At 49.2% G+C, this 553,414-nt stretch overlaps 26 protein-coding genes, 4 long non-coding RNA genes and 1 pseudogene across 75 annotated transcripts; 16 read left to right on the forward strand and 15 right to left on the reverse strand.

Moving 5' to 3' along the window:
* The first annotated feature begins 11,036 nt into the window (after positions 1-11,036).
* LKAAEAR1 (LKAAEAR motif containing 1) lies at positions 11,037-12,763 on the forward strand. Its single transcript, XM_084776511.1, has 4 exons — positions 11,037-11,250; positions 11,890-12,275; positions 12,410-12,532; positions 12,608-12,763. Exons 2-4 carry the CDS (start codon positions 11,898-11,900, stop codon positions 12,665-12,667), a joined length of 561 nt encoding a protein of 186 aa, XP_084632637.1. The 5' UTR covers positions 11,037-11,250; positions 11,890-11,897; the 3' UTR covers positions 12,668-12,763.
* A 2,588-nt stretch (positions 12,764-15,351) lies between these two features.
* On the forward strand, positions 15,352-20,667 carry RGS19 (regulator of G protein signaling 19). Of its 8 annotated transcripts, none has more exons than XM_084775962.1 (6): positions 15,352-15,482; positions 17,909-18,014; positions 18,157-18,281; positions 19,604-19,678; positions 19,799-20,033; positions 20,113-20,667. In XM_084775962.1, the coding sequence occupies exons 2-6, from the start codon at positions 17,985-17,987 to the stop codon at positions 20,299-20,301; spliced, it is 654 nt and encodes a 217-aa protein (XP_084632088.1). In that variant the 5' UTR covers positions 15,352-15,482; positions 17,909-17,984; the 3' UTR covers positions 20,302-20,667. The 8 variants fall into 8 exon arrangements, with proteins under 8 accessions (XP_084632088.1, XP_084632091.1, XP_084632094.1 ...); XM_084775968.1 differs by lacking the exon at positions 15,352-15,482 and adding an exon at positions 15,493-15,633; XM_084775963.1 differs by lacking the exon at positions 15,352-15,482 and adding an exon at positions 15,640-15,971.
* Positions 20,668-21,460: 793 nt separating this feature from the next.
* TCEA2 (transcription elongation factor A2) lies at positions 21,461-29,568 on the reverse strand. Of its 3 annotated transcripts, none has more exons than XM_084775960.1 (10): positions 29,305-29,568; positions 26,204-26,266; positions 25,824-25,929; positions 24,978-25,068; positions 23,630-23,760; positions 23,293-23,349; positions 22,785-22,939; positions 22,561-22,707; positions 21,831-21,902; positions 21,461-21,684 (listed from the first exon to the last, which is right to left on the reverse strand). In XM_084775960.1, exons 2-10 carry the CDS (start codon positions 26,255-26,257, stop codon positions 21,640-21,642), a joined length of 858 nt encoding a protein of 285 aa, XP_084632086.1. In that variant the 5' UTR covers positions 26,258-26,266; positions 29,305-29,568; the 3' UTR covers positions 21,461-21,639. The 3 variants fall into 3 exon arrangements, with proteins under 3 accessions (XP_084632086.1, XP_084632084.1, XP_084632085.1); XM_084775958.1 differs by lacking the exon at positions 29,305-29,568 and adding an exon at positions 28,922-29,278; XM_084775959.1 differs by lacking the exon at positions 29,305-29,568 and adding an exon at positions 28,922-29,276 and having other exon boundaries at positions 21,461-21,639.
* Positions 29,569-38,155: 8,587 nt separating this feature from the next.
* SOX18 (SRY-box transcription factor 18) lies at positions 38,156-40,093 on the forward strand. The gene is made up of 2 exons (XM_084777913.1): positions 38,156-38,736; positions 38,940-40,093. Exons 1-2 carry the CDS (start codon positions 38,397-38,399, stop codon positions 39,731-39,733), a joined length of 1,134 nt encoding a protein of 377 aa, XP_084634039.1. The 5' UTR covers positions 38,156-38,396; the 3' UTR covers positions 39,734-40,093.
* Positions 40,094-52,786: 12,693 nt separating this feature from the next.
* Positions 52,787-56,696, reverse strand: LOC311593503 (uncharacterized protein C20orf204 homolog). Its single transcript, XM_084774859.1, has 5 exons — positions 55,077-56,696; positions 54,788-54,977; positions 53,542-53,814; positions 53,297-53,449; positions 52,787-53,116 (listed from the first exon to the last, which is right to left on the reverse strand). The coding sequence occupies exons 1-5, from the start codon at positions 55,136-55,138 to the stop codon at positions 52,976-52,978; spliced, it is 819 nt and encodes a 272-aa protein (XP_084630985.1). The 5' UTR covers positions 55,139-56,696; the 3' UTR covers positions 52,787-52,975.
* Positions 56,697-56,835: 139 nt separating this feature from the next.
* PRPF6 (pre-mRNA processing factor 6) lies at positions 56,836-115,509 on the reverse strand. Its single transcript, XM_084774833.1, has 21 exons — positions 115,309-115,509; positions 113,031-113,199; positions 109,641-109,759; positions 105,303-105,381; positions 104,457-104,633; positions 104,101-104,256; positions 98,969-99,063; positions 98,086-98,242; positions 97,236-97,398; positions 88,899-89,017; positions 87,760-87,978; positions 74,759-74,881; positions 66,753-66,874; positions 65,037-65,175; positions 63,474-63,593; positions 63,007-63,183; positions 62,397-62,530; positions 61,504-61,595; positions 59,778-59,892; positions 57,684-57,810; positions 56,836-57,046 (listed from the first exon to the last, which is right to left on the reverse strand). The coding sequence occupies exons 1-21, from the start codon at positions 115,377-115,379 to the stop codon at positions 56,894-56,896; spliced, it is 2,826 nt and encodes a 941-aa protein (XP_084630959.1). The 5' UTR covers positions 115,380-115,509; the 3' UTR covers positions 56,836-56,893.
* On the reverse strand, positions 111,146-111,620 carry LOC311593512 (large ribosomal subunit protein eL30-like). Its single transcript, XM_084774876.1, has one exon. The coding sequence runs from the start codon at positions 111,529-111,531 to the stop codon at positions 111,187-111,189; it is 345 nt and encodes a 114-aa protein (XP_084631002.1). The 5' UTR covers positions 111,532-111,620; the 3' UTR covers positions 111,146-111,186.
* A 138-nt stretch (positions 115,510-115,647) lies between the features above and the next one.
* Positions 115,648-121,383, forward strand: SAMD10 (sterile alpha motif domain containing 10). 4 transcript variants are annotated; one of them, XM_084774862.1, is made up of 6 exons: positions 115,648-116,963; positions 117,184-117,613; positions 118,970-119,151; positions 119,242-119,413; positions 119,783-119,923; positions 120,070-121,383. In XM_084774862.1, the coding sequence occupies exons 2-6, from the start codon at positions 117,490-117,492 to the stop codon at positions 120,090-120,092; spliced, it is 642 nt and encodes a 213-aa protein (XP_084630988.1). In that variant the 5' UTR covers positions 115,648-116,963; positions 117,184-117,489; the 3' UTR covers positions 120,093-121,383. The 4 variants fall into 4 exon arrangements, with proteins under 4 accessions (XP_084630988.1, XP_084630989.1, XP_084630990.1 ...); XM_084774863.1 differs by having other exon boundaries at positions 117,187-117,613; XM_084774864.1 differs by lacking the exon at positions 115,648-116,963 and having other exon boundaries at positions 116,981-117,580.
* A 2,084-nt stretch (positions 121,384-123,467) lies between these two features.
* On the reverse strand, positions 123,468-125,810 carry LOC311593515. The gene is made up of 2 exons (XR_014777733.1): positions 124,893-125,810; positions 123,468-123,800 (listed from the first exon to the last, which is right to left on the reverse strand). It is a non-coding gene; the product is annotated as an uncharacterized lncRNA (long non-coding RNA).
* Positions 124,047-134,441, forward strand: ZNF512B (zinc finger protein 512B). 8 transcript variants are annotated; one of them, XM_084774838.1, is made up of 17 exons: positions 124,265-124,442; positions 125,832-125,957; positions 126,113-126,255; positions 126,550-126,678; positions 126,772-127,358; positions 127,457-127,683; positions 127,786-127,857; positions 127,936-128,082; positions 128,223-128,347; positions 128,444-128,536; positions 128,676-128,774; positions 128,855-129,025; positions 129,328-129,522; positions 129,795-129,896; positions 130,246-130,308; positions 130,861-130,959; positions 131,579-134,441. In XM_084774838.1, the coding sequence occupies exons 2-17, from the start codon at positions 125,834-125,836 to the stop codon at positions 131,828-131,830; spliced, it is 2,628 nt and encodes an 875-aa protein (XP_084630964.1). In that variant the 5' UTR covers positions 124,265-124,442; positions 125,832-125,833; the 3' UTR covers positions 131,831-134,441. The 8 variants fall into 8 exon arrangements, with proteins under 8 accessions (XP_084630961.1, XP_084630960.1, XP_084630963.1 ...); XM_084774839.1 differs by having other exon boundaries at positions 126,835-127,358; XM_084774834.1 differs by adding an exon at positions 124,054-124,200 and having other exon boundaries at positions 124,352-124,442; positions 126,550-127,358; positions 127,786-128,082.
* A 3-nt stretch (positions 134,442-134,444) lies between these two features.
* On the forward strand, positions 134,445-159,376 carry UCKL1 (uridine-cytidine kinase 1 like 1). Its single transcript, XM_084774847.1, has 17 exons — positions 134,445-134,690; positions 146,870-147,057; positions 147,152-147,258; positions 147,390-147,560; positions 147,641-147,712; positions 148,486-148,675; positions 148,766-148,827; positions 149,444-149,460; positions 151,356-151,454; positions 151,552-151,645; positions 151,762-151,824; positions 151,926-152,048; positions 152,153-152,260; positions 152,341-152,497; positions 152,575-152,652; positions 152,927-154,022; positions 159,253-159,376. Exons 1-16 carry the CDS (start codon positions 134,578-134,580, stop codon positions 152,977-152,979), a joined length of 1,695 nt encoding a protein of 564 aa, XP_084630973.1. The 5' UTR covers positions 134,445-134,577; the 3' UTR covers positions 152,980-154,022; positions 159,253-159,376.
* Positions 159,377-162,418: 3,042 nt separating this feature from the next.
* DNAJC5 (DnaJ heat shock protein family (Hsp40) member C5) lies at positions 162,419-198,236 on the reverse strand. 3 transcript variants are annotated; one of them, XR_014777730.1, is made up of 6 exons: positions 198,075-198,236; positions 165,297-165,414; positions 164,260-164,473; positions 163,167-163,338; positions 163,009-163,083; positions 162,419-162,736 (listed from the first exon to the last, which is right to left on the reverse strand). XR_014777730.1 is itself a non-coding variant. In XM_084774870.1 (5 exons), the coding sequence occupies exons 2-5, from the start codon at positions 165,401-165,403 to the stop codon at positions 162,633-162,635; spliced, it is 597 nt and encodes a 198-aa protein (XP_084630996.1). In that variant the 5' UTR covers positions 165,404-165,414; positions 198,075-198,234; the 3' UTR covers positions 162,419-162,632. The 3 variants fall into 3 exon arrangements, 2 of the variants coding, with proteins under 2 accessions (XP_084630996.1, XP_084630997.1); XM_084774870.1 differs by lacking the exon at positions 163,009-163,083 and having other exon boundaries at positions 198,075-198,234; XM_084774871.1 differs by lacking the exons at positions 163,009-163,083; positions 198,075-198,236 and adding an exon at positions 186,502-186,520.
* A 128-nt stretch (positions 198,237-198,364) lies between these two features.
* On the forward strand, positions 198,365-203,618 carry LOC311593513. Its single transcript, XR_014777731.1, has 2 exons — positions 198,365-198,576; positions 201,835-203,618. It is a non-coding gene; the product is annotated as an uncharacterized lncRNA (long non-coding RNA).
* Positions 203,619-204,214: 596 nt separating this feature from the next.
* On the reverse strand, positions 204,215-222,143 carry TPD52L2 (TPD52 like 2). 7 transcript variants are annotated; one of them, XM_084774856.1, is made up of 9 exons: positions 221,984-222,141; positions 217,191-217,267; positions 215,777-215,925; positions 214,702-214,761; positions 211,134-211,235; positions 208,639-208,665; positions 207,546-207,587; positions 205,966-206,014; positions 204,215-204,506 (listed from the first exon to the last, which is right to left on the reverse strand). In XM_084774856.1, the coding sequence occupies exons 1-9, from the start codon at positions 222,000-222,002 to the stop codon at positions 204,411-204,413; spliced, it is 621 nt and encodes a 206-aa protein (XP_084630982.1). In that variant the 5' UTR covers positions 222,003-222,141; the 3' UTR covers positions 204,215-204,410. The 7 variants fall into 7 exon arrangements, with proteins under 7 accessions (XP_084630982.1, XP_084630978.1, XP_084630980.1 ...); XM_084774852.1 differs by having other exon boundaries at positions 217,191-217,336; XM_084774854.1 differs by lacking the exon at positions 214,702-214,761 and having other exon boundaries at positions 217,191-217,336; positions 221,984-222,143.
* On the forward strand, positions 217,347-218,113 carry LOC311593516. Its single transcript, XR_014777734.1, has 2 exons — positions 217,347-217,459; positions 217,574-218,113. It is a non-coding gene; the product is annotated as an uncharacterized lncRNA (long non-coding RNA).
* Positions 222,144-223,667: 1,524 nt separating the features above from the next.
* On the reverse strand, positions 223,668-228,016 carry ABHD16B (abhydrolase domain containing 16B). The gene is made up of 2 exons (XM_084774850.1): positions 227,481-228,016; positions 223,668-226,802 (listed from the first exon to the last, which is right to left on the reverse strand). The coding sequence occupies exon 2, from the start codon at positions 225,642-225,644 to the stop codon at positions 224,220-224,222; it is 1,425 nt and encodes a 474-aa protein (XP_084630976.1). The 5' UTR covers positions 225,645-226,802; positions 227,481-228,016; the 3' UTR covers positions 223,668-224,219.
* Positions 224,742-321,681, forward strand: ZBTB46 (zinc finger and BTB domain containing 46). 5 transcript variants are annotated; one of them, XM_084774843.1, is made up of 5 exons: positions 224,742-224,861; positions 278,261-279,230; positions 294,849-295,133; positions 313,928-314,103; positions 318,047-321,681. In XM_084774843.1, the coding sequence occupies exons 2-5, from the start codon at positions 278,294-278,296 to the stop codon at positions 318,449-318,451; spliced, it is 1,803 nt and encodes a 600-aa protein (XP_084630969.1). In that variant the 5' UTR covers positions 224,742-224,861; positions 278,261-278,293; the 3' UTR covers positions 318,452-321,681. The 5 variants fall into 5 exon arrangements, with proteins under 5 accessions (XP_084630969.1, XP_084630970.1, XP_084630972.1 ...); XM_084774844.1 differs by lacking the exon at positions 224,742-224,861 and adding an exon at positions 241,554-241,627; XM_084774846.1 differs by lacking the exon at positions 224,742-224,861 and adding an exon at positions 246,935-251,522.
* LOC311593514 lies at positions 320,838-322,726 on the reverse strand. Its single transcript, XR_014777732.1, has 2 exons — positions 322,433-322,726; positions 320,838-322,367 (listed from the first exon to the last, which is right to left on the reverse strand). It is a non-coding gene; the product is annotated as an uncharacterized lncRNA (long non-coding RNA).
* Positions 322,727-322,737: 11 nt separating this feature from the next.
* SLC2A4RG (SLC2A4 regulator) lies at positions 322,738-323,669 on the reverse strand (the record flags this gene model as incomplete). The annotated part of the gene is given in 5 exon segments (XM_084775206.1): positions 322,738-322,952; positions 322,954-323,122; positions 323,124-323,191; positions 323,195-323,214; positions 323,606-323,669. Coding segments are annotated over 5 exon segments (450 nt in total). The 3' UTR covers positions 322,738-322,823.
* Positions 323,670-325,588: 1,919 nt separating this feature from the next.
* LIME1 (Lck interacting transmembrane adaptor 1) lies at positions 325,589-328,234 on the reverse strand. The gene is made up of 6 exons (XM_084774860.1): positions 327,794-328,234; positions 326,892-327,011; positions 326,666-326,723; positions 326,508-326,595; positions 326,058-326,398; positions 325,589-325,963 (listed from the first exon to the last, which is right to left on the reverse strand). The coding sequence occupies exons 2-6, from the start codon at positions 326,987-326,989 to the stop codon at positions 325,760-325,762; spliced, it is 789 nt and encodes a 262-aa protein (XP_084630986.1). The 5' UTR covers positions 326,990-327,011; positions 327,794-328,234; the 3' UTR covers positions 325,589-325,759.
* A 134-nt stretch (positions 328,235-328,368) lies between these two features.
* On the reverse strand, positions 328,369-351,591 carry ZGPAT (zinc finger CCCH-type and G-patch domain containing). Its single transcript, XM_084774849.1, has 6 exons — positions 350,782-351,591; positions 330,824-330,957; positions 330,437-330,592; positions 329,424-329,543; positions 328,927-329,335; positions 328,369-328,731 (listed from the first exon to the last, which is right to left on the reverse strand). The coding sequence occupies exons 1-6, from the start codon at positions 351,360-351,362 to the stop codon at positions 328,593-328,595; spliced, it is 1,539 nt and encodes a 512-aa protein (XP_084630975.1). The 5' UTR covers positions 351,363-351,591; the 3' UTR covers positions 328,369-328,592.
* A 59-nt stretch (positions 351,592-351,650) lies between these two features.
* ARFRP1 (ARF related protein 1) lies at positions 351,651-359,685 on the forward strand. Of its 5 annotated transcripts, none has more exons than XM_084774866.1 (8): positions 351,653-351,795; positions 352,075-352,355; positions 352,582-352,669; positions 352,899-352,981; positions 356,381-356,462; positions 356,741-356,811; positions 357,956-358,056; positions 358,130-359,685. In XM_084774866.1, exons 2-8 carry the CDS (start codon positions 352,263-352,265, stop codon positions 358,215-358,217), a joined length of 606 nt encoding a protein of 201 aa, XP_084630992.1. In that variant the 5' UTR covers positions 351,653-351,795; positions 352,075-352,262; the 3' UTR covers positions 358,218-359,685. The 5 variants fall into 5 exon arrangements, 4 of the variants coding, with proteins under 4 accessions (XP_084630992.1, XP_084630995.1, XP_084630993.1 ...); XM_084774869.1 differs by having other exon boundaries at positions 351,658-351,795; positions 352,249-352,355; XM_084774867.1 differs by having other exon boundaries at positions 351,660-351,801.
* Positions 359,686-360,813: 1,128 nt separating this feature from the next.
* On the reverse strand, positions 360,814-433,447 carry RTEL1 (regulator of telomere elongation helicase 1). Of its 6 annotated transcripts, none has more exons than XM_084774829.1 (36): positions 433,313-433,447; positions 396,044-396,272; positions 394,582-394,780; positions 394,139-394,232; positions 393,564-393,645; positions 393,307-393,367; positions 388,930-389,005; positions 386,032-386,116; positions 381,714-381,779; positions 380,459-380,612; positions 379,077-379,115; positions 378,931-379,009; positions 377,613-377,710; positions 376,642-376,697; positions 372,255-372,329; positions 372,068-372,149; positions 369,581-369,713; positions 369,349-369,462; positions 369,218-369,258; positions 368,944-369,029; positions 368,722-368,799; positions 368,176-368,253; positions 367,719-367,865; positions 367,525-367,640; positions 367,191-367,314; positions 366,879-367,029; positions 366,653-366,795; positions 366,012-366,107; positions 364,489-364,687; positions 362,796-362,936; positions 362,269-362,385; positions 361,861-362,085; positions 361,605-361,766; positions 361,361-361,513; positions 361,182-361,285; positions 360,814-361,072 (listed from the first exon to the last, which is right to left on the reverse strand). In XM_084774829.1, exons 2-36 carry the CDS (start codon positions 396,143-396,145, stop codon positions 360,992-360,994), a joined length of 3,837 nt encoding a protein of 1,278 aa, XP_084630955.1. In that variant the 5' UTR covers positions 396,146-396,272; positions 433,313-433,447; the 3' UTR covers positions 360,814-360,991. The 6 variants fall into 6 exon arrangements, with proteins under 6 accessions (XP_084630955.1, XP_084630957.1, XP_084630956.1 ...); XM_084774831.1 differs by lacking the exon at positions 433,313-433,447 and adding an exon at positions 397,156-397,505 and having other exon boundaries at positions 362,269-362,346; XM_084774830.1 differs by lacking the exon at positions 433,313-433,447 and adding an exon at positions 397,156-397,505 and having other exon boundaries at positions 361,182-361,282.
* STMN3 (stathmin 3) lies at positions 404,285-412,693 on the forward strand. Its single transcript, XM_084774872.1, has 5 exons — positions 404,285-404,443; positions 409,669-409,764; positions 410,058-410,233; positions 411,448-411,639; positions 412,330-412,693. The coding sequence occupies exons 1-5, from the start codon at positions 404,425-404,427 to the stop codon at positions 412,387-412,389; spliced, it is 543 nt and encodes a 180-aa protein (XP_084630998.1). The 5' UTR covers positions 404,285-404,424; the 3' UTR covers positions 412,390-412,693.
* GMEB2 (glucocorticoid modulatory element binding protein 2) lies at positions 433,413-475,193 on the forward strand. Its single transcript, XM_084774848.1, has 10 exons — positions 433,413-433,541; positions 448,283-448,468; positions 458,409-458,506; positions 459,166-459,293; positions 466,183-466,286; positions 467,631-467,788; positions 470,616-470,687; positions 470,917-471,054; positions 471,306-471,428; positions 472,155-475,193. The coding sequence occupies exons 2-10, from the start codon at positions 448,338-448,340 to the stop codon at positions 472,793-472,795; spliced, it is 1,593 nt and encodes a 530-aa protein (XP_084630974.1). The 5' UTR covers positions 433,413-433,541; positions 448,283-448,337; the 3' UTR covers positions 472,796-475,193.
* A 5,713-nt stretch (positions 475,194-480,906) lies between these two features.
* Positions 480,907-481,787, forward strand: LOC311594060 (A-kinase-interacting protein 1-like; annotated as a pseudogene). The gene has a single exon. The product of its transcript is annotated as an A-kinase-interacting protein 1-like (transcript).
* A 2,668-nt stretch (positions 481,788-484,455) lies between these two features.
* On the forward strand, positions 484,456-499,354 carry HELZ2 (helicase with zinc finger 2). Its single transcript, XM_084774640.1, has 19 exons — positions 484,456-484,531; positions 485,490-486,581; positions 486,912-487,095; positions 487,172-487,279; positions 487,976-488,487; positions 488,587-489,228; positions 490,277-491,060; positions 491,236-491,311; positions 491,446-495,136; positions 495,258-495,379; positions 495,477-495,608; positions 495,690-495,851; positions 495,933-496,080; positions 496,161-496,277; positions 496,349-496,541; positions 496,930-497,283; positions 497,454-497,610; positions 497,714-497,881; positions 497,973-499,354. The coding sequence occupies exons 2-19, from the start codon at positions 485,575-485,577 to the stop codon at positions 498,095-498,097; spliced, it is 8,682 nt and encodes a 2,893-aa protein (XP_084630766.1). The 5' UTR covers positions 484,456-484,531; positions 485,490-485,574; the 3' UTR covers positions 498,098-499,354.
* A 2,438-nt stretch (positions 499,355-501,792) lies between these two features.
* Positions 501,793-504,291, reverse strand: FNDC11 (fibronectin type III domain containing 11). Its single transcript, XM_084777161.1, is given in 3 exon segments — positions 501,793-501,908; positions 501,911-502,863; positions 504,132-504,291. Coding segments are annotated over 2 exon segments (993 nt in total). The 5' UTR covers positions 502,854-502,863; positions 504,132-504,291; the 3' UTR covers positions 501,793-501,858.
* Positions 504,292-508,364: 4,073 nt separating this feature from the next.
* Positions 508,365-518,452, forward strand: SRMS (src-related kinase lacking C-terminal regulatory tyrosine and N-terminal myristylation sites). 3 transcript variants are annotated; one of them, XM_084777158.1, is made up of 8 exons: positions 508,365-509,118; positions 511,849-511,970; positions 512,451-512,617; positions 513,283-513,424; positions 513,526-513,684; positions 514,279-514,460; positions 514,540-514,696; positions 514,932-518,452. In XM_084777158.1, the coding sequence occupies exons 1-8, from the start codon at positions 508,751-508,753 to the stop codon at positions 515,123-515,125; spliced, it is 1,491 nt and encodes a 496-aa protein (XP_084633284.1). In that variant the 5' UTR covers positions 508,365-508,750; the 3' UTR covers positions 515,126-518,452. The 3 variants fall into 3 exon arrangements, with proteins under 3 accessions (XP_084633284.1, XP_084633285.1, XP_084633286.1); XM_084777159.1 differs by having other exon boundaries at positions 514,279-514,427; XM_084777160.1 differs by having other exon boundaries at positions 514,279-514,403.
* Positions 518,453-518,906: 454 nt separating this feature from the next.
* On the forward strand, positions 518,907-527,019 carry PTK6 (protein tyrosine kinase 6). Its single transcript, XM_084774851.1, has 8 exons — positions 518,907-519,193; positions 521,295-521,416; positions 521,873-522,036; positions 522,392-522,545; positions 523,007-523,168; positions 525,432-525,613; positions 526,092-526,245; positions 526,597-527,019. Exons 1-8 carry the CDS (start codon positions 518,964-518,966, stop codon positions 526,782-526,784), a joined length of 1,356 nt encoding a protein of 451 aa, XP_084630977.1. The 5' UTR covers positions 518,907-518,963; the 3' UTR covers positions 526,785-527,019.
* A 4,900-nt stretch (positions 527,020-531,919) lies between these two features.
* On the reverse strand, positions 531,920-533,711 carry PPDPF (pancreatic progenitor cell differentiation and proliferation factor). 3 transcript variants are annotated; one of them, XM_084774873.1, is made up of 5 exons: positions 533,446-533,709; positions 532,915-533,175; positions 532,603-532,684; positions 532,452-532,529; positions 531,920-532,336 (listed from the first exon to the last, which is right to left on the reverse strand). In XM_084774873.1, the coding sequence occupies exons 3-5, from the start codon at positions 532,655-532,657 to the stop codon at positions 532,125-532,127; spliced, it is 345 nt and encodes a 114-aa protein (XP_084630999.1). In that variant the 5' UTR covers positions 532,658-532,684; positions 532,915-533,175; positions 533,446-533,709; the 3' UTR covers positions 531,920-532,124. The 3 variants fall into 3 exon arrangements, with proteins under 3 accessions (XP_084630999.1, XP_084631000.1, XP_084631001.1); XM_084774874.1 differs by lacking the exon at positions 532,915-533,175 and having other exon boundaries at positions 533,446-533,711; XM_084774875.1 differs by lacking the exons at positions 532,915-533,175; positions 533,446-533,709 and adding an exon at positions 533,245-533,363.
* Positions 533,712-553,414: the final 19,703 nt, after the last annotated feature.

The raw sequence follows: 553,414 nt of genomic DNA on the forward strand, positions 1-553,414 counted from the left end.
AAGGACTTGTCTCTGAAGCTGATTCTGGAGACACATGGACACTCAAGGTGACACACGAGACACATTCCTGCAAATAAGAAGACACAGAGAGAAACCCAGACAGGCACAGTACAGACTCAGAGACACAGGTGATGTGTGCTCAGAGACACACACAAGGATCACATATACAAACCCACAAAGTGTGGGCAGCCACAAGGAGAAAGATGCAAAGAGAATGTGAGCTAATGTGGGAACACAAAGACACAGATCAAGGTCCCTAGACATACAGCACAGAGCTACGCACTCTCTGTCTCTCTCTCTCTCTCTCTCTTCTTTCCTTCCTTCGTCCTTCCCTCTTCCCTCCCTCCCACCCCAGACCAAAGCTGGCCCCTGATCTCAAAAGTCTGAGCAGGTAGGAACTCAGACGGGCTCAGATTCCTAAAACGTGTTTTCCAAATGACCCCGGAGTTCTCAGGTAAGCTGTCTCTGTACCTCTACAGCCTCCTGCTCTAATAGTCTTCACCTGCCTTGCATTCCAGGCTCCAGATCTGGAAGGAAGATGCTGTAAGCACTGTTTAGGTGTAGGCAGAACAGAACCACAGAGACCGCACAGAGACAGAGGAACCACAGGGTCCTCTCGTGACCTTGGCTTGGCTCCTGTGTGCCTCGCCTTGCCCCGCTGCATGGATTCCACACCCACACTAGCCACACTCCTCTCTACTCTTAAGAAGTCTTTCCTGCCACTTCCCTCAGTCCCAGGAGTCCATGGCTCGGTTTCATGGCCTCAACTATGACTCAAGTACATTGCTGCCAGGTAAGACTGAGCCCTGTTCTCAACATGTATCTGTTTAGTGTACACCACCACAATGTAGCCCAGAGTCCACATACTCACACGCTGTCTCAGGAGGAAGAATAACTTGGTCACCTGACAGGTGAGGTAGCCCAAACGGGCACCCGCGGTACAGAGGAGATAGCTCAACTGTCTTGGTCCCAACAGGGAACTTACAAAGAACAAGTGGACTTTCCCGAGGGGAAGAAACGGGCCGATACAGAACTTAAGAGAGACAAAAGGGTCAGCGAGGGACATGATGCACTGAAGACTCAGCCAACACAAACAGCATGACTCATGTACAGCGCTCGCTGCTGAAGCCACCAAGGGCTGCACGTGGTTCAGAAGCACCCAGGCAAAGTACAGAGCAAGACTGTGGCAGTTGGGGTGGGGGGGCTACAGGCAGGGTAACGATCTACAAAAACTTGGGTTAGCTCATATATTTAAATTTCTAGTTTCCAGTTAATGGATGGTTTAGGATTAGAAAGTGTAGCCTAGTTGGAGAAGTGTCACTGGGGGGTGGAAGTTTCAAAAGTCTATGCCAGACCCAGTCTTGCTCTCCCTGCCTGCAACTTGCAGATTGGATGAATGCTGTCAATACCCGTTCCAGTGCCATTTTTGCCTTCCACCATGTTCTTTGCCATGGTGACCATGACCTAATCCTCTGAAATTATTTTTTTTAAAAAGCTCCCAATTAAATGCTTTCTTTCATGAGCTGCCTTGGTCATGGTGTCTCTTCACAGTAATAAGAGCCTTAAGTAAGACAATAAATCACTAAAATCAAAGTATTCATCCATATCTTTTCAGGCTGAAAGAAAGTATAGAGGCAGCCATTGTAATGTGTTCTGGGCTATAATGTGCCCCCCTGTGTCCCAGGCTGCTCTCTTTTAGGCTACTGATTGCCTTAGGGCACCTACAGGATTAACCCTTATGACAATGTCCTCTGGAAAAGCCATGTACTGTTCCACCTGAACAAAAACTGAGCTACAGACGAGACTAGGAAAATTTTATCAGTGACACTTATCAAATATTAACTGTGTCTCTAGCCAGAAAAACAGAAACTAAGAAGCCCAAAGAAGGGCTGGAGAAATGGCTCAGCGGTTAAGAACACCATCTGCTTTTCCAGAGGACCCGGGTTCAATCCCCAGTACCCACATGGCAGCTTCCAGCTGTTTGTTAACTCCAAGATCTGACACCCTCACACAGACATGCTTTCTGGCAAAACACCAATGCATGTAAAAATAAAAATTAATTAATTAGAAGAAGAAGAAGAAGAAGAAGAAGAAGAAGAAGAAGAAGAAGAAGAAGAAGAAGAAGAAGAAGAAGCCGCCACTGCCCAAAGCAGCATGCAAACCAAAACCATGCAGGACATATTGGTCGCTGAAAATCTACCACACTCACCAACTCATCATACTTTAAGATGAATTTAAGCATGAGCTCCCAAATGATAGTCATGAGGAAGCGGAGACGTCGCTCCATATTTTCAGCTTTAGCAGCCTGAGGAATTCCCCTAGACTTTTAGGGATCTCCACCAAGACCAAACCAGCAGCATTGGCTTTGACACTGAAAAAATTAATTTTGGGACTACCCAGTATACCCAGTATAATAAAGATACTTTAATGTTAGTATAAATAGGAGAGTTAAGATTGAGGGGGGGGGAAAGAGCTGCCTAGAGAGAAAATAAAGGGGTTGAGGAGATAGCTCAGGGCTTAAGAGCATTTACTGCCGGCCGGGCATGGTGGCATATGCCTTTAATCTCAGCACTTGGGAGACAGAGACAGGCAGATCACTGTGAGTTCGAGGCCAGCCTGGTCTACAAAGTGAGTCTAGGACAGCCAAGGCTACACAGAGAAACCCTGTCTTGGGGGGCGGGGAGAACATTTACTGCTTTTACAGGACCTGAGTTCAGTTTATATCTGATGGTACCTCCAGCCTCAGGGTTCCAACGCCCTCTTCTGGCCTCCAGGAGCACCCAATACATGTGGAAAACACACGTGCGCATGCGTGTGTGTGTGTGTGTGTGTGTGTGTGTGTGTCCGTGTCCATGAGAGCACGCACACACAGAGAGACAGAGACAGACAGGGGGGAGAGAAAGTAAAGCATAATTTTAAAAAACTAAATAAAATATACTTCAAAATTCAAGAATAGGAGCAAAGAAAGAAACTATTCCTAAGTGTGGATATAGGCTTCCAAAGGGAAAGTAGAGTTTACAAATGTGACTTTTTTTCTGTTTGGGTATTTGTCTGTGTACCCTGTGTGCCTGGTACCCACAGAGATCAGAAGAGGGCATCAGATTCACCGGAACTGGGGTTATAGACACATGGGAGCTACCATGGAGATGCTGGGAACCACACCTAAGTCTTCTCTCCAATCCCACAAACAGGATATTTTTTAAGGTTTAATTTTAGTTGTGGGTATGTTTGTGCCTGCGTATAGGTGAGCACATGTGAGTGCAGGTGGTCTCAAAGCCAGAGGCACCAGGCTCTCTAGAGCTGGAGTTACAGATGGCTGTAAACCACTCAGCCTGGGTTCCGGGAACCAAACTCAGTTCCCCACAAGAGAAATTTATGTTCTTAAACTCTCAGCCATCTCTCCGGTCCCCAGATTTTTTTTTTTTTTTTAAAAAGAGAGGATCTTACAGGGCGGAAGAGATGGCTCAGAGGTTAAGAGCACTGGCTGCTCTTCCAGAGGTCCTGAGTTCAATTCCCAGCAACCACATGGTGGCTCACAACCATCTATAATGGGATTTGATGCCCTTTTTTGTCATACATGCAAATAGAACACTCATATAAATAAATAAATATTTTTTTTAAAAGCCAGGACCTTACTATGTGGCTAGCCGTGAACTCTATAGATTCACCTCTCCTTCCTAAATTCTGAAGTTAAAGATATGCGCCACCACACCTAGCACAAATAGGAATTTTTAATAAAACAGGGAACTCTTTTCTCTCTGCCCATAAGAATATTTTCTTTAAGAAGCAAGGTCAAAGAAAGGTAGATGAGAGAAGGGAGTTGTTCTTGGAACTTATCTTTAGTTTTGACAGAGTGAAATTATTTTAAAATTAATTCCTATTTTGGGTTTTGGCTTTTGTTTTTGTTTGTTGCTGTTGTTTGAGTTTTTTGAGACAAGGTTTCATTATTGTAGCCTTGTCTGCCCTAGAACTACATAGACCAGGCAGGCCTCAGACTCAGAGATCTGTAGGCTCAATTTTCTTAACCAATATATTTCATTAACAACTTAGTGAACGAGCATACGTCACTTATAACCCAACTAACCAAAACAATAGGAAATGAGGATTAATGGACACAATAACAAAACCGTAAGGATATCAGTTCCGAGGAACGATTCTCCTGGCACAATCAGCAGGATTTCTTCTGCTGGAACCTAGAGTAACCAGAACCCAGAACCTCAGCAGGAGCCGGAGCCCCGAAGCCTTCCCTCAAGCGGTTCTCTCTAGGAGCGTCTTGAAGTGCAGCGCTGAACAGCCAAAACTATCACAAGTCTCCAAAAAGCCCCGCCTCCAGTTCTGGGCTCATTTATATATCTCCTCCCAGAGTCTGTTCACATGATCTTTCAGCTGTCAACAATCAAGCTCCCACACGAGGTGGTCGGTCTTCTAGTGTTCTCTCACAAGACTGTCCCCATCCAGCACTTGGGATCCTAAAAAACAGGTTTATCTCTCCTTCAGAGATCAGCCTGCCTCTGCCTCCCCAGTGCTGGGATTAAAGACATGCCCTGGTAATTCCTACTTACTTTTAACATTTCCTTTTAACTTATAGTTTTTAGAGCTCCTAGTAACTTTTGTATATTGCCAATTTTGTCATTTCTTTTTAATGATTTTAAATTCCAGTTAAGGACGCTGCCCATTTATGTTTTGTTTTATTGCCTAGGACTTCCAGTTAAGTACACACACACACACACACACACACACACAAGTACACAAAATAAATTAATTTAGAGATAGTAAAGTCAGGTTGCTTTTTCCATTGTTGTTATTGAGACAGGGTTCATGATGTAGGCTTGTCTGGGCTGAGACTCGCTATATAGACTAGACTGGTCTCAAGCTCCTCCCACTTCATCTCCAGTGCTGGGATTAAAGGCATGCGCCACCACACCCAGACCACCCATATTTTTAAAAAATATATTTTATTAATTTATTCATATTACATCTCAATTGTTATCCCATCCCTTGTATCTTCCCTTTCCTCCCTCCCTCCCATTTTCCCCTTACTCCCCTCCCCTATGACTGTGACTGAGGGGGACCTCCTCCCCCTGTAAATGCTCATAGGGTATCAAGTCTCTTCTTGGTAACCTGTTATCCTTCCTCTGAGTGCCACCAGGCCTATCAAGGGGACATGGTCAAATATGGGGCACTAGAGTTCGTGTGAAAGACAGACCCCACTCTCCACTCAACTGTGGAGAATGTCCTGTCCATTGGTTAGTTCTGGGTAGGGGTTCGAAGTTTACTGTACGTGTTGTCCTTGGCTGGTGCCATAATTTGAGCAGGACCCCTGGGCCCAGATCTGCCCATCATGTTCTTCTTGTAGGTTTTTAGGACCCTACTATTTCCCCATTCTCCCATGCTTCTCTCACCTAGAGTCCCAATAGGATGTCCTCCCCTTTATCCCACTTTCCTGATAAATTAAGATTTTCATGGGACATGGCCCTTGGGCTAGTGTCCAGATATAGGTGAGTATATACCATTTGACTCTTTCTGCTTCTGGGTTAACTCACTCATTATGATCATTTCTAGTTCAATCCATTTGTCCACAAATTTTGGGAATTCCTTGTTTTTAATAACTGAGTAGTATTCCACAGTGTAAATGTGCCACAGTTTCTTTATCCATTCTTCTACTGAGAGACACTTAGGCTGTTTCCATGTTCTGGCTATTATGAATAAGGCCGCTATGAACATGGTTGAAATGTTCTTGTTGTGTGCTGGAACATCTTCTGGGTATATTCAGTTTTTTTACTTTATTTTTTTTCATTTATTTATTATGTATACAATGTTCTGCCTGTGTGTGTGCCTGCCTGCCAGAAGAGAGCACCAGATGGTTGTGAGCCACCATGTGGTTGCTGGGACTTGAACTCAGGACCTTTGGAAGAGTTGCCACGGCTCTTAACCTCTGAATCCTCTCTCCAGCCCTTTTGGGGGCAGGGAGTCAAGACAGTTTCTTTGTGTAGCCTTGGGTGTCCTGGACTCGCTTTGTAGACCAGGCTGGCCTCGAACTCACAGCGATCCGCCTGCCTCTGCCTCCCAAGTGCTGGGATTAAAGGCGTGCGCCACCACGCCCGGCTCAAATATGAAAATCTTAAACCAAATGCTTTGAAAAAAAAAAAATCCAGCAAATAGGATCCTAAACAACCAGTTCAGAATAAACAACAAATGAACCTTTGAAACCAAGTTAGCTTTGAGCCTCAGAAAGAATTCACCAAAACCTACCTGAAAAAAATAATGCCAGTGGTTTGGACACAAAGGCCTCCGTGTTAGGGAGGGAGGGAACTTGCCAAGTGATTCACTCTTGGGATCCCACATTTGGGCATGCTACCTGTCCGTGCAAAAACCCAGCTCTCACCTCAAGAGGGATAAGATATAGTTTATTCTGGAGCCAAATATGAGTGACCATGGCTCAGGAATACAGATTTGGGTTATTCAAAATTCCACGTTTCAATCAATAACAGTTTTATGAAACTTTTATAGTAACAGAACCAAAAAGAGTCATACATCAGGGGGCTTTTTGTACGCATCAGTAGAAACATCAAGCAGGCAGTTACAGCAGATGAGAGACACCACAGGCTACAGACCTCAGACATTGTCCGGATGGTTAGTCCTGGCCACCTGTTAGTCACAAAGATACTAGGCCGTATACAGAGGTGACAAACAATGACTATTAAGAGGGCTAAAGACAGCTAAGATAAATTGAAATTATGCTCTGTACCTACAACACTCCGACCTCCCCAAAATCGCTGAGGTTCCCAATTATCAGCCCAGCAGAAGGCTCCCTGGAAGGCACTGTTCTTTTCAAGAACTTTGCTTCACAGGGTTTTCTAAGCCCACGAATGTAGGCTCAATTTTCTTATCAATTATATTTTATTAAGAACTTATTAAACGAGCCTACCTAACAATCTGACTAACCCAAACTATCGGAAAAGTGTACTAAAGAACTCTACAATGAAACCTTAAGGATATCAGTCCCTGGCGTAGTCAGCAGAATTTCAGCAGACACGCAATTCCACCGAAGCTGCTGCTGGAACCAGGAGCAGCAGCTGGAACCTCAAGCCTCAGCTGGAGTCCAAAGCCTTGAAGCTTTCCCTGGAGCAGTTCTCTTCAGGAGCCTCTTGAAGTGCAGGATGAACAGCCAAACACCAAGTCCCAATCCCAAAGCCTCCTCTCTGTTCAAGGGTGTTTTTCACCAGGCTCCTCCACGAAGTAGTTCGACTTCTATGTGGAAAAACATCCCGCTCTCTCACATCTAAGTGGTAAACATCCTGCCCTCTTCTCTGTCCCACATTTGGGATCAAAACAGAAACAGGTTTGTCTCCCCTTCACTCGAAGGCAGAGGAAAAGCTATAGTCCCTTCTTAGACAACAGAATTTTCTCTTGCTCCCTGTGCGAACCCATCCCACCCCACCCCTCCATGGAAACTGGAAACCTCTTCTCCCATGTGTCTACCTAGCATAGGCCCTGGGAGGCTGAGACAAAGGTCCAGGACTCTGTCTTCAGGGTGGACCCACAGGAGCAGTGGTATCCCCTGATTGAGTGTTATGTATCCAGGAAGTCTGCTTGGAGGAGGTGGTCTGCTGGTGAGCCTCCCCGATTCTGTTTTTTTTCCTGAGACCAGGATATTCCTCTTCAACAGCCCCGGGTTGGTGCCAGAGTCCAGCCCTCACCCCCAAAGACCTCTGCAGGAAAGAAAGGACCAGGACACGCTTCCTAGGGGCATTGGGATGGAAAGGCTTGGGGGCTGGAAAGGGGAGCGTCACCATTCCACTCAGCTGTGGGGATAAGGAGGCAAACTGGGGACTCGGTGTTCCAGAGTCCTAAGTGAACCTTCAACCACGAAACCAGTGCAAGCCTCTGTGGTGTGAACTGTTAACAGCTCCCTGAAGAAAGACTAGAAATTTACCTGAGGCCCAAATTTCAGCCACAATAGAAAGATGCTGCACCTGCAGGTGGTCAGGCTCCACACTCCCGGCAGCCACCGCCCATCCATGTGGGAATGAAGGGGGCGGGGCGGCTTAAACACAGGCACTGGAAATATCACACTCATTAACAGATTCTACACTTACTACATTAACCTTATTTAGCCTAATTTATGTGAGCCGATCATATGAACAAAGTGATCAATATGAGTAAATTATAGAATTAAGAATCGAATTACATGAGGCTTTTTCTTTCTGAGGTTGGGTGACCTCAACTTAATCATACATTCAAGTCCATCGATTTCCTCCACAGATTCTGTGGGAATATTTTGTGTATGGGTGTTTTGTCTGTCTGCATATGTGGGAATTATATTTATTTAGGGTGGAAGAGTGTTTCATTTTATAAATTTACACCAATAGTTTATTATCCGCTCATTTGTTGACGGACAACTAGTTTGATTCCATTTCTTTAATAAAGTGAATGAAGCAACAATAAACATGGACATGCAAATATCTCTGTGGTCAGGGTATGGAGTTCTCTGCCCACTGGTGAAATAGCTAAGTCATACGGTAGCTCTAATTTTAATTTTTTGAGACATCTCCAAACTGATTCCCACAATGGCTGTATTAATCTGCCCATCCCCAACAGTGAATAAGGGTTCCTTTCTCTCGACGTCCACTCCAACGTCTGTTGTCAGACATGTTGATGGTAGCAATCCTGACCAGAGTCAAGTGGTACCTCAAAGCAGCTTTAATTTGCATTTCAGTGACGACTAATAATTTTAAATACTTTCTAAAATAGTTATTAAACATTTGTGTTTCTTTTTAAAATGTCTATTCAGAAAATTTGCCAATTGGTTGGTGGATGGTTTTGTTTCTTTAATGTTTAATTTCTGCCTGGGTTTTGGTTGGTTGGTTGGTTGGTTGGTTGGTTTGGTTTGGTTTTGGTTCTTGGCTTTTGGTTTTCAAGACAAGGTTTCTCTGTGTAGACCTGGCTGTCCTGGACTCAATCTGTAAACTAGACTGGCCTTGGAGTCAGAGGTCTGCCTGCCTCTGCTGGGATTACAGGTGTAGGCCACCACTGCCTAGCTATGATTCTTTACAAACTCTGGACATCAGCCACGTGATCTTCTTCCCTTCTGCAGGCTGTTGGCTCTGCTGACTCTTTCCCCCTTTTTTCTGTACAGAAACTTTTTACTTACATGCTGGCACTTCATGTGAGCTCTCATGCTGTTGGCATTCTATCTAAAAGGTTCTTGCCTAGGGGCTGGAGAGGTGGCTCAGAGGTTAAGAGCACTGACTGCTCTTCCAGAGGTCCTGAGTTCAAATCCCAGCAACCATATGGAGACTCACAACCCTCTATAATGAGATCTGATGCCCTCTTCTGGCCTGCAGGTATACATGCAGACAGAACACTGTATACATAATAAATAAATAAATCTTAAAAAAAAAAATAAAAGTTCTTGCCTACTCCAATATCTTGAGGGGTATCCCCTATATTTTCTATAAAAGTTTCAAGTTTTAGATAAAGGTTTTTGACCCATTTTGAATTGCCTTTTTGTTCAAGGTGAATAATTTTTTTTATTCTTCTAAAGGTAGAAATCCAGTTTTTGCAGCATCAATATGGAACAGTCTATTTTCTCCCCAATGTATGTTTTCCCCCCTTGGTCAAAAATTAAGCGGACACATTTTTCTCATTTTATTTAAGGTCCTCTGTTCTAGTCTATTGATCTGCCTGTCTAGTGCAGAACACCCATGTACATTAAAAAAATGATTAAAAACAAAACATAGTGCATCAAAACAAAGCTTTTGTTTTTGTTTCAAATGTTAAATATGGTTCGTTTACAACTATTAAATATGGCTATAGTAGGCTAAGTAAGCACTAGAGAGGCAGAGGCAAGAGATCTCTGTGAGTTCGAGGCCAGCCTGGTCTACAAAGTTCAGGACAGCCAAGGCTACACAGAGAAACCCTGTCTTGAAAAACCAAAAAAATAAAAATAAAAAATAAAAAAGCCTGGTGTGGCACATGCCTTTAATCCCAATACGGCAGATGGCTATGAGTTCAAGGCCAGCCTGGTCTACAAAGTGAGTTTAGGACAACCAAGGCTATTCAGAGAAACCCTGTCTCGAGCCAAAAAAAAAAAAAAAGAGCTAAATATTAGAGGACAAAGTGCAGGTAAGGATACTAGTTACAAAAAAGGATATAAAAGCTAATTGTTTTTCTAGTTCTAACTCTGTCATAGTTTGGTTTTTTTTTAAGATTTCATGGTGGATAAACGCATAAAAACATATATAAAGCCGGGCATGGTGGCACATGCCTTTAATCCGAGCACTCACTGCCAGAGGCAGAGGCAGTCGGGTCTCCATGAATTCAAGACCAGCCTGGTCTACAAAGCCAGTCCAAGACAAATCAAGGCTATAAGCCTGTCTCAAAGAGTAAAATCCAATGTGATGGTACAGTCTCTGTTCCAAACAGCTGTTCGAACTGTATATATATACAAGTGTGAGGTCTCGTTAAGTTCGGTGTGTATTTTTTTGTTTGTTTGTTTGTTTTTGGAGACAGGGTCTCTCTGTGTTAGCCTTCACTGTCCTGGACTTGCTTTGTAGACCAGGCTGGCCTCGAACTCACAGCCATCTGCCTGCCTCTGTCTCTGCCTCCCAAGTGCTGGGATTAAAGGTGTGTGCCACCACACCCGGCTCATGTAATTTTTTGCAAGGCTTTTTTATAATGAAAGTTTATTTAAAAATTAAACTAGTGGGGTGGTGGTGGCTAATCCCAGCACAGAGGTAGGTGGATCACTAAATTCAAGGTCAGCCTATTCTACAGAGAGAGTTCCAGGACAGCCAAAGGCTACACGAAGAAACCCTGTATCGAAAACCAAAAACAAACAAACAAACAAACAAACAAACTAGTGTTGAGCCGGGTGTGGTGGCGCAAGCCTTTAATCCCAGCACTCGGGAGGCAGAGGTAGGCGGATCGCTCTGAGTTCGAGGCCAGCCTGGTTCTACAAAGTGAGTCCAGGACGGCCAAGGCTACACAGAGAGACCCTGTCTCGAAAAACCACGAGAGAGGGTCACGAGAGAGGGCCTGGGGGTTGTGACCCTAATCCCTGCACCCTAGAGCTTTCTTAGCGGTGCATCTCACTGCCGGGTTGGGGAGAGGGCGGTGCTCCAGGTTGCTAGGCAACATAGTCAACAAACCCAGAAATTGAAAAACTGAGGCGTGCTTTCCCCACGGAAAAGGCAGAGCGTGTGAGGGTATGAGGACCTGGGGTGGGGAGGCTTGGCTGCTGAGCTGGTAGGTGGGCAAGGGGTTAGACAGATTTGGGGGGAGCACTCAAGTGTCTCTACTTACTCAGGAGCTGCGGCGAGGTTGGGGATGGTTGCTGGGGCCAGTTCCCTTTCCCACTGCGAGTCATTCCTCCTTTGTTCCCTCTTCCTTGGGTTCCGGCCCCCACATCTCTCTGGCCATGAGGGGACAGGCCAGGAGGACAGAGGCTGAGCTTCCCTGTGCACATATGTACACATAGATCCAAACACACATATACGTGAAACACTGCACACTCACGTACACACTCAAGCAGATAGATATGTGTAAACACAAATACAGACAGGGTAGAGTCCTCTGCCTAAGATAACCCTACCCCAACCTAAGACGGGGATCGGGGAACAGGACCAGACTACACTCTGGTGCTCCAGAGTTAGAGAACCATCCTGATGTGGGCTGTGCAGCGCCAGTGGCATGTAGGGCTCTTATGACCCTAAATTGGGTATATTCCGAAAGCTGGCGAGGAGCAGGAAGTCATAGCCTACTGCCAACATGCACCGAGTCAGCTACCAGTTAGGGGTGTGAGTTAGGTGCTACAGGATGTTCCAGGCACTGAGCTGGGGCTGTAGTGTCCCCACTAAGTGGCAAGATGTCCCCTTTCTTCCACAGACCGAAACATGCCACCCCCGGGAGGGAAGGGTGTACCGGAGAAGGCCAAAAAGACTGTCACAGGAGCTGGGGCTGGTGAGCGCAAGAAGGCTACCGAGCCTCCGAAGCCAGGGTGGGCCTTGACTCCGGAGAGGCTGGCGGCCATGACCCCCACTCAACGCCAACACCTCCTGCTCTTTGGCGACCTGCTCGACGACTCAGGCAAGGCCGCCTCCATGTTCCCGCGCGGCTCGGTGGAGATATCCTACTGCATGCCCGACCTACGCGCCTGGACGCAGGCGTTCGAGGTACCAGAAGAGCGTCAGAAACGGCTTCTGGGCGTCCTCAAGGCGGCGGAGGCCCGCGGCCGAGTCCGCGCTCTGCGATTGCGCTACACCCGAATGCGGGTAGGTGGAGTGCAGAGGACCGGGGGTACGTGGGGGGCGTCCTCCAAAGAGAGTCCACCCTGCGGGCGGGAGGAGGCAGGTGGCTGGTCGCCTTTGGCGCGCTCACAGGGTTGCTCAGTAAACTCGATTCCTAGGCAGAGGAAATCGCTCTCCTGATCCAGAGGCAGGGCTCTGCGCGCGCCGCCATCCGGCTGGAACTGTTCCTGCCACCGAAACTGAAGCCCACTAAGATCCCCGATCCTCTGGGCCGACAGGAGGTGCCGGCAAGCCCAGAGACAGGTGGAAGGGTCCCATGCCTCGCTGTACACTGACCCCAGCCCCTCTCTCCGCAGAGGAGACGTGTTGAGACAATCCTGGAAGAGGCGGTAGATGGAAGCATCTTCCCGCGTTGACCGCGCGACCTTGGCCTACTAGGACCCGGGTTACAGCGGTTCCCCAGCCACTCACATAAAGTTCTCTTCAGAGGGTTCTCGGGTTTTTTGTGTTTGTTTGTTTGTTTGTTTGTTTGTTTGTTTGTTTTAACTCACCGCGATCCGCCTGCCTCTGCCTCCTTGAGTGCTGGGGTTACAAGCGTGCGTCACACCCGGCTGAGTTCTCCGGTCCTGCCCGTCTTTTCACCCCTGGGCTCTCACCGGGAAAGGGCAAAGATGGATGCTACCTCTCCCACAACCACAGTCATAGACTTCTGGGCTCTCCAAAGTAAAGAGATGTAGGTGGGTGGACACTCCTATCTAACAACTGCCTGCCCCCGCCCCCCCCTCCCCCGCCTCAGGGCCATAGAGAAGAGAGGTTACTAGTGTAGAAAGGGGTAGGGATGAGCCTCCAGAAATCAGGGCTCTCTCCAAAGTTGGGGCGGCACTCTAGGAAGGGGGATGACTGCCAAGCCAAAGCTGGCCTCTGGAGAATCCGGGCACTCCTCCTCAAGATTCCTGGATGGTGGGACAGAAAACTTACCCACAGCCTAGCTCTCATCAGAAACAGCCTCTTGTGCCCACTCGTCCACCAAACGCCAACCCAGGAAGGGAAACAGCCATCTTTTTTTTTTTCCTGACCACTGGACTCGGAAAAGCCCCTGATTTCCGGGCAGTTCTTCTTCTTCTCCCCAACACTGGCTCTTTGCAGAGCCTGTGGTCTCTTGGCCCCTTGGCCCCCGTCCTTGTCCACCTTCCCAGCCCCTACCCAGCAGGCTTTGCAGAGGTGGAAGCTGCAGGGAGGAGGTAGACAGCCTCCTGCCCCTGCATGGGGGCTCCCACTGGCTCTGCATGATACAGAGAACAGAAAAGAAGAAGGGAACACAGCTGTGGTGTGGACGGACCTTACTCACCGACGGCCAGTCCCCAGGTCTCTGTTTCCTCGGCTGCTCTTTCCCCCCAGCACATGACCCTCTTCAGGCTCTGGCCTGTGGCTACCCTGGGCCTCGACCCAAGGACTGCAGCACTTAAAACTCAGCAGCAGCAGCAGCTCCCAGGAGGAGGGAAGGGGCTTCCGCCAGTGGGAAAGATGGCAGAGGGAAGGCATGGGTAAGGAAAAGGAGACAGTCTCTTCCTCCAGGAGTCAGGGTCTCTCACACAGAGATGCAAACCGCCAATAACAGTTACACCAGAGCACGCTCCTTGCAGTCTAAACCCCAGACTTTTGTCTCTTAGACACTAGAAACACTTCATCTATTTAGTAAAGTCATACCATTGTCCTATCTTTCTGATCCTGCATCTCTCCATGGGGACTCCAGGGGTGCCTAAGGTCACTGCAGTGTCCCACACAGTGAGCAATCCATCCAAGTGCTCTTAGAGCAGAGGGCTGAGGACAGAGACCAGCGTCCTGAGAAGTCCAGCACGAGAGCTCTACACCGAAAGTCAGACCAGCCTAAGAGTGACACTTGATCCGAAGAAAATCCTACCGGGATACAAAACCTGTGACACACGCACAATCATGTGGGTCCCGATTGGAGCTAGGGGGGTTCCTGCTCGGGAGCAGAGTTCCACACCTCGGGCATCACTTGCTCGGCGCTCCTGGTCTCCTTGCTGGGTTTAGAGGCATTTTCTGTGCTTAGGGAAAAGGTGCCGACTGAGAAGAGAGCAGATTGAATAGGCAAACAGGGCATCCCCACAGACATGCCCACACCAAACACTGCAGATTCGGCTTTGTTCCATAGCCTGTGTCTACCTATCAGGAGTATTAAACTAAAGCAACTAACCCCTGTTCAGATGGGCTTCTTAGCCTCTACATTGCTTTGGAAGCCATCGGATTGGCAGCCAAAAGGGTCTGCGGTCAACTCAAAAAGCCCCGCACAGGACCCCTGGGCGTCTATGGCAGCACCTTGCCATCTGCCTCTGCCCCAGTGCCTGACGAGCTCATGTGCAGCATCTGCTTTGCACCTCTGACTTGTGTGTAGTATGTGAGCATATAAAACCTGTGCAAGACCCCAACACCTGAGCTAGTCAGGCTGTGTTCCAGTGCTAAGGACAGCAGGAACCATATGACCCAATGGACCACACTCTACAGACCAAGTCTAAAGCAGGGTCAGGGCCTCGGGACACTGGCTCAGAGCATGCTGGGATAATGAGCTAATTCAAATTTGCACCCAATCACAAAGGATCTGAAGAGTTAACCAAAAAGCAAGGCCATTTGTGGTAAAGGCTATCTTGGAGCAGTTTAAGAGGTCATCAGGGACTCAACCAGGCCCCAGAGGTGACTTGGTGTAAGAACCTGCCTTCACAGTGCCTACCACACTGCAGTTCCTGGACCTCCCTTTCTCTGGGAAAGTTCAACCACAGGGCGACAGACTCTTAACCCCACGTTACAGACCGGACTCAGAACCGGGGCTGTACCACAGGCCGGTCCTTCCAAAGGCTTCTTCTTACCCAGGCGAGCCAAGTAGCACACAGGGCTCAGCTCCCGTGCGGGACACCGCACTATCAAGTAAAGGCTGGGGAAACCCAGCTAACCAGAATGGAGCGCCGGCTCAGCCCACTGTCTCGGGGTCACCGAGCCACGTTAGCTGCCCCGGGACCGCACGCCAGCCGCGGGTGGGGCACTGGGGCGGGGGCGGGGCGCTGCGGGCGAGCAGGCGCTGGGGCCCGAGGAAGTCCCGGCCCCTCTCTTTGGGGAAGTACCGCGGAGGCGCCTGCGCACTGCGCCTGCGCCCCCTCCCAGGCGGCCAGCGGGACATCGGAGCGCGCGCGGGCGGCGTGACTCGGAGACGCGGCGGTGAGTGCGGCGCCGGACCGCGGACGGGTCCCGGCGATGCAGATGCCCGCCGGCTCTGTTCCCGGACGTCAGCGGCCGGTCCACGTGGACCTGGGTCGCTGTGGGACCGGAACCCACCCCCTGCGCGTGGGGGAGGGCGAGCCGCTACAAGGTTCCCCTTTTTCTTCAGCTCAGAGCTTTGAGAAGTGATTGCTCAAAGGAGGGGGCCGGAAGAACCCAGGTTTCCGTGTCCCCTGCCCGCTAGGCTGGTGGGGAGGGGCCAGACCAGACGCCCTGTCCGCCACCTTACCCACCCTGCCAGTTGGGTCCGCTAGCCACTCGGCCCCATCCCAGCGGGACTCCGCGAGCCCTCCGACCCTGCGAATGCCCAGGAGTACACCTTGCTGTCTGACTTAAATCCTTGCTGCTTTAGAGCACGCCCCTTCGGCAGCCAGGGTGGGGCCCAGGCCGAACCTGGCCCTCCCGCCCCCATCCGCCTTTAGGTCGCTGGTGAGTGGGGCGCCATGGCGAATTCCTAAAGAAAGGGGTGGGGGCGTCAGAGCCGGCGAGAGGGACCGCGAAGAAGATAACAGCCCTCCAGGAACTGGGTGGGGGCCTACCCTCCCACAGGTGGGCTTGGGCAACAGGGTTCGCCATGGTGAGAGAGGCCTGACCTGCCATTGAGGTACTGATAGGACAGTGACAGTGTTGAATGGCAGTGGGAAGGGGGAGGGCGGGGCGGGGGGCCCATCGGCCTCCTTTCCAAAGTTTGACTTTTTTTCTTTCTGGAATTGTCCGATTTTCTTTTCCTTTTTTCTTTTTTTTTTGGGGGGGGGACGGTTCTGGGTGGCCTGGGCGTTCTTTTTTCTTCTGTGGAGCAACACAGGATTTGGCAACCATTCCCTAGGGAGCGTGGGTCCCCAAAGACCAGATTTGCTGCATCTGGCCTCTAAGCGTAGACCTGGGAGGTCAATGTCTGGGAGGCTTGGGGAGGGAAGGACAACCCTAATTCACACCCTGGGCTCCCCTTCCACAGAAAGGGAGGCAGCAGTCAAGAGCGCCCTGAGCTACATGGGTGGTTCCAGCTGACCTTTGATTGGTGCTAGGAGCTAGGACCAGAGCCTGCAGCTGGGGCCTCTGCACCCACTGGACCCCAGCATCCAGGGCCCATACCCCCAGGCTGTTCCCTGTCTGGTCAGCTGATTGAAGATGGAGCCTCTGAGGGATGGTCTGCAGGATGAGGGAGAGCATGTAGATAGACCTCAGGCTACCACACCCCTTCCTTTCTCTAGAAGCTCCACCCCCCAGGGAAGTACAGCCCAAGCTACCTCTGTGTCCAGGTCTGCTTGCTGGGAGACTTGGGATACCACCGCCTCAGAACACCTCAGGTGGTGAGGCTGCTCCGCATGCGGGGTTCAGACAGAAAGGGGGTTAAAAGGCCTCTGCTACCCCAGACTGATAAGAGGAAGGTGGATAGGGCAGAGGGCTTAAAGCCTGGATGCCCTCCACCTGGACTGAAGTGGGCACAGGCTGTGGAGAGCGGAGGCCTTCAAAACTGCCACCAAGGTGCTGGTTGGATGGATGCTTTGCTTGTTTGTCCCGGGGACGCTGGAATTTGAAGTCGGCATTCAGTGGCCTGAGAGGTTCCCAGGACCCCCCCCCCCCCCACTGGAGGTATAGTCCAAACCCCAAGGATGATAAACACCAGGCTCAGTGGCGCATGTTTGTAATCCCAACCCTCGGGGAGGCAGAAGCAGGCAGATCTCTGTGAGTTCAAGGCCAGCCTGGTCTACAGAGTGAGTCGAGGACAGCCAAGGCTACGCAGAGAAAACTCGTCTCAGAAAAACCGATATGTATATATCATATAAAAACCCACTGAAGAGCCCAAGGTAGCTTGTTCTCCCGCATTGCCACACCAGCGTCCATAGCTAGCGCTCCCCGGTTTCTGCATCCTAGAGAGATGCCAGGGTGGAAGTGGGAGTGTCTGAGGCAGCTGAGGACCCAAATCAGCGCGCATCTCATTCCTCACACATCAAGTCTTATTCCGAGTCCCGCTCAGGTATTAAATGCTTCAGCCCTAGCACCCTGCAGCATCTCTCTCCGCCTCCCCGGAGGGAGGGAGAAGTCAGAATAGCTGACACCCTCCATACCAGCTTGTAGCTCCAGTCCCCTTGGGAGGGGCCAGGAGCCGGAAGTCGAGAAAAGAGGAACCCAGGTTTCCGGCTTCTTGGGGGACCGAACAGATAGGGGTGTCTTTAGAACCCTTTGTGGGAGGCCCAGCTGCAGTAGCCCTGTCGTTGACTCAGGAACCTCCACATGGTCTAGGCACTCAGCCTTGGGTTAGGAGGCCGAGGCAGAGCTCTCATCAAGCCTCTGAGGTGGGTGCAGAGCTTACGAGGTGGGCCAGTGTCACAGGCCCTCAGTCAGAACTCCAACCCTCTTCTCAGATCCTCCAGGCTCCTAGGCTGCAGTGAGGGTCCAGAGCTGGCACCACAGAACCTGGGCAACCCCCTCCACCCACCCATGCCCACCCCACATGAGGCTGAGAAACAGGTAGGCGCTCCCCACCTCTAAAACTGGGTTCCTGGACACCTGAGCACCAAGATATAACCTTGGGGACATGGGCAGGTGGGCAGAGACAGAGGGTCCGATGAATTCTGGAGTGGAGGTTGAGGCAGCCCCCCTCTTCCTTCAGCACACAGAGCCAGAGGAGGCGGACAGGCCCCCTTCGATGTCCAGCCATGATGCCGCGGCCCCCTCAGGACCCCCCAGTCGCAACCCCTGCTGCTTATGCTGGTGCTGCTGCTGCAGCTGCTCCTGGTATGTGGACCTTGGGGTACAGCTCGTACTGGGAAGACCCCAGGGTATTTGGGCAGGGGTACACAGAAGCATGAGGGGCCAGGGTGGGGTGGCATTTGGGGCCCAGACCCGGTCTTGTTCCTTAGACCCTCCAGAAGCTTCCCAGAAGCTGCACGTAGGCAGGTGCCCTTTGCACAGCATCGCCCTATTGAGAGATTGCCGGGCCTTGTTGGCTGGTGGTAGTACCCAGAGCCTCTAGGGAGCTTTGTATGGCTCTTAAATTTTATGTGTATGCGAGTTTACCTGAGTATGTCCATGTACCACGAATACACCTAGTACCTGAAGAGGCTGAAGAAGGTATTGGAGTGGAAATTACAAATAGTTGAGATTCATTATGTAGGTCCTGTGAATCAAATCAAGGTCTTACGGAAGATCAGCAAGTGCGCGTAAACACTGAGCGATTTCTCCAGCCTTGTTGTGCGCCTCTTATACCTAATGTGCTAGGGGTATATTACGCTGCAAAAGCAAGCAGGCGGCATGCATCTAGTGTCGTGCACTCACCATCCACCTGTTTATACCAGACCCCACACTGTGTGCAGTAGGGGACATATTTGAGAGGAGACTTAGATAAGGGAACAGCTGGCCCTAGGCGGAAAGGTGTTTGGGGTCTGGGGGTGTCTGATGGCAGGAGTCGGGGAGATAGTAGGAGTTTTCTACAACGATTGCAGCATCCCGGCCCTCCGCAGACTTGAGAGACCCAAAGCGGGATCTGTTGAACAGCGAGCCACCCAGGCCTGTGTAGTGTGAATAGGTAGGCCCAGTGGGAACTGAATTCTCTCCACAGCTGTGGGAATGAGATATACATCGTGCCAGCTAGGCACAGACTTATAGGGCGAGGCTTCCCTGGAGGCGAGGAGTCAGGATCCAGGACCAGATACACACACTTTGGAGAGGCTCTCACCCTCCATCGGCCAGTGATTCGGATTGCTGATATTGGGCCTGCAGGGTAGATTTCTCAGTGGCCTCAGGAAATAGCTGGAACTAGGCTAAGGAGTATGGTTCCACCCAGCAGTGCAAAGAGAGGGATGGGTACCAGGAACCTGAGGAGTCCAGCTGCCGACCAGGAAAAGAGGTAACAATAGCAACCTGCACAAGCCAGTTCGGGAGCCAGGGAGAGGGGGGGGACACCCGACAAGAGGGTGTGAGGAAGGCTCACTCTAGGAGTTTCTTCCTCACGACAGATTTACTGGTACTAGGCAGCCACACGCCAAAGCATACATGCAGCCACAGGGGTGGGTGGAGAGCCAGCTGTGTAAGGTAGTGCCACTTTCCTTTGCCGCTAGGAACCAGGAACGGCGGCGAGCTTGGCAGATTTCTCGAGACAGCAAGTTGCAGCCCCTCCCCAGCTGTGAAGTCTGGTGAGTACAGCCACCACCGTGGAGGCATGTGTGTGTGTGTGTGTGTGTGTGTGTGTGTGTGTGTGTGTGTGCGCTTGTGTGCACGCCTCGGGTCTTAACGTGGTCCGTCCCTGCCTGCAGCACTCCGCCAAGCCCCGAGGAAGTACAGAGCTGGGCACAGTCCTTTGACAAGTTGATGCACAGCCCCGCGGGCCGCAGTGTGTTCCGGGCATTCCTGCGCACGGAATACAGTGAGGAAAACATGCTCTTCTGGCTGGCTTGTGAGGAGCTGAAAGCGGAGGCCAACCAGCACGTGGTGGATGAAAAGGCGCGACTCATCTACGAGGACTACGTGTCCATCCTGTCCCCCAAGGAGGTGGGCCAGACCCGGAGATGAGTGGGGGTGGCCTGGGAAGGGCACCGCCCCAACCCTGACCTTGGTGCCTGCCACACAGGTGAGCCTGGACTCCCGTGTGCGGGAAGGCATCAATAGGAAGATGCAGGAGCCGTCGCCGCACACATTTGACGACGCGCAGCTGCAGATCTACACGCTCATGCACCGGGACTCCTACCCTCGGTTCCTCACCTCCCCCACCTATCGCTCTCTGCTACTCCGGGGGGCCCCACAGTCATCTGAGGCCTAGGTCACTTGCAGATGAGGGGCTCACCCTGCCCCCACTTGGCTGGAAGTCGACGGTCCCAGTGGCAACTGCAATGCTCGGCTCTACCCTAGCCTGCTCCTACCGGGGGGGCTCTCCTGGACGTGGGCCTCAGGCCTCCTCAGTCACGTGCCTGGGAGATAACTCTCATGGAGAAAAGCGTCTATAAAAACAGGTTTGTAGCAGGAGAACTGTTGATTCCTCAGAACCAGATGTAGGGACCTCAGAGTCAAACTCAAATGAAAAGCCCATTTATATTTTATATATTAGTGAACTTTTAAAATTGGAAATATGTCCTTATTGTATGATTTATCAAAAGGAAAAAAAAAAAAGCTTTCACATTCGTCTGTATTCTTCCACGTGCCAAAAACGTGATATAGTGGTCTGTATTTTTTTTAAGAACAGAAGCTTCTGTTTATCCCACAACTGGGGTTAAAGAGGTTAGAGAACCAGTCATCCACCCAGACTCCACCCTGTGCCCTGTCCCATAGCAGTGGCCTTAGCAGGTGACTATTCCGGGCCCTGCCCAAGGTATGTCTCTAGGAACTGGCCTCAACTCTCAAGTGGGTCAGCACCCCACAAAAGCTTGAGATGCAGCTGAAGATTATCTCAAACCCTTGTGTACTTGGGGAAACGTCTTTCCGGAGGCTGGTGGGGGCAGAGCCGATGGTATGGCCTTTCCAAAGAAGCTGGGCGTAATGGCATCTTTATCATACGGGTCAAATAAAACGAAGCACCCGGGACTTTGTTCCTCCAAGTTGCTGAGAGCTTCAGTAATTTGAAGCAAGAATTGACCTCAGCCCAGGAAAGTCCATCCTCCTGTGGTTGACCAGGATGGAATGACACACCCTGAAAGTGTACCAGGTCCTTAGGCTGCCGTGCCTGGTCAGGATGGGTGAACACTGGGCAAGGCCATGTTCTAACAACCTCCGTATGCCACCAGCCCACACAGCCAGCACGGTGGGACACACACAAACAGTGCCAACTAGGATCTCATGTGTAAGTAATCTCTCCAAAGACTGGACAAGCCCTTGTCTATAATCTTGCCCCACCACAACTTAGCTCAAGTGTTGGCTGAGCCCAGGGAGGAGACGTGTCTGTAGCATGGAAGGACAGGACTCAGCAGAAGCCGGTGTACAGCCCATTAGGAGCAAAGCCAGACGAAGGCAAAATAAAAACATTTAATAGTGAGGAACAGAGGTGCGTGGCAGGCTGGGCCAGGGCATGCCACCTTCTGGGGGATCTCCAGAGAAGCTGTATCCACCAAGGACATTGCAGGAGGGACAGTGTTAGCCAGGGCCAGGACTGCAGGGCTCAGCAGAACTACAGGAAGGCAGGGAAATGTCTGGCTAAGGCCCCACGTGACCCCTGAGGGCAGAAATAGGATAGGCTTGGGGCTCCATCCCAGAGATGCCCATGAGGCTAGCTGGGCACAGTAGGCCCAGCTTCCAGCTCCAGGCCCGACGTACACTCAGACAGGACTGGAGGCAAGCAGTCCCGGCCCCCCTACCTACCTTCCATCGATTCCCACACTCGTTGCAGACAACATAGGTGGTCATGGGCTCATCAGAGCTGCGGGTCTGCACCTGTAGGATAGATGGCTGAGTCTCTCTGGTTTTGCTGCCCCCATTTGGGCCTGACTGGTCTCACACCTCCCTGATCTCTTACTGGTGACGTCATTTGAAACTACCCAGTGACCTACCTCAGCCTAGAACTAGGCCTATGGAGGAGGGGCGTCACCAGAACAGAGGCCTTTGTAGGCCTAAACAACTGTGCTCAGTAGAGTCTAGACTAAGCGCAGGATTCCCAACAGGAGGGTCGCTATAGTGAAGCAATCAGCAGAGACGCCAGTGCCCCTTGTCATCTGGGGAACCCAAGAGCAAACCTTACCCCACAGGGCCAGTCCATGCAGGTCGTGGGGTCTGAGGTGCCCTGCCTCCCCCCCCCCCCAGGCCCAGGCAGTTTCCACAAGTCCTGGAGCTGTGTACTAGAGAGACCATCTTAATCCATGCTCTTCAGGCCACATAGTTTCTCCCTGAGGACCTCGGCTTCCACCTTCATAGCATGGTCTGAACATCCCGAAGCCACAGCCATAGCATATTACACTCCTGTCCCTCCATGCTGGGCGGGGCTAAGCCACCTAGCCTTTAGCACAGAGGCCCAGACCAAAAAGTAGGGGACACAGGTGGTGTCTAGGAAGAGCATGCCTGTGCCCTAGGCAAGGAAGATGGAGTGGACCCCAACCTGCGTGTAGGTGCAGTTGTTATTCTTGCACTTGCTGCAGGTGAACAGGTCGGTCTGGGTGCCACCCGTACGGGCCATCTGGTGCTCACGGATGGCCTCCTTAGTCATGGCCTTGCGGATCTCCTTCAGCTCATCGCTGGCCATTTCCTGACAAAGGGGTCAAGGGTTTAGCCTGCAGCGCCGTGGAAACAGCCTGCCCCAGCCCTCCCGACGACGGGGCTCACCTCTGACGTCATCACGGCTATCTGCTGGGGTGTGATGGCCCCGCACAGCACATTCCGCCGGAGGCTAGGGTTCTTGGCGTCTTTCAGGTTGGAGATTCGGCTCCGTATGCGGTTCTTGTACTTCATGTCTGTGTTCCCCACATCCAGGAAGATGCGTGCGGGTATTTTAAGGACCCATCTGGGGTTTCTTAGCTCCACCCCCTTCGGGGAGTCATATGGGGGGGGGTGGTAGTGTTCATCCCAGGCACATGGAGATGAGTCTACCCACTCAAGACCGTGGGGGAGCTGAGAGGCTATAGCGTTGTGCCTTCTCTGCGTCCATTTCCTGTTTTAAGACCCAGATTTGTCTAGTAGGTAGTCATAGCCCCTTACCCATCTATGGCCCAGAAAAGGTCAGGGGACCACCCAGAAAAAACACTGGGTAGCCTACCAGTGGAGAAGCACACCTCCGTGGACTACAGACTCCCACCGGAAGCCCTTAACCCTGTATGCCCTGTGGAAAGGATATACTCCTCAATCTGGGCCGACAGATGCTCACAGTCCACACCGTCAGCCACGTCGCCGTCTGTAAGAGGGAGCCCTCACTAGTTTCCCTGCCGGCCTTTTCCACCTGCCACCCATCTGCTTCTATAGAAGAACCCTAGAAGCTAAACACGACACTTGCATTCCTGGGAGACAGTCCCCCACGATACAGGTGTTGTGGTGTCCCCCAAAGACCCTAGCCTCCTCGATAGGTCACAGTGGGCTAAAGAGAAGAGCTGTCTGTCTGCCCGCAACATCTGAAGCAGGCAGAGGCCCTGGCCACCCTGGGAATCTAGACAAAGTCCAGAGCTTGTAACACTCACCCTCCGTTTGCAGGGCCAAAGTCAGCATCTCACGGCATTTGTTGCGTACAGCATCACAGGTGATGGGCACTGGTGGAAAGGTGGTGATCCTCGGAGTGGATGAGGTCCCAGGTGGGTTTGGCCTCTTGCAGCTAGAGAGACAACGCCTGCTGGGCTCAGACTGAACCTGCTGAGCTCAGCTGTGCTTCACCTGTGGCCGACGGACGCCACTGTTGGCTGCCTAGTGTCCTCTCCTGGTAGTCCCCTGACCCTTCCTGGGCCACAAGTGATCCCCAGGAAAGCCAATATGGACACCATGCTGACCTCGGAGTCCATTGGCTTTATCCTAACAGACCCCCAGCTAGACCCAATGACGTCATCTCTCCTTAGTTCAGCCCAGAATGCCTTACGTGTTCTGCCCTCCTAGTCAGCAGAATACTGACTAGAGGGTCCACAGTGGGTCACAGATCACCCCCCCCCCCAGGTACATGCCAGATCCTGACAATTAGTGTCTGAGCAACGCCCCATGGTCAAGGTGGGCTAAGACAGTCTTGCTACTTGCAGAATGCTTCCCAAGATGCCTACAGTGTGGGCTGGGCCGTGACCACCTCTCTACCGATGGCACATTCTAGTTGCCTGGAGTAAAGATGTCGCAGGAGGTCACCCAAAGTCCAGTCTTAAAGTCACAGGTAGCCCCACTCAACACAAATTAATTTGGGCAAGGGTCTCCTCAGACCTGGGACCCCAAATCATGCCGGGCCCTGGAGACCCTTTGCTCACACCACCTCTGGAAGTCGGCAGCATCAGGTGGCTTTCTGGAGCAAAACCAACTGTACAGATGTGCTAATGAGCTCCGGGTATAGCATCGTATCAGCGCTGCCACACTGGAGTCCAGAGCTTAGCCTCTCGTCCATAGTCTGTCGCCAGCAGTGTTCTAGTCTCCATGGTAACAGGGCTGCTCTGACCACCTTTAAGGCAGTGGTGAATATGGAGAGATGAGATGAGCCCACCTCTAGCTGTGGATAGCGTTTACATGAGAGGACCCATTCACCAATCCTGCTGAGAGGCAAAAAGTCAGAGTCTGAGGAAGTGGGCCTGGGGGCCCAGGGCCGGGCCAGCTCTGTTGGGTGTTAGCTGCTTAATGAAGGCCTCGATGATGCCACTGACAGCCAGACATCTCAGGTGGGCACGAGGGAACTGAGCAGTGGGGCAGGATCCAGGGCGAGGCTGACTAACCTTGTAAAAGGCACCCTGGCAAGGGCCCGTCCCTCAGTGCAGTAGCCAGGCAAACGGACACCAGCCTCCTTTTCCCATGGGTGAAACTGAGGCAAGAGGCAGAAATGCATGCACCTGCCCTCAGGTACGCTACCTGAAATCCGTAGTCCCTGAGGCATCCTTTGAGGACGATGTGGGCAAAGGTGTGCCCCTCCTTTGATCCCTGGGTTTGCCATCAGAAACATCTGCCATTGTCAGAAAACCAATGCTATAGACTGGTCAGAAGCAGGAAGCCAGGGGCTGACCCAGCCTCAGCCTGGCCATTAATTATCCCTACTGCTTAAAGCCATTAGATGGGCAAGGTTCCAGGAGGACACTAGAGCTCCCTACCCCCAGCAAGCCCGCCCTCTTCAAGGGAGCTGTGGTGGGGCTCTTCAGGGCCCAACCTGGCCGGGAAACAAGCATATGCCTCACACAAGGCTCCTGAAAACATGGGCAGGGTCTTGCTCAAAGCCTAAACTAGGGACTAGGACATGTGACTGTAAAGAGGGACAAGTCCTGGGTCGCCTCACAGAGGTACACACAGAGGCCAGGAATGGCTGCCCTCTTAATTGATAGGAGTCTCTCTGCAAGCCTAGTTGTCCACTGTGCCCAGAAACAGCCACAGTCTGCCTCTCCCGCCTCTCGCACAGGCAGTAGCCCTACCTCTACCTCCTCCTTCTCCTCTTCCTCCTCCTCCTCTTCCTCCTCTTCCTCCTCCTCAGCTGGAGGACCCTGACCTGGACCTCCTCCCCAACATACACCCTTGTCTCAACATTCATGCCCCCAGGCCATGCTCTCACCACCCCAACAGATGGCATCCACCTCCAGCCCAGGGATGGGTACTTTCTGATCTATGTGTCCTGTGTCCCACTGCCGGACAGCCTGAACCAGGATGGCAGAGCCAGCACTCTATGCTGCGCTGACCAGCAAGAGCAACCCTTTACGTTCTGACCCGCACCCAAGAGCTTCTTCCAGGACTTGATGAGGGACTTGGCCAGTGCAATGAGCTCCTCGTTCGAACTCTGCTTCCGCAGGGCGTTGACCGACATCCCAACACGGGTGGACTGCAAGGCAAATGGCCTGAGTCAGAGGTGGCAGGTCCTCACCAAGGACTCTCGGCTCCCACGGGGAAACAGCTGGGGGATGAGCGGGGACAGAAAACAGCCCCCGCCCCCCACGGCTGCGATCTCCCACCTCACTCATCACCAGAGGAAACCCTCTTCTTAGAACAGCTGTTTATGCCAGCTAAGCCATGTGGGTGTTAAGATAGGGAGCCCTGCTAGATCCTCTCTGAATTGCTCTCTGGAACTGTCCTAGACCAGGACAGGAAGAGCTCACCTGGAGCAAGTGCAGTGTCACAGGCATGGTCTTTAGCTCCCGCAGCAAGTCCATGGCTCCCTCCTGGAAGGAAAAAAAGGACTTTCATAAAGGATTTTAAACCTTAGTGGATGTAGGGTGGTGGTGGTGGCGGCGGCAGCAGCATCGCATGCCTTTAATCTCAGCCCTCAGGAAGCAGCTAAATTCCTGAGCTCAAGGCTGGCATGGTCTGCAGAGTTTCAGGACAGCCAGGACTTCACAGAGAAGCCCTGTGGAGGTAGGGGAACCTTAGTGGACAATCCCGCCTCTTCCTGATGACATAAAGAAGTATTTACATGTCAGAAAGACGCTGCTCCTCTATCTTGAGATGCCCAGAGACCTGCGTACATGTTACTGCTCTTGCCACGGGACAGGAGGGAGTAAAGGCAGCAACAGCTCAACAGCGCTGTCCTCCAAAGACCAGGTGGTTTCTCACCCCGCGTCTGCGGTGACCTCCAGACCTCATGGGAACCACACCAGACACTGAACAAACGACTAGAGGAAAAGTGCCCCAGTCCCTGCTCAACACGGAAGGGCACTCAGAAGTATCTCAGGCTCCTTGGCCTTGGCCCATCTATCCCTGGTGGTAGGGCAGCCTCTCCTCAGAGGCGCCCACACTCAGGTGTTGCACTCGTCAGGCGGCCCTGGTTTCCTTTCTCTGCCCAAGCTCTCTGTTCTTCAGTCAGTAATCTTTACTCCAGCCACAGACTTGCAAAGTGACAGCACATAGCCAGCAAGGTTTATCAGAGGCACAATTATTGCTCATTGAAAGCTGCCCAAGCTGCCGAATAAGACACAGGTCTCATCATCTCAGATAGATGGATACTCAGGAGGCTCGAGCAGGAGGATTAAAAATCCAAAGTTGAGGCCAGCCTGGTCTACAAAGCAAGTCCAGGACAGCCAAGGCTAACACAGAGAGACTCTGTCTGGAGAAAAAAAAAAATCCAAAGTTTGCCTGAGCTACAGAATGAATTCAAGATTAGCACAGGCATCCTAGCCAGACCTCGTCTTAAAACAAAGAGAGGGCTGCGTAGATACAGCTGTGGTAGAGCACTTGGCCTGCCATGGTAAGGCCCTGGGTCCAATACCCTGTATTAAAAGGGGAGGGCAGGTGAGATGACTCAGCAGGTAAAGGCGCTTGCAAACCAGCTGAACAACCCATACGGTGGAAGGAGATAACCAGTTTCCAGAAGTTGTCCTCAGACTTGAGACACACACACACACACACACACACACACACACACACACACACACACAAACGGCTGCATGTGTACACGCTAGTGATAACAAATTTAATACATATTAATATACGAAAGGAAGGATGCTAAATTTTCTTAAAGCCAGCACCTACAAGTCGCGTAGTCCCATCTCTTTTCCAGACTGGCCACCACCCTTCTCCTATCTAGGTATTGTGACAGAGGACCCTGATTTTCTTCCTCTGCCCAAGCTCTGTTCTTCACGCCTCCAGGGCAAGCGGGCTCCTCCTGCTCCTGCCTTAAACCCCTCACTCCGCTTAAGGCTGCTCTTCTCTCAGGCTCCTCAAAGTTTTAGTCAAACACCTTTTTCCTACAAACTGAGACAGACTCTTCCAATACCCAACACTGTTGTGCCTGCTGCCCTTCAGGTTGTCACTGCCCTTCAAACCTTCCTCACTGGGAGTGAGGGGCTGAGGCTGCCGCTCCGATCCCCTATCCCCTATCCGAGTTAGGTGCTTAGGCTACAGCCTTGTCTTGTGGCCCTAAGGCAGGTGCCGCTAGGTGAGACTGTACACCAATCAGCCCTGAGGTGACTGACTTCCTGAGAAGATCTGATCCTTAGGGGCGAGGAGGGGGCGGGGACGGGGGCGGGCGGGGGGGGGGCGGGACGAGGGACGGAGGGCGAGCGGGGGGGGGGGGAGAGGGGCGGAGAGCGGGCGGGGAAGGGGGGGACGAAGACTCATCTATCTGCCACAGAGCTGCACTCTCAGACCTCTGCAGCCCAGGGGATTGCAAAGTGGGTTCTGTTTCCAGGGCAAAAGACTACATGGAAACTTAACTCCGTTTCTGATTTAGACCCCAGTCCTGCAACCCTGACCAGCAGGAGCCCAGGGCAATCCTGGCCATCTCCAAAAACTGTCCTGCAGCCCTTCAAGCACAGCCCTGGAGAGGCTGCACACACTCATGACTCAGCCACCATCAGGACTGCCTTGGGAGTGATGCTGTGGATGGGCGGGTTATACTTAGTCCTGGGGCCACCTCCTAGTCCCTTCCACCCACAGGCCGCAAGATGCAGGTGCCACCATTCCCTAAGGATGCTCCCGAAAGGCCATGGTCCGCAGGCAGGCTGGACTGCCAGGCTCGGGGCCAGGCCAGGGGCAGAGTCGGGTCTCCTCAGGTCTCAAGACCACAAGCTCATCTCTGAATCTCGACTGTTTGCCCATACCGACTTGTTGCTGCTTGACGTCTGACTAAGCAGGGGACATTTTTTTTTTTTTTAGAGGAAACCTGTTTCTGGAGGATGGGGCAGACAGGAGCGATAACGGCTGGACCAAGGATGCCCGAGGCTACCGATGGGTGATGGAAGAGAGGGCACAGTACGAAGCGGCAGTCCCAGGACAGCCCCAGGCCTGGGGAAGGGGGGTCTGGACTGGGCTAGGTGTCATCTGCCCGAGGGGAGGTTCAGGAGGTCTCCGCGGAGCGGGAGACAGCCCGCGCCCCTCACCGCGCTCTTCCTGGTCACCATTTTGTCCAGCCTCCGGGCGATCCGCGCAATCTCCTCCTCCTCCTTGCCCATCACCACCTCGGTGGCGCCCCGTTGCGCCGGTTGCGCCGCCCGGCCCGACCTCGGCCACCGCCGCCTAGATCCGCGGTCCAAACCTCCGCCTGGCGGCCGCGTGTCTCCGCCCCCGGGACCACAACTCCCAGAGGACTGCGCGACGTGGGGCGCGCGGACCGCCACGAGACCACCGCCCTACACGCCCTCCAAATGCCAGGTCTTCCGAGCCGCTTGCCTCCACTGATCCACTCCAGCCGTCAACACTTTCTAGAAGTGCGCGCGGTCGGGACCCCTCAGCTCAGCCCTAGGCCACCCGGGACTTCACACACCTCCCTTGCTTCCAAGCCGAGATTGGGTCGTTCTTGCCTCTGCGCAGATGCGGCGAGCCCTGGGAGGTATAGTCCCCGGACTCTGAAAAGGCTTTAGCCAGGCCGTGATGGTGCACGCCTTTAAAGCCCAGCACTTGGAGGCAGAGACAGGCAGATCTCTGAGCTCCACGCCAGCCTGCACTACAGAGCTAGTTCCAGGAGAGCCAGGGCTACAACCGAGAAACCCTGTGTATGTCGGTGGGGATAGTATTCGCGCTCTGAAGTCAGTCTAACAGGGTGTAAATCCCAGATTCTGCACGTTGCCCTACGCCTCGGTGTCCCAACCTGTGACGTGAGGATGACAGAGGTTCCTCCGATTCACATTAGACACTGAGAACAGAGCTGGGTACTGAGTCGGCGCCTCAGGAAGGCCATAACCATGCCCAGGCAAGAGGGGGAGGTACTGTGTCTCTCTTCTGCCCTACAGATGGCGTGCTGGTGTCAAAAGACAGTTGTCTGGGTTGCTGTACCTACAGTAACAAAGAGGCCAGGGTGCAAATGGAATATACGAATGGCCTGGGCTGGCCATTTAATCACTAATGACACCTTTACCATAAGGAAAAATCATGGGATTTTTTGTAGGTAGCAAAGCTTTTCCGGAGGTGTAGTGACAAACACAGTTCTCCAGCTGCCATACTAACTCTGAGTCTGCCCTTTCCTGGCAGCTAGGCCCTTGCTCTCAGCTAAACCCAACCAAGCAAATTCTAGGGGAGGGAACGCTGTGTTTGATCACTGAGTTAGTGCTTGCAGGACCCTGCCACAGCGCTGCCATAAGGAAGCCACGCAGACCCTCGCCAAGGCGTCCCCACTAGTCCCAGTGATGAGCAACAGCAGCCTGTAGGTGGCAGCAGCAGCCCACAGGCCCGCTCAAGCACCAGATCCTTCCAGAGGGAAGTCCAGTGTATCACCAGCAGGGGAGCTACGACCACAAAGAAGCCAGGTCAAAGTTGTGCTCAGTCAGTCCCCAGGGCTGTGTGCTTGGGGAGCTGGTACTGACCAGCCTGAGAAAACTGTGTTTCCTGAGCCACTCAGTCGGTAGAGTTTGCTTAGCCTGTAGGGAGCCCTGGGCTCCATCCTCAGCACTGCATACAAAACAGGTATCACAGGTACCTCTGTACTCCCAGCACTTGGAAGGTAGAGGTAGGAAGATCAGAAGTTCAAAGCCATCCTCTGATACATATATGAGAGACCTTGTCTAAGAAACAAACAAAAGAGCTGGGCGTGGTGGCACATGCCTTTAATCCCAGCACTGGGGAAGCAGAAGCAGGCAGATCGCAGATCGCTTTGAGTTCGAGGCCAGCCTGGTCCCCAAAGTGAGTCCAGAACAGCCAAGGCTACACAGAAAAACCCTGTCTCAAAAAACCAAAAACAAAAACAAAAAAACAAAAAACAAACAAAAAAATCCCTGATCCCAGGCTGGAGAGATGGCTCAGAGTTTAAGAGCACTCACTGCTCTTCCAGTGGTCCTGAGTTCAATTCCCAGCAACCACACAGTGGCTCACAACCATCTGCAATGTGATCTGATGCTCTCTTCTGGCTTGCAGTCACACATACAGACAGAATGCTGTATAAATAAGAAATAAATCTTAAAAAAAAAAACAGGCATGGTGGCACATACCGTTAATCCCAGCACCCAGGAGGCAGAGGCAGGCAGATTGATATGAATTAGAGGATAGCCTGGTCTACAAAGCAAGTCCAGGACAGCCAAGGCTACACAGAGGAATCCCGTCTTGGAAAAAAAAAACAAATAAATAAACAAAATAAAACATAAAAAAGAAAAGCACAAAAGAAAAAAATCCCTAGCTAGGCATGATGGTGCGTGCCTTTAATCCCAGCACTAGGGAGGCAGAGGCAGGCGGATCAGTGTGAGTTTGAGGCCGGCCTGGTCTACAAAATGAGTCCAAGACAGCCAAGGCTACACAGAGAAACCCTGTCTCGTAAAACCAAAAAGAAAAAAAAGAAAAGAAAAAGAAAAAAATCCCTGATCCCAGACCCTCCAGGAGCTCCAAATCCAACCTTGTGACCCTTGCTCAGAGAAGTCACTTCCTACTTCAGGCACAACACACACACACACATACACAGAGCGGCAAACCACATACCACACACACACAACACATACAAACACACCACAAACCACACACACACACACACCATATACCACACCATACACACACACACACACACACACACACACACACACACAGGCACACACTGCTGACTTTGGGAGCTTTATCTTCAGTGGATTCTCCCCACCAAATATCTAGACCACAGATTCACCCACGTGTTCACTCCAGTGTGGCATTATCCTCTACCCTAGCCCTCTGAAGGTGGCAGAGGGGGACACACCTGCCAGCTTTGGAGATGGGAAGTTCCATGTGGCATCAGTAGAGAAAGAGGGTTTCTGGGAGATGGCCTCGCTTACTTTCCTGTCCTATCTACCACTGGGGGCTTTTCCCAGGTTCCCTAGAGGAGGCGTCTTTACAGCTCAACACTTGGTTGGCTTTTGCACCCGACCTTCCTGGGGCACATATACACATTTCCTTAAAAGTCTGCCCCTGCAACGGGTCTCCAGCTTCAGGTGCCCTCAGTGAGCAACATAGCCCTATCCTCGGGACCTGGGGTGGACATATCCCAGCTGGAAGGGGGTGGGATCATGGGACATCCCCAAGGCTGGCCCCACCAGGCCAACTGCACCTTTGACCCAAAGCCTGCCCTTCCCCCTTCCTCAGTTCAGGAAATAGCGGAAGCTCGAGCCATTTATTTTTCTATTTGTGATCCCTACCCCCCGTCCCCCGTCTGCCCAGAGCTGGCCCTGACCCCAGTGGTGGCCTGAATGCTTCCCCTCTGGCCAAGGCAGGGCGCTCGTGGGTGGGAAGACTCACACTGCCAAGCTCACACAGAGCCCCTTGTTTCCGTCATCACAGACTAGGAGGCATCCTAAGCCCCAGGAGGTCCTGCTTCTACCACCATATGGCAGCCCCTCCCTGCATGCAGTTCTCAGGTCCTCTAGCCCATTTGGAGGGGGGCTGCCTGTCCCCAGAGTAGGGCTCTGTGAATCTACAACTACAGCCAGCCCCACCTTAGGTCCTCCTTGGACACTGGCTTCTGTGGGCAGACAGGGCAGTGACCAGTGACAGATGAAAGAGTCTCTGGTCATATGAGGGGAGGAGGTGGAGGCTGGGCACATGGATGCTGGCTTTGTCTGTGTCGCTGGCAGCTCTCTGAGCCTCAGTCTCCTAGTCTACAGAATGGGGAGAGCCATGGGCTTATGGAAATGTGTTTGGAAAGTCCCCCACCAGCCCACAGCCTGGCCTGGACCCAGCTTCCTCCCCCAGAGGCAATGCTAGGGAGGCAGGAGGCATCCCCCAGAGGCAGCGAGGCCCTAGCTGCAGGCTTGCTCTAACAATGTGCTTCCCCCACACAATTCCCAGAAATGCTGCCCCCCTGCCCTGCCAGCCCGCCAGCCTGGCGGCCACTCCACCCTCCTACCCTAAGGAGCCCCAGGCAGCCACGGGGTCAGAGGCAATGGATGAAGCGTGGCGGTCTGACTCAGAGGCAGCAAACCTGTGGAATTCTGTCTGAGATGGCCTGCCCTGTCTGCCCTGCCATCCTGTAGAGACCAGCCATAGTACAGGCGCTGCAGGAGCAAAGCTGTGTTGAGCCTATGGGATGCTAAGTCGCTGAAAAGTTGTCCCAGCTCTCATCCAGAGGAAAAATCTCCACTGGGCCTCTTGACCCGCACGCTTCACCCCTGCTGGTCCATACACCTGCTCCTTTGTTTCTCCAGTGATTTTCAACAACTCCCCACCTGTGTAGCATGCTTCTTGCGTGGTTTCTTCACATGTTTCTTTCAGGTGTGGGCTCAAAAACTACTCATGAAAAAACAGGGTATAGACACAGACAGAGCGCCTTCTCATACCTAGTATTCCTGATGCTGTCAACCATGCCTGGTACTGGTTTTTTGTTCTGTTTTGTCTTTAAGATTTATTTATTATGTATACAGTATTCTGCCTGCAAGCCAGAAGAAGGCACCAGATTTCATTATAGATGCTGTGAGCAACCATGTAGTTGCTGGGAATTGAACTTGACTTTTTGGAAGAGCAGTCAGTGCTCTTAACCTCTGAGCCATCTCTCCAGCACAGCAACATTTTTTTTTTTTTTAAAGAAGGAAAACATAGCCAGGTGGTGGTGGCACACGCCTTTAATTCCAGCACTGGAGAGACAGAGACAGGCAGAGCTCTATGAGTTCGAGGCCAGTCTGACCTTCAGAGTGAATTTCAGGACAGCAAGGGTTATACAGAGAAACTTTGTATTGAAAAACCGAGGAGGAGGAGGAGGAAGAGGAGGAGGAGGAAGAGGAGGAGGAGGAAGAGAGGGAGAAAAGTGAGAAAGAGACAGATGTGTTCTTCCTCTGCCCTGGTCTCCCTTTATCTCCATGAGCTGGGCAAGGTGGCACATGTCTTTAATCTCAGTACTCGAAGGCAGAGGCAGAAGGACTGCTTTGAGATCGAGGCTAGCCTGGTCTACAAAGTGAGTCCAGGACAGCCAAGGCTACACAGAGAGACCCTGTCTCGAAGAAAAAAAAGAAAAGAAAGAAAGAAAAAGCCGGGCATAGTGGCGCACACCTTTAATCACTTGGGAGGCAGAGGCAGGTGGATCACTGTGAGTTCGAGGCCAGCCTAGTCTACAAAGTGAGTCCAGGACAGCTAAGGCTACATAGAGAAACCCTGTCTCAAAAAACCAAAAAAAAAAAAAAAAAAAAAAAAACAGAGAAGGGCCAACCCAACATGGCCGGGCATTTAGGATAAGTACTGCTCTCCAGAAGCCTAAGAGACCTTGTAAGCCTGCAGTCAGCCCACTCGTGAGCAGAGACAACAACGTCCACAGACCCGAGCTGAGAATAAAAGTAACTATTTATGTAAAGATCGGCAGTCCTGAGGTGTGGGGGTGGGGCCGAGGGTGAGGCCAACGGAATGGGCGCGAGTACCGGCCAGCAGGGGTTGGGGAAACTGGACAGAATGTCTGGCGCCTCCTCAGCCCAGTGGGTTCTCTCTGGCCTGAAGGCCAGCCTTCCTTCCTGAGCGGCTGTTTCCTGGCTCCGCCCTGTTGTCGCCACGGAAACCCATGAGTAGCCCAGCTTCCCCGCCAGGTTCCCATGGAGCTCCTGCAGAGCAGGAGCCCTGTGTCTCTGCAGAGCCCCGAACACAGTAGGTGACGACTTTGAAGGACACAAGTCGGCCGTGCAGCCATTCTGGGCCCACCTGATAGCCCACCCAGCTCTCATCCAGTGACCCTAAAATTGGACAGTGCCCGGGATAACACCCTGAGAACCCATATGCCCGCCACAGTATAGCTCTGAAAATCAGGAACATCTACCGAAACATGTCTGACCCCTGACCCACCCACAGAAGCCACTCCATTGCACTCTGTGGCCACAGCACTCTGCCTGCCAGTATCCATGGTGACCCTGAAGTAGCAGGCTGCACAGAACAGCAGCTCGAGCATCGTTGTGTAGCCTACAACACATATACGCCATCCCTGCACCAGCCCAACACCCCCACCCCCTCCATGATCTGAGTGGGTGGGAACTGGACCTGTGAACTTTACCAGAGCCATTTGAAGCTACAATTACCCACCTATTAACATCACCTGCTGTATGTACCTATCAAACCAGGGCAGCCCCTGTCTCCTAAATATGCCCTTTCCCAGAAGAAAGGTGTCAGAAACCTAGTACAGTGCATCCCAGGACTGCGAACAAAGAGATGAAAGATCATCTAAACCAGACCCGTTCACGCCTGACAGCCACATATGCCTGACATTCTAAGCCATCAGACTCTGTCAAAGGCGCTGACCCCAGGAAAGAAGTAAAGTTTGACCCTAGCTTCATAGTCCCCCAAATCTAGCTACCAGAGACTGGGAGGCCAGCAACGTTTGGAGCCCAGAGCGGTGTGTCGAAAGGAGCGTCTGAGCTTGCAGTCCGTCCACCTGGAGCTCCATTGCCCTGAGACAGGGACCCCACCCCACCCTTTGGGAGTGGGAGGGTCCAAGCCCTGCAGGACTATGTAATTGGTCCCAGCCTCGCTGTTGTACAGCAGCCAGAGCTGTCTGGTGGGGAGCCTGGGAGGTCTGTGCCCAGGCAGTGCTTGGGAGGTCTCGCCACCCCCAGGCGGAGCAGAGCCAAGCCAATCCCCCACCATAGCCACCAAGGCGAACTACCCAGCATTCTTTGCAGGTCTCTCAGAGGCCTGGGTCCAGGAAGGCTGAGGAAGGGGTACAGTCAGGGAAGACAGGAGCATAGGGTCTACTTGACACCTAAGCCAGCCCCATACTGGCTGAAAAGGTTTACCCGGCGATTCCTACTTTCTAGGGGCTGGGGCTATAGACAAGCTCCTGTCATGGGTAGGTGTCCATCTGAGCCAAGCTAGGCTGAAGCGGGGTTCCACATTAGAATGCCCCTCCAGAGCTACAGCTGTTCCTCTAAAGCCTTAGGGGTCCCTTCCTTGGGTACTGAGGACTTTTTTTTTTTTCTTGAGTAGAACTTTCAGTCCTCAACCCCTGAGGACTATACCCTTATAGGAGAGTCCATCATGTTTGACTCACAAGGACTTGGGCAGTCTCTGGCACTAGGGCCCACCTCACCCCACACCCTGGGAACCTGACAGACACAGACACACACACACACACACACACACACACACACAACACACACAGACCACACACAGACACAGACATTCACAAGGAATGTCCCTCTCCTAGCATAGCTGGCCACACCCACAGCAGCCCTGTACAGCCTTGGGGAGTCTCTCCAGCCCTGGGGCTCCAAGGTCAGGGCCACCCTGCTGGCAGACTGAAGCCACCTCCCCCATTGTTGCCCCATCTGGAAGGAGGGTGGGAGTCGCCAGCATCACTGCTGCCAAGCAGTGGGCAGTGAGGGTAGCCTGACCCTAGAGAGAAAAAGGAGCACCCAGCAGGCTCCTGCCCAGCTCACAGGATATGACAGCCTGACATCTGAGTAAGAGGAGGGTCATTGGCCGGTGCCAGGAGAGATGACTGCTAGAGGGCCATGGAGGGGGACAGTGAGGTAATGCCGGATATTCCGTCCAGAGCATGAGGCTGATTCTGAGCTGTCCCAGAATTCTGAGCCCACCGCAACATGTGAGGCTGCAGCTGAAGACTGAAGAGCCTTTCCTAGAACTCCAGCGAACATCATCTCAAAATAGCTACTGCCCTGGCCAAGTCAGGCTCTGGGGAGCCCAGCCTGTACCCACAGCTATGGAGTAAAGGTAACTTCTGACAAAAGCTGATGGAAGAGGCCGCCGTGTCGGGGTAGCTCTGGTCCTTTGTTTCTTTGTGGCACTGAAGACAGAACCTAGGACCTACTGTGTGCCAGACAAGCACCCAACCACTAATCACTCCACCTCTCCCGTCTCCACCTCCAGTCCTTTGTGCCCAGTCTCCTGTTTTGTTTTGTTGTTTTGTTTTGCTTTTCGAGACAGGGTTTCTCTGTGTAGCCTTGGCTGACTTAGACTCACTTTGTAGACCAGGCTGGCCTCGAACTCACAACGATCCACCTGCCTCTGCCTCCCGAGTGCTGGGATTAAAGGCGTGCGCCACCACGCCCGCTTTGTGCCCATTCTCAAAATGAAAATCTTCACATGGCTCGTGCCCTCCTCACTCACCATCATCCTCCTGCACCCACTGTTCAGTCCACGCATCCACCTAGGCCTGGCTAACGGGAGCTGACCGCTGGCAAGGTCCTGTAAGCATTCTCACCGTGGTGTCCACACACACCACCTCCCTTCTGAGGAAGTGTTGAGTCGCTTCAGTACCTCCACCCTACTCAGAATTTGTGCCCCTGCAGCAGGTGCACGGCCTCTAATGGGCCCTTTATTGCCATACTTACGGGACAAAATATCACCGTCCTTTAAGTCTGAGGGCATCTCTCCATGGTAAGAGTACTCAGAAAGAAAGGGAGTACTCAGCAACAGCACAGGGTGCTGTGGGACTCATGGGCAGCCCCAGAAGCCACCGGGGCTCTCTCAGTGCTCCGGGTCGGGTATCTTGACCTGACAGGGAAGGCTGCAGAGTGTCCAGGGTACGTGTGGATGGAGTTCCCGGCCTGTCACAGACAGCTGCCAAGGACACTGGATTTTGCCCTACAGTTACACTTGGCGGTGGAGGAGGGCAGCTCTCAGGAGAAAGCCATCAGTTTCTCGGGCCCCAGATCCTTCCTTTCCTGGCGGAGAGGTTGGAGAGATAGAAAAAAGAAAACGAATGATAGCTTCTTTGGAGAACTCCCAGTTTTCCTCTGCCTCACCTGCCCAGGTGCCTTCGTCTTTTCTTGGGACAACTGTCTGGCCTGGGCAGGGAAACCAGCTACAGCAGCCCTGAGAAGCATCTGTGTCCTCCACTCTACGTTTCCCTTGTGGACAAGGTCCGGGTGAGGAAAAAAAGGTCCACTGGGGAGAGGCACTGGAACTGCTAGGAGGGTCAACGGACAGCAAGAGGAAAGAACATCTCTAAAATCCCATCCCTTTTCCCGGGGTGCACGATTAAAGTGACCCCCACCCCCCAACCCTATAACTTGGTGCTAAAATAAATCTCCCTTCATCCAGTCTAACGCCTCTGTCCCCTCCCCTCATTCCTGCCCAGGGGCCTGTCTCCGTGGGTGGGGTGGCAGCTCTCTCTGAAACCTGACAACCCTAGGGGACCCCTCCTTCTGAGCTCCAGCCCACACCAGCAGCCCTCTCCCACTCTGGGGTCTCTTCTTTAGAGCGGGGGTGGGGTGGGCTCCGCTCTGGGGAGGCCTCAGAGGGATCCTGCTGGGAAGAAGAAAGGGAGCCACCGCGGAGGGGGGCAGCCCCGCCCCGGCCCGCCCGCTCTGCTGTGGATTGGCCCGGTGTCTCTATATCTGCGATGCCTTCCTGGCACGAAGCTACCAAGTCCCCACTATCCACCCGACGTCCTCCAGCCCTCCGTACTCGGCTTCGCAGTGCCTGCCACTGTCTTCTGCGCTCCCGCGCCGCGTTCCGCCCAGGCCTTGCCCAGCTGGAATGCAGAGATCGCCGCCCGGCTACGGCGCACAGGACGACCCGCCCTCCCGCCGCGACTGTGCATGGGCCCCCGGACTCGGAGCCGCTGCTGAGCCGCGCGGCCTTCCTGTCACCAACGTCTCGCCACCCTCGCCTGCCTCGCCGTCCAGCCTTCAGCGGAGCCCACCGCGCAGCCCCGAGTCTGGGCGCTATGGCTTTGGCCGCGGGGAGCGCCAGACGGCTGACGAGTTGCGCATCCGGCGGCCCATGAACGCTTTCATGGTGTGGGCGAAGGACGAGCGCAAGCGACTGGCGCAGCAAAACCCGGATCTGCACAACGCAGTGCTGAGCAAGATGCTGGGTGAGAGCCGAAAGCACCGAGTGGGCCGGCGGGGGGTGGGGGTGGGGGTGGGGAGGGGCGATTTGGGAGGGGGTCGAGATCCCAGGCTCCAGGGCCGGTCGCTAGGGTCTAAGCCACATTCGTGCTGCGCGCCCAGGGCGCACGCAGAGTTGGTTGGTCGTGCGCCCTACCACGGTCCACTAACAGGCTCCCTTTGCTCACAGGCAAAGCGTGGAAGGAGCTGAACACGGCAGAGAAGCGACCCTTCGTGGAAGAGGCCGAACGGCTGCGTGTGCAGCATTTGCGCGACCATCCCAACTACAAGTACCGGCCTCGCCGCAAAAAACAGGCGCGCAAGGCCCGGAGGCTGGAGCCTGGCCTCTTGCTCCCGGGCCTCGTGCAGCCATCTGCGCCGCCCGAACCCTTCGCTGCAGCACCAGGCTCGGTCCGCCCCTTCCGCGAGCTACCCACGCTGGGTGCGGAGTTCGATGGTTTGGGGCTACCCACTCCCGAGCGCTCGCCTCTGGACGGCCTGGAGCCTGGCGAGGCCTCCTTCTTCCCACCGCCTTTGGCGCCCGAGGACTGCGCACTGCGGGCGTTCCGGGCACCCTATGCCCCCGAGCTGGCACGGGACCCGAGCTTCTGCTACGGGGCGCCCCTGGCTGAGGCGCTCAGGACAGCGCCGCCTGCCGCGCCGCTCGCGGGCCTCTACTATGGCACCCTGGGCACTCCGGGCCCATACCCCAACCCTCTTTCACCACCACCTGAGGCCCCACCTCTTGAGGGCACAGAGCAACTGGAGCCTACCGCTGACCTTTGGGCTGATGTAGACCTCACCGAATTCGACCAGTATCTCAACTGCAGCCGGACTCGACCGGATGCCACTACACTCCCTTACCACGTGGCACTGGCCAAACTGGGTCCTCGCGCCATGTCCTGCCCGGAGGAGAGCAGCCTCATTTCTGCGCTGTCTGACGCCAGCAGCGCCGTCTACTACAGCGCCTGCATCTCAGGCTAGTCGCTGTCCTTGCCTTTCAGCGCTTCCGCATGTGGCCAAGCGGCAGGGCCCTGCCTGCTTCCTTTCGCATATGTATGTTAGGCTATGCAGCAGCCTTTAGAGCTCATGGCCTAAAGGTACCACTTCTGTCACCACCTCTGTTGTCCCCTCATTCACACACCTCCCTTGTGGGGGTTCCTATGTGTTGGGCCTTCCCTAGGAACCTCTGCCAGGGTTACGTTTTTGAACCATCTAATTCATTTCTTCTGCTATGTATTTCCTAGAAGGAGACTGTATTTTTTACTTTGCCTTTATATATTATATATACATATATAATACAATATATTTAATTTTTAATTAAACAGTTTTCTTTAAAAAGGGTTTCAGTGAGCACTAGCATCCGTGCGTAAGGAACAACGATGTTTCCTATAGACACTGGCCACAGAGATTACTTTGCTTTTTCCTTAGCCACACAGCTGCCCTCCGTCCTTCCAGCTTGGCTCACAGATGCCATCAGCCATCAGCCTGCATTTTCCCTTCTGCAAACCTAGGCGTTGCCCGGGACAGCATTCTTCACTTAGGCAGAACTGCAGGGCTGACACCAGTGCAGACACATTACCAGATCCCAGCAGGTATTCCCCAAAAGAGGTGGCACCATGGCACCCCTACTCCCCCAGGGGACCTGGCTTAGTCCTAGTGGCCCAGGCAGTGCTCAAACTTCGTCACATATCCCAAATAATGGTGTGAGGGGAGCTGCACGTGGGACCCTGGCCTCTGTAAGCAGCACTGGATGACAGAGGACAGCGATGTGTAGAAGCCCCTAGCTTGAGCTTCACCACATTAGCTATGCTTGGGCTCCTTCCAGGAGGAGGGGGGTGGGGGATGGGGGGGCTCTCTCCAGACCATCTCCTTTTCAAAGTCTCTTACTGGACAAGCATAAGCATCTAGAGAAGGAACACACACACACACACACACACACACACACGCACGCACTCATATACACACATATATACACACACGCGCACACACACACACACACACACACACACACACTGTATCTAGCAAACCTCCTTAACCAGAAGCTCTCAGTCCTGGAGCAGAAGCCTGTCCTACCCCCATATGCCCAGCGATGTTGGCTGATTGATCCACGTGGGAGAGTAAAACACCTAGCAGGACTATGTAAACATACGGCTTTCCACAAAGGGTGGCTACGTGTGACTCACCTGCAACAAACCTGGGGCTAGATGATCACGTGGGTCTATGCACCCCCCAGCATATTTAGGGAGGGGTACACAAGAAGTGGGGAATCTCTTAGGAGTGTTCGGCCTCTAAAGCAAGGTGATATCATCTCTACATTGGCCAATATGAATTACATACCTCAAATAACGGTGTGAGGGGAGCTGCGCGTGGGGCCCTGTCCTCTGTGAGCAGCACTCGATGGCAGAGGACAGGGATGCGTGGAAAGAACAAAACCAGACAAGCTCCAAGCAAAGGGAGAAGACGGGCCTGACCAGTCCTGCTGCCTGAATTCATGGGAGCAGTCCCCAAGTGTGTATCTCCTCAGACTGGGGCATTTTCCCATCAACCTATGGACACACCAAGAAAATAGGACAGACAGCCCAGAGCAGACCCAAGGAACATTCCCAGGTCCAGGGCACTTCCTCAGTTCTAGGTTCTATACTGTTCTATACTTTTATTTCCACAGAGGGTCCTGTCCCTTTAATTAGTAAGGTGGAAGCCCCAAGGGTACTGATGGGGTCCCACTGTCTCTGTGGAGAGAAGACGGGGAGGACAGTGTGCTCCCCAGAAGACCTTTTCCCAATTGTCAGGGAAGGAGGCTAGTAAGGGTCCAGTTAGGGGTAAGCTCAAATGTACAAGTTCCAAAGGGCAGCGAGTCCCCCAGAGCAGGCTCAGAAAGGGACAGAAGTAGGATCACGTCACCAACGGCAGCGTGGGTCAATGACAGGCTGGGCGGGGTGGGCGGGGTGGGCGTGGGCGTGGGCTTGGGCGACTCCTATCATCCTGCCCGAGAAGACCTTCCTCACCCCTCTCCCAAGACTGAACCGCCGCCCTTCCAGGTAGACTCATAGACTAGGACCCCCTTGCCCAAAAGATCTGCGCTTCCGTTCCCACCCCTTCTCAGCCGTTGAACAGTCTGTCTGTCCCTGGAGCAGCCTGGGTGGCATGCCAAGAAATCCCCAGGCAGAGATACGGCTGAAAACAGGTGAGGGTCTCCCCAGCAGTCACATGCCACCCAAAGACTCCTGCCCCAACAAGGTCAAGACGGGGCAGACAGAGGGTTGGGGGGGGGCGGGAGGGGTAGGGGTAAGGTGGGGGTGGAGGGGGGTGGGTGGGAGGGGGCGGGGGGGCGATGTCTGCTTGAGATCTAAGCTTCCCAGCTCCAACCTCCGCTGCACTCCAGAAACACCCACTGGCTTCCGCTCCACCCAGGACTTGCTCCAACTTGAACTTGTTCCAAACTAGGCCCCACTTGCCTTCTGCTGTCCCGCTTGGAGGAAGGGCACCTAGGAAGCACTCTGCTCTCCTACACAAAACCTTCAGTGCAAAGTTACATGATCTGAGAAAGTCCAGACTTGGGAACCGTTACTACTACGAGATTTCAGAGGCTTCTTACCGTCTTAGAAACCCATTACTTCCCTGCCTCTCAAAACAACAAACAGCTTTCTACCTTACGAGTTTATCTATTTTTTAAAAGATGTATTTATTTATTATTATGTATACTGTGCTCTGTCTGCATACACACCTGCAGGCCAAAAGGGGGCACCAGATCACAGTATACATGGTTGTGAGCCACCATGTGGTTGCTGGGAACTGAACTCAGGACCTCTGGAAGAGCAATCACTGCTCTTAACCTCTGAGCCATCTCTCCATCCCGAGTTTATCAATTTAAAATTTTTTTTAAAGTTCTTGTAAAGAGTTGTTTAATTTAGCTGGGCTTGGTGGCGCATGCCTTAAATCCAGCACTCAGGAGGAAGAGGCAGGCTGATCACTGTAAGTTCGAGACCAGCCTGGTCTACAAAGCAAGTCCAGGACAGCCAAGGCTAACACAGAGAAACCCTGTCTCGAAAAAATTTTTTCTTTACTTTTATTTTACATGTATGAGTGTTTTACCTAAATGTGTGCATGTGTACCATATGCATACAGTGTCTGTGGAGACCAGAAGAGGGCATCAGATCCCATGAAACTGGAATGACAGTGTCATCATGTGGTCACTGAGAACTGAACCTGAGTCCTCTGCAAGAATTAGTGCTCTGAACCACTGAACCGTCTCTCCAGCTCCCATTCTTTTCCAAGATTGCATTTGAAAAAATTTTTAGCTGGGCATGGTGGCGCACGCCTGTAATCCCAGAACTTGGGAGTCAGAGGCAGGCGATCGCCGTGAGTTCGAGGCCAGCCTGGTCTACAAAGTGAGTCCAGGATAGCCAAGGCTACACAGAGAGACCTTGTCTGGAAAAACCGGAAAAAAAATTTTTTTATGTGCACGTATGTAAGTGCACAGTCATGCATGACGCCGGCATATGGGTCCCGGGGCTCAACCTCAAGGCTGTCAGACATGTCGTACACACTGGACCCCTGATCTAAGGATTTACTCTTTAAAATTCTTTATTTTTATGTGTATGGGTGTTTTGCTTACATGTACGCCTGTGTGCCATAGACATACTTGGTACCCTTGGAGGCCAAAAGAGGGTGTTAGATCCCGTGGGACTGCAGTTACAAATGGTTGTAAGATGGTGTGTAGGTGCTTCCTTTAAAGATTTCCTTGTGTATGGTGTGGTGTCTGTGTGCGCACATGTATGTGTGGGCAGGCATCCACGGAAGCTGGAAGCCTCAGATCCCCTTGGAGCTAGAGTTACAGGCATGCAACATGGTGGTGCTGGGAGCTGAACCCAGGTCAGCTGCAAAGGTAACAGGCTTTCTTAATCACCAAGCCATTTCTTCAGCAAGAAATAATTATTTTAAACAGAATTTTCCCTACTGTTAATGCAATGGACATCCAGCAAGTGAGGGTCAGGACCAATGAGAAAATGCATAAAGCATATAAAAATAAAATCTAACCATAGGTTTTTAAATGTCTCATTCATAAAGTAATAAAAAAAATCTGCTTTTAAAAGCCAGTTATTTTTATTTTAAAATTTGTGCAATGTGAGTGGGGGTGTGCACAGGAGTGCAGGTACCCACAGAGGCCAGAGGGATCAGAGGCCCCTGGAGCTGGACTTACAGGCAGCTGTCAGCCACACAGTGTGGGTTCTGGGAAATGAACTCTGATCTTCTACACTTAACCATCTCTCTAGCCTCCAGGCCAGTTTTTGTTGTTGCTGTCTGGGTAACATTTATTAAGAATATATTAATAGTTAGGAAAACTCTTACTGTTATAAAGGAGAATCCAGCATTAATTTTATCTTAGGATATTGAATTCCTACCTTGAAAAATTTTAAGGCCTTTATCTTATAATCAACTTAGTTGTGGCTATGTCCGCATTCTTTAAATTTAATCCTCACAGTCCTTCTACAGTACACATCTTCTGACTTTGCTCTTGTCTATTTGTATTTTGGAACAATCTTTATTTTATTATACAAACTCCTTTCATAGCCAGAATCAGTTCTTTTCTTTAGTCTTCTTTTACCAAAATATATCTTTTTCTTCACTTGATGGTTTTTGTTTGTTTATTTGTTTTTTGTTTTGTTTTGTTTGTTTTTTCTGATTTTTCGAGACACGATCTGTGTTAGCCTTGGCTGTCCTGGACTTGCTTTTTTTTTTTTTTATTAATTCTTGTTACATCTCAATGGTTATCCCACCCCTTGTATCCTCCCATTCTTCCCTCCCTTCCATTTTCCCCTTATTACCCTCCCCTATGACTGTTCCTGAGGGGGATTACCTCCCCCTGTATATGCTCATAGGGTATCAAGTCTCTTCTTGGTAACCTGCTGTCCTTCCTCTGAGTGCCACCAGGTCTCCCCCTCCAGGGGACATGGTCAAAGGTGAGGCACCAGAGTACGTGAAAAAGTCATATCCCACTCTCCACTCTACTGTGGAGAATATTCTGACCATTGGCTAGATCTGGGTAGGGGTGGACTTGCTTTTTAGACCAGGCTAGCCTTGAACTCACAGCAATCCTCCTGCCTCTGCCTCCCACTTGATTTCTTTTTTAAATTTTTATTTTATTTTTGGTTTTTCAAGACAAAGTTTCTCTATGCAGCTTTGGCTGTTCTGGACTTGCTCTACAGATTAACTCGAGCTCTACAGATTAACTCGAACTCATAGAGATCAGTCAGCCTCTGGATCTGCTGAGTGCTGGCATTAAAGGTGTGTACCACCAAGCCTGGTCACTTGATCTTTCTGTTGTTGTTGTTGTTGTTCGAGACAGGGTTTCCCTGTGTAGGCTTGGCTGTCCTGGACTCACTTTTGAGACCAGGCTGGCCTCGAACTCACAGTGATCCACCTGCCTCTGCTTTCTGAGTGCTTGGATTAAAGGTATGCACCACCAAGCCCAGTCACTTGATCTTTCTTTAATGTCTTATTATAACTATTGTTATAACTACAGATTTAGAAAACACTTTCTTTTGAATAAGATAATTATATTTCAAATTAAAACTAGAAGCTTTATCTAAAGTACATCTTAACTATCTAACAGTTATAGATATAGATACAGACAGGTAAAACATATTAACAGCCATATAATATATATATATATGTGTGTGTGTGTATATATATATATATACATAATGCTTGCTTGCTTGGAGACAAGATCTTACTATGTACCTCCAGGCTGGCTTGGTCTGGCTATACAGACCAGGTGGTCTCTGTTTGAAGATGGTTTTGTGTATTCAAATGTTAATTCTTTCTTCTTCTTCTTCTTCTTCTTCTTCTTCTTCTTCTTCTTCTTCTTCTTCTTCTTCTTCTTCTTCTTCTTCTTCTTCTTCTTCTTCTTTTTCTTCTTCTTCTTCTTCTTCTTCTTCTTCTTCTTCTTCTTCTTCTTCTTTTTTGTTTTTTGTTTTTGTTTTTTGAGACAAAGTTTATGCCCTTTGTAAACCAGGCTGGCTTTGAACTCACAGAGATCCTCTGCCTCCCGAGTGCTTGGATTAAAGGTGTGCACCACCACACCCGGCCCCTTCACAGTATCTTTATGGCTCTTGAACTCGGCGATCTGCGTTGATGCTTGTTTTTAAACTCTATTTTATTTGGGGTATTGAAGCCTCTACCTCCCTTCCACCAACCTCTTAACCCTGGGTATAAGAAAGTGGGGAGGGGGCACAGACCCCTTTACTTCTCTCGGCTCTTTAGGGTCAATGGGTTCTTTTGGGGCAACACCAATCTCCTTCAGCAGCAGATGCAGCAAGCAGTCTCCTCTGAGTCGCTGCTTTGAAACGTTTCTCTCCGTCCACCACACCGGTCTCTGGTCTCTGCAACCGGCTACAGGCCTCAGGCCATCACCACAAGCCACGCTTTCTCTCTCTCCATGCTCTCCTGTTCATCTTCCTCAGAGTCCTAGACCACACCCACCCCCCTCAGTGACACACCAGGCCGGCCATTACCAGCTGGCAAAGACCATGCCTTGAAGACGACACATATCAGCTGTGGACCAACTAAAGCCCAAACTAAACTCTCACACTTGGGATTAAAACAAGACATATTTATATAACTGAGTTTACAAAGAACCAAAACTTCTGTTACAGATCTGTCTCTGCTTCCTGAATGTGTGTGTGTGTGTGTGTGTGTGTGTGTGTGTGTGTGTGTGTGTATCACAGACAGTCATGAGCCACCTGAAATGAGTACTAGAAGTCAAACTTGAGCAGTTAGTGCTCTTAATTGCTGAGCTATCTCTCCAGCCCAGGATTTACTTTTTAAAAATATTTTATTTATGTATTCATGTTTATGTGCATGTGTGTGTGCCTGCATGAGTTTATGTACACCATGTCTTGCTGGGGGATCGTCTGATGTATTTTGATGTTAATTACTGTTTGTCTGTGTGACCCACTTTTTGTTTAATAAAAAGTCATCTCACCTGGGCAGGGGAAAGGAGATAGGTGGGGCTTAGAGAGAGAGAAATCCTGGGGGGGGGGGGGGACTGTGGGGGTGAGGGGTGGGGGGAGAAGACCACCAGGAGTAGAAAGAGAGAGACCTAAAGTGAAGAGAGAAAAGCCACATGGGTTAGCTGGAGGAGAAGCACATGACTGGTGGCATGTATGAAAAATCTAGCCCAGATAAAAAACATAAACAAGGATTTGGGATTATAGATGAGAGGTAGCTTGACAGTGGTTATTAAGAACAGATGGCATGGGACTGAGGCAGGGATCCCATGCCTGCCCCACTCTGGGAGGTAGTTTAGAGGATTGATATCTGCCCTGCCCCAGGTTAACTAAGGCTGGTTTAAAATATAACAAGTGTCTGTGTCTTGATTGATCACTAGCTGGGCCTACCAATAATATAAATAATACATATAAATTAAAACATAATAATGTCTGCACGCATGTGCCCTTGGAGACCAGAGGGTGTCAAACCCCCTTGAGCTAGAGTTATAAGTAACTGTGAGATGCCCGATGTGGGTGACTGGGAACTGAACCTGGGTCCTCTGAAAAGCAGTAAAATATTTTGAGCAGCAAAGACATCTCTTGAGTCTCCAGGATTCATTTAACAATTGTTTTTTTTTGTTGTTGTTGTTGTTTTGTTTTTGCTTGCTTGTTTTTCTAAGACGGGGTTTCTCTATGTAGCCTTGGCTGTCCTGGACTCACTCTGTTGACCAGGCTGGCCTTGAACACAAAGATCAGCCTCCCTCTGCCTCCTGAGTGCTGGGATTAAAGGCTCGCGCAAAGGCATGAGCCTGCCCAGCTAAAAGTATAAATTTAAGACATTTTAATGAGAGTGCTCTAACTGAATCTGTAATACAGTCTTTCTTAACACATTGAGTTCCAGAACAGCCAGGGCTACACAGAGAAATTCTGTCTCGAAAAACAAAAAAACAAAATTGTAGAGCTGGGCGTGGTGGCGCACACCTTTAATCCCAGCACTCGGGAGGCAGAGGCAGGTGGATCGCTGTGAGTTCGAGGCCAGCCTGGTCTACAAAGCGAGTCTAGGACAGCCAAGGCTACACAGAGAGACCCTGTCTCAAAAAACCAAAAAAAAAAAAAAATTATATATCTGAGCAATAGGTAAGAACCACACACCCATGTGCTACAGAAGCTGCTCCTAACTGATCTTTTTCTGTTTGTTTTCTTTTTTATATTCATTCATTCCTTCATTCATTGAGACAGGGTCTCTCTACCACTCGGCTGTTTTGGAACTTCTATGGAGATCAAGCTGGCCTCGCATTTACAGAGCTCAGCCTGCTTTTGCCTCCCAAGCGCTGGGATTCAAAGCGTGCACCACCTTGCCTGGCTCCGAACTAAGATCCCCTGGGGTCTATTCAGCCACTATCCAGTCTACAAAACTTCTGCTCCCGATAGGAAAGGAACTCACCAGGGAGGGGACAGCGTGCCTAGATGTAGTTGTTTCTGAGGGCCTGGAAAAGGCAGGGCCTAAGCACACCCCAGGTCCACAGCGCCCTTCAGGCTCCTGGGCTTCTGTTCCCAGGACCTCACAGTGTTTCCTCCAACCCCCAACTCACGACTTCATTCCTTCTCTTGGGTTTGGCTCCTCACAACTCTACTTTGTGTCCCACAACCCAGGCTCCCACTGCTGACTCTGGGGACACGTCACCCATAACCCTGGCCCCTACAACTCTACCCAGTTCCCAGCAATCTGCCCTCACTCCTCTGCCTCACCCTGTATCCTTGCCCGGCCCCTCCATGACTTCATCCCATCTCCTGTAACCCCCCCCCTCCCCTGTAGCCCCACCTTCTGTCCCGTGACCCCAGCCCCCACCACCTTGTCCAGTCTCCCACACCCCTGTCTGCCCTCCAGAAAACAGGAAGCGTTGGGAGCCGCAGCTCTGGGAGTAAGAGCAGGAAGCCGGGCTTATCTTGCCCTGCAGCCCTGACCCCTGGCCTTGTGCCGGGTAGGGGGCGCCAGGGGCAGTCCAAGGACTGAGCCTACTCACCTGGGGAGCACCCGCCTGTCCCTCTCTTGGACCACAAGCTGTCACAGCTGGATAGGTATCCAGCTGGGCCTAGCCAGGGCACCATTAAAGTCCCCAGGGTTCGTCAGACTGATGTCGCCTCCACAGACAGCAGCAGAGATCCAATCTGCACAGCAAGGAGGTGACCCAGGAGCTGGAAGCCCAGGATGTCCACTTCCCCCACAACAGGCACGGCACCACCACACAGCTGCCAAAGGCCTGACCTTCCCACTTCCATCCAAACAAGAACTCACTTCCATAGCAGGTGTGACCTCTTTGCTGGTTATTCCAGAGTCAAGCGGGGTGTGGGGTGTGTGTGTGTGTGTGTGTGTGTGTGTGTGTGTGTGTGTGTGTGTATGTGAGTGTGTCTGTGTGGGGAGGTGTGTGTGTGGAGTGTGTGTGTGGGGTGCGTGGGGGTGCGTGGGGTGTGTGTGGCATGTGTGGGTGTTTCTGAGTTTACAAAGCTAAGCCTTCCTGAGAAGGGGGCAGGGTAGGGACTGTCCCTTGCACACTGCCCCCAGGTCCTGAAGGGTCACTGGCAGGGACAATGGGCCTCAACACCTGCTTCACTCTTCCCCCCCCCCCCCATCCCCAGCCTAGTATTATGTGTTTCCGGAGTGGAGGTCCTTGTTTATTCCCAGTTAGCTGTAGCTGAAGCAGGCCGCCTTCTTCAACACCTGCAGGTCTTGGGATCCAACACTAGGCCTGATGCCCAGAGGCCCACAAGGCCAGCACTCTCCAGGTCTGGGGCAGATGTTTCCTCCTCCAAGGCCCTGTCCACAGTGCTGTCCTTCTAGGAGCCCAGAGTTTTTTCTTTTCTTTTTGTTCCAATAACCCCCTCACATAGAAAGGGCAGTCATTTAATTCTGAGCAGTTGGTAAAGCTGAATCTCCCTTTACATTTACCTCAGGATTTAACAGTGTTGGTGTGGTATCCACCATGGAATGGCCTAAGGACCATGAACATGAACCAGGCCTGGGCCTTACACATTCTCTCATCCAAGAATTATGTGTGAAACAGCTCTGTTAACTAGGAAAGATACGGAATGCCTCACAAATTTGTGTGTCTTACTTGCACAGTGGCCATGCTAATCTCCTCTGTATCGTCCCAGTTTGAGTGCATGAACAGCTGAAGTGAGCCCAGCTTTAGAACCCTAGCCAAGTTTAGAGTGCTACCTGCGGGCCAGACAGTGGTGGCGCACGCACACCTTTAACCCCAGCACTTGGGAGGCAGAGGCAGGCGTATCGCTGTGAGTTCAGGGCCAGCCTGGTCTACAGAGTGGGCTCCAGGACAGCCAGGGCTACACAGAGGAACCCTGTCTTGAAAATGTAAAAACCTAAATAAATAAAGCGAGCTCTACCTACACGTCTACACACAGAAGACACATCTATGCTATGGCTTCCTTCACTCAGCTCTGCCACACTCGTGGGCTCTTGTGAGTGGCAGGATGGGCGAGTGCTGTCCTAACATAGAAGAAGCTACAGCCCACTCCCTGCTGCATCATGGGGGTGGGGGTGGGGCAGGGTTGCTAACATACAAGTTGAAAAGTCAAGATTAACTTTGGGATTTGCAAGCCCAAGAACTAGCTTGTCAGCTGTAGCTGTTGCCCAAGTTCCAGATGTTCTTTTCAAAGGCTCCTAGTCGTGGGAGGCCATGGTACCCAGTCTCCCTTCAAAGCCTGCCAGGCCCCTTCTTCCAGGATTACATATGGAGGCCTGGCTCCTGGGTTGCAGGAAATTGCACAGGCCTGGCCAGTGCCTTGGGGGTCCCATCTGTAATCCTCACACAGCCCTTTCTTCTGGGCCATCGCCCCACCCCCCTTCAAAGTCAAGCATTGAAAAGGCTTGTGTGGATACAGGATAATAGCAGCAGTCTCCAGCCCTGTGTCTGAGCCTCAGCATCTCCAAGATCTGTTCTGGGTGATAGCAGCCAGCAAACGACTGTAGTACAGCTTCTGTGCTGGGCTAAGCTAAGTGTGTCCTCAGCTACAAAGAAGCCCAGGGCCTCACTTAGGTCCCTGAGCTGAGCTTAAAGGAGCCGGGGTCTAGGGTCTCAGTAGCATCCAACTTACTTTTCAGCTCCAAGCTTCTCTGAGGACTATGTGCCTGTCCTTATCCTATGAGAGGAATCATTCTAGCTGGTCGGTGACCACAGGCTGATGTTTTCAGGGCTCCTGCAGGGAAAGCCTGACCCTGACGCACAGGTGCAGGGTTCAGGCGGCCTCTCAGTGTGCAATCTGGTACAGGACTGGGACATCAGCATTTACTCCCTGAAACTCTTGAGGCATCTGCTTCACGGCCAGTCCCAGGAGGCCGTGTCCTCAGCTGAGGAGGAGACAGTGGGAACCAGGACACTCTGTAGCCTACCTCCCCAGCTTGGTTGCTCTAAACAGTAGGACAGGACAGCAAAATGGGCAGTAGCTGTGGGATGTTCACTAGAACTGGAGCAATTTCCCAGTGGGATTTAAAGTTGGAGCAAGGAGAAGTACAGATTGCCTTGCAAAATAGGTCCCTGGGGATTTCCATGGAGGGCTGTTCACACTGCCCCCTGCAGCTCAGCACCCAGACTGTTACTCACCTTCTCCAGATCCCACTTGGCCACTCTTTAGCTATTCTGCTGCCCTATGGCTTTTATTTCAACAAAATCAGACCTTTTTCTCCACACTGGGTCATTGGCTATGCCCCAGCATGCCCAGTAGAGCCTATCAACATAAGTCATCAGTCCAAGGCCGTCATCCACCTCTCCTCCACTGGTATTTTCCAGCACAAGATGACCACCCACCCACCCCCTAGGGCCAGGATCCTGCAATGACCAGCCTTCCCTTCATTTCCTCACATCAGAGTGAGCGCGCGCTCTCTCTCTCTCCCTCTCTCCCCCACTGTCTGTCTGTCACTGTCTCTGTCTCTTGTCTCTGTCTCTCTCTCTCTCTCACACACACACACACACTCACTATGCACACACAGGGAAGAATCATTTAGACTTGGCTTTGCTGAAGGCCTGTGTACTCAGGCCCTCTCTGGCACATTCCACCTTGTCCTTGTCTACCCTACCTCTTACCCCATAAAGCAGAACCAAAACGTCCTGTATTCGTGCTCCAAGGTGGCTTGTGAGGCCATGAGAAATCCGAACCATAGATTACCAGAGTGCACACTGATGTGCACAGAGCTCCCCTGGGCCAACCCTGACCCCAGCTCTGACAGTGCATGACTGTGGAGTCAGGGAAGGTCCTGTGGTCTCTCCACCTCTCAGCGTTCCCATCGGGCAGGCCACACACACACGCACCAAGGCGCTAAGGAATAAAGGCATGGAGAATTTCAGGGCTGTTTCTTGCTCTTGCAGGTTGCCGGGTTTTGTCCCTTGTTTACCTGTCTGACAGGCACAGGGCAAGCTATTCTTTGAATTCTTCGGGTTTCACATCCTATTATGAGGCAGGGAGCCAGGGGGACATTACCTCTCTCTGCTTAGGGAGAGCATGGAAGACTCAACACCCAGGCTTATGTGGGTGCTGCAGTCAGCCTGGTTAAATCAAAGGACAAGTCTGGGGCAGTCAGCGGAGTCGTCCCACCCCCACCCCCACCCCGGCCCGCCCATCCCCCAGGGGCAGCAGGAAACGGCTTGGTCTAGTTTGTGGCCAGGGCAGCAAAGCTGGCTTCCTCTAAGTCCCGTTTCCTTTATCCGGTTGTTTTGCTCTGAATCCACTGAACTCAGCCTTCCCTCCTCTCCATTTCCACCCTCTCCTCCGGTCCCGAGTTGGGCAGGACGGATGCATGACGTTTACAAACCCCTAACCAGGCTGCAGGGTCGGGGGGAGGGGGCTTCCCTGCCGTGGACACTTGACAACAGGTCCGACGGTCCGCTCACGCCCCCTGCTGTATGAGGGCGAACTGCTGCCGCTGCTGAGGTGTGATCTACAGGGCCCGAGCCCTGCCGCGCTGACGAGCCCATCCCTGGGCAGTCCAGGGTCCACAACCAGCTAGGCAAAGATTAGAAGAGCCAGGTCACATCAGTAGCTCTATTTATTGGGGCCTCAGTGGGTGTGCAGAGGGACGGCCATAGAGGAGGGTCTCCTTTTCTACACATCCTGGAACTTTTGAGGGCAGGCAGTTTGAGAGGAGAGCGAGGGCACTATCAAAACACGTTTCAGTTTGCTTCCGGTCTTCTGTGAGAGGTGGGAGAGACCAGGGATGGTGCTAGAATTCTCCAGTGGCCAGGGCACTTAGCGCAAAGAGCTTTTCCCAGCAGGAGGCGACGGCGTACAGGGCCCGGAGCAGGAGCCGCCTCCTGCTGCCGCGTAGTGGCTGTACTGGATGCTTCTTGGGCTGCAGGATCTGCTAGTGGGGACCAGCTCTGAGTCAGTGTGTACAGACCCTGTGCCCTCGCCCTTATCTCACAGCTCAGGGTTAGCGAAGAGGGAAGCGGGTGGCTGCCAGATCAGTTGGCCCTAAAGGAGTCCAAAGCCTGGGGCCATTGGTGCCACAGCCCTTAGGGGAGGGGAGACTGAGGATGCATACCCTGTAGGGTGTTCGGCAGTGTCTGCGCATCACTGCCTCCGTGCGCACTGCCGCTGTCCATGCTGCTTTCTCTAGTGCATTGTGGGGAACTCCAGACACACTCTCAAGAAGGGTCTGACCCAAGGACTCAATAGACCGTAAGATGCTGTGCTCCTGAGTTGGAAAGGGAGGAAAGCCAGAGCAGGGGAGTGGGGTTTGGGCATAAGGAGGGAACAAACAGGTGTAGGGGAGCACCTCCCCCATACCTTCTGGGCATCACAGGAGGTTCTTGTCTGTCTCCGGCCTCCACCAGCTCCAGGCAGGTTTTTCTGGATGAAGTGGTGGTGACGGGACGCAGGCTCTGTACGCTGAGCTCCCAGCCCAGCCCACTGCATGGCAGCCTGCAAGTCCTGGAAGATGACAGCTTGGTAGTGGCGCAGTACCTCTTGGACGCTACAGGACTGGGACCCAGGCCAGCCCAGGGCAGACCCAAGAAATGCCAGCAGCAGTAGTGTGTAGAAAGAGGGCTTTGGGGTCACCTGGAGAAGACACCAGGTTGGGGTTGAGAGCCTAGGCCTCCCAACACAAGGAGTGGCCCCACAGGCACTTGAAGGAGATAGAAAATCTCATCAGAGACGCTGGCCATGGATTGTGATAAACCTGGGCTGTCCTAGGGAAGGGAAGACTTACAAACCACCAAACGACGCCATGTTCTGTGAGCATTTGTGGGGTGTGTAGTGGGGCATGGGGCGGCCCCCCCCCCAGTACAGTCTCACCCTGACCATGCTCAGACCATACCTACTAGTCATAGCGCACTCCCATCCAACTGTTGTGCTCTTGGGTGAACATGACAGGATACGGGGAAGACCCACTTTGCTTGTGCAGTGTAGGACCAGTCTCCCTCAGCAGTCACAGAAAACCCCAAACTAGGGCAGACATACTCCCAGTGGAAGGAGAAGGCTGGGGGCAAGGCTCACAGACAGTAGGAGAAGCAAAGTCTGCCAACAAATTTCCTCCCATCCAGAATGGAACGGACTGGTGCTGGGGAAAGGTCACACATGAGGAAGACAGCTGAAGGTCCCTAGGACCCAAAAGGACCAGTTTCCAAACCTGCCCCTAGGCTCCCAGCTGGAGTCAGGCAGCCCACTTGGGCTGGAAAATTAATCTTGTGAACCCAGCGAAACACAGGACTCAGCTTCCTAGCCCTGGCAGGATTGCTGAACCCAACACACCGCAAACTCCCACACAGAGATGGGGGGTGGGGGCTTCTGCCTGGGGTACCAGCATCAACAACTGAAGAACAAATATAGTAGCACCTTCTTGAAAGTCACAGGGTACCATGACCAATGGAGGGGTGTTGATTTTATTTGGCACCACCATAAACATCTGGGGGTTTCCATGAGGCACAGGGAAACAGCCTCCCCCAGGTTATGCCCACACCCAGCCCCTTGGCCCAGGTCAGCCCCCTCCCCCAAGGCCCCCCCCTGCCCCCCCCCCCCCCCGTGTGCTCACCATAGGCCTCTCAGGGTCTGGCCCTCCCTTACTCTCTCTAGCAGGCCACACACATGATCCAGGGTCCTCTGGGTCTTTAGGTGGCCAATGACACAGGCAACTGGCAGTCACACCAGGTCCTCTACTGGCTGATGGGGCCTCCTTGGACAGAGCTGAGAGGCAGGTGGAGAGGCTTTTGAAGTTGGTTCCTCTAGCAAAGGGAGGGAGCAACAAGAGAGGGAAGGCAAATCCAGTAAGCCAGCCCTGCCCCTAGCCCCTCCCACCCCTCTCCCCAGCCACTTCAATTCACCTGACCCTGGAGCACAGCAGCTGCCTGTTGCAGCAGATCTTGCATTGAGTCTCCAGCCCCATGGACACCCCTGCTCTGTCTCCACGGGCCGAGAGCAATAGTCTCTTCTGATAGGCAGGGCAGCCACCAGTCCCCAGTGCATATCCGGACAGACTTGTCCCAGCAGGTCTGGAACTTGGGACTTCCCTGGCCCCACTTCATCCCTCCAAGCCTTGGGGTCACTCAGGAGCAGGAGCCCCAGTCCCAGGGTTGCTTTTTGCTCTACTACAGCAGCAGCCTCTGGAACACAGCTCATCTCTTGCTGAACAAAGCTCAGCTTGCAGCTGAAGAAAAGCAACATGGTCTGAGGAGACAGCCCAGCAGGTTAAGGCGCTTGCTGCCAAGCTTTGTCAACCTGAGTTTGATCCTAGGAGCCAACATAGAGAGTATCCTCTGACCTCCACAAGCATGCTGTGGCATACCTACACCCCAGTAAATGTGATACACAAGGAGTTGCTGACCACTTCAGCAACAAAAAGATCCTCCATTCCCACAGACAGGAAGATAACCTGGACACTACATGCTATCCACTTGCCCGCAGCCCCACAGCACCGTTACCCACTACCCTCTTATGTAACTGCTCCACTGCACTCAGTTCGAGAGTCAAAAACAGTCAAAAGTAGAAACCACCAACAGCTGATGTCGTAGTCCAGTTCTTTCCCTTCCATCTGTGAAGGAGCTGCTGTGTGTGGCCCCTCATCATAGGGAACCCCAAGCATTTCCCCATGGAAATACCCAAGCAGCTCCCCTAGAAATCCTCAGAAGTAGGAGGTCCATCCCCAAGCCAGCACCCCAGTGACCTGTCATTGTGCGCCTGTTCTCTAGACTGCCAAGGATCCTAGAGCCGCAGAGAGTGAGCTCACCCTAAGTTCAGCAATGATGCCTGCTGAGCTGCATTTTACCTCGGGTGCCAAGAGAACGATGGGGCTTCTACAAGCCTGTCAGTCTTTTACAGCTCGGGCCCTGTGGCCTTCAGCCTCTTGTGTGGCACATCTGTAGCATGTGGCCTGTACTCCCAACACTTTATCCTTAGACTCTTGGCCCTCAGTGCCCACACTGTGCTTCTTCTGGGACATCCAAGTACCTGCAGGAGGTACATGACCACCTGTTGTGACACTTGCTTTTTAAACTATTTTATTTTATTTTAAACTCTACTCCCCCGCTTCCAACCTCTTAACCCTGGGTATAAGAAAGTGGGGAGAGGCGGCACAGACTCCTTTACTTCTCTCGGCTCTTTAGGGTCAATGGGTTCTTTTGGGGCAACACCAATGTCCTTCAGCAGCAGATGCAGCAAGCAGTCTCCTCTGAGTTGCTGCTTTGAAACGTTTCTCTCCGTCCACCACACCGGTCTCTGGTATCTGCAAACTGCTACAGGCCTCAGGCCATCACCACAAGCCACGCTTTCTCTCTCTCCATGCTCTCCTGTTCATCTTCCTCAGAGTCCTAGACCACACCCACCCCCCTCAGTGACACACCAGGCCAGCCATTACCAGCTGGCAAAGACCATGCCTTGAAGACGACACATATCAGCTGTGGACCAACTAAAGCCCAAACTAAACTCTCACACTTGGGATTAAAACAAAACATATTTATATAACTGAGTTTACAAAGAACCAAAACTTGCATTAGAATCACAACTCATGGGGAATAGAAACCAAGGACAAAAACAGGAAGGAAAAAACGAAAAGAAAAGAAAAAGAGGCCCTCGCGCTAACACAGCTCTGTAGAAATCTTTAATGAAGGAGGACAGTGCAGGTATGTGCTCGCAGCTCCTGCTTTCAGAAGGTGTTTTTGATGCGGGCAGCCACCAGCACTAGGATTTCCCCAATCTTCCTCTGCCAGTTGGTAATGTCCTTGGAGACAGCACACCACAGCTCTCCATGCCGGGGCTCTGCATTTTCACAGCGTTTCCTCACTTCCTCCTGCTGCTCCTGGGGAGAACAAAGGGTACTTCAGGTGGGGTTCCTTGTGAGGAATACAGCTTGTGAGGCCTTGTCTGTCTGTGCCCCAGCAGATTTCAAGCCATCTCCTCTGCTTGGAGAACATGTCCCACAAGTCAGTGCTTCTCTGTGTGGAACTGTGCTGGATCCCACATGTTGCCAGGTGCTCCCTTTCTGTACTAGGCACTTCCTGGATTCAACATGGGCTGGTTACTACTCGCAGTGAGGACCCCAGGACACTGTGGCCACCCCTGCCTTAATGAGCATGGTTCCAACAAAGCTCAACTGGGGAGAGGGTTGTTGGTCTTGGCCACTTCCTGTCCCTCTTCCCCAGGGTGTGGATGGAGCCTTCCATTGTCTCCAAAGTGACTAGGGAACAGGCGGGATGTCACTGTACACTGGTGGACTAGCGGAGCCTCACCTCAGTGCCATGCGGGATGTCACTGCACACTGGTGCACTAGCGGAGCCTCACCTCAGTGCCATGCGGGACGTCACTGCACACTGGTGCACTAGCGGAGCCTCACTTCAGTGCCATGAGGGACGTCACTGTACACTGGTGCACTAGCGGAGCCTCACCTCAGTGCCATGCAGGATGTCACTGTACATTTTGCACTAGCGGAGCCTCACCTCAGTGCCATGCTGCAGTTCAAATTTGTAGAAGAAGGCCCAGGCATCCCCCAGATCTGAGTCAATCTTCACAGTGCGATGGAACCACTCCCGGGCTTTGGTGATCTTTCGTTCACTCCAGAACAGCCTGTTATGGAAGAGGTACTTAGAGAAAGAGGCGCAGAATAGTGTCTGCGGGTTCTGGAGTGACTCTTGAGCTGTAAGACCAGCAAGCGTAGGCATGTGCTAGAGAAGGTCTGAGTCAGGGGTAAGGGCTACAAGGAGCTCACTCCGGATCCATCACTGATTCACACTGCTTTCTGGAACATTTACACACAGTAAGATTTTTTTTTTTTTTTTTTTGAGATAGGGTTTCTCTGTGTAGCCTTGGCTGTCCTGGACTCACCTCAAACTCACAGCAATCCAATTGGCCTCTGCCTCCTGAGTGCTGGGATTAAAGGCATGCACCACCACGCCTAGCACACAGCAAATCTTAACAATTTCTTCAACTTCTCTTTCTTCTTCTTCTTCTCCTTCTTCTTCCTCCTCCTCCCCTTCCTCCACCTCACCCTCCTCTTTGCTTTTTGAGATAGAGTTTCTCTGTATAACAGTCCTGTCTGTCCTGGGACTCGATCTGTAGACCAGGCTGGCCTCAAAGTCACAGATCTGCCTGTCTCCTGAGTGTGGGGGTTAAAGGCGCCACTACCGCCCAGCTAGATCTTAACTTCTTACAACTATCTGGGTCCAATATGATATGAAACTAACCTTGGCAAACATTAATTAAGGCTAATTTTAAAAAAATAACAAAAACTCCTGAAATCTCAGACTGCTCCTTAATAAGATACCAGCCCTAGTCTTGAATAGCCAAGGCTATACAGAGAAAACTTGTCTTGAAAAACCAAAAACCAACCAGCCAAACAAAAACAACCCTGGACTGTTATTCCACCGTGTCTACCCCTTGCAGCCACACAAGCAAATACAAAGGCCAGCTTCCAAAGATCAGCTCTGGGGACCTGGACCACCTGCAGCATCATGGCTCTCAGACCACAGCACACATGATTGCTGTACTTGACACACTGGACACTTAAAAGCCGGCTGAAGAGGGGTCTTACAGGAACAAGACAGTTAGAAACTAACTTAGGGCTGGAGAGATGGCTCAGGGATTTAAGAGCACTGGCTGCTCTTCCAAAGGTCCTGAGTTCAATTCCCAGCAACCACATAGAGGCTCATAACCATCTATGATGAGATCTGGTGCCCTCCTCTGCTGTGCAGGTGTACATGCAGGCAGAACATTGTATACATAATAAATAAATAAATCTAAAAGAAAAAAAGAAAGAAACAAACAAACCAACAAATTTAGAGGTGGGCGTGGTGGTGCATGACTTTAATCCCAGCACCTGGAAGACAGAGGTGGGTGGATCTTGAGTTCAAGGCCAGCCTGGTCTATAAGTGAGTCCAGGACAGCCAAGGCTACACAGAGAAACCCTGTCTCAAAAAACAAAACTAACAAAACCTGAGGCTCTCCATGGGCACTCTCCTCCCCACCTGGTAGTCAGTACAGCAGGGTGAACACGGAAATGATGACATGGCGTGCTGTGGTGAGCTCTGGCAGGCCAGGACTGGGCTCCAGTCACTCTTTCCTAGTGAGGCAGCTGGTGCGCAGCTAACCTTGCCACTGCAAGCAGCTGTTAGGTCTGCTCTCAAGTACCAAATGAAGTAATTCCATGCTGATAACTGATTGCTTTTTAAGCCATATAGTGCTCTTAATGGCTCAGTGTTAGATAAACTGTGATTTAAAGAACATAAACTCAAGATAGTAGGCACATGGAAGATTGGCTTGGGAACAGCAAGGAGTGACTTATTCACTTTAACAAAGCCTTTTGTAAGGTTTATGGCTTCTCTGTCTGAGGCACACAGAAGCTTTTCTGGGAAAAGGAAACCCAGGACAGCAAGGCTGGACCCTAAAACCTACCTCATCTGCTAGGGCCATTGGAAGCCTGGGACTGAGGAAGAGCCAAAAGCCCAGGAGGCCTGAGGAAAGGGAGCGACTAGACATGTCTAGACGGCCCTACCCAGGGCCCATGGAGGAGCGACCCTCAGGGAGCTACTACTTACTTAGCCACGGCTAAAAGCACATGCGGGTCATGTTCACACTTCTTCAGGGCATCCACACTCTTGGTCTTCCTCTGGGGCCTTGCCTCAAGGAAGACAGCTTCAGACCACAGGATACCTGAAATTCACAAGCAAAAACCTGCCCCTCAGCCTCACTTCTGGCTTCAGAAATGTACCCTTAGGCTCCCCCCAAAAGAATGTACTGAGGACAACCACAAGGGACTCAAATATTCACCTACCCAGTAACCTCCTGAATTATAGCAGCCTTGCCAGAACAGACTGGACAGCATTCTGTATAACAGCTGCAAGCTTTTACTCTTATTGAGTCAGCAAATAGGCAATGGGCAATGATAATCTGAAAGCACTATCATATACTGCTTTTAAAAATAAAAAACAAAACCAGGCGTAGTGGTGCATCCCTTTAATCCCAGCACTCAGGAGGCAGAAGCAGGTAGCTCAGTGTGAGTTTGAGGCCAGCCTGGTCCACAAAGCTAGTCCAGGACAGCCAAGGCTACACAGAGAAGCCCTGTCTCAAAAGACCAAAAAATAAAATAAAATATAAATAAATAAATAAAAGACAGTGGGCTGGAGAGATGGCTCAGTGATTAACAGCACTAACTGCTCTTCCAGAGGTCCCGAGTTCAATTCCCAACAACCACATGGTGGCTCACAACCATCTCTACTGGTATCTGATGCCCTCTACTGGCGTGCAAGTCTACATGCAGGCTGAGCACTGTATATATAACCAATAAATAAATCTTTAAAAAAAAAAGTGTGTGTGTGTGTGTGTGTGTGTGTGTGTGTGTGTGTGTGTGTGTGTGTAATAAATAAAAAAGCACTGGCTGCTCTTCCAAAGGACCTGGGTCTAATTCCCAGCACCCACACAGCAGCTCACAGCTGTCTGCAACTCTAGTTCCAGGGGATCTGACCCCCTCACACACATACAAAGGCAGAACACCAATGTACGTAAAATAAGAAAAATATCAAACTAACAAAACAAACCTCAGCCAGGGATGGTGGTGTAAGCTTGTTAATTTTAGCACTTGGGGTAAGGAATTCAAGGCCAGCCTTTACTACATAGTCAGTCTGAGGCCACTACACCATTATAAACAAAACTATGTCTCTTTAAAAAAAGAAAAAAGTAAGCTAGGTATGGTGGTGTACACCTGCAATCCTGGCACACGATTGTAATCCTAGCACTTGGGGAGGCAAAGGCAGGCAGATCTCTCTGAGAGTTCTTCAAGGCCAGCCTGGTCTACACTGCAAGTCCAGGACCTCCAAGACTACATAGAGAGTGCTGGGATTAAAGGTGTGTGACACCACCCCCAACTATATTTCTTCTTTTCAGGATTTTCAAGACAGGGTTTCTCTGTGTAACCATCCTGGCTGTCCTGAACTCACTTTTGTAGACCAGGCTGGCCTTGAACTCACAGAGATCCGCCTGCCTTGGCCTCTGAGTACTGGGATTAAAGGTGTGCGCCACTACACCTAGCCCCACAACTACATTTCTTATATGCCACATGTAAGCAAAATAACAAAAGTTAAAACCTGTCTTTAAAAAAAAAAAAGAAAAAGAAAAAAGACCGTGCTTCAGGACATGAACCCAAACTCTTTCACCCTGAGACTGAGGGCTTAGTCTGAGTCAGCGAAGCCAAATTACAATGGGACACACAGGTTGTGGTCGCTGGAAGTCAGTCCATCATCCCACGGACCAGCCAGAAGCTCTTACCAGAATTGGGGCACTCCTGCAGAGCCTTGGCCATGAGCGTGTTGGCAATGTTCTTCAGCCCTGCCCGGTACTCCAGCCGCACAGATTCCAACCTAGGAAGACAGGCCCAGCTTGTCCCAGCTCCATCTATCACAGCACAACCAACTAACGACTCCAGCGGGCCTTCTGCTTTTTAAAAAGGCTTTAGCATTTTTGCTTTATATTACCGTCAGGCATGCATACATGTGCCATCACAGACAAATGTAGTCAGAGGAACACTTCTGGAAACTGCTCCTAACAAGGGGTTTTCTATGGACCAACCTCAGACGGTCAGGTTTGCTCAGCAAGTACTCTGTCCTCACTGGGCCATCTTGGCAGCAAAGGAAAGCTCTTGTCTCCTAGGAAGGGGCCAGATGCCATTCTCTACAGGCACGGCAGCGCTGGTGTCCACAGCCTGGCCCCAAGGCAGCAGCCCCGGCTGAGATCCCAGATCCCACAGGGCACAGACCATACTTGACCACTCATTACGTGACAGGCACCTAAGAACTACCCCGCCTCCGCAGTGTCCTCTCTCACCCCAGCAGCCTAAGCCCTAGCTGGACTCCGCACCCACTCCCTGTAACCCCCGATGTGGCCCAAGCTGGCATCACTCACCATCCTCCTGCTTCACCCCCCCAGGTACACAGCCGCACACGCAGCAAGGTCTTGCCTACGTCATGGCTTGTATAGTCCACTTGCTCAGTTTCAGTCTCTGCTAACGTAGAGCCCTTCACCAGAAGCCCACGTACCATGTAGGTCCAGCTCCTTAGGGCAGGACTGGGGCTCCTCACAGGAGCTGTCACCTATTACTATGGCCACAGGATCCTCAGCTAAAATGAGGGAGCTGAGTGAGGAGCTAATTACCAAGGACTCACCACAGCCCAGGGTTCTTTGGGTTTTTTAGACGAGACTTCTCTAAAATGGCCCGAGCACGAGTCAGCTGCCCAATCTTTTCCTCTAGCCGGGAGAGCAGGAGCCACAGTGGTGTGGAGTGAGGGCATTTCTTCAGCTGTGACCAAGACAGAGAGCAAGAGCTCAGAGAACATCCACAAAAGACTGAGAATTGTGCTCAGCTTTTACGAGCATGTCAGGGCTGTTAGACACCTTCTTCACAATCTCTGTGTAGGTTTACAGACACGGCTCTGTACACATGCAACCAGGTGTGCATCGGTTCACTGTATTGTGTTCTATACATATACACAAAGGATGTCTGCAGGACTTTGTATATGTATCGTGCCCATGTGTGTGCAAGGTGTGCACTTCATACAGCAAGTACACACCATGCTACTTTTGATGTAGCAAACCCCATACATCCCAAACTGAGGGTGTACAGAGTTGTAGCAAACGACAAACAAGAACATACTGTCCACAGTGAAAAAGGAGAAAGGCCTAGTCCCAAGCACCAAGTTCCATCTCTGACACTGGCCCTCCACTTCCTTCAGAGGTGTGGGGAAATGGCAACCGCCGTGCTGCTGACAGGCTTACCCCCTGGTTATAGGCCTCCCGGGCTCTCTCCATCAGTTCACCCTGCTCCTCAATCTGCCCCTTCATCATCCACAGCTTGGGGAAGTCTTCGTAGTGCCTCAGCGCTTCCTCACACAGCTCCTGGGCGGCGGTGATGCTCCCCAACACCCACTCCAGTTTCACAGACTTCATGAACACCTGCAGAGCAAACCCTGTCACATGACGGAGCACTTCCTCCATTTATCTGGACGCTCCCTCCCTCCTCCCTCCCCACCACATGTTGGAAGTCAGTCACAGACACCTCCCACACATCTATTCTGTGCCTCACATGTGGCTCCTATGTGAATACAAAAGGTATAGATAATAAAGGAATAATACCAAGATGGGCTGTGGCATGGGCTGTGCTACTCATCTCACTCCTCCCAAATGCTGTGTCTGAGCCAAGAAGCACCCGCCAGTCCTCCCCGCACCCGCCCGTGGCCACTCACTCGGGCAGTGGGTGCGCTGCTCCGTGCCTTGGCCAGCAGCCTCCGGGCTCGCTCATACTCATTGTTCTCTGACTCCAGCTTCACAGCCGCCAGCCAGATCTCTTCGCTGTTGGGGTTGGCCTGGAGAACAAGCACAGCTGCATCAAAAAGCTCGGCACAAAATGACCAGGGCTAGAGCACACTTAATCAAAAACAGGCCGTCTGGAAACTGAGCTGGGCCTCGCCCTGACGCAGGGCTAGTATCCGCACACTCCTGCAAAGCACAAGCTAGGGGATGACAGGGTAGACCCCAGCCAGGACCCAAGCTTACCTGAAGGGGGAAAAAAAGACATATCTGTTTTCAGTCTTATAGAGATGAAGCCTCATGGCACTGCTGCAGCAATGCTAGTGTTGTAGAGCGCCCTAAATTCTGCAGAGCCTCTCAAGCATGTCTCTGTGTCAGGAGCTGCTATATCTAACCTCAGCCCTTCTCCACCGCTAGCCACAGCAGCCTGCCCATGTGGTCAGATAGAAAGATGGTCAAGATGTAGATAAAGTGCAAAGGGCTCTCAAAGGCATGGGCCAAGCTACACAGACACAGAGTCCAAGAAACACAAAAGGGGTGCACTCAGAACTTGGCCACCCTCCTTAGGGACTTCTGCAACACGGCCACAGTGCCTACAGTTCCGGGAAAGGAAAAACCATCTCAGAACCGTGACATCTAACTGGAGGAGAAAACTGTACGGAAAGGACGCCAGTTCCTCTGCAGAGCACATCACCTACTCCTGTGGCCTCTATAGGTGACAGCGAGAGCAAAAGACTGACCCGAGTTAGCTCTTTTTCTGGTGTTTACTCATAAGAGACAAACTTTACTGTTACCCTGGGATATGGTATCAGATTGATACTTATATAGCATTCTATATATATTTTAAATGTTACATGTGAGCCAGGGAGATGGCTCAGTGGGTAAAGTGCCTGCTGGGCAACTGCATAAAAGCCAGGCATGGCCATGTATGTCTGTAAACCCAGTACTGGAGGGCGGAGACAGATGGATTCTAAAGATTAACTGGTATCCAAATGAATCAAAATGGCAAGCTCTAAGCTCCAGGCTCAGTGAAAGATCCTGTCCTTAAAAAAAATAAGGAGGAAAGGAATAGAGGAAGACAGTCTAGGTTGACCTCTAGTTCACAGACACACACACTCACTCACTCACCATCCCTGCCACACACACACTATACATGTTGTAACAGTCGGTCCTAGACAGGTAGGTTAGTGTGGCTGCTGTCATGGGCTCCACTCTCACAGAGGCACTGAAGCACCCAGGCAGCTGACATTTGGTCTTGTACTTTCCAACACCTGGCCTATCGTCACACTAGTTAGAAGGGGATAAAGGGCCAGTGTTCCTGGTTGGGGTGTTCTTTGTGCTTTGGCCCCATAGACCAGGCCATGCACGTCATCCCGTGCCTCTAGACAACGACATATCCCAAGGAATATGCACAGGGTAAGTTCTGAGGCCAGGCCACCGCAGCACCACAGCTGAGTTTGTATTCATGGCCCCTCCCAGCATAGGTATCCTTCACCTACCTGAAAGGCCAGGGCCAGGATGCTCCTTGCTGCAGGCACATCCCCTGCCAGCCACTTTGACTTGGCACCCATGAGCCATAACACCTCTGCCTTGGGGCAGTGGGCCACAGCCCTCTGCAGGAGCGCTTCCAGAGACTCCCTGGAAGACAGAGGTCATGGTCACCAGGAGCTGGGCCATAAAACAGAGCCACAGCCACAAGACGCTGAAAAGACAGTTTCTACTTCAAAGTTCGGTACTGCTAATGATTTACAAGATTTTATGATGGGGAGAGTGTGGGGAAATCTGTCCTTCCATAAAGAATCTACAATCAACTACTGAAGAGGGCTCTATAAAGCAAAGCGCTGTTTAAACAGCAGAGCCTTTTATAGCATGTATCTTGGGGACAGTGATAACACGGCAGTCTGGTGACAGTGAAGGGCTTTTTATCTCCACACAGAGGACACCCTGGATTCACGGATAAAGATTAAGGTCCCTGGCACCCCCATGCCCCCAAAAAAGGTCTCATTGAGAGTGATCTTTGGACACTACTGAGCAGTAGTACTCAGTACTTCTCAGCTTTGGGTACTGCGTGTGAGATCTCTGGTCATCTACGGTCCTCCAACACCTCTTGGTCACAACCCCTATTGTGACCTATTCATTGAAGACCCCTATGGGGCCTTGTGTTCAGCAGCAGCCAAAAAGAAGATGCAAAAGCACAACACACAGAAAGCAACCACGGAAGCAGCACCATGTTCCCCAGAGCCCTGGGCCCAAGTATTCATGACTTTCCTCATCAGTCTGTGAGCCAGCAGCAAAGAAAAAACAGGTTAGTAGAAGGAACTAACCCTGAAACACTTGAGTAGACAGCAGTGTACCTTTAAGCCATGAGTCATGAGGCCTCAGCCCACATCTGACACGACAAGATCCTATGCAACTTGGCACTTAGGACTGTACCAAGTGACGTTCTACACAGTAAAGTGTTCAGAATCACTTAGGAAGTCCTTAAGCTCCCTAAGGAGTTAAACTCTGACACACCTAGCCAGCTGGCAGGGTAAGAAGAGGCCCTATAGAAACTAACATTAAGTAACATCAAAAAAGAAACAAGGGCTCAGAGTCACAGCTGCAACCTTGGTGAAACCAGCAAGGTCTGTGCCCACCCAACACAGGGAAAAGCTGAAGACCCCAAAGAGGCTGACATAGGGTGCTCAGGGACATGAGCCCAGTACCCCAGAGAGCTACACATTTAAAACAAGAAACTACAATGCCTAATTTAATCAGCAGTTACAGCCAATAAGGCAGACCCAAAGGTTTTTCCAATTAAAGAGTACAATTAGAGGAAATTGTCAAGGACCTCCTTCTGTGTACAAAAACCAGCCAAACCCCAGAAAGCTAGTGCAGCTTAAATGAGAAACAGACTGCATGGGCCCTTACACTGTACCGCCCACTGCTAAAGGCAGTGCCTAAGCACAAACAGCCTGCATTGGACACTCTTAGACCCATGGGGCACTAGTAAAGAACAAGCTTCTTTGACGCCTTGGTTTCTCAACTATAAAATAACGACAATCTAATTATTGAAGGGCTATAAAGAATGAGGCAGTTTCAAAGTCCCACAAAAATGTCTCCTCTCACTGTAACCTGCTCACAATCACAGAGAGACAGACCCAAAATGGTGTCACATGCAGATCTTCAGGAAAGTGAGGTTTGAACCCAGCTCCAGACAGGAGCTGACTACGCACCTGGTCCCGTGGTTCTTCTCGAAGTACGCAGCTCGCAACCACACACTCTTCTTGCTAGGGAAGACTTGCAGGGCGTAGGCGTAGATGGCGCGCGCACACTCCAGGGCGTTGTGGGCCACACACTAGAGCAGAGCAATACTATGAGGAAGGTAACTCAGGACTGCCATGGGGCACACAATACTTTTCAAGCCTCTTGCAATTCCCAGTAATGACATCTAGTAGCAAATGTGCTGTGGTGCTGATCTACTTCAACTACAACCTAAGACAAGGACACCAGAGGATGGGGACACCAACGCTGGAAAAGTCCAGAAGGTAGTCTCCTGGACCCCTGGATTACAAGAAGTGCTGGTAAGAGGGGTAGCAGTTTTTTCCTGTAGGATAACAAATGCACACACATACACTAAGCTTATACACACACACATATGTGTGTGTGTGTGTGTGTGTGTGTGTGTGTGTATCACGTGCTGGTTTTTAACTAGGAGTACTATGTATTTTCCATCAAAAAGGTTAAGCTATTCAAAACCTGTTCAAGATAAATCAACACAAAGAAGATGAGAAGCCCCCAGTCTAGCAGACCACAGCAGATACTGTGGGGCTCTGCTTCCTTAGTCTCCTGACTCCCAGCCTATGCTTCAGCACAAGGGGTTGAACCCAATGCCAGGGCCTTATAATGACAAATAAGCACTTCACCATTGGGCTACCTTCTTCACTCTCTTCTGTTTGTTATTTTACAACAGTTTCGCTCAGTTCCTAGGCTGGCCTTGAATCTGCAATCTTATCTTTCTGAATAGTGTGGTCACAGGCCTGCACTATCAGGCCTTGATCTTCTAGATTTTTTTTAAAAAGATTTATTTATTTATTATGTATGCATATTCTGTCTGCAGGTCAGAAGCGAGCACGAGATCTCATTATAGGTGGATGTGAGGCACCATGTGGTTGCTAGGAATTGAACTCAGGACCTTTGAAAGAGTAGCCAGTGCTCTTACTCTCTGAGCCATCTCTCCAGCCCCCCCCACCCCCAATGTTTAAGTGATTTCAGAGGCTAGAGAGATGACTCAGTGGTTAAGAGCACTTGCTGTTCTTACGGAGGATCCAAGCTTGGTTCCCTACGCTCACACCAGGCAGGTCACCGGTAACTCTAGCTCCTGGGACTGTAACTCTGTCTTCTAGCCTCTGCAGGTATCTGCAGACATGGAGCTCATGTGCACAACCCATAACTGTGGTGGCTTACATAAAAATGGTGCCCACAGGGAGTGGCACTATTAGGATCTGTGGCCTTATTGGAGAAGGTGTATCACTGGCCTGCAGATCCAGATGCAGCTCCTCCTGTCTGGAGGCACACCACCGTGCTTCTCACCATGATGATGCGGGACCTCTGAAACTATAAGCCAGGACCAATTAAATGTTTTCCTTTATAAGAGTTACCATGGTCGGGCTGGAGCAATGGCTCAGAGGTTAAGAGCATTGGCTGCTCTTCCAATGGCCCTAAGTTCAATTCCCAGCACTCACATAGCAGCTCACAACCATCTACAACTGCAGCTCCAGGGAATCGGATGCCCTCTGGCTTTCAAGGGTACCTGCACACATGTGGAACACATAAACTCACACAAACACACATAATCACCTATAAATATAAATAAAAATAAAAAAAAATCTTAAAAAAAAAAGAGTTGTCATGGTCATGGTGTCTCTTCACAGCAATATAAATGCTAAATAAGACATATATACACAAACACATTCACATACACACACAAAAATAAAAGTAAGTCTCTAAAAATCAACCAAACAAACAAAATTTAATCTCAGCAAAATTTAATCTCTGTATAATCTCTGTTATACTGAGAAATCCTGTCTCAAAAAAACTAAAAAACCAGCTAGGCATGGCGGCGCACACCTTTAATCCCAGCACTTGGGAGGCAGAGGCCAGCCTGGTCTACAAAGGGAGTCCAAGACAGCCAAGGCTACACAGAGAAACCTGTCTCGGGGAAAAACAAATAAACAAACAAGCTAAAAAACCAACCAAAGAAACCAGAACACACCCAATAGTCATATACATAAAGTGATAGGTAGAGGCTGGAGAGATGGTTCAGCAGTTAAAAGCACTGGTTGCTCTTCCAGAAGTCCCAAGAGTCAGATTCCCAGCACCCACAACAAGTGTCTGTAATTCATCTTAGGGATCCAACACTCACTTCTCGCCTCTCTGAGCACTGAACACATGTGGTGCAGATACATGTAGGCAAAACACCCACACACATAAAACAAAACAAAACAAGAAAGAAAAAGTGATAGGTGGGCTGGAGAGATGGCTCAGACATTGGGAGTACTGTCTGCTCTTCAAAGGTCCTGAGTTCAATTCCTAGTAACTACATGGTGGCTCACAACCATCTATAATGAGATCTATTGCCCTCTTCTGGCAGGCAGGTCTACACGCAGACACAACACTGTATACATAATAAATAAATAAATATTAAAGAAAGAAAAAAGAAAAAGTGATAGGTAATCGACCAGCAAGGTGGCTCAGGAGGTTAAGGCACTTACCATCAACCCCACAAGTTACGTTCAATCTTCAGGACCCGCACAGTAGAAAAAAATAAATCAAGTCCTATTCAAGTTGTCTTCTGACTTTCAAATACATGCTGGAGCATGTACACACACACACACACACACACACACACACACACACACACCACTTTTTTTAGTGGTGAGTAATATCAAATGATAAAGCCATCACAAAATGCTATGACAACATCGATGAGAGCTAGTTTAACTGATCTTCATGGCGGCCATGAGACCCAACAACAAACTGAACAAGCTCAGACTCTTAGTCTCAAAGAAGACTAAGGGCTCCCTCCCTGGGGGAAAATCACTGCCTTCTCTGTTCTGCAGACAGCACTCAGGAGGCAGAGGCAGGCGGGTCTCTGAGTCTGAGGCAGCCTTATCTACAGAGTTTTAAGTTTACAGGCCCCACAGAGAAACCCTGTCTCAAAAACAAAAACAAACAAGAAGGGGTATGAATCTGGGGGTAAATTAATGGCCACCAGGGAGAAACAGGGCAAACTATTAAATCTGTAAATGGAGCATGTACAAGAATTTTAATTCAGAAGAACATGGCTGGTCTGGCAAGAGATCACATCTATAAAACCTTCTAGGTCTGTGTGACCTGGCTGGAACACAGACGTGCCCTTAGTATGCGCGGCAATCCCAAACTATGAAGGTAAAGTTAGTTGGAAGAAGGAAGCTCCCATGTTTGAGTGATGTTTAATTGAAAGGCAGACAAAGTGATGAATCAGAGAAAGATATGACAACACAGGATATGCTCAACTCTCAGGAGAACAGAGGAAGGAGAGGAGATTTAAGGGGAGCAGCGCAAGAGGTGGAAGGCAGTTTTTCCAGGATAGTTTTACAGAGACAGGTTGTAGAAGGAACAAGCTAGACACAGGTGAAGATGGAACGAGCCAGAGAATGAGAAGGAACCAGAAGATTAGAGCAGATTGCTGCAGTTAGTTTGAGGCCAAGCAGAGCAATTCAGTCAGAGGTCGAGAAAGATTTGAGCCAGAACAGCTAAGCTGACCCAGCCAGAGCTCAGAACAAGAAAGGGCGAGCTTCTTCAGCAGTAAGTCTCAGAGGCTGAAAACACTCTAGGCCTAGATTAGACTGAATGAAGGCTAGAAGCTTCCAGCACTAGGCCTTGGTTAATGGACTGAGGCAGTAGCCTCCAAGATGACAAATACCTCAGGCAAATAAAAGTTACTTTAACAGGAGCTGGGTGTGGTGGTACACACCTTTAATCTCAGAATTTAGGAGGCAGAGGCAGGAGGATCTCTGTGAGTTTGAGGCCAGCCTGGTCTACACAGTAAATTCCAGGCCAGACAGAGCTACATAGTAAAATTGTCTCTTAAAGAAAAAGAAAAAGAAAAGAAAAAAAAAAAAAAAGCAAGCCAGGCAACCCTAAATCCCAGTACTCCAGAGGCAGAGGCAGGTGGATCTCTATGACTTCAAGGCCAGTCTGTTCTATAAAGCGAGTTCCAGGACAGCGAAGCTTACACAGAGAAACCTTGTCTCGAAAACAAAAACAAAAACAAAAACAAAAGGTCAGGTGTAGCTGTGACTACACACCACAGGGAAGTCATCTGGTCATCCAAAACACACAGTCAGATCTCTTCATAGAGAAGAGATGCCAATAAACCTGTGAGTATCAGTATCCAAGGTCCACAGTATGTGCTGACACAGGTGTGGAACAGAGAGGCATGCCAAGATTTTCATCAGACACAGTCCTTTCCTAGATCACATGGCCTGATGCTGATTCAACCACTAGAGAAGTCAAGAGGGTCTTCTCTCAGGTGCTGTACCCTGACCAAGAGTACCTAGGGGATTAGTGCTCTATCCAGAGCAAGCCTAGTCTACACTCTTCTGTGTGGCTGCTGACCAAAGCAATGAGCTAAGCTGAAAAAGAGTTAGGACCTCCATTGCCTAACCTGCCCACAGCATCAAGCAGCAGTGTCCATGCAAAGCCCCCATATTTCTGAAAACACTAGAAACATTACTTCTCATTCCTGCGTGAAAAAGAAAAACAGCTATGGTTAATGAGTAAATGTAGTTACGTAACAATAAAAAATAGGAAAAGCTGGGCATGACAGTACATGCCTGAAATCCTAGCACTCCAGAGGAAGAGAGAGAGGTAAGGATTCTGAGTTCACGCCAACCTAGGCGACATCAAGAAAGTAAACAAAGAAGCTCGGCGTGGTGGTGCACACCTTTAATCCCAGCACTCAGGAGGCAGAGGCAGGTGGATCGCTGTGAGTTTGAGGCTAGCCTGGTCTATAGAACAAGTCCAGGACAGCAAAGACTATACAGAGAAACCTGTCTGAAAAAACAAAAACAAGAAAGTAAACAAAGAAAAGGAAGGAAGAATAAACTAGAATCACTCTTGGATGTCTCACACTTCTGTTATCTTCAGAGTGGCATCTAATAAAGACTCCAAATTTATTAACAAGAAAGAGATGCAAAGCATGTAATTCTGTGTTCAGAATAAAGAAGTTGTCACACCAAGTGCTAGGGTCTTTAAATATAAAGGCTTTTTCACTAAACAGAGAGAGCATGTGTTTACTGGCTCTCTATATGAAGATTTTCACACATAGTTCAGTACTGGGAATTGAGCCCAAGACTTTGTGCACGCTGTGCGTATGCTCTGCCAACTAAGCAATACTTTCAGCTCAATATGATGAACCTCTTTGATATATGAATAAGCCTTGCAATAGCATATATGAGGCCGTCCACAGGGCTGCAAAGCCAGGTCCTGAGTTCTATATCACAGTGCAGACACTGGTGTCAAGAGAGCCATTGAGGCCAGGTGATGGTATGTAAACCTTTAATACCAGGACTTGGGAGGCAGAGCCAGGCAGATCTCTTTGTTTGAGGCCAGCTTTGTCTACAAAATGAGTTCTAGGACAGCCAGGACTACAGAGAAACCCTTTCTCAAAAGAGAGAGAAAGAGAGAGAGAGAGAGAGACAGAGAGAGAGACAGAGAGAGAGACAGACAGACAGAGAGGCATTGATACAGAGATACCACTAAAAAGTGAATCACTGGTCTACCTAGATGAATATTTTTTATTACTATGCAGTTTCAACACACAAAATGTTTTTAAAGGGCTGGAGATATAGGTCAGTGGTGCAGTCCCTACCTAACATTCACTAAGGCTCTGGGTCTAATCCTCAGTACCAAAGACTAATTAATTAATTAAAAAACTTGAACTCAACAGAAGGCTGAGGCAAGAAGATCCCAAGTTTGAGATCAGCCTAGGCTACACGGCAAGATCTTTCCTCAAAAACCTAAAAGACAAGACTGAGAATGTCAATCCATTGGTAGAATGCTTCCCTGCCTGACACTGGTAGCTCTTGGATTCAATCTCTAGTACCACATAAACCAAACACCCCGCTTCACACCTACAACCCTAGTACTTGGGAGGTGCCAGGTGAGGATCAGAAGCCCGAGGGTATCTCCGAGAAGGACAAGGAGAGGCTTGTCCGGGGCCAGGGGCGCAACGGATGACACGCCTGCCTACGGGTCAGAAGGAGAGACTCATCCGCCTGAGATGTTATCTCAAAAAAACAAAAGTAGGAACTAAAGAAATGGCTCAGCAGCTAAAAGCACTGGCTGCATACATTCTGTAACTCAAGCACCAGGGGATTTGATGCCCTCTTTTTGACCTCTGTGAGCACTAGACACACATGTGGTGCACATGAAGCCAAACCAGTCATATACATAAAATTAACAACAACAACAAAAATGTTTTACAAAGCCAAAAACTAGGAGGCTGGAGAGATGGCTCAGTAGTTAAGAGCACTGTCTGTTCTTCCAGAGGTCCTGAGTTCAATTCCTAGCAACCACATGGTGGCTCACAACCATATATAATGAAACCTGGTGCCCTCTTCTGGCAAGCAGGTGTACATGCAGATAGAGCACTCATAAACATAAATAAATAAAATATTTTTTTAAAAAATCACCACTAGCATATACCACAGAAACAATTTTAGTGAAAAAACACTGTTCATTACTTGGGCTTGGAGGCTCTTACCTATAAACTTTGCACTTAGGAGACTAAGGAAGGATTGCTGGGTGTGGTAATGTCTACCTTTATGAAAGCCTAGTAACCTGGGTTTAATCCCTAGGAGGAGAGATTCCACTCCAATAAGCTATCTTCTGATTTCTACACTTAAACTGCAGCAGGGCCTAAGAGGCACATGCCTTTAATAGCTTTGTCAATATGGAGAGTTCCAGGCCAGCCAGAGCTATACTGTAAAACTTTGTTTCAAAAACAATAAATAAATAAATAATAATAAAAAGGTGCAAAGTACTCTAGCTACTGCATAGCCTGCTGCCTTTTGTAATATATTTAATAAATCTGTGTTGGGTTTTTAAAAAGATTTTATTTATTTATTTTATGTGAGTGCTCTATCTGCATGTACAACTGCAGGCCAGAAGAGGGCACCAGATCCCATTTTAGATGGCTGTGAGCCACCGTGTGGTTGCCAGGAATTGAACTCAGGACTTCTGGAAGAACAGTGTTTTTAACCACTGAACCATCTCTCCGGACCCAATATGTCTGTTTTCTTCCAAAATTAATACAAAGAATAAAAAATGATGAGAAGGCATTATCTGTATTTAGTATCTTTCTACTTGTTTGATTTGTTTTGAGATAGAGTCTCTATGTAGGCAGGCTGGCCTCAAACTCACAGGGATGTGCCTTCTCTGCCTCCTATGTCCTGGGATTCAAGATGTGCACAACCACTGCTCACCCCTATTTTAGAATCCAAACACGTTTACCAATCTAGCCCCATGGTTTTTCCCTCTAGAAAACTATTCTGAAGAAATAATCTCCAAAAGGTTTCCTGAAATGAAATCTGGAGTGAGAGTCAGCAAGTGGGAGAAACGTGATGCATAACGACTCTCTGCCACCTAGCTACGAGAGCCATAGCCCAGCCACCAGCACACCGCTGAGAGAGCTGCCTTCTCCACTTAGTAAGCACTCAAAAGCCTGAACTCGGGTTTACAGACGTCCGCTGCCCTTAGGACTGCAACTCCATGTAAAATAAGTGTATCGGGCCCCTGCAACCCCAGCATGAGGAGGCCAAAGCAGGAACTGCTCAGTCCAGGTCCCCCTGAGCCACACAGTGAGGCCGTCTCAGACACAGACAAAAAAATGAAAATAAAATCAAGCACATCAGAAAGATTTTTTGTTTGTTTTTCGAGACAGGGTTTCTCTGTGTAGCCTTTGACTGTCCTGGACTCACTTTGTAGACCAGGCTGGCCTTGAACTCACAGATCCACCTGCCTCTGCCTCCCAAGTGCTGGGATTAAAGGTGTGCGCCACCACTGCCCAGCTCAGAAATATTTTTAAGGAGACAGAAGAGAAGGAGGGTGCAAAGATATGGAAAGCAACCTACTCAGTTAAGGGGCCACCATTCCTGGCAAGGCTACCAGCTGGGAAACAAGCAAGCAAGCTTACACTGTCAGCATCTTCCATCCAGGTATGTTTGCGGTCTTCCTCCTCAATCCCAATACCGATTACAGCACGCATGACTGCCTGGCACGTGGCCACGCTCCCTGCCCTGTCGCACTCCTCAGCATCCTGAAAGAGAAGCACAGAGGGTTTGAATGTTTCAGTCAGAGCCACAGAGGGAGTGCTATTCCTGAACGGTGATTAATAACACGCTAGCGTCTTGAGCAGCGTATCTGCAGCTGTCTATTCACGGATGCTCCTGTTCCCCCTGCATTTAAGTGCTCAATAAACACTGCACGACTGAAGGAGCCCACACTTACTCAGAAAGTACATTTTGGTTTTCGAGACAGGGTTTCTCTTGTCGTCCTGGCTGTCCTGGATTCTCTGTAGACCAGGCTGGCCTTGAACTCACAAGAGATTTGCCTGCCTCTGCCTCCCGAGTGCTGGGATTAAACGCGTGCACCACCACCGCCTGGCTCATACAGTAGATTTTAAGCAAGATCCTGCTGCACACAGGTTATTACACTAAAGAGTTTCTAAAGACTCTAGTTTTTAGATTCCTGGGTACCTGAAATTATTTTTACTTCAAAGTAAAAAGCCAGGTGTGGCACACACTTGTGGTCCTAGCTGGTTGTCAGACAGAAGCCTAATGAGCACAGTTCAAAGCTAGCCTGCAACACTAAGTCAGACCTGGTCTCAAAATTAATGACAAAAGGGCTGGAGGTTAAATAATGCTCCATCGAGCACCACTTACTTCCCTGAGTATTTGGGGCTCTGAGTTCAATTTCTAAATCTGTGGGAAATTCATTTGAAGGCACTTGTGGGAAGGTAAAGGCCCGTGTTATGAAAGCCTGGGAACTTGAATCCAATCCCTAAGAGGAGAGACTCAACACCAATGACTGTCTTCTGATTTCTACACTTATTAGCATGTGCATATTAAAATAAGGCTATGTCAGGAAGTAGTAGCACATGCCTGTAATCCCAGCACTCGAGGATGCAGAGGCAGGCAGCTCTCTGTGAGTTCGAGGCCAGCCTGGTCTACAAAGTGAGTCCAGGACAGCTAAGGCTACAGAGAGAAACCCTGTCTCGAAAAACCGAAACAACAACAACAACAAACAAAAAACAAAAACACTGATCAAAAAGACAAATGTTGTAAAGGATGAAGACATATAGTTTACAAGAAAACAAAATAAAATTTAAATATTTGAAAGGAAAACTCTAAGCTATTCTTGTCTATAAGATGCTAAACTGTTTTCAGTGCCATTTTAAGATCATCAGCAACAGGTGTGCTGATTCACTTGCTAAGTAAAGGAGGGCTCGGGTTTTACAAAGCTGAGGATGGCCAGCAATGATGGTGCACGCCTGTAATACCAGCACTTGGGAGGCAGAGGTAGGAGTTCAAGGCCAGCCTGGTCTACAAAGCAAGTTCCAGTTCCAGGACAGCTATAGGTATTTAAAAAAAAAAAACAACCCTGTTTTGAAAAACAAAAAACAAAACACCAAAGCTGAGGATGATAAACTGACCTCTACAGAAGAAGTCAAGTCAGCTACTTCCTCCATCAAAACAGTGTGTGTACCAGCAACACCAACTCAGGGAGCTCGTTTTACTATTATATTTCCATGTATGCAAAACTATTTATGTACCAGGATACTTTTGTAGCAAACGGAAAAGCTACTGTCCCGCCATCCACAGTGACATGTGCAGGGGCACACATACCAGTGGGACGGCCAGGGCACACTGCAGGCTCTGACCTAGGGACCGAGATAAGAGATGAGCAAGGAAGGACAGGAGCCTCTCCCCTCCTCCTCTCTGCCAGCTGCCGAGGTTCTAAGTGAAGACACCTGACGTGCTTGTTAGAAAGGGCAGCAGTGAGCAACATATCAATGGGGTGACCACCCCAAACTCAGACCCATAGGGCCTGTAATCCACAGTGAGGGCACAGGTATCTATTCTACAAGCAAGGAGATCCTGGGGACTCTAAGTGGGCATACTGAGACAAAGGAAAACTTAGAAGGTGCCTGGGGAAGGACAGGCAGCTTACTTAGAGGGGACCTGGACTGTGTGTGAAGGCAAACCCAACCTCTTGGTGCATGGGGCATAAAAGGAGTCAGCAATGACTCCTGAGGAATGAACTGGGTGCTGCCCGGAAGTTGGACTGAGGGACATGTCAGGTCTGCGGTTGTTCTGCAGTCACCAGGGAGTAGTGCCCTCACTGGCTGCAGGTATGCCCTCAGGGCTGTTAGAAGAGCCCATGGTTCCTGGCACCCAGTAACATTCCAATCGATGGGTATCCAAGAAGAGTCTAGGAAAATGACTAAGGACAAAATTGCCAGCATTTATTTAGAAAAGAAACCCAGGGGCTAAAGGGATGGTTAGTGGTAAAGAGCACTGGCTGCTCTTTCAGAGGACCCAGGTTCAATTCCCAGCATCATATAGTGGCTTTTGTGTGTGTGTGTGTGTATGCGTGTGTGTTTTCATGTTTTGTTTTTGAGATAAGATTTCTTTGTGTAGCCGTGGCTGTCCTGGAACTAGCTCCAGACTAGGCTGGCCTTGAACTCAGATATGCCTGCCTCTGCTGGATTAAAGGCATACACCACCACTGCCCGGCCACGTGATGGCTCTTAACTGTGGAATGCCAGTCCCAGGGGATCCAATGCCCATGTTAAACCAGGTGTGGTGGCGCACGCCTTTAATCCCAGCACTTGGGAGGCAGAGGCAGGTGTGGATCTCTGTGAGTTCGAGGCCAGCCTGGTCTACAAAGCGAGTCCAGGACAGCCAAGGCTACACAGAGAAACACACACACACACACACACACACACACACACACACACACACACACACACACAAAAGAGGCACATGTTACACATACATAGGTCATACATTCATATGCATAAATAATATAGTAAGAAAAAAAGAAAATCAGCAAAGTGGGTAGAAAAGAGCAGGAAAAAAAAAATCAAAGAGTGCTTGGGCGTTTAGGGAAGTGAGACCCCTGGCTTGAAGAGGCAGAGGTCCTGAGTGACATATCCAAGGGTTTGATAGTGGGATCTAACTCACCGGAGCTGGTTCTAAACAGTACAGTGAGAAAACGGAAGATAAGGGTTGAATGCCGTAACATACACAACTACTTAGAGATGGTCTGGCACATAGTAGGATCTCAAGGACAGTGACTACTACTCAAGATTCAGCATACCTGAATATCAAAATAACATAAAAATGACTCAATACAAAACTGATGTATGTTAGTCCCTTTATTACATTTTAGTATAAGGAAGTAGAAGACAGGCTGAAGAAAGCATAAAACAACACAATGTGAGCTCCTGCCAAATTTTTCTACATATTAGCAACAACCTCAATCTGCCTTTGTGACGGTGTCTTTAAGAAGGTAGACTAAGCCAAGGATGGGGGCGCACACTTTTAATTCCAGTACTCAAAAGCAGACAATAGGATTTCTGAGTTTGAAGCCAGCCCAGTCCACACAGCAGACAGGGGCACTGTAGATACACATCTCTCTGCTGGCTCTGACATCAGGACTTTCTGTGAGGCACTCAGAGTCTTAGAAGCTAGGAAACACTGGTACTGCTAGCCAGACCTTTTCTGCAAACATCCAAGTACCTGTTACACAACATAAGTATAAAAACTTGGCACTGTAGCAACATGAAGCAAAGACTACACAGGAAAATCAAGTACGTGGCATTCTAGAGCACTGTGGGAGGCAAGAGGCCCACGGGCATCGAGGCAGCAGATACCAAGAAGACACTCAACGGACAAGGAGACTAGGTTGGCAGCAGAGAGCTGCCTAGATACACACGGGACTAAGTATAAGGCGCACACCTTTAAACCCAGCATTCGGGAGGCAGGAGGATCTCTGTGAGTTCGAGGCCAGCCTGGTCTACAAAGTTAGTCCAGGACAGTGAAGGCTACACAGAGAAACCCTGTCTCAAAAAACCAAAACCAAAACAACAACATGCAGAAGAATGTATCACAGAAACAAGAGTCCCAGAAGAAGCCAATGAAAAGGAACAGCTAGAGTAAGCCTGTAAGCAACCAGCTAAGTCACACACCAGCCAGCCCAGAAACCCCCAGCTGTTACGAGCACCAGGTAAAACGCACAGAGGGATGTCACCCAGTGGGACCATCAGCAGAACACTAGTTGGGGCCCGAGGACTTGGCGGACTTGGCACCTTTAGGAAGGCAGAGGCCCATGACTCTCTGTGAATTTGAGGTCAGCTTGGTCTACATAGCAAGTTCCAGGACAGCCAGAGCTACACAGCAGAGAGACTCGGTTTCAAAACAAAACCAAAGAATATTGCTCAAGCCTTGCCTTTTCATGCAGAAAAGCAAAACCCAAAGGATCAAAGTGTATCCAGATGATTTGGCTGCATTCCAACAGTTAATGATAGCACCCAAAAAGGTAAAACTCACAGTGTAAGGCAATAACCAGGCATGCAAAGAAACGGGGAAAAAATCTATAAAAATTGACAAAGATGAGAAAACCAGCAGACAAAGCCATAAAGACTGGGAAGCAGGTCAGTAGCAGAGAGTTGCCCAGCACTGAATAAATGAATGAACAAATAAATAAATAATATGCCATATATTTAAATAAATAATAATATTTCATATGTTTATAAGTTGGAGACGGGGTTGGAGGGATGGCTAGAGGTTAAAAGGACCAGAGTCCAGGTCCTAGAACGTCCTGTAACTCCAAATCCAGGAGTTCTGATGCCCTCTTCTGAAAGCATTTATACATTTGTAAGCAGACACACACACACACACACACATAAATGAAAACAAAATTAAAATAAATTAATTTAGAGACATTAGGGAAAAAGACCAAAATTAAATTTTGAAAAATGAATACTAAGAAATCTGAGCTGAAAAATGTACTAGGTGAAATATATGGTCAGTTAGCTCAAAGTGAGGCTGAAGACAAAGCAATAGAAATTATCCAAAATGAAACATGGAAAAAACAAAACATGCAAAGTGTAGGGATGGAGAGATGGCTCAGTGGTTAAGAGCACACTGTCTGCTCTTCCAGAGGTCCTGAGTTCAATTCAATATAGATGGCTCACAACCATCTATAATGAGATCTGGTGCCCTCTTCTGGTGTGCAGGTTACATGTAGGCAGAATACTGTATATGTAATAAATAAATAAATCTTTTTTAAAAAACGCAAAGTGTAAGTGGGCTGGCTATCAGGGTTAAAGATGAGATCAGGAACCAAGAAAAGAAGTTTGCTAGCATACTGCTACCACTCAACATTCTGCTGGAGTTTCTACTCAGGCAATTAAACAAGAAATAATCAACAGGGCTGGAGAGATGGCTCAGAGGTTAAGAGCACTCACTGCCTGCTCTTCCAGAGGACCTGAGTTCAATTCCCAGCAACCACATGGTGGCTCACAGTCATCTACAATGTGATCTGGTATCTTCTGGCTTGTAGGCACATGTGAAGGCATAATACTGTATAAGTAATATATAAATAAATCTTAGAAAAAAAAACAAGTAATAAACAACTTGGAAGAAAGACAAAGCTATATTTGCAAATAACATGATTTTGTATGGAGAAAATTCTAAAAAATCAACTAAAATCTATTAGAATTAGTATAAGGTTAGCAAAAACACAACATTAAAAATACTCAACAATGTCAAAATAACAAAATTAATTCCACCTATAACCGCATAAAAATGGTAATAAAATAAGCTAAATTCTATGATACAGGTTTATACTTCTATTTCCTTGGGAAACTAAGGCAGGAGGATTGCCAACTTGAGGCACTTAGTAAGACTCTATCTCAAAATCAAAAATACAAAAAACAAAAACACCAAAACAAAACAAAACAAAATAAAAAAAATCAGCCCTAGTGCAATGGGGAACAACCGGGGGAAAAAAGAGTTGGGTGTGATGGCACAGGCCTTTAATTCTATCCAGCATGTGGGAGGCAGAGGCAGGTGCAATATAGTAAATTCCAGGCCATCTAGGGCAACATACAGTGAAGACAAGATGCTGTCTCTAAAAAAGAAAAAAAGAGAAGGAAAGGAAAGGAAGGGGGAGGGAGGGAAAATAAAGGACAAAGTGTGCGGTGGTGTGTACCTGTAAGTCCTACCAGTAGGCAGACAGACGCGGGCTGGGAGGGAATCAAGAGCTCAAGGTCAGACAGGATCCATTACAAGGTCTTTAAAATACAAAAGAGGGGGTAAGGGGAAATGGCTTAGCAAGTACAATGCTTGCTGAGCACGGAGAGCCTGAGTGTGGCCCCCAGCACCCACAGGAAAGGTGGGCACACAGCAAGCACTTGTAACGCAGGGGCTCCCGGCCAGCCGCTCTAGCTCAAGAGCAGCAGTGTGCTGATTTGAATGAGGAGGCCCCAAAGGCTCATAAGCAAATGCTTGGCCCCCAGTCAGCGGAACTGTTTGGGAAGGATTCAGAGGTGTGGCCTTGTTGGAGGAGGTGTGTCACTGGGGCAGCCTATGTCGTTCCCAGCTAGCCTGCTCTCTGCCTCAAGCTTGTGGGTCAGATGTAAGCTCTTAGCTCCACGGCGGCCTGCCTACGTGCTGCCATGCTCCCACCATGATGGTTATGGACGTATCCTCTGAAGCTAAGCCTCCACTAAAAGCTTTCTTCTGTAAGTTGCCTTGGTCATGGTACTTTGTCACAGCAGAAAAAAAGGAACTAAGACAAGAGAGCCTGAAAAAAAAATTCAATGTGGAGAGCAATAGAGGAAAATATTCTGTTATTCTCCACATGTGCCCACAAGGTGTGTGTATCCACACACATGCACATACCACATATTATAGTACTTGAAAAAGAAAAAGAATTAAAGTAAAGGATAGAGTTGTAGCTCAACGGCAGAATGTTTGAATAGTATACACAGGAACCTGGCTTGTCCCCAAACATAGAAAATAATGAATGAATACAGGCCTCACATTCCTAAAGAACCACAGAGGCCAATGGAACAGAACGGAGCGTTCACAAACACATCTTCAACATTCATCATCCACTGAGTCTCGGTAAGCATGCCAAGACCACTCAGTGGGGCAAGAACTAAAATCAGTGGTTAAGAGCATGTACTGCTTTCCAGAGGACCCAAGTGCAATTCCCAGGAACAGCATCAGGCCGCTTGACAGTGACCTACAACTGCAGGTTCAGGGGGCCCAATGTTTGGCTTCTGCGGGAGCCCGCAGTCACGTGCACATACCCACTGTAGTGGTTAAATGAGAACAGCCCCTGCGGGCTCATATATCTGACTACCTGGTCCCCAGCTGATGGCTGATTGGGAAGCACCAGGAGGCACGGTCTTCTGGAAAAGGTGTGTCACTAGAGGCAAGCCTGAGGTTTCAAAAGCCTCCTGTCCAATGTGCTCTCACTGTTTCCAGTTTGTAGAGCGGGATGTGAGCTCTCGCCCCCTTCTGTGTTGTGCCTACTTGCCTGCTACCACACTCTCACTGTGATGGACATGGGCTCCTATTCCCCCAGAACTGTAAGCGCCAATTAAACACTTCCTTCTCTAAGTTGTCTTGGTCATGGAATTAGCAATAAAAAAGAAACTAAAATACCCACACATACATACATGATAAAAATGCGAGTCAGGACAGCCAAGGATACATAGAGAAACCCTGCCTTGAAAAATGAACAAAGGTGGTGGTGGCCCACGCCTTTAATCCCAGCACTCGGGAGGCAGAGGATCACTATGAGCTTGAGGCCAGCCTGGTCTACAAAGTGAGTCTAGGACAGCCAAGGCTACACAGAGAAGCCCTGTCTTGGGAAACACACACACACACACACACACACACACACACACACACACACACACACAAACAAAACACCAAATACATTCAGAATTATAGATGCACCAAGATAGGAAAGATGTTTTCAAGGCTGCCAAATACAAATAGCCAAAACACTAAGAATGTAATATTTATATATATATAAATTTTTATATATGGATCTTCTTGCTATATATAGTTTATTGTATATATGTGTAATAATATAAATGTATATATAAAAAACTAAAAATGTTTAAAAAAACAGAAAAAGAAAACTGTTAGCAATGCCCTATATTATACTGTCATACCAAATATTATAAAAATATTAATGTAAAATAAATAATCACATATTTCACGAGGGAAAAAAATGATGAATTTCTATAGGTCAGGGAATGGAATACCAAGGTCATATGGTAGTTCTAACTTTTAAGTTTTAGAGAAATTTTGAAACAATTTTTAGGGTTTATTCATGTTTTATTTTTATTTTTTGTTTTGTTTTCTGAGGCAGGGTTTCTGTATTGCCCTTGCTGTCCTAGAACTCACTCTGTAGACCAGACTGACCTCGAACTCAGAGATCCACCTGCCTCTGCCTCCCGTGTGCTGGGATTAAAGGTGTGCGCCACCACTTGGGCTAGTTCTAAGACACTGGTGATCTACTTAAAGAGTTCATACCCACCCCACCCCTAAATGTATACATATTGAAGGATGAATATGCAACTTTATGAATGTTTTGAAAAATATTTGTCTATTTTGAACAAGTTTAACTATGTTTTATGCATAGGATAATATACTATATAAATTTTCTAAATTAATAAAGCATTTTTAGAGTTTTAATTAAAAAATTAACTTTATAGAATTTCCTATGCAGTGTAATACTGAAGATCCAACTCAGGGCCCTTACACATGACAGATAAACAATGTAAAATGAGCTATATAATAATATGTAAGTATAATATTAAGTATAATTTAATAAACTGTCAAAATAAAAACTGGTGCCATGGCTCAGTGGGTAAAGACGCATGCCACAAGCTGAGACATGAGCTCAGTCCTCAGGCCTCACATGGTGGAAGCAGAGGCCCAACTCCCGCAAGCCGTCCCCTGACTTTCACATGTGCACTGAGGGCACACGTTTCATTACAAGCCGTCCCCTGACTTTCACATGTGCACTGAGGGCACGCATTTCATTACAAGCCGTCCTCTGACTTTCACATGTGCACTGAGGGCACGCATTTCATTACAAGCCGTCCTCTGACTTTCACAGGTGCACTGAGGGCACGCATTTCATTACAAGCCGTCCTCTGACTTTCACAGGTGCACTGAGGCCACACATTTCATTACAAATAGATGTAATTTACAAAGAAACACTAATTTTAAAAGAATAGTAAAATACCTGTCTTTAACAGGAGAGGTGGTACCTGAACATACAGTAGATGAAAAATTTCCAGAGAAATCTAATGAAGGTCTAGGGAGACGGCACAGAAGGTCAGTGTGCTCACTGCACAAGAGTGAGGACCTGAGTTCAAATTCTCTTCAAGCAACCACATAAAACACTGAGCACGGCCAGGCATGACAGCTCACACCTTTAATCTCAGCACTCCAGAGGCAGAGGCAGGCAGATCTCTGACATACACACACACAGACACTGACACACACACACAGACACACACACAAATTCCAAGCTGAGGACTGGAGAGATGGCTCAACACTAAGCGCACTGGATGTTCCGGCAGAGGACCCAGGTTCAATTCCCAGCCCCCACATTGTCTGTGACTCTAGTTCCCAGGCATCTTACACCTTCACACAGATACATATATATATACAGGCAAAACACCAATGCACATGAAATGAAAATAAACTATTAAAAATAAAGCTGAACTGTAAAATTAAAAAAAATAAAAAAAGAATATACCACTGGGCACAGTGATGATGCACACCTTTAATCCCAGAATCAGTAGGCAGAAGCAGGCAGGAGGATCTCTGGGAGTTTAAGGCCAGCCTGGTCTACAGTGTAAGTTCCAGGACAGCCAGGGCTACAGAGGGCTACAAACTCTATGTTGAAAAAACAAACAAACAAACAAACAAACAAATAAGCAAATAAAAAAGAAACAATGTATCAAGGCATATCACTAAAATAAATGATGATGCTGGGCACATCTCTTTAATTCCAGCACTTGAGAGCAGAGGCAGGTAGAGCTATGAGTTTGAGTCTACACAGTGAGTTTCAGGCCAGCCAGGGCTGCATGAGACCGTGTCTCAACACACACAAGGCAAAGAAATAAACCTAACACTGATAATGATGAAGGGGGCTAGAAAGATGGCCCAGTGGTTAAGCACTGGCTGTTCTTGCAGAGTACCCAGGTTCAATTTCCAGCACCCACTTAGAAGCCCATAACCGGACATTAGGCATATATATGATGCACAGACAGTTAAGACAGATAAAATAAAAAAAATTAAAATAAAAAACAAAGCAAAATAAACAAACAACCCCAAACGAAAAACCAATTATGAAAAACAAAACAACTGCCAGAGGTTCAGTGGCACGTAGCTGCAGTCCCAGCACTTAGGAGGCTGAGGCAGTGAGACTGGGTGCTGTTCGAGGCCAGCCAGGGCTATACAGTAACACCCTTGCCAGATTTTTGTTTCTGTTTTCTGAGACAAGTTCTCACTATATAGCCCTGGCTGTCCTGGAACTTGCTTTGTAGAGATCCACCTGCCTCTGACTGCCAAGTGCCGGGATTAAAGTTGTACACCACCACTGCCCAGCCTGCCAGATAGATATGTAAGTCTGCATTAAAGATAACAGCATGCACAGAACAGTACAGATGTGAGAAGGCAGTGGTTCGAGCATACTTGAAGTGATAGAAGAAAAAAGCATCACCCTAGGATTTTGTTTATTTATTTTTAAAGAGTCATTCATATCTTTATTATATATATAGTGTTTCGCCTGCAGGCCAGAAGAGGGCACCACATCTCATGGTAGATGGCTGTGAGCCACCATGTGGTTGCTGGGAACTGAACTCAGGACCTTTAGAAGAGCAGCCAGTGCTCTTAACCTCTGAGCCATCTCTCCAGCCCCCCACCCTAGGATTTTATATCTAGCAAATATATCTGTAATCTTAATAGTACTACACCCAGAGAGGAGGCAAAGAGTGGAGACTCTTTAAGAAGTTCACAGGCAGGGGTTGAAGAGATGGCTCAGTGGTTAAGAGCACTGTCTACTCTTCCAAAGGACCTGGGTTCAATTCCCAGCACCCACACAGCAGCTCACAACTGCCTCTAACTCCAGTTCTAATGGATCTGACACCCTCACACCAATGCACACAAATTAAAATTAAATTATAAATAATAATAATAATAATAATAATAAAATTAAATTATATATATAAAACAAAGTTCATAGGTCAGCTGTCCTAATGTACACAGTGTAGAGGCAAACAATAAGACCTTACCAAGGTGAAAGGTAAAAGCTGACAACCACACACTGTTCTCTCTCTGTTCTGTCTCTCTGTCTCTCTGTCTCTCTGTCTCTCTGTCTCTCTCTCTCTCTCTCACACACACACACAGCCACACACACACACAGACACACACACACACACACTTCTTTTGTTGAAAGAAGGAAGGAAGGGGGAAGGCAGGCAAATGTAAAAAAAAATTTTTTTTTAAAGAAAGGTCTTAGTAGATAGCCCTGGCTACCCTGGAACTCACTGTGTAGAGTAAAATGGCCTAAACCACCATGCCTGGTGAAAAAACTTTTCTTGGTCTCCAAAGGTGTGTGTGTATATATGTACACACACACACACACACACACACACACACACATATACACCTTAAAACCTTTAATGCCAACACTAGAGGTGGAGGCATGCAGATCTCTGTGAGTTTGAGGCCAGCCTGGGATACAGAGTGAGTTCCGAGACAGATGGAGCTATACAGATAAACCCTGTCTGGAAAAAACATTTTTTTTTTCTAGACACACACACACAAAAAGCTTAAAAAGGCAGCAGATCTACACTTACAAAGTTATAGAAAATCTTCAAGGTAGAAGAGAAAACACAGCTATTAGAAACACTGCCTTGAATGGTGGCGCACACCTGTAATCCCAGCACTCAGGGAGGCAGAGGCAGGTGGATCTTTGTGAGTTTGAGGCCAGCCTGGTCAACAAAACAGGTCTAGGATAGCCAAGGCTACACAGAGAGACCCTGTCTGGGAGGGTGGGAGACAGGGGGAAGCTGATGGCCCATTAGCTGAAGCAGGAAACAGGAGGTGGGAGTTCCAGGAGAAACAGATGAACTCTGGGATAGAGCCAAAGGCGGGAGATTTGGCCCCAGACTCTAAGGACACACGAAACTGAGGAGAGGTCACCAGCCACGTGGCACTCATAGAATACAATAAATGGGTAAATTAAGTTATGAGCTGGTTTGGGAACAAGCTAAAGCTTATGGCCTAGGCATTTACTCATAGATAATAAAGTCTCAGAGCCATTATTCTGGGAACTGGGCACAGGTGGAGAACCCACAGTTCAAGGTCACGGTGTCTCATCACGGCAACGGTAACTCTAAGACAACTAGCACAAGCACGCCAGCCAGCCGCGGCTGCACTCACCCGAGGCATCGCAAAGTACTGGGTCTGTCAAAAGTGACAGCACATGAAGCCAGGCGCAACGGCATACGCCTGTAGTCACAGCACTTGGGGAGGTGGAGGCAGGTGGATGTCTGTGAGTTCAAGGCAGGCCTGGTCTACCAAGTGAGTCCAAGACAGCCAAGGCAACACAGAGAAACCTTGTCTCAAAAACAAACAAACAAAAACACGACAGCGTATGGAACAAAGTCACAATGAGCCTGTTTCCTCTAGCAGTGTGGGAACTCTCCAGTACTGCTGTGTGTCTTATGTGAGACCTCAACACCCAAAAGGCATCTGTAGAGCAGGGAGAGATGACACAGTGGTTAAGAGCATTGGCGGCTCTTGTAGAGGATGTGGGTTCAATTCCAAGCACCCACATGGCAGCTCACAACTATCTTAACTCTAGTGCCTCTTCTGAGCACAGATATATATGCAGTCAAACACCCATATACAAAAAATAAAATTGAAAGAAAAAATGTATTTACCTACTCAAAACATAATCCTGCTATGTAGCCTTAAACTTGCAAGCCCCTTGCTTTAGCTTCCTGAGCACTGTTGCGCGTCTGCAATACCCCGCCTAACTAAGTCTGCATTCAGAACAGAGCCCTGAGCTACGGCTCACCTGGATCCACTGCTCCCGATTGATCTCCACACCGTTAGCCCGCAGGGAGGTGATGGCTCGGTCAATGATCTTCTCCACCATCTGAGTGTTCCCATTGGCCTCCTCAAGCTTGGCAGCTGTGATCCAGATGTGCCGGTCTGTAGGAATGTTCTCACGTGCTTTATTTAAGACCTTGCGAGCATTTTCATAAGTTTCCAGCCTTGCCAAAGCAAGCCAGAGCTACACAAAAAAGAGAGAAAAAAAGGGGGGGATGGGGAGAAGTATGCTGAATGCTGGTGGCACCAAGTGGTATCTTCTAGCTGGATGACAAGCCAGTCTCAGTGACCCACAGCACTTCAACAAAGTGCTTTCTGAAAGCTCTCAAGCATAAACAGAACCTTAATGAGTCGTAGGAGAGCTTTCACTACATCAGCTATGCAGTTATGCTTCTGACACTGGTTAGCACAAAAGGTTGATAGGACTCTTGATCAGAAGTTATAAGCACTATAGCCAGGTGCAGTGGTGCACGCCTATAATCCCAGCCCTTGGGAGGCAGAGGCAGGCAGATCTCTGGGAGTTCAAGGCCAGCCTGGTCTACAAAGCGAGTCCAGGACAGCCAAGGCTATACCTGTCTTTTAAAAAGGTAAAAAAGAAAAAAAAAAGTTCTAGTACTGGTTAAATGTGCAAGTGCCAGACTTGACAGCAGGCGCTAGGGCAGAAAGTGAGGAGGGCGGGTTCACAGAGAGTTGTACAGTGACGTTTAGGCCTCTGGGACGCCCATGCCTCAATGTTACTGACTGCAACATTCCATCACTAAAGTGTGCAGAGGGGGGGGGGGGGCGAGGGAGAGAGAGAGAGAGAGAGAGAGAGAGAGAGAGAGAGTGTGTGTGTGTGCGCGTGTGCACACGCACTAGAGTACAGTTCCCAAGAGTTTTCTACAGGTATCAGGGATGAGCACAATGGAGTCGGTTTTGCTCGGCTACCACATGCACTGTGCGCCCATCACTTGTACTTCACACCCACCACGTGCACTGCACTTTTACCTGTACCACGATAACTGACACCTTCTGTTCCCTCACATGGTATTGTGGAATGCCATTCTCTGGCCTTCGTACCTAAGTAAGCAGCACACACACCGCAACCCCAGGCACTGGACTCACCTCTACACTGGTGGGACAGCATTCCACCGCTCGGCTCAGCATGATTCTAGCATCTTCAGGCTCTTCGAGCTCAACAGCTGCTTTCCACAATCGAACAGAGTTTGGAACATGCTCAAGGGCTGGGAAAGGCCAAATGACAAGTGTTAGGAGGACACTGCCAGGTGGGTAAGACGCTCACCCTCCCGCAATGGTGATGAACAAGAGTTACAAACATGCCCATTTTGTGGGTCCTTTGATGTAGGGCAGACATAAAGCCAGACAGGAAGCATTTTGGTGTACCAGAAAGAAAGGAACAGTCATATAAATACAGCCAAAGCTACACAGAGAAACCCTGTCTGGAAAGATAAAAAACCCTCAACAAAAAACAAAAACCAGGCTCAGTAGCGCACACCTTCCCAGAACTTGGGAGGCAAAGGCAGGTGGATGTCTATGAGTTTCAGGCCACACCGATCTATAAAGTAAGTCCAGGATAGCCAGGGATACACAGATAAACCCTGTCTCAAAAAACAAAAAAACCAAAAGCAAAAAAAAAAGAAAGAAAAAAGACATCAAACCTAAAACCCACATATGGTTTACTAAAAATACATTTTAAATGATCACTGTCAAAAAATAAGAAAAACAAGAAACAAAACCCTCCAGATTATGTTTTTCCTGAAGAATATGTAAGACTTTATGTCAGGCAGTGATGGCGCACATCTTTAATCTCAGCATTCTGTAGGCAGAGGCAGGTACATGCCTGCACTTTAGAGGCCAGCCTGGTCTACAAAGCAAGTTCCAGAACAGCCAAGGCCACACAGAAAAAAATGTGTCTTAAAAAAAAAAAAAAAAGGGGGGGGGGTGCTGGAGAGATGGGTCAGAAGTTAAGAGCCCTGGCTGTTCTTCCAAAGGTCCTGAGTTCAATTCCCAGCAACCACATGGTGGTTCACAACCATCTATAATGAGATCTGGTGCCCTCTTCTGGCCTCTAGGTGTTACGTGCTGGCAGAATACTGTATGCATAATAAATAAATAAATTCTTTTTTTTAAAAAAACCTAAAATTTTAAAGAAGAAGAAAAAGTCATAAGCAAACTCTAGAAGCGACCCCTACAGAGCAGTGATGGCATTCTCTGTAGCATGTCAGAACCTGTGTGTGGGAGCATCTGTGCTGTCATTAGATAACTAGGACAGTGACACGTGGTTGGCCGCCAGCGTGACAGGTAGCCTGGACGCTCCAGAGGCAGCCCAGTTCTTGTCAGGAGGGCAGAGTTTCACCATAATTCCCAGAATATCGTGTGACTTGTGAATGACCTACTTCTGCGGCCTGCAGATTTCCGGATGTGTGAGCTCACTGCCCCCTTAAACACACACAGGCCCTCGAGTCCCTTCAGATTGCTATATACTCAAGGATGTCTCTAGCGAATCCCTTCAGACTGCTACATACTCAGGGATGTCTCTAGCGAGTCCCTTCAGATTGCTACATACTCAGGGATGTCTCTAGCGAGTCCCTTCAGATTGCTACATACTCAGGGATGTCTCTAGCGAGTCCCTTCAGATTGCTACATACTCAGGGATGTCTCTAGCGAGTCCCTTCAGACTGCTATATACTCAGGGATGTCTCTAGCGAGTCCCTTCAGACTGCTATATACTCAGGGATGTCTCTAGCGAGTCCCTTCAGACTGCTATATACTCAGGGATGTCTCTAGCGAGTCCCTTCAGACTGCTATATACTCAGGGATGTCTCTAGCGAGTCCCTTCAGACTGCTATATACTCAGGGATGTCTCTAGCGAGTCCCTTCAGACTGCTATATACTCAGGGATGTCTCTAGCGAGTCCCTTCAGATTGCTACATACTCAGGGATGTCTCTAGCGAATCCCTTCAGACTGCTACATACTCAGGGATGTCTCTAGCGAATCCCTTCAGATTGCTACATACTCAAGGATGTCTCTAGCGAACTCCTGATCCTCCTGCCTCTACCTTTCACAGGCTGGGATGTGTCCCCATATCCCGATTACTTCTACAACTCTGTGTTAGTTTTCATGTTGTGGCTGAATGTAGGTAACTTAAACTCAAGTTAAACTGTGGATGAAAGAGACCACTATTTAAAAACTGCAATGTAGATCATGGATAAAGAATCTGCTTGGCATGTATGATGCCTTGGATTCAACACCGCTCCCACCTACCCATTCACTGCAATATGCTCAGAATGTGAAATACATTAGAACCCAGGAGTTCATGACCAGTGCTCAAGAAAGAACAAGAGCCAGTACAGTGATGAACACCCATAGACCTAGCTACTTGGAATGCTGAGACAGGAAGATTTCTAGATTAAACTGAGCAAGAGGATTGGTGTTATAACCTGCCAAATCGAGACACTGCCTCTTTAAAAAAAAAAATGATTTAAAATGTTAAAAGTTGAGTAGCAAAGTGCTTGACTAGTACACATGAGATCCTGGATTCAATACCTAGCATTGAGCAAAAGTAAATCTTAAATTTTTTGTTGTTGTTGTTTGTTTGTTTGTGAGACTGGGTTTCTCTGTGTAGTCCTAGCTGTCCTGGAACTGACCTTGTAGACCAGGCTGGCCTTGAACTCAGAGCTCTGCCTGCCTCTGCCTCCCAAGTGCCAGGATTAAAGGTATGCGCCACCACGCCCAGCTATCCAGCCAATCTTAAATCTTAAGTAAATAAATCTCATTAGTTGCCATTAAGGAATGCTGGAGAGAAGCTTGTGATTCTAGAAACAATAAATAAACCTAATGAATCAAGCATTTACTGAAAAATAGAGTAGCTAGATTTTGATATAAGAACATTCTCCTTAGAATAATTCTGGTAAGAAGAGCAGAAAGAGGAATGGAATTGCAATGCCACCTGTTGCAGGGCATTTGATCACACTGTGAACCCAGAGATTGTGTTGTTTATGGGAAAACCTGTTTCTAGTTGTGGTGTGGCTCAGCATTAGCACCCACCTTTACTCCAAAGCAGGATTAAACAAAGTCAACCACAGGTCAAGAGGCAGAGCAAGCAATCAGCTGACAAGAAGTGGACATAGGGAAAAAGCCAGAGAGTAAGAGGAAGTCAGGAGGACAGAGAGACACAGAAAACAGAAGGGAAGAACATTCAGGTTGAGAGTTTTTGAGACAGTGTAGAGAAGGAGACTCCGTTTTCCTTCTGGGACTTTGGCTGAGGAACAAGGCCAGCTGGGTGCTTTCTTGCCAGCATCTGACTCCTGAGTCTTTATCAGTAAAATTGAACATTTGAGATTTTGTTAAAAACAACAGCCACCAACATCACTCCCAATGACAGAAAAATAAAATAAAATTAAATTAAACCACCTCTCTGCTCCAGATAGCAACTGAAATCTATAAAGAATTCCACACAGGTCCCTCAGCCACTGCTTAATCTCACCTCACAATGGAGAGCAGAGAGAGCTGGTTCCTGACACTCACTTTCTGACACATGCACAAAAACAAAAACAAAACAACTGTGTAATTCAAACCTGATTGCTGTATCCCTTATATATGGTTGCAATCCTTGTTCTGAGAATCTCCTGTCTCAATGTTGTGTAAACACTGCTCCCCAATTGTCCCCTGCTATGTCAATAAAGCAGCTTACAGCCACTTGCTAGCAGGGGAGAGAATAGGGCTGGACTTCCTGCCAGGCAGGGGAGGAGGAAAAGTAGGGGATGTAGCCATGGAGAAGTCCAGGAGACATCAGGAGGGAGAGGTTGAACAGCGAAGGCTGCAAGATGTAAGCTGCGAGTAAGCCAGATAAGCTTAGAAGGTTAAGAATGCAGTGGTAACTGCTCAGTTATTTGGCTGTGAAGCTTGTTTAAATAGAACAGAGTCTCAATCATTGGTGTGATAGCCAGGTTATGGGGAGAAACAAATAGGTTGTTTGTTTGTTTTTAAGATTTAATAAATATACAGTGTTTTGCCTGTAGTACGCCTGCAGGCCAGAAGAGGGCACCAGATCTCATTATAGATGGTTGTGAGCCGTCATGTGGTTGCTGGGAACTGAACTCAGGACCTTTGGGAGAATGGTGCTCTTAACCTCTGAGGCACTCGGCAGCCACAAACACAGTTTTAAAAAAATAACAAATCCCTGTCTTGAAATGCCAAAAAATAAAATAAAAAATAAGAATTCAAGCTGCTTATAAGAGGTGACTGACTACTCTAAGGAAGGGCCTACTGAGCAGGCTGAGACGAGTAAGAAGAAATCATGGAAAAGAATAGCAGTGGCCCAGGAGGCTGCTGCAGTTGGCAGGCCCTGCCACACTTTGGCTCATCACCAAAAGTAGCTGGAATGATGTCAGAGAAGGGAGACCACTCAGGAGAGTGCTAACACGGCATAGCCCAGGTTCTTCCAAAGCTTTTTTTTTTTTTTAAAGCATCAGGATCCCCTTTTCAGACCCCATTCACCGAAAAGCTAAAAGTAGGGCAGATGACCCCGAGCGCTGTAGTGTGAGGGTAGAGGGCAGCCTCGGCACTGGCGTGCAGGACAGAGCAAGCCTCTGCCCAGCTTCCTAGAGCGAATGATGCCTGCTGGAAGGGACAAAGTGTAGCTTTAGTCTGGAGATACCATAGCCACTCCCAAACAGCCCCCGAAGACCTGGTCTCCCATAAGCACACAGGCCAATCTTGCTGAAAATAGACCCAGGGAAGCCGGGAGTGGTGGCGCACGCCTTTACTCCCAGGAGGCAGAGGCAGGCGGATCCCTGTGAGGTCTAGGCTAGCCTGGTCTAGGACAGCCAAGGCTACACAGAGAAACCCTGTCTCAGCCTACTCAACAGTGGAAGAACTGACCTGCTATATGTGAGGGCTTGTGCCACCTAGGCGAGCAAGCAGCCTCACAGCCAAGCCAGACCAGATGCTCCACTGCATACAGACCAAGCCTGAGGTGGACACCACTATGCTGACTAAAGCTGGCAAGGCAGAAAAAGGGAGACACTCTGCACAAACACAAAGGGCCCACGCTTTGGTGGGATTCTGCAGGAGCCATGGTCTGGGGCACGCTGGGCCTTCCCTTCCGTGATGAGACCCAGATGCTCTTGCAGCGCCTCCTGGAGGCTCACGCCTGATCTCAGGGCCTGAACTCTACAGGGGCACCGTCCTGCCTGTCTGCTAAGTACTCTAGGTTTGGCTACGTGGTGCGACCTAAAGGAACAGACAACTCCACAGCAGTCTAGGTTCTTCTAACGCACAGGTCCAACACCACAGGTCCACACTGTCTAGCTAGGTCTTAGGAAAGCTTGCACAGTGTATTAGCAAAGCCTCACAAAAGAAAGCTCCTGCCGGATCTGCTCACCTACTGAGGAAGATGATACCAGCAGGGAGATAGTCCTGGCTAAGAGTCAAACAGCCTGTGTCTCCATGAACTGAGCATTACCTAGCCATGCCTCAAGAAGGTGGCAAATGCAGCAGCTTCATTAGTTTGGAAATAGCACAGAAAAGATAGAGTGGAGAAAGGCAGCTGTACAGGCAGACACTTCCCATAACTAGAAGCTAAGGACTTACCCACTATCCTAGCAGCACACTCACGGCTATAGGAAAGGCTTAGGACCACAGGACTGAGAAGGAAAAAGCCTTTGCCTAGGATTAGATTCACTGAATCAACTGAAATATGGTCAGAAAAGATCCTCAGTGGGGAGGTCTGAATACTGGGTGTGGCCTTGCTGGAGTTAGTGCTTCGCTGGCAGGTAGGCTTTGAGGTTTCAGAAGCACAAGTCAAACCTCCTCCCACTGCCTGCAGAGCCAGATGTGGACCTCTCAGCTCCCTCTCTGCACCATGTCTGCCCGCTTGTCACCAGCCTTCCCTTGATAACAACAATGGACTAAACCTCTAAACTATAAGCCAGCCCCAATCGAATGTTTCCTTTGTAAGAGTCTATGTGCTCAGGCTGGGCATGGTGGTACATGCCTTCAATCCCAGGGAGGGCAGAGGCAGGTGCCTGGTCTACAGAGTGAGTCCAGGACAGCCAGGGCTCTGTTATACAGAGAAACGCTGTTTTGTTTTGTTTGGGGGATGGGTGGTTACAGCGCTCACGGTGTCTCTTCACAGCACTAGAACCATAAGACACACAGATCCATGCAGGACGGGCCTTCCATATATTCCTCATTTTAGCCAGCACAGTGGCCTGGCAGAATAGCTGGATATTTTCGAAGCCTTAAGAGCACCAGAGAAGGAGCTGGAGTGATGGCTCAGCAGCTAAGGATACTCACTGACTGCTCTTCCAGAGGACCCAGGTTCAAATCCCAGCATCCACATGGCAGCTCACAACTGTAAGCTGTAAGTCCAAGATCTGATGGTCTCAAATAGACATACATGCAGCCAAAACACCAATGCACATAAAATAAAGGTAATTTTTTTAAAAAAATTAAAAAGAAAAAAAGAGTGCCCGAAGACAAAAAGGCCTTCTAAGCCAAGGCCTCACCTTACATGAAGTACCACGGCGTGCATACATCAATCTATACATCAGAATACATAGGTTCCTGAATGTACAGTGCTGTCTGTGCAGCTCCCACAGGTTTCAGGTACTACTTTGACTTATCCAACCTCAACAGGAAGAGGTCTAACCCAAAGGCAGAACAATTCAAGCAAGTCTTAAGACCAACCATGACTCCCAGGGGACAGTCAAGTTGCCACTCTACTCCGAGGAGACCGTTTTACAGGTCAGAGGGTCTTGAGTCTTAATTCAGTGCTTCTATTTGCAAGTAAAAAGTTAAGAGGAAAGGGAGGCATGATACGAAATACCTGTATGCAAGACTCACCAGGGAACGAACAAAAGATCGTGCATTTGAGACCAGTTTGGGCTATACATAAGAATGTAGCAGAATTTTAAATCAGAACATGGCTGTTCTGGCAAGAGATCACATCCAAAGACCTAGGTCTGTGTGATCTGGCTGGAATACAAACACACTTTTAATCCAGGGGACAGAGGCAAGTAGAGTTCAAGGCCAGCTGGTATAGAGCAAGTTTCAAGTAAAGAAAAGCTTAGGTTCAGGTGTGATGGTACATGCCTTTAATCCCAAATGAAGGTCAAGTTAGTTTGTAGAAGAACCCATGTTTGAAAGTGATGTTTAATTGAGTGGCAGAAAAAGAAAGTGACAAATCAGAGAATCTTGACAGAATAGGATTCACCCAACTCTCAGGGGAAAAGAGAGGAAAGGGAAGCTACTTAAGAGAGCAACACAGAGAATGAGAGAAGAGACAGTTTTACTGGGACAGTAACAGGGAGACAGGGTGCAGAGAGAGAGCTTGGGTAAAGACCGAACAAGCCAGAGAATTAGAAGGAGCCAGGAGATTAGAACAGATTGCTGGAGTTAGTGGTGGCTCACGCCTGTAATCCCAGCACTTGGGAGGAAGAGGCAGGTGATCTCTGTGACTTTGAGGCCAGCCTGGTCTACAAAGAGAGCTCCATAGCCAGGCGGTAGTGGCACCCGCCTTTAATCCCAGCACTCGGGAGGCAGAGGCAGGTGGGTTGCTGTTGAGTTCGAGGCCAGTCTGGTCTACAAAGTCCTGGACAGTCAAGGCTACACAGAGAAACTCTGTCCCGAAAAAAGAAAAAGCAAAAAAATAAAGAGGAAAAAAAAAAAAAGAGGAGAGAGAGAGAGTATGTGTGTGTGTCTGTGATTGAGTGTTCCAGGATAGCCAAGGCTACACAGAGAAACCCTGTCTCAAAAACAAAAACACAAAAAACAAAAAGACCTTACCCCGGTTTCCTGAAAAGTTGGAAAAGAAATCTATTTTGTTTGGTTTTGTTTTTGTTTTTTGAGATAGGGTCTCTCTGTGTTAGCCTTGGCTGTCCTGGACTCACTCTGTAGACCAGGCTGGCTTCAAACTCACAGCGATCTGCCTGTCTCTGCTTCTGCCTCCCGAGTGCTGGGATTAAAGCGTGCACCACCATGCCTGGCTCAAGGAAAAGAAAACCCTATCTCCTGGTTAGCATCTGTTCTGTGTGTACGTGGTAACATGTATTAGTGGTGCTTCTGGACTACTTCTTCCTGTACCTTTGAGCACTTCGACACTCCATTTCCGGAGCACAGGCTGTCCTGGCGGAACTATACTTTCAGAGTCACCAATGTGTCCCTGTATATGAATAAGGAAAACTAGGATGCTAGTGCCTGGTCAGGTCACACACTACAGAAAGGTAAGAATGTGGTTTCCAATCTACTAGAGTCCTTCAAGGGCAGAGGCAACCACCCCAGGAAAAGGCCTAAGCAACATTACCAGCTTATTAACTACTCTCAGAAAAAGTCTGAGGAAAAGAAAAGTGAAACTGTTCTCCACGGGAACAAAGCATCAGAAAGCAAGAAAACCGCCTTCAAGGACGGTCTGAGAAGCTCCTCCCAAGGCAGCTTACCTTTCCGGAGAACACGCTTCTTTGCTCGAATGTCTGTTTCCAGCTCTGCTGCTCTAATGTAAATCCTAACAGACTGTGGGAGATGGCGGACAGCTTGTGCCACCACAGCCTTGGCTGTGTCCCCAGGCTGTAACCTGGCTGCTTCTAGCCAGACATCTTCACTCTGGGAGAAAAAAAGAGAGCAGTAAGAACATGAGCAGGGTGTCTGCTTGGGAGGTTCTGCTCTGTGCCTCAAGTTCAGAGAATTCCACAGAGGGCTTCTTTCACTATCAGGACTATCTGGTCCACACAGGAAAACACATGACATTCAGTTAGTTTTATAGCACTTTTAAGTCTTGCTCAATCATCTCACCTCCCAAAACCAAAGTGCTGGAATATACTATGAGCTAGCACTAACCTGTAAGGTTTCCCCAATTTACCTATTCTTGTATGATGTATAGGGGTGTTCTGCCTGGATGCACATCCATAAGTGGGCATCAGATCCCCTGGAAATGGAATTACAGACAGCTGTGCGCTGCTCCTTGGGCTCTGGAATCACGCCCAGGTCCTCTAGAAGAGCACCAGAGCTCTCAGCTGCAGAGCCACCTCTCCTGCTTCAACCTCTAGGTTTCCATATTATGGGGCCTGACAAGCTGCGCAGTTTATCACTTTCAGTGATACTTAGCTTACTCTGCCATTATACTGGTGGGTCAGTCTCTACTCCAAAAAAGCCAGCGAGCAAGCCACTCCTTTCCAGCTATTTATAACCTTGCTCTGGCTCTATTTTTCCAGGATAGGAACCATGCCTGGCAGAACACAGGAATTCCCGGAGCCAGAAATCATGTCAAGAGAACTGTGCTACAGGCTTCACCTTGGGGCACATCTCTGTCCCTTTCATAATAAGGTTCCGAGCCACTTGTAGCTTTCCAGTGACTTCTTCCAGGCGAGCTGACGCAATCCAAGCTGGGGGGTGATGAGGGTTTGTTTCTCGAACAGATTTGAGAAGTAGTCGCGCCTTCTTGATATCACTGTAAGAATGAGAAGACACAAAACATCAGCCCACACTATGAGGGCACGGCAGGAGCCAGGGAGAAGACACCCCTTCAGACACAAGGCTTTAACTGCTAAGGAAGATGTGCTGAGGGTGCAAAGGCCAAAGGAGTTCTATGTGGGCACTGAACAGACTGAGGCCTGAGTGTCCAGACAGGCAACGCGACACAGTTAACAAGCTGCTCTCTAGCCCAGCACAAGCACTGCCTTATTATTATCAGCTACACACAAATACAAATACATGTCTACGCTTCTCAGAACACCCATGTCATATCTTTTTGTTTATGGCTTTTTTTTGTTTGTTTGTTTGGTTGGTTGGTTTTTGGTTTTTTTAAAGACAGGGTTTCTCTGTGTAACAACCCTGGCTCTCTTTGGAGACTGGACTTGAACTCAAGAGATCTGCTTGCCTCTGCCTCCAGAGTGCTGGGATAAAGGCGTGTGCCACAACACCTGGCATCCATATTCTATTTGCACTGTACATTTTTTGTTTTTCGAGACAGGGTCCCTCTGTGTAGCCTTGACTGTCCTGGACTCGTTTGTAGACCAGGCTGGCCTCAAACTCACCGCCTGCCTCTGCCTCCCAAGTTCTGGGATTAAGGAGTGTACCACCAGCGCCCGGCCGTACATTCTTTTTTTAAAAAACTCTACAACATACTAGGCAATTAGAGTTCCCGTTTTAACTCACAGCTCTGTAACATACTCACTTTATGTCCCCTCCATGGGTTGGGATCATAGAATTTAGATCTGTCAGATATCCTTTGGGGTCCACAACGGTCTGCCCACTCACTGAGTCAGATACCTGTGAGGTAGGTAACAATGAGAGTCAGCTAGACATGACCAGCCAAGTAAAACAATGAACTACCCAAGACTCTACAGGCCTCCCAGCAGACCTCACCAAGGGCAAGTAGTCAGGAGGGAAGCAGCCTTGTTGTAACTCAAACAACAGTTAGTGATTGGAAAAATATCTTCTACTTCACTGTAGAAAGTGGAAAATTCAGGTTGGAGAGATGGCTCAGCAGTTAAGAACACTGACTGCTCTTCTAGAGGACCCAAGTTCAATTCCCAGCACGCACATGGCTTTCACAACCATCTGTAACTCTAGGATCCAACACCCTCACATAGAGATACAGACAAAACATCAAGAAAAAGGAAGTGGAGAAATCTACGAGGATTAATACTGGGGGGATAGGGTTGAACAAGAATAGTTCCCATAGGTTATGTGTGAACACTTGGTCCCCAGATGGTGAAAAGGATTAGAGGGTGTGGCCTTGTCAGAGATGGTTTGTCACTGGAGATGGGCTTTGAAGTTTCAAAAGGCTTGGCCACTCCCAGTGTCTCCTTTTCTCTCCAACATGATTGTGAATCAAGATAGGAGTTCTCCGTTCTTCACTCCACCATCATGGATTCTAACACTTGAAACCACAAATCAGCCAAGTAGTGAGACCCTGACTCAATAATATTTTTTTAGAGGCCTGGGGACTAGAGATGCGGCTCATGGCAAGCATAAAAACCCCAATTAAAATCCCCAGCACTAATGTGAACAAACTATCATGTGCACTGTAACCTCAGCTCTGGGCGCTCACTGGCTAGCCAGCCTCAAGTAAGAGACCTCTCAGGTGTTAGGTGGCAGAGCGGAGCACCTCACAGCCTGCTCTGGTCATGTTTCCCATTCCAGCTCCACAGCTGTGGGGCTCATGCAGCCTCCTCCCCCACCCCCCACTTTCTTAGTTAGGGTTTTATTGCTGTGAAGAGACACCAAGACCATGGAACTCTTTTTTTTGTTCTGTTTTGAGTGTTTGTTTGTTTGCTTGTTTGAGACAGAGTTTCTCTGTATAGCCTTGGCTGTCCTAGACTCCCTTTGTAGGCCAGGCTGGCCTCAAACTCACAGCAATCTGCCTGCCTCTGCCTCCCGAGTGCAGGAATTAAAGGCGTGCGCCACCACGTCTGGCCTCTCTCTCTCTTTTTTTAAGATTTATTTATTTATTATGTATACAGTGTTTTGCCTGCATACCAGAAGAGGGCAACAGATCTCATTATAGACGGTTATGAGGCACCACATGGTTGCTGGGAAGAAGAGCTAGTGCTTTTAACCTCTGAGCAATCTCTCCAGCCCTGACCATGGAACTCCTATAAAGGAAAACATGTCATTGGGGCTGGCTTACAGCTTCAGAGGTTTAGTCCATTATCATCACGGCGGGAAGCACGACACCATGCAAGCAGACACGGTGCTGGAAAAGCTTAGAGTTTTCTATCTTTTTTTTTCTTCAAGATTTATTTATTATGTATACAGTGCTCTGTCTGCATGTATACCTGCAGGCCAGAAGAGAGCATCAGATCACATTATAGATGGTTATGTGGTTACTGGGAATTGAACTCAGGACCTCTGGAAGAACAGTCAGTGCTCTTAACCTCTAAGCCATCTCTCTAGCCCCGAGTTTTAAATCTTGATCTGAAGGCAGCAGGATACTGCGTCACACTGGCCCAGCCTTGAGCTCCTTAGACCTCAAAGCCTGCCCCCACAGTGACCCACTTTCTCCAGTAAGGCCACACCCACTCCAACAAGGCCCCAGCTCCTAATAGTGCCATTCCCTATGGCCCAAGACATCAAACACAGGAGGCTGGGGCTATTCCTAGTCAGACCACCACACACAGCCAACAATAAAAATATAAATAAGTATAATTTGATTTTTAAAATGTACAGGGTGAGGAACAGGAAAATGTTAGCCCGGCATGTATCCTTATACATGGGTTTAACGCCAGGAAAAAAGTTCAAGCAGGACAGGCTCATGCCTATAATGTATCAGCACTTACAAGGCTGAGGCAAAGGTGACTGAAAGTTCAAGACCACCTACACTTCACAGAAAGCCCAAAGCCAGTCTGGGCTACTGTGAGACCTATCTCAAACAATAACAAACAAAAAACAAAACAAAGGGGTGCAGGGGCAGACACAAATGAGGCTCAAACAGTGGAGTGCTTGCTGTCACAAACACTCCTGCATCAGAGCCTTGACTGTCCTGGACTCACTTTGTAGACCAGGCTGGCCTCAAACTCAAAGCGATCTGCCTACCTCTGCCTCCCAAGTGCTGGGATTACAGGCGTGCACTACCATGCCTGGCTAAGAATGACTATTTTCAAAGGAAAAGCATATAAATGTTGAACCTAAGAAAAGGCTCAGCAGTTAAAAATGCTTTCTGCTCTTTCAGAGGGCCTGCGCTCAGTCCCCAGAACCCATGCTGGGAGACTCTTAATTCCGGGTCTAGGAAGACAAAAGAGCCAAAAGCAAAGCAAATGAAAATATACGAGGGCTGGAGAGATGGTTCAGTGGTTATGACTGCTCTTGCAGAGGACCCAGGTTCAATTCTCAATACCCACATGGCAGCTCACAATGTCTGTAACTCTGGCTCTAGGTGGCCCAAAGCCCTCACACAGACACACACGCAAAAACCCACCAACTCACGTAAAATAAAAATAAGAAAATAAAACAGTTTTTAAAAGTTATTCGGTTAAAAAAAAGAGGAAGAAATCTAGCCAGTGGTGGCACGTGGCTTTAATCCTAGCACTCAGGAGGCAGAGGCAGGTGGATCTCTGTGAGTTCCAGGACAGCCACAGCTACAAGAGAAATCCTGTCTTGAAAAACCAAAAAAGGCCAGTGAGGGAGTGGAGGACTAGTGGCGCACTCCTGTAATCCCAACACTCAGGAGGCTGAGGCAGGCTTATCTCTGTGAGTTCGAGGCCAGCCTATACTACAACGTGAATCCAGGACAGCCAGGAATACAAGAGAAAAAAGAAAAACTAAAAAGATAAATCCGGCCAAGCATAGAGACACACACCTTTAATCCCAACACTCTCCAGGCAGAGGCAGTGACTCTGGGAACTGGAGCCCAACTTAGTCAACACAGTGAGATCCTGTCACAGAAAAAAAATTTCCTTTTTTTTTTTTTAAATTTTTAAAAAGATTTATTTATTTATTATTATGTATATGGGGCACTGCCTGCCACAGAAAATAAATTTTCAAAAAATTTAAAAAAGGAAGATGTAAAGATTAACACACACACACACACACTTTAACTTGAAAAATTACCATGGTATAGTGTTTTGGGTTTTTTGTTTTATTTTGATTTTTGGTGAGCTGGATGGTGGTGGCCCCCTTTATTTCATGTAAAACGGGGACTTATAGGGGCTGGAGAGATGGCTCAGTGGTTAAGAGCACTGACTGCTCTTCCAGAGGTCCTGAGTTCAATTCCCAGCAACTACATGGTGGCTCATAACCATCTATAATGTGATCTGATGCCCTCTTCTGGTGTGCATGAAGACAGTGTACTCATATACATAAAACAAAATAAACAAACAAACAACAGGGACTTATAGACCTTGGGCAGTGGGAGGGCTTCAGGGGTGAATGCGTTTGATTCACGGGGGCAGGGGGTGCCAGGGCTACTTCATTTACATGCAGCAGCACAGTCCTATCATAAGAGGGAGAACGCAGTCCTTAACTCTCCTATGGGCAGCGGGGGTTGGGAGATGAGCACAGAACTCCAGGTATGAATAGAGGTAAGGAAAAAAGTCATTGGTTAAAAGTTAAGGTCCCGAAAAATCTCATTAGCGTGGAGGGTATTTCCAGCAATCTCCAGGTGCACACTGAAAGGGTTTCTTATTGGCAAAGGCTTGGTTTGGGCCTGTAATCTCCCTGAGGGCTACGTGACACCCCTTAGAGGATCTGGGGTTTCCTCAGATCAGGTGGAAAAGGGGGAACCCAGCTGTTTTGGGTTTTGTTTGTTTGTTTGTTTTTGTTTTCTTTTTCTTTTTATGGAGATTTTGTTTTTGTTTTTATTTTCCAGACAGGGTCGGTGTCTCTGTGTAGCGCTGGCTATCCTGGAACTCACTCTGTAGATTAGGCTGACCGTGAACAGAGATCTGCCTCCCTGAGTACTGGGACTAAAGGTGTATGCCACCATGGCCAGCTGCTTCTCAATGTTTTTACAAAAAAAAAATATTAATTCTACAACAGCTGAGAGAGAAAAATAGCAAACCAAGGGCAACAAAATAACACTGATGTTAAATAAAAAACTAACAGGGAGATGAGCTGCTACAGTAAAGCTGCTTCTCAGACCCCGAGAGGCTAGTGGATATGTAAGTGCACTACAACAAAATCATTAACTGGGGCTGGAGGGTTAGAAGCAGTGGCTGCTTGCTCTTCCAGAGGACCCAGATTTTTGATTCACAAGAGGGCTCATCTCTAACTCTGGCTCCAGGGAATCCAATGCCCTCTTCTGGCCTCTGTAGACAATGCACACACACATGTATACAAGACATATAATGCAGGTAAAACATCCGTACACATAAATCAAAAATAAACAAATCTTTAGAAAAAACTGACCACTGGAAGCCCACTGCGTCCAGAGATGGACAGTGCTTTAGATAGGCAGAGGACAAAGAGGACCCAGCGAGATCAGCTACTGAGACAACTCAGCTGGGCACCCACCACACAAGAGGCGGGAACAAAGGGGCTGCTGCTGCTGCTGCTGCTGCTGCTACTGTTTTTCTCAGACAGGGATTCTCTGTACTCGTGGCTATCCTGGACTCACTTTGTTGACCAGGCTGGCCTCTGAGTCCAGGACAGCCAGGGCCACACAGAAAAACCCTGTCTTAAAAAACCAAAGGGAAAAAAATTTATTAAGTATTTTTGTTTTGTTTGTGCTGGGGTGGAGGGGGGCCAAACCAAGGGCCTTGCATTTGCTAGGCAAGTGCTCTACCAACTGAGCTACGTGCCCCAAGTTTGTTGCTTTCTCCCCCTTTTAGTACCATCCACGGAAAAAGGTGCATGAGGAGTCCTCACCTGGCTAAGCCTCATGTCCATCAGGGTATTCCGTGCTTGGCCAATCTTCCTCATGTCCAGCTCCCCCGTCCCAGGTGTCATCAATCCTGGGGTCATTCCACCTGGGTACGGAGTGTTCAGGCCACCTGGGTAGGGTGTGTTCAGACCTCCAAATTGCTAGAAGGAGGATAAACACTGGCTTGAACTGTCATGCTGAAGAGCCCCACCCCCTCTGAACACTGCCCACCTAGTCCCCATGTCCTAACAGGCATGGCGATGCAGACTCCGGCCACAGAAAAGCTACAGAAGCAACCAACATCCACCCTCTCACCACTTCCAGACTAAAGAAGCCCCATTTGCCTCTTTCACATGCTCACAGTTTGTCGGGGATCCACAGAAGTGTGGTTCTCTCCAGTCTGTAAATGCTTAGCAAAGAAACTATCAGGAACAGGGGTCAGTTTCTCATAGCGCGGATTCCGCTGACGTTTGTTTCTGGCATCGCCAACCTCTGGAATGCTCAGCCATTCTTCTTCTGTGACCTCTGCCAACTTCCTCTGGAAATATGTAGATCCCAAGTGTTAATCATCTTTAGACTCCACATTTGCCCTCCCTAGCCTCTAGCCAACTGTGCCTTAGAAAGGACTGATGCACAAATGGTTTTCCATGTAAAAAAAGAATTATTATACATTTCTTTATTATGTATTGTATGTACATACATGCATGTGTGCATACACACATACAAGAACAAATGCCAAGAACCTTTACCTGCCGAGCTTCCTGACAGGCGTGGTTTTCTACTTTATTTAGAAGAATCAATTTATTGGGTTGGCACTATTTTACTAAAAGGCAAATTACCAGGTCAAGTCTAAGAGGCAAGCAGTTTAAAAGCATATGCCTAGCCAGGCTGTGGTGGTGCACGCCTTTTATCCCAGCACTTGGGAGGCAGAGGCAGGTGGATCGCTGTGAGGTCAAGGCCAGTCTGGACTACAAAGGGAGTCCAGGACAGCCAAGGCTACACAGAGAAACCCTTGACTCAAAAATCAAAAAGCAAACAAACAAACAACAAAAACAAATATACTGAACAATTAATTCTAAACAATGAATTCTCTGAACGGAGTAAAGAGCAGCATTAGTGAAGGCTCAACAGTGTCGCACCAGAGCAGCCAGGCCTTCTGCTGCTTGGGTGCAGGCCTGGGACCCAGGATGTTAGCCCATCTGCTCACCTTGAGATCTGAAAACTGTTGCTGGATTTTGGGACGTTCCATTCGGTATTTCTCAATCTCTTCTTTTTCTCTTTGTTCTCTAGAAAATAAAATATGTGCTTGCATTAGAAATATTAGATGTAGGGTCGGGAGAAACACTACATGTAGGCTTAGAGCACGTGTTCTTATAGAGAACCTGGGGTTACTTCTCCCAGAACCCACATGGTGGCTCAAGGCTATCCACAGCTCCAGTTCTAAGGACTCCAATGAATGCCCCCTTTTCTTACATCTATGGACATTAGGTGTGCACTTAGTACACATACATACATGCAGGCAAAAAAGTCATATAGATATGATATTATATAAATCTTTATTTTAAAGATGTATTTATTATGTATACAGTACACTGCCTGCATGTACACCTGCACACCAGAAGAGGGCACCAGATCTCATCATAGATCGTTATGAGCCACCATGTGGTTGCTGGGACTTGAACTCAGAAAGAGCAGTCAGTGCTCTTAACCTCTGAGCCATCTCTCCAGCCCCCAATAAATAAATCTTAAAAAATAAAACCCATGCCTTTAATCCCAGCACTCGAGAGGCAGAGGCAGGAGGATCACTGTGAGTTCGAGGCCAGCCTGGTCTACAAAGTGAGTCTAGAATAGCTAAGGCTACACAGAGCAACCCTGTCTTGAAAAACCAAAAATAAAATAAAAATTAAAAATTCATTACAAAAAACCCCCCCAAAATCAGAATTTTTTTGTATATCTTAATTAAATAACCAAAAACAATTAGACACATATAACAGTGAACAGAATATAATTTAGAGCCGGGTATGTGGCATGTGCCTTTAATCCCAGCACTTGGAAGGCAGAGGCAGGCAGATCTCTGTGAGTTCGAGGCCAGCCTGGTTTACAAAAAATGCAGGGCAGCCAGGGTCTGTTACAGAGAAACCCTGTCTTGTAAAACAAAGAAACAAAAATAATATATTTTAGACAACTGAATACGATCACAAATCTAATCATTCAATTATTTACCAAATTAAAACAGAAACTAAAGAAACCAGATATCTTACTTTCACAGCTATTCAAGTAATAATATGCTTACATCAAAATAAATCCTTTATAACCAGGCATGTTGGCACACACTTGTAATCTGAATCCTGAGAGACAGAGGTAAGCATATCTCTGTGAGTTCAAGGACAGACTGGCTATGTATCTGTACAGTGTGTTTTACTCCTCTAAACTGCGTACCTGATCAACACTTCAACACTGTACTCTGTAGTGCAGTTGTGATGGACCAGCCTGATTCCATCTTTAGGACAGAGCCATTTTCTTATAAGGTCACAGCGAGCTCATTTCCATTTGCTGCAGCAGTCAAGGGCTGTGCTTTACCCTGTGTGTGGAATTTGACAACCTCCTCACCCTACGGAGTTTGACTCACACCTTGAATATATCCTGATAAGATGTTTTGCCAAATAATTTCAAAATGTTCAGCCAACCCCCTACATAACCAAAATTCCTATGGAAGCTCCCCAACCCTTGAAACCCCCTAGTCTTACAGATTTTATGGACTATATAAACCCTACCCTTTCCTGGGTTCAATGCTATATTTCCAAACCACACTTTAGGAAGACAGCCGTGTCTGACAGAAAATAAAGCTTGCTTTAATTTGACCAAAGAAGTTAGGCTTAACAGTTTTTTCCTCTTGTTGACTGCATGTATGTGTGTGTACTAAGGGACACACACATGGTGCATACATATCCATGTAGGTGAAACATTCATATAAGTAAAAATAAACAAATAAATATTCAGGATAGCAACCCTAAGGTGAGCGTGAAAGCGCCGGCCTGCAAACATGGGCATGCAGAAGGCTGAGGCAAGAGGATCTCCATGAATTCAAGGCCACCTGGGCTACATAGTGAAACACTACCTCAAAAAACAAGAAGAAAAGAAAAGAGCATGAGGAGATCTCCCAGTGGCTGAGAGCTTGTACTGCTCTGAAGAGGACCTAGTTCAGTTCCCCCACACTGAGCAGCTCATAACTTCCTGTGCCTCCTGTCTCAGCCTCCAAGGGTACATAGATATGTAAACAGACAGACATGATTTAAAGCCATTAATCCTAGACTCAGAAGAGGTAGGCAGACAGCTATGAGTTTGAAGCCAGCTTGGTCTATATAGAGTCCAAGACAGTCAGGGTTACTAGAGAGACTCTATCTCAAAAACAAAACCAAATAAAATGGGGCTGGAGAAATGGCTCCACGTTTAGGCGCTGCTCTTCAAAGGATGTGGAGTCCATTCTCAGCAACCACATGGCAACTCACAACCATCTGTAACCACAGTCGCAGGGGATCCAATGCCGCCTTTTGGCCTTCAAAGGCACCAAGTACACAAATATACGTTCCGTCAAAACAGTAATATACATAAAAATAATGTAAGTTTTAGAAAGATTTTTAAAAGTTTAAAATAATCATAAAACAAAAACAAAAACAAAAAAAACCCATAGCCAGGCGTGGTGGCACACACCTGTAACCCCAACACTTGAGGCAGAGGCTGGCGGATCTCTGCGTTCAAAGCCAACCTGGTCTACAAAGCAAGTCTAGGATAGCCAAGGCTACATAGAGAAACCCTGTCTGGAAAAACCAGAAAAAGAAATAAGGGGAGAAAAGGCTGAGGATAATAGCTCAGGTGTAAAGAAGTAGACTACCATGCATGAGGTCTTATGTTCAATTCCCTAGTACTACAAAATAAAACAAACAAATAAATAAGTAGCCAACTGGGCTGGAGAGATGGCTCAGTGGTTAAGAGCACTGTCTGCTCTTCCAGAGGTCCTGAGTTCAATTCCCAGCAACCACATGGTGACTCACAACCATCTATAATGAGATCTGATGCCCTCTTCTATTGGGCAGGCACATGTGCAGACAGAACAGTGTATACATAATAAATAAATAAATAACCAAAAAAGTATGGGGATACAGTTAGTTCAGTGGTAAAATATCTGCACTGCACACACAAGGCAAGATCCCAGACTTCTGAAAAAGCAACAAAAACAAAAAGGGGTACATCCCTTCAGTACCAGCGCTTAGAGACAGAGGCAGTGGATGCTCTGTGAGTTCGAAATCAGAAAGGTGTATGTATTAAGTGCCAGGGCAGCTAGAGCTGTACAGTGAGACCCTGTCTGGGGGTCAGGGTACAGCTAGAGCTGCACAGTGAGACCCTGTCTGGGGGTCAGGGTACAGCTAGAGCTACACAGTGAGACCCTGTCTGGGGGTCAGGGTACAGCTAGAGCTACACAGTGAGACCCTGTCTGGGGTCAGGGTACAGCTAGAGCTACACAGTGAGACCCTGTCTGGGGTCAGGGTACAGCTAGAGCCACACAGTGAGACCCTGTCTGGGGGTCAGGGTACAGCTAGAGCTACACAGTGAGACCCTGTCTGGGGTCAGGGTACAGCTAGAGCTACACAGTGAGACCCTGTCTGGGGTCAGGGTACAGCTAGAGCCGCACAGTGAGACCCTGTCTGGGGGTCAGGGTACAGCTAGAGCTACACAGTGAGACCCTGTCTGGGGTCAGGGTACAGCCAGAGCTGCACAGTGAGACCCTGTCTGGGGGTCAGGGTACAGCTAGAGCTGCACAGTGAGACCCTGTCTGGGGGTCAGGGTACAGCTCTCAGGCTTCATCCTCTCCATCCTCCCACAGAAAAGGTAACACTGAGGCTAGGCACGGTGGGCACTGAGGCTAGGCACGGTGGGCACTGAGGCTAGGCACGGTGGGCACTGAGGCTAGGCACGGTGGGCACTGAGGCTAGGCACGGTGGGCACTGAGGCTAGGCACGGTGGGCACTGAGGCTAGGCACGGTGGGCACTGAGGCTAGGCACGGTGGGCACTGAGGCTAGGCACGGTGGGCACTGAGGCTAGGCACGGTGGGCACTGAGGCTAGGCACGGTGGGCACTGAGGCTAGGCACGGTGGGCACTGAGGCTAGGCACGGCGGGCACTGAGGCTAGGCATCGTGGGTACACACAAGGAGGCAGAGCTGACAGAGCTCTGTCAATTCCAGACCAGCCAAGCTACACAGTGAGATTCTGTCTCAACAAATAAAAGAAAAAAGAAAAAGGTAATCCTAATCATAATCAAAGTGATAACCCAAACGCTGCTGCTGTTGTGGCAGTGTCTTAGCCTTCAGGCTATTCTATAAATACCAAATTATGCAGGTACAGCAGTTACATACCAAGGTCCAAGCAGCCTCCAAAGTCAGCATACACACTATCACTGCTACCTTCCTACCAGCCCAAAATAAAGCAGAACAAGAAGAGATGCATTTTGTTTGCACGTTGAATAAGCACAATGTGAAGCACCTTACCTTCTTTCTTTTCTTCTTTCATCCATCCTTTTATCCAGGGCAGCATAAATAGCATCTGCTTCCTCGTCATCCTTCTCATAAGGCCCGCTCGAGAAGAGGCTCCCAGCATAGCCATTAAACTAAGAACCAAACAGCACACTTAGGGGTGAGCTTTCGCACTAGCACAGAGAGCGCACAGAACACATATATACATTAAAAAAGAAAAAGCTGGGGGCTGGAGAGATGGCTCAGAGGTTAAGAGCACTGACTGCTCTTCCAGAGGTCCTGAGCTCAATTCCCAGCAACCACATGGTGGCTCACAACTATCTACAATGAGATCTGGTGCCCTCTTCTGGCATGTAGGCACACACGGAGGCAGAACACCGTATACATAATAAATCTTTAAAAAAAAGAAAAAAGAAAAAGAAAAAGCTCTTCCAGTTGGAAGAAACTACACATACTAGTTCATATATGTTACTGTGATAAAATTTCCTGACTAAAAAACAACTTAGAGGAGACAGGGTTTGACTTGGAATCTCAGGGAATCTTGAGGGAGCTGATCACAGCACATCCATAGCGAAGGGCAAAAAATAAATGCGACCTTGCTTGCTTCTGCTCAGCTCCCTTTTTTGGCCCATGAAATGGCACTACCTATATTCAGGGTGGGCTTTCCACCTCAATCAATAATCAAGACACATCTACAGGCCAGCCTGGTCCTGACAAGGCCTTTATTGAGCCCCTCTTCCCAGATGATTCTACATTACGTCAAACTGGCTACAACTAACCAGCACACTAAGAAGATAAAATACAATGGGAAATCCTGGACCAGGTTCTATGCCAGAAGACATTTATAGAAATATTGTAAAATTCAAACAAAATTTGTAGCTTAGTTAATATTATAGTATCAATATAAATTTCTAGGTTTCCGTAATTTACTAAAATTGTCAAAGATAAGACAAAGCTTGAAAGAACTTTTAAAAACTTTATTTTTCAACCAGGCATGGTGGCGCATGCCTTTAATTCTGGCATTCAGGAGGCAGAGGCAAGTGGATCTCTGAGTTGGAGGCCAGCCTGGACTACAGAGCGAGTTCCAGGACAGCCAGGGCTGTTACACAGAGAAATCCTGTCTCAGGGGAGAAAAAAAAACTTTCTTTTTCAAGCTGTGCACAATGGTACATACCTGTAATCCTAGCACTCAGGGTTAGGGAGTAGAGGCAGAGGGAGGCAGATCTCTGTGAATTCAAGGACAGCCTGGTCTACAAATCAAGTCTAGGACAACCAGGCTACACAGAGAAATCCTGTTTGGAAAGAGAGCGAGAGAGAGACAGACAGACAGACACAAGAAACATTCAGAAAGCTTTTTTTTGAGAGGCGGAGGCAAGTGGATCTCTCTGAGTTTGAGGCCAGCCACCAGTGTACCACTACAAAGTGTATCCAGGACAGCCAAGGCTACAAAGGAAAACCTTGTGTCAAAAAATACAAAAACAAAACCTTTCTTTTTCTTTTCTTTTTTTTTTTCTTCAAAAGGAGCTCTGGCAAAGTTTTATTAAAGGAAAACTTTCCCGGTTTACTTTTCACCAGTCTGTTCTGGCATGCTTCTAATATCAGAATCACCTGGGTCAATGATAGCCAGTGTGCATACTCTGTAGTATTTTCCACACGCTGTGCCCAATTCAATATTATTGCCACTGTAGTGATGGACACCAGTTTTAGCCAACATGGCGTAGTATTCTATTTCAGATTTCCTCAAAGCTGGGCAGTTGTTGGCGAGGATAACCAACTTCGCTTTGCCTTGTCTGATCATCTTCAGAGTCTGTTTGTACCCCAGGACGTACTTCCCACTTTTCATCACAAGCTGGAGCCTAGAGTTGATCAACTCCAGAGACTTTTTCGTCTTCTTTGCGGCCACCATCTTTCTGCCTTAGGTGCGGGACAATCCCCAACCAAGATCAGCCGCCAAGATGGCCGGGGAGCGAGAAAAGAAAACCTTTCTTTTTCAAGAAAGAGTCTCACTGTTGCTCTGGCTGGCCTTGAACTTGCTGTGTTGAACATGCTGGCCTTGAACTCACATAGGTCCATCTGCTTCTGCTGGCCCCCCCCCGCCCCGCCCCCCCCTTCCCCCCCCCCCCCCGTCTCTGCCCCCCACAAGTGCTGGGTTTAAAGGCACAGGCCACTATGCCCAGTCATTTATTTACTTTTGATGGTTTATTTATTTTGAGACAGGGTCTCACTATACATCCTTGACTTGCATGGAACATTCTATGTAAGCCAGGCTGGCCTCCAACTGAGTACTGGGATTATAGTACAACTGCCTCATTTTTATATAGGTGGGGGGGAGGGTTGGTGGGAAGAGGAATTTCTAGGTATACATGTACAGATGACCAGAAGCCAGAAGACATTGGCTCTCCTGGAAATGGAGTTAGCAGTAGTGTGAGGAGGTTGATGTTGGTGCTGGGAACTGAACTACAGTCCTGGAAGAATAACAAGTGCTCTTAACCACTGAACCATCTCTCCAGGCCCTTTCCTAATGTTTTAGGATACTACATTTAAAATTATTTTAAAATTAACATTGTACACATCATTTTTTCTCAAAGGACAGGTGTTTATTAGACACTCAGAGTCTCTTGAAAGATGCCATTTGAGGGCTGAAGAGATGGCGCAGCAGTTAAGAGCACTGTTTACTCTTCTAGAGGTCCTGAGTTCAATTCCCAGCAACCACATGGTGGCTCATAGGATTTGATGCCCTCTTCTGTCATACATGCAAATAGAACACTCATATAAATAAATAAATATTTTAAAAAGATGTCAGTTGCCTGTACCAAGCAATAAAGCTAAAGCGGCACCAGCAGCATCACTGAAGGACATCTAGGAAAAACATCACCATGTGGTGCTGTGAGCCTACAAGTCCGTCTCCTTAGAAAAGAGACAACAGGGCACGGCTTGAGCTTTTACTGCTCTGCCTCACACACTGGTAAACATGGAAAATGAATCCGAGCCCCCTCCTCGTGGGAGTTGGTGAGTTCAGCCACAGAAGCCACAAAAGTCACTTCATCAAGAACTTTATCTTTCAGCTGGGTGGTAGTGGTGGTGCACTCCTTTAATCCCACTCAGGAGGCAGAGGCAGGCAGATCTCTGTGAGTTCAAGGCCAGCCTAATCTACAGAGAGAGTTACAGACAGCCAGGGCTATGCAGAGAAACTCTGTGTCGAAAAAAAACAAAAGAAAAAAAAGAAACAAAGAAAATTCCAATCAAGCTAGAATTGACCTGGACCGTCCTCCCTGCCTCCTGTTAATCCTGAGTGCTACAATACAGACCCCAAGCCTGGTCTACAGAGCGAGAGAAACCCTGTCTCAAAAAATAATTAATTAATTAATTAATTAAAAACCCAGAAAAAATAACAACAAAAATCACCTCATCATAGTTGGTATCGTTCAGATCCTCATCGTCGTCATCGGCCGCCTGGTTCTTCTTCATCTGGTCCCCCACCGTTCTCTTGCCTGGTGGGGCATGGCGGTCATCCACGGGGTCATTTGCATCCCGGGCAGGCCCAATGTCTGACCGGGTGGTGAAGCCAGTGGCACTGAAGGAAGCCCGGAGACATCATTAGTTAAGTGACCCTGACCCTGTGCTCTCCTCTGGTCATTTGGTGACATCGCTTCTCATCCTTCCGGAACCCTCCAGAGACTCTAGTACCAAGGAACTGCATGCTTATACGTTACTGCTCTTCTTTGTCTGCTCAACCTCTAACCTACAAAGGTCAAAGGCAGTTTCTCCTCATGCCAAGGCGTCTCCATACCTCCTCCACATCACCATCCAGGCCTTTAGAAGTCAGCCCTCTTGAATTCTGGCCTCACGTTTCCAACTGTGTTGAACATTAGCTCTCCACTCTCACCCCGGCTGAGCTTCCTCCTTTATGCGCTCAGCTCAGCAGCTGTTGCAGGGCGAGGAGCTGAGGAGCCCTAAGCAGGCACTCCATCAGCAGCAGGGTGCCATCGTCTCTGGCCCCCAGCCTGCCTGTCCTGGGTCACTCCTCCAAGACTACAGCGCCTAGCCTAGCGTGGCTGGAATCCCTTACCACCCCTGCCTCCAGCGTTCTCCTACTTCAGCCCTCAACCTGTCAGGTGATTCTTCTCAAAATGTACCTCAGCGAACTACGGGAGCGCTAGCCTAACGGTGAGGCCCGTGACCTTCTGCAGCTCATGCCGCTATTCTGGACTCCTTCCTTTTCTAGCCTTGCCAGGCCTTATCTTGTTCTTCTGCATTTATTTTTCTTTAAGTGTATGTGTGTGACGCTGTGCACATATAAACACCACATGCATGAAGGCTCCTGTGGAGGTCGGAAGAGGAGGCCAGATGCCCTGGAACTGGAGTTACAAGCCAGGCTGTGAGTCACCTGATGTGAGTGCTAGAAATCACACTCAAGTCCTCCGCAGAAGCAGTAAGTGCTCTTAACTTAAGCCATCTCTCTACTCCCTTTGTATTTTTTAAAAAATATATTTATTTATTTATTATGTATACAGTGTTCTGCCTGCATGTTCGCCTACGGGCCAGAAGAGAGCACCAGATCTCATTACAGATGGTTGAGAGCCATCATGTGGTTGCTGGGAATCGAACTCAGGGCCTTTGGAAGGGCAGCCAGTGTTCTTAACCTCTGAGCCGTCTCTCTAGCCCTCCCTCTATTTTTTTTTAAAGCGGTTGGACAAGATGCTGAATTCAAACCCAGGGCTTTGTGGCATGGTAGCACCCAGCTACCCTTCCAGCTACCCTTCTAAGCTGTTTGTTTGTTTGTTGTGTGTGTGTGTGTGTGTGTGTGTGTGTGTGTGTGTGTGTGTGGCCTGACACAAGTGCAGGTCAGAAGACAACAGAGAATCCGTTTTCTCCTACCATGTGAATTCTGGGGCTCAAACTCAGGCTTGACAGAGCCCTTACCCTCTCTGAACCACCTCGCCAGCCTCTTATGTGCCTTTTTATGTGTCTATACCAAATTCCGCTTTTTTCCTTTACTTCTCCCAAATCTGACACTTCAAAGCCCTCACTATAAACCTGGCTAAAATGCTACACCGCTTACATCTCTTGACTTCTGCTGTTCTCTTTTGTGTGCTTATTTATACAATCTCCGAACCTCTTCTGGTGAAGCGCTGGTCTTCTGAAGGAGTGTGAATGCCCCTTCTAATCCCGTTACCAAGGGGGACCCAGATTTCCCTAATCAACGCATAAAGCAGCAGGACGGATGCTACTCATTCACTCAACGCCTTGCGGTCAGCAGGCATAGCCATCTCCACGCAGAGGGCTGAGAGAGTGAACCGGCGACCTATGGCCATACATCTTAGGGGGACAGGATGCTCCTACTGTGTATATCAGAGCCTCGGCTGCTCCTTGCAAGCAGTTTACGGATATTACTTTCTTGCAGACACCAGAACACTGAGGCTCAGACTTCTGCGTGGTTAACCTCCCCCGGCCCCGCCAAGTTACATCTCACGATAGCAGGCAGGCCTTGTGAACCCGCTTATCCTGACCAACAATATGTAGCCCCCCTGGCTATCCTGGAATTCGCCGTGTAGACCAACTCGGATACGAAAGCCTCTCTCTCCGTCGCCGCCTCCCCCTCCCCGCCCCCCTCCTCAGTGCTGGAACTGGGCCCGGCGCTTGTAGCCTTGCGTCCCGGGACAAGCTCCGCCCAAGGCCTTACCCTCGGCCGAGCCCGGGCACGTAGCCCAGCGGCGCAGGCATGCCCAGGAACGGCTTCTTCTTCTTGTTCATGGCGGTGCTGTTGGCCGACACTGGGGAAAGCAGAGGAGAAAGTACGCGGCAGAAGCCTCCAGGTCTTCCCGGAGTCGCAGCTGGAAGAGATGCGACCGCTACGTCACCCGCGCCCCGGAAGTAGACAGCGAGGCCGCGAAAAGCTCCGCCCACTCAGGTCCTTGGGCGGAAGTCAAAGATGTTGGGTTTGCAAAGCGTTTCCGTTCAAGGCTTCGGGGGCAGGTCTGCAGTGGGAATACACGCGTGTGCGCTAGCTGCCAACCATGTCACAGCAGCGTCACGGGTTCGATCGCCATGCCAGCCGCAACGCTCAGCCGGAGTAGGCATGGCCGCGAACCCGCTTCCGACTGGCCAGGCTGCGTGCACTCTCGGCGTTCGGATCCGGGACCACTCCACCCCAGCCCCGGCGCGGGCGCCTTCGGAGAATAGTGTGTGGGCCAGTGTCACAAGCTTAGGAGTGGTTGTGTGCCCGGTGGCTGGGGTGAACGCACACCACTGTACTTTGCGCAGAGACTTTCTCCCTGTGCGCAGCTCTTCCTGCAAGGCCATGCCAATCCCACCTCTTGGGTAATAATAGCCTCGGGTCATGAGTTAGGCTGTATTGGGCAATAACCCCAAGCTATGAAGAATTGCTTAGCCCCAGAAATGGTCTGCTCTACCCGCAAAGACAATATGCCAGGGGAATGGAAAACAACTCTGCTCCCAGTTAATTAACACACAAAAAAAATCTGTAACTTCTGGTAGTGTGTGTGTGTGTGTGTGTGTGTGTGTGTGTATCACAGCCCCTTTAGGGTGGGACCCCTACTATGCCTCTCAGCCTCACACCCACTAAATCTGGGGAGAGCTCCAGGGCAGGTGGAAAAGCTGCGAGTTGCTGCGGCCTGGACTCTACACTGGGCCGGGCAACCAGACTTCTGTATGCAATGCCTTTCAGTGGGGTACCGAAGCAACCCACAGACAATTTTTAGGGAGGAACAGTATTGAGTCTGTGAACACTGAACCCTTGGGAACTGAACATGCTCGGGGCCCCACAGAGGCGGAGCTCAAAGCAAAGTGGCCCCAAGCGAGGGTCAGCTGGTGTCTCTGGAAAGTGGGTCTGAAATAAAGAGAATGCTCCCGTAAATAATCAGCTAGTGTAGCAGGGTACGGTTGTGCAAGCCTTTAATCCCACCACTTGGGAGCCAGAAGCAGGTGGATCACTGTGAGTTCAAGGCCAGCCTGGTCTACAAAGCAAGTCCAGAACAGCCAGGGCTACCAAGAGAAAAACTTGTCTCAAAAAAACAGGAGGAGGAGGAGAAGAAGCAAGAAGAGGAGGAGGAGGAGGAAGAGGAGGAGGAGGAGGAGGAGGAGGAGGAGGAGGAAGAAGAAGAAGAAGAAGAAGAAGAAGAAGAAGAAGAAGAAGAAGAAGAAGAAGAAGAAGAAGAAGAAGAAATTAAAAAGAATGAGCTATTGAGGCTGGAGAAATAGCTTGGTGGTTGAGAGCACTTCTCAATCTGGCCGAGGACACGGGTTCACCCACATGGCAGCTCACAACTGTCCATAACCCCAGTGCCAGGAGATCCAATGTCCCTTTCTGGGCACCAGGTATGTAGTAGTGTACAGATATACATTCCGGCAAAACGTTCGTAAAATTTAAAAAAGGAATGAGGAAATTAGGACACAAGTATTTGAGAGAGATTGATCCTGTCCTTGGCCGGACGACCTGGTGGGTAAAAGCCCGCAGGTGTGATTAGGGCCCCCACCAGTACCAGACCTAGGGGAGCGACAGTTCCTTGCTTGCCAACTGCAGAGATCATCCATCCAGCAGGTTGCAGGAGAGGCTGGTCCACGGAGTCGTAGCCAGGTGCGCAAGGACGCCTTTTGCCCTGGCGGACACCCTCAGCCTACGCAGCTCCGCGCGCCGCCGATACACCTCGGAGCTCCCGGAGCGCGCCTTGCGCCCAGGGCTGGGCGGCAGGTGCTTTGCCGCGCAGACTCCCCGGCCGCCGGGACCGGCTTGGGCTCGGCCGGCTCCCGAGGGTGAGGACGCGGTGCGCGGTGTTCACCGGCCACACTGGCCGCCTGGTGCTCCGCGAGGGGCGTGTGCCCGAGCCGCGCACCCGCGGGCTCCATGTTCACCGAGCTGAGGTCAAAGCTGAGCCCCCCGCGAGCTCGCGCCGGGGCTGTGCGTACAGGCTTCGGGGAGCGCCCGGATGTGGACGGTGAGCTGGGATGGACCCAGGCACAGGAATACCGTGAGCGGCGGGGTGTGAGCGGGAGGGGTACCAGGGCCCAAGAAGAGCCCCGGGACTGGGCTCAGAGGGTTTCCGGGGGCGGCCACAGCGGGAGGGAGGGGACTGGGGTGGGGTGGGGGGAGCCTTAACTAGAGTCCAAGGGCCTTTGTCCAGCATTATGGGGCGGGAGGGCGGCAGTCAGTCTCAGGCCTTGGCTTGGAGTGGGGATGACTGGCAGGAGCTTCTTCACCAAGCTGACGCTACCCTCTAGTCACCCTTTACTTCACCCAGAGAAACCCCTCCCCAAGCCCTAATGTTGGGGTCGAGGTGGGCGGAGGCAGATAATTCTGAGGTTGAGCTTGGGGACAACAGACTCTGGCCCAGTGCAGGGAGGAAATGGGCGGGGCCTGATTAGCCCTAGCAGGTGCGGTTATAGCTGAGACGTTGGACTGGTTTCTCTTTTGAGGAGCGGTCTAGCGCTAGTCCCGGGAAGGCCCAGCCTGCCAAGCCCTCAGACTACAGTGCCTAACCCTGCCCGCTTAGAATAAGTCTTATGGCTACCTCAGACTAATGGCCACACACTTACTCCTTAAGCCCGCCTTCTTCCTTCTGCTGATTTGCAGGCACCACATAGAGTCATTTGTTCATATATGGTGCATATGGATGCTTTCTATGCACCGAGACCCCGGGCAAGCCTTAGGGACCCAGACACTGGTCATCCCCAGACTCGTGTCAGCAGCGGTTCCCATAAATGATCCTAAAACTAACTTAGCAAATGCAATGAATGAGAGGGACAGGAAGGTCCCAGCACATCCGTGCAGCCCAGTCCGTACCTTGCTGGCCCCCCTAGTCACACTAGTTGTCCAGGGGTAGGCTCCGCAGAAGCCACACAGAAGGGAAATCCAGCGTGTGTCTGGCAAGTTCTTGTTGTCAGCTTTCCCAGAGTTCAAACTTTTTGTCAGTGAGTCATCGTGAGAGACTGTTAAAGACATAGATGTGTGCACAGCCTGGCCCTGACTGGCACGGAGGAGGCTTGTGTGCCAGCCCAAGGCAAGGGCAGAGCAAGCCAGGGCAGCCCTGGAGATAGCTCCTGGGCCTGGCATTGGGGAGGCCCATCCTCCAATCTCAGCCCACTTGAGAGCAGAGTGCTGATAAAGGGAAAGGCATGTCCTGTTTATTTCCTGAAAGAAGTCCTCAAGAATTGCATTTTTTTTTTAATTATTGTTTTTTGGGTTGTTTGTTTGTTTTGTTTTTGTCTCGCGGGGTGGGGGGTCGGGTTTAAGATTTCCCCCTAGAGGAGAAATTACTTGTCAGGGAGCTGAGTCACAGGGGAGGAGCCTGCTCCTGACCACTCTGTATGCACACCCCTGCATACAGCCTCTGCCCATTTCAGCTTCTGCCAGACCCTCCTAGAGCACACAGTATCAGCTGAGAACATACCCTGCCACCTGCCTCGGACACCAGGCACCAGCCTCACATGGCACGACTCCCGCAGCCAGAGGGCATCCGGCAGCAGGCCAATCAAGCTCCTTCAACAGCCAGGCTCGGAGACCCCCCAGGTACCTACCTACCCCACCTACCCCACTTAGCGCTTGCCCTCAGTTACTTCCACTCTCTTCACTCTATGGGCCTTCCCTCCCCACCTGCAGGCCCGGCTGTACTCTGATCACTATGGCTTGTACCATACAAGCCCTTCTCTGGGTGGCCTGACAAGGCCAGTGGTCTTGTGGAGCCAGCAGGATGTTTGCAAGTGGCTTAAGAAGCATTGTCCTCACAACTACCTCGTCTATGTCGAGGCCTTCTCCCAGCACGCCATCACTGGTACGGGCGGGTTCCGTGGGTTAGGGAGGGGCAGGATGCTCAACGCTTAACCTTGTCTTCCCCCTGTATCCTCCCGAGTCAGCCTCCTTTCTGTGCCTCTGCTGTGTGTCTGGTTCTCTCTGCCTCTCCCAGTCTCTCTGCTCTCTTTTGAGAGATTGGCCTGTCTGTTTTAATCAGTCTTGTCTTCCTCTTCACCTTCCTTCCAGAAGCACTGACTCTCTGCCCCCCCCCTTGATCTTTGACTCTCTGCGCCCCTTTCTTGACCTTTGGTGGGCTTGGTTTTGGTGTCTGTTTACCCTGAGGAGAGAGGCTTCACTATGCTTTGCTCTGCTTGCCTCGCTGCCTTCTTCCTTCTTTCTCTCTCCTTAGGCAGAGCTCTGCTTAGACTGAATGCAGATAAGCTGCAGAGAATGGGGTTGACCCAAGAGGCTCAGAGGCAGGAGGTGCTGCAGCAGGTGCTCCACCTGCAGGTTCGTGAGGAGGGGCGGAGCCTGCAGCTGCTCAGCCAAGGTGAGTATGGGGGGGAGGGGGGGGAGGGACTAGGCTGAGGGAGGAGGGCGGCTATTCTGACCACCAAAGGGTGGCTGGGGGCAGCTGGGAAGGACCATCCTTGGATGTGCCAAAAAACCCAACCCTCCCTCCTGCCCATCCTACAGCTTCCTTCGGAAACATGTCCTAGCTGCTGCCTATACTTGGACCCCAGACCCCAACACTGTGACCAGAGCCCACAGCCAAGGATGAGGCAGAGCTGGCCCTACAGCCCCTTTGGATCCTGCAGGATACCCTAGTGGCTAAACCTAGCCCAGTGAACAGTGAGGGACAGTACTGCCACCTCCGGGTGCCTCTGGAGAGGCACTACAGGTTCTGCCCTGTGGCTGGGTGGGTAGTGGCTGCCTGCTTATAAACCTTTCTTCTGGGATCCACGCCCAGGCCCATCCCCTGGTGCTGCTGGCAGCAAACAGGGCAGTTGCCTGGAGCTAGAGTGGGGTTTGAATGTCCCCAGACTCCCAGGGAGTCTGTTTATTTATGCTCCCTCCAATGTGTGACCGTTCCCCATCTGAGTCATGAATCCTCCTCCTAAGTCTTTTAGCTCTGTGTCTTCCCTAGGCACGGCCAGGTCAGCCACACAGTGGGACAAGCTGTCTTGGCTCTCTTTCAGCTGTCTCCGTCATCCTCTGGCTCTCCCAGGGTACAGCCGGCCTGACCTGCTGTCCACAGTGATGGCCATCAGTTCAGCTAGGCATCGTGCCATGTGCTTCACCTAGTCGTTATGAAACTCAGCATACCCTGTCCACTTGTGAGAAGTGAAGTTGAGAGGGGCCCAAGATGTTCACGCTGCGATGCCAGTATATGGCACACAGATCCCAGTGCTGCCCGCCCATGTGATGCCATGCACAGCCCACCAGTTCTGCAGTGTTCTCAGTCTTAGAGGCCATCTTGAAGGTGTGTGTGCGTGTGTATGTATGTGTGGGTGTGGGTGTGTGTGCACGCACAAGAACGTTACGTAGGGTTGTTTCTATCATACGTCAGCTGGCTGGCGCTGCCAGGCAGGACAGAGGGATGACCCTGGCAGCTCACTTTCACTCTGCCCTCTACTATCTTTCACAGGGGCTCAAAAATCTCAGGGGCAGTTGAGGCTTGGCCTCCAGTTCCCTTTGTGTGGCAGGAGCTGGCCTCTATTCAAGGCTGCTCATTACAGTTCATTTGGGCCACTGGCCTGGCATCTCCCATCCTGTATGCCATCCATCCATGGCCGGGAGGGGGTCACTATTGTGTTTGCCTGCCTCTAGAATCCCCCAGTCCTTGTGCCTGCAGCCAGAGGGCCCTCTCTGCCCCCGTTCTCTCTCCTCTTGTCTTTTCTGCCCTATGATCCTGTCCTGTCTTCCTTGGTTTTAGGTCACTTTTTTATACTCTGACAAAAAGAAAAAAACAAAAAACAAATCAGAAATAAATCTGGTTCTCAAATGCCATCAGTGTTGGATCTTTGAGGAGCAAAAAGAACAGGGCGTGGTGGCGCACGCCTTTAATCCCAGCACTCGGGAGGCAGAGGCAGGCGATCCCTGTGAGTTCAAGGCCAGGCTGGTCTACATATCGAGTCCAGGACAGCCAAGGCTAACACTGAGAGACTGTCTCAGAAATAAAAAAACAAACAAAAAAGAGCAAAAAGGTGTCTAGGACAGTGCCTGGAGATAGACCCACTAGAGGGCAGTGGTGTTGCATCCTGCAGAGGCTACCTCAGGTAGAGGTCCTGTGGATGTCACCTCAGTTTGGACACATGGAATGAGGCTGACAGTGGGTTTCTGCTGGTTCGTGGTCTGGGAGTGTAGCTCAGTGGTGTTGTACATAGTTTGTGGCCCAGGCCCAGGTTTGATCCCCAGCACAGAAACAGAAACAACCTTATGTTTGCAACTCGCTAGTGGCCGTCTGGTATACCTGGGCTCCAGGCCGGTCGCTCATCTATTTATGTGATCATTCTCTTCTGGATCTCGGGTATCTTCTTTAAATTTAGGATTCATCTGGAATATCCAGATCTCAGTTACATCTTCAGTGACATTTGCAAAGACCCTTTTTTCAAATAAACTATCAATACAGGTTTAGGGATTTAACATGGTCATCTTTTGGGGCTCACTCTTCAGTCATGCCCTGACATACACAGGACATGAAGTGCACACCCTGACTACAGCAACAAGACACACGAATAGGAACACAGAGGCATGAGCCACAGACACAGTGACACAACACCCAGACATGCCTGAATACATGCCAACACACTTGTATAGGTGGCCAGGCACAATCATACATAAAGATATATAACAACATTCTCACATACACGTATAATTACCCAATCACACAAACATTAATACAGAATCGCCCACCAGCACAAGGACATAAGATACAGCATAGCCACTCGGGAGGCAGAGACAGGAGGATCACTGTGAGTTCAAGGCCAGCCTGGCCTACAAAGAGTCCGGGACAGCTAGAAAGCTGCACAGAGAAACCCTGTTTCAGGAAAAAAAACAAAAAAAACAAAAAAAAAACCAAAAGCCAGCATAGCACATGGTGCACACAAGTGCGCTACATTGTAAACTATCTTGACCCTAGATATGCAGAAATCAGTTACAGGAGGGTATGGGGCTGAGCGCTTCCTTCTCTTGCAGACTTCAGTTCCCAGCACCCACTTCAGGCAGCTCACAACTGCTTCAGGGGGTCTGATACCCTCTTTTACCATACACACGCATACTTGCGCGTGCACACACACACATACACACACGTTTAGATGTTTAACCCTTCAAATCCTGACACATTGTTACCCATAGATAATGTGCATAACCTAGGTATATTATACAGACCCCACATACCCTAACATCTAGTCACCCTAATACTAGCACACAGGCAAGCATCAATCTTACCTGCAACGGGACATGGAGATGCCCACACATGATTACCACCTAACAAGACACGACTGCTTAGCTGGCCTGGTCTACAAAGTGAGTCCCAGGCTGACCAAGAGCTACACAGTGAGACGCTTATTCAAAAAACAGTAGTGCAGGTGGCAGCGTAACAGCATTATGCCACCAAATGAAAGCTGACTTCTCTTCCCTATTGAATGCTTAGTTCTTCCCGGAGGAGGATCATGCTGGGAACGAGCTTGGGTTTTTCTTTCTTTCTTTCTTTTTCTTTTTTTTTTTTTTCCTTGGTTTTTCAAGACAGGGTGTCAATGTGTAGCCTTGGCATTCCTGGACTCTTTATAGACCAGGCTGGCCTCGAACTCACAGAGATCCGCCTGCCTCTGCCTCCCAAGTGCTGGGATTAAAGGCGTAGGCCACCATGCCCGATGAGCTTGGGTTTTTCAATACAGGGTTTCTCTGTGTAGCACTGTTTGCCCTGGAACAGGTGCTGAAATGAAAGGCATTCGCCACCCCCTCCTGGCACCCTAGGAAAGCTTATCTCATACTAGAGTATTCCTGGGCCTCCTGTGGACCCCCAAGCTTTGCACTCTGCTTCCTTACCAGCCAGCTTGCCTACCTGCCCCCCAGAAGTCTGCAAAAGGGGAGTTTATTGCTCTGCTTTATTTATGCCCAATTCCCGTGGGTTGGGGCGTCATCACCCCCAGATCTGACACCAGCAGGCCAGGCTAGTGTGGAAAAGCTTGGTACTGGCCGTTGGCCTAAGACCACTGTTCACAAAAATGGGAGAAGTTGATTCAATAGCCAGCAATCCCACTAAAGCCTATAGGTCTTAACAGTGCCTGGATTGACAAGGTGGCCACGGGGACAGTGAGGGAGAGGCCGGGGCACGCCCTGACGGTCTGTGGATGTCCTGTATCTGCGGCGATCTTCCTCCATAGGATCCACCTCAACTAGCGCAACCACACAGGTTTCTTAATCTGTAAGACAGGATTGCGGGCAGTGTCCCAGAGTCCCCGACACGCCTCAGTTTACTGGACTGTCCACAACGCGAATCCAGCCCAATGCACGTGACAGGCCTCCGGAGGCCAGTACCACCGAGGCTAGGATCCCCGAGGCTCCAGCAGCAGCAGCCCGGCCCCACCGGCCCCTTCCCCGCAGAGGCGGCTGCGTGAATACCGCGAGAGTTCGCCCCCACCACCAACCCCCCCCCCCGCCCGCAATAAAACTGTCAAAGGTAGGAGGGGCGGGAGCGCGCATGTGCGCAGCGCGGCGCGCAGTGTGCGCCGCCCGGACCCCGCGCCCCGCGCCCCGAGCCCCGCGCCCCGGCTCCGGCTCCGGCTCCGGCCTGGCCCCGGCCGCACCCGCTGGGCGCCGCAGGTAAGCGCCGGTGCCGTCCTCTCCGCCGCGGCCCCGGCTCCGCCCGCGCCCCGCACCGGCCCCGTGCCCAGCCGCCGCCCCGCCGCTCCCGGACCCGCGCCGCGCCCCGCTCCCCGCGCCGGCGCCGTCCTCCCGCCTCCTCCTTCTCCAGAAAAAGTCGCCATTTTGGTTCACTGCCTTCGCCCCCCCACGGTCGGCGCTTCCGGGCCAGGCTGCAGCCCGCGTCCGGCCTCAGGTGACAGGTGGGTGGCCACGGGCCTCCAGGTGCACGTCTTGGCGGCGCTCGCCCGGCCAGCCGGTCGGCGGCCCCTCCCTCTTCTCTGCTGGCTCCGAGGGAGATCCCGGGGACCCCGGGTGGAGGAGGGGTTTTCCTCCTGCTCCGGCGGTCGGGCCTCTTGCCCCTAACTCTGATCTCTGTCCAAGCTCTGAAAAACTAGAAGGGTGCTGCAGGCCCTAGACCCCGGGCCTCAAATGTAATCAGGGTTCTGGGTAACTAAATAAGCGAAGACGTCCAGAGAACTTTGGTTGATTTAAGACCCTCCTTCCCTCCCCTAGACACAGGATGGGGTATTGCCCTTGGCAATGGATAGTGACTGTCCTGACCTCTGACCTTAGCACTCCTGCATATAGCTATACCCCCTACATAGGCCCTCTGATTTGAGTTGACCAAAAACTGTTAGGAGAGGGCTCACCTGCTCGAACCTTGCTCTTTGGTACCGCCCCCTTCTGTGGCTTTGGGTGCCTCCAGGAGGCCTCAACATGGCTCTGCTCAGAGCCACCACCCCCCTCCTCCCTCCCCGCCCAGTTTTCAGGATATGTGATGCCCCGGGCCTCTGCCTGGCAGGCCCTGGAGCTTGGGCTTCTGCTTGCTGGGATTGGCTATAACTTGTTTAGCTGAAGTGCATTCCTAGGCAAGGAACCTAGAAGCAAAAAATGGTGGTCCAGGGTGAACCAGTGCCGCCGTCTGTGTGGGGAGCACTGGCTGCACAGAGGCTGAGGAGACAGGCAGGTGGGGTGGCTCAGCAAGCGTGGGGCTCAAAGGTGGATCTTCACTTTTGCTCACCGTAGAGGTGGGTGCCTGTGGCGGGGAAGCGGGCCTTCAGCACCACCGTTGGCGTCTGTCCCTCCCTTTAGAGAGGCCTTCAAGGGTGCCCATCTGGATAGGTGAGGACCACGTATCTGGGTGGGCAGAGACCAGGACCCTGAGGAGATGGGTGTCTCTTCTGAGGTGCCGTGGTGTGGCTGCCTGTTAAGCCGGTGGCCATTACTGGTGTTAACTGTCCCCCTGGAGGAATATTATCATTCACTGTCCTTCAGCTGCTTAGGCCCCTTCTGAACACAGGGCCCTCCTGATCTCAGCGCACTGGCTAGGTGAGAGTCCAGGTGGGTGTGTCAGATGTAATGAGAGTCTTAGCTCTTTCTACACTGCTCATGCCTGGTGGGTTTTTTTAGAGAGAGCTTGACCGTGTACACCCCATTCTCTGAGGCAGAAGCCCCCGTTACTTGCTTTTTGATATGATTAGGTGTAGGAGATCAGGGCTAGAGAGGCCCTATTGGGGGCCTCTGTGATAGCTCAGTGAAAGACCTGGCTTGGGACCACTCACCTTATAGGTCTGTGCACTTCTCTGCAGAGATGACTGAATCCTTCTGTGTTGGAGGGGGCCGCCGGCTTCAAGGATCCAGCAGAAGTGGACCTGGCAAGGGTGGCAGCCGGAAGGACGTCCCGCTTCCCACGGTGCAGGACCCACCGAAACTGGGTGAGGAGCCAGGCCGAGAGGATGCAAACAGCTGGGCCCCCTCGCTGGGCACCCGGAGCACCTTTGTGGGGTAGAGGCTGTTAGATAGCCTGAGGTCTGGGCTCCTGTCCTGGGCTCACTCTAGCCCCTGGGCCTTGCTATCTCCTGTGCTGCAGGGCTGCCAGTGGTCCACAGTGGACATATAGTGCCTGGCCAGGCCCCACTCTGCTTTGACCCTGGAAACCCAGCCAGTGACAGGACAGAAGGGAAGAAAAAAGGGAGGCCGAAAGCCGAGAACCAAGCTCTCCGAGATATTCCTGTGAGCTCCCTGAGGGTTAGGGTGGGGCTCGTGCTGTTCAGCCTGTGAAGGCCACTACTCTGCCCTCACCAGCCTGCCATACAGCCTGTGCCAGCTTGGTTGAGCATGTAGCCTAGGGCCCTTGCATCTGACTGTTGTAAGGCCTCAGTGGGCTATGTTAGCAGTCCCCAGCATAGGCCTGCAAGCATGGCTTGATTCTTGGTCTGCTCTTGAGTTTGAAGGGCTTGTTTGGCTTGGGGGAGCTTTGAGTCTGGGTAGCTGCAGACCAGCAGCTTGGCCTTTTCCTCTGCCCAGCTCTCTCTGATGAACCAGTGGAAAGATGAATTCAAGGCACACTCAAGGGTGAAGTGTCCAAACTCAGGGTGCTGGCTAGAGTTCCCCAGCATCTATGGGCTCAAGTACCACTATCAGCGGTGCCAAGGGGTAAGGGTCTGTGGGTCAGGGAAGAGGAGGCCTGGGGGTGCGTCTGGGCAGAGGCCCCCGGGGCCCCATCCCACACCTGCCCTCCCTGCCCAGGGCGCTCTCTCAGATAGGCTGGCCTTCCCTTGCCCCTTCTGTGAGGCCGCATTCACCTCCAAGACCCAGCTGGAGAAGCACCGGATATGGAATCACATGGACCATCCCCTGCCTGCCCCTAAGCCTGGCCCAGTCAGCCGGCCAGTCACCATCAACCGGCCTGTTGGGGTCAGCAAGCCCATCGGAGTGAGCAAACCTGTTACAGTTGGCAAGCCAGTGGGAGTCAGCAAGCCCATTGGCATCAGTAAGCCAGTCACTGTCAGCAGGCCTATTTCAGTCACCAAGCCTGTCACAGTCAGTAGGCCCATGCCAGTCTCTAGGCCTGTGCCAGTCACCAAGCCCATCCCAATTACCAAACCTGTGCCACTCACCAAACACATGCCGGTCACCAAACTTGTGACAGTTACAAAGCCTGTGCCACTCACCAAGCCAGTACCAGTCAGCAGGCCCATTGTGGTCAGCAAGCCAGTGCCGGTCAGCAGGCCCATTGCCATCAGCAGACATACACCACCCTGCAAAATGGTGCTGCTGACCAAATCTGAGAACAAAACACCTCGTGCTACGGGCAAGAGCAGCAGTAAGAAAAGGTACAGGAAGTCATTTGGAGTGGTGAGTTGTCAGCTGTGTCTGGGCGGGCAGAGGGCTGCTGGGCTTGTCCGGACCTCACCTTGCCTGCCCCCTGCAGGGCTGCAGACAGTCTGGACACCTGCCCCATCCTACCGAAGCAGGCAAGGACAGAGAATGGAGAGTACGGCCCGTCCACCATGGGCCAGAGTATGACCTTCCAGCTGAGTACAGAGCCCAGCAACGGCTCCCTGCTGCCAGGTAGCAGGCCCTTGACAGGCAAAGAGGCACTGCGGCCTGTAGGCTCAGTGTCCCAGCCTGAGGAGGATCCTGAGCGCACAAGACACAGTAAGACAAGAGCCCTGGGAGGCCAGCCGTGGCGGTGGGCTCTGGCCTAGTAACGGTTATGTGACTAGGGTCTTGGCGTTCATTTTCTCTCACCTGAGTCAGGAAGGAAACAGAAAACACCGAAGAAATTCACAGGGGAGCAGCCGTCTATCTCAGGGACCTTTGGGCTCAAAGGTAAGTCCCCAGTCAGTTGGCCACCTCTGGGACCGAATATGTTAGTGTTTGGCCCATATCCACACTGTGTGCACACAGGCCTGGCCAAAGCTGAAGATAAGGCCCGAATTCATCGCACCAAGAAGCAAGAGGGATCAGGCTCCGAGGAAGTGCGGAAGAAGGTGCTGGCCACCCCTGTCACTGTCAACAAGGAGGCACCAACTTCTGTGGCCCACCCAGCCTCAGGTGGGGGCTGCCTGGCAGGACCCAGGACAGGTCTCCGTGGTGGGCTGGATCCTGAGGCTGAGGCACAGGGGATACCCCTGGAGTCTAGGGCATTCGGGAGCCCCACATGCCTGAGGCCCAGCCCTTCCTCTGCCTCACAGGTGGCCCTGAGGAGCAGTGGCAGCGAGCCATCCATGAACGGGGGGAGGCTGTGTGCCCCACCTGCAATGTGGTTACCCGGAAGACCCTCGTGGGGCTCAAAAAGCACATGGAAGTGTGTCACAAGGTAAGCCTCCCTTCCCCCCTGCCCACTAAGGCACGGCGGGGGATGGGGCGGCTCTCTGGCATAGATGGGTTTCTCATAGTTAGGCCATGTCTACAGTTGCAGGAAGCACTTAAATGCCAGCACTGCCGAAAACAGTTCAAGTCCAAGGCTGGCCTCAACTACCACACCATGGCTGAACACAGTGCCAAGGTACGCCGCTGACCCCTCAGCTCCCTGTCCAGCCGTGACTGCTGACCTCTTACCCTACTGCTGCTCCTCTGTGCCTGATTTTGGATCTATGGCCCTAACTCCTGGCTGGCACCAGGTCTGAGGCTTGCTCTGTCTCCAGCCCACTGATGCTGAGGCCTCTGAAGGAGGCGAGCAGGAGGAGCGGGAGAGGCTTCGAAAGGTGCTGAAGCAGATGGGCCGGCTGCGCTGCCCCCAGGAGGTCAGTGTTGGCCGCGGAGGGGTGGTCAGGGCTTGGGAACCTGGGTGATTGCTTACCTGGTTTCTGGCCTGGATCCCCAGGGCTGTGGGGCTGCCTTCTCCAGCCTCATGGGTTATCAATACCACCAGCGGCGCTGTGGGAAGCCACCCTGTGAGGTAGACAGTCCCTCCTTCCCCTGTACCCACTGTGGCAAGACTTACCGATCCAAGGCTGGCCATGACTATCATGTGCGTTCAGAGCACACAGCCCCGGTGAGTGGCCTGTAACCTACCTTGTCCTTGCTCTGATGGGCTCTGCTGTGTCATGCATGTGTTCCTAAGTCTTACGTGTCCTAGGAGGAAGGATGGGAGCCTGGTGCCCGGTGTCTTGGTTTTGTTTTTGTTTTTTTTGTATGTGTGTATGTGTGTGTGTGTGTTGTCTACATCTGCATTGTGAGTCCCCAAAGCTGCAGAGACCACACAAGCCTACAACTCATGCCAACTCTAACTCCTGGTCTCGGGACGACTCCCTTCTCTATGGCTTATACTGCCTTCTGTGTATCCTTGCTATCTAGCCCCCTGAGGACCCTACAGACACGATCCCCGAGGCTGAAGACCTGCTTGGGGTAGAACGGACCCCAAGTGGTCGCATCCGCCGCACCTCGGCCCAGGTTGCCGTGTTCCACCTACAGGAGATTGCAGAGGATGAGCTGGCCCGTGACTGGACCAAACGGCGCATGAAGGACGACCTGGTGCCTGAGACTGCACGGGTGAGCGGCCAACTAAGGGACGGGCGGCCTACCTAAGGGATGGGCAGGATTGTGGCCCTTGTTCGTTTCTTAATTGCTCCCCCGACCTCTTGGTCTCTGACCAGGACAGGCCTCATTTGATCCCCTTGTGGCAGCCATATTCTTGTGACCTTGGCCATCTACTAACCCCAGCTTTGAAGGGGCAATGAGCCTGCCGCAGAAGCACATGCATTGTGTCAGGCCAGTATGTGCCTCGGCCTGAAGCTCACCTGCTGCTGTGCCTGGCTTTGCAGCTCAACTATACTCGGCCAGGCCTCCCCACACTTCACCCCCAGCTGCTGGAGACATGGAAGAACGAAGTCAAGGAGAAGGGCCATGTCAACTGTCCCAATGATGTAAGCTGGGACCCGCAGGGAGTGGGAGAGGCACAGGGGGGCTCCAGGACAAAGGGCTTAGGTTTGGCCTCAGGCAACAGCAGAGGTGAAGACAGTGAGTGTCCTGTTGAGGAGTTACCATCTTCATATGACCAGCCTGTCTGTGACCTGGGACTCTGTAGGGTCTTCACATAGATGTCACATTAACAAAGGGACTTGAATCTGGGGACCCATATACCCACCCTGCCCAAAACCCAGGGCTCCAGGGACCTGCCCTCAGAGAGGCCCCAGAGTGCTCTGGGGTTGAAGTGGGATACCCCTTGTGTGGAGTTGTGGGAGGGCTTCCTCCACAGCTGTCTCCTGCCTGCAGTGCTGTGAAGCCATCTACTCCAGTGTGTCCGGCCTCAAGGCCCATCTTGCCAGCTGCAGCAAGGTCAGTTCTGGAATTACTACATGGCTTGTGCGGGGGTGGGGGGGGTGGGGCTGGGGGCAGTGGGCACTCATGGCTTTCTCTTGCCAAGGGTTTACCTGCATCACTGTAAGACCTTACCTTGTCACAACATAGGGTCCCAGAGACTAGTAGATGGCCCAGAATCCCTCTCTGTTCCCTACACTAGTCACTTAGTTCCAAGTGCTGCCCTGCAGTCTCCTGCCGTATCTGGTGTGACTGTTCATCCTCACCTGAGCAGAGGGCACATGGCTTGGGATGAGGACATTCACAAAGGAGTGTGAGCTACCCCTACAGCACTTGCCTCATCCCACCTCTTACTGCTGCCCCTGTATCAGGGGTGCTTTAATAATCCTATTTCAGGGTTAGGTTCAGTCCCTAATCCCACCATTGACACACATCCTGGAAGGCAGTGTAGCCATCTTCTCTCTGGCTCACCCTGGTCCTAACCTTTTAGCAGCAGAATAAGGGCTTGGACCAGATGTGGGTGCTTTGACTCTTCTGACAGTGAGGGTACTAGACCACTGTGTATTGCAGGGGGACCACCTTGTGGGGAAGTACCGCTGCCTCCTATGTCCCAAAGAGTTCAGCTCTGAGAGCGGCGTCAAGTACCACATCCTTAAGACCCACGCAGAGGTATGAGAGTTATCTTCATCTTTTGGGTCTACAACCTGGAGGCTGGCCTTAGGGAAGGGTAGTAGAGAACAGGTGGTTCACATGGTGTGCACTGAGAAATGTGGTGTTTTCTTCTCAAAATGGGGTCCACTTCCCCTGAAGTGTCCAGAGCATGGAGTCATAACTCTTGAAGAAAAAAAGAGCTGGTCGTGGTGGCACACGCCTTTAATCCCAGCACTCAGGAGGCAGAGACAGGCAGATTGATGTTAGTTCGAGGCCAGCCTGGTCTACACAGTGTGTTCCAGGACAGCCAGGGCTACACAAAGAAATCCTGTCTCGGAAAAACCAAAAAGAAAAAAGAATAGTCTGGGGTGCCCCAGTTTGGTGCCCAGCCACTGAGCGGAGCCTACCTCAGCAGGAGCCTGCCTCAGCAGCCCACCCTGTCTTCAGCCACATCCCTAGCAGTTGCATGGAAAACGGGTCAGAGTCTGTTTCTCAGCACTGGTGTCAGCAGGCTCCTTGGCCATCACGGGCACCTGCACTTACATGCACATGCCCACAAGCAGACACAAACACCAAGAGTAGGTTTGTAGCTTTGTATCAAGGTTTCCAGTCTTTACTGCAAGTTTTCTCTCTCTAGAATTGGTTCCGGACCTCAGCTGACCCACCTCCCAAACACAAGAGCCAGACTTCGTTGATGCCTAGGAAAGAGAAGAAGAAAAGTCTGTCAGGAGGAAAGAAGCGAGGCCGCAAGCCCAAGGAACGGTCCTCCGAGGAGCCAGCATCTAAGCTGCCCCCTAGCAGGGATGACTGGCCCCCAGGAGGCAGAGACAAGGGGGTCCGGGCCTCCACTGGGAGGAAGGCTGGAGCTGGGAAGGCACCTGAAAAGTGAGCCTAGTGGGCAGGGCTTACCCATCATGCCCTGCGTTGTCCAGATTAGGGGAGCCAGTTCCAAACCTGTCCTCCACCTCTACACCCCTATCTGTCCAGAGGGTTGGCAAAACACTCTGCTCTCCCTGAAGCCGGTCCTTCCCCTGTTGAGGCTGCCTCATGTGGCTGGGTGGTGCTCCCCAGGAGTGCCAGGGGCAGCAGCAAAAGTGCAATAGACTTGGGGGGGGAAGGGGCAGCCATTCCTACAAGGACATTCATGGACCTAGCAGGATCTAGAGCCTTGGCATTATGGGGCGTGAAGTATGCTTGAGCAGTGAAATGGCCCCATTTCCACCTCCCTCTGGCCCAGTTGGGTCCCCACTCTACTCCCTCAAGGCTCAGTCATTCCTGGTGATCCATAGTTGTGGGCTGATGGGGCACCCAAGCAGTCTGGCTGCCATCGCTTGGGCCTCGCCTCCACCCAACACTGGAACTCCAGTACTCCCAGCTACCTCCCAGGACAGACCCTGTTTAGCTACTGCCATGCTGCCCTGACAGCCACCTACCCATCTGTCCTCTTGCATCCACCTCTGACCCCTTGCTTCTGTTTTCTACCTCTCTGGGCCTGCTTCCCTCCTCCATCCCTGCTTCCCTCCTCCGTCATCCCTGCTGTGCTTCAGGCCTCGCCGCACTTGACTGCTGTGGCCGTGGTGGAGTATGTAGCCTTCCAGGCAAGGAGAGAAGTGTGTGCTGTACCTTTAGGGAGGCCCAGACCCATCGCTACCGACCTGAGAGCAAAGGACTGGGATGCTTGTCCCACCTCCACCTGTCAGTCTCTGATCTTGTGCTTGGCACCCTGAGAGGTGTCTCCCTGGAGCCAGTGCCATGTGAAGCAGAGGCTGGCAGAGCCTAGCTCAGGAGCAGCACCTGTGAGAGACTGCATGTGTCTGCCATGCTAGGTGGAGCCATAAGCGAAGTTCTGCCGAAGCCCACTTTCCCTCAGTATCTGGTGGCAGCCAATCATTGATACGGAAACCGAAGGATAGTGAAAGATGGGGGGGTCTCAGCCCGTGTCGCTCCTCGAGGCTGGGCCTCACCCCTTTCTTTAGGGGCCCTGCGGTAACAGGGTCTGCAGGTTGGGTAGAGCCAGGAAGAGAAATTTGGCCTCCTTCCTGGTTCTACCTTCTAACTACCCACTCCCCCTGGGAGCCACGGCAGGAGGAGAAGGCTGGAGGGGACTTTTCTAGTGTGGGCAGGGATAGGCTGAGGCCTCGGCTTCTGATCCTGGATGATGTGAATTTTGATATTTGCCTCTGTGTGTCTCCTGGATGTTGTTGATGCCAGTCTTGTTGCTGTGACAAGTAGCAACCTTTTTAAAAATTCTGTTTTTTTATACAAAACTCAACAATCTTACGTTTTGGTGCTAAGGGTTTCCTGGTGCCAAAGGTAGATCTGGGCTGTGGTACTGACTGGCACCTGCCCCCTAACCTCAGCAGGGAGGGGTTCCAAGGAGGCCAGCTCCAGGGAGGTTTAGGATAAAGTCCTTCTATACTCCTATCTAGGAAGACTCTGACTCTGGGCAATGGACTCTCCAATTCCTACACACTTTGACTTATTAGAGGTGGGTGTGATTTAGTGTCAGAGTAGGCAGGGGCTTTTGGGTGGTGGTGTGCAGCTGTGGAGGGAGGGGGACCCAGGTGCACTTTGACAACACCTCTGTGGGGTATCACCACCATCCACCCAGCCTCTCAGGACATGTGGGACCTGGGTTTGCTAGGGTTGAGTCTCCAGGATGTATCATAAAGCCCACATGGAGGCTTTCCGTGGTATGGGACCTGGGGCTCTGGTAAGTTGATATTTAGCACTTTAACTCAGTCTTTGAGGTGGGTAAGGGGGCAGTTGGCTAGCTGCCAGCCAGTGTGGCTGGTAAGTAGTGGCTGATTAGTCTGCAAAGCTCTTCCAAGGCGGCCAGGCTGCTCCTCCTCTGGCCCAAAGGTGACCACCAGCCTAAACAAACCCTCAGTAGGAGGGGCCATCATGGCAGAGCTCCAGGAGGTGGTAGGCATGGACTTAGAGGCCCAAACAAACCCTGGGTCCTTGGCAAAATGCAAAAGTCAGGGTCTCTACAGATCTACCTCTGGCTCAGCGCTTGCCCTGCCCTAAAAATCAGAAGTGCCAAGGGCAGATACTTCATGCAGAACCAGGGTGCACTTTATGTTCCTGCACAGGCAGATAATGGTGCCTCCTGGGGGCTTTGGGTCCTTTGTGTCCCTGTGGTGGTTCTAAAGGGAGAGCTGTCCCTGTGTTCCTGTTGTGTGAAACCCAGGCCACCCCTCATAACCTGACTGCAGCACCTCCTAAACTTTGGGTTTCTTAGTTTGGTTTTAATGCAGTTCTCATTACACAAGTGCATTTCTGGCTATCACTTGTAACCATAGATATACATGCATATATATTCTATCTACAAAGTGTTTTATTTGCAAGATGTTTTGAGGTGAGCTTGGGCCCTGCCCACCTTGTGGTCATCTGTCCCCATCCTCATCCTCTGGCCCGGAGTGGTGCGGTGGTGGGCCGTTAACTGTATGTATTAAAATCACTGTATCAAATAAATGTTTATTGAATGTTTTTTTCCAGGGCTTTTGTGCGGCTGAGTTTGTGCTGAGGCTCGGGCCCTTCCCGGGGCTTGCCGCACGGCCTTCTGGGGCTCGTAGTCCGCAGCGTGCATGACTCCCGGCGCGCCTCCCCGGCCTCCGCCAGGTTAGGAACGCCATGGCTGCGCCGCCGGCCTCCGTGGGCGCTGTCCCTTTGCCCCTACAACCCTCTGTGGCTCCAGACGTGCCTGGCCGTCCGGCCGAGCAGAATGAGACTGCATGCGAGGACCGGTAGGCGCGGGCCTGAATAAGGCAGGGGCCGCGCTCGTCTCGGGAGGGGTCTGAGCATGGCTTGCATCCCCTTGTACAGCCCGGGCGGCTCAGCGGCACCTCATCAGATGGGCAGTTTGGTCTCCACGGCCGCGTGGATCCTCTCCGGCGCCTTGGGGCCTCCTGAGCAAACCCCTGCCGGGGAGCTGGGAGAGGGAGGTGACAGCCACCTGGAGGGCCCCAGCGGGCGGAAGGCGGAACTGGCCAAAGCCCTAGGATTTGGAGGCGCGGAGAGTGGAAACCTGTTTGACCTGCGTGGCCTGGGTTTCTGTCCCTAGTGGGTGCACACTTGGCTCTGGGCTCTCAGCTGGGCGGTAGGCATGCTCGACTTTCTGAGTTATTCGAATTTGAGCTCAAAAGTCCCACCTGGCGGCTAGTGGTACTTGTGAATGTAGGATGAGATGGTGATCACCTGTCCTAGAGTTTGGGGGCCCTTGAGACTTTCCTGGTTCTCAGGTAAATGGAGAGGGGGTTGTGGGAGATGAAGGGTCCTTGTCTTCGCTCGGCTTTATGATCACTAGTAGCAACTCCAGGCCATGGCGCCAGGGGGCGGTAACAACGCTTGGAACTGCATGTGGCACCTTTTCCGGTCTGATTGCACCAGTTGAAGGCCGAATGTCTTCCGGCTCTGCAGGCCAGAGTGCACCGGCCAGGAAACGCTGAGCCCGCATGCCTTTGGGAAGGCAGGTGCTAGCAGTGTCTCTGCTGGTCCACACGCTCCAGGCCTTGTCTGGGAGCCTGAAAGGCTTGGTTGGGTTTAACAAGCCTGAGTTTGATGCTTTCTAGTTCAGAAGGTCTCTCAGTTCAACCAGAAGCGTCTAAGAGGCCATGGCCACATAACCTCCAAGGGTTCCTGAGGAGACACCCTGAGAAGATGCCAACTGCCCTGGTGCCTCAGGCACTGACAGCAGTAGGGGAGCGAGTCGCTGGTAGACTTGAAGTCTAGCGGTTCTTTCTACTGCTTTCCCCAGCACCTGTCCGCACATCAGCCCTCCCACGAGACCTCAGCTGGCACAGGCAGCGGCTTTTGTATCGATAAGCAGAATGGAAATTGGGCTGAGACTGTAGAGAGTGAAGAAAAGCTAGGTGGTGCCCACCCACAGCCTTGGTATGGGGGGCAGGTGGCCCCGGAAGCCTTGATGCCTCTCTGAACCACCTCCAGCGTCTTGTAGGTCTTCCGTAGAAGCATAGAGATGCGGCTTGACTAGATCTAACCACAGCAGAGAGGCCTTGAGCCCTTTGGTGGTCCGAGGGATGCGCCTCCCCCTCTTCAGTCCCTGCTGTAGACATCTGATTCTGGTTTCCTTGAGCAGAGCAGCTTTAGCATTCATAAAGTTATCATATGTAGGTTCCTTATCAGTGAGGCGCCTGCTTAGGTCCTCCGTAACCTCTACTTCTCTGATAGGGATTTAGGCCCGTGGCAGCTCCCTGGCTAGTGACTGCTGCATTTGAGCGACAGTTGACAGATCTGTCACCTAGTGGGTAGCCAGTGGGAAATGAAGACCGACGACCAAGCAGTAGCTTCCAGCACCACGTACTTCAAAGGGAGAAACTTCAGGGATGGAAGGCAGGAAGTCTGGTGGCCTACATAAAGATGAAGTTCAAGATCAGGGTCTGATGTTTTGGGGCCACATCTAATGAATCAATGAGTGGGCCAGGTCTATTCTTTCAGCATTAACAAAGTTAGAATTAAGCCTTCCTTTTCTGAGACCAGCACAGTGTCAGCTTCCCACAGACCTATGGCCTGTTTTCTACCCACTGACCCTGATTTGCTGGGGCACTCAAGGGACATGTCAGGGTCCCCTTTATGTTCAGCCAGCCAAGCTAGTGAACAGATTCCCCAGTACCCCTTGACTCTGCACCCCTGCCCAGAGCAAGATTAGCCTCCCAGAGCAATCCTAGGGCATATCCAGCCAACCACCTGAGCGTGGAGTCAGAGGGACAGACTCTACAAACACATGCACATGCAAATACAGATGGCTCTTCCTGGTGGGGGTGTAGACACGCCCTTGAGTTACCCAGGTAGTGAGAGGAGCTGCCTGCAGAGTGGCTCCCTCTCAGGTGTGTGACGTCCACTTGGGCATGTCCTTCCCTGAGCCCTGCCAGGCTGTCATAGTCCTGGAGGCTGGCCAGGTAGGATGAGGGTGCAATCTGCCCACCCCACCCCCGGGGAAGAACCCACGGCCAGCAAAGCCCTTCCAATTAGATGTTGTCAGTAAAGGGATTTCAGCTGAGGCTGGGGCCAAATCCTCCCTTTCTCCCCATGCTGTGGGTAGGGAGGGGGCTGTGTCCTCTGCTGGCTGATGAGGCTGGAGCCTCTGAGGTGGGGGTGGGGCAGTTATTCTTGGATGTGCTAGGGTAGGGTTTCAGATTTGTTTATCCTTGTGGGAGGCACCTTGGGGCCCAGGGAGGGGGCACCCAGCTCAGCATGGACATTCAGATCACCTGGCCTGGAGGGGCCCTTAGATTTCATTGTCTTGCTGTGTATGCATTGGGAGGCACAAATGTGTTTCTTCCAGGAAATTTTGGGGAAAGGTACCAGTGGTCCTCAGCAAGCCCAGGCCAGTGCACATACCAGTTCATACTGAAGTACCCTTCACACCAACTGGCCAGCGGATTGTGCAGGCCAGTTCAGTACTATTAATATCTAGTGCATGAGCGCTGACTGGGTGATCCTCTTATGCATGTGGCCTGAGCCTCTGAGACTAGTGTTGAGTGTGTTTCCTTAGTGCAGTAAGGCTCCTGGGGCCTCCTCGCTGCTGTGCCCCACCCCTGTATATAGCAAGCTACTTGGGCCAGCTAGGGGTCCAACCCCACCTAGCTCTTCTGCTGTGCTGCCCATAGGAGTGACTCCATCCATGGAGGGCCAGTTCAGGTCGTTGGGGACAACTGTAGCTCTGAGAGGTAGTGACACCCTAACTGCTAGAACCTATACTACACACGCCTGAGACATCCCACTCTGAGCCCTCTGTGCCTACCTACGTCCTTGGCCATGAGCAGCCCCCCAGCTTACCCTGGCATCAGGATCTCAGGGTGCTGGGCTCTTGGAGCAGAAAGCAGGTGAGTTGATGCAGAGTCCTCGCTGATGAGAACCCCACTTCCCGACGACAGTGACCACTTCTGGCTTATGTGTGATACGTGTCCATGGATATCTGAAAACAAACAAGCTGGCAGCGGGTGCTCCTGGGAGCTGAACGGTGCTTGGGGCTGCAGATGTGGCTAGCTTGGGGCTGTGGGTTATGGTAGCATCTTGCATTCGCTACGGCTATGAATTCTGTTTGTACAGGTGAACTTCTGTCATTGTGGCCAGAAGCCCCTTTGTCTGTCTGTGGATGAAGGATGAAGTATGTTGTGTAACTTTCCCATCAAGGGGCACCTTTTGTGAGAAATGGGGTGATGCCTTATCTCTGGCTCTAGGAGACAGCTGTTAACTTTAGGGAGGGCAAGGGGGCTGGGCTTGGCGCAGACACGGCCTAATATTCCAGTCAGTGTGAGGCAGGTTTCTGGCAGAGTCGTCCTCCCTGACCTGCTTGCAACTGGGCACTCCCCTCACCAGCAGCACAAGCCTTGGAAGGATCTTCATCGAGGTGGCCAAGACCACTGATGGGGAACTGAAATCCCCCCCCAGGGAAGCTGATACTGTGAGAAATGAGGGGGACCAGGAAAATAGCCGCAGCCTATTGCGGCCTTCGTCCAGTTTCTGTCTGAGTGTGTCTTGGCTTTGTGTATACACTTGTGTTTACCACTGGTGGCCAGGGCACAGCTACAGGCAGTGCTGGAAGTGCTATCAAGTTGTACTGCCCTTTTGCAAGTCAGATGTTTTGCACTGGGGTAGTTACCTCCCAGAAGCCTAGCGCACTTCCTTGGGGAAGGTAGCGGAGGCCCAGTGGGGAGGTGACCTGAATTTGTTTTGTTTGTTTGTTTGTTTACTGCAGCCCCCTAGAGCTACCCTGTATATTGTGGTCAGGTTGTCTCTAGGGATCAGTGCAAAACCCAGTCTGGATCCCTAGAGAGTCTCTGCTTCTCCCACTGTCTGGGGGCCCTGAGCTCTTGCCTGCTGGGAAGGGCAGCCCAGTGGATAGGCTTGCTTCACAGATCCATTTGTTTACTGCAGATGGATTAGTATGCTCAGGCGAACAAACACCTTCCCTCTGTCCAGAGACCTGGGGGACCTCGTTGTTTGTATTTACAGACAACTGAGCCGTTAAGGCAGGCTTGAGTTGGGATGCCTGCGATATCCTTGCAGGCAGCCTATCATTCCTTGTCCTGTGTCCCTCACATGCCGTCTGTCCCTAAGGCCCCTGACTGGCAGACTCGGGTCTCAGTACTCACTCAGCCTGTTTATGCCTGGCTCCGTGCTCTCAGCTCTTGCACTGGTCTCCAGAGCAGCGATGGTGAGGCTGCACTTAACAGACTGGTTAACTGCTCCCTAAGCTCGTCCTCTGAGCTCTCCAAGGATGGGTGGGTGTCATGGAAACAAGCAGGCTCACTCCCTGTCTTTGTCCCTACGGATGAACTCAGCGTGTTTTCTTGATTGGACACTGATGGCTTCTTTTCATGTTACTCCCTTGTGTCTATCTATGCTGTCCCGCACCCTTCAGAGCCACCAGTGTGACCAGTTACGTGTACCATGTTAGGCATCCTTCCCACTACCTGCCCCCCACTCATGTGCACAGCCACAGTCTTTCTGGTTCTAGGAAGGATTATCATTGTTCCCAAACTGGGCCATCTTAGAGGGAGAAAGTTTGCCTTCAGTCACATCCTGGTACATCAGCCCTGGAAACTACCATACTGAGAGCTATGACACAGCAGCAACAACAGCAGCCAGACCCAGCTTCCATTGGGATAAGAGAGCTCATACTTGTAAAACATGCAAATGTGACAGAAGTGGTCTTCAGGGAAATCCTGATTATTATACCAGCATATTTGTTTTCAGATTTTCTGAATACATACCTTTCTCACAGACAATGACATGAATGTGCATTTGGGTGAACATCTTTTGGGGGGTATAGTGGAGATCAGGCCCTTGTGTTAAATAGGCACCACACAACACACATCGTATAAGATTTACTGTAGAAGCATAGGGAGGGAATCACAGGGTGGGGTGGAGGGCGCCGCAGGGAGACAGAGTAAGAGACAGAGCAGAGCGAAGGATGCCAGGCTTTGTCCTTTTTATCCCGGGCCCCTGGTAGCGGTGTCAGGTGATGATGTCAGAGGTTGCTAAGCAACCTGGAGAAAATTACATTTTGGTGTGCATTTGAAACTCTTGGGAGAGCAAGCAGAGACAGAAGTTTTGGAGCAAAGAAAAGTTTTAACACGGAGAACTTCCATTTTCCCAATTGTGGCAATAAAGAAAAAGTTCTGTTTTTGGAGCTGGGCGTGGTGGCCCGCACCTTTAATCCCAGCACTCAGAAGGTAGAGGCAGGTGGATCTCTGTGAGTTTGAGGCCAGCCTGGTCTACAAAGAGTCAAGGACAGCCAAGGCTACACAGAGAAACTCTGCCTCGCATCCCCCCCCCCCCCGCCACCTCCCCCACCCAAAGTTCTGTTTTGGATCTTTGGATCTGTCATTTAAGGGAAATGAAGGCCAAGTTTGCTTGCAGAGGCATGTAGGCTTAGCAGCCCTAAATGCAGGTGTAGGGACTTGAACTTCTCCAGAAGGCATCCCAGAGGGGAGCCTGGAGGGTCGGTGAATAGACTATTCCCATGGAGAGAGTAGGAGTCAGTGAGCTGTTGGGGTGTCCCCCGGAGCAAGGTTTGACTGGACGAGACTGGCGCAGTCTGTTCCAGCAGCTCCTCAGTGCTGGTCAGAGACCAAGGGCGTGGCCGGAGAGCGGACACGGTTACCTAGCGCTAGGGTTTCAAACATGAACGAGGGGGAGGGAGATGGAACTGTGCTGGCAGAGGGAGATCTCACCCAAGGGAGAAGGTTCTAGATGAAGGGTTTGGATGTAGCTCGGCAAGAACGGCAGGAAGCATTTACATCAATCAGAAGGGAAGACTCAGCAATCAGCCGGTGTTGGGTGCAAGAGTGTAGCAGTAGGGTATTTAGGGGAGTCCCAAAACCAGGGAAAGGGGTGGAATCCCACCCTCAGAGATAGACGATAGATGGGAAACTTAGGCTGTTGATTGGCAGTCCTTATCTGGATTCCATTTGACCAGAGAGGTGGATTTCCTGTAGCTTATAAGAATCATTTTAGGAGCTGGGCCTGGTAGTGGATCGCTGTGAGTTCGTGGCCAGCCTGGTCTACAAATTGAGTCTAGGACAGCCAAGGCTACACAGAGAAACCCTGTCTTGAAAAAAAAAAAAAAGATCTTTTTAGGTTTAAAAAAGGACATAAATTTTAGACATGTTAGCATCACTATTGTTTGTAATTTGCAGTGAAACACACATTGTAGAAAAAGGCAGTAGACATAGACCTTTGTGTTACAGAATAGCAGAGGGTAGAAAAGTTTTGAGCTAAAAGCATTAATAATCTTTGAGGTAAACTTAGGAAAGGCGGAAGCCTATGGACCTGTCACCTGTGAAATGGTAGCATGGGGGGGGGGACAGGGGGGGACAGGGGGGACAGGGCCCTCCTGTAGAGCAGAAGGGCAACAGCTCACTTGAACTTGATGTTCAGCATCAGTGCACATCATGGAAGAGGGATTTCTTCCCTCCGTCCAGAAGACTGGGTGTATGTGTGTCAAGCACAAGGAGAAACATTTAAAAGACGGAGCAAGGAAATTCAAAATCTTGAGCTTGGAACTGTGAGAGACCTTCATAACTTACCTTTATCAACCTTAAAACACCTTCTTTGGCCCTCAAGTACTTTTTTAGATGCTTCCCCCCCCCCTTTTTTTGTTTTGTTTTTTGTTTTTTGAGACAGGGTTTCTCTGTGTAGCCGTGGCTGTCCTGGACTCACTTTGTAGACCAGGCTGGCCTTAAACTCACAGCGATCCACCTGCCTTTGCCTCCCGAGTAGAAGCTTTCCCTTTTAACTTAACCATCTGTATCCTTATCTATTTACCACGAGACACAGGTAAAATTGTTGTGAGCAGTCACTGTCCTTTAGCTAAAAGAATGGTAAAGGGCTGTATCCGAGACCTGCCTTTTAAGTCTGGTGACAAGGCAGACTGTATCTAGAGCTGACAGTGGCAGCTCCAGCAGTGAAGCTGAAGGCCTGGTCCCCTGCGTGTGGAGAGGCCTGAGAAAACACCTGAAGCCTGTTTATCTTTAACATGAGGTCTGTGAGTAAGGCAAATTTTTTGGGTTTTTTTGAGACAGGGTTTCTCTGTGTAGCCTTGGCTGTCCTAGACTATCTTTGTAGACCAGGATGGCCTTGAACTCACAGCCATCTGCCTGCCTCTGCCTCCTGAGTGCTGTGATTATAGGCATGCACCACCACGCCCAGCTCCTGTTTGCCTTTTTAAAAAAATGTTTTATTACTTTATTCATATTACGTCTCAATTGTTATCCCATCCCTTGTATCCTCCCATTCCTCCCTCCCATTTTCCCCTTATTCCCCTCCCCTATGACTGTGACTGAGGGGACCTCCTCCCCCTGTATATGCTCATAGGGTATCAAGTCTCTTCTTGGTAGCCTGCTATCCTTCCTCTGAGTGCCATCAGGCATCCCATCCAGGGGACGTGGTCAAATATGGGGCACTAGAGTTCGTGTGAAAGTCAGTCCCCACTCTCCACTCAACTGTGGAGAATGTCCTGTCCATTGGCTAGATCTGGGTAGGGGTTGGAAGTTTACTGCATGTATTGTCCTTGGCTGGTGCCATAGTTTGAGCACCCCTGGGCCCAGATCCACCTGTCATAATGTTCTTGTAGGTTTCTAGGACCCTCTGGATCCTTCTATTTCCCCATTCTCCCATGCTTCTCTCACCTAAAGTCCCAATAGGATGTCCTCCACTCTGTTCCACTCCACAGGTAAGTGAAGACCTGTTTGCCTTTTAAATAAGAAAGCTAGTATCTAGTAGTTTTAACTGGCTAATGAATTGACCAATGAACTAACCATGGCTGATTACTTTAGGTTAAGGAGCTAATTGCCTGTTCTCTGGCTATTAAGCTACCATTAGTTTAGGAGTCAATGTAATCAGAGACCTGAGAGGGATAAATTGTAACCTAAATGAATCTATGTGTCAATCAGAATGACAGAGATGACTTGTCAGTCCATAGTCCACTACCTACATAAACAGTTGTCCCAGGCTACTGTGGCACCATGGCACCATGGGCAGAGGCAGTCTGATCATCGGGCACAGAAGATCTGTGGTGCTTTTGTGTGTGTGTGTGTGTGTGTGTGTGTGTGTGTGTGTGTGTGTGTGTGTGTGTAAGAAAACCACGAATAGTATGACCTCACCTCGCTTTCAGCAACATGAGATAGTGACGCTCCAGTGTCCGGTTTGTCCAGAGTTCAGGCTGGGCCCTAGCAGAGGGTGAGATGCCACAATCCAGAGTTGAAGTCATTTGTCACTGTGCCCAAATATTCTTGGAGACCTTGAAAATCTCTGATTTTTATAATAAATTTACACATGCTAATTGCCATATTCATCGGATCTCTGACAAGTTTGAGGGTTAGTGTATATTTGAGGTAAGCAGCCATGTCTTTAGTTATCTGCTCTAAATTACACCTTACAAATATAAAGCAGAATGTTACCATCTTATTCTATGTTTGACCTTGAAAATATGCACTGGGATGAAAGGTGTGCACTACCACATCTGGCTTACCTTCCAACTTTTTTTTTTTTTTTGAGACAGGGTTTCTATGTGTAGACCAGGCTGGCCTCGAACTCACAGCAATCCTTCTGCCTCGGCCTCCCAAGTGCTGGGATTAAAGGCTTGCCACCACACCCAGCTGAGCGTGAGCCCAGATTTTTGTAACAGGCAAGAGAGGCATCTGGCTCCTCTGACCCCAGGATTTGGTGAGCACTGTAGCAGTCGGGTCCCAGCCCACCTGGAGGCAGTTGTGGGCCACAGCCACCCTGCTGCAGGGCTGCTGGCCTATCACTGGTGGAGGACGCTGACCACAGGCCTGGGCACCCCAGCCGGCCCTCGGGCTCCTGTCCAGCTAGTGCCCACTGCCAGAGTGGCAGGAGGCAGGGAGAGAGTGGGCCTGCGCTTGGGTTTGTTTGAGAGACTCCTGCAGACCCACTGTGGGAGGGGAGGGGCAAGCGAGGGAGAAAGCCAGAACCACGCAAGTGAATTTTTAAGTATAACTTAAAATTTACCGCAGCAGTGGCGAAAATTGCGGTCTGACATCAGGGATCGTGCTCTGTTGCCCCCAGAGCTGACGCTCAAGGCAAATGTGTTCCAAAGCAGCCATCGCTGCCATGAGCTTGGCAGGACAGTGGTGGCAACTGCAGCTTAAAGCCAGGTTTTGGGGTAAGAGGCATAGCAAAGTAAAGCTTTTTATGTTCCCCGAGTCATTTCAGCAGTATGATGAGACCGTTTGGGAACTATCTGTCTCCAAAAAGCTTGGAGGTCTGACTTGCACGGGTGAAGAGAGAAATGCATCCCAGAGGGCTCCGGGGACTAGAAACCAGCCGGCACAAGCTGGTCAGATCTGTCATCACACGCGCTTGCCAGCATCCAGGGCAGAGGCCCTAGAGGCACGATTTCACCGGGTCCCAGGTTTCTGGCGTGCCCTTAGGAGAAGAAAGTTTCACCCAGGCATGGTGTCTGCATTAAAGTCAGTGAAAATGGCTAGAAAGAAAAGAGACCTACCAATCCGTCGGGTTGCTGTTGGGTAGAGCAGCGGTCTGTGATCGATCCGTGTGAAACAGAAGGCGAGTTTGTTGTTGCAGGCAGTGTGCGGGGTAGGATTTCCACGTGCCTAGGTGGTACTGGAAGAGCACTTGTCATATGAGCCACCGATGCTGCATACACATCACACAACATACATGGTATTAAGATTTATTGTAGAAGCCTGGCAGGGGGCATCCCAGGGGGACAGGGAGAGCAAGAGAGCCATGGACGGCAGCTTTGTCCTTTTTATCCTGGGCCCCTGGTGGCAGAAGCAGGTGATGACGTCAGAGCCTGCCAAGCAACCTGGAGGCAGGCTTGTGAAGCTGCTTATATGCTAAAACCTAGACTTGATTACTAAGCTGTGTTCTCAGCCGCTAAGTGAGCATCCTTCAGGTGGCTTTTATGTAAGTGAAACATAGTCCATTATAATGTACTTTTCTCACCCAAGCGTGTTCCTGTCTGGGCCTGCCAGTCTACGACATTCACCTCAGGCTTACCTGGTACCCCATGCAGTGCTCTAGACTACACCCTCCACTGTAGGAGGAGGCATCCCACACGGAGCTAGCCTGGCATATCATTTCTTTTTTTCTTTCTTTCTTTTTTGTTTTTCCTGTCCTTTTTTTTTTTTAAAAGATTTATTTATTACATATACAGTGCTCTGCCTGCATGTATACTTGCACACCAGAAGAGGGCACCAGATCTCACAATAGATGGTTATGAGCCACCATGTGGGTGCTGGGAATTGAACTCAGGACCTCTGGAAGAGCAGATGGTGCTCTTAACCGCGGAGCCATCTCTCCAGCCCTTTTGTTTGTTTGTTTGTTTTTCGAAACAGGGTTTCTCTATGTAACCTTGACTGTCATGGACTCACTTTGTAAACCAGGCTGGCCTCGAACTCACAGTGATCCGCCTGCTTCTGCCTCCCCAGTGCTGGGATTAAAGGCTTGTACCACCACTGCCCGGCTTTCCACCTGCCATTTCTATAGGCAGCCCTCCTACCCACCAGACACTCTGACCTGAGAGCTTTTTGAGTAGCTTGAAAGCTGAGACTGGGATCATGTGACCTATCCAAGCTTCCTTTAGTCAGTGCCCAGAAAGTGCGGCTCATTCCCTTAGCTCGTTTGCATCAGGCTGTACCTCAGACAAAGGGCAGGTAATAGAAAGGCTGTCAGCACGCTGAACCTCTGTAGAAGGTTCTCAGCTGTGAAGGCCATGGCCAGAAATGGCTCCCTTTTAGGTAGGGGTGTAGCCCAACTGCAACACTGGAGGCTTCTGAGTGCCAGCCTAGCAGAAGTGATAGGCTACAGGTGTGCACAGGTACAGACTGATCTGGGTTAAGTTTCCCTCTTGCAGCCTTTGTTAGTCCTGGGTCATGATCTCAAACCACCGTCACATGCACACATCAGCCAAGACAGGTGGCATTTATAGTCTGCTGAAGGTGTCTGTCATGGAAACACAGGAGTCACATTGGGAAGTGCTTCATAGGCCTTCTAGCCTTCTTTCTTTCTTTCTTTCTTTCTTTCTTTCTTTTTTTTTTTTTTTTTTGGTTTTTCGAGACAGGGTTTCTCTGTGTAGCCTTGGCTGTCCTGGACTCACTTTGTAGACCAGGCTGGCCTCGAACTCACAGAGATCCGCCTGCCTCTGTCTCCCGAGTCTAGCCTTCTTTCTTTCTTTCTTTTTTGTGGGTTTTTGAGACAGGGTTTCTCTGTGTAGCCTTGGCTGTCCTGCACTCACTTTGTAGACCAGGCTGGCCTTGAACTCACCTGCCTCTGCCTCCCAAGTGCTGGGATTAAAGGCCTGTACCACCACGCCCGGCCTGTTTGTTTTTTCAAGACAGAGTTTCTCTCTGTAGTCCTGGCTATCCTTGACTCACTTTATAGACCAGGCTGGCCTTGAACTCACATTGATCTGCCTGCCTCTGCCTCCCTGAGTGCTCGGATTAAAGGCATGCGCCATGCACCACCACAACCAGCCCTTCAGGAGTCCCCCCAGAACATATGTATCTTGTGATTGGCACTTTCACCTCCTGGGGTAACCACCCTGCAGGGGACCGCTAAAGAGTGTGCTATGTTGGCAAGAGGGGCACAGTCCTAAGTGGGATCTTCTTTATCCTTAAGTATTCATCCCTGGGAATGAGTTCCTGTCCACCACAGTCCACACAGGGGAGGGTTGTGGCTCTGAATATGTGCATATCCTCCTATGTCCCCTTGCCACTAATTGCTGTCCCCTGTCCTTGCTGTGTGAACAGTCTGAGCTCTTATGCCCCGATTAACCCCATGGAGCAGCTAGAGGCAGGTTTCTGGGGCACACCCTCCCCAGTGGAGCCCACATTGTGCCTGTCCCACGCTGGCGTGACCAGGGAAGTTGACAGCTGTTGACTGAGGCTGAGCACATTCCTCTTTGCGGCAGCAACACAGGGTCCTTGGACAGACTTCTCCCACCAGTGGCTACTGGGCGGTCACCCCGGAAGCGCACCACCAGCCAGTGCAAATCAGAGCCCCCCCTGCTCCGCACAAGCAAGCGTACCATCTACACAGCCGGGCGGCCACCGTGGTACAATGAACACGGCACCCAGTCCAAGGAGGCCTTTGCCATTGGTGAGAGCAGCGTGGGAGGGAAGGCACCTTGGGGGGTTGGTCTGCATAGCCAGCCCGGCTTAACTAACTGCAAGATGCCCCTACCACTCCACAGGCTTGGGAGGCGGCAGTGCATCCGGGAAGACCACTGTGGCCAGGATGATCATCGAGGCACTCGATGTGCCCTGGGTGGTCCTTCTGTCCATGGACTCCTTCTATAAAGTAAGGCTCTGCCCGTCGATCCCAGAGCACCTCCTCCCTGTGACCCCTTAGCCCCCTACAAATATGGGCCTGTGGTTACTGGGCTTCATCATGCACCTCCTCCCCCTCCCCCCACCCCACCCCCGTCCCAGGTTCTGACACAGCAGCAGCAGGAACAGGCTGCCTGCAACAATTTCAACTTTGACCACCCTGACGCCTTCGACTTTGATCTCATCATTTCTACCCTCAAGAAACTAAAGCAGGGCAGGAGCGTACAAGTACCCATCTACGATTTCACCACTCACAGCCGGAAAAAGGACTGGGTAGGCCCATGGTGTTGGGGCTATGGAAGAGGCTGGAGGGGCCCGAGCTGGACATTAAACCCCTCTGGGTTCCTTTGCAGAAAACACTATATGGTGCCAATGTCATCATCTTTGAGGGTATCATGGCCTTTGCTGACAAGACACTGCTGGAGGTGAGAGCTTGCTGGGAGCGCCCACTAGGCCCGCATCCCTGCCCCACCCCCACAGCCTCCATGCTTTGTGCTGCCAGGGCAGACGGCTTCCTATCAAGTGCGTATCCTAGACATTGACAGGCGTGGATGTGGCTAAGTGACTACTGCAGTGGGGTGTGGCTTCTGGGCACAGTGGCACCCTCTCTTACCTGCTGGCAGCTGTGCTTCTATCTCCTCTGCCCTTGACATCCTCCCTTGCTAAGGAGCAAACAAAGACAGGAAGCTAGTGAGCTTGAGGGATTTTACTGCAAGGTCTCTAGGATATACTGATTGTGACCTCTGGCCCAGCCAAGAGGGCTCTTCCCATCCCCACATGGCACCTCCAACCCCCAGGTGGCCCCTTTGGGGACCATCTATGGTATGCTGACTGGAGGAGGCCATGCTCAGAGCTCACAAAGCCCTACCCCCTCACAGTGTTCCCGGGAGGTATAATGTCATATGTACATCACTTGCCTAGTACCATTCCTGCCCCATTTGTCAGGTGTCTCCATCTGTGCCTCTGACAAGTAGTACCCCACACCCACACACGCATCCCAGTGCACACTTCCTATGAATGCACTCTACATGCACTAGTGGTCAGGCCAATGGGCGACCTGTGGGGAGCTGGCCACAATGACCATAGGCCCTGAGCTGATTGTGTTGCCACCCTGGCCATATGGGTCCTGGCTTCTCTCTGATGGTGCCATTGGCACCTCCCTCAGCACTGTGCATCAGCTTCTTGTCCCCATATCCAGCTCCTGGACATGAAGATCTTCGTAGACACAGACTCTGATATCCGACTGGTCCGACGGTTACGCAGGGACATCAGTGAGCGAGGCCGGGACATCGAAGGCGTCATTAAGCAGTACAACAAGTTCGTCAAGCCTGCTTTTGATCAGTACATCCAGCCTACGATGCGCCTGGCAGATATCGTGGTGCCCAGAGGTGAGCCGCCGGGCTTTGTCTTCCTGCCAGCGGGGCAGAAGGGACACTGGGCTTCTTCTGAGTTCTCATCCTCTCTTTCTCCTGCTCCAGGGAGTGGGAACACAGTAGCCATTGATCTGATTGTGCAGCATGTTCACAGCCAGTTGGAAGAGGTTAGTCAGCCAGATAGCACCCAAAGTCCCTGCCTGTTGGTCCCCCACAGAAGCCTGCTTACCCCACTCCTGTACGCTCTGTCCCCTGTAGGTACTGGCTCTCAAGTGTCCTGAGCCTCCTCCCTAAGCATATTAATCTGGTCTAGCCCTCTGTGATAGGCAAGGGCATTTGACCATGCATGGAAGGGTACACTCCTGTCCCCACCACCACCACCCCCGCCAACCCTGTAGGAGTAACAGGGGTGATCCACTATCCACTGGCCCAGGATTGTGGGTTTCAGCACTGAGTCCCAGGTCTTCTCTTTATGAGTGGGTCAGTCTACAAGTGAATGCTCTCACACTGTAACCCTCGCATTAGGTGGTTTATGGCTGGGCCGTGGGGTCTGACTGCTGTCCTGCCTAGGCACTACAACCCAGAGCCACAGGTCCCAGGCCAGCTGGTCCCCATGTTAGAGGCCCTTAGAAGCTCACCTCCTCTTTCAGTTTGCAGTCCCTGAGCCATTTCCACATGGGGCTGTGGAGTGTCCATCACTGGGGGTTGGGGGTAGCCTGGCTGCTTGCCCTGGTCACTGATGCATCACCCATTCCCTTGTGTCTCCCCGTGTTGCTGCCGCAGCGTGAACTCAGCGTCAGGTAAGACTCCACAATGGTCTGCACAGATGGAGGCATTTCCAACATCTACATAGAGCTCCGGGTCAGCTGTCACCTAGCCAAGCAGGCAGGCAGTCCCTACCTACACAGGGGGGAGAGTGGCACAGCCTTGCTGCTGCCCACCCCCCTTTGCTGGCAGATAAGAACACTAAGGTACAGAGAAAATAAAGAATTTCCCCAGGGTTATGTATTACCTGTTCTGGCAGGTTGGTTGTAGAGGCTCCTAACCTGTACAGCCTATCTTGGGCTCCAGCCACAGGGAGCACAGCTGTCCCCCTGGGCCAACACGGCCATGCATGACCCAAGACAGGGACCATATTGGCATTTTCCTGCGCTAATAAGGCATGGGTCTTCCTCTAGGCTGCTTGATAGTGGCTCTCTTGTAAGGTGAGCCATTCCATGACTCTTCCTGAAGGGTAGGGAATGAGGGCTTGGCTCTGTCTTCTCCACCTTCCCTGGCCCTGCCCTGTGCTGGCTTAATCTTCAAGCTGCAGCGCTGCTTAGGCGGAAGTGATGCTGGCATTGCAGCAGGAGTCTGGGATAGGACTGGGCTGCATCAGCATCACTCTGCTGATCAAAGCCCAGGCAGGGGACTTAGGCAGCACCGGGGGCCTACCCTTCTCCCAGGGTTTCCTTAGAAGACCCAGTCAAGCAGCTGTGGGAGCCCCTATGATCCCACTGGTACCCCAGGAATTCTGAGCCAGTGTTGAAAATGCCTCCAGGGCCATCTTCACCATCCTGCTTCCTGTCCTTGCATGAATCTGTACTTGGCCTCTCCAAGACCAGGGTGCCACAGGGTTTCTCTGTGTAACAGCCCTGGCTGTCCTGGAGCTCTCTTTGTGGACCAGGCTGGCCTCGATTCTGAGACAAGTTTCCAGACACAGCCAGCCCCACTTTCATTTTTCTGGTCAGCCAAGGAAGTGGTGACTAGTGGCCCTCTTGGTCTCTTTCAACTCTAGGAAGTTAACTGGTGAGGAGGAAGGAGAAATGTCTGGGTGTGGGTGGTGCTCCGCCCGCAGGCACCAAGGCTGTTAGCGCCAAGACTGCTGCTAGCCTCCTGCCTCAAGTCTGTAGCCAGCTGGTAGCCACAGAGTCCCTTCCGTGGGGACTTGGCTGCTCTCCCCACTAAGTGTTGTTCTCTCTGTTCTTTTCCACTTTGTAAACCTGTTTCCTGCCTTGTTCCCTCCCTGAACACGCTCTTCACCTGGCGAGCAGAGGAAGCTGCGTTGGGATATGTGAGCAGAGCAAGCTCTGGTTGTGCTGCACTGTGTGCTGCCCCGCACCCTGCACTGCTCCTGCGCCCTGTGCTTCCCTGGCCCCGCCCTTCCGCCATCACTGTTCCTCCCTTGACCCCCTCCTTCTGCCTCTCACAAGCCCTTGCCCCTTCCCTCTCCTGGCTTCCGTCTTTGGTGGGGGCAGCCTTCCTTCGGCACTGAGCCCTCCCTGCGTTGCCCTCCCTCCTGAGAGGGAGTGCACACTCTCCGGGGGTTGGCCTGATGGAGCTTGACCCTACTGTTGCTCCCAGGAGAAGTTAGGGACAAGCTGTCCGTTTGCAGGCTGAGACATGTTACCACAGGAAGCTCCCTTCCTCCCCAAGTCTGGTCTCTCCACTTTATCTGAGCCTAGGAGGGGACACCTCATGCCTCAGCTTCCCAGCAATGTCCTCCTCACGGAGGCTGGGTTCAGTGTTCAGAACTGAGCACTCTCGTTTTTCAGGGATACTTCAGGTGATAAGGCATCATCTTTTATGGGTTAGCCATAGTCAGCAGACAGCTCCCACCCTGCATATGCCTCTGCCCCCACAGTGATGCTCAGATGTCCTCTGGGACAGAGAGAGACTTTTGGATAAGATAATGTCAATCAATTTGTATCCCTAGGGCCGCGTTGGCCTCTGCTCATCAGTGCCATCCCCTTCCTCAGACACTGAGTGTCCTCAAGAGTACACCCCAGGTACGAGGCATGCACACCATCATCAGGTAAGGGCCCGCCTATGGATTGCTAGCCCCAACCCTGCTACACTCCATCCCCATGCTCTGGCCTCTCCTTTTCTAAGCTTGCTTGTCCCTCCGTCAGGGACAAGGAGACTAGCCGGGATGAATTCATTTTCTACTCCAAAAGATTGATGCGGCTGCTTATTGAACACGCACTGTCCTTCCTACCCTTCCAGGTGTGAGGTTGTGGGGGAAGGAGGTGGGGGGGGTGTGGCCCACCCTTGCATGTGTGGGCTCATGACGGGGGAGGCTAGGCTGTGGTTGTTCACAGATGCCCCCACTCACTCTGCAGGACTGCACTGTCCAGACCCCGCAGGGGCAGGACTACTTGGGCAAGTGCTACGCTGGAAAGCAGGTGGGCCCGGCTGGGAGTGAAGAGGCAGTCCCTGCTGGGGGACGAGGCTATGGGTTGGAGGCATCCAGCTTGCGGCTTACCCAGCCCCCCTTCCCTGCTAGATCACCGGAGTGTCCATTCTACGTGCAGGAGAAACCATGGAGCCTGCGCTGCGTGCCGTGTGCAAGGATGTGCGCATAGGCACTATCCTCATCCAGACCAACCAGCTCACAGGGGAGCCTGAGGTGTCCAGCCAGGGAGGGCTCGGGGGTTCACAATAGTGACCAACCCAGGGGAAGGGTGGGGAGGGCAGAACCAGAGCCTTACTCTGACCTACTATCAACTATAGCTCCATTACCTGAGACTTCCCAAGGATATTAGTGATGACCACGTGATCCTGATGGACTGCACAGTATCTACAGGTGCTGCAGCCATGATGGCTGTACGTGTCCTCTTGGTAAGTAGACCTGGGCAGGGGGAGGTGCTGCAGGCAGATTCCCTTGGTGTTGGGACTGATCCTGCCCCCATGTTGCACAGGACCATGATGTGCCTGAGGACAAGATCTTCTTGCTGTCCTTGCTTATGGCAGAGATGGGTGTGCACTCTGTGGCTTACGCATTCCCGCGTGTGAGAATCATCACCACAGCTGTGGACAAGCGTGTCAATGACCTTTTCCGTATTATTCCAGGCATTGGTGAGGCTGTTGTGGCCCAGGGGGCATGGTTGATTACCCAGGGGGACCCAGTCACACAAGGCCTTTTCTTTTCCTAGGGAATTTTGGTGATCGATACTTTGGGACAGATGCAGTCCCTGATGGCAGCGATGAGGAGGAGGCAGCCGCCTCTATGGGTTAGTTCCCTGTCTGAGCTATTCTTACTTCTACTCAACCCCCAGTCTCCTGGTCTGGAATTGCAGAGACAACAACACATTAACTTATTGGAACTTAAAAACGTTACCAATAATATTGTTTACACATTTTATAAAATAAATAAAGCTTTAGAAAATATTCTAGATGAGCTCAGCTGAGGCAATGCCCCAAGGTATATGAGAATGAGGTAAAAGATCTGTCTCTCTCCAGCAGGACAAAGCAGTCTCAGCCCTGCATTCTCTATTTTCCTTACAGTTGAAGCTTCGTCATTGCCTGATGGCGATAAGGGAAGAAGTAGGACCCACTGATGAACCACACAGCTCAGCGCTCAGCTGACCTGGATCAAGAGACAGATACCCAGGGTTCTGAGTGTTATGGGAGGCAGCCTCTGTGACCACTTCTTTCAGACACATTTGCACTACCAAGGGACCCATCAGAAGTTGGTGTGTGGCAGCTGTGGCGAGGACTGAGCAGCTCCAAGATGGCCACAGCCTGAGGTTCTCAGAACCAAAGTCTCATTCGTGTCCAGCTACGCCTGCTGCTAGTGGACTCTAGAAGTTAAGCCAGGCTTCTCTGGCAACTGCCAGGCACCTGCCTTCTGCCATGTTGATTCTGTCCCAATGAGGTGACCAACATATGGACAGCTACTGGATATGAGCTGTGGGTCTCAGAGCCTTTTCAAGCCTGGTGTGGGCCTTTTTCCTGCTGGTCATGAGACCTAGAAAGGAAGCTGTTGGGTGGAAGGCAGCCCACAACAGTGGGGAGATGAGTGGTTTGTTGCTGTTAATTTTAAAGGTAGGGTCTAATAAATGTTTAGACCCTGTAATTGTTATTATGGCCTGTAATTGTTATTATGGCAGTACTTTCTAACCTGCTAGCAATCAATGAAAACAGAGACACCTGTTAACATTTAAGCCTAAGCCTTTACCTGGGGTAGGGCAGACATTACCTCCTAAAGCTATCCTCCAATAACTCCTTCTCTCTATCCCATTCCATCTGCTTCTAATAATTTCTATTTGGGCCACCTCCCATCCATAATCCCCAAATACTTGCTAATGTTCTACCTCTCTTTCCATGTGGAACTCGGAGTCTCTTCTCTGGGCCACGTGGCTCTATTCCTACTCCATGGTGATTCTTCTTCCTCTCTCTCAGTCTGTCCTGGAATTCACTCTATACGCCAGGCTGCCCTCAAGCTCAGAGAGATCCACTGGCCTCTGCCTCCCGAGTGCTGGGATAAAGATGTGTGCGACCACAGACCAGACTGTTTTGATACAAGGTCTCACTGCATAGACCAGCCTGGCTCAAACTCAGAGACCTGAGTGTCTCCACTTCCTAACTGCTAGAATTAAAGGTATGCACAAACAGACCTGTCTTAAGGGCCACCTGTTATTAAATCATATCATGTTTCATGGCAGAAAATGAAATTAATGAATCTGGGCAGAATTGCAAACTGTCGAAAGCTGAATGGAAGTTAGACTGCAGGTGATTTAGTACAGCATAGTACTATCTATGAAAACACTTGTAATCCGATGATACACTGCACATATGGAGCCAACACTAGCGAACATCAAAGGGAACAAGTGACTAGATACACTAGGGCTACCTTAGGGAGAGACTAGGCTGGGAAAAATACAAACCGGTCTTCAACATGCCATTTTCTTCCTTTATGGGAATCTGAACCAAATTGCGTAGTCTTAGGTCTGAGGGGAAGTTCTAAGGTGTTTGCTATTCTTAGTACTTTTAGGCTGCTTTCTACCCCCAAATATTTATTTTTATTTATTTATTTTTTTTGGTTTTTCGAGACAGGGTCTCTCTGTGGAGCCTTGGCCATCCTGGACTCACTTTGTAGACCAGGCTGGCCTCGAACTCACAGTGATCCGCCTGCCTCTGCCTCCCGAGTGCTGGGATTAAAGGCGTGCGCCACCACCGCCCGGCTCAAATATGTTTTTTCAAATCCTCGAATCTTATTTTCATTGTTTTAAAATCATGTGTATATGTTATCTACATGCAGGTGTCTGCAGAGGCCAGAGGTGTTGGATCCCCAGGAGCTGGAATTACAGTTGTGAGCTGCCTGATATGGGTGCTGCAAACAGAAATCAATCCAGTCTTCTGGAAGAGCACCAAGTGCCCCTAACCACTGAGCTATCTCTCTGGGGTGCATGTGTGCCTGCACATGGTATACACATATATGCAAGCAGAACAGTCGTTACAATGCTGGAAAGATGGCTCAGCGGTTAAGAGCACCGTCTGCTCTTTCAGAGGTTCTGAGTTTAATTCCCAGCACCTACATGGCGTTTCACAGCTATCTATATAATGGGATCTGATGCCCTCTTCTGGCATGCAGACATACATGTAGATAGAGCACTCATATACATTAAATAAATACATCTTTGGGGGGGAACCCATATATAACACATACAAATAAAAAGACAAGTCAGGCAGTGGTGGTGTACACCTTTAATCCCAGTGCAGAGGCGGGCAGGTTTCTAAGTTTGAGGCCAGCAAACAGTCAGGGCTATGCAGAGAAACCCTGTCTCGAACCAACAACCAAACCAGGGTGATCAGTATTCAGGAGGAAGAGGCAAGCATAGTGAGTTCCAGGACTACAGAATGAGGCAGGTTCTTAAGAAAAAGGAAGGAAGGAAGGAAGGAAGGAAGGAAGGAAGGAAGGAGGAAGGAAGGAAGGAAGGAAGGAAGGAAAAGAAAAAGATTGACCAAGGGCACAAAAGATCCCGCCTATCAGTGCAGATCAGACAGAAGGGACTTCATGGTCAAGGTGCCTTCTTTCATTCTAATAGAACCATTTGGGGGCTGGAGAGGTGGCTCAGTGGTTAAGACCACTGACTGCTCTTCCAAAGGTCCCGAGTTCAATTTCCAGCAACCACATGGTGGCTCACAACTATCTATAATGAGATGCCCTCTTCTGGTGTACGTGCAGACAGAATGGTGGTGGGGTGCTGCTGCTGCTGGTGGTGGTGGTGGTGGTGGTGGTTGGGGTGGTGGGGTGGTGCTGGTGGTAGTGTTTGGGCCTCAGCCTCAGGCTGGTGCTGCTGTAACAAGGCACCCCATTCCAGCCCTAAGGTCTCCAAAAATGGCACCCCAGGAACACGTGGATTTTGCAGTAGCCCAGCCATCAAACAAAAGGACATGAGAATTTGAACTGTACCCCAGGCCACACCTGCTCACTCTGCCATCAAGTGTGCATGCATGAGTGTATACAGAGCAACTCACAAATATCCCAGGGACCATGACATCTGGAGGGCCAGATGGTTGAAACACAGCAGGATGGATTCTTTAAAACAAACAAACAAAAAGGCTGGAGCACAGGTAACTGGGTCAGTGCCAGCTAGGGGGCTAGTCTGACACCAGCCATTACACATCTAGGAATATCACACAGAGAAAGCAGAGATGGAGCTACCCGGTTGGGACCAGAGGGTCTAGGCCTGCATAAAAGTTGAGATATTTAGATGCTCTCCTCACTCCTTGTTCCTCTTAAGATGCTAATTCAGGAAGGGACCTGGTGTGAGGCCAAGGTCTCACTCTCACATATGCCACAATCAGTTCATGTAGCCAACATCTGCTGCCTCAGATCTTATTTGTACTGGAAATAGGGCCTGCCGCGTTACTCATTACACAGGTGTGAGCAAGAATGTATGGAGAGCAGCGGGGAAGCTCCTAGAAGCTACAAGTAGGAGCCAGTGATGTATCAAGCCAGGTAGACGAAGGAGCAACAGAACTAACAGTCACAGTCCACTGGTCTGGTCTGGCCTCTGAGGCTAGAGAGCACGGGTATAGACAGTATTAACTGCTCTGTAAGAAGCAAAGGCTGATCAACTAACAATTATTAACTTGTATTACTAACTTCAACAGCCTGAAATAACACTTTCAAAGTATTGGAAGTAAACCTGTGTACAATACCTCATATTAGAGTAGAAAATATATGTGTGAAGAATAACCTTAAATTTGAATTCTATACCAATATATCAAGATGAAACTTAATTTGCATCAATATACAAAATTCTATACCAAAGAGTTAAAAATAACCTTATTTTTGAGTAACAATTAAGACCTTAAGTTGAGTAGATTCAATAATCTACTTTTTGTCCTATTATCCTTGTATATTTCTACATTCCCCCTTCTTTTCGACGCCTATCTCCATACCTATGAAAGAAAAAGAGATATCCCTGAGTCCTACCTCATTTTTTTTTCTCTGAGTAAAACCGATAATAGTCGGGCGTGGTGGCGCATGCCTTTAATTCCCAGCACTCGGGAGGCAGAGGCAGGTGGATCACTGTGAGTTCGAGGCCAGCCTGGTTTACAATGCGAGTCCAGGATACAGAGAGACCCTGTCTCGAAAAACAAAACAAACAAAGACCAATAATAATTTATAACCAACTCCCAATGAAAATAAACATCTAAGCCAGGCACGGTGGTGCACACCTTTAATCCCAGCACTCGGGAGGCAGAGGCAGGCGGATTGCTCTGAGTTCGAGGCCAGTCTGGTCTACAAAGTGAGTCCAGGACAGCCAAGGCTACACAGAGAAACCCCATCTCAACAAAACAAAATCTATAGCCCAGGAGAACCAAAAACCTACCCAACACACCTGCCCCCCTTAGGGGAAATAGGGCGTCATTCTCTAAATCATCGTCATGTCAATTACTAGTCTACTTCTATCTGTGATATATATCTATATCTGTATCAATCTATCTATAGATATAAAGAATATACATCCTAGGTTTAAAAGATACGATTCTATAGATAGGTTAAGGTAAAATAGTTAGATAAGGTCTTCAAAAACCTCAGAGACCAACAGACTATGGCATTTAAAGATGTTTTTATTATTTTAAAAATTCTTTGAGAAGGAGACAGGTTAAGTCCTGGCAACACCCAGCCTATCTCAAGGACGATGAGCATCAATGACCCTACTTATGGAGATGGCTTCAAATGTGGCAAACCAGCCACTGGGCAAAATGTTTTGGCCACAGAATTCTGCCTAAAAGTAGGCAAGCATGGATGCAGGCAGTCGACGGCTGAACTCTGCCAAGACAGGGTAAGCAAGTCCTCAGTAGTTCCTGCCTCATAAATATATCTGTCATATACACTGGGCCAGAAGGCTGAAGATGCTCCAACATTATAGTTTTGGGTGACTGTTCAGGCAGCAAAATGTCTTTTTTTTTTTTTTTTTTCATTTTGGAAGCTGCTAACCTACACTTCCTTTTTACTCAGGTAATTAACTTTATTCCTTCTCAAGTCTTTGATGGAGTTGAAGAGAGTTTAGTTTACAGTTAAGCTTAGTTGTTTAGGGTTAAGATGTTTTTAGGTCTAGATAGATGTTTTAAGTTGATAGAGATAAGATATGGTAGATACTGATTTACATTGAGAATTTTAAATTCACCAAGATAGGAAAGATGTATTCTTCAAGGTTGCCAAATACAAATAGCCAAAACACTATGGATGTAACATTTATATAATTCCTGATTGTTTTGTGGTTCTTCTTGCTTACTGTATATATGTGTAATAATATAAAGGTATATGTAAAAAAAAAAAAAAGAAAGAAAGAAAAAATAGTATTAAAAAAAAAGTCGAGGGCTGTGAGGCAAGAACTCAACCACCAGGGGGCCAGACACACTGTGAGGATTCCAGGAACAGTACCCTGCCTACTCTTAGCTTTACAGACTTTTTAACAGGTCTGCCAGTGGTGCCCCTCCCCCAGGGTCTATGTAGCCTTGGCTGTTGGGAACTGCTTTGTAGACCAGGCTGGCCTAGATCTCACAGAAATCCACCTGTCTTAACAGGGATTAAAGGTACAAGGTACTGATGGGTTCTTTTCACCATTCTAGTCATGCCATTTAGAAATGAGGTACCAGAACCGAGTGGAGGGATGCTCACAACTGGACCAGGAAGGAGGAAATAAGGCTCAGCCCAAAGGCGGCCCCAGTAGGAGCCAACATCAGGTGCCATTTCAGAGCCAAATTCACAAACAGAATTTGGCAGGAAGTCACTAGTGAGACAGATAGCTATCTGGTATGCAGTGAAAACATTTATTTTACAACAACTATCTTTGTTTAGGTCAACATTTAGACAGATCACCATGCAGAACCACCACAGCTTTCAGCTTGGTCCTTGGAGGCACAGCAAAGTTAGTTAGGCTGGGCTGATAGCAGCGTTTACCCTGCTGTACAGATTTCAGCAGTGGGTCAAACTAGCACATGCACTTGTATTTGGCTCTTAAAAACTGTCTTTAAGTGAAAACTTCTTTCCCCAACTTAGCATGTGAGACGCTTTCCTAGAAACCATATCCGCTAGTAGCACAGCACAGGGCACTTGGCCAGCCCTTCCCCCTATGTGCACCTAGGTTACTGACTTTATCTGGTGCTCACTAAAAAGAGGATAGTTTCCAGCTGTGTCCTAGACCTCATTTACCTGAGGGTCGGTGAGCCTAGTGTGATCCTCAGAGATCTACTGGGTATGGTCACCCTTGTGTCCACATACACAGCTGAAGCCAAACTGTTGGCCAGGGCCTATGCAGTGCATTCAGGTCCACGTTCCTGTGTACATGGGTTTCCTTTTGTTTTGCCAGGAGACCCGACGCCTGCCCGACACGCCAAGAAACCACAGGCTGTTTTGGACTTGACTTTTATTGTACTTGTTGCTTTGCCACCGAACAGCAGCATGACAGGCCTGCTGTGTGATATATACATATACACATATGTACACACACCAACACACACCACAGCCCACACTCACAGTATGTGACAACACACACCGTGCTTGTGACGACAGTAAAGATGTAGCTTTTGCCATTTCCATAGAAGGCTAACTCAACCAAAATAAAAGTAACAGGCCAGTGCTGGGACACACGGGTTCACAGCTCACAACACTGGAGAAAGAATGACATCAGTCATGTTTTTACACGGTTCACAGCAGTCCCTCAATGATGGTGCACTGAGAGGCAGAGGAGGCTGGTCATGGCCCACCAGTTCTCTGTACCACAGCAGCTGCACCCTCCAGGGACAGCTTGAGTGATTATGTCCCCATCCCCGGAGACCACCAGTGGCAGCACTGGCAGCTCCTCTGCACAAGGTTTGCCTGGAATAGAAGCCCTGGGTCAGCAGGACATTGGGCATCTGAACATTTGAGAAGAAACTGGCTTTATGATTCAGCAACAAATCCAGCAACCAACCTGGGAAAGCTTCCGCCTAACCACAGTAAACACTGCTTTCTTTCTTTTTGGTTTTTCGAGGCAGGGTTTCTCTGTGTGTAACCCTGGCTGTCTTGGAACTAGTTCTGTAGAACCAGGCTCACAGAGATCTGCCTGCCTCTGCTTCCCAAGTGCTGGGATTAGAGGCCTTTGCCACTACCGCCCAGCCTGGTTTCCTTTTCTAACAAGTCCCCATTGGGTGCTGGCTGTGTTAACTGAACATCAGAAGACTAGGAAGGGTCATAAACATTGCACAGAATTATCTAAAGTAACTTTAAATTACAGTCAAAAGGAAGACAAGGAAAGACCACGTCATTGGGCACAATCAGAAATCTATACTCCAGCAGCCTTGGTGAGATGGGTCCCCAGGGTCTCTCTCAAGTACTTTGTGTAGGTCAGAAGTGGTCAGTTTCTGGTCCAGAGGGGTATCCACTGCACCGAATGAACTTCCATGCACAGATTCCAGCAACCCCTTGGCAACACAGCACAACCAGTGTAGGAGTTAGGGGAGAGTGTGTGTCACTATTTAATAGTACTTGGACAGGAATAGTCAGGCTGATCCTGGGACCCACCAGTTCTTAGCTTAGGGCAAATGAAATCAAGGAGACCTTGCATCAACACAGTAAAACCCTGCAGGTCAGGGAGCTTACTGGCCTTGACAATCACTATTATCCCCTTGAAACTACTCTACATATTGAGGGTTTCAAGTTCAACATGATTTGTTTAGCTTGACAAATTCCCAAAGACACTAGGCCCACCTCACACACATAGCGTGAGTCCCAGGTCAGGACCTGGCTTGCGAGGATGTGAGGAAAAGGGCCACAGAGCTGCATGCAGGAGGGATGTGCTATCAGATGGAAACGTTCTGCTCACCATCCACAGCTCTGAACCTGGCTCCTGGTCACTGTGGGAGAAGGGCACCAAGACCAGCACCCCAGACAGCCCAGTGACCTCTCTTCTTCCTTTGTTCCAAATATGGGCCAAGCAATGCATTTCTCATTGTTTTGTCTTCTCTGAGACAGGGTCTGTGTTAAGCCTGACGGGCCTACAACTCAAGGTCTTCCTACCTCAGCCTCCCTCGTACAGGGGTTATAGGCATGTCCCACTACATCTAGCCACAGCTATGATGTTTACAAATTAATTTTAACTGAGTACATTAGTGAATATCCCTAAAATCTTTTAAAGAACAAAACTAACAAGTCCATGGAAGGACCTTGAAGCCAGGTCAGCTGGGAACTCTGGCATCCATGTCTCCCAAGACCTGGATGAGTGAGTACCCTCAATCACTGCCAGGTTTGCCCTCACAATGGTCCCTGAAGGCCCTGGTGAGCTGGCCAGGAGGTGGATGGGGTGGTTAGTCTGCGCCCCTGAGCCACCTCATGAGCCTTCTCCTCCTTCATTTGTACTGGAGATGCAGATGGTCATAGCAGCCAACAGGAAGGTTCTGAGGGAACCTGGCTTACTGAAGTCTGTTGCAGCTAACCCAGCTACCTGTGGAGGGTAGGGTGGCTCCAAATCTCTGGGAACCACATTTTACAATTCTACCTACCATTGTACCACCCTATGACCAAGACTGGAATACTGACTGGAGAGAGGGTCACAAAGGAAATCTGTGGCCTGGAGCTGGCCTCCCAGGTTGAGTGACTGTCACCATAGCTTGCCTAGAAGCCAACCCTTCTGAGCCAGGGGCACCAGGTTTCAGCCACCTGCTCTAGGAACCCAACACTCCAGCTCTGCAGAGGCATTGATGACGACAGGTAGAAGCGAAGGAGAGCGGGGTGGGTGGAGCTGTGGCAAGTCAGGGAGGAGGCTCTGGGTCCTGGGCACTCACTCTTTATAAGCAGCCTCATGCCACCCACAACTGGACTCAAAGACTTTTTGACAGTGACTAAGTGTCAGGTAAGATTACAAAGGCTGGCTGGAAGGAATGTGGAGGATGACCCAGGAATGAGGGGAGGAGGCTGTGGCCCCGTCAATGCAGCTTTGACCTGGAAAGGTGCAGAACAGAGACAAGTGATTTCCCACGCACCAGCAAGAGACATGCCTCCAATGACAGGATCTCAGTCCACAGGCCAGGAGACCAAGATAGAGACACTTCAGAGTGCAACTCTGAAGGGCATACCTGCACTCTCCATAGCAGATCTAACAGGAAAGCTGTCACGAGGCCGAGTGAGATGCTGTAGAGACCCCATGGCAGCCTCCTAACATGAACACCGTGCAAACGACTGATGCTGGTGGTGCCTGGAAGATGGGGCCCAGCTCCCTCCTCTGCAGGTGGAAACAGAGCCCTTCTGTAGCCTTGAGGATGAGATCAGAGCCATGGACTAGACCATGTCACAGGACACAGAGGCCAACATGGAGATGTAGCTCCAGGTGCCTAGCTGACTCCTATAAGCACAAGGAGGCAGCTGAACCTTCGCTGGACCCACTCGGCTGAAAACCCAAGAAAGCACTGCCCTCCAGTTAACTCAGCCCAGCTAGCACGTCCACAACACAGACACTGAACATAACCCATACATGCTATTAAAAGGATAGAACAAAAGAAGACCGTAGCTACACTGCTTTAAATACTGCATGCTACGCACTTCGTGTATCAAGGATTGACAGATGGGTGGGCTTAGAGGAGGTGGGAGGGGCCCTGACCAGCCGCAGCAGGTCAGGCTGACAGCTGCCTCCCCAGCTCAGTGACTACAGTTCATGATTCTAAGGTTGCAGTGGCCAGGTGCTGATTCATCCTCTAATCACAGCCTCTCCTGAATTTAGTTGAACCCGTCGGTGTGGTAGCTGGGGTGAGAGTCAGCCGTCAGCTGGGTGGTCTCTGTGGCGGATGCTGGCTGTATGACGATCGGTGTGTCTGTAGCCTCTGAAAAGCAAGCAGGCAGCCTCATCGCACGAGGGCAGCAGCTGTGTCGTGTGCCCATCGACATGGTCCTTGCATCACATCACTCGGTCACCTGGACAGACACTCAGGGAAGAGGCTACTTGCTGATCTCCACCCAACACACTTTCCTCAGTGGTCTCAGGTCACACCAGCCCCCGGCCCTCCCCACTTGCCTGCCTCCCTCCCAACCTTTGGTCCCTCAGATCTACGGCTACCAGTTTACGGGCAGGAACAGCTTCCTGCACCTGCTTTACCTCAAGTGTCCACGTTCACACCTCAACAGTCCCAGATGCCACCACAAACACTCTCGGCACAGTGTCAGTGCCCTCCTGTTTGACAAGACAGTTGACACCGTTCAGGGCCAGTGCTGGCTCCACCCCACACACTCACAAGGTTTGGGGTGGGCACTCACCCCTTTCATCAGACTGCAGCTGTGCCTCCAAGTCTTCAGGGGATACGTAGAATTCTGTCTCCTCACCCTCAGGTGCCTTGGGCTTGCATTTCCCACAGCAGCAGTTAAAACAACAGCACAAACAGCAGCAGCAGTAGCAGCAGGTGAGGAGGCCACAGACGACGAACAGAGCCTGAGAGAGAGAATACTGGCACTGTGTGGCCTCAAGGGCCCACAGGCCATAACACAAGAACCTCCCTGGAGAAGGCAGGACAAGAGCTGCAGTGTAAACGGCTAAGGCTAAGGGTGTCTTTCAGAAGAAGGCTGTAGACAAAGAGAACTTGCGGGGTGAAAACAGAAGAAATAGCAGTATTAAGTAATTTGTAAAGAAGAGATTGAACACAAGCCAAGAGGTTCTATTGGGTTTGACTGCTTTTCTGAACTCAGGAAAATATAACTTTCCCTCTTTCTTTTCTTGTCTTTCTTTTTATCCAGCTGTTGGGCAGAGTCTAAGTATGCTTTCTCTGATGCTGTGGGCTTCCTGACTCTTTCTCTGAAGCCTCACTCCCAACTTTCTGCAATGCAGCCGACACCCACACCTAACTCAAACGGTACAGCTCTCTCCTCAAGTCCCCACCTTTAAATCTATAATAGACTTCTCTCCACAACTATAAAGACCGAGGACTACACAGTAAAAGAAAAGCCAGGCTTTCTAGAGCTAAAGGCTACAGGGTAGTTCACATTGACTTTGTATATGGCTGACAGATGAGGGAAGCAAAACAGGCTACTAAATAGAGCAAATGATGCTAAGTCAAGGGGTTCTAAGTGAGATTCCAAGTCTCCCATGCTAACAGCTGCCTACACCGCAGTCAGACAATGGCTTCCTAGTCCATCTTTTAGTAACTTAGCGACATGAACCAGAGAAATAATGCATGCTTTTACATCATGCATGTGATGATGCAAATGGTTCATGTGCCTGGCGCTGCCATCAACAGGCCAGCGTGCCAGTCACAGAGCATGCAGAGGCCAGCCCCATCCATGTCTGTCGTCCTACGGAGTACAGAATTTTCCACGCCCTCAGTGGGGCAGCTCACACCGCCTGCCCCGTCCTCACCTTGGCCCACCAGCTGGAGAGTACGAAGTAGGTGTTGACGTTTTCCTCCCCAAACTGCTCGGCCACATAGAGCCCCAGCGAGCCGTACTTGTCATAAATGTTTCTTTTCGTGGCATCTGTCAGGATGGCGTGGGCGTTGTTAATCTCCTTAAACTTGTCTGCAGCCTCTGGGTTATCAGGGTTCTTGTCAGGGTGATATTTCAGGGCCAGCTTCCTGTAACCAAAACCATGTCCTGGCTCTACCTTGGTCTTGCATTTCACACTCAGCCATCATGTCCAGGGGAAGACATACTTACCCAGGAGCACTTCACTTTTCAACTTCCCAAGATCTGCTCATCAGAGTCAATAGAAGTCTCTGTAATTGCTTTAAGGTAATCCTCCCTACTAGGATACAGGGAGAGTCCTGAGGTACTGAGGGGAGGGCACAGCTTCTAACACCCACTCCTGCCAACCCCTAGTGTCCTGGCCAGCTAATTGCACATCTGAAAAGTAAGTTGACGGCAAAGAAATGTATAACATTGACATTTTAGTACAACACAAGTAAAGGACCACAGAAGTGTCTTAAGTAAAGACGCTCCCACCCTGTTTCTGGGTTACCATGTGATTTTACACCTATGAGAGACATTCTTCAAGTCTAGCCAAACAGCCATGACAAGATTAAAAAAAAAAAAAAAGGACCCCTTCACTGTGTTAAAGTACAGTATTTAGCACTAAAAGTTCCTCTGTCTGTGCCCAGGGTTCAGACCCTGACCCTATGGTCTGGGAAAAGTTGGCAGTATCTTCCAAGTGTGCTTATTTTTTGCACTACAGAACATTAGTGTATAGCAGTTTTTGTTGTTGTTTGCTTGTTTGAGAAAGGGTCTCTCTACATAGTCCTGACTGTTCTGGAATTCACTATGGAGACGAGGCTAGCCTCAAACTCAGTAGATACTCTCAGCATTCACAACTATGCGCGGCAGTACATCAGTGTTAAGTCTGAAGATGCCTACATGAGGAGCCGTGAGGCCTTGTCTTCTTTCAGGGACACTGCTGCTTACCGATAGGACTTTTTAATGTCATCCGACGTTGCGTTCTTGTCCAGGCCAAGAACGTGGTACAGTGATTCCCCGGAAGTAGAGAGTGAGCGCTGCCTCTGGTCAGCCATGTTAGGTTACTCTACAAAGGAAAGGAGAACATGGAGAAAATGTCAAAACCCGGCCAGCACGACATTTGCTAAGGACACCGCTGTCGTGTCTGACAAGTTTAACCTGATTCCTAAAACTCACGTTAGAAGAAATAACTCCTAAAAGTTACCCTCTGGCCTCCGTAAGTGCGCTGTAGGATGTGCCCCTTCCCACCCACAGATAAATATGTGGGGGCTAGTTTCTGTACTACATATCCAGTGTTGCAACTAGAGAGATCGGAAAACTGGAGATATGTTAAAGTTTAAAGAAAAAAGAAAAAACCATGCTGGATAAGGTGGCATACGCTTGTGATCCCAGCTATTTGGGTGGCTGAGGCAAACGATTTCAAACTGGAGACCAATCCTGTACTCATGTCTTAAAAACCAAAAACCAAAACCAAAACAAAACCAGAAGAATCAACCCTGATGCAAACATTCATGAGCTTCTTTGAGGTCCTTCAGGAAGAACTTCAGCATCTGCCAAGGAAACCCTGAAACCCAGGCCTCTGTGACGGGTGAGGAAACTGGGCCCTGAAACTTACAATACACATTTACAAGTTACTGGGACATTTTTATTTTCACTTCTTTAGCTCCTTTGGCCACATGCCCCCTGTATCTGTTCATTTCAGAAGTGTCTCCAAAAAATGTTTCTGCCATGCAATAACCCTGTTTACCCAGGAGCACTCCCCACCACACTCACGACACTGAGAGCCTCCTGAACCACCGCTCTTGAGGTTCCACATAAAGTCCTTTACTCTTGCAGCATGTGGGTTTAAAGTGACTGACAAAGCAGAAAGCAGTAAAATGAAAACAGAAAAATTACAAAAGCCAAGAGTTGATGCCTTAAAAAACCAAAACACAACCAAAACAAATAAACAAAAACCATAGCACATTTGTGTGTGTTTGTCTATGCACATGCAGTAATACACGGGAGAAGGTCTGAGAGCAACCTGCGCAAGCCCACTCTCCCCTCCCGCCCAGGTCAGCAGGCTGGGCCTCAAAGGCATTTCTTACCAACCAGGGTGTTTTTTCTGGTCAAAGAGTTGACTGAAAACAAAAATAAAAATTGAGGACAGGATCCCTGGTTCCTGAAGCCAGCCTGGACAGGCAATAGACAAACTTGTGATTTACTAGCAGAAGCAGGCAGATGTCTGTGAGTTTGGGGCCAGCCTGGTCTACAAACAGGAAAGGCTATGCAGAGCCTCTTGGGAGGGCAGGGGGAAGGGGACTGGCCCAAAGGGCTTGGAGACTAGACTCTGCCAGAATGAAGATGGAAAAAAAAATACTCAAGGGATAGACACAAGTGTCTGTGCTAGGCTGGAACCCATCAGAACCTTGCCCTGTGTGTGCACTGAAACACTTTTGTCTAATAATGTACATGTGCATTTATGTATTGTAAAGTGCACGGAGGACAGGTGCCTGCAGAGACTAGAGGCCCTGGATCCCTGAAGCTGGAGTTACAGATGGTGGTTAGCTACCTACCATGGGTGCTGGGCACTCAACTGGGTCCTTTACAAGAGCAGTACAAACAATACTGAGCCTTTCTTCCAGGCCCAACCTATCCTTCTTTTAATCCAACCTCTTATTTGTAACTTTCAGACTGAAACTACCTGTAATCCCTGAAACCAAGCTAACAGCTATAGCATACATGTCGAGGACCCATGCAGGCCTTGCACTAGCTATTTCAGTCATTGAGCCCATGTGAATGAACGCTGCTTAGCTGACTCAGTCTGCCGTGTTTTCTTGGTGTCCTCCAAGCCCTCTGACTCCTAAAGTTTTTCCTCCTTCTCTTCCTTGGGGTTGGCCCATCTTGGAGGGAAAAGACCCAATGAAGACCTCAAATATAGACTCTCTCTCTACATAAAATGGGTCTCTGCATCCGCTTCCATTTGCTACAGGAGGAAGGTGCTCTGATGACAGGACAAGGCACCAATCTATGAGTATAACAGACTATCCTTAGGAATTACCTACCTACCTACCTACCTACCTACCTCTCTCTCTCTTTTATCAAGTCATGTTTGGTTCTACCCTAGGTCTCTGGCTACTGGCTGGTTAAAAAACCTCCAGAAATTCTTTTATTCTTCAGGGCTATTTTAGCTATTCTTGGGTTTTGTTTTTCCATATGAAATTAAGAATTGTCCATAAAAGATCTGTACAAAAAAAATGTTGGGATTTTGATGGGAGTTGCGTTGAACCTGTAGATTTCCTTTGGTAGGATGGTCACTTTGATTGCCAACCCTATCTGTCTATGTGTATACTAGCCTATCACCTGCAAATAGAGATATTTTGGCTTGTTCCTTTTCAGTTTGTATCCCACTGATGTCCTTTACTTGCCTTGTTGCTCTAGCCAGAGTGTCAAGCACTATACGAAGTAGAAATGAAGACAGTGGGCAGCCTTGTCTTGTTCCTAATTTTAGTACAACTGCTTTGAGTTTCTCTCCATTTAATTTGATGCTGGCTATAGGCTTGTAAATTGCCTTTACTATGTTTGGTTATGTCCCTTTGTACTGCTGATCGAAGACTTTTATCATGAAGGGGTGTTAGGCTATTGTCAAAGAAATTTTCAGCTTCTAATAAGATGACCATGTAAATTTATTTTTTCTTTCAGTTTGTTTATATGATGGATTGACAGATTTTCATATGTTGGATCACCCCTGCATCTCAGAGATGAAGACTACTTGGTCATGGTGGATGTTTTTTATTTGTTCTTGGATTCAGTTTCCATGTGTTTTATTGAGGATTTTTCATCTATGTTCACAAGGGAAATTGGTTTGTAACTCTCCTTGTTGAATCTTTATTTTGTGGAATAATTTGAGGAGTCTGGTAGAATTTTGTTTTAAAACTGGCTCTGGGCTTTTTTGGGGGGGAGGTGTTGAGAGACTTTTAACGACTGCTTATATTTCACTCGGGGTTATAGGTATATTGAAATTGTTTCATCTGATCTTGAATTAATTTTGGTAAGTGGTATATGCCTTTAATCAGAGGCAGGTAGATTGCTGTGAGTTCGAGGCCAGTCTGGTCTATAAAGTGAGTCCAGGACAGCAAAGGCTACACAGAGAAACCCTGTCTCGAAAAACCAAAACAGTATCCACTTCTTCTAGGTCTTTCAGTTTGTAAAGTATGAGTAGAAAAATTTAAAGCATGTCCTTATGACCCTGAACTTCTTCAGCGTCTGTTATGCCTCCCTTTCATCCCTGAATTTATTAATTTGGATATTCTCTCTCCATCTTTTAATTAGTTTGGGTAAGGTTTCGTCTATCTTGTTCATTTTCTCAAAGAACCAATTCTTTGTTTGATTCTTTACAGTGTTTCTCTTTTACTGATTTTAGCCCTCAACTTGGTAATTTTTTATCATCTATTCTTCTTAGTGTGCTTACTTCTTTTTCTTCTAGAGCTTTTGGTTGTGCTGTAAAATTGCTAGTATAAGAGCTCACTTTTTCTTAAATGTACTCGGTGCTATGAACTTCCCTCTTAGCACTGCTTTCACTGTATTCTATAAGTTTGGGTATACTGTGTATTCACTTTTCCTTGAACTCTAAAAAGTCTTTAATTTCTTTACTTGTCTTGGCCAATTTTTCATTCAATAGAGTTGTTTAGTTCCCATGCATTTATAAGTGGATAGCCAGCTCTAACTCATGGTCTGACAGGATGCAAGGGGTTATTTCCACTTTCTTGTATCTATTTGAAACTTGTTTTGTGTCTAAGTAGGTGGTCAGTTCTGGAGACAGTTCCATGAGGTGGAATGGAGAAAGTGGGTGGGATGCTCTGTAAATATGTCAGGTTCACTTGGTTTATGCATCAGTTAGCTCCGGCAATGCTTGGATGACCTGTCCATTGGTCAGAGTGGGGTACTGAAGTCTTTCATCATGTGTGTGAGGGTCAATGTATAATTTAAGGTGTATTTGCTATTTCTTTTACAAACTAGGATGCCTTTGTTTTTGGAGCATAAACATTAACCTTTGATGAATATGTAGTGTTCCTCTTGGTTTCTTTTCATTAATTTTGCTTTGATATCTATTTTGTTAGATATTAAAATAGCTACACTAGCTTGCTTCATACATCTATTTTCTTGGAGTATCTTTTCCCAACCCTTTACCCTGAGGTAATATCTAGGTGTGTTTCTTGTCTACAGCATAAGGATGGGTCATGTTTTCTTTTTTTTCTGGGGGGCGGTGTCATGTTTTCATATCCATCCTTAATCTGTCTTTTTGTTAGGAAATTGAGGCCACCGACACTCAGATATATCAATGAACAATGATTGTTAATTCCTGTTATTTTATTGTTGTTGGTGGTATGTGCACCTCCCTTCTTTTGATTTTGCTGGTGTGACGTATTTCCTGTTTCCACATATGTAGTTAAAGTCCATGGTTTGGATTTTTCCTTCTAGAACTTTCAGTAGGGCAAGATTTGTACATAGATATTGTTTAAATTTGACTTTGTCATGGAATATCTTACTTTCTCTGTTTATGGTGATTGAAAGTTTGCAGGGTATAGTAATCTAGGTTGGCACCTGTGGTCTCTTAGTGTCTGCACACATCTATCCAAATCTTTCTGGCTTTTAGTCTCCATTGAGAAGTCAGGTGTAATTCTAATAGGTCTGCTTTACATGTTAGTTGGTCTTTTTGCTTTGAAGCTTTGTATGTCTTTTCTTTGTCTTGTGTGTCATGTGCTTTGGTTACTGTGTGGTGAGGGACCTTCTGTTCCGGGCTACTCTGTTCTCTATGCTTCTTTTGCCTTTACAGGCGTCTCATTTAGGTCATGAGAATTTTCTTCTATGATTTTGTTGAAAATATTTTCTGGACCTTTGAGCCTTTGGTGTTCTTCTCCTCTATTCCTATTATTTGCAGGTTTGGTCTTTTTCCGTGCCCCAGATTTCTCGGATGTTTGTGTCATAACCTTTCCTTTTACTGATGCATCCATTTCTTCTACTGTATCGTCAATGCCCAAGCGTCTCCCTTCCATCTCTTGTATTCTTGGTGAGGCTTGCCTCTGTAGTTCTTGTTTGCATTTCTAAAATTTTCATTTCCAGGATTCCCTCAGTTTGTGTTTTCTTTAAAAACACAAGGAGTCAGGTGTGGTGGCGCATGTCACATCTTTAATCCCAACACTCAGGGGCAGAGACAGGCGGATCTCTGTGAGCCTGGTCTACCAAGGGAGTCCAGGACAGCCAGGGCTGTTACACAGAGAAACCATGTCTTGAAAAACAAAAACAACAAAACAAAAGAGAGAGAAAAAAAAAAAAGAAAGAAAGAAAGGTTACAGGGATGTTTTTGTTTTGATCCCAGGTGTGGGATACGGGGCTGCTTCACACTGTCCACAGCAGCTGACGATGGTTTGCCTTGTGCTCTGGCAGGGGTGTGACTTTGCAGCTGAGAAGAGTTTATGTTTGGGACTCTGGGGACTCTTCAGAGGGTAGATACATGCCAGAGCCCAGAGGCACAGAGGCTGCTGCTCCTCCTGCTGGCTGGAGACATCTGACTACAAAGACTAAACTCACCCCAAGGAACCTGGCATCCCTAATCTGCAAGAAATAGTCTAATGATTGACACTTCCTTCTTTCCTACCTAGTGTTGGGGTTGGAAGGGATGGGGATGGAGGGAGGTAAAGAAAAGAACACAATAGAGTAGCTAGCCGAAAGTCTAGCTATAGTTTCTATTTTTATAATAGGGTACTGCAGTCTTGTTTCCCTCAACTATTTACTTTTCTTTTTTCCTGGGTTCCTTTAAGGGATTGATTAATTTCCGTCAATTGTTTGTTTGTTTTTATTTATTTAGCCCCCCCCCCACAGCGTTTTCCTCCAATCCTTTTCCTGGACTTCTTTAAGTAATGTATTTATTTATTCATTTCTTTTTAATGTCCACTATCATCTTCATATAGTTGTGTCTTAAGGTCTTCTTGTAATTCAGCATTGTTGGAATATTCAGGATGCTGTGGAAGGTTAGCTGGGCTCTGGTGGAGACACATTTCCCTGGCTGTTACTGGGTTCTTAAACTGGCACACAGCCATCTATGTTTGGAGTGATTACAGGTCTGGGTGCTGATTTCTGGGTTTGTCTTGGTTGGGTGGGAATTTTATTTCTTGGTTTCGTTTCCCCTCTGGATTTTCAGAGTGTGTTGGCTAAGTGTTGCCTGTTTTACTTATCTGTACTGCTGGTGTGTTCACAGGGAATGCTGGCTGGTGTGTTCAAGGGGGATGCTGGCTGATGTTGGAGGCTGTGGTTGACCAGGAGGTGTCCACTAGGGTTGGAGGCTAGGTCACAGTGATAAGTCAGGAAGGGCAGGTGTAGGTGTGGTGGTGGGTTGGAATGGTCTATGGGATCCACTGTAGTGTGGACGGGGTGGGGTGGGGTGGGGGGTGGGGAACGCGGCAACTGATGTTCTGCTGTAGCACTGGAGGCAACCCTGAGAACTGGGTCTAGGGTAAGCAAGAGTGAGGAAGATACACAGTCTACCTGAGACACTGTTTCTGAGACAGGTTTTTGTTCTTACTACCAGTAAGAAAAGTAACTAATATAGCATTATTATGGGAATACTGATTTAGAACTAGTTGATCAAAAGCAAAGAAAACACATAGCTTGAGAGTGTCAGTGCTGGGAAATGAGTCCTTCAACTATGAGACCAAAACTACATTCCATGCAGACATAGAATGAGGTTCCAGGGCACCTAGCTGGGGTCTCCTTCCCCCCCCTCAAGCCCGCCCCGCTGCTCTTCTCTCTCTCTCTCTCTGGTTTTTCGACAGGGTTTCTCTGTGTAGCCCTGCCTCTTGCCTCCACTTCTGCCTCCCAAATGCTGGGATTAAGGGAATGTGCCATCACACCCGGCTAGCTGGGGTCTCTATAAGCACTAACTTGGTGTGTGTCCAACACGTTTGGTTACAGGAGTCGTTGTTACTTGTTTAGTACAGGAGAAACTGGAGCATTTTCTTTTTCATCATTGTTTTCTGTTTTGTTTTGATGACAGGGTCTGACTATGTAATCCTGGCTGTCCTAGAACTCGACATATGGACCAGACAAACCTCACACTCACAGAGATCAGTCTACTTTTAATCTCAAGAATTAAAGATGTATGCCAGCATGCCCAGTTTCTAAGTGTTTGGGTCCCCCCTCCCCCATCCTCAGAAAGAATGATCAAGAACAAAGGAGAAGACAAAGCAAGACCAAAGAAGAGCTCATCCCAGGGGGTGGTAAGACGCCACTGAGCAACTTCCTGCCACGAGATCAAAAGGGCCAATAAATGGATATCACACTGAAAAATAGAATTGACTGAAATTGACAAAGGCTGAGATTTTTGAAAATCTAAATAAAGCTAGGCAGGTGTTGGTACACACCTTTAATCTCACCACCTAAAAGGCAGAGGCAGGCTGATCTCTCAGTTTGAGGCTAGCCTGGTCTACAGAGTGAGTTCCAGGACAACCAAGACTACCCAGAGAAGCCCTGTCTCAAGAAACCAAAAAGGAAAAAAAAAATCACTTTATGTACAAATAAAATTGAATTTGTAATGAACATTTTCAAAGAATAAGATTATAGTTTAAATATTTTAACTGGCTTTATTTTCAATTCTAGAATTCAGTAACACTTAATTCTATAAAATGGAAGAAAAGTTCCAGAGTGTAGCCCAGGCTAGTCTTTTGCTTGGAATCATCCTGCTTTAACCTCTAGAGTACTGGGATTACACACGTAATGCCACCATTGCTGCAGGACAACAGTTTTAAAACAAGAACTCAAAAGAAGCAGAGACAAAGAGAAAGCTGGTTATTTCAAAGTTTCTTTTAAAGGGGACAGAAGCTCAGGATGTAGTTATTAGTGGACAGTATGTTTTGTTATTTTACTCCCCTCACCCCCCATCTATTTGTTTAACCACTTCACAGCCTGCCCCCAGCCCACTGCCTCCACTCACCTCTCCTCCTTCTGAGAGGAGAGGCTCCCAAAGAGGTGCCAACCCATTCTAGAACCTCTACTTGCAGCAGGACCAAGCTCTTCCCCTCCCACCGAGACCAGACAAGGCAGCCCAGCTAGAGAAAAGGGATCCCAAGGTCAGAGTCAGAGACAGCCCCTGCTCCCACTGTCAGGGGCCCCACATGATGACTAAGCTGCACATCTGCTACATATGTGTAGGGGATCGAGATCCAGCCCACGCATGCTCTTTGGTGGTTCAGTCTCTGTGAGGCCCCATGAGCCCAGGATAGTTGACTCTGTAGATCTTCTTGTCGTGTCCTTGGCCCCTCCAGCTCCCTTCATCCTTCCTCCTCTTTCTCAAAACTCCCCTAGCTCAGCCTATTGCTTGGCTGTGGGTCTCTGCATCTATTTCCATCGGCAGCTAAATTAAGCCGCTCATAAGATAGTTATGCTAGGCTCCTGTCTGCAAGTATAGCAGAATATCTTCCCTCCTTCCATCTACTTTAGATGTCTATTTTATTCCCTTTCTAAGTGAGAGTCAAGCATCCTCCCTTGGGCCCTCCTTGGCTTCTTGCACCGTGCACACCTAACACCATTCACTTTTATTTCAGACAGAAGAAAACACATGCTTGGAGAAATAAAGGGTAAGCCCCAGGCCACCCAGGAAGTGGTCGATTCAACCCAGGACTAACGCTATACTGCACGCGTGGGCACTCTCCCCCTCTCCTCATTACTCCCTTTGACAACCCACTGAGGCCAGGGACTTGGCTGTCCTGGACTTGCTTTGTAGACCAGGCTGGCCTCCAACTCACAGTGATCTGCCTGCCTCTGCCTCCCCAGCGCTGGGATTACACGTGTGCGCCACCACGCCAGGCTTGTTGTATTATATTCCTTTCTCCCTTCCACTGTCACCCACTCCTTTCTTCCTTCTTGTGCTGGGATTGAATTCCTGAACCAAGGTTGCTTAGTATATACAAAATTCATTGGTTTACTAATAAACCAAGCCAAGGAAGCCAGACTTAGTGAGCATAATTCAAAATAAAACCAGGACAGATAGTACTACTACACACCCACTAAAAAGGCATAGCCAGTTACTCATTGTGAAATAACTGGGCTGGTTTAGAGAAACGTGCCAGTTAGCGCCATGAGAACGTCACAGATGCATCAAAGCCAGATCTCCAGACCTGTTCCATATATCTATCTCACCTCCTGCTAAGACATCTTGCTGGCCCTAAATTTGTTTTATATGTAAGTAGGAAGAGACTGTAAGACAACAATAAAAAGTATGGCATAAAATATGCATGAGCCACTAACAACCAATTATTGCTATTATTATTAACTATTGTGTACCATACAGAATTGTGTGTGTTCCATGCTCTTGTGAAGGAAGTGCACTAAGTTTATTTATACTAGCATTACCACAAATTCAAGGAATGTGTTGCACTGTGATACTTGAATGGACACAGATTCCAAGTCACTTTTTTCAGGACCACTACCACACAGGTGGGACTTTTTTCAGGACCACTACCACGCAGGTGGGACTTTGGAAGGGTTGATGCTTTTTAAAAAATGGGCTATATTTGCTGGTAAAAATGCAAACAGCATGAATTTTTATGGATGTTGTTGGAAATGTAAAATGTACAGATGCTTTAAAATAGTTTGGCAGTACCTTAAAATGTAAAGTATGGCTGGGCGTGGTAGCACATGCCTTTAATCCCAGAACTCAGGAGGCAGAGGCAGGCGGATTACTGTGAGTTCGAGGCCAGCCTGGTATATAAAGTAAGTTTAGAACAGCCAAGGCTACACAGAGAAATCCTGTCTTGAAAAACAAAAACAAAAACAAAACAAAAGAAAAAAGTAAACTATGTACTTATCATATGACCAATCAATTCTACTGCTAGGTATAGTAAGTAATACAAACATGGAAGCACTGGTAATATTGGAAATATATCAATAGTCAAGCAGACAGACAAAATTGGGTTATACCCAGACAATGAACCATGGATACGAATATGGTAAATTTTAAACTATTATGACAGAAGACAACTCTGCTTCCTTGAGACTGGGAAGTAGAAAGAGGGATAAATGCAAAGCAAAGTGGGAAACAGAATGCCTGCATACCACCATAGAAGCTGGCAGTTCTGTGGTACGGTATTTATCTAGACAATAGTTCTACATAAAATCCTATATACAATGCTCACAAGATTACTTTCAACAACTGGAATCAGTACATTTGTAGGGAGGCTGAAGGCAGGAAGACCAAAAGTTTGAGACCAACGGTGGGGATGCCACAAGAACCTGTTTCAAAATAAAAGTTAAGTTGGGCATGGTGGTGCCCGGCGCTCAGGAGGTAGAAGCAGGTAGATCTCTGTGAGTTTGAGGCCAGTCAGGGCTAGAGAAACTTTGCTCCCTCCACCCCTCAAAAAAGACATGCAAGCAAAAACTAAACATTATTCACATTAATTCATTCATTCATTTACTCACCCACTCCTTTTGGTTTTTGGGACAGGATTTCTCTGTGCAGCTCTAGCAGTCCTGCGATTCCTCTGTTGACCAGGTTGGCCTCAAACTCACAGAGATACATCTGCCTGCCTTTATCTCCTAAATATTGGGATTAAAGACACGTGCTACCAGCCCGGCATGGTGGTGCTCGCCTTTAATCCCAGCACTTGGGAGGCAGAGGCAGGTGGAATACTGTGAGTTCGAGGCCAGCCTGGTTTACAAAATGAGTCCAGGACAGCCAAGGCTACACAGAAAATCCCTGTCTCAAAGAGAAAAAAAGAAAAACAACAACAAACAACAAAACCCAAAAAAGACACATGTTACCATTACCTAGCTTAAATAAATGGCTCAGTGGTTAAAGAATGGTTACTACTCTTCCAGAGGACCCAAGTGCAGCTCCCACCATCCATGCTGGGTGGCTCACACCTGCCTAACTCTAGCTGGCCTCTCAGGACATCTGCACACATAGCATATACTTACACAGAGCTATGTACAAAAATAATCATTTAAAGAGCTGTGGCTTAGGCTTAATGGTAAACTATAGCCTAGGATTTGTTCAATCTCCAGTACTCTGCAAAAACAACCAACCAGCTAAAACAAACATCCACCACATGTGGTCCACTCTTACTCAACATTGCCAGCCAGAGCAACTAGACAAGTGAAAGAAAGAGGATTAAATACAAGAGAAGGAATTACCCTGTGTGCAGACATGATTTAAGAACAAAACAATTTAATTTGAGAATATGTTTAGGTCAGAGGACAGCTTTCAAGAACTGGTCCTCTCCTCTTTCCATGTGGATCCTGGGAAGCAAACTCAAGATTGTCAGCAGGCTTGGTGGCAAGTCTCTTTAATTACTCTCTGAGCCACTGAGCTGGCCTCAACATATTTATTATTGTTGTTGCTGTTGTTACTTATTAGGTTTTTCGAGACAAGGTTTCTCTGTGTAGCCCTGGCTGTCCTGGAACTCTCTCTGTAGATGAAGCCGGCCTTGAACTCATAGAGATCTGCCTGCCTCTGCCTCCTGAGTACTAGGATCAAAGACCTGAGCCACCACCTCCCAGCTCATAATTTTATATATAGGAAAATAAAAATTACACTAATAAACTGTCAGGAATGATAAATGACATCAGTAAACTTTCAGACACAAAATCTACATTAATGAAAAAAATCAGTAGCAGTTTTATAGGTTAGTAACAAACTTGGTAACTTAATTAAAAAATGAAATACAAAGCCTTGGGATCAATCCCCAGCACCAGGAAAATATAAACAAACAAACAAAAACCCAGGAATGAATTGAACGAAGAATATAAATGATTCTAAAATGAAAAAGATAAGACAGATAAAAGAAACTAAAGAGGACATATACACAAACATGGACAAACATCTTCAGTTAACTGATCAAAAAAGTTAATGCTTATAAGTCTGTGTTAACCAACACCAGGCGTGGTGGTGCTCGCCTTTAATCCCAGCACTCTGGAGGCAGAGGCAGGTGGATCGTTGTGAGTTTGAGGCCAGCCTGGTCTACAAAGGGAGTCTAGGACAGCCAAGGCTACACAGGGAAACTCTGTCTTAAAAAAACAAAAAAGTCTGTACTAATCAAAGTGATCTACAGAATCAATGCAATCCCAAAGGCAGTCATCATAGGAGGAAAAAAAGGCAATTCTAAACTCACACAGATCACAGCAGACCCTGAATAGTCAAAGCAATCCTGAACAGAAAGAACAAATCTTCAGGTATCACATTTTCTAACCACAAAACAAACTTTAATCCCACCATTTAGGAGGTAGAGGCAGGAGGATCCATCAGTTCAAGGTCAGCCTGGTCTACAAAAACAAACCTTGTCTCAACAAAACAAATCAAAAACCTAAAAAGGAAACTGAAACAAAACAAAACAAAACCCCACAAAACTAGAGTAACCAAAACAGCAACATACTGGTATATATAAAAAATCAACAGAGAACCATGAAACAAATAGAGAGTACAGCAATAAATCTACACATCACACTGATTTTGGCAAGAGAAGTCTATTCTGGCTCAGCGTCAGGAAGGTGTGACAGAGGCATCCAGTGGCCAGGCACGCTGCAGTTATGATGCAGAAGGATGCATGCTGATACCCAGCCTTCCCCTTCATGCAGTCTGAGATCTAGCCTATAGGATGGCACTGTCTACATTTAGGGATACTTTCCTTCTCTAAATTAAACCCTTCTGCAAACACCCTCAAAATGAGTCCAGAAGTGTGGTTCCACAGTGACTGACTCTACATACAGAAAGCTTTAAGTGAAGATTAACCAGCGAAGTTGTCACAAACATACCAGACAAATGGTAACCTTCAAAAAACAAAGTGCTAGGAAAACTGGGTATCCACATATAGAAGAACCCCCAAATCCATATTCTCTCACCACTTACAAAAATCAACTCAAAACAGATCAGACCTAAATATAAGGCCTATAATTAAGAAGCTACTAGAAGGTCTGGGGAGACGGCTCAAGGAGTAAAGTATTTACTGTGCAAACATGAAGACCTGTGTTGAAATCTTCAGCAACTGTATAAAAATTAAGAGTGTGTGTGTGTGTGTGTGTGTGTGTGTGTGTGTGTGTGTGTGTACAGAGATGGACCCTAGTGCCTCACCCAGCAACCCGTCTAGCCAAACAGCAACTCCAATGAGAAACTCATTCTCAAGAGTGTGTGCATATACAACTACTATAAGAAAACATATGGGGGGGGGTTGGAGAGATGGCTCAGTGGTTAAAAGCACTGTCTGTTCTTCTGTTCTTTCAGATATGCAGAATTTAATTCCAAGCAACCGCCGGGCGTGGTGGCGCACGCCTTTAATCCCAGCACTCGGGAGGCAGAGGCGGGCGGATCGCTGTGAGTTCGAGGCCAGCCTGGTCTACAAAGTGAGTCCAGGACAGCCAAGGCTACAGAGAGACCCTGTCTCGAAAAACCAAAAACAAAAAAAAAACACAAAAAAACAAAAACAATTCCAAGCAACCACCTTGTGGCTCATAACTATCTAAAATGAGATCTGGTGCCCTCTTCTGGCATGTATATTATAATAATAATAATAATAACAATAACAACAACAACAACAACAAGAAAACATGCCGGGCAGTGATGTGCATACCTTTAATCCATCACTGGAGAGGCAGAGGCACGCAGATCTCTGAATTTGAGGTCAGCCTGGTCCAGAACAGCCAGAGCTACAGAGAAACTCTGTCTTAGAAAAGAAAAGAAAAAAGAAAGCATATGAAGATACCCTTTTAGGCAACAATAAACTGTATAGACAGTTTTTTGTTTTGTTTTTGATCAAACACCAAAAGTAAAAGCAAAAATAATGGCCACCTGTGTGGGGGCGCGCAGGCAGAATCAATGAGACAGACAGTGGGTTCCTGGCCAGCCAGGGCTACACAGTGAAATCCTACCTCAAAAACAAACAAACAAAACTCAAACAGATTTTTAGCAAACTAAGCTGTTTGTGCGCAGCAAAGGAAACAATCAACTTAATGAAGAGAATATATACAGAATATAGAAAATATCTGCAAATTATTTAAACAAAGAATACAGGCGGTATGACAAGTGCCTTTAATTCTAGCACCTGAAAGGCAGAGGCCAAGCAAGCAGACCTTTCTGAGTTCCAGGCGTTGTCTGTTCTATGCTGTGAGTCCCAGGACAGCCAGAGCTATGTTGAGACAATGTCTCAAAACACTAGCCTCCCACCCAGAGAAAAAAAGGATACCCAGAATAAAAGTCGCCTCTAATCCCAGCACTCAGGAGGCAAAGACAGGTGGATTGCTGTGAGTTCCACTACAAAGTGAGTCCAGGACAGCCAAGGCCACACAGAGAAACCCTGTCTGGAAAAACCAAAAAAAGAGGAACTCAAGTAACTAAACAGCAAAACTTAAAATTTAAATTGGGCAAATGATCTGAAAAGATTTTTTACTTACATATTTTGAAACAGGGTCTCACTACACAGTCCTGGGTGGCTTCAAATTTGCTGTGTAGGCCCACCTTCTCCTGTTCCCCAAGTACTGGATTAAGGGTACTCCCCACTATATCTAGTTGAATAATACAGAACCTTGAATTTTAAGTGTGCATGTGTGAACGCTTCTGAGTTCATGAATAGTAATTTATAAACATTTATCAACTTACTTTTAAGTAGAAGCCTATAACAATATGTAGATTGTTAGATTGGACAAAGCCTGTAACAATACACAGATTGTTAGTGTAAAGTAATTTTATTCTCCTGGCTCAGTTGTTATCTGGGAGGCTTACTGCCTCTGTCTGCTAGCCTAGGCCTAGTCCTGGAAGCTTCTAGCCTCTGTATAATCTAGCCTAGGCCTGGAATGTTTTCAGCCTCTGAGACTTACTGCTGAATAAGCTGATCCTTACTTGTTCTTTCTGAGCTCTGGGCTGGCTGGTTCAACTCAGCTGTTCTGGCTCAAACTCTTCTCCCAGCTGACTCACTTAATCTGGCTTCTCTCTTGACCCAGAATTGCTCTGCTTGGCCACAAACTAACTCAGCAATTTGCTCTAATCTTCTGGTTCCTTCTCATTTTCTGGTTCATTTGGTCTTCACCCGAGTGCTCTCTCTGCAACCCATCTCTCTATTGCTGTCCTGGCAAAACTGCCTGCTCTCTGTAAAACTGCCTCTTGAGTAGCTTCCCTTTCCTTTTATCTTCTCATGAGAGCTGGTGTATCCTATTCTGTCTCTGATTCATCACCTTCTTTGCCACTCAATCACTTGCAAGCATGGGTGCTTCCTTCTACAAACTAACCTTACCTTTGGGATTAAAAGTGTGTACCACCACGCCTGGACTTACACTTTTATTTACTGGATACTTGCTCTATAGGAGGCTGCCCTTGAACTCAGATCTGTTTGTCTGTCTTCTGGATTAAAGTCGTGTCTGTAGTCCAGCCGGATCACACAGACCTAGAAGATCTTTGAATGTGATCTCTTGCTAGAACAGCCATGTTCTGAATTAACATTCCTCTACACGTTAGATTGAACTTGAGCTTGTATAACTGTGCATCCCCTCATCTAGAGATGATGGAGCTCCAGTTATTAGCAGCTCTGGCTCATCACTGTTCTCTATGTAGGTCCTAAATTCGGAGGAAAAAGTTTGAACCTAGAATTCTATTACTAACCAAGTGTGAAACAAAGCCAAGAGTTGGAGAAAAGCATTGCCTTTGTCCCATATGTGCACACCCGTAATCCCAGCACTCAGGAGGCAGAGGCAGGAGGATCGCTGTGAGTTTGAGGCCAGCCTGGTCTATACAGTGAGTCCATGACAGCCAAGCTACACAGAGAAACTCTGTCTCAGGAAAAAAAGGAAAACTAAACAACAACAACAACAAACCATCGTTTGAGGAAGTGCTTCAAGACAACGAGGAAGGAAATCAAGACTAAAAGGCATGACTAAGAGCAGCAAACAGGAGGGTGACAAGAACCATGCCCACTCGCCTGTGGCAGCGTGGAACCACATGTCACAGGATTAAATCTTTAGCACCATACACAATGATTACAAATATGAGGATGATATAAAGGATACTGAACTCACAATTCTCAACAACAAAAACTGCAATGTAAAAAAAAAGAACTACATGGAAATGCTACAAATATGTTTGTCACATGAAATAAAACTCATCAAACATTCGTCACAGTAAGATGCGGGCCACAGAACAAACAAATAAATGCCCCACCCAGACCCTGAAGATATTATCCAGTGTGACAGAGAGGGAGGGGAAAAGGTTTTTTAAAACTGAAGCTTGAAGCCCGGAGTGGTGGCACACGCCTTTAATCCCAGCACTTGGGAGGAAGAGGCAGAGGCAGGCGGATCACTGTGAGTTCGAGGCCAGCCTGGTCTACAAAAGAGAGTCCAGGACACCTAGGACTGTTACACAGAGAAACCCTGTCTTGAAAAACCTAACCCCCCCCAAAAAAACCAAACAAATAAAAAGCTCGAAGCTTGGCATAGTAGTGCCTGCCTGTGAAACTGGCACTGGAAACCAATGCAAAAGGAAGAATATCAGCCTGGGCAGGCCATAGAGACATTGTCTCCACAAAAAACAAAACATCAGTGAGTAAAATAAATGAGAAACAAAGCCTTGTGCTCGGTGAAACAACCAGAAAATCCAACATTTACATGATTGGAGTCCAACTGAAAATAACGACAAAATAATGAGCCACTATGGAAGCAGGCAGGTATGTGGATCTCTGTGAATTCAAAGGCAGCCTGGTCTACATAGCCCAGGCCAACCAGGGCTACGCAGAGGAGAAAGTGCTTGTTTGTTTATTTTTAACTACCTTTAAAAAAAAAAGATTTATTTATTGTATATGAGTGCTTTATCTGCAGAAGACGGCATCAGATCTCATTAAAGATGGCTGTGAGCCACCATGTGGTTGCTGGGAATTGAACTCAGGACCTCCGGAAGAGCAGGCAGTGCAGTGCCCTTAACCACTTAAACCATTTCACTAGCCTTTGTTTGTTTATTTTTAAGGATGAAGGAAAGGGCTTATTTGGGCTTGGTCCATTTCAGCCAAGTCACAGCAGCAGAAGCTTGAGGCAGTTCCTCACATTACAAGTGCAGACAGGAAGCAGAGAGCTGTGCGCGCTGGTGCTCAGCTCACCTCCCCTTTCATAAAGCACAGGGAACAGCACCTCCTACTTTAGAATTTGCCCTGTCCCCCCCAGTTAACTGAGTATGATCTCCTAAGCATATCTAGAAGCTACGTAACCTCTCACAGGTGTTCCTGGAGGCTAGTCCTTAATGTAAATTCCAGACACGCAGCAGCAAACCCACCATCTTATCATTTCGGTGATGCGGTGCAGCTGTGCTAACCAAAGATACACCGATATGCAACACCAACTCCAGTTATTTTCTGGGCACAGTGTTCCAAACCTTTGTAATCCCAGTATGGGGAGGCATAGGCAGACATATTTGCATGCACTCTAGGCTAGCCAGGGATACAGTGATGCCCTGCTGGAGTGGGACGGAGGGAGGGAGCACAGCACAACCTCAACAGCAGCAACAAAACCAAAGAACTTTTAAATCTTTTTGAAAGGATCAATGATGTGCCAACCCCATCCACCCACCACCCCAGCCCTTCCCCCGCTCCCAGTTTTTGTTCAAGAAATCCTCTTAGAACAGCAGTTCTTAATCTATGGATCTCAACTTTTTTTTTAGGAGGGGGGAAGGGTCACATGACTTTTCGACTGGAGTTGCCTAAGACTATCAGAAAACACACATAACTTAGATTTGATTCATAACTGTAGTAAACTGTTATGTTAAAAATAACAAAGCAAGGATAACCTTTCAAGAATACTTGGGGCTACTTAGTTATGTGACTTTTGATCATTCTACTTACAGTAAATATTGTCTTTAAAAAGGAAAGAAATGAGCCTGGCAGTGGTGGAGCACGCCTTTAATCCCAGCACTCAGGAGGCAGAGGCAGGTGGAGCCCTGTTGAGTTCGCGGCCAGCCTGGTCTGCAATGCGAGTCCAGGACAGCCAAGGCTACACAGAGAAACCATCTCGAAAAACAAAACAAAACAAAGCAAACAACAAAACAAAACAAAAAAGGAAAGAAATCAGCTGGGCGGGGGTGCATTCTTTTAATCCCAGCACTTGGGAGGCAGAGGCCAGTCAGGCCAGACTGTCTACAAAATGAGTCTAATACAGCCAAGGCTATACAAGCGACATCCTGTCTCAAAAAAACAAAAACAGGGCTGGAGAGATGGCTCAGCAGTTAAGAGCACTGACTGCTCTTCCAAAGGACACGGGTTCAATTTCCAGCACCCACATGGCAGCTCACAACTGTCTGTAACTTCAAGATCTGACACCCTCATACATACATGCAGGCAAAACACCAATGAGCATAAAATAAAAACTTTTTAAAAAGTAAAACAAAACAAAAAATAAACAAATCATTCTAGAGCCTAGGGTCAAAACTATTGCGTCCCATGGCAGGAGACACAGGCCAACCCTATTCTGAGCAATAATCCCAAGACCTGGAAGTACACACAGATGATCCATCTTTCCCTAAAACCTTAAGGTACCTCTCTGCCTTCCCAGAATTTTCCAAGTGAGGTTTTTTTTGAATGAGAGACTCTCTTTTTTCTTCATCCTTTACTCAAAATACTCTGAAATTATGAGGCTATCTCCAAACACTTGTAACAAAACTCACAAATTCCTTTATATTTTTATATACATCATTAAACCAATCTATCTATATCTATATAAATAATTTGAGTATACACATCTGAAGGTCAGAGGACAACTTGTGAAAGTTAGTTCTCATTTTCCAACAGGTGGGTCTTGGTGACCAAACTCAGGTCATCAGACTCGGTGGCATGTGCCTTTGCCTGCTGATGCAAATTACTGGCTCCTGAACAATTATGTTTTTTGTTTTTTCAAGACAAGTGTTTCTCTGTATAGCCCTAGCTGCTTTGGAACTCAATCTGTAGACTGGGCCTCTGCCTCCAAGGGCTAGGATTAAAGGTGTGACATCATAGCCCAGCAATCACGTTTTAAAATAATTGTTTTACGCATACAAAGAGGGGTGCAAAACAACTCTGAGGCAAACCCTATGAGTCATGGCCCAGAGTCTCAGGTTACCAAACTTTTAAGTACTGACATCTACAGAGCAATAATCAACAGGGAATCGGGCTGGAGAGATGGCTCAGAGGTTAGGAGCTCTGACTGCTCTTCCAAAGGTCATGAGTTCAAATCCCAGCAACCACATGTTGGTTCACAACCATCTATAATGAGATCTGTATACATAAAAAATAAATCTTAAAAAAAAAATCAACAGGGAATCTTGGGCAAGTGTGGAGGGGCCTGTAAGCGCTGTGAGATTTCAACACAGGCTTGGAGGTGTGGACCTGAAATCCCAATACTGAGAGCTGGAGGGCAGCTTGGGCTACACGTAAGATCCTGTATCAAAAGAACACAAAACAAACAAAACCCCCAATTCTCACAGCTTCCCTAATGTACTTCTAGCTTCCCCTTGCTTACTTCAAGCTATTCTGTGATCACGGCTGGACAAGTGTAGCCCTGAAAGCCACTGCCCAAGCAAGGTTTAAAAGGATAAAATATGCCCAGAAGAAAGTTACAGATCACAAACTGAACACATCCTGCTCTGGACAATTTGAAGACACGGAAGTCCAGAATCCCCGGCTTCAAAGGGTTCTCGTGTCCACATGGGTGAGCAGGCAAAGGCGCTTGCAACTTGAAAAGACGCTAGCTGAGCTTAGCTTAGAGAGACGGCTCAGCAGCTAAGAGCACATACCAGGTTCAGCTCCTTGCTACAGACCTGCCAATGACCTAGGGAGGGAGGCTTACCAAGAAAAGACAGAGAACAGAGCCAAGGACAGACATGTTACTTTTCTGTTATTGTGACAAAAATGCCTAAGAAAAGCAAGTTATGGAAGGAAATTTATTTGATTCACAGTTTAAGAATACGGTCCATCTTTTTTTTTTTTAAATCGTGGTAGTAGGAGCAAGAAGCTGCTAGTCACTTTGCATTCATAGTCAGAAAGCAGAGGACAAAAAAGGTTGATGCTTGGTGCTCAGCTTCTTTCTATTCAGTCTGGGGCCCTAGCCCATTGAATGGCGCTGGCTCACTCTTAGATTCTCTCTAGTTGATAATCAGTATTAACTATCACAGAGAGGAAGAGGGCACTAAGTGTTGATGGAACGTGACAAGGTAATTTCACATAAAGATGCAAAGGAAACAAGCAAGTATCAAACACAGGAAGTGATGGCCATATAGGCACAGAGAGGACCAGCTGTGAACATGTTTGGTAAGAGTGTAACAGTGAGGGGAGAGGCAAATTCTAATGCTCTGCCTTATGCACATTAGGCCCACATTGTAGAAGAAAAGATTTGCTAAAATTGAAATCACTAAAACGGAAATAAATGACGTTATACCTATTTTTCTGGGGACTCTTTAAAGTCTATGCTGTAATATTTGAAAATTAGCTGCCAATTAGTGTCAGGGAGCCAATAACTTAGGCAATAACAGCACCTTTCAAGTAACAGTAACAGCGACAGTAACAGTGACGGAGACAGTAACAAGTGGCAGTAACAACAGTGACAGTGACAGTAACAGGGACAGTAACAGTAAGCCTTTCTGCCTGGTCACAAAATAACTAAGACCCTACTTGACACACTGAGACAAGGATCATTCCCTAAGGGAATGGGATCTGGGCTATACAAGAAAACCTGGCAGCATTCATTAATTAACTCATGGCTCTCTACTGATTGTGCACATAAAGTGACTAGCTGCTTCAAGTTCCTGCCACCATGATTTCTGAAAGATGAACTATAACTTCAAATTGTGAGTAAATAAACCCCTCGCCCTTTAAATTGTTTTTACGTGGATATTTTATCACAGCAACAGGAAACAAAACTAAGATAATCAACATTCAAATCGTTAACTATAAATAACATATACATATAAAATACTTATGGAGGTTAGTGTGGTGGTATGTACTGTAATCTCAGCACCTGAAAGGATGCTAAGGCCATAGAATCCCAAGTTCAAGGCTAACCTAGGCTACTTAGCAAAACAAACAAAACAAGAAAATCTAACGAACCAAAAATTCTATTAGAACAGTATAGACCACTACATCTATTTAAACATTCTTGGACATGTTCAGAGCAGTGCAAATGCTATCTTTACCTTATTCATTTTGGGATGTTGTCAAATGAATGATCCATTCACCCCGAAAATGGTCTAGTTCCCACTACGTAATGGACTTAATGTACCAAAACAGAGCAGATCTCAAAACATTCTGAAGCTTAAGACTCATAATGCCAACCTCAGAATCACACAATACTATAGACGACACTCGGAGTGTTTTAATGGAATACATTCTGAGATGTAACGGATAGAAGTGGCATCAGTTCTGCCCTTACATCCTAGCGTGAGGGCGCTCCGCGGCTGGCCAGCATATTCCACCTGAGGACTATCTTCAAAGAAGCAAATAGGCATGCAGAGTGACTCCCTGCAAGTGACCAAACCCAGCATAGAACCCAGAATAGGAGTGACTACAAACTGAAAAGGCCACGCCCAATGTAAAAGGGTTAAGTATTACAACACACCACACTCCAAAGAGACTCGCTGAAATTGAGATGTGCAGTTTAGGGTCAGGAGTGGGGTCTCAAGATGTCCCAAGTGGACATTCCTCAAACGCCTAGCCCCAGAGCACTGACTAGCCAAGGGAAAGAGCTCACCAAAAACACTATCTAGTAAGTGGGGTCATGAGTGAGTTCCCTCTCTAATGGAACAACACAAGTTTGTGTTTTGAGCTCAACAGGTTTGTTTAAGTGATTGTTTACTGAACTCCATCCAAGATTAGATAGTACGAAGCTAGAGGCCTCAAGTATATGCCTTTTCAGAAGGGATTTCTGCATTGTTGAGCTTGGGGACCCATATGTATAATCCTAATGTGTGGGAGGCTGAGGCAGGATGATTGGGAGCTACAGACCAACCTTGGGCTCACAGTCAGATCCTGTCTAACCTTCCCGTTCCAATACATAGACTGCGTCTCTAGGTCTCCAGGATGGAGATGGAGATGTGAAGTTGAGGCTGAGGGAAACCTGCACAAACACAAGTTCTCAGGCACAGCTAAACAAACTAGAAAGATATGTATTTGCTTCTGCTTTAAAAACATATTTATTTATTATGTATACAATGTTGTATCTGCATGTACAACTGCACACCAGAAGAGGGCACCAGATCTCATTATAGATGGTTGTGAGCCACCATGTGGTTGCTGGAAACTGAACTTGAAGAGCAGCCAGTGCTCTTAATCACTGAGCCATCTTTCCAGTTCTGCTTTTTTTTTTTTTTAAACTATACAGTCTAGCAAATATGTTCTGTCCACACTGAAAAACTGTACTATAGGAAAACACCTGCTTCCAGGAGTGGGGATGCCTAGATTTGCCAAACTACTGACTGCTGATGTCACCAGTTATAATGGCTGCCTTTTCGTATTCACTGGAAACTGAGTTCCTTAAAGGGTAAAAGGGTAAGATCTCTAATAGATCCAACAGTAATCAGAGAAATGATGAGGGAAACTCAAATATAAAAAGATTAAGACATACTTTTAGAAGCTGGGCACGGTGGCGCACACCTTTGAATCCAGCACTTGGGAGGCTGAGGCAGGCGGATCTCTACGAGTTCAAGGTCAGACTGGTCTACAGAGTCCGGGATAGCCAAGATAACACAAAGAATCCTGTCTTGAAAAACAAACAAACAAAAAAAAGGGACACACTTTTGGTAATGAGAAGAGAGTACAAGAATATATTGTTTAAAGAAGAAGTAATTTTGGGGCTAGAGAGATGATGGCTCAACAGATAAGAACTCTTGTTCTTCCAGAAGACCCGAGTTCAATCAGTTCCTAGCACCCACAAGGCAGATCCCAAGTGCCAATAGCTATAGCTCTACGTGACCTGATGCCCTCTTCTGGCCTCTGAAGGCACCAAGCACACTACAGTACAGGTAAAACACACATACACATGAAATAAAATTTATCTAAAGAAAAGTAGTTTTGTCCCAAAATACAATGACAGTTTTAAACTGAAAAGGGAAAACAAATATAAAACCAAACAACAAGCTGGGCACAGTGGCACACGCTGGTAAGCCCAGCACTCAGGAAGGCAGAGGTAGGCAGATCACACCGTGGTCTACAAAATGAGTTCAGAACAGCCAGGACTACACAGAGAAACCCTGTCTTGGTTGTGGTGGGGATTAGAAAATAATTGTTTATGAGTTTCCCACAAAATTCAGTGAGCTCCGAGGTTAGGAGCAGGTACTGCTCTTGCAGAGAACCATGACTCGGTTTCTAGCACCCATACGGCAGCCACACCCATCAGTAACTCCAGTTCAGGGTGATCCAACCCCTGACACACAGAGCGCACACACATGCAGACGGGCAAAACATCCAAACACATGAAATTGAATCTAAATTAATTTTACAATTAGGCAATTTTAAAAATTTACTTCCAGGGTCTATAACGATCCCAATCACTGGCTGTTAAGTGAAAATGACTATTGTTCAGTGACTAGTGGTGTGCTTTATATGGCTTCAATTCTTGTTATTTTTTGATGAATTTCCCAAAATGTGTCTCTATCTAAGTCTTGTTATATAGTCCAAGCTGGTCTCAAACACTCGTATCTTCCACCTCAGCCTCCTGTATGGTGGGGCTGTGGGCATGCGCCACATATCCAGCCGCAAAATCACATTTAGATTAAGTCTTTTTATTGCTCTCCAACTAACTTTTGAATTTCCCAGGTGGATCCAAAGAACATTTCAAAGATACTTATTAAAAAAAAAAAAACAAAAACAAAAACAAAAAAACAAACAAACTATAGGACATGGTGGTACACACTCTGTGGTGGTCTGAATAGGTACTGTCCCCCCCACTCATGTTTGGATGCTTGACCATTGGGAGTGGCACTTTTAGGAGGTGTGGCCTTATTGGAGTAGGCATGGCTCTGTTGGAGGAAGTGTGTCACTGTGGAGCAGGGCTTTGAGGTCTTAGATGCTAAAGCTACGTCCGCTGTGTACTTCTGCTTGATGCCTGCAGATCAAGATATAGAACTCTGAGCCCTGTTCCCAGCACCGTATCGGCCTGTATGCTGCCAGCACTAGGGCAGAGGGGGATTGTTCTCTGAGTTCTAAACCTTCCTGGTCTACGTAATTCTACATAGAGAAACTGTCTCAAAACAAAATGAACGAACAAACAAACAAACAAACAAAAAACCAACAAATCAGTAAGAAAAAAAATACTAACTTGAGTGATTATTTGTATTACTGTTATTAGTGTGCTTCTGATACATAGAATTAACAAAAATATAGTAATGCTGGTATAGTATTATCATTTCATAATTCCAGCTATCTGAAAATGTTATATAATATAGAAATAACATTTTTTTGTCCACTATATCAGATATTTAACTGTGCCATTTTAATTAAACCTTGACATCTACTGACGGTTGCTTACCATAGTACTTTTTTAAACTATAAAAGGTAAAAACTCCATGTTTTTTATTTTGAAAATGTACCAGTGGAGGGCTGGAGAGATGGCTCAGAGGTTAAGCGCACTGACTGCTCTTCCTGAGGTCTTGAGTTCAATTCCCAACAACCACATGGTGGCCCATGACCATCTATAATGTGATCTGATGCCCTCTTCTGGCCTGCAGGTGTACATGAAAACAGCACTGTATACATAATAATAAATAAATAAATCTTAAAAAAAAAAAGAAAAAGAAAAAGAAAAGAAAATGTACCAGTGGAGAGCTGATTGCAAGTCACGCAGGGAGCTCATGGATGCTGCTTTCCTGAGTTGTTACTCAGGGTAGGATAGGCTTCCCAGTGACGTACCTGCCTTTGAGTTACCAATGATTCTCGTGTTCTTTGAGGAAGGAGGAGGATCAGCTTGGAGTGTCTGAGAGAAAGTGGCCTTTTCACCTCAGAGGCTGCTTTGTCATGATAGGAGGCTGAAAACTTGACTAACACCTTGCTACTGGTTAGCAAGCAATGCCAACACATCAAGCAAGAATCAAGAGAAGAGACAGACTTCATAAAGCACATTTGGAGGCAGCTTCACATGTGCACTCGTAATTTACATAATAAATGCCCTCCAGCAGAGGCAGGAGGAGGATTTCAAGTAATTTATAATGTTTTCTTCAGTCAGGTTCACAATCCAGCCCAGGCTGGCTTTGAACTCATAACCCTTGTGCTTCAGCCTCCCAAATCTATACAGGAGTGTTGCTGCCTAGGCTGGCTATATAACCTAGTGATCTAATTTAGATTTAGAGGAAGGAGAAAAGGAATGTCTTATTTGCAGACAAAAACACCAAACCAAACGAACAAAAAAACCTCATTCAGGATGATGTGATTTAAAAACAGAAACAAAAATATACCAATGGACAGGACAAGACTTTCCATGACTTAGCCAGGCATGCCTACTGGAAGTGGAGGCAGGAGGATGATTTCACAGTCTTCCTCAGGCTACATAGCAAGTTTAAAAGCAGCTAATGCCTGTCTCAAAAAGTATAAAGAAAAAATACAAAAAAGGAAGAAAACTTTTTGGTGAGTAACTGCTTGAAAATTGCTATGAAGGAAAAAAAAATGCTAAAAAGAGCCTGGAAAGATGGCTTAGCAGTCAAGAGCACTGGCTGCTCTTCTAAAGGACAGTGATTTGATTTCCAATAGCCACACGGTGGCTCACAGCTGTGTGTAACTCCAGCTCCAGTCAACCCAGCACCTCTTTGCGGTCCTCCACTGACACCAGGCACACAAAGCAGTGCTCAGATATACAAACAAAACACCCCAAACCATAACATAATAAATTAAAATTACCAAAATGGTCATAATACAATAAACCACAAGTGATGGGCTGGAGAGATGGTTCAGAGGTTAAGCACACTGACTGCTCTTCCAGAGGTCCTGACTTCAATTCCTAGATGGTGGCTCACAACCATCTATGATCTGATGCCCTCTTTTGGCCTGAAGGTGCACATGCAGACAGAATGTTGTATACAAAATAAATAAATTAATTAATTTTTAAAAACCACAAGTGGGCTGGCGAGATGGCTCAGAGGTTAAAAGCACTGTCTGTTCTTCCAGAGGTTCTGAGTTCAATTCCCGGCAACGAGATGGTGGCTTGCAAACATCTATAATGTAATCTGATGCCCTCTTCTGGTCTGCAGGTGTACATGCAAGCAGAGCACTGTATACATAATAATAAATCTTAAAAAAAAAAAAAAAACCACAAGTGATACATTTCTGACACTTGCTAGATAGTTTAAACACTAACAGAGATTTCTCCCAATGCCACCTACAGCACATGCCTTCTGGTTCTACAGAGACTTTCTCTTGCAGAGAGGACAAAGCTGTACAATTCTCTAAAAGGTTGTAAGAAAACATGTTTCCCATATGCGGTATACTTGAACAAACCTCAGGGTACTTGTTAGGTTGGACAAAAGACAAAAGAGTTATTTTGTTAGGCATTGCAAACACAGTAGCAACATTGGGCGAAACTAAGGGGAAAAGACACATGTATCAGTAGGGAATAAAAGTTGGTGATGTATGTAAAAAAATAACATTTACAGTCTAACAGAATTTGTCAAAGAAAAATTACAATAAAATGGACTCCTAGTAATAAGAGAGAATATGGGCAGGCCAACAGCACCTCCTCCTGTCCGCACCCTCCACCTCGCCTTCACTTACAAGTGTCCACTGAGGAGCCTGCAGTCTTAGACCTCTAGGCTTGTGACTTAGAACCTGTCCCTTAAGGCTGACTCAGATAAACAACAGCACGAGGCATCTGAATTCCAACCTATTTAATGAAAAAGAGCAGCTATCTAAAGGTAGATTTCTCTAAGAAAATGGCCACACTTCTTTCCCAAGACAGCCTGAATGGGACACAGCTGATACTGTCACCCAGCAAACCCTCATCCCAATCCTCTGACTCACCAGGACTGTAACCTTATAGCTAATAGGCAAGCATTCCTCAGAACACATAAAAAGACTCTGCATATTTCATCTTGTAAAACACCATGGGGGTATGTGTGTAATTAATGTTTAGCAATTAAACTGACAATAAAATTACAACTCATGATAGTGGGTTAGGTTCACGTACACAGACTCAAGGGCTATTGACTGAGAATTCATAGTATCTCACAAAATCTCAAAATATTAGTTGGGTTTAAAATATTTAGAAATAAATGATAAAAGTTCTCTGCCACAAACTAATTGTTACTTGTGAAAAAAAACATTTTTGGAATGAAATAAGTCGGTGCATAAAGTCAGTGGAGTGGAAAGTTCATGGAAGAACTTCCAGTGATTTCCCCCAAATCTGGTGTCTTTCTTTTGTTGTTTTTGTTTGTTTGTTTTGAGACACGGTTTCTTTGTCCAACAGCTGTATAGCTCTGGCTGTCCTAGAACCTGCTTTGTAGACCAGACTGGCCTCAAACTCAAAAAGATCCAAGTGCCTCTGCTGGGACTAAAGGCACTTTATCACACCCACTGTATTTTTTTCTTTAAAAAATGAGATCTTTTGTTTCTGTAATTTTGATAGAAAATATCAATGTTTGTGAAACTCAAAATTTGAAGCGATTCTTATTTGTAAAAACCAATCCAAAGGCTAGAATGACTCAATGGGTAAAAGCATTTGCTCTGTAAGCATCAAGTCATATTTGACTCCCCAGGGTCCACTTAAAGAGTCTGGCATGGTTTTGTGTACCTATAGCCCTAGCATTGAGAAAATGTCAAGCGGGTCCTATACACTTACCAGCCAGACAGCTTGAGGGAAGTTCTAGGTCACTGAGAGGCCCTGACTCAAGGTGGTAAGATCCACAGAGGAAGATACCTAATATTCTGTTCTTTTAAAAAATTTTTTAAAGATTTATTTATGTGTTTTATGTACATGAGTGCTCTGTCTTCAAGAATACCAGAAGAGGGCATCAGATCCCATTTCAGATGGTCATGAGCCACCATATGGTTGCTGGGAACTGAACTCAGGATCTCTGCAAGAGCAGCTACTGCCCTTTGGGGCGGGGGGCATTCACAGGGTCTCTGTGTAGCCTTGGTTGCCCTGGACTTGCTTTGTAGACCAGGCTGGCCTCGAACTCACAGCAATCTGCCTATCTCTGCCTCCCAACAGATATTGCTCCTTCTGTTCTCGTCTCTGTATACGCACAGCAGAGTACATATACTCACACACACAAGTGCATGCACCACACCCACACACCTACACTGCACAGCACAAATTAAAAACAAACCAAACCAAAAACAAATCCCAAACCATATCTGTCATGGTGGTTTGAATAGGTATGGCCCCCACAGACTCATGTATTTGAATGCTTTGGGGGTGGCACTATTATTAGGATGTGTGGCCTTGTTGGACAAAGTGTCACTGTGGGGGCAAGCTTTGAGGTCTCTTATGCTCAACCTATGACCAGTGTGACACAGCCTCTCCTTGGTGCCTGCTGATCAAGATGTAGAACTCCAAAGCTCTGTTCCCAGCACCAAGTCACCATATTGGCCTGCATGCTGCTATGTTTCATGCCTAGACTAGACTAGACTAAACCTCTGAAACTGTAAGCCAGTCCCTATTTAATGTTTTCCTTTATAAAAGTTGTGTGGTCAGCTGGGCGGTGGTGACGCACACCTTTACTCCCAGAGGCAGAGGCAGGCAGACTGCTGTGAGTTCGAGGGCAGCTTGGTCTACAAAGTGAGTCCAGGACAGTCAAAGCTACACAGAGAAACCCGTCTTGAAAAAACCAAAAAGAGTTGTGTGGTCATGGTGTCTCCTCAACAAAACCATAACTAGCACACCTGTTAAATATCATGTACTGAGGGGCTGGAGAGGTGGCTCAATGGTTAAGAGCACTGTCTGCTCTTCCAGAGGTCCTGAGTTCAATTCCCAGTAATCACATGGTGGCTCACAACCATCTGTAATAAAATCTGGTGCCCTCTTCTGGCCCACATGGTATACATACTAAGTAAATCTTTTTTTTTTTTCTTTTTTAAAGATTTGTTTATTCATTATTATGTGTACAGTGTTGTGCTTACATGTACACCTGCAGGCCAGAAGAGGGCATCAGATCATATTGTAGATGGTTGTGAGCCACCATATGGTTGCTGGGAATTGAACTCTGGACCTCTGTAAGAGCAGCCAGTGCTCTTAACCTCTGAGCCATCTCTCCAGTCCCCAATAAATCTTTTTTTTAAAAAAGAATTCATTTAAAATCTGTCATGTATTGAGAATGAAGAACACAAACTTTCATTAATAAATGTGCTTAAGTTAATGCAAAATGTCAGGAGGAGCAAAATCCACACTAAAGGTTGTTGGGTAATCCAATCCTTAAATCTTCCTGTTTAGTTGCCAGTTAAAAGATTAGCTGCTAATCCATCATCAGAGGCAGGCCTGGCGCAGCAGCCCAGGCTCCAAGATTAAGGATGTTACAGGAGTTGGTTTTTCACAAAATAAGGCTATAACCATGTTTAGCATCTTTGTCACTCCTATTTAGGAACTATCAGTAAAAGACCCTGGTTCTGTGACAGACAGGTAAAATGGGGACAACTGGTGTAAGCTTTAGCCTTGCCCTCTTTCAGGAAGGAGAGTCCAGCAGCTTCTGCTGATGCGCAGAAGAGGGCAGGACAACCAAACAACGCAGATTCTATAGTACAGAAATGCAAGCCTCACTTTAGGAGTGCAACTCTTACTTCTCTGAGGTGTAGAGCTTAAATCCATGGCTTGGCACATATGCTAAACAACCACTCTCCTCCGATCTTCACCTTCAGCCCCAAGCACGACATTTTTATTTATTCATTTACTTATTTACTTTTTATTTGTTGGGAGAGGGTTTGGGATAGGGTTTCTCTGTGTAGCCTTGGCTGTCCCTGGACTCGCCTGCCTCTGCCTCCCAGAGTGCTGGGATCACAGGTGTACACCACCATGCCTAGCTCAAGCACAACACTTTAAAATCCTTAGTATACTGTACCTGGAAACCTCCAGCAGCAACCACAGCACACTAGAGGTCCTCATATGCAGGCTGATGCGCGGGCTGCATCTGCATGCCAACAGCTGCTAACCAGGAGTTTATTCCACACTAGGGAATAGCCGCTTTCACTTGCGGTTACAGTCTGTTCACAGCTTTACACACTTTAAACCCCACACTTCATGCTTGCTTCACTCTCTGATTCAGAAGCAAACTTCCAAGATAAAACCCCACTTTATCTCACTGCATTTTAATTATTTATTCAACAAAAACCTGTGAGCAGCATGCACCTGGGCCCTAAAGACACAACTCTGGCAGATTATGGGATACTGCAAGCTATAGGTGGTCAACAAATGGAAGAAATCAGGCTTGGAAGCCTTGTGCTCAATTGACAGTCTACAACAGGCTGTCAGGGGAGAGCTACAACTGTACCCAGCAGCATTACTCTTTCCAAAATGCGCTTATGCAAAAGCGTGTAGAACTGTGCAGCACGCACCCAACACGGAATCACACACTAACAGAATTGTTCCCAAGAATACAGAGAAATTAAGCTGGTGAGAAGTTTCAGCTGTTCAGAACACTGGCTGCTCTTCCACAGGTCCTGAGTTCAAGTCCCAGCAACCACACTGTGGCTCACAACAATTTATAAAGGGACTAGATGCCCTCTTCCAGGATGTAGTATACATGAAGACAAAGCATCCCTACATTTAAAAAGAAAATTAAAAAAGAAAGAACACAGAGAAATCTAGATAGTCTTCCGAGCTTAGATGGGCAGGAGGCAAAGGCCTTAGAAAGAACTTTAGAGTCCTTCAGTCAGTCACAAAGAAGTCTCTACTGGGTTGTCATAGCGCACACAGTGAAAGTGAGCTTCCTTCCAGCAAAGGGCATCAGGAACTGCGTGCTATTATGCAAGGTGTGGTGTGGTAAAGCCTGTGGTTCCAGCCCTTAACCAGGCTGAAGCAGGAGGATCACAAGGCTCGGGTTAGCCTGAGCTACACAGCAATATCCTGTTCACAATAACTGAAGCTCAGATGACTTCATGTCTCTGTCACCTCTAGTCCTAACACGTAGCCAAAAGCAAAATTTCTAAGATGCTTTTTTTTTTTTTTTTGGAACTAGAGGCCTATCTGGTGGTATATTTTCAAGACAGAGAAACCCTATCTTGAAACAAAACAAAAGTTGCAAAGAGATTTACAGGGAAGTCCTAAGCCCCTTTCTAATACCCTCTTAACTGGCTGCTCTTTTTTCAGAATGGGCAGGGGGAAGGCAAGGGCCCTGTCCTGGAGGATACAAGGTTTCCTGTACACCTACCTCCCAGGAACCAGGAAGGGCTCACTACTCACTGACTTCCTGGTGAGAAGGCAATAGCCCAGCTGCTACAAGCTCATTTCCATCCAGTGAATAAATATTACTATGTGACTTCTAAAAAAAAAAAAAAAGAAAGAAAAAAACCAAACCCATGACTAGAAAACTGTTAAGTCCGTTAATATATGAAGTAAGAGTCAACGGCTTGCTGTGTGAGGCAAGGAGGGGTTAGCGAAACGGGAAGTTCAGAGCTGAACAGTAGGAAAGCAAGTAGATACAGTAGACAGAGTAATGGAATAGTAGAAACCAACACTATCTCTCAGAACAGGAATGGGCCGGTTTGTTCAGGAAAGAATCAAGGATCAAGCACTTAAATTTGTTAAGAGACTAGCAAGGAGGCTTCTGGGGCAAGGAGAGTGTGAAGCAGGAAGCTAAACTCTCCGAGGACAGGCCACCCCTTTCCAGAATGCTCTGCGTTCACAGCCCACACTGGCTTGGGGTCCACACAGAACAGGGCCAGCCTAGGTGTGAAAACACTGATAAAGGTAACAGAATCATAACAAATTAGGAAACAAACTGTCCAGAAACGTTGTAAGTCTTGGCTTTTAATGTCACCCAATAGATTACTCTTTCCTTAAGGGAAGCAAATAAATGAACAAAATTATCCTACCATTAGAGTTCTGCCGTGACAGTAGATAGGTCAATATAATTCTTTTTTATACTAAGTAGTGTTTTGTTTTCTTAAACAGACAAATCACCAGCAATTCAGACACACTGCCTATAAGGAATGAATGACCAGCTGCGTGTCCAACAAACAGCGACCCACTTTACCTAAAGTCCAACCTGAAAACAAAAATAAAGCTTTTTTTTTTTCAGAAGACGCACTTAATGCATTCGGAGAAATCATCTCCTAGACACAAGGAAAACCAAGTTTTTAATCCAGGCACAAAACACAAGTTGGAGCCTGAACGGATGAGTCCCTAATATGCTCCCTAAACAACCCGACACAAAAGCGCCTCTTAAAACGTCGTTGTGGGCCATATAAAATAGGTTTTTTTATACGTCAAATGCCTTCGGAATTTTCAACTGTAAGACAATTTTCAGCGCCCAGCCTCGGAGCCTTCCCTGGCCTCTACCTACACCAGAGTTCCTGCGTCCCGGGAGCCGCGGAGGCGGCCGCTCGTGCGGACCCGGCTTGGCCCGGAAAGCCTCGTCCCCGCGCCGCCCCGCCGTGCGCAAGGTCGAGCAGGGCCTAGCGGCGCCCGGCCCGGCCCGGCTCGCCGCCCCGCGGAGGGTCGCCGCCATTTCTGGCTGCGGGCAGCGCTCCCGTCGTTCTGCGGCGCCCTCGCTCCGCTCCCCTCCCCTTCGCCGGCTCTCGCGGCCCGAACCCCGCGGCCCCACCTAGTTCGAGGGCCGCCCGAGAGCGAGCTCACCTGTCGGCACGCCCGCCCGCCCGTCCACCGGTTGGTTCCGCAGCTCCGCTTCCCGTACCGCGGCGCTGCAGGGCAGCGGGCCGTCCTACCGCTCGGCCTGAGGACCCCGGGCGGCGACAGCGGCGGCAGCGGAGGCAGAGGACGGCGGAAGCAATCCCGGCGGCGGCCAGAACGCGCACGCTCGCGCACGGGCACGCGCGCCCCCGGAAGGACGTGTGCTCCGGCGGGTCAGGGCGGCTGCGCAGGCGCCCGGGGCGCCGCACGAAGCCCCGCCCCCAGCAACACGAGTCTCCGCCCCCCCAGGTGCCCTGCAACGCGGAGGCGCGGGGCTTCGGTGGGGCTCGGTCCACGCAGGGCGGTGCCGCAGCGTGTGAACCCGGGAAGGGTTACTACCTGGGGCGGAGCCTGCAGATCTAAGGCGGCAGCCACAACCGCCCAGCGATCGGCATAAGGCGCGGGCGTGAGGGTCCCGTCGTCGCCTCCGGGCCGGGGAAGCAGGCAAGTAGCACTCCACTGAGTAAATGAGCTTTTGTCTTGCAGTCGGGTCTGTTCAGTGCTTCACGTGAGCCCCACAAACGTATTACTCCTTACCAAAAAACTAGAGAGACCGCGCGGAGAGGGAGATCTTCATCTTCGTCTCAAGCCACTGTTATGGGACTGACATTTTCGTTCATCTCAGAGACCACCCAGAAAGGACTTCTTTCCTGGCTGCCGCCCCAGTCAAGGAAAAAAACCAGCCGCCGTTATTTAGCGACCCTCTAGGAATCGCCTGCAGTGCTGTGCTGGTACGGCTGTCTCATTTAATCCTAGTTCATTCTGTTCATTACTAAGGAGAAACCTTGTCGCCCTTTCTTATTACCCACTGAAACAATCCTGCCATTTCAAGTGCTACTGTGTTTCTAAGCTGACCCCCGATTCCAGGGCTACCAAAGCAGTCTTGGCGGCCAGTGCCCCACAGCTTCGCTTTCATTCTTGCCTGCGACCATTCTTTGTTTTATCATAATGATTATCATTACATAATTTCCCCCTTGCTCCCTCCAACCCTTTCATGTTCTCACACACACACACACAAATGCACGCGCACACGCACTTTCAAATTCATGGCCTTTTTCATTGTTGTTACATATATAATCCCTGAGGATATAAATACAACCTACTCGGTCTGTATGTTACTTGTATGCATATGGTTTTTGTTTTATTTTGTTTTTTGGTTTTTTCGACACAGGGTTTCTCTGTGTAGCCTGGCTGTCACTTTGTAGACCAGGCTGGTCTTGAACTGGCAACGATCCACCTGCCTCGGCCTCCCAAGTGCTGGGATTATAGGCTCACGCCACCACATCTGTCTTATGTGTACGTTTTAAAGGCTGACCATTTGGTATGGGATAACCAATTGCTATGTTCTTCCCTAGGGAAGATTATCTTTCCAACTCTCAAAATTCCTTAGTTACCTGTATTTCTTCGTCTATGATTGAGGCCTTGTGGGCTTTGTCCCTTACACATTAGCATGTCTGCTGATATGTTCTTTTTCAGGTCATAGTTAGGCAGCCATGTTGGTTAGACTTTATGGATGTAGCTTCTCTGACGTTTCTAGGTGACACAATCTTAGAGCAAATGTCCTGGTCCTCTGGTTCTTACACTGTTTCCTTCCCCTCTTCCACAATGGTCCTTGGGCCTTAGCGGCAGGAGTACCCGTGAGGACTGGGCTCCACAACTCTGCCTTCTGATCTGTTTCAGGTTTCTGTAATGTCCATCTATAGGTATAAGTATTCAGGACGTGATTAATAAAGTGATCCATGACCTCACTAGCCCCCGCAGGTGCCTAGGTTTCCAGCATCGGGTATGAGCCCCTCTTACTGAGCAGGGCCTTCAGTCCAGTTAGAGACCTGTTGGTTACCAACAAGGTGTGTGTACCACTACTGCCAACCATTGTCAAGTGAGCTTTCACAAACAGCGGTAACACTTACAGCCTCCCATGATGCACTCAGAAAGTAACAGTCCTTTTCGACAGCATCTAGTCACCCCACCCGACTGGGTGTCCTCTCACTTCATCTCACCCCTCTCTGCACTCTGGCTGAGTCTGAGTTGACACGTGTTCTAGGCCCAGACTGTCAGCAGTAGATAGCTCAAGAAACTTAGGGTTAGGTTGTATAACATCAAGCAAGTAGGAAAAAAAATGGGAGGGGGGGGCTTATGAAAATCAGTAAGCAGAAAGCCCAGGTTATGGTGGCGGAAGCCTTTAATCCCAGCACTCCAGAGGCAGAGGCAGGTGGATCGCTGTGAGTTTGAGGCCAGCCTGGTCTACAAAGTGAGTACAGGACAGACAGAGCTAAACAGGGAAGCCCTGTTTCGAAAAACAAAATAAAAAAATCCAAAAAGTCCAGGTTATCTGTTGACTCAAGAGAAGGAAAGCCAGGTGTAGTGACACATGCCTGTTATCCTAGCAAAAACAGAACCTGAGTTAAGAGCTGTGTGACAACATCCTTAAAAGGGGGACCATGAGCCAAGATCCCACAGCCGGTGGGACCAGGCCTTAAGTGACTCCTTCCAGATCTAGGGTTTTCTCCTAATGTCTCCAAATACAGATGTTTATAGTACTGTGATTTATAGTAATGAAAATGGCCAAGGGGTGGGGGCACACACCTTTAGTCCTAGTACTTGGAAGGCAGAGGCAGGTGGATTTCTGTGACTTAGAGGCCAGCCTGGTCTACAGAGTGAGTTCGGGACAGCTAAGGATACAGAGAAACCCTGCCTTGAAAGAGAGAGAGAGAATGAGAATGTGTATGTTTGTGTGTGTGAAAATGGGACTGGAGAGAAACCCTGTCTCGGGAAAAAAAAAAAAACAGAAAAAAAATAGGACAGGAGAGCTGGCTCAGCCTTTAAAGGCTCAGCTCACAACCAAAAATATAACAGTGAAAATGGGAAACTGCTCAACTACACAAATAAGCACATTCAAATCAAATATAGCCATGAACGTATATACAAAATAACTATGGGGGGAAATGGCTACAAAATACACAATGCTTGTGGCACCTCTTAAAAAAAAACTCACAGTAAACTCTGCATAAAACATAATGCTTTTTAAAAAGTACATTACAGCCAGGCATGGTGGCTCACGCCTTTAATCCTAGCATTCAGAGGCAGAGGCAGGTGGATCTCTGTAAGTTCGAGGCCAGCCTGGTCTACAAAGCAAGACCAGGACAGCCAAGGCTGCACAGAAAAACCCTGTCTCAAAAGAATAAATTAATTAAAAAATATATATATATATATTCACAAATAAGTACACCAGTATTTATATATATTTATTTGTTTATTTTCTTAAGACAGTTTCTCTGTGTAACCATGGCCATCTTGGAACTCTCTCCATAAACCAGGCTGGCCTCAAGCTCACAGATTTCTACCTGCCTCTGCCTCCTAAATGCTGGGATTGAAGATATACATCATTATGCCAAGCTAGTAAACCAACTTTTTTTTTTTAAGATTTATTTATTATGTATACAATGTTTGCCTGAATGTACACCGGCAAGCCAGAAGAGGGCACCAGATTTTATTATAGATGGTTGTGAGCCACCATGTGGCTGCTAGGAATTGAACTCAGGACTTTTAGAAGAGCAGGCATCTGAGCCATCTCTCCAGCCCCGTAAGCTAACTTTTAAGGGACTACATAACAGAAATTATGGTAGTAGTTAAGAATTTGAGGAGGTTTTTCTGTCTATCTTTGATGCTAAGTGGTTTATCTTATCCCTTTATTTAAATCAGGCAGATTCCACCATCTTCAATCTACGTCTTTAGATATGGCCGCTCTTCCCGAGTACAAGCCCCTGACAAGTGCCCTGGCTCCACCTACTCAGCTCCCTGCAGTCCGCAATACTCAGAGACCTCCATCTACCTCATTAGACTAGAGCCAGAGCTGCTGAGGAGTACAGCTCCCGAGGCCTGGGTCCGTAAGGCCAACTGCACCCACAGACCTCTTACCACAGGGCACTTATGGTATCTGCTTAATGACTGGGGGCACTGGACTGTCTTCCAAAATAACTTAGGCTAAATACTGATTTTCTAGCTGGGTGGTGGCGGCACACGCCTTTAATCCCAGCACTCAGGACATAGAGGCAGGTGGATCTCTGTGAGTTCGAGGCCAGTCTGGTCTACAAAGTGAGTTTAGGACAGAGAAACCCTGTCTCGAAAAACCAAAACAAGGGTCTTTAATTACTCATGATTTCACATGGCTCCTCCTCTGCAGAGTAAAATCATACCTCCTAAGGGTTGTTGGACTATGGAGTGACAGTCTTCTTTCAGTGGGACTTAAAGTGGTGGTTCTCCCAATGCCCACTTCTGCCAGGTGAGCTGCTGGCACAGCCTCACAGCAAAAGCCAACAAAGCTAGATGTTTACAAGGACAGAGAGGCCGCTTCCGTGGAACCAATGTTGATAATGGGCTGCAAATCCCCTAACTGCATGCCTGGCATTCGTCTTTGGTCTTACCCACAGATACAGCGTCTACACAACTCCCCCTTTATATGCACACCACAGCCCTGTGATCTGTATGATTGTGCCTGCCTTCACTCGCAGCAAGGAATCATGTGTCCCCACTCCTTGTCATTGTTCTAAAAGACACCATAGACAAACAGATGTGGATTTTCCTCCAAAGGAATGCTTTATTGACAAGTTGCCTGTTGTTCTTTGTAGGAAGATACATCAGTGACCTGCACTCCTGTGACTGCTTCCTCATACAGCGCTTGTTTTTAACCCTGGAAAAGAAGACTCCAAGGAGTGCTCTTCTCAGCTCCCCAGTTCCTTGCTGTTCCTGGCTTTGTATGGTACAGCATTCTAAGAGTGTCCAAAGAAATCGGGGGTATTGGATAATCAGAAGATGTCACACTGTATCAAACCAGACACTAAAGTGGACAGACCCTACCTCACCCAAGGAGTGCAGAGACATGCACACAACAGATAAAGTCTTTGCCCTGCTAAGAGCCATTAAGGCACAGTGCTGCCCCTCCCTCCAGACCATGCCTCCCAACATGCAGGTTCTGGCGTTGAGAGGCTGCGGAATGTGGCAATTGGAGGCAGGAGGAGGGATCTTAGAAAGAATCTTTGTAGCTCCTGAGAAGAGATGACAACAGAGTTCTGGCGGAACCAAAACCATATCCCTACCTGACCTGCAGGGTTGGTTCTGCTTTTCCTTCACTCTTCCTGTAATGAGCAGACAGGCAGAAACTAAGGATCAGAGCCCTGCCCAGGGTCAGTAGAGCAACAGGGTGCAGGGCACATCCCATCAGATGCTAAAGATGGAGGCTTGTTTTCTTCTGTCCGCCCTCTGGACCAGAGTGCAAAGCTACTGGGCAATGCCACTCTTTAAGAGAACCAAGTTTTGCACACCGGGAGAACGTGTGAGAGAAATAAAATAGTACTGGCAGAGTATGAGATGGGCCAGAGATAAAGCTCCACACAGTGCGCATAACCCATCAAAGAACCCTCATTTAGATACCATGTATATATACAAAAAAAGACTATAAACAAATAAAGCATAAGGCAATGTAAGGCTTGATTTTCAGCTTGAATTTAAAAAAAATTTTTTTGTTGTTGTTGTTTTGTTTTTCGAGTCAGGGTTTCTCTGTGTAGCCTTGGCTGTCCAGGACTCACTTTGTAGACTAGGCTGGCCTCTCAAAGAGACCTCTGCTTCCCAAGTGCTGGGATTAAAGGTGTTCACCACTACATCTTGCCCAGAAATAATATTCTTCAACAATGAGGCTACAGCTGTTTGGCCTAACTTTTTTTCTATTTAATTTTTGAAAAGTTTAGCATATTTAAAAAATAGTGAATCTGCTTCTGCGAAAGCTAGAGTGTTAGTACAAGAATGAAGCAGTTGCTTATGGTTCCTTTCTAGGGTCTCAGAAAATAAAGAACTCTCTCATTCCTCAAATCCGTATGACAACTGACCATGCAATATGACTAGATGAGTGCATTCCTTCTGAGCTAAGGGAGGAGGGCAGGCAGGGAAATACTGTTCACTCAATATCCGACACTCCTTCCCACAGCATCCTGGTGAGACCTTCCCAGGGAGCACGGGCTCCTGTTCGGTGCTCCTCAGGCCCCTCCACCCTGTCCACTTCCTGTGGCCCTGGAAAGGATGGCACAGTGATCTGCTTCATCTATGAACTTTAGTGTAAAACATATGTACAAGATTATTCTCTAACTCATGCCAAGGCAGCAGCCACATCTGCACGTAGATGGGTGTGACTGTCTTCACTGGCCTCGGCTGGCGGTTCTGTCATGCAGAGGTGCAGCTGTGACGATGAGGGTGTGCTTCTGTATCTGTGGCTTGTAGGCCACGACAGGCTTAGAATGGGGCAGGATCCGGCAGGGGCTGGTCACCACCTCCAGGTGAAGATGGGAGGTTCTCGTTGCCGTTCTCTCTGCCACCCACAACCTTAGACTATAGAAAAAACAGAGAAGATAAACCTAAGACATCACAGAAACAGAAGGTCCAGGATCATGCCCAGCTCTCTACACAGGTTTATACAACATGAACACTATCCAGCAATGAAATTAAATGAGTCAGTGACACACAACAGTCTGAATAGGTTCTCTAAGAATTACACATTTTGGTATTTAGAAAAGCACTCATCCTGTGGTTCTACTGTGGTGATTATATTTTGTGTATTAAAAAACATGTTTCTGAGGGAGAGGGCTGGAAAGATGGCTTATTGATCAAAAGCGCTTGTTGCTCTGGGAAAGGATCCACGTTTGGTTCCCATTACCCACACAGTGGCTCGCAACTATTCCTAACTCCAGTCCCAGGGGATCCCAGTGCCTTTCTCTGACCTCCAGAGGACTAGGCACACATAGTGCACACACACACTTGCAAGCATAAAGTTAAAAAAAAAAATTGGGGACAGTATAATATATATCCCTGCCTGTCCTAAAGCTCTTTATGTAGACCAGACTTGCCTAGAATTCACAGACATCTACCTGTCTCTGCCTCCCAACTGCTGAAATTCAACATTCTGCTTGTGTATGTATGGTATGTATGAATGTATGTAAAGGCAAGAGGTTGACAGTACACGTGTTTCTTAATCATTCTTCACATTATTTACTACACCAGGTTACCTCAGCAAAACTGGAGCTGGGTTACTTGGCTAGTCTAGCTGGCAGCACACCCTGCAGAGACCCTGCCTTCACTCCAGGACACTGAGATTACCGGCGGCTGGGGTTTTCATGCTAGGGATCTAGATTCCAGTCCTTGGGCCATCAAGCATGCCACGCAGGTAAAGGTCTTTGCCACCAAACCTGACCACCTGAATTCGATCCCTATGACCAACATGGTAGTAGGAGACACAAGTTTTCTTCTGACTTCCACATGTGTGCCATGGCATGTACATACACCTTCCCCCAAATAAATTTTAAGAGCGAGAGAACTGAACTGGAGTTCTCACTGTCATGCTGTAAGTGTTTTTATCTGCTGAACCATCTTCCTGAAAGGATAGAATTCTAGCGATGAAGTACGGGTTCGGGGTTGCCAGGGCAAAGAAGGGAAGGTGAGCATGCCTGCAGAGCACGCACTGTAACCTAGCACCCAGGGCCAGAGGCAAGTGAATTGAGTCAACAGTGAGCCTGGTCTGCACAGTGAGTCCCAGCTAGCCAGGGCTGTTGCACAATGAGACCCTATCTCAAAAACAGAAAATTAAAGACAAAGCAAAAACCCCATGCTATTATTTTGTGTCCAGAGACTTTACCCAAGTTCTGTTAGACGTCATTATTACAGGAACAACAGGAGAGGCACAAAGACCTCTACCTGAGTTCCTGCGGTGAGCGAGTACTCAACATTAAAGAGGTTATAAAGTAGATCACATGCATACTTCTAGAGAACATACAGTTTAGGGATAGTTAGGTACCTTTATGGTCCCCACTCGGTCTTCAAATGACTTGAAGGTTGCAGAGTTCCTTTAAAGAGAGAAGGGAGATGTTGGTATGAAAGACTGTTTTGTCACTTTTCTCAAGTTGAAAAACCTAGGACTAGGAGTATGTCCAGCTCCTAAGCCCTCATTATAAAAATGTGACATAGGGGTTGGGGATTAGCTCAGTGGTAGAGCGCTTGCCTAGCAAACGAAAGGCCCTGGGTTCAAGGAGTATAATAGCCCTGCAGACTATACAGTCTCATTTCAGGGTGCTTTCCAGGTTAGGTCCAGATGTCATTGAAGAGTACCACAAACCCCTGACTAGAGTGTGCATGATCTTTGCAGTGACAGTCTAAGGAGACAGCCCTGATGAAGCTCAGATGCGGCCTGATGGGGTCATCAACACTGAAAAAATAAAAGACACCCGTGGTTGTCCTCCTTCTAGAGTAAGAATGCAGCCCCCCATTATCACAATCATGTAGTCTTAAGCTCCCACATCACTAACTTCTTGATTATATATTATCTCCTCTGTTTGGTGTGTGTGTGTGTGTGTGTGTGTGTGTGTGTGTGTGTGTGTGTGTGTGTGTGTGTGTGTGTGTAGATTGTAGGAAGTCCTGAAGCCCTATCTTCCGACAAACCTATATTATCTCCTCTGTTTGGAGTGTGTGTGCGTGCGCGCGCGCGCGCGCGTGTGTGTGTGTGTGTGTGTGTAGATTGTAGGAAGTCCTGAAGTCCTATCTTCAGACAAACCACATAAAAGGGAAATCACAGGATAGGTGGTGGTGGTGCACACCTTTAATCTCAGCACTCGGGAGGCAGAGGCAGAGGCAGAGGCAGAGGCAGGTAGATTTCTGAGTTTGAGGCCAGCCTGGTCTACAGAGTAAGTCTCAGGACAGCCAGGACTACACAGAGAAAGCCTGTCTTGAAAAAGGAAAAGGAAGTCACAGACAGTTTCGGAATAGTAGAGGGTAGGAAGACAGAGGAGAAAGAAGATCTTCCCTCTCTAAGATTCCCCAACAGTCTTCCTAACAAGGATGCACTTTGCTGAGGCACTATGCCTGGCCAAACAGGTAAGAAACAACAGACCACACTAGAGATGTTCCTGTTGGGCTGTGAGGATGAAGTCTCTAGAGATCCATCTGTGGAGTGACCAGGTGCATATGTCACCCTCTCTACCCCACCCTGCTGAAACCACAGGCATCCAGAGCCAGAGCTTGCAAAGCTAATCATGCATTGTAAGTTCACAGAATGGTTCCCTCTGAAGGTCTCAAAAGAAGTTTTTGCCAGGCGTGGTGGCACACCTTTAATCCCAGCACTTGGGAGGCAGAGGCAGGCAGATCACTGTGAGTTCGAGGCCAGCCTGGTCTTCAAGCCTAGAACTGCCAAGATAACAGAAAAACCCTGTCTAAAAAAAAAAAAGTTTCCTTCTCATGAGCTCTTCCTTGCCAGCCTATGGACAGTTGCTAGCTAAGAGGAAGCTGCCAGGAAAACGGAGGCACATGGCCTGGGGGATGTACTGGTGTTGCTGCCCACCCCACACAGGCATTTCTGGAGCAATGGGAACAAGCATACATTACCTCATGACCGGCATACTTATCGAGTGGCGGATGGAGGAGCTGCTGCTTGGAAGCATGGTGAAGCAGAGAAGGAAGCAAGAATTAGCCTGTGGCGCCAGGGCAGCCCACGCTTGCCAGCTTAGCTCATATATACACCAGCTGCTCCGTGAGGAGAGGCAGGGCTCTTCCCAGCACCATGAGAGCGAGCTACCAACCCTTTCTCCTAGCCCCATGGCTTTCCAGTGCTGCCGTTGCTGAGCAGCGTGGCACTGCCAAGAAGAGCACTGGGGACCTGATGCTTGTGGTGCACATCTTTTGCACTACCCCTAGGGGAGGCACAGGCAGCTGTCTGGGTTTGAGTCCAGCCTGGTCTACAAGACAAGTTCCAGGCCAATCAGGAATACACAGTGAGACTATCTCAAAACAAAAAACAAACAATGAAACAGGAAACTGTTTGGAGACCTAGGCCTGGGGTTTTTGGAAATATTTGGTCTACAGTCTTCAGGTGCCCACAGAAAGTTGAATGATGGTTTGGCAAAAGTGTAACACTCAGGGTAAATTAAATAAAAGCATTTAAAGTTACAAACTGCTCTGATCTGCCTCAGACTTCCCAGTGTCTCCTAGTAGGATATGGCAATACTGCAGGTGTCTGCATGCAGACTCCTAGTGACGAGTATCTAAGGGCTCTCAAATAATAAATTAAACACAGCTCAGTCTGGGCCATAGGGCTGCTTCTCAAAAGCAAGAAAACAGAGTCTACTCATGATAGGACTGAGAGCACAAGGGACAGGGTTGGCATTTCCTCCTGTGTGAAAGTGTTTATCCTCTGACATAAACTTACATACGGACATCTGCCATATAAGGATAGGTCAGTTACTTGTCACCCCAGGAACATTCAATCCAACTAGGCCCAGATGAGACACTCAAAGCGGACAGTCATACAAACCATGCCTTGTGAGCAAGCAGCTGCCTACTGGGTGCTTCTCCTGAGGGAAAGGGGACTTACACGGCACTGGCTCACCTACTTCCACCCAGCAAGCCTCTCACAGACCTACCAGAGTCCGCCCTGCCCTAATACACAGGTGTTCATAGGTCAGGTTCAAGGTTACCTTACCTAAAGGAGTGTGAGAACGGATGAGCCCTGAAAGATAGCAGCAGAGGAAAGAAGAAAGACAGCATTATTGAGCAACGGAGGCCAATGCCACACAAGACCCCCAACAGTAGCCCTAGGTCCCTCTGCTCAAATTCCGAAAGGTTAAACACTTGGTGGGTAAAAGACACTCTGTGAATGCTTCTTTATTGCGCCAGCTGATAGGAACAGCAGAATACATAGCCCCATCCTGACTCCACAAAAGGCTAAAAAGAAAGTATAACTGGCAACCACGTGGCTCAGGCACTGAATTTCTGACATAAAGAGAACATACTAGTCCAGGTTAAAGGAGAAAGAGCAAAAGAGGTCCAAAGAAAATACCTGAGACGTAAGTAGCCCAGAGCGCAGAGATGCAACACATGAGCCAGGCTTCATGTCCATGAAGCACCGTGCATTCTTTCAAGTTAAACAAGCACCACAAGAACCTAGAACATACTCTGGGCTACGCACTAAGGCTCTAGGCCATATTACACAGACACCAACCTAGAACACGCACGTCCAAGGGCAGCTGCCAGCAACTCCTCTGAGTTGCAGGAGCCTGCGTGGCCTTGAACAGAGGGACACTCTCCACTCTGTAGGTGTAAGTAGGGTCAGCAGGCCTACTTCCCTCTCCCCTCTCCCCATCTCAAGTCCAGGGCATTTCAGAGGCTCCGAGAGCTCCAGGGCTCCAGGACTGGTCCAGCATGGACAGAATCATCACCTACCCCTAAGCTCATGCTATTAGCTTCCTGAGCCTAATAGATATTCTCAAGAAGCCATGAGCATGATGGACCTGGGCCTCGGAACCACTGTGCCTATCTGTGAGAAGATAGGGCTCTTCAGTGGACCAGAGATCAGAGTTCAACCACTAATGCAAACACCAGCAGCTATGCCCTCTTTCCTAGAGGACGACACACACACAGTGGACAGGAAGCCCTCTGGGCACTGTGAACACAATCGGCACAGCCACCCAACTACAGAGAACCAGACCCTCTGACCTTGTTCTGGATGATCACTGTGGCTGGCCCACGAATGCCCGAGCAGTAGACCAGGTACTCAGACAGTGCTATAGGAGCAGCACGGCCACAGGGCGCTGCTAACTGCCTGCCACAATCCAAGACTATACATCATGGGGGTCAATGGCAAATCCCAGTTCTCTGAGGAGAAAATAGAAACTTTATCTCTTCTCCAACAGGGATCATGTCTTATACTTCCAAAGAAAGACACACACACACATACACACACACACACACACACACACACACACACACACACACACACACAACCAGATTTAAAAAAATAGCTCAATTACGATGACTAAACAGGCCAGGCATGTAGTCTGTGCCTTCAATCCCAATATTCAGGAGGTAGAGGCAGGTGGATCTCAGTGGGTTTGGAACCAGCCTGATCCTCACAGTGAGTTAAGTATACATAATGAGATGGCTCAGAGTCATTCCCATCAACACCAAGGGTTGCCCACCCTATCAGATTTCTACCCAGAATGCTCTGAACAAACTGTACCTCATGCTTATCATCCCAGCATTGGAAAGCTGATGATTACCATGAGTTCAAGACTGGCTTGGACTGCAGAGTAAGGCACTATCTTGAAAAGACTACAAAAAAAGAGCCGAGTGGTGGTGGCGCACGCCTTTAATTCCAGTACTTGGGAGGCAGACAAGTGGAGCTCTGTGAGTTTGAGGCCAGCCTGGTCCACAGAGCAAGTTCCAGAACAGCCAAGGATATACAGAGAAACCCTGTCTCAAAAAACCAAAACAACAACAGAAAACCACAGAAACAAAAACGCAAAAACGAAACCAACACACACACACACACACACACACACACACACACACACACACACACACACACACGGAGTGAGAACACCATGAGGAAATGAGCAAGTGGCTCATTTTTCAGGAAGAACAGAACGGTAGTTCTTGGTAGCTAGCCAGGAAACTGGTGGTGTAACCAGCAACTATCCACCAACAGACGTATCACCTTATAATCTAAGAAGCCCCATACTGAGACTGGAGAGATGGCACAGCTGTTAAGATACTGACTGCTCTTCCAGAGGACCCAGGTTCAAATCCCAGCAACCACATGGCAACTCACAACTGTAACTCTAAGATCTGACACCCTCACACAGACATACATACAGGCAAAACAACAATGCACATAAAAACTTTTTTTAAAAAGGAAGCCCGTGACGACTCTGGAGACATGTGGCCTGCGCTATGTATCCCTGTCTCATCACGACTTCAGTTCTTAGGCCACAATTCCTAGGCTTTGTAAAAGGGCTGCAGGGAAAAGAGCCTAGTGACCATTCTTTCCCCGAAGTACATAAACGGCTAAAGGCCGACAACAAGGGTCAAAGAAAGTCTCGCAAACGAAGATCTACAAGTAGACTGGTCCAGGTAGTCCCAGGTGTCCCTATGCTGTGGGTCTGAATCCCTGACTTAGGCAGGTTTCCAGCTGCTTACCTCATATCTCCGAGCTTCCTGCTGATGGCAGAGCCCATGGTGGACAGGGCAGCAGATGTTTTCTGTCCTGCCTGTGAAAGTGTTTCTTGAGTCTTCTTGTAGCTGGGGAAAAGACACACTATTTAGACTAAAAAGCAAGGGCAGCAACAGTCCATCACCAAAAAAACAAAGTGTGTAGAGAGCAACCAAAGGAAAAGCAGGAAGGCGAGCGGCAGATGGTAAACACGGGCTAGTGGGGGCACGCTCCCTGGGCCTCTACACTGCTGACCTACTTCAGTCCTCAACTTCCAGTTCATCTAAGCCTGACCTGAGATTTACCACTCTCCTGTTTTCTTATGATACTTCCGACTACTCAGGAAGCCAAAACCTGCCAACTACAGAGCAAACAGACCACAGCCATGCTGGGTCTGGCAGCACACCTTGGCAGGCAATATTGGAGCAGCAAAGACCAAGAAAGTTCTCGGCTCCCAATCAGGCCAATTTAAGCTCAAAGCTACCTGTTCCTCTTCCCATTAGGGAAGTCTTCTGAGGCAAGAAAGCCCAAGCACACCCATGGAGACTCCCCCAGTGTGGACGAGCACCTGTGCCGAGCCTTTACGCTACAGAGCCCTCCGACTTCCAGCACTACCTATACGATGTCCTTCCAGAGCATGAAGGTCCCTTTCTCCTCCTCCTTCCACAGTGCATGGGCAGCCATGGCCTACAGCAAAGACCACCAGCCCCACTCACAATTGCTGACAGACACACTGCCTAAGCCAGTGGTTCTCAACCTTCCTATTGCTGTGACCCTTTAACACAGTTCCTCATGTTGTGGTTGGTGACTCCCGACCACCGTAAGATTATTTTTGTTGCTACTTCATAACTGTAACTTTGCTACTGCTATGAATCATAATGTAAATATCTGATAGGCGACCCCAGTGAAAGGGTCGTTCAACCCACAAAGGGAGGGGGTCATGGTCCACAGGCTGAGAACCGCTGTTCTAAGAGGTCTAGTTCTTAGAGAGGAGCTGTCTAGGGCAGCACAGCTATCCCCATGGGAGCTTAGCTGCTCCGTTCACATATACACACATCTACAACCTTAATACCAGCATGATGATGTAGTGATGGGCAGGGACACTACAGAGGCCATCCTAAGCCTCTGGCTTCCCTGCTGGTTCTGCTATCATAGAAAAAAGACACAGCAGTCTCAAAGTGGCAAGGACCATAACCAAATAACCAAATCCCTCATTTAACCCTTTAGGTCACAGCACCTGACTGAATGGAGTGGGAGAACTTGGAGCTGAGTCAAGAGTAGAGAGATCCTCATGAGGCTGCTTATCATTACCATAGTAACCTGAGGAACTTCTCTCCAACATACCTGGCAGAATTTGACGTGAACAGTTCCTGGCTTTCTAAGCCCTTCCTGGCTCTACCTCCCACAGGAGGTCTAGTAAGAGCATCCGATTGTCCACAGGTTAAAGGCAGATGGAGTGACCCACAAAGGGCCTGCCAAGCCCAAACCACATGCTACTTTCCTACCAAAGCCAGAGAAGCAAGATTCCTATAAGAAGTAAATTTCAGCCAGGCGTGGTGCGGTGGCGTACACCTTTAATCCCAGGACTTGGGAGGCAGAGGCAGGCAGATCGAGGCCAGCCTGGTCTACAAAGTTAGTCCAGGACAGCCAAGGCTACACAAAGAAACCCTGTCTCAAAAAAACAAAAAACAAAAGAACAAACAAACAAACAAAAACCCAAAAGAAGTAAACTTCACTGAAAACAAGGTGTTTCTTTAAAATACCAAGTTCAAGGTAACTAAGGACCCGCAGCATTTAGTTGCAAATATATAAATTCAGGATAACAAGTACCTATAAAAGGGAAGGAGGGGGAGGGGGAAGTGGAGGGGGGAGGGAGAGGATGAGGGCGAGAGAGAAGGAGAGGGAGAGGAAAGGGGAGGGGGAGGGGGAGGGGGAGGAGGAGAGGGACAGAGAGAGAACATGGGGGGAGAGGGTCGAAGGGGAGGGAGAGGGGAAGGGAGAGGGAACAGGAGAGAGAGAAGGTGAGGGACACAAAAACATATTCCAATCAGTCAGTAAGTCAGTCCTAGTAGCAGATTCCTATAATCCCAGCACTTGGGAGGCTAAAGTAGGAGGATGAAAAGTCTAAAGCCAAACTAAACTGCACAGAAAGAGCTTATTCCAAAAAAGGAGGAGAAGCGGGGGGGGGGGGGGGGGGGGGAGGGAAGGAGGTAGGCAGGCCGCCTTTAGTCCTATCCCCATTCCCCTGGGCTCTCAGTGCAGAAATGCCTCCAGATTAGCAATCACTACTGACAGCTCTTCCCCCAAAAGTTGGGACAAAACCCTGGAAGAAGGCCTCTGCCAGAGGATGTGATTGGAATGGGGTATCCCATAAGCTACATTTCCACACAAAGCCATGAATTTTCTGGGAGAAGTCAGAATTCCATGTATTTCACATGAGCTCTCTGAGAAACTATTCAAGATGGCACCCCAGACAGCTCTATGCCCGGTGAATTGTCAAACACAGCCAGCTGACTCCTCAAGGCCACCTTCACACTGAATCTGTACTCTGAGCCTGTCTAGGAGTCTAGCAGCGCAGGCAGCAGTCCCCCGCCTCGGGAAGATATGCTTCCAGCTAACTCACTGTTGAATGCAGTCCTGAGGACAACTGTCAGTGCTCACAGGGGAGCTAAGGTAACAACTGGGTGCTGAGCCAAAGCAAGCTGCGGCTTTCTATACCTGTTTGCTGTACATGACCCCAGACCACAGGGAAACCGATGGTCCCCAGGCCCTTACGAGATAAGCTCTGCAGAATTTCCTTCTCCCCTAAGCTTTATAATAACCACGTCAGCATTTCCTTCTCACAGAAGACTATTCTCTGGCAGTCAAATCCTGCCAGAAACCAGCTCCTGAGTCGGATTACGTTATGTATTGACCTGGTAGATGACAAAAATATTATAATCTGACTAGTACACAGGTAAATGACAGGCCATTAACTAGACTAGGGAACCCAAACAACAGAAGTCACTAAACCGTAGCTTTGATGGACATCAGGACTGTCCACAGGAAATCATGCTCTACTGTTATTTTATGTGGCTGACAGTGTAGCACCCCAGACCACACACCTTCATGAACCCACCATGTGCCACCACTACATCCACCCCACCCAAGAACCTCTCATATCCCAACAACTAGAGCTCAGTCTAAGGATAGAGGGCAGGAAGACAAGCACAGTAACTCATCACTACCGACAGGTCAGACGGCAGTACCCACCATGTCACTGACAAAAGTCAGGCACACAAGACACTGAGCACTGAGCACTGAGCTCAGGGACCTCGTATTTAAAGCACACTTTCACTTATACTTGGGAAGAAAATGATTGTAGCCAGCAAGTACTGAAAGGCAGTGTGTGCCAGCAATGCAGTCCCCTGCCCCAGGGAGACAGCAAGAAGAGTGAGGAAGGACACTGTAGCCAGCAAGTACTGAGAGGCGGTGTGTGCCAGGGACGCACAGTGCCCCTGCCCCAGGGAGACAGCGAGAAGAGTGAGGAAGGACACTGACAGCATGGGCACTCACAGGTCAGACTGCGTCACTTTCTCATTCCACTCTCCAAGTTTCTCAGACGTTTTCACATAGCTAAAAACAGAAAGTCTGTGGTGAATATTTGCAATTGTTTCAGCCCAGGCTTCAGGATGCAGGTGAGTCTCCGGAGAAGACAGAAACACCGTCTGGCAAGACTACTGCTCTGCAGCCCACCCAAACAGTCCAGAGGCACTTCTACACCCATGTAGGCCAGGGCTAGCTAGGACTCTACGGGACAGAGGTGGCCACGGCTTCTCCCAACACAACACAAGAGCACTTGCTTTTTGAATAATAGGAGGCTCCTGAAAACAGCACAGACGTGGTCCCTGCATGCTCTGCAGTCACCAAGAACCTGGACTCAAAGTCCCAAACATCCTAGCAAGTTGGGCGTAGTGGCACACACCTTTAATCCCAGCACTCGGGAGGCAGAGGCAGGCGGATCGCCGTGAGTTCGAGGCCAGCCTGCTCTACAAAGCAAGTCCAGGACAGCCAAGGCTACACAGAGCGACCCTGTCTTGAAAAAACAAAAACAAAAATAAAACAAAAAACAAAACAAACAAACATCCTATCGTAGAAACATGGGGTTTCTACAGGTGAAAATTTAATATGTGATTAGACTTTTGCTTCTTTGGTAAAAAGCTTCTGGAGACATCCTCCAAAGGAATGCTATCTCGGAGGAGAAATACGGATACAAACATGGCAAACTCCAACCAAATTCTGACAACTCAGTCACATGTGAGCCTGGTACTCATTTCTACAGACAGAAAAGCCACTCCAGCACTTCACTGGTGCTCTGACCAATTTGGACCCAGGGGAAACACTTCCTTCTTGTCAATTTCTACTTGACACCTAGCTAAGTCCATCCACCTTTTAAACGCAGGCAGATTCTCTCCATGAGTAAACACAGGCACAGTCCATAAGAGTTCAAGTCTTCCAGTCACCTAGTCCCAGCAGGATCACTCAAGACTGGTTCTGCAGCCCTCAGACACCCCACCCACAAGAAAGAGGCGCACGCCTAGTGACCACTTCCTAAGCCAAAGGAGCATCCCACCATGGGACTGGTACCTACGCAGTGGAGACCTGCACATCATGCCAGCTCCTTGAGAGGTTCTGCTTCAGCTCCCCTAACGTGGAGAGGCCCAGCCTCCTCTTCAGCTCTCCACAGTGCCTCTCTTTGGCTGCCAGGACCTGGCGCAGAGTGATAATTTCTTCTTCCACCTGTAAAAGAAGCAAGCCTGGGGATGTAGCTCGGCTGGTAGACTGCTTGCCTTGCATGTACGAGGCCCTGAGTCAGACCTCCAGCACCACAAAAAAGGGAGGAGCTCTGTGAGTTCGAGGCCAGCCTGGTCTACAGAGCTAGTTCCAGGACAGCCAGGACTACACAAAGAAACCTTGTCTCAGAAAACAAAACAAAACAAAACAGTTTGTCTTAAAAATGGCGTCAACAAGCCAGGCCATGTGGCACACACCCGTAATCCCAGCACTCAGGAGGCAGAGGCAGGTGGATCTCTGTGAGTTCGAGGCCATCCTGGTCTACAAAGCAAGTCTAGGACAGCCAGGGATACAGAGAAATCCTGTCTCAAAAAAACAAAGCAAAGCAAAGCAAAACAAAACAAAACAAAACAACAAAAAGACCTGAACTTTTCAAAGAAAACTGACTTCTGAAAAGAACAATTTTGAAGCTTTCTCACTATTGAATGTATTCTCAATATTTTTAGTCCTAGTAAAAATAGCTACACTGGGAAAAAACAAAAAACAAAAAACCTTTTTCAGTCAGGCATGGTGGTCCTATAGTCCCAACTATTTGAGAAAATTGCTTGACCCCACATGAGGGTGACACCCTTATCAAAAAGATAATAAAGCCAGGGGGTAGTGGGGCTCGCCTTTAATCCCAGTGCTAGGGAGGCAGAGGCAGGTGGATCCCTGTGAGTTCAAGGCCAGCCTGGCCAGTCTACAACGAGAGTCCAGGACAGCCAAGACTACACAGATAAACCCTGTCTCCAAAAACAAACAAACAAACAAACTAACTAACTAACTAACTAACTAACTAACCATGGTGGCCCTTGCCTGTGACCCCAGCACTTATAAGACAGAGAGAGGCTAGGGGATTATGAGTTAGAGGCCAACCTAAAACAAATAAAACTAAAAGCATCCCCAGTGGACACAGACTGATGAGGTATTAAAAATGACTTTCAAGTATTAATACCAGCAGACAGTACACCTGGAGACATCATTGTGTAGACATCCTTTTTGTGAAGGACCCAGTGTTTACAGAGGTGGTGAGATCAGATCAGGCCCCAGCTCCTCTAACAGGTGACTCAAGTCTGCTCTTTAAAACTAGACACATACAAAGAGATGGCCCAGCAGATGCAGAAAACCAGGAACACCCAACAGCAGCTTTGCGGCAGAGAAGCAGTTTTCTACTCTCTGTATAATCCAAAGGAGTCATAACCGTCTCAGGATGGACAATAAAGCCAAGGCACCTTAGCAAGCTCAGCCCGCAGCTCCTCTTCTTCCACCTCTGTCAGGCCCTCTACAGCGGGAGTCCGGGGGGCCACACCTGGGTCAACAGGGACATCAGTCATGAAATCAGACAGCACACCTTTGTTAGGAGAATTCAGGTTGATATCTGCCAGAGACAAAAATGAAGTCAAAAAGTGTCAAGTAAGTTGTTACTCTACTAGGAAAGAAGCAAGAATGGAAGGAGCGAGGTGGCCAAAGGAGGACAGGGGAATGTGGGAACCAGAAGCACGTCAGAGCCTCCGCTGGCGGTCTGGGCATTGGATGGAGGACAGCTATTTCGCTGGCGGTCTGGGCATTGGATGGAGGACAGCTATTCCGCTGGCGGTCTGGGCACTGGATGGAGGACAGCTATTCCGCTGGCGGTCTGGGCATTGGATGGAGGACAGCTATTTCTTGGGCACCTGAGATGTAAACCCAATATCACCTGTGCTGCTGGAGTACAAGAAACACTAGCTAGCTGGGCTGGTGGCGCACACCTGTTATCTTAGCACTTGGGAGGCAGAGGCAGGTGGATGGATCCCTATGAGTTCGAGGCTAGCCTAGTCCACAAAGCAAGTTCAGGACAGGCAGGATAATACAGAGAAACCTGTCTCAAAAAACCAAAAATAAGCCAAACAAACAAACAAACACTAGCTAAGGCAGCCAAAGCCTAGGTTCTGGTTTCTTTTGTGAAAATACTATCTTCTCAGCAGAAAACCCTGCTTTAAAGAAAGCAGTCTAGCCAACTGTGATAGTGCATGCCTTTAATGCCAGCACTTAGGAGGCGGAGGCAGGTAGATCCCTGTAAGTTCAAGGCCAGCCTAGTCTACAAAGTGACCCTACACAGAGAAACCCTGTCTCAAAAAACCGAAAAAAAAAAAAAAAAAGAAAGAAAGAAAGAAAAGAGAAAGAAAGCAACAGTCTAGGGCTGGAGAGATGGCTTAGCCATTAAAGGCTAGGCTCACAATCAAAAATATAAGAAGTCTAATCTAATAAATCTCCCACTTTTGGGGTCTAAGGAACTAAGTACAGCAAGCATTACTTTATGCTAAAGATTCCATACATGGAATGCAGGCTAGTCATCCCTCCTAACCTCACCTCAGACAGGAGACTGCCACGTGTGCAGAGACAGGGAGGACACATTCTCCCACACACCCGGCATACTAGATGCACTTCAAATTCCTGCAGTCATGAGGTTTGGTTTCTCCCCTCCCCCCTTAGGCACATTTTCCTATCTGCACAATTATCTCAGACAATAGCACAAAAAGAAAGCCCTTTTTTCCAGGCATCTTTAATCCAAGTACTGAGGCAGCAGCAGAGGCGGGGAAGATCTCTGTGAGTTCAAGGCCAGCCTAGTCTAAATAGTGAGACCCTGTCCCAAAAAAAAAAGTTAAGTAAATAAAGTTAAACAAAAAGCACAGACTAGAAAGGAAAACATCCAGGGGCCGGAGAGCAGCTCAGCATTTAAAAGCACTTGCTGCTCTTCCAGAACAACTGAGCTCAGTCCTCAGCACCTATATCAGTAGCTCACAGCTGTCTGACTCCACCTCCAGGGGATCAGATGCCTCTACAGGCACCTGCACTGACAAATGATAACCAACTTACAGACATATTTTTAAAGTAAATGACTTTGATTTTGTTTCATGTAATGTCTTTTTAAACTTCATTTATGTATGGGACAGGAAAGATGGCTCAGTGGCTAATAGCACTGGCTGCTCTTCCAGAGGACCTGAGTTCAGTTCCCAGCACCCACATGGTGCTTCGCAACCATCTGTCACTTCAGTTCAGGGGTCCAATGCCCTCCTCTGTCACCAGGCACAGGAGGTACACAGACATACATACAAAAACAAAACAAAGCAACGCTTACAAACATAAAACAAAAATAAGCAAGTCTAATATAAAGGTTTACTTATTTATTTGTGGGCTTGGGTCAGAGAACAAGTTGGGGAAATCAGTTCTTTCCTTCTACCATGTGGCCTGGGTGTCAAGCCCAGGCTGCCTGGCTTGTCAGCAGGTGCCTTCATCTTGCCAGTTCATGACTTGAATTTTTCCTTTTCTTTCTTTCTTTTTTTTTTTTTTGTGTGTGTGTTTTTTTTGTCTTTTTGTTTTTTGGTTTTTTGAGAATGGGTTCTCGGTGTAGCTTGGCTGTCCTGGACTCCCTTTTGTAGACCAGGCTGGCCTGGAACTCACAGAGACTGCCTGCCTCTAGGTGTGCCCCATCAAGCCCCACACCACCTAGCACCATGACTTGAATTTTTAACTGAGATCAACCTACGGATTTTTTTTTTCATCATCTGTATTCACTGTGCTGAATCTACTCAAATTCAGTTAAGTATCTCAAAAGTGTATACAATTACAGGGCTGAAGTGTTCTCTGTTCCAGGGTGTCATTTAGGGTTCCTGTGGGTGTGATAAAACATCATGACCAAAAACACCTTTGGAAGGAAAGGGATGATTTCACTTACTCTTCTACATCACAGTGCATTATCAAAAGAAGTCAGGGCAGGAACCTGGAGGCAGGCGCTGAGGCAGAGGCCGTGGAGGGCGCTGCTTTGACCGGCTTGCCCTGCCCGCTTTCTGATAGCATCAGAACCACCTGCATAGGAGCGGCAGTTAGCTGCCACATCAACACCAATCACAAAAAGTGGCGGCACCCTCCTGTGATGCCAGCACCGGGAGACAGAGGCAGGCGGACAGCCAGGCTACACAGAGACGCCCTGTCTTGAAAAACCAAAGTCCTATCAGACTTCCCTGCAGGCCAAGCCTATGGAGGTATTTTCTCCTCTCGATTAAGGGTCCTTCTTCCTGCGGGGCAGTGATGGCGCATGCCTTTACTCCAGCTCTTGGGAAGCAGAGGCAAAGGGATCTCTGTAAGTTTGAGACCAGCCTGGTCTACAGAGCTAGTTCTAGGATAACCAAGGACACACAAAGAAACTTTCTCTTGGGGGTAGAGGGTGGAAGATTCTTCCCACATGACTCTCACTTGTGTCAAATCAACATAAAAACTCACCAGCACACAGAGGAACCCAGTTTTATGTGAACCTAGCTGGAAAATGGCCTGTGTTTAATATTTGATGATGCCGCCAGTGGCTTCATGTTCATCGCCCCCCCCCCCTTCCTCTTTATTGTGATCCCAGGCTGGAACCACAGCCTCACACTACTGGGGAAAGGCCTTGACCAATGTTGTGTAATAGTTTCCTGAGATTGAAACATTCCATCCTGCAGGGAAAACTCCTTAAGCAGAAAGGTAAATAACTCAAACCAGCTTCAGGAAATCCCTAAAACTAACTAGATTCAGTAAGCCCCTCCAAGCCAGAGGCAACAATAAAAGCTGAGAGTCCTCTACAAAATGAAACTGAACTGCAAGGAAGACTCTCAGAAGAGAAGGGGGTGGGGGGAGCCTTTTGAGACCAGAACAGCAGCCGGGCGTGGTGGCGCACGCTTTTAATCCCAGCACTCATAGGCAGAGGCACGCGGATCGCTGTGAGTTCGAGGCCAGCCTGGTCTACAAAGCGAGTCCAGGACAGCCAAGGACCCTGTCTAAAAAAAAAAAAGAGAGAGAGAGAGACCAGAACAGCTGCCAGGAAGAAGCAGACACAGGCTAGGTGCCTGGAAGAGGTTTCGACCACCTGAGGCTCCTGGAAAGAACACTCTTCAACCTGTTGATCTGCTGCGGTTTGTTCAAGGTTCTCAGCTTTGTGAACTATCAGCCATGTTGGGATGAGCTTTGCTGATGCAGCTGGGTTTTTTGTTTTGTTTTGAGTAATTTCTGCTCCTGTAAATAACCCCTCACTATTCCCAGAAGTAACCCCAATAAAACTCATTGGTTTCCCAAAGTGGACTGTGGTGGAGTCTGTACCTTTGGTCTGTCCTGAGCTCCCTATCAGAGGTGAATAGACTTGTATGTTGCATCACACAACAGTCACTGAGCCACATCCTTAGCAGTGTCATTCCAGGGACCAGAATCTACTGCTTAGAGAGGAAAATAAAACAATAGATAGCCCTCCGAGTTTGTAAATTCCCTTCAAAATAGAAAAAAATAAATCCAGAATGGATAAGAACCCAGATATTCTAATGTTTATGGGTAATGTGTTCGTGCAGGCCAAACAGTAAAGCTTTTTGAGCTCAGCCACTGTAGTTTAAGCAAGCATCCCCTTTTGTACCCACTTCTCAATCTTCTAATCTCCTGAGCCCGAGCCACACTTCTCCGTGGCAACCTCACACTGGTCTCAGGTGTCTGTTCTGGCAACAGATCTGGTGTTCTGGGCGTGCCCCTGACTCACTCTACCCTTCTCCCGTGAGGCAACCTCTGAGTAGGCTACACAGGCGTTACCACCCAAGGGGAGCTACTCTGAACACAAAGATGGATGCACCGCCCCTTCCCTATAGAGAGCCGCCCACAAGGCGTCGCCGGGAGTCCAGCGCCAGACGGGGCATTCCCAAGGGCCCAGCAAAAAGATAGACAGACGGCTGCAGACCCGGGAAGAAGCTGACAAAGAGTGAACCGCCTAAAGAGAAACGTCTGGAGTTATGAAACTATAGGAACTGAGTGGCAGCCGAGGAACAGCGCTTCAGCGTTCCTCAAGGAGGCCGAGGTGCCACGGCAAGGCAAAAAGCACACACACCCCAAGACCATCAGGAGCTTGAGGTCAAGGGCCTGTCCGCCAAAAACAGACCGTGGATGGGACCAGCAGAGGCTGCGGGGACCGAGGGACAGAGAGTCGCGACTCCCGAAGGACAAGAATGAGGCGCAGCCCCTGCCCATCTGCGGGTACCTTGGCTGGCGGAGTCCATGTTCAGGCGGCAGCTGGACAGTAGCTGGTGTCCGTGCAGGGATCGCAGGAACTGCAGGAGCCAAACCCCGAGTGCCGCGAGCTGGCAGCCGCGTACACACAAGCCAATGGAACTGTCCGGCCGCGGTAGTACGTCATCAGCGCCGCGCCGCCTTACTTCCGCTTGGGTGCACGCTCTGTCAGCTTCCCGCCCTCTGGCCCCACCTAAGTCTAATCGTTCCGTTTGATAGGCCCAGGCTACAACGAAGCAGGAAGCAGTGCTTCCAGGCTGGTTCCGCTGATTAGATTCTGGGGTAGAAAGGCCAGAGCAGCCGAAGCTCGAGGGAGATTCGGATTGTGCCACAGGTTGCTGACTCCTCAGCCTTATCTTCCACTGGCAACAGATACCGGACCACGCACCTTGGAAGGGCGCGCCCCAGCCCCGGAATCAACCTCTCCCCGCAACCCCGTAAATTCTGGTGGGTTTTGAGACATTTTGCTGGTAGCCAAGGATGACCTTGAATTTACTAGGGTCCTCCTACCGCCTCCACCTACCTAGTGAGTGAGTCATCACAGCTGATTTATACCGTGTTGGGGAATCAAGATTTCAGGATTTGATGCAGGCTAGGCAAGCACTGTGCCAATTAAGTTGCATCTGCAGCCTCTTTATAGAGACTTAAAAAAAAAAAAAAGTCTGGGGATTGCACTATAGCTAGAGAGAGCGCGATTCACCCTCTTGCCCTGCAGGTGCCGCTCTCTCCACCTGGAGTCCTACACTCCTAGCCCGGTGGGTTTGGAGCTCCGAGAAGCCTCGTGTTCTGACACTGGGCAGTGTTCGGAGCCCAGACCACAGCAGGCGCCTGTCGGATCCTCCCAGTAACTGAAGCCCATCCTGGTGCGTGCACCGCAGTGTTTTCTCACTTTCTTTTTCGCTGCAGCTGCTGAGCCACCACGGGCACCCCCTTCCCAGTTTACAGATGAGCAAACTGAGGCTACAGTAATTTTCCGAAGATCACTCCAGAGCGTCGAGGTTCTTGTGATGTTAGTGTGTCAACGCTAACAGGAGAACAAGAGTGCCCCTGACTTCAAATGAGGACTTGTGACCTTGGGCAACTAAGAACAAGCCTCATAATTTCTTCTGCCCCTCCCCGTTTTTTTTTTTCTGAAAGAAAAATATCCTTAAATGTTATCCCCCCCTTTATTTTTTTCAGAATTGCCACACCTATAAGGTTGCATTTCCCCTTCCAGCTAGGCCCCAGTGAGTACGAGGTCCTGGAACCTTCCCACTCCTCTAAAGGTGTCTTCTTGCACGGAACTAGGTGCTTGGTTGACTGTGGCAGTTCCCTGTACAAGGCTGCCCACTAAGGCATCTTCTCCATTTACCATCTTGCTTAACTCAACCTGGTCAGCCCCTGTTCACGGGGCTGGAGGTGACAAGAACAACAGTAGTCTCTGCCTCGTGTAGTGACGACAGTACAGATGTCTCTGCCTCGTGTAGTGACTACAGTACAGATGGTGGTGAGCAAAAGACTTGTCATTCTGTTTTGTTCTGTTCTTGGTTTTTTTGGGTTTCTTCTTCTTCTTCTTCTTTTCTTCTCCTCCTCCTCTTCTTCTTTTTCTTCTTCTTCAAAATAAGGTGTCTCTGTAGCCTTGGCTCTCCTAGACTTACCCTTTAAGCCAGGTGATGGTTCAGGATCTCTAGAACCCAAGCCACACTGTGCCCTATTACTCCGCGTCTACAGTTCCTCTCTCTGTTGACTGTGGAAATGCGCAGTGGGTAGTGCACAGCAGCCACTGCTGAGACCAGCTAGCCAGGAGGCCCTACGGTGCCGGTACTCTCCTTTCACTAGGAACTACTTGAATCATTGCTTGGTGTCCTCCGGGAGCTACCCCGTAGCCCAACCGTGTGAAAAATGGGTTTCCCTGTGGCCCCAAAGCCTCTCCTAGTCTCCCATGATCAGACCCCACACATTACCATAAATTGGATCAGGGTCGTCTTTACATTCCTTTCGAGAATTAGGCACAGGCCTGTAGATGTGTTCGAGGAAGAGAAAAGACAGAAGCAGGAAAGAACAGCGAAAAAGGTGAAGGCAAATACACGCCAAGATATATTGCCCACTCTCCCAGACACCACGATCCCGGCAAAGCCAGCTTTTCTGTAGAGATGTGAGGAGAGGACCAGTTGCAGGGAGGTGGAAGGTATACAAGTGCGCAAGTGCAGGAGTCACATAAACACTGGCTACAGTGTCCAGGGCAACTGGAAGTCCTCAGGCTCCAGCGGGCTGCAGTGTGTAGCCTCCAGGTTCTTGAGGTGCCTGCGTGCCAGGAACAGTGCCAGCTGCCGGCGCCGCCGGGGGCTCAGGCCTTTGCCCACAAACCAGGGGAAGGTAGGTCCGTGTGGTCCCCAGGTCTCCGCATCAGCCAACTCCTTCCGGCGGCGCTCACGATAAGAACGCAGCGTTGCCAAGCACCACTCATCATCGACGCGGTAGCGCGCATAGAACGTAGCTTCTTGAGCCAAGCTGCTGGCACGCAGCCACCGGGTTACCACCTTGCGGCCCTCGCGGGCCATCACAGATGGGTATCTGTGCTGCAGAAGGCGCAACAGCAGCTCATTGCCACGGTTACCCTCCACATCGCCCTCCGCTTGGCAGGATGTTAGCGTGGGTATATGGTTCGAGGTGCTGACAACATCATCTTGTGTGCGTCTGAGCAAGAGCACTGGGCCTGGGTAGCAGCACAGCTGCTCAGCAACATTGAGGTTAAAGTGCTCCCGTACCGTGCGTACTACTAGCCCCTTCCAACTCTGGGGCATGACCTTCAGCGCTAGTGGCACAAGATCATCAAAGGTGGCATCCAGCACCAGCGCCCCCAATTCTGGGTAAGTCATGGTGGCCCAAGTGGCTGTGAAGCCTCCTATAGACCATCCGTAAACCACCACGTGTGCTGGCGGGAAGTGCAGGCGGTGCAGTGCGTACTTGACCACCACATCCATTGCGTTTGCGTCGTGTTGAGGGAAAGGTGCACCTGTGCTGCCCCCGAAGCCAGGGTGGTTCCATCCTAGCACTGAATATCCAGCCTCCAGAGGTGCGGACAGGCAGCCCATCTCATAGAAGCCAGCATTGCCCTCGCAGCATATGACCAGGCGCAGGCCACGCCCATGGCTGCCGGGATGCCGGCGGCGATCCATGAACATTGTGTCAATTTCATTGCCATCGCAGGCCACCAGCTTGGCCCGCCGCCCACGGTAGCGCTCCACTAGTCGCTCTTGGCCCTGCTGTAGTAGAGGCAGTAGCGCGCGCGTCATCAAGAACATAGAGCCAGGGTATACAAGCCAGCGGCCCAGGGAGTGGGCCAGTGCGTAGCTGGCAAGCTGCGTGGGAAGCTCACGTATCTGCTGGAGGAGGCAGTGCGTTTGGCTCCGAGCTCCACGTGGAGACCTCGTGAGTGTGTCCTCACCCAGCGCGGCATCATGCAGCAGCCACACACCCGCTGCAGCCGCAGCGCATGTCAACGCCCGGTGACTGCTACTGCCGGTGCCTGTGGCATGCACGTCATCCCAGCGGAAGTCCACCGGCCAGCTGCGGAAGTTGTAAGTGTAGTTTGCTGTCAAGTAGATCTTGAAAACGTGCACTAGTGCCTTCACAAAGCAGATGACACACATGGGCACTGAAGCCCTGCACTGTTCCCTGCTAGCCCCAAGGCCTAAAGGCCCAGTCCTGGTTGCGGACTGGCAGCAAGAGACGCAGGCCCGGCCCAGCGGGCGGCTGCAGAGGCAGGGGCCGCTCGCAGCGCTCTGATGGCATGCCTCCTCTTGGTAGGCCCCGCTGGCCTTTGTGACCTGTGCCTTCCAGGGCCGAGGGAAAGCTGTACCGCTCAGTTTTGTGAGTCATTGTTGCTGGGAGAAGTGACGCTAGGGTAACAGGCTCACAAAGGGTTCTAAGGCCTGGTATATCTCAAGTTCTGTCCCACTTCCTCGGGACAGCACCTTAGGACCGCACAGCTGCTTACTACCATCTTTCTAGCACCTTGAGCAGCTCCTACGTGAAGACAGGCAACCAACGAGGCCAGAAATAATCAGCCTTGACTTTTTCATTATTGGGGGAAGAGAATTAAGGAAAAGGAATTTCCCACACCTGGGCCAAATTTGTGTGAGAACACACCCTTAGCCCCTCCCTGGATCTTGGGGGGTTCTTTGGTTTATATTCCTAGCAAAAATTCTAGGTTAGAACAGAGCTGCTGCTAGGTGTGGTGGCGCACACCTTTAATCCCAGCACTTGGGAGGCAGAAGCAGGTGGATCTCTGTGAGTTCGAGGCCAGCCTGGTCTACAGAGCAATTTCCAGGACAGCCAGGACTACACAGGGAAACTCCATCTTGGGGGGAAAAAAAAAAAGGAACAGAGCTGCTGTTGGGGTTAGGAGTGTGTTTGCCTGTAGCCTGATTCCTGCATCTCCACATTTACCACCCCCATAAAGAAGATGAGGGTTGCCTAGCAACATCTTCACACACACACACACACACACACACACTTTTTCTGAATCCTCTTTTCACTAGGCCAACAGCATCAATGACCTCCAGGTGGTCTTGCCCAGCTGTGGTTCCTCTTTTTAGCCCCTGGTTGAGTATCTCTCTCTCTCTCTCCCACTTAAACCAACCCGCAAACTGTATCTTCCTCTTTTCTAGAGGGTTCTAGTGGGTAGGTTCCTCTTTTTCTCCTGCACTAAAGATGGCAGGCTTACCTGAGGGTCAGGCAGAGCTGGAGAGCAGCATGCTGCAGTGCCCAGGGACTCATTTGGCAGAGATCCAGGTCTGAAATAAATTCTAAAAGCAAGGAAATCCAGCGAGAGCCCCTGAGTTCACGGGCCAGGCCTACTTGAGAAAGCCCAGGCTTCCAGGGAAGGTGGTTTCAGGCTCTCCCTCTCCTCTTCCCATTAAGGCACTGACTGTCCCAAGCAGCTCCAGAGCTTTGACCCCAGCTGAGGAATGCTGCTGTCGATAGAGGTGGCAGAGGAGTTGGGACTGCTGTGGGGGGTCTGAACAGGAATGGCCCCACGGGCTCCTGTGTTGGAATGCTTGGCCTATAGGGAGCTGCACTGTTAGGAGCCGTGGCCCTGTCAAAGGAAGTGTGTCACTGTGGGAGAGGGCTTTGAGGTCTCTTAAGTTCGAGCTACATCCAGTGTGGCACACAGTCTCCTGCTGCCCTTCAGATTGAGACGTAGAACTCTCAGCTACCTCACGGGCACAGTGTCTGCCTGCGTGCCACCGTGCTCTCTCTGCCACGGTGACAATGAACTAAACCTCTGAACAGTATGCCAGCCCCAGTTAAATTAAATGTTTTCTCAGAGCTGCTGTGGTCATGATGTCTCTTCACAGCAGTAAAAACTCCAAGACAGCCAGCATCAGAATTCATATTTGGAGAAGCTATTTCCCACCCCTATCCCAAGCACAAATAAAATGCCTAATATCCACCTAAAGTCAGACTTCAGATAGACAACAAACCTGTGTCTCTGTGGGTGTGGGTGGGTGTGTCTGTGTGTACTGAGACAGGGTCTCACGGTGTGGTTCTCACGGGCTTCAAGCTCAAGTCTTCCTGTCTTAGGTATGATTGTTGGGGTTCTAGTGTGGTCCCCCATGACTTCACAGAGGTACAGAAGCATAGCTTTTACTTTCAGTACAGTATTGGCTAAAATACATGAACTGGTTAACACTTTCTTGTAAAAATAGGCCTTCTGTTCAATGGCTTTGCCCAGCTATTGGCTCATATAAGTGCTCTGAGTGTATATAAAATAGGTCGGGCCAAGCTTTGGTGCTCAGTATATTAGATGTGTCAAACATGTCTTTGTTAAATGTATTTATTGTGTGTGTATGTGTGGGGGCATGCACATGCTACTCCATATATGTGGAGGTTGAACTAATAGAAGTCGGTGCCCTCCTTCTACCATACAGGTGCCAGGGATTGAAACTCAGATGGCCAAGCTTGGCAGCAAGCACCTGTAACTTGTAAGCCTTCTTACCAGCCCTTAAATACATATTTTTTTAATAAAAATTATGTTTTATAAGCAAGACATGATGGTGGCTCATGCCTTTAATCCTAGAACTTGGGAGACAGAGTCAGATGGATCTGTGGGTTAGAGGCCACCCGGGTCTACAGAGTGAATTCCAGAACAACCAGGGCTACACAGAGAAATCTGATCTCGAAAAAAAAAAGTAGTTTTATTTATTTTATATGAATGTTTTGCCTGTATGTATGCATGTATATATGTATGTATGTATGTATGTATGTATGTATGTATGTACGTACGTACGTATGTATGTATTGCACCATGTGTATGCCTGATACCCACAGAGGTCAGAAGAGGGCACTGAGTCCCTTGGGACTGGAGTTACAGACTGGTTGTTAGCCACCATGTGGGTGCTGGGAGCCAAATCTGAATCCTCTGCTGCTGAGCCATCCCTCTTGCATCCCTCTAGCTGCTGTTAATCTTTTTTTTTTTTTCCCCAGACGGTCTCACTACATAGTCTTTGGCAGTCTCAGACCTGGGTGGCCTCAGGACACACAGTGGTGCTCATCTGTATTCCAGGACTTAGGAGACTGAGACAGGAGGATTGCTGAACGCCAGCCTGGACTATCTGGGGAGTTCCATACCAGCCTGGAACATGCAGGCAGACCATGACCACCTCTCCTCTCAACAAAACAAAGAGTCAAGCCAGTGGCGCACGCCTGTAATCCCAGAACTCAGGGAGGCAGAGGCAGGTGGGTCTCTATGAGTTTGAGACCAGCCTGGTCTACAAAGTGAGTCTAGGACAGCCAAGTCTACAGAGAGAAACCTTGCCCTGAAAAAAGCCAAAACCTCCCGGCACTCGAGAGACAAAGGCAGGTAGATCCCTGTGAGTTCGAGGGCAGCCTGGTCAACAAAATGAGTCCAGAACACAAGGGATACACAGAGAAATCCTGTCTAAAAAAAAGAAAAAGAAAAAAAGAAAGAAAAAACAAATAAACAAAGAAAAAGAAAAAAGAAAAAAGAATGAAAAACAAAGCAAAAGACAAAAAAAAAGAATACAATTTATGTGTATCTAAGAGTATGTAACACCATCATAAGTCAAAGGATATCTTTTTTAAAGATTTATTTACTTATTAAATATACAGTGTTCTGCCTGCATGTACACCTGCACACCAGAAGAGGGCATCAAATCTCATTATAGATGGTTGTGAGCCATCATGTGGTTGCTGGGAATTGAACTCAGGACCTTTGGAAGAGCAGCCAGTGTTCTTAACCTCTGGGCCATCTCTCCAGTCCTAGATATCTGTTTTAAAATTTGTTTATCTGAAGTGTTTGGGTTTTTTTCTTTTTGTTTTGTTTTTGAGACAGGGTTTCTTTGTGTAGCCTTGGCTGTCCTAGAATTCACTCTGTAGACCAGGCTGGCCTCAAACTCAGAGATCAGCCTGCCTCTGCTTGCTTGGACCAAAGGTGAGCATCACCACGCCCAGCAGGTTTTTCTAATCTGGCAATTCCACCCCAGATGCTATACATCCACCCAGCTCTGAACCCCAGATTCTTCTGACTGTCCAGGGTTTATTTTTTTTGTGTGTGTGCCAGTTGGGCCTTTCTACTCACTGGTCAGGTCTGAGGACTAGGATATGTCTTAGGGTTTTTCTGCCTCCATTTCTTAGATCCTGGGTTACAACAGTCTTGGAAAGAGCCCACTGGGCACCTCAGCTTTAGGCAAGGGATTGACAGTGTCCTAGATATTGGTGGTCCTTACTCTTCTGAAATGGCCATCCCTTGCCCGGTAGGGAAAGAAAGCAGTTTAGGGAGGAGATGGAACTTTAGGGAGGTTGGGACATTCACTCACTAGAATCATCTCATAAAGTGATGATGGCGGCCTTGCTGCTCAAGGTGCCAGGGCTACTTGGTGTGAGACTTGGGGATGACTTCCGTAGCAGAAGAGAGAATGAAATGTCCCTGCCTCTTCAGCCCAGGCCCAAGCAGCTGGTGAGAAAGATTCTTTGAGGATTTGGAAGCTGCAGACCCTGCAGATAAATTAGTCTCAGTGGCAGTGGCACTGTCCTGAAAGGCTGTCTGCAGACACTGCCTTTTGTTTATTACTGAAGGCAAATCTCCCAGCTTCATCTGCTCTGAGACTTTTAGAAACAGAGAATATTATACTCTTCAGTCAAACCCACCTGCCCTTAGCTCGCCCCTGTGAAGAGAAGGAAACCATTGGGAGAGCCAGAGACCAGATTTTGGGAGGCAGAGGTCAGTGAACTGGAGTCACCAGTCCCCAGGGGCTCCAGGCCTTAGTGTGTGTCTGGCCTGGGTCTTGACCCCACCAATCCTCAGGATCCCAAGTGCCCCAGAACCACCAGCTCTGTTCAGAGAGGAAAGCATGTGGCAGGGAGGGAGCTGTCCTGTACTACCAGCAGCAGCAGCAGCAGCGGCAGGGTCCTTTTGCCTTCAGCCCCCCTCTGTTTATAGCAGTGTAACAGTGTGGGGGAGGGGAATGGGACTCTGAGTTTCTGCTTATCAGCTTATGGAAGAATCCTTGCCACCCACCCCTTCCAAGGAGACATCCGAGTATGCACCATACCCCCACACTCCACCCCCACTGGGGCCTGCTGGTCCAGGACCTCCCCCCTTCCCCCGCTGAAGCAGTGCATCCTCTCTGGCCAGTTCTGTTCACCTCCCTAGAGGCTCTTGATTTATGCTGTTGAGTCTGAAAAGCTAACCTTGGAGAAGGAAAGGAAAGAGAGAAAACCAGTCCCAGAGGCCAGAGGGGCTGGAGCCAGGATCAGAGTCCCTTGGAAGAGGACCTTTAGCTCAGCACTGGCTGGCCGCGGCAGCACCCTGGCTTGGGGGGGCGGAAAACTGAAGCCGCCTTCAGGAAAAAGAAGCTGAGCTTGCACAAATGCCTCTGCTCAGGAAATGGGGTGCAGGGAAGGTGGGGGTGGTTTGGAGCCCAAGGACAGGAGGAGACTCTTCCTGGCGGATACGGGGTCAAGAGAAGGGGCGGAAATGGCCAAGACAGCTGCTGAACATCTGGAGTCCCAGAGAATTAATTATCAAGGGCCCTCAAGGACAGTGGGGTGGGTGGGGAGCCCTCTCCTTCCTGGCTCCTTCAAGAGCTGCCCCAGGATGAAGGACCTGGTGGTCTGGCCCTGAGCGCCAACACCCATCCCATCTCGATAAAGGCACAAACGCCTTCAGTCTGGGAAAGCCCGGAACCACATAGGACACACCCTTTGGGTGACATATCTTGAACACAAAAAGGACCTAAACCCCACCAGAGCCTGAAGGGGAGACAATCTAATCCTTGCCTGGTACTGCTGCCTATACCTCGACCTGAGGGAGTGATCCAGTGGAAACAGGACCAGTGTCAGGGCCTTGACAGTAGTGAGGAGAACGGCCATGCTGCTTCCCGTAGATCTCTGAGTGGGATCAGATGTCCTCAGGGTTCCTTGGGCTCACCACCTTGTTCCTGAGCAGGCACCCTCGCCCTTTCATCCTCACCCTTTCCACGGTGAGAGGGAACAGTCTCTCCACAGGGTTCAGGCCAAAGCAATGATCTTGAGTTGGTCTCTGGGTTCCCTGACAGACTTTGTAGGGTCATTGTATGGTCAGGGGACAGTCTCATGTCTGGCTTGAGAGTCTCAAAGCAAGAGGCCTTAGCTATTCAGCTGTGGAAATATCCAGGTTTTGAAATAAAGTGATTGCTAATTATTGTTAACCAGAATTTAACATTCTAATTCAGCCAGTGAGACAGGGATGCTCTTTCTACTCATCTCTTTGAAATCCTGAATTAGGAGCCATGCGTGGTGGTGGACAACTTTAGACCTAGCACTCAGGAGGCAGAGGCAGGGGGATCTTTGTGAGTTTGAGGCCAGCCTGGTCTACAAATCGAGTTCAGAACAGCCAGGGCTAAACAGAGAAACCTTGCCTTGAACCACCCCTCCCCCCAAAAAGAAATCCCAAGTATGCCCTTTCATCCGTTTTTCTATTTGCCTATAAATATGTATGCATAACAACCCTTCCCCAACCCCTTTGCTCTTTTGACAAGATCTCATGGATCTGAAATTGGTCCAGATCTTGCTATGTAGCTGAAGGTAACCTTGAACTTTTAATAGCCCAAGTGCTGGGATTATAGACGACAGATGTGTACCACCATACTAGCTTATGCATTGAGGAGCAAACTCAGGGTATGCCACACAATAAACAAGCATCCCGCGCTGGCTGAGCCACATCTGCAGCCTCCGTGCGCTGTAGCTTGCTTTTCTTGACAATGTATTACGAAAGGGTGTTTGTTTATCAAAGGGTGTGTTCTTTTGCCATGTGATTTGTTCAAAAGGTTTTGCAGAAGTCCTTTTCAACCGGTAAGCCTTTCCCACCCTGGAAGAGAACTTGTTTCTGAAAGTTCTACACCACCTCGGGTAACTCCAGGCATTTATTGTGTGTCTATCCTGCGTGTAGAGATCTCAGGACTGCTAACTAGAACAACAGCAGAAGCCATTTTCCTCTATCAGCCAGAAGCCCATCGGGAATCCTTCCCCTGTAAAGGATCTGTGGTACCCTCCCGGGGATCAGAGGGAAACTGTGGTCTGGACTTCAGGCCATTGTAGAGGAATGTTAATTCAGAACATGGCTGTTCTGGCGGGAGATCACATCCAAAGATCTCCTTGTCCATGTGATCCTGCTGGAATACAAACACACCTTAATCCAGGAGACAGAGGCAAACAGATCTGAGTTCAAGGCCAGCCTGGTATAAAACAAGTATCAGGTAAAGAAACGCTTAGGTCCAGGCATCGTGGTACATGACTTTAATCCCAAACAAAGGTAAAGTTAGTCTGTAGAAAGTGATGTCTAATTGAGTGGCAGAAAAGGTGACAAATCAGAGAGGATTTGACAGAATAGGATACCCTCAACTCTCACTGGAGAGGAAAAAGAAGCTACTTAAGAGGCCAAGGCTACACAGAGAAACCCTGTCTCGAAAAAAAAAATCAGAATTAGGGCTAGAAACCCTGTCTCCAAAAACAACAACAACAACAAATTACTTATATGGGCCATGAGCCCTGTGTCTTGGAAAAGAGAGGTGATAAAACTGGGCTGAGGAAAGCAGGGCATGGTGGCACACGCCTTTAATCCCAGCACTTGGGAGGCAGAGGCAGGTGGATTGATGTGAGTTTGAGGCCAGCCTGGTCTACAAAGCAAGTCCAGGATAGCCAAGGCTACACAAAGAAATCCTGTCTCGAAAAACCAACCAAACAAACAAACAAAAAACACCCTCTGGGCTGTTGATGGTAGATGAAGACATGGGTCACTGCCTTTTTTTATTTTTTACTTTTGGTACTTTTTGTTTGTTTTAATTTTAATTACTTTATTACTTAATTATTTATTTTGGTTGAGATTGACCTCAAACTTACAATGATCTGCCTGCCTCTGCCTCCCAAATGCTAGGCTTAAAGGTGTACGCCACCATACCTGGCTTAATAATATTAAAAAAAATTTTTTTTTTTTGCTTTTTCAAGACAGAGTTTCTCTGTGTAGCCTTGGCAGTCTCCTGAACTTGATTTTGTAGACCAGGCTGGCCTCAAACTCACAGCGATCCATCTGCCTCTGCCTCCCAAGTGCTGGGATTAAAGGCATGCACCACCATGCCTGGCTTTAATTTATTTTTTATTGATTGTGTGCATACGTGTGTGTGTGTGTGTGTGTGTGTGTGTGTGTGTGTGTGTAAAAGACAATCTGTAGGACTCAGTTCTTTCTTCTACCTCCTGGGTGCCAGGAATTAATCTCAGGTCATTAAGCTTATTAGCAAGCACAAGCACCTTTACCTGCTGAGCCATGCCACCAGCTTGGGTCACTGACTCTTAGCTATTTGGCCACAGTGGGACTGACAACCAATAACAGAGGCTGGAAATGAATCCAGCCCCCCAAAAAAAAAAGGTTCCCGAAAAGAGTCTTGCAAGGGGACTTAACTCTGTGAGGGAGTACCAAGATCCCCACAGGGCGAAGGTTATCCACATTTTTCCTGTATGGAACTATAAGGATGGTGAGGCTCTCCGTGTTCCTACAGAAGTGGCAGTCCATGCCAAGGCCACGGAGAGCTGAGGCGTGGCCTGTGGACCCTGCTCAGCACCCTGTCACCTTCCTCTCACTACGCCTGTCACGGCCAGAGGGCTCCAATGACAGGAAATGGGGACTGGGGCTTGTCAGGGAGCTTAAAGTCAGCCAGCCTTGGAAACTCACTGAGAAGAATAAAATCTGTGCTTCTTTGGAGTGACTTCTAAGAATGAAGTCTGGTCTGGAGCTGAACCCACTCTCTACCCACACAGTCTTGGCAGAGGCAAAGCGCTCCCCAGCTAAGCAGCCTGCTGTGTGCCTTCCTCCCTCTGGACTTGCAACTTGAACCTCACTGGAAGTTAGACTGAAAGCTGGCTTCTGCTGATACCTATGTGTCTAGGACTGTGAGCCCAAGGGTGACCCCAGTCTGGGGGAGTATATGGCCTCATAGCCGTTCGAGTCCCAGGGGGAAGAGAGAGCCAACCCAGGGGCAAGTGTCTCTTGAAATGTAGACAGGCCTTGGTTAGGCAGAGCCACCACAAACCCCCATCTGTGCCCTACATGACAGAGAGAAGCCTGTGACCAGAGTCTCTCCTGCCCCTCTGGCACATGGTTGGGGGGAGGGGGCCTCACCTACCCAGCTTGCTCTGAGCTGATCTAGGTTATGGCCCTCGCGGCTCCTTCTAAGTCACTTGCACAAATTAAAAATGGCAACTGTCCCAGAGCTGATCCCAGGGGACTCTGAAACCTGTCCCATCCCCCAGGCACTCTCTGTTCTCAGAGTTGGCCCCAGTCTAGGACAGCTGCTGCAGGGATACAGTTCCCCCCTACCTCAGCCACCCAATCGTCTCCTGGAACTGTAGTGGGGTCAAGCCCACCACAGCCTGGAGGGTAGGGGCCAGGATCCCAGGGCAAACCCAGCCGAACAGGCCTTCTTTCTAGTCCTCTCTTTTCCTCCCTATGGGACCTACTCACTGCAGGTGGTGGGACAGAGAAGGAACAGAACAGAACAGAAAGGACAAAGGAGAATAAGGAGGTTTGGCCTGGCGGGTACCCCACATAAGGTTCCTGTGGCTTCTGTATCTGGGACGTCAGGGTTGGGCCACTCACATCTACACACATCGCATGCCCCAGGAGGCGCCTGTTCTAAGACAGGATCCGTGGGCCAAGGAAGTGTCTGGGCCTTTGCTCTGAACCCACCCTGATCAGGGAAGGCAGTGAGGCAAAAGATGTTGAAGGACACAGGAGAAGCTCTGATGGTCACCACTCCAGCTCTGGGGCGTAGGCACAAACCACAAGGTTGGGTACCCTCACCACTTTGAAACTGGTCTGAGCTGGGTCAAAATGGAGGGTGCAGGTGCCTGTCCAGATCGTCAAGCTAGTCAGGGCCCCCTAGTGACCACAGGACCTTAAGAACTCTTTGAAGTGTTAGAGTGAGGCTGGTGCCGGAAGTGGGTGGTGTCCCACCTAGGCCCTGGATCCACCCTTCCCAAGGCAAGTAACCTCGCCCATGGGCTCAGGGTCTGAAGCCACCCTCTGTGCCAGGCCCCTTGCACTTCCCAGGTGTAGCTGGCTGTGAGGACTCGCCTGCCATTCCTGGCCCACTCCTACCTCCAATTTATCTTCTCAGATTCCTGTAGGGGGCAGCAGTGGGTCAAAATATTAGTCCCTCTCTCTGAACTGAAAATAGCAGGCCTTGGCCTTAGGAAACCCCCCAGAGTGGGAGGTAGAAAGGAAGAAGAGCAAAGGAAGGGAGGCTTCTCAGGAAATGCCTGGGTGCACTGACTGGCCTAGCAGAGGCGCCTGGTCATCGGCTCGGCCCTTGGAAAGTCCCAGGCAGGGCTTGTGGGCCTTGGTGGGGAGAGTGCCAGCAGGAGGCCTTTTATTTTTTTTAATTTTTTTCCTCTTTTCTTTCTTTTTTTTTGGTTTGTTTTTGTTTTGATTTTTCGAGACAGGGTTTCTCTGTGTAGCCTTGCCTGTCCTGGGCTCGATTTGTAGACCAGGCTGGCCTCGAACTCGCAGCGATACACCTGCCTCTGCCTCCAGAGTGCGGGGATTAAAGACGTGCGCCACCACAAGCAGAAGTTCTTTACACAGACGTGCCCGGCTGGGTTTCTGCCATGGACATGCTCAGGAGACATGAAGGCAGCTCTTCATTGTGGTCATTTACTCTAGGCCTCTTCACTTCCAGCGTCACCATCCTTAGAACCTCGTGTTCAGCTGACGTTTTCGTTGTTGAGACAGGTCTCATGTAGCCCAGGTTACCTCAAACTTGATATGTAGCCAAGGATGAACTTGAACTAACTACTAATCTTTCTGCTCTACTTCCCCAATAAGATCACAGGCATGTGCCACTGCACCTGGACACCAGCAGATGTTTACAAATAAAGGCCCAAGTGAGGGGTTGGCCCAGAAACACAGGACAGAGAACAGGAACTGAAACAGCAGGAATTAATCTTCAGGGAAGGAATCTGGAGAGCCCCAGGGTGGAGGGAAGCTGGTTCGTTCATTTGTGTTTTGAGATGTGTGAACAAGGCCAGTGGGTTGTAGAGACCTGGGGTTGGGATGGGAGACTTGCAGACCAGGGCACCGAGCCTAAAAGGAAGCTGCCGGTAAGGGTACCAGACTTCGTTACATTTCAAAAAGGTAATTGACTTCCTCTTCTGTATGTGCAGACTGGTCTATACTGTATGTGCAGACAAGGTTTCTCTGTGTAGCCTTGGCTGTCCTGGACTCACTTTGTAGACCAGGCTGACCTCGAACTCACAGAGATCTGCCTGACTCTGCCTCCTGAGTGCTAGAATTAAAGGTGTGTGCCACCATGCTCAGCCCAGGGAGTAACTCTTAGCAATGGACCACAAAATTTAAGCTGGCTGAGAAAGCAGCTAAAAAGTACAGGACAGCTGTAGAAAACTGGGTACTGCACACCGGGCCTGTTCTGTCTTCACCTGAGTTCTCTCTCTCTGCAACCCATCTCTTTATTACTGTTCTGGTGAAACTGACCCCTCTCTCTGTAAAACTGCCTCTTCAGTAGCTTCCCTGTCCTCTCTCTTCTCTGAAGAGCTGGGTGTATCCTATTCTGTCAAATCTTCTGTCACCTTTTCTGCCACTCAATTAGACATCACTTTCAAAGATAGGTTGCTTCCTTTGACAAACTAACTTTAACTTTGTTTGGGATTAAAGGCATGTACCACCACGCCTGGATCTAATCTTTTCTTTAGACTAGACTGTCCTGGACTCACTTTGTAGACCAGGCTGGCGTCGAAATCACAGTGGTCCACCTGCCTTGGCCTCCCCAGTGCTGGGATTAAAGGCATGCATCACCACACTGGGCTCAATTTTTTTTTTAATTTTTAATTTTTTAAATGTTTTTTTCTCAGTCTCAAATTTTATTTTTGAAGGGTTTCTCTGTGTAGCCTTGGCTGTCCTGGATTCACTTTGTAGACCAGGCTGGCCTTGAAATCACAGCAATCTGCCTGCCTCTGCCACCGGAGTGCTGGGATTAAAGGCATGCGCCACCACACCAGGCCCCAGTCTCAAATTTTTTAAAAGATGTTTTTTAAAATGCAAGTGGAATGAAAAGAAAAGGAAGAAAAACATACAGTCCTACCCCATCCCACCAAAGGGCGTTTTTTCCCCCTGCCTATGTTTTCCTTCCTATATGTAGAGCATGTATCATCCCTCTTAGTAAGGGAACAGACAAATCCAGACTTGAGTTCTATGTCAAAGTGTTCACAGGCACCATTTCCTACTCAGAGTTAGTTAGTTCAGGCACATGGAGGTGCTCACAGATAGCAAGTGGGTGCTATGCCAGGTGTGAAGCCAGGTGCTATGCTAGGGTCGAGTAGTGTGATGGAGACTCTCACAGATCCTGCTAGGGATAGGGCTTTCATGAGTGCTAATAGAGGACTTGGTTCTCTCAGGCCCTTGTAGGGAAATGGCAGCCTCACAGGTCGTGGTAGGTAGGCCCAGCAAAGTGAAACAAGTTTCCTTATGGTGTCCTCGGCCTCCTCCAAGGACCTAACCCTAAGGTTAACCTTAACCTAAGGTTAAGGTTCAAACTACAGTAGCCAGTCTTGGCCCCTAGGGTAAGTGTGGGAGAAAGGTCCCCATGGCTTTCAACCCCCAAGTACAACAGGATTGTACTTGGCTGGCCTCTTCCGTGGCCTCTTTGGAGGACAGTGGGCTTGCCTGGAGTAGAAAGAGATAGACGCAAATCCACTTAAATAGACATGGCCATCTGGACCCTGGTTTCTCCCACCATTTGTGATGCCACTCTCGGGGGGTAGGCTCCTACGTATGTCGGTAATTCTATTTTTCCTGGTTATGTGGGCAGCTCCACAACTTAACTGGCTTGAGTCCAAACGCAGCTCAGTAACTGGGGTAACCCTTTGCCACTCCCCGCTTCCTCACTCTCAGTGTCTGATCTGGCCATTGAGGCACAACTAGTTAGCCCTAGGCCCCAGTGACCTTTTCCCCTATGGCCTTGACAGGGTCTGAGAACCTCCGGTCTGGCGTCCTGTGTCCTGCCAAGAGGATGTCCTGTCCACCCCCATCTCCGCACCCTTCTTATTCCTCCCAGGAGCTGCCCAGGGTGGGGATGGGGTGAGAGGGGGGAGGGGAATTGGACTCATGCATCCTGAGCACCACCACCCCCCATTTCTTCTGCTGCCTCTTCCCTCTGGATCTGATGAAGAGGATGATGCCCCCAGCCCAGCCCTTGGGCATGGAGTTCAGACTCCTAGCTCTCTCCTAGGTCATGGACATATGGTCTGTGAAGTCAAGGCTGGGGGAGGGGGCCAGGGCGGCCAGGACAGGTGGCACTAGAACATGGAGAAGGGCCGGGGGGGGGGACCCTTACTCTTCCATCCAGTCATGAGTTGCCTGTCCTTTCTGTGAGGACTGAGCATGAGGATTCTGGAGGATGCCTTTGAGCTCAGCTCAGTACAGCTCAGATTCCTGGGAAGCATGTTTTGTTTTGTTTTGTTTTGTGTGGGAAGAGTGAATCAGAAGATGGTCCCAGGGTGGGGAGAGTGCTCGAATCCTGGAGTATCCCTACTGGCCTGGTACTTGTGGAGAAGGACAAATTGGGCCCAGCAGTGCCCTTCTTTACTTCAAGCTGGTCGGTTGTGGGCATCTGTGCTTGTGCCTCTGTCTTCCCATGCTTTACTTGTGTGTGAATAGATGATATATAAAATGCACACATGCTGAGGCCAGCCTGGTCTACAAAGCGAGTCCAGGACATCCAAGGCTACACAGAGAAACCCTGTCTCGAAAAAACCAAAAAAAAAAAAAATGCACACATGCGCGTGTGCATGCACACGCGCGCGCGCAGACACACACACACAAACACAAACACACATGAGAGAGAGAGAAAGAGAGAGAGAGAGAGAGAGAGAGAGAGAGAGAGAGAGAGAGAGAGAATAAGAATCTGGGCACTGTAAATATGTGCATTTGATGTGTGTCACAAGTGTTTTCTTGAGCCTCAGATCTGTGTGGCCTCCCAGACCTGTGGTTGTGAGTAGAATGCTATTCCTTCTGGAAGGTCAGGAATGACCAGTGACCCTAGGATGCCTGGAAGGTGGGGGCTGGACAGCAACTGCTAGGCCCTTTCTCCCTGGCCCTACCCCCCCCCCCAGCCTTGGTCCACCTTCTGCTCTGGCAGCTCAGCCAAGTTAAAAATAGCCCCTGGGCCTCTGCAAGCGGAAGGGGTAGAGGCTGCGAGATCAGACCAGGAGGGAGGAGGGAGGAGGGAGGAGGGAGGAGGGAGGAGGCAACCTCTAGCGGGTGAGGTGAGGCAGTTTCCTCGTCTCAGGCCAGTGCTCCCTAGCTAGCTGCTCACATTCGTGAGCTTCACGTCAGCTGGCCCCATCCATACAGCTAAGCTCCTTCACGACCTAGGTGGGGGCAGGGTGCAGGGGAGGCTGCTCATGAGCCTTGCCCAGCAAGGCAGGAGGCATCCTTGGTGGTCAGCCTAGCCAGCTAGGCCGTGCTCCAAGCCACAACTCCTCCCCACACCCTTTTGCTCCCTGGGTTTGCTCGCTCTTGCTCTCTGAGGGACCTGTGACTTTCCTGAAGGGAGAAAGGTAGCCTCAAGGGCTGGCCCAGTCAGGACGCAGGGCAAACAGTCCTCAGGGAACATTCCTCCTCCTGGATCTGTGGAGAGCTTTTATGACCATTCTTCCCCACTCCCCTCCATCATGAGTAGCTTACATATCATATGTTTACAGGCAAGTGCACATATTCCAAGGATATGGCTTGGTAAATGTTCATAAGTTGAAGGCATCTTCACCACCAATAGTAGGAGTGATCTCCTCACCCTCCCTTTCCACCCTCACACAAAGCCTCAACCAAGGCTCTAGATCCTTCTAGCCCCCATTGTTTGGGTTTCCTAGAACATGAGCCCATAATTGGAGGGTGCTGTTCTCTGGCGTTTTTGTTTGTGTCACATATACGGCTTGATGAACCTAAGCAGTTAGGACTGTGAGGCACATCGTTTCAACTGGACAGGTCACAAGTCCCTCTGGGCATCGGACGGGGCTGCTGTGATCTGTCCCCTGATGATGCTGGCATTGGCAGAGATTTCGGGAATGTGTGCCCCTCCCCCAAGGCTTCTGACCTCCAGCGTGTGGACTGGGTTGTCTTTGTGGTCTAGAGTCTCCCAAGGAGAAGCTGTCTGCCCTCCAAGAGGAATGGCAGAGTGTACGTCCCTCTTTAATGGGCTAGGCACACCCAAAGAGACGCCTGCTCTAGATACACACCCAGCCTTCCTTCCTCAGGAAAACCTGTGGTCTGATAAGGCCTCCAGCCTCCTCCACCCCGGCACCAGGACCCCCAGGAGAGGAGGAAACGGAGCCTGCCTCTTGGGGCTGGGGTCAGGGAGCCTGGGCCTTGGTGTTCCACCCGAGTGGAAGGACACAGTACTCTGCCTGGCTCCAGGAAAGGGTAACTCTGACCACCTTCACCATGTGGGTTTGGGGCTGTGAAGCAGAGGGAGACCAAACAAGGGAGAGTGGCTGCCTGCTTGTGCGACTTCATTAATCAAGGGCAGGGCCTCCCCTCCCCCATAAGGCCTCCCCCAAGGCTCCAGCTCCTTCTAGCTGGACATGAGCCCATCCTGGGTTGGACTTGAGGATGGCAAAAGGCCCAGGGGAGAAACTCCTCCGATACTGCGTTCTGCCCTTAGATCATGCAGCTCTCAGGACCAGGCAAGTCTGGGTCTACAGTACAGCCTCTACCAAAGGTCCCTCAGTGACTGGGCCTCCCAGGAGTAATCAGGATGATTCTGAGCTCCAATCTTCACAGGAAGGAAATGTCTATCAGCTATCTAAGACTGAAAAGAGCCTCCAGAATCTCAGCCCATCCTCAGCGGCTCTTCCCCAGGCTTCCTAGCCCTCAGCCACTTGCACTGGATGGTTGTCAACTTCCCTATGACAAGGATGCTAAAAGATGAGGATGATTTGCAGATAGTCCCTCAGGTAGAGACCATGACTGCCTAGCACCACGTGGAGTGAGTCCAGCTTTGGCCAGGTCTGGCTGCAGAGCGTCAGGACTCAGGGAGCATGGCATCCATGAAAGGGAGAGAGCAAGGTACCAAGGGAAAGTGGGCAAGACTACGTCTTGGTGGCTAGGAACCAGATTTAGGGTATTTGCTGGGACAACTGAGAGTCACCATGTGACAGGAGCAAGGAAAGCCTTTGGGGTTGAGGGATAGTAGAGGCAGAGATGCCAGCTGTGTATGGGTTGGGCTTGTGGCTGGCAGGTAGGGTGACTGGTAACGCATCCGGCTGATCTGGTAAGCAGAGGGTGAGCTGGAAACCTTTATGTGCGCAGTCAGGTGCCCAGCTGGGATTCATGTCCCTGGCAGTGCAGAAGGCTGGGAGGAGGATGGGATGAGCCCACCTGCGCAGGCCTGGGGAACACTGAAGGAAAAAATGGCCTTTCCCCTTCACTTCAGAGGGTTTCTGCTTCCTTCAGATTATCCTGACCTAGACAGATCCTAGATTCGGAGCTGTGGGACCTCCTGAAAGGTGTGACACCCAGGGGTTCTGAAGCGTCAGTCTAGAACTATATGTAGCAGAGGGAATGAGACAGGAGTGGCTTAGTCCCACGTGGCCACAGCTGGAGGGATGAGACAGGAGTGGCTTAGTCCCACGTGGCCACAGCTGGAGGTCATCTTACTAGGGCTTTGTTATAAGTTTTTTTTTGTTTTGTTTTTTGTCTTTCAAGACAGGGTTTCTCTGTGTAGCCTTGGCTGTCTTGGACTCACCTCTTAGGCCAGGCTGGCCTTGAACTCACAGGATCCATCTGCCTCTGCCTCCCAAGTGCTGGGATTAAAGGCATGAGCCACCACACCCGGCAAGTTTGTTATTTATATGTGTATGTGTGTATATATGTGTGTCTGCTACCCCGTGTTCAGGTATTCAAGGAGGCCAGAAGACGGTGTGGAATCTCCTAGAGCTGGAGCTACAGGCAGGTGTGAGCCATCTGATACGGGTGCTGGGAACTCAACGCTGACCCTCTGGAAAAGCAGGATGAAAAATAATTTTTTTTTTTTTAAAGACAGGGTTTCTCTGTGTGGCCTTGGCTGTCCTGGACTCACTTTGCAGACCAGGCTGTCCATGAACTCACAGCGATCCACCTGCCTCTGCCTCCCAAGTGCTGGGATTAAAGGTGTGTGCCACCACTGTCCAGCTCGAAAAATCATTTTTCTAAACAGGACCTCATTCTCTAGCTCTGCTTGGTCTGGAACTTTCTATGTGGGGCCGGTCTGGCTTGGCTGGACTCACAGAGATCCTCCTTTCTCCACCTCTGCCTCTTGAATGTCTGTAATGGGATTAAAGACATGTCCCAGCATGCCCAGGCATTTTGATAGGGACACCGAAGGGCGTTACCTGCTGTGGGACAATGCTAAAAGTCATGCTGCAGTCTACACCAGGGCCCTTACCAGATGTGGAAACTCAACAGGGACCAAAATTAGTGCTCTAATGTATCCCCTGAATAACCACAGCCAAAGCCACCAGTTGGAAAGAGGGAGGAGCCACAGGTTACCTGTCATGTGGCTTCCTCTGCCCCGTGTCCCCATCCCAGGGAATTCAGAGATCGGTGTCACTGCTGTTCCTGTTGTTCCCTCCTAACCTTGTTCCTGCTGACCTTGCAGCCCTGTTTTTTCTCCTTTAAGCCTGGGTTGCAGCACCTGGTGTGGATCCACCTTGGCTTCTAGTTCAAGGTACAGTCAGCTGTCACTCAGTGCCATGTGGAAAGCAAGAGCTTCCTCTGGCTTCCCCTTTATCTCTTCCCTCTGCGCAGTTCGAGGCCACATCAGCCCCAGTCCCTGAAAGTTCCTCTGACTAGTCATGATTAGATCATGGCTATCTCTTGTTGAAAAATCTCAGTGGTAAACCGGAAGTGGTGGTATAGACCTTTAATCCCAGGACTCACGCTGTAGACCAGGCTGGCCTCGGACTCACAGAGATCTGCCTGCCTCTACCTCCCAAGTGCTGGGACTACAGGCTTCTGCCACCACGCCTGGCTTTTTCTTTGTTTTTTTTTTTTTTTCTTAAAAATTAACCAAGTGATTCTATGATTAGCTGAGGAGTGCAGCTTGGTATGCATGTCCAATGCACAGGGCATTAGTTTGTCCCTCAGTGCCTATGCATGTAGACACATATTTGTAAAGGAGTTAAATTTTTAAATTTACATCCCTTTAATTTTATTTACATTATATTTATCTCATAGGGTACAAACCACAGACTCAGGGATGCTGGACTTGTATTTCTGAGTGCTGCTGTGTGGTGAGCTCTGGGCTCTCGGGCTACAACACACAAGACTTACTTGAACACTATTGAGAGAGCCTGCCACCTTCCACCCTGGCCTTGTCTACATGGGCACAGCCTTGATGGGGCAAGTGCTTGCCATGCTAGCACAGACACCAGAGTTCAGTCCTCAGCACCCATAGAAAGAGCCAAGGTGCAGTGATGCCTGTGTGTATCCCCAGTGCTGGAGAGGTAAAGACAAATAGGCTCCTGAAGCCAGTGGGCTAGTGCGTCCAGCCTACTTGACCTACTCAGAAGCCCAGGTCCCAATAAGATGCTGAAAATAAAAGGATGGACAGCTCCTAAGGAACACTTGGGCTCCTAGTGGTTTGCTTTCTCGTGGTTCACAACTGGTTTTATGTTGTTATCAGGTGACAATAAATGCTATGAGATTGTTTTTTTTTTAAAAAACCCAACCAACCAAACAAAACAACAACAACAACAACAACAACAACAACAACAACAACAAAAACAACAACCCAAAAACCTCAGGGGCTGGAGAAATGGCTCAGCAGTTAAGAGCACTGACTGCTCTTCCAAAGGACCCTGGTTCAAATCCTAGCACCCACATGGCAGCTCACAACTGTAATTTCAGTTTCAGGGGATCTGATAACTTCACACAGATAGGCAAGGAGACAGACCAACTGAACTATCTCCCCAGCCCCAAATGGGAGCGCCTTCAAGGCTGTGCCCATGTAGACAGAAGCCAGGGTGGAAGGTGGCAGGCTCTCTCAATAGTGTTCAGGTAGGGCTGGAGAGATGGCTCAGTGGTTAAATGGTTAAAAGCACTGTCTGCTCTTCCAGAGGTCATGAGTTCAATTCCCAGCAACAATAGGGTGGTTCACAACCATCTATAATGGGATCTGATGCCCTCTTCTGTCATGTAGGCACACATACAAAGAGAGTACTCATATGCATAAATAAAAATTTAAAAAGTGTTCAGGTAAGTCTTGTGTGTAGCTCGAGAGCCCAGAGCTCACCACACAGCAGCACTCAGAGGTACAAGTCCAGCATCCCTGAGTCTGTGGTTTGTACCCCATGAGAGTGTTTTTGGGATGGATCGAGTAGTAAACATTCTGAAGTGCTAATTTTTTTTTTAAAAAAAGATTCATATACTAAGTATACAGTGTTTTGCCCACATGTATGCCTGTGTACCAGAAGAGGGCACCAGATCTCATTGTAGATGGTTGTGAGCCACCATGTGGTTGCTGGGATTTGAACTCAGGACCTAGGAAGAGTAGCCAGTGCTCTTAACCTCGGAGCCATCTCTCCAGCACCCTGAAGTGCCAGTTCTTAAGACTGGGAATGAATATCTGGCTGAGATAAACTGTGAGTGACTACTCAGAGCTCAACACTAGAGCTCATGGGAGTTTTTTTTGGGGGGGGGGGAAGTTTTTTGTTATTGCTTGGTTTTGCTTCTCTTCCCCCTTGAAAAATGAAGTTTTTATTTTGTAATAACTTTAGATTTCAGAAAAGCTGCATGTTGTGTACCACAGAGCATTCCTTGTGTGACCTTTCAAGGCTCCAAGTCTCTCTAAGGTTATCTGGCCTTGCCATGTGCATTTGGGAGTACCAGGAAGCCATGGCTGACACCTCTCTCCGCACAAGTGAAGACTTTCTTTGGATCATACCACCTAGTCCTCAGAGTCCCCTGGTGTAGTCACCGCCATGGCGTCCTCATCCTTAGAGGAGTCACGCCTTCCACTTTGGAAGGCTGGGGCAATTTCTCCAGCTTGTTTCTCATGAGCTTCAGTTTTAAGGTGCACTGGCCAGGTGTTGAGTAGATGGTACCGCAAGAGGGATCTATGGGGTGCGCTTTCCCATCACCAAGGTAACGAGTTTTAGGGAAGAATCTCAAAGACACAAGATGCTGTCTCGTCGCATCACCTTGGAGGTATCTGACATCCACAGGATTACCTTCTAGCACTGGGTGGTACCTATCAAGAATCCCATAAAATTCATGTCTTTCCCTTTTTTGGTCCTTTTTTTTTTTTAAGGTTTTATTTCAAAATTACGTGTGTCTATGTTTGAGTTTGTACATATGAGTACAGGTACTGGCAGGGGCGAGAAGTGGTGCTGGGCTCCCTGTGGCTTGAGTTATAGACAGTCGTGAGCTACCCATCCTAGGTGCCTGAGTTATACACAGTTGTGAGCTACCCATCTTAGGTGCCTGGGTTATAGACAGTTGTGAGCTACCCATCCTAGGTGCTGGGAGCCAAACCTGGGTCTCTGCAGGAGCAGCACAAGCATTTAACGGCTGAGCCATCTTCCCAGGCTCCTTCTGGTTCTTCTGGGGAGCCCCAGAAGGTCTTTCCTGGTAGGAGGGAGGGGCTACATCTCAAAAGGCAGTGCAGGGCCCCACTCCACAGGTCTCCATGGGCCACAGTTACTCTGTTCACTTTCTGTCCTCGGCCCTAGCTGAGGCGGAAGGGCCATATGAGTCTAGGAGATGCTAGACTCAAAGTAGGAGCTCAGAGAATACGCTGTTTTCTCCTTCTGTCTAGGAGCAGTTGGACACACCAGTTTTTCTTCCCCCAGCATGTTTCAGGCAGGTAGGCGTGGGAACTCCCTAATGAGATACAAGGAGAGCCAGGTGTGGTGTCCCTTTTCATCTCAGGTGCTATCAGCTCCTGTGCAATGTGAGCCCTGAAGGCTGCAGCCTCTGGGGAGCAGTGGCTTTAAAGCTGGGACTGCAGCCCAGCCCCTATTGCCTGTACTGGGCTACTGAGCTGGAATTACAGCCCAGATGCACAGGGGAGGGCAACAATGTCCCCCTCCAAAGCCTAGTGAAGACCCTAGGGCAACATTGTCCCCCTCCAAAGCCTAGTGAAGACCCTAGGTACCTCTGTGTGCCCTGGGGTAGCCAGGGCTGCAACCTGTCAAGTTGGTTTAGGGAAAGACTGACTACCAGGGCTTCTGAGTGTGGTTGGGTAGGGCACAGATCCCTTTATAGAAGTGACATGTCCTAGGGACTCCAGGATAAAGATGGAGAAGGGGCTTTGGGGGGAAAGAAGACCATGGCTGGGACCTGGAGAAATGGCTAGGTGTGTGGAAAATCTACCGTAAGAAGGCCAGCTCTACCCAACAGCCTAGTGAAGTCTGCCTACACCCAAATACTTTCTTGGTTCTGACTGGGCACTGTGGGTGCTTCTTGCCCTGGTGCTAGGTCTGGCTAACCTCTCTGGTTCTGTTCTTTCCCTCTCTCTTCTCCTTGGTCTGCTGAGGTCTGGCTCCAACTTATTTACTCTCGTGGTCTTGAATCTCAGTGCCTCTCCTTCCTCCAGCCCACCCTTAGGCAGGCACACAGCAGGTGTGGCGTTGCTCCTTCTAGTAAGGTTAGAGATGCAAGAAACTCCAGAATGCTAAGCCCCAGCCCTGTAGCTGGTAGGTGGGAGGCAAGGCTTAGAGAGCGAGGGGCCGCCAGTTGGCTATGGCATTTTGGAAAAATGGTTGGGGGTGAGGGAGCACTTGGAATGGAGAAGGGGCGACAGTTGGCAATAGCAGCTGGAGTGGCAGTTGGGGCTTGGCAGGGGCACAAGCCTGGAGGACAGTTGGGGTGGGGCAGCCAGGATTGGCGTAGATCCTGGCCCTGGAGCAGCTCTGGAGGGCAGTCTTGCAGAGGCCTGGACAGGAGGGCAGGTCCAGATGGCTTTAGACCTGGCCAAGCTATGTCCAGGAAGGCCACACTACAGCACCCTGGGTGAGAAGCCCCTCCCGTGGCCATGGACTGGTCTTTGCTGCAGACTAAGGCGGGCCTCAGCTCCACTATGAAATCAGGATGCGTTGTGGGCAGTTCCCTGGGCAGCCCCGGTATCCTCAGCCCAAGGCAGCAGCCTTTCTCCCTTCTCTCCTGGATTCTCTAGATAGGGACTTCCAGCAGAGTCCTGGAGAGTGCAGGCACAGGTTCAGGGCCATTCCTGGGAGAGGGCAGGACTCCCAGGGCTGTTGCCATGGGGACAACTGAGCAATACCACTGCCTAGAGGATAAACAGGCAGTCTCTGACCAGTGACTGAGACAAAGACAGCCGCAAAAAAACCCAACTGGGGGTGGATGAGGAAATGCTGCCTTGGGGGAAATGCCTAGAATGATAGGGTAGATGGGGTGCCCCCCTACTAGACACGTAGGGACATCTGCTGTTCTTCTGGAATATTCTTTTCCAAAGCTCCTCTCAAGCTACTACTTATAATGAAAGACCCCGAGGCTAAATGCAAGTAAGTCCCTGATTTCTCTATTGTTTCACAGCAGTGAGCCTGAGGTTCGACCCCTTCCTGCTCCTCTGCCCCTTGAGAGCCACTGTTGGTGGAAGGGCAGGCTGTCAGCAAAGCAAGTGGTGTGGGGCTCCCTAAGGTTTACAGAGGATTGCATGCATAGCCAGCCACATGCCATTCTTAGTGGCTGTCATGTATTCCAGGTAGGGTAGAAGGGGGAACATTCTGAAGGGCCTTCCATCAGAAAGCACATCCGTGGCCTGGTCAGCTTCTGCAGCCTTCCCTGGCCCCCCGGAATGTCTGGCTTGTTGCTGCTAAGGCCCTTCAGGGTCTCCTGACATGCTCATAAGGTAGCTGGGGAGACTTTTTGTCCTTATTGGGTTTTTTGTTGTTGTTGTTGTTTGGGTTTATTTTTGTTCTTTTTTGTTTTTGTTTTTGTTTTGTTTTTGGTTTTTCGAGACAGGGTTTCTCTGTGTAGCCTTGACTGTCCTGGACTCACTTTGTAGACCAGGCTGGCCTTGAACTCACAGCAATTTGCCAGCCTCTGCCTCCTGAGTGCTGGGATTAAAGGCTTGTGCCACCACGCCCACCTTGTTTTTGTTTTTTGAGACAGGGTTTTTCTCTTAACAGCTCTGGCTGTCCTGGAACTTGCTCTGTAGACCAGGCTGGCCTCTAACTCACAGCGATCTGCCTGCCTCTGCCTCCCAAGTGCTGGGATTACAGGCGTGCGCCACCACGCCCGGCTGTCTTTATTGTTTTAAGATAGAGTTTTATAGGTGGGTGGTGGTGACGAACTCCTTTAATCCTAGCACTTGGGAAGCAGCGGCAGGTGATATCTGAATTCGAGGCTAGCCTGGTCTACAGAGTGAGTTCCAGGACAGCCAAGGCTACACAGAGAAACCCTGTCTCAGAGAGAGAGAGAGAGAGAGAGAGAGAGAGAGAGACAGACAGACAGACAGACAGACAGACAGACAGACAGACAGACAGACAGACCCTGGTTGGCCTGGCTGCCCTTAAACTTGGCTCTACCTGCTTCTGCTCCCTAAATACTAGGATTAAAGATATACCACCACACCTGGGTTGACTTTCTTCCTTCCTTCCTTCCTTCCTTCCTTCCTTCCTTCCTTTCTTTTTTTAGAACAACTCTCTCTCTCTCTCTCTCCCTCTCTCTCTCTCTCTCTCTCTCTCTGTGTGTGTGTGTGTGTGTGTGTGTGTGTGTGTGTGTGTGTGTACAGCTGGCTGCCCACTGAGGCTAGAAGAGGGTGTCAGATCCCCTGGAGCTGGAGTTAGAGAAAGCTGTGAGCCACCCAATGTGGATGCTGAGTGAGAGCCAATCTTGGGTCCTCTGCAAGACCAGCAAGTGAACACTTGCTGTTTTTAAGACAGGGGTTCTTTGCGTAGCCTTGGCTGTCCTGGAACTAGCTCTGGTGACTATGGCATGAGCCACGTCCCTGCAGGGCCCTGCCCTCTGTCTACTACTCACTGCTAGTAGCAAAGGCCATGAACATCTTCATGGCAACCTGACAGAGCCCGCAATGGATGCTGAACGCCAGGTTGGCAACTGAGGCCAACCTGTCTGTCTATCCTTGAGAGCCATCTCTAAGGCAGGACACCTGGCAGGAGCAACTCTGAAACCCTGAGTCATTCTGGCAGGATAACCAAGCAAAGCGAACACATCCAGGTGCCTGGGCCTTGAACTCCCACACCCTCAGGGCTGCCCAGAGGTTGCAGCTACTGCTGTTTTGGGTTTTTAAACAGTTATGGGGCTTATTAGCTTGAAGAGCAGTGATAGTGTGGAGATAAGGTGGCTCTGCTTCATCGCCAGGGAACTGTTATTGACTAGGCTGTGTCAGCTTTTGGTCCCGTCCCTGGCAGAGCTGCTGGGGTGGAGAGGCAAGTGTATGCTTGAGTGTTGGAGAAAGGGGGCATCAGTCTGCCCTGGCTCATTTCTGGACTCAGATGAGTAGCCCTTACGGCCAAATGGAGTGGGCCTGTTAGTGTTAGACACAGGCTTGGTTCTTACGGGCTTTCTCAGCAACGACTGAGCTCCATCGTGTTGTGGTCCAGGCTCTTCTGCTGCTCCCAAGTTCTGCATGGAAAGCAGACAACAGCCTATCAGCAGCAACACCATCCTCCTTGAGGATGCTTGGGTGCCCAGCTACTTTGGGAGCTCCTGGGGCTCTCTCTGAGGGACAGCGATCTTAGAGGTCTCCCCACGCTTCACTTCCCTCATGGGCTCTACCAAACTGAGGGAGGGAATGGTGGGAAGGGCTGTCTACAGACAGTGCCCTTTGTCCAGTCAGAGGAAGGTGTACCTAGCTGGACCCTCCTGGAGGTCAGGAGCAGTATGTCAGCACAACTGCGCCAGCCATTCTTCTCCAAGGATAGAACACGGATAGGGCGGCAGTGGGGGCGTGGGTGGCTTGCTTCAGACCAGATGTGCCAAAAGGGTCCTCCAGCTGAAGGTCTGAGGCTAGGGGCACCTGGGCCACTTAGTGCCAGCCTAGATGCTTGGTGGGGATGGGCAGCGCTTGTGCATAGCCATCTCCTTTAGCCGGTGAATAGTGAGCGAGTATCCCAGGCTTTCATCTCTGGCTGCCAGACCTCCGCTCGCCCTTGCTCACTCAAGGAGAATCCCCTCCGGCCCAGCCCTCCCACTGCCTCCCGTGAATGCCTCCTCACACAACTAGAGAAATCCTCCATCAGGGCGGGCGCCTCCCACCTCCCGAGGAATTCCGCTGCGCTGGCCCCTCTGGGAGGCAGGGCGCGGACAGCCTAAGGCGTCCAGCGATTGGTTGGCCCAGCTCAGCCAGGGCTCAACTCCTCTACGCCCCTGGCCAGCTACAGGCTCACCTCCCTTCTAGCTGCTGCGCCTGGGACGTAGCGTGGTGGCTTTTAACCCTTACGGAGACCAGCCTGGACTGCACGCTCCCTGTTCCAGCTCCCTAAAGGCTCGAGGACGCTGGGGGCAAGGAACGCGCGGGTCCCATCGCACCACTGGGGGCAGGGTGAAGAGACCTATCCCTTGGTTATACCGAAATCGAGATGCCATCAGTGGCTGGGTGCCACGGGCCAAGACAGTTGTTCGCCACTTGTCTGAGCCCTATGCTCTCACCGGCAGTTGGATGACAAGACCGACGTGCGGCAGCCAAGGCTCCTAGTTGGTCAAATATGAGTCGGGTTTGCAGACACCGCCACGTGGCCTCCTTCCCAACGAGCTCCTCTCTGCGAGAGCGCCCAGGTCCCCGGATGGCGGGGGTGAAGAGTGACCAGCCCCTTCTGGGCACCGCGCCCCTAGAGCGCGTTTTTCTCCTCTCAGCATGAGGCCCGTCGAGCTGCCAACGGCGCTCCTGGAAGTCGTTAAGTTTGGGAGACGCGCTTACCGCGACGGCTCCGCGGGGCTCGGGGACAGCCGTGACCCAGTCGTACGTCCCCAGGGACAGGTGCTCAGACAACGCAGGGTGCGCCAACCCGACCCTGCTGTGGTGTCCATGCCTAGCCCACCTCTCCGGCTGGTCTCCGGCTGTGCGACTCTCGCTGGGCGCGAGCGCTCGACCCACGGACCCCATTCCTTGCCACTCGCAAGCCCATGGGAGGGGGCTTCCCACAATGCCCAGCGAGCTCCAGCCCGCACTTCCGCTGTCCAGCCCCGCGGGGGAGGGACTGGGGGGGCGATGGGCCGCCGGAGTACCGGCGGCCACTCGGCCCCGGCCAGCCCGCTGCGCCCAGCCGCCGGAGCGGGGGGCGGGGCCGGCAGGCGGGGGCGGGGGCGGGGCCGGGGCGGTGGCCGAGGCCAGGGCGCTGTGCGGGCCAATCAGCGGCGTCCGGGCGCGCGCCGGGGGCGGGGTCAGGGTCCGCGGGCGGGGCGCGCGGGGGCCGCGGGGCTGGAGCAGCGCGGGGGCGCGCGCCGGCCTGACGGACGGACGAACGGACCGGCGGGTGGACCGAGCCGCCTGAGCGAGCGCGCAGCTCCGACCCTCCCGGACGCAGCGCTCGCCGGTGGCCGCGCGATCACCGGTCCGCGGCCACGGCGACCGCCCGCGCCCGCGCCCCATGGGGTCACAGGTAAGCTGCGCCGGCTCATTGTCCGCGCGGCCGGGCTGGCGCACCATGCCGGGGCCGGGGCTGAAGCCCTGGCGGGAGACGGAGCACGATCCGGGGCGGGGGCCGGGCAGTTGTAGCCCTGGCCGCTGTGCCCAGGGCGCGCCCCCGCCCTGCCACTAACCCCCCCCCCCCGCGTCCGGCCTCGCGGGGGCGCCCTCCTGGGGGCGATGGCGTCCGGTGACTACGCGGCCGGAGACCCAGGCCCGCGGGGCTACGGCCCTAGTGGCGTGGGCGGGGCGGCGCGGCAGGTCCCCGCGGGGCTGAGCGCAGAGGCGGCGGCAGCGCGGCGCTTTCCGGAGCCTTAGACCCCTGGCACCTTCGGCAGCCACTGCGGCCGCCGGGGTCCCTCTTCGTCACGGACGAAAGGGGAATTTTCCAGCTAGTAATTTCTGCTGCGTCAACGCCTGGCCCCGGGAGGCAGCCCGGGGGCGTCCCTGCGCCCCCCGCCCGCGCCGCCCTGTGCGTCCCCCGCCCGCTCAGCGGAGCCGCACCCGGACCCGCCCGCGCCGAGTTTGCCAAGAGTCAGAACTGCGGGAGGTGGGCCCTACGGGGCCTTGGGGGTCATTGTCTTCCCTGAAGCTGGACGACGGTCGTTTTAGATTTCCTTTTTATAATGGGCCGAACTGGGGTGCAGGGCCCTCCCGGTGCGGTGGGGTCGGGAAGCGCAGATAAGACGCGGCGCTAGGAGCGCACCGGGCGCGCAACGGAACCGGGTCCGCTACGAGTCGCGTCTTTGTTTCCCAGTAAATAGACCTGTCAGTTTCACAGGTTAGCGAAAGTCAGTGTCTGACAACTCAATTTTGAGGGTAAAACGGGAATTTTCTGCACCACGGAGAGGGTTCTGGCTAGTTGGGGGATTCCCTGGTGTGGCTAGCGATTTCACTATTAGTAGGCGGAACCAGCCATACACAATAGGACTAGATCCGAGAGCCCGGGAACAAGCTAAATGAGGCGGAAAAACAAATAATTTCTAACCCAAAGAAATATAAACAGAAGAAAGTTTGACTGAAATCCTTGGTGAATCTCCTCCGTCTCTCGTTGCTACAATCTCTGCGTGCATTTAGCGAAGGTTACAGTGGCAAGACTGTAATGGGCACGTAAAGAAATGCTAATTGGAAAATGTGTTTAGTGAACCGCCTCGCCTAGGCACTGACACCTGTGCACGGAGCTCTTCCGGGCGTGCATTGTCTCCCTTGTACGCTGCAGGATGGGTTCGTCCTGTAGGCTAACTTCCCATTTGGGTGCAGATTCGCGGATTCCGCTCTCGCTGGTCTTCCTCGTGCCTGTGTAAGGCAGTGTTTCCACTCAGCAAGAGAATAGTTTGTTCACCAGAAGGAATGTATAGGTTTTCCACGTGAGTAACGAAGCAAAGTTTACTGTAGTAGGGTTCCTCCACTTTGGTATGTTTGTGATATTAGGTACTTTGCGCAGGAAAGATTAAGCATAAATAGAAGCACAGCACTGCCTTTGGAAACCTTGTACTCCTCCTTTCCCCGCCCAAGGGAAACCATGTTGGGGGTCATTGCCAGTTTTCTCTTTGGAATAGTAGAAACAACTCACTTTGAGTGTCTAGAAATCCAAAATCCAGTCTTGCCTCAACCCAAGGATGACATTTAATTGTCTCAGGGTATTACCTTGAATTTAAGAATTTTGCTTTGCTTAGATAATTTCTATTCATGAGCTGGATGTTGGTGGTACCTAGGCCTTTAGTTCCAGCACTCTGGAGGCAGAGACAGCAGGAATCTCTGAGTTCAAGGCCAGGTTGGCCTACAGGGCGAATTCCAGGACAGCCAGAGCTACACAAGGAAACTGTGTCTTGGAAAAAAAGATAATTTCCATCCATTGCTTTATGTAAATGAAAAGTTGTTGTGTGCCCAGACCCCCTCTTGTCTCTTTCTGACTGGTCACCTGTCGCTAGGGCTTCTGGTGACAGACACACCAAGGTCAGGTCAGCCTACCCTGTGACTTCTGGTGTTCCTTGGTCACATAGAAAAACCAGGACATAAATGTCAGGAGATGGAGAAAAGGCTTCAAAGAGTCACAGACAATGCCTGAAAGCATAGGTGGTCTGCCACTGCTGGAGATGTCTATTTACAAACACTGCTAAATTTAATTATATATATTTTAACAGTGAACTTCCCAACTTTCTCCTTGTGTGGAGGTTTTCAAATTAGAGAAAATTGGGCCACTCTGTCCCTGTGGTCTGGTTTCTGGGGCACTGCTCAGACTCCATGAGGTCTTAGACCAGCCTCTGAGAACTGAAGCGGCCCATTTAGTTAGTGTACAGGGCAGAGAAACACTTGAGCTAATTTCTTACAGTGTAGTAGTCACTTTCTGTGCTCAGGCACTCTCTTAGCTGCTAGTAAGAAGAAAGTTCTAGAAACAATTGTCTCCCCTTTAATCCGCACAGCAGAGTCCTAACACCTGCCTTAGGCAGCCTGTTTCAGGGGCGGCATGTTCTTTTGTTTTCTCGTTTTGAAACAATAGTAGGCTTTTATTCTGCTCTGAAAACATTCTAACTTAGATTCTCTGTGGTGATGATTGGGTCCTTAAGAATTTCCCTTTGAAGCTGGGTGGTGGAGGTGGCACCGCCTTTAATCTCAGCCCTTGGGAGGTAGAGACAAGCAGATATGTGAGTTCAAGACCAGCCTGGTCTACAGTGTGAGTTCCCTGACAGCCAAGGCTACACAGAGAAACCTTGTCTTAGCACACACCCCCCAACCCCCACCTCCTGCAAAGTAATTTCTCTTAGATTTTTGTTGATGTTGTTGGTTTTCAAGACACGGTTTTGCCTGATGAAACTTTTGATCCCAGAGTTTGCTGAATGGCCTAACCCCTAAAAATAAACAGATAAGGGAAATGGTCTATCAAGACCAAAAGACAAGTCTTTGAAGCACTGCCGGCTTGTTCCAGTCTTGGTTTTTTGTCTTTTGTTGCTGCTTTAGCTTTGGCTTAGTCGGTTCTGGTCTTGAAACTTGCCCTGAGGGCTGGGCTTGGAGAACATGGAGTTGCTAGAGGCTGAGCTCTTTTCTTCCCTTCTTCTCTTCCCTTTTGAGGTAGGATCTTACTCGTTAGCCCAGGCTGGCTTCAAACTTTGTATGTAGCTTAGGTTGGCCTCAAATTTAAGGCAATATTGTCTCAGTTTTGTTTGTTTGGTTTTGGTTTTAGTTTTTCGAGACAGGTTTTCTCTCGTAATCCTGGCTGTCCTGGACTTGATTTGTAGACCAGGCTGGCCTCGACCTCACAAAGATCCTCCTGCCTCTGCCTCCTAACCGTGGGTGCTGGGATTGAAGGCATGTGCTCCCACACTTAGTCTTCTCTTTGTTTTGTTTTTAAACAGGGTTATATACACCCCAGGCTGGTCTCCCACTGACTGTGTAGCTCAGGCTGCACACACCCCAGGCTGGCCTCACACCGACTGTGTAGCTCAGGCTGCTCACACCTCAGGCTGGTCTCACACCGACTGTGAAGCTCAGGCTGCTCACACCCCAGGCTGGTCTCACACTGACTGTGTAGCTTAGGCTGCTCACACCCCAGGCTGGCCTCACACCGACTGTGTAGCTCAGGCTGCTCACACCCCAGGCTGGTCTCACACCGACTGTGTAGCTCAGGCTCCACACACCCCAGGCTGGTCTCACACCGACTGTGAAGCTCAGGCTGCTCACACCCCAGGCTGGTCTCACACCGACTGTGTAGCTCAGGCTGCTCACACCCCAGGCTGGCCTCACACCGACTGTGTAGCTCAGGCTGCACACACCCCAGGCTGGTCTCCCACTGACTGTGTAGCTCAGGCTGCACACACCCCAGGCTGGTCTCACACCGACTGTGTAGCTCAGGCTGCTCACACCCCAGGCTGGCCTCACACCGACTGTGTAGCTCAGGCTGCACACACCCCAGGCTGGTTTCCCACTGACTGTGTAGCTCAGGCTGCACACACCCCAGGCTGGCCTCACACCGACTGTGTAGCTCAGGCTGCTCACACCCCAGGTTGGTCTCAGAGTGACTGTGAAGCTCAGGCTGCTCACACCCCAGGCTGGTCTCACACCGACTGTGTAGCTCAGGCTGCTCACACCCCAGGCTGGCCTCACACCGACTGTGTAGCTCAGGCTGCTCACACCTTAGGCTGGTCTCACACCGACTGTTTAGCTCAGGCTGCTCACACCCCAGGCTGGCCTCACACCGACTGTGTAGCTCAGGCTGCTCTTAAACTCCTGGTTCTTTTTGCCTCCTACTTAATGTACATCCTAGCTCACAGGACACACCATGAAGCTTGGCTTTTCTGCTATAATTGCTTAACCACAATTTTATTTCCCTCAGGTTCGTGCTCTGGTTTACTAGTGGAGTATTCCTGATGGTATTGCTTGTAGGTAGAAAAGAGAAAGAGCACTTTCTGACAGGTTATTCTGTGAAAGACTGAAAAGAAGGCAAAAAGAAGTCAAGTTTGACTTAGTATGAATTATATAAGATCTTATGTAGACTAATTGAATTTCATAGTTTCATCAACGGCATTTAGTTTACACACACACACACACACACACACACACACTCGAGACAGGGTTTCTCTGTGTAGCCCTGGCTGTCCTAGACTCACTCTGTAGACCAGGCTGGCCTCGAACTCACAGTGATCTGCCTGCCTCTGCCTCCCAAGTACTGGGATTAAAGGCGTGCACCACCATGCCCAGCCAGAGATTTTTTTTTTTTGAGCCACAGTTTCTTTGTGTAGCCCTGTTGCCCTCAAACTCAGTGATCCTCCTGCCTCTGCCTCCCGAGTGCTGGGATTAAAGGTGTGCGCCACTATACCTGATTCAATGTATATTTTTTAATTAAGTATTTTATTTTATTTAAATATTATTTATTTTTTAAGACAGGGTTTCTTTGTGAGTATCACTGGGATTAAAAAGCATGTGCCACCACCTCCCAGCCACTAAGTACTTTAAAACATAACTTGGATTAAAAAAAAAATTTAACCTAACTGAGCGTGGCAGTACATGCCTATAATCCTAGCACCCAGCGAGGCAGAATCAAGTGGATGGCCTTGAGTTTGAGTCTAGCCTGGTCTATAAAGTGACTCTAGGACAGCCAGGGCTGTTACACAGAGAGAGCTTGTCTTGGAAAAATAAAACAAAACAAAATTAACCTAGTTATCAGTAGCAAGTTGGGGAACATTGATATTTTTTTTAGTAGCACACCCAGAGCTTTCTGTGTTTTGACAGATGTGCTTTCTGAGTTGTGTGAGCAGATATTCTGGCTTTCCTTTCTTCATTCTTTTCTTTCTTTCTCTTTTTCCCCTCTCCAGTTTTTTAGACATAGCCTTGCTATGTAGCCCACACTGGTCTGGAACTCAAGATCCTCCTGCCTCCAGAACACTGGGGTTATAGATATATAATCCTGTCCCCAGGATTTCTTATGACTGTTTTGTTTTTGTTTCTTTTTCCTATTCAGAACTTGCTGGGAACCAGACCTTAGGTCACTCTGGGCATAGAAGGTCATGTTATAGTGGAAGGATGCAGGGGGTGGCCGCACAGAGATAACTTACGTGACAATAAACTTAGGTGAGAGCATCTCAGAATTTAGGCAAGATGAGGAGGGTCCTGGAGTTTCCACTGCTGCTCTGAGGAAATGGCCTTCAGCACTGCACTCAGAGAGCTGGCGCCCAGCAAGCTGTGTCTTCCCCTGCTCTGTGGGTATGGACTTGCTGGTGAGAGCTGGCAGATCTGGGTGCGCGGCGTGCCCATGCTGGGCATGAGAAGTGAGGAGGTCCATAGTGTAGCTTGTCTGAAGCACACAGCCCCTCCCTGTGGGTCTGCATGGGAGGACCCCTCTTAACTTTTTGAAAGCAGTGATGTGGTTCTGCAACTGTCTTATAGCTGTGTGTGCAGGTGCCCAGGTGCTATACTGAGTTACCTCTGCATTTCCTGCCAGTGGGTCTCCAACTTCCGCCTGTCATTTCAGTTGCCCACAAAACAGGAAAGATCCACAAGTTCACATGAGTGATGGATTTATTATTATTATTATTATTATTGTTGTTGTTGTTGTTGTTGTTGTTGTTGTTATTTTATTTTTTCCAATAAAGGGTTTCTCTGTGTAGCCTTAATCTCTGTCCTTAATCTCCCTTTTTAGACTAGGCTGGCCTTGAACTCACAGAGATCCACCTGCCTCTGCCTCCCAAGTGCTGGGATTAAAGGCCTGTGCCACCACTGCCCGGTTTGAATGATAGATATCTTTTTTTTTTTTTTAACAGGATTTTTTTGTGTCTTGGACTTCGTACAGAGAGGTTAAGACTTGTGTGAGGGTTAGTTTAGTTTTGTTTTTGGTGGTGGTGGTGCCTTCCACTTGTTCTAACACTGAGTAATAACCGCTTCCTAACATGTCCAAGAGCTGTCTCTGTGAAAAGTGGGTGACATGACCCACTTGCTTGTGAACAGGTATCTTGTCTTAGTGTGGGTCACTCAGAGAACTGGCAGTTTAACCCACAGTCTTTTATTTCCAAGATACAAAAGCAACTTTCTTTGAACCTGTGCACACAGGGATGGACACAGGGCCTAAAGTGCACATGTGTTACTGAAGAGGAAGATTTTGTATTAAGTGCAGGAGAACGTTTTCTTGAGCATAATTAGAGGAACCAATGAACCAATCAAAGAAACAAAAATGACTTACAAACAAAAACTCTACCCCGTACAAGTCCACTCTTTTTTGTTTGTTTGATTTACATTTATCTCTGTGTGTATGTCGGGGGGGGGGGGACCTGTTTGTCTGCCTGCTTTCCTGCCTGCCATGGGAGTGTCCAGTAAAGGGCATTAGATCCCCTGGAGTTGGAGTTACAAGTGGTTGTTCCCAGGGAACCAAACTCAGGCTTTTGGAAGAGCAGCAAGTGCTCTTAACCACAAAGTCATCTTTCCAGCCCCAGATATGTTTCTCTGTGTAGCCTTGACTGTCCTGGACTCACTTTGTAGACCAGGCTGACCTTGAACTCACATCAATTTGCCTGCCTCTGCCTCCCAAGTGCTGCTATTAAAGGTGTGTGCCACCATGCTTGGCTCCTATTTTCCACTCCTAATGTTCACTTGCACACATCTGCTGGGCTTGGAGAACAAAGCAATGGCACTACGTTGGGTAGAAAACCAGGAGTTTACGAAGACATGATCTCTACTTGTCTGCAGTGCTGAGTGAGTCTCCTCCGGTCTCCCTGAAGTAACCCACCAAGAGTTACACAGATTACATACTGTTGAGCCGTGAAGAAGCCTGAAGACCTGGTCAGGTCTGTGGGCCATGGGGTCACAGCCAGACAACAGATTTTTCTAGAGACATCTCCTATAATTAATGGTCAACCACTGGCACCTGCTCCCTAGAGGTTAGGATATGTTGAATTCTCCAGACCCACAAGGTAGGAGAAGAAAACTGACTCTTGCAGACTGTCCCCTAACCTCCGCATGTGTGCTATGGTGTTCACTCACACACTAAATAAATACATGAAAATAGAAATGGAGTTAAGGACTTGGGGTGTAGCCCAACAGTAGAGCACTTGCCTACTATTTCTAAGACCTTGGGCTTCATCCCCAACCCCTTGGGAGTGAGGAGTGAGGCCATTCTGCTGTTAGGACAATAGGAATAGGGACAGAACCAGAGAACAGAACTGTTGAGTGCAGCTGGGCAGAGTGGGGACATCAGAGGTGAGACTCAAGGCTTGGTGCACATGGGCTGTGGTTGCTGAGTGTCCTCCGGTCCAAGATGTCAGGACAGTCGTCCCAGGAGGTTCAGGTCTGTGGGTAGAGGAATATGTCTCCACCATACACCCATTGAAAATGAGCTGTAAAGAGAAAGTGGTTCACAGTATTGGTGCTCAAAAATAGGTCTGTTCTGTGTTCTCATTCTCTACCATTTAAAGCACGGAAGCCTGTGAGTGACAGTATGCTTTTATTTAGGAAGTTCAAAGCCAGTTTGGGAATTTCTGAAAGAAGAAATTACTTATCTTCATTTAAAGACTAGGATGAACTGGGAACGATTGGCTGGTGCATCTGGCCTTCTTTTTTTCTTTTGGTTTTTTGTTTTTCGAGACAGGGTTTCTCTGTGTAACAGCTCTAGCTGTCCTGGAACTCACTCTGTAGACCAGGCTGACCTCGAACTCACAGTGATCCACCTGCCTCTGCCTCCCGAGTGCTGGGATTAAAGGTGTGCGCCACCACGCCCGGCTACAGCTGGCCTTCTTCATGTTCCAGTTTTAAATACTCGATTTTATATTTCAAGGGTTCTTCCTCGAAAAAAAGTATTGCGAGGAACACATGATTGTGGGTGAAGTGTCCTTCATGTAGGGTGCCCTCAGTGAGCTGTGTTTTTGTGACTACTGTGTATATAGCATGTAGGTACTATGAATACAGTGTATGTTCACATATGTAGTATGTAGTATCTGTATGTATGTATGTAGCATATGCAGTGAATGAGTTCTTTATGTGCTTGTGTGGATGGTGTTCTTGCTTTGTGAGTGTGTGAGTACTGTGAATTCAGTGTGGGTACTGGGCATGCAGTGTGTGGCAGCTATGTGTGCCTTAGGGTAGTTACTCTGTGTGCCCTGTATTGGTACTGTGTGTGGATATGTGGGTACTATGTGTGCATTTTGAAGATGTGTGTACAGCGTGTGGTTACAGTACACAAGAGCGTGGGTGTTGTGAGTAGAGTGTGTCATTCTGTTTTTCTTCATTGTCTGGTGCCTGTTTCTGCAAACGTGTTTTCAAATCCAGCATGGGAGCACGAAGAAGCTGCCTGTCCTGATGTATGGCTGAGCCTGCTCTGTGGCCCGCGAGAGAACCCAAAGGGTTACAAACCTAGTCTTGTGCGTTCTCTTCATTGGATCTCTCAGACTTGTTTTTCATATTTGCACACGTCAGCTCTGCGGATGTTTCCAAGGCTTTCAGCAAATTCCCCAGTTGGGATCTGTGTCCCACAGGAAAGGTTTGCACCCTGGCAAGTGTTTTGGGAGATACTTCAGGGCATTGGACTACAGCTGAGAGGTGCTCGACAGTGTGTGCCCCGCCCCCTGGCTGCCTCTGCCTATCAGAACCATCATGGCAGTTGTGTTCAAGGACATCAACTTCCCAGCTCTTGTCACATGTGCTGGTTCCCATTGATTCCTACAGCGTTAACAGCTCTGAGAATTCTCCATACGCTGGAGTTGAGGGCTTGGTTTTCCCATAGAACCTTTGCAGAAGAGAAAAAATTCTTGGCTATTGTGCTCACTGAATGAGACTTTCCTGGGCAGTGTGGCTTGGGCAAGCCACGCATGGTCTTATGTTCTGAGAACTTACAGTGATATCATGAGGATACTGTTTCCTGAACCCCGAATCCATTTGTAGTGTGATTCTGAGTCAGGGTATTAAAACCACACGGGCAGCGGTGGGGGGGGGGGACGGGGGGGGGCGGGCCGTGCGCGCCTTTAGCCCAGCACTCGGGAGGCAGAGGCATTGGGTCGCTGTGAGTTTGAGGCCAGCCTGGTCTACAGAGTGAGTTCCAGGACAGCCAGCTCTACATAGAGAAACCTTGCCTCGAAACACACACACACACACACACACACACACACACACACACACACACACACACACACACACACGGCCACACAGGTGCTTATTAAATAACAGGAATGCTCCTTCCTGAAACAACTAAAACTGTTGAGATTAACAACACTCTATAATTAGATGTTTCTTTTTCTTTTTTCGGTTTTTGGAGAGACAGGGTTTCTCTATGTAGCCTTGGCTGTCCTGGAACTCTCTTTGTAGACCAGGCTGGCCTTGAATTCATAGAGATCTGCCTGCTTCTGCCTCCCTAGTGCTGGGATTAAAGGCGTGCACCACCACGCCCGGCTGGACAGCTCGTTTTGGCAATTCTTTTGTTTCTTCTCTGTTGGTCTGACCTTTTCATCATTATTGATATTTACAATTATTTCATGTGCTGTTGCAGGAGATCTTGAGAGCAGTGTGGCGGCCCCAGCTAGCACAGCGCTACCGCGTGGCTGTGAGAGGGACTGCACTCTCAGGCTGGAGCTAAGCCGCTGGCAGTGCCCGGGAGAGATGTAGGGCTGGAGAGTCAAGGTCAAGCCGCAGGAAATTTGGGGTAGGGCTGGGCAGACTCTGGGATGTTCTCAGAGTGTTTTCCTTCGAGTTCCGAGTTCAGAAAGCTCCTGCTCCTCCGCGATGCACAGCTGTGCACAGTGTCAGCCGTCAGCCCACCTGCGAGCCACCCTGTTGCTTATCTAATTTGTCACAGTATTTTTTTTTAATCAAGTTTTTTTTCCCCTCAATCAAGAGCTAGGTATAGTGGCACACGCCTTTAATCCCAGCACTTGGGAGGCAGAAGCAGGTGAATCTCTGTGAGTTCCAGGCCAGCCTGGTCTACACAGGGAGTCCCTGGACAGTCAGGGCTACACAGAGAAACCCTGTCTCAAAAAACAACAAGAAAAAAAAATAAATACAAATAAAAATCCATGGAGTTATAAGTTTTGTGTCTCAGTTTATTGTGGTTTTTTTAGATGTATTTTGTTTTATGTATATAAGTATTTTGCCTGCATATATGTATGTGTACCATGTGTATGCATTGTGCCTATAGAAGTCAGTTACATCCACATGGATGCTGGGACCAATCCCCAGTCCTCTGCAAAAGCAACACATGCCTTTAACCACTGAGCTGTCTATTTTCTCATGTCCTGCCCCCTACGCCTTTTTGGTTTTTCTTCCTTTTGGCTGTTGTTGTTTTTTTGTTTGTTTGTTTGTTTTTTGTTTTTTCGAGACAGGGTTTCTCTGTGTAGCCTTGGCTGTCCTGGACTCACTTTGTAGACCATTAGGCTGGCCTCGAACTCACAGTGATCCACCTGCCTCTGCCTCCTGAGAGCTGGGATTAAAGGCGTGCACCAACCATGCCTGACACCCCTTTGGTTTTTCAAGACAGGCTGTCCTCTGCGTAGCCCTGGCTGATCTGGAACTCGCTCTGTTGACAAGATGGCCTAAGACTCAGAGATCTGCCTGCCTCTGCCTCCTGAGTGCTGGGGTTACAGGTGTGCGCCCACAAATACTCGGTGACCTGTGTGTGTGGAAGTGGAACCGCAGACTCATGGCAGTGATTTATAAGGACATACACTCCAGCTTTACCATAAATGCTCAAGGAGAACGTGGTTCCGAGGTCATGGGCCTCCCAGGTGGAGATTATTAATTCTATCTCCATTTGTGGACACCTGGGTGCTATTTTAGGTGCCATTTTGTATGGGTGCCCATTTAGCTTTTATTACTGCTTAAGAGTAGCAACAAGGGAGGGGGGGCCTAGAGAGATGGCTCAGAGGTTAAGAGCACTGACTGCTTTTCCAGAAGACCCGGGTTCAATTCCCAGCGCCCACACGGCAGCTCACAACTGTCTGTAACTGAAAGATCTGATACCCAGAGACATACATGCAGGCAAAATACTAACGCACACAAAATAAAAATAAATAAATTATTTTTTTTTAAAAGAGTAGCTACAGGGTACTTTACATCATATTCTTATTTTTTGCTGTTCTGGAAGCCAGAAGTCCAAGTTTAATGTGTCTGTCCAGTTCTCCTCTACTATGCCCGGGAGAGTTCCTGTTTCTCCCAGAATCAGGTGTTGGTATCTGTTCTTGGTTTGTAGACTTGTTTCTCCATTCTCCGACTTCATTGTCACGTGACCTCACCACTGTGTGGCTGAGCACAAGGGTACCAGTCACAATGGCTTAGCTCCACCTGCTCTATGCGGAGCTTATCTCATCTTGACTGTGTCTGCACAAATCCTTTTTCCAAACGAGGTCACGTTTAAAACTGCTGGAGGTCAGAGCCTCCACAGACCTGTTACTTTCTGCCGCTTTTCTACATAGAATGCTCAGTCTAGCATTTATCAAGACCTCTGCGGGCACCACTAGCTGTTACCTTCACCCGCCACGACATCCTTGATGGTCTTGTTATTTACAGCAGAGATGGCAGTTGGGCAGCAAGTCAGCTAGCATGTATTGTAAACCTGCACGCTCCTCAAGCCTGTGGCAAGCAGGGTTTTCAGCTGGGAGCAGTGAACTGGCCACTGTGGTGAGTGAGGGTAGCAATGATGTAAAGACAGTGACAGGACCCTGGAGAGAGATGCGGCAGAGGCCAGAGCAGGAGGGATGAGAAAGCGTGGAATCGGCGTGCTGACAGCAGCTGGAGCCGTTGAGATCGCGCGCGTCCTTGTCCACAGCAGGAGTTGGGTTCCCATGTTGTCTTGTGCTGCCCTTGCTTGCCACCAGGTCACACCAGGTCCCTGGCTGCTCCTCGTCCCTGGGTAGCAGGCACACCCTTGCAGCCTCTTTCAGAAAAGCGTTTTGTGTGAGTGTGTGATGCTGCTGCGATCAGACCCAGGGCCTTGACACATGCCAGGCAAACGTTCTGGGATTGAATCGAGTTCCCAGCCAAAAAATGGCATTTTAAATATCTCCCCGGGTAATGACCAGCAAATCCTGAAGTATGTTATGGAAATGTGGGAAGATTTGGTTTTGTGATATAGAAACATAAAATAGTTTTGTGTGTGATGGATCTAACACTTGGGTCTGAGGTGCAGATGGAGAGAGAGCTTTCCAGGGTTGCATATGCAGCTTAGCTGGTAAAGTACTTCCTAATTTACATAAGGACCTGGATTTGATTTCCCACACCCCATAAAGCCAGTTGTGGTGGTTGTGACACATCTTAGCCCCTGGGAGGCAGAGGCAAGCTGATCGCTGTGAGTTCTAGGCTGTTGTGGTCTACATAGTAAGTTCTAGGCCAGCCAGAGAGTTTAAGGTTAGGGGATGTGGTTGGAGAGATGGCTCAGCGGTTAATGGCTGATGCGTAAGCCTCCAACCTGCATCCCATCCTTGAGACTGTAGATGTCGTGTAGGTGCCTGTGCTCAGGGAACCCGTGCCCAAGTGGAAGGAGAGAACTGACTTCATATAAAGAATTAAAAAAAAATATTCTAAGGCACCTGCAGCAGCCTTCGTTAGCCGTGAGACTGGGGCTTGTCTAAAATGGAATCCTGTGGTCCAGCTTTCAGCACGTCTTGCACTGGGGGATGGGATTGCTATCTTTGAGGGTCGCTGTGAGTGTGGGCCTGTCTTGAGGATAGGGGCTAAGCAAGGTAAGTCGTTCGGCAAATACGAGGAGGTCTTCCAGGCTGTTAAGATGAGAATCATATCTGTAGAGTCAGGCACCAGGTTAGAAAGAGTCTGGCACATTTGCTATTGTCACTTTATTACATACTTTTCCAATTTTATAAAAGTGCCATTTGTTTATAACTTAATTGTATTTAAGGAAAAAAAACCTGGGCTGGAGAGATGGCTCAGTGGTTAAAAGCACTGCCTGCTCTTCCCAGAGGTCCCGAGTTCAATTCCCAGCACCCACATGGTGCACATGGTGGCTCACAATCATCTATGATGTGATCTGATGCCCTCTTCTGGCCTGCAGATGTGCATGCAGATAAAGCACTCATATACATTAAATTAAAAACAAATAAAACCCCCCAAAACAAAAGAACTTTAGACAGCCTGGTGAGATAGCTCAGCTGGTACAGGTGCTAGCTGCCAAGCTTGAGGACTGAGTTTGATTCCCAGAGCCACTGATGGGAGGAGAGACCCAGGACAACAGGACGTTTTCCTCTGACCTCTATACCTGTGCCATGGCATGGTTCCCTGCATATATATATGAGATATATATATATATATATCTTTGGGAAACCTTTGACTGTACACAAACTTAGAAAACACTCCTGTGCCCAGCTACATGATTCCCGGGATTCTGGTCTTCCTGTTTCACTTACCTCCGTTTTTTTTTTTCCTGGAGTAATTGAAAGTAAATCTCAGACATTCAGCTTTGTCTCCGAGCATTTTACCCTGTGGGGCTGGCAAAGCAACACACCCAGAAGCCCTGCCACACACTGAGCATGCCAGGCTTGGGTCCCTGTTCTTTTATACTGCCTCATGGTGGGGTGAGGCCTCTGAACTTTCATTTATTCTGGGAAAACTCCTCTTCGTTGTTAAGGAATCTGTCCTGTGGAGTTCTCTGTGTGGAGCGCATAGTCTAGTGGCCCGGAGCAAGCGTCCTGGGCTAGCATGGTATCAGAGGGAGGCGGAAGTACAAACTCGCCTTCTGATGGTGTGTAATAACACTTTCACCTGATCTCCAATCTATTGTGTTTTTAATTTAGATTTATTTGTGTTTATGGTACATGTGCATTTACAGGGGCCAGAAGAGGATTTCCAGTACCACGCTCCCCGTTACTCTCTGCCTTACGCTTTGTTGGTGGTGGTATTTTGTTTGTTTGTTTTTTGAAACAAGCTTTCCCTGTGTATCTTGGCTGTCCTAGAACTCTGTAGACCAGGCAGCCCTTGAACTCAGAGATCCACCTGCTCCCATGGTCTCCTCTCCTCCTCTCTCTGTTTCCTGCAACATCAGAGTGACAGCAGGAGAAGGCGTGTCCAGCCTTTTACATGGGTGCTGGGAGTTTGAGTCAGGGCCTTAGGCTTGCACAGCAAGTTATTTCCTCACTTGCTGCTCCAAACTGAGTCCTTCCCCTCTCCTCCCCTCCCCTCCCCTCCCCTCCCTTCTCTTCCCCTCCCCTTTCCTCCCCTCCCTTTTCCTCCCCTCCCCCTCCCCTCCTCCCTTTCTTTCCTTCCTTCTTCCTTTCTATTTATGTGTGTGTTTGTGTGTATGTGTGTATATGTGCACGAGTGTGTGTGTGTGTGTGTGTGTGTGTGTGCGCGCGCGCGCGCGCGCCCCCGCCTGTGTGTGTCTGTGCCTGTGAAGGCCAGAGGACAACTTGAGGAAGTAGAATCTCTTCTCATTCCATATGGGCGCTAGGGATTGGATTTAGGTGTCAGGCTTGGTGGCAAACACCTTTACCCACTGAGCCGTCTCATCTGTCCTGGTCCTACTTTTAAAGATGTTTAAACTTTTATACTTTAGCCCAACGATAAGGAAGCAACACACACAACTATCACCTATGTGATGATAAATTCAGGTTTTAAAATAGAGTAGATTTTAGCTGGGTATGGTGGCACACACCTGTAATCCCAGTACTCAGGAGGTAGAGGCAGGTGGATAGCTGTGAGTTTGAGGCCAGCCTGGTCTACAAAGTGAGTCTAGGACAGCCAAGGATACACAGAGAAACCCTGTCTCGAAAAACAAACAAAAAATAAAAAAGATTTAAAAACCTGTTTTATTTCAAAATTCTAAATTTACTATTGGCTAATAAAGCATAAGGGTGTCTTGTGAAATGTTTTAAACCTCATAACTGTCTCAGTTCTCTCATTTTAAGTTGGTTCCTATTTAATTTTTACTAAAAACAGAAATTAGGTTTACTTCTCCTTCCCCTCTTTTCTTATCAAGACTTGCCTCTAACTGGCTCTGCTTCTGAACACTGGGGTTACAGGAGTGAGTTGCTGCACCTGCCCCCCACTAAAGTGGGTGTGTAATTCTGCTTAAATGTGGTATTTTTTTGACTAGTGAGAATTTTCTTATGAAGAGATTGCCACTTCAGTGGTCAGCACTAAGTTTACTTTGAGATGTACAGGATTGTTTTTTTAATATTTTAATATACGCTTCTCATTTTGGAATTAAGACCTATTTTTTGCTGTTGTTTTTTGCCTTCCAGATAAGTGGTCTTTATCCATAACAAGCACTGGTTCTAAAAAATCACATTTTTTTAGTTCTCCAGAAGAGTAGAGTTGATGCAGTAGTCATGTCACTGGAGGTGTAGGGTTTGGTTCTAGGAGCCCTGAGACTCTGGAAGGAAACAGGTCTGCTCATGGTGGGGTCCAGTGCTCATGGTGGGGTCACTGTTCATGGTGGGGTCTACTGCTCATGGTGGGGTCCAGTGCTCATGGTGGGGTCCACTGCTGCTCATGATGGGGTCCACTGCTCATGTTAGGGTCCACTGCTGCTCATGGTAGGGTCACTGCTGCTCATGGAGGGGTCACTGCTCATGGTGGGGTCCACTGCTAATGCTGGGGTCCACTGCTGCTCATGGAGGGGTCACTGCTCATGGTGGGGTCCACTGCTAATGCTGGGGTCCACTGCTGCTCATGGTGGGGTCACTGCTGCTCATGGAGGGGTCACTGCTCATGGTGGGGTCCACTGCTCATGCTGGGGTCCACTGCAGTTCATGGTGGGGTCCACTGCTCATGGAGGGGTCACTGCTCATGATGGGGTCACTGCTCATGCTGGGGTCCACTGCAGTTCATGGTGGGGTCCACTGCTCATGGAGGGGTCACTGCTCATGGTGGGGTCCACTGCTCATGCTGGGGTCCACTGCCCATGGTGGGGTCCACTGCTGCTCTCTGATCCTCCATGTGGTGGGAAAGGAGCTGTCTTCTGAGCAGGGAGGAAGTGAGCTAAGGAAGTACCTTAATCAGCCATCACAGAACCCTGGTAAATGTCATGCCTGCCAGTCCAGGCAGGTTAAGGTCACTGGATATTGAATGCCCAGGTTCACTCTGGGCCTAAACTATATACCATAAATTCTGTAGGAGCCGAGACACTGTTGTTCTCACATTGCTTGTGGCCTTGGGCATGGGGCTCCCGGAAACCTTGCACCAGACATGTGGTGGAGGTATATCCTGCCAGAGCTACCCACACGCCTGCAGGGGGATTTCTGTCTCTTCTGGGAAGTCAGTGCTTTGGGCAGCTTCTCTTTGAGGGGCAGGCATCTGTCATTTCAGGAAAGATGCTTCCCCACAGGGCCTGCTTGGCCTTACAGTTCCAGCCTCACAGGAGCTCTAAGGGAGGAGGGATCTTCTCATACGGTGTTGGGATTAACCTCCTGTGCACTGACACCTCACTTGGTGGCCATATCTTTTCTTCAGGATTAAGGAGCTTGCTTTTCCTGGGAAAAGGGCTGAAGCAAGTGTCTTGAGTCTGACAAGCTTGTATCACCCAGCGGAGAAGGGACACACGTGTGCGTGTGCATGTGCACTCGCGTGCTCACACACTCACTCACTTACAAACGTACACACAAACTCACACATGCACACCCACAGACTCACACACACAGGCACACACACGCATGCGCGCATACGCCCCTGCTATTTTCCTTCTGGTTTCTGTGCAATTAATTGCATATGCTGAGCACTGATTCAGACAGCAGTCAATGCTCCTCTAGCTGGAATTCTGAGCAGTGTTCTTTTTCTTCTTTGAGTGGATGGTTGAGACAGGGTTTCTCTGTGTACCCTTGGCTGTCCCAGACTCGCTTTGTAGACCAGGCTGGCCTTGAACTCACAGTAATCCACCTGCCTCTGCCTCCGGAATGCTGGGATTAAAGGCGTGCTCCACCACACGAGGCTGCTAATGTGGTTTCTAAGAAAGAAGTGAGAAATCACAAACCTCACCACTCACTTGCAAACACTGATTTTGGAAGGTGGTTAATTTCCTGCTCAATCCTGCTTGAGTCTGAGTGCCCTGGAGCCCAGATCACCGTTCTAAATCACAGCATGTAGCTGTGTGGAAATGAGATTTTCACTTTGTTGCACTGATGCCATCTTGTTAAGTGACTGGCATCTAATTTCCTTTTGTTATTTTTAAAGATTTTTGGAGCTGGAGAGATGGCTCAAATGGTTAAGAGCACTGGCTGCTCTTTCAGAGGACCCAGGTTCAATCCCCAGCACCCAGCCGGCAGCTCACAACTGTCTGTAGCTTCAGTTCCAGATGACCCGACATCCTCACACAGACATACATGTGGTCAAAACACCAATGAACATGAAACAAAAAATAAATACATTGGAAAAAAAGTAAAAATAAAAGATTTTTATGTATGAGTGTTATGTGTTTGACTTAGGTATTCTATTGAGGCCTGTATCTTTCAGCACCTTACCGTGCAGCCTCCACCTCTTAGCTGCTAGGACTTTGGGTGTGTGTCACCACATCTGTCTCTGATCCCGCTGTAGCTTGTGTCTAAGGTCCTGGAGATGATCACAAACTAGGGGCTTCCAGTAGGAACTTATTCTTGATTGGTTCTGGCAGCCACAGGGCCAAGGTTAGAGAGTGACAGGAGCCTCCGTGGTTTGCAAAGAATCTGCCCTCCTGTGCATCTGTGTTTTGAGTTCCCCTTTTAGTAAGGATGCTAGAGTCACATCTGGGTGGGACTGTCATCTTAGTTTGGTCAAATCTACAAAACCCTCTTCCTAAATAAGGCCCTATTCTTAGATATCAGGAGTTAATTTGAACAAACTTTTTTTTTTTTTTGAGACAGGGTCTCTCTGTGTTAGCCTTGGCTGTCCTGGACTCACTTTATAGACAAGGCTGGCCTCAAACTCACAGCGATCCGTCTGCCTCTGCCTCCCGAGTGCTGGGATAAAAGGCCTGCACCACCACGCTCAGCTGAACAAATCTTTTGTACAGGATTTAAACCATGGCAGCAACAAATGTGCTTTCAAAACTGTGTAACCAATAGTCCTGCTGCCTTGTGTGGGGCCAGGGCTCTGCTTCCCGAGGTGGCCTCGTCACCAACTGGTTATACATTTTCCTCTTTCAGTTCTTTAGTGTAAGAATTCGCTGTCCCGATTTGTTTCTGTCATAACTAAAATGGAGTGCTTTGAAATGTTCTAAAATGAAAGATTTCAACGTTGCAGGTTTAATGTGAACAATGGGTTTGGTTTGGTTTGGTTTGGTTTGATCCCAAGTGTATGGATGAGCCTGTGTGGTGTTAGGATCTGGTCCCCAGGCTGCAGTGTCACTAGCATCCTCAGGAAGACAGGGCAGGGCAGCGTGGCCAGTGAAGCACTGCACACCGACTGTGCTGTGGGGCTGAGGACACAGTGGCTGGCATGGCTGGAGGGCCTCCTGGAACACAAGGCAGTGGCTGGCGGCTAGAAGGTGTGTTCCTGCTGCTATCTCGGAGCCTTTGAACTCAAGCATGGCCTGAAAGTAGAGGTCTAGAAGGCAGAGTCTAGGCTAAAAGGGACGCGTGGACCTTGTGGCTCACAAAAGGAGCGCCTTCCCCTTTCCCATTCCGCAAAGCAAAGAAACTTCCCTGTAAGTTTCCCTTGACCCAAATGGACAGAGCTGGCAATCCCGAGTGTGTGGGCCTAGTTGATGAGGCAGGAACAGGCCTGTCCTAGGCTGATTCTCAGTCTCTGGGGCCACTGTTCCGTGAGTCAGAGCCTGAGTGAGGTTATCCATGGCCTTGCCCAGTGGCTTCACATGACTCCAGTGCCCCTTGAAGTGACAGAATTCAACTGAGTTCCTTTTTTTTTTTTTTTTTTTTTTTTTTTTTTGGTTTTTCAAGACAGGGTTTCTCTGTGTAGCCCTAGCTGTCCTAGACTTGCTTTGTAGACTAGGCTGGCCTTGAACTCACAGTGATCCGCCTGCTTCTGCCTTCTGAGTGCTGGGATTAAAGGCGTGCACCACCACGCCCGGCTCTGAATTTTCATCTTTTCTCTCTGGTTTTTTTGAGACAAAATTTCTCTGTGTAGCCCTGGCTGTCCTGGACTCACTTTATAGACCAGACTGGCCTATAACTCAAAGAGATCCACTTGCCTCTGCCTCCTTAGTGCTGGGATTAAAGGTGTGTGCCACCACATCCAGCGCCTCAACCACTCTTTTTGTTGTTGTTTTTTCAAGACAGGGTTTCTCTGTGCAGCCTTGGCTGTCCTCAATTCACTTTGTAGACCAGGCTGGCCTTCAATTTACAGAGATCCGCCTGCCTCTGCCTCCCTGAGTGCTGGGATTGCAAGCCTGCGCCACCACACCCGTCGCCTCAACCATTCTTGATACTTGGCAGCTCTCTTGTCTCCTAGCACATGTGACCACAGCACAGCCCTCATTGACCTCATTCTGGGCTGTCCTCAGGCAGCCTGGTGTCTGTCTCTGCCACTTCTGTGCTCTCAAGCCATCCTGGGACAGGGGCCTTAGGCAGCTCTTTTGTTCTTATGTTCAGGACCCACATGAGATCTACAGGGCAGTTCTGCCTGAGCTTTGGAATGAAGGCTACACTGGGCCAGAGTAGCCACACACAGTACTTAATGATATGTCCCTTAGCAGGTTGCTCGGTGGCCAGTTTTCCTCCATTCCTGGAGGCCTAGGAAAGACTGTCAGGTAGTTGCTTTGGCCCCATTCTCTCCGTTAGTGGGAATCACCGGGAGAGCCATAGTGGGAAGGGCCATTCAGGGTTATCTCACAATGGTGGCCCCTTGGTGGTCATCTAAAACCACGTAGCACCTTCCGCTTGGGAGCTGTTTCCTGTCTCTTCCGCGTTCGTTACATCTCTGTGTGGTTTAGACCGCTCTCAGGCTGTCTCTAACCATGCCTGGAGTTGGCCTGGCAGAACCGTGGTGCAGGTGAGACCTAGAGCTCCTCTCTCGTGCTCAGCCAAGATGGTCTTCGATGGGCCTGAGCCCTGGGGGCTGAAGCGAGTCAGGGGAAAAAAAAAATAAGTGAACTCCTGACTGAAAAGAACTACTTCAAAAATATTATTAACTAAGTTATCATAAGATGATGAGAAAGAAGTAGCAACCTAAGTGGCCCGGGTGGGACGTACCCACTAAAGGATGTAACATAAGGCAGGGTGAGGAGGGAGGAGCAAGGTGGCGAGGGATGGAGCAGAGGGAACCGAGAAAGGGTAGCGCCAAGAGGAAGAAGGAGTGGGCAGGCGTCAGGTACAGGTTTGTGTTTCCGATCACACCAGCTGCAAAGTGGAAGCAAAGTTCTCCATTGTGCGATGAGCCAGTTTCTGTTCCCAAGAGAAGATGTTGGTGAGGCCCCTGTCTCACTGTCTTAGGATGGCTCATCACTTAGTGCATTTTGGAGCATTTCTCTCCACTCAGGAGTTCAATTAATTAATTAATTAATTAGTCCTTCCTTCTTTCTCCCTTCTGCCAACTTCTCTCTTTCTGTCCAGCCTTGAACTTAACACAGAGCCCAGGTTAGTGTCAAACACTGTCGTCTCCTGCCGCAGCCTCCTGAGTACTAGGGTTACAGGGGTTCACCGCTGTGCTTGGTGCTCACTTAAGTTTTTTTAGTAATGCTGTGAGCAGTAATGATGTGATGTCGTAGGATTCACTTTATGCAGCAATGTTTTGTCATTTGTGGCTTCATCTTGTGTTTTTCGAAGAAAAATGAGCCCTCTAAATATCTCTGTGTGTGCAGGAGACTAAGCCAGTCCGGGATTGCTTGGCTCTTGCTGTGGGACATGTAGAGAGATTTTTTTTTTCTGGGAGGGATTAAGCAGTGCAGCCTTTGCTTTCCTTGGTGTTGGGTGGCTATTGGCTATTTAGTAGGAGTGCCGCGCCTGTCTCAAGTGCCACATTTTGAGTCTGTGACCAATAGAGCTTTCTGCACCGTTGGTCTTTAGAGGCTGTGTTCATGAAAGTGCTGGGAGCTTTGCCCAGCCGACTCCTCACAGGGTACTCTCTCCGTTTTTCCTTCTCAAAAAGGCGTCAGGCGTGGGATCAGGAGCCCGTGCTGATGGTCTTCCCTGACTAACTGCATCTGGATGGCCTAGCTCCAAATATGGGCACATTCTTGGGGGTCACACGGCAGCCGATCCTTTAGATAAACAAGTAGAGTTAGAGCTGAGCAAGAACTTTGCAAAACGCAACTTGCCAGACATGGCAGAGCACACCTGTCATCCTGCCACTTGCTATGTTTAGATAGGCGTGGCACACGATCCCTGAGTTCAGGGTCAGCCTGGACTACAGAATGAGTTCCTGGACAGCCAGAACTATGCAGAGAAGTCCTGGTCCAACAAACAAACAAACCAAAGCAAAACAAAATGCCCACAAAACAACAACAACAAAAAGAAGGTGGGGGGGGGGCTTCAAGCTAACACGGGCAGCTTAGTGAGATTCTCTCTCAGAAAACACTTAGACGGATGGGCGTTGATGGGGTGTGGCTCAGCTGTGAATACCTTACAGCTACTATCTGTGAGGCCCTGCGCTGCCAAAAAACGAAACAAAATAATTCATCGGCTATAGACACTGCAAACTGCAATCGCACGAAGTATGATTTGATGATATCTATCTATCAGATATTTCCTATGAGCTTTTCATTATTCCTTTTTTTTTTTCACCTCAGCCCCGGACACCCACCTGCCTGCCTTCTGTTCCCAGACTTTTCCTGAAGCTCTTCTTGTGGAGCGAGCGTCCTGCTTTCCTTCCATTTAGCTTCCTCAGCTTAGCGCGTTTACGCTAGCAGCCATCGTTCCGTGTGGGAACAGGAAGGGTGTGCGGGGAAGCCTTGGGGAGGCCTGCACTGGAGTCACAGGCATCCCTTCCCTCGCTGAGCAGGGTCTGTTAATGGACGCCCTCTTGTGTCAATGGGCGCTGCGGCTATTTTCAAATACAGCCGTTGAGAAGAACTGACATCTGTGCATGTGTCTTTTTGATTATCCTCAGATTTCACTGTCCCTGACTGTAAGTCATGTTCATGTGGCATTGGGCAATGTTGTTGTTGTCTGTTTTGATGTTTTGAGACAAGGTCTTGCTTTATAATAAGATCTTGCTCTATAGCCCAGACTGACCTTGAACTTAGGATCCTTCTGCCCTGGACTCATAGTGCTGGGATTACAGGTGTCTATAATCTGCCTCAACTCTTCAAGATACTGCCAAGTCACTTTTCTTATTTTGATAATTATTCACTTTACATCCCAGCCTTTGCCCTCTCCCTCCTCTCTTCCTGGTCCTTCCCTCCCTCAAATCACTTCTCAAAGTGGCCGTCTCAGTCTTTAGTCTCCCAGCAGCACAGGAAGCTCCCTGTTGCTGCCACGTCTGTTGGTTGTGACTGTGGCCACTCTCGCGGCTGGACAGGGGTCTCTCACGGTTTGTGTTTGTGTCTGCTGGTGGCTGAGCTTAGTCACTGCCATATTCCTTTGTGCCATATTTGTTCAGAATGCTTTTCCCTTAGAGTTGTACAGAAGTGATCATGAGAGCAGTCTTTGTACCTGGAGCCTCCTCCATGTCCATGGGGTGTGTGGGCCGCTGGCCACAGAATCTGAATAGTTTGGCATTGAGACCTGTCTGTTTGTGACATTTTACAGTGAAATATTTTTATTATTGATGTTATAACTATCATCACCATTGTTATTTTGTGGTGCTGGGGTTGAGCCCCGGCCTGGAAGAACGTGCTCCATCCCCAGTACTTAATGAGACTTCAAATTTAACCTGAGATACTGAAGGTAAGTCAGATATGAGGAAAAAATGAGATGAAGTTTGAATGTGGCCAAAGAGTTTGATGTTTGAGAGGAATGTTCACATCTGAGGTGTCATTCAAAACAACAGAATTTCTCCCCCCCCCCCAATGTGTCGGGGGAGAAGAGCTTGAAGCCAGGGCTTCGGTGGCACTACTGGAGCCCAGCCAGCAGGGGGCGACCTGCAGCTGTAGCTACTGAACCTCTAGGTTGCCAACCCTGGCTGTGAAAGTGCACAAAACCAACATGTTGGGATGTGACAGAAACACTAGGTCTAAATTATATCCAGACTTTTTTTTGTTGAGACGTTGTTGAAGCTGACTTTGAACTTGAAATGTTCTTGCCTCCATGTCTTCAGTGCTGGGACCGTAGGCATCTGCTACCCGTCTAGTCAGCGTTTGCTATTTTCATTAAAATCAGCAGTCTTCATGAAAGAGCTCCAGAGGGCCAAAGGAAACACTCCACCCAGTCTGTTCCTTGCCTTAAAACGTCAAGCAGCAAGTTAAGTCAGTGCCTGTAAGGCACAGAGCTCAGGGGTCTTGTGCATTGTAAGGTTGCTGTTTGCTCCTTTCCCATGGGTGTCAATCATCACAGGAGAAGCAGGAGTGGGTAAGTAGGTGACCCATCTCGACTAGGATAGCTCCACTTCTAGCGTAAAAGGTTTGTTACTATTGGTTTTCCCCCCCAGACAGGGTTTCTCTGTGTAGCCTTGGCTGTCCTGGACTCGCTGTCCTGGACTCGCTGTCCTGGACTAGACCAGGTTGGCCTCGAGCTCACAGCAATCCACCTTCCTCTGCCTCCTAAGTGCTGAGATTAAAGACGTGTGCCACCACACCCAGCTTGTTATTATTATTATTTTAACTTACATGTGTGTGTGTGTGTGAATACATACCACTACATGCCCAAGAAGGCTAAAGAGGGCGTCAGATTCCTCAGGGCTAGAGTTACAGGTGGTGTAGGTACTGGGAAACCATCTCAGGTCCCGTTCAAGAGTGGCAGATGCTCCTAACCTCTGAGCCATCTCTTCGGCCCTGTTTGTAACTTTTTATGGCTGAAGGCCCTTCACCATCACTGCCGGATAGACAACATTTTGTTTCTGCCAGGATATGACCCTAATGGTTGGGCTTGCACATGCCTGAGTAAAGGTGCCTGTCTCCCTTCCCTCAGCATCGCTGAACACCACCCTCTTGCCCCTCAGAGAGAAGGATGGAGGCCACATTTCAGGGGTTCAGGTTGGCATGTGGATTCCTCTGTTGGAGATGGGAGTGCCACGCCCCACTGCCTGGGTAAAGGACTCAACAGAGCTAGCACACGCTTGCTGATTGGTCTGTGGGCGCTGGCTGCAGCCCTCAGCGTCTGAGTTCCCCATTCATTCCTCAGCTTTTGGCATCGAGTCAAACTCCACTTGTTCTGCTGCCCCTGGGCTTTGAAGTGACACACACAGAAAGGTCTTGTTGGCCGGCATAACACAGGCCCTTCAGTTGCCGCCCTCCGTTCTTTGGACTGATGGGTATGTCTGCCCTGTTTGCAGTGTGCCTGTGAGTTTGTTTTGAATGGAGAATTTCACAGATCCTTGTCAACTAACCAGGGTGCTGTGGCTTTAGCAGCTGGTATATTCAGGTTGGAATCGAGAGTGAATTCAGGTTGCTTTGGTGACCGCTGTTGTGAAACCTGTCTCTTAAGTATTTCTGTTCAAAACTGAAGTATCACTGGGTGTGGTGGCGCATGCCTTTAAACGCAGCATTTGAGAAGCAGAAGCCGGACAATCTCTGAGTTCAAGACCAGCCTGGTGAGTTCCAGGATAGCCAGGATTACATAGAGAGACCCTGTCTCAAAAACAAATAAACAAAGAACAAAAAACTACATAAAAAAACCTGATTTCTCTTGAAGTGAGTGAGCTGTGGATAAAACATGTGCCAGAGAGTTACAGCAGCCACAGCCAATGTAAGGTGGCAGGGCTGAGAGCGGCTGACTCAGGAGAGTCCCATGTGTTCTGTGGTTCTTGGTGTGGGCCTGCCTTGGCCGAGGGGTTAGCTAGGAGAATCTAATTGCTTTAGCACAGTTCCATGCACTCTGGAAGCCCCTGAGGAGCTGATCTGTGGTCAAGCCCAGCCTTGGTGCTGGAGACTGAATAACCCTGAGCAGAAGCTTTGCAGCTGTACAAATCAAGACGTTTGGAAATGTTCAGGTCTCGTTCTGTGGTGTCTGCTGTAAATTCTTGCCCTGCAGCGGGTGTGTACATCTGTCTGTCTCTCTGTCTCTCTATGTATCTATTTAATTTTTGTTTTTTCAAGACCGGTTTCTCCATGCAGCACCGGCTGTCCTGGAACCCTCTCTGTAGACCAGGCTAGCCTCAATCTTGCAGAGGTCTGCCTGCCTCTGCCTCCTGAGTGCTGGGATTAAAGGCGTGCGCCACCTTGTCCTGCCAAGCGGGTGCTCTTTATATATTTTTAAGGGTGCTTCTTCAAATGTGAGAGATGAAGACTGCAGGCTGGGTTTGTTTAACCTAGTTTTTCAGTTTCAGTGAGAAAATAACTTTGTCTCCCGATGGACAATTTTATTTTGTCTGGATATTTTAACTGTTTTATATAGAATTCTATTGAGAACTTCAAGTTCATTGTGGGCCTAGAAGTGCTTGTGATGTCTTGCCCAGGGACAGGGCTAGTGCCCACCTGCCATTTGCTGTTTGAGTGAGTCATGACTTCACATCTCCTTAGCACCCCTGTGCCACAGGGCCTGCGGTGGTGGCCTGCGGTGGTGGCCTGCGGTGGTGGCCTGCGGTGGTGGCCTGCGGTGGTGGGCTCTGCTGTTGTGGCCTGTGTGCTGGCGAAGGCTGACCCTTCACATGTGTTCTGCTGCCGCCCACCTGGACTGATTCCATAACAAATGTGTTGTATGTGTGGCTCACTACTCTCTCCCTCCCCACAGAGCCTTTAGAAGACGTAGCAGCAGGACTCCCAGATGAACAACCAAAAGGAAGATATGGAAATCACTTCTCACTACCGGCACCTGCTCCGAGAGCTCAACGAGCAGAGGCAGCACGGAGTCCTGTGTGATGTGTGCGTCGTGGTGGAGGGCAAAGTCTTCAAGGCGCACAAGAACGTGCTGCTTGGGAGCAGCCGCTACTTCAAGACACTCTACTGCCAAGTACAGAAGACATCTGACCAGGCCACCGTCACTCACTTGGACATTGTCACAGCCCAGGGCTTCAAGGCCATCATCGACTTCATGTATTCCGCCCACCTGGCTCTCACCAGCAGGAATGTCATCGAGGTCATGTCAGCTGCCAGCTTCCTGCAGATGACTGACATTGTGCAGGCCTGCCATGATTTCATCAAGGCTGCACTGGACATCAGCATCAAGTCAGATGCCTCCGATGAACTCTCAGAGTTTGAGATGGGCGCCCCAGCCAGCACCAGCACGGAGGCCCTGATCTCAGCTGTGATGGCCGGAAGGAGCATCTCCCCGTGGCTGGCTCGAAGAACGAGCCCTGCCAATTCCTCCGGAGACTCTGCCATCGCCAGCTGCCACGAAGGAGGGAGCAGCTGTGGCAAGGAGGACCAGGAACCCAAGGCTGATGGCCCCGATGACATTTCTTCACAGTCTCTGTGGCCTGGAGATGTAGGCTATGGGTCTCTGCGCATCAAGGAAGAGCAGATTTCACCGTCACATTACGGAGGGAGTGAGCTTCCGTCTTCCAAGGATGCTACGTTACAGAACTCATTATCAGAGCAGAGTGGGGGGGATGGCTGGCAGCCCACGGGCCGGAGGAAGAATCGGAAGAACAAAGAGACTGTGCGACACATCACACAGCAGGTGGAGGAGGACGGCCAGGCCGCCTCTCCGGTACCCTCATTCCTGCCCACATCAGGATGGCCTTTCAGCAGCCGAGACTCAAGTAAGCCTTTCCTGTGGCGGGTTGGGTGTAGGTGGCCCAGGTCACTGAGCTGATGATCTTGTGGCTGTTAGTGAACTGGCACAATCCCATGTTCCTATGGTCACCTTCCTTTTTTATTTTTATTTTTAAATTTTTGGCTTAAAAAAGATTTGTTTATTATGAATACAGTGAATACATTTGTTTATTATGAATACAGTTATTATGAATACAGTGTTATTATGAATACAGTGTATGTAATGCCTAAAGGCCAGAAGAGGGCACCAAATGGTTGTGAGCCAACATGTGGTTGCTGGGAATTGAACTCAAGGACCTTTGGAAGAGCAGGCAGTGCTTTTAACCTCTGAGCCATCGCTCCAGCCTTTTTTTTTTTTTTTTTTTTTTGAGACAAGGTTCCTCTGTGTAGCCTTGGCTGTCTTGGAACTCACTCTATATATAGACCAGGCTGGCCTGGAAGTCAGAGATCCACCTGCCTCTGCCTTTCAAATGCTGGCATTAAAGGTATGGCGGCACTCAGAGGAAGGATAGCAGGTTACCAAGAAGAGACTTGATCCCCTATGAGCATACAGGGGAAAGAGGTCCCCCTCAGTCACAGACATAGGGGAGGGGAGTAGGGGGAAAGTGGGAGGGAGGGAGGCATGGGAGGATACAAGGGATGGGATAACAATTGAGACTTAATATGAATAAATTAATAAAATATTTTTTTAAAAAGTTATGTGCCACCACCGCCTGGCCCTATGGTCACCTTCTATCACAGTAAATTAGTATGATGCAGGGAATATGACTACGTATCGCAAAGGCTGCGGTGGCTTTGGGGCCCTAACAGCCCTGGTTTGTCCCTCACATCAACACAGCTGCAGCATGTAGGAACTGCCTCCATGGGGCTCCCTTGAAGCCAGCGAGACAAGCTACAGGTCTCTAGCTGACGCAGGAGAGCGGTGGTTGGGGAAGCTCCTCCTTCTGAGTTGGCTGCCGTCCTTCATGAATTGGACATTTCTTTAGTCCCATCAGGGCCATCCAGAAAGCCACTGCAGTGGGTGGGACTCAGCTCCTCCCCCACCCCAGCTCGGGCTTGGCTCTTGTAATGCTTTGTTTTCAGGGTCTTGCTATCTCAGGCTGGGACGTTGTAACTGAAAAGAGCTTCACAGCGAGAGGTGAATTGTCTCACGTCACAAGTAGTCACGACATGCACTGCTCTTGCTGAGGACCCGAGTTCAACTCCCGGCATCCACGTCTGGAAGCTCACAACTGCCTGTAGCTCCGGCCTCTGTTGGCCTCTGTGCTCACTGCCCACATACTTAACATTTTAAAACTTTTATTTTTCTTATATTTTCTGGGTGAAGATTTATTGTGTGTGGGTATTTCACGCGCATGCACAGATACGTGCACCACATGCACACCTGGTGAAAGTGATCCCCTGGAGCTGGAGTTTCAGTTGTGAACATGGTATGTGGGTGCTGGGAATTGAACCCAGGTCCTCTGGAGGAGGAGCAAGTGCTCTTAGCCACTGAGCCATCTCTCCAGCCCATGTGTATGAGGTGGGGTGGGGATTATATATATAGACATGAGTTCAGGTGTCCACTGAGGCCAGAGTGGATGGGAGGTGCCCAGCGTGGATGTTGGGAGCCATATTTGGGTCTTCTGTAAGAGCAGTGTACTCTGAACTGCTAAGCCATCTCTCCAGCTTCCTCCTGTCTTGAAAACATTTTTTAACTGAGCAGTTCATTGTTGTTAAGTAAATTCACATTTTGCTGCTGTCCATACACTGTAACTGATGTTACTGATGGTTGTGACTCATCATGTGGGGCCTGAGAATTGAACCTGGGTCCCCTACAGGAGTAACAAGTCCTTATAGCCACTGAGCCATTTTTATCTTCACAAATGGGAACTGCATCCGTCAGTCAGTTCTCTACAGCCCTGTGCTGGAAGGCGTCTCTGCTTTGACACGTGGCTACTGTTACTCATTCCCACTCTCAGGGGTGGTTAACATGGCCAGGAGAGCCAAGACTCCTGTCTTCCAAGCTGGACAACCTGAGGTTGATCCTGGACCTACATAAAAGTGGAAGGAGAGAACCAGCTCCTTAACAGCTGTCCTCTGATCTCTATATGGAGAGACGTACATATGTACACACACATACATGAATACATGCAATAAAAGTTATTTTGTAAGGGCCTGGGCATGGTGGTGCATGCCTTTACTCCCAGCACTTGGGAGGCAGAGGCAGGTGGATCATTGTGAGTTCGAGGCCAGCCTGGCCTACAAAGTGAGTCTAGGACAGCCAAGGCTAACACAGAGAAACCCTGTCTTGAAAATCGGGGGAGGGGGGGAAACAATTATTTTGTAAGATTTAAATTTTTTGTGTTATATGTATGGCTGTTTTGCTTGCATGTGTGTATCGCATGTGCATGTCTGATGCCCGCTGAGATGGGAGGTCAGAAGAGGGTGTGGAGTCACCTGAAGTTAGAACAGATGGTTGTGAGCAGCAGTATCACTCCTGGGAGCTGAACCTGGGTCTCTGCAAGAACAAATGTCCTTAACTGCCGAACCATCTCTCTATACACACTTCAAGTTCCTTTTTAAAGCTCTCCGTTGCCCTGTGTTTCCAACACTGCGCCAGAGCCAGACTCGGGCATGTGTGTAGAAGTCGGTTCTGCTCAGCATTGATCTGCCTGGGGCTGGGTCATTCCCTGGGCTGGCATCCTGAGGATGGCAGGCTGTTGAGCAGGATCCCTGGGCGGGACTGACAAGGTATCAGTAACATATCTCCTGACAGGAGTCCTTGTCTCCAAGTAGCCCTCATGCTCCCTAGGGATGGATTGAGCTGAGTCAGGAGAGTGTCAGTCATTTCCTGCTGGTTGTCCCTGTGGAGAGTGGCATGGATAATAATGTCTGCCTCCTGCGTTTGCTTATAATCTTGTTTGTTTGTTTGTTTGTTTAATTTTCAAGACAGGGTTTCCTATGTAGCCTTGGGCTGTCCTGGACTTGCTTTGTAGACCAGCCTGACCTCAAACTCACATCAATCCACCTGCCTCTGCCTCCTGAGGGTTAGAGATGTGGGCCACCACGCCCAGCTTGCTTATAATCTTTTATCAGTTTTGACCCAAACCTGGTGAATGCTGAGACTGTTGGGGCACACTCTGAGGCTCACAAATGTTGGGGGCCACCCTCCACTTGTGCCCAGTGAGTTATCCTACAGGTGACAACGCTAGGAGCATATGTGTCATGGGTGTCAGTGGTAAATTAGGAAGTGGAACACTCCCAGAGCCCGTGGGCTGCAGGTCTCAAATGCAGTCAGTGAGCAGAAGGTGTTTTCAGAGTCCAACAAGTGATTCTGGCTCTTTCTTTCCTTAGTCTTAAATCCTTGGGTTGCCAGGCAACTGTGAGCAGCTTCTGCTTGGGGATGCTGAGGGCTGAGATAAGGATGTGAGGTGTAGGCTGGCGCGTGGGTTGCTTCCTGCGTGTCATGGTAATGTATCACTGGTTGAGCCTCCGACACCCTGGCTCTCAGATGAAGATTAGGAAACGTAAAACACGACACTTGATGGAGGTCAGTTTGTTTTCATTAAAGAGTTAGAGATTGATCTATTATTTATAGGCGAAAAGGCTCTTTTCTAAAAACGCATCATCCAGCCACATGTCAGATGCCATTGGGGGCTTTCTTAGCAGTTGCTCAGATGTGACACCTGCAAGTAGGTTCTGGCCAGTTGCCATGTCCTCTGTGTGACCTATCCTGGCTCCAGGTGGTCCCTGGGATCACTTAACGTTTTTTTTTTTTAATTTAAGTAATTTATTGAGATTACATCTCAGTTGTTATCCCCTCACTTGTATCTTCCCAGTCTCCCCCTCCCTCCTTTTTTCACCCTATTCCCCTCCCCTAGGTCTGTGACAGAAGGGGACCTCCTCCCCCACCATATGGTCACAGCCTATCAGGTCTCATCCTGGTAGCCTGCTTACCCTTCCTCTGAGTGCCACCAGGCCTCCCCACCAAGGGGAAGTGGTCAAATAGGGGGCACCGGAGTTCATGTCAGAGTCAGTCCCCGCTCTCCACACAACCGTGGATAATGCGCTGTCCCTTGGCTAGGATCACTTAAGTTTTAGAAGTGATTTTCTAAACAGCAGGTCTGAGAAGTCAGCGTTAAACTTGATGTCATTTCTGTGATAGCTGGTGGAAATGACATTAGGTAAGCACGTCAGTTGTGCATACCATGTTGTGGACACAGGCAAGCCTTCTGGCTGGGTCTCCGGGGCATGCCAGGGTAAAACCTCCCCTGATGCATCTGCAGAGAGATGTCAGTGATGGTCCTCAGTGCAGCTAGTGATGCTTCTGTGTAGTAAAATAGTATCCAGGGTCCCCAGCTACACCAACCCTAAAGTATACTGTAAGCATTGAACTGTGAAGCTGCTTTAGAGTTAAAGGCTTTGTTGAGTTAATGTACTGGACTTTGGGAAGATTAAACCTCCACATGGTGGGTTTTGTTTGTTTGTTTGTTTGTTTGTTTTTGCTTTTTGCTTTTCAAGACAGGGTTTCCCTGTGTAGCCTTGGCTGTCCTGGACTCGCTGTGTAGACCAGGCTGGCCTCGAACTCACAGTGATCCACCTGCCTCTGCCTCCCTGAGTGATGGGATTAAAGGCGTGCGCCACCACGCTGGGCTTGGGATCTTTAAGGCCACATCAGGACCTCAGTGCAGCTCCAGCTGAAGATGAGGGATTTGTGGGATGCAATGTTGACCATACTCTGCACCTCCTTGCTGGGGGGATGCATGGCGTGGCTTTCAGGGTGAGTCTCATTTCACTCCTCTCTGCATCAGATGCCGCCTGCATTTCTCTCCCTGTCTCATCCCTGGCAGAGAACGGGAACTGAAGGGAGGAGTCAAAGCCCCCTAGACAACCACATCATCCTAGTCCACACAGCCTAGATGGGAAGACTTGCAGGAACCTAAAACCTTGCGAGCTTTTCTCTGTTGCCCATGCACAGATTTCATGGTTGTGAATAGTCCCAGCGTACTAACTAGTCCTGGGGCTGACTCGGCTTGGGACATCACTAAACTGTTGATAAGGTAACCGTCCTGTGCTGTCATTTAGACCGCATAACATTTTTATTATCTTTAAAAATTATATATTCTTCTCTCCTACATTATATCCCAGCCCCAGTTTCTCCTCTCCCTGTCCCTCCCAGGCCCACTTCTCTGTCTCCAGTCATAGCTGATCATCTTTGTAAAGAAAATCATCTATGCTTGGTGTGTTTTGGTTTGCTTTGTTTTTGTTTTTTTAAGATTTATTTATTATGTATACAGTGTTCTCCCTGCATGTACACCCGCAGGCCAGAAGAGGACATCAGATCACATTATAGATGGTTGTGAGCCACCATGTGGTTGCTGGGAATTGAACTCAGGACCTTAGGAAGGGCAGTCAGTGCTCTTAACCTCTAAACCATCTCTCCTGCTCCCTTGGTGTGGCTTGGAATGAAGGATTAGTATGGTTGAGGGAAAAGGTGATGCAATCCGCTTCAGTCCGCCCACACCCCGCATCCCATGGCGCTGATGTGGGGACTGGGCTCCTCCTATTGCCACGTTTTCTGCTCATCTTTCCTCTGTGGTTTTCCTCCCAGATACGACTGATAGAGTCTCCTGAAGTCACTTCTGACTGGGCCATGTCATAGTGTGTTTAGAGTGGTGGCTGGTAACCAGACAGGCGACATTGCTCTCTTTGGGATAGTTCCGCTGATATGAGGACCTGGCACTGAGGAGGGAAAGTTCACCACATCTTCCTACCAGGCTTGGGAAGGAGGATTCTAGTGCCTTAGAGCAGTGCAGGAGGTGAGGACAGAGGCAAGTGCGGGATGATGCTAAGGCCTTAGAGCAGTGCAGGGGGTGAGGACAGAGGCAAGTGCGGGATGATGCTAAGGCCTTAGAGCAGTGCAGGAGGTGAGGACAGAGGCAAGTGCAGGGTGATGCTAAGGCCTTAGAGCAGTGCAGGGGGTGAGGACAGAGGCAAGTGCAGGGTGATACTAAGGCCTTAGAGCAGTGCAGGAGGTGAGGACAGAGGCAAGTGCAGGATGATGCTAAGGCCTTAGAGCAGTGCAGGAGGTGAGGACAGAGGCAAGTGCAGGGTGATGCTAAGGCCTTAGAGCAGTGCAGGGGGTGAGGACAGAGGCAAGTGCAGGACATGCTAATGCCTTAGAGCAGTGCAGGAGGTGAGGACAGAGGCAAGTGCAGGATGATGCTAAGGCCTTAGAGCAGTGCAGGGGGTGAGGACAGAGGCAAGTGCAGGATGATGCTAAGGCCTTAGAGCAGTGCAGGAGGTGAGGACAGAGGCAAGTGCAGGATGATGCTAAGGCCTTAGAGCAGTGCAGGAGGTGAGGACAGAGGCAAGTGCAGGATGATGCTAAGGCCTTAGAGCAGTGCAGGAGGTGAGGACAGAGGCAAGTGCAGGGTGATGCTAAGGCCTTAGAGCAGTGCAGGAGGTGAGGACAGAGGCAAGTGCAGAATGATGCTAAGGCCTTAGAGCAGTGCAGGAGGTGAGGACAGAGGCAAGTGCAGGATGATGCTAAGGCCTTAGAGCAGTGCAGGAGGTGAGGACAGAGGCAAGTGCAGGATGATGCTAAGGCCTTAGAGCAGTGCAGGGGGTGAGGACAGAGGCAAGTGCAGGGTGATGCTAAGGCCTTAGAGCAGTGCAGGAGGTGAGGACAGAGGCAAGTGCAGGGTGATGCTAAGGCCTTAGAGCAGTGCAGGGGGTGAGGACAGAGGCAAGTGCAGGATGATGCTAAGGCCTTAGAGCAGTGCAGGAGGTGAGGACAGAGGCAAGTGCAGGATGATGCTAAGGCCTTAGAGCAGTGCAGGGGGTGAGGACAGAGGCAAGTGCAGGATGATGCTAAGGCCTTAGAGCAGTGCAGGAGGTGAGGACAGAGGCAAGTGCAGGATGATGCTAATGCCTTAGAGCAGTGCAGGAGGTGAGGACAGAGGCAAGTGCAGGACATGCTAAGGCCTTAGAGCAGTGCAGGAGGTGAGGACAGAGGCAAGTGCAGGGTGATGCTAAGGCCTTAGAGCAGTGCAGGAGGTGAGGACAGAGGCAAGTGCAGGATGATGCTAAGGCCTTAGAGCAGTGCAGGGGGTGAGGACAGAGGCAAGTGCAGGGTGATGCTAAGGCCTTAGAGCAGTGCAGGAGGTGAGGACAGAGGCAAGTGCAGGATGATGCTAAGGCCTTAGAGCAGTGCAGGAGGTGAGGACAGAGGCAAGTGCAGGATGATGCTAAGGCCTTAGAGCAGTGCAGGAGGTGAGGACAGAGGCAAGTGCAGGATGATGCTAAGGCCTTAGAGCAGTGCAGGAGGTGAGGACAGAGGCAAGTGCAGGGTGATGCTAAGGCCTTAGAGCAGTGCAGGAGGTGAGGACAGAGGCAAGTGCAGGATGATGCTAAGGCCTTAGAGCAGTGCAGGGGGTGAGGACAGAGGCAAGTGCAGGACATGCTAAGGCCTTAGAGCAGTGCAGGAGGTGAGGACAGAGGCAAGTGCAGGACATGCTAAGGCCTTAGAGCAGTGCAGGGGGTGAGGACAGAGGCAAGTGCAGGACATGCTAAGGCCTTAGAGCAGTGCAGGGGGTGAGGACAGAGGCAAGTGCAGGACATGCTAAGGCCTTAGAGCAGTGCAGGGGGCAAGAGCAGAGGCAAGTGCAGTCACAGGTCAGAAATTTGGAGTTTTATTTGAAGGGGTGTCCTGGCATCCAGCAGTGCTTATGACAGGCTTAGCTCCAGGATCTAGTTAGATTCTGATATACCCAGTGTATACAAAGTTACTTTTCGTGCCAGAGGCAGGTGGTCTCGGTCCCACAGTCTTCCTTTTTGCACCCCTGAGCCTCCTTGTGGTACTGACGTGTCTCACTGTCCCCCGTCCGGCTGAGCTCAAATCGAAGTGCTTCTTCTGTTGGGGTGTTTACAGAACATGAACACGAAAGGGCTTCTTATGGACACAGAACAAGCTAAACATTCTTTGAAATGAGGAGACTGGTGACTATCACCCTGGGGTACCTGGCAGAGCTGGTGGTGTATGGTCCCTGCCAGAAAAGTCCAGCTTGGCCTGGTGGCGTGTGTCACCTGGTCTGAGGGGTGAAAAGAAAGCCGTGTGGAGGGCTGTGCTTCTGGGAACTCAGCAGCCACATGCCGCGTGAGGTGACAGTAGGCAGAGCACGGGCATGCCAGACTCTGTAGGGATCTTTCTGGTTTGTTACAAAGAAGATGCCAAGCTGGTGGGACAGGCACCTTGAGCTGAGCAACACTCGCCTGTGGTGATATTTCCTGAGTGCCTGGATTGCGGTGCTGCTCTGCCTCCTCTGCAGCCACGTAGCACTCGGCAGAGCCACCACCAGAGTCTGTGCAAAGTGATGGGTTTTTTAGTGCCACCTTTTCCCCCGCTCGGCCTCCCCTCCCAAAGAGACAGAACTGTGAAGCTGCTCTGTTCTCAGGGAGGGTTAGTGTCTCTCCCCGGGGCTTTTCTCAGGTTAGATTGAATTCTGTGCTCCATGAACTACTGTTGGAGCCATTATGTCGCAGGAGTTTTTTCTCCCAGCCCCAAGCCCCTGGAGTACAGACTCTTGAGACTCAAAATATTATTTACAAACACCTAGGCCGTATAGCTAGGATCTTCTCTGACTTCAGGAACCCATTTGTACTAACCTACATTCTGCCACATGGCTGACTACCTGTGCTCCGGTACCATGTGCCTGCCCTCCTCACATCTTGAGGATGAACCCTCAGCATCTGGCTCTATCCTAGAATCCTTTCTCCTGCCAGATGTCCCACCTCCTATTTCCTACCTCAGTTATAGGCCACTAGCGTTTTGATTGACAGGTGATGCTTCCATACAGACAGAAGAGATGTCTTCTACATTGTTTCACTCGGATAGCTCACTCTGCAGCTCAGCCTGGCATTGAATTTATAACTCTCCCGACTCTGTGTCTCAAGATCTGAGATGAAAGGCATGGGTTGGTGGTGGTGCCCCCTGTAGTGAACCTCCCACTATAATGGAGGTCTGTAGTTTGATCACCATGCTGTACTCTCAGTGAGGAAGCATCATTGGCAGGTTCCTACAGAGAGACACTGCCTTTAAGTCATATTCCAGGACCTGGGTTCTCCTGTGAGACCTATACGACCAAACCATGCATGGAGTTGTTCTTTAGACACGCTCTTGGCTTTTTTTTTTTTTTTTTTTAACAAGACAGGGTTTCTCTGTGTAGCCTTGGCTGTCCTGGGCTCGCTTGTAGACCAGGCTGGCCTCGAACTCACCGTGATCCGCCTGCCTCTGCCTCCCAAGTGCTATAAGGCCATCTGCTTGGGTCCTGTCTTTTCCTTTTCTAGAATCCACAAACTTTGCCACAGTAGTGCCATGCTGTTGCTGGCGCCTATGAGCTGGCCTGGCATAGCCAGCGATGCAGCGTGCTGTAAGAACGCTCCTCATATGAACCAAGGAGCTTACTTACGCTGGAACGTTCGGACTGACAGGTTTTCTTTTTTCCAAGTTTCTGCAATCCGTAATAATTCAGATTAAAACAGAAGTATATAAGTGATAAATCAATTTCTAAACATAATTTTTTTGTGTTTGTTTTTCGAGACAGGGTCTCTTTGTGTTAGCCTTGGCTGTCCTGGACTCGCTCTGTAGACCAGGCTGGCCTCGAACTCACAGCGATCCGCCTGCCTCTGCCTCCTGAGTGCTGGGATTAAAGGCGTGTGCCACCACACCTGGCTGTAAACTTAAATTTAATGAGTTTACTTATACTATTTTTTAAATTGTTGTTGCCGGTCTGGTGGTGCATGCCTTTGTTCCCAGCATGGTAGAAGCAGGCTGATCTGTGAGTTCAAGGACAGCTTGGTCTACAAAGAGAAACCTTGTCTCAAAACAACCAAACAAAAATTGTTATTTTAATTTGTGTGTTTGGGTATTTTGTCTGCATGTATGTCTGTGCATCATGTGCATGCCTGGTGTCTGGGGAGGACCGGGTTAGGATGCCCTGGGACTGGAGTTACAGACAGCTGTGAGCTCTTTGGGAACTGAGAGCGCAGTCAGTACTCTTGACCCTGAGCCTTCCCTTCAGCCCTGAACTCTTAACACTGATTCAGGCTCTCACAGCCCAGCGCGTCTTCAATTTGCGATGTAGGTGAGGATGCCCCTGAACTCCTGTGATGGGATGACAGGTGTGCACCCCCCCCCCCATCCTCTCTCTTTCATTTTTTGGTTTTTCGAGACAGGGTTTCTCTGTGTAGCCTATCTGGGCTGGAACTCACCCTGTAGACCAGGCTGGCCTCAAACTCGCAGAGATCCGCCTGCCTTCGCCTCCCAAGTGCTAGAATTAAAGGTGTGGGCCTGCCACCACCTGCCATCGTAAGTGGGAACTTTTCAACAGAGGGATATATGATATTTTTTCATACAAGGTGTCACTATACAACCCAGGCTGGCCTGGAGCTGATCCTCCTGCTTCGGCCTCCTGAACCCTGAGATTACAGGCTTGAACCCACCATATCTGGCATAATTTTATGTGTTCATTTGAAAGTTTTTCATGTCAGAGTGTTCTTCAAGGACTTTTAAGGTTCACTGGCAGAATTGATCCTTACCAGCACAAGATAAAAGAAAATGACAAAAGATAATAAAAGTCATTTTAAAAACTGAGGTTACTGCAAGCTGGAGTGGTGGCTCAGTGTTCAAAGGCACATTCAGCTCCTGGCATCCAGGTAGCGAGTGGTTCACAACTGCCTGCGCCTCCAGTTCTATAGCATATAGTGCCATCTTCTGGCCTCTGCAGGTACTGCATGCACATCATGTCCTTGCATGCAGGCAAAATACCCTAGCACCTTAAATAAAAATAAACAGATCTTTGTTGTTGTTTGTTTGTCTGTTTGTTTTTGAAGACAAGGTTTCTCTGTGTAGCTCTGGCCATCCTGGAACTTACTCTGTAGACCAGGCTGGCCTCAAACTTAGAGGTCCGCCTGCCTCTGCCTCCTGAATGCTAGGATTAAAGGCATGTGCCACTACCTCCTGGCAAAAATAAATAAATCTTAAAAATAAAATAAAATAAAATAGCTGGGTGGTGATGGTGCCCACCTTTGATCCCAGTGCTCGGGAGGCAGAGGCAGGTGGGTCCCTGAGGGGTGTCAGACACTTTGGGTGAACTTTTCATGGAGAATTATGAGCAAACATGAACTCACTCCAAACAGGGCATCAAGAACAACCCAAAGAAATTATTCTGTCAAAGTCCAGATGACCTTCTTGGGTTTACTTATAGTGGCTCCAAAAGAGCCACATCAACAAAAATCCCCATTGCACTAGGTAGTGACCACATAGCTGGAGCGCCTCCACTCCCCATTCAGTTAACCCGTGAAGCTCTGTATTTTATCTTTTTTTTTTTTTTTTTTTTGAGACTACAGGACCACATAAAGGCGCAAGGAGGAGCGGCTGAGATCTCACGTGGGATCTGATGACCTCCCCTGCGCTTCTTTCTCCAAGGGAACATCAGCAAGTCCAGTACTGCGGTTCATGTCCAAATATTCCCAGCTGCCTTTAAGACAGCAGTGGCCACTAGGTCCTAAGGAAACCTTCTGCATCAATATGCAGCAGGGACGTGTAAAGCTGCAGCTCCCTGGGGTGGGCAGCGCCTCCAGCCGCATCTCAAGGCTTGCCTCTTCCAGAGCTCACCCTCTGTGCCTTGGCCTTGGTCCTCTTGAGGGAACTTTGCCAGATCTGAGTTTTCTTTTCTTTCTCTTTCTTTTTCTTTTTTCTTTTGGTTTTTCGAGACAGGGTTTCTCTATCTAGCCTTGACTGTCCTGGGCTCTCTTTTGTAGACCAGGCTGGCCTTGAACTCACAGCGATCCACCTGCCTCTGCCTCCCAAGTGCTGGGATTAAAAGCGTGTGCCACCATTGCCTGGCTGCTGCTGCTGCTGCTGCTTCTCCTCCTCCTTCTCCTCCTCCTCCTCCTCCTCCTCCTCCTCCTCCTTTTCAAGACAAGGTTTCTCTGTGTAGCCTTGGCTCTCCTGGACTCACTTTGTAGACCAGGCTGGCCTCAAACTCACAGCCATCTGCCTGCCAAGTGCTGGGATTAAAGGCGTGCGACACCACGCCCGCCTCAGGTCTGAATTTTCAAACCAGCCCTGGCCAGCTGTTCTCTAGTCGGTTGCTGTCCTGGTGAGCTGACTCCTTTCCATGACTGTAGGATGCGTTATCAGACTTCCTGGCACTTCCAGGACCCCAGCCCTGCCTGCAGACCTCATCCAGACTTTGTATAGTGTGCTACTATGTGTTGTGGCTTAAGGCAACACATCTGAGTTACCTGCAGGCTCCAGGAGTCTGACGTGGTCAGCAGACAGTGGGCAGCTTTCTGTCTTCACTACTCAGACAGTTCTGTAGCCCTCGGCTCACGTCCGCTGCCCTCCCTCCTTGTCTCCGGTCTCCTGTCTTTAACTCTCCTGCTTCCTCCCTCTGCTACTAAAAGCCTTGTGATTCCAGGCAGGGCTGCACGTTGGCCCAGGATAGTCGGCTTCTCTACAGTCCCTGACTTCCTTAGAAGGTGGCATAATCACAGGCTCTGGGGATCAGATCATGACGTCATTTCAGGCTGTTGTCAGCTTTCTCAGGGGCAGTTGTATAATGAGGTGAGCTCTTTGGTGAATGTTATTATCATCTTCTGAGGTGTGATACAGAGACATAAACTAGAGCTTTAAGGTTTGTGACTAGAGCAGTGTTGTTTGTAGCTCTAATTTTCTATTGGGAAATTATTCATAATTAAAGAAAAGTTGAACTTAGTATGGTGGCACACACCTGTAATCCCAGCATTCCAGAGGCTAAGGCAGGAGGGTTGTTTTGAATTTGAGACTGGCCTGGCCGGTATAGCAAAACCCTGTCTCATATAATAAAAATTTTTTAAAAGAAAGAAAGAAAAAGAAAAGCTGAAAAACTGAAATAGTGAATATATATGTTGCTGAGTTTCCCAGTGTTAACATTTTATTCTATTTTATTAAATGCCTTCTACTTGAGGGTTTGAGAGACGGCTCAGTAGTGAAGGGCACTTGGCGGTTTGCAGAGGACCCAGGTTGGTGGTTTGCAGAGGACCCAGGTTCAGCTCCCAGCACCTACACTATTGCTCACAGTCATGTGTAACCCAGGTTCCAGGGAACTCAGTGTCCTCTCCTGACTTGTGCGAGCACTGGGCACATAACATAACATAACATGCAAGCAAATAACTCATGTGCATAAAATAAATATAAAAAATTCCACTTACGTGACATTCCACCTTTTTTTTCCAATATATTTTAAAGTGTCACCAAATCTATTTGCCTCTAGCACTTGAGGGAGTGACAGCGAGGGCCTCAGTCTTGTCTGTAAAAAGAACTTTAATTCTCTGTTTCAATTGTTGTCTCAGAGGCTTACTGACTCTGCCTGCTAACCTAGGCCTAGTCCTGGAAGCTTCTAGCCTCTGTATAATCTAACCTAGGCCTGGAATGTTTTCAGCCTCTGAGACTTACTGCTGAATAAGCTGACCCTTACTTGTTCTTTCTGAGCTCTGGGCTGGCTGGTTCAACTCAGCTGTTCTGGCTCAAACTCTTCTCCCAGCTGATTTATTTAATCTGGCTTCTCCCTTGGCCCAGAATTGCTCTGCTTGGCTTCAAACTAACTCAGCAATCTGCTCTAATCTTCTGGCTCCTTCTCTCTGGCTCATTTGGTCTTCACCTGAGTGCTCTCTCTACAACCTGTTTCTCTATTACTGTGCTCTGATTCATCACTTTTTTTGCCACTCAATTAGACATCACTTTTAAACATGGGGTACTTCCTTCTACAAACTAACTTTACATTCCATGTTTGGGATTAAGGGCATGTACCACCATGCCTGGACCTAAGCTTTTCTTTACCTGAAACTTGCTCTATACCAGGCTGGCCTTGAACTCAGACCTGTTTGCCTCTGTCTCCTGGATTAAAGGCGTGTTTGTGTTCCAGCTGGATCACATAAACCTAGAAGGTCTTTGGATGTGATCTCTTGCCAGAGCAGCCATGTTCTGAATTAATATTCTTTCACAACTTCCCCCTTTCTGTTTACGCTAAAAATTGTCCATAGTTTAACTTTGACAATAGAAATAATTATCAATCCCACATTTTTTTTTTTTTTAAGAAACAGGGTTTCTCTGCATAGCTCTGGTTGTCCTGGACTCACTCTGTAGACCAGGCTGGCCTTGAACTCACAGCAATCCACCTGCCTCTGCCTCCCCATGCCTGGCAAATGAATAAATCTTTTTTTTTTTTTAAGATTTATTTATTTATTTATTTGTATGCACACAGTGCTCTGCCTGCATATACACCGCAGGCCAGAAGAGGGCATCAGATCACATTATGGATCGCTATGAGGCACCATGTGGTTTCTGGGAATTGAACTCAGGGCCTCTGGAGGAGCAGTCAGTGCCCCTAACCTCTGCGCCATCTCTCCAGCCCCGAATAAAATCTTAAAATGTGTGTGTGTGTGTGTGTGTGTAGGTAGGTAGGTAACTATATGGCCTGTACATCTTTCCATTCTGTGGGTTGTCATTGAAGCATGTCAGGTTTTATTTATTTATTTTGTGTTTTATTTTATTTTTGAGACAGAGCCTCATATAGCCTAGGCTAATCTCAAATTCACTGTGTAGGTGAGGATGGCCTTGGATTCCTGCTCCTCATGCCTCTTCCTCCTAAGTGTTGGAACTGCAGGCGTGTTCCATCATACCTGGTGCATGGTTTTAATTGTGTTGAAGTACCATTTGGGGGTCTTTTGGAGAGGGTTGTTTTGTTTTGTTTTGAGACAGGGTTTCTCTGTGTAGCCTTGGCTGTCCTGGACTCACTTTGTAGACTAGGCTGTCCTCAAACTCAGAGATCTGCCTGACTCTGCCTCCTGAGTGCTGGGCTTACCATATTTTTGCAACCATAAGACACAGTCCCCCCCAAAAAAGTGTGTGTGGAGGGGATTAGGTGCACCTTATGGTCCAATTATGGTCTGATTGCTGTTTTACTGCTCTAAAACCTGGGTGGATCTTATGGTCCGAAAAATACAGTAAAGACATGTGCCCCCACACCCAGCCTCAAGGCCAATTCTTATGTTTCATTGCTAGTGCTTTTGGGGTCTGAAAACCCATTGCCAAACAGGTCTTTTTGTTATTTTTGTCTTTTTCTTTCCCCGGAGCTGAGAACTGAACCCAGGGCCTTGTGTTTGCTAGGCAAGTGCTCTACCACTGAGCTAAATTCCCGACTCCTACAGGGCTGGATCGGACTGAAGCTTTATTGCCTTTATCCTCCTAACTGTCTTCATTTTTCCCAGTTAAAATATCCCCAAATGAAGCTGGGCATGGTGGTGCCAGTCTGTGACCCCAGCATTCAGAGAAGCAGAGACAGAGGGTCTCTGTGAGTTTGAGGCCAGCCTGCTCTACAAAGCGAGTCCAGGACAGCTACACAGAGAAACCCTGTCTTGAGAAACAAAAACAAAATGGGATAACAATTGAGATGTAATATGAATAAATTAATATATATAATAAATAAAAAGAAAAATGGAGAAACAAAAACAAACAACAAACACCAACCAAACAAGAACTGTCCCCAAGTGACCTGTGTGTACCTCCCTACCCCTAGATGTGGACCTGACCGTCACCGAGGCCAGCAGCTCAGACAGCCGAGGTGAGAGAGCAGAGCTCTACGCCCACATCGACGAGGGCCTCCTAGGAGGAGAAACCAGCTACTTGGGCCCACCCCTCACCCCAGAGAAGGAGGAAGCATTGCACCAGGCCACTGCAGTGGCCAACCTTCGTGCAGCCCTCATGAGTAAGAACAGTCTGCTGTCACTCAAGGCTGACGTGCTCGGTGACGACGGCTCGCTCCTGTTCGAGTACCTGCCCAAAGGTGCCCACTCACTGTCTCGTAAGTGCAACTTCTGGCGTGTCGCTGTGTCCCTGTTGGTTTTAAGCACCTCATTTCAACTCTCAGACCCTGATGCCGCTGATGATGGCCTCGTGGCCAGCCTGTTTGTCAGGTAGATTGACTGTGGGCTGCAGGCAGCTTCCAGATACCTCAGGGTCTTTCAGGAGGCAGATTGGCTTTGAGTCCTATGGGACCAACAGGCTGGTTTTACAGAACAAGGAAGGACTTGGTATGTGTTGTTAAGCAGCCAGAGGGAGCAGTGAGTACTTGCTCAGATGCTTGGTGCTCAGAGTTGACACATCTAAACCCGAAACCCGCTGAGCTTAAAAATACACACAATCAGTAAACCTAAAACTACAAACCCGCTTTGAGCCAGCGTGGGTCTGCAGGACAGGCTTCTGTATCCAGGGGACAGGCACACTGGCTCCCTCTGCTGGTCCCACTGCCCAGCCTTTGTGCTGGCATTTGGTCTGTGTGGGAGACACGCAGAGAGCCACTGACCCAGGATGTGGAGCTGGCTTTGTCCCTGTAGAGAGTGCTGGTCACGTGTGTATTTTTAAAAAGGAGTTGGATGCTACATTTAAGACCACAGACTGACCTGCTGCACCTAAAGGGCAGTTGCTGTTTAGCAGCTGGCTCCTGGAGCTACCTTTTTCTGTGAGACAGGAGGCTTGAGTGTCCGCAGAGCCCACAGCCACGGACAGACTGCTTCCCTTGTGAAAGTAGATGCTGACTAAAGCAGCCATCTGTGTGATGCTGGGAGAGTGGTGTGACCACCCTGGGCACCAGGGTAGCGCCAGAGCTTCCTGTTTATCTGGTACTCAACGTGAGTGTGAGAAAATGACTTGACGCTTTTCTCTCTGTGGGGGAGGAAGGGACACACCCCACACTGGAGACACTGAGCCAGGAACAGGACAGGTGTCCTGTCCCAAGAAGCCTAAGTACATGTGAGGTGGTGGCTGGTCATCCTCCAGGCCACCGAGTTACAGGCCACTTCCCATGGCCTTAGATGCTGGCACTTTGGAGCATGTTTGCAGTTCTGTCCCCATGAGCACTGAAACCGTATTGGGCTCTCGCATTTGTCTGGGGGATTATACAAATTGCTTATGGCAAATAAAGGCTAAAGGTGGAAAATTATGTGTGCTCTCTTTATTCCGAGTTACCTGTCAAGTGGCCATGAAGGCAAGCTGGGATTAGGCGTGCTTTCAAAACCCTTCTAGCCCTTGTTTTCTGCATCTGAGGATCAGGGATGAGGCCAGTCCACAGCTGTTGTGACTTGTAAAAGGAACAGCATCCGAGAGTGTTGAACATGGGTTGGACAAGCCAGTGTGGTGACTGTCTCAAGAGCAAAATGCGCTTATGGGCAGAGAGTGTTGGATCCCTCTGGGACAGTTGATGGAGGTGGTCGCAGGGGACTTGGGGCGCTTAGAATGCACCGAGCGGAGGAGTTCTGAAACTCAGCAAGTTTTGTGGATAGCGTGGAACAGTAGAGGTGAGGGGAGGCGAGGTCTGGCTTAGTCCCAGGTTTTCTTCATAGTCATGGGACAAGGGTGCCGCATGCAGTAGTGTAAACTCCCTCCTCAGGGCAGGGGGTTCCCGGCTCCCCGGGTAATGCTTGTCTTTTAGAATAATTTTGGAATGAGGGAAGCGCGCTGCTCACAGGGTTTGTTTGCCTCATCATTTCTGCTACCTCTCAGCTTCACTTCGGCACGAGCTTTTTTCAGAAGAAATTTTAGCCTGATTTTGCTAGGGACATGCGGCAAACAGAGTCAGAGGGCGTGGCCAGCCCTACGAGCTGATGTGCCTTTCTGCCTCGGGATCTTTGGGGCCTCTAGGTGTGACCTCAGGGAGCTTGAGAGACACCTTTCTTGTTCTGCTGTTGGGGTGACCCAGGAGGAGCTGTGAACGCGCATCTTCAGTTTCAGCTCTCATTGTGGTCTGAGTTACATCTCAGTCTGGACCTCATACCGCTTGCAGGTGGTGCAGGGCAGCAAGGCCTCCCTGTGCCCGCCTCTGAGGCTTAGCGTGTGCAGCCCCACACTTCTGCCCGGGCTTATCCTCGTCTGTCCCTCACAGGTGGAATCGGCTTTTGGGTTTGATATTTTGTTATTTCAATGATATTTTAGCCTCCTTGCTTTTAATATCCTCAGTATGCTACTGTTTCCATATACATTTGCCCGTTTGTTTTCTGTGTTTAGGGATAGAAGTTGAAAGAATCATTCTGGGTGGAGTGGTGATCACCATGTACTCCAGTACTGTGAGGAGGCTGAGGCACAGGACCATGAGTTTCATTATTCTGCGTTAAGTATCGAGATGCTGTTCTCCCTTTTTTTTGAGTGTCAGGATTTGGAGTTTGGGTGTGAACTATAGAACTTTGACTATGTGTGGTGCAGGAAACACACCTGCTGGGCTGGATCTCTGTGAGTTCAAGGCCAGCGTGGTCCACAGAGGAAATTCAGGAAAGTCAAGGCTACACAGAGAAAGCCTGTCTCAAAAAGCAACCCCCCCCAAATCCCATAAAACACACATACACACACGCACGCACACATACACACAAGCACCCCTACCTGCTGGGCTGGTAGATGCAGAGGAAGGAGTGGGTTGCTTTAAACATGATTTTCCGATCCTTGCTGAAGTCTGCTTGCTTCTGCGCTACATTAGAACGAAACATGGAACTATTCAGAAATAAATTATTGTTTCCCAGAGCGTGTAGTTTGTCTCACAGTGGCAAGATCCACTGTGAACGTCCACGATGGATGGTGGCGCCTGTACCCCCAAGACAGCTGGCTGTGCTGTTGTGGCAGAGGGCAAGGATGGATAGTGTTGGTTTTGCTGGGAGCTGGCGCTGCAGTGGTGCCCAGGGCCCCACGTGCCCTTGTATCCACCAAGTGCACAGGTCCCCTGTGTGGACAGAAGCAAGGCCAGTCAGTGGAGTAGATTGAGACCTGTTTCTCTGTGAAGTCCCTGGGGAAAGGCATCAGGCACACTGGTGCTGTCTTCATCTCTTTGCTGTCTTACGTAGCTGGCAGCACAGTGTGTTTTATTTTACTGTCAAGGGGCCTGGGTTGTCATGAGTTGAGGAGAGAGGAGTGGCCGACTCAGGTGGGAGGGGCAGCCCCATTCCACAAAACACCCAGCCCACCGTCCAGTTCTAGAAATGTCTCCTTTGAGCTGTGGATGTCTCGGAGGGTATGTTGTGGGATGCCTCCTTTTTAGGGACGCATATCCAGGAATAGCGTCTAGCGTTTGGTTGGGTATTTCCCTCCTCCTTTCATTGGGGGTGGGCGGGGCTCAAGGAGCTTCTGGTTGGTGTGCCTAGCTGGATTTAGCTTTGGGTTGGCACTCATAACTACCACATGGGCTGCTGGTGGCGAGCCTTGCTCAGGTTGTGCTGAGACTTCTCTGTAGTACCTGAAGGACACAAGTTCCAGTGAAAGGTGACATTATAACTCCCCGATGTGGTTTGGTAGCTTTTTAGTGGTGTAGGACATGGAGCATTGGTGCCTAGCTCTGACCTGACTCTGCTCACACACTGCTATAGATGTGGTCTGGTGATGGCAGTTTTGTATGGGAATTCAGTAGTATTTAAAGATTTTATTTTATTTTATTTTTGTACTGGGGATTGACCATAGGTATTGAGCACAGAAGACCAGTGCTCTGCCATTGAGATACTCTCCAGATTTTGAGACAGAATCTTGATAAATTGACCAGTTTTCTATGTAACTCAGACAGATCTTGAGCCTCCTGTCACATTCTCTATAATTACAGTCCTGCCTGGCTAAGTTGCATATTTTTCTCTTATTATTGTTTTTTGAGGCAGAGTATCATGTAGCCTAGGCTGGCATCAAGCTTGATATGTAGCCAAGGCTTGAATTTGTGACTCTTGTATCTCTACCCACCAAGTGCTAGGATGACAGGGGCATGCACCATCAAACCCTGCACTTGCAGGCTTTTAAATATATACTTAATTTTTATGTGAGCGCATGCACATGTGTGCATGCATGCATGTGTGCGTGTGTGCCTGCCATGTGCTCACAGAGGCCAGAAGAAGGTGTCAGATCCCTTTGGAGCCAGAGCTACAGGCAGGTCACAGCTGCCTAAGGTGGGTGCTGAGAGCTGAACTCAGGCCTTCGGGAAGAGCAGCACACACTCTTAACCCATGAGCCATCTCTGCAGCCTCTCTTACAGGTTTTTAAGCATGTGTGCAGATAGCACAAACCAATAGGTACTTAGAAAATTTCTCTGGGTGGTTCTAGAACATTCTAGAACCCCCCCCACACAAATTGACTTCCTTTTTGTAGATAGGCTTAGTCAACTCAACAAGAGGGTGGTTTCATTACTGGATCACTATTCTGATAACTGATGTCCCCAGAAGAGGACTCTGTGTTATTCCTTTTGATTCAAGTTGACTTTTAGCAGTAGGCTGACAACTTGTCTTTTCATAGTCATTGTTCACTGAATAGAGACCAGGGAATATGGGCTGGAGATATGGCTCAGCGGTTAAGAGCACTGTCTGCTCTTCCAGAGGTCCTGAGTTCAATTCCCAGCACCCACATGGCAGCTCACAACCATCTATAATGTGATCTGATGCCCTCTTCCGGCATGCAGGTGTACATGCAGATAGAGCACTCATAAATAAATAAATAAAATCTTAAGAAAAAAAAAAGAAACCAGGGTCTATATCATTTAAGGCTCAGTCTGCTACTGTTTTATCCCTTGTGGGTGCACAATGAGCCATCTGAGACCTTGACACCTTTCTTTCTTCCATGGGCCCTGAGCCTGAGTCCTTGATTTACAAGAACAAGTAAGAGCAGCTGGCCTAGGGCTGGAGAGATGGCTCAGAGGTTAAGAGCACTGACTTGCTTTTCCAAAGGTCATGAGTTCAATTCCCAGCAACCACATGATGGCTCACAACCATCTATAAGGAGATCTGGTGCTCTCTTCTGGCATGCAGACAGAAAGCTGTATACATAATAAATAAATCTTTAAAAAAAAAGAGAGAGAGAGAGAGCGAGCACCTGGCCTTAGGAGGCTGTGACACCACAGGCTCGCCACCATTTTCACTATCTTTGATGACCCCAAAGTACTAAAAGTGCCATCCCCAAGCACACTGATGGATGGTCCCCTGAGAACTGCATAGCACAGTTATGTCCTGTGTGAATTTTCCATATTCTTTTTAGGTCCTAAGGGCTTGGCTGTCCATTTTCAAAACTGGTGAAGCTGGCACTGGAGCTGGCATAATATTGAACTGTGGGGATGTACTTCTTTCTGTGGCCACAGGCCTCACAGGGCAGAGGCCTAGACACTACAGACAACAAAGACAGCTTGCTTTGGCTTAGAGATTGTTGAAGAATATTTCCTTGTGTTTAAACAAGCATTCTAGTACTGTAGCCTAATTCTAGATTGATCTGGAATTTTAGTTCATTTCCTACAAGGGCCTTTTACAAGCTACAGGCTCAGCTGGAAGCAGGCTAGAGCATCTTGGAGTTCTTTTCAGGAGTTTGGCTGTCAGAGCTAGATGGTGTGAGTTACAGCTTTCTGGGACAATTCTTCTTCTAGAATCATTTTGCTCTTGGAGAGAGGCCCTATCCCAGACAAGTCATAAGCAAGGACCTTGCAATTGGAATTGGCCAGTTGGTGAAAGTTTTCCCCCAAAAGCCTGTCTCTAACAATACTCTGGCATTGTGCCCTAGTTAGCTGCACCCCTCTAGAACATTGACAGAGCTTCTGAGGTGCTCGTGGGGAACACTGAAGCAGGGTGCATACCTTTCTACGTACTTATATACTTCTGCCTCCCCTGCCCAGGTAAGGCTTAAGGGCCCCCGGCCACACCTGGGCAGCCTAGAACCAATGATGTATCTTGGCACTTGTCCAGTGGGCAAAGTGCAGAATAAGGACTTGGGCCAACCCCACGGAAGGGTCTTTAAGAGTTCTCCTGCCTCCAGCCTGTCTGTGTGCTCAGCTCAACCCTGCAGGTAGCAGAGCCCTTTGATTTCCCTAATGCTGGCTCCATTCTCGAGGTGACAAGTGTCCTAAATTCTCCTCAGATAATATTTCTCTGAGGAGCTGAGACGGGAAGATCGTTTAGGCTCACAAGCTCAAGACCAGACTGGACAGCATATTGAGATCCCAACTCAAGAAAAGCAAAACCAAAAAAAAGAATCTCTCTGATCTTGTTTTGCTGGATTTTATTTTAATAAAGATACCTGATTCCTATAGCACCGGTTCCTAAAGCTGTAGAGAGTGGCCATCTCCGTTGGGTTCTGTCTGTGTCAGGTTAGTGTGAGCTTCTGCATCTGAGACTCTGCACTCACACCTCTACTGCCTGGGGGCCAACAGATACCATGTGGAGTCTTTTTTCCTGTCCCTGAGGCCGCAGGGGTCACTGCCAACCAAGAGGAAGCTTGTTTGTTTGCTGCTGTGAGAAAAAAAAACAAAGCAAAGCCAGAAGTCTTCAAGAAGAACATGGCTTCAGACACTGGATGCTGAAGTTGACTAGGTTAACTCTCCCTCTCTGGCCTTCCCAGTGTTACTGTTCTGGGGCTGCCTTTTCTTCTGCGCGTGTTTTTTTGGGAATTAATGACAGCCTTCCTTTCCAGGTGGCCAGTGACTGGTTGTCTTTGTAGGATCTGGACAGAGACCAGGTGAGTGAGGGGTGCTGAAGCATGTTGTCCGTGAGACTCTGACCCGACTCTTGCCCATCTGATGGTCTGTAACACACTGTCTCTGGTTCCAGGTTACCACGCCTTGTGACCTGCGTAGTAGGCTGGGCCATTGTTGCTGGGCTTGGCTCCAGCTGGTTCTCTCCAGCCAGGATGCTGGGAACAAGCATCTGGCACCTCCTCGGCCAGTATCCCTCTTATAGGCCTGGATGCCTTTGCCCAGCATGGGGCAGCTGTTCCAGGTGGCCTTAGGTACCAAAAGTTCCGTTCTGAAGTCATCTGAGGAGCCTACACTGAAGATGCCCCATGGGAACAGGATGATACCTTGTGCTTACCCTGATTTCCAGGCGGGAGAGGCCGCCTCAGGCACCTTTGGTCGTCTCCGTATTATGTGCTCACATTGGCCTGGCCTGGCTCTAGTATTGTAGGCTCCACCACAGTGCCCAGTTGCTGCAGCCTGCCCCGAGAGAGAGAACTTGGAGTGTGGCTTCATGTGGCAAAGCAGGTGATGGTAGGTGTCTGTGTGGGAAACAGGGCATGTGTTGGCAGTGGTCTGGTCTCCAATCCCCACCAGCTTCTAGGTAAAGTTATGTCAGTGCCTTTTGGTGGGCAGGGCAGGTGCACCCCAGCTTCCAGCTGAGGAGTTTCCCATTGGGGTGCTGGCATGAGTAGGCATCCAGAGACAGTCCACAGTCCGTGGGAACTAGAGCCACACACCTTTAACTCAGCTACTTTCTATAAAGACCTGAGGACTAAGTTCAGCCATGACATCTTGGACTTGGCATCCCTCCAAGTGTTGAATTATCAGAAACTGCACTTGCTTTTTTAGAAACAAACAAACAAACAAACAAGCAAACGTCCTATGTGTCTGTTCTTGCTGGTCTTTTGGCAAATGTGTTAGATTTGATACTAGCTCAGCATTAAATGCAGGTGATTATACACATGGTAGGTGCCAGGAAGCCAAATAGCAAGCAGGCCCAGAAAGGTTCTGGAATAATTGTGTGTGCCATCTGTAGCCTGGGCAGGTGTCTGGGGGAATCAGTCAGGTGACACATCTTCACCGTGAGTACTGGTCCACCTGTGCCTGTCCCCATTTTGGAGTCTCTATGGCAGCGAACAAGCTCTGAAGATGGAGATGTTCAGCTCCTGGCACTTGTGGCATAGATGAGTCCAGCTGACACTGTGCAAGGCACAGGCCACCATGGCAGCTAGGGGCATGACATTGGAACTTATAAAGTTGGGCAGCCCATGGGCAGAAGTATCCCGGGGCCTACTGGAAGAGCTACAGTCTGGAGATGCCCAGTGTGCTCTTAGCCGAGAATTGATTAAAAAACAAAACAAAACAAAAAAAAAACTTAAAATTCTGGACAGGCTCCAGAAAACCTGAAAAAAAAAAAAGGTGCTTTCTGGTAGATACTAAGTGATGGGGATGCAGACATGTATGGACCAGATGGCTGCCTGCATCATTGGTACTGCTAGTGTTAACTTCCTTAAAACTGCAGCCATCAAGTGTGTGAACTCTCCAGCAGGCTCCTGGACACACTTGGTTTCAGTAAAGCATTGCTATTGGAGATGGATTTCACCACGGTCTGAAGGCCATACCGACGTGTGACACTCATGTCTCTTAGGAGTGTCAGTGGGGAAGCGGCTTCGTCTGTGTTAGACAAGACACTCCATGGTTGGGAGTTCTCAGAACCACAGGGTAGTCTCATAAACATGGATGCTTACTTCTAGAGAAGTCACAGTGCGTGTGTTTATTTACTGTCACTCCCGTAGCAGGAGCACTGACTGTGTACAGTGGACTTAGTCCTAAATGCATAATGTAGCATCCACCATCGTCATTTTGGCAATTTGTCACGTACCAAGAAAAAAAGCATTCTTCATAAAGAATTTTATTTATTTGTTGTTTATTTAGAGGCAGTCCAGATTAGCCTCAAAGTTACTGTGTAGTTGTAGATAACTTCAAACTTCTGCTCTTCCTGCCTCCATCTCCCGAGTGCTAGGGTTTTACACAGATGTGTCACCAAGCTCAGCTCAAAACTTGTTAAAAAACAAGCTGGGCGTGGTGGTGCACACCTTTAATCCCAGCACTGGGGAGGCAGAGGCAGGTGAATCGCTGTGAGTTCGAGGCCAGCCTGGTCTACAAATTTAGTCTAGGACAGCCAAGGCTACACAGAGAAACCCTGTCTTGAAATACCAAAGCAAACAAACAAACAAACAAACAAACACACCAAACTAAAAAAAAAAACCAAAAAACAAAACACCTTGTGGAAAATGTCTTTGAGCTCCCAGTTCAGTCACAGTCAGCTTGTATTGGACTTAGCTTCTAGGCAACAAGCATTTGAAAAACTGTGCCCCTACCCCCTAAAACAAACACCAAAATCCAGCTGCAGAAACACACCAGAGCCCAGATGTCACCAGGTTGGAAGGCAGCCTTGTTGGGAGGCCTTGGGGAGAGTGAGCACAGGATGGCTGCATTCTATGCCATCGATACAGAGGTGGCTCTTCAAGGTGTTCCGAAGGGTCAACATTACCAAAAGCAAGAAAGCTACAGATGAGGTCCCCTACCCTGCACACATGTACCCACAATACCCTTCATACACAGGAGAGTGCCACTCCAGAAGAACACAAGATACGTAAAATCTGAAGGCCATGTCATTCACATGGGAAACTGAGCTTAGGCCAGGGGAGAAGATGCGTGCGGGGGCGGGGAACACGGGACGGGACACGACCCTGGGCTCTCAGGTTAAGGCCCAGAGGGCTGTAAACCAGCCTTTGGAGCTGAGATGGAGCATCACAGGGTGAGGCCGTTCTCCACCGCCTGCTTGTCTCTGTGAAAGTCAACCACAACAGACAGCCACTCTCACCGTCTTTGCGGAAGGCTCCTCTGCTGTGACAGCGGGTATCCAGCATTGAATAGAAGATAACAGGTGTCCTGAGTCACAGGACCGGAGCTTCATGGGTGGCCTGCATCAGGAAAGATGAGAGCCGTCCCTGAACACACAGGCAAGGGAACCAGAGAAGAAGACAGGCTCGGTGATGGAAGGTTTCGAGATAATTGGACTTTGTAAGACATCTGGAGCTGGCAACGCAGGGTCTAAAATGAAGAATTTGCTGTAAGCCAGACGTGATGGGTTACAACATAATCCCCCAGCACTCGGGAGATAGAGGCAGGAGAACCAGGAGCTGAGCCCCAGCTACATACTGAATATGCGGCAAGCCTGGGTCGTAAGAGATCCCAGCAACAACAGCAACAACAAAACAAACAAAGAAAAGGATTCATTGGATAACTTGAAAACAGCTGACATAGCAGGAGTCAACAGAAAGTGGATTGGTCAGCTGGAGATGGGCTGTGGTAAATGTCTGGGCTCAAGGGGAAAAATGATGGCCAGACAAAGAAACAGAACACAGGGACAGTGGCTCGTGTACATGGTTGACATTCCGAAAGGGAGGATCTAAAAGGGACAGGAGCAGTAGCTAAGACGATAGCAGCTTTGAGTCGCCGCACAGTGACAAAGGACGTCAAGGGATTGAGAAGCTTCGTGAGTACCAACCAGAACACCCACAGCTGAGAACGGTGTGTGCGGGGGCACGTTGTGGGGAAGGCGTAAGTGCAGCCAGAGACATGTCTCCTTCAGGGGATGATGTGGCTGGCTCAGAGCCAGGGAGCACAGTTGCCTCCGGGGGAGGGGAAAAGCCGTGCCCCTCGAGCCTTCATCCACCGCAATGGGAGCAGTCCAGACAAGCTGAGGGAAGCCTGTGATCACACACACAAGCAAAGAAAAGCAGGAGAAGGCAGCTTTAGGGGAGTGTGCCTCAGGCCGAGGGAGATGGCTTCCAGGTGCTAGTGTGAAGGAGGAGGTGCTTGGTGCGGTGAGTGACTGAACAGCGCGAGATCTGACCCTGCACAGCAGCAGCGACGGCTTTTATGCTGTTTCAACTTAAAGAAGTGAACCGCTAACATAAGGCTGCACGGACTGACCTGTCGCCTGGCTGGTGCGTTCTTTACATAGTCACGGAGAGTAACGACCAGGAACGCATGAAACCCTTCACAACAGCTGAAGGACCCACAGAGAGGAAAACAGAAGGCCATTTCAACTACTCACAGAAGGGTACAGGCCGGGGGCTGGGGAGAGAGCTCCTAGCACAAGGGCCCGAGTTCCATCTCCAGAGCCACATAAAGCTGTAAGTGCAGGTGTGCACACCTGTAATCCCAGCGGTGGGGAGGGAGGCAACAGCATCCCTCTGGCTCACTGGCCAATCAGTCTAGTTTAATTGGTAAGTCTAGGCCAAGAAAAGACACGGTCTCAAAGGAAGTGAGTGGTGTGCCTCAGGATACCTGAAGCTGTCCCCAGCCTACACACACACACATGCACATGTGCACAGGCAAGGAGAGAGAAAGAGAGAGAGAGAGAGAGAGAGAGAGAGAGAGAGAGAGAGAGAGAGATATGCATTAGCAACTACAAACCAGCATTCAGAATGCTGTGGCAGGAAGAATTTGAGGCCAGCCTGGGCTACATAGAAAGCAAGACTCTTGTCTCAAGAAAAGGGAAAAACATCCTTGTATTAACATAAATGGATTAAATACTCCCCCTCAGAATTTGTCAGGTCCCCACCACCACACACACCCCAGACAAGATCTCAGCACACTTAGCCTTGAACCCCTGGGTTCATATGTTCCTTTTGCCTCAACTTCCTAAGTGCTTGGATGACAGGTATGCACTGCTGCGTTCTTCTTTTTTAATTATTAATTAATTAAGTAGTATTTTTTTTAACTTATCAGGTGGTGGTGATGAATGCCTTTAATCCCAGCACTCTGGAGGCAGAGGCAGGCAAATCGCTGTGAGTTCGAGGTCAGCCTGGTCTACAGAGTGAGTTCCAGGAAAGCCAGGGATTACACAGAGAAACCCTAATAAAACTAAAATAAAAGAAACAAACAAGTAAATATACACATACATACAACTATTTACTTTTTAAAAAGTTAGTGTGTCGGGCTGGAGAGATGGCTCAGTGGTTAAGAGCGCCACCTGCTCTTCCAGAGGTCCTGAGTTCAGTTCCCAGCAACCACATAGTGTCTCACAACCACCTATAATGTAATCTGATACCCTCTTCTGCAGATAAAGCACTCATATGCAATAAATAAAATAAGTAAATCTTTAAAAAAAAAAAAAAGAGTTAGCGTGTCTGTTTGAGATAGCATCTCCAGTGGCCCAGACTGTCCTTAAACTTGCTAAGTTGCTGGAAACAACCTGAGCCTTCTGCCTGTCCCTTCGAAGTCCTAGGATTACAAGTGTGTGCCACCATGCCAGTTTATGTGGCGCTGGTATTGGAACCCAGGGTTCTGTACTCACTAGGCAAGCACCCCATCACTGAGCTGCATTCCGTGTTAGGGTTTGGTTTTGTTTAGAAAGAGAAATTCATTCAGTGTATTGTTAGGGGCAGTGGGCACAAAAGTACTGCCTGCCTTTAAAATTTTTTTTCAGCTTATAAATGACAGACACAGAAAAGTTAAGAGCAAAAAGATTACAAACAAAAACAAGGCCTTGAGAGATGGCTCAGAGGTTAAGAGCCCTGGCTGTTCTTCCAAAGATCCTGAGTTCAATTCCTAGCAACCGCATGGTGGCTCACAACCATCTATAATGTGATCTAATGCTCTCTTCTGCAGATAAAGCACTCATATTAAATAAATAAATAAATAAATAAATAAATAAATAAATAAATGTATGTTAAAAAAAAAAAACCAAAGGACTTTTAAAAAACGACGCAACAAGCAAACACCTGAAGAAAGCAGTCCTGCACAGTGATTTTAGAGTCAGTGTTTGGTGGTAGACGCAGTGGTCCTGGGTGTGCACTCCATTCATAGCGCAACCTTTAGATGTAGGAAGCAGAAGTTTGGAGAACTAGGAGACACGGGAAAGGCCGATTATGCCTGGGATTTTAGCATTCTCCATAACTGATAGAGCAGCAAGCAAGAATTTCACTGAGGATAGAGAGGATGAGAGCAGTTTTCAGTGCTAAGTCAACCCTGAATTCCTGAAATAAACCCTTCTGGTTATGATATGTTACTCTTTCTGTATTGTTGTATTCAATTTTCTGTTTTGTTTAAATTCTGTGTCTACACCAGGTGTGGTGACACATTTAATCCCAGCACTTGGAAGGCAGAGACAGGCAGATCAAGGCCAGCCTGGTCTACAAAGCAAGTTCCAGGACAGCCAGGCCTATACAGAGAAACCCTTTCTTGAAAAACAAAAACAAAACAAACAAACAAAAAAGAAAGAAAGAAAGAAAAGAAAGAAAACAAAATAACAAGAAAACAATTCTGTGTCTATATTGGCTTGAACCAATACAATTAGGAACTCTAGTACACCAACAAGTGCAGAATATTCCAAACTCACAGGAAGCACCGACCCGTGTGTATACAACAACATCAAAGGCAAAGACTGCTGAGCAAGTGCTTTGTGTGACCTGCAAACTGAGGTTAGAACCCAGCAGCAGCAAGACACTTTCCTTTTCCTTCCTTCCATCCTTCCTGTTACTGTTTTGGAACAATAGCCCAGATTGATCTCAAATTCAGGGACTTCCTGCCTCAGCCTCAAAAGTTCTGGTATTGCAGAGAAACCGCTTGGTCTGCCTTTGTCTTCTTGAGGACGGCCTTGTTCTCCGGATTTTCTTACCTCCACCTCTTAAGTGCTGACGTTAAAGGTGTGTGCTGCTATTCACAGCTGCATTTTGTGATTTGTTTTGTACTTTGAGATAAGGTTTTTTTTGTTGTTGTTTGTTTGTTTTGTAGTCTAGACTGGCCTCAAATCAGGATGCTGCTGCCTCTGCATCAATGGAATTTGGTTACATCCTACCAAACCTGTGGACCACATCCATATGGCTTATAAATATGCATAGAAAAAGGTTTTTAATTTGTATGTCAAGAAGGGGGAGGAAAAGAACCAAAATGTAAAGAAAGTAGCAGGTGGGAGGTAAAGATATCATGAAACAGGAAGCAGACATACAGACAGGGCATAGAAAAACCGGACAGAGAGATGGCTCGCTAGGGAAGAGCGCTTGCTGCGCAAACATGGAGCCTGCCCATGTTAATCAGCTGTGCTAAGACACAGAGACATAGGAAGGAAGTCCTGAAGGGTGAAGTTTAGTATACTCACTGACCTTTAGAAATAGGAGGCATGTTTCACCATGCAGAGCCACCCGGGGTGGGGGTGGGGGAGCACCAGGCAGATGGAGGAAAGGAAATGGTTGTAGGGACAACTCCTGGCTCCCTGGGGATCTAGGGCAGGCAGCAGTGGGCCTAGGTATGGGAGTCCTGTAGGGGACGGGCAGGAGTGAGGCTCTGAGTGGCTCTGGAACATTGATCATTGTTGTGATCAAATGCCTGATGAGCAACTTAAGGAGTTTAGATCACAGTTTACACGTGCAGTCCACGGAGAGGAAGGCACAGTGGCAGACGCTGCAGGAGGCAGCTGGTCGTACTGTACCCGCTGCTAGGAAGCAGGGGTGATGAGTGCTGGTGCTCATCTGAGCTTTTTCCTCCTATGTGTGCAGTCTAGAACCCCAGCCCATGGAGTGCAGTCTAGAACCCCATCCTGTGGAGCAGAGTCTAGAACCCCGGCCCGTGGAGTGCAGTCTAGAACCCCAGCCTGTGATCCCACTGATGCTGCAGACATTTAGGATGGGTCTTCTCACTCCAGCCTGCCTTAGGTAATCCTTCGCAGGCATACCCATAGACCTTTTGGTGATTATATATACTGTCGAGCTGACAATATTAACTTTCATAGGTGGTCATTTACTTTAGAGAATGACCAGGCCTGGAAGTTGCCATCCCTCCAGGGTCTCCTGTATCAAAGCTGCAAATACAGAAATCAGAGGCCACGGTTGCTAGAAAGTGGAGGGGAACTTGATGCAACTGACACTGTAGAAACTACTCAGAATTGCTGCAGTAGAGACTGGTGCCCAAGGATGTGTAGCAGTGCTAGAGGCCACAGCGCAGGTTGTGTGTAAGGTACATGGTATTGAGAAAATTGGAAATCTACCCGGAAGAGCAGTCCTGGGGCCCTGCTTCCCACCAAGCACAAAAGGTAGCTTGCCTTTAATTGTAAACTTTTGGAAAGCTGCTTAGCCAGGAGCCTGTGGTTCGTTCCCTTTGTTTGGTGCCCAACAGACATAAGGAGTGCCTGTCCACCAAGGCACACCTGTGGGCATCATTTTAACACCCCTGCTCACAATGCCCAGATGGATTTGCAGAAACGGGCATGCTGTGGTTTGGTTGCACAAAGGAATACTACACTCGACAAGCAAGAATGGACTGGCTGCACTTCCCCAGACGGATGCTGACTGAATCCAGCCAGTCGTGAACCGGTGATGCCATGGACACAAAGTCTTAGAATAGCAAAACCAAAGGGCTGGCTCCGATTGGTATGAGGGGACCATCTGAGTATGCCTCAGATTGTTCTTAAGATGTGTACACTTTACATAAGATGGCTCAGCAAGTGAAGGGACTTACCACCAAGCTTGACTGCCTGAGATTGATCCCGGGAGCCCACGCGGTGGAAGGCAAGACCCAACTCCTGCAAGCTGTCCTCCTGTGCATGCCCCCCAAATAAGTAAATAAATGAAATAACAAATGTTTTTTAAAGTTATGAAAGTAATTTGAAGGTCTATTTTTTATTTTGTTATTTTAATACAAAGTCCATTTATAAGTGGGAAAATGAGGCATAACTTTTTTGGTTGCATTAATGAGATGCACCACAAGTGCAGTGTTTTGGAAATTGTCAATGACCGTTCACGGTTGATGACTCTGGAAGTGCCCAGTGACTTCTTCTGTATCCGCATTCAGCAAACTTGCCTATTCTGTCTCACTCACTGGTGGTTCTGAGTGACCACGTGTGGATTCGACAGCCAGAGGGGTATTGTCGGTGTCTGAAGGAAGCATCTTGTGGCTTGGCAACCATAAAAATATGAAACCAAATTACATGTTACAAAAAGACAAGCAATTGTTCACTGGGCATAGGCAGTTTCAAAAGATGTTTTCTATGCACAAGTGTTATAGACTCATGGTGTGGCGGCTAACATTGCAGAGTTCTAACTGTTGTTTTGTAGTTGGCTTGGCCTGCGTTTCCTGATAAGGTTGAGGATCTCTCAGGGCTTGAGTTGCTGAGAGGCAGCTACAGTCTCTACATAGCCCACATCAGCCTCAAACTCTCCGTTCTTTTAATCCAGCCTGTGTAGTGCTAGGATCACAGTGGCACCGCCAGTCAAGTGTGGGCTGCAGGGCTTACGTGGAGCATCCATCTGCTGTCTGTCTCATTCTGGAAAAACCCATCATAGGATGGGACCATGGGCCATGTCCCGTGTAAGTTGTTTCTATAGCCAGGTGTGGTGGACGCTTTATTCCCAGCACTCGGGAGCCTGGGCAGGTAGATCTCTGAGTTCCAGTCCAGCCTGGTTTACAGAGTGAGTCCAGAAAAGCTTTCTATTTATAAGTATTTATTTAACATGTATTCTGACTTGTGTACTTAAATGTAAATATGCAATCAAAACATTAAAAAATTACAGATTTTTATGTGCCATGCAAAGAATGTTGGTTGAATTTTATTAAATAATTTTAATGTAATCAAGATCATTACAGTTTTATTCTTAATTACTAATGTGATGACTTTCACTGGTCATTTTCTCACAGTCAGCAATCCTTACTTTTTTTTCTGTTTTGTATTGTTTTTTGTTTTTGTTTTGTTTTGGTTTGGTTTTTCAAGACAGGGTTTCTCTGTGTAGCCTTGGCTGTTCTGGACTCTATTTGTAGACCAGGCTGGGCTTTAACTCATAGATATCCACCTGCCTCTGCTTCCCAAGTGCTGGGATTAAAGGCGTACACCACCATGCCTGGAATGTTTTGGGGTTTGTATTTTTGTTTTTGTTTAAATAATGTTTTGTACCTGTCTCCCCCATGCCCTTTGTTAGGCCATATTCTCACTTGGTTTTTTTTGTCCTATTTAAATTTTTAAATTTTATTTTAATTTTATGTGTATGAATGTTTGCTTGCATCTGTATTGCGTACCCGGTGCTCACAGAGGGCAGAAGAGGGTATCATTCCTTGGAACTGGAATTATAGGCAATTGTGACCTTATTGGGTCTTCAGCAGCAAATGCTCTTAACTACTGAGCCATTTCTCCAGCCCCTTTAATTAAAAAAAAAAAAAATCAGTATTTTATTTTTTTAAATGTGTGTGGGGTGGTACCCATGGAGGCCAGAAGAGGGTGTTGGACCACATGCTGCTGGAGTGATAGGTGGCTGTGTGTACTAGGAACCAGACTTAGGTCCTCTACAGGGATAATATGCACGCTTAATGGTTGGGCCATTCCAGCAGTCACTCTGTACACCAGGCTGGACTTGAACTCAGAGATCCGCCTGCCTCTGCCTCCTAAGGGCATGCGCCACCACGCCCAGCTTTAATCTTTGTGTTTATAGGAGAATAGAAATTGTGGTTACAACCCCAAGACATCGTTGAAGAAAACGCTGTGAAAATTTGCCTCCTTGTTTCCCATCTTTCAGTGGCCCGCTGGTTTTAAATGTGGTCCGAGGAAACTAGGAATCATGGGAGTGGGAGAGGCCACTGTGGAGGTCTGAGACTAGACTGAGGAATGATGTTCTGTTGCCTAGAATGGGAACCAGGTCAAGGCCTAAAAGGAAAGGACGAAAGCAGCTCATGTTCTCCCTTTGGGAGTAGTGTGGGGGACGGCCAGACCCGTATGTTCCTTTTGTCACTTGGCATATGACACGTGTATCTTTGCTAGTCCTGACCATGTGGAGTAACATGCCAGCTGCTTTGTCTCTGTGTCTTTGATACCCAGGCACCCTGGCATCACGTGGCAATTGCTGCTAGATGCTCCAGTCTCCTCCTGGGACCCACTTGTGGGAAGGCCTGTCTGCACATACTCCCCTGCGCCTGGGCATTAGGGTTTGCTCAAGGCACAACACATGGAAACAGGCTCTGCCTAGAGTTGTTTGTAGAGACCCACTGAAACACGCCTGTGGACGTCCAACACATCATCTCTAATAAATCACAGATTATTCAAACATTAAAAGACGTGTGGTTAAAAACCACGCTTTAAGGGCTGGAGAGATGGCTCAGAGGTTAAGAGCACTGTCTGCTCTTCCAAAGGTCCTGAGTTCAATTCCCAGCAACCACATGTTGGCTCATGACCATCTGTAATGAGATCTAGTGCCTTCTTGTGGCAGGCAGAATACTGCAATAATAATAATAATAATAATAATAATAATAATAATAATAACAACAACAACAACAATAACACATGCTTTAAAATAAGGTCACACAGCCTTTAATTCCAGCAGAGACAGGTGGATCTGTGAGGTCAAGGCCAGCCTCGTCTACAAAGTGAGTCCAGGATAGCCAAGGCTACACAGAGAAACCCCGTCTTGAAACAAAACAAAACAAGGTCACACTACACTACATATGATAGTCTATCCAGTGTGCACATGATCTCAGTGTTCAGCCAAGGAAAAGAGGCCCAAAAGAAAGCAGACTGTGGGTCACGGCGACTGGTTTCATTCTCTAGGTCTTGGTGCAGCCCTATTGTCACTCCTGTCCCCAGTTCCTATCTGTAGACCAGCTTGCCTTACACACACACCCAAAGATCTTAAATCTTGTCTGGTTTTGTTGTTTCGCTATTAAAGACAGTGTCACAGCACTCCGCCTGCCTTTGCCTCCTGGGTGCCTGGATTAAAGGTGTGCACCACCATCGCCGCCACTGCCACTACCTGGCTCCTGGGTGCTGAGGTTAAAGGCATGGGCCACCACCACCTGATCTGAATGCTGGTTTTACTCATCTCCCTTTTCCTAGGTGGCATCTGACACACCCTTGCCAAACACCATGCTTTGGTGTCTAGTGGGATCAGGGTGTAGGGACGGTCTGACCAGGACTGTCAAGCTGCTGACTCAGTGAAGCTCTTGATCTGTTCTCAGCAGAGTCCTGGAAGGTTCTCTGTTCTGTGGAGGCTCCAGAGAGCTGTGCGTCCACCTCCCCGTGTAGACTGTCTTTATTTGGAGGAAAAGTGACATAGCTGGTTGTGTGGTGTCAGGTGCTAATGTCTCTGTCACTGTCTTTTCAGTGAACGAGTTCACAGTGATCAGGAAGAAGTTCAAGTGCCCCTACTGCAGCTTCTCAGCCATGCACCAGTGCATCCTTAAGCGGCACATGCGCTCACACACTGGAGAGCGGCCCTACCCTTGTGAGATCTGTGGCAAGAAGTTCACTAGGCGAGAACACATGAAGCGACATACTCTGGTGAGTGCAGGGTGCCAGGGAGGCATGAGGGCGGGGCACACGCTGGGCTGGCTTAGGATGTCCTGACAGACACGTCAGGAGAAGGATGCAGAATACCTGCCCCCCTCCACACACACACTAAGAGGTGCCTTTCAGAAGGGAATGTGGGATGGAAGAGGGAGAGCTGCACCTTTACTGCATCACTGTGCCTCTCCTCAGGGCTCCAGCTCTGCCTGAGTGCCGAGGGCACACTGCCACCCACACTCTGGCCTGCCTATTTGTAACCCTACTCTTGTGCCTGGCTCTCGGTCCCTAGCGTGTCATTTGTTTGTTTGTTTTTGTTTTTCAAGACAAGGTTTCTCTGTGTAGCCTTAGCTGTCCTAGACTCGCTTTGTAGACCAGGCTGGCCTTGAACTCACAGCGATCCATCTGCCTCTGCCTCCCGAGTGCTGGGATTAAAGGCGTGCGCCACCACCGCCCGGCTCCTAGCGTGTCATTTTCAAGTAGCAGGTGTTGAAGATGAATTTGGCTGGCCAAGAGATAGCAGGAAGAAAAAGTTGGCCAGAAACAGGTAGATTGGTTCAGACAAGATAAACTAGCAAAATCAGGCAGGCACAGACAGGCTGGACTCAAGGAATTAGAGCTCCTATAAATGAAACATAGCTTGGGGGGGCACTTTTAGAGGAAGATGGAATTAGGGGGTCTCAGGTGCCAGCAGTCATGACTGCTGGCTGCTTGCTGGACCACTCCTTAGTTCACTGGCCCTGACTGGGGGCCTGCCAGGCATCCCTTCATGGGCTTACCCAAACTATCCAGCACCTGCCTGACTTGTGTGAGCAGAAGCCAGCCTCAGGGCCTAAAGTCCTGTGTACTCAGAACCGCTTGAGGTCTTAGAGTTGGTTCTAGATCTTTTTGCTAGTGAGGCCAGGGATGTGGCTCAGCCAGTAGAGTGCTTGCCTAGCATGCATGAAGCCCTGAGTGCATTTTCTAGCATCACACAATTCCTGTGATACCAACACTTGTGGAGGTAAAGAGTATCAGTTCAAGGTTGAGACATTTAGTTGACTCCGTGTTTAAGGATGCCTTCTGCCAGCCTGCGAACCTGAGTTTAATCCCCAGCATTTACATAGCTGGAAGGACTTCCACAGGTTGTGTGGAACACACGCACGCACGCACGCACGCACGCACGCACGCACACACACACACACACACACACACTTTTTTCAAGACAGGGTTTCTATGTGCAGCCCTGGCTGTCCTGGACTCACTTTGTAGACCAGGCTGGCCTGGAACTCACAGAGATCTGCCTGCCTCTGCCTCCCGAGTGCTGAGATTAAAGGCATGTGCTACCACGCCTGGCTCCTTTATTTTCTTAAAACCACACTCACTGTTGTTTGAGGTTGGGTCACTGCCTGACCTTCACCTGGGGTAGTACTTGGTCGGTTTGATTTCAGGGTGATCCCTCTTTTTGGAACAGGAGGCAGAAGCCTATATACCAGGCTCAGATTCAGCTACATAGTGAGACCTTGTATTTGATGATAATGATGCCCCATATGCCAAAGCTTACACAAGAAAGAGATCTATACAGTTTAATCCTTTAGTTTCCTTGGGGTGCCTATCTTTGAAAAAGTAGAGTCCTCTGCAGTAGAGGCAGCTCTGTAGCCCAAATCACCATGTTCACCCTAACAGCATCTACTGCCCTGGCTTCTTCTTGGCAAGAAAAACCCTTCCAGGCACCTCCAGAGGTAGAGACACGGTGCTGAGAGCCATACTGCTGTAGTTTCCCAGAGACCAGGAAAGCATGGATTGGTCTCCACACCACCATAAAGAGGCTTAGCAGCAGACTGCCTTATGCCCAGCATCCTTCTGTGCTTCTCCCTGGGCATGTCAGTCAGGATGGGTGAGTGTACTGAGAGGCTCCCTGAAATACCTTTGTCACCTCTGAGCAGCACAATACAGCCCCTAGCTCATATGGTAATTCCCAGGCAGGTGGTGTTGCCTCCCAGGCCTGCTCCTGACTAATCAATGCAGATCTTGGCTGTAACTTGGTCTAAGTTTTGTTCTTCTGTGGTTTGGTAGAGAACCAGGCAAACTCTGGGCTTAAAATGGTTTTAAAAAAAGGGGGGTGGGGCGGGTGCTTGGGTGGATGTGTAGTTCAGTTGGTAGGATATTTGCCTAACATGCTGAACCTCTGGGTTCCAGCCCTGGCACTTCATCAAACCAACCATGGTGAAAGGTGTGGAGGCTGACGCAAGTGTATTGACAGTTTCAGGACAGTTTGAGAGAGAGAGACACACACACACACATAAACCAAAGAAACCAAAAAGGAAGTGCCAAGTTGTTAGAGGCTTCATTTCTAGAATCAAGCTTTCAGGGAGGCTTGTCAGGCTGGCACCCCTGCTCCAAAGGCCACCAGTTCCCCCTAGGGACAAATTTTCCCAGGTCATGCTGTGGGCGGGCTTCCCCAGTTTTCTCAGTTGGTGGCCAGTTGTATTTGAGTCTTAACAACTCAGGGTTCTGCCGGGTGGTGGTGGCAGCGGCGCTCGCCTTTAATCCCAGGCATAGGCAGGCAGATCTCTGAGTTCAAGGCCAGCCTGGTCTACAAAGCAAGTCCAAGACAGCCAAGGCTACACAGAGAAACCCTGTCTTGAAAAACCAAAAAAATCAAAACCCCCAAAACCCTTAGAGTTCTGTGGGAGGCAACTCTGCCTGCAAGAAAGGTGTATTCAAGAGCGGAGGCTGGATGTTCCACATGATCTTTGGGACTGCAGGCCTGAGAAGGCCAGGATGGGGGAGGGTAACACTCAAGACACAGACATCGAAACACAGTGACATCTTGCGGGAGCCTAAAGTCAAGGGAAGCTTCCAGGCAAGGAAACCTACTTCTCGGGTGCTGACCTGAGACCATCCCACGTATGTATGGCCTGGGAGTGCCGTGGGCTTCCCTGTGGATGGCCTGGGACCGCCGTGGGCTTTTCTAGGTCCCTCCACCTATGCAGGCAGGTACAGTGGAGCTGGCTAGGCTGAGAATTCCTGTGGTCAGTCCACAAATCCCATCTCTAGGAAGGCAGTTCTGCACAGCTAACTCTCTACAGGGTACACTGGTTGCTATGCACACTTCCTGAGGCCCAGGCCTCCTGGTTTCCTGCCAGGACCCTCAGACTTTTGTGTTCTGTGCGCTCAAAGGCCCCTCTACTGAGTACTGTGTCCTCCTGCCTAGTACTACAAGAGGCAGGGCACTGCGCTGTCCTTCCCTGGCTGCCACGTCTCCTCCTCTGGCCCTAATGGCTAACCTCTGTCCTTGCCTTTCAGTTGAGAGGGCACGACAGAAGGAGTTGCCCCTTTTCGCTGGAAGCAAGGTGCCTAGCAGCCAGGCTGGGGTTCACTCCAGGGCTCTGCCTTCTATCCACCATCTCTCAGGATTCCATGCTGACCTCTCTACCTCAACTCCTCACCTGTAGCGCACACGCTGCCCAACCACCAAGCTAGACTAGGCTCCCCGGAAGGCATATTCCAACCACAGCTGTGTATGAGCTCCCTGCCCTGTGCACCCAGGTGAGCAGTGCTGTATTTCCTAGCTCTGCACCACCTGGGCTGCCAGGCTAGCTCCTCTCCCGGTCCAGGGTTAATGGCAGCTGGGCCTCCGATAGGAGCCTCTCAGCTCGCCCTGTGTGGGCGTTTGTAGGAAGGAGGAGTAACCGAGTGAGAACTGTACCAACCTACCACTGAGTGGGAGTACTTGGAGACGGATGTGCCGGGGCTGGCCCGGTTTGCAGCTGGGGGATGACACTGTTTCCCCTGGGGCCTATCTCATCCCCAAGATGACTTGCTGTCCTAGTGCTACTGCCCATGTGGGCTCCAGTCCCGGAGAGGGGCTGCCCCTCCTGTGTCCCTCGTGACCTAACAGAATCTGTGTTCCTCACACCAATACTTCGTTCCTCCACTGACTGCTCTGTCCCTCCAGGTTCACAGCAAGGACAAGAAGTATGTGTGCAAGGTGTGTAGCCGTGTGTTCATGTCTGCGGCCAGCGTGGGCATTAAGCACGGCTCTCGTCGCCATGGTGTGTGTGCAGACTGTGCTGGCCGGGGTGTGGCCACCCCGCTGGACCATGGTGGAGCTGGTGAGGGCTCCCCTGAGGCACTGTTTGCTGGTGAAGCGCCATACCTGGAAGACCCGGATGACCCACGAGGGGAAGGCGAGGAGGAGCTAGGTGAGGATGAGGACGAGGATGTGGCCAAGTGGAAGGACGACGTGGTTTTGGCACATGAGGACGCACTGCTGGAAGATGACAAGGATGACGAGGACTCTCCCCAGGGGCCCCACAGCCCCTCTGGGGAGCCTGATAAAGACTTTGCCTGGATCTCCTAGGGGCTCTGCTCTAGTGGGCGGGGCGTGTGGTGGCTGAGTCACTTTGTCCACCTGTGTGTGTGTCTTAGTGGGTCTTTACTTACCCAGGAGCAGGGCCATGCTTACTCCTTGAAGCTCTTCCTCCAGCTCCTCCTCTGTCCCATACTCCTCCCCCTTGCAGAAACCAGTTCTATGAGCTAAGAATGGGGTGTAACTCCAGTGACTGGGGAGCACTAGGGCTGCACACGAAGTGAGGGGTACAGAGTGGGTTGGGAAAAGGGAGACTGCACACTCCCACCTATCCAGGTGTTAATGGTATCTCAGCAGGTATGTGTAGATGTATGGGCAGGGCTGCGCCAAGGCCTGGGCATGCTTCCTCAGGGTATCAAAGGAGCCCTTTGCTGTGAACCTGGCTAGGAATGCAAGATGACTCAGTGTCCAGGCCCTGGTCAGCACCGCTTAGGGTCAGGAGGGCACTTCCCCAGGCCGAAGGTCTGAGTAGGTGTTGAGTTTTGCATAAATACAAACGGCTCCATCCATAGCACTGCTCAATCGCCATCTGTCCTCTCCCCCTCAACCTCCACATCAGGTTCTGGGCTATGGCTCTGTGTCACTTGGTCCTCTTGGCTCCTGCTGCTCCGTGGCAGCTGGTGGAATCTAGTGGGCAAAAGTCCTGCAACCCTCTTACCTCCGGGCTTTGGTGCTTAACACAAAATGGCTGCAGATGCCTCTCTGGAAGCCCTAGGCTCCAGGTGCTATCTCTGTGGGACGCAGCTACCCAACTGGCAGGCCATGGAGGAAGACTGTCCGTTCAAGAGGGGACCTGTGGCTGGATGCTTTCCACTTCAGGCCCACAGGGTTGAGTTGCAAGGGCCACAGCTCTTTGCTGGGTGTGCACTTTCTTGGAGAGCCCCACTGTGCACCGTGAGTTCTTCCTGCGCTTTCGCTGACCCTCCTTGTACCAGATAGAGCTCAGCTCCTGCCTTTGTTGCTGCTAACATTGGAGGCGGGTGTTCCTAGCTGCAGTGTGCTGCTATGCCTCCTGCCTAGGAACCAAACTTTAAAGAAGTCAGAGACATTTTGAGGTAGTTACTACAGATTACTTTGTTTTGAACTGTTTTTCTCACATCACAGGACTCAGTAGGAGCGGTTTCACCGAGCCCTCCTGCTGTGTTTCTAAAGGCTCTTATACTTGCTCTGTGAAGAGTGTGGGCTTCGTGGCTCTGAGGCCGAGATACTTACCTGCAGGGTGGACTCAGATACTCCAGCCTGCCCTTTCCTTGAGGCCATTTCTGACAAACCATCAAGACATTCCATCTCTCATCCACCTCAGCTCCCTAAGGCGCACTGCAGTGGTGTTCAGTGGGCACTCTGATGGGCACGGGCTCATCAGGCTGCTAAGCATTAGGGCCAATTAGAGAATTTTGGTTTTCCTTTCTCAAACACTAAGCCAAATGGCTCACACAGTTTTGTTTTTTTTTAAACTGGAACGTCTATTCTCTCTAGGTAAGAAGCCTCATATAAAACTGTAAGTTAGGTCCTAACGGTCGTGCAGAGCGTATGTCACGTGGTGACATTCTCCAGGTACCAGCTGCGGAAGCTACTGAAGGAATGAATCATAGCTTTTATTGTTTCAAGCAAAACAACAGTCAAGAGGAACAGGAACATGACTCCTCTGCACAGAGTGTAGGACAGACGCTGTGTGCCCCTCTATTCGCTGCCCCCTTGCTCTGAGGCACGCCAGTTCTGGAGTACTTTTCCACCCAGTACGGCAGTACAGCTAGACCCCTTTTACCAACAGAACTCCAGGCCAAGACCGTCTAGCCAGGCCCTGCTGAGGCCGCTCAGGCTTAGTACCTTTCTCCCTCTTTTAAAATGCCTTTTCTAAACACTTTTTGGAAACCAGACCTTTGCTACCACTGTCTCTGGGTTTTTGTATCAGTCCCTACTTCTCAGGCTGCCCTGCCCGGGACCCAGGACCCAGGACCCTGGACCCCGGCCACCTCCCAAGGCACCTGTGCCTCCACTCTCAGGATGTCTTGCTCTGACTGGGTCCCCTTCTAGACTGCCTTTGCTGGCCTTTCTGGGGTTTCCTGTTGGTGCCACAGGGCACTTAAAACCAGTACTGTACCAGAACACTGAAGGTCCCAGTTCTGGTCCCACCACCTTCCAAGTGTTTGCCACGTGGCAGGGTTTGTTCTGGCTCAGTTTCCAATTGGAAAGTGGAATTCTAGAGATCCAGATGAACACATCCATCTCAGGAGGCATGGAGGGAAAAGACGTATGTATTGAAGTTTTTTTTTTTATGTGACTTTTTTTAAATCAATGTTCAAATTAATAAATATTTTTTTATGAAGAAGAAAAATGTGTAGATTACATTTCACATTTTGTATTTTTTTTGGTGTGTGTGTGTGTGTGTGTGTGTGTGTGTGTGTGTATGTATGTATGTATGTATTCTGGTGTTTGTAACACCAAAGTGGAAAATATAGTCCATGGAGTGGGTGTTGTTGAGGTTGAGGTGGAAAAACGATATGACTTTTGTATGGGTCTCTGGATCCTAACCACTCTGAGTTTAGGGGAACAGGACACTGCTAGGACAGGGTCCTGACTCACAGCTATGCTTCCAATTTTGCACATCTTCCTTTAAAAACAGGCAACAAAACAAAACCCGAAAAAAATGCAAAACTGGAACTTTTTGCAATATTATGAAAGATAATCTTACTTCGGCTCATTCTATGACATGTACAACTCCTAAGAAAGCCATACTTAATGGTGGTATTATTTTTTAGATCCTATTGTGTTTTGTATGTGGCTCTTTTAGACTCACTTGTAGTGAGGGTGCTCGGTGTATGTGTGCTTTTCTTAAATATTTATTTTTTTCAACATGCTTTCAATCTGTTAACAAAAAGGAAAAAAAGGGCAGTGTTTGAAGATTGTTAATTTTTTTTTCTGGGGATAATCTATATTATATTGACTTTATATTAACTATTATGAAACTGTGTTCTATTGAAGATGTGTTCAGTATTTGTGGGAGGTTTGTCATAATCAGTGGGTGGGTTCACTGCTCTGTGGTCCTGGTTCTCTACAGCCGCAGACAGGTGAACGCCACCTTCTTCACAGTGGTTCTTGCGATCTCTTGTCTCCCTCGGTGTGCTCCAGGCTGCCTGTTGGTTTCCTTTCTGTGCCGGGATTAGTGTAGACATTCTTGCAAAGCGATCACTTTAAATAAAATGGGAAATTGCTGCTCCATGCAGATGCCTCCTGTGTGGTTTCAAACTGTGCCCTTCCTTGGACCTCAGCTGAGTGGCGGAAGCTGCCAGCCCGTAGCTTGTCACTCACTTCCTGTTACCCTCCCACTTCCACTTCTTTCCCCAGGAAGTAACCTTGGTTTCTGGAAAACTAAGCAAGCAAACAAATAACCCCCACAAGCTTTAATTTTTCTCCTTGACTGGTATGGCCCAGACACAAGACTCCTGAGTTTCATTAACAAGGCAAAGCATCAGCCCCGGGGGCCCTGGATCTCCTACCTTACATGCGGGCAGGAGAGACCTCTCCCTGAACCTCTCAAAGTGCATCTCAAACAGGCTCTAGCAGGGCCCGCTGACGTCTTTGACAAGTCTGTGAGTGTCAGACAGGGAGGCAAGCTGCCAAAAGGACGACATGCAGTTTGGCTTCAGTGCAGAAGGCTGGTGTCTTCCAGGGCACTTTGAGTAGTCAGTCACCAGTCCATCTCTAGGAGTCCAGGGTCATCAAATCCCAGCGCGGGTTTGCTGTAGCTTCAGGCAGGGGGCGGGAACAAGGCCAGGCAGCAGCAGCACGGATTGGCTCAGTCTAGGAACCAATGGCAGGCTTTCTTCCAGGGGCAGGCCTTGCAGCACAGGTCCCTGTAGTCTATGCCACATATTTCCTGGTGCTTCTTGGCATCACCCGGGGCTTCCTGGAGAATTCTCAGCTGAGACCTTTACCACCTAGTACTAGCACAGCTCCTCAAACTACACATACCTCAGGCTCGCCCTCAGGCAGGGCTGGTATTTAGGCCCCAGCAGGCCTGTGGCTCCTGGTAGATGGAGGCCCGACAGCTCTGGAAGGGACCACAGCCCCTGTTACGTTTCTCTCTGGAGCGCTGGGAGACCTGCCCTCACTCTCCATCTGTGGCCTCACCTGGCTGGTAGGCACGGTCACTGTGGCGTGCCTATGGAATAGCTCAAGAGCTGAGCTTGGGAGGTGGTGACAACAAGTTAAGAGCTGTAACAGGCTGGGAAGAGCTGGGGGCTCCACACGAGGAAAGGCGAGTGGCATGGACCAGTCCTCCTCAGCGTCACTCTGCTCTGGCCCTGCCTGCCTCCTACTGGGAATGGAGAGGTGAAAACTTAAGTTTTGGTTAGGCCTGACCCTACCCTGGCCAAGCCCCAAGTCCACCACACCCCAGGTGCACCAGGCACGTGTGTCTCTGCATCCCGGACGCTGTGCTCAGCACCTTCCCACAGCTCTTCCTCAGGCACTGGAACATGACCTGGATAGGGCTCAAGTGACAGGGGCCTAGGCCCTGTCCTGCCCAACCCTGGAGGGGGTTTCCCCAGGCCTAGCTTCCTTTTTATCATGGCGGCCTCCCCAGACACAGAGTGGACTGCATCACGTGGCAGTGGGAGTGATGGGATGGATGGAGAAGACTGGTCGCTGGCCAGGTCCCAGCCCGTCTTCATTGTTGCTGCTACTGCTGCAGCTGCCACAGGGGTGAGCCAAGACTTCCTTCCAGGGCTCTCAGCCAGACGCTGCACAGCATTCTACTCCAGAGCTAGGAAGGCTCAAGCTGCTTTGCAGAAACTGCTGCCTGCTGGCTAAGTCCCTGGTTATGAGCTGCTACCTGTTCAGGTGAGCCTTGAGGGGTAGAGGCAACTAGGAGAATTTGGCCTCAAGACTCGGAGAAGCCTCTCCAGCAGAGGGAAGGTAGGGGTGCTTGGCATGGCCAGGAGGTAGCTTGGCCAGCCAAGTGGAGGTTCAGGTTTGACCTCAGTGAGGGGCACTGAGGGTCCAGATGTCTCTTGGAGAGCCCAGGAGGCAAGATTAGAAGGTGGCATATTGGGTCGCTCCAGAGAGACTTGGTGGCTTCAGTGTACCAGAATAACACAAGTTCTGGACCCTGCCTATACTTGAGCATAGGTTTCTGAGTCTCACCTGGACTGAACGTGACACCTGGGGTCCCCAAACTGAGGGGGCTTGTAAGGGCTGCAGTGGTCATGACTTCTTCCAGCTGGGCTTTTCCTGGGGTATTCTGGAGATGAGGTTGGGGTTGAACAAGTGCTCTAGAACCCTCCCCTGGCCCAGCGTACATGTGCAGGTCTGGGCATGTTTGGCATCAGGCAAGATACCTGGCTCTACCCCCAACCCAGGTTGCCCAGCTGAAAATCCAGGAACCACAGAACAGGACAGGTCCATAAAGGCCTGAGTTCTCCATAGCTCATGCTTTGTCCCACAGTGACTTCTTCACACCCTGGTGTGAAGAGTTCTGAAGGCCCATTTAGGGGGCGAGGTCATCTATGGCCCAGCCCTCCTTTCTAACACATTAACCATGGAGGTGCAACAGCAGCTATGGGGCCAGCACAAGCCCCGGGCGGGCAGAACACCAAGCCTTTAACAACAGCTGGGAAGACTGGGCTCAAAGCACAGGCAGGTCCCCAGGTGGGTTGAATAGGCAGGCCCTGCTGCATGGCCACTCAGCAGAACTGGGCTAGCAAGTGTGGAAGTAGGGGCTAAGGCCCGAGAGGTACCTCCAAAGGCTGACATCTGTGCTGGCATCCACCGCTCCATCACACACACACACACACACACACACACACACACACACTGCTTGTCTTGGGTTACCAGCCCCTATCTCACCTCTTTACTGCCACTGGGATGTGCACAGAAGGCAATGGGAGTCTGTGCTGAGGCTCCAGACTTGCTTCCTGAAGCTCCTGGGTCCGTGGCCTGAGGTTCCTGTAGCTCTGAGAACTCCAAACCCTAAAGGATGCCACCTATAGAAGGGCCCTAAAAATAGGGATGGGGTGGGGGGTGTCTCCATGGAGGATTTGGCCTGGGGACCCCAGACTCAACCTAAAGTTTGCTTGGTGCCCAACTTCCACACCAAATGCAGCTGGTGCAGACTGCATGGTCCCACCACAGCCCCAGGCCCTGTTCTGGTAGCAGGAAGCATCTGCTGGCATCTCAGCTTAGCCTGGCTGACCCACGGACACACACAGCCCAAAGTTTGCACAGAGCCAAAGCCATCTTTACAAAGAAAGAAACTTTGGCAGTGCCCCTGCCCACCTGTACCTGCGGTGGTGTGGTGCACTAACCCACATAGTCATGATCTGCAGCCCACTAGGATCTGGGGAGCTACATACACTAGGTCTAGACCCTCAGAGTCAGGTGGGTGACGTTTGCAGCCTCTGAGGGGATGCTTTGCCTCCATGGCCTATGTCACAGAACTGACTATCGGAACCCGCCCCCAAGTTGGAGCCAGGTCAACCCTGACCTAGACACACAAGGTGCTAGGATCTGGCCTTAGATTTCACTACCTGGAAGAGGCCCAGCTGGCCACCCTGCCCTACATGCTCCATTCCACACACCCCCACCCCGTGCCCACATCAATTGGCCCACAGACCGCTACATCACCGCAAGTGGCCCACACCTCAGTTTGTCCTGCCACCTAGCAGGGCGCTGCAGGAGGCTGGCTCAACTCCTGCAGCCAGTGCACCTGTAGGCCAAGAGTGCCAGTTTCCTCAGGGACTGGGGTGCGCATAGAAGCATAGGCTAGGAAAGGGTTGCAGCTTCTTGGCTGGCCTCCTGGGAGCAGGCTTTTCTTTAATGCCTGGGCTGCCTACCGCCACCTACTTATGTTACTTCAAGGGCTGGTGACAGAGGTTTCAGGAGATCTGAAGGTCCCAATCCCACTCTTCCGACTGGCGGTGCTGGTCCTGATCCTCACGCAGGCTTGGGAAACCACCACAGCAAAAGGCTTGTTTGCCTTCTCTCCTGCACACTGACTTCTTAGTCTGACAACTAGGTCGTGACTAGAAACGCCCGAAGACTAGAAGGGACCATCTCTTGAACTCTTTCAGAAAATCCCCACTCCAACATTTCCAGCTTAAAAAAAAAAAAAGCAACTGAGAAGCAACCTTATGTGACAAGAGATTTAATTAGGCAACAAGGACCAGGACCTGAATGTGTGCTGCCAGCTGTGGAGGTGGAAGGACACAGAAGGAAGTGTAATCAAACCCTGCTGAGCAGAAGCCTTGGTACTTTCAATGTCAGTGCATGTCAATAGACAGGGTGTGAGAGTTCCACTGCTCAGGGACCCATCTCCCTGATGCTTTCATACACATTTTCTAAGGGCCCTTGGTTCACATCCTGGCCCCTCAGAGTGATGGCCTCATATTCCACATCACTCTCAAGGGTCAGAATTGCTCTCCCGCCCGTGGGGTCCAGCTGGTCTGTGACAGGTCTTGGGTCTTTCCGTTTAGGCTTGCAGACCCTGGAGTACAGGCCGTCCATCTAGAGAGAAGCAAACCCAAGAAGGGCTTGGCATTGTCGTCTGCCACGGGTGGGCTCAGTCCCATCTACCCTGCCCTACCCAGGCTGACGTTACCTGAGTAGCTGGGATCACCTTAGCCTTCTGCTCTGTCCCTTTGTGCTTCTGGATGCAGGCATACTCGGCCCCAGGACCAAGCCTGGCACAGTTGGAGGTCAGCTGTGTTCCAGCCCACACCATAGGGCTAGCAGCCAGGCTGGCCCTGGGAATTGCAGCCAGCCCCACATTGGAGTAAGTGGCCTCAGGAATAGTAGAAGGTGCAGTTGCAGGGGCAGCAGGAGGGGCCCTGGGCAGCTGCCGTGGTGGGAAGGCAGAGGCGGGTACCTGAGACCTAGTGCTGCCCCTGGACATCTCCAGCCAGTGTGGATGCAGGAGATCCACGCTGGCAGGCCGAGGGGCTAGGGATAAGATCAAGGCAGCGGTCACTGAGGGGCCAAGGCAACAGGGCTAGCCCTAGTGGGGGCGGGCTGAAGCCAGCCCTACACATATGATCTCCCAGGAGCTCACCTATGCTGGAGCGTGGGCCTCGGTGCAGCTCATGCAGTCTGGTGTCAGACTTGCTGAGGGAGCAGAGCTGGGTCTGTCTCATCAGTGACTAGGGGCAAGGAAGGCTGGTTGGTTCCCTGCTGTCCTCACCCTGACCCCAGGGACAGTCTGGCACTCACCATTTCCATTGGTATCAGACTGCCCTGCAACCCAGTTTGTTGCCTCTGAGCTCGCTTCCTGGGGGCAAAAGTGCTGTTAATCCAGTAGGCAGAGGAAGGTGTGGGGTGGTAAGATGCTGGCTCAGGCTCAGTGTGGAGGCACATGCAGAGCCCTCATATGGATTCTGTTGTGACTTCTGGCCCTGAGCCATGCAGGATGAGGGCAGACGGAACCCCAGGCACATACCTGTGGCAGGCTGTACACAGTGCCCACAGCCAGAGGAGCAGGGAGAAGCACCCCAGGACCCAGAGGGCCAGTGGGGCTGAGGGGACTGGTGGCCTCATGCTGTGAGCAGGGAAGGGGGACCTGGGAACAGAGAGACGAGCACTGGCTGAGAGACTGGTGCACACCTGCAGCCTACTTGACGATCTCGCCCAGCTAGTGGGTTCCTTCTCCCTGGTTGACTCAGCACACCGGAAACCCCCAGCCTTGTATTTTTGCCCTGCCCTAGGACACCCACCTTTCCTTCTCTAGCTGGGGTTCCTGGTAAAAGAGGTGCTCTGCCGGCTCCTTTAGTTATCAGCAATGGCTGCGGTGATAGAGGAGCACGGCCAGCGTAGCTATGATCTGAACTGAACCAGGCTGTGCCGTACTCACTGGAGCTCGCTCCACATCTCTTGGGGAAATCTCTGACATCACTCTGATTTTGAGCCACAGACCACAGACCTCAACTCCAGCCAGCACTGCCCAGGAGTGACCCCTTGTGTCAGGTACTGTTCCTAGACTACTTGCTACAGAGGCTGAGCAGCTGGGGGTCACTGAACCAGAGGAACTGCTCCGAGAGGAGGGCAAAGTAACCCCACCCTCACCCTTCCCAGGGCTACTGCTTTTTCTGGTAGAGCTTGACCTCAGTAGAGATGATTAGGGGCTCACCCAGGAGTTTAGGGTAAGCAAAATCAGGATGAACAGCCTTCTGAGGTGAGTCTGTTAGGGCTTGGGGTGTAGGCTTCTTACAGAGGGGGGCCAAGCTAATGTGGCTACAGCCAACTCTCAATGGCCTGACCAGGCAGGGACTGGCCCCTCCCAGACCCCAGGGCTTGGACAGGCTTTGGGACTAGCCCAGGATGGAAGATGGGACAGGAACTTACCAAGGCCACTGTGGGGTTGCTGCCAGGAAGGTCCTTGTGGGCTGCTGCTGAGCGTTTCCCCTCACTTCCTGTTATCTCAGAGCACCTCCCAGCAGCCACACAGCTCTTGCGCAGTTGCTCCCACAGTCTGCTCTTCTTCTCACATCATAACTATCTGCCATCACTAGGCAATTGTCACAAAGACTAACACAGCCCCCTCCACCCCAATGCGGCAGATACCCATTAATGAGGTTAACAGAGCAGGTCAACTGGGTGGATTATCCATGACAGCCAAAAACCAGATATGAACCCCAAACCCACTTGAGTTGGGCCTGCCTGCTTTCCTCACTGTGCTCCTAAAAGGCATCTCCACTTCACATACCCTGCCTGTTTGTGAGTACTGGGCACTGAAGGGCCCCCTAGGATCTTACCCACTTGCCCAGAGAAGAGAGAATGTTCTTCTCTTAGACTCTTGGACCCTGGACAGAGGCAGTGGCCTCGTTTGGGACTCCCACAGCCCACCTGTCTGTTGCTAGGACCTACACAGATCCCTTGTCCCCAGAGATCCTGAAGTCAGCTGAGTCTCCAATGAGAGATATTATAAAAATCACTTTAATGTCCTAAATAGACACCCCAAGACACTGGTAGTGGGCTTGGTGGGCAATTAAGTGTTCAGAGTCAGCCCTGATGTCCACACTCTAGGCTGACAAGGACATCCTGGGAATGGCATGGCTCCTCTTCCAGGTGCTGTTTGGGTGTCGTTCTGCCAAGGTCACTGGGAGTTGGGTCCCAGGGCTCTGTCCACAATACAGGAGGGCTGCTAGAACTCTGTCATCTTCCTGTGAGTGTCTGCCTTCCGCTGTTCCCTCTGTAGGCCGGCCTCCTGAGCACGTAGCTGACCCAGCTGCCGCTGGGCTCCCTCCAGCTTCTCCTGTAGATGGGCTGTCGCCATACTGTGCCTAGGGAGAGCCTGCTGGTCAGCAATGCCTCCTGGCTCCCCACTACCAGGCCCCCAGCTGCTGTGGCCCAAGCCCATCCTCCAATATCTAGACCACCTTAGACTCAGCTGCTACGCAGGTCAGCAGACCTTTAGCAGGTACCCTCTGGACACAGCCACTGGGGCCAAAACTGCCTCAGCTGGGTCCCATACATACCGGCCGGCGTTCCGGGTTAGGGCCTCCTGGATGCCCCGGATGTCCCGCTGGGTCCGCTCAATCTTCTCCTCAGTCTGGAAGAGCTGCAGGCTAATAGCCTGCTTGGTACTCTTGCTGGCATGATACATGTCTTTGCTCCTTCTCCCTGGGGTGTCCACGCCAGCATCTGGGGTCCCAGGAGACTGGCTTTGCAGTTTTTCATTCAGAAAGTCAAACACATTCCGACGTGGTTGGCGCTTCTCTGGTCTACTCCCTCGGGTCCTCCGACACCTTGGAGGCCTGCTGGCCCCAGCCTGGCCTCCCTTTGTCTTCTTCTGTAGTATCTCTGTGCACTGGTCCAGTGATTTCCCTCTGGGCAACACGACGGCATGGATGGGCTCCACCCGGCCTTCTGCATGCCGGCCCAAACCTGGGAAAGACAGGGTCTTGTGCTGCCTCTGCTAGACTCCTGGGCTGTGCTGAGGCAAACCTCCCACCTCACGGAAGCACACACTCACCCTTGCCAAACTCATAGCCCATCTTGACGAGGAGTTTGGAGCCAATGCCCCGTGTGTGTACCTCCCAGCCAGCAAAGGCAGAACTGCAGGTCCCAGTGTCCACTGTGTTTGGTTCCACCACTGCAGGAGACAGAGGACTGAAAGTTGTAGTCTCCAGCCAAGGCTACCCAAGAACTCAGCTCCTGTGCAGGACCCGGTCTCCTGGATTTGTGGTCCCCTCAGCCCTCCAAGCGTGCTGTGGGCACTCCTGGCTGACTGTAATCAGCTTCACTGCTTCAACTTACCATCCACACCAAGAGCAGGAGCTCAGAAGCCACCCGTCACATCACAGGTCCCCCCCTCACCTAGCCAGCCCTTCAGGAGACCACACTCACCTCCTAGCTGCATTTCTGAAATCTCTATTTTACCTACACACTTTCTACTTGCCAGGATCTCTTCTGCCCTAACTATCAGGCACCCAAGCTCTCTATCTGGGAAGCCATGTGAAGAAGCCACCCTTTCCTACATTCTGTAGTTACTTCTTGTGACTCTTTGGCAGGCCTCGCAACAACATTCTCTTCTCTCCATAGCGTGGTGCCACTTGGCTTCAGAGCTCTGACTGTTGCATGCAATTGCAGCGTCTTTTCTTTTCTTTTCTTTTTTTTTTTTTTTTTGAGTTTTGTTGTTGTTTGTGTAGTCCTGACTGTCCTGGAACTCACCTTGTAGACCAGGCTGGCCTAGAACTCAGAGATCTGCCTGCCTCTGCCTCCCAAGTGTTGGGATGAAAGGCGTGCGCCACAACACCTGTCCTGCTTTATCTGTTTCTTAAAGGCAAAAGCTAGATCCTGGGTCCTGCCCAGGCCATCACACACTCTCTGATCCCTCAGGCCCTCTCCTGTAGATTACTGTGCCAAGTTAGACTCACTGCATCACTGTCCTACAGTCATGCTAACTCCGGGTGTCTGTCTAGGTAACTATCACCAATCTGCTGTATCCCTACCACCCTAGCGTCTAGGCCCTGACTTCTGCCATACCTCTGGCATAGATGGAGTCACTTGCGTCACCACTGTCTGAGTCAGATGACTCTGTCGTCTCAGTGCGTAGAGGAGGCAAGATGCTGTCCCCCTCCAGCACAGCCTCCTTCAGCAGAAGTGAGTCAAACTTGACAGTGTAGTGGCCGTTGTCCACATCTAGGGCGACAGACAGGCTGCAGGTCAGCAGGTTTTACAGGCTGGGCAGCTAGTTAGGAGCAAAGTGGGAAACAGAGAGGGAAGGGCTTGGGGGCAAGGCAGACCTGCTCCTCTTGGGCCCAAATGAAGTCCCAAAGCCCAACCCAGAGGAGGGAAAGAGTGGCTGTATGAAGAACAAGAAGGGTACTTCCAAGAAAGTCCCACCAGATACGTCCTTGTAGGCAACCTCACCAGTGATCCGTGCGGGGTGCCAAAGGCCGTCCTGGTGCTTGGCCAGACACGCAGAGCCAGCCTGCAGTAAGCTCAAGTCTGGATCCTGGAATGGGCGCAGCTCATCCACAGAGACCAGCTGCCCGTGGGAGAACCTACAGACACAACCAGAGGAGACAGTGGCTTAGACATGGCACAGCAGGAGCAAGTAAGCCCAAGAGCACAAAGGTCATCTGCAGGGCACGTCAGCAAAACCACCTGCACTGCCACACTTAGGCACTTATGCACAGATTTCTCTTACGCACATGCATATTCATATACTCTCACTCACACTTGAATATACAGATATTCTCATACTCTCATGCGTTTACATAGTTACACATTTATGCTCATATACAAAGCACAACCTCTGTACAATCTCGCAGACACATGCATGTACACACTACTATATAGGTACGCACACTAAACACATGTGTACACGTGCATATAAATGTACCCACAAGTACATATATGCTCACAACACATACACATGCATGTGTGTACACACTAAATACATAAATGCATAGAATGTACACACACACACACACACACTGTTATTTTCTCTCTTGGGACACACAGGATTTCTTTGGGAAGATGGCTTGTGTTTCTACTCAGCTTTCTAGGTTATGGTGACATTGGCAGAGAGCCTTATGACTATAGCTCATCACCTCTTACTGAACACGAGATATTTGACACTGATATTGAAGGTAGATGTGTCAAAGGTTGCGATGTAGTGACTCCTCCCTGGGCATGGGCACTTGGAAGCCAAGGGAGGGTGAGCATGAGTCTGAGGCCAGCCTGGGCTACACAGACCCTTTTTCAAAAACTAGAATAACTTAGTTACAACAACAGCACTGTGTCTTTTACACAGCAGTGCACCTGTAAAATTAAAACCAAAACCAAATGTGACAGAAAACGAAGAGGAAATGCGGGGACATGAGAGAGCAGCCATGAGCATTGCCAAATAAAGGCATGAAGACGCTAACCACCACCAACACTCCATGCCATCATTTCAGACAGGAAGCTGCTCTAACCCCAAAAGAGCAGCTGAGGGGGATTCGCTCCAGGACACCTATGGCTTCTGCCTGAGCACAACAGAGAAAGGTCAGAACTTCTCACAGGGTCTCATTTACAGCCTGTGCTACCACACGCCTAGGCCAGACCTTCAGGAAGTTCCTTCTCACACTAACTGTCTCAGACACACAGCTAAACAGCATCAACAGCTGGAAGACTGTGCCCACAAAGCACAGTAAAGAGTGGATAGACGTTCTAGTCAATCGAGAAATAAGGACCAAAAGGACACATTCAAAAGGGAGGCAGGAGCACAGAGGCAAAAATCTGATTAAATAGCCTATGCTCTCACTTCCCCACCTCAGTCTTTTCTGAAAGAAGTTTTAGAAGTGTTTGCAGGCAATGACACCCAACAACAGGCCCGATAACCAGAGTTTGACCCCTGGGACTCACACGGTAGAAGGAGAGGACTGACTCTCACATGTCCCCATACTAAATAAGTAGTATTTTTAAAGGGGGCTAGAAAGAGAGGTCAGCAATCAAGAGCACAGGCTGCTTTGACAGAGGACTCAGGCTCAATTCCTAGCACCCACATGGTGGTTCACAACCAGATGACGTGATGCTTCTTCTGGCCTTTGCAGGTACCAGGGATGCAGGTGGTGCATAGACACATGTTGTGCACCGTGTATTCAAATTCTGATATTTTGTACCCAGAGATCTGGTTGCAGTCTAGACAATGGCATTGTCATTATTATGAAGCATCTCCTGCCTCAATGCTGTGTAAAAATTGTTCTAGACTGAGCTGAAGGGCTGAGGTGAGCCAGCCTCACCTCAGGTGCTAGCTAGGGGGGGAAAAAAGAAGGTAGAGAAACTTGGCCGAAGGCATGCCAACAAAGACAGAGTTAAGTTAACTTTAAAAAGGAATAAACCACATAAAGATGGAAATGAGTTTAGAGAAAATTAAATACAGAAAAAGATATTAAGTTAAAAAGCAGTAAAAGAGATAAATAAATGCACACAGATAGTAGTCGCCAAGAAAGGAGAAAGAAAAACAAAGTATCTGAAGGAAGGAGACAGCTAGAGAGATTAAAAAGAAAAGTATTTTCCATGTTAAAAAAAAAATGAAAAACACAACAGGCTTGGTGGGGCACAGCTGTCATCCCAGGCAGAGGCAGGAAGATCTTTGTGAGTTCAAGGCCAGCCTGGTCTACAAAATGAGTCCAGGACACACAGGACTACAAGAGAAACCCTATCTCGAACAAAGGCCCTCCCTCCCAAGTAAAGAGAATGACTTCGTCTGTAAATAGAAGGGGATCAGGTCTAAAAGTTGGGAAAGAACTGACTGAATCTTTCGGCTTTTGTAACTGCTAATGAAGCATGCAAAAAGGTGAGTAGGCCCTTAAAGGTGAGACTGACACTAACAGATGAATGGGCTAGAAGTGTGGCTGGTACTGGACCCCATTCATATGATGTAACTTTAATAGGAGGCGTGATCTCCAAAAGTTTTGACAAAATCCAAACTGTCAAATGTCTTAATTGTCATAAGCAAGATCATTTCAAAAGGAACTGTGGGCAGAACCAAGCAAATTCTGAAAGAAGGCCTGAGCCTTTTAGAATATGCAAAAGATGTGCCAAAGGCCGGCATCAGATTAATAAATGTAGATCAACAAGAGACAAATGGGGTAAGCTCTTGCCAGGGAATGCCCAATGGGGCCTCTAGCAGGCTCCAAATCAAATCAGCCATCTCAGGTCAACAGAGGAGAAAGTCATCCACAGAACAATTAACCAACACTGCTCTGAAGATAGATAGTAAAAAAAAAAACAAAACCCAGATATCAGAGGCTGGAGAGATGGCTCAGAGGTTAAGAGCACTGCCTGCTCTTCCAAAGGTCCTAAGTTTAATTCCCAGCAACCACATGGTGGCTCACAACCATCTATAGTGAGATCTGGTGACCTCTTCTGGTGTGCAGGGGTACATGCAAGCAGAACACTATATATAATAAATAAATAAATCTTTAAAAATAAATAAATAAATAAACCCAGAAGGGACCAGAGAAACAAGTATTTTGGAAAACCTCTATAGATTATCAGAATCCAGAACTAAAAGTATTTATAAATAATATTGATACTCAAAATATGACAGACAAAGGAGCAGATGTAACCATAAAAATCACCAAAATCTTGGTCTCCATACTGGCCTCTTCAAGAGGTAGATATTCAGTTTCAAAGGGATGGAACTTTATCCCAGGTAAAACCAAGTGTGAGATGGCTTAAATGTACAGGGCCATAAGGTCAAATAGGAAAATTAAAGGCACATGTGGCAGATATAGCCATTAATTTGTGGGGGAGAGGTCTACTGCAGCAATGGGGAGCCTGCATTAACATTTCTCCAACTTGAGGGACAAGGTGTAAAATAAGATGTGTTCCTGATGAAAGTACTGAAAAATGTCAGCAAGAACATCACAGACTGTCCAGGTTGCCCATAAGCAGGACACAGCAGTCTGATACTCTAACTTTAAACGGGGAGCCACTGCTGGCAGAACCCCAATGGCCCGACCACTAACGTGGTTGATTGTCTGACCTGTTCATATAGGATAAGGGGCTATGACAAAAGAGAGATTACAGGCACTAGAACAGATAGTCCAAGAACAACCGGAGGTTCAACAAATAGAAGAGTCTGACGGTTCTTGTAATTCTCCTATATTTGTCATTAAAAAGAAATCTGGCAAATAGAGGATGCTGACAGATCTGAGAGCAATCACTAAAACCAATCAGTCAGTGGGGCTCTTTACAGCCTGGAATCTCACTGCCTTCTTTGCTACCTAAGCCATAGCCTATGGTAGTGATTAATCTTAAAGACTTCTTTTTCACAGTTCCTTTATAATATTAGTTGTCCAATAAAAAGGTATTATTGGGAAGTTCTTCAGCAAGAAATATTGAATAGTCCTACCTATATCAACATTCTATACAACAGCCATTAAAAATAATTTATAAGCAGTTTCCTCAATCTATAATTTACTATTATATGGATGATATCTTGTCTGATTCAAATGGAGATACTTTAGAAAATCATTTGAAAAAGTACAAAGGAGATTCTATCAATTATCTAAGATATAAGATAGCTCTACAGCTGGGTGTGGTGGCGCACACCTTTAATCCCAGCACTTGGGAGGCAGAGGCAGGTGGATTGCTGTGAGTTCAAGAATAGCCTGGTGTACAAAGCAAGCCAAGGACAGCCAAGGCTATACAGAGAAACCCTTGGCAACATGCCAAGGAAATATCCTGCTTGTTCTTTATATAACCAAACTCCATTATCTGTAGGAAATGATCCTAAAGGTACTAAAAAAATAAAATTTGGCAAATGGGTGTGTTTCGTTTTTCAGAGCTTGGAAAATTACAGTATGTGCATCATACTATAGACACACACTCAGGGCTTCAATGGCAAGCGCTTTAAACTCCAAGAAGGCTGACTGTGTAATTACACGTTCATTAGAACGATGGTTATTGCAGACATACCTGTACAGACTAAGACTGACTCTCTAGTAGAATGAAATAGGTTTTTTTGCATATTACAATATAAAACAGTTTACAGGTACACCACACAATCCACAAGACAAGCAGCTGTAGAGAGATCTCATTGTACTTTAATAAACAGAAAGGGGTAACACATACCCTCAGAGATAGATTACACAATGCTTTATTAAATTTAAATTATTTAAATGGTAATGAGACAGGTAACACAGCTTCTAAAATACATTGGATTTTAGAAAGGACTGATGAATTAGATCAGTCTATATATGTGATAACCTCAGAATGGAAGGCAGGAAATGTGTTCTGTTGTAGTAGAGGTTTTGCCTTTGTTGAAACAGGAGAAGAAAAGCTATGAATTCCTTCAAAATTCATAAAGATTAGATTTGACCAGAGGAGACCCCCTGAATATCTTGGCTGTAGACGTGAAGAAAGCAAGTAAGAACAACAACAAAACAGATAAAACAATTACTGACCCCACTACATGGGAACAGCGCTGGGACTGGCTGAGACTGTCTCTGCATAGCCAATAAATCTTGTTGGCTACAGAATCCTCAGGACGTATCATGTCATTCTTTCATATTGCATGGATGAAATTTATATTACAGCTTGGTTATACAGTAAAACTGACTTTAAAAAAAAATAGATGCTTTACCTGCTCAAATGTAGAGCAGAGAATCATCTTTAGCTGAACTGTGCACACTGCGTCTTGGATTACCGCAAGAATGGGCATCCAGAACAACTTTACAACTGCTAGCTTAGACGGCCAGCCTCACAGGACAACTTTACAACGGCTACCTTAGACAGCCAGCCTCACAGAACAACTTTACAACGGCTAGCTTAGGCGGCCAGCCTCACAGAACAACTTTAGAACGGATAGCTTAGACGGCCAGCCTCACAGAACAACTTTAGAACGGATAGCTTAGACGGCCAGCCTCACAGAACAACTTTAGAACGGCTAGCTTAGACGGCCAGCCTCACAGAACAACTTTAGAACGGATAGCTTAGACGGCCAGCCTCACAGAACAACTTTAGAACGACTAGCTTAGACGGCCAGCCTCACAGAACAACTTTAGAACGGATAGCTTAGACGGCCAGCCTCACAGAACAACTTTACAACGGCTAGCTTAGACGGCCAGCCTCACAGAACAACTTTAGAACGACTAGCTTAGACGGCCAGCCTCACAGAACAACTTTACAACGGCTAGCTTAGACGGCCAGCCTCACAGAACAACTTTACAACGGCTAGCTTAGACGGCCAGCCTCACAGAACAACTTTACAACGGCTAGCTTAGACGGCCAGCCTCACAGAACAACTTTAGAATGGCTAGCTTAGACGGCCAGCCTCACAGAACAACTTTACAACGGCTAGCTTAGACGGCCAGCCTCACAGAACAACTTTAGAATGGCTAGCTTAGACGGCCAGCCTCACAGAACAACTTTACAACGGCTAGCTTAGACGGCCAGCCTCACAGAACAACTTTAGAACGGATAGCTTAGACGGCCAGCCTCACAGAACAACTTTACAACGGCTACCTTAGACGGCCAGCCTCACAGAACAACTTTACAACGGCTAGCTTAGACGGCCAGCCTCACAGAACAACTTTAGAACGGATAGCTTAGACGGCCAGCCTTACAGCTGTTCCAGGAAGGACTCAGTTAAGCTCTGCACTTTCCCATCACACAGAGACTGGACAACAATGACACAACAAGCTCTCCCAGGACTTGGACATATTCTTAGGGTCACCAAAAGAGAATGTAATCTGCAGACAACAGGAAGCCATTTTAAGAGAATGACACCCCATTGGCAAAATGTGGGGTGGCTTTTGGTTGTTCGGACGTGATAGATGTTTGTTGTCATTTAAGGGGGTTGGGGGTGGTCACAAGTTGTTAGTGGTCTTGGTCAGGGAGGAAAGAAAGTAAAGGAGGTTAGATTCAGGGATCTCTTTCTCTCTCTCTCTCTTTATTTCTTCTATCCTTTCTCTCCTGCCTAATGTTAGGGGGAAAGGGATGAAAAGAAGAAAGGGAGGCTATAGGAATGATGGGATAGAAAGCTAGATTATTGACTCTTCTTTTAAACCAAAGAGCAACTAACTAGTAATCTCAAGTATTTTACACTGGTATGAATTTTTGTATATTGATACCAATTTTGCTGTATTATATATAAAGTACATATATATTTATACATAAAGTATGTATTATATAAAATTATATATAATATGTATATAATGTCTCAACTCTTGTTAAGGTATTGTACCTATGTAACTCACTTAAAAATGCAATGTGAGATTATAGTCCTTGAAAGCTGCTACTGTAAAGTATTTAGAATACTTAAGAAATGCAAGTTAGTAGTCAATCAAACTTGTGGTCTTGTTAGGTACTACTTTAGTTAATTACAGAAATAAGCTTTATTTAGCCTCCTGTAAATGTTTTCAAAGTTAATCAGATAGTAAATAGCAATGCTTGCCTACTCAGATATACTATAGATACATAGATTGTTTCCAAAAACTTCAGAGATCTATAGAATGTGGCATTTAAAGATATTTTAATAATAAAATGCATTTTTGACAGTGAGAAATGACTGTTCCTGGCAGCACCCCCATCCTACTTCAAAGATGATGATGGGCACTGAAGAGCCTCCATATAGAGTTTGCTCAACCGTGACAAGCCAGCCACTGGACAAGAAACTGCCCTTGCCTTAGCCACAGGCAGCATGCTACCTAAGCTGTGGCCAAGCAGACACAAAAGTTGACTGCCTGGCTGAGCTTTGCCAAGACAAGGTAGGCAGTCCTTCCTAATTTCCTACTTCACAGAAAAGTCTGTCATATACTTGGTCTTAATGATGTCCCAATGTTGCCAAGTAACTTTGGGTGGTTGTCTAGGCAGCCAGCAGTCTATGCCATTTCTATAGTTTTAGAAGTTTGCTCTGCACTTCCTGTTTACTCAGGTAGTATTTATTTATCCTTCTCAGATCTCTGATGGGGTTGAAGACTAGATAGTTATAGTCTCACAATTAAGCTTAAGTTGTTTAGGATTTAAGAAAATGTTTTAAGGTCTAAAAAGTTATTTAGGGCTGGAGAGATGCCTCAGAGGTTAAGAACACTGGCTGCTCTTTATAAAGGTCCAGAGTTCAATTCCCAGGAACCACATGGTGGCTCTCTACCATCTATAACGAGATCTAGTGCCCTCTTCTGGCCTGCTGGTGTATGTGCAGACAGAACATTGTATACATAATAAATAAATCTTTAAAAAAAAAATACTAGTGGTATCACATTAATGCTCAAAAAGCTCTGGATTTGGGGGACTAGAAAGCTAGCTCAGTGGGTAAGAGTGCTCACTGTATGGTCAGTGTGAGGACTCAAGTTCAAATTCCCAGTGCACACACAAGCTGGATGTGGACCTGAATGCCTAGACCCCAGGGCTTTGGGGGAAGACAAAGAAAGGAGGATTGTTGGGACTTGTTATAAAAACAAAACAAAACAAAACAAAACAAAACAGAGAGCTCCAGGTTAACTGACAGGGAATAAGGAAGAAGCAACAGAGGGCACCCAATGTCCTTTGCTTGCACACACAGGGGTTAAAAAAGTTTTAGACCTTGAAACATTTCAGATACTTTTTTTTAACCCAACAAGTACTTCTAAGAAAGTATTTTAAAGGAAGTTTGCAAAGATGTAGCTACAATTTTTTCATTTTAAAGTTTGTTTGTTTGTTTGTTTATTTATATGCATGTGTCTGCTTGTCTATATATACACTACATGTGTGCAATGTCCTCAGAGACCTGAAGAGGGTACTGGATTCCTTGGGACTAGAGTTGGTCCAGAGGTTGATTTTAGTAGACATCAAAACAGATTCATAAATATGCTCAAAGAATGACTAAAGAAATTAAGAGTATTTTAAGGTGGAAGACATATAAAGAGATTAAAAGGAAATTTCAGAATTGAAAGCTGTAGTCCCCAAAAGAAAATCATCACCAGTTTAGGGGTAAGGGAGATAATATACAGGGTTGAAGAGACGGCTCAGTGGTTTAGAACACTTGACTGCTGTTGCAGAGAATCTGGGTTCAGCACCTACACAGGCAGCTCACGGCTCACACTCCAGAGGCTCCGAGACCCTCTGTCCTTCACAGGTACCCATGTGCACATGATGCATATAAACTCACATGGATACATGCACATTCACTGAAATGAAAATAAATTTAAAATGTGATGCCAGGTAGTGGTGGTACATACCTTTAATCCCAGCTCTTGGGAGGCATAGGCAGGTGGTTCTCTGGGTTCAAGGACAGCCTGGTCTACAAGAGTGAGGTCCATGACAGTGGGGAGTAGACAGAGAAACCCTGTCCCAACCCCCCACCAAATTTTTTTTGAGAAAAAAAAATATTAAAAGAGAGGAGTCAGGCATGGTGGCACACACCTGTAATCCCAGCACTCAGGAGGCAGAGGCAGGTGGATCTCTGATTTCAAGGCCAGTCTGGTCTACAAAGTGAGTTCAGGACAGCCAAGGCTACACAGAGAAGGCCTGTCTTAAAAAAAAAAAACCAATAAATAAATAAATAAATAAATAGATTGATAGATAAATAGGTGGGGGAAGAGGAACAGACTGTTAGGGCACTGAAGCTCTTCTGCATGCTACTGTAAGGTGGATCATATCATCACAGACTGACAATCCACAGAATATTATACAGTAAGCTGGTAGCCCTGCTGTCCACTCTGGGCCTTTTTGGTGGTACTAGGTTGGTATAGGATCACAGATCAAAATAAATCTACTACTCTTGTGTGGACGATAGTATGTATGGGTGCTGTGCCATGTCTGGGAAGGCAGAGACAATGGGATATCTTGGTTTCTTCCATTCAATTTTACTGCCAGCCTAAAATTGTCCTAGAATTAAAATATTATGAACACAGTCTCAGGACCCTTTATGAGAGCAAGCACACAAACAAATGTATAAGTGTAACCCCTAAAAGATGAGAGGAGAAAGAAAAATACTTGGCAAGAAAGTTAAAAAAAATACTCATGTTGGGAGTGGTGGTGCACTAATCCCAGCACTCTGGAGGCAGGGGCAGGTGGATCTCTGTGAGTTCGAGGCCAGCCTGGTCTACAGAGTGAGTCCAGGACAGCCAGGGCTACACAGAGAGACCTTGTTTAAAAAAACCAAGCAACCAACTAAACAAGCATCCAAACAAACAAGCAAACCCACTCATATTTGGTAAAACTCAACATTAGTCTACAAATCCAAGAAGCTTACTGTCTTAGCTACTGTTCAATTGCTGTAAGAGACACCACGACCAAGGCAACGCAAACAGCAAGCATCTCATTAGGGGTGTGCTTACAGTTTCAGAGGGTTAGTCCATTAGATCACGGCAGCAGTCAGACAGGCATGGTGCTGGGATGATAACAGCTTTATATTTTGACTCACAGGCAGGTAGGGACGGACAGAGAGACAGATACAGAGGCTAAGCCTGGCTTTTGAATGCTCAAGACCCACCTCCAGAGACACACCTCCTCCAACAAGGCTACAGCTAATCCTTTCTAAACAGTTCATCAACTGGGAACTAAGCATGCAAATATATGAGCAAAAGGGGCTGCTCTCATTCAAAGCACCACACTTACTGAAGCACCCTGGCGCACACACACACACACACACACACACACACGTGATTGAAGAAGTGTATTATTTTAAAGATTTTATTTTATTTTTAATTATGTGTGCCTCTGTGTATGTGTGTCCATGTGTGGGTACTAACAGAAGCTAAAGGCCTTATCCCCTAAAGTTGTAGTTACAGGAAGTTGTGAGCCACCTGACATGGGTGTAAGATCTACACGTGCTCTTACCCACTGAACCCTGAGCTAGCCCTTGTAGAACACTTGTGTGTGTGTGTGTGGGTGTGTGCGTGCACATCTGTGTTTGAGAAAAGGTGTTACAATGTAGTCCAGGTTGGCATTAAATTCAAGATTCTCTTGCCTCTGCCTCCTGTGTACAACTAAATCTAACAGGCATCCCAATTAATGACTGGGTGAAAGAAGTCAGGAGATTATAAAGTACTTTCATTGGATGAAAAGTAAGGCTATGGGCACACCCCCCACCAGCTGCAAATTATAACAAAACATCACAGACTAAAATCTCCTATGTAATGTTCTCAGTAAGATACTAGCAAAGCAAAACAGCAGTTTATTAAAAGGATTATATACCATAGCTAGGCAAGGGTAGCTGGCTCAGCACATGTAAATCATTCAATGTAATAGACCACATTCATGAATGAAAGAGGATAAACAAAAATATCTCTATAATACAAAAGCATATGAAAAAAGCCCTAACCACCTTACACTACAAGCCATCAACAAACTAGGCACAAATCTAGAAATCCACAAGCACCACCACACTCTGTGGTAAAGGGTGAAGACTTGTTTTTAAAAGACTTTATTTTTTATGTATACAGTGTTCTGTCTGCACGTATGTCTACGTATCAGAAGAGGGCATCAGATCTGATTATAGGTTATAAACTGCCATGTGGGTGCTGGGAACTGAACTCAGGACCCCTGGAAGAGCTCCTAACCTCCTAACCTCCGAGCCATCTCTCCAGCCCAGGGTGAACACTACTGAAAACCAGAAACACGTCAAGGTGGTGTTCTTTTGCCATTTCCACTCTACACTATGACAAGTCTTGCTAGGGAAAATATGCAGGCAAAACAAACGGATATTCAAATTGGAATGAAGAACTAAAAAAGTGCTAACAAAGTGTCTTAGTTACTCTTCTGCTGCTGTGAAGAGACACCAAGACCAAGACACCTGACAAAACACTTCATTAGGGCGTGCTTACAGCTTCAGGTTAGTCCGCAGTCATGGTGGGGGTCCTGGGGCTGGGCAGGCAGGCGGGCGGGCGGGCGGGCGGGCAGGCAGGCAGGCAGGCGGGCGGGCAGGCAGGGCAGGTGGGCGGGCGGGCGGGCAGGCAGGCAGGGCTTACTCCTGACTCACAGGCAGGAGGCAGAAAGAGAATGAGACTGGGCCTGCCATGGCTTTTGAAATCTCAAAGCCACTCCCCACTAATACACCCTATCTAACAAGGCCTTAATAGAAAGGCATTCTGTATTCTCCAAGATGACAATATTGTTACGGTATCAAATAAGCTACACAGTCCATGAAACCTCCAACTGCCTCTGAACCAGGAATGTAACTCAGCAGCAGTATCTGCTCACCACCCTCGGTTGATAACATCAAAACTAGACAAAAAATTCCACTCTTTGAGAGCCAATGTTGGAAAATTACTACCTCTTGCCTTCAAATTCAAAACAAAGTGGTACTGGCACAAGGACAGACATAAAAGATCAACAGAACAGGGTAGAAAACCTAGAAATAAATCCTGACGCTACCCAGTATGCAACTTTTGCTGGTCTCAGCAAGTTCTAAGATTACAGGCATGCTCTATCACACACAACTAGTCAAAAAAGAAAAAAAAAAAAAAAAAAGAAACAATTTTTGAGTCTGATGTAGTTCAAGCTAGTGTCAAACTCACTATGTACTTAGAAAGACTCTAAGGCATAATTTATTTTGTTTGTTTTTTCGAGACAGGGTTTCTCTGTGTCCCTGGGTGCCCTGGACTTGCTTTGTAGACCAGGGTGGTCTTGAACTCACAGATCTACCTCCCTCTGCCTTCCAAGTGCTGGGATTATAAAGGCAAGCACCACCACACCTGGCAAGCCACAAAAAATGTATTAGTACTGTGTGTGTGCACATGCACATTGTGGCATGTTGTATAGAAAGGCCAGAAAACAACTTTGTGGGGCCAGCTCTCTTCTTCCACCCTTATGTGGGTTCTAGGTTACTCAGTTTGCTGGGCTTGGGTGGCAAGTACTTCACCTGCTTAACCTTGCTAGTCAGGATCTGGAGCTCACAAAAATGATATTTATTAAGCTTTACTATTTTAAATTATGTGTATGTGTATCTGTGTGTGGTATGTGCACAATTGCAAATGCCTGCGGAGGCCAGAAGGCAGCATGGAATGCCCTGGAACTAGAGACGCAGCAGCTGTAAGCTGCCCAGCACAGTCCCTCTGTAAGGGCAGCAAGTCTGGTAAAACGCTCAACCATCTCTCCAGCCCCGTGACCTTGAGGTTTTCTTTTTTTAAGGCTTATTTATTTATTATGTATATAGTGTTTTGCCTGCAGGCCAGAGGGGGGCACCTGATCTCATTGTAGATGGTTGTGAGCCACCTTGTGGTTGCTGGGAATTGAACTCAAGACCTTTGGAAGAGCAGCCAGTGCTCTTAACCTCTGAGCCATCTCTCCAGGCCCAACCTTGAAGTTTTTATCCTTCTGACTTAACTGCCCAAGTACTGAGATTATATAGCTAATGGGTCTATGAAAATATATGCAGCACAGTGTGAAAATAAAAAATACAATGAGCTGAGTATGGCGGCACATGCCTTTAATCCCAGCACTTGGTAGGCAGGGAAGCAGGAGGCTCTCCGTGAGCCAGAGGCTAGCCTGGTCTATGTGGTTAGTTCTAAGATAGCCATGTCTACTTGGTAAGACAATGTCCCAAAACAAACACACACCCAAGGCTAGAGATGGCTCAGAGGTTAAGTGCACTGGCTGCTCTTCCAGAGGACCCAGGTTCAATTCCCAGCACTCACATGGCAGCTTACAACTGTCTGTAACTCCAGTTCCAGGAGATCTGACATCATCACACAGACATACATACAGGCAAAAGACGAATGCACATAAAATGTGAATAAATAAATTGAGTGTGGTGAGGCCCCAGCACTTGGGAGGCAGAGGCAGATGGGGCTCTCTGTGAGTTTAAGTCCAGCCTGGTCTACAAAGCGAGTCTAGGACAGCCAAGGCTACAAAGAGAAACCCTGTGGGGGCGGGGGGAGAAGAACAAATAAATCATTAACCCCCCTCTCAAAACAAATAAAAAGAATCCCCTAACAACAAATCAGAAGATAGCTCTTTTTCAAAGTAATGGGAAACAAGTGTTGGGAAGAAACTTGGCACTGCCGAGCCAAGAAAAATAGTACAGCTACTCGTAAAAAAATTTGGCAAAGGTGACTCAGGATTTCCACTACTATTATTATAATATATTATATAATATATACTATTATAATCTGTATTTCTAAAGATAAAGTACCTTTTAGATAATGAAACCAAAAGAATTGAAAACAAAAGCCAGTGCACGCCTTTAATCCTTACACTCGGGAGGTAGAGACAGGTGGATCCCTGTGAGTTTGAGGCCAGCCTGGTCTACAAAGTGAGTTCAGGACAGCCAAGGCTACACAGAGAAAACCTGTCTTGAAAAACAAAACAAACAAACAAACAAACAAACAAAAAAAAGAATTGAAAACAAGAACTCAAATATTTGCACTCTAATGTTATTGTCATCATTATTCGTACAGCTAAAAGACTCCATCAAAGACAGACGTGGTGGCACACACCTATACAACATTTTGGGAAGGTGATCAGTGGTTCAAGGTCAACTTCATCTACATAGCAAATTTGAAGTGGCCTAAGATCCTGGCTCAAAAGAAAAAACAAACGAAATATTTGAAACTACTGAAAGAGCATGCTTCTGAGAGTGTCATCTTGTCTTTTTTTCCCCAGAGCTGAGGACAGAACTCAGGGCCTTGCATTTGCTAGGCAAGCGCTCTACCACTGAGCTAACTCCCCAACCCTGAGAGTGTCATCTTAAAATGATCCACAGCAAGATGTACTGTGAGAAACTACTAAACTTTAAGGTTTTTTTTTTATTTGTAATTATGTGTATACGCGTTTGTCTGTGTAGGAAAATGTGTATATATAGGTAGAGGTACCTGTGGAGGCCTGAAAAAAGTAAAGGATCCCCTGCGGCGAGAGCTGCAGCTGGTGCTGAGCCACTGAACAGGACGCTAGAAAGAGAACTAGGGTTCTCTGCAAGAGCCCTGAGCTACCTCTCCAACCCCTAAACTACTAACACTTAAAGAAATAGAGAATGTGAGCAATGAATATTTTTTCCTTAAAAAAAAGATTGAGAATTTGGACTTGAGACAGGGTCTCTCTGTGTCGTCCTGGCTGTCCTGGAACTCACTCTAGAGCAGGCTGGCCTCGAACTCAGAGATCCACCTGCCTCTGCCTCTCAAGTGCTAGGATTAAAGGCTTGCGCCACCACTACCACTGAGAATTTCATACATTTATACATTAATTGTCAGGGGATGGTCTTGTGCACTGTTTTCAGATGCTGATTTCTGTGCCCCGGGATCTCATTTCTTTATTCCTTTTTTTGGTTTTTCCAGATAAGATTTCTCTTGTAGTCCTTGGCTGTCCTAGATGCACTTTGTAGACCAGGCTGGCTTCGAACTCACAGCGAAGCGCCTGCCTCTGCTTCCCAAGTGCTGGGATTAAAGGCATGCGTCAACACACACCAGCCTGAGATCTCAGTGCTGAGTAAAAATTGTTCTCTGTCATCTCTGGTTGGTTAATAAAGATTATCAGCCAGTAGCTGGATCAGAGAGTCAGGAACAGTCACCGTGAGACTAACTGGCAGGTCACAGCAATGGGGCACATGGCTGGGAAATAACCAGATCAGCATAAATAGGTTAGAACGGATGAAAATCTGCCCAGCTTAGTGCCTTAAAGCTTATTAATAAATTAAGAGGTGTCTTTCTGTCACTGTTTGGGCACCAGGAACGGGTATAGGAAAACTATACAATAGTGTATAAACAGGGTTATAGCTGTCCTGTTTCTCCCGATCCCTTCCCTCCATCATGCCCTCATCCAACCCCAAACCCCCTCCCTCTTTGTAAAAAGAACTCATGTGGATGACTGAATAGGTGTGGCCCCTACAGACTCATGTGTTTGAATGTTTGGCCCATGGGGAGTGGCCCCATTAGGAGGTGTGGAGGAACTCTGTCACTATGTAGGTGGGCTCCAGCTCTGCCCAGTGTGGAATCCAGTGTCCCTATGCTGCCTGGATCAAGATGTGGAACTCTCAGCTGTCTCCAACACCATGTCTGTCTAGATGCTGCCATGCTTCCCACCATGATGATAATGGACTAAACCTTTGAAGCTGTGAGCCAGCCCCAATTCAATGTCTGCCTTTATAAGAACTACTTTGGTTATGGTGTCTAACTAAGACACTCAGCAAGTCCAATTAATTCTGCATGAATACATGCACAGGTTTGGAGGCACTGACTGGAGCCAGGGTAACCCCTCAGCGGCCACACACGGTCAAGAACTACTGCCTAGCAATCCTAGGCCCCTGAGTTTGAGTACGAGCTTCAGAGGATCTCCAGAATTTTAAATTAATTAACTAATTAATTAATTTAAAAAGAAATTCTCACTGTGTAGCCCTGGCTAGCTTGGAACTCACGATGGTCTTGAACTCACAGACATCCATCTGTCTATGCCTCCTAAGGGCAGGGATTAAAGGCCTGCGCCATCATGTGCATCCAGAACCTTCAAATATTGAGAATATAAAAAAAGCCTCAATATAACTTAGTGGTACAACTACTGCTTTGCATACCTAAGGCCCTGGATTTGACCAACACATAGCACACATTTTAAATTAAAAAGTTGCATAAATATGAAAGATAGGAATAAAACTTTTCAGCAAGCCAATGTTCCAACATTATCCATAAGCTCATTCTAAGAAGCCTCCTAGAAAGCATGCCTCAGAGAAACAAAATGTCTCAAACCTCAACTAACAGTCCACAAAAGACTCATTATTCAGCTGAGATAAAGACTACAAGCTCCCACAGTGGAGATCTCACACCACTGTAAACACTGTTGGGAGAATGTGGGCTATGGAAAGACTTCTGACAGTCATCAGTCACGATCACACAGTCTTTGTGTGTTTGTTTTAATTCTGTCATGTATGTACAGAGGGGTAACACAGGAAAGCAACGTGGGAGGGGAGGCAGCTGGAGAGGTGACTCAGCAGCTAAGAGCACTGCTGTTGCAGAGGGCTCAAGTTCCACGCTCAGCACCCTCACCAAGCCGCTCACAACTGCCTGTGACTCCCATTTAATCCAGCGCCCTCTGCAGGCACTTGCCTATACATGTGCAGATAAGCTCAGAAGCACACAGATATATTTGGAAGCTGTCTTGTCCCCTAAAAACCGGACCCTCCTGGGGCTGGAGAGTTGGCTCAGTGATTAACAGCTCTAGTTCAATGCCCAGGATCCACATGACAGCTCACACTGGATGTAACTCCATCAGTTACAGATCTGATGCCCTCTTCTGGCCTTCTCAGGCACTGCAATCACATAGTGTACAGACATACATGCAGGCAAAACATCAAAACACATACAAATAAAGGATTAAAAAAAAAAATCCTATGATGGAAAAGAAACTATGTGACCCAGGAAAGGCTGAGAAAAAACATGGTAGTCATTAAAAACACAGGCGTATGAGTTCATATGTACATTATACATGTTATATTCAACATAAACATACATGCCACCAACATTTGCTATTTCTGCCCCAGAAAAGACCTCAAAAGAATGCCTGGCCAATGATAATCAGTAACACAGCCCCTGTACTGGGGTGGGGGGTGTCTTAAAGATCCCCTTATGTGAAGTGACCCTGAACTACTACTACTCTACTTGGGCAGGATGTGGCCTGATCCAGACAGGCAGGAGGCAGTCAGCGTCAGCCAGCTCAGACCAGGAGAGGAAAGCCGACTGAAGAGACCCCACAGGCCAAAACTGGGGCAATGTGCAGCTTAATGAGGACTAGGATTATAAGAAAATAAGATCCATGGAAGCAGGGAGCAGTGGCACACATCTCTAATGCCAGACTTGGGGGGCCGAGGCAGGTGGGTTTCTGATTTTGAGGCCAGGCTGGTCTACAAAGCAAGTTTCAGGACAGCTAGGCTATTATGCAGAGAAACGCCTGGTCTACAGAACGAGACAGAGCTATACACAGGAAAACCCTGCCTCACAAAAACCAAACCAAACTGCACTGAGTACAGTAAGACCTATGAATTTATAAGGAGATTGCTATTGTCTGAGATGGGGTCTTAACTATGTAGCCCACGCGGGCCTTGAAGTTGTGGATTTTTTTTTTTTTAAGTTTAAGTGCTAGAACTATAGGAATGTGCCATTCTGCTTAGCAGGGTACTACATTTAACATCAGCTGGACAGTGGTGGCCCAAGCCTTTAATCCCAGCACTCAGGGAGGTGGACAGTGGTAGCCCACGCCTTTAATCCCAGCACTCAGGGAGGTGGACAGTGGTGGCCCATGCCTTTAATCCCAGCACTCAGGGAGGTGGACAGTGGTGGCCCAAGCCTTTAATCCCAGCACTCAGGGAGGTGGACAGTGGTGGCCCACGCCTTTAATCCCAGCACTCAGGGAGGTGGACAGTGGTAGCCCACGCCTTTAATCCCAGCACTCAGGGAGGTGGACAGTGGTGGCCCATGCCTTTAATCCCAGCACTCAGGGAGGTGGACAGTGGTGGCCCAAGCCTTTAATCCCAGCACTCAGGGAGGTGGACAGTGGTGGCCCACGCCTTTAATCCCAGCACTCAGGGAGGTGGACAGTGGTGGCCCAAGCCTTTAATCCCAGCACTCAGGGAGGTGGACAGTGGTGGCCCACGCCTTTAATCCCAGCACTCAGGGAGGTGGAGGTAGTGGATCTCGGAGTTTCAGGCTAGCCTGGTCTACCTAGTAAGTTCCAGGAGAGCCACCAGGACTAATAGAGAAGCTTTGCCTCAAAACACCAACAATAGCCAGGCCATGCGCAAACCTTTAATCCCGGTGTTTGGGAAGCAGAGGTGGGAGGATTTCAGTTGAATTCAAGGCCAGCTTGGGCTTCAAAGTTGGTCGCAGGACAGCAAGGACTATATATAGAGACCCTGAAGCAAACCTCCTTCCAAAACATATAAGAAACATATGGATCCTTGGATAAAGTGTTTAAAAAATTTAAAAACCAAAAAAGGTAAAAATAAAAGGACAAAGAAATGGATTCTGAATTTTGTCCTCCCACTTTCAAAGGGCAGATTTTTCTGCCCTACTTAAAATCCTGCCTTTGGGGCCAGAGAGATGGCTCAGTGGTTAAAAGCACTGTCTGCTTTTCTGGAGGTCCTGAGTTCCATTTCCAGCAACCACATGGTGGCTCACAGCCATCTATATTGTTTGTTTTTTGTTATTTTTTTTCCACAGGGTTTCTCTGTGTAGCCTTGACTGTCCTGGACTCACTTTGTAGACCAGGCTGGCCTCAAACTCACAGCGATCCACCTGCCTCTGCCTCCAGACTGCTGGGATTAAAGGTGTGCACCGGGTACAACCATCTACACTGGGCACAACCATCTACACTGGGATCTGATGCCCTCTTCTGGCATGCAGGTGTACATGCAGATAGAGCACTTGTATTCATTAAATAAATAAATGAACACATCTTCGAAAAATATTTTTGAAAAAGCCTGCCTTTGGCCAAGTGAAACTGATTTTGGATCTCTACAACTACTATAATAGAATGAACCTGTTTTTGGCCTAAATGGCCTAAAATAAATAAATTCAAAGCACTAGACAGTTACTCTGGTTTACTGAGTTTAAGGGAAAAAAAAACATGCTTAAGTTTTAGTAATTATTATTCCAGCTACATTCTGAAGTTCTTGGGGGATGAAAAAAGGATGTAACTTGTGAAAGGTGCTTTCAAGTAGTGTGGGGGGGGGCGGCAAACAATTAACAAGAGATTATGTGTTTGAAATTTTCCATAAGACTAAACTATGGGAGCTGGGAATGGGAATAAGACGTACAGTAGTTGGTTGCCTAGTATGCTGGAGGTCCGGATTCCATTCTCAGCATAGCTAAAAAATTAAAGAGAAGAAGAAGGAGGAGGAGGAGGAGGAAGAGGAAGAGGAGGAGGAGGAGGAGTTGTTGTTGTTGTTGTTGTTGTTCAGAGATGGGCTGGAGAGATGGCTCAGAGGTGAAGAGCACACTGGCTGTTTCTCCAAAGGTCCTGATTTCAATTCCCAGCTAACCATATGGTGGCTCACAACCATCTATAATGAAATCTGGTGCCCTCTTCTGGCACGCAGGCATTACACGCAGGCAGAATACTGTATAAATAATAAATACATTTAAAAAAAAAAAGAGTTCAAAGCTGGGCATGTAGCCTAGGTAGAATAGAAGTAAGTGGTGGTCTCCACCTTCACTTGGGAGGTGGAAGAAGAGGGATCAGGAATTCAAGGCCAGCCTGGGCTACATTGCTATCTCAAAGAAAAAGCGTTTTACCCTGGAGAAGAAACACGATGATGGACTGCCTTTGCAAGAAAATCTAAGTAAACACACGGAGAACGCTTCTGTCAAAGCCTGTTAAGTCACTCGAAGCTCGCACTCTGTCATCAACTGGGCAGAGAACAAGTTGTGGGGCAGGGCCATAGCGGTCCTGCTTGCGTGCCCCTCACTGCTAGTAGCAGAGGGCTTTACCTGCAGTTCTCCTTGAAGCGGCATTTTCCCTCCAAGAAGAACGGGCAAGGCTTCAGGGACTTGTGGGTGGGGTACAGGTAGAGTACCCGAACGCACGCCGAACCATCTTCTGCCTCCTCGGCGCCCACGACCATGGCGTTGTGATACTCCAAGGTGCCCCAGGCGCTGTAGTAGGGGGCATTCACTTTAGCACCGCTCAGCTCCTCCAGATCTGGGTCCTCCTCATCTTCCTCCTGTGCAGAGGAGGTGGGTCCCGGCGGCACCTCGCTCCCAGGGACCGTCTCCGGGTCATTACCGGGAGCGATAGGCGCTTCCACTTCCTCCGCTATAGCCTTCTGGAAAGCCAGGTACTCAGCATCCTCCAGAGCTGGGCGCTCCTGGTCCACTGTAGACAGCAGCTTGCTCTTCCTGACCGACACCAGGCTGGCCTCGGTGAGGTCAATCAATTCCTTCAGATCGCCCTGCAGCTGGCGAAGGTCCGCCTGCTCGGAAGCGTCCAGGCCAGCGCCAAGCGCCAGCTCTACCTGGTGAAGCTGGGCCCGGTACGTCTGCAGGGCAGTCTCCAGGTTGTCCTCGTCCATTCCGACCCAGGCAGCCAAGAAGTGAGGGGAAGCAGCCGGAAGGGCTCAGGACAACGCAGCACCCCCAAAGCGCTCGAGAGCCTGAGGGAGGACCGCGGCTCCGCCGAGAAGTGTCCGCACTCACTCCGCCGCGTCCTCGGCTGCCCGCAACCCCGCCTCCCGATGGCGCCAGCCGCCTTGAAAAGCTTCCGGCCTCGGAGGCACAGCAAAGCCTACGCGCTAGCCTTCCGCCCTCCGCTCGCGGGCACTTCCGCCCGAGAGTCGATGCTGCCGGAAGTGCCTGCGCGCGCGGTGGCTGCCGGGATGAGGCTCCGCCCGTAGTTGGGACGTCGGTCCCTGTCTCGTCAGACACTGTGAGGGGTCAACGCGAGGTCGCTGGATTTATCCTCGCGGCGGCAGCGGCGGCGGCGGCGGCGGCGGCGGGTCTGAGCAGGTACAGGTGGGGCTCAGCGCCGCCGAGGGGCCGGGTAGGGGGACAGAAGCGGCTTGAGCAGCTGGTTCCTAGGCTCCGGCGGGCCCGGCGGCTGCGGCGGGAAACCGAAGCCAACCCACGGCGGAAGTGCCGCCTCTCTGGTAGCTCCCTAGAGAGGCGCTCGCTTCCTGGTGCTGAGCTGAGGAGGGTTCAGAAAGAGGAGCCTTAGGGGAGGTGGAGCCGGGTTGGCCGCCACGGGCTTTTCCGGACTCCAGATTGATTGATGGTTTACTCTGAAAGATGCCCTGAAGTGTGGGTGGCCAGCGGTGGAGTCCGGGTCAGGGATCTTGACAGAGGGCAGCAAAGAGTCACCAGGCGCCAGGCTTCACGTTTGAAAGCTAGCAGGATAGACGGGAGCCTTGATGAAGCGGGCAGGAGGCCGATGTCCCCGGTGCACAGCTTGACATCTCTCAGGGTGCCGGAGCAGGATGTACACGCTGCTCTCGGGGCTGTACAAGTACATGTTCCAGAAAGATGAATACTGTATCCTGATCCTGGGCCTGGACAATGCTGGGAAGACGGTAGGTCCGTGTTTTCTCACCAGTCCCCATGTCTGATGTTGTCCTTTTTGGAAATCTAACCCCACCCCCATCCCCGCCCCCGCTGCCAAGTTAGTTGGCAGCAACCTCCTGAAGTGCAGAGGTGGGCACGCATGCGTGTGTGGGTGTGAAGTGAGGGGTGTCAGGGAAGGACGTCAGAAAACTACTCCAGCTGCTCCTGTCTAACCACCCCTCTTTCTTTTCTCAGACCTTCCTGGAACAGTCAAAAACACGGTTTAACAAGAACTACAAGGGGATGAGTCTATCCAAAATCACCACTACCGTGGGTCTAAACAGTAAGGGGGCACCTTAGGGATATGAGTTTTAGGGGTCCCTTAAAAGATGGATGCTGCATGCAGCAAGGTCTACAACCCAACTGACCAGTGGCTAGAACCCTGTCTCTTCATTCTCCGTTCAAGCCCCCCTGGGGTTGGTACCAGCACGGTGTGGTTCATCCTGGGGAGAGCTGGGGCTTGGAGTGTAAAGAGTAAGGTCGGGAGCTAGCTCACTCTGTCTTCTCCCCAGTTGGCACTGTGGATGTCGGAAAGGCTCGCCTCATGTTTTGGGACTTAGGTGGACAGGAAGAGCTGCAGTCTTTGTGGGACAAGGTGAGACACACTACCTGCTCCATGGTGATTTTCTCTAGATGGCCTCTTAAAGCCTCTTCTTCTATGAAAGTTCCTGTTACCCACATTTACCCTGAAGATAATCAATCTCTCTCTCTCTCTCTCTCTCTCTCTCTCTCTCTCTTTCTCTTTCTTTCTTTTTCTTCAAGTTATTTTTAATTGGGGGGGGGGAGGCAGTGCTCATCACAGCATGCATGTGGAGAACAGAGGACAGCTTTGTAGAGTTCATTTTCTCCAGGGCTCAAACTCAGATTGTCAGGCTTGCATAGCAAGCACCTTTACCTACTTACCACTACACTGGCCGAGTCTAAAAGTTTTTCTCTCTGATCCTATCCCAGGTTTCCAAGTTGCTCTCTTTCTCACTCTGGCAAGACCCAGGTCTAGAGTCACCACAAAAGTGGCATCAGAGGAGTCCCCACAGGGAGTACCCAGTCTTCTGATGAAGCCAGTTTCAATCTCAGATAAAGAGGCATTGTTCACCAGGGTAGTCTGAGGAGAATATGACTGGGGAATTCAGAGAGGACTGTAGCCTGTCCTCGTACAGGAAGACAAAAATGTAGGGAGGGCCAAAGCCTGTGTTTCCTGATGAGTCTGTACCTCCTTCTAGCTTGTCATGGTTCTTCTAGACGGCCTCTTCTCCGACTGAGGAGGATGTTCTCAGAGGCAGACAGCGCCTGTTTCTTTCAGCATTTGTCTTAGACATCTGAGACTTCTCTACATTTCTGCACTGTAATCTCCTTCACCAGCCTGTGTTAGGCACTGGGTCCACGCTGAGCAGGACAGGCCTTGGCGCTCCTCAGCAGTCTCCTGCCCTGTAGGTTGCATGGCCATGCGCTGCAGTCCAGTGCTGTGTGTGGTGGAGGTGCTTCAGCAGCCATGCCTTACGGCCACTTGTGACCACAGCTCTCCTTCCTGGGCTTCCCTGAGGTGTTTCTTCCTGCTGTAACTTCTTATCAAGAGGGTGGCATCTGTCCTGTATCCAGAAAGTCTCTGATGGGCACCACGTTGGACAGAGGACAAGTCTAGTCATAGGGCAGTGACATATTGTCATCATCAAGCTCTAGGCACAGGTGGGGAATCGCACCAGCTAATGACTGTCTTGTCCCAGGTCAGGGCCTGAGGAGGGCGCTGAGATGCAGAGTATGTGTACTGAAGTCATCACCAGGAAGGCAGCAGAGAGGGAGCTTAGCAGAACTGGCCAGGACCCCAAGCCTGGCATCTTTTGAGTCACCAGTATGAGCAGATATGGCATGGGCAGCCAGAGTGGATATCTGTGCACTGTTTGGATATGGGCTCCACATTGGGGAGGAGGATAGACAGCAGCCATGCTTGGTGACTCCGTGACTTGGCTGGAGGTGGTGTTTGGGTGAGCAGAACCCAACCCCCCAACCCCAAGATCTTGAGGCTGTGAAATACGCAGCAGAGTTGTTTCTAGTTACTAGGAGGGTCAGGAAGAGGGCACTCTCGCCCTTCCACCTCAGAAAAGCCTCTCATTGGGAGCGTTACTATCTGGACCTGATATTCTACAGTAGTGTTACCACATGGGCACTGTGCCCAGCACTGTCTTTATGTCCACAAACCACAGGCCCTTTCCTGTGACACTTGAGTCTTCTCTGCTGACGTCACATGATATAAGACTGTGGTCTGCTGTCTTGTGCCGGAGTCTGTGTTGTTGCTAAGGAAACATGTCTGTACCCAGGTTCCCTCTTATTCCCTTAAGAGATACCTCATAGGGTTAGCCACATTGGCCTGTCAAGTGAAACACCTAGCAGTGCCTCTACTGGCCTTGGTGAATGGAACTTCATGCTGATAAGTTTCTTTTCTGTCACTGTGGTCACTGCTGTCCTCAGTCCAGCACAGTACCATTGGTGGGCAAATTACTGTCCACAGCGGGTGCTCTGGTGAGAAACCAAGTCCCCATGTCTACCGCTTACATCTGCCTTAGGCTTTTGGCACCTGCTCTGCTGGCCAAGCAGTGTGCTGTTGTCCATAGGTCTGTGCACATGCCAGGCTTAGATCACAACTTCTCATACAAGCGGGACCGGGTTGGCTGTCTACCTCTGGCCTGTCCGGCATGTCAACTGAGAGAATTTCCCTATGCTGGTTATGCAGGCCTCTTTGCATCTCCCCTACAACACGTACTTGGAGCCACAGGTGTGGCTTCTCCATAGAGACTTAATGTGCCACTCCTACCTCTTCTGGCAGCTGTTGGACCTTAAACCTGGTGGATTGTGACTGAATCTAGCTGGTTGGTTCCTAGGTCTTGTGCCTAAACCTTTGGAGCTGCTACTGCTGCCAGCTGACTCACTGGGCTTGCTGTAAAACTCACACCACTGTTATCATAAATAGCTCTACAAAGCAGGGCATGGTGACCCACGCTTTAATCCCAGCCCTTGGGAAGCAGAGCCAGGCAGATCTCTATGAGTTTGAGGCCAGTCAGGTCTCCAGAGTGAGTCCAGGACAGTCACGACTACACAGAGGAACCCTGTCTCAAAAAGCCAAAAACCAAGCAACCTCTACAGTAGGACCTGCCAGCACTTAGGCTTTTAGTAATAGGCTAACCCATTGCCTTGCCCCAGAGCTGGAAGCCTCTGCTCAGGCCCATGTAAGCCTGGAGCTGTCTTGGATGGGGGTCTGGCTGCCAAGCTCTGCAAAAGGAACCTGGGGCTGGCCTCCGTTACTCTGGGGAATATAGGTGGGGAGGGAGTTTTACTGACTGGGGTAGAGTGCTTTCTCCCTTGTCACATAACTTGAGTGTGTGTGACATCATCCTACCCTGTCTACAGCACATTACCAGTCAGTGTTGACTTCTCACAGACAGGGGAGCCAGCATAGTCCTGAGGCTCTGTATTGACAGGCATTAGTTTTCTGATTGGAATCAGAGTTCACACACTGTAACTGTTGCTGTATGGATCGCCATCTCCTATGTTTACCTTGCCTGTTTAGTTTGCCTCAGCAGTGCTGTCAAAAGCCCAAGACTGGCTACATCCAGCCTGCAGAGGCCTGAGTTCAGCACTGTTAGTTTTGTTCAGGCAGGGTGGCTTCATAGACAGTGTTGACCTCAGCCTCTTTTGGCTTCTCAACACCATCTAACCAGGGCAGGCAGTCTCTGAGCAAGAGGAGGTTGATCACCCTGCTAGAGTCAGCAAGCTTTCCCCAAAGGTGCTGTGGTGTCTTTACTACTAAATTAGCTCCAGAAAGCTCCCTAGCAAGTCTCCCATTGAGTTATGCCCATTTCTTCATTGTGGCCCTAGGACAGCAAAGTGCCCCCACCAGCTGTCTGTCCTCTGTCTCTTGTGGTGGCTGTGACACAGGGTCTTGCTGTCCAGCTGGCCCAATTATAAGCACCTCTAGCCCCCAGCTTTCTCCTCTTCCTTGCAGTACTATGCAGAGTGCCATGGTGTCATCTATGTCATTGATTCCACCGATGAGGAAAGACTGTCAGAATCCAAAGAGGCATTTGGTGAGTGTAGCATGGCCACTCTGGGAGGAGGAGAAGATGGGAAGACTGGCATCTAGAGAGTTGTGTGGGAGGTGGGCCAGGGGTGGGCCAGGGTGATCTGGATCCTCCCATGTGTCTGGAACGACTCTTGAGGGAGGATGGGCAACACCTGGGTGTGTTGTCTAGTATGTGAGGTAAAGGGTGGGATGGAGCTGTCTGTACACACCTTTGGGTCTGGGCAGAGCCTGCAGTCATGAACAGGACACGGTGCAAGGCACCACCTCTCCTGCTTTCCTCAGAAAAGGTGGTTTCGAGTGAAGCATTGGACGGTGTTCCCATCCTGGTGTTGGCCAACAAGCAGGATGTGGAGGTGAGCCCCCACAAAGCTGCTTAGAGCCTGTATTGCCATTGCAAGGAAAGTGACATGTTTGCCTCTTCAGATTTCCAGAATCTGGTGTCTACCATCCATCCCAACCTCGTCTCTCTTCTTGGGACCCTTCCTCCAACTCCTAGGATCTCTACCTTCCCAACTTTAGTTGCTCTTTGTGTGTCACAAAGAGCTGTCACCATTAGAAGCCAGAGTGCAGGGTCCACCTTTCTTCCCAAGGGAGGACCAGAGACTTGTTCCTATGGGAGTATAGAGCCTATAGCAGTCTCAGGTGAAAGCTCCAAGTTCAAAGAAGTGGGTATGGGGGCTTTTAGAGATAGCTCAGTAGTTAAGTGCATATACTGCCCTTCCAGAAGACCAAAGTTTGATTCCTAGTACCCACATCAGGTGACTCATAGCCATCTGGGACTCCAGCTCCAGGGAACCTGACACCTCTGGCCTTTGCATGTACTTGGACTCGTCTGTACATACCCCTCCCTACCAGACACACATACATCCATATGATTAAAAATAAATCTTTAGTTCTTAAAGTGGGGGTAGAGGAGGGAAGACAATGGACAAACTCTGAGGCCAGGTGCTGCTTCCCTTTGGACTTCCAGCCACACAAGGTCCCTACACTGTCTAACAAAAGGGGCTCTGTACAGAAAAAGGTGTAGAGGACATGGTGACAACCAGGGTCTGGAGGGCCAAGGAAGCTTTACTTTCCTCAGGCCCTGTGTATCTACACATTTCCATCTGACGTGACCTGTCCTCACTCATTTGCCTGAAGACATCCCCCACCCTCCCATTTGTGTCCTAAACTAGTAATAGAAGTCTCTGGTACTTGGCTGAGGAATGCAAGGGCATTCAGTATCCTGCTTGTAGATGTTCTGGGGATTGTTCTTGGGGGGTGGGAGGGAGTGGGAATGTTCACTTGAGAGCTGTGTGTGGACTTCCAAAAGCCTTAGGCAAAACCAGGTGCAGCGGCTTCACCACTGGTTTCTACAAGGACACTAGAGCCTTGGGCAGGCTTACCCTATCATTTTGGAGGGTGAGAGACTGTGGCCTTACGGAAAGCCCAAGTGAGTAAACAAGCTAGATGCAGCTGAGTGGTGGGAATGTTCCTGAGTCTCACCTCCCCTGCCAGACCTGCCTCTCCATTCCTGACATCAAGACTGCATTCAGTGACTGTACCTGCAAGATTGGCCGGAGAGACTGTCTGACCCAGGCCTGCTCTGCCCTCACAGGGTGAGTTGAGGCCTTAGTCTGCAGAGTCCTCAGGGTCAAGATTAGCCCTGCCTCACACATACTGTCTCTACAGCAAAGGAGTTCGAGAGGGGATCGAATGGATGGTGAAGTGTGTCGTGCGGAATGTTCACCGGCCACCGCGGCAGAGGGACATCACATAACATCAATCTTGGACTGTTCATCCCCTAGTGGTGGAACAGCACTCCCTGCTGGCTCTGTCCTCCTGACGCTGGGTGTTGAGCTGGCTGTCTGTTCATTCTTTTACTGCTTTGTTTTCTCTAAGACAAATGTTTCTGTGTCTGGAAAAGTGTAGGTATTCAAAGACTAACATGGGGCATGTGGGCACTCCAGCTCTATGTGCCCTACACCCCTCCCCATGCCTGACAGGTCAGGGTCTAGAACCTTCCCAACCTAGTAAGGAGAGGAAGGGGTAAGGCCATCCTACTTGAAATGGTGGTCTGTCTTTGACAGCTGCTCTGTCCAGCTTCCCCATGGAGAAGGTGGGAGTGGCCAAGAATAATCTCACTTGAAGGACCTAGCCCACATCCCGGAGGCCAACATGGCCCTAGTAGTTTTGTTTAGGTTTGGGTGTATGAGACAGTATTTCTCGGTAGCCCCAGTTAGCCTGGAATCCCCTGCCTTCTTCCCTGTACCTGTGAGAATTAGAAGTGTGGGGAATCACACCCAGCTTTCCACTAGGTTTTGATAACATCTCAGAACAGGGTTAAGTAGACCCACCTCGGAAGCCTGACTTACCTTACTAACCCGATCTCAGTCTGCTTTTATCTCTAAAGGAGAGAGAGCTGATGTCGAAATGCTTGTAGGTCAAGTCTTGTTGAGTGCATCTCAGTACAACCAACCACAGGTGTGTGGTATCCTGAGGGCACAGGTGGGCCAGGCCCCTACAGGGTCCAGGTTAGTGAAGGGTTGGGCTTGCATCTCCAGGTGGGTGTGAGGTGTGGGTTCCTGGTGGGCAGCAACCATGCTGGAGCTAGGCATGCCCACTAGGCCTGCTGGGTTAAAGTCTTCATGTGGCTAGGACAAGGTTGTAAAATAAAGACAGCCTAAGTGGCTCCTGTCCAACACCCCTTCAAGCAGTCAGTGCTGGCTCCTCACTATCTGGCTGCTGGTTAGAGCCAGGAGCTGCTGTTCTGGAGCGCCTTCCGAGCAGGGGCTCTCAGGCAGATTTGGAACTGTGACTAAGGCACAGTGCAAGGTCAGGCCAACCTCCCCAAGAGGGCCTGGGAGGGATGTCTGAGAAGTTATGGATCAGGATGAGGGGTGGGTGTTCTGATTCAAAAGAGGCCCCACCCCAGTGTCTTATAAGCCAGGAAGATCATTCCTAGAGCATCCTCCTGGGAATTAGAGCAGGTTGCTCTTAAAGTAGCCAAACTAAGGGAGCCCTCTAGCATGGGGCATCAGACATCACAGGTGTCTTTCTGGCCACCACACTGAGTAAGACTAAGGGCTTCATAAGGTGACTCTGGGATGCCTTCCTGTGGATGGTGGTCATCCAGTGGGATGAAGCTTCCCACCAAGGCTTCCTATTGGCTTGTGCAGAGCCACGACTTGAGAACACCTGTTTTCCTGAAACGGCTAGCTTTATAAAGTAAGTCTGAAAAAGTATAAGGGTGAGGTGTCATTGGTTTGGTGCGCAGTAGGGCTGGTCATGAGGAGATGTATGAATAACTACTTTATGTAGCTGGGGCAGCCTAGCCTTACTCAGCAACTGTGGCCACAGTGCCTGGTCCTGAATTTCACTATACAGCCACACTGGCTTCCAATGATGGTGATGAGCTATTTTGCTAGGTTTACTGGAGCCTGCTGCAGCCACCATAGCCCTTTAAAGGAAATGTACTGCAAAGTCATAGCCCATGACGGTCTGTTCACACTTCTCAGTCCCTACAGAGAAGTCAGGGTAGGCCACACAGTTCAGAGAACTAAGGAAAAATCCTTAAACAGTAAATAAGGCATGGATATAGGTAATGGAAGTAGGAGAAGTCCTATGGGAATAAGGGACAGGGCACTTATTCAGAGAGGCGCTTCAGGCTAGACTGCCTCATGAAAATCCTGCCCTTATACTGCAAAAGATAAGGAGGTAGAGCTGAGATCTGGTATTCCCTGCAAGGAGCCTTAACATATGGGAAGGCCAGGCCAGGGCAGAGCTGCCAACCCTGAGCAGTGGGCAGAAGTGCCTGTGTAGTGCAGGCTCCTTCAGTCTTCTTGGTGAGGGGCCTAATGAAGTGGGTGGAAGAGTGCAGGGGTCAGAGTGCCTGAGACTTTACTTTCTCCTACAGCGTAAGTCCAAAGGTCCTGCATCCCGGTTACCGCCAGAAACAATTATGCTGGCACAAAGTAAAGCACATGTTCTAGGCAGAGAAGCCTCCAAGTAGCCTGGGTGTCAGTGACAGTTGGGCGGTGTGGCAAGGCTATGGCTCCTCATGCTCCCATAGATGCTGCTATTGCAGTAGTGCGCTCGGTGGTTAAGCTACAGAACTGTGCAGAGTGGAGTGGTTGACGCACACGTGGTCAGGATGAGGGAAGCCATTCCCTGTGGGTTTGGAAGCTGGCTGGTCATCAACATTGCAGGTCTAAAGAGGATCTTCCAAACCTTTGTTCTTTCACTTTTTCTTCTTTTTTTTATTTTTAATTTTTATTTTTATTTATTTATTTTTTTGATCAGTCTCTTTATGTAACTTTGGCTGTCCTGGATCTAAGAGAGCAAAACATGGCACCTCCAAGACACAGACACCATCCTGATAATTAATTGGCTTTATTGGTCAGCCTACCCCTTCAGTAATACAGGCACAAAGCCAATATAGGCCATTGAAGTTTCAGGACTTCTCACAGGTAGCTTCAGATACCGTTGCATAGCCAAGTATATGAGACCTGCAGAGTCAGCCTGAGTCTAGCCAGATAAAGGTCTCATCTGTGTTCACTGGGGCTTCGGCCAGATGACCTGTGTGATGCTCCGCTTCCTGTTAATGGCACCACAAGCCGGACACAGTCTAGAGGCCTGTGGAGATACATGCTAAGCACTGTAGCCGGTCTAAGAGCTCACCCTAGGGTCCTCAGCCCACCACTGGGGGGAAATGCCTGATGGGTTGGAGTGGGTCAGACCCAACCTGGAGTTGCAGTTGCCAACAGGCCCAGCAGCGGTAGAACTCGCAGGTGGGACACTGGAAAAGTACTGTGTCTTCAGTTGCACAGGCTGGGCACACAAATGCTGCTATAGGAGGTCCAAGTGAGTGCTCTGTCCAGTCCCCTGCCATAACCGGCAGTCCCTGTCACCCCTATTGCTTACTGCACTCGGGCTTCACATGCTCACGGGGGAGCCCAGGAGGAGGCTGCATGGGCTCTGAGGTGCCATCAGAGCTCACACTCTGGCCTGGCCTCTGTCTGAGGAAGGATGAGATCTTACTCTGCGTCTTCTCGGGTTTCCTGGACACAGAGGGGCCTGCAGATAGCAATGAGTGGGGGAAAGCTTATGTTAGCTCCCAGGTGCCATGAGGGGCAAGAGTGGAGGGGTTCCTTCAATAAGCCCTCACCTGGCTTTGCGTCCTCATGGGTAAGCTCAGAAAGCAATGTTGTGCTCTCCTCCCTGGGAGCTGGCGGCTCTAAGCTCTTGTCTGTGGTAGGTAGGCCTGTTAGGTCTGCACATGTCTGTAGGAACTGGGGTTTGTGGTGGCGTCGCACAAACATGCCAAATTCTGTGGGGAACTTTTTGCTCAGGTTCTGCACTCTGTACATAAGCCCCCACCACTCTTCTCCAGAACCTATGCCCTGCACACAAGTGCTACATACTGTGCAGCAAGGAGAAGTGTTCAGGCTTTGCAGTGGTCAGTGCGGCCACCACAGCCAGCACCTTGTCCAGGTCATCATCCTGTTTGTATGTCCTCAGAGCTGCCATAAGCTGGCTGCAGCTTGCAGGTCCCAGAGCCTTTTGGACATCAGACAGGTAGGCACTCACAACAGGCTGGCCGGGTTTTTCTACTGCACATCCCACTTTTGGACAACTGTTCGTGTCTCCTGGTGGGAGAAATGTTACTGGGAGGTCTGATGGCTTGGGGTTCCCCCTCCCCTCACTTGCTTTCAGGAATTCCTATAGAGTCTGCCAGCTGCTCAGCACACAATGGTTTAAGAATCAAGCAGTCAGCAGGACTCTTCAAGGATTTTTAAGTCCCCCTGGGTGGGGTCTTAGGAGCCAGGTACCTTTGGAAGTTAGATGAGCAGACAGGTGAGGCCTCCCCTGGTTCAGGTGCTCTCCAGGGTCCAACTGCCTATCCACACCTTCAGACAAAGTCAGTTTAGACCCCAGCTCTCTCCTTCCTGAAGAAACACACTCCTGAGACCTCAGGAAGAGGACCCTGACATCAAGCACATACCACAGACCCACCCAAGAGTTTTGGAGGGCCCAGACAGTGGGGTGTAAGCACACATATTAGGCACTTCAGTGAGTACTGAGCCCAAAGGGTGAGGTTTCCCAATCAGATGAAGCCCCCCTGCCACAGCTGCCTTGAATCCAGCACTGGAACAGGAGCTGCCTCTGTGGAGGGCCAGCTCAGCTGTTCAGTCAAGACAGAAGTAGGGCAGGTGCCCAGGTAAGAGACAAGTTCCCCCACCAAACAGTGCTACCCCTTGGAGCCAAGCAAGAGCCTAGGCATGCCTACTCTGTCCATTCCAGGTGTAAAGTAACCTTCAAGTCTGAGATTAAGGGTCTAGCCTGGGACCTTGTTCACCTGTGGAGTCCACAGTTGACTGTGCTTGCTCTCCAAAGGGAAGGCTGTGCCCTGGCTGGTAGCCACAGCCTTGGCCTGTTAGCTGGAAGCAGATGTCCTCAAACTGCTGCTTGTGGTGGGGTCGTACAAACTGGTAGAAGCCTGTGGGAAGTAGGTGTCTGAGTGGGCCCCACATACTGTGCCTGGTGGGCCAGCTATAGAGATTTCTTTGCTGATCACCCTCAACAGCGGAGCTGAGAAACTGTCACCTCGATAGACAGCTGCTGCTGAGGCAGAGAAGTATCTCTGTGCTATGCCCACCCCCCACCCCGACCGCCCAAGCCATGGTAACTCACTGCTGCCTCCTCCTTGCCACAGCAAGGAAGCCGAGTAGCACAACCTCCCCACAAAAGTTATGTTTAGAAGCCACTTAAATACCCAGTAGCCCTTGAGCAGCGGGGCTCTAAAATTTCAAGTGGCTCCTGCCAGTTCGCCTTTCCCTGTCAGAGCAGTCAAGCCCCTCTTTCCTGCCTGGGGCCAGTGCCTCAGCAGGTGCTGTCCACGGTAATGGAAACTAACACCTTTCCTGCCTCAGAATGCCTACTGATGCCACCATGGGAGCTATCCATGATGACAACCTTTCCTGCTTCAGCCTACTGCCTTCACAGTGGACTCTAAACTTTATAGCCCCTCAAGGTAGGAAAGTGGCGGGACCTCTGCCTGAGAGTTCCAGCAGCCCAGCTCCTCCCCCCAAGATTTCTGTAACTGCCATCTCCAGCCCCTTTCACACTAATGTGGTCTGGACAAGCCTTTAATCCCAGCACTTGGGAGGCAGAAGCAGGCAGGTTGCCATGAGTTCAAGGTCAGCCTGGTCTACAAAGCCTTGTGGCTACACAAGGAAACCCTGTCTTTAAAAAAAAGAAAGAAGAAAAAACAAAAGTCTGGACAAAACCTGACCAATCCCCACCCCCCCAAAAAAAATCCAACAATCCCTACTAGAGAGATAGCTCAGCAGTTAAGAGCACTGGCTGCTTTTTCAGAGGATCTGAGTTTGGTTTCCAGCACCTACATAACAGCTCACAACTGTCTGTAATTCCTGCTCCAAGGGATCTGACACCCTCCCATATTCTGGAAACCCCTTCCCCAGAAAAGGCTCCACCCAAGGAACCCTATATAAAAGCTGTGTCTGCATAGTTCCCTACTGCCTTCTCCCGGGAGCAGAGGCAGTCACTCCTGAATTGGTCCCTCCAATAAATCTTTTAGATTTATTGCCTGCTGTGACCCTCTTATCAGAAGAGAAGAAAGAAGAAACGAAGGAGTGGAGCTCAGGCTCCAAAGCTCCTCAGCTATCCAGATGTTGGGGCAACCCTCCCCTGGGAGCTACAGGTCTCTGTTAAGGAAGCGTCCTCTCAGAGCTGTGAAGTTCCTGGGCTCCTGTGCCTCAGGATACCCTTGGGACAGTCCCATCTCAGAGCTGGGATAATTTCCCAGCCCTCAGAGCTGTGAGTTTCCTGGAATTTCTTCCTCCAAGTACCAGAAGGCCGGCCACCCACCACTCACTAACAAAAACACTAGGGACTCTGTGGACCATAGCCTACCCACTGGGCCTTTTCTCTTGGAAGCAGAGACAACTCTGAGTCCTAGTGGCCCTCCTAAGCAGTCCACCCACTGCTGTGGTGGTATTCCTATAGCAGAATTTTGAAGGCCAGGGTACCTTTAAGTAGGGTGTGCTTCTTGGGGTCTTCAGCAAAAAGACAAGTAAGAGAGGCCACTAGGGCTTCAAAGTCATCAGAGCCCTTATAGTGCTGCAGGGCCTGGGTAAAGGTGTCAAAGCTGGCTTGGCTCAGTGCTTGCTTCATGGCCACCATGAACATCTTGGCTTTGCCTGCCTGTGTGCCAGCCACTGGCTTCTCCTGTAAGAAACATGACAAGAGCCCTTGAGCCCTTCCCTCCTGCCTGGGAAGCAGCATAGATTTTAGGGCTCAAGGGCATAATCATTTGCATTCAGGCCACTGCCTGTGAACCATCTACCAAGGCAAAAACAAGAGGGCTGCTGAGATGCACGACCTAGCTCCGGTGAAGCTCAAGCCTGTTTGAGATCACAGCAAAGGCAGTCAGAAACATACAGGGAACCTGTGTTGCCCACAGCAGACGGAGCTGTAGACAGCTTCTCAACAGGCGGTGCCCACTTCTGAACCTCTCAGACCTATAAAGAACTATGTAAACCAAGGCAGTGATGGTCTCTGCAGCTCCATCATTCCAGTGATTGCAGGCTCAGGCCCTCCACATCTAGTCTACTTCATGACGCATCAGTCCTCCTGGGCACTGCCTGATTCTTACAAGCAGGATAAAGACAAAAGGCCACCACATTTTGGGCTTTCCAGTAGGTAAGGAGTTAATGATTCAGGATGTAACTAAACTTTTTTTTTTTTTTTTTTAAAGACAGGTTTTCTCTGTGTAGCCTTGACTATCCTGGACTCACCTTGTAGACCAGGCTGACCTCCAACTCACAGAGATCTGCCTGCCTCTGCCTCCCGAGTGCTGGGATTAAAGGCATGTGCCACCATGCCCGGCACGTAACTAAACTCTTCATCTGAGACTAGGAACACACTGTACATTCTCATATTGATAATTCAGTGTCCACACTCAGAAAAAGCCAGCACTAGAGCACTAGGTGCTGGTGGAAGAAACCACACCAGGTATAGACCCCAAACCAAATGAGCCTAAGAGCCAGGCCAGATTCCAGCAAGGAAGAAAAAGATCTCGAGCAAGGCTAGAAAGGAAAAGAGTCTCTTTCAGGGAGGAGGTGGCACAAGTCTTTCATTCCAGCACTTGGGAGGCAGAGGCAGGTAGAGCCCTGTGAGTTCAAGGCCAGTCAGCCAGGACTACATAGACAAACTCTGTCTCAAAAAACAAAACAAACAAAAAACCCCAACAACAAATGAAAGAAAGCAGTAAGGAAAGGAGACAAGCTTTGGAGCAGGATGCATACAGAGCACATGCCTGTAACCCCAGCACCTGGGAAGTAGAAGCAGAGAGACGGCAAGTTCAAGGTCACTCTTGGCTACCTAGTGAGTTCAAGGCCAACCTTTTTGTGACCCTGTCTCAAATCTAAAAACCACAGGGGGAGAGGGGTCGTCCTCTTAGAGAAAGAATGGCAAACTGGAGGCCCCGGGTTGTCAACATCACAGCTGCTCAAGTCAAGCTGCACCCCTGCTTGGTTAGAGGCTAACATACCGGATGGCTGACCAGCCTGACCTTCCTTCTTCCTCCTTTCTGCTCTACTGATAACCTCTTCTCACACCGGAGAGACAGGGTGGAGGAGCTGAGTGCCTGAGGGAAAAGCAGCTGTAGTCCCAATCCAAATCCAGAGTTCCCAAAGCACCTGTGATATCCTATTGGGTCCCCAGGGTCCTTGCCTGTGTCCTGAACAGAGGCCCAAAGGGTGGTGGGGCGGGGAGGGTCATGACCTAATTCTGGCACCAATGCTGAGAGTCTGTCCCTTTTATGTCATGCCACTTGGCCCCGTTTGCAGGTTAGTGAGAGAGCCACATGAAGCACTGATTTAATCAGTGCAGGGATGGAAGGAAGGAGCTCAAAGTCAGACCTAGGAACTTATATGGGCTTTTGCACAAAGCCTCTGAGGAGAAAGAACTCAAGACTCCATTCATATAACACAGCTGGGAGAAAGGCCAGTGCTGGGCATACCCAGGGACGGACTGTGCCAGACTGACCCACCGAAGACATGCTGGTGACCCCACAGGAGCCAGGACCTGGAGGTGAGGCATGGTCAGTGGAGGTGCTGAACCTCTCACTTGCCCTCCTATATGCCAGGAAGGGTCCATGTTCATGCCAGACACCCTCACCCCACCTCACACCTGCTCCTCCTCAGACGCCCCAGCCTTCTGCTCGCTGTATTCTAAGGCAGCCAGCAGCCCCATGGGCCTTTGCTGGGCAGAAACTGGCGGCTGCTCATACTCCACACACAGGCTGCTCTCAGAGTCTCCAGCAGCTGATAATCCTAAAGAAACATGTTGACAGGAACATTTACCAGGAAGCAAGGATATTGCCTCTGCCATGTGGTTTGTGCCCTACCCCACACACCTATGGGTCTCCGCCTCAGGCTGGGCACATGCACATCTAAGCTCATTGCTTTCCTGGTGGAGAGGAGGGGACTGGACAACGTAGCCTCCTTGACAGCAGCTTCTCCCTCATTCACACTTGAGGTCACGGCCTTGGGAACTGGCAATGGCATCTGTAGAATCATAGGGTGAGGAGGCTTGCATTCATTGCTCCTCAGAGGAGGGGCTGCAGACCCTCCCTGGGAACACAGGCAGCATTCACTGCTCCTCAGAGGAGGGGCTGCAGGCCCTCCAATGGGGACACAGGCAGGTCAGCTGGGCCTTTGGAACTTACAGTTTTCTGAGCAGCACGGAAGAATTGGGCCACATCTCGGATGACGTGGCCAAAGCTGTCGTACACCCGAAGGTAGGGGCGCACCCAGGAGGGCAGCTGGGCCCTGGCGTCAGCATAGGCAAACCTGGAGGGCGAGTGTGTGTATCAGCTCAAGTCCTCTACCACACAGACCAGGGGCATCCTGTCCTTACAGCCACTTGACTCAAGCCTCACAGTGAAGGAACAGTATCTGTTGGCAGGGCCAAAGAGGTTGGCATAGGTCTTATACAGAGGAGGAGGATACAGGGTCTAGAAAGGGGGAAGAAACGGGGATGGCCTCAGAACCCTCCTGTACCTGTGGTCACACAGAAAGATGGCCCCATAGTCATGGCGGTGTCGGATAACCCTCCCAATAGCCTGGTTCACAGCCCTGGATGCCTGTTGCTGGTACCACTCCTGACCAGAGAGGCACTAGGGAGGAGAGAATTTTGGTCATTAGGGCCCTTGGTCCCCAAAGTTCCCTGCTCACCCAGCCCTGTGGTATCTCACCTTGCTTCCTGGCCCACTCTGACCTCTCATCTCATCCAAGAACTGCATCTTAAGGACAACACGGGGATCCATGCGTGGGGGATACGGGAGGCCCGTGACAATCACACCACGGCCATTCATGTCTGCGAAGTCCAGGCCTTCGCTGGCCTAGAAGGAGGAAATAGGCAGTCCTCTCCCTGTTGGTCTCTGCCCAGGCCCAAAGCCTTTCAGCCCCCTATCCCAGGGGCTGAGGGGAAAGAGAACGTTCCATCCTCAGATCAGATCCACAACTGGGCCCATGTCAATTCTGCCACACACAGAACCCTAACTAGGGCCCTGGCTGCTAGTATCCAGCAAGGCCCCTAACATGGCTCCCTACTAAGTTGTTTGCTAGATGTGGGCTCCAAGCAGGAATCTTGTTTCGGACTACACAAGGAAAACAGGTAGAAAGGGAGAAGGTGACCTGCAGAAAGCTCACCTTTCCCCGACACACTGCCAAGAAGATGGCCCCACTAGACCCAGGGGAGGCAACTTGCTGGTAGTACGCATCAATGACCTAATGAAAAGGATGATCAGCCAGTTTTAGTCCCCTGTCTGTCTCCAACACCCAGAGCCTGTCAGTGTCTCCAGAAAACCCAGGCCCCCATAGCCAGGGCAGCTCCTGGGTCTCATGGAGCTGGGCAGGAAGATGGGCTGCCATCATCTGCATGCCAGGTCATGTAAGGGGCATGTTAGAAGGTGAAGCATGCAAGAACTTGGGCTTAGCCGGGCACAGTGGCGCACGCCTTTAGTCCCAGCACTTGGGAGGCGAAGGCAGGCGGATGGCTATGAGTTCCAGGCCAGCCAAGGATACACAGAGAAACCCTGTCTCCATAAACCAAAAAGAAAAAAAAGGAACTTGGGCTTAGACATGCAGAGCAAGCAGCCTGGAGCCAGCCAGAGTACTGAGCAGAGACCGTGGTCAGCTGCAGGCTTTGAGGGGTGGTAGAGGCAGGCCCCACATGTCTCCTAGCTTGTCACTGACCTCTGAGAAGCTGCCTTTGTTCCTGGGTTCCACAAACAGAGGCTTAAGTGCCTCCACCTTCTTGGCTAAGCCTTGTGCCTGTGAGAGGAAAAAGCCAGGATGCACAAGGACAGGTGCAGGCTGTAGCCAGAGCCCTGTTTACAGGCTCTGCCCAGCTACCCTGCCCAGACATGTAGTCATACGGGTGCTCCCGATTTCAGGAGTATGTGTAGGGGAACACACCTGCCAGAACTCCAGGCTTTTCTCCATGACAGGGTAGGAAGGGAAGAAAACCAGAAGACCATGGGGCACCACACGAGCGATGTTGCCTGGAAGTGGTCCAGGCAAGGCTTAGAAGACTGCTGAGGGCCCTGCTGGTTCTCAGGAGTACAAGCTGTGCAATTCAGGCCCCCAACCCCCACTGGATAGAACAAGGTAGAGGGTCTAGGACCAGACCAGTTATGAACAAGGGTTTCCTAAGGAAGGAACAAAGAGTTATGCGTGGAGTTGTACTTACCCAGAACCTTCCCCAGGGAAGATAAGCACTCCTGAGAAAACCTGTACAATCAGAGAAGCCGCTGCTATGAGAGGCCTAGACTCCAGCAACCCTCAACACTGCAGATGGGCAGAGAACCCAGGACCCTTTACCTTTTGTCATAGGCAGAGCTCAGCTGAACACCATCAGGGCCTCTAGGGATAACCCCCACCCAGAGCTGGTTCCTGTCAATGATGTGTGGGTTCTCCAGACAGACTGGGAATGGACTAGGAATAGCCAGAGCAAACAGATAATGGGATAGACCCAAGGTCTGAGACCTTCAGGACTGGCCCAAAGGCCAGCAACCCCACCCTCTTCCACCAAGTTTCTAGTGTTTTGACCTACATCTGCATCTCCAGAGCGAAGGAGGAGAGTGGAGCCAGTGTGCCACTGGTGAGGATGAGGGTGCGGACTCCTTGGCAGACCAGTTCACGCATGCTGTGGCTGGGACTGAAACACCAGTAGCTCAGCACCTTCCCTGCAGGAATTGGGAATGAAGACAAGGCTGGGCTCTACATCCTCATCCACTGTACTGAGAGAGCAGGCCGCTTGTATGCAAACAGGCCCAGGTGCACGCGTCAGAACCAAATGCCGAGTCTGAGCTGAGGCCTGAGCCCTCTCAGAAGCCCAGAGGGTACTGGCAGATAGAGAGGACATCTGGCCTCAACATTAAACTTCTGTAGAAATCATGACATCTGTCACTACAAGTTGTTCCACCAAAAGCACATAGGGAGGAAGTAGCATCAAAACTCCTGATAAAAACTGTTAAAAACAGACTTAAGGGCTGGGCGTGGTGGCGCATGCCTTTAATCCCAGCACTCAGGAGGCAGAGGCAGGCAGATCTCTCTGAGTTCAAGGTCAGCCTGGTCTATAAAGTGAGTCCAGGACAGCTAAGGCTACACACAGAATCCCTGTCTCAAAAAACCAAAAAAACAAAACAAAAAACCAGATTTAAATTCCCAGATTCTGGTCACATCAGCAACAGGCAAGGTCAGATTGAGAAGAAAGCACAGTTCCAAGCAATGCCTGAGTGGTTGGAGCCACACACTGCTCACTCCCAGTGATCTTGGGAAGCTCCAGAAATTAAAATGCCAGAACATAAAAGTTCGTGAGGGCAAAGCCAGGTGCCATCAGAAATTATCTCCAAGCCGGGCGTGGTGGCATATGCCTTTATAATCCCAGCATTCAGGAGGCAGAGGCAGATGGATCGTTGAGTTCAAGGCCAGTCTGGTTTACAAAATGAGTCCAGGACATCCAAGGCTACACAAAGAGACCCTGTGTCGAAAAACAATAAAAAAGAAAGAAAGAAATGACCCCCATCCCATTCAGAACCTGCTCTGCCTGAGGCTGTCATCTCAATACACCCATTTCCTATAAACACCCTCCAGGGAGGGTTGTCGAGAAGTCCTGAGCAGCCACCCACCTCCCAAGGTGCCACTGTCACGAAGGACAGTTCTTGCTGGGAAGAGGGTATTGGGCACAGTTGGAGCCCTGGGTACAGAGCCACACACAGCTGCTGCTGAGCTCAGCCACCTCTACCTCTTTCCTCCTCGTAAGGCCAGAACAACCTAAGCCACAGCACCACACAAGCCGCCCTGAGCTGCTACTGCTGCTGCTGCTGAGGCTGCAGCAGTTAGTCACAGAGCAGCCTATGCTGAGTGTCCTAGTGTCCTAGAACATAGTGACACCCTGTCTTGGAAAAAACAAAACAAAACAAGGTAGCCAAAGAAAGAGTGGTCTTCAAAGATGTAGAGATATGAACAGAAACTCACAGATGAGGCATTGCTGGAGAATGTGAGAAACATGGGAGCTGGACAGGGCTGTGGCCTTGCTAAGGCTACACTTGACATGAAGGCTGAGCACTGACTTGAGTCAGTGGTTGCCACGAGGCACATCCGTGAAGCCAGACACACTGCTGGCTGCTGGGCTAAGTACCATGTAAGGTAGGCTGGACAGACTAGTTCAAGATCTCAGTACTATGATACCAACACAGAGGGTGTGCGATGGCCCCTACCATCTTCACCACAACCCCAGTAGAGCTGGCACCACTCATAAGGTACCTGGAAGCAGTTGAAGCCCAGCAGGTTCATGGGAGGTAGAGATTCGGACCAAGCTCACTGTGGGCAACAGGGTTGGCCACCCGCCCTTCAGAGCAGTCTACTGATGTATGGGGCCATGCCACTGGCTAAAAAAAAGATGAGAGCCATGCCTTGCTTTGTAGATCAAAGCTAACTTGACTTAGCTTAAAGAAGTGCATTCTGAGCCAATTGTGGTAGCCCACACCTTCAAGCCTAGCACTCCGGAGGCCGACTCTGGCAGATCTCTGTGTGTCTGAGACCAGCCTGGTCTACACACTGGGTTCCAGGCCAATAAGGGCTACATAGTAAGACCTTGTTGAAAAAACTAAAAAACCAAACACATAAAACTAAAAATTTTTATTTAAAAAGTTTACTGAACCAAATGTGCTGGCACATGCCTTTAATCCCAGCATTTAGGAGGTAGAGGCAAATGGATCTCTGAGTTGGAGGCCAGTTGGTCTACAGAGTAAGTTCCAGAACAGCCAGGGCTCCACAGAGAAACCCAATCTCAAAAAACCAAATAATAATGATAATAATAACAACAACAACAACAAAAATAAATTAAAAGAAATATACCCTAAGGGGTGAGGCACTTGCAGAGCTCTGGTTCTGCCACTGGCCCACTAGGTGACTCTGGGTAGGCAGCAGTGCTCTCAGCTTCCTCCAAGGTCTCCGGCTTTCAGTGAGCATGAACATGTACAACTTCTGATGTGATATTACTATTGAGCAAACGTTGGACAGGGTAAGTTTGTACCTTGTTTCCTGGATGTAGTGGTGCTCCAGGGATCTGACTGCTTAGCTGCCCTTCGGTGGCTGGTTTCAAGGTGTATATGTACCTGGAAGGACAAACATACGCATGTGCCTGCCCAGATGCTACAGCCACCCCGCCCAGAGGTCTGTGAGACCGCTAGCCATGCCCACATCCTGGGAGCTGCTCTCACCTTATAGGAATGTGAGATACCCAGCCCCACCAGAGAGCCAGGGCTGCCTTCCGGAGGGTCCATGCTGAACACGATCTGAAAGGTTATGTAGCAGAGCAAAAGGATTAGGAGCCTGAGTTCAGAACATAAGTACTTATGCTGAGATGAGACTAAAGCCTCTAAGCCCAGCGAACAAGAGGCTGAGGCTACTTCATCCTTCTCTACGTCACCACCCTACTCGGACAGATGCTCCCAGACTCATCTGCCCAGCCATCACACCCAGGCTGGGGCGCAGCAGCTTACCCTTATGTCTCTGCTCGAAGTGGCTTCAGAGCTCCTTTGGGCCTCCCCTACTGGGAGACAGACACACAGACACAGACACAGACACACAGACACAGACACACAGGCAGGCAGGCAGACAGACAGACAGACAGACAGACAGACAGACAGACAGACAGACAGACACACACACACACACACACACACACACACACACACACACACACACACAGAGTGCAGCAGCCTGCACAGCCCTTATTTGACTAACTCAGTTTACTCTTCCTTCAGTGCCTCTAAGGGCTCTAGATCAATCTAGAAATTCAGCATTTGAGTTAAGATTGTGGCAGGGTTCCTAAAGTCCAGGAAAAGGTTAACCTCAAAATTTCACCTGACAGGGGAAATGCAAAGTCAAAAAGGAATTTATTCTGGTCATTATCAGAACTCAGCAAAACCACAGCAAATGGGAATAACTAGTAAAGCAACAGGCAACAGCAGCCGGAGAACAGAAAGCCAAAGAGCCGGGGAAAGCAGATGCCTGCCACTCACGCACCTTGTAAGGGGTGGTGGGTCATATACAAATACCAGCTCCTAAACAAACACGCACAATTCTACAGAAGACTTTAAGAACCAAAGAAAACCAAGTGTGGGCTACGCAGCAGGAGGCAGAGCAACAAAGCCTTCAGCAGCAAAGAACCTTTCATTGAGTCTACCAACAGACAGAAAAGGCAGGTAGAGGGGATGCCCATCACACAGGGTGAGCACACAGGGCTCACAAAAACTCCACATCAGTAAGAAACAGCCGCAACAAGGAAGCACCATAACCACAGGTAACATAGGCAGATGAGACACAAGCTAAGGGTCAGGTGGGAACACAGGGATTCTTAGTTCCCTTCTCTTTGCATGGACCTCCTGCCTTGCGAAGGTGGCTTACCACTGCTTCTGGCCTTTTTTACCAGGCAGGCTCTCCTTAACTGTGCTTCCCTGTTCACTAAACTGACAACCCCAAGCTCTCATTCCAGGGTCTGCTGTGAGGAGAAGTTACTCACAGCCTGTAGAGAACCCCCAGGCACTGTGCAGGAATCCCTGGGCCCATCTCTGCACCCCTAGAAGCCCCAGGGAGGACCAGCTCAGCTCCCCCCTGGACCATGTTCACGCAGGACAGGCCTTCAGGACAGCAGCAGCATCTGCTGCCCCAACCCTCCTGCCTACCTTCATCATTCTCATCCCACCTGACACAAACTGTGAGAGGAAATGGAATAGTCTAATCCGTTCTCCCCTGGGCCTTGCTCAGGGTGTTTAGGAACACACAACAATCTAAACTGGCCATGTGAGGGAAAAGCAGGGCTCCCTGATCCCATGGGAGACACGTATTTTCTCCAAAAATTCTACAACACAAAAATTTAAGCTTAAAGAACAAAGCACATCTCAGGCTGACGCGTCGCCTGGTCCTGAAACATCAGACAGGTTTGTGGGAGATAGAGAGAAAATGAATCAACAAGCACCCCGGTGGCTACTGGCTCCCCCACTTAAGCACGACGGGTGTGATAAGAGGAAAGCCTTGCTCTGTAATGTGAGCGCATGTACACACGCACTCGTATGTGAATGTGCGTTTACATGTCTGACGCAGGTGAGCAAGGGCGAGGAAGAGAGGACCGAAGTGCAGGAGCGACAAGCCCTGCCTCCGGCTGACCCTTCTCTGGCTAGTTGCGTGCCTGTGGACATTCCCATGTCCAGACAAGAACTCTTGGCACCTACAGTTATGCAGGCAGCAGCTTGAGATAAGCAACTCACCAGTCATCTGTTTGGCTGCTGAGGAACATGCTAGCAAGGATCTAGTCAGCACAGTATCAGGGGGAGCAGGGAAGGTACTGGGGCCTTACGAGCAGCTGCCAAAGAAATCCCAGTTGGGCAAGCAGGTCTGTGTGGCGAAGGGAAGTATCTCCTTTATAAACAGAGTGGAGGCAGCGCTCTGTGGAGGAGAGAGGCTGCACTGCTCACACGAGCCCTTGAGCCTGGGAATGGCAAGGCCTCGTCTGGTGACGGTAGTTGAGGATGAGCTCAGTGTCCCATGGAAGGATCAGAGTAGGTTCCTGAAGGCACCTCTGATGCAAGGCCCCACTGGGCAGCAGAAAGTAATCTGCGGAGTAGGAGTCAGGCTTCCTGCACTGGGACAAAGCATGCTCCAGGACAGGACGGCAAAGTGGCCCAGCTGGCAGTGGTAAAGGGGACCCAGACAACAAGAAGTCACAGACCCAATCGTCCTGCCTAGACCACCATCCTGGGACACAAGATGCATGGAGACATCTACCTACTGCGCCTCTGGAGAAGACCATGGAGGTGAGAGGCCAGTCTGCCAGGACAATGGTGTGCCAAAACGTTCCTCATCTCTCAAGACTTCTGTACTACTGTCTTTCTGTCAACGCTCCACTCATGGAGTGGAAAGCTGAGACTATGATGTCGCTTGTCACAAAGCTGGCTGAGAGAAAGCAGGCCTGAGCACAGACTCAGCTACCTTTCCTACCACATGTGCACTTGGCTCATGGCCCAGGCCTGCACTCACTGAGCAGGCAGCACCCGGCTCATTGTGGCCCAGCTACAGCATAACCAGACTCACTGGGGATGCAAACAGTCATAGTCAGCCTCGCCAGTAAGAGGATTTGCTTTGTGGTCACAAATCCAAAGCACTTTCTGCTCATTAACCATGACTCCCAGTGGCTTCAGCAGAAGGCTTCACACAGCACTATGCATGAAGGGATTGGCTATGCCTCAGTATTTCCCAGGATGAACAGTTACCATATAGGTTAGGTTATTTTGAGAGAGAGAGAGAGAGAGAGAGAGAGAGAGACAGACAGACAGACAGACAGACAGACAGACAGACACTGTCACTATGTATCACCGGATGAACTAGAACTCACTCTGCAGATCAGGCTGGCCTTGAACTCAGAGATCTGTCCATCTCTGCCTCCCAAGTACTGGTCCTTTTTCTTTTTTCTTTGTTTTTTTTTGAGACAGGATTTCTCTATGTAGCCTTGGCTGTCCTAGACTCGCTCTGTAGACCGGACTGGCCTTGATCTCAGAGATCCTTCAGCCTCTGCCTCTCACCTGAGTGCTGGGATTATACGGGTGTGTGCCACCACGCCTGGCGACAGTGTTGGTCTTAAAGGCAAGCACCACTATACCTGACTCCCAGCCAGGAATCTTGAGATGTCTATTAAAACTTAACAAGATGGGGGGCTAGGGGGGCTGGAGGATTGGCTCAGCAGTTAAGAGTATTGACTGTTGTTTCAAGTTCGATTCCCATCACCCATATGGTGGCTTACAACTCTGGTTTCAGAGGATCTGACGCCCTCTCTGGCTCCCAAAGGCACCAGGTATACATGTGGTATACATACATTCGTGCAAGCAAAAATACCCATTAACATACAAAAATGACAAAATAATAGCAGCAAACAACCTTAGAAAGGCTTAGTACAGCTGAAGCTACTCAAAGGACCCCAAACCAGGCTTATTGTCAACTCCTGGTCAGGACTGGCTGGCCCACTAGAGCTAAGGACATAGTTGCACTCAGTCATATCTGTTCTGTACCTGATGACAACTGCATGTCATACAGACAAGGAGAGGGATGACAACAAAACAGCTCAGTGAGAAGCAGGAAGAGACCTGAGGAGATGTAGAGTCCACCATCATCTCTGTCAGGGCTCCACAGCCATCCCTCTACTAGGGACACATGAACCAGGCATTTACCAGGCCCATTCGCCTTTCGCTTGAGAAGCTACTCAGGTCACTGTCTCTAGATTTCTCCCAGTCTGAATCTGTCTGGAGCTGCTATGAACAAGGAGGTCCTGCCAGCCCCAAAGGGCACAAGTAGACTCCAAATAACTTCTGACCTCACTCTTCACAGGATCTTGGTCTTAAACATCACCCTGGATCTATCTGAGCACGGAATAGCCATTAAGAGGCCAGATCTCTGTCAACTCCCACTGAGTCCTGCATTGCATTCAGGTGAAAGTAAGGTGCTTAAGGGTTTGTCAGCCACAGACATGTGATATGAGGGCCTCTGTCCATTCCCTGAAGCCCGTGCTGCCACCTCCAGAAAGAGATGCCCCAGTAGTTAAAAGCAGTCTCCTACCTGGATGATGTCCATGAGCTTCTGCAGCCCCGCCGTGTTAGTGAACACACCAGTACCTGTGGAGCAGGGGGAGCTGACATCCACACAAGCAAAGGAAACGCTGAGTCCCATGTCACAGGGAGCTGGCACAGCTTCACTTTCAAGCTCTGCCTCACGTCTGCTGAAGCAACCGGCCTCCCCATAACCAATAGCAGGGACAGGATGTGCTAAGGAAGGGCAGCTGGCCTGTTCTTGCTGGTGTTAAAGAGCAGTCAGATAGGAGCATCTCCCCAAAGGAGCACAGGTTTCCAAAATAACCCTGTGGTCAGATGACATGGGAGGGTGGCTGCTCTCCCCCAGCGCACAGCCAATACTGCTGCATGTGACACTGCAGACCTCACCCCACTCAGCAGAACAGCCCATGAGGATACTGCCCTCCAGAAACTGGAGAAGCCAGAGAGGCCCACATCACACTAAGTCACTAAGGTCTCTGATCCTCTGCCTTACAAGAGGACTAACTAGGACATACTACAGTAAGAGACCACACACAGCAAAGCTCAGAAAGACCAGAACGGCTGGCTAAGTGTCATGACTGCCACTGTGTCTCAATCAGAAAGAGGGGCCACCTCTGTCATCTTACGCTCTAGAGACAAAGGCAAGAGGATCAAGTACAAAGCCAGTCTGAGTTACACAGCGAAAACTTGTCTAAGAAAACCTAGGGCTGGGGATGTGACTCAATGGTAGAGCAACCTGCCTACCGTGAGCGAGATCTGGGTTCACTTTCCAGTACTACTCAAATAAACACGCGTGAAGGGTAGGTTGGTGGGGAGCTTTGTGGGCTAGATTCCTGCTCATGAGGAAGGCATGATAACAACCTGCTGACACTGGTGGCCACGCGCTGATTGCTGGACATGGGACAGAAACCCCTGCCATAGTCATCGACATCAAAACCACTAGCCTGTCATGCTCCCCGTGGGCAGCCCAAGACTCACGTCCTGCCAGGTGCTGGATTATCTGGTCCAGTGATTCCAAAATGCAGCCTTTGGTTTGAAACGTTATCTGGGCTTCAGCAAACAGCTCGAAGATAAAGCTGCCAAACAGAACAGAAGCGTGGGGCTGAGAGGAGACGAGGCCATGGTTTCTGGGATCTACAAGGTAAACAGCCTTTAAACTCTCTGCACTCAGAAATAACTGCTCAGTACTTCAAGGAGGCCAACACTGAAGGTGACAGGCTTCTCCCTTCAGTGGTCTCCTGGGAGGCAGAGGACAGTGGGTTACTGTCATGAGAACCACTACCTGCAAAGGAAACGACCAGGCACCTAGGCAAGGGACCACAGTCAGGGGTAGCTGAGTGCAGGTCCTGTGTCTTTGGAGGCAAGCAACTCTAGGAACCTTGAAAAGAGACAGAAAGGGGCAACAGAAGCCACAAGAAAGGGGAGACCATGGAGCGCTTTCAGAGACAGGTAGAAAACTCAAACAGCACACTAGAGCCCAGATCAGGCTGGTATACTGGCTTATCTGGGAGTTTCTGGGAGTATTTACAAATGTTAGCACTCGGGAACAAAATGGTTCAGAGAGAAGGCAGGAAGCCCAAGAGTCCAGAAAACGCTTTACCCTCCACAAGCACAGAGCAGGTCCTAGCACAGTTGCTGGCCATACCCCTCAGCCTCAGCTCCACTTGCCCATCAGCCTTCAAACCAGGCTATCTACAGTGTTTTTCAGAAAACAAAAAACAGAGTATGGGACTATCAGAATCTTCTGGGCCTCTAAGAACTCTAAGTAGGCCTCAGTGACAGCAGTGACGGTCCCAAAGAGAAGGTCTAGTTATAACTGGCACTTGCTGTGTCAACAAGCGGCCAGAGAGAGCTGGAGGAAGCAGCTGGATGAGACTGTGTAGCTGTGCGTGCTGTTACTCCCAGGGTTTTCAATGACTACATAAAAAGCTGGCAACTGGCTTGGTAAGATGGCTCAGTGGTTAAGAGTGCTTGCTCTTTTTCCAGGAGACCTGAGTTTGGTTTCCAGATCCATACTGCGTGGCTTATAACGGTCTGTAACTCTAGATTCAGGGACTCCAACACCCTCTTCCAAACTCCACAGGCACCAGCTCACATTCATACAAATACCCATATATACACATATATAAAAAGAAAAACAAAATCTTCTTTTTAAAGCTGGTAACTCTTTCTAAACCTTGAAATTTGAAAACAGCCCCCACTGCTAGGTAAAGTGCTCAGACAGAACCCTGTGAGGCTCTATTTATCTCCAACCCTGACAGGACTTGAGGTCGTGAGGTCAGCATCGATCACTCACCTTCCAGGTTTGGTGACTCCTCTGTCATCCCCGGGCAGCTGGACAGCATCAATAGCCGCCTCCAGGCGAAGCAGGATCACTGTGAACCAAGGACATGTCAGGGGCACGCCTCTCACCAGCCCAAGGGGAAGGAAGGCAACACTTACTCTTCAGCTTTGCGATGTCTTCCAGCCCCATGCTGAGCCCTAGATGAGAAAGTATGGACACAGTTCCATCTTTTTAGTACTGTCTGTAGTGCCAAGAACCAAGGTTCCCAGTGTACACAGGGCAGGGGAGAGGAAGTGAGGTAGGATGCACATTTGACTTGGGTACAACAGCACAAGCCCACATTCACCTTTAGAAACACATGTGAATACATTCATGCTCCCAGGAGACCTGGAGCTAGTGAGTACCCATCAGCATGTGCCCACACGTGTTCAGACAGAGCTTTGTGAGGACAGAGGGAAGAGGGAAAGACGAGGAAACCCGAGCTTGCTGGAGGCTAACTGGCCTGGAGGTGGGGGGTGGGTGTGGGTGGGAAGCAGAGCGTCACAAGCCCAATAGCAGAGAAGTTGTCAGTGATGGGCAGGGCAGGTTAGCAGGACACAGAAATGACCTTCAAGAGGATTTCAATGGGATATTGAGTCTCAGCAGTAAGATGGATGACGAGTTGTACCAACCAGATAGTTAAACGAACACCTAATGATTAGCACTGTGAACTAGAAGAGGCTAGGAGACAGAGTCTCTGCTCAAGCCTGTGAAGGGGCTTCCAGGCCGGGCTAATGGAAATGGTAAGACCTAAGCATGAGCAGAGCCATGCCATGGGTTAAAGGTCTACCCTAAAGAAAAAGGAAAAAGAAAGCCAGCTGGATGTGGTGAGGTACACCTGGAGGGAGAGAGAGGTGGACTTGTGTGAGTTCCAGGCCAGGGTGGTCTACATGGAGTTACAGGACATAGAAACCTTATCTCAAAAAAAAAAAAGTGAGTTCAGTAGCGTTTCTCTCTTCCCTCTCATCTCCTTCCCTTTCTTTCTCTCTCCTTCTCCCTCCACCTATTTTCTGACTACAGACAAACTAACTGCTTTAGCCCTTGCCTCCAGAGTCCCAGCTACGGTGGATTAGACTCTGAGAGCCAAGATAAAGCCCTTCCCTGAGCTGCTGCTTTGGCTAAGTCTCAGTTGGTGGAAGGCTTACCTCAAGTGCACAAGGCCCTGGGTTTGATCCCAGCACCACGTAACCATTACTAAGGAGAGGCTTTTGTCCTTTGAGTGCCCTGACCCGTGTAGCCTGCTGTCTCCTGAGTGTCCTGGAACTCACTAAACAAGACTGAGTAGAAGTACTTCTTTGGTCTGCTATTGGCCACTCTCTGGGATGAACAGACAGAATGTCACACAACAGGATCCCTGCACCAAATCTTAGCACACTCACGTCCCATGTGTTATCTAGACAAAATGACTAGGACGAGCAGACTTCGCTCTTACGCAGAATATACTTCAAGACGCCTCCAGACGCCCTAGGCCCTACTTTTCCACCCTTAGCCTTAAACTTACCTGAGCTGGAGATGTCTGCACCGAACTCCAGCTGGAGTTCGCTCTGCTGGGCCACGTGGGCTTGCTCCTCCAAGACCTGGCTGATGGCCTCCAGGCCTGAAGCCACATCACGGGGAGTCAGGTCAAAGGAGGCTGACTCCTCACACATCTTCTCCTGAGGGCCAAAGTAGACCTGTGTTACAGCAGAGTGGGGCAGATGGGGCTTCTAGAAACAGAAGTGGAGACGCAGGAGGGGCTGGAAGAAGTCCCCAGAGCCCCAGCTCCTGGTAAAGTTGGTCCAAAGATGACTCACTGTCCTCACCAATATTTTTAAAAAGATTCTTTCGCCAGGCGCGGTGGAGCACGCCTTTAATCCCAGCACTTGGGAGGCAGAAGCAGGCGGATCGCTGTGAGTTTGAGGCCAGCCTGGTCTACAAAGCGAGTCCAGGGCAGCCAAGGCTACATAGAGAAACCCTGTCTCAAAAAACCAAAAAACCAAAAAAAAAAAAACCAAAACAAACAAACAAAAAATAATAAATATATATATAATAAAAAGATTCTTTCATTTAAGTTGCCAAAATTTTGTTAATGGAAATTTATCAACAAAAGCAGTAATTCTGGCTTCAAAAGTCAGATGATACCACCTATCAGCTCAGTAATTGCCATAGCAACAGCTGCCGCGTGTCGAGTAGTAAGGAAGGCCCTGCTGTGGGGAGACTAGCTCTCTAATGGTTTCATCACAGGCCCCACAGCAGCTGAGGAGGAGGCTGTTCATCCTCTGCGGTCCTTCCACATAATCCTGAGGAAGCAGAGCCAACAGAGACAGGGGTGGCGGGGTCACGGTGATAATGTGCTGGTGAAAAGGGACAAAGGGAGCCAGGAGGGCCTCCAGGATCCACCCTTGTTGCTATTGTTACCAAAGATGAGCAATTGTCTCCCCCAGAAATTTCCTAAGGGTCAAGCCAAGAGGCCTGAAGAGCAAAGACATGCAGGAAAGACTAGAGTATGGTACAAGAGTTGGCAGAACCAGGCAATCCCTACCAACCGGCCAGAGGGGCAGAGGACCAGTGAGAGGCTCTTGTATGGACCCTGACACCTAAGGGACACATCTGAAGCCCAACTGGCCAGTCTATGACCCAGGTGAGGCAACTGCTAAGACTGTCAGGGAAGAGCAGCACCTGAGCTTACTTGGCCCTGAGAACCAGGCCTCTGGGTTCAAGGTAGAGCTTCTCCAGAAACATGGAGAAAGCTGGGAGAGACAGGCAAGGGGACTTACCACATTGTGAGCTTCATCAAAGATCACAACTGTTCCCTTCAGGTCAATATTGTGTGCCTTACGACTCTACAAAGAAAGGAAATTACCATGAGCTGGAGTCATGCAGGACCAGCTGAGTGCAGGCCTGCATATACAGGAAAAGAGGAGCATCAGGCAGGTGGTGTGCACCAAACAAAGAGGTGCCACACGCACGTGGAAGAAAAGACAAAGGTTTCCATCTCCACTGTGAGGACTGGCACCTGCACCAAGCTGATTGGGGAAAGCGGGCTTACTGTACCTGTCCGAGCCTGACCAGAGTTGGGTGCTCATGGCTATCTGTACCAAGGAATTGCTCACACAGCACAAAGCCATATGTGCCAACAGGATGGCCAAGTAAGCCAGTGAGGTGGCTAGGAAGGAAAAGGCACTTGCCTCTAAGCCCAATAACCTCAGTTTGATCCCTAGAACCCACAAGGTAGAAGAGAACTGAATCCACAAGTGGACAGTTGCATTTATTTTGTTTTGTTTTGCAACGCTAGGTCCCAAAGCCAGAGCTTCAAGTGCTCCAGGACTACGCTCGGGCTGGCCCTGCTCTCCTGATCTTTCTGCTCTAGTTCGCTGATGCTGAGATTACAGGAACACATTACCATGCCCAGCACCACATGGGTTTGTTTGTTTGTTTTTTAAAGATTTTATTATATATATATATATATATATATATATATATATGGGTGTTTTGTCTGCGTGTATGGTCTGTGGACCACATGCATGCGGTACCCACAAAGGCCAGAGGAGAGCATCGGATTCTCCTGGAACTACCGTTAGGACACTGTGAGACACCAGGTGGGTTCGGGAAATCAAATCCAGGTTCTTCCGAAGAGCAGCCAGCGCTCTTGGCCACTGGGCCGCCTCTCTAGCCCCACAGCTGGGTTTTGACAGATGTGAGCATTACATAAACACTATTATACTCCCTTATAAAGAACGCACCCTAAGGAAATGTGTCTGAGACTTGCTCACTTCTCTATACATCACTATAAGGATACACCAGGCCCGGCTTCCCACTTGTGGAGCTGTCAGTGACTGCACGCCTATGTAACTAGACTAAGGACATCACTTCCCTCCAAGCAGCCACTGGCACTATGATGAAAGAGCTCCTACACGATCTACACACCCACCAGCCACAGTTGCCCCACACCTCATACTTTAATTTCCTTTTACTTTTACGGCTTTGTTTGTTGTAGGGTGTTTTACTTTGTGGGGGTAGAGTGCATGTATGCTAAGGTTCACATGTAGAGGTCACAGGACAACGCAAGAGTTCTCACCTCCCACCATGTAAGTCCCAGGGCTTGAACTCAGGTCATCAGGTGCTGAGGATTGACTACAAGGGGCTTACATGTGCAGGACAAGGGCTCTACCACTGAGCCAATTTCCCAGACCCTCAAGCCTCTTTAATTTCAGCCATTTCCATCAGAATGCAGTATCACTTCCTATTGTTTTTTAAGACAAGGTTTCTCTGTGTAGCCCTGGCTGGCCTCAAACTCAAAGAGACCCATCTGCCTCTGTTTCCCAAGTGCTGGGACTAACGGCATGCACCACCATGTCCAGCTAAAAACATTTTTAAACTAACAGTGGAAACATCAAAATGGCTTAGAAGGTAAGGCATATACCTTCCCAAGCCTTGAGTTCAACCCCTGAAATCCACATTGTGGAAGGAGAGAACCAACTCTTGTAATTTGTCCTCCGACCTCCATGTGCACTGTGGCTCGTGCATACACACTCACACACAAATAAAGAAGCACTTCAGTTTTCTTTGAAACTTAATACTATTGAAAAGCTGATGTTAAGAGTTTATACTAACTTTCTCTCAGCATGTGACAGCATACACCTTTAATTCTAACAAGCAAGAGACAGGCAGACAAAGTTCTGTGAGTTCCAGCCAGCCAGAATGACACAGTGAGACCCTGTCTCAAAACAAAGTAATAAAACCTTAATTTTCCTAATAATTTCAAAGAGTTTAAACTTGAAATTTTGTTTAAGTCTAACTTTTTTGTTTTGTTTTGTTTTTTCAAGACAGGGCTTCTCTGTGTAGCCTTGGCTGTCCTGGAACTCGTTCTGTAGACCAGGCTGGCCTTGAACTCACAACAGTCTACCTGCCTCTGCCTCCTGAGTGCTGAGATTAAAGGCATGTGCCACCATGTCTTCCCAAGTCTAACTTTTAATCTCTCTTTTATGATTAACAATATTGGAATGAGTGTGAGATAAGAACCCTTAGCCCCAAGCCAGGCAGTGTCACACACCTGTAACCCCACACTCAGTAGGCAGCAGAGACAGAGACACAGTGACTTCAAGCCAGACTGGGATACACAGGGAAGCCTTTCCAAAAACTTTTCGTTTTAGCCTTTGCATTTATATTTGCACAGTGAGAAGGACTAAAGCTTATTTTTCCAAGTGCACAGCTACTTATTCCAGTACCATGTTTTGAAGAACAAATAAAAAACACACGTAGCTGGGCGTGGTGGCGCACGCCTTCAATCCTAGCACTCAGGAGGCAGAGGCAGGCGGATCGCTGTGAGTTCAAGGACAGCCTGGTCTACAAAGCAAGTCCAGGATAGCCAAGGGTACACAGAGAAACCCCGTCTCAAAAAAACAAAAACAAAAAACCCCAAACAAACAAACAAAAAACCCCACATGCTTCCATTCCCCACTGCACTCCTCTGGTTTGCTGTAGCTCAGTGCTACAGTACTGAGCTCACTACCCACCACTCTGCCAGCTGTAAGCACATTCTTGCCATTCTGGATTTTGCAGTGATTTCTAACCTAGCTCTTCAAAACTGTCATGCTGGAACCAGCAAGATAGCTCTGCAGGTAAGGTGTTTGCCTTTACTTCGCCACAGCCACTGAAGCCTTTCTTCTGTCCAGTGCACTTATCTGCAGCCTCCATCTGCCCTTCAGTAGCATTTTCTGCTACCTACTCCCCCAACTCCAGACACTAAAATCCCAGCTCTATAAGAGATGTGTGAGACAGCACTCAGCACAGTAAGTTCTTGATGAGTATTTACCATAAAGATTAGAGGCAAAAGATGCCCACTAGCTTATTACTGACACTACAAGTTACTGAACACAAGAGCATTATCCTCAGCTACAGGAGCCAGGAATACTGGTAGAGTGCTTGCCTAACATACACAAAGCCTGTGTTTGGTCGGTTGTTGGTTGGTTGGTTGGTTGGTTGGTTGGCTGATTTGGTTTTTCGAGACAGGGTTTCTCAATGTGGCCCTGGCTGTCCTGGATCACTTTGTAGACCAGACTGGCCTCTAACTTACAGAAATCTGCCTGCCTGTGCCTCCCTGCTGGGATCTCAGGCATGCTCCACCATGCCAGGTTTTAAACTCAACACTACATAAAACATATCTTGTGGTACATGCCTACAATTATAGCCCTCAGGAAGGTAGAGGTGGGAGAATTAAAAGTTCAAGGCCCTCCTTAGCTACATAGCAGGTTAGAGGTCAATCTGAGATACATTTGACCTTTAATCCCAGCACCTGGGAGGCAGAGGCAGGCAGATCTCTGTGAGTTCAAGGTCAGCCTGGTCTACAAAGTGAGTCTAGGACAGCCAAGGCTACACAGAGAAACCCTGTCTTGAAAAACAGAACAAAATCCAGCTGGGCGCAGTTGCGCATGCCTGTAATCCCAGCACTCAAGGAGGCAGAGGTGAGTTTGAGGTCAGCATGGTCTACAAATAGAGTCCAGGACAGCCAAGGCTACATAGAGAAACCCAGTCTTGAAAGAAAAAGAAAAAAAAAAATCTTAGCTTTGGACCAGCAAAAAGAAGAACTTGCTGTCAAGTTTGAAAACCTCAGTTTAGTCTGACTCATGTGGTAGAAGGGAAAACTAACTCCTCCAAGTTATCCTGATTTCCACATACACAGTGAGCATGTGTGCACGCGCACATACACACAGTAAATATGTAATTTAAAGATTTTAAGAAAAAAATTCTAACTATGTTAAATGAAACAAAGACAGCCAGACAAACATACAGAACATCAGGGAGGACACAAAGCGCTCAATTTCCCTCAGGCATCTGTACTTCCTGTGATCTGATTTGAAGTAGAGGAGCTGAACTGTCAGGCCCAATGGCAAGCTCTGCCTGCCTATGCCTAGGATGCTCAGAATGACGAGGCCACGGCTCTGGCTACTCCCTGCTGCATCTGGACAGGTCTGCAGCCCAATCAATGGTGGAAGAGAGGCCTCTTGCCCACATTTGCTCTCTAAGGACCCAACAGACAAAGGTTCAGACGGCTCCTCCAAAGCCTAGGGACACCAGTCATCATCAACTCCTCACCTTAGCATCCAACAAGTAATTGTATGGCATAAAGATGATGTCAGCTTGCTGCTTCATGTTTCGAGAAAGGTAGTATGGGCACACTCTGAGTTGAAAAGAGAAAGAGGAACTGTAAGTCCCTTCATAGGAGTACGCAAAGCTACAACCACTGCACGGTCACTGTGCCCTCTGCCCCTTCCAGGAGTATGCAAAGCTACAACCACTGCGCGGTCACTGTGCCCTCTGCCCCTTCACAGGAGTATGCAAAGGTACAACCACTGCACGGTCACTGTGCCCTCTGCCCCTTCACAGGAGTATGCAAAGGCACAACCACTGCACGGTCACTGTGCCCTCTGCCCCTTCACAGGAGTATGCAAAGGTACAACCACTGCACGGTCACTGTGCCCTCTGCCCCTTCCAGGAGTATGCAAAGGTACAACCACTGCATGGTCACTGTGCCCTCTGCCCCTTCACAGGAGTCTGCAAAGGTACAACCACTGCACGGTCACTGTGCCCTCTGCCCCTTCCAGGAGTATGCAAAGGTACAACCACTGCACGGTCACTGTGCCCTCTGCCCCTTCCAGGAGTATGCAAAGGCACAACCACTGCACGGTCACTGTGCCCTCTGCCCCTTCACAGGAGTATGCAAAGGCACAACCACTGCACGGTCACTGTGCCCTCTGCCCCTTCACAGGAGTATGCAAAGGCACAACCACTGCACGGTCACTGTGCCCTCTGCCCCTTCCAGGAGTATGCAAAGGTACAACCACTGCATGGTCACTGTGCCCTTTGTCCTTTCACAGAATATACAAAGGTACAACAATTGCATAGTCACTGTGTCCTCTGTGTTCCTCTGGAGTAACCTCTTATTCTGTGCACAAAGCCTAAAGAAATTGGTACCTGGGATGAAAGGGCAGCCCATGTGAAGGTATCATCTGTTTTAAAACTTAACAGGTGCTGGGCTGGGTGTGCACACCTTTATTTCCAGCACTTATAGGCAGAAGTAAGCAGATCTCTGATTAGGCCAGCCTCATCTTAAAAATGAGTTCTGGGCCGGATGTGGTGGTGCACGCCTTTAATCCCAGCACTTGGGAGGCAGAGGAAGGTGGATCGTGTGAGTTTGAGGCTAGCCTGGTCTACAAAGCAAGTCCAGGACAGCCAGGACTACACAGAGAACCCTGTCTCGGGGGAAAAAAATTATTTATGGGGCTGGAAAGATGGCTCAGTGGTTAAGAGTCCTGTCTGCTCTTCCAGAGATCCTGAGTTCAATTCCCAGCAACCACATGGTGGCTCACAACCATCTATAATGTGACCTGATGGCCTCTTTTAGCCTGCAGGTGTACATGCAGGCAGAGTACTGTATACATAATAATAAATAAATAACTCTTAAAACAAACAACAACAAAACCCAACTCAAAACTTGATGGGATCAGGAAAACGTCTTGGCAAGTAAATCACTTGCCACACAAACCCAACAACCTCAGTTTGATTCCTAGAATCCATGTGACGTTGGAAGGAGAGAATCAAGTCCACAAAGCTGCCTGACATCCACACAATAGTAATGGGCTGAGAAGGTAACTAAGCTAGCAGAATGTTTGTCTAGCACGTACAAAACCCTGGGTTCAATCCTCTGTACCATGTAAGCCAGACCTGCTGGTGCACGCACCACCTCAGCACTAAAAATTGAAAGCAGGAAATCAGTTCAAGGTAGGAGATGGCTCAGTAAATAAAGTGCTTGCCATATAAGCATGAAAAACATGATCCAGAGCCCCAAAATGCATACAAAGCCAGATACTTTCATCTCAGAGAGATGGGAGGCAGACGCAGAAGGATTCTTGGAAGTTCTCAGGCCAACTAACCTGGGCTACTCAGTGATAAGCAAGAGATTCTATCATAAGGTAGAAAGCAGGACCCAAGCCCCACGTTTGTCCTCTGACTACCACACATGCATGGCACCTATACACCTACATATACACCATACATACATACAGAGATTAAAAGGGGGGGGGGAAATTCATGGTCATCTTAGCCACACAGTGAGCTCAAAGCCAGGCTGGGTTCTTTAAGACCCTATCAGCCAAAAACACACAAAACGACCTCCTTAAAAACAAAATCCAGCCAGGTGGTAGTGGCGCACACCTTTAACCATGAAACAGAGGCAGGTGGATCTCTGTCAATTCAAGGCCAGTCTGGTCTATAGAGCGAGGTCCAGAACAGCCAGGGCAGCCACACAGAGAAACCCTATCTCAAACAACAAACAAAAATCCAGTCCCGTTCCTGGGCACTGGTTATTAGAAACACAAAACATAGATATACAAGAAAGAAGGAAAGGAAGGAAGGAAGGAATCTCAATCTGTCTTTCTTTTCTGCATTACTGGGACTAAAACCCAGGGCCTCACATGAATCAGGCAAGAGCTACATACAGCCTTAGCTGCTGAAGTTTTTCTTATTGCCACTTGAATCTAGGCTTGGTAGTGCACACGGGAGTGTGGAGGCAAGAGGATCACAAGTTCGGGCTTATTTTCAGCTACATAGCAAATCTTGAAGTCAGCCTGGGCTAATTGAGACTCTGTCCTGAATAAAACAAACAAAACCAGACAAAAACTCATAGTGTTCCTATCAGAAGGAAGGGAGTTAAACTTCACATACACACAAGGAAAGCCATCCATGGTGTACTAGCCGAGCATCTGGACAGGAAGCACAAAGGACACTGCTCTGCACTGTTCACAATGCTCATGCTGGGTGGGCTGAGGGACAGGGGCTGCTTTCAGATGTTTCACCTTGTATTTCTCAGAACTGCTTAGAATTTTCACATTGTTAGTTTCATAAAAAGAAACACAAACACATTATGCTTCCCATATGATGAGAGTCCATCAGAGAAGGACAAAGCAGCCATGGCCTCACTGGGAGAGGTCTCACTTGTGTTTGCTTCCACTCTTGACGAGGTCCTCAATGTCCAGGATGGGGGTAGCCAACTCTTGCTCCAGGCTTTTCTCTGCAAGTAAGACACAGAGTAAGCACAGATGCTCACAGTCCATTTGAGTGTCTAAGGACTCCAAGAGATACACAAGAGACAAGCTCCTGTGAAGCAGGAAACATGGCACTTACCAGAAAGAATCCTTACTAAGTGAACCAGGTCCCCACGAGAGACCACAACCTGAAGTGACCTCAAGGAAGTCCTGTTCTGTACCTGGGAGGTAGGTACCAGGGTTAGGTCAGTACTTCCCAGGGTCCCGAGCAGCACGGACATCTCAAAGCAGGATAGGAGAGGCCAAAACACCCAGCCTCCTGAGGTGGAGAGGAGCGGAGCCGCCCACAGACTTAGCTCTTCATCATAGTTTATAAACATATGGCCACTTGCCCTAGCTTTCTACCAAGCAGTGGACAGGAGAGCTGACACCAAGGCCGAGCCTGCCCAGTTCAACTTGTACTCCATCCTTTCCTTACAACAGCAGATGAGGAACAGGCACGACCTGGCTGACTACAAGGCCCAAGGCAGAACAGCCCTTAAGGACTACCCTGCCATAGCACAATCGCCCACCCAATCCGAGCTACGGCAATGCCTGAGGAAGGTCCTGCCAACTCTGGCTCAGCTGCGTATGGAACGCAGCAAGCCACACACTAGTGACCTCTCCAAAAATGCCCCCAGGAAAAGGAGGGCTGGTAAAAAGGAAGATCACATCATATCCCTCACAACAGACCAGCCATTCAAGTCATACTGTGGCAGAGACTCAGTTTTCCATATCCTCTGTTCAGAGCTGAGGAAGGGACACCAGTCAAGGGTCAGCAAAGAGAAGTAAAGCAAGAAGGCACAGGTGGAGAGAGATGACCTGAGTTGTTCCATTTCTGGTCAAGTCCTGGGTGGAGAGGGCTGGCCGTCCACCTCCCAGGTCCTGTTGGGATGCCAGCCAGGCAGCATCCCAGGTCTCTACCACCCTCCTTTCCCATCAGCAACACAAGCCTTTTGTGCCAGCTAGTTTTACGTCAACTTGACACAAACCAGTCATTTGGAAGAGGAAACCTCAACTGAAAAACTACAACAAGGCTGTGATGCATTTTCTCCAGTGATGACTGACATGAGAGAGTCCAGCTCACTGTAGGTGGTGTCACCCCTAGGCTGGCGATCCCAGTGACTACAAGGACGCAGGCTGAGCAAGCCGCAGGAAGCAGGCCAGTAAGCAGCACCCTTCACAACCTCGGCTTCAGTTCCAGCTTCCAGGTTCCTGACTTGACTACAAACTGTAAGATGAAATAAACCCAAGATACCTTCCTCTTGAAGCCGCCCTGGGCTGTATCCCATTCCACAGAGAGGCAGGACTGGCCAGCTAAAGAGAGATAATCCCAGAGCCTACCTCAACAGAGAAGCAGCCTCACAGATCAGCAACCATCCAAAGGCCAAGTGTGGAGGGCGCTGATCTGTAGCTCATAAAACTAAGCCCAGAAGCCTAAGAAGGAGACACACAGAAGAGCTGTAAGCCACATAGAACGGCTCCTCTCTGTCACAAGGAACTTAGGGTCCTGAAGAAGGAGTTTATGGCAGGACTATTGCTGTGGCCCCAAAGCTCCCTCATCCTCCAGGACCTACGAAAGGAAAGGGCAATGCAGCTGAGGGCTGGGGCAGTACATCTGAGCTTCCAGGCATCAAAGTGCTGACCCACACAGTGTCCTCTGCCCAGACTGTGAAGAAGAGAGAATGAGTGAATCCCTAGTAGACAAAAAACTGGATTAATCCCCAGCACTGCACGAGAGGGGGGGTGGGAGGGGGGGAAGACATGCCTATAATACCAGTACTTAGGAGGTAGAAACAGGAAGACCAAAAGTTCAAGTTCATCCTTGGCTACAGAGCAAGTCTGAGGCTAGACTTAGCTATCTGAGATGCATTCAAAATAGAAAAAGAAAGGAACTGTTGAGTTAATTCAAAAGTTAAAGAGAATTTGTGCTACTGCAGAGAACCAGTTTGGATGCCAGCACCCACATCAGTCAGCTTACAACCACCTGCAACTCCAGCCCCAGAGGGTGCAATGACCACATCTGGCTGCTGTAAGACCCACACTCCTGTGTACACATGTACACACACACAGACACCCACACTCTCTTTTTAAAAAGGCCTGGATAGATGGCTCAGCAGTTGAGAGACCTGGTTGTTATTCCAGAGGTTCTGGGTTTGATTTCCAGCATCCACAGGGTGGCTCACAACTGTTAGTAACTCCAGTTCAGGGGATCTGACTCCCTCTTCTGGCCTCTGCAGACGCCAGGCATAAAAGTGATATATAGACATATATGAAAGCAAAACATCATATACATAAGAGGAAAGAAAGAAAATAAAAGAACGCCTTCCAGGCAACCAAGACCCATGGAAGGACTCACTCAGGCTAGTCAGGAGTCTCCCACCAGGAGACAGGAGCAGTGGCCACAGGCAAGAGGACTGTCCCTAACCAGGCCACTGCAGAAAAGCTTGGCGCTATCTGCTCATACCTCCCTGTTTTCCACAGACCCAATACATGAGCTTGAAGACTCCCAGTAGGCCCTCTCTCTAGGAAGCTAATGAGAACAGGGAATGACAGCTATGATCATGGAGTTTCCAAAGGGGTCACCAGCCCTAGACTCACAGTGTCCAGATCAGAGACCTGAGGGCTGGTTCAAGGCATACATCCACACCTCGGGCCTGGGCAAGCGCACACTGAGATGACTAAGAGCCTTTAGTGACACGAGACCAAAACACAAGGCAAGCAAGAAGGAATAGAGCTGAGGTGCTCACCAGAGCCATGTCATGTCATCTTTCCAAGAGGCTGACAGCAAAGATGCTGGGTGGTGGGAGACCCTCTCCCAGTCTTAGGCTTTGGCCTGACCAGCAGCAGATGCAACGGCCTCCCTTCTAGGGCCCTGGGCACTCACTAAGCATAAAAGAGAGCAGCCTGAACACTAGCATGGGAAACAAAAGGAATTCTAGCCCTACCGAGGCTGAAGCCCCGAGCCCTTCAGTCAGTTATGCACATGTATGACCCTCTGGTTACAGAAACAATGAAGGACACGTCACAAGAAGCTTGTCTTGTCATAACTCAGCAAAGGAAAAAGAGGGACTCAACAAACTCAGGGGAAGACAGATGTGTCCAACTCCCAGCAAGTCATGACACCACAGTGGTGTTGTCAGCTGAACAATTTACAAGAAAATCAGTGTCCAAGTCCTTAGGCTTGTCAAAGGCCACATCTATCAGGCAAAGATCAGGCTTCCAGAGGGAAAGCACGTACTCAGCATGGACCCTGTTTGAACAGGTCACCTGATGGTGAGAGCCATTCCTGACTGCATCAGTTCTTCTCCATATTAAACCAATGCAGGAAACCCCTCAGGCCCAAAAGATAGTACCCAGGTGTACAGCCTCACTCTGCCCCACAGAGGAAAGCAGATAGGTTTGGTGCTACTAAACTCTAGAAGGTTGCATAAGCCTCACCCAAACTCTGCACGACAGTTAGCAGGAACAGCTTTAAGAAGTTGGTGTTAGGGGCTGGTGTGGGAAGGATTGTAGGCATCATCCCAGGTGAAGGCACTTGGTAACACCACGGATACCTCACTGAGATTGACCTTGTGATAAACTGAGTGGAGCCGTCCTGGGTCTGGGTCTGGAATTCAGCCAGGCTATTGTTTCTAATCAAACACAGATGGGAGGAGGGATCCTGAGAGGAGACCGGCCATAGCTTGAGAGAGAGAGAGAGAGAGAGAGAGAGAGAGAGAGAGATGCAGCAGAGAGGAGAGGAGAAGGCTGCAGGAAAGGACCAGCATACAGGTCGGACCAGCGCACAGGCCAGAGACACCAAGGGATCCGTCCCGTGGAGCAGACACCAGAAGGTTTACTCTTGTTTCCCTTTAACCTTTTTCCCCTCTTGTATAGGACAGTTGGGTTGTATAATAAAGTCTAATTGTTAAGAAACAGAGCCAACAGGCTGGAGAGATGGCACAGAGTTTAAGAGCACCATCTGCTCTTCCAAATGTCCTGAATTCAATTCCCAGGAACCACACGGTTGGTGGCTTACAAACACCTGTAATCAGATCTGTGCCTTCTTGTGGTGGGCAGGCACACATATGGGCAGAATACTGTATAGATAATAATAATAAAAAAAAATCTTAAAAAAAAAAAAGAAGAAGAAGTTGGTGTTATCTGGGTGTGGTAGCACACACTTTTATTCTCAATACTCAGAAAGCAGAGGCAGGAGGACAGCCAGGTCTACAAAGTGAGCCCAGGCCAGCCAGGACTACACAGAGAAACCTTGTTTCAAAAAACCAAAAGAACTTGGTCTTACCTTCCACATTATTGTAGAAATGACAGGAGCGACTCGCCACCTTCTTGCGGCACAAGTGGATCTGTAAGAGGAAAGGCAGAGCGCTCACCTGGAGTGGGTAAGAAACGGTCCGCCCCAGCTCTCACCCCAGCTTCCCCATGATGATCTTTCCTGTGCTCTCTAAGCCCTGGCCCAGCCCAGCAGGCGGCACAGCGGCCACGTTGGCATCTGCACCATTCAACCAGCAGAACCACAGAGCCGGGTGCCCAGAGGCTCACCTGCATGTGGTTACTCTCCTGCTTCTTCACTTCAGGGTGAATACACAGCTGCTCCCGGGAGCCCAGCACACATACCTTGGGCCTGACAAAAAGAAATGGAAGAAGTCAAGAAGAAGCTGCCTTGGAACATGCAGATTACAGTGTGACCTAGCAGCATGAGCTATCTGGAGACAAATGGAGGCACACAGGAAATAAAGCGACTAGAATATGGTAGGGAAGGCAAGAAAAACTAGACAGAGCAACCTACTGTCCAAGTTCTTCCGCATGGGAGCCATAGCAAGATATCAAGACTCAGCTGGATTTTGGCTAAAAGTACAATCTTCTTCCACCATGAGCAAAGCTGCCTTGAGGAGCAGAGCTGACCCTGACCACAGGCATGACAGCTCTGCAAGAAGCCCAGGGCTTAAGGACCGCCCTAAGTGCCTAGTTCAAAGCTGCTTTCTCACAAGTAATGAATATGGAAACCAGCCAGTCTTCACCTCCCACATGCTACACACACACTCAGCTGGCCTGGTACAGATCCAAACAAGATCGTGATCCAGATAATCTCGACAAGTGTGAGCATGCTGACATACCGGTAGGAAGTGTTCCGAAGCTCACTGATGACCTGCGTTAGCTGTGAGTGAGTTCTGGAAGCGTAGATGATCTTTGGGATGTCTGCATAGCAATCTGCACATGTGTAAGGAAAGGGGGTAGCTATGAGCCATATCCTTGTGTGTGTGTTAATACATGCAGCTCTGAGCTAACTCAGCCGTGCAGACACCCACAAACCTGACCCTAGACATTAGGGGTTGCTGTGGTACCCTAATTCCAGGGAAAGAAGCTCTGACCCCAAATATATACCCAAAATGGTGAGAAATATAGATGATACAAAATGTTCCTTACTTAAATTCTGCTGCACAAATCGTGGAAGCCCAGGTGAACTGACCCCATTCCAGCCTCCATCCCTTCCCTACCATCCCCACAAGAGGCCAGAAGAGATGGGGGTGGGGGCGGGGGGTGGGGAGAGAAGAGTCACCTATTGGGTCTCCGCTGGTAGCAGTAGTATTGCTCCAGGAGGACAAGGCCCTGCTGGCAAAGAGTTCCCCTTGAACTCTCTCAGCAATCTTTTGGGCAGAAACAGCATCGCGGAGATGTTCCCGCCAGGCCAGTGTGGAGCAAAGGAGGCAGAGCGTCTTCCCGGTGCCCGTGGGGCTCTCCAGGATGCCATTCACTCTCTAGATGGGGTCAGCAGCACGGAAAGGGAGAGCAGGGGGTGCGGAGAGACAGGGGAAAGTGAGATGGCGCTCAGCTGCACGGCCCACACCAGAGCACACAAATCAGTTCATGGCATTTTCCACTTTTGCCTTAAAAGCCATAGGCTAAGCTGCCCTCATTAGCCAAGTACAGTGGCACATGCCTTTTACCTCAGAACTCCAGAGACAAGCAGATCTCGGTGAGTCTGAGGTCAGGCTGGCCAGTTCTAAAACAAACAGCCTGGGCTATGTAAAGAGACTGTCTTAGAAAACAAACAAACAAACAAACAAACAAGAGACTCATTGCCCTCATTAGCAAAAATAATTTCAGAGCATTACCCAAAATCTGACAAAATATTTCACCCTGATAGAAATAGTTAAATGACTAATTAGGTGTCAAGTCTCAAAATAGGAAACTGTTCTGCAATTCTGGATCCAGGCATTCACCCTATCTGAACAGAATCTGATGTCCTGTGTCCCAGATATCAGACGGAAGTATGAACAAGGCATTTGGGAAAAGGTGATGAGAATACAAGAGGCCCCTAAAGATAAAAGTAGAAAGCTACCCGCCCCCCACACCCCTAAGACTTTTTTTCAAGGCTCAAACAAACAAACAAAAAAAGTCAGTCACAAGGCCGGGCGTGGTGGCGCACGCCTTTAATCCCAGCACTCGGGAGGCAAAGGCAGGTGGATTGATGTGAGTTCGAGGCCAGCCTGGTCTACAGAGCGAGACCAGGACAGCCAAGGCTACAGAGACCCTGTCTCGAAAAACAGAAACAAACAAACAAACAAACAAACAAAAAAGTCAGTCATAGTGACACACACCTTTACTCCTAGCATGGAATGACAGATCTCTGTGAGCTGGAAGCTAGCCTAGCTTATCCAGGACAGCTGGGGTGAAGGAGCCTGTCGCCAAATAAACACACAGACAGACAGATTTCTGCTCCTCTGCATGGAAACATTCTCCAGACTTCAGCCACTCCGTACCCACTGGACTCAACACAAACAGCATCCACTCAGAAAGGGCATCAGTAACATTCTCGAAGGCACCGCTTTCTAGAATCATCTCTTTTGTTCACTTGTTATAGTCCCCCTTCACCTGACCGGAAACTCTAGTGATCACCGAACGCAGACAGAGCCTGTCTGGAATGGATGAGGGCAGAGGGATGGTAGGGGGTTGCTGAAGGTTCACACGCATTGTCTCCTCCCTAGAATAAATAAATGCCTTGGGCTTTGTAGCTTTACCTTCTGGAGACATTCTAGGACCTTCGTCATGTACTCCTGTTGGCACTGGTAGGGCTGGAAGGGAAAATCCACTGTCACACCACTCAGGACCACCTTGGGCATATCAGCCTACATTGAGGAGGACACACAGTGGGAGGCCAAGCTGCAGGCTGTTTGGGTCTGTCAGTGTTTCAGCCACTCCAGGTCAGTGCTGGCAGCACGTGGCACCAGACTTCTCTCTTCTCTTTCCCTGCAACACAGCGGAGAAGACAAGCCTTTGTAGCCACAGACCACTACAGCAATCACTTTAGAAGGTTCAGGAAACCTGTTATTTCCTAACAATAGGAGCCTGGAGCCAGTGCTGGTGGCTCACGCCTTTAATCCCAGAACTCAGGAGGCATCTCTGAGCCGGGTCTACTGAGTGAGTTTCAGGGCAGCCAAGGCTATGTAAAAACTATGTCTCAAAAAAAATAAAAAGGCAAGTCGGGCATGGTGGTGCACACCTGTAATCCCAGCAGCTTCGGAGGCAGAGGCAGCCAGATTACTGTGAGTTCGAGGCCAGCCTGGTCTACAAAGCGAATCGAGGACAGCCAAGGCTAACAAGGAGAAACCCTGTCTCAAAAAACAAAACAAAACTAAAAATAAAAAGGAACTTAAATATGTAAACAAACAAACAAAACAATCTAGTTATCAAAACAACAGACGACAGGTGCCTGAACAAACATAATCTATGTGCTCTACCCACAACGCTTTATAAAAATTTGTGACTAAGATCCTTGGAGCGTCCCTCATGGCATGGATCCAAACACTGAAGCATGGAGTGCTTTCCAGCCTCTGATGCTCTTAAAGTCGGGGCCACGAACCAAACGGTCTGGGTGGGCACCCAAGTGCAAATAAAGTAGCGAAACAGGCCAGGCGTGGTGCTCACTCCTCTGATCCCAGCACTCAGGAGGCACAGGCATGTGAATCTATGAGTTCGAAGACAACCTGGTCTACAAAGTCCAGGACTGACAAGGCTACACAGAGAAACCCTGTCTCGAAAAGCAACAAAACAAAAAGTAGCAAAACAGGATCGTGACATGTAAATCTGTGCAACCCTCGGCAAGTCACTCAACTTCTCCAAACTTCCGTACCCGCTCTAAGATGCGCCTGACAGGCGAGAGTCTATCCTCCTCCTCGGAGCTAGCCTGGGGAAGCGCCTCCAGCTAGACGCTACCGGGAGCAAGAGCCTCCGGCCCCAGAGTGCACCGCGGCGGCTTCAGACTTGGAGACAGCGTGGTCTACGACCTCCATCCACGGACCGTTCAGATAAAGCAGCCAGTGGCAGGGCTAGCTCACTTGTCTCGGTGGGGGTGCCTTTCAAAATCCGGATCGAACAACTATGAGGACGCCAGTCCCGCGTGTTCCGCAGTCCGCTGATTGGAACTTCCCGGGCTGATCTGCAGAGCTACGCCTAATCGCTACACTTCCGCCTCGTCCCTTCCGGTGCGCTACTCTGCCATCCGGGCGGAAACCGTTCCCCAATCTCGGGGTCTACAGGTTCTCCCCGCCTCTGCCACTTTCGCGTGCAGGTTTCACACAGTGGACCTGGCCCCATCTCTGTGTTCTAGCCAGAGCACTTGTAATCGCCTAGAGGTTCGCTAGTCTCCCCACACCACCATCCACTTTTTTATTATTTTTTTCCGAGACAGGGTTTCTCTGTGTAGCCTTGACTATTCTGGAACTCACTCTGATCCTTCTGCCTCTGCCTCCCAAGTGCTGGGATTCAAGGCGGGCGCCACCACTGCCTGGTCTCCCACCGTTGCATCGTGAGCTCCATCTTCTCTCGTCTACTAGCTCATTTGACCAGCCCACCACCATTGCCCGGACAACTGCACAGATCCTAACTTTCTTGTGGTTCCTGACTTCGCCGCACAAAAGGCATTTTTCACTTTTATATCCACAAATGGCTGCATCTTGCCTAGATCCCTGAGTAAGAGTTCTCACTGCCTCATCTCTCGCTTAGCCTGGGTCCAGCTTATTTTCCAATCAGTGTCCTCCAAGAGTCAAGTGATGTCCTCTAAAGCTGTAGCACCTGGCACTAGCTGACAGTCAATAAGGAGCTCCAGGGAAGAGAGAGCTGCACAGTCCTTCAGGGCAGTCCTGACGTCAGAGATATTTGTTTCAGACCATCCCAATATGTGCCAAAAAGCCAGCAGACAAAGGCGATGTTTCAGTGGCTGTCCAGTACTAGTAGATACTTGTTTCTGAGTGTCTCTTTAACACCCGTGCATGTGAGATCACACTTACAGAACACTCGGACACATCTATAGACTTGTTTCAGTCTTCCAGACCCCCATCTCTTGTTGGGATGCTTAAATTGAGGGAGGCCCCACACAAGGATGGGCAACAAGTCCAGGTGAAACATCCTAGGCTACTAGTCGAGCTGAGACCTAAGCTGATTCATGTGCTGCCCAGAATTCATAGCGAGACAAGCCTAGGTCCACAGCACATAGAGTTGCTTTGAAGCAGCATGCACAGCTTCCAGTGAGACCATCGTTGGGGGGGAATGATTATATTCTAAAGAGATCCTTCTGATCTTCCCCTTTGACTATCAGACCGTTTAAGCAATGGTCTCCAAGAAATTAGAATTTCCCAGGAAAGGAAGGAAAAGAGTGAAGTGGTACCAGGCAGAGAAGGGGCTTTTCTCGGGGAAGGAGATTTTTATGCAGTTAGGACAACTTGACGTACCACCCTGCCAGAGAGAGTGAGGGTAGAGACGATGGCCAGGACCCAAGGCTGTTTAGTCATTCGTGTACTTCTTGTCCTCTTGCTCAGGATGCAAAAGAATCTCAACCAAGTCAACCAACTTGGATCAGTGTGCTCTGGCACACTCCCAGGGATTCTCGGTGGACGAAATACTCTCCCAGCCACAGCACAGATGTGAATCAACCACATATAAATTTGTGGCGACTATAAAGAAGGGACTAACAGTAAGGGGTCTCCTTTGACTAGAGACCAGAAAAGGCTTCCATGACAACTGTTCCGGGAATAGTATGGGGGGAAGTGATGTTGCTGGCTCTGGGACTGGGACATGACAAACCTTCCAGAGAGTAAGAAGCTCAAACAGGATAATAAGAACAGAGTAAAGAGAAGTTAATCTAAGCTGGGCCTGGTGGCGCACGCCTTTAATCCCAGCACTCTAGCAGAGGCAGACGGATCTCTGTGAGTTCGAGGCCAGCCTGGTCTACAAAGAGAAACCCTGTCTCAAAAAACGAGAGAGAGAGAGAGAGAGAGAGAGAGAGAGAGAGAGAGAGAGAGAGAGAGATCTAAGGACTCTGTTCGGGTGTATGAATGCTTACTTTGAGGTCTAGGAGGTTGGAAATGACTGTAACTGAATGATCTGACTACATCTGTCACAGGAGCCTCCTCACTGCCAGCAGCTGCCAAGTACCAGGACTCTGCTCCACCTTTCCTATCCTCTTCTATCTGATGTATGCCGAACCCCAACACACAACAGGCATTTTACAGGTGCTTGCTGAATGACTGAATATCATTCTGACATGTGGGGGTCCTCCTAGAAGGTCCAGAGTTAACTCAGATCAGTAAAGAATCCTGCTCTGTAAACTTAGCCCATGAACAGCATCCCCAAAGCAGCTGCTCATAAACTTTCTTTAGTGACTTTGGTGAGAACTCAAGGTCTGCTCCCAGACATGGCATCATACTGAGGCAGATGTTTTTGTTTTTGTTTTGTTTTGAGTTTTTTGTTTGTTTGTTTTCTTTTTCAAGACAGGGTCTCTTTGTGTAGGCTTGGCTGTCCTGGATTCTCTTTGTAGACCAGGCTAGCCTTGAACTCACAGCAATCTGCCTGCCTCTGCCTCCTGAGTGCTGGGATTAAAGGCGCGCATCACCACACCTGGCTAACTTTTTTTTTTTTTAAGATTTATTTATTTATTACATATAGTGTTCTGCCAGCATGTACAACTGCAGGCCAGAAGAGGGCATTAGATCACATTATAGATGGTTGTGAGCCACCATATGGTTGCTGGGAATTGAACTCAGGACCTCTGGAAGAGTAGACAGTGCTCTTAACCTCTGAGCCATCTCTCCAGTCCAAAGTTCAACTTTTTTCATTACAGATTACATCATGGTTTTTCTCATCTTTTATAATCAATAGAACATTTAACCTGGGCATGGTGGTGCATGCCTCTAATCCCAGCACTTGGGAGGCAGAGGCAGGCAGATCGCTGTGAGTTCAAGGACAGCCTGGTCTACAAAGTGAGTCCAGGACAGCCAAGGCTAACACAGAGAGACCTTGTCTCAAAACACAAAACAACAACAACAACATTTAAAAATCAACAAAATGGGCTGGAGAGATAGCTCAGGGGTTAAGGGCACTGAATGCTCCTTTAGAGGTCCTGAGCTCAATTCCCAGCAACCACATGGTGACTCACAACTATCTATAGTGTGATCTGATGTCTTCTTCTGGCCTGCAGGTGTACATGCAGGCAGAGCACTGTATACATAATAATCAATAAATCTTTTTTAAAAAATCAACAAACAAGAGAACAGTCTAACAAGGAAATACAAAAACTTCTGTAAAACCTACAATAAAGCATACAGCAAAAATCAATCAATATCCAAGCAATGGTCAGCATAATCTGATTATTATTTCTTAAGCAATACTTGGGAAAGTTTAATCATAAATTTCCCTGGGTTAAAGCCATTGTGTTTACAAGATTGTCATAACAACATAGCTTGAGTTAAATGTTCTCTAATAAAGAAAAATCTTGACTTATTCCCAGTCCCAAACCAACAGGTGTGCTATCCAAGCCTAGGCTAACTGCCAAGGGGTCCTCTATTGTAAAGCATAATGTTCCAAGCACACCTTCTATTGCTTTAAAAGCAGATTCTAAAGAAACTTTTCTACATCTAACAGTATCTAGCCAGGTACTGTTATGAAGGTCCTAACTTTCTTCCAAGCAGTTTCTGCCTGACTACACACAGTCATAGCCAAGAACTTTCTCATTGTCTCAAGCCTTTGGCCAGATGCCTTCTTTCAACATTGCCTGTGGGAAAAGGTTTTCACTATGTGAATTATATTAGGGCTCTCAGTCAAAATGAGAAATAGAAAGACAGTTTTAGAAGAAAAATCAGATTTCAAAGTAACTTTAAGGCAAAATTACACCTGGACCATATGTAATATTTAAGGGCAGTGGTGATTAGCCAGAGATCTTTGGAGCTTTGTCAAGAAAAGCCTTGAAGCCAGGTGGTGGCACACACCTGTAATCCCAGCACTTGGGAGGCAGAGGCAGGTGGATCTCTGTGAGTTTGAGGCCAACCTGGTCTACAAAGTGAGCCCAGGACAGCCAAGGGTACACAGAGAAACCCTGTCTCAGAAAAAAAAGAAAAAGAAAGCCTCAGCAACTGTTCTGGATGTCTAGAGATCATGTTGGACAGTTGCAGGTCTCTGGAACTTTGCTAAGCAAAGCCTTTAAGGCTTGTCCCCATGTCTGTAACAAGGAACAGATTTGTGTGCTTCTTCCTTCTTCCAACTCCTTCCTAGAGCAGAATTCCAATGAGCAGTGTAAACACAGAACTGTGCTTCCTCGTATGAATGAGCTTAGCATTCTACATAACTAAATACCAAAAATAAGCAGCTCAAGACGATCCCTAGTACACTCTCCTCTACATCTTTGGGCTTCATCTTACACCAAAATGTAGATGCTCAGAGAGGTCGGTAAGTTTCCCTCCAATAGAGAATGTCAGAGCTGGTGCTGGAACCTGCCTCTATCTCACACCAAAGCCCTGTTTGAGGCTTCATGTATTGGACCCTGACTCTGGAGACTCTGAAGGTAAACCTGCACCCAGAACATTCATGTTGGCAGGATTTGCTTCCAGTGGTGATAGATCTAAGGTCTTGATGACTACAAGATGGAAACAGCTTTCACACACACACACACACGCACACACACACACACACACACACACGCACGCACGCACGCACACACTCACTCACAGAGAGACACACACACATAAAAGTAACTTTTATTCTCCTTGCTCAATTGTTGTCTGGGAGGCTTACTGCCTCCTTGTGCTAGCCTAGGCCTATTCCTGGAAGCTTCTGTATAATCTAACCTAGGCCTGGAATGTTTTCAGCCTCTGAGACTTAATGCTGAATAAGCTGATCCTTACTTGTTCTTTCTGGGCTCTGGGCTGGCTGGTTCAACTCAGCTGTTCTGGCTCAAACTCTTCTCCCAGCTGACTTATTTATCTGGCTTCTCTCCTGACCCAAAATTGCTCTGCTTGGCCTCAAACTAACTCAGTGATCTGCTCTAACCTTCTGGCTTCTTCTCATTTTCTGGCCTGTTCCATCTTCACCTGAGTTCTCTCTCTACAACCTATCTCTCTATTACTGTACTGGTTAAAAACTCCCTGTAAAATAGCTTCCCTTTCCTCTCTTCTTGTGAGAGTTTGGCACATCTTAGTCTGTCAAATCTTCTCTGATTTGTCACTTTCAAACCCTTTCTACAAACTAACTTTACCTTCAATGTTTGGGGTTAAAGGCATGTACCACCATGCCTGGACCTAAGCTTTTCTTTACCTGATACTTGCTCTATACCAGGCTGGTCTTGAACTCAGATCTGTTTGCCTCTGTATCCTGGATTAAAGGTATGTTTGTATTTCAGCTGCATCACACAGACCTAGAAGATCTTTGGATGTGATCTCTTGCCAGAACAGCCATGTTCTGAATTAATATTCCTCTACACATACACACACACACACACACACACACACACACACACACACACACACGGGAGAGAGACAGAGACAGAGAGACGGGGAGAGAGAGAGAGAGAGAGAGAGAGAGAGAGAGAGAGAGAATAAAACAAATCTTTAGGGGAAAAAGAGCTCTTTTTTTTTAAGGGCTCTTGTTATCCAGGCCCATTGGACATCCCCTTTGAAGGTCTTCCTGCGCACACAATGCAATCTAACCCCCAAGTGTCAGTTATATAGGCCAGGGCTCAGGTGTACATACCAGGGGCATGGTTGTGTGCAGTGCTACTGGACAGTTAGCCCTGTCACCTTGACACAGCCTGGAGTCATGCATGTCAGAAAGGAATCTCAATTGAGAGGTGATTACCTGGGCCAAAATTTACCTGCCTTTGGGGGGGGGCAGTACCATCCCCAGCAGGTTGTCCCAAATGATATAAGAGAGGTAGCCAAACAAAAACCTGCTTATGAGCAAGAAAGGAGGCCTCTTCCTTGTTCCTGCTGCATCTCCTTTAAAGCAGTGCTTTACGGACTAGCAACCTGACCTGAGCCCAAGCTCCTGCCTTGACTTCCCTCAGCTATAGATTGTAACCTATAAGCTGAAATAAATCCTCCCCCTATGTTGCCTTTGCCAGAGCTTACTTTTCCCCTCAGGGTCTCACTATGCAGCCTTGGCTGGCCTGGAGCTCACAGAGATCCTCTTGCCTCTGCCTCTGCTGGAACTAAAGGCATGCCCTCCCACACTTCTCAGCCCTTGACCAGAACATTCTATGCCAGCAGAAATGCAACTAGAACACAAACACACGTGTACGCTCAGCCCCAGCACTTACTCTCTATTTCCATCTTCAGGGGGTGGGGGGGGTGGGAGGGAAAGGCCTAGTGAGGTTAGAAATAGGGAACGTGAGAGCTGACACCAGAACCTGACTTGGGGGTCACATCAAATCCCTGTCGCCGGCCTTAACACACACACACACACACACACACACACACACACACACACAGACCTTATTTAACCATTCCCTGGACAGAGTCATCTAGATGTTCTCGTAGGCCAGTGTCACCTCTAGCAAACCAGCCAATTCCTTTCTTTCAGCACTTAGAGGGGCTTAGTGATCACCCAGCCTCCAGCAGCCTCTGTCGCCCACCCTGACTAAGGGATAGCCCCTTACAAGCCTTGCTCCTTCCCTGCCTCCCTTAGGGAACGAATGAGTCTAACCTCCATGTCGCACAAAGCCATAGGACAGGAGTGTTATCCATGGTTGCCTGCAGATGAAATGTGGGCCTCTAGCTGCGCCCTTTGCTCTTCTCTCCCTCCCTCCCACTGTCTTTCCTTTGATAGTTGCTGTTGCTCACTGTCTGTTTATCTCAGTCTGTCAGTCTGTCTGTCTGTCTGTCTGTCTGTCTGTGTCTCCCTCTCTCCCTCCCTCCCGCCCTCCCTCCCTTTCCTCTCTCTTCTCGAATTTCCTTTCTTCCTCTCCCCTCCCCTTCCTCCCACTCCCTCTCCCTCCATCCATCCCTCTCTCCCTCCTCCTCCTGCCGCGCCCGCCCTTCCTCCCTCCCCTCCACAGCATTGCAGCATTCGCCGACTGCAGCTCCCAGACGCCGCCCGCATCCCTCCAACCTCCGAAGCCCTAGCCGCCGCCAGCACCATGGCCAGCACCGTATCTGGTAGGGCTCGGGAGCCTGGGGGCAGAAAATTATGGGACGGCGGTGGGTCTTAGTAGAGGCCATTGTCTAAGCAGAGGCTTCGCCTGACGCAGGAGCAAGTTAGTGACTCCATTTTCCTGTGTCGGATCTTGTGCATGGCGAGGCTGGGCTAGCCCTGCAAGAATAGGGTCTAGAGCCTTTAAGGGGCGGGAGGGGACTCAAGTGCCGAGAAGCTGTAGGACACAGGACAGGAGCCGCACCCTAGGTTGCGCTGAGTGAAGTCGGGTTCCCCGGAGCTTTGCCCCTTCGGGTGCCGGGGTGCAGGGCCAAGGTGCGACTGCGGCAGAGCGTCTCTGCGGATTCTTGCCTGCGGATAAGAGTGCCTGCTGTGGGGCTTCCTGGTCCCCCAAGGCTCCAACGACCTTGGGTTCCAGTGCCATTCAGTCTTCAGAGGGGGTTGAGGGGGCGGTGGGACCTTCCTCAGAAACCTGGACTTGGTCCCTGAGAAATGGGGGGAGGGGCGCAGGAACGATGGACGGACATCTGAACAGCGCGCGGAAGGAGGCTTGAGCCTGCGACAAGCAAGGCTTCTTTACCTCCATTCCCGCCCCCTGCGGTGTTCGCTGCAGCTGGGGACCACCCTCTGAGACGCTAGGGTAATCCACTTCAGCTAGAAGAACATCCACCCTTTGCGCCATTGGGTGTAAGTGGAGGAAAGGCGGTTGCGTTTCCAAAGCATTCCGGGGTGTGGTGGGGTCTGCTTTCAAAGGGAGTCTCCCACACCTCAGACAGCATAGAGGGTCGAACCCAGGCGGAGGGAAGGACACTAACAAGATACTAGGTCCTGCCATGGTTGCGGTGGCTCCACTCTTGACCGGAGAACCTAAAGCTGGATAGCCCCGCCCAGTCCCTGGTCCCAGCAAGGCTTGTCTTCTCCTGCACCACTGCCACTCCCCGCCCCCGGGTACCTGAGACTGACCTTGGTTTCCCCTAAAAACCTTGCTACCTTTCCTTCCCTCAGCCCAAGAGGGTGATGTCGGCGGTCAAATAGGTCAACGCGTGGTTCTTCCACTCCTTGGCTTTGGCCCCAGGTACAAACTCCACCCCTCACGCGGTCCCGCCCTGAACCCGCCCCTCGCCGCCCAGAGAATTTCAGTATCAGCCAAGGAGAGGACCACGTGTGTAAAAGACCCTTTAAGCTCCAGCTCCTAAAACACGGATCCAACCTCAGCTTTGTGCTATAGCCAAACCTGGCCCCTTTCCCCGTTAGCTCCGGGTAAGGGCTTCCTCTTGCTTACTGTCTCTAAAGTACCAGTTTCTCCAACGTGTTCGCCTTCCTGCAGCCAGATCATGTAGAACAGGCCTCATCCCCAGGCCCTGCCTGCGGTCACTTGTCTTATTTGGTCCTTGAGGATCTGTCTTCTAAGAAGAAAGTTCCCCATTGTCTATCAAACTAAGAGAAGCCATACCAAGGAAAGTGTCCATGGTCACCTGACACTGTGCCCCTGACTGCAGCTACAACATATGGTACCTCACTTGCCTGTCGAACACTTAGATTTCCAACTTTGACTTCAGAGATTCCTGACCCAGGTGGACAGCACCCCACTCTTTTCTCCAGATGTTTACTCCTGCCCAGGCTGGTACTGCTCCCTGAATCTCTGACAGCCTCCTCTATGATGAAGTAATAGCTATCTGGAAGGCAGCTTCCTGGTACTGGCGCTTTGTCTGTCTGTCTGTCTGTCTGTCTGTCTGTCTTTCTCTCTGTCTCTCTGTCTCTCTCTCTCTCTCTCTCTCTCTCTCTCTCTCTCTCTCTCTCTCTCTTTTTGGGGGAGATGTTTCGAGACAGAGTTTCTCTGTGTAGCCTTGGCTATCCTGGACTCTATTTGTAGACCAGGCTGGCCTCAAACTTATCCAGCTGGCTCTGGCACTGGTTTTTTTTTTTTTCCCCTTTCCTGGCACTGGTTCTTAAACTTGACGTTATTTTCTATGAACCTGCACTACTTACCCTGTGACTATTTCAGGCTCAAGCAGAAATGGCCTTTGAGCAACTATAAGGCCACAGGCTCCTGGCCTGACCTATGAGGACAGCCTATCAGAGATTTGCATACAAGACGAGAATATGAGAAACTAGGACTGGCAGGGAGGTGGGTGCTAGCAAGCCCGGCCTTGAAGAGAACAAACCCCCTTCTCTCCGGTTTGTCCTGCTCTAGCCGAGACCCTCCCCTGCTCCTTCCCTCCTGTCTCCTCAGCACAAGGCTGACCTCCTCCAGACCCAGCAGATATCTACTGACTAATCAACCTCTCAAACCCTCTAGCTCATCACCGCACCATCTAAAGCACGCCCCTCTACCTCCTTTGTTAGATTAACCTTTCATAGCAGGAATATAAGAGTGGATGTTGTTTATTTAAAAACAAAGCAGAGCTTGGCTGGGCATGGTCCACTCAGGAGGCGGAAGGATGACCAAAGCCAGGCTTTGCTGCACAGTGAGTTCAAGGTCAGCCTAGACTACACTGCACCCTGTCTTTAAACTCACAACAAAACAAAGCAGGTGTGGGGGAAGGAAGAAGGAAAGGAGGGAGGGCATCGAAGAAGTAGAGAAGAGAGGAAAAATAAAAAATAAAATAAAGCCTTGGGCTGGGGAGATGGCCCTTCCAGAGGATCCAGGTTTGTTTCTCAGCAGCCAAGTGGTGGTGGCTCACAATCCCCTGTAACCCCAGTCTCAGAGGGACCTCAGGCACAAACACAGTGCACAGGTGTACATGCAGGCAAAACCAAAACAAAAAACCCACCCCCATACATGTTAAGTAAAATAAAAAGTATGAGGTCCCCTCCCGACTTTTCCCTTGTCTCTGCTCCCTCCGCTGCTGCTGGGGCTGTTAATTCCAAATGAATCTGAGCTATCAGAAACCTTAAGTCAAACCAGCATCCTCTGTGCTTGTTGTGGGAGGACAAAGCTCACCACGAAAGTTCTGACCGTTTCTACCCCGTATCCTCAATTCTATGTCACCTCAATTTTTTTTTTTTTAATTATCAGGTAAAACTCAATCAGAGAGCTGGGCGTGGTGGGATCCCAGCACTCAGGAGGCAGAGGCAGGTGGATCTGTGAGTTCAAGGCCAGCCTGGTCTACAAAGTGAGTCCAGGACAGTCAAGGCTACACAGAGAAACCCTGTCTCAAAAAAACAACAACAACAACAACAAAAAAAAAACACAAAAAAACCTCAACCAGAAAGTTTCTGATCCATCTAATAAATGCTGTTCAAGCTCCGCTTGTAGGTTCCCTCCAATGGTGCTGATAGGTAATTAAACATGGAAGCGGCATTCTTCTTCCCTCTTCCTATTCCTCCTCTATCTAGAGTCCCAGGTCTGGGTCTCAGAGCCTACCCGCTTTTGGGAATTGATCCTCTAGGATTGCATTTCAGTGAATGTTGTGACTGTCACCCCAGTAAACTAAGACATAGCATGCCTGTCCCCAAGGAATGGAGTAAGTGTACTGGGCTTGCAGGATTCTTGGACATTACCAAAACAGTAGTCTCCAATGGAACTGGTTCACAAGTGAATGGACCGGGAACAGTAAGATTATTTTTGTTTTTTGTTTGTTTGTTTTTCGAGACAAGGTTTCTCTGTATAGCCTTTGGCTGTCCTGGACAGGCTGGCCTCGAACTCAAAGAGATCCACCTACCTCTGCCTCCCCGAATACTGGGATTACAGGCGTGTACTACTGGTACCCAGCTTTATTTTCAGTTTAAAGGTGAACATTTCTTGCCGGGCGTTGGTGGCACACACCTTTAATCCCAGCACTTGGGAGGCAGAGGCAGGGGGATCGTTGTGAGTTCGAGGTCAGTCTGGTCTACAAAGCAAGTCCAGGACAGTCAAGGCTACACAGAGAGACCCTGTCTCAAAAACAAAACAAAACAAAACAAAAAGTGAGCATTTCTGTTGGGGGTCAGGGTCATAGTCACCTCACAGCCAGGCAAGCCAAGGCTACACAGTGAGACCCTGTATCAAACAACAACAAACAAACAAAAAGTCAAAGACACAATGTTACCAGTAATCATAGGAAAATATATTCAGAGAGAAAAAACAAAAAACAAAAACCAACAACAATTTGAACACTGACAACTAGAGACTCAAAAAAAAGCTAGGTGTAGTAACTTACATTTGTGATTTTAGCACAGGGGGCTGAGGCAGGAAGATTATTGGGAGTTGAAGGCCAGCTCAGACATGACTAAAACCCTGTTTAAAAACAGAAAAGCAAAAGGTACACACAAAGATCCAAAAGAAGAAAGACATAAGAACAGTGATTAAGTATAAAAAAAGTCAGAGGACAGAGTCCCTGCCTGAAGTGTTATAGTTTGTTCAGACTAATCTGAAAAATACCTTTATACTGGGTATTTCTTCTAAAAATAGAAGCTTATTTCTCTATAGCCTAGAACCTCAGTCAGAGCGTCACTAGATTTGCTTGACGAGTGAGTGACACATTCTTAGATGTGTCCTTGTAGCCTCACATGTCAGAAGAGCTGAAGGGTAACTAGGGACCCTGTGCAGTAAGGTCATTATCTCATTCAGGAGTCTGCCTCCCCAGAATCCCAAAGCTGACACCTTTATGACCTGCTCACCTTCTCACACTATCAACCAAGGGTAGGATTTCAACCTGTGACTGTCGGGAAGTGAACATTCATTCACACTGCAGCAGGCAGCGAGAAACAGACAAAGAGCATCTGGGATAGGCCAGGCATAGTAGTGCACATCTGTAACCCTAGTTCTGAGGAGCATGAGTTCAAACACCAGCCTCACGTAAATAATGAGTTCTAGGCCAGCATGGGCGATATAACAAGACAATCAGAGGCATGCTGGTACACACCACACCTACACACCCAGCACTCGGGAGGTGGAGGCCAGAAGGATAAAGAGTTCAAGGTCATTCTAGGCTATGTAGTGAATTTTTTTTTTTTTTTCGAGACAGGGCTTCTCTGTGTAGCCTTGGCTGTCCTGGACTCACTTTGTAGACCAGGCTGGCCTCGAACTCACAGCGATCCGCCTGCCTCTGCCTCCCGAGTGCTGGGCTAAAGGCGTGCGCCACCACGCCCGGCACTACGTAAGTGAATTTAAGGCCAAGCCTGAACTACGTCTCAAAACAAAACCAAACCCAAATGTGCACATAGACGAAGAGCAACGCAGAAAGGGAAAGACGTAGAAACACCGGGGTGGTCACAGTGCCCGCTCACCTTGGCTTCACATCCACAGCCTACAAGGAGAAGATGAAGGAGTTGTCTGTGCTGTCGCTCATCTGCTCCTGCTTCTACTCCCAGCCTCACCCCAACACCATCTACCAGTATGGGGGTGAGTGTAACCCACACGGCTGCTGCCCTGTTCGGCTGGGGAGCTGACCACATTACTTCTCTTGTTTCTTCTGGCCTCTGGTGATGCTGTGGCCCATCTAGAGAGAGCCATTTTGGGAGTGGAGGGTGTGTGTGTGTGGGGGGGTCGGACCTGTGTGCCCAAGAGTCCTACCTGAGCAACAGCATCCGTTTCTCAACCCTTGTTGGGACGTGTGCTGGGAGCAGAGCTCTCACCCTGCGCTCTGTGGGCTCTGGCTAGGCCCCCTGAAGTCCCCATCTGCTCTTGCCCTGCAGATATGGAAGTGAAGCAGCTGGATAAGCGAGCCTCTGGCCAGAGCTTCGAGGTCATCCTCAAGTCTCCTTCCGACCTATCTCCAGAGAGCCCCCTGCTGTCCTCTCCCCCCAAGAGGAAGGATGCTTCCTTGGAGGAGCTGCAGAAGCGGCTGGAGGCAGCTGAGGAACGGAGGAAGGCAAGGACTCTACACACACACACACACACACACACACACACACACACACACACTTTGGCGTGTCTGACCAGGCCCTTTGCTTTGTCAGGACACTAGGCCGGCTGGTGCAGAACCTGCTGGGCGATTGGAATGAGATGAGAGAAGTTATGTGCCAAGATGGCGACAAGCACAGGGTGACAGGGATGAAATTCTTGACAGGACCTCAACCTTAACCCTGGCGGAGGGAGGTCAGGTTGTATTTCCTTGGAATAGGCTCTGAGGACACAAAGTGTTCAGGGCAGACGTGTGAGAAGAAAAGGTCTCCTAGCTGAAGACGTGAGCTGGGTTGCTTATGTAGTCCAGAGGGGTCCTGGGAGACTGAAACACAGAGAACAAGGTTCGTTGTAGCATTGAGATCCTAGGGGCAAAGCCCACTCACTGGGCAGGGAGATGACTTAATCCACGCACACTAGGACTCGAGCTCAGCCTGGGCTCACGGGCACTGAGCTTCATTCAGGAGGCGGCCTAGGCCAGAAGCTAATCACCCCAGGGATCCTGGCTCTCCCCATTATCTGTCATCCCAGGGGTTACCAGACACTTCTTTCCCCAGCAAGGCAGGGCAGTGTGGCGCCACCGTGTCCCTTGACAGATCCACGTGGACACAGCCTTTTGCTGAGCAATAGCGGGGAGCTGGGGCCTAGCTGATCTACCTGCATCTATACCTGCTCAGTGCTCACCAGGCAGTTGTCTGAGGAAGTCTGGAGAAGTCACCACAACTCAGGGTTCAGAATTTACTCTCCTCCTTCAACCTTTGTGAGCTTGGGAGTTCTTAGTCCAGCAAGAAGACTCTGGCTGCTATGGTTCACCTGGCACTAGAGGGCCTCCTAGCAAGCAGAATTTTCAGTTCAAAAGCCCTGGAAGTGCCAGGCAAACTGGGGAAGTAGGGAAACGTGAGGGGTACTGGGTGGAGCCAGGGACAGCAGGACAACTGAGTCATGGCCAAATGTGATTAAGCTGTGAAACAGAGGGGGGCAGAGCAGGCCCTGTACAAGAGAAATCTGACTCCCTACCGCCCTGCTTGGCTCCCAGGCCAGAGACGCTCGTCTGGGGTCCATGCCCTGGCAGGTGAGGGGCATGGGGCTTGTCTAACGGTTGGGCACCAAAGAGTAAAGGCCTGCAGGGCTCAGCTCAGGAGGGCATCGAGACACTGCTTACTAACCCCTGGCTCTGCGCAGACCCAGGAGGCTCAGGTGCTGAAGCAGCTGGCAGAGCGGCGTGAGCACGAGCGCGAGGTGCTGCACAAGGCGCTGGAAGAAAACAATAACTTTAGTCGCCTGGCGGAGGAGAAGCTCAACTACAAGATGGAGCTGAGCAAGGAGATCCGCGAGGCTCACCTGGCCGCGCTGCGAGAGCGGCTGCGCGAAAAGGTAGGCGCGGGAGTGGTGTAAGGAGCGGGCAACGACGTGGCAGGCGTGATCACAGCTGGGCAGGCTCTGGGTGTGGGACACGGTCTGTGCACCGAGTAAAGAAAGGGGTCCTAATGGTGTCTTTCGAGAAATTTTTCTTGTTTTTTTTTTTATTTGCTGGCTAAAAAAAAAAAAAATTTCTATGTGTATGAGTGCTCTATCTGCATGTACACCTACAGGCCAGAAGAGGGCATCAGATCATATTATAGATGGTTGTGAGCCACTGTGTGGTTGCTGGGTTGCTGGGAATTGAACTCAGGACCTCTGCAAGAGTAACTAGTGCTCTTAACCACTGAACCATCCTCCAGCCCCGAGAATTTTTTTTTTTAAGTTGAGCGTTTCCCTTAGCGTTGGAATCAGTCCCAAAACTTGGTTCTAGTGAGATACATTCAACAAAATCACAGGTAGTATAAGGTTAGGGTAATTACGAGGCACTCTGAAGGAATTTGCATCTCCGCAGGGCCCAGCTCCAAGAGGGAATGGAATTTGTTTACCTTGGGGGTCAGGTGCCCACCCAGTCCCTTGGTCTGATACCTAAGCACTGTGGCTCCAGGGCTCCTGAAGTACAGTGGTGTGCCTACATAGCTGAACGTTCCTGGGGTCCCCCTTACCCTTGGCTGCTCCTCAGGGCTCCTCTGCCTGTCTCCACAGGAGCTGCACGCTGCTGAGGTGCGCCGGAACAAGGAACAGCGGGAGGAGATGTCTGGCTAAGAAGCATTGGACCCGGTGGCGACAAGAACATTTTTGAGTTCTGTTTTGTTCAGTTCTGTCTAGATGCGAATTTTGTTCCTGTTCCTATCTGCTCCCCTGCGCCCCCAGCTTCCTGCTTCTTTCCCCACACTCCGAACTGTCCAGTCCTTGTAACTGTGTCTGACCTTGGGCTCTCTCTCAAGGAGCTCACTAGGCAGGAGATAGGGTCCCCTATTCAGACACTAGGCCAGGTGTGGCTGGGGCTCACTTGGTGGCCCTCTTAGTGGATGTGTTGGCAACCTTAATAAATCTAGTGGCAGTGGCACACACGTGTGGCTTCTCATTCAGTTTCTTCAGACTGGGTTGAATGAAAGTGTGTCCAACCAGCTTCTGCAGGCCAGACAGCAGCATCTGCCTCAAGTTTTATGGGAAACTTCATGGAGAGACTCTACAGAGGGCAGAGAAATACTGAGAACCCTAGAGTAGGTTGGACCTACTCTGTCACTGTGGTCAGACCTGGAGCCTATGTGCTGCACAGCATGCTAGAGCTGGAGAGAGAGATTTACAGCATTCTAATGTGGTTTCATAGGAGTCCTGAGGTCACCTAGTTCAGAGCCACCCTAGGCCAACTTTAGGGACCATAGTCATTGCCCAAAGGGTGTGGTGGAGCATTCTTTCACCTGAGTTGGCTCAGGGTAGGTATCCTCCACAAGGGCCACGAGCTTCTGTGGTCTAGAGAGGTATGGGCATCGTGGACACATCCTACTGTGCCTACTGTCTCAGAAGTACATGTTCTTTGCAAAGCACTAGCCAGGGCATCCTGTAGAGCCACTCTCAATGTCCTCTTCTCCCTGTCCAGTGTCCTGATCCAAAAATGCCCCTAGACGCCAGAATTCCAGCCTCACCTGTTGGCAGGCATGACCAGGTGTGAGAAAGTGGCGGCGTGAATTCTCAGGGAGCTTTCTCCATGGGAGTCTTTAGCACCAGCTGCCTGCAGATGCAGATGCTGCAAGGGTCAGAGTTCCCAAGTCACCTTCCCCATGTCCAACCTGGAATTCCTTGCCAAAGTCAGAAAGCCTGGCTCTAGGCCTCTCACGCTTGAGTGCCTAAGCAGGGTCCTTTCCCTTTTCTCAACCCAGGGGCTCCAAATGGTGAACTGTGAGGATCAGTTCCTCGGTTGCTTGGACATCCTGGGAATCCCATGCTTTTGTGACAATGCAGCATCTTCTGTCGTCTCTGTGTAACCTCACTCCAACACTGAGTTCCAGAAGAAGGGGACCTAGTCACCTCCTTGATATAAAAGGCAAGGAAGACAGACAGCATGTTCTAGTTTTTTTTTTTTTTTCCGAGACAGGGTTTCCCTGTGTAGCCTTAGCTGTCCAAGACTAGCTCTATAGACCAGTCTGGCCTCGAACTCACAGTGACCCGCCTGCCTCTGCCTCCTGAGTGCTGGGATTAGAGGTGTGTGCCACCACGCTCAGCTTCAGACAGCATGTTCTTTAACAACCCAGAACCAAGGCTCCAGAAACCAAATGGCTGTAGCTATGAGTGCCCTCAATTTCCATCTGACAGAAAAACAAACAAACAAAAACAAAAAACAAAAATAAACTCCTTGAGGGGACTCGGAAGGGTCTTCCAGAGCCTACGCAGAAAACACAGTGGATACTGACCAGTGCAGTGGTTCAGGGGAAGTAGTTTCAGCCATAAGAGGAAGCAACAGTCAGGACCTGCTTTCCACCGTGCCCACAAGTGGCTTTTGTGGGACCAGAAGGGGAAGGGAAACTGAGATTAGATTTCTTCTGATGGCAGCTCTTAAGTAGCCAAAGTCCAGTGCGCATGCACTCATCTCATCCACATAGTGAATTTACCAATTAAGTTAGATTAATAAAAAAGAGACCCTGAGTCAACAGGATGGTCCAGCCAGTAAGGGCATTTGTTGCCAAACCTGATGAGCTGAGTCCAAGCTCCAGGGCTCAAATGATAGAAGAGAACCAATTCATATGCCTTGCATACCATGGCCTGCACCCACCTGCCTACCTACATACAAAATCAACAAGTTAGTGTAATTTTTAAAAGATACTGTGTGTTTAGAAATAGCCGCATTGCCCAGTGCTGTGTCTGGCATCTGTCAAGCCAAGGAAGCTGTGAGCTCACTGTAAGGGAGTGTTTATATTGGATACAATTTCAGACTGTCTTCTTTTTAAATCATGATGGTTTTAAGGTGTAAGTATATCAACACAATGCCACAGGAAAAAGCTAAGGGCCAGGGTTGAGCCTAACCTGGCTGCTACTAGGGCCACCCCCAACTCCCCAACAGGAACTTCTCCTCCAAGGGATGTCCTATTGGACTGCCAGGGTACCTTTGCCCTCAGAGCTATAATGCTTACAATCTCTGGTCATCCTGAGGCTGGCCTGCTGAGCAGGGTCCCTTCCAAGAATGACTACTTCCACTCCTGCTAGCACAGCATGGACCATCACTGAGCTGTTCGATGCTAGTTCCCCCAAAGCAAGTGGTCAGAAAGCAACTGGGAGGAGATGCCTGGACTCCTTTCAGGAGTTGCTCACTTGTTGCCAGAAGTGTGTCAGTAAGAACAGACCATCCTCAAGGGAGCGGCAACAATTTTGTGGTCCTGTTTTATTTTATTCTATTCTTTAAAAAAATTTTTTTTTATTTAATTTTTTAATTTATGTGCATTGGTGTGAGGGTGTCAGATTTTGGAGTTACAGACTGTTGTAAGCTGCCAGGTGGGTGCTGGGAATTGAACCTGGGTCCTTTGGAAGAGCAGGCAGTGCTCTTAACCACTGAGTCATCTCTCCAGCCCCTTTATTTTATTCTTGCTTAGACAAAATGTTGTTCTGCATCTGGCAGACAGGTGGCCTGGGTCCCACGTCCTGTGGGCTGGTCCAGGCACTGTTTGCCTCCAGAAGAGAATGGACAGCCCTTGGGATCGAAGGTCCCAACAAGGGCCCCTTTCTCCCTGAGGGGCAGCTAGAGTACTTTAGGGTGGGGCCCCTCACTTGGGTACCCGGTCTCACTGGGGGTTAGCACTGAGCTAGCAGCAGTAGTGAAGCAGGTCCCAGTGGCTGCAACGGCAGTTCTGCCATCGCTGCCTGACCACCCGGCATCCAGCAGCCATTCCCCCTGGAATTAATGGAGTCTCAGATGGTCATGGTGGGAGAATGGGGAGCAGGAGTGTGAGGGAGCACCCCCAGCCGCCAGCCAGCCTTTATTTATAAACCCTGGGCAGTGGGGAGGGGTCTTGAGGGTGAATATGTCTGATTTGCTAGGGCTAAGGGCGCCAGGATAATTAGTTTATGTACAGTGGTACAGTGCTTCATTTACACGTGGTAACGCAGGGTCTTAGCACTGGAAAAAACAATAGGTCATTTGCTAGAGGCTAGGATCTCCTCAGCACAGGGTGGGTGCTTCCAGGAATTCTCTGTGCTTGTTCAAGAAGTTTCTTATCAGGAAAGGGTCAGGCCTATAATCTTCCTTGAGGGCTATGAGACACTCCCTTACCAGATCAGGTGGAGTGGGAACCTCATGACGAAAAGGGAGTGTGCCTTCAGAGGCTGCAAAATGGCTACCTAGAGAGGTCAGATTTCAACCTTACCCAGCAGAGCCCCATGGATGAGTCTTACTGTAAATGTAGGCTTCCCCACAGAAGTTCTGCTCTTAAAAAAACAAAACAAACAACAACAAAAACTGACTTATTTTATTGTATGTGCACTGGTATTTTGCCTCACGTATGTCTGTGTGAGGGGGTCAAGACATTTGGAGATGGATTACAGACAAGTGTGAACTGTCATGTCCAGCTGCCAGGAATGGTCCCCAATGCTAGTGTTAATAGCTCTGTTCCAGTGGGCGAGGCGTCCCCAGTGGAAGCGTTATAGCTCTGCTTGGAAAGGTATCCTGGCTGGCAGTTGGGAGCAAAGGGGTACAAAAGAGTCACACTGTACAAGCAATCCTCACCTTAAAGATGTCCTGGGACTGAAAAACCCAGGAGAGAGCTGAGTCTGCTTGGGTGAAATCAGCCGAGAAGTGGGCAGAATGCAGGATGTATATAGGGTTTCTAGGAGGGGGTGGAGCTTTCTGAGGTGGCCTGGGATTGGAGGGATTATGTGGCATGACGTTGGGGCAAACTCAGGGATTGGTGCATTTATTTATTTATTTATTTAAAGTAGGGCAATCCCTGGCCATTCTCCTGCTTTAGAAAGGGCCCTTAGGGATGTTACCAAAGTCTGAGGGCAGGGCCTGGTAACCACCGTCCTGCCCCCTCCACACACCTTTTGCCCCAAGAAGGGCTGAACAGCAGTTGCAGCTGTTTTAGCCTTTACAGCCTGGCTGCTGGAGCTCCTCAGGCAGAGCCTGCCTGCCTGCATGATTGAGGGTTTACAAAGCTTACAAAGTATAGTTTACTCCAGAGAGTCCACCTGCCACTTGAGTTGGCATGAACAGCCAACACTCACTATGTAGCCCTTGCAGACCTAGAACTCACTGTGTAGACCAGGCTGGTCTTGAGCTCACAGAGACTCATCTTGCCTCTGTCTCTCAGTTACTATAATTAAAGGTGTGTGCTACTATCTCCAGTGTTGTGAGCATATTTAAAGTCATTTCAAAACGAGGTAGTCAGGGCTGGAGAGATGGCTCAGAGGTTAAGAGCACAGGCTGTACTTGCAGGGGTCCTGAGTTCAGTTCCCAGCAACCACAAGGTGGCTCACAGCCATTTATAACGAGCTCCAGTGCCCTCTTCTGGACTGATGGCTCACGTGTAGGCATAATACTGTATTTAAAAAAAAAAAATCCTAACAAATAACAACAACAACAAAAAAAAACCCTAGCCGGGCGTGGTGGCGCATGCCTTTAATCCCAGCACTCGGGAGGCAGAGGCAGGCGGATCGCTGTGAGTTCGAGGCCAGCCTGGTCTACAAAGCGAGTCCAGGACAGTCAAGGCTACACAGAGAAACCCTGTCTCGAAAAACCAAAAAAAAAAAACCAAAAAACAAAAACAAAAACAAAAAACCCTAGATGGTCAGGCCTGATGGTGTACACTTTTAATCCTAGCATTCGGGAGGCTGAGGTAAGTGGATCTCTGTGAGTTTGAGGCCAGTCTGGTCTACAGGCAAGTTCCAGGACAGTCAGAGCTATGTAATAGAGAGAGCTTGTCTCAGAAAAAGAAAGAAAGAAAGAAAGAGAGAGAGAGAGAGAGAGAGAGAGAGAGAGAGAGAGAGAGAAAGAAAGAAAGAATTCAAATGCTTTGGTTAGAGTCGCTACTGCAGTCTGCATGTGTACCCCAAACTCAAGTGTTGGGAACAATGCCAGAACAACAATGTAGCAAGGGGGCCTTCTGGAGAGCATTCCTTTGACCCCTAAGGATCCTAGTCTGACCTATGGATTAATGCTGCCATGAACAGGGCTTGCATCGCTCCTGCTTTACACTCTCAGGGCTGGAGAGATGCACAGAACTCAAGAGCACGTGTTCTTGCAGAGGCCCCAGACTCCATTCCTAGCATTCACGCGGTAGGTAGCTCACAACCATCTGTAGCTCTAGTTCCACGGGATCCAGTGCCCTCTTCTGACTTCCAGGGCACCAGGAACACACGTACACACGTAAAAGGAACTCTTATTCGCCTGTTTCAACTGTTGTCTCAGAAGCTTGCTGCCTCCTTCTGCTAACCTGGGCCTAGTCCTGGAAGCCGGCAGGTTGACCAGCTCAGCTACCACCCAGGCTCAGATCCAGGGCTTTGAGTTGGCCCACCCCAAAATCTCCATCATTTATGAACGGTTGGAGCATGTCAAAGGGCTGGTCCTACTGATCCAAAGCTGCAGGGTCTCCATGACACAGGGCAACAACAGGTTAATCAGGAGGTGTTCCGGTGAAGATCCAATATAGATGGTGTCACAGAAGCCAGAGACCTTGAACCAGGCCAGTGACTCATTGCAATGAACATTTGCAAGTAAGATGTGTGGACAGAGGGGTATTCTGTGGGACACACCATGCAATAACACACCACAGCGCCTATGATGAGGTTTTTTCTATGCTTTGTTTTGTTCTTTGTGTGGTTTTTATTTTCTTTTGAGGGGGAGGTTGCAAGGGCAGAGGACAGATATGGGAGACGAGTGGGCCTGGGGTGCATGATGTGAAATTCACAAAGATTCAGTAAAAGGTTAAAAAAGAATCCTAACTCCATCCCGTTACTTTCATACAGGATAAAACCGTGAGCTGAGTTATAACAAGACTGAAGCGCTGTAGAGTGGTTAAGAGCACTGGCTGCTCCTCCAGAGGCCAGGGGTTCAGTTTCCTGCACCCACATGGTGGCTCACAACTGCCTGTAACTTCAGGAAATTTGGTGGCCTGTTCTGTTCTGTAGGATCCTGCACAGAGATAGGGCACAAGGCTCACACAAGCACACACACACATACAAATAAAATATAAATACATTAAAAACGCAGGGAGCTATATAGACTGCTGACATACAGTAAGCTTAAAACATGAGTCCGTATTGCATGTGTACTATTTTTCCTTCAACTTACAAACTATTTCTGAGTTTGAGTGCACATGCACACACGCAGAGGTCAAAGGACAACACCCAGCACTTGTTTTCAACTTTTTTGAGTCAGAAGCTCTTCTGTTGTTTGCTATTGTACTGCATGATCCAACCTAGCTGGCCTGCTAGTTTCGTTTCATTTATTGATTTATTGATTTATAGACAGACAGGGTTTCTCTGTGTAGCCTCGGCTGTCCTGCACTCACTTTGTAGACCAGGCTGGCCTCGAACTCACAGTGATCCACCTGCCTCAGCCTCCTGAGTGCTGGGATTAAAGGTGTGCACCACCACGCCTGGCCTGCCTGCAAGATTCTGCCTGCCCCCCTCCCCCCATCTTCATGCACCCCTGTCCTTTTCTGTGGCTTCCAAGGATCTGAACTCAAGTCATCAGGTATGTACTGGGAAGCAAATGCTTTTAGCCACTAAACCATCTCCCCAGTCTTTTTTGATTTTCTCTCACCCTTAAATTTTTTTTGTTACACTTACTGTGTGTACATACAAGAGCATAGCACAAGACACATGGTCAGAGGCCAACTTGCAGTTCTCTTTCCACCATGTAGGCCCTGGGGATCGGATTCCAATCCTCAGGCTCAGCGGCAGGCACTTTTACCCATGGAGCCATCTCACCAGCCAGTTTTCCTTCCACCTTTGAGAGAGGGGTTTTCTACTGTGCAGCCCAAACTGGTCTCAAACTTAAGATCCTCCTGCCTTAGCCTCCCTATAGCCACCAACGTTATACTGGGGACAGTATAAGCCCTCTACCATCCTGTTTACCACCTACTGTCAGCCCTGCAGTAATGGGCTTTACTCTCGGTTAGTTGAAAGAACTTGTAGCCAGCGAAGAGAACTTTATTATGGGGGCTGAGGAGATGGCTCAGCTGCTAAGGGCACCTCATGCCAAGTCTGACAACCTGGGTTTTTACCCCACATGGTTGTCCATACACGTTCCACTGCACATGAACACACACATTTAAAAACAGACTTATTTAAAGAAAAATGTCTGATTTATTATAATTATCTTGCAAATTTTTTATTATTTTCAAAGTAAATTTTTGTTACATTTTGTTTTTGAGGCAGGGTCTCCATAAATAGCTCTGGCTATCCTGGAACTATGTAGAACAGTTCTGGTCATGAACTCCCAGATATATGCTTACCTCTGCCTTCCAAGTGCTGGAATTAAGTCATTCCCCACCATGCCCAGCCTTCAACTCCTTAGAAAAGATTGTATTTTTATTTATGTGTGTATTCTAAGAGTATGCCCATGTACGCGTAGGTGCCCAAAGAGAAAAGAAAGGCACTGGCTCTGCTGTAGCTGGAGTTACAGGCCACCTGGTGTAGGTGCTGGCTCTCTGCAGCAGCAGCAGCAGCATGCTCTTGTAACTTCTGTGCCACCTCTCCATTCCCCTATTTTCAACTTTTAAACAATTAATTTATTATTATGTATACAGCATTCTGCCTGCATGTATACCTGCAGGCCAGAAAAGGGCATCAGATCTCATTAAAGATGGTTGTGAGCCACCATGTGGTTGCTGGGATTTGAACTCAGGACCTGTGGAAGAGCAGACAGTGCTCTTAACCTCTGAGCCATCTCTCCAACGCCCCCGCCCCCATTTTCAACTCTTTAAAATGTGTTTTGAGCATCAGTGTCCACTGAGGAAAGTAGAATAAGGCATTATTTTTTGACATTGGTCTTTTTATTCATGTCCAACCTAAGTGTGCTAACTCATTTTTGGATTATTGAAGACAGATTGGCCATAACAGGGTATCTCCTCAGGAGTAGCTCATTGACAGAGCTGAAGCTGGCAGGCACCTTTGTCTCCATGGCCATCACTTTTTGTTTGCTTGTTTTTATTTTTAGAGGCAGGGTCTCACTATGTGGCTCTGTCCATCTTGTAGCTCATTATGCAGACCAGGCTGCTCTTAAACTCAGAGATCCAACTGCGTCTGTCTCTCAAGTGCTGGGACTACAGGTGTGTGCCACCGCATCTAGCTGCATCATTTTAATAGTTGCAAAATTATTTACGGGTGTAATAAGACTTTAGGGAAACACTCAAAAATTTGAGATAAGTTCTAAACTTGTTTCTGGAAATGCCCTTTTAGATACCCCAGATATATTTTATTGATCTCATAGATATCTCTCAATCTAATCAAATTAGTGGTAACGATTTAATTGTCATGAGCTATCAACAGAGTCTATAACTTTTTTGTTTTGTTTTTCAAGACAGGGTTTCTCTGTGTAGCCTTGACTATGCTGGACTTACTTTGCAGACCAGGCTGGCCTCAAACTCACATCAACCCGCCTGCCTCTGCCTCCCAAGTGCTGGAATTAAAGGCGTGGGCCACTACCACCCAGCTAGGTCCCGTATCATCTTAAAGTTTTATGAAGGATGACTAAACATATAGTCTAGTGGTAAAGTATTAGTGTGTTTCAGGTCTAGGTATGGAGCTCTCTCTGACCTGTTGCTGTTAGTTTAATGGTACGGCCTAATAAATGTTTATTATTAGGCTTATAATTATCATGGCAGTGATATCTAACACACTGTCATAATAAAAAAGACAGACACCTGTTGTATTTTAGAATAAGCCTCATTTTTCCTAGGGCAGGGCAGATATTAGCCTCCTAAACTACCTTCCAATATCTTCCAGGCCCCATGCCATGCCATTTGCTTCTCATAATTTTTATTTGTGCTACCTCCCATTCATAATCCCAAAATACTTGCTAAGGTTATTCACCTGAGCCATTTCTTTGTGGAACTTCTAAGTTTCTCCTCTGGGCCCACTCAGTTCTTTTCTATCCCTTGGAGATTCTCCCTCTTCCTCCTTCACAAGATCCTCTCTGTCCCCAAAACCCATAAATCTTCCTGGAGCCCCACCCAGGTATTGGCTTTCTTTATTAGTCAAACAGGGGGGCAAGGTTAAATGTCAACACTTGGGGCATGGGACAGTCAGCAGTGAGAATCCTGGGGGGCGGAGGAGGCAAGCAATGAACAAATGAAAAGCACCAGACAACACTTCAACACTGTCCCCTTATTAATGGCGCTCACAGAAGACCATATTCCATTAGGGTGTCTAGAATTTTTTGAATTTTTCTTTATTTGTTTTTTTGAGACAGGGTTTTTCTGTATAGCCCTGGCTGTCTTGGACTCCCTTTGTAGACCAGGCTGGGCTTGAACTCACAGTGATCTGCCTGCCTCTGTCTCCTGAGTGCTGGGATTAAAGGCATGTGCCACCAAGTCCGGCTTAGAACTTTTATTTTTTAACGATTATTTTTAATATCATATATACATGTGTATGTGTGGTGGTGGTGGAAGTATGTCTGTGTCACAGCATGTGTAGTGGGCAGGGGACAGCTTGCTAAAGTCAGTTCTCTTCTTCCATCGTGTAGGACCTGGGGATCAGACTCAGGCAAGCATCCTTACCAGCTGAACCATCTTGACAGCTCATGGCAGTAAGTCTCTACCACGAACTTGATTAGATTGAGAGGTTATATATGAGATCAATAAAACATACCTCAAAAAGGGCATTTCAAGAGACAAATCATGATGACTTTTAGGGCTGGAGAGATGGCTTAGCAGTTAAGAGCACTGTCTGTTCTTCCAGAGGTCCTGAGTTCAACTCCCAGCAACCACATAGTGGCTCACAACCATGTACACTGTGATCTGATGCCCTCTTCTGGTGTGCAGGTGTACATGCAGGTAGAGCACTGTGTATATAATAAGTAAGTAAATCTTAACAAAGAAACAAACAAATCACGATGACCTTGACTTAGTCAAGCATTTAATCAGTAACTTTTAAACTGTGGGTAGTAGACTTATATGTGGTACAGTAACTATGTGGAGGGGGTCATAGATTCTTTGCAATGGTAAAAGGTTTCTGAATATGCAATGACCAAAATTAATTCAAACTAAAAATTCTGATGAATCCAAATTGATTCTGGGAATACACTCTTATATGCTGAGATTTGCCTTGTAGCCTTCACTCTGAACATACAACATGAACACTTGGCATCTGTGTGCCATCAAGCCACACAAAACAGCAATCCATCTGCCTGAAACAGTTGGTTCGATTTGAGAATACTATATGCTATTAACTGCAGTGTTTTTCTGGCACGTAGTTTTCTGCTCTAATAGAAAAACAATGGCTTAATTATGGAAAATGATTTTCTAGTATTTTCCTACTCCTTGGTATGTATCAGATTTGTTTGTCTTTGGATTTTATTGTTAGAATGTTTGACCTTTTAATTGCGTTTCTTCAACCTCATTAAGTTGAACATGCTTTGAGTCTCTCTGAATATTATGCTTGTCTAGAGCAGTGTTTTCTGCCCAAAACTTCCCAGAGAGGTATATAGATTTTCATTTCTGGGTCAGAGCATGGTCTTCTGGGGTTGGGGGCGCATGCTTTCCAGTCTGTACCTAAAACGCACATCGAGTGTTGGCCTTGGTGGACCACAATTATCTATTAAGGTAGAACTGGTGGAATAGTGGAAGATTTAGGTTCTAAGTAGGATTTTCTGATTTCATCCGTATGTAGTGGATGTAAACATGTTTTTGTTTGGATCCCAAGTTGTGAGATGCGAAACTGCCTCATATGAGGGTGTGATGTTTGTCTGCTGGAAACAGACTTGTGAAAGGGCATGTGATTATCTCTCCTATAGAAAGGGAACTGACTTGTGGCGGGGGACGAGTGGTCTTTGCCAGTTGAAAAATATCTTGTATGGTCTATGGGAGGATATAAATAGCCCAATAAAAAAAGATCAATCACTTAGCATTGCTTTACACCACTTGGCTGCACATGGCTCTGTTTGAGACACTCCTGGAGAGAACCGCTCCGCTCCAGGGAAAACTTTGAAGAGGCTGTAGTCAACTCTCTTGCATCCAGTTTGTCCGGTTAGGACAGTATTCTGTCTGTAATTGATGTAAGGGCATATTCTCACCCAGTAGCTAGCTTGCCACCTATGAAGCCTTTGATGCTCTCTGAAGTAAAACAGGGGTGCTTCCGGTAACAGAACTGTCTCATTGTCAAAAATGTCTTAATAAAAATCTTTAAATGCCATATTCTGTAGATCTCTGAGGTTTTTGAAGACTGTTGGAATTGTTAATTTCTAGCTTTTTTTTTGAGACAGGGTCTCTCTGTGTAGCCTTGGCTGCCCTGGACTTGCTTTGTAGACCAGGCTGGCCTCGAACTCACAGTGATCCACCTGCCTCTGCCTCCCGAGTGCTGGGATTAAAGGCGTTTGTCACCACGCCCGGCTTCTAGCTATTTTTTAATCTGTCAGTCCAGCAAACATTTTTTAAGGAACTAAACTAGTAATCTAACATGACCATGAATTTGATTGTCTGACTTCTAATATGCATTTTTAATTATCTTAAACATTTTGTAATATGACTAGAACTTAACATTGTGTTTTTAAGAATTACATAGGTACAATACCTTAGCATGCTGTAGCAAAACATAATTTTAAATCTGTATTAATATATAATGATTTACTTATAATTTCTCTAACTGGCCCCTTTAAAACAACAAACATCTATCATCTGTAGAATGACCAAAACCTACTCCCTGCCCGCCACCATGGGAATGGGGCATAGTTTTCTTTTCTTTTTTTTTCTTTTTTGGTTTTTTGAGACAGGGTTTCTCTGCGTAGCCTTGACTGTCCTGGACTTACTCTGTAGACCAGGCTGGCCTTGAATTTATAGTGATCTGCCTGCCTCTGCCTCCCAAGTGCTGGGATTAAAGGCATGTGCCGCCACCACTTGGTAGGGCTTAGTTTTCTTTCTTTCTTCTTCTTTTTTTTTTTTTTGGTTTTTCGAGACAGGGTTTCTCTGTGTAGCCTTGGCTGTCCTGGACTCGCTTTGCAGACCAGGCTGGCCTCGAACTCACAATGATCCACCTGCCTCTGCCTCCCAAGTGCTGGGATTAAAAAGGCGTGCGCCACCACACCCGGCTAGGGCTTAGTTTTCTTAAATTGCTTTCTGTTGATTTGGAATGTCGTTTTTATTTGGGGGGCACTCAAGAAAATTGGGATACTGTCCAGTCTTAAGAAAGCTAGCTGTAACTTTTGCTGCCCAGGCTCTGCATGCTGAGAAGGCTCAGAGCTTAACTGAGTCCTGACTGGAACAGCCTGTGACACTGGATGAGCAAAGTAAGCTGCTCTGACACTGTCCCAGATGCAGATCCTTGAGGAAATGGTCACTGAGGCTGTCTGTGAGGTAGGATCACTTGGGCTACCTGTCTTGTCTTTTGTGTCATCTGGTCCTCCTGTTCTGTAAAATATATAAACTTTGAAAGGTCATATACATTTTTGTATTAATATACGTATGGACTGTGCACTGAGTACAGTTCAGTTAAAGATGATTCTCTGTAAACAAATTTTTATCCATGCCACTTAAAAGAACGGCATGATACATCCTGGAGATTTTGTAGCCAAAGATTTATTGGCCATGCACAACAGCAGTCCAGGCTGAAGGCATTTTCATGTCACAGTCAGGCTCACAGCCGTTCCCATACAGAAAGAGCAACAAATTAAGTTACCTGTCTTGTTTTGGTCTCTTTATTTCTTTCCTTCTGTCTGGAGCCAAGATCTTCAGGAGGTCTCCCCCATGCCCCATCAAATCTGATTTCCATCAGTTTGGGTGGAATACATAGCCTCTTGTTTCCTGTTGAGACAAGAGCATATTCTCCCCCCTAACACATTTCCTGTCTTTCATTTGGGATTAGGGCCTTTGTATGCTGATCTAACTCAGCAGTTCTTTCTAAAATCCAGTGTATCTTAGCAGGGGTGCTACTTGTCTTATTTAATAATTTTGAAATCAATAAATCACTATTTAACCTACTTAGGGAGATATTATATTTTCCTTCTGCTTCATGACCACCTTTTAAAAATTGTTAGACCTATTCATAATTGTTTGACCTGCAGGACTGTAAGCTATATCTGTGCAGGTTTTATGTCACAATGTCTAAAAACTATTGTATCCCAATGGATACACACGCTGAAGCACCATCAGCCCGTTTGCAAAGGCATCTCCAAGACAGTCCCCATCGCTAACAAATGGGTAACCTTAGAGTCATGCTGTCCAGAATTAAAGGCAAAAGTCCATTGGGATTCTGAATATGAACCTATGGCATGGTGCATACATTTCAGCTCTCTAAACTCTGCAAAACAGATCATATAAGCCATTGTATGACCTTGTTCGAAGGCAACACCAAATAGAATCTCATTTCTAGTATAGCATATAGACCTTCATTTAGTAACTGAACCCTGACAACACACACACAATATCCAGTCTGACCATGTTGGCTAGAGCTGAAGCCTTTCCATCCAGCATCTCAATGGGATGCCATTCTGCAATTTTCTCAAGCCTTTGTGGATTTCCTCATCTGGAACTAGCTCTTTTGGTGGTGGTGGAAGTTCCATATTGGATTTCCCTGAAGGTTCCCTATTTTGATTCAAAGATCCCTCCAACTTCTGTTCTACGGCCTTTAATTTAGCATTTACTTTCTCCGTCTCTTCGTTCTCCAAATTATGTCTTATTCTGATTTCTCCCAAGAAGGATACACAAACTGAAATAAAAAATTATTTGTATGCTGAGAAGCAAATGGAATCTAGAAGCACCGTGTCACTGTCTCTTCCTCCATTTTCAGCACAGAAAATAATCATCTTCTTGGTAATCTCAACACCGCTCACTAAGGACTTTACTTTCTTAGACTCAGCGTCCCTTCTAGATCTTACCAGTTCAGATGCTTGAGGCTTCTCTGTCTGTCTCCTGCTTCCAGGGAGAGTTTTTTTTGTTTTTGTTTTTTCCTGCCTCCCTCATGGGATTCTGAGCCCTCCTCTACTCTGTGAAGTTACTGGGTCCACAAGTGTTTGCTTCTCTGGCCTGCAGGAGTCAGGCCTGCCAGAGCCTCTTCTTAAAGGGATTCAACTTCCTGCCTTGGCTAGGAAAGTCTGGCTTTGAGAAGCTTGCTTGTGTTAAAGAGCCATTTATTTATTTATTTATTTATTTATTTATTTCCCTTAGCAAGGGCTTCCTAAAGAACTTTCTCTCTCTGGGGTTTGTATCAGTTTTTGTTTTTCTGTACTCAGCAGGAGGCCTTGCTGCTCCGTGAGGGGTTTAATCAGGAGGCAGTGAGCTCCTGCCTTAGAAACTGTGGTTGCTTTCCCGCCTCCTACCCCCACCCCACTCTGTCACCTTGGCTGGCCTGGACTCCCTTTGTAGACCAGGCTGGCCTCAAACTCAAGAGCAACCCGCCTGCCTCTGCCTCCCGACTCCTGGGATTACAGCCGTGCACCACCATGCCCAGCTTGCAGTTGCTCTCTTAATGAACAGAACCAAGAAACTGATTTCTGTTTAAGTTTCAATTCTACGTAAATTCTGGCTACATTTGTGTTAAGCTCTAGCCCATGTTGGGAATCAAAATGTTAATGTTATTTTTATATAATTGTGTTTGTTTCTCTTAGTTTCTCCTTTAACACGGCTATCACACAAAACGTGAGACTATTATATCAACAAGCTTCACAGCACAATAACTGAGCAGTTATTAATCTATTCTTAACCCTGTAAGCTAATTTGGTTTCCTCCCAGCACACATCTCAGAGACACTTGCACTTTGGAGCTTTTTCTATTCCAGCTCTCTCTCCTGATGTCTCTTAATCCTCTCCCATGGCTGTATCCACTATCTCCTCCTCTAACTCCTCCTCCCCTGGCTGGCAGGAAGTCCCGCCTATTATCTCCCCTGCTCAGTGACTGGCTGTAAATTGCTTTATTGACGTATCAGGAGACTTGTGGAGCAGTATTTATTCAACATTGAGACAGGAGATTCTCAGAACAAGGATTACAAGCAGATTTGGGTGCGTGTGTGTACCGAAATCAGCATTTGAATTATACAATAACCTTATGCCTACAATCATATTTACCTGAAACCTGAGTAACTGGTTCTGGTATTCCTTAAATATGTTTTTGGCACCTGAGATGTAGTTTAGTGGTAGATAAGTGAGTGTTCAACATGCACTGAGGCAGTGGGTTCAGTCTGTAGTGTCTGTGCACACACAGAGGCACTTTTTTGCTTGTTTTGAGACAGGGTTTCTCTGTGTAGCCTTGGCTGTCCTGGACTTGCTTTGTAGACAAGGCTGGCCTTGAACTCACAAAGATCCGCCTGCCTCTGCCTCTCCAAGTGCTGGGATTACAGGTGTGCACCACCACACCCAGCTAAAAACTTGTAACTTTTTGTTGTAAGCAAAAATAAATTGAACAGGGGAAAAGAAAGAAAGAAAGAGACAAAGAAAGAAAGAAAAAAAGAAAGAAAGAGAAAGAAAGAAATAGGATAGTGAGTCCACGTGGCTCTCCTCTTCTCTGAGGGGCTGATGGCCACCAGCCCACTGAGGCAAGAGGAGCAGGTGTAAAGCACAATGGAGATCAAACACTGCGGGAACCACTTCAGGAGCGAGTTCAACCTTACTCAGGGAGAACAAAGGCTATGTGGCCCTTGCAGGGGGTGAGGGTGGGGCTTCCAGGATAGGTGTCCATAATTTGTTAGAACCTGGCACTTTTAAGATGCTTATTTTACATTTGGCAGCATGCTCCTATCATACGAGTGGGAACACAGCACCTAATTATCCTTTTAGGCGCAGGGAGGGAGAGCTAGCAGGGAGCTGTGTCAAGGGAAGTATATCAAGCGTGGTTAGAGGCATCTATGTCTAAAGACATTCTGCAGATGGAATCGGGCAGAGAGCTGAGGCCCTGCTGGGGAGAGAGAGTACTACAGCTAATGCCAAACTCAGAGTGCCTATGGGGACCCGGAGGGCTGCGACCTCAAAGGACGGGGTCCTTCCAGCAGTCCACATGGCATTTATCCAGCTTCCCCTAATGCAAGTATCTTAACATAAACACAGTCCAGTTACTGACACCAGAGATCACCACTGGCACAGTATGAACCAAACCAAAGACCCTGTGCAAAGTTCACCAGCTTTTTCACCAGTACTGTAAGAATCTCTTGATGCCTTGTGTTGTTTATTTCAAACTGTGCCCAATTAGTGATAGTTCCCCATTTTGTCTTTTGCAGCCTTGTGCATCTTTGAAGAGCAGCAATCAGTCATAATGCTGACTTCAGCAGTACGAGTTTGTCTGATGTTTTCTCAAAGCTGGAATGGGGCTAGAAATTCTTGGCAACAGAACCACAGAGATGGTTGTTCCCTTCAATGGACCGTTACTAGAGCAAAGTCTGTCTCCTTGCCACTTAAAAGTCAAAATATTCAGGAATGGAGAATTGGCAGAAAGGAAATCACTTAAAGGCTGGCACCGGGAGAAGAGGGAAGGAAGTGTTCTCATCATCCTTCCGGAGAACAGCTTGGAGGGGCTGGCTCAGAGGTTAAGAGCACTGACTGCTCTTCCAGGGGCCCTGAGTTCAATTCCCAGCAACCACGTTGTGGCTCACAACCATCTGAAGTATAATCTCATGCCCTGTTCTGGCATGTAGATGTACGTGCAAAAGCAGCACTCGTATACATTAAAAAAAAAAACCAACTTGAAGAACATATGTAGACAGAGGAGCTATTACAGGGAAGGAGACAGAGTATAACTGGACCCTAGGCAGAAAAGCTGTATTCTGAGCAGGGCCTTCCTCACCCAGGGTATGTCTCTTTTTCTCTCTCTTTCTTCTCTTTATCTATAGTAGCTGGTCGTGGTGGCGCACGCCTTTAATCCCAGCACTCGGGAGGCAGAGGCAGGTGGATTTCTGTGAGTTGGAGGCCAGCCTGGTCTACCAAGGCAGTCTAGGAAAGCCAAGGCTACACAGAGAAACCCTGTCTCAAAAAAACCTTAAAAAAAAAAAAAAAAAGACTACTACTAAGAGTAAAACATATTTTTAGGAAAAGTATCTTGAAATCACACAAAACTTGTTTTACCTTAAACTTTCATCTATTAATTTTAAAAATTTATTTATTGTAACTTATTCATATCAGGCCCGATTATTATCCCCTTGCTTACATCTTCCTGCTCCTACCCTCCTTCCCTCTGTGCTCTATTTCCATGCCCTAGACCTCTGACTGGGTGTCAGGCTGGGGGGTGGAGTGGGGGTTTCCTTCCCCTTTGTCTGACCACAGCTCTCAGGTCTCATCTGGATAGCGTGCACGCTCTACAACTTTTTTTTTTTGAGACAGGGTTTCTCTGTGCAGCCTTGGCTATCCTGGACTCACAGAGATCCACCTGCCTCTGCCTCCCCAAGTGCTGGGATTATAGGCATGTGCCACTGCACCCAGCTCATCCATTAATTTTCAAAACTACCCAATGGATTTTGTCTGCCACAAGTAATGTTGTTTCTCCCTACTTCCTATTATATTTATTAATCAGAACTCCATTGTAGGGAGAGACTGTTGTGCCTCCTGTTTATGAAATACTGAACCTACACAGCCTCCTGCTCTGTGGTGCAAAGCGTCACCATCATCATGAGTTAGCTGGTGCTCATGTGGCCCAGACTCTGATAGGCGGGGAGTTTCTGAACTCTTACTCCCTGTGAAGACTTGTTTTTGGGAGTACTTCCTTAACTGTTTGGACTTGTTTAACACTGGCTTAGATTACTGAGGCTGCTGCAATGAAAATAAACATCCAGTTAAGTGGCTTACAAATAATCCAAAATTACCACCCACAGTTCTGAAGGCTAGAAGTCCACGGAGAGGAATGCTTCCTGCCTGAGACACAGAACCCATCACTTCCTCAAACCCCTAGGATTCAACATGTAAATGGGGAGGGGGAGAAGGCGGGTACAGACACACGGCAACACCAGCGGACAACACCCTCCACTGACAGGGCTCTGCTGAGATGGGGGTTGCCCACAGCAGGACTAATCTCGGGCACTGGTGATCAGGATCTGATCCTGAGCAGGCTGGAGCAGCTCATTTTTGCATCTGCTAGACCTCGCAGGGAGAGCTTACGTGGACCTCCAACTACGGTGGTAGCCTTCTCCTAAACTTGGAAGCTTCCCTGAACAAATGCTCAGACTGGCCACTAGCTCTTCTCTGGGCTCACCCTCTGGCCTCATTAGCATTTATTTCTGTCATGACAATCTTGCATATTTATCACATGACAACCAAAACACACAGCACTGACAAAGACTTCCTCATTTCAGAATAGATGTGCAATTTTCTTATTAAGTATATGAAAATTTGGCTAGGCAGTTTCCCATGCTGGCAGCCACCCTGCTAACAGTGAGCTAGTTCTGTTGCTCAGTCACAAGCAGGCCACCATTTCTACTCTGAAGACTCTAGGATGGGCACGGCTGGATCCCTGACTGACCTCTAGTGACCACATCCTGAGAGCTTAGAACTGGCTGTCTCAGCTGCTAGAAAGCAAGGGGTGGGGGGTGGGCGTCGGGGTGGGGATGGTAAGGGTTTTACCGCCAAGGCCACAATGTCTAACAGGGTGCCCAGGGGCCACCAGGGCCAAGATAAACACATCTCACGATGACAGGGCCTGATGCTGTTACCTTTGAGCCACACAAGAACTGCTTGTCTTTTGCTCTCAACTGTTAAGGAACTTAATAAATGTTGGATGATGGATGCCTAGGTTCTGGAAGATCCAGAGACCTTAAATACTAGACCCGTCCCTACAAGTTAGAAAAAATAAAAAAATAAATAAAAGGAGCACTCAAGACACTCTATCAGACATTACGGCTCCATGATACCTATGACACTTAACTTTTAACTTCCATTCAAAACTTTAAATAACGGGCCGGGCGTGGTGGCACTGTCTCAGAACTCAGAAGGCAGACAGATATCGGAATTCCAGGTCAGCCTGGTCTACATAGCAAGTCTCTGGTTTTTATTGTTGTTGTTGGTTTTTATTTTTTTTTAAGTTTGATTGTTCTCTGGGTCTACAGAAGCTTATTTCTATCAGGAGGTGGTTATTAACTGTTATTGGTCTTATACAGAGGTTAGACTCAGGGACCTCTCTCTTTTCCTTTATTTTTCTCTTGTAGGTAAGGAGATAGGAGCTGAAAAGAAAGAAAGGGGGATATAGAAATATAGAGGAAGGATAGAACAAAAAGTAGATAAGTGAACCTATTTCTTAACTCAAGGCCTTAATTGTTACTCACAAAGGTTATTTTTAATTCATTAGTATAGAATTTTGTATATTGATGCAAACCATGGTCATGTCAAGTAAGTCTAATTTTATCACAAGAATATATATCCAAGCTCTAACAGATATGATTTTATAGATTTATAAGGTAAAATAGTTAAATAAGGTCCTCAAAAACCTCAGAGACCTACAGAATATGGCATTTAAAGATGTTTTCATTACCCTAAAGATTCATTGACAACAAGACAAGTTAACCCCTGGCAACATCCAGCCTGCCTCAAAGAAGATGATAAGCATCAAAGAACCTCCTTACGGAGTTGGCTTCAAATGTGGCAAACTAGACACTGGGGAAAATGTCTTCATTTCTGCCACAGAGTTCTGCTTAAAAATGGACAAGTTTAGATGCAGGCAGAGTCAATGGCCAAACTCTGCCAAGACAGGGTAAGCAAGTCTTTAAAAACTCCTGCCTCACAAATGTCTGTCAGATATATTGGGTCAGAAGGATGAAGATGATGCTCCAACATTACAAAACTGTCTCAGCCATTTTTTCATTTTGGAAGCTGCTAACCTGTACTCCGGGTTCACTCAGATATTTAAGTTTTATCCCTTCTCAAGTCTCTAATGAGTTTGAAGACCAGATAGTTTAGTCTTTTAATTAAGCTAATAGGGTTTAAGACCAGATAGTTTAGTCTTTTAATTAAGCTGATAGGGTTGAAGACCAGATAGTTTAGTCTTACAATAAAATTTTGTTAGGGGATAAGATCTTTTTAGATCAAGATAGATGATTTAATAGAGATGTGATATGATAGATACTGACTTTCATTTAGAAATTTAGACCCAACAAGGTAGGGAAGATGTTTACTTCAAGCTTGAAATATACAAACAGCCAAATCACACTGAATGTAACATTCATATAACTCATGATTGTCTCATGGCTCTTCCTGCTGTACGTAGTTTACCTTATTCATGTGTAATAATATAAATGTATAGGTTAAAAAAGAAACACAATAAAATAATTATTTTAAAAACGTTTAACTTATGTTGGGCTACCGGCTGCAGTGTCAGTTGGCCACGCGTGTGAGCACTGAGCAAGTTGAGAAAGCAAACTCACAAAGCCTTCGACTTTAAACAAGAAAATAATATTCTGTTCGAAATGGTTCGCACTCAGGTCACGCCCAAAACCGGGATGAGAAGGTTCCCGAGGAGCCCACTCCCGGACTACAAGGCGAAACAGAACGCGTAGCCGCTGGGCTCACGCGCATGCGCAACATGGCCCTGGGTGGGGGGCGGGGGGAGGGGGTAGAAGGGGGAGGTAGCTATCTCACCACGCTGTGCGCTTCCGCGCCAGGCGCCAAATAAGTCTCAGGGCCCGGCCCGGCCCGTGCGTGCGCGACCTCGGCGTTGCGTCACTGGGAAGCGCGCGCCCGGGCCGCCGCCGCCGCCGCCGCCGAATCCCCAACAAGGAGCGAAGGCTGCGGCCGCCGACGCCGCCGCCACCACCCGCCGCCGCACCCGTCCCAGCCGGGGCGCCGGAGCAGGCCCGCGCGGGCCCAGGTAAGCGGCCTCGGCGCGCCCGCGCACCCCCCGCGGCGAAGCTTCTCGCGCCCCGCTCACGCGCCGCCGTCCAGTCAGGGGTCCCTGCGGAGCGTCAGGACGTTACGGCGGGGGGGAGGGGAGGCCGGGGGAGGGGCGGCGGGCGCGCGAGGGCGGCGGCGGCGGCGTCGGGCGGGCGGGCGCACGGGCGGGCGGGCTCGGAGGGCGGCTGAGCTTCCGGCCTCCATCTTGGCCTCGCCGGCAGAGGCCGGGTGGGATCACCCGAGAAAGCCTGGGCGGGAAGGGACGGCGGCGGGAGCGGGGTAGGGGGGGTGCTGCGGAGGGAGGGTGGGACCCTGGCTTGGGGCAGAACCCGCAGCTGTGGACCCACGTCAGTGCAGCCACGGCTGTGGGTGGGAACAGCGTTGGTAGGGACCGGTTTGTACAGCTGTGTGGTTGGTTGGTGGGAACTGTGTAGGTAAGAAGAATTCGTCAGTGGGGATGGATCTGTGGGGATGATCTTATCGGTGGGGACGGAATCGTCTGGCCCAATTTTAGTCTTGGTTGGTTACGTTTTTTTAGCTGCTATTTATTTAGTTGCTAATTTTCGCTGCTGGACCGAAGTTCTCTCTTTGTAAACACTTCAACTACAACAGTTCCAAGCACATCGTTCTTACCAAGTTAACATTAAATGGATACCATGACTGCCTGCTTAGTTTGTTTCTTCATAGGAAGTATGTAAAGTTTTTTGGGAAGACATAATACACTGTTTGGACGTGTAGAGTGAGAAGAACAAACATGTCAGTGTGTGTGAGTGTGAGGGGGGCGGAGAGTTAGAGCACCTAGAAAAACAAACTCAATCCTAGGCCATAGACTCTTTACTACCCACCTGGAAAGGGAAGATGTTTAGGTGCCCTTCAGCACCTGGAGACGTACTCACGTGGATTGGGCTTGCCAAACGCCATTCTCCCTGCCTTCCGAAACAGGCTTTTTTGGTTTTTTCTTTTCTTTCTTTCTTTCTTTCTTTCTTTCTTTTTTTTTTTTTTTTTTGGTTTTTCGAGACACGATTTCTCTGTGTCCTGTGTGTGAGTCCTTACCTGTCCTGGACTCACTTTGTAGACCAGGCTGGCCTCGAACTCACAGCGATCCTCCTGCCTCTGCCTCCCGAGTGCTGGGATTAAAGGCATGAGCCAGTCTTAATTGGGTTTGCCAAATGTCATTCCCTCTTCCATTCTCCCATCCTGCCTTCCCAAAGACTGGGGCTGTATCCTAGCGTGTGGGAAGCAGAGGAAGGTGGGCTTCTGAGTTCGAGGTCAGCCTGCTCTACAGAGTGAGTTCCAAGACAACCAGAGCTACAGAGAAAATGAGGAATTAAAAAAAAAAAATCTTGAGTGGCCTGAAACTAACTCAACATTTTTCTTTTTCTTTTCTTTTCTTTTCTTTTCTTTTTTTTTTTGAGACAGGGTCTCTCTGTCCTGAATTTATTATGTACACCAGGCTGGCCTCAAAATTCAGAGACTACCTGTCTCTGCCTTCTATAAGCTGGAATTAAAGGATGGCCTTGATGCCGTTATATAGCCATATCATCATGCTTCTATCAGTCTTATAAGTGCTGGAATTATAGAATTGTAAGAGTGTGTGTGTGTGTGTGTGTGTGTGTGTATTTTGAGGTAGGATTATACTGTTATATAAACTTTGAGACTTGGAGCAATCTTTCTGCCTCAGTCTCCTCTGAGTAGAGATTATAGGTATGTTCCACCATGTCCAGTTCAGTGGATTATTATTTTTTCTTTAAGACAAGGTTTCCCTGTGTAGCCCTGGCTGTCCTGGAACTCACTCTGTAGACCAGCCTGGCCTTGAACTAATATAGCAGCTGTCTGCCTCAGCCTCCGGAGTGCTAGGATTAAAGGAGTGCACTACCACCGACAGGCTCAATGTAATATTTTTATTAAAGTGAATTTTAAAATATTTGTTGAGACTTGTCTAAAGGTCTTTGAAGCCTAACTCTCAAACACTACATTAGTGAGAAATGTTTAGAAATAGGAAGTCTGCCAATGTACATGAATTCCTTGTAGGCTTCCTGCCTGAGAAGCTTTTGAAGATTGTCTTTGCACACCTGGGTTGGCCTAGCCTGAGGGTGGGGATTTCCAGAAACTCCTTCATAGCTGGACATGTTCACAGACGAGACCCCTACCATGACTTCAGCGTGCCTCCTTCTGTTGCAAAGCTTCCAAATTTATGTTGGGGTGATAGTAAAAGGCTTGTTGTAGCCAAAGATATTTTGATTTTTTTTTTTCTCAGTTTTAGGGTTGGAACTTACGGCCTCATATAAGTTTATATGCAGGCTTGACAAGTATTCTCCCACTGAATTTAGGAAATATTTTTTTGTTTTTTGTTTTGTTTTACTACTTCTTTTTCCTTCCTTTGTTCTTTGTTTTTCCTTTCTTCTCCATGGCTCGTTTTCTATACATTTTTAATCAGGAGAAGTCCTGTCTTATCCCTGGTTTCTGATTACTAGTACCCTGCGCTTAATTATATTCTGCTGAGGCCGGGGAAGTGGCTCAATGAGTGAAAGTGCTTGCTTTGCAGTGTGATTAAGTTCAAATCCCCAGAGCTCACAGAGAAGCTGCGCATGTAGCAGCAGTGTCTGCGATTCTAGCCCAGTTACAGGGGAATGGGAAGTAGAGGCAGGAGAACCCTGAGAAGCTCACTGACTAGCTAGCCTGGCCTATCACACTGTGGACACCTCTGACCTGTGCACAAGCATCAAGGCACACAACTTGCATTCATATTCCCCACTGTTTGCCAAACATGTATATATATGTTTTTCGAGACAGGGTTTTGCTTTATAATAGCCCTAGCTGTCCTAGACTCTCTTTGTAGACCAGTTGACCTTGAACTCAGAGATTGGCCTGCCTCTGCCTCCCGAGTGCTGGGATTAAAGGCGTGCACCACCTCACCTGGATATTCTTTTTTTTTTTAATATGTATTTATTATTATGTATACAGTGCTCTGCGTACATATACATCCGCAGATCAGAAGAGGGCATGAAATCACATTATATATGGTTGTGAGCCACCATGTGGTTGCTGGGAATTGAACTCAGGACCTCTGGAAGAGCAGTCAGTGCTCTTAACCACTGAGCCATCTCACCAGCCCCTCCTTTTATTTTATTTTATTATTTTTTTCTCAAGACAGGGTTTCTCTGTGTAGCTTTGGCTGTCCTGGACTTACTTTGTAGACCAGGCTGGCCTTGAACTCACATCGTTCTGCCTGTTTCTGCCTCCCGAGTGCTGGGATTATCGGATTGTGCCACTATGCCCGGCTCAAACAATATATTCCAAGTATATGTTCTCTGTGTTCCCTGTAGTAAAGCTTGTGGATTTAGTGCTGGATGATTTTCCTTCTTACTCTGACTCAACCAAATCTGCTGGTGGGGCTCACTTTTACAAGTTTGTGATTATTTTGGAGCATGGCCCCTAGTTTCTTGTTTTTTTCTTTGTGAAGGTTTCCATGTGACCATCCTTGCTTTTAGTCAGCCTACATATTTGGTTCCTTGGGTCTTTGGGTCAAGGATACTACATGACTGGATGTTATTGGTGATTTGGGAGCCCAGAGGTCCCAACCTTTACTTCCCGTTAGCCTTTGGGAATCCTCTAGAGACCCAGGTCTGCCCAGAACCAAGATCATTGGTTGGTATGTTTTCAGGGAGGTAATAAACTAGGGGAATCTGAAAGTTAACCATTACTCTTTCTAGCAGAAGTTCTTAAGTCTTTCCAGGTGTGGCGGTGGTACAGATGAGTAATTCCAAAGCATTCAAAAGGCTGAGGCAGAGGGTCATAAGTTTGAGGCTTGTTTGGGTAACATAACAAGATCCTATCTCTCCTGAATAAAAAGGTGCTGGGCTATAAGCTGGCTATATGGTTTAATAGAATCTGAGCTCTCTAAGGGGATGTTTTGTGGCTGGCTCTCTGGTTGGTTCTGTCACAAAAGGCTTCATTGTAGAGACTGGAGTATGGCTGTGGAGGTGGAGGCTGTTTGAGAACTGCTTCTGTCCTCAGACATACTTGCTGCTTGGTGAGTGCTAGTCAGTCACAATTATTATAAAGATGGAGTTCTCTGAGCGTGTCAGGGGTGGGAGGGAAAACGCCAATCGGGATGTAATGTAAAGTAAACAAACAATGAAAAAATCAAGGTTTGAGCCAGGCATGGTAGCTCACACACCTTTAATGCCTGTCGTGGAGAGGCAGAGTCAGGCAGATCTCTGAGAGTTCAAGGCCAGTTTGATCTAATAGTGAGTTCTATTCAGGTCAGCAAGGGCTAAATGGTGAGATGCTGTCTTAAAAAAAGAAAAACATTTCTGAGGCCAGGATCATCAGACAAGGGCACTTACTGCTACACCTAACAACATGCATGGGTTTGATTCCCCAGGACCCTCAAAGTGGAAAAGAAAATTATTGCCACTGAGTTATTCTTTAACCCCAATGCTCTATGACATAAGCATAATCTCTAAAACACAAATAAATAATAAACTTGTTAAAAAACAAGTTCTGAGCCTGGCATGGTGGCACACTCCTTTCATCCCAGGACTTGGGAAGCAGAGGCAGGCAGATCTCTGAGTTTGAGGCTAGCCTGGTCAACAGAGCAAGTTTTAGGACAACCAGGACTACACAGAGAAGCCCTGTCTTGAAGTATAATAACAAAAAATTCTGATTATTTTAACAAGTATTATGTATGTATGTATGTATGTATGTATTTGGAGTTCTTAAACTTTTTAAATTTTTATTATTTTATCACTTATATGTGCATTGTTGGTTTGTTGGGATATATGTCTGTAGAGGGTGTCTGATTCTCTGCAGTTGGAGTTACAGACAGTTGTGAGCTGTTATGTGGGTCCTGAGAATTGAACACAGGTTCTCTGGAAGAACAGCTAGTGCTTTTTTACCAGCTGAGCCATCTCTCTAGCCTTTATTTATTTGTTTGTTTGTTTTTCGAGACAGGGTTTCTCTGTGTAGCCTTGGCTGTCCTGGACTCACTTTGTAGACCAGGCTGGTCTTGAACTCACAGCGATCCACCTGCCTCCAAATGCTGGGATTAAAGGCATGCGCCACCACTGCCCTGCTTTATTTTGGTTTTTGAGACTGAGATTCTCTGTGTGGTTCTGGCGTCCTGGAACTTGCAGAGCAGGCCTTGAACTTGGCGATCCACCTGCTTCTGGGACCTGAGTATTGGGATCCAAGGTGTGCACCACTGCTGCCTGGCAAATATTTATTTTAAAGAAGTCTCACTATGTAGATTATTCTGGCCTTGAACTCGGAGATCTTCTTGCCTCTGTCTCCAAAGTACTTTTTTAGGTCCTACCATGCTGTGTTTTTATTTATATATTCTCTCTCTCTCTCTCTCTCTCTCTCTCTCTCTCTCTCTCTCTGTGTGTGTGTGTGTGTGTGTGTGTGTCTGTCTGTCTGTCTGTGTCTGTCTGTCTCCCTGCCTGCCTGCCTGCCTGCTTCTATCTCTTGTCTCTCTCTATGTGCTGGAGTTACATGTGGCCGTGAGGCCCTGATGTAGGTCTTGGGAACTCTGCAAGAGCAAGAAACACTCCTAACTGTTGAACTGTTTATTCACCCTTAACAAGTATTTATGGTCTCAGTCTTCTAGCCTATATATAAACCTGATGGAATTATTATAATCGCATTACATTTTCTTTCTTATAAAGATTTTTATTTTATTTATCATTTATACAGTGTTCTGCCTGCACTTAGCTTACACTCCAGAAGAGGGCACCAGATCTCATTATATATGGTTGTGAGCCACCATGTAGTTGCTGAGAATTGAACTCAGGACCTTTGGAAGAACAGACAGTGCTCTAAACCTCTGAGCCATTTCTCCAGCCCTCTTTCTTTCCTTTTTAAAGACAGGAGCACATGTAGTGTAGCTGGTTTTGAACTCTTTATATATCAGAAGATGACTTTGAACTCCTGATCCTCTTGCTTCTACCTCAACTGCCAAGAGTATAAGCATGTGCCAGCACACTGGGCAAATGAATCCTTTAGAAAAATAATTTTTGGGGGCTGGAGAGATGGCTTAGAGGCTAAGAGCACTGGCTGTTCTTCCAAAAGTCCTGAGTTCAATTCCCAGCAACCAGCAACCACGTGGTGGCTCACAACTGTCTATGAGATCTGTTATCCTCTTCTGGCATAATACTGTATACATAATAAATAATTAAATACCTTTTCAGTTAAAAATATTTTTGTTAGCCAAACATGATGATGCGTGCCTTTAATCCCAGCACTGGAGAGGCGGTAGTCGCACACACCTTTAATCCCAGCACTCAGGAAGCAGAAGCAAGTGGATTTCTGTGAGTTTGAGGCCAGCCTAGTCTACAGAGTGAGTTCCAGGACAGCACAACCATGGCTACATAATGAGACCTCATCTCAAAAAAACAAAACAAAACAAAACAAAACAAAAACCCAAAAACCAAACAAACAAAAAACCCAAAAACCAAACAAACAAAAAACCCAAACCAAAAACAAAACAAAACAAACAAAAGAGCTTTTATTATGACAAAATACATATAAAAGGTTAACTGTCTATCATTTCTTGAATTTTTCATCATCCCATATTGTTGTTTTTAACAAAATCTCAATCGTTTGATTTTTACCAGTAAAGACAGATGCTGGGGTGAAAGCCTGCCAGCTCAGAGAGGCAGAGAAAACACCCAGCTGACCTCCTTAGCTAACACCACAGAAGGAATGCTCCCTCTTCCACACTGGCCTCAAAAAAACCTCCTTCAAACTGAATGTCTCTCTTTTCTAATTCCTGCATCCTTCTCATGTTCTCTTCCTCTCTGTAGTTTTTCCTTAATAATCCTTTGTTCATATCCTGTCAACTGATTGCTTGCTCCCCCTCTTGACCTATGGTTAACTTTAATTTTGTTTACATTATTCAAGCAGTAAGCTCTTGGAGTAAAGGTATGTTCTAAGGCTGAGCCACACCACAACTAAAAGCAGTTTATCTCCAGTAAATAACACAATCTTGAGGTTCACAGTGTTATCACATATTAGGAAGGAATCATAAAAATCAGTGCAGCACAATTGTTTCTAAGACAAACAGCTAGGAATGTGTACAGTGGTATAGCGATACGGTCATCAAAATGGGAAAAGACTAACTGGCAAAGATGTCTGGGAATGAGAGGCGCAAATGGAAAAGGCAAACTCCAGCAAACCTTAGCAGAGACATCCAGGGAAGACAGACAGAACATCTGGAAATAACGAGATAGTGGACAAATTGGCATCCTGTTTAATTAAGACTAGAATGTTAAAGTTTGCCAGGGAATAAATTCAGAATAAATCAGCAAGGATAGATTACACATTTGAAAAATTAAAAGTTTACCCCTAACACTAAAAAATAAGGAAATGGAGAATCAAATAAAACCTATGAGACTTAACTACTGTAAGGGATCCCCGCCAGGCAGCGCTTTACACACCTGTAATCCAGACACAGGGAGGCAGGGCCTGCACTTAACAATTACAGTGATTTAAATGTAAAAGCTGCTTGCAAAAGGCAGGGAGAAACTTAAAGTGACTGTCCTTTGTGATCTGGCTTCCAAGTCTTTATTGGTATAATCGAAGGATTGAGATTTTAATAAAAGCAGCACCATTTTAGCATTTTGTACTAAATGCTCCACCTCCCCTACTTCATCCTCAGTGAACTCTTTGTTTTACATTCTGTCTACAAATTTGACTCTTCCTGTGTTTTCCATATGGTTTCTTTCGCATCTAGTAATGCTTTCTTAGCTTTTCTGTGTTGTAGCAGGCCTTGTATTTTACTTCATTTTTATGGCAAATAACACCCCATTGTACCTGTGTGCTACATTCTGTTTGCTATATGGACATTTAGGTTGTTTTCAGTTTGGGCTGTTGTGAATCCTACTGAATGCACATTGGTGTATGAGTATCTGTTTTTGTGTGTTTTGGTTTTGTTTGTTTGTTTTTCTTTCTTTTGCAAGGGCATCCTCCACCCCCCAGATTGGGTTTCCCCGTGTAGCCTTGGCTGTTCTGAAACTCTATAGACCAGGTTGGCCTCAAACTTGGAGGTCTGCCTGTCTTTGCCTCCAAGTGCTGGTATTAAAGGAGTGTGCCTGCACCGCCTGGCTAGTCCTCATTATCAGTGTATCTGAGGCAAGGAGAAAGTGTCAACTTTACCTGGAACTAGAGTACAGATAGTTGTGAGCCACCTGAGGTGGGTGCTAGCAACTGAACCCAAGTCTTCTGCAAGAACAGCGAGTACTTAGAGCTGAGTCATCTCTTCAACCCCCCCTTGGCAACTTCTTGTTACTGTCTTTTTCAAGCCGTTTTGTGGAAATGGTAGTGGAAACACATCATCAAGGCTTTAATGAACATTTCCCCTTCATCTGTTGTTGAGTCCTTTCTTTCTCTTCCTCTTTCTCCTTTCCCCTTCCTCCCTCTCTGTCTTCTCCTTCCTTCTTTTTCTTTCTTCCTCTCTTGCTGTCTCTGTCTCTGCATGTGTAGGTCTCTCTCTGTGTCTGTCTCTGTCTCCTTCCCCCTGCAAACCCCCCATCCTGTATCCTAGGCTGACCTGGAACTTGCTTTCTAGGTTTCAATGACCTTGAGTTTCTGTTTCTTATAATCCTCTTGCCTACATGTCCTTCATGCTCAGATTACAGACGTACACTATCACACCCAGTTTTATGCTGTGCTGGAGATAGGACCCAGGACTTTATACTCTAGGAGAGCACTCCATCAGCAAAGTTTCATTCCTAGCCCATGCTGATTCCCCCCCACACCCCCAGAGACAGGGTTTCTCTGTATAGCCTTGGCTGTCCTGGACTTGCTTTGTAGACCAGGCTGGCCTTGAACTCACAGAGGTCTGCCTGCCTGAGTGCCGGGGTTAAAGGCGTGTGCCACCACACCCTGCTTATGCTGAATATTTTACATGTTTATCTCCCATACTTATGTCTTCACAAAAACATGTTTATTCCAGTCTTTCACTCAGTTTTGAAATTGAGTAGTTTTTTATATATTCTGGCTGCAAGTTCTTTATCAGAATCAAGATTTGTAATTTTTTTCAGTTTATAGTCCATATATTTTTCTAATACTGTGTTCTCTCCCACCCCCTCTCTCAAATTTTCAAAATTAGTCGCTTAATTTTTAGGGCAGTATAGGCTTGTGGCAAATTAGAGAGGAAGACACAAAATTCCCTTTGGTGGTTCGTATCAACCTAACAAGAGTATCTCGCTTAAGCTGAGGTGGTCAGACCGTGGTAGGGTGGCAGCACCAGTTGGTGGGGTGGGGTCCTAGACTAAATGACCACAGTTTTCTCACTTCCTGCCTCATGCAGCTGCTCCCAGGACTTCCTTACCATCGTAGCCTATACCCTCAAATTATCATCCAGGTTAGTTGCTTTTATTATAGCAACAAGAAGTTTGTCACAGTAACAATCTCTATGTGTTCCTCTCCTTTTCCCAGGTTCTCTCCCTGTAAACTCCATGGAATCTAGGCTGCAGCAGATATGCCTGTAGTGACATGTCACTCGAAGTCCACAGTTCATAGTAGGGCTCTTGTGAAACCTAACTCTAACCTGATGACACATGAGCACCTTGCTTACAGTATAGTGTAGAATAACTTCAATACCCAAGAGAACCCATGTGCGCCTCTGTTCAGCTCTCTCCCTCCCTCCCTCTGCAACTACTGTTTCCCTAATGTCAGAGGGGAAAATCCTACAGGGTGTGGCTTCTTTCACTGAGTAATAAGTGCTTTTGTTTGCTTCATGCCTTTTAGCCCTAACTCCTCTGAGAGCTTTTTTCTTTTTATTTTGAATATTCTTCCACTATCTGGAATATAGAGAATTTTGATATACCTGCATTTTTCGCTCTTTGTTTGTACTTTTTGAGACAAGGTCTCACTAAGTTGTCCAGGCTGGCTTGGAACTTGCAATTTTCCTACCTCAGGTTCCAGAGTTCCTGGGATTATAGGTAATGCCACCAGATATTTCAAAGAATATTTTTAGTGTCTAAAAATAAATAAATAAATAAATAACTGGCCAGCCAGATTTGACATTTTACATTTGTGATCCCAACATTCTCAAGACTAAGGCAAGGGAGTCACTGTGAGCTCTAGGCCAGCCTGAGCTACAGAGTAAGCTCCTGTCTCAAAAAGAAAAATAGGAAAAAGGAAGGAATGAAGGACAGACAGATGGACTGATGGGTAGCCAGACTACCTACTCAAGTATGTATAACAGGGCCAGCCAGGGTCTCCAAAGGCAAAGGCACCTGCCACCAAGCCAGCTGATGTGGTTGGATACCTAGGACCAACATGATGGAAGGAAAGAACTGATTCCTTTACGTCAGTTCTCTGACTTCAACACAGGGATTGAAGTATACGAACACATGTGCCAAATAAATAATCAAATGTGCATAGCAAGGGCCAGAGATATGGCTTAACTGGGAAGGTCCATGCACAAGGGCCTGGGTTCCATCTCCAGCACCTCATAAATTAGGTACAGTAGTTCATGCCTGTACTATGCCACTCAGGAGAGGCAGGAAGACCAAAGCTCAAGGTCATCCTCAGCTACATTGGGTGTTCAAGGCCAGCCTATGTTATATGAGACCCTGTCTCAGGAAGAAAATGATGTATTATAAACTAGCTCTAGTGGTAAGTGCCTGGAGTCCAAACTGAAATAGGACTACTTGAGCCCAAGAGTGTGAGAAGAGCCTGTGCAACCGAAGGCGATCTGGTTTTAGGGAAAACAAAACCAAATAACCCTTGTATTGTAGCTGAAAGCAAAAACTGTAACATTGTCTGGTATGCAAGCAGATACAAAGACTTACCACCAAAGGATGGGGAAGCACTACCAAAAGGGTGGGGAAGGGTTCTGTATTGTAACCTTTTCGCCATTGTTTGTCAACAGTAGCACATTCTTTTAGGTAAGATGCCTCCGTGCTTAAGAGTGCTTGCTGCTCTTCTAGAGACCTGGGCTTGGCTCCCAGCACCCGCCCACATTGTAGCTTATGACCATTTGTAGCCGTGGTTCCTGGGGATGTGATGCCCTCTTTGGCCTCTATGAGCCCCAGGCACCCAGGTGATGAATATACATACTTGCAAGCAAAATATATATATAGATATATAATTTTAAATTTTATTTATTTATTTATTTTTAAGTAGAAAGAGGGCATGCAGGAGGCCCTGGATTTGTTCTCCAGGACCAAAAATAAAATAAAAGGTTCTTTACCTTGCAGCCCCTGTGATTTCTTGTGAGAACTCCAATTACTGTATGATAAAAAGTGCTTCTTACTTGATACTTGGAGTGTTTTCATTTTTTTTCAGCTTGATTCTGACTGGAATATGTATGTCCATTGGAGGCTTGCCAAGCTCTAGAATATGCATGTTTGTCTTTCACTAGATTTGGAAAACATTTAGCAATTCCTTTTTCTTTAAGGCAGGATTTTGATTGGTCACCCAGCTGGCCTTGAATTTGTGGCAAACCTTCTGCCTCTGCCTTCTGAGTGTTGATGTCACAGTGTGTAATGTGCTCAGCCGTGCCTGGCTATATTCAGCAAGTGTATATTAAAATGTTTTTTCAGCTTGATATGTTTCTTTCTCTGCTCTCGGACTCCAGGGACAGACACATTAGCGTATTGTCTTGTGGCACCTTTGTGAAGCTCAGCTCAGCCTGCTTCCTAGCCTGTTTGCTCATGCCCAGATTGATACTTCTGAGGATCTGTCCTATGTTCCCTGGTGCTGCTTCAGTTTTCTGTTGTCTCCATGACATCATGGCTCCCAGCCAGTATTGCTTTATTTTGTATTTATTTTTATTGATCCGCCCCCTCCCTTTCTCCCTCTCTCTCTCCCTCCCCGACCTCCACCTCCTCTCTCACTTTTTGGTGGTGCTAAGATTGGGTGGACCCTGGGCCTTGAACATACCAAATAAGCATTCTACACTCAAGTATACAGTCCTGCTTATTTTTTATTCTCAGAATTTTGATTGGTGACAGCTTCTGTTTTGTGGCTTACTCTTGGAGGGTGGTGTAGTTAGTTGTCTACAAGTCTCTGTTAACTATGGCAGTCAGCTTGGAGTAAGTATCTCTTGGTTATTTTTCCCTTGAGAATAATCTGTCTTTTCTGGCTCTTTGTATGTCATCCAGTTTGTTTGGCTTGGTTTTTTGAGACAGGGTTTCTCTTGTGTAGTGTGTGGTGTGGTATGGTTTTTCCAAGACAGAGTTTCTCTGTGTGTTCCTGGCTGTCCTAGACTCTCTTTGTAGAATAGGCTGGTCTTGAACTCACAGAGATCCATCTGCCTCTGCCTCCCAAGTGCTGAGATTAAAGGCGTGCCACCAAACCTGGCTCCTTTATTTTAAACTTTTGAAAAATTGCATTTATTTAAATAAACTAATGAAAAATTGCATTTATTTAGAGAGAGAGAGTGTGTGTGTGTACACATACATTTTATAATGTATGTGCATGTGTCAGGGGATAGCTTGTGTCAGTCAGTTCTCTCCATAGGTGGCTCTCAGAAATCAAATTTAGGTGTCAGTAAAAATGAGCTTTTACTCCCTGATCCATGTGGCTAGAGACAGAATCTTACTGTAATACATGCCGACCTCTGACTTGGGATCCTCTTTGCTTAGCCTCCTGAAGACTGGTATTGCAGGTATGTGTCACCATACCCAGCCAAGGAAGATTTTGCCTTTACTCCATCATGCTGTGCTCTGCAAGGGTCCTGCAGCCTTGTGAATACTGTCCATGGCCCAGTCTGATACCTCAGTGTGATTGTCTTATGTTTTGTTTGTTTGTTATGTTACTGTGATAAAACAAAACAAAACAAAAACAAAAACAGAAAACCAGCCAGGCAGTGGTGGTGCACGCCTTTAATCCCAGCACTTGGATTAGGCAGAGGCAGAGGCAGGTGGATCACTGTGAGTTCGAGGCCAGCATGGTCTACAAAGTGAGTCCAGGACAGCCAAGGTTACACAGAGAAACCCTGTCTCGAAAACAAAATCACCACTGCCACCACTACCACCACCACCAACAACAACAAAAACAAAAAACCCCAACCCTAACAAAAGCAATTTAAGAGAGAAAGGAAGCCAAGCATGGGGGCATATGCCTTTAATCCCAGCACTTGGGAGGCAGAGGCAGGCATATCGCTGTGAGTTTGAGGCCAGCCTGGTCTACAAAGTGAGTCTAGGAGATCCAAGGCTACACAGAGAAACTCTGTGTTGAAAAACCAAAAGGGGGGGGGGAGGGAGAGAGGGAGAGAGAAAGGGATTTATTTCAGACACAGTTCAAGTTCAAGGAATAATCAGTCCGTTACAGCAAGGAAGTCAAGGCAGCAGGAACTTGAAGTGGCTAGTGACAAGGAAAAAGCAACAAATGCACGTGTGCTTCTCAGATTCCCTTCTCTGCTTATATAGGCCAGGATTCCCTGCCCAGGGAATAGCCCATGTATAGGGGACAATCCCCCCAAGCATGGGTGGATGATTCTAGATTCTACCAAGCTGAGAGTTAGCAGTGATGATCACAGCAGTCTGCTCTGTATGTCAGTGCCCAAACTCTGGTTTTGCCATGTAGGGTTAGGTCCACACATACATCATCTTAGGACCCTGTGTAGCTATGAGCAGGCCTGTCTCTATATCCTCCCTGTCTATACCATGTTCCACTCTGACTTTAGAGCCTCCTTTTTTGTCCTCTTAGAAACCCATGCTGTTGCATACCCCAACATTTCATGACTGGGTCCAGCCTGGGCCTGGCACAGAGCATGGTATGTGAGAGAACACAGTCTCCAGGCTCTTGAGACATGGTCCTCTAGTGAGGAAGACACTCATTCTGAATTTGGTGCTTTTGAAGCTACTACTATCATTGTAAAGTTAGAGCTTGGATTTGTCTAGGATAGGGTCAGCAAAAACAAAAACTATTAATAATTACAATAAATAATAACAACTTATTGTTGTTGTTATTTAAAAAACAGGCCATTTTTCCCTTTCTTGGCTGTTCTGGGCTTGCTTTGTAGACCAGGGTGGCCTTGAACTCACAGTGATCCGCCTGCCTCTGCCTCCCAAGTGCTGGGATTAAAGGTGTGCACCACCATGCCCTGCCCCATTTTCCCCTTTCTATCTCATGTGGAATTTACTGTACTTTCCTGTAGTCAGTTGCTTCCTATCCATACCTGGGCTCAGATCACTTTTTTCTTCTGATATGGATTTATTATAGAAGTGTGGGGAAAGAATAAAAGGAGAGGAGGAGTGCCCCTTGGGGACAGAAAAAGAGACAGACAGAGAAAGTGCAAGGGAGAGAGAAAGAATAAGAGACAAACTAAGGGATCAGATCACCTTTGAATTCAGCTGGGAGATGCAGAGGGAACAGTAGTGATTAGGAACCCTGCCTTCAGGAGAATTACCCGGACTCTGCACTCCTTCCATAGCCTGCTGCTGCCTCTGAGCTTCCAGGCCTGTGTGGGTGAGTGGAGGAGTGTAACCCTTCCAGCCAGGGGAAGGGTTGGGCTTGTCCATGGCACCTACCAGTCTAGAGCCTCCAAGCGCTACACTTCGGTCATTTCTTGTCCAAGAGCAGTAGGTGGGGCTTGGAGGAGAGTCTTCGGTGGTGTCTACTGTGTACTGTGTCAGCAATTGCTTCAGCTGGAGATAGCGCCCCAGATAGCCTTGGACATAATAGACAGTGCTCTGCTATGGATTCTGTTGTACCAGTGGGAACTATTCTGTAACCTGTGCTCTGCTTTGCTTGCTCTAGGAATTGAGACCCTGGAGAAGTGACACTGTAGACCTCAAGCATCTTCTGCTGAGCCATGGCGACCCCAGATGTGAGCGTTCACATGGAGGAGGTGGTGGTTGTGACAACTCCAGACACTGCAGTTGATGGCAGTGGTGTGGAGGAAGTGAAGACAGTGCTTGTAACAACGAATCTAGCCCCTCATGGGTAAGAACTAAGCCTTGGTCCTGTCAGGTTTTAGTGGCATGACTTGGTATGCCAGATGTAGGGGTGAGCTTCAAGATTTCTTTACAAATAAGAGCCTAAGATGAGGCCCAAGATTTTAGGCACAAAGGTGAAGTATAAAGTGAGTCAAATGGTAGGATCAACAGAGACTCCAGGATGACGTCTCAGCTCACACAGCAGTGTGCTCTAGAGCTCTTGGTGACATCTCTTTTGATAGATGGAACATTGGGAGCTGAGTATTTTCTTTATCACTTCTTGTTTTAGATGTCAGAATTGAGAGGTTATTAGCCAAAAAGTCACTTTAACCAAACTTTGGTTTTTCGGGGCTTCTGGTTCCGGCCATCCTGGACCTTGCTCTGTAGACCAGGTTGGCCTTGGACTCAGAGCTCCACCTGTCTCTGTCTCCCAAGTACTCGGATTGAAGGCATGAGCCACCACTGTGTGGGTCACATTTAACTAAACTTTTATCTTCCTTTTGCCACGTATAGACAGAGTTCTGCCAGAGGTGGCAGAATAGCTCCTGCCCCTGATAAGGGCTGGGATGAGGGCTGTGGGACTTATGCTCTGTGTGTTTGTTTTGTTTTTGTTGTTGTTGTTTTTTTGAGACAAGAGTTTCTCTGTGTAGCCTTGGTTATCCTGGAACTCACTCTGTAGACCAGGCTGGCCTCAAACTCACAGCAATCCACCTGTCTCTCTCTGCCTCTTGAGTGCTGGGATTAAAGGTGTGCACTACCATGCCTGGCCCAGGCAGCGCTGTTATTCACTAAGCCACCTCTCTAGCCCGGGAGGAAAGGTTTTATTTCATGTCTGCCTTATAGTCCAACATCCAGATAAATCAAGGCAGGAACTCAATGTTGGAACCTGGAGGCAGGAACAGATGTGGAGTCTGTGAAGAAGTGCTATTTACTAGCTTGCTTCCATATGGTTTGCTCAGCCTGCCTTCTTATAGTACCCAGGACCACCCAGTCTAAGAGGAGCGCTGCCTATAGCGAGCTGGGCCCTCCCATGTCATCTATCAATCAGGAAAATGTACTACAGGCTTTTCACAGGCCAATCTGGTGGGCACATTTTCTCGATTCAAGTTCCCTCTTCACAAATGGCCCTAGGTTGTGTCAAGCAGGCATAAAACTAGCCAGCACACTTCCTTTCCCTGTACGCTGCATAGACAGATAGAGCCAGGCAGGCAGACCTGTTCAAAGGCCATGTTATGAATTCTTATTTATTTTTTTTTTTGGTTTTTCAAGACAGGGTTTCTCTGTATAGTCCTGGCTGTCCTAGAATTCTCTCTGTGGATCAGCCTGGCCTCAAACTCCACAGAAATTCCCCTGCCTTTGCCTCCCAAATGCTGGGATTAAAGGTGTGTGCCACCACAGCCCAGCTATGAGATAAATTTTTTTAAGTGAGCCTCTTTCTGCTTTTCTGGGTAGGTCCTGAAGGTTGTTGGAGCCTTTGGCCATGTCCTGCCCTGAATCTTGAAGAGTAAAATAGAAGCCCTCACAGGTGCACACAGTTTGGTTTAACGCATTGACAGTCAGAGACACAAAACAGTTCAATTCCTCTACTCCCTATACGTTCTACATTTTTGTCCAAGATGTTCCTCATGAGATCTGCATATTAATCAAGTTTTCCTCGTTCTAAATTGCCAAGATTCAGGTTTCTTTCCTCTGTATGAGGCCTAGTAGTTACAGTATCTGTTTTTGTCCCAGCTCTGCTAATAGTTCTGTGCTATAGGGAGAAAAGTGCAGTTCCTACCCTGATATTATTACTGTCTAGCTACAGAAATTATTTGATAGCCCATCACAGAACACCATGAGCTAGAGTAACCAGTGCTTTTTGCTTTCTTGGTGTGTTAGGTTGGCTTTGTCTAGGTGATCTCACTCATACCTGGAACACAGGTTCTGCATGTGACTGTCACTGTGTGGGTGTGTCTTCATAGTGGAAGGTTCTAATAGCAGGCTGGGAACTGTAGAGTCTTCCATTAGTAAGCTGACCAAAGTTTGCCTGAGTTAAGTGAGAGGATGACTCCCTTTGGTGGGAAAAACTATGAAGGGTAAGAAGGGCTCTTCCATCTGTGACCTTATTACCACGGTGCTGGCGTGCTGCTGCCCCTGTGGTCAGTCCTTTCTGAAGAACAGAAGAGACTTTGAGTTCCTCCTTTCGAAGAACCCACATAAGCCCCAAAGCAGGTCTATCTTGAAGGATGGAGACCTTTCCAGTTTTGATGGGAATTACTTGGAAAATGAGACTTAACTCTAGCTGCATGTTTTTTAGAAAAAAGTTGTGACATAGGACCTAGTTAATATCTTTGTGAGAACTGATTCCCTTCCTGGTTTGGGGAGACCTGGGAGTGTTCTTTACTTAGAAAGCCTCGCTGAATTGTTTGTGCCCATACTATGCTGTGGCAACGTCTGCCTACTGCAGAGAAGAAAGCAGCTCTCAATAGAAAGACAGGAGTTCACATGTTTAGAGAAGTGTACCTTTTTATCTGACATGTGGACAGAAATACCAGTTTGTTAGTATCTTTGCTGAGAGCTGGGGAGGGAGTCTTGACAAGTTGTGCTGCAGAGGGACTGGCTCACACCTGTGAAGGTACTTCCCCTCTTGGTCTGCACTTTGGTTTCCTCAGCTGTGTCCTTCAATGCTGCCCCACTGTTTACTAATGACCTTGGGTGAGGTTTCTACTGAGCTGTAGTCTCTCTCTGAACTGCACAACTAGAGTTTTTGGGTCACTTTTCCCTGCTCCTGACTTCCTTTCTTTGAAGAATTTGTTTTGGACAAGGTGTAATTCTGGTTCTGTCATTGTCCTTTGCTTTGTCCAAAGTTGTAGCTGAGGAGGGAGGATAGCTTCCTTTCCAAGTGCCTTCAGACTTCGTGGAGTCCAGGTGTTCCCATTTGATATTACTGTTCATATCATGTTCTTTGTTGATGTTGTGTTGAGACAAGGTCTTTCTAAATCAGTGGTTCTCAACCTGTGGGTCAAGACTCCTTTGGGTCTAATAACCCCTTTACTGGGGACATATGTCAGATAACCTGTATATCAGATATTTACATTATAATTCATAACAGTAGTGAAATTACAGTTATGAAAAAGCAATGAATATTATTTTACGTGGGGTCACCACACCATGAGGAATTATATTAAAGGGTCTCAGCATTAAGAAGGTTGAAAAACACTGCTTTCAATAATCCTGGCTGGCCTAGAACTTTTTGTGTAGACCAGACTGGTCTGGACTTACAGAGCTCTGCCTCCTAAGTGCTGGGATTAATGTTATTCACCACCATGCCGGGTTCAGAGTCATTCTGAACATGCCTCAAAATGCAGATTTCAAGTTTTTATTTTTATTCGACTCCTATTTTCTGACTTGGTTCAAGGTAAAATAACACTTGATTGGGAAGTAGGAAGCTGACTTCATCAGGTATTCCACAGGAGAGATCAGGTTAAGCCCATAGGAGCTTTCCTGAGCTTTTAAGTTGCTAAGCTCAAGTTATTGGCACGTAAATCCTTGAGGAGAATAGTCAGGCTGGAGGCTGAGGTAGGGCTTTGACCATGAGGACTCACAGTGTGCAAGTGTGCCCAAGTATACACGACACATCTATAGGTTCCAGGCACCCCCTTCTCTCTTCTCTGCAGGGAGTATCCTGTGGGGTTTTGTCTTTTTGTTTTATTTTGTTTTTGAGACCGGATTTCTCAATCTGTCCTGGACTCAATTTGTAGACTAGGCTGGCCTGGAACTCACAGAGATCCACCTGGCTCTGGCTCCCAGAGTGCTGGGATTATAGGTGTACATCACCACCCCCAGCCTATTTTGTTTTGTTCAGACAGGGTTTCTTTCTTAGCTACCCTGGAAATCACTCTGTGGACCAGGCCTCAACTCACAGAGACCCACCTGTCTCTGCTTCCTGGTATTATGGTGTGTGCCACCACTCCCGCCCTAGTGGCCTGTGGCTTAACCCTGAGTAACCCCTTCTTCTTGTACTCCTACTCTCTCCTTAATACCCATTTCCCTTCCCAGTGATGTCTGGCAGGTCTGAGAATGTTTTCTGGCCACATGTTGTCCACACTGCATTACTACTGGAGATGCTGCCAAACACTGTGCTTTGGCCTTAGGCCTTAGCTGCTGTTCTTAGGAACTATCTACATCTCACACTGCCTTTGTTTTCCTTCCCTCTTTGCCTGCATGTATGTCTGTATACGACTTGGGTGCTTTTGGGGAACAAGAAAGAGGATTAAATTACAGACAGCTATGAGCCACCTTGTGGGTGCCTGGGAATGAACCCAACTTTACTGGAAGAGCAGCAGCTCTTAGCCTCTGGGCCTGCTGTCCAGTTCAAGGGACCCTCTTAATTACAGGAACTCGCACTGAGCGATCCCTTGTCTGGGCCAAGTCCTAACCTCTGAGGAACTGCAGACTTGCCTAGAAAATTGCACATTGCTTAGGTAATAATTGTGGACATTTTGAAGACTGGAACACTATTTAGCCACAGGACAGAGAAGGCTACAGAAGAGCAAGCAGCCATGGATGCAGAGACCTGTGAGCAGAGGGAGGACACAGAGAAGGCACACCTGCGACTCATGTGAAACTCAGAAGTAGTAAACTGCTTGGTATGGTGGCTCAAACCTTTTGTTAATTCCAGCAGCTGGGAGGCAGAAGCAGGCAGATCTCTGAGTTATAGGCCAGCTAGGGCTACACAGTGAGTGCCTGTCTCAAAAAACAAAAAAGCAAAACCATCCCCCCCCCCCCAAGCAAGCAAGCAAACAAACAAAAAACAGAACTAGTAAACTCACATATGGTATAGTGGCACACACTTTTAATAACAACCAGCACTTGGGAGGTAGAGGCCAGAAGATCAGTAGTTTAGGACTTCATAGGGAGTTCAAGGCCAGCCTGAATTACATGAGACCCTTTCTCAAATTTTGGCCAGTCTCCTAACCAAATTCTGAGTATTCCACAGTTTCCTCTTCTGTCATGCTCTGCTTTACTCTTTTCCCAGGACCATGGGCTGGATTCTTTTGTCCTGCAGTCTTAAGACTACCTGTCTCCAGGACTTCTTTTATTGGTACTCTGGTCGTTAGCCTTTGGCCTTTGATCTTCAATGTTCTGTGCTGCTGAGGTTCTTTCTCATACCCTAGAGTGCTTTCCTAGCCTGTTTCCCACCCCTAGAACCTATCCTTTACTCTGATATATCGCTCCACTGTTTAAAGATCCAAAGGGCTTCCCTGACCTTGGCCCTGCTCGGAGGTACCTTCCAATTCCCTGCCTCTTGGGTCCACAGCCCACTTTCAGCACTGACCAAGCTACTTGTACCTGGCTGGCTTAAACAAACAAACGAACAAGCAAACAAGCAAACAAAACCCCCGCTCGTTTGGGCCTGGCTTCCTACAGAACAGATACCATCTCTAGCTGGACTCACCTTGTTGGACCATTTCCTTGTATCTACAGGTTATGGGTGAGCTGTGGGAATCTGTGAGCTCTATGTTTCCTTTCTGAGATCTAGCACTTAGCAGGCCTCTGTCCTGATGACTTAAAGGAAGGCAAAGGAATAAAAAGAAGGCCCACAGCCATTCCTGACAGTATATGTATTTAATGAAACCTGAACAGAGAGTGCATACCTTACATGTTCAGTGGTCAGAAGCACTGTCATACTGTACTTCTCCCAGATTGCCCACAGAGCCTCCAACTTTCCAAAACTGGTAAGGTTTCTGATTGAGGGAATTTGCATTGGCTCCACACATGTCTAAGTAGAAATACTGGGCAGGATCAATTCCTAGTAGCAGGGATGCCAGGTCAAAGGGCGTGTATTTTATAAGGAATGGACAGAGTGCCCTCACATGGGTCTTTAGTTCAGAGAGGAGTACTACTACTACTACTACTGCTGCTGCTGCTGCTGCTGCTGCTGCTGCTACTACTACTACTACTACTACTACTACTATTGCTGCTGCTGCTGCTGCTGCTACTACTACTACTACTACTACTACTACTACTACTACTACTACTATTGCTGCTGCTGCTACTACTACTACTACTACTACTACTATTGCTACTGCTACTACTACTACTACTACTACTACTACTACTACTATTTTTTCCCCTTGGTTTTCCGAGACAGGGTTTCTCTGTGTAGCCCTGGCTGTCCTGAACTCACTTTGTAGACCAGGCTGGCCTCGAACTCACAGCAATCTGCTTGCTTCTGCTTTCTTGAGTGCTAGGATTGCAGGCATGTGCCATCGCGCCCAGATCCTACTACTACTTCTTGTTAGTCAGGTTTATCACTGTAGCAAATACCTGAGAGAAACAGTTTAAAAGGAAAAAAGGATTTATCTGAGTTTATAACTCAATGGTTTCAGAGTGTGGTTGTGGGCTTCATTGTTTTTAGGCCATGGTGAGATAGAACTTTGTGGCGGATGGACATGGCAGGGCAAAATTGCTAATCTGGCAGCTAGGAGAAAGAAAATGACAGAAAGAGCTAAAGATAAGGTACATCTTTCTAAAGTAATCTCCCAATGATCCACTTTACTTTCTACCACCTCTTAACAATGCCATTGCATTGTCATCCACCAAGTGATTAGTCAGTTGACTGATCCAGTCAGGAAGCTTTCCCCAAAGCTCCAACTCTGAGCATTGTGCTGTGGGAACCTTATATCTAAACCCTGGAACATGCCCTCTTGGGGCTCTCTAGCTATGCTGCAGTGTTGCTGTTTCACACCTGTACTATCACTCCATCAGCCTTTTCCCACAAATACCTTCCATCTTTGAACCATCTAGGTGTTTTCCTTCCCTAGACCTCTGATGGGGGGCCTTCCTACCCCAACTGTCTGGCGACAGCCTATTAAGTCTCATTAGGTAATCTGCATTCCCTTCCTCTGTGTCTCCTAGGCCATCTTGCAAGGGGCAGTGACCAAATCGTGGGCACCAGAGTGCATGTGAGAGGTTCAGCAGCAGCCCCACCCCCCATTGGTTCCATCTGAACAGGGGTTTTGGTTCTCTGCATGCATTGTCCTTGGCTGGTGCATCAGTTTGTGCAGCCCCCTGTGTCCAGATCTGTAGGCCTTGATGGTCTCCCTGTGGAGCTCCTGACCCCTCCCTAACCTTCCATCCCCCAACTCTTCCCTACAACTCTCAGCACAACAAACCAAATAATCCCATTAAAAAATGGGGTACAAGGACTGGAGAGATGGCTCAGAGGTTAAGAGCACTAACTGCTCTTCCAGAGGTCCTGAGTTCAATTCCCAGCAACGACATGGTGGCTCACAACCATCTATAATGTGATCTGCTGCCCTCTTCTGGCCTGCAGGTAGAGAACTGTATACATATAAATAAATAAATAAATTTTTTTAAAAAATTGGGCTACAGAGTGGTTGGGGAGATGGCTCAGAGGTTAAGAGCACTGACTGCTCTTCCAGAGGTCCTGAGTTCAATTCCCAGCAACGACATGGTGGCTCACAACCATCTATAATGTGATCTGCTGCCTTCTAGTATGCAGACAGAACACTGTATATGTAATAAATAAAAAAATAAATCTTTTCAAAAAACTCAAGTGACAGCACATGCTGGCGAGGATGCGGAGAAAGGGGAACACTCCTTCATTGCTGGTGGGAGTGAAAACTTGTGCAACCACTCTGGAAATCAATCTGGCACTTTCTTAGAAAATTGTGAATAATGCTACCTCAAGACCCAACTATACTACTCCTGGCCATATACCTGAAAGACGGTCTACTACACAACAAGGACATTTGCTCATCTATGTTCATAGCAGCTTTATTTGTAATAGCCAGACTCTGGAAAGAACCTAGATATCCCTCAACTGAAGAATGGATAAAGAAATTGTGGTACATTTACACAGTGGATTACTATTCAGCTATTAAAAACAAGGAAATCTTGAAATTTGCAGGAAAATGGATGGAACTAAAAACAATCATCCTGAGTGAGGTAACCCAGACCCAGAAAGACATGCATGGTATATACTCACTTATAAGTGGATATTCGCCCAACATAGATGTCCTTGGAGAGACTCCACCCAGTGGGGGATGGGGACAGATACTGGGACTTGAAGTTTGTTTTGCTTTAATTAATGGGGTATGTGCAGTGATGTTTGTGTGGAGTCAGAGAGTAGCTTTGGTAGTTGGCTCTCCCTCCACTTTTACACGGGCTCTGGGGACTGAGCTCAGGTCATCAGGCTTGCACAGCCAGGGTCTTTACTGGCTGGGCATCTCACAACCCAAGACTTCTATTATTTACTTATTTATCTATTTATTTATTTGGGGATGGAATATAATGACATAATCTCAGCATTTGGGAGACAAAGGAAGATGGATCTCTGAGTTCAAGGCCATCCAAAGCTACACAGTGAGACCCTGTCTCAAAGCAAAATGAAACAAAGAAAATGAGTTTGCACTTTCATTGTCTGTGCCTTTTGCCTGCATGTGTTCATGTGCACCATATGCATGCAGTGCTCATCAAGGCCAGAAGAGGACACTGCAGCCCCTTGAGCTGAAGTTGTGAACACCATATGGGTCCTGGGACCAAACTGAGGTCCTGTAAAAGTCCTAAGCCAGGTGACATCCCAGCACTGGGGGCATGGAGGCAGAGGCAGGCAGAGCAATGTGAATTCGAGGTCAGCCTCTTCTACAAAGTGAGTCCAGGACAGCCAAGGCTACACAGAGAGACCCTGTCTTGAAAAACCAGAGAGAGAGAGAGAGAGAGAGAGATCAAGTACTCTTAAACTCTGAGCCATTTCTCCAGCTCCTAATTTTATTCATTATTATTATTATTATTTTTAATTTCAGAGGAGGTTTGAGGAGGGGTCTTAATATGGAGCCATAGATTGCCTGGAGTGAGCCAAATAGACCAGGCTTGACTAGAACTTGTAGTGATCCCTCTGTTTCTGCTCTTTGGTGTTGGAATGATAAATATATGCTGTTACCTTGGCTTCTATTTTTTTAATCAATTAATTAAATTTCGTGTGTGTATATGTGTCAGAGGACTAGGTTCTGAGGATTGATCTAAGGGTGTCAGCAATAAGTGCTTTTACCTGCTGTGCTGTCTCACTGCTACTGGCTTCTACTTTTGGTTGTTTATTTTGAAATAGGGTCACTTGTAGCCCAGGCTGGCTTCAATTTTACTGTAGTTCTGAGGATGACCTTCAACCTCTGGTCACTCTGCCTTCTGGGATTACAGGCATATACTACCATACCCAATTTTATGTGTTACTGGGATATCAAATCCAGGTGTTTGTTCATGCTAGATAGGTACTCTGAGCTGAGAGGCATCCCATCCCCAGGTGTTTTTATTTTTTAAGCTAAAGGCATCCTTTTTGTGATTCTGGATTTTGTATATAAGAAAACCCTTTACCATTTTATAACTACTAATAATAGTTCTCATGCTATATGGGTTCGCCTTTTCCCTTTGCTTTTGATTTGCTCATAATTTATTTTGGTATGCGATAAGGGTTGGTCAAGATGAATATTTTTCACTCTTTCAAAAATTTTGTATTTTCTGAGTATTTGGCTCAAAAGTAAAGTTTGGTCTCTAACGCTGTATAAAGTTTTTATTTTTAGCAATTTTGTATAACAGTATGAAATTTTTATATTGGAGATATAAACCTTTATTAAGGAAAGAAAGAAGGCTTTTGAATTTCCACATAAACATTTGTTGCTCCTATAAATTCCTCACATTGGCTTTGCTTTTCTATGCCATTCTAGGCACTGGAGGCAAGCAAAAATACAAGCTGCATGTTCTGAGGGTGGCATAGGTACCTTTGTCTGTACATTCCTCTATGACTCTACAACTACTACAGTTCTTAATAAAATTAGAAAAGTACACTTGGGTTTCAGTGTGACGTTTATTCTTCCACACTGTAGGTGTGGCAGGGGCTGCACAGTATGCACTTGGTGATTGTCATCTTCTTTTTCTCTGTCTGCCAGGGGTGACTTGACAGAAGATAACATGGAAACAGAAAATGCAGCAGCTGCAGCAGCTGCGGCCTTTACAGCCTCCTCACAGCTCAAGGAAGCCGTGTTAGGTAGGAAACCTTGTTGGCTGGGAAGCCTTCTGCTTACTCTGTTGATTACAGGGACAGGACAGTCCCTCAACTGAGGTAACAGCCAGGGACAACCAGGCCTTTGTTTAGGCGGTTCTCAACATAGAAGAGACCAGGTCCCTGGTCTTCTTAAGAGGGAGGGCACGCTGTATCTGAAATAAGAGCTGCTTTTACCAGTCTCCCAAACCTTGCAGCTTTTTCCTCTTTTGTATTCTATTGTCTTGCCAATGTCTCCTCCTGTTTCCTGTGTCTACCAGTGCGTGATTATAGATGTTCTTTTAATATCTATGGGACCTTGTGTCATCCAGATTAAAGAGTTGGGATACCTAAGACTTGTTTCCCAGGCAGTGTTTCAACTCTGGCTTGATTTTTTGTCTTCTAACATGGTTCTTCAATTGGCCATTGTTTAATGAGCTTATTTTAATATTGTGGTTAATAGTTACTGATAAATAGTTAAGTCTGTTTTGTTGTCTCATCTGAAACTTTCCGTGGGATTGGTGGGAACCCCTGCTTCTGGGCTCTGTTTCAGGCCTTCTTGGATCTCAGTTTGTTTTCAGGTTGGCAGCTGCTTTCCACATTTGCAGGAAATGCTTTGGAAAGTTTGTAACTGATTTTCTGTTTCTGTTTTTTCTTGTGAGAAGTGAAGATGGCTGAAGAGGGGGAGAACTTAGAGGCTGAAATTGTGTACCCCATCACTTGCGGAGACAGCAGAGCTAACCTCATATGGAGGAAGTTTGTGTGCCCTGGCATCAATGTGAAATGTGTTCAGGTGAGGGTCAGGTGAGGCGCACACCTTTACCTGCACTTCCTCCTGCTTGGTGGTTGGGGGTGGCATCCGCCTGTGCTGGACACTCCTCTAGAGGCTGAGTCTCATGGCCTGGGGAGACAGAGGAGGCACAGCAGAATTCCTCTGGGACACGTGAGCGCAGAGGTGAAAGCCTCCAGCAAGAGTAATCTTGGCTGAGGTGAAGCAGCAGAGACAGGTTGGGGGGAAGGAGGGTAAATGTCTGGCAGTGTCTTCATGTCGTTTTTCTTATTTATATTGAGTACACTTGTCTCTGTTAGGCATTTGGTGGAGGCTGCAAGTGGCTTTGTTTGGCAGACTGAGGTGTGCCTTGAGGCTCATTTGTGGCTAGGGATGCTGAGTCGGCAGGGCTCTTTCTGGCAGCATGGTAGGTAGTACCTAAGCTCACCTGCATTGGAACAGCCAAAAACTCCCACTAAGCACACTTGTAAATCTAGTTTAATTTTTAAATTTATTTATTCTATTTTATATGTATGAATGTTTACTTGCATGTATGTATGTGTACCACATGCATGCCTATTGCCTGGGAAAGCCAGGAGAGGGCAGTAAATCCCCTGGAACTGGAGGTATGAATGGCTGTGATCCGTCATGTGGTTTCTGGGAATTGAATTTAGGTTGTCTGTTAAAAACAACAACAACAAAAAAAACCCAACAACAATGACAACCCACTGAACCATCTCTATCTCCACATAAAGCTATTTTAAGGTAGAAGAAAGCAAATGTCATCAGTCCCAGGGCCAAAATGTGGGTAGCGTGCTCAGACAGAATGCTGCCTCTTGCTCTTGCTCAGGACATGGGTTATCTCAGTTTTGTGTGCTAGGGGCTAGGTGAGACCTGGGGTTCTTCATGGGACGTGTCTAGGGGGGGCCTTGGTTTCTTCATGGGGGGTGCCTAGGGAGGGGCCTTGGGTTCTTCATGGGGCGTGTCTAGGGAGGGGCCTTGGGTTCTTCATGGGGCGTGTCTAGGGAGGGACCTTGGGTTCTTCATGGGGTGTGCCTAGGGAGGGGCTTTGGGTTCTAAATGGGGCGTGTCTAGGGAGGGGCCTGGAGTTCTTCATGGGGCGTGTCTAGGGGGGGGACCTTGGGTTCTTCATGGAGGTTGCCTAAGGAGGGGCCTTGGGTTCTTCATGGGCCGTGTCTAGGGAGGGGCCTTGGGTTCTTCATGGGGCGTGCCTAGGGAGGGGCTTTGGGTTCTAAATGGGGCGTGTCTAGGGAGGGGCCTTGGGTTATTCATGGGGCGTGTCTAGGGAGGGGCATGGGGTCCTTCATGGGGCCCTTCATGGGGCGTGTCTAGGGAGGGGCATGGGGTCCTTCATGGGGTGTGTCTAGGGAGGGGCATGGGGTTCTTCATGGGATGTGTCTAGGGAGGGGCCTGGGTTCTTCGTGGGGTGTGTCTAGGGAGGGGCTGTTCTCTAAAATTGGTACTGAAGAGACTCGAGAGCAGCTCACCTCTGCCCACCCTGAACACAGTGCTAGCATCTTCAGGTTAAGCAGCGAGAACAGAAGGCTGCCTGTGGCAGTGTGGTTAGAACCTCCGTCACAAGAGAGGTTAGTTTTAAGTAGTATCTGGCTTGACTTCTCCCACAGTTTGACAGCAATAGTTGAAAAATCCTCTTTGAAGAAATCACTTTTACCATATGTAATTTTTACAAAGTTCTAAAGGGAGGGGAGTATCTCACAGAGAAAGAAAAGCAAAGCACTGGATACAGGGAACAAGGTGCTTTGCGTGAGCATGTTCAGAAACAGTGAGCAACAGAATCAGTTCATCTCTGGGATTGCAGACAAGTACCACTGTACCCAGTTTTGTTTTTGTTTTTTCTTTGAGACAGGGCCTGTCTGTGTAGCCTTGGCTGTCTTGGACTTGCTTTGTAGACCAGGCTGACCTCAAACTCACAGTTGTCCACCTGCCTCTGCCTCCTGAGTGCTGGGATTAAAGGTGTGCCCCACCACACCCAGCTATGTACCCAGTTTTTTATGTTGGTGCTGAGAATCCAAACAGATCCTCCCATCTCCCAACTCCAAATAATTACTTTAAATTTATCTCAAGTAATAAAAGAGAAACCTGAACATGAGTAAAGCAAAAACTAATTTGACAAAGCAAACAAATAAAACAAAATGAAACATAGCTAGAAATAGATAGAATTAAAACCAAATATTTGGTGGACTGGTTTCAGAGATTAGACATAGCTAAAGAGATGATTAGTGAACTGGAAGATAGAACCAAAGACTTCATCCAAACCTCAGTTCATAGATACATGAACATGGAGGATAAAAGCAGGACAGAAAAGGTGACAAGTCTCTATAAGGAGGGAGGCTAAAGACTTCCTGAGGAGGCAAGACCTAAAGGATTCCCAGATAAACAGAAAGGTTCCTATCTGAAATAATTTAGTGACAACACATGAGAGAGATAAGTCCCTTCTCAGTTACTGCATAAATGTGCTATACTAAGTTAAAAGGCAGGCTCTAGATTATAATATAAGATGTGATACTTTTAAACTTGGTACACAAGACAGAAGGTAAATTTACACATTGCAAGGAAATCTTCATTTAAGCTTCCATGAGCTACAAGCATCTGAAACAGTGGTTCTCGACCTTCCTAATGCTGCAGTCCTTTAATACAGTCCCTTAGGTTGTGGTGACAGCCCCCCACCATAAAATTGTGTTGCTTCTTCATGTAACTTTGCTACTGTTATGAATCATAATATAAATATCGGATAAGAAACCCCTGTGAAAGGATTGTTTCACTCCTGAAGGGGCTGTGATCACAACTCGAGAACCACCGATCTAAAATCTGTGTGTCTTCAGCTGATGGTCCTTAGCCAGTCCAACCTCTGCCAAAGAGCTGGCAACTTTTCTTGTACTGGCCACCCTGTAGATGACTTACTTCACTTGTATTCTGGATGTTGAACTCTAGTGTTATTGCAGGCAAAAAAAGCTTTTTTGTTTTTTTGGTTTTTTTGGTTCTTCAGCTGAGACAGCTAGAAAGATGATTTATTGTACACAAGCTACACTTGGCGCCAAGTGAACAGAACTAGTCCAGAATGCCAAAGGTCCAGGTCAGAGGGCCAGCGGGGCTGTGGTGTTGTAAGGAAGGCAATCAGGTTTGGTGAATGTCTTAGTTACTTTTTTATTGCTGAAGAGGCACCATTGGTGAAGAGATACCATGACCAAGGCAGTTTATAAAAGAAAGAGTTTATTAGGCCTCAGGGTTGCAGAGGGTTAGAGTATAGGGTCATCGTGGTGGGAAGCACGGCAGCAGGTAGGAAAGCCTGACCCCGGAGCAGTAGTTAAGAGCTCATCCTGAATCACAGGCATTGGGGCCGGGGGAGTGAAGGGGGGGGGGGGACACATACCAAGTATGGTAGTGTGAAGTTTTGAAACCTCAAAGCCCACCCCCAGGGACAGGCCTTCTACAACAAGGCCAAATCTAGTAGTCCTTCTCACACAGTTCCACCAACTGGGGATCAAGTTTTCAAATATATGAACTTGTGGTAGCTATTCTCATGTAAACCACATACAGCCTCCATACATGTGAACACACACACATACACACACACACTAGTTTCTGTGAGTCTATTCATCAGTGATCCCTTGAATAGTAGTAAGGGTCCTCCTTCATTTTGTCTGTTAATTTTTATAAAGATATAATTCACCACTAGTAGGAAGGTAGTCATGCTCCTTACTTGCATCAACAATAAGTTCAAAAGAGTGGAGGATATGTTAGTATACAGGTAACATATTTTTCCTTTGTAGAAATAGTATGTGGAAAGTACTGTAAGAAAAGGCAGAAGTTGGGCTGGAGTGTCGGGAAGAATGGGGCTTGAGGCAACTAAGCCCTCAGCAGTGGCTTAATGACTGGGAAATAGGATAAGCATTGCAATGTGTTCCATTTATTTTTTTCTACTTATATTAAGCATGCTTACTTCTATTGGGTGTGTGCATAGAGAGAAGCACGGTGTTCATGAAAATGTCCACCAGTGAACATGGAAGGAGAGGTGGGCTAGGGTCTTGAGTGAGTGTAGACTAGCTGTGAGGCGAAGTGAGGACGGTCTCAGAGCACCCTCAGGGCTGCACCTAGCATAGGTGGATGCAGCAGCAGCACGCAGGCTTTGAGATGCTTCCTGCCAGATTGCTGATATCTCATCCTTGGCTTTAGGACAAGCAGTTGTCAAGATGGATTAGAATTCCTGGGATAGGCAACCATTGAACTGATAGAACCCTAGGCCAGAAACCCTGACTACTCCTGAGAAAAACTTCAAACACAGATTGGGCAACAGAACTATAATAAAATAGCCAACCTACAGGACCATGGTGGTGCATGCCTTTAACCCTAGCACATGAAGACAGAGACAGGTGGATCTCTCTGCGTTCCGGGTCAACTTGGCCTACATAGCAAGTTCTTGGCCAGCCAGAGCTACACAGTGAAACCCTGCTTTAAAAAAAAAACAATACAAAATGCGGTTGGTAACACACATTTTTAATCCCAGTACTTGGGAGGCAGAGACAGGTTGATTTGTGAGTTCGAGGCCACCCTGGGCTACAGAGTGAGTCCAGGACAGCCAGGGCTACACAGAGAAATTGTCTCAAGAAACAAACAAAAAAGAAAAGAAAAGAAAGAAAGATAGATAAAGGCAGATTGGAAAGTGGTTTTATGAGGGAATCTGGAGAACCTTGTGGTCATTCTTAGGTTGAGTTCTATATCAAAACAAAACAGGGGTCAAGACTGTAATTGGGGCAGTTGGTGTAGTTGAATATGGACTGTGGATGGGCACTAACATACTGATCATGCCTCCTGATTGTGTCAGAGCAGCTTGATCCTAGGCAGTTTGTGTCTGTACTTGTGGGCCCAGGGTCTCCCCAGTATAGAAGACATGCATAGACATGTCTGTGCAGATGGCAGTGGTGCAGAAGGGCCTAGGAAAATAGCTGTGATTCTGAAGAAAGTGCAGTATAGTTCCTGGATTATCCTGGCAATTATTCTCTAAATTATATCAAAATAAGAAAAGTGTCCCAAAGACAGTATCATAGTGAAGCACCAGAATAACAGGGTCAAAGAAGATTTTAAAAGTGGCCAGAAAGCTGGGGATGCAGTTCATTGGAGGAATACTTGCCTAGGATATGAGAGGCCCTCGTTTCAATACTCAAAACAAAGTACATGATGGTGCTTATATTAAATCCTAGCGCTCACTCAGGCGGTAGAGCCAGGCAGAATTCTATGAGTTCAGTGTAGCCTGGTCTACATAGAGAGTTCCAAGCCAGCCAGGAGACCATGTCTCCAACAAATAAAAGTACCCCAAGTAAAAATGGCTAGAGAGCAGAGGGAAATTGCTCAAGAGAATCCTAAAGGCAGTGTGGTAGAAGCCAGAGGTTACATAGTGCTAGATTCTCCCTATGATACAAGAGAATTATGGTAAAATTCTCCTTGAAAATAAGTGTGAAGTAAACATTTTCAAACAAAACTAAGTTGTAATCTGCAAATCTTCTCCAAAGAATGCCCCGAGATGCCAGACAGAAGCAAGGATGCAACAGGGAGTGGAGAGTAAGAGACAGGAGGGTAGCACTGATGGATTAAATGTTGGGTAGCCATGTGTGGTTACAAATGCTAATAGTCATCCTAGTATTTGAGAGGCCAAAGCAGGAGGATGACTTGAGTTTGAGACCAGCCTAGACTACATAGTAATTACCACATAGCAACATCTTATCTGAAAAATAAGTAAATAAATAAACAAACAAATAAGTGGAGGGAATGCCAGCTACACAGTGGTGCATAGTATGCTCAGGGCCTAGCAGAGAACATACAGAGAAGAAATGGAGATAGCCATTGTCCCAGTGAGGGGAGGAAAGAAAAGGACTAGCAAATAGAATAGGTCCCTGGAGCCCGAGTGGCAGACATGAGCAGGATCAGGCCAGGAAGGCAAGGTCAGATGAGCAGAGGCGATTGCAGGGTGAAGAGCTGGGTGCTGGGCACTACATTGGTCCTCCAGGGTGCCCTGGTCAGCTGTATGAAGAGAGTTCTCTCCTGTTGCTCTAGATTACAAGAGATGCACTGGTTCTCAGGGAAGTAGGCCCATCACTTTCATTAGCAGATGGCCATGGCAGTTGTGAGCATGCTACCTGCAGAGGTCTTCTGGGCTTGAGAATCAGGATTCCAAAAAAGGTGGTCCCTGGGGCTCTGCAGCTGGTCCATCGGAGCTTTGTTTTCATTCTTTGGTTGCAGCCATTTGCTTGCCTAAGAAAATCGAACACTGTGTTTTACTTTCCTAAGCTTTGTTCTGGGTTCTAGCAAGCCCCAGAACACTATGGAGTCAAGAGGGCAGTTCTGACTTTGAGGTAGACATGTACGAGCACTGTGCAAGACAGAACACTGTGCATCTTACATTTCTGTGGCTTCTTAGTGGGCCCATCCAGGCGAGGGGTCATTCATGTCATAGGCAGGCTGTATGCTTGTGTCTTGATTAATGTCCCATTTTTCTGATGCGACATGGGTGGGCATCACTTAAGGAATACATTATCCATAAAAAGATTTGCACCAAAAAAGAGTACACCAAAAGTTCTCTCTGCTATGGTCTGCCCCCTCATCTGCCACATAGTATATGTGTGGGGCTGCAGCATGCCAAGTATCAAGTAGAAAGCTGCCCTCACCCTGGCTGCTAGCCACTGGGGATACCCCAATAGAATACTCTGTCAGGGTGTTACGTACTGAGGCCTGTGGCTGGTAGAGCCATGCTGTGGTTCTCTTCCTTGCTGTGAACTCCTGGTGCAGGCTGGAGCAGGAAGGGAGAATGGACTGTGCTACATCTTCACCAGGCCTGTGTTAGGCTGAGAAGGTCCTGTCCTGCTGTGTCTCTTTCTAGTATGACGAACATGTGATCAGCCCGAAGGAATTTGTGCACCTGGCAGGGAAATCTACCTTGAAGGATTGGAAGAGAGCCATCCGGATGAATGGCATCATGCTCAGGTGGGCATCTGACCAGCGTGACGTGGTGGGAAGGATTCACAGCCATTGCTTTTTCATTTGGTTTTGGATTTTTGAAGATGAGGGATTTTGGTTAAGTTTATTTGAAATTCCACTAATTCTTTTCTTGGTTGTGGTGGTGTGATGTGTGTGTGTGTGTGTGTGTGTGTGTGTGTGTGTGTGTGTGTGTGTATGTATGTGTGTATTTTAACGTGTCACTATTAAAAGTTAAGGATGTAATCTGGTGTTTGTATATAGATGGACATTTAAGTTTAATTTTTTAACAGCTCCTTATGGTATCTTTTACTTCTGGGTTTTTGTTTTTGTTTTTCTCTGTGTAGCCATGGCTGTCCTGGGCTCAATTTGTAGACCAGGCTGGCCTCGAACTCACAAAGACCTACCTGCCTCTGCCTCCCAAGTGCTGGGATTAAAGGTGTGCACCACCATGCCCAGCATTTACTTCTTTATTTTTTATTACTTCGCATCAAAGTCCCTTGTGAAGTGCACAGGCAATTAGGACGCGTCCGGCTCGTATTCCTTACGGCCCAAGAGCCATACTGTGTCTGTGTATCTGGAGTTCAGCAGGCTGTGCTAGGAGTGGTCCAGCAACCAGAGCCACTTCACTTACTGAGCACTCACTTCTTGAGGTGCTCTGTTTTCTGTCAGAGTAGTCAGAGTTTAGCCTTGGAGAACCAGCTCTGGGTTCTTTCTCAGCTCTCAACCTTACACTTCTGAGAAGGCCCTGCTCTCCAGAATGTGTCTAATGGGATAGCTGTTGATGCCTCAGGCCAAGGGGGCTATGTTGGAATTGCCTTAGGCCCATAGGCTAAGTGTAGCTAGAGCTCTGGCCTTGTGTTTATAGGCCATGATAGGCTGGCTAAGTTTTAATCCAAGACCTCAAAAAGACCAGAGGGAGTATTTAAGAGGGAAGACTGTGGTAGGTGAGAATAAGTGACTGTAGTCGTTGACATTGTCTTAAGGTTTGAGGACTTTCTTTCCTGCTTTCCTAACAGGTGAGGCTCCCCCTAGAAATGAGTCCTACCTCTCTGCTTCAGTACTGAGGCACTCACCTTTGTTAGCTGTGGATCTGCTCCCTAGGTCCACAGTCACAGTGTGGATACTTGCCAGCCAGTGTTTCCATTTCCTTTCTATGGACAGATGCTGTGTGGGTAGTCTGGGGTGGCTGTGCCTCCTGTACTGCACTTATATTTGAGCTTTATGCACAATGAAGATTGCAGCCCATCCTCTACCTCAGAGGAACCTAGATCCAGTTGGCAATCTCTGCTGCAACCTCCACCCTATAGTTGGACTGTCAAAGTCACGGTGGCTGATGTATTTTCTCCACAGGAAGATCATGGACTCTGGGGAGCTAGACTTCTACCAGCATGACAAGGTCTGCTCTAATACCTGCCGCAGCACAAAGATTGACCTCTCGGGGGCCCGTGTGTCCCTGAGCAGCCCCACATCCACAGAGTACATTCCGCTCACACCAGCTGCAGCTGATGGTAGGTGCAAGAGGCTGGCAGCCTTGCAGGTCACTTGAGCTGTCCTGACCCCATCCTCTCTGGCTGCCATATCCCTTGTCTGTTCCCAGCAGAGCACTCCTTCTACACGGGGCCCTACAGGGTTAGATCAGCCTTCCTCTTTGTATCCTTCCCAGCGACACATATGGGGGATTTGTTGGGTTTGCTAATGGAGAATCTTTTGCTTGTTTTTTTGAGATAGGGTTTCTCTGTGTAGCCTTGGGTATCCTGGAATTAGCTTTGAACGCATATACATTGCCTGCCTCTGCCTTCTGACTGCTGAGATTAAAAGCGTGTACCACATTGGGCTGAAGAGATGGCTCAGAGGTTAAGGGCACTGACTGCTCCTCCAAAGGTCCTGAGTTCAATTCTCAGCAACCACATAGTGGTTCACAATCATCTATAATGTGATCTGATTCCCTCTTCTGGCCTGCAAGTGTACATGCAGGCAGAGCACTGTATGCATAATAAATAAATATTTTTTTTTAAAGTGTGTACCACTGCCACTTGGCTGCTAATGGGGAATCTTAAAACACTCTTCAGTTATTTTCATTTTAAGATAATAATTCACATATATAGAGAGTATAATGAATGGTTAGGCATGGCCTGTGGGAAGGATAGATGGCTCAAAGGTTTAGAGCACTGGCTCCTCTTGCAGAGGTCCTGAGGTCAATTCCCAGCAACCACCTGATGGCTCACAACCATTTATAATGAGATCTGGTACCCTCTTTCGGCATGCAAGCAGAGCACTTTATACATAATAAAGAAATAAATCTTATTTCTCTCACTCAAGGTCTGCCTGAGTGGAGAGACATTTTCCTGGTGCTTGGTGATTTGAAAAGCTTTCCTTTTCAGATCTCTTACTGGTATCTAGATGCAGGTCTTTCCTGCCACTTGGATTTTGGGTGACAATTTAGGATATTCTTCTCTGTTGATATCCATCCTTTAGAGTTGTAGAAAGGTTGACTTTTCTTTTTTCTTTCTGTTTGTGTTCTCTCTCTCTCTCTTTCTCTCCCCCCCCCCTCTGTTTTTGGACACAAGGTTTCTCTGTTCTGGAGCTAGGTCAGTAGACCAGGCTGGCCTCGAACTCACAAAGATCCACCTGCTTCTGCCTCCTGGGTGCTGGGGTTAAAGGTGTGAGATATGCACCACTACCATCCTGCAGTTTTCTAGAGCTCTGTCCAGTTCTGAGTGAGGTATTTGTAAACTGAAGTGAGAATGAAGTTGGGTCCTGAGCTCTGTACTGTGTTACCTGGTGAAATTGGCTGTGGTGTCTTCTGTGTCACTTAGCTGTCGTTCTAGTGTTAAGCTGACATGCATGTCCATGTTGATCAGGGTTGTATGACCTTTCTGTTTAACCATGACAACTGAAGAGGCTCCCCTGGGATGGGGGAGAAAGCAAGGCCCTGTGAGTTCTGCTCTGTGCTCTTCAAGTGCAGAGCCAGCTCTTCTGACAGCTGCATTCTCCTTATGAAAAGCCCAGGACTGACCTTAGTTAGCTCTTTCCTCTGTCCATATTTATGGTTTACCAAGATCTGAGGGTATCTATCACTTAGCGCCTTTCTGAACCTAAAGCCCTAGGTACACCAGGGGGTCAGGACAGGGCTCTTCTGGGGGCACCTCAGAATAGATGGCAATGTGGGGAGTGAGAGGTCCAGGTCTTTGATGATTTGGCTTCTCTTATTAAGATCAGTCACAACCCTTCAGAGGCTAGTGAGGTGTTAAGTATACTTGGAGTTGGGTAAATATGGACTTTGGTAGGTAGGTGCATTAAATGCACTTTCAGCCTTGAGTGTTTCCAGCTGATGTGTTTATTAGTGTGTAGCCCCATCATAACTAAAAGAATGTCTATTAGCTTATTTCTATAAGCCTTAGCAAGATGGTAACCAGCCAGAATGCCAATTTCTTGGGATTTTGTAGGTCCTATGGAAAAAAAATGTGTAGAATAGCTTTTACAGTAAGTAGTCAGTAAATAGTAGTTCCTGAAACAAAGAACATTGGTTGTAGGTGACAGGACAGGACAAATAGGAACTGCTAGTGTCATCTCCTGACATAACAAGTGGGCTTTCTGGGCCCTCTAATCAAGGCTGTGATGCCTGGGAAAGGTAGAATTGGGATTAGCATTTAAGTCTTCTGGTTATTATTATTTTTTAAGCTTAGAATTTCTGTGAGTCTGTAGGTTTAATATTGTATAGCTAGGGAGAGGTGGTCATGTTCAGTTGATTCTGTGCATACAGGGACCACAGGCATTACCACATCAGTGAGCACTAGACCAGTTGGAATACATGTCTGCTTCTGAGTCTGCCTCAGAGCTAGATCTGTGTATGAAGCCTTGGTCAGAAACCCCAGAACTCCCAGGTGCACACTATATGGACAGTTGAGTTTGTAAGTATCAGAAATATATTCGGGGTATATTAGGATGGATGATTAGCCTCTCTTTTAATATAAAGAATGGAAATATGATGAGTTCTAGGATTAGTCTAGCATCAGTAAAATTTAGACAAGATAAGAGAGGGCAGCCGGGCGAGCAGAGTCCCCTGACTGTTTCCAAGGCTAAGTCGCAGGGGCTTGCACGTAGGACCCGAAGAGCAAAATATTGGGAGCTGCTGAAGTCGACTGGTAGCGCAGAGGCTGCTTCCCTGTTCTTTGTGTGACTGAAAATAAACTCACTGTGAAGTAGAGAAGTACTAGTGTATTGTGCTGATCAGTTCTGTGAAGCGATGGCACAGAAGGATTCAGATCAGCAAGACTTAAGTTCTGGGGTGGTAACGTAGAGCAACACTGACCCACAGCTTTGCCTTACCTGCAGTGAATGGCTCTCCTGCTACCATCACCATTGAGACCTGTGAGGACCCTGGTGACTGGACCACAACCATTGCAGGTACAACCCCTAAGCTGCTCAGGAGTACAGGTGTGCCCATGGCAGGGACTGTCTACCCATGATCTGATCCCAGCTGGGCTCAGGATCCACCCACTGACCCACTGGAGTTATGGGCTGTAAGATGGAGCCCAGTGCTGCATGTGCTGACCTCCTTTACTATTTCCTGTTGTCAGTGACTCCATGCATCCATTTGTCTCCTGCCTACCTGACTCTTCTTTTTCCATCACAGATGACACATTTGCATTCTGGCGGGGACTGAAGGATGCGGGCTTACTGGATGAGGTCATACAGGGATTCCAACAGGAGCTAGAAGAAACCATGAAAGGCCTGCAGCAGCGAGTGCAGGACCCACCCCTGCAGCTCCGAGGTGAGGGGTCCTGAGTTTCCGTCCTGCCAGCCCTGGGCCCTGCCATGTAGCTGGGATGGAAGCTGAACCTAAACACAGGACCCTACTGTGTTGAGGGAAGTTGTCAGTGGGAGAGTCTTGATATGCACCCTAACCTTCTCTGGAGCTTGCTCCTGCCACAGGAGATTGCTCAGGAGCCAGCTCAGCTCTGGAATTCAGAAACTCTGGGAAGGGCCTAGATTTTTACTAAGTGCTGGTCTTGTCCCTTTAAGATGCTGTCCTTCTCAACAACATTGTGCAAAACTTTGGCATGCTGGATCTGGTGAAGAAGGTCCTGGCCAGCCACAAGTGCCAGATGGATCGTTCTCGGGAACAGTATGCCCGGGACCTGGCAGGTATGCCATCAGCAGTATGGGGCTAACCTCTCTAGTCTGCATGCTTTTCTGAGACATAGCCACATAGGTGAGCTTTTCATTTGAGGACTAAGAAGTCAGAACAACACAGGCAACATACAAGGGAAAGTCAGTAAAACTGCAGTGGCCATGGCCAGACCTAGCCAGTACAGAAAGCACAGGTCACTGTTTACTTACCTTTTTGCGATGAACCAAGTTATTTAATTTAAAGGAATAGGACAGGTGAATGTAAAACAACAACAACAACAACAAAACAAAACAAAAACCAAACATCTGCTCCAGCAGAGCTGGATATCTGTGTGGTATTTGTATATTAGTCATAAGTTTTGCCTGGGGCTTTTACTTAAGTGTGTGACCTGTGTGTGTGTGTGTGTGTGTGTGTGTGTGTGTGTGTGTGTGTGTGTGTGTGTGTGAGAGAGAGAGAGAGAGACAGAGACAGAGACAGAGACAGAGACAGAGACAGAGACAGAGAGAATACTCATTTTACTTGATTGCTTAAGCCTAACAACAGCTTTCATGTGTAGCTGACTAGAACACATTGGTACTGAGGGGAATTGTGGTCTTAGGTCATCCTGAGGGCCAGTAAGGGACCCACTGCTACCAACCTTTCCTTTGGCAAGCAGCCTTCTATTCACCCAGTTGCTTTTGGCTTATGATGTCGCATTGTCCCTGTCCCTGCCCTCTGTGTGACACTCTGTGTCCCTGCAGCCCTGGAGCAGCAGTGTGACGAGCATCGCCGCCGAGCCAAGGAGCTGAAGCACAAATCCCAGCACCTCAGCAATGTGCTCATGACGCTGACCCCAGTCTCCCTGCCATCCCCTATGAAGCGGCCCCGTCTGGCACGGGCTACATCTGGACCAGCTGCGATGGCTTCCCAGGTGCTTACACAGTCTGCACAGATTGCTCTTGGCCCAGGAATGCCTGTGTCCCAGCTGACTGGTGTACCACTTGGCAAAGTGGTGTCTACACTGCCCTCCACTGTCCTGGGCAAGGGCTCCCCTCAAGCTGCTCCAGCCAGTTCACCGGCTTCCCCACTGCTTGGAGGCTACACAGTCCTGGCCTCCTCTGGCTCTACTTTCCCCAGTGCAGTAGAGATCCATCCGGACACATCCAGCCTCACAGTTTTGAGCACAGCTGCCATGCAGGATGGCAGCACAGTACTAAAGGTGGTCAGCCCCCTGCAGCTGCTCACCCTGCCTGGCCTGGGACCCACCCTGCAGAATGTGGCTCAGGCATCACCTGCAGGCAGCACCATCGTGACAGTGCCTACAGCGGCCGCTACTGGACCTGAGGAACACACAGCCACTATTGAGGTGGCTGCTGTAGCAGAGGACCATGAGCAGAAGTAGCTGGCAGGGAGGGTGGAATCCTTCCAAGATGGGCTGGCTGCTTCTCCTCAGGCCACTGCAGGCAGAGGCCACCACGGACCAGGCCACAGGGCTGGCTCAGCACAGGCAAGTCTGATGGGCTGAACCAAAGAGAGGATTGCCGGATGAATCAAGAGAAGAAAAAGGGGTAGAATGATGCCAGCAACCTGGAAAATCAGTCTTCAACTTCTAAACGTCCTCCCCCTTTTTTCGTGGGAAATACTCTTTTCCATCTGTTGCTTATTAATCCTGTTTACACATTGGGCCTTGAGCAGGAACCAGAGGGTCAGTGACCAGGAGGAGGCCTGGGTGCTTCTGGTGTAGCTGTGGAGCCCGCACCAGAGCCCAGCTGATCACAGGTCCTAGTACCTGCATCCCCATGGGGCTGAGCCTGCTGGGACATTATTGACACATATCTTGGGCAGTGTGCCTGAGTGCGGAAGCCATAGATCCTATGGATTTGTCTCTTCCCACAGTTCTCTGTAGGTTCAGTATGGCCAGTGTCCGTGTTCCTTCCCTGTTGGGAACATGCCCTGGGGCTAAGTGAAGACCCCAGTCAGGAGACCCCTCCCCACCCCACAGGCACTCAGGTGGTGAAGGGGTCTCATGGACCTGGCATGTTCTAGACCCCTTTGCACATGGGCTGCAGGTGTTTTTAAGTAAATTGCTTAGTAGGCTTCTAGGGAAAAAAAAATCAAATTTATAGTGTTTTCAACCAAAACAATGTTGAGTGCCTAGGATCCTGGGTAAGTTCTGGGAGAGATCCAGGGCACCTTACACACCTAGCCAGGCCCTACGGGGTTAGGGAGTGTCTTTCCTGAGACAAAGCTCTGGAGGGTTTGTATGGAGGGATGCCTGAGACTTGAGGTAGCTCAAATGACTCCCTGTGTGCAGCCAGCTCTTGTAGCCCCCTATAGTAGCCATCCCCCCAAAATCTCCCCTGGAGGTGGAGTTGGCCCCCTCTGGTCAATATTCATTGTGTCGTCTATCCTGACAGCTCCAGGGTATGTAAGAAGCCCATTTAGAGTGATGGGTTAGTCAGCTGGGAGATAGGATCCAGAATGTTCCATGGAAGGCTGCCTTCAGGCTGTTTTTGAAGGTCTGGGTTTGGGCCCATGTGTGGGAATATCCTCTAGGCCAGAGTCCTTGAAGCCAAACAATTCAGGGAACAAAATTTTGGCCTCTTGGTAAAGTATGTCCTGGGATAGTGCTAAGGTGCCTCTTGAACTTCCTGTTCTGTCAACTGAAGGCTTTCCTTTCAAGGGCCTGACACTAGGAAGGAGCTGCTGTCCGATCTCACTGCTTTGAAGGGAACTGGTTGACTTGTCCATCCATCCATCCCCCGCCTTGCCCCTCCCCCAATGCCCAGATCCCTTCTACACTTTACTGTGACTGGAGCCTTGCCTTCCTGCCCCTGCTCTCACCCACGTCAAGCTACTGAGTTTTAGCTCTTGTTTTCCTTCTGTTACATCATTGTTCACTGTGCTCATGAATCAGCTGGTTTTGGCAGATGTTTACCTGTTTATGTATATATTCCTTTTTAAAAACTCATTTTTTCATTGAGTTACAAGTCCTGTTATATGCAGCTGTGTGACTCTGGGGGCACTGGGAGGATTAGCAGGGTGGGTACTTCCCAGAAGCCCCTGCTCTACAAGCTCAGACTAGATTAATGTCACAAAGAAAACCTGCCTGCCCTGGCAAACAAGAGCCTTTCCTTGACACAAGTCCCAGATGCCATCTGCTTTTGGGGATGTGAGCCAGTTTCCTTTCTTTGTAAGAGCAAGGTTAAAACCTTTTTAGCCCTTGCCCCTTAGAGCGTGGAGGTACTGGAAGGTGAAGTTATTTCAGAGCCATACAAACATAATCCTCAATTCAGCTTCAGAATTAGTTCACACCACTCATTCCCAGTGTCCTCAGAGCCCGTCCACAGCCCACCCTTCAAAGCTGTTCCAGGCAGACCAGGGAAGGTTCCGCAGCACGGAGAAGGCCCAATGGTCCCATCTGCATGGAGCCTACAGTCCTGGGGCAGGAAGTAAGGTCATTTCCTTGTCTGCACTTGTGTGCACCTGCCTCTTCTGCCTCTTGTGGTTCCTATTGACACCTCTTGCTGTGTGCCCTGCTCATTGGGCCATTCAGGACCCTGGAAGGACGATCTTCCCCTCCACATGCAAATATGGGTGCTTGTGGCTCCTTTCAGTTTGGTTTTCTGAGAAAATAAGACAGGATTTGGTTTTGCAGAAAGTGCAAGCTCGTTTCCATGCCTGCCCAGGAGGCACGCAGGGGAAGGGCAAGTTTGAGTTCTTTGAGTTCTACTTTGTATGTTGTTTAGTAAGTATCTGCTTGGTACTTTGATTTAAAATAAAAACACTTTTATAATTTGTGTGTTTGTCTCTTGTAATGAAAGCTATAAAGAAACCAAATTTAGCTGGGCAGGGTGTTGCAAGCCTTTAATCCCAGCACTCGGGAGGCAGAGGCAGGCGAATCACTGTGAGTTCAAAGCCAGCCTTGGCACAAGTGGTCTACAAAGTGAGTCCAGGACAGCCAAGGCTACACAGAGAAATCCTGTCTTGAAAAAAAAAAAAAAAAAGGAAGAAGAAGAAGAATTTAACTTGTGAAAACATGTCCTTGTGACAGTGCTAGCTTATGTTAGGTTCGTCAGAAACATCTGCCCACTGAGTCTGATTATGGTCTGGAGCCAAGGTGCCTTCCCAGTGTCCTGAGGTCAAACAGGGTTTTTGTTTGTGGTGTTGTTGATGGTGGTGGTGGTGGTGGTGGCAGCTTTTTTTGTATTTGTTTTTGTTTGTTTGAGACAGGATCTCTCTATATAGCCCTGGCTAGCCTGGAACTCACAGAGATTCTACCTGCCTCTGTCTTCCAAGTGCTGGGGTTAAAGGTGTGCACCACAGTGTACTGCTCAAACAGTTTTAATAACTACACCAGGTAGCACTTGGTGTGCATAGTGTAGGTGCTAGGCCTTTCTCCCTGTTGCTGCATCAAACTGCAGACAGGGTGGCTCAGAAACAACAGAGACTCACTACAAGTCAAGGCAGCCACAGTAGAGCTGTTAGGAACCTGGAACAGCGTAAGGATAAAGCTAGAGTAACTGCTTCACCTTGACCCAAAGCTGGAGTTCCAGCACTTTCTCCAGAGGGTTGGAGAGGCCATTGCTGTGAAGCTAGCCACACTCTTCCTTGTGTCTGAGATCCTTCCTAAGCACTGTTCCCCTCTTTGGTATGTGGTTCCTAGGTGACCACAGGTAGGCCTCTCCTACACCTACAGAGTAGAGACGCAAGTGCCACCTCATGTTCCTTAATGAGTGTTGGATAAGGCACAGAAGTCCTTGAGGCATGTGTTGATGCATGTGTCACTTCCTAAGGGAGACTTAAACAAATGTCTACTCACCATCTAGAGACTTGCTCTGACTCTGTTATGTCATCAGGCAAGCTCCACTGCAGTAGAGCTAATAGAAGGGCCATGGGCCTCCCATCTCCAGCACACCTATGATCTCAGGTTTAATGGGTCCAAGACAGAATTCTTACATTCTCTCCTGGACCTGTTCCTTCCTGTGGTTCCCTGTCTCGGGGAAGGAGGTCACCAGCCACATTTTGCTCAGGACACCTTTCTGCAATCTCACCTTAGATAGCCCCTCCTCACTAAGCCATGCCCCTCCATCTCTCAGGCCAAAAAAGTCCACCATTAAAAAAAGATTATTATGTATGCAGTGTTCTGCCTGCATGTACACCTATATGACAGAAGAGGGCATTAAGTCACATTACAGATGGTTGTGAGCCACCATGTGGTTGCTGGGAATGGAACTCAGGACCTCTGGAAGAGGAGTCAGTGCTCTTAACCTCTGAGCCATCTCTACAGCCCCACGATTTTCTTTGGTGCTATCCTGTATGGTCATTTTGGTCCCAACATTACCAAAGAACTGTTTTCAGCCCTTGGACAAGAGGGAATGTATGTCCCTTCATCAGCCCGTCTCACACCTATTCCTGACATTTATGGCAGTCGCAGGCTGCAGAATGTAAACCCACTAGCTCAGCAGGGTCAACCTCTTGCGCCCCCACCAAGAAATCCCTGGAGACAGGTTCCAGCGCTGTCTGCTTGATGGGTGAGAATGCAGGAAGGAAGAGCGGGAAACAGGGGAGCAGTCCACACACTCAGCTTGCAGAGCCCACAGGTCCTGAGTGGTGCCCCACATCTGGATATACTACAGTTTGCCCACTCACCCCCTGAAGGAGAATCATACAAAAACACTTTTTTTTAAAGATGAGAAGTTGCCAGTATCTCTAGTGTGTATCGTTTTGCAGTTCTACCAGCAGTGAGAGTTCTGTTGATCCACGTCCTCTCTCCATGCAGCACACTTAGCATTTTGGACATTGGTATTGTGATAGATGTAGGTGGTATCTCGCTGTTGAGTTGTTTTGTTTGAGATGTTATCACTGTGTAGCCCAGGATAGCTTCAAACTTGTAATTCTCCTGCCTCCCGTGGGATTACAGACACGCGCCAACACACTCAACTCCCCCGATTGAAAATGATATTAGTGTGTGCATGATGCATGTGGGAGTGCATGTGGAGGTCGAAGGACAACTTTGTGGAGTTAGGAGTTCTCTCCACCTTGACATGGGTTCCAGAAGCGGAACTCAGGTCGTTCGGCTTGCATAGCAAGTACTCTTACAAACAGCCATCTCGCCGCAGTAGCATAATGGAACATGAGACAGAACATGTTTTTATAAAAGAAATTTGTGCCCTGTGGTAGATCCCAGCACTAGGGAGGCAGAGGCAGGCAGATTCTCTGAGTTGAAGGCCAGCCTGGTCTATTGAACAAGTTCTAAGGGGGCTACACAGAGAAATCCTGTCTTGAAACAGAGAGCGAGAGCGAGAGCGAGAGAGAGAGAGAGAGAGAGAGAGAGAGAGAGAGAGAGAGAGAGAGAGAGAGAGAGAGAAGTTTTTATTTTTGTGTGTATGAGCATTTTACCTACATGTGTAGGCAGAAGCAGGCAGAGTTCAGAACCAGCCTGGTCTACAGGACAGCCAAGGCTAACAGAGAAACCCTGTCTTGAAAAAGCAAACCAACCCAACCAAACAAACAAAAAAAGGTGGTTGTGAGTTGCCATGAGGGTGGATGTGTGAACTAAACCCAAATCCCTTACAGAAACAGGAAGTACTCTTAATTACTGGGCCATTTCTACAGTCCTTAAAAGATATCTTCATGTACCTGTACATCTTCTTCAGAAAAGAAGTGTCAGGTCTTTTTGCTTATTTTTTAAAAAAGATTATCTTGTATTTTATACATATAAGCATTTATATTTATGCTACAGTAACAAGCATGTCAGGGGCCCACAGAATTACAGACAGTTGTGAGCTACCATGGGGATGCTGGGAATTGAACCTGGACCTTCTGAAGAGCAGCTGGTGCTCTTAGTCCCTGAATCATCTCTCCAGCTCCTTTTCTGTCCATTTTTAACTAGGTCCATTTTGTTAATTATGACTGCCGTTCCATTTTTGGTTTGTATTTCTGTTTGTGTGTGTGTGGGGGTCAATGCTGGGGAATCAAACCCAGGGTCTCACATATACTGAGATTGAAGATAGGGGTAGAATATGTTCACAGTTACCAACCTTAGCCTGAAGTGAGACGAGTCAGCACTCACTCCTACCCTAGCAAACATGTTGGAGCTGGCTCCTCCCAGCATAGGTCCAGAGACTCAGGAAATGGTAGGAAAGGCCACAGAGGTCACCATGGAATTCCTTTCCTTTTCATATTCCTTTTATTAGATGTTTTCATCAGATTTATTTTCTGCAAGTATCTCTCCCAGATGATGATGATGATGATGATGATGATGATGATGATGATGATGATGATGATTTTGGGGTTTTTAGACAGGGTTTTTCTTTGTATCCTTGCCTGTCTTGGACTCACTTTGTAGACCAGGCTGGCCTCAAACTCACATTGATCCACCTGCCTCTGCCTCCCAAGTGCTGGGATTAAAGGTGTGCACCACCATGCCCGGCTGCCAGATTATTCTTTTAATAATATTTTTCAAAGAGCTTTTTTCTTTCTTTCTTTCTTTTCTTTTCTTTTTTCTTTTCACTTTTGTTAGGCATGGGGCATACACCTTTAATCCTAGCACTTGGGAGGCAGAAGCAGGTGAATCTCTGTATGTTTCAGGACAGCTTGGGCTTCATAGAGAATTTCACATCAGCCAGTGGTACACACGGAGATGTTCTCCTAAACCAACCAACCAACCAACCAACCAACCAAAACTACACTTGAACTTTGAAGTTTGAAAATTTAAAAAGATTGTGGGTTGGAAGTATAGTCCATTGGTAGAGTATTTGTCTAGTAGCCACAGGCTCCTACTTCAGTCCCCAGCACTGGAGAAAAATAAAAATAAAGAAATCTGCTTACAGTTCATCAGGCTCCATATATTTGTACTGTTTTTCTAGGTCAGTGGCTGCCGCCACCATGGTTACTTCTCTATTGCTGTGACAAAATGCCATAGCCAAACCAACTTATAAAAGAAAACTTTTACTTTGGGGATCATGGTTGCAGAGGGTTAGAGTCCATGAGCATCATGATAGAAAGTATGGTATCAGACAGGCAGATGGTGCTGGAGCAGTAGCTTAGATCTTCATCCACCAATAGGAGGCAGAGAGAGCTAAGTGGGAATGGCATGCACCCCATGATGACACACCTCTAATGAGGCCACACCTCCTCCAGTGAGGCCACATCCCCTCCAATGAGGCCACACCTCCTCCAGTGAGGCCACACCTCCTCCAATGAGGCCACACCTCCTCCAGTGAGGCCACACCTCCTCCAATGAGGCCACACCTCCTCCAGTGAGGCCACATCCCCTCCAATGAGGCCACACCTCCTCCAGTGAGGCCACACCTCCTCCAGTGAGGCCACACCTCCTGTCCCTTCACTCCAGCATCATGAACTCTAACCCTCTGAGACTGTAAGCTAAATTACTCTTTCATAAATTGCTTTGCAGCTGGGCATGGTGGTGCATGCCATTAATCCCAGCACTCAGGGAGTCAGAGGCAAGGACAGCCAGGGCTACATAGAGAAACCCTGCCTCAAAAACAAAACAAAATAAAACAAAACAAAAACAAAACCTAAAAAGTTGCTTTGGTCATAGTGTTTGATCATAGCAATAGGAAAGTAAGGCATATCTTGTTGGATTAATTATCTAATATTTTTGTATGTGCATTTTTTTCTGTAGCCCACTTCTAGATTTCAATCACACCTATTCTTGGGCCTTTTTGGCCTTTTAAATCTGGCCTGGCACCTGAGGGCTTCTCTGACGTGAACATCTCTCAGGAGTCTATATATGGTCCTTGTGGTGGGGATGAGCTCCGTCTTTGGCATGAAACAGGCGGTTGTGTCCTCCCCATACCTCATCACGGGGCTTGTGACATCTGTCTGTCTGCCTCTAGTGGTGCACACTCTGACTACCATGGTTAAGCGGCATCCAAGCCGTCACTAGTGGCTTTCTGAAGACCTTCCTTCAAACTCAAATACCCCAACTACAATTTACTTTTGTGAAGCGTGTGTGTGTGTGTGTGTGTGTGTGTGTGTGTGTGTGTGTATTTATAGTAAGAATGCATTGACCGGGTGGTGGTGATGCATGCCTTTAATCCCAGCACTCGGGAGGTAGAGGCAGGCGGATCATTGTGAGTTGAGGCCAGCCTGGTCTACAAAGTGAGTCCAGTACAGTCAAGGCTACACAGAGAAACCCTGTCTCAAAAAAAAACAAAAAAAAGGGGCTGGAGAGATGGCTCAGAGGTTAAGGGCACCACACCGACTGCTCCTCCAGAGGTCCTGAGTTCAATTCCCAGCAACCACATGGTGGCTCAAAACCATTTATATTATGTGATCTGATGCCCTGTTCTGGCCTGCAGGTGTACATGCAGGCAGAGCACTGTATACATGATAATAAATAAGTAATAAATCTTTAAAAAAAAAAAGAATGCATTGCTGAGCACTTTTTCTTCTGTTCTAAAATGTCCCGTTTTTTGGGAGAAGCGGGGAGGGGGGGAGCTGGTGAGGGGTCGTACCCTGGGCCCAGGAGGCGGAAGTGAAGACATGGAGTACTGTCTGGCGGCCGCGGCTGAACAGGGTGGACCGGCTCTTGCTGCAGCGTTCGGCTGGGCTGGGGCGGGAAGTGCTGGAGCGTTCCTAGAGGAGGGCAGTGGACTGGCAATCTCCAGAGCGATCCAGAGGCAGCGTGGGGGTCCTTTACCCCCAGGGTCCCTACCAGGAACGACGGTGTGGCCCCGATCCCCAGCGCCTCCTAGGGGAGAGAGAAGAGAAGCGCCCAACCCTTACTGCTTCCTTCAGGACAATGGCTGAATTCATGGACTATACTTCAAGTCAGTGTGGGAAATACTACTCATCTCCGCCAGAGGAAGGAGGGACGACCCATGTCTACCGTTATCACAGAACGAAGCCTCCAGGCTTACACGCTTACTCAGACTCAGGTTACAAACAAGAACAAAGAAATTGCAGAGGAGAGACTTCTGTTGGTCCAGGAAGCATCTATCAAACATCAGACAGCAGAGCGTTCTCAAGAGGCATCCTGGCCCGATGAGAACATTTCTAAGGACCTCTACATAGACATGTACCCGGGGACCTATTCTGTCACCGTGAGCTCAAACACCTTAACCAAGAAGACTCACGTGGTTGCAGTTGACTTGGGGCAAAGTGTGGACTTGGTCTTCCCCATGTGATGTTGACCATTTTTTAAGTAGCAAGAAGAATAAAACCACCTTATAATGTCTTAATAATGATACATTGATCTTGGTTTTAATGAACTGGAGTCTATCTCTTTCAAGATCATTTTAACTTGAAATTGTAGAAGTTCCCATCCTTGTGTGCCTGAAAAAAAAAAAGTAAACGTGCTGCCTGAACAGCTTCTATTACTGGCTTTCCAAATAAGTATTAATTGTGATAATAAAGGGAGAGATCTGGGGGGGGGGAATGTCCTGTTATTGTTTTTGTTTTGTTTTTTCGAGTCTGGGTTTCTCTTTGTAGCCTTGGCTGTCCTGAACTCACTTTGTAGACCAGACTGGCCTTGAACTCACAGCAATTCACCTGCCTCCGCCTCCCGAGTGTTGGGATTAAAGGTGTGCACCACCACGCCCAGTTCAAATGTCCCCTTTTCTATGACTTCCCAGTATTCGGTTCATGAGAGAGGCATCACACCATTGAGATGATGTGTCCACTGTATGCTGGGTCTGGGGACCCGGATCAGTGTGATTGGAAGGAAGGCTTCCACGAGTAAGGCAGCGATCACTGTTTGCTTCTGTTTCTTCCTTGGTGTGGTGCTCCTGTCACTCTAGATGCAGCTACCTAGTTGTCTTTCTGGGACCAGTTGGACTGGGCTTAGTGTGGTCTTGCTGATCCAGAATGGAGACTTGATCAGGAGGCTCTGGTTTGTGTTTTCCTCATACAAAGGTGGATATTTTCTCTACATTTGGAGCAACTTGTATTCCCTGTTTTGTTTGTATAAAAAATATTGGTTCTTGTATTCTTCCTGTTTTTCTCATAGATCGTGAATGTTTCGGAACTTATAACAGTGATAGTTAAAGGAATTAGACGTTTGCCTGTGACAACACTTATAATTTTTCTTTTTTGTTTGTCTTCTTTTTGTTTTATTGATGAGGGTTTTTTCCTATACAAAATTGTTTTAGTTTTGTGTGATGAATTTGTTGATAGAATGCTGGTAGATGTTTAACAACTGGTTCTCTGAAAAGGAAAGAAATTCCATGGTGACCTCTGTGGCCTTTCCTACCATTTCCTGAGTCTCTGGACCTATGCTGGGAGGAGCCAGCTCCAACATGTTTGCTAGGGTAGCAGTGAGTGCTGACTCGTCTCACTTCAGGCTAAGGTTGGTAACTGTGAACATATTCTACCTGAGGTGGTTGTGATTTTGTTTGTTTAAATCTTTGAACCATCTGCTATCAGGTGTTGGTAGAGGCCAGTCCCATTCTGTCGTTTCTGCTTCAGAGTGCTAACTAGCTGATAACAAATGAGCTAAGAGCAAGCCATCTTTTCCAGAGTGTGGGTACTGCTTTGTGCCACATATTACACTCCTGCATGCAAGTTCTGATAGATTTATAGACCCTAACCCATCTGTAAGGAATATTAAATATGAACCTTTTCTACCAAATACTATGCAAGGAGTATTTTTTTTTTAATTTACCCTCCCTACCATAGGTAAGGCTGTCTTGTAAATGTTTTAATTTCCCCACCTAGTTGAACCTTTGTTTACACAAAGGCCTCCAGCTGCATCCCAGGGATTTGATGACCTGGAGCAGCAATAGGTCCCCATGCCCCATCGTTTTCTGTGCACCAATTCTTTTCAAATCAGCCAAAGGAGAAAAGACACAGTCAGTGTCTGAATTAGAATAAAAACCAAATATCTATGTGTTTCCTCTTCTGAACACACCTTCTTGATCAAGAGTAAAGTTTTACCTGTCTAGACACCTTCTGTTGAAGTGGTGGTCTCTTCCTTTGTGACCCTAAACCACTGTCCCCCCCCCCCTCCCTTCCTCCTCCCCCCCCCTCCCCCCCCCCCCGGTCTTTTCTTTTTGAGACAGGGTTTCTCTGTGTAGTCCTAGCTGTTCTGGAACTCACTTTGTAGACCAGGCTGGCCTCTGTCTATTTAAAAAGATGTGCCACTATGCCTGGCCCCAAACTCATTTCTAACACAACTGTGGTCTTCATGACTTTCCAGCTGGGAATAGTAAGAGTTGAGTTCCTGCTAGCTGGGGTTGGCCAGCAGCCGCCTCAGCTCCACCCCTCCACAAGCCCCACCCCTCACAGAGGAGGAGCTATTATCCAGTATTCACGCCCTCCATCCCTATTGCGAATGACCCATACTACCAGGAGGAAGTGGAGTCTTTTCTGTTATTTGGTCATTTCTGCTGAGTTCACATGCCTGTCCTTTGTAGCCTGTGCGGCCAGATCTGGGCGGCAGAATCCTAGCTCAGTGGGCTACTCAGCCTTCAGAGAGACCGAAGTGCCCTGAGACCTGTGACAGCACTTCCCCATCGAGCTCAGGAGGTCAGGCAACACAGACGAGAATGCGGGATGCCCCCAGCGCTTCCTGTTTTTTGGCTTGGGGCCAGAAGTTTTCTAACTCTCTGGGTTCTGGCACACTCCCAACATCTCTGTGTATCTTAAGGGGCTGACTGTAATTATTAGAGCTTCTAGGAAGAAGCCTAGTGCCTTTTAGGAACAAGTCCTGCCCCAGCAGAGAGTTCTCAGTTCTTTGTCTAGTTGCCCCTGCTCCCAAGGACCGTAGCCCTTGGCTATAGCACCAGAGTAAAATTGTCAGGGTTAGGGCCCTCCCACTCCCAATGGGGGCATTTTTTGGCTCTAAAGCCATCTCCCCAGTGCCTCATCTCACCGTCCTCCACATAAGAGGCTACAGACATCCAAGTGTGAGTAGGGGGAGGGACAGGGAAAGGATCAGGTCAAATCCTGCAGTGTTGACCTCAAGGGGACTATGGGGGATGGAGAGTCGGGGGAAATCTGGCCAGAGAACTCCGCCAGGTCTGGGAGGGAGGCTATCACTTGAGGGCGGGGCGGGGGCGGGGCAGGGGGGGCGGTGAGGTAATTTCCGTGCTCTGTCGTCAGAGGTCTGAGTCGCCCCAGGGGCAGAATCGAAAGTGATCGCTGCTCTAAGTCGATGCTGGTGCACTGGGTAAGCATAGGGTGGTGGCTGGGAGCTGGAGGGGCCACCTACAGAGGTGTGAGGACCACCCCCGTGCCTGCAAATGGGCAGACTCTAGCAGCGGACAACCCCATGGTCCCCTCCTCCGGCTCCTCTAGCTGCCAGGGATGGGGTTCCAGCTCTCCACAGGAGTGTGGTGGGGACTACAGGCTTTACCTGTTGCGCATTCCTTCCTTTTACCTTAACTTTCCCCTTGAAGTTCTCTTTAGTGTGCTAGGGTATAGGTCAGTAGTAGAGTTTGCCCCTGGAGTGTGTGCCTGGAGTGTGTAAAAAGCCTCTCTCTCAAGAGAGAGAGAGAGAGAGAGAGAGAGAGAGAGAGAGAGAGAGAGAGAGAGAGAGAGAGAGAAACGGAGAGAAAAGGAGAGAGAAAGGGAAAGAGAAAGGGAGAGAGAGAGAGAGAGAGAGAGAGAGAGAGAGAGAGAGAGAGAGAGAAGAGCCCCTTTAGATCTGACCTAGGTGTTTGCAGGGACTCTCCGATCCCTGCTGGGTGGTACTAGCTCTGGGCATTACCTCTTCTCCTGGCATCACTGTGGGAGTTCTGATGAGGACTGTCCAACTTGGGTAGAGTAGGGCTCCAGCAAGGCTGTGCCCTCCCCTCCTGAGGCTCCTGTTGCCAAGTCCAAGTGGACTGCAGTAGTCCCCGGAGCCCACTAGCAGCTCTTAAGAAAGGGGGTACTCTCTTTAGATAGCCAGGAGACATGAAATGAGGGGTAAAGGAGCCCCGAAAGATGGAGAATTCTGTGGCTTTCCAACTCAATTCTTTCTATTGGCTGCCACTTGGGTCCCTCCTGGGCAGGGCTTAGAGATCCTTCGGGATGAAAGGTTGAGCTGGAGTTCAGGTAGAACAAGCCAAAACTGGGCAGAGGTCTCTGTCCTGCACCTGGCACAGGCTATGCAGGTCCTTCCTGACTTGCCTCTCTCGCTCTAGCATTTCTCCGGGGGCTAACGGTTTCAGTAGAGCAGCCGCCCAGAAGCCTTGCCCACAACCCCGAAGAACTTGGGCTTCATCTGGGATGGCATCCTTGGGGCCTGCCAGCACATCAGCCCTCAGAGGTCCATCCTTGGCTGGACTCTACGCTCAGGTAGACCTTCACCTGGGCTGCTCTCGCTGTACACAGTGCCTCAATGAGAGCACCTGCCTTCTGCTTGAAGTGGAGCACAACTGCCCCAGAGAAATCTTGCTGGTCCGCTACAAGGAAGCTGCCAAGGGCAAGATCTGGCGCAAGGTAGGCCGCCGGCCCAGCTTCCCAAAGCCTATGCGCTATGAAGTCTGCTACTACTATAGTCCAGGGTCTGGCTGTAGGCGCCACAGGAACAGATGCACCTTTGCCAGAAGCTCTGAGGAAGCACTGGTCTGGACGTTTGAACGCAAGTACAACGTTTCCCGGCTGACACTGAAAGCCGCTGTGCAGGGCATCAGAGCCCCAGATCGGCCGCCAACCCCAGCTGACACCATCAGAGCAGAGTTTGGTGGCCACTTCCAACTGCTTTGTGCCTTCTGCTTCAAGGGCCGTCCCCCGTGCCTCCGTCCCGTAGATCCTAGGGGCCGTTGCCCTAAGCACCAAATCTGCTCCACAGTCCTCATCCACGTTATAGACGAGGGCCGAAAGCGACAGTTTGTGGAGGTGCGGCCACAGCCGAGAACAAACCGCCCTTTAAACTACTGCATGTTTGTGGGCCGTGGGGCACCGTGTCGCCATGGGGCCTCACGCTGTGAGTATGCACACAGTGCTGTGGAGATGGCTGTGTGGAAAGCTGAGCAGTTGGATGGGCTTCAGAGAGCAGATCTGCTTATATGTCCTCCTTTCCTTGGAGAGGACAAATGCAAAGCCAGCCGTGATCAGCCTCCTGTGGTCCAGCTGTACTGCTATGCCTGCCTGGTCACCTGTAGTTCTCAAGAGGCGTTTGAGAACCACTGCTCCTCCCTGGAGCATGCACAGATGGTGGCCTTTGACCAAGCTGTGCCCTGGAAGCACCGTGCCCCACCAATGGGGCTCTCCAAGTTTGAGCTCTGCCCTAGGTAAGGAGAGCTGTGTGGAAGCCCTGGGTAGGAAGAGAACCTCCACCCCAGGTCAGCACCAGGGATTGTGAGGCCCACCGGGCCTGAGAGCTGCCTTAGCATTTGTTGTGCCCTCTGTATGTCAGGCTAGTGTTGCAGTGGCCTCTGGAGAAGGTTCCTTGTTCCGGTCCTTGTCCTGGGTATTCAGGGTATAGAGCAAACCAAAATCCTATACCCGCCTGGCGTAGAATCCATTCCTGCCCCCTATACAGGCCAGGGTTGGGCTGAGAGGGTTGGCTCCCGAGGCCGTACCTCCATGGGGGGGTCCTGCTGACCTCTTTATCTCTCCAGGCCTGAGCTCTGTGAGTATGGAGACATTTGCATCAAGGCACACTCAGAACAGGAGTTGCAGGAGTGGGTTCACCGGGCACAGGGCATGGAGCTTCGAGAACAGGCGGCCTGGCAGGATGGGCTGGTATCTTACCAGGCACGGCTGCTAGCCGAGTACCAGCGCAGCAGCAGAGAGGTGTTGGTGGTAAGTGGGGGCTTGTGAGTGGGTGAGGGTGGGACAGCCAGGGCTGCCATGCTGAAAGCTGGGCTTCTTTGTGCAGATGGCTGAGGCCATCGATGGAGTATCTGTCACTTGCCACCAGCCGCTGGTGCATCAGGCCCAGGAGAAGAAGACCCAGCACAACTGGATGTTCACCATCCACTCTGAGGTGAAGGTTCAATAGTCCTGAGGTCTCGGATCTTTTGGGTACCCAAGCCTTGGGTGGAAGGTTTCCCAGGGTGTTAAGGATATAGAAAGCATGTGATTTGGAGCTGGTGTTGCCAGTGGCTCCACTTCTGTATACATGTGACCTAGGACAAACCTTATAGCCTCCCTGTCTCAGGTTCCTCCGCAATGATAGGTGACAATGACGCTCTCACAGTGTGGGGCCAGAGAGGTGGCTCAGAGGTTAAGAGCTCTATCTGTTGCTCTTCCAGAGGTCCTGAGTTCAATTCCCAGCAACCACCTGGTGGCTCATGACCATCTATAATGTGATCTGGTGCCCTCTTCTGGCTTGCAGCTGTCCATGAAGACAGAGCACTCATATACATAAAAATAAATAAACATTAAAAAAAAAACCCCACAACCCAAATGTGCCAGTGTCTGTCACCTGTCCAGTGAACATGACATATAATTACAGGTCCCTGAAAATCCAAACTGCTCATCTTTATTTTTCTTCCCCCATCTGCTGGGCTTTAGGCAAGGTCCGTGAGCAGAGGTGAAAACCAGAGCAGACATATCAATCTGAGAGTCCCACACTCAGAAAGTGGCAAGAAGCTGCCTTTCTCAGGACGGTGGGAAGGGTCAGGGTTGAAGGAGTCACCGTGGGCCTGTTTCACACTCCATGGCCTGTCTCCTTCTCCAGGACCCCTTGCTACATGTGGCCTTACTCAAGCAAGAGCCTGGAGCAGCCTTCTCACTGGTGGCCCACAGTCTCCCACCAGACCAGCTGTATGCACAGGGGAAGCACTTCTGTGTGCCCAGCTCCCCAGCCCAATTCCAGGTAGGGGTCCGTGTGCAAGCTGCTTCCTTTGGCAGCTTTGAGCAGTGGGTGGTCTTTGACTTTGGTCGCAGGCCAGTGCTACTCCAGAAACTGAAACTGCAGCTAGGCCAGGCACGCAGCCTGGGGCTCAATGGGAAGCCAGCACCCAGCCACCCCCAGGAGCTGGAATGCTGGCACACAGGCAACCGCCATGTGGTGCGTGAGGTAGACTGGACACCCGAGCAGGAAGCCCTGATGGCCAAGTACAAGTCGCCATCCCTGGCTCTGCAAGTCAGTGGTCAGGTCTGGGGCCCCATCTCTCGGTGGAACTACCGGCAGAGAATGCACAGATTTCTCTATGAGGAAGAAGCAGCTCAGCAGAAGCTAGTAGCCAAGTAAGTGGGGGCCATGGGCTAGCGGGAGTGGCCAAAGTCTGGACTCAGAGATGGGCCTTTGACTATGGCATAGAAAGCTGACCTATAACTTTCTACCAGGCTGGCCACAAAGGGCCAGGTCTCCCTGAAGACGGCCCTGCAGACACCAGCCCTCGGCATGCTCTTCGCACCACCAGGAGCCCTCTATGCCGAGGTTCCCTTCCCCTCCTCTCTGTTGCCAGACACTGACCAGGGCTTCCTGCTGAGCCGAGCAGTCAGCACAGCCCTTGTGGCTCCTGCGCCTGCGCCTGACAATACAGTATACCAAGTGCGGCTGGAGACGAGGGCCAGCTCAGAGCATTCGCTGTGGCTGCTGTTACCGGCCCGATGCTGTGTGGCTTTGGGGCTGCAGCCACAAGACAGCCCCGTCTTGGAGGTGCAGTTCCAGATTGACCCCCTGACCTTCCGGTTCTGGCATCAGGCAGTGGACGCACTGCCTGAGGAGCGGCTGGTGGTGCCTGACCTACCCACCTGCTCCCTGCCCCACCCGTGGCCCACCCCACCCTCATTTCGTGGCAACCACAAACAGAAGCTGGCTGTGGGGCTCATTGCAGGCAGAAGAGATGAGGGCACAAAGCCCTTTCCACCACTGCTCATCTATGGGCCCTTTGGCACTGGCAAGACCTACACGCTGGCCATGGCCGCCCTTGAGGTTGTCCAGCAGCCCCACACCAAGGTGCTTATCTGCACACACACCAACAGGTGAGCCCAGAGCTGCTTCCAGGTTGCTCACTACCACCCTGCCTCCCAGGGCATCCAGCTCTTAGATTCTTAAGAAGATGCTGCTGGTGGCAGCTTGCATTTTTCGAATGCACCTGAGGTGCCCTGGATAAGTAGATGTATTGTATGGGTCAGGAGATATGGTGCCTTTCCACAAACCCCTGGACCGAGGATGGGGTCATAGTGGTGATGTGTTTTGGCCTAACCCCATGTTTCCTTGGAAGGGCTCTTTATTATCATTTTTCTCTGAAATTTTTGTTTATTTGTTTTTGTTTGTTTGTTTGTTTTTCAAGATCGGGTTTCCTGGCTGTCCTGGAATCTCTCTGTAGACCAGGCTGGCCTCGAACACACAGAGATCCACCTGCCTCTGCTTCCTAAGGACTAGGATTAAAGGCGTGCGCCACAACTGCCTGGCTTTTTTTTTTTTAAACTGGAAATAGGCTATTCAACAACCAAGAAGTTCCTCTTTGACTAATGTGTTTTTTTTTTATTTTTATTTTAGTTCCCTATTACCACAGATTACTACAGGCACAGAGTTAGTTCTCCTTTGGCCCAGAGCCCAGGACCACGGCTGTGAGCCTGAGCCAATTTCTAGGCTGACCTGGAGATCCCAGTGGCAAGGCTACTGCTTGCCTGGAAGATCCTAGGCAGCACCTCTTTGGCCTCTGAGCTCTCAGGCCTCTGCTCCTAAGGGTCAGGCAGCTTGCAGCACCCAGGAGCTGTATTCAGGATCAGTGCCAGCCCCCAGCCCCCATGGGCGGCCTCAGGCCACAGCTCTCTCTCCCCTTGGCCTGAACTCAGAGACCACACCTTCTCTAAGCTATGCCCACCACCCTGGCGTTCCTGGTCTTGCCCACTTATGTTCTTCTGACCTTCCCTGCGTCTTTGCTTTTTGTCCCCTTTGAGGAAATTTGAGTCCCTGGGCAAAGACCTCTGTGTGTCTGCCTTATGAGTGTTACTGGAATCAAGGCAAAGCTGGACACACATTTCAGCCAACAGCCTTAGTCCTAAAGCCTCACCCTTCCTACAGCGCTGCAGACATCTATATCCGGGAGTACTTCCACAGCTATGTCAACTGTGGCCACCCAGAGGCAGCCCCACTCAGGGTGATGTACACAGATCGCCCTCCGAGACAGACTGATTCAACCACGCTGCAGTACTGCTGCCTCTCCGCGGACCGCCAGGCCTTTCGCCCGCCCACAGGAGCCGAGCTGGTACATCACCGTTTGGTGGTCACCACCACTTCCCAGGCTCGTGAGCTGCAGGTGCCAGCCGGTTTCTTCTCCCACATTTTCATTGATGAGGCAGCTCAAATGCTGGAATGCGAGGCCCTCATCCCACTGGCCTACGCCTTGCCATTAACCCGTGTAGTGCTGGCGGGGGACCACATGCAGGTCACACCGAGGCTCTTCAGCGTGCCCAGGACCAAGGCAGCCGAGCACACGCTGCTCTACCGCCTCTTCCTGTACTACCAGCGGGAGGAACACAAGATCGCTCAGCAGAGCCGCGTCATCTTCCATGAGAACTACCGCTCAACGGCAGCCATCATCAACTTCGTTTCCCACCATTTCTATGTAGCCAAGGGAAACCCCATCCAGGCCAGCGGCAAAGTCCCAGGTCACCCCCAGAACTACCCTCTTATGTTCTGCCATGTGGCAGGCAGCCCTGAGCAGGACATGTCCATGACCTCCTGGCTTAACTCAGCTGAGGTCACCCAGGTGGTGGAGAAGGTGCAGGAGATTTACAACACCTGGCCTCACTGCTGGGGACCCCGGGAACAGAGACACATCTGTGCTGTCTCTCATGGTGCCCAGGTGAGCTGTCTCCTCTGATTTCCCACAGCTTTACTTTCTTTACCTGAGAGGGCAGCTTTGTTCCTTTTCCAGGCAGATCCACATGACCATGCTAGGGTGCGGGTGCATAGGAATTGGCGGAAGGGCCTGCTCCTTACTGGGTGACAGGCCCCTAGAACCCTGGACTTGTCCGCAGGTCAGTGCGTTGAGGCAAGAGCTAAGAAGGAAGAACCTCGGTGAGGTGTCTGTGGGCAGCTTTGAGATCCTGCCAGGTAGGTGACAGACCTGAGGCTGGCCTGACAGGAAGGCAGCTTCCAGCCCATTCCTCAGGCACCAGTATGTAGGGTGGGACTGAGGCAGCCAGTCTGCTGGTCCTACCTGGCCATCTGACCCATGTCTCCCACAGGGCGTGAGTTCCGGGTGGTGGTGTTGAGCTCGGTTCACAACTGCAATAGTCTGCTTAGTCCTGGGGCACCAACATCAGAGTTCTTCACTGAGCCCCGTGTGCTGAACACAGTCATGACCCGTGCCCAGTCCCAGCTGGTGGCTGTGGGAGATGCTGTGGCTCTCTGTTCCTCTGGAGCCTGCAGAAAGCTCTGGAAAAGCTTCATCCGTGAGTGCATAGAGCATCACAGCATCTTCCCTGAGGACCTGTCACTGGGGCAGATCGAGCAGGGTGTGGCACAGAGACAGCACTGGGCCTCTTTGACACTCAGGACTGGGGACCCAGGTGCAAAGCACAAAGTTATGGCACAGGACTGGCAAAGTCCCATAGCTAAAGGGACCACGGTCACAGTGGAGACAGAGACTGGAGCAAGGGCAGCAGCCACAGCACAGGTGCAGGCGGTGGCAGCAGGGGACACAGCAAGAGGAGACTCAGCCACTGGACATGCAGCGGCAAAAGTGTCCTCCCTGGAAGGTGGGGCGTCCGAGGAACCTGAGGATTCTGAATCCGACTTCTGGCCCTCTGACTGGGCGCTCAACGCCGATGACGCCATCCTGAAGGAACTTCTCGACGAGAGCCGGCAAGTGACTGTGACTGTCAGGGAGGATGGACTTCTGGACACCATGGTTTGGCCTGCATCGCCACAGCAGGCCCGACAGTACACAAACCTACCCTCGGCTGTGCTGAGGAAGTTCCTGCGCTCAGACCCCAAGCAATATCGCCGTTGCAGCTTCCTGCCTGAGACCTTTGAAAGAGCATTGGCCACTCCACTGGATGATGCGGCCTCTAGCCCCATCCAGGTCAGGGGTCGTCTGAACTGTGGGATGGCCTTCACAGGGGATGAGGTGCTAGTACAGGTCCTGGGCCCAGCAGCTGATGACAAGGGCATCCCAGGAAGCCTGCAGGGTCGTGTGATGGGTGTGCTAAAGAGGAGGAGGAGTGAACTGGCCTTTGTGTGTCGGATGGATGAGTGGGACCCCCGCATCATGATTCCCATCAATGGCTCTGTGACCAAGATTTTTGTGGCAGGGATGGAGTCACAGCAAGTTCCCATCCACCGCCTCGTTCAAGGCCAGGTACAGCTTGTAAGGCTTGAGAGTCTCGTGCCCGAGGACCGGAGCACTCGGCTTTTCTGGGTCCGTATTGTTCTTTGGCGGGAGCGCTTCTACTACCCACTGGGCATTGTCCTGGAGGTGCTGCCCAAGGCCGTCACCTGGGAGCAGGGCCTTCATATCCTTGACCTAGAGCATGGCCTGAGGGCCCGCAGGCCAGACCCAGCCTCTGTTTCCAAGGCTTTGCAGAGATACCACTCAGAGCTAAACATGGTCCCTGTTCACCGAGAGGACTACCGCCACATCTTGACCTTCACTGTGGACCCCCAAGGTGCCTGCAACCTTGATGATGCTCTTAGCGTCCAGGACCTAGGCCCGGTGTACGAGGTGGCTGTGCATATTGCTGACGTGGCCAGCGTGGTGCCCAAGGATGGTGTGCTGGACGTGGAAGCCCGCCAGCAGGGCACTGTGTTCTATGCCCCAAATAGGGAGCCCGTGCTTATGCTGCCAGCCAGCTTGTGCCAGGATGCCCTCAGCCTTCTGCCAGGTCAAGATCGCCTCACCATTTCTCTCTTCCTCACCCTGGAGAAAAGCAGTGGGCAGATCAAGAGTTTACGATTCGCACCCTCCATAATCCGCTCTGACCGCCAGCTGTCCTATGAGGAAGCCGAGGAACTGATCAAGTGGCACCCTGGGGCTGGGCTGGAGCTGCCAGCCCACCTGGACTCTGTGGAGGCATGTGTCGTGGCTGCCTGCTACTTCTCCTGGATGCTGCGTCGTCAGCGCCTGCCAGACACCTGCTACTATGAGCCGCCAGACGAGGACAGCGTGCTGGGCTTCCGCACAGCCCACATTATGGTCCAAGAGTACATGATCCAGTTTAACAGCCGTGTGGCAGAACTCCTTGTGGACAGTAAGCACACACAGACACTCACGCCGCTAAGATGGCAACCCACACCCAGTAGGCACCAGCTTGACAGTGTTTTCAAGAAGCACAGAGAGCTGGTGCCCCTGTCACTGCACCTGTGCCACCACCTGACCACCCACTACACCCCCAACAAGCGGCTGTGTCTCCTGACTTCCCTCTGGAAACAGGTGCAGCTTGCAGCTGGTACTCAGGACTACAGCCAGATGGTGGACCTTATTGCTGCCGATGACATGCACCCTTCACTGGCTCCCGCTTGCCTGGACTTCCGAAAGGCTCTAGGCCGCTCTGTTTTTGGCCGCTCCAGCCGGGGTGACCAGCAACCTGCTGGCCACTACTCACTGCAGGTGGATTGGTACACGTGGGCCAGCTCGCCCATCCGTAGGTATTTAGATGTGGTGCTGCAGCGGCTAATCCTGCTGGCGCTGGGCCACAAGGGCTGTACCTATTCTACCAGGGACATTGATGGTCTCTGCCAGGACTTTAGTCGCCAGCATGCTTGTGCCCAGAGCTACCAACGACGGGCCTATAGCCTGCACCTGGCCATTCAGGTGAGGGCCCAGTCTCGGAGCCAGCTGGGCTTTGTGGTAGATGCTGAGATGGGTGCCCGCTGCTTCAAGGTGCTTTTCCCGGTAAACCGAGAGACACTGCCTGACCCCTGCCCCATCCACTACCACTCCCTGCAGTTGGCTGAGCACCCCCAGGAGCTAGAGAGCCAGGCAGGCCTGCGGCTTGTATGGCGCCGCCGCATCTATTCAGTGCAGGTGTCCAAACCACCTTTACCACCACTGGGCACGAATTTTGATCCATACACCCAGACTCTAGATGCAGCCCTGTGGATGAGGCTGCTGTCACTGGTCAGGGAGCGGCGCTGGCCTGAGGCAGCTGCCCTCATCCAGGAACAAGACGAGAAGCTTCCTCACCGAAGGGAGCTGGTATGGGTACACAAGAGCCGCTGTGGACACTTTACAGAGGTGACCTGTGAGCTGGGCTCTGGAGATGCTCTGCAGCTGCAGCTTGGTGCCAGCCTGCAGCGGGGCTTCCTGACACCAACCGTGCAGTTGTGGACTGTGGCACCTGGCTTCAGCCTCTGCCTGGAGCACATGGAACGGCCGGGCGACTGCTTTTCAGGCCATGTGCACCAGGCCCTCCAAGACCAGTACTGCCAAGTAAGCGAGTACTCAGGTGTGTGGGAGCCGCTCTGTGCCCTGGAGTCCCTCACCAGCGCTGTGACAGACAACGACTCCATCGTGCTCCAGGACGTGCACATTTCTTGGGACACGTCGCGCGGGCAACTGCAGGGCTCTTTCCATCTGGAAGCTGCTTTTCTCCAGAAGAACTGCATCAACATCCACTTTGGCTATTGTTACTTCTGCATTCGGCTGGAGGGGCTCCCTCTGCCCCTAGCTAGCTCACTCCCAAGATCTAGCCGCCTTGGCCCCTTCCTGAGCATGGACCCTGATACATACACCTGGGTGGCTCATGGGCTGTCTAGTGACTCGGATAATGGACTGGCTGTTGACTACGACCAGGAGAACACGGATGATCGAGAGGAGGATCCCAAGCAGGTGCACTTCTTCATCCACCACATGGCCATGGAGAAGGTTCCAGAAGAGGTGCTGAGACCTAGCGCTCGGTTCACCGTGGAAGTGCTATCTAAGCAGCTTCCTGACCTGTGAGTGGCATCTATCACCTGAGCCCAGAAAGAAAGTCCCTGGGTTCCCCTTTCATGGGAGGACATGGCCCTCTCCCTAAGAAAATCCCATTCACTTTCCGGTGTCCCTCCTCACCCCCAGCCGCAAGGAAGAAGCCATACGAAGGCTAGAAAGGGCTTCCCCACTGGTCATCAGCATTGCCTTGGGCCGGCCCATCCCTGAGCCCAGTCAACGACGATTTCACCCGCGTTCTTTCTGCAGGGGTAAGTCTGCCTCTTAGCTTCCCCACCTCTCCCTGATTCATGGTGCTTAAATGATCCTTGATCCTTAGCTTCTGCTATGCCCCCACCCCCACCCTAGCACCTACCAACATGTTCTTGGAGCGGCAGAACTACAACATCCCCGCTGGACGTCATAAGCTGAACCCTAGCCAGAACAGAGCGGTCAGGAGTGCTCTGGAGAAGCAGTTCACCGTCATCCAGGGCCCGCCAGGTGGGCTCATTTGCAAGAGCCAGGGGCTGCCCTGGGCAGGCAGGTGTGACCACAGGGATTCACACTGTCCTCTGTCCACAGGCACAGGGAAGACCATTGTGGGCCTCCACATTGTATACTGGTTCCACAGGTCAAACCAGGGGCAGACGCCAAGTGGCAGCAGCCATAGTGAAGGGGAGCAGATCGGGGGCCCGTGTGTCTTATATTGTGGCCCCTCCAACAAGTCGGTGGACGTCCTGGGAGGTGAGTAGGGATGAAGTGTGTGGGATTGCCAGAAGGCGATGGGCATTGAGGTACAGTCTCTCACATCGCCACCTACCCTAGGACTGCTCCTCAGTTGGAAGTCAGAGTTGAGGCCCCTGCGTGTATACGGGGAGCAGGCAGAGGCCACTGAGTTCCCGCTGCCAGGGGTGAGCAACAGGAGTCTATTTGGTAAGACCTCTCAAGAAGGAAGGCCAAATCAGAGCCTCAGGTAAGACCCGTTTTTCTGTGCAGGGATTGAGGCAAGGGGACCTCCACTGGGCAAGGTTTCACCAAGATTCTGCCTTCCAGGAGCATCACCCTTCACCACCGGATCCGCCAGCCCCCCAACCCACATGCAGCAGAGATCAGAAAATTTGATGCCGAGCTTCGGGAGGGGAAAATACTCTCAAGGGAGGAGCTCATCGTGTAAGTGGTGGTCTCGGAGGCAGGGCTGCCCGTTGGCAGGTTCCCCGGATGACATGAAGTACCTCACACAGGTACAGGAGAGTCCTGGGGAAGGCACGCAGATATGAGCTCATCCGGCACTCTGTCATCTTGTGCACATGCTCCTGTGCAGCCTCAGGGAGCCTGAAAACACTGAATGTTCAACAGATCCTTATCGACGAGGCAGGCATGGCCACTGAGCCAGAGACCCTTATTCCCTTGGTGTGCTTCTCAAAGGCTAAGAAGGTAAGGTTTGGGGCTGGAGAGATGGAGTGCTCAGAGGTTAAGAGCACTGTCTGCTCTTCCAGAGGTTCTGAGTTCAATTCCCAGCAACCATATGGTGGCTCACAGCCATCTATAATGAGATCTGGTGCCCTCTTCTGGTGGTCAGGTGTACATGCAGGCAAAATGTTGTATGCATACTAAATAAATTAATCTTAAATTAAAAAAAAAAGAAAAGAAAAGAAAAGAAAAGAAGAAGAAGAAGAAGAAGGTGAGGTTTATGGGGTCTAGTGCCCCTGCCTGGGTTCCTGGGGGCAGCTTATGCTGGGGTGCTAATTGGTTGAAGATGGCCAAGATGTTGGGATGCTTCTGGCTCCAAGGGCGTCAAGGTCATATCTATCTGTGCCTCCAGGTGGTTCTGCTTGGAGACCACAAGCAGCTGCGGCCTGTGGTCAAGAATGAACAGCTGCGAAACCTGGGGATGGACCGGTCTCTCTTTGAGAGGTACCACAGGGACGCCCTCATGCTGGACACACAGTACCGTATGCACAAGGACATCTGTTCCTTCCCCTCTATGGAGTTCTATGGGAGAAAGCTGAAGACCTGTCCCAACCTGAGGCGTCCACCCAGCATCCTCGGTCATGCTGGCAAGGAGATCTGCCCTGTCATCTTTGGCTATGTGCAGGGCCATGAGAAGAGGCTACTGGTGTCCACCGAGGATGGCAATGAGAACTCCAGGGCCAATCCGGAGGAGGTAGCAGAGGTGGTGAGTGTCAGAGCCACTGCCCTTGGTGTTCGGTGGGTCAGGGAAGACTTCCTGGAGGAGAGTGAAGGCCAAGAAAAGCCTCAGTGGGCGGGAATGCTGGGGTCAAGTGAGGAGGCCCCTGTGCGCAGGACAGAAGAGGGACTGGGTTTCAGCTCAATCTGCTCTCTTAGGTCCGCATCACCAAGCAGTTGACCCTGGACCGGACAGTGGATCCCAAAGATATTGCCATCCTTACACCCTACAATGCACAGGCTGCTGAAATCATCAAGGGTCTCAGGCAAAGAGGGGTCACCGGAGTCACTGTGACGTCTATCACCAAAAGCCAGGGTGAGGCTGGCTCTAAGGAGGTCATGTTTGTGTGTGGGGTCAGCAGGGGTGCAGTGGGCATAGAGCTGCCAGTTCATCTACCGTTTCCCTGTCCGCCTCCCAGGGAGCGAGTGGCGCTACGTAATAGTCAGCACAGTCCGAACCTGCCCCAGGAGTGATTTGGACCAGCGACCAACCAAGAGCTGGCTCAAGAAGTTTTTAGGCTTTGTTGTGGACCCCCACCAAGTAAACGTGGCCATCACCCGGGCCCAGGAGGGGCTGTGCCTCATTGGTGAGGGTTTGTGTCTCTGGGGAAGGCTGGGGTGAGGCAGTGCCAAGCATGCTCAGGGTAGAACTAAGAGCCACCTTGACTCTCCCTGCAGGGGACCACGTACTGCTACGCTGCTGCCCGCTCTGGCACCGTCTCCTAGACTTCTGTGAGGCCCAGCACAGCCTCGTGCCTGCCGAGAAGGTGCGGGTCCAGAGAAAATCAGCTCTATCTTCCTGAAGAGTTCCCATATGCCCAGGCCTCGATGTGCCATCAGCTGAGGGAATGTCCCTCATCCTTCTCTGGCAAGGGCCTGGGCATGCAGTGGGTTGCCACAGCTCACGCTCACAGCTGAAATCAATCAACCACCTCTGCTGTCTTCTTGGGAAAGGCCCTGATGTTGGCTGCAGTCGCGAAGCGGTGACAAGACTTATGGGTGGTGGCCTCTTCCTGTGCCGGAAGCAGGCTTAATAATGATGACCTTCCTGTTTGTGCTTGGACTTGAGTGGAGGGGAAGAGCTCCCAACTGTGTTGTTTTTTTCCTCGGCATTTGATGGCTGGAACACCTCTTAGTGGCCACAGAGGACCCCAGGATATACCTTTGCCTGTTAACTGGGGGCCTAAACAGGAAGGAGACTCCTCTGAAACTGCACTTTGACACTGAGATCAAGCTATGGTTGCACTGGGCACTGTGTATTCTACTGCCCCATTTTTCTAGTCTTTGTTTGTTTGTTTGTTTTTTCGAGACAGGGTCTCTCTGTGTAGCTTTGGCTGTCCTGGACTCGATTTGTAGATCAGGCTGGCCTCGAACTGACAGTGATCCACCTGCCTCTGCCTCCCGAGTGCTGGGATTAAAGGCGTGCGCCACCACGCCCGGCTCCATTTTCTAGTCTTTGTAACCTAAAGCCAGCATCTTTTTCTGGGACCTTTTACCTTCTACTGTTTACCACCTTGTGCCCTACAGGGCTGCCTGCCTGCTAACGCAGGGGGAGTGGGGCACAGAGCTAAAGCCAAATGACCACAACAGCCCCGCCTCCTGGGATGCAAAGAAGCAGCAGTGTGGGTAGGCAGCTGGGAGTTTGGCACCGCAGTACCTCTGGGCCTGTGCTTTTTCACCAAGCTTCCGTAGAGATATCCAGGGCTTTAGGACAACCAGGGGAAATATCTCCCGTTGTCTTCCCCTCCTGTGCTCCCACCTCCTGGCAGTCCCAAAGCTGGAGCCAGCTCTTTCTTCAGTGTCACTCCCTTCTCCTGAGGTGAGAGATGCTACAAGGGAGCCACACACCAGGAGAGCTGGGGGCTCCTAAGGCCGGGTATCAGAATCTCCTATAAGAATAATATCTGGTATTTTCTACAAATTCAGTTTCTACATTCCAATTTTTGTATCTTTTCTCAGGTTATGCCTCATGCAACTGGATAATTTTATTATAAAAACTGCTCTGAATGTTATGCCTTATGTAACTGGATAATTTTATTATAAAAACTGCTCTGAAAGTTCTCACGGGTGTTTTGTGGTGTGGGACGGCGGGACTGTCCATTGTGCAACCAATGAGAAAGAGTTGAAAACAGAGCCTGGGAGGTGAGTTCAGAACTTGGGGGAGTGGTGAGAGGAGTTGGTGGTACCCCATCTTGCGTCTGAGAACTTGGCCGCATAGTCACAGGAAGTTAGTGGGTCATTTAGCGGAGAGGGGCCAGAACTGAAGAGTTAAGTCTACTGCTCTTAAACTTGCCTGACTGTTCTTAGTCCCCAGGCTGACTGACACAGGTCCAAAGTCCTCACGGCTGTGGCCTCAGTGACAACTTATCTAGTCCCAAGTTGTCCTTTAGTACCTTGGGCCCCACGACCCCCCTCTAAGTCAATTTGTGACGTGCATTTATTTGGCCTTTGGCTTGTAGCCAAACAAGCCTCTCCCAGCACAGCTGACTCAAAGAACGAAGAAGGCCAGGAGAAGATGGTGGGAATTCCTGGAGACCCTGTAAAGAAAATAGGTCCCAAATGCCTATGTGTCTCCAGAGTGAGGGAGGAACAGCAGAGGGCACCACCTCACATCCACTTAGGTCTGCAAGTGCTATTGGCAGGGCTCTGGTGCCTTGGCTGGGTTCCTGGGGCAAGCTGAGCTCCAGTGCTGTGGGTGTGGCAGGCTTACTATTGGTTGAAAATGAACAAGAAATTGGGGGTGCCTCTGGCTCAAAGGACATCTCAACAGCAGCCGTAAGTGAGCAGTGCTTAGGGACACACAGGGACAGCGGCATCTCCCCCACCTAGATTCAAGGAGGCCCTTCCTAGAGGAAAGGGGCTTGAACTTGGTGGAAAGCGGTGAAGAACAGTTTTGAGTTGGTGTTGGAGCTTGAGAAGAAAAATCCAGATCCCACCAGTAAGAAGGACACAAAGTGTGGTGAGGTGAGGCAGCGAGCCTCAGGGTAGCATTGGCACTACGGGCTACGCGAACCAGCTCCTTAGAACCTAGTGCCTGTATTTTGTTTTTATTGTTTTTGTTTTTGTTTTTCGAGACAAGGTCTCTCTGTGTTAGCCTTGGCTGTCCTGGAGTCACTTTGTAGACCAGGCTGGCCTCGAACTCACAGCGATCTGCTTGCCTCTGCCTCCCGAGTGCTGGGATTACAGGCGTGCGCCACCATGCCCGGCTAATAGCTCCACTGTGTGCCCACTTCTAGGCTACATGTCTCTGGGCCTGATAGGGCACAAGCCTGGGCCATGGTTGGGGATAGTCTTAAGGTCTTAGTTAGCCCCTCATCAGCCTGCCAGGCTTCCCTTAACCAGCCCCTATTCCAGACCTCTCCTCTCTGGTAGAGTTACCATGACCAACATGAAGGCCCTCTTGTGCATCTGCTGCAGATCTCTCGGACGACCCTATCCTGTGACACAGCCATAAGCAATCGGCACTTTGGCCATATGATGCCAAGAGAATGACAGTGCTGATTTGCAGGAGGCTTGGTTAGATCTATACCTGGACGTACCTGGCTTGCTCTGCGAGCTGAGCTCCAACAGGCAGGACACATCCCCAGTAGGGAAAACAGAGTGTGTGTGTGTGTGTGTGGGGGGGCAGATGTCTTTACTGCTCCTTGCCCAATCTCTGGCAGTGGGGGAGGATTCCTGTCTCTGACCACCTGTTTCTGCCAGGCCTAGTAATCTCAGAGGGACCACCACCCGTGGTGCATGTCGGGGAGGAAGCTGTGCTTTAGAGTGTGCTCTGTTAGCTCCTTGCCTTCCCTTTTTATCAGTTCTGCTGCTTTGCCCAGGGTACAAGGTGCTATCACTCTGGACCCAGAGGTTATCAAGCCTGCATCTACCTCTTCTACCTTGTGATTGCGTGTGCGTGCATGTGTGTGTGTGTGTGTGTGTGTGTGTGTGTGTGTGTGTGTGTGTTGACCTGAATGGAAGACCTTAATGCCAAGGTGCCCTGGACAACAGTGAACAATGTGGTCCCCTGCATGGGCTGAAGACCATCAGCTAGGTAGCAAGGAGTCAATGCTGCAAGGGTGGGCACTTCTTAGGAGCTGGGCGCCATCAAATGTCTTGGAGAGGTTCCCAGTCATCCTTTTCTGGGATCCTGACATACTTGGGGTGCCTATGAACTTCAGCTTACCTGGGGGGAGTACCTTGCTCCAAGGCAGCTAGGATGCTAGAACCAAGGCTAGTACTGCCCTCAGTGGTGTCCAGATAGGCCCAAAGTGTCATCTTCCTCAGGGAGCTCAACCTGGGAGTCAGGTAAAGAAATGTGGCTGTGGGGGTAAGGTATGTATGAGGTGTTGAGGCTAAGGGGCTAAGTTCCCTTGAAGTAGCCAGGCACTGGTGGCCAGCTGTCCTGAAAGGTCCAGCCTGGAAAAGCTAGAGGGCATAGGGGTTCAGGGGCTCCTGGGGGGTTGTGCCACCAGGAAAACAGAGCTGCTGCTATTGCCTTAAGGCCCAAGTCGGGTTGTGTCTTTAATTTGGTGTGTGTAAACTCCTCTTTATTAGTGGATAAATATTAGAAAATCATCTCTCAGAAGGTGTGGTCAGGGGCAGGCTGGGCTTGCCCAGCCGACTGGGGGCAGGTCCTTCAGGGGGTCCTGGCGTGGTATGTAAGGTGAGGCTGTCCCGCCAGGGCTCATACACCAGGGTATAACTTTCTGCCCTCTTGATAGTGAACTTGTAGGTACGGTTGGGCAGCAGATTGTGGACATCAAAGGTGCAGGCGGCCACAGGGACTATGCCGCACTGTGTACACTCCTGTTGTGTCCTCGGCTCCAGCAGCTTGAAGCGCAGTTCGTACTGTTCTGGTGCTGCCGGCTGGATGGTAACAAACCAACGCAGGCTGACCCAGTCTTGGTGGGCCACCGACTCCTTCCGGTCGAACATAACTGGCATCTTCATGCTCAGCATAAGCCGGATGTGTGGGATTTTGGTGGCTCCAATGTCAGATACCAGGCGGTGCTTGACATGCAGATGCCCTGGTACCATCATGGCCAGGAAGTTGTCCATGACAACCGATAGGTCGGCCAACTGCTGCTCCACAAGCCCCCAGCCAGCCAGGAAGGGCCGTGGGTCGGGAGCCTCTAGCAGGGCATCTAGTGCTGCCCGACCATGGTCCAGCTGCTCCAGCAGGTCCCCGAGCAGCAAGAGCTGGATCTTGGTCTGTGCTGTGCCCACCTTCTTCATCCGCTGAAACTTCCAGGGGTCAATGAGCTGGAACATGGTGTTAGGCAGCACCAGTGGGTTCTGGTCGCCCAGGGCCAGGTGCTTAGGGAGGATCTCAATGTAGTAGGAGCACTTCTTGAGCAGCTGCATGCGGGCGTGGTGGCGCTTGAGCAACTGGGGGCTCAGGTCTATGGTCAGGAACTCACGCAGCACATTGCGACGCTCCATGTACGTCCTCCAAGCCTCCGGCTCCAGCAGCTGCTGGTCCTCCGCCTCCTCCACCTCCTCTGAGTCCAGGAAGGAATGTGGACTGTCCAGCTTCATTTTGTCCAGGGCCAGGCCTGTCACCTGGAAGTTCATTGTCTGCGAGCTGAGGGGAAAGAACCAGGCATCAGTTGTTGACAATCAGATGGGCTCTGCCTCCAACCTAGGCCCTCTGTCCCACGTCAGCCTCTGTCCAATCACGGCCTTTGCCCTTCCCAGGGCCACAGCTTTCTGATCGGAGGCCCCTGGAGGGACAGAATAGTAGGCTGGGTACCAGACAAGAGCAGATGATGGACAGGAAACTTGTATCAAGGGGCCAATAGTCCTTTGTGGTGAAGAGCTAACAGGCTCGAGAGAGTATAGGGTATTAGGGTCAGAGTGTCCTGCCTGGGAGGCAGCTCTGGAATGTTAACCAGTTTTGAGACAGATCATAAGCCTAACATGGGTAGTGGATGGTGTCCATGGGGCTGTGGAGAGGCTTAGGGTGATCCTTGGGGGCACCCCAATACTCTCAAGAGAGCTGGCACCCCACAATACCACAGCGCTTGGGGACAAGGCTAACCAAAGACTCTACATCATCCTCACACAGAGGGGCTTTGTGTGCCCAACAACAGGGCAGAGCCCATCCCACCGCCCCATAGATGGGGAGTCGGAGGCTAAATAAAGCTGGGCGGGCTGGTCTTCCTCCATGTTCACTTTTGATTTTGACATAGCGTCTCAGTCTCCCCCAGGGCTGCCCTCCAACTCCTATGCTCAAGCCGTCTCCTCACCATGCCCCTGAGACTCCAGGGGTGTATGCTACTGTATACAGTTTATTTCAAAGTCGGATTTGTTGACTCCAGAGTCTGCCCTCCTCTCCTTGTCCCCATACCTGGTCCCAAACTCTGGCTGTCTGTGGAGAGGCTGGTGGGCCACAAAACCCAGCAGCCAGAACTCCCTGGAGAGGGGACCAGCATCCTGCTAGCTGTCCCTGGTACTGGGCCAGTGGCTTCACTTGGAGATCTCAGGTTGTGGAGACTGGTCTTGGATAAATGAGAAACAGGACTAAGAGACTGAATGACTAGCTCAGAGCCACACAGGTCGATAGCAAGGTTGATCCAAGTTGACCTCGCTTCCCAAAGACCAATTCAAAGTGCCAGGAGGCCTAGAGCAGCTATTTGAGACGGCACCGCACCAACTCCTGACTGAGTGCTAGCTGAGACTAGGGCCCCAACTGGACACCATGAGCCAACTCAGTTCCTTGTAGCTAAAAAGTTCAGTGGAATTCTCCATAACTACTCCCTCACCGCCCCCGCCCTCACCCCCCCTTCCCTCCCCCATGTGGAGACTACCCACCCCAGCCCTTGGGCACAGCTCCCAAACTCCTCCACCTACCACTCCTCTTCCGGATCACTTCCGTGAGCCCCAGCCCCCCTCTGCAAGTGCCTGGCGGCCCGTCTTCTCCGCGGAGCCCAGCCAGAGCCGCAGGGTGCACTGTCAAGTCCGAGCTCCCCTTGCCTCAGGCCCACCAGTTGCCATAGGAACCACCGGCCCTTGTGACGCTGTGCACATCCGGCCCAGGTGTAGGGAACTCTTCAGGGCTGAACTCGGATAGGCGGCAGCAGCGATTTATGTCCAGGGCCCCACGGACTTAAAGCAAGCACGACCTCAGCCCGCCCCACCCGCTATTGGAAGTGTTCCGCAGCTTCGCGCCTCCCAGGAGCCACCGCGGTGGCTGGGTCAGCAACCTGGCTTTGCAGCGGGGGTTTCCCTGCAACGCAGGAGACTGGTGTCTTTAAGCAGGGCAGCGGGACAGCTGGCTGCTGGGGCTCAAGAAGCCCACAGATGCCAATGGGGTGTAGGGAAGGGGGCGCCTGCTTGATATTCCAGTCCAAGTGGTGGCCTGTGGATCTCAAGAAAGATAAAGGTGGTGGTGTAGGAGCAACAGTCAGCAAGGTGAAGGGTTCTGGCTTCCCCAGGCTTCCAGAAACCCATGTCCTGTCTCCTCTAGTCTAGATAAATGGCATCTCCATAGCCCTAAGGCTCCTCCAAGGAATCCCCAAGTTGTGAGTCATACTCGAGACTGGGCTTTGGACCCCTGGATTTACTACTCAGATCTTTCTTTAAGAGCCAGCTTGAGTTTACACCTGAAAGCTACTGACTCATTCCCACTCAGCGTTTGTCCTTCCAGATTGGGTTTGAGTTAAAGCCAGAGGTCCCAGCCCTCCTAACGGCACCACCTGTCTTGCTGGGGCGTGTTTTCTGTCAACCTCTATTGGCTGCAGGCCCTTTAGGTGGAGGGACAAGGATGGTGCTGGCTCTCTGCTCATCCAAGCTAATCACGGTGGCCAGTTCTTGGGGGGTCTCGGGACAAGAACTAGATTTAGAGGAAGGAATGCCGCCTGAAGGTCCCGGAGGGAAACTGGGCCGCTGGGAAGTAGGAGGGAATGGTAAGCAGCTGGGAGAATGCCAGCGCCCAGCTCTTCCTCAGGATGGAGGTGGGTGCGGCTTGGTACCCTGCTCCTTTTTAGGGAGTTCACCTTGTTCTGGGCCTGTGAAAGCTCCTTCTAGACCTTTTTTTTTCACTCCTAATTTCCTAATTTTAATTTGTTTTTTAGAGTTATGTATTTTGTATATATGAGCATTTTACCTGCATGTATGTCTGTGCACCACGTGCATGCCTGGTGCCCACAGAGGTCAGAGGAGGGCATCGGAGTCTCCAGAATTGGAGTTAGGGAGGTTTTTTAAACCACCATGTCGATGCTGGCAACCGAACCCAGGTGCTCTGCAAGAGTAGCAAGTGCTCATAAAATCTGGGCCATCTCTCTGGCCCCTCTAATTTGTAATTAAAAATTTCAATTTGAGTTGTGCAGATTCACAGGCAGGGCTTTGATGTGTTTTGTTTGTCACTCTAGCCTGAATCTCTGTAGACTAAGCTGGGCTCAAATTCACAGAGACCCACCTGTCTCTGCCTCCAAAAATGCTGGGATTAAAGACGTGCACTGTCATACCTGGCTTATAGCACTTGTAAGGAATGGTAATGGGACAATCCCGCTTAGCCTTCCTCTGTTTCCCCAGAAGTCAATTTTTGAAAAACTGAGAGACATCGCATGGAGCACATAGGACAGCCCATCTCCAAGTCACCCCGTTGTCTTAGTGACTTTTTAGTGCTGTGACGAGACACTGTGACCAAGGCAACTTTAGAAGAGTTTATTGGGACTTGCAGTTTCAGAGGGCGAGCCCATGACCATCGTGTGTTTGTGTGTGTGTGTGTGTGTGGGGAGCACGGCAGTAGTAGCTAAGTGTTCACATTTTTATCCGCAAGTAGGAGGCAGAGAAAGCCCGCCCCCAAGTGACACACCTCCTCAAACAAGGCAAACCAACTAGGGGCTGAGTATCAAATATGGGAGCTATGGGGGGGGAGGGGTTTCTTATTTAGATCCCCACTTCCTGGCCACCATAGGCTTGTGGCGTTATCAAAATGCAAAATGCATTTAGTCCAGCTTCGGAGGTCCTCAGTCTTTTAACAGCCTCAACACAGTTTCAAAGGCAGTCTCAGGAGACTGAAGGCGGTCTCGTAATTATGACCCTCTGTAAAATCAAAACCAAAAGGCAAATTACCTACCTGCAACATGCAATGACACAGAATATACATTTCTGTCTGTTCTGGTCCTTGGAAAATGGGTGTTGTTGTTTTTTTTTTTAAAGAGCTGGATCCCCCAAATTCTCTCCCTGCTCTGATCTAGGGGAAGGACTGAACTGTTTCCTCATCTATGGGTCAGGTAAGGGTGGGGGAGAAACAAAAGAAGACTCCTTTGCCTTGAGGCTTTTCTGATAGCAGTTCTAGGTCTCCTGTCTCAGCATTTCCTTGAGCTAAAAAAAAAAAAGGTCTGGGGACAAAGCAAAGCCCTCCACTCTTGACCCTCAGCCTCTTTTTTTTGTTTGTTTGTTTGTTTGTTTTTGTTTTTCGAGACAGGGTTTCTCTGTGAAGCCTTGACTATCCTGGACTTGCTTTGTAGACCAGGCTGGCCTCGAACTCATAGTGATCCGCCTGCCTCTGCCTCCCGAGTGCTGGGATTAAAGGCGTGCGCCGCCACTGCCCTGTGACCGTCAGCCTCTCTTTGGGTGTCAGCTGCACAGTGTGGCAAATCCCTGACACCAGGGCCCATGGCTTTAGGAGTAAGAGACTGTCCAGGAGGAGTCTGCACTCTGTACCCTGAGCCTAACCTCCCCATGCCTGATGCAGAGGCAGATCTCCCTGTGGCTTCACTGCCTGAACAGAGGAAGCTGAATTTCTTACCAGGAAAATACGTCTTCAACACTGAGAACTCAGATATCAAAATCTCCATTTGTACCTGGCAAGGCAGATGGAGACAAATTCTCTGCAAGGCTGGTGGGTGTGAGCATCAGGGCTCTTTCTGGTAGTCCCTAATTGTGTATTTGTAATTACCTCTTCTGGATGGCCACTTCCAGGAGGCTGTATCTCTGTGACGTGGAGCTTGTGCCTTAGGGCTCCTGTCTCTTGCTGGCTGCTCAAGCCAGAGGCTGGCATTCAGCTCCCTGGGATGCTGGAAAGACAAAGCCAGAAAGCTTGCTCACAGGCATCTCTGGTACACCAGAATTTACCAGTTGCTCCAGATGCTTCAGAGAAGCCTCCGCTGCTCTCGGGTCAATGGGGGAAGGAGCAGGTATCGCAACTGTTTGATATGTTTGAAGTATAAGCAGAAAAAAAGGGGTCTGCGGCAATTACATGTGGAAACTTAGTGATGACCACACAGGTGCTAAGCCGCTGTGTTGGAAGAGAGAACGCAGCAAAGGAGCCAAGGGCCTGCAAGTGAGTCCCCACCCCAAGCGTGAAACAGCAACACGCCCAAGAACTGAGCTGGCCGCAGCCTGGTCCCCCTTCCCTGGCAGTGAAAAGTTAGGTGGCAGGCAGCTTGCCTCGTTTCATAGAGAATTCAGGAATAGGTGAGGGCCCGTGAGAGCCTATCTGAGGCTCAACCGCTACCCTTTCCTTGCATCCTGACCTACTCATATCTCCAAGCTGAGGTCTTAGCTGTCTATGCCTCCCCTCCCTGCAGTGGTATTAAGCATCTCCTGGCCATAACGTGGCTCGGAGAGCAAACCCCATCCTCACCTCCTGTGTACCTGGCCCTTCACTGATCCCCCTCAGATTACTACCAGCATCTCATTTTACAACGCAGGGGATCAGGATACCAAGAGCTTATTGTGTGTTGAGTGTTTGCGCCAGCGGCCACTGCTGAGTTGGACAGGATGGACATATTTACTTGCATATGGCCCTGAACAGGGTTTTTAATGTTAAAGAGCCAAAAATTTCAAAGCCAGTGTTGCACAGAAATATGGCCTCTGGAGATGAGTTGCTCCCTCTGTAGACCCTACTCTTCCCAAGGCGGCTGCTGGTTGCACATGCCCAGCGAGCAAGGCAAAGCGGTTCCCTCAACCTGTAGCTTTGGGTTGGGAGGTAAAGGACGGCTAGTCCCAGTAGGCCCTCCCCGCACCCTGCCCCTTTCCGCAGGCTCCGCCCAACTCTCTCTCTCACCTAGGGAGCACACTGAGGCAGGAATCTCAAGCCCAGCGGCTTTTAACCCCAGCAGAGATCCAACTCACCAGACCGCACAGACTGCAGACGGATAGGAGGAGCAGCCTGTGTGGTCCTGGGCCGGAGGTCACCCAACGCCCCACGCTTTGATTTACCATCCGGGAAGCTGATGTGTGCCGTGTACCTGACTGAGGAGCACTCTGTAGTAGTCTCCAGGGTTAGAGTTAGGGTCTGTGTCACCTGTCACTTCCCATCCCGTGCCAAGTAGGGACGTGGGCAGGAAGCACGGGGTAGCCTGGCTGTCCCACCAGCCTTTCCGGTTTCTCTCTCGCACCCTGGGCTCCTGGTGCATGGCTGCAGTGCTCAGCCTCCTCGGCGGCAGCCCCGAGGGCTCAGAGTGCTGACCCCCGAGGCTGGCTCCGTGCGCCTTCGCCCACAACCAGGCTCCCTAGGAATGGAACCCTTCCTCCGGAAGCGGCTCACTTTCTTGTCCTTTTTCTGGGATAAGATATGGCCAGCGGGTGAGTCGGAGGAAGACATCCCTCGCATCCAGGCACTCGACGACAACCCAGTGCCTGAGCAGCCGGCTGCCGTTGAGCCTTGCAGCTTCCCGGCCCCACGCGCCCGGCTCTTCCGAGCGCTCTACGACTTCACTGCTCGGTGTGCAGAGGAACTCAGCGTCAGCCGCGGGGACAGACTCTACGCCCTCAAGGAGGAGGGGGACTATATCTTTGCCCAAAGGCTGTCTGGGCCACCTAGCACCGGACTGGTTCCAGTCACCTATCTCGCCAAAGCTACCCCTGAGACGCCCTCAGACCAACCGTAAGTGTCTGGGCTTGGGAGGTAGGGTTAAAAGGCTGCCATGCCCAGCGGAGTAAGTCAGGGTTTTGAGAGTAGGAAATAACCTGCTTACAGTCAGTGAGGGCTTATTGAGTGCTGAACAGACAGGTGTGGGCATGGCAGTGCAACTGGAAGAGCTGCACTGCTGAGGGGGAGCCCAGGAGTGAGCAAGCCCAGGGAACCAGTTCCTGGATAGACCAGGTGCTCAGCAGAGTCACACTACAGGACCTGCACGACATGCAGTGAGTGAGTGGTTGCTGCTTCAGGCCAAGACCTGAGGTCTGAGATGTCTTTGCCAGGTGATACAGCCTTGTACTGCCTGGGAAGCTGGGGTGGGGGTGGGGGCACACCTGAGCCCCCAGGTGGCTCTGGGTCCCTAGCACTGCTAGGCACTGCAAACCAGGTCAGAGCCAAGTGTGCATATGTGCCTCCTTATCTATTCACATTCATACCTCAAATGGGTCTAAGTGTGAGAGACAGATGTAGCCCTGATTTGCTTTGGTGAGTAGATATGGGGGGGAAAGCTTCCTCTTTGTCCCCAAGGCCGGGCAGTCACTGGCAGTGAGAGCTGGTTTGTATGCCAAACTCTTACATACCAGGAGGGGCGTGCAACAGGGTTCATGCTGGGCCAAAATAGGTCGAAAGCTGAAGAGCTTGTCTATGAAACTATTCCTGGTCTTAAACCCAACTGGTTCAGGCCTGAGTCCTCTGCATACCAAACTCAGGCATTAGCATCCCTCAGATTTGTCTCTACCCTCCTGAGGACCCCTCAGCAGTTACAGCCGCCCTTCTAGGAGGTTTTGTGTAGTAGGTAAAGTGGAGCCACAGGAAAGGGATCCGGGTACTTGCCCCATGCCTGCTTGCTGGCCCTCAGCAGCAGGTAGACTAGGCCAAGTAGCTCTTTTGATGGAGGGGGGGGTGGTCTCTCAGGCACCCAGATATGGGAGGCAGAACATGTGAACAGGTCTTGTAGGCTGCTGGCATGGCAGGCAGGGCTGGGCTTCTAGAAGCAGGGCTGCTAGTGGGAGAGCTAATGACTGCCTAGACCTGGAGATCAAAGAGCTGACCACACTTACGGTGTCATTAGTCCCAGACACCTGGCCCCATAATCTAGGGAGAGACCCTTGAGGCATATCCTCCACAGTCCAGGCTGTCACAGAAGCCCAGCTGGATCCCATCGTCGCTTGTATCCTGCCGTGGCTTCAAGGAAAGGCTGGGGCTACTCCCACTTCTGCTTCCCCACAGTCTTGCTGAGAAGGGACCTCACCCCAGGGGCTCTTCACCTGCCAGAAGGTCTCAATCCCCTGCTCACAGAGCCTAGAAGAAGGGCCCTAGCTCTCGGCAGAGAGGCAGAAGGCTTCACAGGGCTAGACCTATTGCTTCTCAAGTGAGTTTGTGGCCCTTCCTAAGCCTGTTGCCCAGCCCAGGCTCCATCTGTATCCTTGATGGTCCCTCATATCCATCCAGCCTGCCGATGCTAACTCGGGCTTCTCAGGCCTCGGTCTCTGTCCTTTTACTTGCTCACATCTTTCCATTTCAGCTGTGCTTGTCCCTCCAGTCCCAGCCCAGGCCTACACCTTGGCCATGCCAGCAATTCTGCTGTGTATCTCCCTGAGGTGGGGGGCTGGCCTGTCTGCTCTTTCGTGGGCTAACCTGGGTCACAGTGCATGTCCCTCACTACCTTGCCTCCACCTGAAAGGACTGAGGGACGAAGCTCACAGGCCTTTTGTTGCATTGCTGTGGTCCCTAACCCATCAGTTCCTGAAAGCTCTCGGAAGTGGAAACGCTTGTGTGGGAAGTTGAGCCAGCGATGGAGCCTTGTCTGGGCCTTGGGGAACAGAGATGCATACAATAGGGTGGGTCTTGGAAGTGACTTTGTCTTTCTGAGGTTGTTTCTGCCTCTTAAGAATGGAGTGGCCAGGCATGGCCGTGTATGCTTTTAATCTCAGCACTTGGAGGCTGAAGCAGGTGGATCTCTGAGTTTGAGGTCAGCCTCATCTACAGAGTGAGGTCCAAGCCAGCCAAGATTACATAGTGAGATCCTGTCGAAAGAAAGAAAGAAAGAAAGAAAGAAAGAAAGAAAGAAAGAAAGAAAAGAAAGAAGTGAATGGAACCACAGCAGATATGATGTAGCACTTGTGCTGGCCCACCCAGGCATGGTCCTTGGGAGGACAAAAAGCACTTAGAGTATGCAGCCCCCCCCTCTACTTCTACTGTCTGCTTCTACTAAAATCCTGCCCACCCTGCCTTAGTCTTCCTCTTCTGGGGCCCCAGCTCCCAGGTAGCCAACCCCTCAGATGAGGCATGTCCAACCAGGCGAAACCCATGGCTTATTCCTGGCCACACCAGAGCTCTATGAGTGCTTCTGGGGCAGCCTACTGGGGACTTTGGTTTCCTGTGGACCCCCACAGGGACTCCCCCATATCAAGTTTGGGGTTTTGGTCTTTGGCCAGGGCTGTTAGCTTTTGGTGAGGCCGAGTAGTTATTATAGAGACCCAGGACCAGTGGTCCAGGTTAGTGGACACTCATACCTACGTGAAGGAGATCCCACTCACCTGATGGTGGCGGCCTGGAACCCCAACTTCAGGCGCAGGGCACATACCACACCACCACCACCCGCCCCCAAGAGACAGCAGGACAATTGAGGCTTCGCACCTTGCTAGGGTCACATGGCTAGGCCTGAAAGATGACTATTGTGTCCTGGATTTGCAGTTGGTACTTCAGTGGGATAAGCAGGACTCAGGCCCAGCAGCTGCTCTTGTCTCCTGCCAACGCGCCAGGGGCTTTCCTGATCCGGCCCAGCGAAAGCAGCATCGGGGGATATTCTCTGTCAGGTAGGTACTTGGACAACCCCTCAAGACGTCATTTCCTGGATGAGGTAGCTCTAGCAGCCCTCCTTGACCTTGGAGCAGTTGATCCTTCATATAGCCATGGTAGTTATTAAGCCCCCTTCCTGTTCCTCCCCTCTTTCTCTCTTTCCCCATATCCTCCACTCACTACTTTAGCATTTCACTCAACACAAACCTATTTAACACTCTTTGTCCCTGGGGGTGGGGGTGGGGCTCTCTGGCTGTCCTGGCGGGGTGGGGGTGGGGCTCTCTGGCTGTCCTGGCGGGGTGGGGGTGGGGCTCTCTGGCTGTCCTGGCGGGGTGGGGGTGGGGCTCTCTGGCTGTCCTGGGGCCTGTAGCTGACCACATCCCCTCTTGAACAGAGTACTGTCCATCTCAGTGACCCCATGGCCAATCTGAGTGAGGCCACTTGAGATGCTGGGGGTTTGAGTGTCTGAGGCAGGTGCAACCCATCTCTATTTCTAGTGCGGGCCCAGGCTAAAGTCTGCCACTACCGCATCTGCACGGCACCCAGCGGCAGCCTCTACCTGCAGGAGGGCCGGCTTTTCCCCAGCCTGGATGCCTTGCTGGCTTACTACAAGACCAACTGGAAGCTGATCCAGAACCCTCTGTTGCAGCCCTGCATACCTCAGGTGGATCTGAGACCTCCCCCTAATCTGGGGAACCACTGGGAACCCCATCTTAGAGTCTCTTAGCAATCCTCTGGCCTAGAGTTGGCCAGGGAAGAATAGCCAGGGAATGTCCAGTAGTTTCTTTTTTCTTGTGGAGTTGGCCCCTTTCACCAGTTTTAGCTTCTCTGAGACTGTTAGAAGATTGGGGACCCCCTCGGGAGGGTAGAGTGTGCACCCACTTCTGCAGGATATCAGGAGGAGTCAAGGCCAGTGTGGGGGAAGGCACCCACAGCTGTTCTAAGCCCTGAGGGCAGAAGCTGAGAGAGGAGATACTGTTTCCCCAGTATCTGGTATTACTGGGTCCAGAGCAGCAATCTGGTTTCCCTGGTTCTGTAATGACAGCCTAGCCAGGGTTGTAATGAGTGTTTGTGAGCGGATGTCCGGCTCTGGCAAAGGGGCCGCTTAAGTCCCCAAAGCAATTAGCTTCATGGCTCTGGGCTTGGCCTCCTGAGGTCAGCACTAGTCTCCCCTTTGTCCCAGCCTGGGCCTGGAGTAGGGGTATGCTGGGGAGGGAGAGGCTGAGACCTGATGCTGGGGTTCCTGAACCTCAAATAGCAGCTCAGCCTTCCTACCCACTCTGCTGGGGGAGTCTCAGGCAACAACACATCGAGTGTCCCTTCCCACAGATGCCCCTGGCTCAGGATGAGTGGGAGCGGCCACGGTCAGAGTTTGTCCTTCGGAGAAAGCTGGGTGAAGGCTTCTTCGGGGAGGTGTGGGAAGGCCTGTGGCTGGATTCTATTCCTGTGGCAGTGAAAGTGATCAAGTCAGGTGAGGCCCTGCAGCCAAGTGTGTGCGGCACTGCCCTCTGACCCTAAAGCCTGGGGCGGTTGGTGGTCACGCACAGTCCTCAAGCAGCATCCTTTCCACAGCCGACATGAAGCTGGCAGACCTGACCAAGGAGATCGAGGCACTGAAGAGCTTGAGGCATGAGCGGCTGATCCGGCTGCATGCTATATGCTCCCTGGGTGAACCCGTGTACATCGTTACTGAGCTCATGGGCAAGGGGAACTTGCAGGCCTACCTGGGCAGTGAGTAAATACCCTCCCTCCCGCCATCCTGTAGCAGCCACGTCTGCCAATCCTCCTGATAGCACTCACGCCCTGGGCCCACAAAGAAAAATCCTCAGGCCTTTGGAAGGGACGCGTGTGGCCCAGGTTGTAGACCCCTGGTCCAACTGGACCTCTGTTCAGTAGAGGGATGGGGGCCAAGGGTCTGGGCCAGGTTTAGATTTGGCTAAAGGCTATATAGTCAGATCCTGATGTTTTCGAGGCTGAGACTAAAGTACAGGCCATAAAGGTTCCCTTTGTGTCACTAACTTCTGATCTGTTGCCTTGAACCCAGGCCAGGTTGGGTACTATCTCCCTTGGGGGTCCAGGCAGGTGTCAAGAAGCAGTTTGTGCTGAGGCCTCATGGCGACTGCAGGGCTCCCACTTCCTCCGTTTTACTCATTGCCTGCTGGGCCTGAGTGCGTGGTGCTGCTCTCACTCTCTGGGGGTGGGGGTGATGGGGACCAAGGCACAAGGAAGCATGTGTGTGCACATGCACTTGCCTTGCCAGCCATTGTCCTGTGTCCTTCTGAGGACCTACACCCAGCCCTGACCTCTGAGCCCCTCTCTCTGCAGGCCCTGAGGGAAAGGCCTTGAATCTGCCTCATCTCCTGGGGTTTGCCTGCCAGGTAGCCGAGGGCATGAGCTACCTGGAGGAGCGGCGTGTCGTCCACCGGGACTTGGCTGCCAGGAACGTGCTGGTGGGTGACGACCTCACCTGCAAGGTAGCTGATTTTGGCCTTGCCAGGCTGCTCAAGGTCAGTGGGGTCTGGGCTCCTAATCCTTACAGAGGTGAAAACACTACCTGAATCCCCCACCATTACACCTCACCCTCAGGACGACGTCTACTCCCCAAGCAGTGGCTCCAAGATCCCAGTCAAGTGGACGGCACCTGAGGCAGCTAATTACCGTGTCTTCTCCCAAAAGTCGGATGTCTGGTCCTTCGGCATCCTGCTGTATGAAGTTTTCACTTATGGCCAGTGTCCCTATGAAGGTGAGACATCTGAGAGAAAGTCAGGCTCATTGGGGAAAGTTTAGTCTGAGGGAGGTAGCCTATGATCCAGCCTGAGGGAGGGGATGTCACTGACCCCCACAGGTCCCAGGATGGGGGCTGGGAGTACCAGCACAGACTAGTCATGCAGAGGCTAGGGTTGTGGGGGAGTCTCTGGTGACACCTAGGCAGAATCAAGGCAACTGCTGCCTGGCCCCTCTTGCTGACCCCTTACTAGGAATGACCAACCACGAGACACTACAGCAGATTAGTCGTGGCTACCGCCTGCCACGCCCAGCTGTCTGCCCAGCAGAGGTCTACGCGCTCATGGTGGAGTGCTGGAAGGGCAGCCCCGAGGAGCGTCCCACCTTTGCCACACTGAGGGAGAAGCTGAGTGCCATACACAGGCGTCTCCATCTGGGCCTCACGTGACCAGGTCTCCAGACCCGCAGTCAAGCAGCTAGGGTAGCTGCAACACTTGTCACCAATGCCCATGGGAGTTGCAGCACAACTGGGAAATGCTGCACAGAGCTCCAACGCTGGGACTCCTTCACAGACATAGACTGGTGCTGACATGTGCACACCAGATGGACGCCTGCAGATTGGGCCTGGTCATGAGCACTCACTTAGGTGGAAATGAAGGCTGATAGCCTCCTCCTGGCATACGTTGAATTCCTGGTGTCTCCAAAGTGTTGGTAAAGTATAGAAGAGGCACTGTGAGGAAGCGCTGGATGAAGGTGTACCAGCAGAGCCAGCAGTTTCCTCCTGGCCCTCACCTCAGCTCCCTCCTAGAATCAAGGATGAGAAACCCAATTTCCCTCAGGTCTTATTGTTGATTTGGTTGCACAGCCAGCATTAAGGCTCCCGAGCATATGTCACTAGTAGAGGCTGTTTACTCAAAGGGGACAGCGGCAGCACTTGCCCCCACCCACTGTCCCACATTTACAGGCAAACCTTAGGCACACAGAGTCAGTTCAATAAACATGCTCCAATGGACTCACGTGACAGTACCCAGAACGGAGGGATGCTGGAGGCTCTTAAAGATGGGAGGGAGAGCTGAGCCACACCCAGATCCAGAACTGCGTTTACAATGTGGACCCCCGCCTCCCCACCCCCCCCACACCGTGCCATAATGGTGGAGAGTATAGAGGCAAGTAAACGGCCCTTTCTAGGTCCCTGGCCTGGGACTGAAGCCAGAAGGCTCTTTAGCCTCAGAAAAGGCAGACTGGCTAGCTGGTGGTCGGCACTCCCGGGCCTTTTCTAGAGGCAGAGGAATGGCGTGTCAAGACTGTTTTTTTGGAAGCGCCGTGAGTAGGAGGCAGAGTTTTCTGGTTGGCAGATGAGGAAGATTTATGTAGGGTACTAACAGCCAGATAGCCACTCTCTGGGGCAAAGCCTCCATGGGCTACTTTCTGAATGTGGCACCTTGAGAAGGTGGGCCCTGGGTCATTCAACACTTCAGGGCACTACGGGCAGCAGTCTGGGTGTGTGTGGCCTTTTCTCAGGGACCCAAGGCCACTTCACTCTCCTAGCCACTGTACCCAGAAGACTGTGGGGCAGAGAGACTGGCAGCCCCTAGAGGGGATGGAATTTGAGGCTCGCTCTGCACTCACCAATGCCAATTTGCTTGTGATCACTGACCACATCTGTAGTTTGGCAAAGAGGGAACTGGGAGCCAGACCTCGTCTGTAAAGTGACCCGTTAGGTAGAGCAAAGATTTGGGGGAGGGGTTAGCCAGCCATAGGTTTTTCTCATGGGGAGGCAGGTTCAGAAGAGGATGGTCTTAGGAGCTGTGGAGAGGCCAGGCCGACAGACTGTGCTGACATTGGTCTTTACAGGTAGGCGAGGCCATGGGATCGAAGCCTGGCCCTGCCCCTGCCTCCGCCTCCGCCTCCGCCTGCAGCTCTGAACCTCTCACTCTATTTGGGGAGGTTTGAAGCGAAGAATCTGGAACTGGCATTCGGCTGCTTGTGGGCTCCCGGCTTTGCCAGCTCACAGAGCAGCAGTATGGGCCTGAGGACTTGCACGGCATAAAATGAGAGTTGAGGGGCTACCATGAGTCAGACTAGGAGGACACCAGAGATGTGTTGGCACAGCCTGAGGAGAAGGCTGGTGCTGGGGTTGTAGCCAAGCCGCGGAAGCAGGTTTGGCTGGTTCCTGGCACATTCCTGGGTGTCTAGTCTGCCAAAGAAGAGCAGGTTTGGCTCTCCTGGGAGAGGCCAGGGACTTTTGAGCTACCTGGTATATCATCGGTAGAGCTACCCACAGACCTCTAGGGGCTTGTGGCTGTCCAGGACATGGCTTGGACTCAGGGGCTGAAGGGTTGGCAGACAGGGGAAGCAGCTGTGGAGTTCTTGGAGCTGTCCTCTGTCAGCACCATTCTTATTCCTTCCCTCCTCTTATATTGACCCTTCCCCACACCTTTCTGGAAGCTGAACAAGGCTAGGGAGGTGTAATGTGTGCGGCTGTTCTGTTTTTGTTTTTGTTTTGTTTTTTGAGACAGCGTTTCTCTGTGTAGCCTTGGCTGTCCTAGATTTACTTTGTAGACCAGGCTGGCCTCGAACTCACAGCCATCCGCCTCTGCCTCCCAAGTGCTGGGATTAAAGGCGTGCACCGCCACGCCCGGCCCGGCTTGTTCTTAATCTTAGTAGGAAGCAGGTGAGTGGTGAAAGAAAATCCAAGGCCTGGTGCAGCTCTCACTGGTAGAACATTTGTTTAGCATGTGAGCCAGGATTTGACCTTCCACATGCAGTAGTACCATGACCACGGCACTCCCCTGCCTAAAAAAATAAAAAATTTTTAAAAAGGAAACATTCAAATAAATAGATATGTAATAGTGCTATTTTCCAGCCCACTCAGTTTCCTTTCCCATCCCTCTGCGGCTTTCCTCCAGGTCCCTGGGAAGGAGCTCCACATAGTGGGCATAAAAGGACCAGCCAGAGGGAGAACAGAGGACAGGGCTGCTCTGGAGAGAGGAAACCTTTGGGGTTCTTGAGGTTCAATGGGAGGGGAAGGGACAGACTGGAGCAGTCACAAGCAGGGCCACTAGGAATTGGGGTAGCATGGAAGGTGAGCAGAAGGGACCCTGTGGGCCACAGAGAAGGAGGGGACCCCGGGAAAGAGGGTGGTAGGGCTGCAGAGGCCCTGGTCGACTCTTCCAAGTCGGTTCTCACCTTTTGTGACTGCCCCCCTTGTGTCCTTATCTGGGAAGACAGGACAGTGCCTGCTTTTGACATGTCCTGAAGCTGTCAGGAAGCCCTGTAGCCTAGCCCACAACACACAAGGATGTTCATGCTTTCATATCCCTTGGCTCCTACTCTCTCCCCATATTACTGTGGTCTAGCATGCTGTCCTGAGTGGCTTCTCCAGGATAGACTGGCATCTGAGTGTCCTGACCTCAGGGAACCGGACTTGTGGCAGAAGATCAGGGTGGGATATATCTCCTCTCAGCTCACAGGTCTCATGCAAGCCCCTCTCACCCAACCCCACCAGTTGTTTTTTGTCTTGTTTTTGTTTTTTGTTTTTTTTTTTCATGCCTCCAACTCAGGCCCTGCCTGATTTCCTTGATGCCACCCCTAGATCTAGTCCTGCCAGTGTCTGGTGGGTGGATACGCACCCAGGGAGCTGCCTGACAGCTGCCAAGTCCTTCACAGTTCTCAGTGTTTGTGAATGTGTGTGCAGGAGGGAGGCCTTCTGCATTGCCAGGAGGCACCAGCCAGGGCGCAGGAGTTTTGTTTTTTGGTTTTTTTGTTTTGTTTTGTTTTTTTAATGTAGAAAAGGCTTACCCTGTTCCTTACCCTACTCCTTACCCTGTTCCTCGTCTGTTTTAGCAACCTGCCTACCATGCTTTAAGTCTCTCTCCATTGCTCCCCTTGCTATTCTTTAGCTCTGAGACACACACTCCAGGGGGCTAAGGCTAAGGCTAAGGCTAAGGCTCTGCTGATGCCTGTGAATCCATTACCTAATGAGGTATTCCATGTACTGTGGCTGGACCTTGTCTCAAAGAGTTGTTTAGATGGCAGGCCTCCACTGAAGATGAGTGTGAGCACCCAGTATGATTTTATCCTGTGGACAAAGAACGTACAGGAGCCAGAAGGACCCTTGGGGCGGAGCCAGGACAGTCCATCTCCAATCAGTACTGGGTGTGGCTTCTCTGTGGCCCATCAGGAGGAAGTAGGTGTGACTAGCTTGCTGGGAAAAGCCCCTCCTACCCCTCCCAGCCGCAAGTATCTACAAGTAGCCTACAGCTGACTCTGCCACTGAACCTGTCATGGTGTCTTGGGACAAGGCCCATCTGGGCCCTAAGTACATGGGCCTCTGGGACTTCAAGGCACGAACAGAAGAGGAACTGAGCTTTCAGGCAGGAGATCTTCTTCATGTTACCAGGAAGGAGGAACAGTGGTGGTGGGCCACCCTACTGGATTCGGAAGGCAAGGCCTTGGCTGAGGGCTACGTGCCCTGCAATTACCTGGCTGAGAAGGAAACTGTGGAGTCTGAGCCGTGAGTGGCCCTGGGGAGCTGGCACAGGGGGAAATGATGGGCACTGTGGCAGACTGGGGAAGCCAAAGGGTGTAAGATCCTAGCTAGATATTCAGTTGGTCACATTCTGATCCTTAACATCCTGGTACACAGGGTTGCCGATGGGGCTGCACCTCTGTGAGACACTGGGGGAATGGGACCTCTCCTTTGGACCAACTTATGATCACTTCACAGACCCTGCCAGGACCCAGATGGGACAGAAGGACCCAGTGGATTTTTTAGGATGCTGGCTTCAAGAGACAAGATCAGTGTGGAAATTCGAGAGCTGTTGGGGTGTGCAGTTTGCTCACTTTCCAAACAGCCAAAACCAGACGTGTGACCTAGTTAAGGGAGACAGAGGCTCCTGGAGCACACCTATCTATAGCGCCCGGCTCAGGGTACCGTACATGGTGCAAATACAGTGGTTGGTGTCTTCATGTCCACTGTACCTGGCCACTCACACACCTGAGCCCCTGGAGGCTTGGAAGAACCATAGTCATGCCTTGTGTGGATATGACCACAGCCACCCAAGGACTCAAGCTATGCAGGATGCTCTGGGCTGAGGCTGGGAAGGGTCCAGCAGGAGCGGCGCTTTCTTACTGTTTTGCTCCTGAGACTCCCAACTCCTCATTTCACAATGAGAACCTATTGTGCTCAGCAGAAGATTGTGCACACACAGACAAGAAACGGAGAGTAGTTCATGAAGCCTAGGACAGCTGCAGAGACAGAGGCTCGTGGTGGGAGCATGGCAGGCATGGGTGGTGTGCATGAAAGACTGAGAAGAACCAGGTGCTGGCACATGCCTTTAGCACTCGGGAGATAAAGGCAGGTGGATCTCTAAATTCCAGGGCAGCTGGGTCAACATAGTGAGCATAGTGAGGTCCCGAGAGAGAGAGAGAGAGAGAGAGAGAGAGAGAGAGACAGACAGACAGACAGACAGACAGACAGATAAACACACAGAGAGAGAAAGACAGAGACACAGACAGACAGAGACACAGACAGACAGATACACACACACACACAAACACACAGAGGGAGAGAGAGAGAGAGAGAGAGAGGGAGGGGGAGGGGGAGGGGGAGGGAGAGGGAGAGGGAGAGAGAGAGAGAGAGAGAGAGAGGGAGGGAGAGGGAGAGGAGAGAGAGAGAGAGAGAGAGAGAGAGAGAGAGAGAGAGAGAGAGATCATGTGGTCCCTGAGGTGAAGAGATGAGAGGAGGCATAGTGGCCAGAAGGGTGAGCAGGAAATTCTTTAGCTTTGCAGGGCCTGAGGTGAGCCTCAGGGGCTTGAGCCATGTGTTAGGCTCTCACGTGGAGCCCATGTTCCAAGGGCTCTTGAGGGGAGTTGGAGACACCATGGGGCGAGGTCAGCCATGGACTTCCAAGGGCTTCCACCTGTAGGCGTGCCCATCCCTTGTGTTGGAAGCCAGTATGTATAGATCCTTTTGAATGGGAGCGTGTGTGGGTGTGTGTCACAGTGTCTGTGCACGACCGTAATGGTGTGCTCATCAGTAATGTATGCATGCTTGTGTAAGTGTGCAAATGTAAATGCATGGGTTGGTGTGCACGCCAGTGTGCATTATGAGCCTGTGTGTCAGTGCATTGTGAGTGAACGCACATTGTGTATGAATGTGATGACGTGGGCATTTGCATCTCAGTGCATGTCTGTGCACATAACTGCACGTGTGCAAATGGCTATGTGACTGTGTGAACATGTGTATGAAAGTACAAGCCAGGACTGCAGCCCTGAGGAGCTGCTGTGGAGACCCCTCCCCCACCCACTTCTAGACCAAACTGGTATCTATAGCTTGGTCAGGTCCCACAACCTGAGCTAAGAGACAGTCACATGACAGAATTGCAGACATTTGGGGGGAGGAATCTAAGGCCCAGGTGGTCATCCTCCGGAGCAGGATGGTAGGCAGTGCTTGCCCGCCCTACTTCTGAGTCACTAGGATTTTTCCTGGTATCCAGAACCAGCCATTTAGGGCTTTCGGGGCCCATGACAGTCAGAGAGGCCTCTGCAGGGTCAGATAGCTGAGATGCAGGTGGGGCATGAGGCTGGGGCTGAGGTGACCCTCTCCTCTGCAGGTGGTTCTTTGGTTGTATCTCCCGCTCAGAGGCCAAGCACAGGCTGCAGGCTGAAGACAACTCGACGGGAGCCTTCTTGGTCAGAGTCAGCCAGAAGCCAGGAGCAGACTATGTCCTCTCTGGTACTGCTCCCCAGACCTCCCTTGCCTATGAGGCCTTCTTGACCACACAGCGACCCGCCTTTCCTCTGACTGTGATGTCTAGGCCATCTTCCTCTTCGGCTGGAAGCCCTGACCCCTCCCTGTAGTCCAGTTTCTCACTTTCAGCCTTTGAGGCAGAAGGCCAGGGACTCCTCTTCAGATTGGGTGGCTTTCCCTTATTTTTTGGCATGGCCTATGTGTCATGGAGGCCAAGGCTCTGCAGGCGTTCTACTGTGCTTGTGGCCCAATAACCCAGGAGCCCAGGGAACAGAATAGCCGTGGAATATGACAGAAGTTTCAGGTAGCCGAGTGAGGCAATGTCCAGGCTGGGAGCAGGTGCAGGCAAAGTGTCCCCCAATCCTCCCCCCCCCACCCCCACACTGGTCATACATGGCAGGGTGCCTACTTATACCTTCTTCCGCCGGCCACACACCCCAGTGCGGGATGGTCAGGCCGTGCGACATTACAGGATCTGGAGGGGCAACGGGGGCCGGCTGCACCTGAATGAGGCGGTGTCCTTCTTCAGCCTGTCTGAGCTTGTGAACTACCACAAGACCCAGAGCCTGTCCCACAGCCTGCAGCTGACCATTCCCTGCTGGAAGGTAGGTCACTGGTTCCTCTGTGATGCACTTGCTTGGGGTCAGAGAGGTGGAGTAGAGTGTGAGGCAGGAGGACTCGGGAGATGCCGCTCTCCTTGGCTGTCACTCTGGTCACACTGGCTCACCAGAGCTCGGCTGTGGCCCCTGCTAAGGATGCTTGCGCATCCCTGACCCTGGTGGATGAAGGCAGCAGGGTTTTCATGCAGGAACACCCAGACCCTACTATGCTGGACGTGGTTCTAAGTATAAAGATAAGTAGGGATCCTCGTGAGGGGTCCAGTGCAAATCATTCCTGACGGCGAGCTGGGTGACCCAACTGCCACCCCTGCCACCATCATTGCCCTTTCTGTCTCTTCAGCACAAAACTGAGCCCATGCCCCACTGGGATGACTGGGAGAGGCCGAGGGAGGAGTTCACACTCTGTAAGAAGCTGGGGGCCGGCTACTTTGGGGAGGTCTTCGAAGGGCTCTGGAAAGGCCAGGTCCGTGTGGCTGTGAAGGTGATCTCTAGAGGTGAGCAGCTCCAGGCCCAACTCCACTTGGTCACTATTTCTGCCAATGGGCTCTCCCAGTCTCACACCCCTGAGGGTATCCTGACACTCAACTGGGCATCATGGTGGAGGTAATGTCTCTCAATTGTCACTGGACAATTTGAGTCTCACTAAAAATCCCAGCTTCCCCCTAAGGTCTATACCCGATGCCTTAAGAATCAGGTCAGCCAAGACCTTGAGACACATCCAGCTAGGAAATGCTGACTTTGGCAGTTGTGACCAAGCAAGGCAGAGGAGGGCAGGAGGACACATCAGGCTTGAGCCCCTAAGCCTCCTTAGTTGTGGAGGCTTTAATGTCACCTGGAGGCTAGCTTTTGTCTTCCCAGGCTGGCCATATTTCCTGAGCTGCTCTTCAGGAGACTGGGCCTCCTGCGTGGGGCACAGGTCAAGGGCTGTATTCACTGAGAGCCTGATGTCTCTCAGACAACCTCCTGCACCAGCACACCTTCCAGTCTGAGATCCAGGCCATGAAGAAGCTGCGGCACAAGCACATCCTGTCGCTGTATGCCGTGGCAACTGCAGGGGACCCTGTCTACATCATCACGGAGCTCATGCCCAAGGGGAGCCTGCTGCAGCTACTGCGGGGTAAGTGGTAAGACCCGCCCTCCTTTCCCAGCGGTCAAAGTGTTGGAGACAGCAGGAGACACACACAAAGGAGCCGAGCCAACAGATAGGCGGACCCCCACATGTTCCTGCTTGGCCTACACAAAACAGCCAGGAGCTCCCAGACGAACTTGTTGATTTCTTGTTTAAAAAGTTACTCACAGCCTGGTGTGGTGGTGCATGCCTTTAATCCCAGCACTTGGGAGGTAGAGGCAGGCAGATCTCTGTGAGTTCGAGAACGGCCTGGTCTATGAAGTCCAGGACAGCCAGGGCTTATTATACAGAGAAACCATGTGTTGAAAAACCAGAGAAGGAGAGGGGAGGGAGGGAGGGAGGGAAGGAGGGAGGGATGGATTACTTAAATTGTCTTTATTTTTATTGTTTTGTTTGTTCGTTTGGTTTGGTTTTCCGAGACAGGGTTCCTCTGTGTAGCCTTGGCTGTCCTGGACTTGCTTTGTAGACCATGCTGGCCTCGAACTCACAGTGATCCACCTGCCTCTGCCTCCTGAGTGCTGGGATTAAAGGTGAGTGCCACCACATCTGGCTCACAACCATCTACAATTCCAGTTCAAGGGATCTAACACCCTCTTCTGGCCTCTGCAGGCACCAGAATGCGTGTGGTACACAGACATACATGCAGGCAAAATGCTCAGACATATAAAATACTTTTGAAAACTAAAGATGGAAGTCAGGCATAGGGGCATATGTATTTAATCCCAGCACTTGGGAGGCAGAGGCAGGCTGATCTCTGAGGCCAGCCTGGTCTACAGAGCAAGCTCCAAGACAGCCAGGGCCACACAGAGAAACCCTGTCTTGAAACTCTGTCACCCCCAAAAAAACCCCAAATGAAAGATGGAGAACAATCGAGGAAAGACATACACACATACACATGTGCACACACTAACAGTGACAAGTAAAGACATACACACATACACATGTGCACACACTAACAGTGACAAGTAAATCCACACATACTACATCTCCTCACACACACACATTTTTTAAAAAAATGGCTAGGGAGTCAGCTATTGGGGTACAGTGCTTGCTATGCAAGCAGGGAGACCTGAGCTTGACTCTCCAGAACCAGCGTGAAGCCAAGCATAGACCCATGCCTCTGCTATCCCTGGGCTCCTACAGTGAGACGGGAGGCAGTAGGAGGAGCCTGACTTATTCGGCTCAGTGGCAACGGCAAAGACCCTCCTGAAACATGTCAATGGTTAAGACTAACACCCAAGGCTGTCCTCTGACCTCCACACACATGTACACACATCAAACATACACAACAAAGTGGAAAGGTAGGTGACTTAAAAGTATAACAACTCTACCAAGGGCTGATCATAAAGTTTGGAAAAATACAGAAAAGAACGCTCACAGTGTCTGTAAGCACAGCTAACTGACATCACTTTACCACAGGCTCTATGTAGCCTGCTAGTGTAGGCTGCTATGTGCTGGCCTCACCCAGGGACCTGCCTCAGCCCACCAGCGTCTCTCTATTTTTGAGACCTGCTGGCCCGTCACACCTATACACACCTATACCCAAACACATGTAAAACACAGACACATACACAATACAGTCACACATGGCACACACACTTGTGTGCACACACACGTACACACACACACACATGCATGTAGACGCACCTCATCTCACCCACGGGAGGACATCGCTGTGTTCTCTTCATCACAAAACAAGACCATCTCTGCCAGTTGAGATCTGTGCAAAGATGCCCCTCAACTTTCTTTATACAAGAGGGAGAGGGAGTGAGGTAGCACAGGTAAAGCAATCACACCTGGGGGGCATCTATGGCATTAGCATATCGCCAGCATTTGGAAGAGTAAAGTTGTGTAGTCCACATGTCTCACAGTATGATCTCATAAGCAGCTTCTGCAGGAAGTCATCTTCAGAATTGGGATGCCTGAACCTTGTAGGTGTAGCCCTTGCTGGATGCGCAATACCTAGTGGCTACATGACACCAAGACTGTCTTGCAGCAATACCTTTCCCCTTACTTTGCTTTATGATTCCCAGAAGGGGTGTGGGACAGTGTGTGTGTGTGTGTGTGTGTGTGTGTGTGTGTGTGTGTGTGTGTGTGTGGTCTTTGTCTCCAAGTACATAACTGCAGAAGGCCTTGGCCTTCCTACTTTGCAACTAAGCCAGACCAGCCACCCTTTGCTGGAGCCCTTATAGCCACAGTAAATGAGGACTGGGCTCTGGCCAGCTGACTCTGGCCTCTGATCACCCTACAGACTCTGATGAGAAAGCCCTGCCTATTTCGGAGCTAGTGGACTTTGCATCACAGGTTGCCGAGGGCATGTGCTACCTGGAATCTCAGAATTACATCCACCGTGACCTGGCGGCTCGGAACGTTCTTGTTGCAGAGAATAATCTCTGCAAAGTGGGGGACTTCGGGCTCGCCAGGCTTGTCAAGGTAGGACCCCGGGAGGAAGAGCCAGAAAGAAGCCTTGTGCTTAACCCAGCCACAAGCAAGATGGATTCTTCGTGGGGTGGTGTTAACAGGCAAGGGAATGGCTTTATTGATACAGCGACAGCTTTGTTCATGCCACACTGGCCTAGCTGAGTACCTAGGCAGACAGCCATGTACCTTGAGCTTTTCCTGTCTCCACACATTGCAGCTCTGCCCTTGTCCCCCACCCCACCCCCATCCAGAACTCCAGTGAACTGGCACCTTCACTGGCACAGGGCCTAGCCATGACTCTGGCAGCACTGGTGGCAGCCACCTCTGGTAGCAGTGGGGTGGTGTCAGTGGGTCAGACAGCAACAGGCAGTGGATTTGTACCCTGCCCACCGTGACCTTGGTGTCCGTGCTAGTTCAGTGCTACACAGGAAGGGTACAAGTGGCAGCTTCCTCTAGTATCAAGGCCCTACCATGAGCCATCTTACCACAGGAGGACATCTACCTTTCCCACGACCACAACATCCCCTACAAATGGACGGCACCTGAGGCACTCTCCCGAGGGCATTACTCCATCAAATCTGACATCTGGTCTTTTGGGATTCTCCTCCATGAAGTTTTCAGCAGGGGGCAGATGCCCTACCCAGGTATGGCCCCAAGAAAGACCCCAAATGTGCACAGGCAGTGAGGTGGCGTGGGGGCAGGTCTTGAATGGCTGACAGAGATGACATGAGGTGCTTCCCAGGGCCTCAGCCAGACCCATCCCTGCTCCAGTCCCCGAGCATCCAGCTAGTGGGAGCATCTCCTGGAGACACTGTCCACAGGGACAGCAGCCACAGACAGTGTGCTAGAATATGTCCAGAGCATGGTGGTGGTCATTCTCGCAGGGGACAGCACCCAGGGAGGAACCAAAGGCAGCTGGGTGTGGCTCCCGGGGATCGGAGTGCAGATGGACAGCAGCCTCCCAGTTCTCATGTCTCTTCTTCCGTGGACCACAGGCATGTCCAATCATGAGGCCTTCCTGAGGGTGGACGCCGGCTATCGCATGCCCTGCCCCGTGGAGTGCCCACCCAACATGCACAAGCTGATGCTGGGCTGTTGGAGCCAGGACCCCAAGCAGAGACCCTGCTTCAAAGACCTGTGTGAGAAACTCTCAGGCATCACCAGGTACGAGAACATGGTCTGAGCTCCTTGGACATGGCCAAGACCCACTGAAGAAGGCCTCACCATTTTCCTGGACCTCTATTCAAGGCGTACACCACCCTTCACTTTACTGAGGTGAAGGGCTAAGGAAGATACCAAACATACCTTAAATACTGCATGTTGTCAAGGAAAGAGTAATGAGGCAGCCATATTCCCTTCCAGTCTGCCCTCCTCCAGGAGGCAGTCCTCAAAGTCCAGGAGATCACTCTTTTTTTTTTTTTTTTTTTTTTTTTTTTTTTTGGTTTTTCAAGACAGCTTCTCTCTGTGTTAGCCTTGGCTGTCCTGGACTTTGCTTTGTAGACCAGGCTGGCCTCGAACTCACAGTGATTCGCCTGCCTCTGCCTCCCGAGTGCTGAGATCAGGAGATCACTCTTTAGCTTCTTCTTCCCTTCTCCTGTGAAGACTTCATGTGACAGAGAAGCCAAGAAGAGTCTAGACAACAGGCCTAGTGGCATTCTTGCCAGCGTGTCACTTTCAAAACATATCTGTCCTTGGCTATTCTTCTGCTTAACTGCCCAAAGACACGCACCCCGCCCTTGCCCCTTAATTCTGCAGGGTTTCATGCCACACACAACTCAGAGCACGCTTGCATGACTTTCTCTTCCTAACCTCAGTTTTGCTGGAGGAGAGTCGCACCTAGGAAGCTCAAGATAGGACATGAAATTTCCTCCCTGCAGTTTCTGGTGCTTGGGATATGCACTTACCTGGGGTCTGCAGGTAAAGGAAAGCTGATAGAGCCAGTAAGAGCCAGGATTTTTCTCCCCAAGACAGGGTTTCTTTTGTAGTCCTGGCTGTCCTGGAATTCACTTTGTAGACCAGGCTGGCCTCAAACTCAAGAGATCCACTTGCCCCTGCCTCCCTGAATGCTGGGATTACAGACTGTGCCACTGTGCTAGGATATCTTTTTTTTTTTTAGGGGGGGGTGTTGCTGGGATATTCTTAACCGTGCAAGCGGAGGCAGCTCTTCTGTGTCTCTGCGCGAGGCACTGTCCTCTTTTCTAGAGTTAGATTCAGTCAGGGCTTGTGAATCTTGTGCTTAGTTTCAGAGCGAGCTGTTTTTGTCCTGAGCTCCTGAGGCAGGAGAACACCCTCTCTAGAAAACTGACTTCATTTTCTTCCCCACCCTCCATTTGACCTTTCCCGATTGAACCAGAGTCCTCTCAGATGGCTCTGGTCCAAGTCGGCCTTCCCTGTGTCTTCAGTGCTCTTGAACTACGCTTGACCCCCGAAGTCCAGCCAGACTATCTGCTCCTTATGTGCTTGAATTTAAGAGCCCCAGTTCTGAGGGAGAGTGCCCCCCAAAAGCAGCTACCTGAGGTTGCCTTCCTGCAAGTGGCATAACCCTCTCAGCATGTAGCTACCAGCTAACTCAGACTGACCTCTCACAACGGCTGAACATGTCCCAACCTTCCTTGAGGAAATGTCTTCTGTGTCCCAGAGGTGACACTGTACTGCTTCCTGTAAAGTCAAGCTGCCTTTACAGCTGTTCTCAGGGATGTAACAGTCACTAGAACACAGGCAAACATTTGGAAATGGGACAGATGAGAACTGGTAGAAATAAAGACTTCAGTAAAAAAAAAAATCTTCTCCTGGCAACTGAACCTTTCATTTTCACCAAGAACATCATTTGGGTTGGGCTTGGTGGCATAGATCTTTAATCCTAGAACTTGAGAGACAGAGGCAGGCAGATATCTGTGAGTTCGAGGCCAGTCTGGTCTACATAACAAATTCCAGGGCAGCCAGGACTACATAGAAAGACCCTGTCCCAGAAAAACCAAACCGAAATAAAAAAGAACACAATCTGTATAAAAATCCAAGTGGACACAAACTGATCCAGGACTAAACATTCTAAAATTAAGAGCAAGGGGGTCTGTGTGTATTTGGCTGTTTGTGCATGCGCAGTTCTTCCCTGCTGCAGAGGGCACAGCCCTGGGTGTACTAGTACACAACTCGAATCCCCGCGCTTGGGAGGCAGAGGCAGCTTTATCTGTGAGTTCGAGGCCAGCCTGGTCTACATAGTAAGGTCCAGGACAGCCAGAGCTACATTCTCTGTCTCAAAAAAACAAGCAAATACCAAAATAAAAACCAAGCCAAATCTCTTCAAGTTCTGGTTAGACTGTCTAAAGACCAGTGTTCATTAAATATCCCTAAAACCTCTCAGAAACAGAAACAAGGTCAAATGCTCTTTTTGTTTGTTTGTTTTTTCAAGACAGGGTTTCTCTGTGTAGCCTTGACTGTCCTGGACTCGCTTTGTAGACCAGGCTGGCCTTGAACTCACAGCGATCCGCCTGCCTCTGCCTCCCGAGTGCTGGGATTAAAGGCGTGCGCCACCACCGCCCGGCTTGTCAAATGTTCTTAAAGATCAGATGCTCTAGAACAATCGAAACAGGTATGATTCCAGACCTGCCAACACTAAATACAGCATAGCTAGACCCTTCCTAATGCTGGGACTCTTTCACACAGTCCCTCATGCTGTGGTCACCCCCAACCACAAAAATATTTTTGTTGCTATTTTGTAGCTGTAATTTTGCTACTGTTATGAATTGTAAATATTTTTGGAGACAGAGGTTTCTCAAAGGGGTCACAGTGCACAGGTTGAGGACCAGAGAGCTAATTTTTTTTTTCTTACAAGTGTTTAAACAAGTTTAATTATATTGGGTTATTTAAAAATGCTGAACCGAGAATACAGATGAAGGAGGGAGGGCGTGGGGGTGGGGGTGGGGGTGGGGGTGACATTTGCCTGACTTGACAACAAGAGCCAATTGGGTGCAGATACCTTGTGAAGCCTTCATGAGCCTAACTTACAACCCTAAGTTTGTTCAGACTTGAGAAATTTAGTTAATTGAGCTTTGGGGTCATTCCTAAAGAAACATCAACGTAGGCTGATCTGATTGTGGCCTCCTGCTTTCCCCCAAGATGGAGGTGGCAGGTGAGCTTGGGTTTGTACAAGAAAGCTGGACATGCTGCTGCAGCCTGTGGGGTTTTCTTCTTCAGAGGCATGCTGGCAGCTTGCTTCCTAGTTTCCACCAGAAACTAGGGACGCTGAGAGTAAAAATGACAATATATACAATCAGAGCCACTAGAAGCAACAGGGAGACCTCCGTTCGTGCTAAGGTTATAATACATTATCGTTTGGAGAGGAAAGATTGACCACTGAATGCAACATAGGACTTTTCCATATCATGAAAAAGAAAAAACTGATGGGCTTTTGTTGTTGTTGCTGCTGTGTGTGTGTGTGTGTGTGTGTTTAGACAGGGTTTCTCTGTGTAGCCTTGGCTGTCCTAGAACTAGCTTTATAGGCCAGGCTGGCCTTAAATGTGAAGATCCACCTGCTTCTGTCTCCTAGTGCTGGGACTGTAGGTGTGCGCTACCACATCTGGCTTGTGCATGGATGCTCTTTCAAATGCCTGATGGATTGGGATCTCATGTAGCCATGAGGACTGAAAGATTTAGCGCTCTTTTAAATTGGGCTGGGGCTGCTGCTCAGTCTGGCAGAGCACACACATGACACACACAGAAGTCTTGGGTTCTATCCCCAGCACTGGCTACACAGGTGTGGTGGTACATACCTGAGATCCTAGTGTCTGGGAGGTAGGAGGAAGAAGATCAAAAGTTCAAGGGCATCCTCAAGACAGCAAGTTTAAGACCAACTTGGGTAACACAAGATCTTCTCTTAAAATAACCCCCCACAAGGGAATCATTATTAATAATGTAGTGATATAAAACTAGACTGACATTATGAAAGATGTTCGTTTACAGTACGTCCCCAGATCTTGCCCTCTTAGTCTAAGCTAACTGGGGTAGTAACTGGCCTAGGGTTCGTGCTGTGCTTCTATCATGTGAAACTCCGTCTTTGACCACTGCAGGACAAAGTTTGCTTATAGCCATGTAACCCAGGTTTCCTTTAGCTATCTGGCCACTTTGCTGAAACAGGCAAACGAAGGTCAAGTGTCTGCCAATTCTAGAAACCAAACTCTAGATTCAATTCTCTAACTTTAAACCAACTTTTACGTTTCCACAAGGGGCCTTGCGGTCTCAGGATTTCTCTTTTTATGAAAGAGAGCTATTAAACTAGGCTTATTTGACTTTGCTGTATGAGAAGCTCTGTCAAACACTAAAATAGGAAACCTTTCTTAGGTTGTATCTACAGGTGGTATCCATGATTTGTAGGAAATTCCTGAAGATCCGGTGTATCCAGCCAGGCCATCAGTTGTAATTCTACACTTAAACATGCACCACAGAAATTACTGGCTTTCTTTTACCAATGTTTACTCTGACTCTCAGAGAAGAAAAGTGTTCATCAGTTCAGTCTCACACTACTTCTACCAGGTGTTTACATCAGAGACACCCAGACACAGGTGTTCATCTTAGAATCACTGTCTCAAGTGTTTCTACACATGAAACCGGTGGGCTCAGCGTGGGGAGCAACTATGAGCAGCTCTGTGGGCCTTGTCTGGACATTTTGGCCTGAGTGGAACATTTCCCCTTCTGAGTCCATCAAGGGTGGAAAGAGCCTCCTCCACCTAGGACTTGCTGGGGAGTAAGTGTGGCAAGCCACAAGCCACCTGGATACCCCAAGGGCAGACAGGAGGGAGGCGAGGGAGGCAAGGGAGGCTCAGCTATCAGAGGCACCGGCCCAGTTCCCAAGGGAGTGCAGCTGTTTACACCAGAAGGGCCCGCTGTGTCACACCTGAGGCCCCATCCTTACCCCCGCTGGCTCTCCACAGCTCCTAGGCCAGCTTAAGTCTAGAACCCTCTTTCAGTCTGTGTTAGTATCCTCGGCCTTGGGGAACCCATGTAAGCTGTGGGGGCCTGACCCAAGGTAATCCACTAAGTTCCTGCTAATGCACTGGGTTCCCTTCAGCTGAGAGCTCCAAACTCAGCCAGAGGCCCAGCCTCCCTTGGACTAGCTACTTATGACCAACTGGTAACCTGGGTTCTCCAGAAGTGGAGGCATCCCAGCTTCTTGGGCCAGACCCACTCCCGAGGGCGTCTCACCAGCTCCAGGGATATTACTGGGCAGGGTCTACCTCAAAGGAGCTGTCAGGAAGGCCAAGAACACAACAGCACCAAGCAGGAAGAAAGGCTGGCTTCAATAATGTCTCAAATACACCGGGGGAGGACAGCTGCTTGGAGTTTATTTTCTGCTTGGTGCAAGGCACAGTTGTGGGGCTGGTAAAGCTCAGCACTATGAACCAAGAGGGGGCTCTCTCCAGCTCTTGCTGCAGCCTTCCTAGTTTACAGGGTACAGTGGGGTGAGGTGGGTGGGTGGGATTCTGGCCTAATTTCACTTAAGCTTGGGCTGGCTGGTGATTCTGCCAGATCAGGATGAGGCCCTGGTGTTAGCCTGGCCAGGATGGCTGACTGGCTGCTGCATGGTTTCAGGAGGCAGGTCACGGGTGATCGGGCTTCTGGGGGCCTGGAGGGGTTTTGCCGGGTGCTCAGCAGATTCCAACACTGTGGCCATGATTGGGAGGGTGGTCTTCCCAAAAAAGAAGTTGGCCCACCAGTGGCCGGGGTCGGCCTTGGGGAGACCTGAGAGGAGCAAAAGGAGGTTACAAAGTTGTCACCGGGTAGGGTCCCGTCCTGTCCCACTCCACGATCCTCCCCCGCCCAGCCCGCGCCTTCTGCTGGCTGGTTCTGTACTCACCCGGGGAGTGGGGCACCCCGTCCCCCGGGTACTCCGTACTCCCACAGGAGCTGTTGCTGGACGAGGAGCCCAGGCGTCCTGGGGGAGAGGAGGGGGGTCAGCCACAGGGCCCTGGCCCAGCTCTGGGCGGGGTCGGTGAGGGGCTACTTACGCCGATAGTAGTCGTGGGTAGCTACGAGCGAGCCGCTGGAAGGGATGGCTGCCATGCTTCAGGGCCCGGGCGCGGCGGAGATCTGAGCAGAATATGGGCCTGGTCACCGCACACCGGAGTGGGCCTCGAGTCCCCTAGGCCCCCCCCCCGCTCCCCCCGGCAACACCCGGCTTCCGAGCGGCTCCAACCAGCCAGGGCCGGCTGCGAGGTGAGACAAAGGAGCTTTGTATGCGCCCGGCCCCAAGAAGGCGCGCGCCTCCCCCGCCCCCCTCGGCCGGCCGCTGCCACCACCACTACTATGGCTGTCCTCACCTCAGCGGCGACCCCTCCTCGCGGGCCTCGGCGCAGTCACCGGTGACAGCGCCCGGGGCGGCTAGACCCGGGAGCCCATTTGCAGGGACCCACAGAGCACAGCTACTCTACGACCCGCGCGCGCGCGCCGTGCGCACGCGCGTACTTATTTACTTTCCTGCGTGAGCAGCAGACGCCTCGCGGTGGGGCGGAGCACGCGTGGCCAGGTCCCTCCTCCATCGCGGCGGCCCCACCCTTGGGATCTTTGAGCCCTCCTGGCCTCTATTAGATCCGCAAAAGCACGAAAAGGTCCCTATTAGACTTGGCCCCGAGCTGAGCAATCGGCCCCACCTTGTGCAATACTGGGTTTTGCAGATTCCACCTCGGCCATCACGTCCTTGATCAAACATTAGCGGTCCGGCTCTAGGCGAAGTCCAGCTCTGCTGTCCTGACCCTCCCCCCGCCACCACTACCACCACCACCCCCCGCCACCACCACCCCCCGCCCCCACACCCTCCCCGCCCCCCACCACCTGGTTTGAACTGGAAGCACCTGGCCTCGCCTAGAGGACTTTAAGAATCTCATGTGGGACGTGTGGCCCTCAATCTGTGCCGCTCTCTCGAAAGTGGCCTCTTGTAGCCAGGCTGTTCGGTGTTCTTGTCCCCTTTACTTGCTGCAGTCCGCTACTTGCGCCGGTCCCCGCAGGCTTTCATTTTCCGTGCGCCTTACTCTGACTCTTTGCTGAGTGGGCCTAACGTAAGTAAGCACAAGGGGCAGCTGCCTCCGTGTGTGTCCCTGCTTCGCAATCTCTCTCTGTTTTCTGGGCGCACTAGTTAGCGCCTGGAGCCCCCAAGCGGTCCTGCAAGGACTAGCCTGCCCTTGGGAAGGGGAGCAATCGCCTGCGTCTATTTCAAGTCATGGTTGGCACTGTTCACCAAACCCAAACTGCGTTCTGTTGCTTGGAGAGGAGTGATGGAAGATAAATTATGGAGGAAGCCTTGGGGGCGGAGAGAGCTGAGAACAGGCAGTATTAAGTAGGACGGTGGTGGCGGCGCACGACTTTAATCCCAGTGCTTGGGAGGCTGAGCAAGTGGATCTCCATGAGTTCGAGGCCAGCCTGGATTACAGAGCAAGTTCCGAGACAGCCAGAGCGGTTACATAGAGAAACCCTGTCTCGAAAAACCAAAAACCAAAAATTGAAAGAAAGAAAGAAAGAAAGAGAAAGGAAAGAAAGAAAGGAAGGAAGGAAAAAAGAAAGAAAGAAAAGTAGCTAGCATCAGGCAGAGGTCTGCACTGTTGGCAGAGACCCATGTTTGGGCGACTCCAGAGCTTGGAGCTCCGTGGCTGGCCAGTATACGCTGCCCTCCCTTCCCAGGCAGTCAGTCAGTCTTCTGGCAAGCCCCCATGAGCCAGCTTCGTGTAGCATGCTTCTCCTGTAACCGAAGATTAGGTTAGAGTTGCCTTCATGGGGGCTCAGGGAGAACCTGGACTATGCTGGGGCTAGTAGGACCCAAGGAGTGCTCTTGTGTCCCTGAGGTCTCCAGGAGGCTTTGACTGGGACCCTTTGCTTGAATTTGCTGAGGCCCATCCTGTGCAAACATTGAGCCAGGCATGGGAAACCGGACAGAAAGCGGCCCATTAGGAGTGCTGGTTTAGAGGGCGGGAGGGCAAGCGGTAAGGTATAATGAAAGTGAGGGGGGGTGGAGGGCTGGGGGGGGAGGAGTTGGGGGACAGTTGACGTGACAGCAGCAGAAGTAAGGCCACTGATAAGGCAGACTGGCCAGCCCAGGGGGCGCCAGGAGGGTGCGACTTCTGTGCAAGCCAGGCTTGCTTCATGGCTTCATGTGCTTCAGACTGTGACTTACCTCAGCCTGGCGTGGTCCAGCATGTGGGCCTCTCCAAAAGCTATCAGCTGTTTCCTCTAGTGAACACTGGAGAGTTTCAGGAAGTCCCAGGAGGAGGTTTACCAACACTCAGCATGCTCTTCTCCGGGTTATATAAACACTAAGCAATTGCTGGGGATGAGGGACGTGGGTGTTTCAGCATAGTTGCCTGCGACCAGGGAACTCACCTCATGGCATAGCGCTGTCCACATTTAGGGCATGTCTCCCTACCTCAACCCCAGTCCAGGAACTTCCTCACAGACGTGCTCAGAGGTTTGTTTGCATGCTGGTTTGCAACCCCATCAAGTCAACAGGTAAGACCACCACACCCATGCTTTTGTCAGTAACTCTCACCCTAACATGAACTTTTCTCTTTGGTCTGTCACTGATGTCCTATCTGTGGTGAACAGATGCTTGTTCACATTCCCCAGGAAAAGCCTTGCAACACCTGCATAGTTCAAACCAAGGCTGGAGAGACCTGGCTGAGGGGAGGGACTGTTGCAGAACCCAACTGCAAGGAGCCTTGGAGGAAGGGCTCGTGCAGGTTGCACAGACCTGAGAGAGGGTCAGGGACTGGGACTGTTCATCTGAAGTGTGAGCTATCTGCCCTGAATTGGGGGCATGGTGCTTACTCAGCAGGGACACAGAGGAGTCAGATACGAGTGTGCGCCACCTTTAGGGATCCAGGGAATGAACACACAGGGTGGGGGCCGAGGTGGAGGAAGTCAGGGGGTTGGGGCTTACAGTGGGGGAGGGCAGGGCTGCCGAGGCTTCTGCTGAGACTGGCTCTAGCCCTGTCACCTGTTTCTAGGGTCAGATTGTCTTGCTATTCATCAAATGGGTCAGAATATAAGGTGCATCCACTGAAGAAGCTGCTCCCTCGGCAGCACCTCAGGAAGTGGAGGCCAAGTAAGACCAGCCTTGCAGCCGGGCGTGGTGGCGCACGCCTTTAATCCCAGCACTCGGGAGGCAGAGGCAGACGGATCTCTGTAAGTTGAGGCCAGCCTGGCCTATAAAAGTGAGTCCAGGACAGCCAAGGCTATATAGGGAAACCCTGTCTTGGGCGAGGGGGAGGACTTACTTGCCCAGCATATGCAAAGGTCCTGAGGCTAGTAGGAACTATGTTTCACTGGTCCATGGAGGGGGTGGGAGCCAGGTCCCACCTCCTGTTTGGTGCAGAATGAGCTACCTTGACCACTTCCCACAGGAAACAGGATGTGTGCGGCTTGTGGTCACTGGCTGGTCACACCCTGTGCTGTTCTGACTTGGGGATTACACAGCCTCTCTGAACCTGCCATGTGGGAACAAGATCAGGTGCCACTTGGGGCATTTCTGAATGTCTCAGTGCTGGACAGTGTGGAGGTGCAGTCCTCTCCTGGGCTTGGATAGGTTAAGGCCGTGGATGTGCTATGCCCACTTCCTGCCAGGAGCTCCCTCTACAGTGGCTTCTTAGGAGCAGAGTTTGTGATCCAAGGTGTAGATTGTGGGTCATCACTTGGGAAAGGAAAGAAGAGGGACCATGAGAGCTTTCTACCTTGGGGCAAGCTAGCGGCTTCACTTGGATGGATGTGGCTGGGGGAGGCCACAGCGGGGAGGCTAACAGTGGGGAGGCCACAGTGGGAAGGCTACAGTGGGGAGGCTACACAGTGGGGAGGCCACAGTAAGGAGGCTCACAGTGGGAGGCCACAGTGCTAACAGTGGAGAGGCTCACAGTGGGGAGGGTACAGTGGAGAGGCTCACAGTGGGAGGCCACAGTGGGGAGGCTAACAGTGGGGAGGCTCACAGTGGGAGGCCACAGTGGGCACCACTTGATGCTTATCCCCAGCTGGACATTAGTCTTGTCCAGCCACCCTTGGCTCTGATCTGGGCCTGCCTAATCATCTGACCTCATTCTCACCCTCAGCTGTCAGCATCTGTAGTAGGGTCTGGATGGGGCCACCCCATTTGTCTCTCCCCTTTCCTCCAATCTGTCCTGTCTGAGATGAGGTCCCACTGCTGTCCAACCTGGCTTCAGGCCTTTCAGTGGCGGTCATCCTCCTGCTTCAGCCTCTCACCTGCAGGGGTCCCAGGCATGTGCCACGACGCTAGCTTTGGGATATGCCTTTTCTTTCCCTCCTTCTCCCTCTCGCTCTCCCCATCTCTCTTCCTCCTTTTCCTCCTCTTCTTCCTCTTCTTTTCATTTTTCAATACAAGGTTTCTCTGTGTAACAGCCCTGGCTGTTCTGGCTGTAATTTGTAGACAAGTCTGGCCTCGAACTCGCAAAGATCCTTCTGCCTCTGTCTCTGGAATGCTGGGATTAAAGGTGTGCACCACCACTGCCCAGTCTTTCTCTTGTAAACATGGACTAGTTCACGAATTTGTATGTTATCCTTGTACAGGGGCCATGTTAATCTCAGAATTGTTCCAGTTTCAGTATATGTGTTGCGGAAGCAAGTGTGGGATAGTCTTTCTGTAAAGTAGAAAAACTACAGTCTGGTCAGATGGTTCAGCAGGTAAAGCTGCTCGTCTTGCAAACTTGGGAACCTAAGTTAGACCTGTGGATCCCACATAAAGGTGGGCGGAGAGAACTAACCTCACACAATTGTCCTCTGACCTCTACTCATGCTTGGCAGTGTGGGGAAAGGGGTTATGGGCTTAGTCCCCAGCTGGTCTCCAGCATCTGTGCAGACAGCTTGCTCTGACCCTTTCTTACCTCCTCCAAGGTGTCTAGTTACTGTTTAAAGAAAGAAAATCCAAAGCATTCAATTTTACCAAAATAGACTCAGGAGCTAGATACTGAGGTGAAAACCTGCTAGCTCAGGTAGAGAAAGCACCAGCTGGCTTTTTCACTCAGCCCAGGTCCCAGAGGAAAAACCAAAAAGCCCAAACCAAAAGCTCGCTAGCCTAGCTAGACATCCCAGGAAGAAAAGCTGATAGATAGATAGATAGATAGATAGATAGATAGATAGATAAAATAAATAAAATACAAAGTGCTCTCTAACTCAAAGCTCAAAAGCCTCTTCTTGTGCACAATGTAAATACCCCTCATCTCAAAGTCCCAGTTACTCTTTAATTCCTTCAGCTGGTTTCTTCCTCCGTCTCTTGACCTAGGGTTCACTGTATTAAATCCTGTGTACAGAACGCTCTTGGATTAAAGGTATGTGCTAGGGCTGGCTGAACCACATAATCACCAGTTTACAACAAATAGAAAGTTCTTGGCTTAAAGGTGTGTGTGTGTTAGGGCTCAACCACATCAAACAAGAAACAGGGTCTTACAGTTCACAATCTCGGGATTTGCAACGGCATCAGATAATGATGCGACACCTAGTGAGGCTGGCTACATCACCGCCTAGCTCCTGCTGTTAATGTGTCCCTGGGTTGTGGCTCATGTTGGAAAGCCAAGGTGTGGCCTGTCATGGCTGCTTGGTCTAGCCAGCAGCTGTCTTGCAGAGTCCACCTCTGTGAGTGACCACAGGCAGAGTGGATGCCTGCCAAGTAAGAAGGATGAGATCGGAGCACAGCAGCCCCTTCTCTGCTTGGTGGATTTTGAGGGCCTTGGAATCTGCAAGGTTGGGCACTGGGTCAGGATATAAGGGAATGGGAACTATATGAAATTTGGCCTGTGGCTCTAGAAAGCAAGGGCAGGGGCTGGAGAGATGGCTCAGAGGTTAAGAGCACTGGCTGCTCTTCCAGAGGTCCCGAGTTCAATTCCCAGCAACAACACGTTGGCTCACAACCTTCTGATGCCCTCTTCTGTCGTGCAGGAGTCTATGCAGGTAGAACACTGTATACATAATAAATAAATAAATCTTTTTTTAAAAAGAATGAAAGAAAAGGCAGAAAGCTATGTGGATGTGAGTCCACCACTGGTATGCCGGACAGGGTCTAGTTGGGCCAAGATTGCTGCCTGGGTTGTGACTTTGGACAGATGACACTAATGGGCACATATCAGATAGCCCAAGTGGATGATGACCAGGATTTTTCACAGAGCGGAAAGGAAAGGCTGAGGCTCTGAGTCTACCCTGTAATGCCACCCGCCACCTGCCACACTCCTGAGCCTCGTCCCTCTCTCACAGATGGCTGCATAGGACTGGCTACTCTTGAGCAATGCAGATGGGGCCTGTGTCCCCCCCCCCCCCCCCCCCGCCCCCGTACTCTTCTCCAGCCACGGGCATCTGGGGTAGAAGTGGGAGCTCCACCAAAGACAGAGACAAGTCCAGGGTCCTCAGGACTCCTTGCTCTGCTCTTGGGGAATGCTGTCTTTGCAAAGGCCCAGCCCCAACCCCTCTGCTGATGGGTCTGTCTGGCAGGACCTGGCACCATCTAGATGATGTCACTACTCGTAGAACAAATAAAATGACTAATGTTTTAAAAGGCCTTCCAATACAGATGGTACTCTGTGTGGCCAGCTTTTTGTTGTTGTTGTTGTTGTTTTGTTCTGTTTTGTTTCCTCAACCTCCTTTCTGTGAAATGTGAAAGTATCCTCTTCATGGGATTAGGACGTTTCCTATGAATGCTAACATCTGTGCCTGGCACATGATATGTGCTCAGTACAGGTAGATATTGAGTAGGCAAGCAGCTCAGTGTAGGAGTGCTTGCCCAAGACCCTGGGTTCAAGCTCCAGCAACACACACACACACACACACACACACACACACACACACACCTGGGGGGGGAGAGAGAGAGAGAGAGAGAGAGAGAGAAGAAAAGAGGAGAGAAGAGAAGAGAAGAGGAGAGGAGAGGAGAGAGAGCAAGCATATGCTTGTAATCAGAGCACTCAAGAGGTTGAGGCAGGAGTATCAGAAAGTCCAAGGTCCATAGTAAGTAAGATCCTTTCATAAAAACAAAACAAGCCAAGTACAATGGTACTGTTTTTTGTTTTTATATTTATTTGCTAGTTAAGTATACAGGATAATGCACCTGTCCATCACTTGATTCCTAGCAGCTAAGTAGAATCTGTCATATAATAGGCCTTAAGTAGAGTAGAATATAAGTAGCAACCATAGGTACCACTCCCCCACCACTTACTCAACAGTAGCCAAGCCTGTGCATGCAAATGCCTTTCACAAGCCATCTTCATCAACTGTTTGTAAGAAAGGGACAGGCTTATGAGTGGCAGGAGGCAGGCATTACAATGCAGACTTAAAGCCCCAGCCTCCTTTTCACCTTCGTAAAACCTCAGTTGTCATCCACTAGGGCCATGTGGGTAGTTGCATAAAATATATCCAACGTGGAAAGCAAAAGCATAAAATGTAACGTGGAGCTCCACAAAGCCCCTTCTAAATGCACGGCCTTCCTTCCTTCTTTCCTCCCTTTTCTTTTCTCTTTGGTTTTTTGAGACAGGGTTTCTCTGGTTGTAGCTTTGGATGCCCTAGAACTCACTCTAAGGAGTAGGCTGGCCCTGAACTCACAGAGATCTGCTGCCACCACCACCACCACCACCACCTGGCCCAAAAGCATTTTCTAACTGTATAGAAGTTTGTTGGGTATATAGACTTTGAGTATGGTTAATTTCGGTGTGTGATACTTTAATCTATTTGCACTGTTTTTCAATAATGTGTATAATAAAAATAAACATTACAGAGTGATATTGAATATTTTTAGGGGCTGAGGAGATAAAGCAGTTGCAACATAAGCCTGAGAATGACAGCTTAGATCCTGAGGCCCTGCATAAATGACAGGTGGGTGTGGTAGCTGCCTGTAATCACAGGAGGCGGAAACAGGATCCCGAGGACACGCTGAAAAGCTGGCCAGCTACACTATCTTGTCTGGGTAAACTCCAGGTTTAAGTGAGAGACCATACTTCAAAACACAAAGTGGAAATGGTCAGGGAAGATACTACATCAATCTCTGGACTCTGCAGGTATAGCTATAGCATGTATACACACACACACACACACACACACACACACACACACACACACACACACATGCAAGAAATATTTCCAGTCATAAAGGCTGTAGATTTACAAACCATGTCCCTTAAATACAGTGGTTAGGCCCAAGCTTCACTCCAACGCTCTAGATTCCTTCTGTCCTTTCTACCTTCTTTTGAGACAGGGTCTCACATAGCCCAGGCTATCTGGGCTATCCTCCAACTTGCTCTATAGCCAAAGATGACCTTCAACTCTGGATCTTCCTGCTTCATCCTCCTGAGTGCTGGGGTTATAAGCATGCGCCACCACACATAGCCCAGTGCACTGGATTTCAACCAAAGACGTCCAATAAACCAGGAATGTTGATTCGTCAAAAATACTGAATTAGGAAAGAACCAGGAAAATGTCAATTCACACAGGAAGTGACGAACAGCAAAGAGTAGCTCTGAGATTGCACGGTTTTTGGAATTATCTCACAAAGACTTAAAGGTACGATTGTAAAAAAAAAAAAATGCACTGAGCAACTGTGAACGCATCCAATAGTGGAGCGTCACGGATGGATGAAGCTCAATGTCCATCCATGACAAATACTCTCCACAGGGTAGCACCAGAAGGGAGCGTCTTCAGTGTAGTAAGGAGTGTGGGTAAAGTTTTGACAGCCTGTCTGCAGGACTCTTCATTCTCACAGTTATTCCACGCTCATAAGAGGTCTTAGTCCAAAATATAAAACAAGGACACCAGAGGCAGACGGACTGTAAGTGGAGCTGTGAAATCATCTCTATGCACAGGCAATGTCAGTTGTCTTCGTAGCGGGTCTCAGGGGATCTATAAAGAAGATACTCGGGTGATATGTGAGGGCTACAAGACATAAAGTCAGCACACAACATCAGTGTGCTTTTAGATACCAGCAGCATCTAGTTAGAAGCAGAAAAAAGTTGTGTGTGTAGGTCCAAGGTCAACTTCAGATGCCGTTCTTCAGGACTTGCCCACTTTAAAAAAAAAAAAAAGAGAGAGAGAGAGGAAAATGTTGATTTAATGATAAAGCTTAGCACACTCCAGCACCAGGACCAATGCAGCAGGGATGGCTGTGACCCCATGGAGCCTCGCGTGGTGAAGAGGATGGTGACTGTCAAACAGAAGGACCTCATGGCCTCAGACCAGGCAAGGCCCAGAATATCATAGAAAAACTACTGCTTAAAAGATGGGTCCCTAAGCTAGGTGTGGTGGTGCACGCCTGTAATCCCAGCACTCAGGAGGCAAAGGCAGCCTGGTCTACAAGGGGGGGCTCAAGGACAGCCAGGGCTACACAGGGGAACCCCATCTCAAAAAACCAAAAGGGGCATGGTGTCTTGCTGGGACTTGTGTTTCCCTGATTAGGCTATAGCTGGTCAGTCAGCACCAGGCAGCTACCCATCACTGCAGCCCAGCACAGAGACCACAGGTGTGTGTGTCAGCACCGGGGCTCTACCCATCACTGCAGCCCAGCACAGAGACCACAGGTGTGTGTGTCAGCACCGGGGCTCTACCCATCACTGCAGCCCCAGCATAGAGACCACAGGTGTGTGTGTCAGCACCAGGGATCCACCTGCCACTGCAGCCCAACATAGAGACTACAGGTGTGTGTCTGCAAGCCAACTTTTCAAGTGGGTACTGTGCCTCAAGCTTAGATCCTCCTGTATGAACTTTCCAGCTCCTAGAGCAGAGCAGTTTTAATTATGTGCTGAGGAGAGAATTGGAACGAGCCTGTGACCACAGGTTTGGCATGTCAACCCCTCCCAGCTGATGTGCAGATTGCATGCCCTCCCAATGTAAACCAGCCAGGTGTTTTAAGCATATGAGCGAGCAGATGCTCAGGGTAAGTTGAAATGACGAATTAGAATCACCAAAGCAGGGTTTACAGAACTCCACTGAGGTCACATTTACATGCTGTAAAACCAGTTATTTTCTTTTTATGTGTGTGTCTGTGAGTGCATACAGGTGTGTGTGTGTGTAAGCCTGAAGATGTCTGGCATCATCTTTGATCATTCTCCACATTATAGAGGCAGGGTCTCTTGTTGAATCCGGAGCTGGCCTACTGGTATCGTAGCTAACCAGCTTGCCTCAGGATGTCTTGTCTCTGACTCTTGAGTGCTGGACTAGTGTCTGCTGTGTCTGCTGCAAACAATGCTTTATTTATAGAAAACCAAGACTTGTAAGTTTTCTTACTGTCATTTCTTAGCATGTAAATATTAAATTAACATTTTTATGTATTGCATTGTATGAGAATGCTTGATTTTTAAAACAGCTGTTTGGGATGCTTGGGGCAGGATAGAAACAGGAAAAAACTCCATGGGCACACAGAAAGAAAAAGAAGCTCCTTACCCTGAAATCCAGTTTGCATTTCCTGCTGCCTAACAGGAAATGAGACAGAAGCAATTTCAGCACAGCTGGTAAACTCAGAATTGCCTGCAGAGATCGTGCCTGTCCTAGAGACAGCTCAAAGAAGATGTCGAAGACGACAAACTGTCTACACAGGGTGAGAATGTGTGTGACCTTCAGTTTAACTGCTATCGCTCCCCCAGTCCCTAAATCTAAGCAGCATGTCACATAAAACCACTTTACAATATTAACTAACAAACAACAACACAATCCTTGGGCTGGGAGAGGTGGCTCAGCAATTATAACACTGATTTCTGTTCTTTTTGAGGACCAGAGCTCGGTTCCCAGCACCCATGCTGGGCTGCCCACAATGGCCTGTAATTCCAGAACCAGGTGACCTAAGGTTGCTCTGGCCTCTACACTGTTAGATTACTAAAGGCAGCTGCAGAGAAGTGGAAGGTGAAAAGAAAGAGAGGCTTGGTCTAACCTTAAGTGGGACCATGTTTATCCGCATTGAGGGGCGGGCATCTTTGTCAGCCATGTATGCAGATGGCCAAAATGTCTACCTGAGAATACGGGATGCGGGTCCCTTGTCGGGGCAGGAATTACTCCCATGTTCCACAGGGGAAGCTGGGAAGCGTCATCTTTCAGCCGGAAACTACCATTCCTGACTCTGAGAGGATATAAAAAATGCAGGGCAGGAGCGTTATAGCTGCTTTCCGCTGAGGAGGTCCTTTGTCTGAGAGCTCTGGGTCCATTAAGGAGGAGTCTGGTCACAGAGCAGGGGACAGTAGCTAACTGCAGCAGTTCATTCGCTTGTCATCTGGCATTCCTGAAGGAAACAGTCATTAGAGGGTTGTAGGCAGACAGTTTGGTTACTGAGTAGAACTGAGAGATTTTCTGAGAAGGTTGGAGAAAGGGAGGAGCAGAGGTGGGAGAGAAAGAGTGGGGCTGTGAGAGAAAGCGGGCCCAGGGTTGACTCAGGGCACCAGTGACCAGTCCCATTTGCCAGGACTGAAGAAGCAAAAGGAGCTCGAAGAAAGTGTCAGGGAGCTACAGGCCTGACACAACTTAACAGCTGGCAAAGTCAGGAGGCGGGAACTGTACAGCTTTGTGGGGAACACTAAGAGACAAAGTTACAGGAGGAAAACTTTTACACCAGTGTTAACAGGGGTCAATATAACACACAAGGTTAAATGCACCTGTCCAGCTGACTGGGCTCTAGAAGGACAAGGTAACCGTAACTAGCTGTTTGTTTACACCACAGTCCTGTGGAAGGAACAGGCGGCACCTGGAAGCTCTGTGAAGGAAGTCAGAGTCAACATCTAAGGAGTGAGTCTGAACAGAGCGTGGTGAAGTCCCTTGTCCCTTTACAGACTGTGGTTCTCCTCTTCCCTGAGGCGCTGACGACCACTGTGGCAGGAGGGGCAGAAGATGAGAGGCAGGGCCTGGAAGCTAGTTCAATTTTACTCAGGGAGTACAAAGGCTATATGGCCCTTGCGGGGGTGGGGTGTGGGTGGGGGGGCTTCCAGGATAGGTGTCCTTAATTTGTTGGGAGCAGGCACTTTTAAGATGCTTGTTTTACATTTGGCAGCATGCTCCTATTATATGAGTGGGAACAAGATACCTAATTATCCTATAGACGCAGGGAGGGAGAGCTAGCAGGGAGCTGTGTCGAGGACTAAATATCAAGTGTGGTTAGGGGCATCTATGTCTAAACACACTCTCCAGATGGAGTCAGGCAGAGAGCCAGAGGCCCTGCTGGGGAGAGAGAGTCCTGCACCTAACGTTGAGCTCAGATTGGCTATCCAGGAGGACTGTGACCTCAACAGCAGGGTCCTTCTAACAACATATGACAAAAAACTTTGTGTAGTTCACTCTGGATCCTCCCTTTTTATCTACAGTAAACTTTCTCCTCCACCATACCTAGGAGCCGCTATTCCCTTTCCTTTTTATTTCTTTTTACCATTCATCTGGTGCCAAAACCATGGGAGTAGCATAAGTAAGCTTCCTTCAAGAGAGCTCGGCTGCTTAGAACCAAGCGGCTGGTCCGACTCTCCTAAGGTATGTATGTGTGGATCGCTTGCTGCTGCTGGGTTTTGGCCACCCACAAAATTTGATCTTAGAGTCCACCTCTTCAGCCACTTTCCCCCTCCAACCATATCTAACCATCCGTTTCTCCTCACTAACTCAGTAATTGTCCCCTCTCTGGAGCCTGCTACCTGTTTTGGGGTGGCTGCCATGTGGACCTCTCCAGTCTATGCCCTTCTGCTCCTCTCCCTCCACTGGGAGCCCCCCCCCCCCTTTTCCAAAAGCCTCTCCCAAGTGCATCTCTTCAGTTGTTGTCTCCTCTACCTGCTCTGTGCACTTGTCTCTCTCTTTCTACTGGGTAGGTGTCACTACAGGGCTCCCTGCTTTGTCTACTTTCACTACAAAAGCCACACTGGTGTTCCAGAAAGCTTCCTCTCACTCTAGCCGGCCCTGTCACACGGAAAGGGAACACCTCTCCTCTCTGATTTGCGACATTTCTCTCTGACGAGTCTCTGCGTCTACTTGGGGATGCCCCCATCACACTCACGCCCTCTCACCTCCCACTAAGGAGGTGACGCTAGTTCCACAGCGTCTCTGCGTGAGCCTGGGTCTGTGACCCTTAGCACGCGAAGGCCTTGCCACATCGATAACATACCTGAAACGATCCTATCTAGTATTGAAAACCACGAGGATATACATTTTTGTTAACATCAAAAATTTCAATTTTTTAATAACCAAAATTTAAAATATACCTGATTTTGAATATTATTTTACATGAAACAAACCTTAAGTTTACTTTAAACTTGTCCTGTTTTACTTGCTTTAGGCTTAAGTTTGACAACATAAACAGAATACTGTATGATATATATATAAATGTTGGCCTTTCCTTCCAAAATTGTTCCTGTAAATCAGTGTTTTTTTTAAAAAAAGGATTTATTTATTTATTATTATGTATACAGTGCCCTGCCTGCATGTACACCTGCAGGCCAGAAGAGGGCATCAGATCACATTACAGGTGGTTGTGAGCCACCATGTGGTTGCTGGGAATTGAACTCAGGACCTCTGGAAGAGCAGTCAGTGCCCTTAACCTCTGAGCCATCTCTCCAGCCCCAAATCAGTGGTTCTTAACCTTGGGTCATGACCCCTTCAGGAGTCAAATGATCCTTTTACCAGGGGTCACCTAAGACCATCCTGCATGTCAGATATTAACGTGATTCATAACAGTAGGAACTTACAGTTATGATGTAGCAACAAAAGTCATTTTATAGTTGGGGGGGTCACCACTACAGGAGGAACCCCATTAAAGGGTCACAGCATTAGGAAAGTTGATAACCACTGCTGTAAATGAATTACATTTGTGCCAAGCATAACTGATTATGTCACTAGCCAAGATGGTGGCAAGCCCACAGAGTTGTTATTCACTCCAAGGTGAGCCTAGGTCATCAGTCAAGAAGGTGACAAGCCACATGGTACACCAAGGTGAACCCATCAGACATGTGTTTTTTTTGTTGTTGTTGTTGTTTGTTTGTTTTTGTTTTGTTACTGATTTTAAGCTAACCTCCCCCCGCCCCCCAAGACAGGGTTTCTCTTTGTAGCCCTGGCTGTACTGGAACTTGCTCTGTAGACAGGTTGACCTCTGCCTCTTGAATGCTGGGATTAAAAGTATGTAGCACCATGACCAGTTTAAGCTAACTTTTTCTCTTTTTTGGCATGAAATTTTACAGCTTTTAAAAACCACACTTACACCGGGTGTGGTGGTGCATGCCTTTAATCCCAGCACTCAGGAGGCAGAGGTAGGCAGATCTTTGTGAGTTTGAGGCCAGCCTGGTTTACAAAGGGAGTCCAGGATAGCCAAGGATACACAGAGAAACCCTGCTCGAAAAACATAAAAAGAAAAAAAAAAAAAGAAAAAGAAAAGAAAGAAAGAAAAAGAAAAGGCTGCCGGAGGGAAACTGGCGGCCCTGCCTGGCCCTCTCAGGCCCAGGGCCAGGGAAGTTTGTCCACAAATGGGCTTGAGGCTCTAGTGTGCTCAGATTTCCCGTCTCAGGTTTTGGCACCGTTGTGTTAGGTTATTAAAAGGCAACTGTAGAGCGATGGAAGGTGGAAAAGAAGAGAGGTCTGGTCTAACATTGAGCAGGACATGCTTGTTCATGGTGACGGTCTGTGTGTAGTTCACATCTGTGGATGGCCAAAGTACCTGCAGAAGATGAGAAGCGGCCTGTAGTCTGCAAAGGAAGCTGGGAAACTATCTCAAGGGCAAAACATCTAGCACAGATGCACACACACACATGTAGACATGAAAATATTCATCAAATAAATGCTCAGTGGACATGAGTGCCTGCTGCTGAGCACAACCACCTAGCTCCATCCTCAGATCACACGTGATAGGGGAGAACTGACTTCTACAAGCATTCCATGACGGTAACACACACACATACACACACTTGCACACATGCACACTAAATGATTGCTTAAAAGTTATTTAAGAGAAACAAACCAACTCATACATATATTTTATTACATTTGTTCTTGTGTACTTATGTGTCACAGGAGACAGGGGATAACTTTCAGCAGCCAATTCTTTTTCCTTCCACCGTGTGGGCATGGGGATCAAGTCAGTATTGTAGAAAGGATATTAGACTCTCAAAGGCTAGTTCCCAAATAATTGATACAGAGAGACCATAATTTATTTTATATGCTTTAAAGCTGTTTTGCTATTTCCCAGCTCCACATCCCATGTGATCTGCCTTAGCCATTCCTATCAGTGCTACTTCTGTTCCATCACTCTGTCCTCATGGTCCATACTGGTCCATGGGAACTTCCTTCTCTTTGGCTTTCTCTCCTTCTGCAGCATCTTCTGCTTCCTCTCTCTTCCTGGTCCTCCCTGACCCCAAGCCTGGGAACCTAAACTCCACCTCCTTCTCTTTTTTCCAGCCCAGGCTGTCAACAACTTTATTAACCAATCAGGGATAATTGGGGAGCCAAGCTACACAGCATCACTTGGTGTATGTGAATGCACCCATCTTGGGCAGGGGGCCAGTAATTAGCATTAAGATACACAGCACCAGACCAGTACCCAACAAATCAGGTTATGGTTCATGGTTGAAAGTACCTTTATCTGTTGAGTCATCTTGCTGGCCCAGCCTCATATATTTTTTACTGAGCTTGTTGGTTGTTGTTGTTGTTGTTTGAGACAGCGTTTCTCTGTGTAGCCTTGGCTGTACTGGAACTCTGTCTATAGACCAGGCTGGCCTCAAACTCAGAGATCCCTCCAGCAAGCACAACTTCTGCCCAGCTTTTTTACAGTTTGCCTTATCTTTAAATCTTGTTGCAAATTACATCCTTTGAGTAATGTGACTTAGAAAGCCACAGAATCAAGCAGAGTGTGGTGGTGGGTGTAAGTACTTAATCCCAGCACTTGGGAGGCAGAGGCAGGTGGATCACTGAGTTTGAGGGCAGCTGGGCTACACAAAGAAACCATGGCTCAAAAAAAAAAATCTCTGGCTGGGCGTAGTGGCACATGCCTTTAATCCCAGTACTTGGGAGGCAGAGGCAGGCAGATGGCTGTGAATTTGAGGCCAGCCTGGTCTACAAAGTGAGTCTAGCACAGCCAAGGCTACACAGTGAAACCCTGTCTCAAAAAAAAAAAATGAATGGCCTTATATATACTTCTGTCATTTGTGCCATGTATCTATGTGAAGCAAAGCATTGAAGATTATAAAATCAATATGTTGATCAAGCCTGAAAATGTTGAAACTTCGAACCCCTACCCAGATCTACCCAATGGACAGGACATTCTTCACAGTTGAGTGGAGAGTGGGGTCTGACTTTCACACAAACTCTGGTGCCCCGTATTTGACCTGGATGGGGAGACCTGGTGGCACTCAGAGGAAGACTAGCAGGCTACCAAGAAGAGACCTGATACCCTATGAGCATATACAGGGGGAGGAGGTCCCCCTCAGTCACAGTCATAGGGGAAGGGAGTAAGGGGAAAATAGGAGGGAGAGAGGAATGGGAGGATACAAGGGATGGGGTAACAATTGAGATGTAATATGAATAAAAATAAAATATATTTTTAAAAAAGAAAAATTTGAAGATGCTGTGTCCTACAGTATCAAATATTTGGCCAAGATTAAGCACACCCGTGTCATAAACAGTAAGATTTGCTTTTGTCTACTAGAGGAAGGCACAGACACGCACTGTGACTAGGACCAACCAGTGAAAAAAACAGCATGCTGTCCCAGATGAATATGGACACACTGGGTTGCGTAAAGTCAAAAACTTAGTTCATATCATCAATATTACTTTTTAAGAGACTGGGGTCAGGGGAGCCTCACGGGTCAACCCTGGAGTGTCTGAGACTGCAGATGCACCCCCACCCTTCTGGAAAAACACATTGTAAACAGTACTGCTAAGAGACTGAAAAAACAACCACTAGATTAGAGAAAACATTTTCAAATCACAAATCTGACAAAGGATTTGTGTCCACAATCTATTAAGAACTCTCAAAACTTAACAAAAACAACAACAAAGACAGGTAGCTCAGTTTAAACTGGATCAAGGACTTGACTAGAACTTTCTCTAGAGATGTACAAACAGCCAATCATTATGTGAAAAGATGTTCAGTGTCACTGGTCACTAGGGAAACTTAATTCTTACTGTTGGCTGGTAGCCTGGGAGCCCCTTAGTAGTGCGTGTGCCCGCATGGCTTCCTCCCACCCAGCAGGAGCCACTGCCATGTAGGCTACAAAATAGAGCCCCGAGGTGCCAGTTCCTTGCACATGCCCGTTGCTCACAGTCTTGGGGTGAGTTCATTCTCTGGAAAAAAAAATGTGGTCCTCTCTGTGCTGTTCCAAGTCTGTTCTCCTGTTTGTTTATTGGCGATGGGGGTTTCTCTGTGTAGCCTTGGCTGTCCTGGACTCACTCTGTTGACCAGGCTGTCCTCGAACTCACAGAGATCCACCTGCCTCTGCCTCCCAGAGTGCTGGGATTACAGGCGTGTGCCACCATGCCCGGCTATGGTCACCTTCTTTTAAAAAGATCTGCCTGGGACTAGAAAGATGGCTTAGCAGTTAGGAGTATGCTCTGATCTTCTGGAGGACTATTTCTAACACCAACGTCGGGCAACTCACAACTGTCTGCAACTCCAGCTCCGGGAATTCTGCACAGACACGCCCCCATATATATAATTTCTTAAAATTTATTTATTTATTCACTTTACATCCTAATCCTCTCCTCCCAGTCCAACCCACCCCAGCACATCAAGTCACATCAGGACTGAGCTCATCCTCTTCCTTGGTGACCTGGCAAGGCAGCCCCGCCAGGGGGAGGTGACGGAAAAGCAGGCAACAGAGTCCTTGTCAGAGACGCTCCTTACCAGGGGACCCACATGAAGACCAAGCTGCCCACACACATGCTCTTGGTGGCATGGGCTGATGGCCTCCCAGGGTTTCTCCTGGACCGTGTAGACCATGGCTACTCCCAAGGTTGGCTGTTCCCTGCGCTGTGGCCTGAAGACTCCTGGGCTTGCCCCTCTGTTGCTGGATATGTAGCACCCTGCTCTGACCCCAGGAATCAGTCTGTTGTGTGACCTCCCAGCCTGCAATGGGTGGAAAGTGACTTGTGTCCCTCACGGGGTCTGTCATATTCTTACTGATTTCTAGAGCTCTTTGCTCCTTGGATGATGTAGGGCTGGGCTCCCTGGAGGAGGAGGGAGGAGCCTCCTGCCTGCTGAGCTGCTATTCACCATGGTAACAGCTCCCTGTGGCTCTCTGCCTCCCCACCAGACTCAGGATGCCTTAGATCTTACTGGCCTCATGCTTTGGGGGATAGTATACCTGGGGTCCTGGCTAGCCTGAAATCCGGCTATTTTCTTGGTCTGCAGTTCACCCACTACCTGCCCAATTGCTCTAACTCAGGAAGGTCCTAGTTGTTTGTCAAGGAGAGGCCCCAGAGCCCAGGGCTCCCCTCATCGCGGCTTATCTGCTGCCTTAGGAGCACGCGCAGACTCTTAGTATCTGCCTAGAAGCTGGTCTCAAGGGAGGAAGTTGTTTTGGTGGCTAAGTCTCAGGCTCAGGTAGATGGCTGGCGAAGGGCTTGTGCCCAAGGACTGTGCTCTGGGACCAGAAGGCTCCCAGAAGCCGGAATCAGGGTGGATCTGCCTGGAAACTCTCAAGACTAGAAGGTGTCCCAAGCCTGACCCTCACCCTGTCCCTAAGACCCTGTCTAAGCCACCTTGGTCCCAGTGACATACATCTGTTGGACATGGACTCCGGGAAGCTGGCCTGTCCGTGGCTCACAGAAGGCACCCGCACAGGTGGTTAGCTGGGCACCGTGGCTATTATTAACCTGACAGTGACATCATCGCCAGCCAATGGGAAGCAGGTTTATTTGCAGGGCTGGCAGCTTGATAACAGTTAATTTTAGCTAGATCTTCATTCCCAACATCCGTGAAACCCCCGCCAGCCAAAGAGGGGGCTGCTTTGGCTCCCAAAACAGCTTGAAGGTGGCATCTGGGGGTTCCTAGAGAGGCTGAGGAAGGACAAAGCCTGCACCTTATCGTTCGCGCTGTCCCTAGGAGGCATCCTGGTTTCCTGTAACCTCTCCTTGTTCACCTTGCTCAACCTCTAACAGTTTTCCAGGGCCGCCGTGACCAGTAACTGAGAGGCAGGTGGCTTTTACTGAAGGGTGAGAGTAGACACAGTAGAGGTTGTGGCTACAGGTAAAAGAGACCCAGGCTGCTGCCTGGAAGTCACGTTGTCTTGGTTCTAATGTTTTGAGCCACGTTCTTGTGTGAGCAGTGGGCTTAGTTTTTCTTTGCCCAGTTTCCTCATAGGTTTTGGGGTCCCCAGCCCTACTTATAGGACCTGCTGATATTTAGTCTTGCCGGCTTCTTACTTGTCTAAGCACTGCTAACTATGCAGTTGAAGAGGCGAGAAACCCAAGATTCTGGCAAGGTGCTCAACCAGGCGCTACAGGGGAAGGCAGGAGAGCTGCCCATAGGCCAGAGCCCTCAGGACCTAAACGCCCCCTAGAAAGCCCCATGGCAACACTATTGCCTGGAGATTCAGTCCCAGCCCACATGCACAGGGAACCAATAGCTGCTCAGTTGCTTAATGCAGCTGGGTTAGTGGCGTTGGGACTGCTGGCCTCAGGGCTGCTCAGTGGCGTTAGTATGCTCCGCACTGTTACCTCTGGAAGATTTGCTTTTCCGCATATTCCAGGGTCTCTCATACCAACGAAGGCTTCAGGGATCTGCACTGGTAGCGAAAGTGTGTCCTAATGACAGGGAGGTACTTTTGGCCTGCCTCCCCAAGTCAATGTATAGGTTCTTCAGGCAGGATGTGACCTCTGGCCACCAGTGGTCAGTCCTCTAGGTGGGCAAGCTCCTGGCCTTGGGTCTTGTTGGTTCATTGCTTCCCAGGTGTACACAGAAGAAGACTGTGTAGAGAGGGGGTGTCTGGTGGGCTTTGGACCCCTTTACTGAGCTCATTCTGCCTCCTGAACTCTAAACCAGGCCTGATCTCCGTGAAAGAAGGAAGGCATTCCATTCCGTGGAGAGATGAGTTGGGCAAGTGGGTGGGGAAAATGCTAATGTCTTGCCAGGCGTTTATTTTTAATTCCTGGCTCCCAGTTGACAGTCTCAGCAGTCTTCAAAAGTGCCAGGTCATCCGAGAGGCCTGCCTAGCCTCTGGCTCCTCAGTGCCTGACAGACCCTCACACTTCGCCTTGACTCCCTCTTCACACTTGGTCGCTGTCCCAGTGGGCACCCACCTCCAGGGGCTGTTCATGGGCACTGCCTCAATAGGAGGTGCTGGGCCCTGGCCTGGGCCTTCTGCGTCTAGATCCATTCCACACAGAGGCATAGGCCTGCCGTCACTCAGCATAAACACCCAAGGGACCTCCGCTTCCTACCCGCCTTACAAACCCTGCAGTGACAAAGACTGGTTGGGTGAGGACAGGTGGCAGGTGGAAAATGGTAATGTCTGGGTCACATGACAAGATAGGGGTCTCCGAAGACGCCCCTGATGATACATTGTGGCCGCAACCCCCTAGTTTGACGATCCTAGAAACCTCAAGGACTGGGCTGGGGAGGGGTGGTGGTGTTCTGAGCTCTGTTTGGATGTGCTTGATGGCCTTAGCAGAGACAGTCTGGGCAGAAATGCAACCAGGGCTTTGCTTGGACTCTGGGAATGGGCTTCATATTTCCCCACACCTAAGGGCGTAGGTAGAAAAAGCCTCTTTCCGGGTCTTGATAACAAGGTTGGATCTGGGCTGATGGCCTCACCCGCTTGCCATGTACAGGTACAGGGTGCCTGTACCAAGGGGACTACATCCTGGAAAGCCTCTGGTAGCCACACTTCATGTTTCCTGGCACTCAGCGTGAGCAGGGCC

Source organism: Acomys minous, assembly GCF_964271855.1.
Source record: "Acomys minous genome assembly, chromosome: 3".
NCBI classification, from domain to species: Eukaryota; Metazoa; Chordata; class Mammalia; order Rodentia; family Muridae; genus Acomys; species Acomys minous.

Excerpts from the sequence above, each read along its gene's own strand:
- UCKL1 (XM_084774847.1), top strand. The coding sequence starts at position 134,578 with ATGGCTGCGCCGCCGGCCTCCGTGGGCGCTGTCCCTTTGCCCCTACAA. Across the intron at positions 134,691-146,869 it reads GAGACTGCATGCGAGGACCG|CAACACAGGGTCCTTGGACA; the intron begins GTAGGCGCGGGC and ends TCTTTGCGGCAG. Across the intron at positions 148,676-148,765 it reads AGATATCGTGGTGCCCAGAG|GGAGTGGGAACACAGTAGCC; the intron begins GTGAGCCGCCGG and ends CTCCTGCTCCAG.
- PPDPF (XM_084774874.1), bottom strand. The coding sequence starts at position 532,657 with ATGGCAGCCATCCCTTCCAGCGGCTCGCTCGTAGCTACCCACGACTAC. Across the intron at positions 532,530-532,602 it reads TACCCACGACTACTATCGGC|GACGCCTGGGCTCCTCGTCC; the intron begins GTAAGTAGCCCC and ends CCTCTCCCCCAG. Across the intron at positions 532,337-532,451 it reads CGGGGTGCCCCACTCCCCGG|GTCTCCCCAAGGCCGACCCC; the intron begins GTGAGTACAGAA and ends TGCTCCTCTCAG.
- ZBTB46 (XM_084774843.1), top strand. The coding sequence starts at position 278,294 with ATGAACAACCAAAAGGAAGATATGGAAATCACTTCTCACTACCGGCAC. Across the intron at positions 279,231-294,848 it reads TTTCAGCAGCCGAGACTCAA|ATGTGGACCTGACCGTCACC; the intron begins GTAAGCCTTTCC and ends CCCTACCCCTAG. Across the intron at positions 295,134-313,927 it reads AGGTGCCCACTCACTGTCTC|TGAACGAGTTCACAGTGATC; the intron begins GTAAGTGCAACT and ends CTGTCTTTTCAG.
- LOC311593512 (XM_084774876.1), bottom strand. The coding sequence starts at position 111,531 with ATGGTGGCCGCAAAGAAGACGAAAAAGTCTCTGGAGTTGATCAACTCT.
- PRPF6 (XM_084774833.1), bottom strand. The coding sequence starts at position 115,379 with ATGAACAAGAAGAAGAAGCCGTTCCTGGGCATGCCTGCGCCGCTGGGC. Across the intron at positions 74,882-87,759 it reads ATCGGGAGCAGTGGATCCAG|GATGCTGAGGAGTGCGACAG; the intron begins GTGAGCCGTAGC and ends CTTCTCTTTCAG. Across the intron at positions 57,811-59,777 it reads GTGCTTTTAGCCGTGGCTAA|GCTGTTCTGGAGTGAACGAA; the intron begins GTAAGTAGTAGC and ends CTTCCATAACAG.
- STMN3 (XM_084774872.1), top strand. Across the intron at positions 410,234-411,447 it reads CAGCTGAGGAACGGAGGAAG|ACCCAGGAGGCTCAGGTGCT; the intron begins GCAAGGACTCTA and ends GGCTCTGCGCAG. Across the intron at positions 411,640-412,329 it reads GAGAGCGGCTGCGCGAAAAG|GAGCTGCACGCTGCTGAGGT; the intron begins GTAGGCGCGGGA and ends CTGTCTCCACAG.
- ZNF512B (XM_084774835.1), top strand. The coding sequence starts at position 125,834 with ATGACTGAATCCTTCTGTGTTGGAGGGGGCCGCCGGCTTCAAGGATCC. Across the intron at positions 128,537-128,675 it reads TGGCTGAACACAGTGCCAAG|CCCACTGATGCTGAGGCCTC; the intron begins GTACGCCGCTGA and ends CTCTGTCTCCAG. Across the intron at positions 129,026-129,327 it reads GTTCAGAGCACACAGCCCCG|CCCCCTGAGGACCCTACAGA; the intron begins GTGAGTGGCCTG and ends CTTGCTATCTAG.
- SOX18 (XM_084777913.1), top strand. The coding sequence starts at position 38,397 with ATGCAGAGATCGCCGCCCGGCTACGGCGCACAGGACGACCCGCCCTCC. Across the intron at positions 38,737-38,939 it reads AGTGCTGAGCAAGATGCTGG|GCAAAGCGTGGAAGGAGCTG; the intron begins GTGAGAGCCGAA and ends CTTTGCTCACAG.
- LIME1 (XM_084774860.1), bottom strand. The coding sequence starts at position 326,989 with ATGAGGCCACCAGTCCCCTCAGCCCCACTGGCCCTCTGGGTCCTGGGG. Across the intron at positions 326,596-326,665 it reads GTCTGATACCAATGGAAATG|TCACTGATGAGACAGACCCA; the intron begins GTGAGTGCCAGA and ends CCTTGCCCCTAG. Across the intron at positions 325,964-326,057 it reads AGGTGATCCCAGCTACTCAG|ATGGACGGCCTGTACTCCAG; the intron begins GTAACGTCAGCC and ends GCTTCTCTCTAG.
- ARFRP1 (XM_084774866.1), top strand. The coding sequence starts at position 352,263 with ATGTACACGCTGCTCTCGGGGCTGTACAAGTACATGTTCCAGAAAGAT. Across the intron at positions 356,463-356,740 it reads AGAATCCAAAGAGGCATTTG|AAAAGGTGGTTTCGAGTGAA; the intron begins GTGAGTGTAGCA and ends TGCTTTCCTCAG. Across the intron at positions 358,057-358,129 it reads GCCTGCTCTGCCCTCACAGG|CAAAGGAGTTCGAGAGGGGA; the intron begins GTGAGTTGAGGC and ends CTGTCTCTACAG.
- PTK6 (XM_084774851.1), top strand. The coding sequence starts at position 518,964 with ATGGTGTCTTGGGACAAGGCCCATCTGGGCCCTAAGTACATGGGCCTC. Across the intron at positions 522,546-523,006 it reads TGTGAAGGTGATCTCTAGAG|ACAACCTCCTGCACCAGCAC; the intron begins GTGAGCAGCTCC and ends GATGTCTCTCAG. Across the intron at positions 523,169-525,431 it reads CCTGCTGCAGCTACTGCGGG|ACTCTGATGAGAAAGCCCTG; the intron begins GTAAGTGGTAAG and ends ATCACCCTACAG.
- DNAJC5 (XM_084774870.1), bottom strand. The coding sequence starts at position 165,403 with ATGGCTGACCAGAGGCAGCGCTCACTCTCTACTTCCGGGGAATCACTG. Across the intron at positions 164,474-165,296 it reads GACATTAAAAAGTCCTATCG|GAAGCTGGCCCTGAAATATC; the intron begins GTAAGCAGCAGT and ends TTTTGGTTACAG. Across the intron at positions 163,339-164,259 it reads TCTCCAGCTGGTGGGCCAAG|GCTCTGTTCGTCGTCTGTGG; the intron begins GTGAGGACGGGG and ends TCTCTCTCTCAG.
- LOC311593503 (XM_084774859.1), bottom strand. The coding sequence starts at position 55,138 with ATGGGGCTGGAGACTCAATGCAAGATCTGCTGCAACAGGCAGCTGCTG. Across the intron at positions 53,815-54,787 it reads CAGACCCTGAGAGGCCTATG|GTGACCCCAAAGCCCTCTTT; the intron begins GTGAGCACACGG and ends TGTCTTCTCCAG. Across the intron at positions 53,450-53,541 it reads CCTCCTGTGATGCCCAGAAG|GAGCACAGCATCTTACGGTC; the intron begins GTATGGGGGAGG and ends TTTCCAACTCAG.
- SRMS (XM_084777158.1), top strand. The coding sequence starts at position 508,751 with ATGGAACCCTTCCTCCGGAAGCGGCTCACTTTCTTGTCCTTTTTCTGG. Across the intron at positions 509,119-511,848 it reads GAGACGCCCTCAGACCAACC|TTGGTACTTCAGTGGGATAA; the intron begins GTAAGTGTCTGG and ends CTGGATTTGCAG. Across the intron at positions 513,685-514,278 it reads CTTGCAGGCCTACCTGGGCA|GCCCTGAGGGAAAGGCCTTG; the intron begins GTGAGTAAATAC and ends CTCTCTCTGCAG.
- LKAAEAR1 (XM_084776511.1), top strand. The coding sequence starts at position 11,898 with ATGCCACCCCCGGGAGGGAAGGGTGTACCGGAGAAGGCCAAAAAGACT. Across the intron at positions 12,276-12,409 it reads TGCGCTACACCCGAATGCGG|GCAGAGGAAATCGCTCTCCT; the intron begins GTAGGTGGAGTG and ends CTCGATTCCTAG. Across the intron at positions 12,533-12,607 it reads ATCCTCTGGGCCGACAGGAG|AGGAGACGTGTTGAGACAAT; the intron begins GTGCCGGCAAGC and ends CTCTCTCCGCAG.
- ABHD16B (XM_084774850.1), bottom strand. The coding sequence starts at position 225,644 with ATGTGTGTCATCTGCTTTGTGAAGGCACTAGTGCACGTTTTCAAGATC.
- ZGPAT (XM_084774849.1), bottom strand. The coding sequence starts at position 351,362 with ATGGACGAGGACAACCTGGAGACTGCCCTGCAGACGTACCGGGCCCAG. Across the intron at positions 329,544-330,436 it reads TGACTCCATCTATGCCAGAG|TGGTGGAACCAAACACAGTG; the intron begins GTATGGCAGAAG and ends TGTCTCCTGCAG. Across the intron at positions 329,336-329,423 it reads GGGCTATGAGTTTGGCAAGG|GTTTGGGCCGGCATGCAGAA; the intron begins GTGAGTGTGTGC and ends TGTCTTTCCCAG.
- HELZ2 (XM_084774640.1), top strand. The coding sequence starts at position 485,575 with ATGGCATCCTTGGGGCCTGCCAGCACATCAGCCCTCAGAGGTCCATCC. Across the intron at positions 489,229-490,276 it reads ATCTGCACACACACCAACAG|CGCTGCAGACATCTATATCC; the intron begins GTGAGCCCAGAG and ends CCCTTCCTACAG. Across the intron at positions 495,609-495,689 it reads CGTCATCCAGGGCCCGCCAG|GCACAGGGAAGACCATTGTG; the intron begins GTGGGCTCATTT and ends CTCTGTCCACAG.
- GMEB2 (XM_084774848.1), top strand. The coding sequence starts at position 448,338 with ATGGCGACCCCAGATGTGAGCGTTCACATGGAGGAGGTGGTGGTTGTG. Across the intron at positions 459,294-466,182 it reads TCAATGTGAAATGTGTTCAG|TATGACGAACATGTGATCAG; the intron begins GTGAGGGTCAGG and ends GTCTCTTTCTAG. Across the intron at positions 471,429-472,154 it reads GTATGCCCGGGACCTGGCAG|CCCTGGAGCAGCAGTGTGAC; the intron begins GTATGCCATCAG and ends GTGTCCCTGCAG.
- RGS19 (XM_084775961.1), top strand. The coding sequence starts at position 16,960 with ATGCCCTCCACCTGGACTGAAGTGGGCACAGGCTGTGGAGAGCGGAGG. Across the intron at positions 18,282-19,603 it reads TGCTGCTGCAGCTGCTCCTG|GAACCAGGAACGGCGGCGAG; the intron begins GTATGTGGACCT and ends CTTTGCCGCTAG. Across the intron at positions 19,679-19,798 it reads CTCCCCAGCTGTGAAGTCTG|CACTCCGCCAAGCCCCGAGG; the intron begins GTGAGTACAGCC and ends CCCTGCCTGCAG.
- TCEA2 (XM_084775958.1), bottom strand. The coding sequence starts at position 28,993 with ATGGGCAAGGAGGAGGAGGAGATTGCGCGGATCGCCCGGAGGCTGGAC. Across the intron at positions 25,069-25,823 it reads GTCCTGGAAGAAGCTCTTGG|ATGTTTCTGATGGCAAACCC; the intron begins GTGCGGGTCAGA and ends TGACAATGGCAG. Across the intron at positions 23,761-24,977 it reads TCAGGGACTACGGATTTCAG|CTGCAAGAGGCCAAACCCAC; the intron begins GTAGCGTACCTG and ends TTGTCTCTCTAG.
- TPD52L2 (XM_084774852.1), bottom strand. Across the intron at positions 215,926-217,190 it reads TGCGGGCTGAGCTTGCTAAG|GTGGAAGAAGAAATTATCAC; the intron begins GTGCCTTGGCTT and ends CTTCTTTTACAG. Across the intron at positions 208,666-211,133 it reads AGGAAGCTCGGAGATATGAG|GGCTCATCCGTTCTCACACT; the intron begins GTAAGCAGCTGG and ends GCTATCTTTCAG.
- RTEL1 (XM_084774829.1), bottom strand. The coding sequence starts at position 396,145 with ATGCCCAAGGTGGTCCTGAGTGGTGTGACAGTGGATTTTCCCTTCCAG. Across the intron at positions 362,086-362,268 it reads TGCTCATCTAACTTCCAAAG|GAGACACGAACAGTTGTCCA; the intron begins GTACCTGGCTCC and ends TTCTCCCACCAG. Across the intron at positions 361,286-361,360 it reads GCATGTGAAGCCCGAGTGCA|CAGCATTTGTGTGCCCAGCC; the intron begins GTAAGCAATAGG and ends GACCTCCTATAG.
- SAMD10 (XM_084774862.1), top strand. The coding sequence starts at position 117,490 with ATGTTCACCGAGCTGAGGTCAAAGCTGAGCCCCCCGCGAGCTCGCGCC. Across the intron at positions 119,414-119,782 it reads CTCCCAGCACGCCATCACTG|GCAGAGCTCTGCTTAGACTG; the intron begins GTACGGGCGGGT and ends CTCTCTCCTTAG. Across the intron at positions 119,924-120,069 it reads CCTGCAGCTGCTCAGCCAAG|CTTCCTTCGGAAACATGTCC; the intron begins GTGAGTATGGGG and ends CCCATCCTACAG.